This window comes from Manis pentadactyla, chromosome 8 (assembly GCF_030020395.1).
Source record: "Manis pentadactyla isolate mManPen7 chromosome 8, mManPen7.hap1, whole genome shotgun sequence".
In the NCBI taxonomy this organism is placed as follows: Eukaryota; Metazoa; Chordata; class Mammalia; order Pholidota; family Manidae; genus Manis; species Manis pentadactyla.
Genome location: NC_080026.1, coordinates 73,364,786 through 73,941,501, shown reverse-complemented (window position 1 = coordinate 73,941,501; position 576,716 = coordinate 73,364,786). Strand labels below are relative to the sequence as shown.

The 576,716-nt window shown below is 39.4% G+C and overlaps 4 protein-coding genes, 2 long non-coding RNA genes and 1 pseudogene across 22 annotated transcripts; 2 read left to right on the top strand and 5 right to left on the bottom strand.

Moving 5' to 3' along the window:
- The first annotated feature begins 30,076 nt into the window (after positions 1-30,076).
- Positions 30,077-111,074, top strand: A1CF (APOBEC1 complementation factor). 4 transcript variants are annotated; one of them, XM_036924020.2, is made up of 12 exons: positions 30,077-30,170; positions 54,731-54,874; positions 69,089-69,223; positions 71,040-71,170; positions 75,664-75,902; positions 89,644-89,808; positions 95,176-95,273; positions 99,186-99,459; positions 101,218-101,399; positions 104,062-104,198; positions 104,953-105,104; positions 108,077-111,074. In XM_036924020.2, exons 2-12 carry the CDS (start codon positions 54,776-54,778, stop codon positions 108,226-108,228), a joined length of 1,764 nt encoding a protein of 587 aa, XP_036779915.2. In that variant the 5' UTR covers positions 30,077-30,170; positions 54,731-54,775; the 3' UTR covers positions 108,229-111,074. The 4 variants fall into 4 exon arrangements, with proteins under 4 accessions (XP_036779915.2, XP_036779912.2, XP_036779914.2 ...); XM_036924017.2 differs by having other exon boundaries at positions 101,194-101,399; XM_036924019.2 differs by lacking the exon at positions 30,077-30,170 and adding an exon at positions 51,371-51,436 and having other exon boundaries at positions 101,194-101,399.
- A 36,323-nt stretch (positions 111,075-147,397) lies between these two features.
- On the bottom strand, positions 147,398-238,900 carry ASAH2 (N-acylsphingosine amidohydrolase 2). Of its 11 annotated transcripts, none has more exons than XM_036924023.2 (23): positions 238,473-238,898; positions 219,492-219,606; positions 218,727-218,783; positions 216,645-216,776; positions 213,765-214,006; positions 209,969-210,118; positions 203,335-203,511; positions 201,979-202,106; positions 200,743-200,820; positions 185,032-185,152; positions 183,422-183,547; positions 179,833-179,919; positions 177,990-178,094; positions 177,809-177,890; positions 174,787-174,902; positions 173,604-173,698; positions 171,933-171,972; positions 171,046-171,141; positions 168,200-168,295; positions 166,021-166,167; positions 153,898-153,957; positions 150,553-150,641; positions 147,398-148,660 (listed from the first exon to the last, which is right to left on the bottom strand). In XM_036924023.2, the coding sequence occupies exons 4-23, from the start codon at positions 216,769-216,771 to the stop codon at positions 148,471-148,473; spliced, it is 2,352 nt and encodes a 783-aa protein (XP_036779918.2). In that variant the 5' UTR covers positions 216,772-216,776; positions 218,727-218,783; positions 219,492-219,606; positions 238,473-238,898; the 3' UTR covers positions 147,398-148,470. The 11 variants fall into 11 exon arrangements, with proteins under 11 accessions (XP_036779918.2, XP_057361852.1, XP_036779917.2 ...); XM_057505869.1 differs by having other exon boundaries at positions 219,492-219,603; XM_036924022.2 differs by lacking the exon at positions 238,473-238,898 and adding an exon at positions 219,910-221,576.
- On the bottom strand, positions 224,840-238,465 carry LOC130684577 (uncharacterized). Its single transcript, XR_008998907.1, has 3 exons — positions 238,360-238,465; positions 228,639-228,665; positions 224,840-225,501 (listed from the first exon to the last, which is right to left on the bottom strand). It is a non-coding gene; the product is annotated as an uncharacterized LOC130684577 (long non-coding RNA).
- Positions 238,901-240,312: 1,412 nt separating the features above from the next.
- LOC130684578 (uncharacterized) lies at positions 240,313-250,695 on the bottom strand. The gene is made up of 3 exons (XR_008998908.1): positions 249,299-250,695; positions 243,653-243,730; positions 240,313-240,673 (listed from the first exon to the last, which is right to left on the bottom strand). It is a non-coding gene; the product is annotated as an uncharacterized LOC130684578 (long non-coding RNA).
- Positions 250,696-255,901: 5,206 nt separating this feature from the next.
- On the bottom strand, positions 255,902-566,524 carry SGMS1 (sphingomyelin synthase 1). 4 transcript variants are annotated; one of them, XM_036924032.2, is made up of 9 exons: positions 566,387-566,524; positions 535,111-535,205; positions 392,687-392,828; positions 362,858-362,938; positions 305,300-306,151; positions 291,287-291,404; positions 261,401-261,554; positions 258,311-258,477; positions 255,902-257,615 (listed from the first exon to the last, which is right to left on the bottom strand). In XM_036924032.2, exons 5-9 carry the CDS (start codon positions 305,920-305,922, stop codon positions 257,436-257,438), a joined length of 1,242 nt encoding a protein of 413 aa, XP_036779927.2. In that variant the 5' UTR covers positions 305,923-306,151; positions 362,858-362,938; positions 392,687-392,828; positions 535,111-535,205; positions 566,387-566,524; the 3' UTR covers positions 255,902-257,435. The 4 variants fall into 4 exon arrangements, with proteins under 4 accessions (XP_036779927.2, XP_036779929.2, XP_036779928.2 ...); XM_036924034.2 differs by lacking the exon at positions 566,387-566,524 and adding an exon at positions 565,171-565,305; XM_036924033.2 differs by lacking the exon at positions 362,858-362,938.
- LOC118931508 (carboxymethylenebutenolidase homolog) lies at positions 449,040-453,745 on the bottom strand (annotated as a pseudogene).
- LOC130684472 (basic proline-rich protein-like) lies at positions 565,936-566,847 on the top strand. The gene has a single exon (XM_057505371.1). It carries the CDS (start codon positions 565,936-565,938, stop codon positions 566,845-566,847), a length of 912 nt encoding a protein of 303 aa, XP_057361354.1.
- The last annotated feature ends 9,869 nt before the right edge of the window (positions 566,848-576,716 follow it).

Below are 576,716 nucleotides of genomic sequence, written 5' to 3'. Positions count from 1 at the left end.
AATTCAGTGCCTCTACAAGGTCCATTTTTCCATATAAGGTAACATTCACAGGTACCAGGGATTAGCGTGTGGACATCTTTGGGGTCATTATTCAGCCTGTCACAGACTGGTTGTGTCAGACTTTTCTGAGCAGTGGGCAGTTTAGTTAATTGTATTGTATCAGAGTTAGTATGCCAGTTTTGGTGATTATATTATTATGTAAACTGTGAACATCAGGAGAACCTGGGTGAGGAGTATATGTGAACTCTGTGTACAATTTTGGTAACATTTCTTTAAGTCTAAAATCAGTGAAAAATAAAACATTATCATTGAGGATTAAACAACAGAACAAAGGATTTCCTGGGGATTTATTGAAAACAAAGATTCCCAGATCCCTCCCAGAATTTAGAATCCCATTCTCCAAAGGTAGAACCTAAGAATCTGTAATTTAGATACACACATGATCCTGTTTTGCAGGTTTGAGAATTGCTAATTTGAGATTATTCCAGTTCTATTCAAAATGTGGCTCACTGTCAGGAACATCACCAGAGGTCTTTCAGAAATGTAAATTCTCCAGCCTACCTCAGACTTTCAAATAAGAACCTCTCTTGGGCATGGGACCCAGGAATCTTGTATTTTAACAAATTCTCTAGATGATTCCTTTGCAGAATATATTTAGAAGTACTTGATTGTACACTTTTAAATCATGGGATTCAACTATTATTATTTCCAGTTACTTCAAGCTGAAGACAACAGGATTAGTTAAATGAGATACTCCAAGTAAGATAGCTACTAAATGCCAAAACTGGGACAAAACTCCAGGTTGAATTGAAATATTCATCAAATTTTCATTTAATTCTTATTCTTCACCATTAAGCTTATAGTATCAAAGTCTTTCCCAAAATGAAAACATATTCTTCTGCATGGATAAATCATTAAGATGAGCAAATTATATTCATGTATGAAACATGAATGAGGTAGCCTATTACTTCCAGGGACTTGAAGATACAGTCATTCTGATAGTCCAAAGAAAATCTGGTATCATAGCCCTTGTATATCAACCCAACCATGTATTTAAAAATTATCAAGCTAAAAGTCTTCTCCAGTTATTTTATTCTATTGTTTCTATAAGCGCACTCATCTTTCTCAGATATAATTTCCCAATCATGAGACACAGAAAATATCATCTTACTTGAGTAATCACCAAGGAGGCTGGCTATTGAGGGTGCTGGAAGAGCCTATTCCCACTCCACACCCACGCCCGCTCCTTGGGGCTCAGCACATTCAAAGCCCTACACAAAAAAGAGGAGCGGCAGGTAATGCAACTCAAAGTGTTAAAAGAATATGCCACGAAAAAGTACCCTGAGAGGCCGACCACCCCAGCAGAGGGCAGGTCTGATCTTCACTCCAGTGGCAGGGTCTGCGCAGCTTCCTCGGGACCACTCTCCACCATGGCCCACCCTGGAGAGATGGAAGTGCATGATGGACAGCCAACCCCAGAAGAGGGGCACAACCCCAAGAGAGAACAGCAGAGGTAGAAATTTAAAAGCATCTGAAGGAGGAAGGAATTTTCCCCTAGGACCTTGAAAAGAGCAGTGAGCCGTGGAGTGGGCACTGTGAGTGGCCCATGCTCACTGAGGGTTGGAGGAGAAGTGGGCGAGAGTAGCAGAGCCACTCACATGCTCCCCCCCTATGGACTCCATTATGTTTTCTTGGACTCGGGGGTGCTCGTCCAGCTGATTGTAAAGGTTTTTAATGAGTTGAATCCCCATCCTATCCAGAGGCACACAGAACTCTAGTGTGAGCAGTAGGGCAGGCGCAGGACTGAAGTGAAGCCCCGAGGGAGGACTGGTGGGAGAAGAAAATCAATTTTGCCTAAGCCTGTGGCAGTTCAGTGGAGGGGCCTGAACCTGACATGTGGGCCTCAGGGCCAGGCCAGCCTCTTCTCTCCACACTAGACAACTTGGCTCTGTGTGTTGTGTGGAAAGCTGGCCTTCTCCTGTTCGGAGTGCTTCCAAGTACTAGGGACCTCTGCAGGTTTCCTTATTTCAGACCCTCATTTTTCCAGCCCATAAAAATCTCAAGCTATAGAGAAAACTAATTAATTTCTGATGGGACAAAGATGATGGAATTAAATTCTAGAAATGATTCTGGGGCCCTTTTTGACACTGGTTCCACAACTTCCATCATAACCACCTACAGCCTGATATGAATTAATTTTAAAGTGCTTTGTAAACCACTCAAGTACTTAGCAGCACTTGTGGAGGAATGGAGGCTAAAAGCCTCTAAGCAGAATGCTAGGGAAGAAACACGCTCTGCTATCTGAGCTGTCCTGACTTACTGGCTGCCTTCCAGACTACCTGATTAAATCAGGACCTAAATTTGTCACTGACCTGTTTTCCCATCTCTAGTACAGTCAGCTAATGTAAGCCCAGTGCTCTGGAGTTATTTTTCTGCAGAACTTGGGTTTAACCTATTCTGTTTTTCATATCTGAATTTTGCAAACAGTAGCCTGGGCTTCTAACTATTGTCAGAAGTGGGTATTGACCTAATGGTGTGGTGGCAAAAGAAGTCTGGGAGAGATCCAAGCAGAGAGAACAAGATGCACATCCCTGAATGAGCTCCTCCGCATGCTACTACCAGATTCTCACTGAGGACACAAAAAGCTAAAGGGAAATCGTAGAAGCATTGACCTGACCTGATTCCATTCCACACTTTTGCATGCTACAGCTCTGCAGTGACTGAGAGCCAATCTCACTGCAGCTCCATCCCAGCCCCTGTGACTGAGAACCTCTTTGGTGAGGTGTTTCAATGTCTGGAATTCTAGAACAGGGCATACAAAACTAGAATACACATCTCCTGGCCCTAAAGAGTGCACAATCTGGTAGAGGAAACACAAGGACACAAATTTCCAAGTGAAGATGATGAGGACATAAGGTATGATGGAGGTAAGCCCCTGCATCATAGGAGCAGAGGAAATGAGCAGCCAACCCAGAAGAGCATGGCTCAAGAGCTGAGAGAAAGCTCAGGGATGGAAGGACACATGGAGGGAGAGAAAAGGAGAGAAATCCTGAACTACTAGCACAATGATTGCCAAACTTTAGTGAACAAAAGAATCACCAGAAACTTTTGTCAAAATGCAGATTCCCAGGCTACCACTCCTTTCCCCTTCTGAATTTACTATTAACTGGGGCCCAGTAATGCATTACTATTAAATGCATCCCAGGAATCTGGTTTTTCACAAGCACTTTATTTCAAGCTGTCCTAGACCCTATTTTTTTTTTTGTAGATAATTATTTTTTATTGAAGGGTAGTTGACACACAGTATTACATTAGTTTCAGGTGTACAACACAGTGATTCAACATTTATATACATGATAATTCTAGGTACCAGCTATCACCATACCAAGTTGTTACAATATCTTGACTATATTCCTTATGCTATACATTATATCCCGGTTACTTATTTATTTTACAATTGGAAGTGCGTACTTTTTTTTTTTTTTTTTTTGTGAGGGCATCTCTCATATTTATTGATCAAATGGTTGTTAACAACAATAAAATTCTGTATAGGGGAGTCAATGCTCAATGCACAATCATTAATCCACCCCCAAGCCTAATTTTCGTCAGTCTCCAATCTTCTGATGCATAACGAACAAGTTCTTACATGGAGAACAAATTCTTACATAGTGAATAAGTTACATGGTGAACAGTACAAGGGGAGTCATCACAGAAACTTTCGGTTTTGCTCATGCATTATGAACTATAAACAGTCAGTTCAAATATGAATACTCATTTGATTTTTATACTTGATTTATATGTGGATACTACATTTCTCTCTTTATTAATATTATTTTTAATGAAATGCTGAAGTGGTAGGTAGATAAAGGTAGAAAACATGGTTTAGTGTTGTAAGAGAGCAAATGTAGATGATCAGGTGTGTGCCTGTAGACTATGTGTTAATCCAAGCTAGACAAGGGCAATAAAACATCCACGTATGCAGAAGATTTCTATCAGAACAGGGGGGGTGAGGTTCTAAGCCTCACCTCTGTTGATCCCCAATTTGTCACCTGATGGCCCCCCTGAGACTGTGCCTGTCTTAGGTTGTTCCTCCCTTGAGGAATCTTACCCGTCTCTGGCTAACCAGTCATCTTCCGGGGCCATACAGGGAAATGTAAAGTTGGTAAGTGAGAGAGAAGCCTTATTGTTTGAAAAGGTTAGCTTTTTACTTCTTTGCATATTTATGCCCTGTGGCTTCTATGCCCAGCATTTGTCTTGAGGTATCTTTACCACTTGGAAGAATTATGATACTCGGTAAATTTGATATGAGGCACGAATTCTATTTAAGGGTTGTAATTAGGAAGGAAGAAGAAAAGCTATAGAAGTAGCAGGTGGAAGAAAACATGGGAAGATTGATTATTTCTTTGACATATCTTCTTATAGAGTAACTTCAGCATGTATAGGTTTTAAACTACTAATTAAATTGCGCACACACATTAACATAACAGGAGTATAGTTACATAACCAAAGCAGACCTGTAATTACCAGCCATCTCCAGTGAAACCAAGAAAACCAGTTAGGCACCTTAGGCATTTGTGAAAACTTATCTATGATATGGTGGATATTGTCCAACTGAACTTGAACAGTCTGAGAGAAATCAGACAAATTAAAACAACCCATTCCTGGGAACTGTTCACATCCCATATGTTCTTTTAACAGTAAATGGTCTGTAGTTGTAAGATTTTGGAGCGCTACAATTTGCACTTCTCCTAATTCTTGGTTGAGTTCCAACAGTATAGATCCAGTCAAATTTGTTGTTTTACTGTATGCACAGGCCAGCTTAGATATCTCCTTCTTAATTCCCATGGCAAGTCCAGGAACTGGTGGGATGAGTGCATCTACAGCTGTAGCAGTGTGTGGATCTTTGTTGGGGTTTTTTGATGATCATCTTCTGGCATGAGTCTTCCAGAGAGTGCTGATGTTGGAAGTTCTTTTTCATATCATATCTTAGTTCATTTTTGGGGTAGCCAAATTAGGCCTTGATCCTCTGTATAAACACAAACAGACCCTTTGCCTACACTTTTATATGCCCTTTATACCATTGTGTAGAACTCATTGGAGGTCACCACACAGGAACTGCCTTTTTTTGTTGTTGTTGTTTTCATCAATCTATACTTACATGACGAATATTATGTTTACTAGGCTCTCCCCTATACCAGGTCCCCCCTATAAACCCCTTTACAGTCACTGTCCATCAGCATAGCAAAATGTTGTAGAATCACTACTTGTCTTCTCTGTGTTGTACAGCCCTCCCCTTTCTCCCACCCCCCCATGGATGCTAATCTTAATACCCCCCTTCTTCTCCCCCCCTTAACCCTCCCTACCCACCCATCCTTCCCAGTCCCTTTCCCTTTGGTACCTGTTAGTCCATTCTTGAGTTCTGTGATTCTGCTGCTGTTTTGTCCCTTCAGTTTTTCCTTTGTTCTTATACTCCACAGATGAGTGAAATCATTTGGTATTTCTCTTTCTCTACTTGGCTTGTTTCACTGAGCATAATACCCTCCAGCTCCATCCATGTTGCTGCAAATGGTAGGATTTGCCCTTTCCTTATGGCTGAGTAGTATTCCATTGTGTATATGTACCACATCATTTTTATCCATTCATCTATCAATGGACATTTAGGTTGCTTCCAATTCTTGGCTATTGTAAATAGTGCTGCGATAAACATAGAGGTACATTGGTCTTTCTCAAACTTGATTGCTGCATTCTTAGGACAAATTCCTAGGAGTGGAGTTCCTGGGTCAAATGGTAAGTCTGTTTTGAGCATTTTGATGTACCTCCATACTGCTTTCCACAATGGTTGAACTAATTTACATTCCTACCAGCAGTGTAGGAGGGTTCCCCTTTCTCCACAGCCTCGCCAACATTTGTTGTTGTTTGTCTTTTGGATGGCAGCCATCCTTACTGGTGTGAGATGATACCTCACTGTAGTTTTAATTTGCATTTCTCTGATAATTAGTGATGTGGAGCATCTTTTCATGTGTCTGTTGGCCATATGTATTTCTTTTTTGGAGAACTGTCTGTTCAGTTCCTCTGCCCATTTTTTGATTGGGTTATTTGTTTTTTGTTTGTTGAGGCGTGTGAGTTCTTTATATATTCTGGACATCAAGCCTTTATCGGATCTGTTATTTTCAAATATATTCTCCCATACTGTAGGGTTCTTTTTTGTTCTATTGATGGTGTCTTTTGCTGTACAGAAGCTTTTCAGCTTAATATAGTCCCACTTGTTCATTTTTGCTGTTGTTTTCCTTGCCCGGGGAGATATGTTCAAGAAGAGGTTACTCATGTTTATGTCTAAGAGGTTTTTGCCTATGTTTTTTTCCAAGAGTTTAATGGTTTCTTGACTTACATTCAGGTCTTTGATCCATTTTGAGTTTACTTTTGTATATGGGGTTAGACAATGGTCCAGTTTCATTCTCCTACATGTAGCTGTCCAGTTTTGCCAGCACCATCTGTTGAAGAGACTGTCATTTCGCCATTGTATGTCCATGGCTCCTTTATCAAGTATTAATTGACCATATATGTGTCCTAGACCCTATTTTGAGAACTACTCTATCCTAGGCAACCGTAAACACTCAAGTATGCTATTCCTGACCAGAGGTAGGCAGCATTGCAAAGTCAGACAAGTGATCATTACTGATTCTGTCTGTCTTTTTTGCTGTCTATCTTTTCAGCTGCAGTCCACTCTAATCATTCTGCTCTTCTCCCAGTCACTCACATGCCCTTCTCAATGGAAACATGTTCTCTGGAAAGTACATATGTAGCCTCCCAATGTGAGGTGAGGATCTTGAGTTATTACGATCAGGATTAATTTGCTTTTTCTCTGGACCTCTGAAGAACAAAGATCTTTGTTGTCAATTAAAGGAATGTGAAACATCCTCAGGAAGGCAGGATTACTTGCAGAAGTACCAGAGAACCTTTCCTAGTGAACAGAAAAATCACACCTTGTGGCCATTTATTCAACTTATAGAAAGAGATACCCAGAACTCTGGGACAGGTTTACTCTTTGGACTATTCACTCCATCCACTTTCCATCTCTTACACAAGATGCATGATGAATGAGTCTTCATTTTTAGGGAGGCCCAGAGAGTTTTCTGCTTCCCTCCAGATTTTCATAAGGTCACGTCTGAGAAGAAGCTCTGATAATGACCGTGGGTTTCTCACCATAGCCAGGGTCCTTGAGAAGACCTGTCCTTCCCTGAAGCACCTAACAGAAGAGGGAGGAGGTAGGTCTAAAGGGCTGTTGGCAACAGGAGACTTCCCAAGTGAATAAAGGTTTTAAAGACAATTTGCATATATTACCAACCCCAAAGGAAATACAGGTTAAAATTCACAGGTGGGCAAGACTTTTCCTAACTAGATCAATCTCATTTCTTCAGTCTCCTGTGGTCCTTTTCTATATCACTTTCCTCCATACCTAATGGGCTCTCTGACTGATTTGTCCATCTTCCCAGTTTCTCTCCCACTCCCACATTTTTGCCTCTGTTCTTGTTTGCAAAACACTGCTGGATCCTAGTTCTCTCTCCTAATGGAGGACAGTAACAGGCTCAGAACCAGCCGACTGACAGGTGAGTCCTCTGCTCAGTGGCTCCCCAACACCTCCTTGAAAGAGCTTTTTGAACACTGGAAACTGTCTTCACCCTGGGCAACAGCCAACAGATCTCTGTGCCATTTTCTTCCCAGGCCTGTCTCAAACACTCCTCTTTTTGGTTGCTGTTTCTGCTTTTAACTTTATTTTGAATATGCTCTAAGTGTACTTGGTAAGTATTCCAACAGTACAAAAGGGTACAAGAGAAAAAAATATGTCTCCTTTCACCACCGACCCCGCCCTGTACCCTCTCCCAGAGGCAACCATGCTACCAGTTTCAGAGCTGTTCCAGCATCTCTGAACGTATCTCCATGTGGACAAGTTCCCCCTATTGAAAATGAAGAGATAAGTAGCAGCACATTATACACACTGCCCTGCATTTGGTTTCTATCATCACATAATGTTTTATAGATTGTTTTATATCAGTATGTAAAGCTGGATCACTGTCATCCTTTTCAGCAGCCGTGTAGTATTATCCATTATGTGTCATAATTTATTTCACCAGTACTCTAATGAACAATTTGATCAGTCCAGGCTTTTGCTACTAAAAGTGATGCTAAATTATACATCTAGCTCCGGTCAGAGGCAGGTTTACAGTGAAGTTCAATGAAGCTCAGGTTTCAGTGTCCAGTGCCTACATGGATCCTCTAGTGTATTTTTTTCCCCATAAAGAGGGAACTGCAAGATTATATATATTTCAAGATTCACAAAACCTGGATCAGCACCCAGAGGTAGTATAAACTGTCTATGACAACAGAGTTAAAGTACCCATGTATTTTACATTTTGAATAATGTTACTGAATTCCAAAATCAAGTCTGTAATTGATGCTGATGAGAATTCTCACCACCTCCTTATAATTCACATGGGCTCTACCAACACTTCTGACAGGATACATCCCTCTTACCTTCTTAGTTATTCAGGTGCTTGTCTGACCTTCTTCCTAGGACTGCAAGCACCCTGAAGTCAGCACTCAAGTCATCTGTCTCTCTTCTGCCCAGCACCTAGCCTAAGACCTTCAAATATAGCAGACACTCAAACATCTGTTGAATCTGCTTGAAGTCCTTTTCAGATGTGATGGGCACAATCAGTCAATAAGGTACTTAATAAGTAAACAAGAAGCTGCTTCTGCATCATCTTGAATACAATTCGAATTTTACTTCCATCCATAAGATAACCAGCTCTGCCAATGTTGCAGACTAAGTGACTATGCTCTCCTTTCTATCATTAAAGTCAGGCAAAAATAGTACACAGCAGTGGCCTAAGGCCAAAGACCTACAAAAATACCACCTACTATGTCCTCTTCCCTCCTTTAATATTAAACCACTAATACTGCAGTCTAAATGTAATCTTGCAAGCAAAGTTAACTTGCAAATATAAAAAAGAATTAAAATCTGAAGCACATGCTGGCAACTTCTTTCTCTTCATTTTCAATAGGGGGTCTGTTGCTTTGCCACAGAGGCACATTTTATTTGTAAGACATAGTTTGTTCTTTAGAAAACACCTCCAGGTATCAGAAAACCCATCAATCTGTTTTCAGTGTTTGCCAATAAGTTCATAGGGATTAAAGTTAAGGTAATGAGGATATGTAGGCATTAAATTGGATGGCATATATAATTTCTCATTTTAAGTGATATGAAGTTTAACAGTGTTGGAATCAGTGCTGAAGCTACCATTTTTCCTTGATCTAATAAAGACTTATACTGGAGGATCCTAGAACTCCATTTAAGCATCATTATACATTAATCTTAGCCTGTGAGACTGTCATTAAATATTCATTTGATTCCAACTCATCTGGTCCCTCCATGCTTTTTAAAATCTCTATTTTTCCTCTTTCATTACCCCAGTAGTTCTACAACCTTGATATTTACATCATAATAAATTGAGAAGTTTATTAAAAACACAGTTCCCTGGTCTCATAGCTACAGTGTCAAACTCAATATTTCTCTAGACCTTGTTGCTCAAAGTACAGTCTCTGCAACATAGCCTTGAAATTATCTGGGTACTTATTAAAAATTCAGAATCTCAGGCCTGACCATAGTCCTACTGCATTAGAATCTGCAGAGTTTTTAAAACTATTGTGAGGATATCAAAGACTGCAACGGCAATAAATACATACCTATTGATAATCACCCTAAATGTAAATGGACTGTATGTACCAATCAAAAGACACAGAGTTACACAATGGATAAAAAAGCAAGACCCATCTGTATACTGCCTTCAAGAGCCTCACCTCAAATCCAAAGACATACACAGATTAAAAGTGAAAGGATGGAAAAAGATATTTCATGGAAACAATAGGGAGAGAAAAAGCAGGAGTTGCAATACTTGTATCAGATAAAATAGACTTCAAAACAAAGAAAGTCACAAGAGACAAAGAAAGACATTACATAATGATAAAGGGGTCAGTCCAACAAGAGGATATAACCATTATAAATATCTATGCACCCAAAATAGGAGCACCCAAATATGTGCCACAAATACTAACAATTAAAGGGAGAGATAGAATGCAATGCACTCATTTTAGGAGATTGTAACATCCACTCACTGCAAAGGACAGATCAACCAGTCAGAAAATAAGTAAGGACACAGAGGCACTGAACAACACACTAGAACAGATGGACTTAAGAGACATCTAAAGAACGCTCCACCCAAAAGTAGGAGGATACACATTCTTCTCAAGGGCATATGAAACATTTTCCAGAATAGATCACATACTAGGCAACAAAAAGAGCCTCAGTAAATACAAAAGGATTGAAATTGTACCAACCAAAGTCTCAGATAATAAAGGGATGAAACTAGAAATAAATTTTGCAAAGAAAACGAAAAGGCTCACAAACAAATGGAGGCTTAACAACATGCTCCTAAATAATCAATGGATAAATAACCAAATAAAAACAGATATCCAGCAATACAAGGAGACAAATGAAAACAACAGTTCAATGACCCAACTTCTGTGGGATGCAGTGAAGACAGTTCTAAGAGGAAAGTGTATAGCAAAACAGGCCTATCTCAAGAAAGTAGAACAATCCCAAATGAACAGTCTAAATTCACAATGACGAAACTAGAAAAACAAGAAAAAATGAGGTCCAAAGTCAGCAGAAGGAGGGACATAATAAAGATCTCAGAAGAAATAAATAAAATTGAGAAGAATAAAACAATAGAAAGAATTAATGAAAGTGAGAGCAGGTTCTTTGAGAAAATAAACAAAATAGATAAACACCTAGCCAGACTAATCAAGAAAAAAAGAGAGTCTACACACATAAACAGAATCAGAAATGAGAAAGGAAAAATCTCCACAGACACCACAGATATACAAGGAATTATTAGAGAATACTATGAAAAATTATATGCTAATAAATTGGATAATCTAGAAGAAATGGACAACTTCTTAGAAAAATACAGCCTTCCAAGACTGACCCAGGAAGAAACAGAAAATCTGAACAGATCAATTACCAACAATTAAATTGAAACGGTAATCAAAAACCTACCCAAGAAAAAAATCCCTAGCCCTGATGGCTTCACTGCTGAATTTTATCATACCTTTAGAGAATATTTAACATCTATCCTCCTTAAAGTTTTTCCAAAAAGTATAAGAGGAGGGAACATTTCCAAACTAATCCTATGAAACCAGCATCACTCTAATATCAAAACCAGGCAAAGACACCACAAAAAAAGAAAATTAAAGACCTATATCCCTGATGAACATAGATGCAAAAATATTCAACAAAATATTAGCATGCTGAATTTACATCAAGAAGATCATCCTTCATGATCAAATAGGATTCATCCCAGGGCTGTAAGGATGGTACAATATTTGAAAATCCATCAACATCATCCACAACATCAACAAAAAGGACAAAAATCACATGATCATCTCCATAGATGCTGAAAAAGTATTTGACAAAATTCAACATCCATTCATGATAAAACTCTCAACAAAATGGGTATAGAGGGCAAGTACCTCAACATAATAAAGGCCATATATGAAAAATCCAAAGTCAACATTATACTTAACAGTGAAAAGCTGAAAGCTTTTCATCTAGGATCAGGAACAAGACAAAGATGCCCACTCTCCCCACTTTTATTCAACATAGTACTAGGGGTCCTAGCCACAGCAATCAGATAAAACAAAGAAATAAAAAGCATCCAGAATGGTAAGGAAGAAGTTAAACTGTCCCTGTTTGCAGATGACATGATATTGTACATAGAAAACCCTAAATAATCCACTCCAAAACTACTAGATCTAATATCTGAATTCAACAAAGTTGCAGGATACAACATCAATACACAGAAATCTTTTGCATTCTGAAATACTAATGATGAGCTAGCAGAAAAAGAAATCAGGAAAACAATTACATTTACATCTTTTTAAAAGAATAAAATACTGAGGAATAAACCTAACCAAAGAAGTGAAAGACCTGTACACTGAAAACACACCTGAGAGTAATTAAAGAAGACACCAATAAATGGAAATACATCCCATGCTCATGGGTAAGAAGAATTAATATTGTCAAAATAGCCATCCTGCCTAAAGCAATCTACAGATTCAGTGCAATCCCTATCAAAATACCAATAGCATTCTTCAATGAACTAGAATAGTTCTAGAATTCATTTGGAACCACAGAAAACCCTGAATAGCCAAAGCAATCAATTCTTAGAAGGAAGAATAAAGTCGGGGGGATTATGCTCCCCAACTTCAATTTCTACTACAAAGCCACAGTAATCAAGACAATTTGGTACTGGCACAAGAACAGACCAACAGACCAGTGGAACAGAATAGAGACTCCAGATATAAACCCGCACATATATGGCCAATTAATATATGATAAAGGAGCTGTGAACATACAATGGGGAAATGACAGCCTCTTCAACAACTGGTGTTGGTAAAACTGTACAGCTACATGTAAGAGAATGAAACTGTATTGCTAACTCCATACACAAAAGTAAACTCAAAATGGATCAAGGACCTGAATGTAAGTCATGAAACCATAAAACTCTTAGAAGAAAACATAGGTAAAAATCTCTTGAATATAAACATGAACAACTTTTTGCTGAAGACATCTCCTCAGGCAAGGGAAACAAAAGCAAAAATGAACAAGTGGGACTATGTAAAAATAAAAAGCTTTTGTACAGTAAAGGACACCATCAACAAAACAAAAAGGCATCCTACAGTATGGGAGAATATATTTGTAAATGACATATCTGATAAGGGGTTAACATCCAAAATATATAAAGAGCTCACACACCTCAACACCCAAAAAGCAAGTAACCCAATTAAAAAATGGGCAGAGGATCTGAACAGACTCTTCTCCAAAGAGGAAATTTAGATGGTCACAGGCATATGAAAAGATTCTCTGTATTGCTAATCATGAGGGAAATGCAAATTAAAATCACAACGAGATATCACCTCACACCAGTTAGGATGGCTAACATCAAAAAGACTAGGAACAACAAATGTTGGCGAGGATGCAGAGAAAGGTGAACCCTCCTACACTGTTGGTGGGAATGTAAGTGTAAATGTTCAACCATTGTGGAAAGCAATATGGAAGTTCCTCAAAAAACTAAAAATAGAAATACCATTTGGCCCAGGAATTCCACTCCTAGGAATTTACCCGAATAAAACAAGATCACAGATTCAAAAAGACATATGCACCCTATGTTTATTGCAGCATTACTTACAATAGACAAGATATGGAAGCAACCTAAGTATCCATCAGTAGATGAATGGTTAAAGACAAGGTGAAATATGGACACAATGGTATATTATTCAGCCATAAGAAGAATACAAATACTACCATTTGTAACAACATGAATGGAGCTAAAGGGTATTATGCTCAGTGAAATAAGCCAGGCAGAGAAAGACAAGTACCAAATGATTTCACTCATTTGTGGAGTATAACAACAAAGCAAACTGAAGGAACAAAACAACAGCAGACTCACAGACTCCAAGAAGAGACTAGTGCTTACCAAAGGGAAAGGGGGTGGGGAGGGTGAGTTCGAAGAGAGGGAGAAGGGGATTAAAGAATATTATGACTGGCATACATAATGTAGCCGGGGCACAGGGAAGGCAGTATAGCACAGAGAAGACAAGTAGTAACTCTATAGCATCTTACTATGCTGATGGATAGTGACTGCAATGGGGCATGTGGGGGTACTTGATAATAGAGGGGAATGTAGTAACCACAATGTTGCTCATGTTAAACCTTTGTAAGACTGTATATTAATGATACCTTAATAAAAAAATAAAATAAAAAACTATTGTGAGAATGTGTAAAAAATGAAACTTCATGCATTGTTGGTGGGAATGTAAATCGATGCAGCCACTATGGAAAATAGTATGGAGATTCCTCAAAAATTCAAAAATAGAAATACCATACAATACATCAATTCCACTCCTGGGTATTTATCTGAAAAAAATGAAAACACCAATTCAAAAAGATATATCACTCCTATGTTTACTGCAGCATTATTTATAATAGCCAAGATATGGAAGCAACCTAAGTGTCCAGCCATAGATAAATGAATAAAGATGTGGTATATATACATAATGGAATACTAGTCAGCCATGAAATATGGAATTTTAATGAGATCCTTAAGGGATTCATATGCATATTAGTGTTGAAGCAGTGAATTATACCCTCTTCCTTCCAGTCTTTACAGTTTGTCTCCTTGACTCCATCTCCTCTTGCCTACTCAAACACATTATTCCTTAAATCACCTTCTTGTTTTCTGGTATCTTCAATGTGCGAGGTGCTGAAATTGTGATAGTGAATGAGTCAAACCACGTTCTTACCACCACAGAGTTTATATTATCTTCAGGAAAACAGGTAAAAAATAAAACCAATAAATGAAATAAAATAGGTAATGACTGAGATAGGTTAGGAAAGAAAGAAATATAATAAAATGAGCATGAGGTAGATTCTATTTTTCTTATTTTACAGATAAGGAAATTGAGGCTGGAGGTTATACCATCATGTGAGAGTCACATGGCTCATAAACGGCAGAGGTGAGTTTACACTCAAGTCTCTTAAATACCAGAGCCTCCTGTCCTACCTATCCTGATAACATGGCTTCATTGGAAGCTTGGCTGGCATTCATACACACCCCCTGTGGTCACCTTTGAGACCTGTGCTCTTATTTTCCTTGGACTTCTGAGCCCTGTGCTCCCAATTCTAGACTTTCTTGCCCTGGTAACTCTGGGCACATTCCTCGCATTCTGATCCTGGCACCACTTCCAAAGTGTTTCGCATCCTCTGGTTTCTCACCATAGTGGAGAGAATGGCAATTTCACTGTTGGGCGCAACCCTAGAATTTCCAACTTCCCCTCCACTGGGTAAGAAAATTGGCCATTTTGTCCATAACTTAAGAATTCCACCGTCTTAATTAATAGTGTCTTTTTGAATCTTTTTCCAGAAGTAAGACAGATAGTAAATTTAAAACACACATCTGTGGTACAGAAGACATTCCTTCTCTTCTCTCAAGTTCAGTTAATGGCAACTCTTCTCTCTCCCCAGTGATAAAGACAAGACACTCGTTTGATAACAGTGAACTTTAGGCAAATACCTTCCTATGGAGCAGTGTTTCATTTTCACACATATTATGCTAAAATACCCTCATCCCACTTTGATTCTCTGAGATGCTAATACCATGTATGATACAATAAAAATGTCCGAGTACTAGAATATTCTAACAAATAAGTCTGAAATACCAATACATTTGTTCCAAGGAGGTATTTTACAACTTTACCTATATTTAAATATGACAACTGCAAATAGACTTTATTTTGTGCAAATATTTACCAGAAAAACTTGACGCTTATTGAATCATGAAATGAAAGAAATTTTGGTTTCAACAATATTATTCAACTTTAAAAATGTACCTTAAAACAGAAGTGCCTTGACTGTTAAAACAAAGAGAAAGAAAAGCATTGTAGTGGACACCGTGTGATTGTCTTTCAACATCCTCTTCATCTTTCCCCCCTTTTGCTAATAACTTTGATCTCCAAAGAAGAAAGGGGATGATAACAATGATAATAAAAACAATAGCCATCATGAATTGAGTTCTTTGTATGTGACAGGCACTGTATTATGCACTTAATGCACAGTGCCTCATTTAATTGTCACTTATGAAGTGGGCACCTTTGAATGTCACCATTTTATGGAGGATGAAACTGAGGTTTGGAAGTGTTAGGGACCTAGCCTGAGGTCTCAAGCTGGGAAATGGCAGAGTCATGAGTCAAACCTGGTCTCTCCATTCCCCAAGTCCATCTGCTTTCCATTATACCTCACCACCTGTTGTCACTATTTATAAGATGATAGAATAAAATGAAAGTCCCTATTGAGCATTTCCATGAAGATCAGAATGGCACTTTATTCAACTCTCACCAGTATACTGGAGTAACCTACATTGACTTAGACACATAGCTTACTCAAATTTTGGAATTTGTCATGCAAACTGAGATATGTGAGAAGTGGTTGGAGATACATAATTTACACATTGAGAGAAGGATAGGTAAAATTTAAAGTTTTTCTTGAAACTTACACTGAGTCTTTTTGGTTCCATTGTCAACACTAGATCATATTTATTGCAATACATAAGAAAAAGGACAGACAAGGAGAGAAATAGTGATAGTGGTGATTATAGACACATAGATATAACCTTACAATTAGACTTTTGAAGAGCTTTAACATTTTTTGCAGTAGCAATATTCAGGGATGCCTATGGACATAAAGTCAGAAAATACTGGGTTCAAGTTCTTACTTACTGGCTGTGTGATCTTTGGCAAATTGCTTAACTTCTCTGAGTTTAATTTCTCCATTTGTAAATAGGGACTAATAATGTCTTTCAGAATTGTTTTGAAGTTTAGGAATGGCATATATATTCTGACACATTCTTTTACTCATTCATTCATGTATTTATCCACTCAATATTGAGAACCTACTATGCCAGACATACTTCTAAGTATTAAGGATACAGTGGTAAGCAATCAAAATAAGACACCTATCCTGCCCTCATAAAGTTTATAATTTTGTGAGGAAAACTGTATTAAAGAATCATACAAATATGGGTAAAATTACAACTGCAAAAAGTGCTCTTGGACAGAAAAACTAACTGAAAGAGCTCCCAACAGCCAAAGCTGGAACAATTTGAGAAAGAAAAAAAGTACTATTCAATTACGACCCAAAATATAAAATAAATATTCATGAGTCCATACTGATATAAATGAGCAGATGAATAAATGAATGAGGAAGAAGAGACAAATCTCTCATGCAAAAGAATTCCAGATAAATTATGTACACAGTACACCCTACAGGAGGGCGAACATACCTCCCCCCTCTTCCAGTGCAGGCTGTGCATGGGGACATCCCTCCAAAGAAAGCAGGATGGCAAGAGAAAAGAAAGAGTAATTTCACAGAAGAGAAACCTGACAAACACTACTTCCACTAGGGACCAAGGTCAACATCAACTGCCATTAAACATGTTGATAGTATGTCTATTGGATATCATGTGATTAAAACAGCACTTTACCTCTGTGATCTTCCTAAAAACCCATAACCCCAGGCTAATTAAGAGAAAAACATCAGATAAATCCCAATTAAGGGAAATTCCACAAAATGCTTGCTTGGTACTCCTCAAGGTTGTCAATGTCATCAAAAACACAAGGAAGTGTGAGAAACGGTCACAGCCAAAAAGAACTTGACAGAATGATGAATGAAGGAGCTCCTGTGGCAGAGAGAACATCAGGTAACATTTAAGGAAATCTGAGTAAGGTGTATATTTTAGTTAGAAATAATGTAGCAATATTAATTGTAACAAATGTACTACACTAATAAAAGCAATTAATAATAGGGGAGACTGGGTGCCGAATATATGGGAACTGAGTACCATCTTCACAATTTTCTTATAAATTTAAAACTGTTCTAAAAATTAAGTTTATCTTAAAGGAACATTTGTAAAAATAAAATCTGGAATGTGTTCTAAATTTTCAAAACCACTCTTTTATAAGTTTTTTCTTTTTTTAATTAAGGTATCATTGATATACAATCTTATGAAGGTTTCACATGAGCAACATTGTGGTTACAACATTCACCCATATTATCAAGTCCCCTCACCAACACCCCATTGCAGTCACTGTCCATCAGCATAGTAAGATGCAAAAGCTTCAAAAAAAAAAACAAAAGCAAAAAAGGTGTTTCTAAAGAGAGGCATATGGAAGTAGTAGAGCAGGCTTGATTTGACTTCTCTATTTGTACATAATAAATGGTTTTCCTGTGCCAGTCCTGGAAGAGGTGAGTGTGAACTCATTAAAGAATAGCTAATGTTTTTATTTGGTAAGATTTACTTGTTTAAAAAAAAAATCTCACAGAGGTGAGGCTTAGAACCTCACCCCCCCTGTTCTGAGAGAAATCTTCTGCATACGTGGATGTTTTATTGCCCTTGTCTAGCTTGGATTAACACATAGTCTACAGGCACACACCTGATCATCTACATTTGCTCTCTTACAACACTAAACTCTGTTTTCTACCTTTATCTTGTATCTACCTACCACTTCAGCATTTTATTAAAAATAATAATAATAAAGAGAGAAATGTGGTATCCACATATAAATCAAGTATAAAAACCAAATGAGTATTCATATTTGAACTGACTGTTTAGAGTTCATAATGCATGAGCAAAACCGAAAGTTTCTGTGATGACTCCCCTTGTACTGTTCACTGTGTAACTTATTCATTATGTAAGAATTTGTTCTACATGTAAGAACTTGTTTGTTATGCCTCAGAAGATTGGAGACTGACGAAAATTAGGCTTGGGGTGGATTAATGATTGTGCATTGAGCATTGACTCCCCTATACAGAATTTTATTGTCGTTAACAACCATTTGATCAATAAATATGAGAGATGCCCTCACAAAAAAAAAAAAAAAAAAAAGGACAGACTTCCAATGGTAAAATAAATAAGTAACTGGGATGTAATGTATAGCATAAGGAATATAGTCAAGATATTGTAACAGCTTGGTAGGGTGATAGCTGGAACCTAGAATTATGTATATAAATGTTCTACCACTGTGTTGTACACTTGAAACTAATGTAATGTAATACTGTGCATCAACTACCCTTCAATAAAAAATAATTATTAAAAAAAAAAAAAAATCTCTTTGCCAGAAATACACATCACTAGAGTCACCCGTTTGAGTTAGCCTAACCAAGGGTGACTGCCTGGGAGAGAGGATAAAATCCCAAAATGTGATTGTTTCATCCAAATTGCTGCCATTTATTCCATCTGCCTATGAAGAAAACTAACATGTATTAAATGCTTGTGTGCTCAGTCTGGTAGCAAGCTCTTTAAACAGAAAACCCATCTCACTCTTCATAGCACTTCTGAAGATATGTATGAACCCTCCTATTTTACAGATGAGGAAGCTAAGGTTCAGGAATTATGTGGCAGACCTACTAGAGAGCTCAGACATAAACTGAAATCTTTCTGGCTCCCTGCTTTTTCTATACAGCCTGGAATAATGGCCTATTTTATATGACACAGCATAGCTCTAATAAGATGAAATCATTTTTAAAGTCCTATCAGTCACAGTTATATGGAAATGGTAAAAATATAAATCTACTTTCCTACTAAAAATTTTTAAAAAATAAAAAAAACAGCTCCTCTGAAATAAAGTCAGATGTTTGAACTCAAAGGAACTCCACAAAGTAGGTCTTGCTGAATTAAATGTGCCTTTAATTGTTGTTTTGGATGAATGTCCCTTTTGCAGCAAACAAATCCACGGTAACTGCCATTAACCTGGAGCTCGTTTTCCAACTGAGTGAACAGAATATGGTGAGGTTGTAAAGTCTGGTTGTTCTATTTTCATTGGTGCTCTGTTGTGTGAAGCTAATGGGTTAGAATTAATTTGTGCAGACAGGCCAAAAAATATTTCCAGCAACAAAATCTAGAAATATTTTAGTTGGCCAAACACAGCCTCGGATGCATTTTATACTGGGAGCTGCCTTCTTCCCCAATCCCTCACGCCAGGAATCAGGTATAATAGTGCTACACCAAACACCAGGGGTTGACACAAACTGAATATACTGTGAGCTCTTACACTCTCTTATAGTTCTGTCAAATAACAATACAAAGGAACTCTTCCCTTCCCCCCTTTATTTCTAAATCTTCCTAGGTAGTGAACTAATCATATCATTGGAACTCACATTTTACTTCAATAATCTACAGCTAACATCCACTGAATACTTTGTGTATGCTAGAAAATGGGTTATTATGTAATTACACTTTGTAATTATACTAATTCTCAAAATATCCTATTTTAGAGAGAAGGAAATTAAGCATCATGAATTTTAAAAATGTCACCAAGATGTGACAGCTCGTGAGTGGGGCAGCTAGAATTTAAATAAGCAGGAAATCTACCTCGAGAGCCTGAAAGTGTTGCCGCACCCTACCAGTCATTACTATTCAGCCATATAATCCCGGTGAACTCCCTACTGACTTCCCAATTCAAAGCTAGAATTCACCAACTCCTAAAGTTGGAATTCAAGTTTGGGAGTTGCTTATCTCAGGTCTTAATATTCTCCCCTGAAATGAAATTTTTGCCAGCCTTGCACATGAAGGTCTTTTCTTTCTGGGACTCAATTTCCTCCATTATAAAGAGAGAGGGTCAGACTAAAGACTTTTCCAGATCTCATACTCTCTTTGTTTTCTTCCAGTGGATGGGAGCTTCTGATTCAGCAGTTCACAGGAAAGTCCACACTGCTTCCCTTCGTCTAGAACTATAACCCCATCAGTCAATGCACTTGCATTTCAGGAGGTCACATTACCAGAGTCACAGAGCTTTGCTGCAGGAAGGGAAGTTCATGCTTAAAGGGTGCAGATGTCGCTCAGGTAGTAAAGAGCAACATCCCTCTCCAAGGGCTTCTGTACAGTGTAACTTCCATTCTGATGGAAAGAGAATTTAATGTGAGCGCTCGTAGGCTTCTCTTTTCTTGACCCAACTCCATTCCAACATGTCAAATTCAGTTTTATTAAGGATCTCTTTGCCAACCACTTTATTTAGAAAAGTCTTCACCAATAGATTTTACTCTTAGAATGGTATTCTAAGTAATACCTAAATACAGTTTCATTGTTGAAATCCAAATCATACTGAAGTATTTTTAGCTGACAAAAATATTTTTTATAATATCCTGTTTTGTTTTTTTAATGAAAGCCAATTCCTACCAAATATCTGAGGTAATAATTCTTGGACCTTCTATAATCTGAATTGGTTATTTCTGTTTCAAGGAGTTGTCTTTACTCAAATGTTTTTTGACCTTGGCTGATCATTTCTTAATTTTATTATCCCTGTTTTATTATCAAATTTCTAATGTAGGTTTTATAGTAGCCTGCCTCTTGCAAGTCTGTGTATGTATGTAGGGAGATTATGTGAGTTCTGGTGTAATTTACCTGGTTTATTCTCTATCCAGAGGCTGGAATTCCTCAATCCCTAGTCATAACCTAGCTGGGCCAATTCTCCATTTTTCTAGTACCAGCTCCTTTGGGTGAGGCTTCAGAGAGCAGTATGCAAAGCTTTATAATTTCACCTCTCCATGTGATTGTCCACATCTGTAAGCTGGATCAGAATAGAAGCTTTCTAAACCTCCTTTCAACATCAGTATTCTATGAGCTACAAAGCTGTATCAGTTGGGGTTCTCCAGAAAAACAGAACCTATAGAATATGTGTATGTATAAACATAATTTTATATATAATACATGGTGTGTGTATATATGTATGTTTATACATATACATTATGTTTTTGTTTAATATGAGAGAGAGAGAGAGAGAGATTGAGGGAGAGTTTAAAGAGTTGGCTTATGTGGGGTTTTTTTGAGCTTTGGAAAATCCATAATCTTCAAGGTAGCCTGGCAGGCTGGAGACACATGGAAGAGTTGCAATCAGAGCCCAAAGGCAGTCTGCATTATGGAAGGGAATCTGCTTTACTCAAAGCCTATTCATTTAAGTGCTCATCTCATCTAAAAAATACCCTCACAGCAACCTCAGAATAAAGTCTGGCCAAACATCCGGGTACCATGACCTAGCCAAGTTGACATATGTAATTAACCATCATAAAGTCCCTAGGTGGATACCAATTTTCAAATGAGAAAACTGAGAATCAGAGATAGGACACTGTCTGTCTACTAATTGTTCTTATGTGTATGATAATATATCCCTCTAGATAAAAACCCTGTAAGAGCAGAGGCCATGCATGCTGGCTCCAATAACCCCAGGATCAAGTATGATCTAAGAACTCAATGGAAATTGTTCCTTTAGCTGCAATCCTGTAGTCTAGACATCTTGATAAACTTACAATGCGAGAGAAGACTAGTTGTCTGTCCCAATTCTGTCCTCATTGTAAAGAAGTCTGATCTTGTTTGGGAAAAGCCTTGAAAGAATAATTCCTCCAACTAGAATCTGGGTAAGGCTGTTGATCAAGTTTTGGCCACTGAGATAGAACCAGAAGTGCTGAATGGGACTTTGAGGAGAGTTTCTATAAGGAGGGGGACACAACTTCTAAACCCCATCTTCTGTCCTGCAGTTTGCATTCCATATGTGATGATGAGCTCAGTCAGGATCCAAATGTGTGAAGATGAGGGTTACATTCTGGTCAAGGGCAAGAAGGATCATAGGTCCATGATAAAATCTTACAGCCACCCTGCCAGCTTTCACTGTCTCCTTTGAACTTATTTTTACATAAGAAAGTGATGAATTTCTATCTTGTTTAAATTGCTGTTATTTTGGGTTTCCTACTGTACAAATCCAAACTTAATTTAAATTGATATATTTTCCACCAAAAGATGGAAAAATGTAGACAGAACCTAGCATGTTCACATAAGCATATAGCTGATCTCACAAGGATGGAAATCCAAGAAAGGTAAAAGCAATAAGGAAGCCAAAATTGGCAGGAGCTGATATTAGTAAACAAGTGAAACAGGCCACGGTGACCAGGTGGGGGCCTTGGACCTGAGAGAAGCGTGGAGCTGGTACTGGTATCGGGCCCAATACCAATTCATTATGTCAATGGAACTGCACTGCCCCAAATGGAATGCAAACTGGAAAATATTTGCCCATTGGCAATGGAAAATGAAAATGAAATTTACCTGTCTCAATCTTAGCTCTGAGTAAGATAAAATTTCTCCTATTTTTAACCATTGACCTTTCCTTATGCAGTTTTAAGATATTTATGTATGATCTATATCTATAAACTATATACACTTACACATTCACATACATACACATGTACATGTATCATACATATCCTGCATAGTCTCAGAAACTCCATAGTAAAAAAATTAAGATGGAAATGTGTCCCAGAGAAAGCAAATGCAACACTTCTCTGGGGGGACACTCCCCTCAGTCCAGCTGGCAAACAGGTGGTCCAGGATTCCCAAATATAAAAGCACCTGTTGAGGATAACCCCACAATTTAAAATGGCAAAACTATAAGGACCTGAGACAGCTTGAAGGAAACTTGACAGAAACAACAAGAAGCATTTAACCACTAATTTCTTCATGTACTATAATTATCATAACAGATTATAAAACATTTACTACGATCTATGAAGTAAAAGATGGAACTGAAAACAAAAATAAACAATAATTCACAGCTCTATGTCAAAACCAAATAGAACTTCTAATACATACACAATACACATATACACACATGTTTACATATTTGATGAAGTTTAAAACCCCAATGGAAGGGTTAAGATGGATTAAACAGCAGATCACATGGGGTAGAAAAGGAACTTGGTGAAGTGAAAGGTGTATCTGAAGAAATTACCAAAATGTCTCTAATCAGAGCTTTAAAGAGAGGGTAGGTTCAGGGGCAACATTTGAAGAAATGATGATGAAGACTTTAATAGAACTGATGGAAGACATATATCCTCAGATCCAGGAAGCAGAAGTCTTCCTAAATGCAGTCTATGTAAAAATACAGATATGTTAGTGGAAGAACCAAGAAAAGAACCCAGGTCTGCCTAGTCTGGATGGAAATGAGAAGAAACTTACCAATTGCTAGGCATGCTACAAACACATAGCTCATTCAGTCCTAACAAAATACTGTAAATTAGAAGGTATCAGTCTCATTTTTAGATGAGAAAATTTACATTCAGACACTTTAAGAACAATTCCAAGGCCACTGAGTGAGTAAATGGCAAATGCCTAACTCTGCTTCACTCCTGCACCATAAGACCCTCTGCACAGAACATTTAAGCCCTTATTTCATTTTCTCTTCTTCAAACAGAGGAAATTGCCCACCTACCCTAATCATTTCCCAGAGTTGCTATAGGGACAAAACAAATACATATAATATCTTAATTTCTAGTCATCTGTGACTCTCAAAGCATGTTTACATTGTCTGCCCCGCAATGTAAATGCACAGTGTTAACCAACCACATAAATGATCTTGGACCTTCTGACAGGAAACACTAGTTTTCAGAGCAGTAATTTTGAGGACACACAGAAGGTTTCTATTTGCTAGGGTAATGGAAGAAGTACAGTTAACCTTCAAGATTCTGTTTAAAACTGATTAACATACAGTTAATATAGGTAAATATTTACTATGAATCTGGCATTGAGCTAAGCACTTTCCTCACCTTCTCTGAGTCTCACAGGAAGCTGTGGGGTAGGTGTTGCTATCATCTTCTTTTTCAGATGTGAATACAGAGGCTTAGAGAAGTTAGGAGGCTTGCCTGAGGTTAGGCAGCTAGTTGTGTGTTTAATGAAGATTTCAGCCCAAGTACTTGGGCTGTAAAGGCCATGCTACTAAACAGTATACTCTACCAGCTCCTAGCACTGGTATGGTTGTTATGAAAGCCCAGTGAAAGTGTTCAGCAAACTGCAAAGCACAATTGAAAGGTAACTTCCCTTTCTGTATAAACCACAATGAACATGAATTAGAAACAGGGCCATTACAGCAACAGCTGCTGTTTTGTTTTAGCAGTTAATGTTCTCTTCACAAGAATCTTGCCATTAATTTCAGCTTTCTTTCATCACTTGAAAATGTATTGATGCATATAATTAGCACTTTACTTGTCTGTTATTCTTGATCCTCAAGTTATTCTGTTTATTAAGAATCCCGAAGTATTTATTAAGAAAATCAGAAAAATTGCCCCTTTCAGTTCATTGATAAATGTTTTATTGCTTGGATGTGGAAAGTCTGGATTTGCTAAATTAGCCACATCTAATTTTATTGGAAAAACATTCAAGATACTGCTTAAATTTGCCATATATAACTTCTTAGATTCTTGTTAACCTGAAGAATTCAAAATATCAATTGATCATGAGGAGTAGTACATTTGTGTGAAAGGGGGAGAAAAAGATTATGGATCTGCCATACCCATCCTGTCTGGGTTGTGTGTGGTATGCACATACACACGTGTATACATGTTTTAATTTTGCTTCTCCCAGAATGTCCCATAGATTTGGAAAAGAAGACATCTTCTTCTTCAAAACTTTGTAAAATGAACTCAAAGAACTAGGTAATGACACGGTCATTAAAAGAAATTACATAATAACTATTTGAGAGAGCTTTACCTAAATGCTAGTGGAGATCTTTCTATAGGAATTATTTTCTTTACAGGAAAGAAAAATAGAGTTCGGCAAATTAAGCAGACTAACGACCCAATGATCAGTATTTTCTAATAGCAATAAAGGAAAATAACCAGGTTGGTAACTGGATTTCTTTTTCTAAAACTGCTCTTTTACAAAAATCTATATTTGCTTTCACTTTGGGGTTGGTTGAATTAAATGATATTGCTGAAAAGAATACAATATTTGAAAACTCTAATTTCAAGATAATTCATTAAATGCAGGAAGGACTGTGATAAGGAACCAGGACTGAGAAGTGGGAGATTCTCGACTCATGTGTAAAAGACAGGGCCAGTAACACCTCACTGGCCATGATATAACCTACACTTTAGATAAATTCTCAAGAACTCATTTAACCCTACAATTATATGATACTGAAAATATCATTCAAATGTATCAGGAGAGCCAAATGATAGTCCCAAAACAAAAGGGTGTGTGTGTGTGTGTGTTTTAATCAATTCAACACTAGATGGCTCTAGTTACAAAACCAATACATTTTCAAAAGTAAAATCCTGGGATGTGACATTGAAGAACAGATAGATTTTAACTTACTGAATCAAATTTTGCTATCTCCAAAGAGTTGTAGGCATTAAGAATAGCATCAAGCTTTTATATTTGAAATGCTATGAATCTCTAAAAGAGCAGGCTTAACTCTCTATAAGTTATTTCATAGATTAGAACTTGTACAGACATGGCCTCAAGGATATAGATATGATTTACTCTGTAATTATTCCACTCTGTATTCATAGGATACTCTCAATTTCCAAATAATTTGCACATACACCAATTCACTTGACCAGTCAATAATCACTGAGGTGCATAAGGGAAGTAGATGTTTTTCCTCATTAAAGGCAAGGATGTAGAGACTCAACAAAGGACAGAACCTTGTTCAAGATTGTGTAGCTCATGTGTGATAGCATTAGGCTTAGATTCCCCAAGTACAGTACCAGCTCCTGGCTTAGAGCTCTCTCTATACAATAGTCAAGGAAAGAGAAATAGGCTGTTTACCGTAGGTGGTATGTCTGACATGGCTCTTTCATTCCTTAGATGCTCCATTCCAGCTAATTACACATCTCCACCAAACATCCACAATGAATTTTGAATTCCTAGGCAATTGAGAACAATGAAGAAATCTTCTATTGAGGTAGAAGTGGGTTTGGGATTATGGCTGGGAGAGAAGCTTCTGCTCTTGGTTATCTTTGGCTTTGAATTTCATTCTAAGTCTTTTACAGCTCTATGTTTTGCCTACACAGGCAATAAATAATCTATGATTTTTAGCAAAATAGGCCAGCTCTGTTGAGTGGCAAAGTCGGTCTAATAGTAAAGTCAAAATTAGTTAAAATCCACAAGCCAAATAATTCACATGCAAATAACTGATGAAAGCTACATCTTAATGAGCACTTACTATGGACCTGATTACAACTACTTTGCAAATCTCTTCCTTCATCCTTTCTTTCCTATTCCAGGGCCAGCACCCTAAACTCAACTATCATCACCTGCCACCTCCTAATAGGTCTGTTAGATTCTTTGACTCCATCAAATCCAAATTACTAACACTTATTGGAATACATACCTAAATAAATAATTCTAAGGCAAGCATATTTGATTTTTAAAAAGGAGAGAACCAGGCAATGTTATGCTATGACAATTTATTCCCTTCTCTATATCCAAAATATACATGAATAGATCACGTGGCTTACCTTCTTAAAACCCTTCAGTGACTTCCCACTGCCTCAGGATAACCCTGGAAATCACCCTCCCACCCATACACCCTTCAGGTCTCAGTTTAGATACCTGGTGTTCTGGATACCTTTCCTCAGTTCTTATCCAACCCCACACTAGGTTAGATTCCTGTATGTTACACTCTTTTCAGCAATTTGTACTTCTTAATACTCACACAACTATACTTGTTAATCACTGGGGGGACTATTTGTTTAATGTATGCTCTGTATCTGGCTTGTTAGCCACTGAACCCCAAAGTGTAACATAGTAAAAGCATACTTCAGACATATTGGGAGTTCAGTTCCAGACAACCACAATAAAGCGAGTATCGCAACAAAGTGAGTCAAATGAATTTTTTGGTTCCTCAGTGCATATAAAAGTTATATTTGCACTATACTGTAGTCTATTAAGTGTGCAATAGCATTATGTCTTAAATAGCACTATGTCTTAATTAAAATAAACTTTATTGCTGAAAATGCTAACCGTCACTTGAGCTTTCAGTAAGTCGTAATCACTGAGCACCTATCACCATAACAAATATGACAACGTTTGAAATATTGGCAATTACCAAAATGTGAGGGACATGAAGTAAGCAAAAGCTGCAGAAAAAAGGGTGCTGATGGACTTGATATAAACTTTGAATTCGTAAAAACTGTAATGGTTGTGCAGTGCAACAAAGTACAATAAAACAAGGTGTGCCTGTATTTTGCAAGCTTTTAAAATTGTGCTCCACAATAAAAAATAAATTTCACATCACACCAGTATACACGTCCACCTACATGCAACTAAAACATAAGTTCCATGAACACTGAATACCCATTCTAGATGTAATTCTCTTATTTTCTATCCTATTGTTTTTAAAACACGAGATGCAACCTAGTTTGATTTTACAGCCTAATAGACTCAGCTCTCATTTGAAATCATTACAAATCTAACCTAATGCTGAACAGATAGTAGATCCTCAGCAATTGTAGAATAAATAAATGAAAAGGGCATTTATCAGCCACTATTTAAACCAGACTTGTTTGTTTACATTGTGTAACAGTTTACCAGAGGGTTGCTTTGTCCCTCTCTGGAGAATGAGGACCCAGGAGTGCTAAACAGGATTTACTTTTCACAAACTATAAGCCAGCCTCGCCATTCTAGGTACAGTTACTTCCCTCTATTCAGTTAATGACATCATAGCAATGGATTTGACTTCATTCTAATCAGTTGGTTTCTCTTCATTGTAAGACCATAGAGTGTCCCCTTAAGCAATCTTTAGAAAAAGAAAGTCTGATCCATTATTTTTCCTTTTGTTGCTAATCAATATAGCCTTATCACTGCCAAAAAATATGTTTTATAAAATAAAAAGGAAAAAGCTTTCTAGCAATATCCTAATAATGCTACCAAATTCATTACTGCCTTTGGCTCTTCTGAATAATATATGAATTGTCTTATCTGAATGATCAGATGTTAGGGCAATTTTAACTTATTTCCAAAAACTTTGGTTTAACATGAGTATTGAGTATAGCCCTGCCCTATTGACTGTTAGGACCCCCAAAAGTAAGAAACTTATATGTACACATATGTAATAACGAATATAATGCCTTCTTTTACCTGTTGTGGTTTTGGGGGGTTTCCACCAGATACCTAAGACCCCTGGCTTTCCTTTCTTCTTCACTCTTGCCATCCAGGCACCTACCACACAAAACAACAAAGAAAACCCTCCCAGGACTGACAATCTTATATCAACAACTCTCAGTAGGACCAGGCAAACTCAAGTACAGATTCCCTACACCTTGGAGACCCATGCGAACCCACTAGGAAAAAAAAAAACAGTAAAACTGCTTGGTGAGGGGAACCCACTCCCAAGGAGGCTGTATGGGGATGTGTCCCTCATGCAGCTGTCTAGGTGAGTTGGATACAAATGCTTCCTTTAGGGCTCATTCCAGGGGCACAATTCCAGGGCAAAACAGTTGTTCTGGAGTGATTTCGTTAAACCTTGTCATGCATTGTTTTGCGAGAAGTTAGGGTAAATCAAGGCTTCCACACGTTTGAGAACTGAAGATTTTGTAGGCCAAACCAGCCTTCCAATGTATGACTTACCTCTTTATATATTCCCAGATGTGTTTAATTGATTCATCTTCCTCTAGCTCTCTGCTGTGGAAGGATTGCTCATCCTGTGCTTTTCCATAGACAAAATACTTTTACCAATAGTTGGTTCCTTGAAAGTTAGACTCCTCTTACTACAGCTGAAGCCAAGTGAGAGTGTCCTCCTCTAATTCCGGTACAGGGGCCTGTGGTTTATCAGCCCTTAAACTAAAATGTACTCAGAATTAGGAGGGTCTTGATTTTTTTAAGTGGGTTTTCTTACCTTTAGGAATTTCCTCAATAGACTGGAGCTCTTGCCAGAGAATTTAGAATGTAGAGTTTTTATCTTTGAAAAATGCCTTTTCTCTATTGCTCAAGAAACAGAGTTACCACTGAAATTTCAAGCCATGAACAATTGCCTCAGATCTCATATAAACCTCATAACACAGCTGATTTTTGTGCTTTCAGAATGATGGCTCCCTCTTAAAATATGAATGAGCAGCTTGTATAGAACAAATTGCGCTTTCCCCAAACTGATTTGACCCTATTTACTTGGTCATAGAAATAAATGCTTTAAGTATTTTATTTTTGTAAGCCACCATTTATCTACATACTTGACCTAAAACTCCATACTTTACTCCATGTAATACACTGATATAAAAAAGTGCCAAAAAAAAAAAAGAGGACATACTCTCCCCAGTTACTTTAGGCTCAATATCAGTTTGGCATAGCAGAAAACAGGGAGCTCACATAAATGCAAGCATAGTTAGCCAAACTGCAGTGAGTCCTACTTTTCGTTATATAAAGTCCCTAAAACAGCCTCAAAATAATATTCACATCAGTGGTTTATAATGCAAAATAAATTTTAATTTTGTAAACAAATGAACATGGTAGTTTTGTAGATTCCATCTAAGCTGTAGTGACTCAATTATCTGGTCAAAGGGCTGCATGGATGCAAGAGACAGGGTGAGTTAAAGTTTAACTACAGGAATTGTAAACCAAACCTAAAGCAACTGAACCTTTGGAGTTTGATATGATGATTAGAGCATAACCAGAGTGACACGTTGAATTCGCCATAATCAAGGAAACCTTTTCCGGGTGGGGATCTCTGAAATCACTCAGGTATGGTCCATGTGTTTTGCTTTTTCTATTTCGACTCTGAAACTGTGTGGTGTGGATCAATGGGAGTGCAGTAGAAACAGCATTTATCTGCTTCTCTTATACAGCCTAATTCAGGAAACTTACTAGTCATTTTTATACTAATGAAGCAACCTGAAAAGAGAAAAGGTATTTTGGAATGATCTTATAATGAAATGGCAGCCGTCGTTTTCTCTTTTATTTAATTCCTGAGTCAAAAAAATAAAATAAATGTAGATTTACCACTGCGGGTTCAAGAGCAGAGCTAATGTTTCTGTGAAGTTTATTTAGCCATAGCCAGACAGCAGGGAGAGGTGTGGTTGACTGTCTGTCTTGGCCCTGAGACCCTGGGAAACTTAAAAAAAAAAAAAAAGTAATTGTATTAACATCACGGGCAGATTCTGAGTTCTCTGTATGGGTCTTAATTCCTATCCTACTTTAGACTTCATAATCAATTATCTCCTTCCTTCTCCTTTATCCTGAACAATAATGAAAAACAAAACAAAAATCGACTTGGTGAATTCGTGCTCTTTCTTTTGCCATTATTCTACGAACCAAAGGAATGCCCTGGGCAATTCACCTTTCATTCTAGCAAAAAAAAACCAAAAACCGTCATAGGAAATGATTGGCTTTGAGTGTGTTAAATCACAACCTGGAGATGGCTAATTATTAGATCTCCTTTCAGGATGGTTTGGGCATCTGTGTGCAGTGGATATATTTCCACATGATCATTTTGTTCACTCCAAAAAGATCATTCACAACTAAAATATGATGGTATTTTATCTAAAGAAAAATTAATCAGGGCACTTACCAGGAATACCCCATTCCTACCAGAAATCTTTTAGACTTTCTGATTGAAATATATTTGCTGTATGATTACCAAAGTAAGTTACAAGGAGATTAAGTTCCAAGTTAAACAAGTTCATTTACTATAAGGCTCTTCAGATGTTTATTGTGTATCTCCAAGAAGATGAAAGACACAGCATTATTTGTGCAAGGATGCAGAATTAGTGTTTTGCAAAACATATATTGGCAAACTCAACTCATTACAATTTAGGAGTATCAAAGATGTGTTGATCTGGTTGAAAACACCGTTTATAAAATGTGCTGAGGTGTATACAACAGAAGCATAGATCTGGAAATAAAAGTGAAATCACTTACTTGTCAAAGTGTTAGGCCTTCCCCTGCTAAATACAGAATAATAAACTATTTATAGGTTCATTTTAAGGGCCAGATTTCCTGGAAGAATATTGATACTGCCCATTTGAGAGAATTCTCACAATTTACTGTTTCAATTTATTTATCTAGTGGAAGGGAAAGGGGAAGAATTTTGACAAGAAAAAAGAAAGTCGTTATTATGGGCAAAAGCATAAAATGACATAATGGATATGAAAACACTGAATATTTCATTTTTTTCTGGTTGTGTGCCATTTCATATACAACATTTCCTGTACTGCATTCAGTGGACGTTAATAAATGTGGCCCTAAAAAAAGTGACTCTGTTTGCAAGTAAGTTGAGGTAGTGGTGATTAGACAAGTCAAAGCAGGTCCTACTACGGCATGAGTGTTTTGAGTAATAATAACAGACACATACTGAGCACTATTTTGCCAAATACATTTCTAAGCACTTCCCATGCATTTATCTCATGAGAACAGCCATATAACATTTTAAAAGATTTATAAATTATAATATGTATAAGATTTATAAAGTTGTAACGTTTTACAAATGAGAAAACTGAGGCACAGATAAATTGCCTAGGCTCAAAATCACCCAGTTAGCAAGTGGCAGAGTGAGGTCTCCCAGCCAGGTGATTTGACTCCAGATCAGCCCAGGTGTGCAACCATTATACTGACTCACAAGGACTGGGGATTTACTGTGTGTACATATGTTCATTCATTGTGAATCTCCAGGAGAGTAGGCAGTGTTTTATTTCCTAAGCTTAATTCACCACTGAACAACTTCTCTCAGCCCCTGTTAATGTCTCTCAGAAAAGTATTCCTCACAACTCAGATTAAGAACACACCATTTTTATAACCCAAGTCCAGCATTCATAACCAGAACCGATTGAAATCATCACGATCAAAAACATCTCAGGGACCTTACAGTCTAGTTATATTTCATCCAACAAATCCATGCCTATTTTAGAGACTTTCCAAATTAATTCTGGAAAGAACACTGGCCTTTTCTCCTGACAGAGCTGGGTTCGAATGCCTGTTCCCAAACCGCCTATGTTTGCAACCTTGGGTTTCCTATTTAACTTCCTTGAATCTCAGATTCCTCAAATGTGGAATGGGGGTAAACTCTACCCTGCAGAATTTAGTGAAGATTAAATGAGATTGTATGGTAAAATCACTAAGCTCAGTCCCTGGCACACAGTAGGACTCCAGCAAAACTCTCTTCCCTTTCCATTTCCCATCTGTAACAACCTCCAGAAAAATTTCCTAAAACTCCGAACTTACCAATTAGCTTCTCTTTGTCCAAACAATAGTACTATAGTTTAATATGTAAATAATGAAGTTTTGGTTAGCCACAAACAGTAATCCTCTTCTATTTATTTGGAGAAAGACACAACCACCTATAATTTTCTTTCATTCTAAATTTTTAAAAAAACTTTTATTTTAGAGAATGTTACTCAAGAAAATGCTTAGTTAAAAAAGCTCAAAGCACTTTTCACTGAAACCCACAGGCCACCCTATCACAGTGTGTGTTCATTTCATCACACAGCTAGATAGTTGATGTTCAAAATTTGTCTCAATAACTGGCTTTTAAAATATTACCACCCTCCAGAAAGCTGGGTAGTACGCTGGGTACTATTGCACAATGGCTTTCATTACCTTATGCGGCTCTAAATGACTCAATAAGTTCAAACAAGACAGTATTGATCGATGGAAGATAAACACCATTTTATCTTATTCATGAAAACAGTAACCAGGATCCTCTGAAGTGCAGTCCCACCATCTCCAACCCTCCCCACCCCGGGCAAGACATCTGGAAAGGGAACAGCGCTGCTGCAGGGACTCCATTAGAAATCCAAATCCCACCGCAACTTGGTCTGGTACTGTAAAATCCAGGCAGTTCTTACTAACAAATGTTTACTGCTGATTACATCGGAGGAGCGACTTTATCATTTTGTGCCATCAAGCCTAATCCACCTAGGTCATCAGCTTTAAAAATTATTTAGAATCTTGAATTTAACAAACTAAAATCCTGTGTTGAGTGTGTCTGATCCAAACCAAAAATTAAACTACTTCCGTTTATAGAAATTGTTGTCTTGCCTAAAATATGCTGGTATCTTGAGGCCTCTAATTTGTCTTTCAAGATATATAGACTAGGCTTTTTTTTTCCTTACATGGACACGCAAGTGGAATTTTATATACATAGGTACTAACAATTATATGGAAAACATTTTCTAGGTTTGCTTATTTCAAGAGGGCTTGGTCCCTGTAATATTAAGAGAGATGCATAATGTGGATTAAGATAACTCCCTTTAATTTGCAAGATTATGTACAAGTGTTCTGCCCCAATCAGTAATATGACTAAAGACAATTAGCACATGACAATTTGGCTAGATGGAATAACTGAGTGAACAAACTGGCTTGCGATTCTATGAAATCCCACCTTCAACAACAGAGTAATGTCTTCTCTTCCCCCAGAAGTTAAAAAATAATCATTGTTTTGGGAATGCCCAATGATTTAAAGAACACAAACTGAACAGCAGGATTGAGTAATAAAATATCTTATTTCTATAGAATATTCTAGTTCACAAAGCATTTTAGACAGAAAATTTTAGATTTTTTTAATGCCACATTCTTCATAGTCAATTTGGTGTGCCCAGTTTCTTCAAGGTAATTGAGTTATTCTAATTATTCATCATCCCAGTTGTACAAAGCTAGCTCTTTGAAAGATGCTCTCACCTAGAGTTTGTAAGGCGTGCTGTTTATGTGGCATAGTGTTGGTTACGTAAGGAGGCTTCAACAGCTGTACTGCATATTAATTGATTTGATGATGAATTAATTAAGAAGTGAGATGAAACTATGAAGAGAGGCCACAAGGATTCACATGGAAGACGAGAGGAAAACCAGTCCCAGGTAGGTCCCAGAAGAAAACCCTAAAGAGATTTAAACCAGTGCAGATGCTGTATCTAACAGGGAGAGAAGTGAAGGAAGGGAGGGTGAAACTATGAAGAGAGGCCACAAGGATTCACATGGAAGACGAGAGGAAAACCAGTCCCAGGTAGGTCCCAGAAGAAAACCCTAAAGAGATTTAAACCAGTGCAGATGCTGTATCTAACAGGGAGAGAAGTGAAGGAAGGGAGGGTTCTGTATCTCCTAAAAGACTGGCAGAGCACCGGCAGAGTATAATGAATACACGCAGTTGTTTTCATTTCTACTAACTTGTCTTGACTATTCCTCCATTCAGCTCTTCTATTAGGATTGTGTTTAGTGCTCATCTTTCCAACTGGAACCTTCTTCATGAAGTCAGCTGGCTTCTTAGATGTATGTACTTCAACCCTAATGCCTCTAATTACTTGCAGTGGAAATCAGAAATCAAAATGTGACACCAAGAAGAGGGAAACTGTTGGCACATATAAATACTCATCTTGGGAATCCTCTTTCCTGAAGCTCCCTAAGAATGCCTCACAATTCAGGCATTTCCTACCAAGCAGTTAGAATTGGCACCCTATGATGATAATAACAATGATAATAATAGCTCTTACATCCTTAGGTAGCTCCCACCATGTGCCAGACACACAGGTTAAGTCCTCTAGAACCCTATGGAATAGGTGTTATTGCTATGCCATTTTTCCAATAAAGAGGTTAAAGTTTAAGGACATAGACTTGCCCCTGGTCACACAGCTAATAGGTGGCAAAAATGGGAATGCACTCCAGCAGTCTGACACATACCCCCTACATCTAGAGTATAAATGGAACATTGAGAAGCATTGAATTGTGGAATTGGAAGGAAACTTTAGGGTCCTTTATCTTACAGAAAAAAGCTGAAGGAGTTTCCCAAGAATAAAAGACCCTTCTGGTTGGGTGAAAACCCATGTGCAGGGCCCAAACCCTCAGGCTGGCCCTTTCCATATACCATCTTCCTCTTCACAGCATTTCTAATTCAGCCTGATAATCTGCATAAAGTCTGGGAAACAGATGAACAGGACCTCCACAGTTAAGAGGCACATTCTCTGCACTCTGAGTCCCACCCTCTTCGTAATGCCCAGACTCACAGACTGACACAGCCAGAAAGACTCAGTTAAAGGAGCCCCATTTTGTAACTCTCAGAGATTGCCAGGCCCAGATCATGGAGGAAATACATACAGGCACAGGCACCATGAACACAGGAGGCCTCTCCAAAAATACCGAGCTATTGTCCTGAAAGACTTGGCTGCCTTGGACACCAGTACTGCCAGTGTCTGAAGAGGACACACCCTTCTCCCCAGAGAAAGAATAATTGGGCTGCCAGGTCTATGAATGTTATGGGTGTCCCATATTTAAACTGACCTAATTTGAGACTTTAAATTCAGACCCAGACACTCCCAGATAGCAGCTCCACCAACCTCAATACAGTTATTCATCTAGGATACTAAGGGTGTGTTTCTAGGAGCTCCTTGTTAAAATACAAATTAGTTGTGATACAGTGTGAGTGAAAGGGGCACTTGGAGATGTTATCTTTCTGGAACACTTCAGCCTAAAATCACTTAGCAAATTAACTAGCTTGGTAAAGCCTTGCAAGAATGGTACTTAGAACAAGTAAGTTTTAATGGTGGGGAAGAGAAGAAGTGAAGGAGAAAGAGCCCAGGGTTGAAGTGTCAGGGGTAACCAGAGGGCAATACAAGGTATTTGAATGACAGATATCTGTCTGACCTTTGAGGAAGAATTTACTTATTAAATAATTTTTAATTACTATTAACATCATCCCTTAGGATATTTTAAGATGAGAAGCCTATAACGTCTAGAAACTCTAATTTTCACTTGCCTTTCAAAACAATCCATGAAGTTGAATATTTCCTATAATAATAATTCAGTATCTCAAGGTTTCAAAGGATTCCTAAAGCCCAGTGATCTCAAACTCTTGATTCATAGTATGGCACAGCAAAGATTGAGACAACTGCTATGTTAAAGTAGGAAATTCTGGGGGACCCAGAGTATCTGGGCTCAAGTCTTGGTTCTACCACTTACCAGCCACATGACCTGCAATGCATTAACTTTGTGCCTATTTCCTCTTCTACAGGAAACAAGGCATTAAGTGCTTAGAACATTAACAGCCCATGTGCATAAACCTTAGCTACTACAGTTGTAATAACTATCTCCTTTCTGTGTTGATTACAAAATGCTTTCACAGAAGAAAATGGTTAGGTAGGGAGAGGCTCTAAGGTCAACATGTAGAAATTGTTTTTTAGACTGGAGGTCAGGTGACTTAGAAATTATTCCCACCACTGGCTTGTGGTACAAGTTTGGAGTACTCTCTATGATGGTTTTGCAGTTTTTTCCAAGGCAGAGATGTTCTCTGTCACAGGTAGGGTCTCTTAAGCAAGGCAGTATAGAATGATATGATGGAACCTGGGTAATTACAAGGGGAAGCAGAATAGAAATCTAGATTCTCACAAACATGTGAAAAGCCCTCAGGCTCTGTTATTTCCATAGTTACAAGAAGAAAAACCCATCCAGTACTCAAAGCCACCTTCAGAGACACAGATTGTTGGAGAATCAGATAGTTATTAGCATGGCAACAATGCAAGCATGAAATAATATAACTTGTCCCCAGATTGGCACCCTGCACAGGCATGATAATAGACCCCCGAAGAGAAAATTATGTGGGGAAATTGCTAAGTGGGGCATCAGGACTGAGATGGAAGGGATTAGCGATTAGTGTCAACCGAAAGGGAAATGGACAGATGAAAGGCCCCAAGGAGACCTCTTGAGATTATTTTGTGACCTCACCCATTGGAATTTGATTTATTGACCCCTTGTTGGGATGCTGTGTGGGATACAAAGATGTACTTTAGTCTCTAAATCCAGGGGACCCATGAAGCATTCTCCAGAGTACCCTGCAGTCCCAGCATAATCAATCACTCTCTTTTCCAAAGTCCCTTACTTTGCTTGAAGATGAGTATTATGTACTAGGAGAAATTAAGAGTTCCTGTAAAGCAAGAAATTTATTCTACTTATTTTTCAGTTCCCAGCCCTAACAGTTTCATGCACATAACAGGTTCACAATATTGTTTGTTGAATAAAAGAGCCACCTAATTGGGAAGAGAAGGGTAAGAAAAGAATGACCTCACTGAGTGCAATGTATTAAACTGTGCTGTGTACTCATCCTACCTATTTGGGTCACCAAACAGCTCCATGAGGCAGGCATCATTATCCCCAACTTCAAATTGAAGAAACTGGGATGAGGTTAAATACTTAACCCACCTTTGCAAAGTTCTTAAAGGGTAGAACTCAACATCTGAACCTAAGTCAGTTTGAATCATGATTCCATGGCTTCCTACTGACTCACTTGTTTGGGAAGCAATAATGAACACAGGGCAAAACACTGTGAATTCTAATATTATGTAGTGAACTAGAAAATCAGGACAAAGAGACCAAAGTCTGGAGTAGTCAGGCAATGTGAAATTTCCATTCAGTTCAGAAATACGTATGAAGCGTCCACTGAGCACTGTGCTCAGGGCTAAGGGCTGGAGCAAAAAAAGAAATGTGCACAGCCTTGGGGAGGCTACGGTTCCCCTGTCTTCATCCTCATCACTACAGTCATAATTCTGCCTTTCTTTTTTTTCCCCTACCTGTCCCAAAACAATCCTTTTTGCTTCCAATATAGTTTCAACAAAAACTCATGGAGTCATCTTTCTAAAGCACACAGGGTCTTGTTAGGATTCTCCCAGCTGATCCTAGTGACATCACAGGAAAACAAGAACACTCTATCATGCCAATATCAGTTCTTCACCAGCCTTATCACTCCACTTCCTCCCAGTGCCCCCTCTCAGCTTGGATTCGACATTCTAACCATACTCAATTTCTCAACCATCCATGCAATTTGCACTCACACCCCTGCCCTTACAGTTTCTTTTTGTTAAATTGAAGTATAGCTGATATATTTGTTTCAGGTGTACAACAATAATTCAACAATTATCTACATTACTAAACACTCACCATGATAAGTATAATTGCCATCTGTCACCAAAGATATTACTATATTGTTGACTACATTCCCTATGCTGTACTTTTATCCCCATGGTAAATATATCTTATAATTGGAAGTTTGTACTCTTTATCACCTTTACCTATTTCATCCACTCCTAAAATCTCTGCCTTCTCCTAGTTCCTAGCCATCCTTCAAACTGAACAGAGAGAAGTTATACCCTGGAAATTAACATGAAGTACAAAGTTGGATAAGTTTTAAGTAGTTGATAGAATTTGGAATATGGGGTCATTTATGGGGAAAGTAACATAATAAAATGGTTAAGAAAATTAACAAGTGTTACGCAGTTAGTGTTATAGTATAGAAAATACTAGAGGTTAAATTAAGATAATAATCTAGGTATGAAATGATGATTGCATAGATAATGACAGATAATTCAAAAGAAGGTCAAAGTATCAGAACTCAGTAGCTGACTAGAACTAAAGAGCAAGAATTTACTAAGAGCAATTTATGTCAATGCATGTAAATCAGTATAAAGTCAGAATTTACATAACCCTTTTTTTTAAGGAAACATAAGGCCATGTTTCATTAAAAGTGTCATATTACCTCAGGGCCACAGAGCTGTAGATAGTTGGATTTTGTAAGCTTCACTCAAGTATCAAATGTATACCTTTAGACAGTGATTGGCAGTCTTAGTGAGAATTGAGTTCTCAACTTAATTTTTACAAATTGGTCTGAGGAAATCAGATGCAGCAACTAAGTTCAAAAGGACAATCTCAACAAGAGAAAATGAGACATAATAACATGAGACCAATAATGAATGAAATATGGCACTAATAGTTCATCAAATCTCTGTAATCTGCCATACAGATTATTGGCCCCAGGACTATTGAATAAACATTTGCTTTTAAGCTGAAGGATGTCCTACATTGCATGCTGTGATTATCACTTTACTAGTTTGTAAGTCAACTTAGAAATCAGACATACATGCAAAGAAATTCTATTCTTGTTAGGCTCTGCCATTATAGAATTTCTAAACCCTGCCAATTCTTCTTCCTAGGGATCTTTAAGAAAGTCACATGTGGCAGGAAGAACAGGGGTATCATTACCGAGTGAAAATAACCATTATCTATAGCCTGATCTTTAGGTACTAGAACAATGAAAACACTTCTGTATATGTATTTATGTACATCTATTAGCTAGGGCTTACCAGAGAAACAGAACTTATACTCCATTTGGAGTTCCAACTAGCTCATGCATATACAAAAATGGTTTTAGTGTTGCCATTGTTCTAGCTACTAGTACCTAACTATAGACAGGTAGAGACATACTTATCTATCTAAGAGATTTATTATAAAGAGTTAGTTCACATGATTATGGAGGCTGAGAAGTCTCAAGATCTAGAGTCAATGAGCTGGAGACCCGGGACAGCTGCTGAGTAGTTCCAGCAGGAAACCCAAGAAGATTTAATGTTTTAGTTCAAGACTGAAGGCCAAAAAAGACTGAAGTCCCAGGGTGGCAGACTTCCCTCTTACTCAATCTTTTTGTTTCATTAAGGTCATCAACTAATTGAATGAGGCCCACCCACATTGGGGAGGGCAATCTGCTTTACAGAACCTACTGATTGAAATGTTAATCTCATCCAGAAATATGTTCACAGACACATGTAGAATAACAGTTTGGCCAAATGTATGAGCACCCAGTGGCCCAATGAAGTTGACATATAAATGTAAGCACCACAGTATAATCTAAAGGGAATAGAAAGCTCCTCATGTCTGATTTTAAAGCCCTCCATTTCTTTCCCATCACTCACTTCCTCCTCCAAACACATACAGTTTTCATCTATTAAAATTTCCCAAAATATTTTTTGGATTTAAAAACTACTTGTAATTCATCCTCAATCTTCAATGTTGCCAAGAACAGGTCACTTATGAGGCTCTCTGTTCCGAGTTTCTGATATGCTTACCCATGTTGAGTAGAGGCTGGAGGATTAGTGAAAGTATGTGGTGTCAGAGCTAGTTACAAAAGGAAAGGGGTGTAGAGAGAGGTCTCTTGTGTGATGTGTGCTGCCAACACTGGCCACCAGGAGTTTATTCACTCCTGTGCATATATACACGTTCATACCCACCTATGTGTGACTGTGCATTCATACGCACTTACCCACATAACCACATATAACCTGATAGAGCATGAATTTGTCTCAGCCAGGGATATTGTGGAAAGAAGGATGGGAGCTATAAGCATATGGCAAAAAGGAAACCAGAAGAAAGGAACCTAAGAAGTAACTGGAGTGTCTTGCAGACCTGATGGACTCCAGCACAGAATAGCTCTAGACTTGCATTAAGAGATAATCAGGAAAGTAAAGTTAGAGCCAGATTATGTCAGGCACTGAATGTCAGGCTAGGGGAATGAACTGTTTCTGTATAGTTACTGATGAGGCCAATGAAAGTTTTTAAGAAAATATTAGAAGGGACATTTTAGAGAGATTGACTTAGCTGCAGTGTGCAAAACAAAGAGGGGGTGCCTGACTAGAGGGTAGTAAGCAAGGAAGTTTCATTCTACATTTTGACGGAGCTCAGGTTATGTCTAATAATGAAGGAGGAGTGGGAATTGGCAGTAGAAATGAAAAGGAGCAACAAGGAAGGATATGTATGTATAGAAAGCAGGAAAAAAGCCAAGATTCAGACTTTACAAGGCTTAGAGGCTGTTCTGGATCAAAGGCCTTGAAGCAGTAGGAATTCATAGATGTGCCAAGACACTTCATTGTTAACTTGATGCAGCCACTTTCTACATCTGTGCCTTTCTCTTCTGAAAGCCATCCTCACTCTGTGATCTCTCTCTACCTCTCAGCTTTTGTTTCCCCTCCATATACAAAGCCACACATCACAGTTTTCTGCATACAGTGATAATATACTTTTATTGGTCAGTCCTCATAGAAACTGAGTTGAAAACAAATCATGTATGCCGAAACCTAGTAAGAAAATGTTGGGGTTTTTTGTTGTTGTTATTTCAAGGTTGTTACTTTTAAATACTAGTATTAAGAAAACATTTATTCATTAGAAATTATGAAAATGGAGACATCAGAGCTATTAAAGTTTGGAATCATCCCCCCCTTTTCTCCTATATTCTAGTTTCTTTATTGTAGAGCTTTCCTCCATTTAAGTAATTTTTTATGTGCTATCCATTTCACCTGTTTGGCAGGTGGAATAAATTTAATTACTCACCATTATTTTGTTTTGTCTGACATTTAACATGTATGGACTAAAGATTAGTTCAGCAGTTCTAAGTTTAGCTGCAAATAATCATCACCTGGAGGGTTTGAAAATACATCATTTCATGGGCTCCACTCCAGACCAGTTGAATCTGAATACCTTTGCGGGCAGGGTAATGACACCTAGGTACACGGTATACAACATAAAGCCAGGCAGGGAGGCTGTTCTTTCTCCACAGCTCCTACATCTCAGACCTATTGTCAGCCAGTGTCCACTAAGGCTATTCTTAAATGATCTTATTTGCCAATTTGAAGTATGTTTTATAGGGGTACAATATTTTAAGAATAGTGTCTTGCTTAGCAAGTTATTGCAAATCACAGTTTACTCCTCAAACTGGACACATCCTGAACAGAAGATTACAGTGAATTTGTTTTTCAGAGCATGATTAAAATAGAGAGATTTAATGGAGTGAACATTACTTGCTAAAATTTAGGAATGCTTGCAGTTAAATCTCAAAGTCCTATTTTGACAAGGCACATGTAGGCTAATGCTTCATCTCCTGTAGCTCCTTTTGTAATTTATAGTTTCAAGCTAAATCCCAGAGATTTGAAGGCTTCTTGTTGATATTTAAAGGACACTTTAAGCAAATAAATAGTGAAACATTTTTTGAAGCAGATAAAGTGTACCTCTAAGACATCCAATTAGGCTATGCTAAAAAAAGCAGGTTTTTCTGCAGCACTATAAATTATAAAATGTTAAACACATTTTTTAATTAAAATAAGTTGTTCTATTTAAAATTACTTGTTCCTCAAATAAAACAGAAAGGATTTCTAGATGTCAGGATTGTTTCTGCAAGAATGATGATGTATGGACCAGATGAATGGCCTTAACTTTCCCAAGAATTTGAGTTACTTTTTATTTTCAAATTGTGTCTGATTCCTGATTTTAAATTAGAAAAAAAAGAGAGAGAGAGAAAATTGGAAACACATGCTTCCTAACCCCCTTACATGTTTATGTCATGATTTAGTCCCGGCATGTGTATATATATCTGTGTATATACACATATCTATTATATACAAAGATACATACAAAAATTACAAGACAATCATTTGTCTATTATACGTTTGCTTGTTCTTTTTCTCTGATAGACTCTAAACAGTTCCAATAGTATGTTTTTCTCTGGTATGTTTTATTTTTCTCTATAGATACCTTTACTAGTGCCATTTTTCCACTATCTCAGGTTTTGCTATTTCAAGTTACTCTACTTAGGACTTAGAATGACTCCAAATAGGATGGATATGAATTTAAAATCAACAAAAAGTAATCAAAGAATTGACTGATTCTATTGTATCGAATAATAGTACCTATACATCTTTGCAAAAATAGCCACTTTTTTACAAACTTGTGTCTATCAGCATTGTTTCTATGCAAGGTTAACATCTTGTCTTAAAAGTATGACATAGATTCCAGATGAAGTCAGCACCTTCTTTAGTCAGGGGTGTCACCAAGGAAGGAGAGAGAGAACCAAATGAAGGATTAAAGAATGGAAGAGACTAACAGACAGAAAAAGGAAAAAGGGAGTTATATGGACATTTGAAGGTTGAGACAGAGGAAGAGAGAGAAGACTCCCAAAATAGTTGTGTTTGGTGCTCTTCCAAAGTGCCTGTGGCTTTGGTCACCCACCATCACACTGGTCCAACACATATCTGGTCCAAATATTGACCTCCTCCTCTCTGGCTATTTACAATCCAGAAGAGCTTAAGGTCAATGGGAAGAAGGAACCAACACTTTAATTTAAATGTAAGACTCGAAATTAACATGAAACCCATGTCACCTCCTGCCAAGAGATACATTCCTCGATCACCTATGAAGCCTCTGCACTCTGCCAAGGAGGGGCGTTTCGGTGAGGTATGACCAAGCACACAGCAGAGAGCTGGTCATTGCCATGTATCCATTTTGCACCATGAACGTGTCCAAGTGAACCATTGGACAGTTCACCCACAGCACTACTCAAAAGACTTATTACAATAGTGCATTTTCATTCCAGTGAAGTGGCTGAATTAGCATAGTGCTTTAGACGACCAAGACCATCTGTCCCCACAGAAGAAAATACAGGTTCATAGCTTCACCCTCATCAGTTTTATCACGGTTACCGTGTGTTCCTCGCAGCAACACTTTAGGGGAAGCTGTATAGATATTATCATCTCCCACATCATCCTAGGCCACTTGCCTATTTTGTTTTTAAGGTGAGGAAACTGAAAAGTCAAATTTAGTAATGAAGGACATAGGCTCTGGCACCAGGCTACCTAGATTCAAATCATGGATCTTCCACTTATTACCTGAGTAACAGCCCTAACTTGGATTATTACCTGTATCATAGAAATGATAATACCTACCCATTAAATTTTTATGATTAAACGAATTAAAAGTTTTATCACATCATATATAGTGAGTGTTCAGCAAATGTTAGATATGTTTATTATTTTAAATCTTTTCAAGTTTGCCATTTATCTTTGCTAACCAAGATACCTTGAGTTTTTGTGGTAATTTGCCTTTTCTGCTCACTGAAGATAACCATATTTAAATAAGTTTATAAACTCTTCTTCATTTTTCTATGAATTAACTGCTCATGTCCTTTGCTCATCTACTGATGTGTCTATTATTGATTTAAAAGTACTTTGTATATTACAGATATTAATTCTCTGTAAATTACATAACAATCATTTTCTTCTAGTCTGTGGATTCTTTTTCACTTCATTTTTCCATTGCAGATGTTTGTAATTTAAGATAGTCAAATCTATTAGTCTTTTCACTTATGGATATTAACATACTTGGTTAGGAAGACCTTGTATAATTCATGATAGTAAAAATGTTGTCCCATATTTTCATCTAATAGTTATATAATGCTTTTAACGGTTATTTCTTTAATCCACTTAGAATTCTGGTATATGCTGTGAGATGTTATGCCAACCTTGTATTTTTCTCAAATTGTTTCTGATCTCCCTATAATGTGAAATGGGATCTACTGGCAAATTCTAATATTAACATACCTATGAGTCTAGACATTTTTCCATTCCATTAATCTATTTGTCTATTCTTGTGCCTGTTTTAATTATTTAGCTTTTGATTAGGCTGGTTCCAACTAATTCCATACTTTCAACATCTCTTGGGGCATTTATTGAACATTTTTCCTGTCAGGTGAACTTTAGAATCAATTTGTCAAATTTCAAAATAATTTTATTGGGATTAAATCAGTATTGGTTAATCATTGGGAAGAATTGATATCTTCCAATAAAAAGACTTTCATTTATCCAAGCCTTTTGATCCTTAAATAGAACTTTATCATTTCCTTCGCATAGATTTTAGATATTAGGCTTATTTTTATTTTGGTATCATTAATGTACAATTACATGAGCAACATTATGGTTACTAGACTCCCCCTATTATCAAGTCCCCACCACATACCCCATTACAGTCACTGTCCATCAGCCTAGTAAGATGCTATAGAATCACTACTTGTCTTCTTGGTGTTGTACTGCCCCCCCTGTGCCCCTCCCCCACATTATGTCTGCTAATCGTAATGCCCCTTTTCCCCCCTTATCCCTCCCTTCCCACCCTTCCTCTAAGTCCCTTTCCCTTTGCTAACCGGGCAAGGGAAACAAAAGCAAAAATGAACAAGTGGGACTATATCAAACTAAAAAGCTTCTGTACAGCAAAGGACACCATCAGTAGAACAAAAAGACATCCTACAGTATTAGGCTTATTTTTATAAGTTGTGTTTGTATTCAGATTTTCTCACTACATTTCAGTTGTTATTTCTGCCTAAGGAACATTTATTTTATAACTGACGTGGTCGTATTCTCTTATAGTTCAAATGGTTTGGTATAGTTGACTTCCTTGTTTTTAGTGAGAATGTATGTTTATTAAGTATGATGTTTGCTGCATGTTTCTGATAGATGTTCTTTATCAATTTAAGGAGGTATTATTCTATTGCTAATTTACTAAGAGTTTGATTTTTTTTTTCTTTAAACTAATGGCAGGTGTTGAATTTTATTAAGTGTCACTTTTATATATCCTGGGATGAACATAATTTGGTAAAGAAAAACTAATTAAACTAATAGAATCCCTAATGTTGAATAATCTGTATTCTTGCAATAAATGTTTCATGTTTATTGTGTATTAGTGTTTTGATACTTTGCTGTATATCTGTACTTGTATGTGATATTGGTCTATAGTTTTCTGTTCTGTGATATTTGTCTGCTTTGCATCAGAACTATGCTAAATATGTCAATAATTTCATAAGTTTTCCATTATTTTCTATATTTCAAAAAGGCTTTCTAGAGCAAAGAACTGTTTCTTAAATGATTTGTAAAACTTGCCTAATAAAACCATTTGGACTTTGTGTTATTTGGGAGGAAAATATTGAATTTTTTCAATATAGTTTATGGTTAGCAGTTTGTTCAAATTTCTAACTTTTGAGGCAATTTGGAAAATTTGGTTTTCTAAGTAATTGGTTACCACATATTTCAATATGTTGATAAAAAACACTCTTTTCTTTAAAAGTCTCAATCTGTAGTTACATACATTTTTTCCCTTTTTAAAAAGAGGTTTTCTCCTTTTTACCTTGTCAAGACTGCCAGAGGTATCATAATTCACCAATCAATCTTTTCATTCAGCTCTTATATTTATCAAGTCTACATATTTTTCCATTTTATTCATTTATTTTTGCCTCTGATTCCTTATTTCTTTCCGTCTATTTTATTCTTTTCCTAGCTTCTTTAATCAAATGCTTACATCTTCAACATTTCTCCCCTAATAAATGATAAACAGTTTCCTGAGAATAGAATCTAGAGCACATCTCAATTTTTGATGTGACTTGTTTTCATTGCCATTCATTAACATTTTAAATTATTGGAGTAAGAGATGTCTGTTAGAGAAAGCTGAAAACACTCAAATATGCAAGAATGATCAAAATAATCTGTTAACATACCACCCAGAAAAAACCAGTTAACCTTTTATAATCAGTCTTATAAATATAAAAGTTAACAGATGAAATAGACTATACATTCTGTTGTGTAACCTGCCTTTATTCACTTGATACTTCACAAAATCTGTATAAATCTTTATATGTCCTACTAGAATGTCAATTTTATTAGCTGTTCTATACTACTTATTCAAGTATTTATTTTTCATTGGATATGTAGGTTGTATCTAATTTTCATTACAACACTAACATGGTCTATGAGTCACACACATATACACACAGACCGTGGACCTTAATGATTTTTTCCACATATAAAAGATGTCATGATAAGGTATTCAAAACTGCATTTTTCTTCACATTGGACATTTCTAGAAATGAGAACAGACATACAGAGCACCACAAGTGATGACTAAAATGAGACAACCAGAGCAGCAGATAAGGAAACATTAATTGAGCATTTTCTGTATACTAAGCTCTTTGTTAGAGGCTCTTATATCATCTGATTTATTTGAACCTTTATTTAAAAAAAGAAAACAAACTTAATTATTTTTTTCTTAGAATAGGAAACAGGGTCCCAGAAAAGTTAAAAGCATGGTGGCAGAACTTAAATTTAAATGCAAGCTTGTCCTTCTCTTAAAATGTGGTACCTACTAGGGAAGGAGGACTTTGTCAAATAATTACAAGGAAATTAATATGTCTATTAGGAACTTTAATTTTTCTTTATTTTTTAATTTTTTTGTCTAGGCCCAAATTAGCCAGGCCCAAATTAATGCATGATTCATTACTAATGCCTTAATAATATAGAAGCGATTCTGGGTGATTTTATGTTTTGCTGAAATTTATGGCTTTTTAAGAATAAAATGCCACATAGTCAGACTTTGTGTGATGTTTTTATGGTTACACTTAGTGTTTTATGTATACCTATTCTTCCTTAGTTTGCTCTGGGGTTCATAATGCATAACCAAATAAGGAGCTATCATATCAATTCACTTCTAAAATAAGTTTAAGACCAATTGTAAACATTTTCCCTAGGAGACTATCAGAGCTAATTTGTATTTCTTTATTAAGTAATGCAAAGCAATATTTACTACAGCATCATTAGGCAAATGCTTAAACTTTGGTTGTAAATCCCTCACACACCATTTCCATACCATCTGGAACTACTGTGTAAAATTCCCAGGAGAATTCAAAAAAGGCTGAAAGTCATGATGAAAACACTTGTTCAACTTGCATATTGCACAAGAGTTATGCCCAGCCTACATCACGCTACCTCTGAGCACAATACAACATGGGAAAAGAATGGGTTGGGTTTGGAATGGTCCCAGTGGCAAGTGAACCTCTCCGCAATTTGAAGTGCGCCTGGGACACATCACTAGAACAGGCCCCAGTGTTTCCCCACTCAATTACAAAAGAACACCTCGCTACTTACCAAGTCAGAAAGTCTTTCTTTCCCATTTCTTTTCCATCCTCTCCAGAAAAATTCAATGAAATAAATATAGAAACTGTAAGATTGACAAAACTACCTCATTTCCTAACTCTAAATTGTCTGGCACAGTGCCTGGTATGCAGCAGATATTTTAGTATTTGTTGACCCTTTTACTAAAGCTGAGGATACTTACTTTAGTTTTTAAACCAAGAAATCTTCCACATGCATCTGTCTCTGTATTCTTCATCTCCTTTTCATTCTCCTCTGCCTATCATTCACAACCACCATTTCTGCTTTTGCTTTTCTGGGCTATTCTTTCTTCACTCTTTAGGTGTGGTTTTCCCTCATGTACGTCTCTTAGCTCTATCTCAGGTCTTACCCAATTTCCTATTCTGAGACTTAAAAAAAAAAAGAACATTTCCCCCCACTTTCTGTTTCTCTAGCTGCCCATTTCTGTTTCCCTGGGGCATTAAGAGCTTCCAACAGTACTGTAACATCAGGGAAATCTGGATAACAAATCTCACTTAAAACCTTCTCATACTTTTCCTTCACAAGTTGGTTCTTTATGTGACCCCCATTTTTAATGTATAATATCTGCTTTTCTCCTTAATAGATTAGGGTATAATTAAAGAGCAGCATACAGTATCCCCATAATAGCTCTAGATTTGGAAAGGTCAGAATTTACACCCACTACTTGCTTCTCTCTTCCAGCTTCCTTCTTGTCTTTGTGTAACTGCCACCTTCCCTGAACCAGGACCCACAGGCACCTGGGGCCATCAGGGTTGAGGGTCAGGAACAGCAGCTGTGACCTTGCCCAACAGTGAACTCTGGAAATTTCTACTGAGCAGTCTCAACCAAGTGATGAAGTGAGCTGCTCATTTCAATCCACTTGTGAATTTAATTGCCAGGAACAACTTTATTTTAAACCTCAGAAATCTTAAACCTCAATTTTTAGGTCCTTCTTTTCTTGGTAAAAAAGGCACTAATGTTGTAAACATAAAACCAGAAAGGCATTGAGAAGAAAAATGTCAGCTCTATTTTTCAACCACTTTGCACTCAAAATTTTACTCCTCCAGTAAATATGATGACATATTCATAAATGCAGAGAAACCACTTAAATAAACTTCTCACATAAAGAAAACTCACCCTAAGATAGAACTTTCAGGAAGGGACTAGAACAAACAGAATAATAATTATTAGGAGATTAGATGCAGAATCACTTTACTTCTTTTGCTCAAGTGCAAGTCACTGTAATTTTTAAAATGTCAAAAATTCTTTCACTTATTCTTCAAGTATTTATGGATTACTTAGCATAATGTCAGGCTAAGCCTTCTGGGCAAAGATGAGTGCAATATAGTCCCTACACTCAGGAAGTTGACAGTGAGAAAGACAGCCATGTAAACAAATCATCATGGTACAATGTGCAACAATACAGGGAGGTACAGGCTTTCTGAAGAGCATTAAGGAGGTGGCACCTGGTGTTACTCATGGAAAGTATCAAAGCATCACACAGCAGACAACCTTCCCATCAAGTCTATAAGGATCACCAGGGCCAATGTAGCACATGAAGGTGTGTGAAAAGAAGGGAAGGATATTCCAAGCCAAGAGCCCAGAGTATAAGATAACATGGTAATTCCCATGTGTGTACATGAGTGACACCTGAAGGAGAGTCCAGATCTAGTCCTGAAGAGATAATGTGGCATGCTAAGGACTTGGGAGTTTAATCCTCCAAGTGGTTTTGGAATTCTACCCTATGAAATTAGAGATTAATTATAATACTAATTAATATAATAACCAACACTTATTGGGCAGTTATTAAATGTCAAGAACAACTTTATTTTAAATATGTTCACATTTAATTCTTAAAACAGATCTACACAGTAAGCACTATTATCCTAATTTTATACATAAGCAAAGAGACTCAGAGCTTCCTATGGAGCGGAGGCAGGGGAATAAAAGACAAGAAGATTTTTATGTGGCAGGCTTGGTGGCCAGCACACACCTGAACAAAGTTCTCCTTTGCTAAGAGAAACACACAGAGGACTGGGAGATGTTGATGGCAGACTAGTGAAAGTCAGCAGAGCGGGAAAAACCTCTGGGCTTTTTCACTTATTAGCCCCTCCCTCACCCCCTTTTCAGAGCGAACATAAGGAAGAAGGAAAAGGGAAGGGAATTCCACAAGGAGGTGCTGTCATCTCCAACAAGCCCTTCCTGGAAATGCTTTGCTATTCTCCACTCGGCTTCTCTCCTCCAAACTGTTATTAGCAGTAACAGTAAGTTGGTTGGAGGACTTGCTATTCGCTAGACCTAAACTAAACACTTCACAGGTGTTTTCTCATGTCATCTTGACAATAGCAATGTCACAGCCTGCTTGTTAGCCCAATTCACAAATGAGCAAACTGATGGTGCAGTGGGGCTGGGGGGCCTGATTCCTTCCTGTTACTAGAGCCTTTCGCCATCCAACTTCCACTTCATTGCCACTTTCTTCTCTCAGCCTTTCTCATCTAGATAAAAGTGCTATGCTACAAAAATGTGGTATTTCTTACCGTAGAATTTTGGAGAAGTTGGGATATGCTTGGTGGTTGTACTGCCTCTCATTATATTTATAGTTGATACGCCTATGCCTAACACTAATCAAACACTTAGGAAATGCCAGGAATCTTTCCCAAGCCCTTTCAATATGTTAACTCATGTACTACCATAACCCTGGGAGAAATCCTTTTGCTTCCTAAATTGAGGAAACTGAGACACCAAGAGCTTAACGAACTTTTTCAGGCTCCACAGTTAAAGACAGAATAGGGATTTGAACCCAGGAAATCGAACTCCAGGGTCAGTGTCCCTATTCAGGCTTCATCTCACTTGACTTAGCAGGACTGGTTATGGTTGATCCCTAACTTGTTCTCAAGTTCCTTCCTTTACTGGGCTTCCAGTCCACCTCGGCCCCCTGGTTCTTCTCTGCCTTCCTAGCTGCTCCATCTCATTCTCCTGCACTGGTTCCTCCTTGTCCCCATGACTTCCAAAAGTAAGATTGCTCCAGAAATCAGCCCTTGGACCTATTTTCTACACTCAAACTCTAGATGATCTCATCCAATTTCACAGATTAAGTACCATTTCTAGGCAAATAGCATCCAAATTGATATCTCATGACTGGAACTCTCCCATAAAATTCAGGCTCATATCCAACTGTCCACTCAACCTTCCCATGCAGCTGAAAGGACATCTCCAAATCAACATGCCTACAAGTGAGCTCCTGTTCTTCTTCCATAAACTTGGTAGTCCCCACCGTACTTAATGGTAACTCTATTATTCTAGTTGCTCAAGCTAAAAACTGGATGTTGTCCTTGTTCTCTCTTATGTGTGCAATTCTGTAAAATATATCCAAGATTTGATCGATGTTCACCACACCCACTATCCTTTGCCTAGATGGTGCAGTGGTTTCAAATTGGTCTCCCTGCTTCTCCTCTGGACTCTTCTACCAACTAGAGTAAGGTCAGTGAAGGCCCTGCTTCAAATGCAAAATGTGAGGGGCAATAAAATCTCAATAACCAGGACAAGTGATATTTTAATACATTTTTTAAAAGATGTCAAAAATCAATGAAAAAATCCATAATAAACAAAATAGCAAAATTAAATAAAAACAGGACCAGAGTGTTTACATTACTCATCTCCCATATCTCACCTTAACCTCAGCCCTGTCCAACTCCCTTCAATGTATTCTCAGTGTTGGATATGGGCTAGAGTGTTCCTGGATAGTATCTGTATGTATCTCAACACAGTGGCAAGCCATTGGAAATCAGTACTTAGAAATAAAATTCAGTAATACCAGATCTCAGTACAGATTAGAATGATCCTTTCAAATGAGAGTGAATTTTTGTCAATCCTCCATCTTGACATCTCAGTGCAAAACCCAAAGTCTTACCATGACCTACAAGATCCTTCATGACCTGGTCTGCCATTATCTCTGACCCCAACTCCTCATTCGCTCAGCTCCGTCCCCAGCACATGGGCCTCCTCATGATTCCAGCAGCGAGCTCCCACCTCAGGGACCTCACACTTTCAGGCTCTCTGACTGGAATGCTCTCCCCCCAAATAAGTCCCTCACTTCACCCCGGTGTCCTCCTAAATTCACTCTATCAGGGCCACACTATCCAAAATTTCACTGACCCCAGGGAAGGATGGATAGGGACACACACACACTTCATATTCTTCCAATTTTTTCCCCTCAGTAATTGTAAGCATACTGCATATTTTATTTATTTCCATTTTTCTCTCACCCACTATAAAATTGAATGAGATTCTTTTTTTAGGGGGAGAGGGGTTTTGTTTTCTACTATCTCCCCAGTGTCTCAAAACATTCTTGGATGATAGTAGGTACTCAGTAAGTGATTTTTAAGTGAGTAAGTGATAAATACTCACGAGTGCTTTCCCTGAGCTCTTAATGTTTGTTATGTATAGTTTTTTAATTCTTTTGCCTCAATAAATTACATTGGGAACTACTCTTTCAAAATGTGATAGTCTCATATCTAAAGAATTTACAAGGTGGTAAATTTGAAAATGTCCTGCAAAACCATTCAAACTGACCAAAATTTTTAACAAAAGTTTGACTTGCTTAAAAAAAAAAATGCTTTTCTGAGATTCAAGTTCACCCCTTAGATTAGGTCAATGTTGGGATTAAGGGTTGCTTTTGAGAAATAAGCACTGGGATCTAGAGGCTCTTGTGGAATTCTACTTCTATGTCCTGATTTCCAATGACTTCACACTATACTGAGATATTTTACAGATTTTCTCAAAAATGTCACAGTAAACTTATATGTGACCCAAAGACCTTTCTGATGTCAAGATATCTTTAATCATCTTCCCTAATAATTAACCAAAACTACAAGTAGGCTTTGCAAATAAAACTTGTCATTTCACTGTGACATCATTTTAGAACATCTTTTTGATGGAAAAGATCAAGTTCAGCAAAGAAAAAATCTACAACTTGGCCAAAAAGACAATAGACTTTGCCTTCAAATATCTGTAAGACACACACGACTAACCTCTTCAGGCTCTAGTCCATCTGTGGCCCCCCTGCTCTTGCAGGTTAAGTCCAGCATGCGGGAGAGTTTGAGAGTATCCAGATCAAGACAACTTAGCAACAGTTGGGAAAAGAGCAAGAGTTAGATTTTTCTCTTAAGGTGTAGTTTTCTTTGTAAATACCTTCAAAATACCTTTCATCGTTTTATTTTTTTAAGAGAATTTATATTGTTTCATAGAGATTTCTATGACTGTATTCACCAGGTTAGAATTATAAACTAAGTCCGGGTCTCATTTTACCCCTACCCTATAGCATCCATAGAAAGAGTATTTACACTATAAATGTGTAAATAAAGCACTATGCCTCAACCTGGATTGCTACATGTACATCAAATTACTACTGCCAGAAAAATGCTTTGTAATTTGTTTTAGCCAAGATACAAAATTAGGACTAAAAAACAAAAACAACAACAACAAAAAACACTGCCTTCTGCAAAGTACGGACACAGAAACTGGTGTTTAACTGAATTAGCCAACTGTCCGTGAAATACAATGCCCTAAAGCTGGGCAGGGGAGTGAGGCTGGCATACAGACAATAGTGCTTCTTGAGAGAATGAATAAGTAAAAACTGAATTGACCTAGGTCAGAAGCAAGGATGAATTGTTAGAAAAGTTGAGGGCATGAATGACCATGCTCATATGCAGAGCATGAAATTATTCTATCCTTATAACAGTTAATAATACTCTTTCTGGACTCTCATTTTTCCTTTGGTCTTCCAAAATAGGTTGAAAAGATTACTTTCTAGATGATGCTTGCCTATTAATTTGGGGACATTTTTTATTTTATTACTTTAATGGAATACTTTGAAGGGGCATTTTACTGAAATGATCACCTCAGCTTCACTTTGTCATCCGATTTTTTTACCCATTTCTTATATTAACGGTCTCTTCATCCTGAATCTTTAAATACCAGTCAAAAGCAGTGTAGGGATTCTCAGCACATAGGATGGAAAAGTTTTAAAAGGGCCAATAGTGAAATATATTTGGTTTTCATGTGATTTGAATCATTGTAAAACACATTTCCCCTGACTTGTTTGGCAGAGCACATTAAACAGAGTGAAAACTCAGCACAGAACCTTCACTGAGCCCCCCCCACCCTCTGACCTAGCAGGTCTGTGTTGTACACCCCTATGTATATGCGAGTCTCCAATGCCTCACACTGCCATAGCCTGGAACATTCAGGATGGACACATCCTTGCCATGGGAGTTGAGCCACTATCATATTTGGAATGGGGTTCCAATCGTGTTCCCCAATGGAATATAGACAATAAAATGCTGAAATTGCATATTCATACCTATATACATAGACAGGATTTTGATATCATATTCTAGATGACTTGAGCTGGCAACAGTGTCCCCTTCCCATATCTGCAAGGATCCTTCTACATATTATTTTAATCAACATGAGCTAATTTGTTTTTGAGCATTTGGTGACATTCTGAAATAGTTGGAATAAGAACTACTGACCTGCATTCTAATTGGAGAAGGGTTATTATTCATTTTTGACTTCTAAATTTCAGCTAAAATTGAACATCTTTAAAAAACTCTTTAATGAGGATACTTAACTGGCCGTGTTTGTGTGTGGCTGTTAGTTGCAACTTTAATGACTCATTTATAGAGAATGTTTCCTAAAGATGTCCTTCATGAAAAGGACAAGTTTGGACTTGGCAATAGTAATTTACTTAATTTATCTTAAATTTGGTTTCAGTGAGCAACCCTAATTAACCTGATTTTTTGCTGATAATCACTCTCAATGGAATCAAATCACAAATCCGGGGATGGATTGAGCGGCACCCAGAAGGAAGCGGCCCTCCGCGCCCTGGTCCAGCGCACAGGATATAGCTTGGTCCAGGTAGGAACTTCTTGTGACATGTGCTGAGACCCACCACTGGATCCGCAGAATGGTGGGAGTGGGAGTGGTCCTAAGATGCAAATGGAACGGTCAGTATATAACTCTTTAGATGTTCTTTCCACTGGGAAAGGAAGTTGCATCATTTCAGTTTTATAGGCGACCCTGAAGGCAATGTCCTCTCCGTTTTGGGTTTCCAACTCCACCTTGTCATTTGAAAGCAAAATTGATGTCCATATGCACAGAGACAGTCACAATTTTGAAAGGCCTTTTTAGTAGATGAAAAAGAAGCTGGAATTTGTCACTCAAAGGTTCTAATGTAGAACCAAGCTAGTGTTTTAAGAATCAGCAGAGAAAAAACTCTCTAGGAACTAGCCTGAGGTTCCAGAGAGATTTCCTACTGCAGATGTAGGAAGACTTCTAGATGAAAGCTCCAAGGACTGATCATTTGGTCAACCTAGCTATTCCAGGATGTTTTCTCTTAACACCTACCCAATCAGTTTAGGATATATGATAATTTCTCTCTATGGTCAACATTTTTGAAAAGGAAGAAAGAAATAATTTTAAAATGTCTATTCACAATTTAGTTGTTAAGAATTATCTCTATATTATTATTATTGCCTCTATGATAGCCTCCTTTAGAGACCTTATGGTACATTACAAAGCAAACTAGTATGAGACATATCTTGTTTGAAGAAATAATGTTGCTCTTTTTACAGTAAGGAAGTATTTTAATTCTCACATATGAATATATAATCTTCACATTCAACAAGAACTTTATGAGAAACATTCATCCTAAAACAATATAAATTGTCCATTTAATTTTATTCTAGACACTGGTCTGCCCAGACACTGCCCCAGATGAACTTCAGAGCAAGTCTCACAACTTTTCAGATAACTTTCAGATAATGAAAGATCTTCCATTAAACATTAAAATGTCTAGTCCAGTGTAATAATAACTTAACTTCAAAATTATAGCTATGGCCCTTTCCCAAGTGTGGCAGGGTGGAGGATAATTTCTTTTCTATTTTCTTCCTTTACTCTCTCAGAAGCATAGTTTCCTCTGCCAGTTTGTTAACTATGATTTCTGACTCAGACTTGAAGCTGAAAGGAGGGATAAAAGCAAAGGAGAACAGACAGGGAAGTTTTTACTTGACTGATAATTGGCACTGAGCCATCTGGGTCTGGCAGGTATGGAAAGCTCATGGGGTACCTTGTGGGCTCATGAGAGACATCCTTAATTCCGTTGCTGGGAGTCTCTCCTCCTGCTGGCCAGTTCCTGGGCCTCAGTCTCCTTCTACGAAGGTCTTTCTGACACTCCAAGCAGCCTTCTTGGAAAAGATGAAAGATAACCCGATTCCCACACACCAAATTCTAGTCTCCTAGAAACAGTCACACATTCTCTCACCGAGCAAAATCTGGAAGTGCAGGTGACACAAAACCACCATTTTTCGTCAACATCAAAACAGTAGGCCAACCCCTTGTTCATCATTAGTTATTTCAGGAGTGAGGTAGACCTACCAGCCTAGTGTGCCCCCAAATGCAGGGAGCACACATCAAGCTCTCGGAGTGGTTTCCTGACTGCTTCTCTCCCTCTCCCCTGCCTCAGGTAAAGTGAGAGCAATTGAATATCTCTCACTTAAAGGCAACGAGGATTCACAACACACCAGCAGTGGTCTCCAAATATCTTTGGATGAACTCCAAAACATCCTTGCAGACTCTCCAACCTCTTTCCTAAACTCAGGGATGGGGAAGGAAAGGCGGGTGTCAGTCAAGAATAGAAAACACAATGGTTTTCTGCTACCGCCTCATCCTGCCTGGTGGGCCAGTGATGGTTTCACATATAGACCAGGGGCCAAAAGAGTCCCATTCTCTTAAAATCCTGTTACAAATAAAATAGTATTCAGTCATTATGCAATCATTTAAACTCTCAAGGACAGAAAATTATATTATTATTACAGCCATCTAAAAAGTTTGCAAATAATATTTTTAAAGACCCAAAAGCAATGAAGATAATTTTACAAACTTTATGGTATTATTTAAGAACATTTGTATTTATAGAGGGGAAAAAAAGACAAGGCTATTTTTTTAATTAATTATTTTTTCAAATAAAATAACTCTAAAATATATGGCCAGTCTGTATATTACTTTGATCTTATTTATTTAGTTACATTCAGAAAATGTTAGTGAGGATTTAGATCACAAGTTAATGACAATGATAATAACAACAAAATAATAAACATTTATTGGGCACATATTCTAAGTACTTTGTATATATTAATTCATCTGCCCTTATAACAGTTCTAAGAGGTAGCTACTATGAGCATCCAGTTTCCAAATAAGGAAAACAAGGCCCAAGATGGTTAGGGATGTTGCTCAAGATTTAGAGGCTATAATTCCTCTGCTATTGGCCAAAATTCCTCACAGGATTTGCAAAACTAACAGCTGTTATAATATTGTCTTTAAGATTGCAATTTTAGAGATTAGCATGCCAGGGCATGGAAAAAAAAATTGTTGAGCCTCAACTTTGTAACATGATTCACTCTAAGTAATATTTATTTGTTAGCAAACTGGACTATTTGGATCAGAAATTCTGCAATGTAGACATTAACAAAATTCTAAAACCTAGTTATCTAGATCTTAAAGCCTCTAATCAAGATGTAAATACATACAGGACACAGTTCAGTCATTTGTAATGAATTAGGAAAATCTCTAATTGTGGCTGTAAAGTATTAAACAAGTCACCTAAGACTTCAAATCAGAGCCTATAATTTGGCCCTGTCTCTACCATATATATGTTGGGTGATCTTAACCATTCTCAGCCTTAATTTCCAGAAAATTGGCCTAGTTCCACCCCAGCTCTATTAGTCATGGTGCTGTGATTCTTCTATCTGCTCAACCTAGTTATCGGTCAGTAAAGTGGCCCATTTTGGATAAAGTGGTTGGAAGAGAGACCAGCACATGTTGAGACACAGCCTTGAACTCTTTGTAACTTAGGGAAAATCCTTTAGCCTTCTCAATACCTCAGTCCTCCTATTCTGGGTTATAGGAAACATTATCAAAACAAGAAGGCAACATCTCTTTTAAAAACCTGTAAAAAATGAAGATAAAAAAACCTCTTAATACAATTCAGGGAGTATACCCATAAAATGATCATCTAAACTGTTACAGAATTTGCTAAGTTAAGGTTTGAAGGATTTGTTCTTGTTGTGTCATTCCAGTCTGACATTGAATGTTGACTATCAACTTGCAGAACAAGAATTCAAAAAACCAATGGGTGACTAATTTATGCTCTTATCATTAGCAGGACAAATACAGCTGTCAAAATAGAATTTTGCAGGTTATTTAAAAACGTGGGCCAGTCCTTTGTGTCACAACTGATGCAACAACATGTGTTTATGAGAGTCTGAAAACAGATTTTGTGATAGGTTTTTATAATTCATCTCTTTGGATATTGATAGCTGAAAATCTTTTAAAAGGACTTCAGAGAAGGAAAGAAACTTATACAGTACTAATATAGTAAATATTCATTAAGTATTGATAAAAAAAGTTTTTGCAATGTTGACAAATTAACTTTCAACCTCACAATGTCATTATGCCACATAGAAATATTTTGGAGGTTAATGTGCTGTGACATTAACTCTTAAATAGTCTGTCACTAGGCAATGGAATTATGTGTGCTGCTTCACTCCCACATACACCAACCTTTTCTACTCTTAACTGTACTACCCACATTTTCTATAAGTAGTATATATTTTTTGGAGAGTCAAAGAAAAATAAATTATGATGATCCTTCCCTCAAGAATGCATTAATGACGTGGGGTATAAGCTCTGTGACACGGATGCTCTTTCTATTTGGAATTTTCTCCTTAAAACTAAGAAAACACATTTTCCTAGATGAACATTTTCAGAAAGTTTTCCACACAATTGTGGGGTCAGTTTACATTGATATCAATGCTACTTACAATTAAGGCTAAATACATATTTAATAAAGATCATCTTTAAGTAGCCTAAATATTTTTTAATATACTCAGGATATTTATACATTATTTTTAAATGCTTTAAAATGTGGTGTTCATTATCAGTTTGTCCAGTCACACTATTGAGAAACTACTTCCTAAAAATCATTACAACACAATAAATTTTGATGAGGTATAAGAGGCCTGTTGCTTTCAGAAATCAGTGGTTGTCCTATGTCAACACAGGTATTTTTGTTTCATTTTTCTATTTCGTTTCTCAGTCCCTATCATTGAACACAGTGTATTAGTGTCAGACATTGGAATTATAGAAGTATGAGATGTGGCACTTGACCTAAAGTGCATATGAAGTAGTTGGGATGAAAATGAACTTATGCAAAATTAAAAATGACTACATAAGGCAGCATCAAATGACTCATACAGCAGGTGCTATCTTTCTGTACAGAGCCTTAAACACTGATCATACTCTTTGGCCTAAGGAATGAGGAAAAATATTAGATATGAGGATATTCATCACAGTGGAATTTATAATGTTTAAAAACTAAGCATATTCCAAAATGTCCAATGAAATATTACTGGTCACATAAAATATGATCACCCTTATATTTCCAAATTAAATAGTCACATAAAATAATTTCAAACTGAAACAAAGAAATGTCCAAATTTTTATGTTTAGTTAAAAATTAGGATATATAAATATCCTAATATATATCTGCTTCCAAATAATATTTTAAGAAATTATTCATGCACAATAAAAAAATATTGGGAAATAATAAAATGTAATCTCTGATTAGGATGATTTTTTTCTTGTTCTTTATCTTCCAAACTTTCTTAATAAATACAGGTTATTTTCATTGTAAGGAAAAAAATTCTAAGATGCATCCAGTTAAAAGTAGAAAAACTGGGAAAATTTCATGAAGTAAACAGCATTATTGATGATGGATGATAGGAACCTGCATTCATTAGGGTATTCTTTCAAGTCTTTGTATGTTTGAAATTTGTTTAATATTGACAAAGTCCAACCCTTTCCATCTGCAGTTAGAAAACAAGCCCCAGAGGTATATACTCCAGCAGAGATATAAACCAGAGGTCAGCAAACTGATCCATGACCAAGGTGGCTCCAGCCTGTTATGTAGTGATTGCAGGCTATAAATAGTTTTCACATTTTTAAAGGATTGATTTTCTTTTTAAATCTGAAATATCAACTATCTGGCCCTTTGCAGAAAGTTTGTTGGCCCCAACTCTAACCCTTAATCTAGTACATTGTGTTGGACACTAATCATTGTTAAAGAAAATTCCCTCTAATGTAGACGAGTGTTTAAGCTTCCTTAAAGGCAGGGATGGCATCCTTTATGCCACCACTTCATGACTCATGGCAACACAAGCCAGGGCCCTCACACATTCCCTTCTTCATTAATTCATTGATCCCACAAAGAGAGGCATGATTTCTTCCTTCATGAAGATTATTCTCAAGGGAAGATAGAAAAAGTATAGAAGCAAACAAATTAATCACAGATCATGCTAAGTGCCATGAATGTTATGAACATGGCAGGTGACCTTCTTCCAACAAGGTGACGCTGAAGCTGAGATTTAGAGGATGAGAGCAAACAAACCTTGCAAGGTTTGCACCCTTGCAAGAGGCAACCACCTGGGAAGTACTACTTAACCAAAGCATTTACAAAGCACACAACACTTTGGAGCAGTAAAGACATGAGCATGTCTTAATTCCAAAGATCAAGTAAGATTACTACAGATAAATAAGAAATTAATAGCCTTCATCCTTCCCTTCCTCTCTTAGTCAGCCATGAGCCTGGTTTCCTGGGAATAATTCCCTCAAACTAGGAATAAAACACAGTCTTTAATTTCCACAACTCAAATTTGCTTGCTATGCATGCTCTCTTATATGGAGTTTCAGTGCAACCATATATTGTAGTTCTCATTTGTTCAATACGTCATACATGCACAAGTCATAAGGTGCAAAGAATAGTGCTAGATCAACACAAATCCAGTTACAATACCATCCTTCTTGTAAGGGTATCCCAAATTAAGTTAGCTCTCCCATTTCTTGAGTTTGGTAAAAATCTATTTTAGTTATTTTACTTGGGTATTTCTCAAATTATAATTACTGTTTTTACGAATAATGCAATAAAAAATAAGTAACTTAGGATTCCAGTGTTTACAAAATGCTTCCTCCAGATTAGCTCAGTGAGCAGCAGATGAAGAATGCTGTGGCATTGACATTTTTTTCCAACCACCAAACAAAAATCCTAGGAACAGAAATAGGGATTTGACTTCATGTTGAAATATAGCTCTTCGGTCCTACTTTTTCTTCTATTGCCTTTTCTCACCACCTGCTTATATCTCTGCTATCTGAAGACTTAGGTCATTCACCAAGTACATGAATACTAATTCTTTAAATAGGTAAAGTAAGCATCAGAACAGCATGGGACCAGATCACCATGGGCACATGTTTCCCTAAGCTTATCACCCCACCCACCCACTGGCCAACTTTATTTTAAAGTCCCTCAGAAGCTTTGCTTCTACCAGCCAGAAATGCCATAGCATGGTGTGGAAGACTCCAGATGAAATAAAAGTTCTGTGAACCTTTTGGTGGAAAATGTGTGCGCTTGACATGTGAGGTGAACTGCAGCATCCTAAGAAATAAATGCCTTCAGAAGCTCTTTTAAAACAGCAATGAATTTCTCTTCCAATTGCCTAATAGAGAGTTGGTGTTATATGACGTTTTCTACATTAGGTCCAAAATCTTTGTAAACAATGTATTAGAGTGCTTTTCCTTGAACTAGAAGTACATGAGGTTTTCCATTTATTGATCACCTTAAAAATAGGTGTGAATTTCATGACTCAAATACACAGAAGCATGGACTGCTTGTTTAAACTTAGGACTTGGCAGGCAACTTCAAGATGTTTTAAGTTGTTACCTACTTAATACTGATCAGCAACCAAAAATAAGTAACCTTTCATCTTAAAAACCTAAATGCTCACCATTATGAGATACAAAAATACTTTTCCAAGATAGCTAGGCAAGGAAGGAAAAATGAGACCACAGAGCCACTCAATCATGAATTTGGGTAGGATTTCAGCAGCTTTTTAACACGGTTTCTAAGGTGCGGGGCAGAGAATTGAGATGTTGTTAAATGGTACATTGACACAGCGTAAATAACTAAATCTCACATTAAGAGAATTATTCCACAGTTCAGTTCTCCTTCAAGCTTTCTGAGAAAAGTTAGTTGTTAGAGGTATGTCTTAAACACCTTTCCAGCCCCTGCTAATCTTTTTAAACAAAGAGAACAAGACTAGGGCTCAGAGCTTTTAGAAGACAAGAGCATATAGCAGCATTTGATCAGGATTTCCCTCTTTACCAACTGTTTTTATAATTATCTTCCATTTGTGGAAAACAATATTGATATTCCACTCATAAGAATGATACATGTTTTTGATTGTGCATAGATTTAAGTAAATCAATGCAAAGAAAGTCATTAAGTAGTTAATGGAATAGGTGTCAAGTGGATTTGCAATTGGAGAAATACTGATTTTAGAAGTCCCTACAACATTTCCTTTAAGGATCCTATTGACTAACTCCCAAACATCCTATGAACATTTTCCCATGTTCAAATATGGTGTCAAAGGCAGCATCTGTTTCACAAACATCTGAACACCTTCACAAGAGCTTTGCAATCACCTAGTCAGTCATATTCCTTTGTAAATGAGGAGTTTAAAATCAGGGCTTGCAAAGTTGCTTACTGGTCAGAAATTAAAATCCGTGGGAATGTAGTAAGGAGAATAATTACCATATTGAACTTCTCACATGCCAAAAAACAAGTATATTATATGGAATTCTTCTTGGCATATGTTGAAGTAGGAAAGGATAGCAATTATACCAACCAAATGTTATCTGTGCATAGACAAATATCTTTATTTGCATGTGGACAGCTTTATATAATTTAACCAGATCTACTATATTAGTCCATTCAGAAAGGCAAGTTGTATCTATCATTAAAAATTTGATTAGGCCAATGAATAAATCATACACTTCAAAGGAAAAAAAGTCCAAAATGGATAAAGGAATCACCAAAACTTTTACCTAGTTATTTCTTGGATGGAATTGAGAAGTTCCTATACTGTTAAGACACATGTCCAGAGCCAGAAGTGAGCATGTACACAGCGAAAACCTGGTCTCAAAAGTTGGCATTTTACTTGTTCTCTTATGCAGAAACATACCTACACACCCAAAAAATGTTTTCTGATTTCTAATTTTGTGTAAGGATACTCTTGAATTTAACATGCCCACGAACTGGCCAAAACCTTGAATTTCATAAAACTTTTTATAAGTTATTTTTAAAAGACTGTTTGCTTTTGAATACTTCACATATTGAGATACTGAATTCCTAAAGTGGTTTTTCACATATAAACCTTACAGAAAAGAGGAAGTATTAAAAGGTGATATTAAGCACATCGTTTGATAACATAAATGTGCTCTGCCTCCATAAGACACTTAGTAACTTGAAATGAAGCAGGGAGTGTTTTCCTAGGCAATAGGTGTTCAGTGGTCAGCCCTCCAAAGAGAGACAGGAATGAGATTCATGATTTACTAAAAGTCATTTTCATGGAAGCCGTATCATACACTTAAGGTCAAACGTGAGGGCTTTGTGGTGAGTCAAACATTTTCAAGAGACAAAAGCAATTTGCATTTTTCTTCATAATTTTTGCTATAAACACAAGGCACCTATGATATTATTTATTTAGAATTCATTAAATCAATTCACTATTTCTATTCTAGTTAATTTTAGAAGTAAACTTTTTCTCACTTATATAAATGGAAAAGTCACAGGCTTTATGTGATAGTTTTTTCTAATGTACAATAAGATGCATAACTGTTAAAATAAACATTGGCCTATTACACTACCTAACAATCATCTCTTATACCACATCTTGAAAAACATTAGACTATATCGTGATAAAGCTACTTATATTTGCATATTATGTTCATGCTCTAGCTTTTCTGTTTCTAACTGTAGTTTCACATTTCTACAATTTCAATATCTCATTTATTCAGTCTTTATATTACAGTTGTTACTGTTCTGTTTTTAGAAAAATAAGGCACGCATATTCCATATACCTTGTAAGGATTCTAAGTAGCAACTAATAAGGGTAATGCCAACTTCTACAGTATCTAAGTTAAATAAATTCTGCTAAGAATTCTCAGCCTAAAATAGATTTTACCAACATGAAGCCACTGATCCTAATAAGATGTGAAGGTAAGGAAACAATACCCAAAAAAAATTATTGTCTTTTGCATGCAATTAATCAAATGAATATTCCTTACAGCACTGTCTGTTGCCCTCAGGCAACAAAAATGTCATAAACAAGCCAAAAGTAAACTACATCCCAAAAGGATCCTTTGGTGTATCTTATTTAAGGCCCCACAGATTTGACTTGAACCCTAGTATATGAAAAGATTTATAGGTAGAAAATAATAGAAATGATGCCTAAAAACGACCTTTAGTTCATCTCACAAATCAATAACTGGGAAACTATGGTGTTAATTCATGAACTGCAATTGACACAATCCTGAGAGATGTTCTCGATCATCGAATATGAGAATCCTGCAGGAGTCTGACATGTAATCCTGGGGAGGCATGCTTGTGAAGGCTTGAAGTGCCAACAAGAATGGGTAGATTGTCCAGTCCCTGAGCTAGCAGGAGCAGAAATAAATATAAACATAAATCAACTGGAAAATGGGTAGAACATCTGAAGGAAGTTTAGTAAGGGAATGCACACAATTTCTTTCCTCTTAACAAGAAAAAACAAAGAACCAAAGAGAACCACAAGCTTATTATGGATATGGAATATAAAATCTCCAAAGAACCATTAAAGAAATTGAAATCACTACTCAGGAAAAAAAAAAACAGACTGAATGAGGGTTCATTAATTAATGTCCTTTCAGTTTATAAACCATTTGGGCTCCATGTTTGCTGAACAACTGGTGTGACACACAACATGCAGAATTAAGAAAAGTCATTGTGACTTCTGAATGCCCTGAAGGTTCACCAGGTTGAGAATCACAGGAACTTTCATCTAACATTTTCTGCAATAAATTAAACCAGTGTGACATTAGGCAAGCCACATAATATTTCTGAACTCAGTTTCTTCAGACCCAGCTTCCTCGTCCATAAAATGAGCATATTAGGTTAACATAAAAACCAAAGAAAACTAATGTCATGAATACAAGCATAGACTCAGGATTCAAATTTTGTTTTTGTCACTTAACTGCTTGTATGATTTTGCATACAACCTGTGCCTCAGATTTCTCATCCATAGAAGGAAAGTGATAATAGTATTATCCTCATATGTTTGTTGAGAAGATTAAGTGACTTAAAACATGTAAGCCCTTAGCACAGTGCCTGACTCAATTACAGTTAGCTGTTGTTCTAGCTATTTTTTGTTTTTTTATTACCATAATTAATGTGCAAGGAACAGAAATCAACTCTGGCTGATTAGGCAGAAAAATTTATTATAAGGTATTGGTTTATAGCAATTTTGGATTGGGAGAACTAAGTTTAAGAGTAAACTTTTAGGAATGAATCCAAAACCACATCACAAATCTGGAATAAGAAAATATCCACCATTATGGAGTAGTCACCACTAAAGTTTGCACCATTACAATTTCTTCACAAGAACTCAATTATACTTTATTGTAATTATGACTGTCCCAGCTGCAGGAGAAGCTGAGAAAGCAAGTATCTGGCATTTTTAACTCCTATAGGAAAAGGCAGTTTTGCTCATATTCCCCAGATGTATAAAAATATCAGATGCCAGGTGGCCAAAATGAACTCAGTCTATTTTGACCTTCATGCTAGGTTCTATTGCTTAGAATCATTTATTAAAGACTGGGTCATTTTATCCAAGGTCAAGATGGTATACATAATTTCTTAAAAACTCTATGATTCTATCATGAAAGGTTTACAATATCTGTGGTAGAAGGAACTTCCAAACACTCTTGACATATAAATTGAGTTACTGGGAAGACTCAGTATCCAATATTTAAATTAAAGCCACTGGATTTATAGTTAGAATTAGGTCTTCAATTTTTCATTTACAGTGTTGAAGGTTTCACTTATTTATGTGTGACTAGAAAGGGTAAACGGCGTCCACGTGTTCAACTGGAAAAATAAAAAGTCCCAGAGTTATGTGAACATATTCTCATGGAAAACAAAAACCTGTAGTCTTTCTCTGTGAACTATTAATACATTTGTGCTGTGAAGGGAAATGCATCCCAGCAGAAGGACATCAGCCAAGAGGGGGAAGAGCAGTTATAAGTGAGCTTTATCTATTTTAAACTCAACTATAAAAATAGCACCTAAAATACCAGCAATCCAGCTCCCAACTGTCCTTTCTGAGTAGTGGACAGCTATTCCAACTCCATGACTAATGCCCAGTGCCCGTCTTAAACTGGCCTGATGCTCCATCACTGGTGCATTCCAAGCCCAGTGGGTGGTTTGTAGAGCGTGGCTCCCCAGTGTGGGAACTTCGTGACATCTCTGAAGCAGCCAGGCTCTTTGTGACCAAAAAATATTCTTGGAGAATTTATCTCCAGTGCTTAAAGAAACCACAGAAAGACAATTAAGAAGCTTTCTTGCCCAATCATTTTGGCTTGTAAGCAGAGGAATTCTCCTACACACGTGAATGCACAAAACAGTTTGGTGACATTTTTCACAGTTACATCAAGAAGGAAAGTTGAAGAGAAAATGTAAAAGGTCAGCATGCTGGTTGGTTGCCTATTTATTTTCAAGCTATCAGACAAATTTGTCTAATCAGAAATTCTGGAAGAGCCACTTTAACCTTATGGGATGAAAATATGGTTTCTTCAACCTAAGGAGTAAAAATACTGTCAGTTATACCACATTTATTCCAATAATCCTTTGAATAGTATATCCCTAGACGTTGAAGATATACAGAAATGGCCTCAGAAGGATTATCATCAACCAAATAGTGATAGCTGGCCCACAGAGGTGGATTATAGTTTGTCGAGAGAAATATACCTCTCTGCAAGCAAAAGATACAAGATGTGTTCTCCCCCAGAATTTGTATAATAAGTGATTGGAAATTGGAAAGGATTTTAAATGCAGCAGAGAGCTTGCCATTTCACAGCATGATAAATTTTTTCATAAGTAAGTACTTAAATGTATAAATCTGTTATAAATGATTAGGCTTCCATATAGCAAGGCAAAAATGTAGGGATGAAGCTGATGGACTCTGAAGCCAGATTGCCTGGGTTCAAATCCTGTCGCCTCTACTTCTCAACCATGTGACCTCATCAGATTACTTAATCTCTCTGGGCTTCCATGTCTTCTGTAAAAGGGGGACAGTAACATTCCTTAAGCTGTGGCACTGTTTGAGGGTTAGAAGAATGTCTGGCAAGTAATAAGTGCTACACACACAGACACATTTTATAAAATAAGTAAAACTTTTATGTCTCTGAAAATATCAACTTCATTTTTGGGGGAAAGTTTTGTTGAGATATAGAAAAAACCTTAAGTACTCAAAGACTTATCAGTATAAAACATTTCATTTCTCAGATATCACGGTAATACTAAAATTTTGCTACTAGATCATCCTGTAAGCACATAAGGGAATAAAAACATACAGGAAAACTCTTGAGGCAAATATTTAAATATGTAGTGAAGTGAAAAGCACCTAGTTACTTGAAGCAAAAATTAATTAAGGCAAGGTACAACACTCATCTGACATCTTTAATTCAAAGCAACGTGATATGAATTGGTAGGAATAAAAAAGTGATCACAGCCACAGACATTTTAATGCTATGAGCCAAAAAGCCTTCGTGCTAACACTTACAAGACAACTGAGAAAGTCTCAAGTTGGTGCCTGTAGAATTTTAACAGTGAAACTAGAAGGTATTTTACTTTGATCTTAAACAACAATCAGCTATCGTGTAAAACTTCTTTAAACAAATAATATGTCTTGAGAATGCACATAGAAAAATATTTGGAAAATCAGGCAAATTCAACTGTAACTACTACAGATGGGTGGGGTGATGCATTGAACAATTTTTACCTTTACATTACTGAGGTTTTCCTGCAACCTGTATCATACTATAAAACTTTTCAAAGTATTTGTTGTATAAGTTAGCAATGACTATTGATTACTACTGAATACTGGTCCCTTATATTTTCCTTTCTCTAAAAAATCACAATAAAGTATAATGAAAGAGCTCTGGCTATGCCTAAGTGGAAAGTAAATTTACCCTTCTCCAGCAAATGAACTATTTCAGATCCCTAGTGGTAGAATACGCCCATACTTCTCTTTGGGACCCCTGAGGTTACTTTTAGGTCTTTAACCTCTAGAAAAATAATAACAGCACTGCAAGAAACACCAGTGCTATTCCTCCCTGAAGAAGACACTGGGTTTGCTGAGGTTTGTCAGAGCACAAGGGGAAAAACAAGCCAGTTCTGTTTGGACTGAGAACAGCATTGCTCCCCACAGAGATCCAACATTAGTGAATACCTCTCCCTATCTTGTCAGCTTTGCAAACAGATTTAAGTCCCCCAACTAGCTATCTCCAAAATTAGTCATCTGACTCTTTCAAATGTTAATCTTCACAATATTTCTATTTAGGAGCTCACATTGCCTTGTCTAGTAGCACATGACACAGCCTAATCCAAGGAGACAAAAAGAGAATAACTACTATAGATACCACATGTCAAGACCTGTACCATGCATACCTGATACATTATCTCCTTTAATCAAAAGCCAGTATTATTCCCACTTTCTACATGAAAAAACAATGGTTCCAAGAAGTCAAGCCATTTGCCCAAGGTCCCAAAGCTAATGAGTCGTAGAGTCAAGCAGACCAGTTCCAGAACCCTTACCATGACACTGCATGGACTTCAATTTTAAATCAGAACCCTGGATTCAAATTAGAGTCAAATCCTTTGATGATCAGACATTGTTGAGTTTGAATGACAACAACAAAATTCATAACCCCTTATATTTCTTCAGCACTTTACAAGTTTTCACAATGAAGCCCAAATGATCGTATTAAAATTCACAAAGAAGGGACTTCGGCTTTTATCCTGTGACCAGGCCACCAGTCTTGTCAAAGACAAATATGCTCCTTAATGTGAAGCAATTTTGAAAATAATTGTGGAACTCAAACTAAAGATGTTTTCTTCTCTCCATACAACCCATTGTGAATTTGCAGGAAAATGGACAGAGAAAATATGGCGGCCCTCCCCCTGGATGGGATGCTGCACCCCCAGAAAGGGGCTGTGAAATTTTTATTGGAAAACTTCCCAGAGACCTTTTTGAGGATGAACTCATACCCTTATGTGAAAAAGTGAGTCCAAATTTAACATAAATTTTCTGAGATTTCAAGGAAAATATACCGTTCTCTTGACTTTGAATTCACACTCATTCTTCTTGCTCAGTGAGGGATTCTCTTCCGACCTGCTATTTCTCACATGGACAAAGTTAAAACGGTCCTAGCTGTTAATGACTGTGCCCTTACTGTCGTTGCCTTGACTCAGCTCTTGGTCCTGTTGCTGACAGCCGGAGCTACCACTGCTAGTGACTTTCAAATCTGTATGCTGATCCCCTTTCTCCACTGGCAGAGCCATCTCACTGCAAGCTCAGTGTATCTCTCAGATAAGAATAACACCATCACAACCTGTCTAAAAAAGGTATTGCTCCAACTTAACATTTTTATGTGGTTTTATAAAGTGCAACAGTTTCACATAAAAGCAATATATACTCTTGTCAGGAGTCAAACATGTGCCTCTACATATTGATCTAGAATGAAATTTCCTTCTATGAGTTTGAATTTGTCTACCCTAATACATCAACAAGATAGTAACATGAGCTCTCAAAGTCACTATATAATTAAGAAATAAATTTCCTCAGTTTTAATTTCAAATGATAGGTATTAAACCCAAAATAAAAGGGAGAATGCAAAATTAAAATTTTTCAATTTACCAAGTAGTGTTTAAAGCAACCACATTCTTAAAAAACTTAGTAAAAATGAGTGTTTAGTTATTTCTTCCCCTAAATGCCAAAATCAGTTGTGTATGTGTGTGCACATGTGTGCACATAACTCAGCTTCAGATTCAGAAGTGCTAATTTTATTTATAATCTCATTTAGCATATGCACAAATTATGAGAACTTAATCCTGTAAGAATTCTACATACTGAACCCTAAAACGAACACCAAGAAACACTTGAAACATAGAGATGAAACAGGGTTTAACTCTTTCCTAATGCACCCAGAGGCAGTAAGTGTCCATCACTGAATACCTCGGAGGGGCAACTGAGCCAAGGGAGACCACCCACTGAGGTAACAGCATATGCTCATATGCTGAACGACACCTCTTCTCTCCCCCAACCCCATGTGCCTTGTGTCTATTTGGGCCACCCTTCTTACTGCAGGCAGCAATAATAAACTGCCAAGTCTGGACTGCCAGAGAACATTTAGGGTAGCAGAAGGGAAAGCAGAAAAGCTATAGCCAGAAGAACAGAGTGAGCGCCCTCCTACCATGGAGGTCCTGCCCTGAGTCAGTTGTCTAAGACTCACATGTACAGTCAGCCTAAGGAACTGAGAAAACAGTGGGGCTCCCATATCAGAGTGGGGCACCCTCTGAAGCACATAATCTGTGCTCATCTTGATGTCATGATTGGGGAAATGACAGCTAAGAAGTCAGATTAGCAAGGTTTCAAATGAGCATTCCTGGTTTTCGTTTTAAACATCAGTGGTAGAGTATGGCCAGCCGAGTAAAGACACAACTATGGAGATTTCAGAGGCCAAAATAAAGCATAAGGACAAATCTATCAAAAGTTCTCCTTCTGATGACAAACTTGTTTTCAAGTCCCTAAGGCATGGTATAAACCCATAGATGTAATTGTGTGGTGAAAGGTCATTTGTTCTGTCCAAAACATATTCTATTAATTCAGATTGAAATGCCAGTTGTACTTGACTTTTTTTTTTAACTTGACTTTGCCCATGTCAGATAACAGATCTGATCCCAATGAAAATATGCAAACCATTCCACATGGGATGCAAATGCCAAATATGGCAGAGACAGACATCAGAAAATATTGTGTGTTTTCATTTGGAAGGCAAATGGATAAATATAAATTCTCTCTTTTTCTATTACTTATAGATTGGTAAAATTTATGAAATGAGGATGATGATGGATTTTAATGGCAACAATAGAGGATATGCATTTGTAACATTCTCAAATAAGCAGGAAGCCAAGAATGCAATCAAGCAACTTAATAATTATGAAATTAGGTAAGATACATCTCTTCTAGATGAAAAGTGAATCAGACAATGTACCTGTATCTGTTCTTCTATCAAGTTTGTTAAATATAGTATATGAGAAAGACATCCAAACCAGAAACAAAAATCTCAGTTATTTTCCTTTGTAAAAAATCAGTTTAAAGGAATATTTAATATCAATACTATATAAAAGGTGCCAACCTAACCTATGTAAAATGTCCTAAGAAACAAAATTAATTTACTCATTTCATAAATATGTCCTAGGCTCCAACAAAATACTAGAAATATAAAGGTACATTTTCCTATTCCCACAGGAAGCAAATGGACATATACGATTATTGAAAAAAATATGAAAAAATAAAACTGGTATGGGATAAAATTGTGAGAGGAGGTAGCTACTCTAAATTGATGCATTTAAGAAAATATTCTCCAGGGAAGTAAACTTTGTACTGATACTTGAATGGAAGGAGTGGGCTAGGACAGACCTGGAGGAAGGTGATTCCCCTTCAAAGGTCCCAAAATGAGAACAAGCTGGATGTGTTAGAGGGACAGAAAGTCAGCTACAACACAGTAGAGAGAGGAAGGCTGAAGGGCCATGTACTCCATAATTAAGAATTTAAGTTTATTCTAATAAAAAAAGAAATCATAGGAGTATTCCCGTTAGATTCACACTTCTCAAAATGACTGGCTGTTGGGTGAAGAATGGACTATAGCAGGGTGAGGATTGAAGGAGGGAAGCCAGTGAGAAAGCAGAGGCCATAATCTAGATGGAGACAGTATATGACAGTGTTGGCACAAGGCATTGGTGGTGGAGTGGGAGGGGGATAAAAAGGGCTCAGATTTGGGATATATTTTGGCAAATACTGTGAGTGAATTTAGAATTCAGGGAGGAAACCGAGGGTTTGCATGAAAAGACTGGGAGAATAGCAGGAAACATGAAAAGCACAGTTTGGGCTCAATTTATACTTTCAGGTGTACATTAGTCATCCTGGGGAAATGTTGGAGAGGTGACCGTCTGGACATTATTGTAGTCAGGTGAGAGGCCACAGTTGGAATATAAATTTGGGGGCCGACCAAATACAGGCAGCATTTAAAACCATGGGACTAGTGAGGGTTCCAGGGGGTAATTGACCCTGTGTAATCAGTAACTGGTTTTTATAACCTGGAAATAGGGCTGAGTTCTAAAACTTTCACTTTGGGAGGGAATGGTCATAAATCCTTTCTTAAAAAGAAGCCCTGGGCCACCTGGAAGAAAAATTAGTGCAGCAATTAAAAAGCAATAGCTTTGGGGTCAGACAGGCTTCATTTGAGTGCCAGCAAGTAATGTAACCTGCGTCTCAATTTCCTCATCTATAAAGTGGGGATAACAATACTCATTTCGTTGGTTTTATTGTGGGGATATTATACAGATTTTTATTATTTAGTTCAGTGCTTGGAATGCAGTGATAGGTTAATGATAGCTTTTCCTAAACCCTTTAGCCACAAAGATTGATCAGATTAGGCAATTGCTAGTAGCCTGGCCATTCAGTCCCAAGGTTAGATTCTGGAACAGAGTCTTAGAGAAAATATAAGGGAGGCTGCCTTCCCGCACATGTCCTCATGGATCCAAAAGAACTCTGTCTGTTATATGGAGAACTGTTTGGTGTAGGATTAGGAGATTAAAGCACAGTTTCCTTTGGACAATTCCTCTAACCTCTTACGCATTGGTTTTATCATTAGCACCTGATCACATGGAGATGTTCTGAATAGCCATCATATGAAATATGCATTAAATTCTGAACATCCATTATATGAAATAATACATATTATAGTATTTTGGAAAGGGCTACAAAAAGCTATACTTTAATATCTTTTTAATATTATAGTTATACAGTTTCAGAGATTGGAAGAATTCCCATTCCTTGGTCTTTCATGGGACCCAGACATTATAATAGTGAGGGTTATTCCAAAAATGGCTTTTAAGTTGAGATGGGTGTAGAAGTGGCCATGTAGAAAATCAACAGGGTTTATTGTATCTACTGAAAATATAGTCACATACTGGGGCCTGTTCATACTGTTTGAAAATAGATGGGGTATGAATAGTGAATACAATAAATCTACTATGGTGCATTGTAAGTAACAGTACCTTCTAAATTTCAGTGTCTTTATCTATAAAATAGATAAAAATACACAAATTTCACAAGGGTATTATGAAAAATAAATGAGATAATGCACATAGAGCTCAGTGTCCAACATATCAGATGCTCTATAAATATCTGCTGCTGTTTATAGTGGTGGTGATAGAAGAGAAGGAAGAAGAGAAATATAACAAAGCATTTGGAAAGAGAAAGTTGGTGAACAAAATTCCAGTTGAAGTTCAGTTTAGATGCTAGGAGCAAGGTGAAGACACAATTACTCTAAAAATTAAGAGCTAGGATAAATGGAATATAAAATAGCAGAAAAGATACCCAAAGCCCACCTCACCAACTTCCACTTTGCCAGAGAGAACCTTTCTTACAGAGAATAATCTTTGATTTGCTTTTAGCCACAATTTCTCAGGGGATAGTTAAGGTTCTTATCCAGAGAAGACCTACAATTATCCTATCATCTTCCTCATCATCAAATATTCACTGAGAATTGTTTAAATGCCTGGCTTCTGGAGACATTAAAGTCTTGCCCTCAGCTTTTGAGAGATGGCTTTTTGTCTCCAAATGATTCTGGGTAAGATGCCTGACAAGCCATAGAGATTTAAAAATAGTATCCAGAGACTGTAGGCTCCCCCTGCTGGTAACTGATACTAACTGGCCCTCTACCAAAAATAATTTCTAAATAAATATCTTGAAATGGGGGAGGGCATTAAATTAAAACAAAAAAAACAAAAGATCACTTTCGGAACCCTTCCCTCCCCAAAGAAATACCGCATTCCTAGGACAGTGTTCAGACTGAGAGGGACCTAGCACAGATCTGATATGTGGCCCTCGTTCTTCAGGAAAGCACAGAAGACAACCAGGGCAGTGGCCCAGTCCCGGCCAGTACGCCTACCGCAGAATGGAGAGCTACTAGTTCCAAGAAGGCAGAGTCATCTCCCACTCATGTGGCCGAGCACCTGTATGTGTCATGAATGAGTAGTTTCTGTTAAAGGATCTTAACTCATTTTGAATAAATTTGTGTTATTGCAAAGTCACACAGCTTAATAGATTATGCAGAGAAAACAGCAAAAAAAACCCCACAAAGTAATAAAAATTGAAAACATTCCTCCATAGCTCCACTGCCCAAAGATGATCACTAGATTCTCTATATAGTTTTAATCAAAATGGCCTTCTCACATACTTATTTTACGGTCTCTTTTTAAACCAGCAGCATATTGTGAACTGGCTTTTTTAACCAATATTCTTTTAATTTTTTAAAATCGAAGTATTGTTGATATACAATCATACTGGTTTCAAATATACAACACAGAGGTTCGACAGTTACCTATATTAATTAAATCCTCATCCCCATTATGCAGTTGCCATCTGTCAACACAGGAAGATGTTACAGAATCACTGACTGTGTTCTCCATGCTCCAGCATTCACCTACGTCACTGTGTGTAATGACTGCTGAGCACTCTGCAGTGAGTGCCCATCATTTATTTACCAGTGATTCTCAGCCAGGAGCAGTACTGTCTACCCTATGGGACATTTAGAAAGAAGATGAGGCATTTTTGGATGAACTAACAGTGGCTGTTGGCATTTACTTGGCAGGGACCAGGGATGACAAATCTACTACAGTGTACAGTGAGGAAGTGCCTCCAAATCAGTGTCATCTCAGTTGAGATACATTAAACCAATCCCGTATGGCAGGATACTTTCCTCTTTTCCAATCTGGGGACTGTTTTAAATAATAGCAGTAAATATCTTTATATAAAATTGTTGGTGCTCACATCTATTTCCAAAGGCCACTTTCCCAGGAGGGGCATTATTTGGCCAAAGGTATGCACACAAGTCTTCTGATACATTTTGCCAAATGTCCCCCAGATAAGTTTAATCAATCTACACTCTCCCAGTGAAGGTATTAAGTCCACTTGATAATAAGCAACAGAGTATAATGGAAGGAACACTAACAATAGATTCCCTTTTTGGCTGGAAAAGAAAGGAAGCGACAGGAGTTGCAAACTCAAATACCTCCAAATCCAGGCAGGTTCCATGAGTAATGTGGGCCAGGTGCAAAGGCTTCTGTATTGGGGATATACTAGGGAATGGTGAAGATTGCTAATACCTGATGCATTCACGTCTATTCTAAAATAGTAGATGTTACTCAGCTTCAAATAATTTTTGTTCCTTTAAAAATGTAGAACCAGTGTTGACAGATCTTCCAATTTCTCAAAAGCAGCCTCAGCTGTCTAAGAATAGCTTAAACACTATTAAGACGAAACACCCCACACCTGCAGGCCATAGCAGGTCCAGGGCCATACGTTTTCCACTTGTCTTAAGCCTTATTCACACCGGGATTCAAACACCCAGTCAAACCGCCGCTCTTTTGGCAGAAACGGGCGCCTCCTAGGGGTCTGTGCCAGTGTGGACAACTGCCGGTTGTTTGTCGGCGGGATCCCAAAAACCAAAAAGAGAGAAGAAATCTTATCAGAAATGAAAAAAGTCACCGAAGGAGTCGTTGACGTCATCGTCTACCCGAGTGCTGCAGATAAGACCAAAAACCGGGGCTTTGCCTTCGTGGAATATGAAAGTCACCGCGCAGCCGCCATGGCCCGGAGGAAACTCCTACCAGGTAAGTTAGCACCACCTCCTCAAAGGTGAGGCTTCCCCACTGTCCTGTCTGCCTCAGGGACTATGCTCCTTAGCAAAGGAAGCAAATGTTTGTTGTTCTTTTCTTGCTCTCTGTCTTTGGTTGTGTGATATTTTGATTCTTTTTCCTTATCTCATAGGACATATTTCAGTTCCCTGAAGTTTTCACAGACTGTGTTCTGAAAAATATTCATTTTATGCATTAAGTCTAGTGTACATGCACTGGAGAAATCCAAAACTTTACACTAAAACATTCCTATATTGAATCCTTAAAAGGAAGACTCTTAAAAGTAAATATATCAATCAATAATTACCTTTATGTATAGATTTTATCAAGCCTTATTAGAAATAGGGTACATTATCTATTATAATGTAGAAATAATAAATCTGCAAGTGATATATTATCCCAATGACAACAAGTGTACTACTTTAAGATTCTAATGATTTCTATCTAATTTGAGGGGATAAAATAAGTGCTCTCCATAGAAAGGCACCTTTGTTTGGAGATACAACCACAGAGTGGGTCTCACTTGGGCCACCAACCATCAGTTCCTGAGCTTAAGACTCCACCAAGACATTCCCGCAGATCAGCCTAGGAAAAATGTAAAGCCCTCTGCTTGCTCTAAAATATTCACTGAAGCTTACATAAATAAGGTATTAAAATGAACTGTTAAAATAAGAGCATTTCAAGAATGACAGGGTAGACACATTGGAATCAACTCTTCTCCGAACATGGTGGGAAAGCCAGCAGAATTAGAAACAAAGCAAAACAGGAACCAAAGCACCTAGATTTACGTTGCCCTCGTACACATTCTTAAAAATGAAACAAACCAGTAAGATCAGTCATCTAGAAATGTTTTAAATTGTGAGGTGGCACCTGAGCTTACAGAATATTTTTTAATATTTTCATGAAAGCAACTTAAACTGAAAAGATGGGGGTCTTGCCAATGGGTTTCAGCCCTGGACAAGTTCACTGTGGGTTCAAAGTGACCAAAGGAATAACAGTGGAATGTTCTTGGGGTGAAAAGATTATACCCAACTTAATTCCCACAATGGCAGGTCACTCACTAGAATCCTTTCCACTCAGAGCAAGTCTGCATGCAGCAAGCCAGTCTCTGGGCCCCTCTGCCCACAAAGCCATCTCAGTCTCTGTCCTCAGCGCTGCCCCAACTCCAGTCTCATCTCTGCTCTCCTGCAACCATGCAGCTGCCGTGTCGCCACCCAAAGCACTGGGCAGAGTTCTTTATAGAGTCAGTAACGATGTATTGCCCACATGTGTGTAGTTAACTAGCCAACCAGGGCCAGGTGAAAATCCTGACCATAGGAATCTTCACTTTATCCACAAAAATAGCCCCCAAAATAGCTAAGTCTATTAGAGAGTGGGTATTTTTAATGTTGAAGTTTCCATTCACCACTCACTACCCCACTGGTCAAGTCATCTGACTCACAGTGTAAAGAATCACTGCAACTCCTCATGGGCACATCTAGCTTCTCAGTGACCTGAACTTAATATCTGGTTATCCTCTTCAGTTTGTCTCTCAACACCAAAAATTCTGCCATAGAAAAGTTCCTCATATCCACCTTGATCTCAGGCCATCATTGCAGTCTAAGCACATGTATTCCCAGCCTTAGATCATTTTTTGCAAGGACTCCTAATTATGCTCCCAGGTCTGCTTTCTCTTTGATGTACCCCACCCTCGGTATACTCCATCCTGAACATTACCACTAGATTAGTTTTCACAAAATATCATGGCACCCTTTCAATAAGTTCTTGCAAATATTAGGAATCCAGTCTCTAGTTGTTGATAGGATGAATGCTGTCACTCACTTGTCAGTTCATAAATATTCAAGGAAAACAAAAGCAAACTAAAAAGCTTCTGCACAGAAGAAACCATCAATAACAAAAAAAAGCAAGTTTCTGAATGGGAAAAGACACTTGCAAATGATATATCCAGTAAGGGGTTAATATCCAAAGTATATAAAGAATTCATACAACACACACACACACACACACACATAGGCACACACAAGCCAACAAATACCCCGATTTTAAGATGGACAGAGGAACTGAAGAGACATTTTTCCAAAGAAAACTTAGGGATGGCCAATAGGCACATGAAAAGATGCTTAACATCACTAATATCAGGCAAATGCAAATCAAAACCACAGCATCACACCATACCTGTGAGAATGACTATTATCAAAAAGACAAGAAATAACAAGCACTGGGGAAAATGTGGAGGAAAGGGAACCCTTGTGACCTGTTGGTGGAATGTAAACTCCTCAAAAATTTAGAAATACCATACAATCTAGTAATTGCACTTCAGGGCATTTGCCCCAAGAAGACAAAATCTGATTCAGAAAGATATAGGCACTCCTATGTTTATTACAGCACTATTTACAGTAGCCAAGATATGGAAGCAACGTAAGTGTTCATCTATGGATGAATGGATAAAGAGGATGTAATACAGAGATGCAATGGAGTATTACTCAGCCAAAAAAATGAGTGAAATATTTGCCATTTGCCATAACATGAATGGGCCTAGAGGATATTACACTAAGTGAGGTAAGTCAGAGAATGACAAATATCATATGATTTCACTTATATGTACAATCTAAAAAAATTAAGTGAACAAATAGAAATAAACTCAGATACAGAGAACAAATCTATTGTTGCCATAAGAAAGAGGGGTGGAGGGATGGGCAAAACAGGTGGAGGGCATAAAGAGGTACAAGCTTCCACACATAAATAAGTCACAGGGATGAAAAGTATAGTATAGGGAATATAGTCATGAATACTTTAATATCTTTGTATGATGACAGATAACTACACTTGTGATGAATATTTTATAATGTATGCAATTGTCAAATCACAGTGCTGTATACCTGAAATACTGTATATCCGCTATACTTCAATTTTTAAAAATAGGTGCCACCAAACACCGACTCCTTGCTGTATGAGACAAAGAGTAAACCTCTGAGCCTGTCATTCAAGGTCTTTCATCCATGACCCCAGGCCTTTATAACCATATTTGCTACCCTCTATTTCCCAATAAAAACCCTCCTTTGTATCAGGACAACCTCCCCAGTGCCCTAGGCAACACCATGTGAAGTTCTGTGTCCTTTATTCCTAATGCTGTAGCCGCTACTAGACTAACCTGTCCTCCCCACGCTCTCTGCTGACTCCTGGCATTCTCAGCCACCACCTCCCTGAGGTGCCACTATTCCAGCCCACATTCATCATTATCATCCTTCATTATCTATTTTTAAAAATATATATGTACATCATTTGGAGATTGGGGAAGATAGTAGAGAAAGAGGGTCGAAGTGGGACAATGATAGATTTTAAGGGCCAATGTTCCTAGAGAAAAAAAACTTCCTGATGGGCAGCTTCCCCTCTTAGTGGAGTTCCACGACATTAACACCCTACTTGGCTGATTTCAGGTTACCAAGGTGACAAGAAAACAGCATATTGATGGAGCAAATGAGCTTCTTTCTTTACCTGAGCTGAGCTGACCAGGTCGGGCAGGGCTGAGCAGTGGAGCTTCGGGAATTCTCAAGCACGTTGCGGCTCTGCAACCGCTCAGGGGCCTGATTTTTCCCTGTAGATTTTCTGCCCAGGATCCAGCAGTATACAGACGGCCTCACTATCCCTATCCACTATCCACCTGCCTCCCAATCTGAAGCAGCCCGCCTTGCCCTTAGCTCTTAAATTGGCTTCAGCTGAGTAGAGTTTCATTCAGCTGGCTTTTTAGTCAGCTGCCTCATCAGCTGACTAACAAGATGAGACACAGTGGTGAACACCCCAGCCAGAGAAAATGGTTTCATGTCTGCTGAGGCCTGAGAGTAAAACCTATTACCCATTTGGACACTCTACCTATTACCTTACCATAGATTCAATAGTAATAAAGGATTTCAGTAAATGGCAATCCTCTGAGGGGCCCACTTCAAAAGAATGAGGTCTTCAAGAAACATGATAAGCAAGGACCACAAGGAGCTTTTTCTTCCTAATTGATCCAGACTTGAAGACAGAAATTGTTGTCTGAAGTGATGTATTGGCTCTCCAGCCACCTACCCCTTCTGTTAATAGTGGCAGCTCTCTCGTAACATTGTATCTTTGTTGAGGTATGTTTGGAACAAAGTTCTGAGGCTATTCAAGCACTCTAAGGATGCTCTGGAAAAGTTTAGTGGTGTTTTCTCTGTTCACCTGCATCAGAATCAACTGGAGGGCCTCTTAAAGTACAGATTTCTGGGCGCCACTAGGGTGCCTAACCCAGTAGGTCTGCAGTAAGATCTGATAAGTTGCATGTCTTGCCAATGGGTTTCAGCCCTGGGCAAGTTCACTATGGATTTAATGTGATGAAAGAAATTGACAGCAAAAGATTCTTTGGGATGAAAGGGTTTATTATGTGGCTTGTTCTCCCACGGTAGGTCGAGCACTAGCATCTCTGCCTCCACCCAGAGCACTGGGCCGAGCTCTCTATATAGCGCAATTATAGCTTATTGTCTAAAGGTGTGGACGTGGCAGCCCAGCAACAGGCCAGTTACATCATCAGTTGGTTTAAGTTCAGTGAGGATCCTGGCCATAGGAACCCCAACTTCCCCACACTCCACCCCTCCAGGATTCTCGCCTTACAATCTACATGCTTTCAGTCTTCCGCAATGGTTCCTGTGCGAGAAAGCTGGAGCACTGTAACCAGATTCCACAACAGCAACAGAGGATAACAACAACTTAGAGATAATAAAAATTAAGATACAGCAAGATTTTGATACAAAAATTATAATAATCCTCAAGCCAGAGGAGATTCCTAATAAAAAAAATTATAATAATCCTCAAGCCAGAGGAAGTTTCAAATCCACAGAGACTTTAGGGACGATAAGACACGTGTTTTAATACCACCAACAAAGGCAAATCTTGTCCATCAGGTAGGATGCATGCAAGAGAGTGGTCCTGTGATAGGACTATAGCAGGAAGGGGATCCCTTCCAGGTCTAGTATATACCAGCCATACTTTTACTCCTTTCCCTGTGGGGGTTACTGAAGGGTCTATATATAGTGCTACTGGAGGTGCATACACTGGCCGTAAAGATAAAACAAAACTCCCCGGTAAGATAGACTTACCTTCTGGCCGTTCAGGGTATACTACTGTAACCTTTGGTGTCCACTCTGCTGTTATTCCAGGAATACACAGGAGGCCAGCTTCCAGGCCTTGTCTCCAAGGTGTCAGGAGAGCCAGCCATCATTGGTCCATGTGTCAAAAGGTCCAAGGCCAAGTCCACTCAATGGAGTCTCCAGGGTTCAGTGCAGTTGGTGCTGGCAGCAAGATGTTATTCTGGTGGCCAAACCTCGGCTTCAGTGATTCTTCCTTGATTTGTACTTGCAGTTGTATAGGGGAGGCAGCCATATGTGTTAACATGTCTACAGGGCTTAAAGCTCTCTTTCAGGATCTCTCATTCAAATGCCGTAGCACAGTCCATAAACAAACTGACCATCCCTGCAGACTATTAGTATCTGACGTTAGTCCGGCTTTTAACAAGCCATTGTGCCTCTCTATCATGCCTGCTGCGGTAGGATTGTATGGCACATGAAACTTCCCCTTGATTCCCAGCTGTCGTACCCATTCTTGCAGTGTATGTCCCGTAAAATGGGTGCCCTGATCACTCTCAATCACCTGTGGTTGGCCATAGGCAGCAAAGAGATGCTCCAGGCCTCTTTTGGTCATCTGCTGGTCTGCACAACGGGTAGGAAAAGCAACCAGATGTCCAGTAGCGGTGTCCACACAAGTCCTCACATACTGATATCCTTCTGACACAGGTAGAGGCCCAATATACTCTATCTGCCACCTGATGAGGGGTTTAGGCCCCTTAGCTATTGTCCCATGTTGCTGTGGAACTCAGTGTAAGTCCCTTTTGGAGCACACGAAACACTCCTGCTGGGCTCTGCTAACTTCTTTGAAGGTCAAAGGCAGGCCCTACTAACAGGCTACAGCCCACATTGTCTTTTGCCCTACATGCAACAAATGCTGATGTAGCCATTGGGCTACATCAGAGGCAGGCTTTCTTCTAACCAATGTATCTGGGCCAATTTATCTGCCTCATCATGTCCTGAGGATGCCAGTGGCAAATGACCTGTCACATGGTATACTGTAATTATTTTAGTCTGACCACAGGCCCTTAAGTCTTGCCACAATCCTTTCCCCCAAAGGGGTCGGTGACCAACCAACCAGTTGGCATGGTACCAGGTTGGTAGCCACAGGGTCAAGCCCCAATAGACTGCTCACCTGTCAGTGCAGACAACTATAGGGCAGGGCTCCTGGCTGATCACAAGCCACACAGCCCACAACTCTGCCCACGGGCTGCTCTTCCCCTCACCATCTTCCATCCACATTGTCTCAGTCTTAGGATGGAAAGCTATGGCCCTCCATTTTGGGGGCTGCCCAGGGCTGAAGCCATCTGTGTACCATGCATCTTCAGGTATAGGGGCTCTTCCTTCCCGATAGGGACTCTCTGTTACTAATGGTTCAAAAGCAAGTTCTTCCTGCTTTTCACTAGTATATGTCACCGGCCCCAACAAGCATTGGAGTTCTTCACTCAAGGGGCTACTAGAGAGGGCACTACACTGCTGTAGGTAAGCGCCCCACTTGGCCTGTGTGGGCGTTTGTGCCACACCACTCCTTGGCTTTTGGGTCCAGTCTCATACCCACCACAAGATGGGATAGGTGGTTATTACCTTTATTGGGGCCATTCCAGTGATGGGTTCTGTAGCCAGCAAGGCGTGATACATAGCAGCCAGTTGTTTTTTTATCAAAGTGCATAGTACCTCTGCCCCTTTCCAGAGTTGTGACCAGAATCCAACAGGTTGGCAAATTCATTCAAGCTGCTGCCAGAGACCCCAGCCATAACCGTCTTCAGTCACATGAACATCCAGCTCACGGGGCCCTGATGGGTCTATCACAGCCAAGGCCAGCACAGCCTTGACTGCCTGTTTTGCTGTAGAAAAGGCAGATGCACATGTCTCATCCCAGTCCCACCTGACGCCCTTTTGTACCAACTGGTATAAGGGCTTCAGAATTTGCGCCAAGTGTGGTATAAACACTCTCCAGTAGCCTAGAAGACCCAGAAACTCCTGTAGCAATGCTATAGTTGTGGGAGTAGGAAAGGCCTGGACTTTGTCTATAACTGCTTCTGGTATAACTTTGGTCTTACCTGACCAGACGACCCCCAAGAATTTAACAGACAAACCAGGTCCCTGAACCTTGGTGCTGTTTACATCCCATCCTTTCTCCTGTACATGTTGCAGCAGTCTAGGTGCTGTACCTTCTAGATCTGAAAGAAAATCGGATGTGAGCATGACATCATCAATATAATGGTACAGCCGCACCATTGGTGGTTTCTCCCATGTAGCGAAGTCCTGGGCTATAAGTCTGTGACAGATGGTGGGGCTGGGGAGGTATCCCTGTGGGAGGGGGGTGAAAGTCCATTGCCATCCTTCCCACGTGAAGGCAAACTGTTCCTGACTTTCCTGCTCAATGTCTGGAAAAGAAGGCATTAGCAAGATCTACCACATAATGGTATGTTCCTAGTTCATGGCTGAGGGTATCCATCAGGCCTGCAATAGAGGGGACAGCAGCGTGCATAGGGGGTATGACTTTATTCAGTTCTCTGTAATCCACAGTAATACTGTAGGAGCCATCTGGCTTTTTTACAGGCCACCTGGGGAACTGAAAGGACTATGGGTGGGCTTTATAATACCTACCTTTTGCAGCTCCTGGAGAGTTTCTGCAATCTCTTTATGCCCTCCAGGCAGTTTGTATTGTTTGGTATTAGTCACCCACCGAGGCACAGGCAAAGCTAAGGGCAGGTGCCTAGCATGTCCCCTCAGAACTGCCCTCACCACATGTACTCAGTCTGAACTCACCTGCAGTGGTCTGCAACCATAGACCCTGCAGGATATCAATCCCCAAAATATACCCAGGGATAGTAGATATATACTCAATATACTCTTTTGGGGGTAGATGCCCTATTCCTTAAGGGATTTGGGCTTTTTTCACTCTGATAGGCTTCCCCCCATATCCATCTATGATAGTGGGGGTCCTGGGGAACCACTCAGGGTTACCACGAATCAGTGAACATTCAGCCCCTGTGTCCACCAGAGCCAGGACACATTGTATGTTCACTGGGGACCAATGGATAGCTATTTCAACATGTGGCCTCCAGTCCCCCCCTGGTCCCTCAGGGCAGATACCTCGACCTTGTCCTCAGTCAAACCGTGTTCGCCAATCACCTTCCTGGTTGGCTTGTTCTCCAGCAGGCAGTCTTGCAAACACACAGGCAGGACTCATGGCTCTGCCTCTTTGTTCTTAATGGCTGGAACTGCTTCTCTGGTTTCAGCTGTTGCCATAGCTCTAGTAAGATCCTATTGGACTTTCCATCTAATTTCCTTCCATCTGCTCCTGTCTGTATTAAATCAACCCACATCTGGGTCTTTGTAACCTTCATAGGGCCTGGTAAATTCTTCTTGTGAGTAACAGGTCTTATTTCTTTCTGGATTCTCATTGCTTCAGCCTCTCCTAAGTCTACTACTGTACGTGTCACCTTGCTTATGGGATGCCCTAAGTGAGGGGAAAGAATGGCCACTAGAGACCCAAAGAGGGATGTAGGAGCTATTTGAAGTACAGTATTTCTCATCCCAGTAGTGAAAACTCTTCATCTGGGTTATAATTCTCGGGACTATAGATGGCATTTCTTATGCCTAGCTCTCGTAGCACCTGTTGTAGCTCAGGACATGTCTGCCATCTAGCAGGGGAGGATGGCAGATCACCTGGGTTGGGCCACACAGCACGAAGTGCAGCCATAAGCCAATCAAGGAGGGAGTGACTCCCTGGGGTCTGATGTGCATTTTGTAATCGCTGCCTCAAGGCAGGCCGCACTGTCAGGGAAGACAGCTTTCCCATCTCTGATCCAGACAGAACAATTCCATCCACCCCTAAGTCCCACAGATGCAGGAGCCAAGCTGATATTGACTTGGAGGGCTTCTGCCTAAACCGGGAGCCCAAATCCACCAGCTCAGCCTGAGTATAGGGGCAGAGAATAGAGTGCTCCATGACCTGGGGAGGGGGCTGCTCCTCTCCTTGGGGAACTTTCAGCTGCTGGGTCTTTATTTTCTTTACAACCACTGGGCATGCTTTCAGTACAGGAGGTACCAGTGCCTCCGGCACCACCCTTCATTCTTCATCAGCTCCTCCATTTCTGGGGCTGATGGCACCTTTCTCTCCCCTCCCCTGAGTGCCTCCTCTGCTACAACCTCTACCTTTTCTACTGTGCCTCGCAGCAATACTACCTCAGTCTTCAGAATGTCTCTTACCTCCAGCTCAATGCCTCGCAGCTGATGTTCTAGTGACACCTTGCCTGTGCTTCCCTCAGGAGTTCATCTTTTTCCTTGATGGCCTCTTCCTCCTTCAGAGCACCTGACAGTGCTGCCGTCTCGTCTCCAATGCCTCCTTGCTGCGGGCACTCTTGTGCTGCATCCTCCCACATCAAGGCCATCTCCTTCCTCAGGGAATCCACAGAGGTTTGCAGCTTGTGTTCTCATGCCACCTCCTCCCGCATCAATGCCATTTCCCCCCTCAGGGCATCCACAGAAATCTGCCGCTTGTGTTCTCATGCCACCTCTTGCATCAAGGCCATTTCCCTCCTAAGGGAATCTAGTGAAGTTTGCAGCTCCTGTTCTCATGCTGCCATTTCTTGGGTCTCCTCTGTAGACCTTCTTAATACTGTGAGAAGCAGCCAACCCACAGTCCCCACTGCCTCACAGGCACTCTGCTTCTCAAAGGATCCACTCACTCTTCCAAGAGCCCCCCCTACTGCCTCAGGTGTCACCTCCACTCACCTCCAGTCCTGGGGTGGGGCCCATTCCTCTAGGAGGCAAGCCACCTCAGGCCACACACCCATTGGGGGATGATCCACTGTTTCCCCATTCACAGGGGCAGCCCACTGAAGCACCCCTCCCATAAGGGCAGCCTTTTTCCTTGGTCAACAGTGAACCCCGCCAACTTTCACCAATTGTCTTGCCAATGGGTTTCAGCCCCAGTCAAGTTCACTATGGATTCAGTGTGACCAAAGAAATTGACATCAAATCATTCTTTGGGGTGAAAGCGTTTATTACACAGCTTGTTCTCCAGTGGTAGGTCGAGCACTAGCATCTCTACCTCCGCCCAGAGCACTGGGCCGAGCTCTCTATATAGCGCAATAATAGCTTATTGCCTACAGGTGCAGAAGTGGCAGCCCAGCAACAGGCCAGTTACATAATCAGATGGTTTAAGTTCTGTGAGGATCCTGGCCGTAGGAACCCCAACTTACCTACATTGCATTTATAATGTTTCCAGAATAATTCTGCTCCTACACACAAGTTTGAGAACCAGTAATCTAAATCAGTGATTGTCCATCATGGGCTGCAAATGTGAATCGCTGTGCATAAAGTAAAGGTTCCTGTGGCCAGGATCCTCACCTGAACCTGAACTACATAATGATGTAACTGGTCTGCTGCTAGGCTACTGCTTCCACACCTGTAAGCAATAAGCTATTATTGACTGAATCACTATATAAAGAGCTCTGCCCAGGGCTCTGGGTGGAGGCAGAGATGAAGGAGGATTACAGGCCTGCAGACTGTTGGATGCAGATGTAATTCTAGTGCTCGACCTATCACTGGGAGAACAAGCTGGGTAATAAACCCTTTAATCCCAAGAACGTTCCATTGTCATTCCTCAGTCTCACTGAATCCAAAGTGAACTTGCCCAGGGCTGAAACCCATTGGCAAGACAATCACCCAAAGAGATTTTTAAACAATAACAGTAACAAAATCAACTTCTAATCAATTGAATTGGCTTCTGGGAGGAGCCAAGTTGGGCACTGGTGTTTAAGTTTTCCAGATGATTCTATTGTGGAGTCAGTTTGTGATCCACTGTTAAATCCACCAACTACTGATACTAGCCATTCACCTGCATGGGAGGTAAACAGGAACACCTGGGGAACAACTCAGTAAGGAAAGTTATTAAGCATCTACAGTATGCATTGCTGTTTTCTAACTGACAAGGGGAAGTCTAAAAAATCATATCTAACCTTCAGTGCATATTCTGAGGAAAACATACAAAAATATCAAGAAGATAGTGCATTACTGAATCCTCATTTAAAAGTGATAAGGTAAGTCCCTTAAATGCATCTTCTTTTGTCTTCACATTAATAAGTAGGTGCTTTTATTATCCCAATTTTACAGATGAGGCAACTGATGCTTACAAAGACTGTTTCCTAGGCAGGATTATTGATCTGATATTTGAAGTTGTTTGACTTCGAAGCCCACATTCCTGAATCTACAACCCTGACTTCCATAGGGATGTTTGTGGAAATCAGTGCTTATTATACTTCCACTTGAACCTTTTGCAGATCTTCAGGCTTGTGGATGGCTTATCATGGTCCCAGGCTAGGAAGGTATCTTGCCAATGGGTTTCAGCCCTGGGCAAGTTCACTATGGATTCAATGTGACCAAAGAAATGATAGTGGAACATTCTTGGGGTGAAAGGACTTATACCCAACATTATTCCCATGGTGGCAGGTCAATCACTAGAATCCTGTCCACTCAGAGTGAGTCTGCCTGCAGCAAGCCGGTTCCTGCCTCTGGGCCTCTCTGTCTGCACAGCTGTCCTCTGGGCCTCTCTACCCCCACAGCTATCTCAGTCTCTGTCCTCATCTCTGCTCTCCTGAAGCCGTGCCACCGTGTCACCCAGAGCACTGGGCAGAGCTCTTTATATAGAGTAAATAATGACAGATTGCCTACACATCTGTAGTGAGCTAGCCAACCAGGGCCCGGTGAGAATCCTGGCCATAGGAACCTTCAACTTTATCCACAGAAGGCAAAAGCCAATGGGCTATGTGTTCAGTTTTATACTCAAGCATTATGAAGCATTATACTCAATCATTACATTCAATCAAGGCAAAAGTCAATGTGTTCTCAATTTTGGCTGAATTTATTGAGATAATTTTAAGAATCTTGGAGTCCAGACCACTTATATCAAAATTGAGTAATGAGCTGGTAAATCTTTAACAGCCAACTCCCAGAGAAAATCAAAAGCCCTTATTTGTAGCATTTGAGGATTTCCATGGTATTAACACTCCCTCTGTGGCTGATTTTGAGCCACCAAGGTGACATCAACTGGCTTACAAAATTCTGAAAATTTAACAGTCTGTTCTTGCAAGTGAAAAAGAACTGGATCCAGCACACCACTGAGTGGACCCAGGTTTCAGTATTTGTTTAATTTCTTCCAATATGAGGCCAAAGTTGAGAACCACTGAGCTACAAAGCCAGAGTCACCTGGGAGCCTTAGGGAACTTGGAATAAGAAAATCAGCAAAGCCTATGTAAAGCATAGAAAAGAAAGGGAAGGAGAGCAATGGAATGGAAAGACAAGGAGGGGAAGGGGTAGAAGAGGAGCAGAGGGGAGGGCAAGGAAGAAAGTAATGAACACAGTTCTCTGGGATGCAGTGCCGAACCAGGCAGCCAGCTTCTCCAGGAGCAGCTAACTCCTGAGGATGTGCCTGTGATTTGCTGGGGTTATAGAATGTCAACGCCACATATGCTTTCATTGGCTGATTTTCAAAGAATAAAAATATGCATTCTGACTGAGAGTAATTGCCTCCCATGTGTAATAATTAAACAACTAAACTTTATTGATACTGAAAATTTCTGATTTTGTTCTCTCAAGCTTTTTGTTGTTTCCTGGATATAGCTTGTTCCCAAACAACTAATAAAAACAAACAAGATTTTCTTCCAAATTTAGAAACTACCTTGACCCTCACCCTCCTCTCATCACTTCAGCATGGATCTGCACTGTATAGGGGTTCAGCTGGGTAACAAAAAACAAAAGGGAGTGGTAGAGGCACGAAACAGGCTGGGCAAGCTATCCTCTCCAAGGCTCACTTCCTCTTCCGTAGAATTAAGAACGCCATTCCCCTCTCCGCAGTTACTGTGAAAAGGAGCTGAGAAAGCATCTGAGAAACACATAGCATAGTGCAAGACACTCAACAATTGGCAACTATAGGATTACAAAACTATATGTAGTCATGGATAACTGCCCTTTTAAAACAATTTAATTTATTGTCATACATTGTTCCATTGCTCTCTGTTTTCCTAATTTGGACAGCTGGTCAGAGCCCTGACCAAACTAGGGTGCCTGAGCCCCACCCACCCTTGCCCAAGCACCATTTTTGGACAGCTCAGTGGTGGCAACTGGTCACCAATCACAATAGCATATGTACTTAGACTGTATTCTTTTAAGTGCCTCCTGAAGTCAGGCTCTTATGTCTGAGCCCTAAGTCCATTCTTTTCCTTTCTCCCCTCTGCCATCTGACCTTCAGTGACTCCCCTCACCCTGTGAGAACTGTCCTAAGATGCAAACATTGCCCACTGCTGCCTCATTCCTCTCCCATTTCAAACTGCATCCTAGTTCCCTTTATACTCAATCATTACAATAAGCCATACAGAACTCCTTTCTACGCAGCTCTTACATTTATTTAGGATGTTTCTTAAAATCAATAATCGCCTCTTTTACTATTGGTCTTCTTGCTCAATCAAGACCTCAAGGGTCATTTCCATTTAAAAGGCCACCACTATGAACTGAGATGATGTTGTCCCGATTTCCATATCATCAATCATACTTGTGACCCTTTCCACCAGGAAGAATCCAGTTATGGGGACATCCTATTGCAGTCGACTGGGCAGAACCAGAAGTAGAAGTGGATGAAGATACAATGTCTTCAGTGAAAATCCTTTATGTAAGAAACCTAATGCTGTCCACCTCTGAAGAGATGATTGAGAAAGAATTCAACAATATCAAACCAGGTAAGACATCTCATGGAAGATTACTTTTTCAAAATATACTTTAAAAACACTTATGCTTGAGATGACTTCCCGTAACTTTAAATAGGCTAGATTTTATTTCTTATTCTCATAATTACATGCAGACCATAAAACTACATTCCTACCTTTGGATTAGAAAAGAGGGACATGTGGTCTTATAACATTTATCAATATTATAATTTTACATTTATCTATGTGATTACTTAATGAATATATATTTCCTTCACTAAACTATAAATTCCATGAGTTCTTTTTTGCTTCTATTGTCTCCTCAGCCCCTGTATCTGTGCTGGGAGCATAGCAGATACTCAATAAATATTTGTTCTTTTAAAGAATGCATAACCATCACTAGAGATCTAACACAGGGTTTCTCAACCTCAGTATTCTTGACATGTTAGGCCAGATAATTCTTGGTTGTAGGAGTCTGTCCTGTGCATTATAGGATATTGAGCAGCATCCAGGTTTCTAGTCACAACCCCCAAGATGATGTTTCCAGACATTGCCAAATACACCCTGGAGGGTAAAACTGCCCCCAGTTAAGAACTTCAGGTCTAATGGAATATGATTATGACTTTAGGTACATGAGTAAGGAGGTGACATTTCTAGGAAACTCATTCTAGTGAAAAGAAAGGAAAACGGATAGAAGGAAGGTGGAAGGCGATAAATGGTTGCTGCTCATCTCTTCAATACTATTCATTATCAATTTAAAGCCATGAGATTGACTCCCCATCATTTTCCTCATATTGGAACTACAACACTGAGACAGGTAAAACATTTCAAGAAACAATATCCAAGCAAACACTTCCCAAAACCATTTCTGCAGAACATTCATTCTATAAACTGTTAGATGCTACTGATAAAATGAGTCCATGGTTACATAAGTAAAAACAGATTCGGCAACATTAAACAGATTTTTACTTTTGGAACTTGTTCAGAGTCCTTAACCTTTTTGTATGTTTTGGAAATCTCCAAAAGAAGAGATGTGAGGTGGCTCATTTCCCAAATTTTGGACCATGGCTCCTGTTTTTTGACTGATACCTTGTGGGATTAGTGGGCTTTGGAACACACTCTAGCCTAAGTTTACCCTGTGGTGACACCTTTCCATAAATGAGCATTTTTTATGTCCAGGCAGTAACTCTGAGGGCTGTTGATAAGCTTGTGAGGGCTGTTGATAAGCATGTGACAATCGCCTGAAAAGATTCGCTTCACGTACTCGTGTGGCCTGTTTCCAGTCTGGGCAATGGTCAGGTAGAACAGAATAAACTGATGATTCATCCTAAGGTAATGAGTGAGACTGTCTCTCCTGTCTTTTTAAAAATTCACCAGGGGTTTGTCTCTTTCCAGCCTTTAGGAGCTCAGCCTCCCCTGCCACTTTAGTGTAATGGTGTGACTCCTTCCCCAGCTTGAGGCCATAACCAATGCAGAGACTACAGGTGCAAAGGACTGGCTGCCAGGCACTGCAGCGGCACTTACTTACCAACACCACCCACCAGTGTAGGTTACTTTACCATCCTTTGTTTTAAAGATAAGAAAACCAGGACCCAGAGCAGTTAAGTAGTTTGCCAAGAGTCATTCAACTAGCAAGTGGCAAATCCTGGATGTGAGCATGTCCTGTACAACTCTATGAATGCCACACCCCACCCTTATTCCATTCATTCATTCATTCATTCAGCTGTCATTACTTCAGTAGCTCCTATGTGCCAAGCACTGCAGGAGCTGCTAACAGGGGTGTTGTGTGTATGGAAAGAGTTTAAGATGCTCCAGAAGAATAAGAGCAATTACAGCCTACTTGTGGTGGGCAGAAAAGTGACATATAAGCTGAGATCTGAATTTGTTGCAGTTTTGGAAACAGGACTTGACATGTGTGTGTATAAATATTGCTGCACCAGCACCTCCCACTTTGCATTGACTTTCTACCTTCCCATAGTGAATAATACTTCTCACTGTTATCTAATTAATTCTGATGGAAACATTACCTTTTTTGGGGGGGAAAGGGCTGGAATGAGAAACTACTAAAAGGTTACTTCCTTTCAAAGTCCCTGGTTATCAGCTTTCCCCATCTGCATGTTGAAGAGAGACACATGCCTAGGCCCTATTAATTATAATGAAAATAATAAATGCTAAACCTGCTTTTTCTCTTCCTCTCTTTCCCTGTCTCCCTCTGCCTTTCTCTCTCAGGCTGGTGGCACAATGCTCAGGGCTCTATAATGATGTGTGGCTTCTTTTTGGCACCTACAAAATACTAAGAATTGCAGGGGAGAGATGACTAGCAGCCATTGCTTTGGGAAGAACAAGTCAGAGCTAACTAATGTATTTTCCAGCAGAAAGGATGTGTTTATACTTACCTAGAAAGATTTGTGGAGAGAAACAGGAGAATGATGCTTTAAAAATTCTATTTAAAGTTTGGTCCTTTGAAGGAACCTGAATATTCCCAGCAAATATTTGACCATGTATAATTCTAACCCTGATTAACCTAAAAATATAGATAATAATCAGAACAGAAACTGTGGCGGGAAATGTATGTTCTTCCCCAGGATAGCCTAAGGGTATCTGCTGAAATTCCAATTATAGTCATTTAGTATATTCCTAAAACAGTTTAGCATCAGAATCACCTGGAGGTCTTGTTAGAATGCTGGTCTGCCCCTAGAGTTTCTGATTCAGTAGGACTAGGGAGGGGCCCAGGCATTTGTGTTTCTATTAAGTTCTGGGGTGAAGTTGATACTGCTGGTCTGAGGACCACACTTGGAAAACCATGACTCTCCAATAACCTTCCCTTTGGATTGCAGGTATGTTTCTCTTCAGGTAACTGGTGTGCTACTGACTAGTTGATAACAGAGTAGTATTTTCCCAATTCCCTATATTATGATTTGAGAGTATTTTTCATCATTGCTGATATATGACAACTGATATTTTATTGCCTCACCCTCTGTCAAGTGATGTTCAATCAATACACAAATTCCTATAAATTAAATAAGGAACATATTAAAATAAGCCAGGTAGAGAAAACCAGCCTTTTTTAATACAAACTCTCGCTTTCTAATTTTCTGTCTTATAAGGCTAAGTTTTCATATGTCAAGATCTCCAAGAGCAGGTGCAGCTGGACATTATCACTCAGAAATGCAAGCCAATTTCAATATCCAAAGCAGAATTTGAGAACATCTAAATTCATTATATCTGAAATATCACCTAACTAACATGGTTGCTAGAAGTTGGAGTATGAATTGACTGATAATATTGCCTCATTCCAGGTATATTTATTGAGTGGCCCCTGTACACAGGCACTAGGTAGGAGCTGCACGAGACAGTGCCGAGAGGCCCCTGAAGCAGATCCTGCTCTCAGAGAGCTAAGAGTCTAGTGGGACCTAGATGGAGGATGGCACTGAAGAATGAATGGAGCAAAGACTGGAAAAGTAGAGGTCCTCATTGGCCCATGCTGTAGTTCTCAGTTACCAAGACCAGCCATGAGGTTGTCACGATAATTACCCCACCTGACATGGAAGGCATAAGAGACCATGTTGGAAGTTCAGTTGGAATTCACATGCTTCCTGGTCTCAAATACCTTTATTTGTGAGCCTAGCCAGATAATTTTACTCTATACAACCACTATCATAAGAAGTCAAGGGTTAAATGCTGAGTGGAGAAATGCCATAATGTTTTTAAATTATCCTTGCATGACAGCCCTACCATTATTCCAAAGGTAGAGAGTTAATAGCCATTGAACCATGTGATAGAGTGGAAAGTCTAATTGTCTTTGTGACCTTGAGTCTAATAGGATAGATAACTGAACTTAGAGAGAGGAAGAAAGGAGAGGACTTACTCCCTCCTTTGATCCTCCCTGGCACGGGGTCCCATCTTATGTTTCTCTGGAAATGAAGAACAGAAGAGGAAAACCCAGTATCTTAAGATACACCCAAGGGAATGTAATGAAAAGAGGATACTTGGCATGCCAACCTGCTAACAAGTTAATATTAAACAAGTTTCCATTTTCCCTTTACTCTAGGCAAAAGTTCTATTATTAAAATTGAATGAGCAACAATATTCTTTAACATTTTGATATTAGAACATAAAACATAAAGTTCAACCAACTTGGTACAATGCTTTTTATTTTTATGTTTTCATCAACAGACATAGTGGTTTCCATAAAAACAGGTTAGGCTGATTTTTTATTTACTTTTTTATCACAGAAAAAATATATATAAACCTTGCAAATATTTGTAAAATACCAAAGAACATACATTAAAATATGAAAGTCCCCTTTATTCTCCCCAATTCTGAAGTAACCCCTATTAACAGTTTGGCCTCTATCTTTCCAGTTCTCTGTGTGTGTTGATATTTATGTGCACATATACATGGGTTGGGATTTTAAAAACATAGGTGACATAATATTACACTTACTATTTTTTAATTTCTTAAATTTAATAAAAATTCTCTAATCTTTCCCAGTATATATGGGTCTATTGGTTCTCTCTAAAGACTCCTCACTGTTGTTTGATATGAAGATATCAAATTTCATCACTCTCATGAAATGGACACTAAGTCATTTTATTTTTCTATTTCATCAGTGGTGTGATTAATATCCTTATGCATATGATCCTTTTGCATATGTATGTTTCTATAGAAGCTATTCCTCAAGGTAGAAGTAGTGGTTATCTATATTATTTCCAACCTTTAGATATTATAAACACTATGGTAAAGAACTATCTTAGTTTTCAGATGTTCTTTTAGAAATCACCTTTTTTTAATAAAAAAGTATTAGATAAGGAGATAGGGAACCTGAGTTCTAATTTTTAGCTTTGTGAACTCTTACAAATCTCATTTACCTTGTCAGAACTAGGATTCTTAATCTTTAAGTTAAAAAAAATAGAGGTAAAATGAATTAAAGAAAAATTGAAGTACATCATTGTTCAAGTCTCTAACTCCAAAATTTTATTATATAAAAACCAAAAGAAAAAGGCATTTTTCTGAGGAGAAAGCAATACAATTAAAAAAGATAATCACATAAATAAATATTTATAAGATGACCAATAACTGAGTTCAATTCAATTCAACAAAGATAAGATACTACTCCTACCCTTAAAGATCTTACAATCTAAAAAGTGGAAAACACAAATCCATAACTAATTATAAGGCAGAATATGGGTGTTAAAAAAAGTTCAAACAAAATCTTTTGTTGAATGTGCAGAATTTTAAACCTGGACATAGGAAATATTCTCAGTGAGGTCCTTACATAAATATGGAGCCTCAAAAAAAAAAAAGTCAAATACTCTTGGAAGCTAAATGTAAAATACATCATTTTCAATGTGATCTCTTCCAAGTTTACTAATGTGGCTACTTTCATTCTACTTATAGGTGCTGTGGAGAGGGTGAAGAAAATCCGAGATTATGCTTTTGTGCACTTCAATAACCGAGAAGACGCAGTTGAGGCTATGAAAGCTTTAAATGGGAAGGTAAAGTGAGACAAAGAAAAATTATATACAGATACCATCAGAGTTTGGTGTGGATGTTTTACTCAAAAGAACAATCCTGAAAATCTACCTCCCTCAGGCTTTCTCTGTCTCTGACTCTGACACGGCTCCCTCAGTCCACTTAAGTAAGATAGGAGTGGTGGACAACATAGTGGAGATGCGGCTCATATACCCAGTCTAGCTCTAATCTTGGCTGATTTGGGCAGGTCACTAGACCTCACTTTACTTAGAAAGAAGAGATTGGAACAGACTGCTTCAAGGCATTTTTCCCCATCCCAATTTTCTCTCATATTTCAAGGAGATCATCACCTTTGTAGTACAGTATTTTGCAGACTGATGATCAGAAAAGATGTCAAGGTAGCTGTTACCACTCTGCTACCCAGTTTGATCTTCCAATTCTGGAAGGCTTAGAATCTGTTCACCTTGCCAAGAGTAAGTTCTAGGGAAAGACTAATCTCTATATCCTTACTTCTGATCTGTATATAGAAACCAATATAATGTTTACTTTTCAGGGCAATAAACATTAAAACCTTTCTGTAGACCACTTATCTTGCTAAAAATAATGTCTGGAATACCAAAAGAATCAAACCAAAAATGCTTGTCAAAGAACTAAAAGTATGTCAGAGGAATAACAAGTACACAAATGCTTTTGCAAAATACATCCAGTAAGTTTCATTTTAAAAAAAAGATTAAAATATTCAAAGAAAGGAGGAGTGGGCCATAAAGAATCAGAAAACTGTCATGAATATGAGAGGATAATATCTATAAGAAGTCATGAAATTGGGCAGGATTCCAAAAGAAAAAAATATGGAAAAGGAGAGACAGTCTTAGAGGCACAGAATTTGGAAAGAGCAAGATATGACTGGAGAACAGTGAAAATAAATCAGTTTGGTTAGAACATCATGCACAAGGCACAGAGGGCTGGCTTCTTGTCTGACCTGGCATCAACCAGTCCTAACAGCAGCCAGGTGGCAAATGAGCAAATTACAAAAGTGAGAGTGTGGGGGTAGGGAAATCAAAGGAGATGGTGCAGGAACATAAGGCTCATGGCACTCAGGAGTCGAGGAGACAAAGGGTTGGAGAAGTAATGGGACACCTAAAAGACAAAGGATTTTATAGAGTGTATCTCCAAGAGAATTAGTGATCTTTGGTCAATGGATAGAGACAGACCAACATAACCTCTTAAAGAGGGAGCCAGGAGAAGACATGGCCCAAACTCACTGTTATCTCTCTCCCCAACCTCCTAGGGCTTTGCATGAGCCAAATCCAACCCAGAAGGCTCAGGAGCCCTGAAGAGGGCGCCATGTAGAGCAGAGAGGCTGGGGGCAGGTGGGGAGTGAATGTGGAGGCCAAAGGCAGGATCTCCCAGTGCAGGTCCTCCAGACACAGTGGGGCCTGGGCTTAGAAGCTATTCCGGGGCCTCCAGAAATGTTTGAGTCATGGGGGGAAAAGGTACTAACTCCAAAATATTTTTTTAAAAAACTGCAAACCAAAAATTAGTGCATATTTAATTACATGTCTATGAAGCAGAACATTATTTCATCTTCACTGATGTTATATTTAATACCATAAAAGTGTTATCTGAAAACAATTTGTAGGTTAGTTTCTCAGTTTGAAAACATTCCTGAAGATATGTGGTGATGGCTAAGAAGGGACAGTCAATCATAAACCAAATGCTAATTACATTGGAATAATTACAATGGACAACTATTCAAATTGTTCCTAATTTTTACAGGTAGATATATTGATAGCTAGATATTTTTATTGCAATTATACATATATTATGTACTCAAATATATATTCAATATTATTATCAAATATATACTAAATATTGTATTCAACTATAATGCTGTAAAGGAAAATCAAAAGTTAAGTTTGCCTAAAATTGATTTATTAGACAAGATGAGATCTTGAAAAATTTGTGCAATGGAGTAATAACCACATTTACAATTTAGGGAAATTAATCTACTAAGATTGAAGGTCTACAGAGTAGGGATAGAGATATAATTGGAATTAGTTAAAAAGCTATGACAGTCCCCCAAATGGGAGGAAATAAGGGCTTGAACTAGGACAGGAATGGAATGTAGGAGAGAGTTCTACACAGGTACACAGGACTATAGGAGATGGATTCAAAGGACAGAGGGACTAATTGGCTGTAGGAGTAAGAAAGAAGGATTGAGTCTTTATAGGTTTTAATTATGGGAGTCCAGATAATACTGTGAGCGAAGTAGGAAGGGAAGCCCATTTAAAGTGAAAGGTGATGAACTGAGCTTTGCACATGATTATTTCTTTATTCTGTAAATACCTGTGGATGTCTATAATATACAATAAATTTTGCTTGGCTTGGGAGCATACAGATAAAGAAGATATTGTCCTAGCTCTTGAAACTCTAAACCAAATAAGTGAATACAATATTGACTTTAAACACTGTTAGAGGAGCAGAGGAATACAGATAAAATCTATTATGATAAGAAATCTGAATTTGAAGTAAAGAATCATTCCATTAAAAATATCTCTTGATGTGGAAATGCATATAAGCAGAGACCTATTTGGGTCTCCAATCTTCCTCAAGACAAGACTGAAGATAAAGAAGCTTATATCAAAGGTCACCCCATTCCTCAATACTCCTAAGTCTATTTCTTCTAAGTACATCAACATCAGTATAAAGTAGTTGAATATCAGTTTGATTCTCTCTCTCAGTGTGTCCCATCTAACATATTTGATACTGGCTCCTGCTACTAAAAAGCTACATAGATATATGAAACTAAGAGAAAGTTGCCCAAGAGGATGACCAAAATGGTTAGGATGACTATGAAGCATAATCTTCATCCAGCAGACTTCAATGATCCAGGAACCACTGAATCACTCATGAAATCATGAGCTGCTATGAACATAAATTTATTCAGGAACACTTTATGTAACTTCTTTTCTTTGTACAAAATAGAGGCTCTTAATAGTCTTATTTGAAATAAGCTACAAATGTTTCCTCACAATAGCTTGTCTCTTTGATAAGAAATACATCAATCCATCAAGTATTGGTTGTATTTTGTCTCTTGTGTATGCAAGCAGTATATGAAAGTGAGTCATGAATGCAGATCTACACACAGCCATTATCCTCAACATCTGGATCTGTTTGCAAAATGTCAAAAACTTATGTCAGACAAGAACCACTCCAATAATTCTTGAGGACAAGTTTTAAGTCATGCATGACTTGAGAAATTTCAATACTGCGGCTACCATCCCATTTATTAGCTCCCAATGGTTAAGCAGATCAAAAGGTTTCTGTACAAGGATCTGTGAAGGACAGTTCAATAGCCTCCTTGAATTCTCTTCCTTAAGTAAAGCTCCACTTTTAAGCCTCTTTTCTTTTCCAGTAAAAACTTACCTATTCTGTAGCTGCTGTAAGATGTAAGACATTTAGCTGTCTGGTAGCTGGAGAGGCATAACTCGACTGCCCATGCCAAGATGTTACCCCCTGATAAGATATCTTTACTGGTTTCTTTTAACCTCATATTACTGTGCTAGGTTGTGCAGATCATATTCCACCCACAATTAACCTCAGATTTCTTAGAATTATATAACTTAAAATTTATAATTAAATTTCTTCTAAGTACATTTAGATTAAATTTATAATCAATGTATCAAGGAACAGTGGGCAATTTGTAACTGTCAAACCTGTTGTTCTATTATGGTGTGCAATTTACCAACAAAAACACTCACAGAAAACTGAGCTGGCATGCACACACAAACCTACTCAGAGACAAGATACATGTAAGTGGACCAGTCAACATAGCAGCAAACTCACACTTCACAGGAGGCATGTTACCAGGGCTCAGCTACACTTGGCTGTCCTCACCCCTTTTCATGTTGCTTTTTCCTTGCCCTCTACAACAGGTGCTGGATGGGTCCCCCATCGAAGTGACTCTAGCCAAACCAGTGGACAAAGACAGTTACGTTAGGTACACACGAGGCACGGGTGGAAGGGGCACCATGCCGCAAGGAGAGTACACCTACTCTTTGGGCCATGTTTACGATCCCACCGCAACCTACCTCGGAGCTCCTGTCTTCTATGCCCCCCAGGCCTATCCAGCAATTCCCAGCATTCATTTCCCAGCCACCAAGGGACATCTTGGCAACAGGGCCATTATCCGAGCCCCTTCTGTCAGAGGTAACACTAATCAGCTCTCGCCCTAGAATAATTCTACAATTTCAAATGATGTATCGCAATAGCCTTACATAAATTGGATGGGTCCACTGAGAGAAAAATACTGGAAAATTGGTTATTAAAAATCAAAAGTTATATCAATAGTTTCTTTTCCATAGGACTCTTTTTTCACATTACAACTGGTTATTGAAAAAGTGTGGTCAGACATAATACAAATGAGTCTAATGCACACATTTGATATTTTCATAGGCTCATGAAATTTGCACAAACTAATTATTAGCATATCCCTTATCATTGGACCACCCTATTGCAGTCATATATGACTCATTAAAAACTTTCAAGTGAGAGTAATATGGTCCAATGGAAACCATTTATCTCAAATAGCAAAAACATGTTAAGGCACATATGTACTTGATGGTGACTCAGTGGCATCATGATCATATATAAATCACAAATTACCATAAATATATCCTAACAGAGATATGAAATACTCTTCTCTGACCTACCCCAAGAAATATGTGCTATACCTTCTAAAAAGTCACGCTATTAAGAAAATCATCTTATGTCTCTCCAGGATGTAGAGAACTAAACAGTAAAGTCCAAATGGCAGGGGGGAAAATCCCTCAGTCTGACTGCTGAATAGTAAATCTTTCCTATTGATCCCTATGAGAATTCCAAATATTCAAGCAGTTTGCAGCTAGTTCAAGCAATATAGGAGATAAGGAGAGCATATTACTGTGGAAACAATTATCTTAATGTGTTTTACTCTTTTTCAGGAAAATTGAATTGACCACCGTAGGAGCTCTAGTCTTCAACAGCCTTAAAAATTCCATATTCATAAAACAATCACTCCAAAATTATAATGCAAAAGAAATCATCAGGACTTCCTTTAGGATAATTTGTCTGTATGAAGACAAATTATGTCACTAAAACATGATGCATTTATAATCTAAAATCACATCATTAAATAATCCATACCTTAAATATAAGTTGTCAACCAGTTGTAATGTAGGAAAAAAGCAAACTCAACTTCAAGTGAAAAAATACCTGTCTTATAACAAGAAAGGAATCAATGATGATGTTCATGGATGAAGGGTAATCAACTTAATTTTTTATTTCTTTGTGCCACCAATAGGAAATCAAGATAACAAAGTGACAAAACAAAAAAATCAAAAGGAATCTATTAATGAAACTCAATGGAAATGTAAGCCTCACATTGACAGAATATAACAGAGGAAATGGTCAACTTAAAAATATGTTTCCTAAATACTGGTTTTCCAACAGGTCATTGAGATGGAATTATTGGGGAGCTAGAATTTACTACTGATCAATGACAAAGTGCAAGACTGATTTTTAATATTTGGGGTCATATCATGCTGGGATTTTTTAATAAACACCTTCCCAACATTTATTAGTCTACAAAAAAAAATCAACAGAAGGTTAACTAAAGACAGAAATTGTAAAATTTTTCACTGTACCAAAGTTTTAAAGTTACTTGTATACTCATCAATAGCTTTGTTAGTATTGCTTTCTTCCACAGTTGTTAAAAGAAAAAAAAAAAAGACACCTAAAGCGAACCGCATGTGATGTTGAGTTTCATTACGTTAGAATCCTAGAGTTCTCTACCCATCTTCAGAGCAATCATCAATGTGACTTGGGCTAACTTTTCCATTACAGTAAGATTCAGGGTGATTTTCTGGTGGTTTGATTCAGTTTAATGCCTTCTTACATCCCTAGAAATTTACATGAATGTACCTGTAGGGGCTGCGGGAGTGAGAGGACTGGGCGGCCGTGGCTATTTGGCATACACAGGCCTGGGTCGTGGATACCAGGTCAAAGGAGACAAGAGAGAAGACAAACTCTATGATCTTTTACCCGGGATGGAGCTCACCCCGATGAACCCTGTCACTTTAAAACCACAAGGAATTAAACTTGCTCCCCAGGTAGGTAATGATATTCCAAAGATAGTTTCTTTAAGTTTTAAGTTAGGCTAAAGACCATCAGTCACCTTTCATCAAATGACTTGACTTGATCCTTTCCTGGGCTATGGTATTGTTCTGTTTCGTTTTTTTAAACAGATAAAGTGGCCAATCAACATAACAGACTGTGAGAGACTGCTGGGTGTTGAGTGCCATTGTTCCATTATAGACCCCTTCTGTTTTCTAATTATGGAGTTGACACCTTAAATAATCTTCACTGAAATGCAAAGATCCTGAGAGCTATTAAGAATTATCAACCAATACCTTAATGGATATAAAGTGGAGGGAAAACCCTAATTCAGGATAGATCTTTATTGTATGTGAGCCAGGTCTGTTAGCAAATGACAAGGAATGAACAGACCATTTAGGACATCTGTTTTGGAAATACTGTTTAGGAGAAGACACCATGCTATCCACAGTGATATCTTTGCTCATATTAACTATGAGATGCATCACTCATATCAAACTGACTCTTCAACAGTGATTAAATTTGGGTAGTGGCATGATACATTTTATTGTTTTCACTTCATAGTTCTTAATTTCCATGTTTCTGCACGAGGCTGCAGGTTTTATTATTGGAAAATTAAAAGTTGTAAAAGTTGTTCCAGGATGGAAAGTGAATAACAGTTAAAAATCACACAAGACAGGATCTATATTAACCCTTAGAAGTTCCCTATAGATGTGCAGTACATGCTGGTCTCTCTGCAGAGACACTTTGGCTGAGTAACAATTTCCAGGTGCTCAGTTACAGTTTGTGTACCCTAAAGGAAACATCCCTGCTCCCACCCCAAATGTGTAGGCCTCCAATCCATGGAAGTAGCCTTATGATCGCAATATCAAGCAGAAAACTTGATTCTCTAAAAGCTCATTTTGAGTATTTTTTTTTTGTAGGATTAATGGCTTTCTTATAGACACAAATTGGTTCATCTAAGATTTCTGCTAACTCTACCCAGGCAATTAAAAACAGGATGCCTATCAGAATGGTAAATGGCAATCATTTGTTTATTCAAAAACCATTTACTGGATATTCATTATGTACCAAGTATTGTGCTAGGGTCTGGAGATGGAAAAGTGAATATAACACAATCTTTGCCACCAAAATTCATAGGGCAATCCAGCAAGAGGATACTCACATATAAACAGGTAATTACAATTAAATCTTGTAAGTGCCATGACAGAGCTTTGCTCAGAAAACACAAAAGCTAGCCATCCCTTAGGTTAAAACCCAAGGCAAGAGACCTAATTAAAGTACACGGAGACTTGGAAATTTTTTTTTAATAAAAAATAATAACAATCATAAACTCTGTGTAACAGTTCTAAGAACTGCTATAGTATGGATAATCATCTCTGTTTTTGATATTATTCCTGTGTTAGAAATTGGTCGTGCTTTATATTAACATATGAGCAAACATCTCTATTGACTAATCAAAGTCATTTAATTAAACTGACTCTGAATTTCTGCAACTATGGCTTAGAACTTGAAGACCATGCCAAGCCCAACCAACATAGATGGAGCCTTAACAACTCCATAGCAAAGTTATGAACTTCCAACAAGAGCAGAGGGTCGAGTACCACCCTGCAGTCAGTAGGCAGAAGTCGTGCTCCTTTTGCATGTGTGAGCACACTAGGCATGAACAGACAGGCTGCCAGCCAAAGCATTTTACTATTGCCCAGGAGCCTTACAGAGTGCTTTGTAGATGACAAGAGTCACTACAGAACTAACAGTATTAAAAAGAAAAAGTTAACAGAGAAGATAGGAGCCATCTACAAATTTAATAAACTGGAAAATGTCATGCCATTGCAGCTGGATTAGATCAGAACACATGAGATAGGAAGATACGTAGGTTCACCTGGGGGCATTGTTCTGTCCCAAAGAGATACGTTTTTCAGACCTTTGCCCTGTTTTACACAGTTTACTGAATCTGCTGAGTAGTGGGAGCATTGGGGCTTGTAGGCCACCAAAAAATGTCTTTAGGATGAAAAAAAAATGTGCCTTCAGACAAAACTCAGTTTGGAGTAATGATAGGAAAAGGGGTGGGGGGGGAAGCATGCAGAAAGATTCTAAAAATCAGATAGTTGTAAAAATAGCCAGAAGGGGTGTTTTGCCAAAGACATTGCAACTTTCAATACCCATCTATTAATGTTCACCAGCAAATACTAACCCATTAAACTTTTTAACTTTATTTTTCTGAAAATGTGAAAACCCTATAACAAATATAAAATAATAGTCATCTTAGGTAATTTTCTCTAAACCATTAGTAACAGAAGGATTGAGGATAATAATGATAAATCCAGCCACACAGTGCTGGAATATCATTTTTTAAATGGAATAAATATATCAAATCCTAATATTAAACTACTGGTAAAAATTTAAGCTAATGGACTAAACTAAAAACATATTAGAATAAATTGTGTGAAAATGATTTTTGTGAATTAATAGATATAACACTTTAAATGGAGTTCAAATTGAGTTCATCTTAAGTTTTATGAGTCATTAAACCATGTGGCATTTTATATCTTCTTATATTAGCTTAAACTCTGATGATTAGAATTTAAAAACCTGCAAGCTGGGGAAATAATGCAAATGTGACATTTGAAAGGGAAATCACTTTTTTTACTCTTGTAGATATTAGAAGAAATTTGTCAGAAAAATAACTGGGGACAGCCAGTTTACCAACTGCATTCTGCCATTGGACAGGATCAAAGACAACTATTCTTATACAAAATCACCATTCCTGCTCTGGCCAGCCAGAATCCAGCCATGTGCGTAGCTTCTCCAAATCCCTGATCATTTAGATGTTAGGGATAGCCCCCTAATGTTAAGTGTGAGAGCCCCCTGTATGTTAAGTGTATTGGACCATTTTCTAAATAAGGTAAATATCCAAGTATACTACCTATTCATTGTTCATTCAATGCAACCATTGAGATGTGCAGTTGGGATGTATGTGCCTGCTATCAGACTGGCATCTCAAAGCTCTCAAATTTTATACAGACAATGAAAACTGGGTAGTATAATCAACCAATGGAAAACTGCAGATGTTAAATGTAAAAAGTGCAAATGTAAGCAGTGAAAATTATAGCCATTCTCTAAAATGTGTGGTATTTAGGTTGAGCCCTATGAAATTGCCATTTTATAGATTACCACTGTGCCCTATCATTTTAAATTTTGGACCAAAGATATAACCTCTCTGTTGGTGGACATGATTTTTGGAATTTTACCTCAAACCTGATTTCTACATATTTTAGAACCATTGTGTTTCACATGTACTTTAGGAAAGCCATGTAATAAGTTAAAAGCATGCTACAGGAATGTCTTCAAACACCACTGGTTCTAGATCGATTGACAGATATTCCCACATGCATCTATATTTGGAAGCTCTAAAAGCAAAAAGAATGAAAAATACCCACGCAGAGGTCCATTATCTAATCATCTTAAAAAGCTCACAGCACCGTAGATTTCCACTTGTCTCAGTAGCACAAGTTTAAAATGCCTACCCTGGCTACCTGTGCTTTCCAGCCACCCTTTCACGCCTCCGAAGCTGAGCGCCTACGTGGACGAAGCAAAGACCTATGCAGCCGAGTACACCCTGCAGACCCTGGGCATTCCCACCGAGGGCGCTGACGCTCCCACTGCAGCTGCGGCCGCGCCTACCGCTCCCGCTTTTACAGGTAAGGTAAACTGCGTGGGAATCGGCACCCTGCAGAAACCCTCTTTAGTACTGTGGACTCAGAATCACTGGTGAACACGACCTACAATAAATCTGATTCACATCATTGGTGTTCCAAAAGAATCTGCCACATGAGTGCGCATTAAGGTATGAGGCCAGAGAACTGAGCCGGGCGCACCACGGGTCTCAGCTCAGCTTTAAGCAGCTGTGGGATCTCAAATGAACCAGTCTCTCTGTGTCTGGCTTGCTTTGGCTCTGTTTTTACTTTCAGTAGGAGAGTTTGGAACTACCTATTAATAGCTGGTGTCTTTTGAACACTTACTGTGTGCCAGGCACTCACCTAAATGCTCAGCATGCTTTATATTATCTCAGTAATGCTCATGGCAGGACAAGAGATAGGTTCTAGCACAATGACTATTGTATACTGAGAAACCCAAGTATTGGAAGGATTGAAGAATTGGGCCAAGGCCAAGCAGCTTTTAAGCAATCCTTGGGCATCCTCCTCAGTTTTAAGCTCTGATCTACTCAATCCCACCTCATCACTTTGCTTTCTGAAAGAAATGGTAAATCACATTTTTATTTAATTAAGTCAAAACTGTGTATGCAGGAGAGAAAGAATGGGAAAGAGAGAAAGATCCTTACAATATCTTTCCTGGAATATCAGGCCTCATTTTTTTGTTCTATAATTTTGCTCTGGAGCATATGTTGACTGCTTAAAGTAAAGCCTATCTGTAAGCCAATATGCCTTTAAGGTCACATTTAAAAGGCTTTCCCCACTTATTACATACAATAAATGCTAATAATTAAAAATGAATCCTCTGGAGATGAAAGGGGACCAGGCAGAAATTTATTTTGGAAATTTTTCTTTAGCAGTTTGAGTAACTCCATTCTTTGTTTAGTAATAGTTTATTTCTTTTGAAGAAATCTGTCATTTTGAGTTAGTTGTGTCAGCATACCTCCCATAAGACCAATTCAGGGAGTTCTAACTAGACCTAGAAATATGACATTCCCATCAGTTGAGTAATTCATATACTGGTCATGCATAGATGTGAGAACTGTTATATTCCTCACATCCATAACACCTAGGTTTGCTCTGGTTTTCTTTTATTTCTCAAAAGTTGGAACTGTATCCTCCATTCTAGCAGGTGAGGCTAAACTAATCCTGCCTCACATGAGAATGTGACCTCTATTCCAGCTTTGACCTGCAGAGCATGGGGATGGGTGGTGCGCCCCTGCACGGTTACCAAGGCAACAGCCACCACTGCATGGGGCAGGGTCCCTGCTGGGCTGTACCAGGGCCATTAGCCCCGCGCTGGCTGGCTTTCCATAAAACCTGGCATTGACATGTCAGTCTACTGGGGACTTCTGCCCAGGCTTCTAAGTTCTGGAGGACACCAAGCTCCTGTCCTGCAAACAGTTGCACCCCAAGACACCAAACTGAAGGTGCTATAAAAATAAAGGAGCCACTGTCTGGAGAATTTAAAAGTTTGCTTTCACTGGGAGAGATTTGCTTTAAAACATAAGAATATTTTATCTTATCCTCACTTCTATTTGCTCCTACAAGAACTAAACAATATTTAGGGCATGAGAGTTGTCTTGGGAATGCCTAAGAATTTGTGAGCATCTATTGTAGCATTGCTGTGGAATCAAGCAAAGAATAATAGTTTCCAAGGGAAGAATCTGTTTTAAACACTAATACTTTTGCACTTAAAAAAATTAGCCAAATTGGAAAAGAAAATTTAAAATCCCTGAAGATAAAATCTACACTACACTACACACACACACACACACACACACACACACACACACACACACACACACACACACACATATTACTTACTTAGTTTGGAAATACTACTTCCAAAAATTTTTAAGTAATTGTTAACACATTTCTCATATCCTTGGAAAATATGCCAAACTTTACTAATGCATTAGTCAGCATTACTGCCCAAAGTGCATGAGCCAAGGAGTGTATTCAATTTTTTATAAAATAGTCCAGCAAGCTTCCTGCCATCATTTTCTGAGCAGCCACCAGAAAGAAATCAATGTGTCTGAGTTTGGGCAGACTTCCACAGCACAGAAACCAAATGGGCTTTTTTTTTTTTTTTTTTTTTAAGAAATCAGGTCCCCTTTTGCTGCCTAAGTATACTTTTCCCTTCTTGTCATCTTCTACAATTTTGAATCTCAGAAATAGCCAGGTTTTGCTCTAAAAATTTAACAGGGAAGTATTGCTCTTAGATAATAATAGCTGTTAAACTCTTTTCTCTCAGTGAATGTTAATCAGTAGACATAAAACTACTGTGAAAGCACATGATGATTTCCTTACCACTCAAACCCCTTGGTTCTCCAATGGTGAAGATGAAGCCTCCAAATGCATCAAAGACAGTTAGATGGTGGGGTGAGAAAATGTTTTTTGTCCTTCACAATTAGGTCTAAATTTGGACATGCTAGGGTTTGTATCTTTGGTGCCATATGAAAACATGCTAAAACTTCAAATATTCCTCCTATTGGTCTACCCAGTCCCTACACATCCCTCTTGGGTAAAGGCAATGGCTTTCAATATTTCATTTAGATGGGGGTGTGGTGCCAGGCCCACAGATGCCCACCTCTCATAACCTACCAACCCATTAGTCACCTCCCCTCCCTTGTAAATTCTGGGACCCTCTGAAGAAGTTCCAAATCCCAAGCTTTAATCAACTCAGTGCCCTGTTAAGTTTCTGTCTTGTGGAATCTATCCCCAAAGTTTCTGATTCTCAGAGTGTGAAGTTACTTTGAAACAAGTGGTTGAAGGAACACTGTCTCCTAGCCAATTGGTCCAGATATTATATCCCTTGAAAGCATCTTTTAAAATGTACATATTAATTTCTGGCTGTAAGTAATATGTTAGATTTTCATATCCAAAAAGAAGAGGAGAAGCCACCAGGGAGCAAATCTGAATATCTTTCATGAAGTTCTCTCTGCCTCCCCCTCCAGGATATGCTGTCCCTAACCCAACTGCACCAGTGTCCACGGCCCACCTCAAGCAAGCCATGACCCTTGGACAAGACTTAGCAGCATATACAACATACGAGGTCTACCCCACTTTTGCAGTGACTGCCCGAGGGGATGGATATGGAGCCTTCTGAAGCTATCTTTCTTTTAATTTAAGAATAAGACACAAAACTCTAAAGGAATTAAACCTCTAACTGTCCGCTAGTAATCACAAGTAATATTAAAGTAATGCCTGTCCTGAGACTGTATAGCTGATACTAATTGTAGAATCGTGATAGGACAGTGTTTTTCCTGATGAAAGCAAATGTCAAGAAGGCTTCTAACAGAAAGCTAAAATACCACTACCCCCAAAAGTTTTTCTTCTGGGGTTCCTGAGTGTGTTGGAAGTGTGTGTACAAACCCTAACAAAGCAAAGAGAGATTTTTTTTTTGCCAGCAAGAATTCAGGGGCTAAGCAGACCTGGGCAGTCAGTAACTACAAAGGGAGCCAAGTAAACTCCAGGGTCTTAACCATAGCTTAAACAGCTGCCTTTGTGATACACTAACAGGCAGTAGGAAGGAGGGAAGATGCTTTCAAAACATGTTCCCCAAGGCCCATTCATGGGCTGTATTTTGCAGGCTGGAGCTTGTGAAAAACTGTCCAAGATTTGATGGAGTCCCTATCACTTTAGTCTGAAAATTTCATCCAGTCAGTTTGTCATAGGTCAGCATCTCCCTGTCCCCTACAGCACTTGGGGACTTTCTGGAAATTAATGTGATATGTTTTAGATACAGTTAAAACAAATCCAGGCCCATCGTTTGTTAATCTATTAGCCCACACCTCTTTTTCCATAGAACATCTACCCTTCCCAAGGACCCCACAACACAATAACCATTCCAACTTGAAGTGGTTTTTCTCATCCTAACATTTTGACTTGACCATATTGACTTATTTTCATCTCAGTCTCATTTTGCCTATCTTTACTATCATAAAGGAGTAAATCAAACCTATGGATGGTACCATTTGTGGTACTTTTTCCTATTCATCAAATTGGCTAAATTGTCATTTCAAACAAAGAGAGAAGTGGAGAATTACTCTCATTTCTGTGGTCTTTTTTGTAGCCACCAGACCACCATCCAGCATTCAGAGACTATTATATTAACTTGGGTTCAGCCTTGGACTACCTAATGCACTTATATCTCCCAAGAAATCCTCTACCATCCCTTCCTTTTACTTCAGTAAGTAAATCTGAGTCCTTTAGTCTTGAAGCTGTCCCAGGAAAACCTTACATCTGCCACTGCTGATTAGAAGTTGATTTTTTCAGACACTTAGCAAGGGTGGTATATTTACCAAAATCCCCTAGAATATCTGATGGGGTCAAGGGGGATACACACATTGGGCTGGAGGTGAATAGAAGGCCCTACTTTCTTGCCATACTTGTTAATGATTGCCTTTTGTTCCAAACAGAAATAACTGAAGTCTGAACACCAAATACCTATTACTACCACTCTAGTCTCATTAGTAGTTTCAGGTATATATTAATAGAATTTCCATTTTTAAAATCCCTTGGCCCTTGAAATTCTACAGGACACAAGGAAAAACAAACATAAAGGCATACAAAAATTTATCACCTCCTTAATGGAATTCTGTGATCCCAACCAAATCAGGCCAGATTCCAATAAAAATCAGGTAAATTCCAGTAACAAAAAGTCCCTGTAACCTTTCAGTTCTATTAACTCCAATCAGATGTCAAAGGCTATAGCTCAAAACTCTCAAAGGCCTGGGCTTTCAGCTTTATATTTTGCTTCGCATATTCCCTAGCACAGTGGTTCCAAACATGACTGCACATTAGAAACACCTAGAGATCTCTTCAAACTGCTGATGCCAAGATCACACTTCCTACCAATTACACAGAATGTCTTAGGATCAGAGCCTGGCATCAGGACTTTTTAAAGATCCTTAGGTGATTCCAATGTGTGTCTAAGTTTGGGAACTGCTATATTCTTTGCATTTTCACTCTATCCTTTAATTTGTTTTCTATTTCACTTTTGTTAAATAGAAAAATGCAAGAAAATATCGTCTAAGTTAAAAACAGCCAAATCATATTTTACCTATACTCATCTCATAAAATGTATGAATTTGAATATAATTTATATTGGCTGCAAAATAACTCTTTCAAGTAATTCTAAAAATGAGAAAATGAAAAAATTCCTCCTTAAGCAATTCTTAGGTCCAAATTTACAGTCACTGGGGGCAGGCAAATTCTTATTCAGTCCAAAAAAGTATTCCAAATTCCAAGAGCAAAAGTTCCAGTGTTTTTCAAATCTTTGAAATTAATAGAAAAGGACACTCTGCATGTCTAGTCAATGCAAAATAGATGGTTTGATCCAGGAGTTTTACATTTAATCACAATGAACAATTAGTTAATATGGGAAACTTTTTATGAGAAAAATCATTATCCCAGATTAAATCATAATCACTTTTCAAAGAGGTTAAGAACAGAGATGTAAATATACAATAATGTTGAAGTATCAAGAAAATTACCACAAGAACATCTCATTATTTGTTCAAGAAAAAACACAAATATTCATGCCATTTATCCCCTAAGAACTGATTTCATTCAAGTGAGTTCATGTGGCTTTATTTTTTGCTGAGATTTTATTTCATTCTAGTAAAATCTAGAGAATTCTTTCAATTCCACTAGAACATATCCATACAATGTGCCTACCATGCCATATGTTTGTATTTATATTCTGACCAGATTAAGTAATGTAGAGGCAGTCCTGCAATAATGAATTTGAAACTTCAAAAAAAATGAGATTTTTTAAGACATGAAGAGTGGAATCAAAGGTTTATTTGGCTTGATGTTCATATTTGGGGACTTCAGAAATTAGCACCTCATTTAATATCTATCGTACCTTGTGTATCAATATCTATTTTTCTATTCTTTCTTTCTTCCAAGAAAAAATTCTTCATAGAAAAAAATGAGTCAACCAACCAAGCGAAAACAACAAAATAATCAAATCAATAATCAAAAAACTTCTAGTAAAATATTAGAATTGGGTTTCTATATTTTGGTAATAGCTTAGAGAGAACTAAAAGCAGCTAATGTTCCTTTGGAGGAAATGGAACAGCTGAGAGATTAGATAGCTACTTTCTTACCTGTAAAGATGCTGCCTCTTCATTGCTGTACTTCTTTCCCACCCCATCCATTCCACTATAGCTAAAGACTATCTTTAACTACAACAAAATATAATTCTTCTAGATGACTAGTTTTCCCCCAGCCCCACTGCCAAACCCTGGTATGCTGCCAAACCACATTGTTTTGGGTAACAGCACCCAAATGCTGCTAGAAAGCTACCTCATGTTAAGAAAATATTGACTTCAAAAAATATCCACAACAGAGTACAGATTTCCAAATCACAGTTCCTTAATTTTTTAATGGTGGATGGAAATTAAATTGGTAATAGTTATGCAGGAAAATAGTTTTACTTAGAATTTTAAAACACACACAAACATTCTTTCAATCACACGGACTAACTTTTCATAAATATGGCTTCAATATAATCTTCAATTTATGTTACCTTTCACTAGATGTTTAAATGATTATTTTATGGTTCTGTCTTGGAAAACTGGGTCGTGATTTGAATCATGGTGATAGGAAGATTCTCCAGGATGCCTTTTATAGAATAAGGGCCAATAAAAAAAAGTTAGCATTTTGAGTAAATTGTCTCTGTATTCACAGCTACAAAATTTGATAAAATTTATTGCTGTTGTGCAACTCTAGCCCTGAGATTTCCTAAAAGGAATTAACTAAAAGTGAACAATGTGCCTCAATATCTCCTTCTAATGCTCATAAAGAAATTCCCAGGGGATGAAAATGTACCAACAACTTAACCTAGAGACTTGATACTTTTTATATTTTGTAGACACCTTTTCACATATAGTAGATACATCTGTTAAAGACAGAAGTATGGTTCAGATATGGCACCATAAGTGAACTTTGTGATAAATACTTTTGAAAGAAAACATTAATAGCGTAATTTAGAAATTTTAATACACTTACTGGAAGACAGAGATAAGCTAGGCAGCAAACATTCCTGCCTGTCATTCAACAGTCATCTACTGGGTTTTGTTAAACTGACTGTCAAATTTGATGTTGAGATTTTTACCTCATTCTAATAACATCTGAAAAATGCTCTGAGTTTTTAAAGAATATATTCATAGAAACTTCAATGTATTCACCAGGCTATATGTTTATATTTGCCAACATTAGAACAAAGCAACATAAGTCTTGCTATAATCAGTAAAACAATTATAAAAATGAGATTTTTCTGACTCCCATACCCTATTTCTTTATTTATGAAGTAAAACATTTTTTTAAAAATTGTATCCTATAAAAAATGGGTACAAAATATTCTACTGTTCCCAAAATGTCCCCCATTTTAAAAGCCAAGTTTTTCTTACAATGTTTACACAGAAAGGAGAAAGTGTACATTTAATAGGGAAAGCAGTATACACCTTCAGCAAATAGATTCATTTATGAGAGACTGCAGACCTTAAACATCCCCAATTCTCAGTTTTGTAGGAAAGACAAAAAGAAAACTTCATACTTCAGTTAACAGTGAAGGGAAATTCACAACCAATCTGGAAGAGAAAAACAGTTCCCTTATTTTTCTGGAAACCAGAAGCTTTCATTCACTCAAAAGTGCTGGAATGAAATATACAACACTTGTGCACCTACATCTCTGCAGACTTTTATCCTATTTTGAGAGAGAAACCAAGAAAAAGAATGTGCCTTGTTCTCTCTTCACATACATTACTTCATCTAAGGGGAGGGGAGACACCAAAAAACAGCACTTTAAAGAAAGTAAGCTGCCAGCAGGAACTTCTTGGATACAAGAATATCATTCCCTGTCTGGGTTTAGCAATGTCCCTCTGGGGTGACAATATATCCCTAGCTTTGCCAGGACAGCCCTGGCTTATGTCTGTTGTCCTACTTTATAAATATCAACACTAGCCCCTCTTACTCTCAGATGTGTCCCAGTTGTAGACAACAAATTAAACAATGACCTCATCTTTACGGGCTTTATTTTTTAATGCTGTAGAGTTGGCTTTATCTTCTCCAGAGCACACGCAGCTTAAACTACAGGGCCCAACTACTCGAACAGAGAGGAATGCATCGTCTTCTCCTGCATGGTTACCCTCAATCCACTCCCCATCTAGCTGATCCTCTGCCCAGCCCCTTTCTGGTCCTAGTTTTCCTCACACTGCCCCTGGGCTCTGGGTCCTGAGTTTTGCCTTTAATTAACAGAACTAGTAGCCACTTAGCCAGTCTGGCAGGGGACAAGATGAAAGCCCTCAGGGACATGTGCTTGGCCTGGCAAGATCCATCCTGCATTAGTAGGGTCTTAGAGGATTTGCTGGTTCCTTTCTTCCTTAAGCCAAGTTACTTATACCCCAAACCAGAAAGGATTTCCCCAAACCTTAAAAAGCACACTGGCTTCCCTTAATTCCTGTTTTACGAATTTGCTTAAATACTAATTCACTTGCATTTAACTTCATTACGGTTGTTCATGAACTGTTCTTCACCCAAAAGTCTTCACATAATTCCATATAAATGTTTGATTATATTTTAATGAAAAATACTATTAACAGGTATTTTCATTTTTACACTTCCTTTATTTACTTTACTAATATTTAGAATTAAACAAATTATATAGTACTATTACTATTAACACACAAACCTGTTCTTCAGTAGAATGTATGATTCTATACTTGCTATATACCTACTCTCATGCCAGAAACTATGAACTATGAATACAAATATATAAATAGATATGTTTATATCTATTTATATATCTATATCTATATCTGTATATCTGTATCTATATCTTCATCTGTATCTATCTATCTATCTATATATATATATATACATATATACATTTCTGTCTTCCTTCCTTCCCTACTTCTTTCCTTTCTTTCTCCAATGGAGTACAAACTTTAGTGATCCATTCTGAATTTTTAAAAATGGAATATAATTGCACTTAATTTAAGTGCATCAGCTGGTAGATTTTGTCACTTAGAATCCCAAAAATAAACCAACTCTGTTCTAAACTTTAAGTTTCCATTATTATTACCAAACACTAGGTTGGTACAGTAAGCCTTTCCAAAGATGAATTTAACCCTTGCTCTATTACTATTGTTTTTTAAGTAAAGTGAGTTGTCAAATATTTTCTCCAGAAGAAATATAAAAGACAGCAAAAATAGGAAGAAAAAATTTTAGAGGTCCAGAGCTTTAAAACATGCTTCAAAACATGGAATTGACAAATTTGCATACTGATTTATGATGCTAATGAGTAGTTACCCATGCATTTTGTTTACTTGAAAATATTTCAGTTATTAACTATTCCTGTTTTCTAAGTATACTTGTGTTTATAAAATCCAGAAATCTATTTAATAAACTTTGTACCTATATTTTTTGTAACAAAGTATACATTTGCAATGAAGTATACATATTTTATTCAAATGTAGATTTTATTTTGAAACTTGGCACTTGCCACTGTAATTCCTAAGAGATCTTTGGACTCATAAGCTGCAGATAAATCTATTCTTGATCCATCATATCACTGGTTTAAATATTTAATGTAATTATTGGTATTTTTATTCCTATTCCTTCATGAGCCCTTTTTTTCTACTTTTCTGACTGTAATATAGCCAGATATTGTTATCCTCTCTTAATGAAAAGCATGCTGTCAGCAAAATGCATTTCTACTTTCCAGATGTTAAACAATCTCCTGCTTCTTTCCTTTTTTGTTATTATTGACTATTTATGTGAAGTTAGTTAGCTGAGGTACCAAAAGCAAGAGAAAAAACAGTATTAAAGAGTGTGCATAAAGCACTTATTTTTGTACTCTGAGTACAATGTTTTATAGAACACTGTGATCTATCTAAATATACTAAATTACAACATTCATTCACTAAGAAGATAAGTATTGGTTTGGAAAATATGACCATAATGGGCACTGTAGAATCATAAATCACATGAAATAAGAAATAATGCAATTTTGTGATGACTAGTGTGATTCTAGGATGGCAAAATGACTTCAGTTGAATTTTCAAGTAACATTATAAAGTTTTTAAAAGTATCAACATGAGTTAATGATTTATTTTTCTTCCCTAAAAACTAGAATTGTACCCTTTTTGAATAAATATCTAAATATTAATGTCCCATAATTGCAATGTCCTTTCTGTGATTTCTGTACATTTGCACTTTTACAGAAGTTCCCCCCGGCACATCTTCTGAGAGTAAAAGTAACTTTTAATAATAAGTGTATTATTTTCCAATCAATAAAGAAAACAAGAGAAATACTCAGAACTAAAAATAGTGAGAAGACATGACTCCAGAAAGGTAAGTAGGCTCTGAAGTCAACATTTGCCCTGGGGGCATCTGCTAATGTCTACTGGATGAGAATAGAGGTCAGTAAACTGTCCCCTGACGACCAAATCTAGCCTTCATCTTTGTTGTGCTTTGTTGACCCCTGAACTAAGAATGGTTATTATATTTTTCAAGGACTGGGCTAAGATGTTTTTTACATTTTAAGGAGTTGTTTAAAAAAAGGAAGAATTTGGGACCAAAACCATATATGGCCCACAAAGCCCAAAATATTTACCATCTGACCCTTTCCAAAAGTTTGTCAATCCTGCACTAAGTCAATGGCATATATTTCAACTTCTGTTACAGGTAGCACCCACTTCTAAGCACCAAATTCTGAATTAGCTAGGATTAGATTTGGCTGCCAAAGACAGTTCCCAAAAGAGCAGCCATTTAAATGAGATAACAATTGATTGTCCTGCATTCAAAAATCCCCAAAAGCAATAAAATGCTGGTAGTGTGCTTCACAGTTTGGAACAAAAAGTCTTTCTTTTTGTTGCTTTATGTGCATGGTCTCAATCTCAGGGTCTAAGATGGCAGTATTTACAGTCCAAACCAATGGGTAGAGAGAGACAAAGCAAAAGAGGAAAGGACACCTACTAGCTTCTCCTTAAGGAGATTTACTGGAAGCTTCCACACACTGTGGCTGACAGCAAATTGGCCATAACCACACTATGTAGGATACTAAAGATTGTAGTATGATTCAAGAATGAGAGGATGAACCTTGGCAAGTTGTTGCTTTTACCTGTCCTACAAGATTGGAGCACAGGCAAAAATCAAGTTGAATTATAGAAAAATAAAGTAATTTTTTTTCTTTCATGCTTGTGTTTGTAAACTGAGACTTGATACTCTAACCCACAAGGTCTACCTCAATGTAGTTTCAATTGTTCTTTTTAATCCCATGCTGGCTTGCATAGTGGCTAGGAGCACAGCCTTTAAAGTCAGTCAGAACTGAGTTTGCTCTGCCCAATACTAACTGTTGGGAACTTGGGAAAATGACTTAAACTCCTCAATTCTGTTTCCTCATCCATTAAAGAGAAATTATAATCTCTCCCTCTAGAGTTACTATGAGAATTGACGGAGATTAGAATACTCCTCCTAGTGTTTGACATGGTAAGAATCAAATAAACAGAAGTCATTATTACAACAAAAATCTACAAATGGGACTTGGGATTCTGATGGAAATTTCCAGATTCTTTTCACTAAGGTACAAGTGAAAATCAGGCTCACAGACTTCTGGTGCTGTCCAAACTGAAACAAACCAATTGCAGTCTGTTTCTCCCACTGATTACAACAGTTCTAAAAGGCAGCCTGGTCAAACCAAGTCAAAACTTCAAGATTGATCTTCAATAGTAGTGAGTTTTCTGGGGATTTTTTTCACCCTTTGTTTCCCCTTTATTTACTCAGGATTTAACCTGAGGGTGACCTGAGTCACAGAATTGTGCAAGTATGAACACTGAAAACTTCCAAGAGCAAGCCCCCTTTCTAACCAGAAGCCCTAAGAAGAAACTCCTGAAAAGATGATAATGAATATCAATAAAATAAAAACCAGGAAAACAAGAATATTAATGAAACCACAAGCTAGTTCTTTGATAAAATCAGTAATATTAGTAAGCCTTTAGCCAAACTGACCAGAAAACAACTTACTAAAATACCACTGATTCTACAGATATGAAACAGATAAGAGAACAAATTTATGACAATAAATTCAGCAGTTTATATGAAATGGGAAAATTCCTTGAAAGACACCAACTACCAAAGCATAATCAAGAAGAAATAGTTAACATACATAGAACAATAGCTATTAAAGAAACTGAAATTATAGATATAAACTTCCCCACAAAGAAAATTCTGTGTCTAAATGGATTCACTGGTGAATTCTACCAGATAGTTAAGGAAGAAATACAAATTCTATAAAAACTACTCCAGACAACTGAAAAGGTTGGATTATTTCCTTGCTTATTCTCTAAGGCCAGCTTTCCCCAATATCAAAATCAGACAAAGAAACATCTAAAGAAAACCTTATGATCATAACAGTGCTCAGCCCCATAAGAACTAAAGGGAATTTCCTCAAAATGATGAAGGGCATCTACAAAAACCTACAGCTAACATAATGTTAATGGTGAAAAACTCTAGTCTTTCCCCCTGAGATCAGGAACAAGACCTGGATGTTCTATTCAGCAATAAGATGAAGACTCTCACCAGTGCAATAACACAAGAAAAGAAATGAAAGACTCCACATTGAAAAGGAAGAAGTAACATTGTCTTTATTCAGAGACAATTCTCTACAGACAGTCCTTGACTTACAATGTTTCAACTTACAATTTATTTACTTTATAATTACGTGAAAGTGATACACATTCAGTAGAAACCATACTTCAAATTTTGAATTTTGCTCTTTTCCCAAGTGAGTGATATGCAGTGCAATTCTTTGTCATGATACTAGACAAATGCAATGAGCGGCAGCTCCCAGTCAACCATGAAATCAGGAAGGTAAAAAAATCAATACACTTACAATCATTCTGTATCCACACAACCATTCTGTTTTTCACTTTCAGTACAGTACTCAATTATTTACATGAGATATTCAATACTTTATTAGAAAATAAGCTTTGTGTTAGATAATTTTGCCAACTATGACTAATATAAGTGTTCTGAGCACATTTAGGATAAGCTAGACTAAGCTATGGTGCTCAGTAGGTTAGGTATATTAAATACTTTTTGACCTATGGTATTTTCAGCTTAGGATAGGTTTATCAGGATATAACCACACAGTAAGCTGAGGAAGATCTGTATAGGAAATCTGATACACTCTACAAATAGAGCTGCCAAAACTAATAAGTTACTTTAGTAAGATTGCTGGATATAAGATCAATTATCTAAATATTAATTATATTTCTATATACTAACAACAATTCAAAGTTGAAATTTCAAAAGCAATACAATTTGCAATACCATCAAAAAATATGAAATACATAGGATTAAATTTGACAGATATGAGAAGCCTGTACAATAAAACTACAAAACATTTCTCAATAAATGGATAGATTTCATTTCATTCAAAACTTAAATAAATGGATAAATATACCATGTTCATGGGTCAAAACACTCAACGTGTTAAAATGTTAATTCTCCCCAATTGATCTATAGTTTCAATGTAATCTCAAACAAAATCCCAAACACAGAAGTCATTTAGATATTGACAAGATGATTCTTAAATTTATACAGTAATACACATAGAATATGCTAACACAACTTTGAAAAGAAAAATTAAGTTTGAGGTCTTATACTACATGACTTCTAGACTTATCATAAAGCTAAAGTAACCCAAGATTGTGTGGTATTGGTGTCAGAATAGCAAAACAAGTGAATGGAACAAGATAGAGTCCTAACGTAGGCCCACACACATATTTATATACAACTGATTTTTTGACAGCAGTTCAAAGTCAGTTCAGTGGAGAAAGGGGAGTCTTTTCAACAGATGGTGATGGAATAATTGGGTATTTATGTATAAAACAAATTTTGATCCATACCTCACAATCAATATAACAACTAACATAATATGGATCATAAAATAAAATATAAGACCTAAAACAATAAAATTTCTCAAATGAAAAATAAGAGGAGAATTCTGCAATCCTAGGATAGGCAAAGATTTCTTAGATATAAGACTAAAAGCATAGTTTATTAAAGAACAAATTGATGAACTGAATTTCCTCACAATTAAAAACTTCTGATGGTCTTCAAAAGGAAATGAAACAAGCCATAGACTAAGTGAAAATCTTAGCAAAGCATATATCTTATAAAGGACATGTATCCATAATATGTAAAGAACTCTCAAAAGTTAACGCTAAAAAAAAAAAAACAGCCCAATAAAAACTGGACAAAAGATTTGAATGGATCCTTTACCAAAGTAAATAAAGGGATAGCATAAAGCACATAAAAAGATGCCCAAAATCATTAGTCATTAGGGAAATGTAAATTAAAACCACAGGAGATACCTCTATACATGTATTAGAATAGCTAAAATTAAAGAAACAGACCATACTGAGTGTTGGCAAGGATGTGGGAGGATTGGAACTCATACACTGCTCTCAGGAATGTCAAATGATACAATCACTTTGAGTAACAGTCTGGTAGTATCTTAGAAAGTTATATATACATTCACTACATGATCCAGCCCAAGATAAATGAAAGCATATTTTCACACAAATATGTTCTTACACACATGACTGTTCTTACCAGCTTTACCTCTAATAACCTAAAATCTATCCATTTAATAGACTACTACTCATCAAATAAAAAAAAGAAATGAACTATTGATAGGCAACATGGATGAATTTAAAAACAATTGTGGTGGGTGAAAGAAGACAGATTTAAGTAGCAAATACTGTATTATAACATTTTCTAAAATCCTAGAAAATACAAACTAATATATAGTGACAGAAAATAGATCAGTGGCTGCCTGAGCTTGAGGTTAGCCCAGGCAGGGTGATTACAAAGGAACAACAGGGAACATTTCTGTGGGGTGGATATGTTTACCGTCTTGAAAGTGATGATGTTTTCACAGGTGTATAAATATGTCACAACTTACCAAATTATGTTAATTTTAATGTGTACAGTGCATTACATATCAAATATACCTCAAACTATTTTTTAAAAGTTAAGCATATACCAGAGGGGGAGTCAAGATGGCGACATGAGTAGAGCAGCGGAAACCTCCTCCCAAAACTATATATATTTTTGAAAATACAACAAATACAACTATTCCTAAAAGAGAGACCAGAAGACACAGAACAACAGCCAGACTACATTTACACCTGCGAGAACCCAGCGCCTCACGAAGGGGGTAAGATACAAGCCGCGGCCCAGCAGGACCTGAGCGCCCCTCACCCCAGCTCCCCAGTGGGAGGAGAGGAGTCAGAGCGGGGAGGGAGAGGGAGCGCAGGACTGCTAAACACCTAGCCCTAGCCATCCACACCAGAGCACAGACACACAGTGCTTGGGGTGCTGGGTACAAGGGAAACAGGACTGTAAAACCTGCAAGCGGGTCCCCACCGCCAGCATCCCTGGAATAAAAGAAAAGCGAGTGCCCTTTGAAAATCTTAAAGGGACGGGGCCTCACAGCTGGATGGAAGCACTCCAGCGCAATCAGCCCATAACTGGGAATCCTGAGGAACTCCGGGTGCGCCAAACCCCTGGGTGGCAGCACAGCTTGGAGGCCCCTTGCAGTGATAAAAAGCCTCCCACCCGTTCCCTCTCCAGTGCGACTCTGCCATAGCGGCAGAGGCCACACCCACAGCAACCGGGCAGAGCTTCTTCCACAGCAGCCAGGAAAGAATCAGACACCCCATCTGCACGCAGCTGCCCAGCACAAGCCCCTAGGGGTCGCCATTCTCCCAGGAGAGGAAGGCCACAAACCAGCAAGAAGGGACATTCTCCCAGCCAACACAAGCACCAGCTCCCCACAACTACCTCTGTTGCCATGAAAAGGCAGAAGAATTTGATCCAGAACAGACAAACAGAGACAACCCCTGAGAAGGAGATAGACCTAACCAATCTCCCTGAAAAAGAATTCAAAATAAAGGTCATAACCACGCTGATAGATCTTCAGAGAAATATGCAAGAGCTAAGGGATGAGTCCAGAAGAAGATTACAGAAATGAAAGAATCTCTGGAAGGACTTAAGAGCAGACTGGATGAGGGGCAAGAGACCATTAATGGAATAGAAATCAGAGAACAAGAACACAGAGAAGCTGATGCAGAGAGAGATAAAAGTATCTCCAGGAATGAAATAATATTAAGAGAACTGTGTAACCAATCCAAAAGGAACAATATTTGCATTATAGGGGTACCAGAAGAAGAAGAGAGAGAAAAAGGGATAGAAAGTGTCTTTGAAGAAATAATTGCTGAAAACTTCCCCAAACAAGGGGAGGAAATGGCCTCTCAGACCACAGAAGCACACAGAACTCCCCACACAAGGGACCCAAAGAGGACAACACCAAGACACATAATAATTAAAATGGCAAAGCTCAAGGACAAGGACAGAGTTTTAAAGGCAGCTAGAGAGAGGAAAAAAGGTCACCTACAAAGGAAAACCCATCAGACTATCATCAGACTTCTCAACAGAAACCTTACAGGCCAGAAGAGAATGGCATGATATATTTAATGCAATAAAACAGAAGGTCCTTGAACCAAGAGTACTATATCCAGCACAATTATCATTTAAATATGAAGGAGGGATTAAACAATTCCCAGACAAGCAAAAGTTGAGGGAATTTTCCTCTCACAAACCACCTTTACAGGGTATTTTAGAGGGACTGCTCTAGATGGGAGCACTCCTAAAACTAAATAGATGTCACCTGAGAAAAGAAAAACACACCAAAGAAAGCAGACCAACCAAATACTCACTAAAGGCAAAAAATAAAATCAACTACCCACAAAAGCAGTTCAAGGAAACTCAAAGAAGCACAGAATAAAACAACCAACATATAAAGAACAGAAGAGTAGGAATAAGAAGGGAGAGAAATAAAGAATCACCAGACAGTGTTTACAACAGCTCAATAAGTGAGTTAAGTTAGACAGTAAGATACTAAAGAAGCTAACCTTGAACCCTTGGTAACCACAAATCTAAAGCCTGCAATGGCAATAAGTACATATCTTTCAATAATCACCCTAAATGTAAATGGACTGAATGCACCAATCAAAAGACACAGAGGAACAGAATGGATAAAAAAGAAAGACCCATCTATATGCTGCTTACAAGAGACTCACCTCAAACCCAAAGACATGCACAGACTAAAAGTCAAGGGATGGAAAAAGATATTTCATGAAAACAACAGGGAGAAAAAAGCAGGTGTTGCAGTACTAGTATCAGACAAAATAGACTTCAAAACTAAGAAAGTAACAAGAGATAAAGAAGGACATTACATAATGATAAAGGGCTCAGTCCAACAAGAGGATATAACCATTATAAATATATATGCACCCAACACAGGACCGCCAGCATATGTGAAACAAATACTAACAGAACTAAAGGAGGAAATAGAATGCAATGCATTCATTTTAGGAGACTTCAACACGCCACTCACTCCAAAGGATAGATCCACCAGACAGAAAATAAGTAAGGACACAGAGGCACTGAACAACACACTAGAACAGATGAACCTAATAGACATCTATAGAACTCTACACCCAAAAGCAACAGGATATGCATTCTTCTCAAGTGAACATGGAACATTCTCCAGAATAGACCATATACTAGGCCATAAAAAGAGCCTCAGTAAATTCAAAAAGATTGAAATCCTACCAACCAACTTTTCAGACCACAAAGGTATAAAACTAGAAATAAACTGTACAAAAAGCAAAAAGGCTCACAAACACATGGAGGCTTAACAACATGCTTCTAAATAATCAATGGATCAACAACCAAGTTAAAATAGAGATCAAGCAATATATGGAAACAAATCACAACAACAACACAAAGCCCCAACTTCTGTGGGTTGCAGCGAAAGCAGTCTTAAGAGGAAAGTATATCGCGATCCAGGCATATTTAAAGAAGGAAGAACAAACCCAAATGAATAGTCTAACATCGCAATTATCAAAATTGGAAAAAGAAGAACAAATGAGGCCTAAAGTCAGCAGAAGAAGGGACATAATAAAGATCATAGAAGAAATAAACAAAATTGAGAATAAACAAAATTGAAAAGAATAAAACAATAGAAAAAAAATCAATGAAACAAAGAGCTGGTTCTTTGAGAAAATAAACAAAATAGGTAAGAATCTAGCCAAACTTATTAAGAGAAAAAGAGAAACAACACACATCAACAGAGTCAGAAACAAGAAAGGAAAAATCACAACAGACCCCACAGAAATACAAAGAATTATTAGAGACTACTATGAAAACCTATATGCTAACAAGCTGGAAAACCTAGAAGAAATGGACAGCTTCCTAGAAAAATACAACCTTCCAAGACTGACCAAGGAAGAAACACAAAAATTAAACAAATCAATTGCCAGCAAAGAAATTGATAAAAACTAGCCAAGAACAAAACCTCTGGGCCAGATGGATTTACCTCAGAATTTTAACAGACATACAGAGAAGACATAATCCCCATTCTCCTTAAAGTTTTCCAAAAAATAGAAGAGGAGGGAATACTCCCAAAATCATTCTATGAAGCCAACATCACCCTAATACCAAAGCCTGGCAAAGACCCCAGCAAAAAAGAAAATTACAGACCAATATCCCTGATGAACACAGATGCAAAAATACTTAACAAAATATTAGCAAACTGAATTCAAAAATACATCAAAAGGATCACACACCATGACCAAGTGGGATTCATCCCAGGGATGGAAGAATGTTACAACATTTGAAAATCCACCAACATCATCCACCACATAAACAAAAAGAAAGACAAAAACCACATGATCATCTCCATAGATGCTGAAAAAGCATTCAACAAAATTCAACATCCATTCATGATAAAAAATCTCAACAAAATGGGTATAGAAGGCAAGTACCTCAACATGATAAAGGCCATATATGATAAACCCACAGCCAACATCATACTGAACAGCGAGAAGCTGAAAGCTTTTCCTCTGAGATCGTGAACAAGACAGGGATGCCCACTCTCCCCACTGTTATTTAGCGTAGTACTGGAGGTCCTAGCCATGGCAATAGACAAAACAAAGAAATACAAGGAATCCAGATTGGTAAAGAAGAAGTTAAACTGTCACTATTTGCAGATGACATGATATTGTACATAAAAAACCCTAAAGACTCCACTCCAAAACTACTAGAACTGATATCGGAATACAGCAAAGTTGCAGGATACAAAATCAACACACAGAAATCTGTGGCTTTCATATACACTAACAATGAACCAATAGAGAAATCAGGAAAACAATTCCATTCACAATTGCATCTAAAAGAATAAAATACCTAGGAATAAACCTAACAAAGGAACTGAAAGACCTATACCCTGAAAACTATCAGACACTCTTAAGAGAAATTAAAGAGGACACTAACAAATGGAAACTCATCCCATGCTCTTGGCTAGGAAGAATTAATATCATCAAAATGACCATCCTGCCCAAAGCAATATACAGATTTGATGCAATCCCTATCAAATTACCAATAGCATCCTTCAATGAACTGGAACAAATAGTTCAAGAATTCATATGGAAACACCAAAGACCCCGAATAGCCAAAGCAATCCTAAGAAGGAAGAATAAAGTGGGGGGATCTTGCTACCGAACTTCAAGCTCTACTACAAAGCCACAGTAATCAAGACAATTTGGTACTAGCACAAGAACAGAGCCACAGACCAGTGGAACAGAATAGAGACTCCAAACATGAACCCAAACATATATGGTCAATTAATACACGATAAGGGATCCATGGACATACAATGGGGAAATGACAGTCTCTTCAACAGATGGTGCTGGCAAAACTGGACAGCTACATGTAAGTGAATGAAATTGGATCACTGTCTAACACCATACATAAAAGTAAATTCAAAACGGATCAAAGACCTGAATGTAAGTCATGAAACCATAAAACTCTTAGAAAAACACATAGGCAAAAATCTCTTGGACATAAACATGAGCAACTTCTTCATGAACATATCTCTCCAGGCAAGGGAAACAAAAGCAAAAATGAACAAGTGGGACTACATCAAGCTGAAAAGCTTCGGTACAGCAAAGGACACCATCAATAGAACAAAAAGGTACCCTACAGTGTGGGAGAATATATTCATAAATGACAGATCTGATAAAGGGTTGACATCCCAAATATATAAAGAGCTCATGTACCTCAACAAACAAAAAGCAAATAGTCCAATTAAAAAATGGGCAGAGGAGCTGAACAGACAGTTCTCCAAAGAAGAAATTCAGAAGGCCAACAGACACATGAAAAGATGCTCCACATCACTAGTTATCAGAGAAATGCAAATTAAAACCACAACCAGATATCACCTCACACCAGTAAGGATGGCTACCATCCAAAAGACAAACAACAACAAATGTTGGCGAGGTTGTGGAGAAAGGGGAACCCTCCTGCACTGCTGGTGGGAATGTAAATTAGTTCAACCACTATGGAAAGCAGTATGGAGGTTCCTCAAAAAGCTCAAAATAGAAATACCATTTGACCCAGGAATTCTACTTCTAGGAATTTACCCTAAGGATGCAGCAGCCCAGTTTGAAAAAAACAGATGCACCCCTATGTTTATCACAGCACTATTTACAATAGCCAAGAAAGGGAAGCAACCTAAGTTTCCATCAGTAGATGAATGGATAAAGAAGATGTGGTACATATACACAATGGAGTATTATTCAGCCATAAGAAGAAAACAAATCCTACCATTTGCAACAACATGGATGGAGCTAGAGGGTATTATGCTCAGTGAAATAAGCCAGGCGGAGAAAGACAAATACCAAATGATTTCACTTACATGTGGAGTATAAGTACAAATAAAAACCAAAGGAACAAAACAGCAGCAGACACAAAGAACCCAAGAATGGACTAACAGTTACCAAAAGAAAAGGGACTGGGGAGAATGGGAGGGAAGGGAGGGATAAGGGTGGGAAAAAAGAAAGGAGGTACTACAATTAGCATGTATACTGTGGGGCAGGCACAGAGAGGGCTGTGCAACACAGAGAAGACAAGTAGTGATTCTACAGCATCTTAGTACACTGATGGACAATGACTGATGGGGTTTGTTGGGGGGACTTGGTTAAAGGGGGACCCTAGTAAACATAGTGTTCTTCATGTAATTGTAGATTAATGATAACAACAACAACAAAAAAAGTTAAGCATATACCTATCACATGACCTAACCATTCTATTCCTAGGTATTGACTCAAGATTAAAACAAAAAAAAGCACATATCCATACAAAGACCTGTACATGAATGTTCCCAGCAGCTTTATTTGTAATAGCCAATATTTGGAAAAAGCCCAAATGTTCATCAGCAGATGAATGAGTATGTAAACAAATTGTGGTATTGTATAAGAAATGATGCTCAGCAATAAATAAAATGAGTTTTGATACATGCTACAACATGGATAAATCTCAAAATAAGTATGTTAAGTGAAAGAAGGAAGACAAAAGAGAATACATACTATATGATTCCACTTAAATAATTCAATAACATGCAACTTTCCTGCAGTGAGAGAAAGCAGATCAGTGGCTGCCTGGGGGAGGAGGAGGGATGGATTACCAAGCAGGTGTAGGAAACTTTGGAGGATGGTGGGTATATTCATCATCTTGACTACCGTGAGTTTTGTAGCATCTATGCATGTCAAAATGTATCAAATTGTACAATTTTGTTATGTGTAGTTTATTATATGGCAATGAGACCTCAATATTTTTTTTAATGGATGTGAAATAGTAAAAGTACCAGGGTAATTAGACAAATCAAGGGATGAAGATTCCAATAATCTGGTACAAAGTATTGGCAGAAAAAAAAGAAAGAAAAAAAGTATTGGCTCAGCTAAACTGCTGTGTAATCATTAACAAGTCCCCATCACCTCTGGGCCCCTGTCTCTGATTCTGTGATGTCAAAATGGTTGGACTTGATGCTCTTTAATATTTGTTCTGCTTTTAACATGCTGCTATTTTTAATCATTGATACCAGGGTTCTTCAAAATAGACTTTAAAGAGACTATCACTGAGCTTCCTTAAGAGCTTTCAAAATTCTTATCAACTATACAGATAGGCATGGCTCACCCTCCACATTTCCCTTCCTCGGGGAGGGAACTATATCCTCCCCAAACTGTGCAGGATATCAGAACAAGTGCCCTAGGCAATAAAATGTTTTCAAGTGAAAACTGATTTACTCTTATCTTGGAGCTCCTACAAGGCCCGCAATTCTGCTGACATGATCCCAGAAATAACCTTCTGATGTTCTAATGAGAACACAACCAAGGAAATCTAAGTTTAAGTGTAATTACCCTCTTTGACCTGTTCTTTCCAAAGGCAGAGGATGCAATGTGAGCAATATTAGCCTACCCTCCATCTGGTAGTTAGGAAAATTTAAACTCATGTTGTAGGGGGTGTTAGAGGGGGTGGTTACATTATAACTTATTGGTACTCAGAGTGAGCTCTCTTGGCTTGCTTTTTCTGATAAGAACTGGGATAAATCATGACCCTTGGCTTGTCTTACTGATTTCCTGTTAGAGGCTGTGGACTTTATTATTAGCCTAGTGTGTCTCTGCTAAGTGCCTTGGGAAATATGTTTCAATGTCCAATCACAGTCCCATCCCCCTCAACCAACTTCATGACTTAAAACATTCACAATATAAAACACGCAATTCTAATGCAGATATGAAGGCCAAAATATTCTGAGGCTTGTGACTGGACAGAGCTTAGGAGAGAGCTCAAGCCAGATAATGTTCTTTCTCATCCACTCCTGCATAGTGGAAATTTCCTTAAGGAGCCTAATCTTGATGGGTCTTTAAAGTGCCTGGCTCAATGCCAGGGACCAACCTGGGAGTCAGGTGACCTGAGTTCTAGTCCCAGATTTACTACCAAGTTAGCCTGTGTCGTTGGTCAAACCATGTAAGGTCAAACCATGAATGGTTCGTCTTCTCCTCTGTAATATGAGATCCACACTCTATTGCTGTGAGGAATCAAATGGGTAACCCAAATGAGTGAAGGGCTCAAGTAGGACTTGAGAGTAAGACACAGTGCCTTAATGCATTCAAGTTCCATTAGAACTGACAAAAATAAAATGTGTGCAAAACGAAACTTGCCTGTGGCCTGTCATTTTCAAACTCTGGCCTCCAAGATTGACAAGGTCCACTTCAGTCCTGAAAGCCCACGACTGTACAAGCCGAAGGGCACAGGACAATGTGTGTGTGGTGACAGACCAAGTGTGACATCCAGTGGTCTACTTAGCTAATGACACTTAGAGACTTCAACCAGCCTAGGGAATCCTGCCCTTTTAGGCACTTAACCTTGCTGAAAAGGTTTCAGTTGAAGGGAACTACAACACACAAGTATTCTCCACTGGGTTGCCAGCCCATGTATCCTACTCACACTCAACAGTAACTGTGAAACCAGTACCATTATCCACCAGAATGGGTATGAAAATAGAAGAATAGAGGTTAACTAACTTGACCAATTAACTTGCCAAGCTTACAAGTAAGCAATTGTAACTACAGTCTGATTCCTGAATCCATATTGTATCTATCATTCTGGAACTTGAGAAAATATATTTCTAAAGTTCTATTTTCTAACTGTGCAAATCAGTCTGAGGAAGATTAAGTGATGCAAAAAAATTAACTAGCTATAAAGAAAATATAGATTTAAAAAAATTAACTAGATACTTAGGGACAGAGCTGAGGCTAGGACCCAAATCTTGCAGAGATTTACCAATTAATTTTTCCATAATTAATTGTCCATAATAGAAATATCCTTTACCGCCACCAAGATCTCTGAAATACAAACCGTGATCACAAAGACCCTTTGTTTTATCTCAAAGAAAAGCCCCCACGTCGACAACAGGGAGATTCGAGATGCTAAGTGCTTCCTGTCAGGAGTTGAAAGCAGAAAGAATAATAATTAAAAGAAAACTTGAGTGTGTAGGCAGCACCATCAATACAGGGCAGAAAAGTCTGAGACACTTCAAACTCCAAAGTTTCACTCCATATAACCTGGCATAATTAATGTCCATAATGATGACCCATAGTCATTAAGAGTAAATAATTATTCTTAGATTCCTATGTTTAATCAGGTAAGGAAATACAGAATCTAATTTTAAAAGATTTAACATCCAAATTCATGAGAATGAAAATTTTTGTGCAGTTAAGTGGCTTATCTTGAAGACTGGCATTGGTTTGCCACATTCTAAACCCTTGAGCACAGCCTATAGGAATAACCAGATGACATCTCCTGTCTAGCCAGAAATTCTTCTACCATTAGTCTTAGGTTTACACTACAAACATGCAGCGCTGTTCCCAGATAAGGACTATTTCCAATATTCCTTGCCTGTTTTTCCCTGATAAAATCTAGTCCGTTTCAGCTCAATTTCAGAGCAGAGTCACATTCAAGAAATAATATGTAAGGAATTCCATTCTCTTTATTTCCCAAGTGACTTTGAAGGGCATTCAAATATAAAGCCCACAGTAATCTTGGTAAAAGAGATCACATATTCTCTATATTTACTTTTCTCACACACTGCTTCTTCTCTGGGACCGACCTCTTAAGAACCCCCAGGAGAAGCTTTCTCTGCTTCTCTCCAACAAGGCCTTGTCTTCTGCCTGGAACTTCTCCCCTACACCAAAATCTGCCTTTCAAAAAAACTCCCTGATCCACTTGTTGAGAATACATTCCTTCTGCTGCTGTTTTACGATTGCATTTTGGGTTCACATCTTGTTCATTCTCTCTTGTTGTTTTCCTACAATTATGCCTTACATTTCAAGTATTCTTCTCCTAGTTCTATCTGGTAGAATCTGCTTTCTTGAGAGAAGGGACTATATATCTTTTTCTGTTTTTCACACAGTAGTTGAACAAGATATGTTGATGAATTGTTTAGTACTAATAAGCTATTAAATTTAGCATTTCAGAGAAACTCTGAGAAATCTCCAGTTATTGTTTCACTTGCAACAGTTTTGATTAAAGTCCTCTGTAAAATGAGTTTTCTCTGCTTTTTGTTAGGAGCATCATTGAACTCCTAACAAATAATGCTTTTTGAAGATTTCTGGGTCCTTATTATTCATTCAACAAATATTTATTGAGCCACTAGGATGTGCCAGATGATTCTAAGACCTGGAGGTTGCATGATAAACAACAAAAAAATTTTTTTAATACATAAGCTTAGAATGAATAAAACTGGGCAGAAGTTTATGAACTAATATTTATACTGTGTACCAGCTTTTCTTCAATAAAATGCACAGGGAAGGATGTATTCATGGCAATTTCTGGGATGCTAGATTCCAGTTAGCCAAAATTTTGCCATGTTTGCTATCAAAACAAATGGAACAAGCCTTTCTAGAGCCTCTGCTTTACTTAGATTATTTCCTAAATGGTTTTACTTAAATTATTTTATTTATATCTTCCAACCTTCCTATGAGGTAGTTGGTATTTCCAGTTTGCACAAAATTAAATTGACCTTCACTGAAGTTAAGAAAATTGTCCAAAGACACACACCTGGTATATTCCACAGGAGATCCGGACCACAACTAATGGAAAAGTGATTCTTCTCTGAACACAGTTGCCTCTCAAACTCAAAACCACCAACAGGGAAATGTCTGGAAGTAAAATCTTCCTCTGTTAAATTAAACAAGGAGGCCATTAGGCTGAGGCAGCTCTGATGCCATGGCACCTACGTCCCGCAGAAGCAAACCAGATTCGAAGCTTACAAATGCCTAGATTCAAAATCGAAACCTAAGGACGAAACAGTCATAAACAGCAACTAGGCTTCAAGCTCTAGCCAATCAAATCCTTTCCTTTCTTTGCTTCTGAACTTCTCTATAACTCTTTCCCTGGCTCCTGCGGGTGGTGCATTCCTAAACCACTTTCCATTTGGCGCTTCCAGATTTGAACTGGTTCTTGCTCAAACTCTTAAAAATGTTAATATGCTTCAGTTTATCTTTTAATGCTTCTAACTTAAGTCAAGAAAAACCTGGTCATTAAAAAGAATAAAAGTAATCCCATGTGCATCTAGTAATTTCATTTCAGGGTTCTCCTTCTTTGCTTATTTCTCTGAAGAAATATCTGGAATGTCCTCTAATGAGAAAAAAATGCCCATCCAGGATCCTTTGCCTTGTTTAATTAGAGAACTGCACTGTGTTGGGCCAGTTACAAAAGGTAGAGTCTGTTTATTTCTAGCAAGAAGTTAGGGCTTTCCAAGGATTTTACTATTGTAGCATCAATTTCAAAAGTGCTATTCCATGCCAGCTTTGGATCTAGGATTTTCTTATTCCTTTCTTGTTCTTAACAAGGGATTCTCATCTCCATCTCTGCTTAAGTGATAGTGGTTTGTGAGGCTAATAATTTAGAACCAAAATGGTGCTCAAGGCCCCACTGTGGGTATCACTAACACACGGGGAAAGCACTAATTACATGTCTGGTAAGTCATATTGTATACATATGTCCCTAAGCTCTTATCAGAGCCGCTTTGCATACAATTTGCTAGCCATAGCATCCGGGTTCAGTTCTCAAGATACTATTTGCAAAGGGCCTTTAGAAGAACGTATGAAGAGGAATTTCCTATTGCTGCAAAGGTTTCTGTGGTGTCTGCACCATAGTCAGGCAGAATCACTTGACTTCTCCTCAGTGCGATTTCAGATTGGACACTGCCCCCATCTCATCCTTGAATTCTCCTGGGAAGCTCCTTACCTTTCAGCTTTGTTGACAGCTGTTCCTACGCCTAAATGGGCTTTTCACATAGCATTTCAAGTAGCCCTGTATCTATCTTACCCTGGAATTCTGAAGTTCTGATCATCATCTGACCTTCAGTGTTGCATTTGCTTCCTGCCCAGTAACTAGGTACTCCCTGAACATTTGAGGAATAAAATAAAATACACGTGGATTAATTTGGCTTTGGATGTTTGCAGGAGGTAGAAATAGCTTTAAATTTCAAACTCCTAGAAAGAACTACTTGGGACACTAATGTGGACAAGAGAGATTTTTCTCTGCTTTATGAAGACCTTAGAAGGAAAAAATCTAAAAGAGAACTAGAAAGTAACTTGGACCATCACATTCACTTTTTTTTTTTACATTTAAGAATTAAAATATTCAATATCATATTGCTTCCAATGTACACTTTAAATATCTTACAATTTTATATGCCAATTACACCTCAATAAAACTGGGGGGGGGGGAAGTGGCTCTTTTGGTGGCCACACATTTTGCATTCATGAGGAGTTTACAAAATACTTCTCAGCTGTATGAATTCTACAGGACCAGTGAAGTTTTGTGCTTTGCATAGGAGACACTTAGTTATTTATAAAATAAATAAAGAGGGGTAGAGTGGACACCCTACGGTGTTTCCATGGGCAATAGGTATTCTCAAAGGAAAGATGGGAACAGGTTCTAAAGCCACCAATCCATTTATTATGCCCTTTCTGTGTGCCAACCTGTGTTCTAAGCATTTTATGTGTATTAACCCAAATAAGCCTCACAGCTTGCTCATAAGATAGTTACTAGGAATCTCATGATTAATATGTGATATTTATGGCTTAGAGAAATTAAGCATTTTGTCAATGATCACATAACACCTAAGTGGCACTACTTAGTGTCAAACCTTGACATCTTAGCTCCAGAGTTATTAACCACCATGCTGGCCAAGGAGGGGTGCCACTCAGAACCCCCTTAAGAGAACAGTGAGCAGAGTCTACATCCTTCCACACTTCCCTGAGCTGCTCTCAGACAATGAGTGCAGCAGGGGTGTTAGAACTGGACCATCATTGCCTAACACGGCCTTCCCTGTGAAGTAGCCTTTACTCAGAGGTTCCCCATCAGCCTGACCAAGACTTTCCCAAGACTGTGCTCTGGTCTGAGGATCTCCCAATGCAAACACTTCTGCTCTCCCTCTCTCTTTTCACAAATGCCAGATCTGCACTTCAGTTTGGAGTTTCTCCAACAGGTTTCTGCTTGCTCCCCCTCCACCCTAAACAGGCATTTTCCTCACTAAATCTCGTCTATGTCTCGTCTTGGCATCTGCTTCTTGGATGACACGGGTGATATCAGAAGTGGTCCAAGAAAACAGGCAGTGTATAAGGTTTCAGGACTGGCTCACTCACTACCCAGCTGGTAAGGACGACTCCTTGAATGGAATGTAGGGCTCCAATAGTCCCTAGCACAGGTGGAAACCCCACTGCTGATGATCACTGGTGTGGATCTGGGGAAATGCCCTTGTGGAAGGAATGCTCTTGGCAGTGACTCAGGTATTTGAAAGATATTGGAGAACAATTCCTACAGAGACAGGAGACTTGGTCATCATTGCCAAGTTATATTAATGCTCCACAAAAGGATAATGGGAAACTGAGGGTGGTGGACAGTCAGTGGCAGGTTGAGGGAACCTGAGGGCCACTTGGTAGCTTATCTCTACAGTGGAAAAACAAACAGCTGAGGAACACGTTCAGAACTTGATACTTAAAGTTGCAGAACTCTGGGGACATTTCAATATTAAGCAGGATTGGTGGTTCTAGAACCTGCTGTCATCTTTTCTTTGAGTCTACCTATTGCTCATGGTATACTGTAGGGTGTCCTCTTTATCTCGCAAATATTTATTGAGTCTGCTATGCACAGAATATGACTTTGCTGACTCTCGTAGTACTATTCTTGAATTCCTGCAGTTACTCACATTTAAATACTTAACCAAAATAAGTCAGTTAAGTTAAGACCAGGGATCTGGCTGGGAAAATATGGGACCCTAGGATAGGGGATGGGGACACTTGGGAGGAGGCCTCCAAGGATCTGGGCTCTACAGACTCCTCCCAACACCCAACAAAGTGCTTGCAGAGGTGGCCCACCGCTCCACAGTAAGAACTAGCATTTCGCCTTGTGGGAAGACACGTAGATGTTTCTCCTTCACGTGGCAACAGATAGCCCCCTAAGGCGATGCTGACTGCCAGGCCAACAGGTAGGGTTAAAGCCAGCAAAACTCAGCTCGGAAAGCTGGGGATGATAAGACAGGAAAGAAGTTATACTCCCAGAAGGAATGGCTAGAATTACCTTGCAAGTACTAGCAGGAGCCAATGGAGGACCCCTGGTGTTGGAATGTGAGTGTGCTCAATTAATGCGCCAAAGTGTAAGGCTGCGTAAGGAAGAATGAACTGACATGAAATCCTTTTGAGACAAAGGATTCAATATCACAAGAAGGGTCCCTAAGAAAGGGGCAAACCTACCATTAGGGAGGTATATTAGTTCCCTGTTACTGCTGTAACAAATTACAAGCGTATGTGGCTTAAAACAACACAAATTCACTATTTTACAGCTATGGAGATCAGAAGCCCAAAATGGATCTTACCAGCTAAAATCAAGGTGTTGGCAAAGCTGCATTCTTTTTGGACACTAGGAGAAAATCCATGTCCTTATCATCTCCACCTTCTAGAGACTGCTTGCCCTCTTTGGCTTATGGCTGCCTCCTCCGTCTTCAGACCAGCAGTATGGTGTCTCCAAACCTCTCTCTCCATCCTGCTTCCATCCTTCACTAGTGAAGGCCCTTGTGATTACACTGAGATACACCTGGATAACGGAGGAAACTTCCCCCACCCTTAACCTTAAATTAAGGTCCTTAATTTAATCAGTTGCTCAGTTCCTGTGGCAAGTAAGGGAACATATTCACAGATTCCAGGGATTAGTACATAGGCATTTTAGGCAGGGAGGGGATTTATTCTCCCTAACACAGATGACCTTTTTTAATTGACATATAACATTGCATTAGTTAAAGGTGTACGACTAATTATTTGAACTGTGGTATACATTGCAAAATGAATACCACAATACGTTTAGTTAACATCTACCTCCTCACATTGTTACAATTTTTTTCTTGCAATGAGAACTTTTAAGATACGGTTTTTAGCAACTTTCAAATATGCGATACAGTATTATTAACTATGGTCACCATGGTGTACTTTACATCTCCAGAATTTATCTTACAACTGGAAGTTTGTACCTTTTGACTACCTTCACTCATTTTACCCAACCCCCTGCCTCTGGCAACCGCCAATCTGTTCTCTGTATCTATGAGTTCAGTTTTTTCAGATTTTATATATAAGGAAGAACATATAGTATTTGTCTTCCTCTGACTTATTTCACTTAGCATAATGCCTTCAAGCTCCATCCACATTGTTGCAAGTGGCAGGATTTCTATTTTCATGACTGAATAATTCCATTGTGTATAACAAGTTGCTGTTAAGAGCTTGGCAAAAAATGATGGCCCATTTTGACTGAAATAGAAATGCCTGAGTTTTCCTGGAAAATAGTAGAGGACACACAAAGTTTCAGAGAGGTGGTGTGTGAGATGGAGATACTGTGAGTCCAAAAGTCGCACCCACGGAGGCCCCAGAGCATGTGCCAAAAGAAGTGTACTGGTGAGAGGGGCTCCAGCATCACTAAGAGGTTCAGTGGTGACCCTCCTCTGCAGGAGACATAGTCACAGAGCTGCACTTGTTAGACTATGTGAGGATGGTGAGCCACAAAGCCAGAGAGGCCAATAGACAGTGCTGTTAACCAGTACAATAGGGAAAAAGGCAAGAATAGAAGAACAGGAGGCTGAGGGCTACTGCCCCAGTAAGAAGCCAAGATCCATTGCTAAGTTCCCAGTCCTGAATGAATTCTCAGATCCAAGACTCATTGACTGAAGAAGTGGCCAGATCCCCAAGAGGAAGGGTTCTGTAACACTCTGGCAAGAATATAGTGTAATGATGCCCCTCCCAAAGAGACACACACCTTTCTCTTCAAGTGACTCTATACTTGCTGGCAGAGTGTGCTCCTTCCTGTTCAAGCACAGGCTTTGGGGTCTAAATCATTCCTCTACAACTGAGGGGAGTTTTTGGAGGAGCTAAACTCCAAGAATTAAAGTTCCCTGGATTCCTCAGACAAGTAGACATCCTGCAGGCTTGACCTTTAATCTCTGGAGCTTTGACCTTTGTTCTGTGACCCCCAGGGCAGTGCCCACTATTAGGTATGTTCACTTCCTTTTGAAATGTGAGGCAACAGACTCTGAGAGTCACACGGAAAGGGAGGGATAGAACCAGGACTCAAAGAGCACACATAGTCTTGTCCCCTATTCTGAGGGCTCCTCTCATCCACCTTCACATGGAAAGTACCCAGAATAATCTGCCTAAAAATAGTTTGCGGACAAGGGACCTTCTGGGGTTATCTGTTCTTTAACAGCTGTTTCTTATTGGTAAGGTACAAAATGTACGATCCCATCAGGAGATTGCCTTTGAACATCGAATCTCAGAGAATTAGACTATAAATTCTGCTTTCATGGCTAAGCACCCCAGAGCCTGGAACAGACCTTGTGAGGGTCTAGAGCTGATGCTTATTATGCCAGTAGGAGAGACATCCTTTCTCTCCAGGTAGCCTCCAAAGTGAGGCCAGCTTGGGAAGTAGACGGTGGAGTTTTTCAAGGAGTGTCAGACAAGGTCCCTCCGGCACAAGCAGGCTACAGCCACTTGCTTCTCCAAAAGGAGCCTTTCAAGTGTCTCTATCCCCAGGAAAGGCTAGCTGAAAATGGGGAGCTCTTGTGATCCCCACTCCTTGTCAGGCAGAAGGTCCTGTCTTCCGCCAGGTGAACACTCAAATGCCCCGTGCAGAAGAGGTGTGGTGCGGTTGGGGGCAGGGTGTGCCTAGGATTCAGGTCAGCCTCAGTTCCGGTGGCGGCCCTGCCACTCTCTACTACCCGCACTGTGAAAGTTGTTTCACCTCTCAGCTTTAAAATCTCTGTTGTAAAATCGCACAGCTGTACTGAGGTGTAAGTCAGCTAACATTCGGGGGGCCTCCAGCACTGTGTCTGGCACATGAGAGCCCAACATAGGAAACGCTTCTGAATAAGTAAGCCGTGTCCATCTACATTTAGGAAACTGAATAAACAGATTTCTTGCCTTCTAAATCTAAAAACCTCTACTACACTAATGTACATCATGAATCTGAGAAAGGGATGGGTATACAGTGGTTCCCAAACTTGCTGGATCATGGAACTTCTTTCATGACACTGATATAAAAAATACTGGGAATACCAATGTGCAGCAAAATCGAAGAGATCCTTAACGAGCGCCGCTTGCCTCCCTTCTCCCACTCTGACTTCTTTTCCTCTGAAAATTAACATCTAAAAAGGACACTTTGGTCCTTGTGGCTCCAAGGACATTAGAATTGTACCTTTGGGTTTTGAGTTTTTAACCTTCAACTCTATCAGCTTGAAACTGGAAACAAATGATTTATCATGTATCGAAAACATTCTCATGATTGAGGTTTGTAGTGAATTTAAAATGGTGTAAAGACTTCTCAAAAAGGTACACCTATTAAAATACTATAATATAAGTGCAGCTAAACTATGAAATTAAGATATGTCATCTTCAAAGCAAAACATTGCCTCTCATTGCCATCTGGCATACTTTTACAGCCTTTGTATTTCTGTCTGATTCAGTAGATGGCACTGCAGACTTAACATAGAGGAAATCCCCTGGAGCAAATGCAGATTCACCCTGGGGTGAATGTCCTGCGTTTTTTTTTTTTACCCTCTTTAATGTCCAGTGTTGTCTATCAGCCTAGAGGAAAACTTGTATATTTTGCTGGAGGGTACAAGAGGTGAAAGTAGTTTAAGAAATTGTTTTCTGCCCCTCCTAAAAACTCTGCTTGCATTTTATATCCCATTATCCCCCTGAAATGGAAGATTTATGGAATTCTGTAGATCAGGAAGGCAAATACAGGTCCATCATTTAACCACTAACCTAAGCCCTGTACATGTTAGACAGTGCTGATCCATAGAGCACACTTTTCCACTGGATCCAAACACCTCTCAATCCTTTTCAATACACTTCTTCAGGCAGCCACTATGAGTCAGGCAACAAAGACACCCGAAATGAAATCTATTTATACCTGCCATAGAGCTCAGAGACTTTCAAGATCAAATCCTTGATGAGATTCAGAGTAGTTAAGAAACATCCAAAACTTACCAGATGCTTTATGACACAACCAGGACAGGGAGCCAGACCTCACTGATAGGTTTTTATTCTACCCTGTCTTAATCCTCTACTGCCAAGAGTCAGACTATTTAAGTACATGTCCTGAAGATCAAGTCCAGATAATTAAACAAGAAGGGTCTGCCTGGTCTCAAGTGGCCCCATTCTTCTTTTGGAGAAGGAGAGAGAGAGGTAGAGCAGGCAGAAGGTAAATCCAAAAGCTTAATTAACCATATAAATGAGTGGGTTTATTTCTGGGTTCTCTATTCTGGTCCATTGATCTATGTGTCCATTTTATGTCAATACTATAGTGTTTTGATTACTATAGCTTGTAACATAGTTTGAAATGAGGGCTATTTTTCTTAATCTTTGGATAATCTTTATACATTTGGTATATTGGTCTTTCATCAGGAATTTAATTAGTACATTGTTTTCCAGTGTGTCATTTGTCTTTTTTCTTCGCTTATAGCATTTTTCCTGATAATTTAAATTTTTATTAGCCATATTTACTTTTTATTTTATTGCCCTGGATTTGAAGTAAAAGTAAAGAATATTTACTCTCCTGCTAAGTTTTAAAGGAATTTGCCGATTCCCTCTAGCGCTCACATGGTTTCACTGTGTCTTACAGTGTCCTTATCTGGCCTTAGTGTCAGGGTAATGCTGGCCTCAGAAAATGGCTTTGGGAGTGCTCCTTTCTGATTCATGAGGAAGCATATTATACACGTGCCTTTTCAACTTCCTTATTTCACTTTAAATACAACTAGGGACAATTCTGTTTCAGTTTATAGATACTTTTCTTATTTTCTTATAGTTTCCTAGTACCACAGTCTATGCATATGCCATAGGGTATTATTCAGTCCTTTGTTGTTAAATATTTTAATTCTTTCCAATATTTGGTTTTTTTTCAAATCATGTATGAGAAGGTTCATATTAGCTGTAGGAAGAGAGAGGTCAAGAAGGTCAGGTCATCTGCTTTCGGTGTAGGTCAGTGTTTTTCAAAAGTTCTCTTAGCATCGTGGGATTCTCATGAAGGCCTTACCACGGTGTAGGTACAGGAGAGATGATACCTGTTGGGGGAGATGACCAGACTTCTCAGTGTGAGCGTCCCAGTGCCCACCCAGGAAGAGATATCACATTTCCCACAGGACCCCAGGCCATTTTATGCTAAAAAGGGGACATTGAAATACTACTTGGTTAATCCAAACAAATTAAAATGTCCTCCAATAATGGGATGCTTTCTCTTCAATAAAGTCTTTAAGCATTCTTTTATTCATGAAAGCATTTCCTGAAATAGAAAATATTCATTTATTCAAGCATGAAGTGAGTCACCCACAAGGGAGAAAAAACTCAGTTACTTTTTGTTATACTAGCTCTCTGTGATATGAATGCAGCCATCTTCTGCTTTAATTTAAAACTGGCACTACCAAATTCTTAAAGCATATTATAATTCCTGTCTGGCTTTGCCACCATTTTAACAGAAAGGTGGACTCACACTGAAATATCCCTTATTTGCTACAAAGCTCATAATATTTGCATAATAAATTATGAAGAAAAAAAACAATTCAGTTCATGAGGAAGTGAGAATAGATGTGTATAATTATATTTGTCTTGATTTTGTCATCTTATAAATATATATATATATATATATATATATATATATAATAGATATTTGTAGGTTTACCCAGAATCCATAAAATGTCAATTCCCAAAATTATAGAATGTTTATTCTCCATAGAAGGTTAGAGCTGCATCATAGTTAACTCATTTGTTTTTTTATGAAATATACATTTGTTTCAGGATTTACTCTAGTCTTTGACTGTGATAGATGACACTCAATGATAGATAAGACCAGTTGTCAAAAATGACCCTATTATCCGGGAGAGTAAACAGATATAATTACTAGGTTCTGTACAGCAGAAGGCACCAAATAAGATCTTTTGGCAGGAGCCTAAAGGGGTGGACATTAATCCATCAGCCAGCATATTCATTTCCTAGGATTGCTATAATAGCATACATAATACCACTCACTGGGTGGCTTAAACAACAGTAATTTATTATCTTACCTTTCTGGAGGGTAGAAGTCCAAAATCACATTGACAGAAAGGTTGGTTTGTTCTGAGGCTTGTGAGGGACCATCTGTTCCATGCTTCTGTCCTTGATTCGGGTGAGTTACTGACCGTCTTTGGCATTCCATGGCTTGTAGACACAGCACTCCAGTCTCTGCCTTCCTGTTCGCACTGCGCTGTCCTTGTGTACATCTCTTTACATTGCATTCCTTTCACAAGATACCAGTCATTCTGGAGTAGGGCCCTACCCTACTGTACTGATCTTATCTGCTCCAATATGACCTCATCTTGACTAAGTATATTTGCAATGACCCTATTTCCAAAAAAGGTCCCATTCTGAGGCTCTGGGGGTTAGAATTTCAACATATCTTTTTGTGGGACACAATTCAACCCATAACTGGTAGAAGAGTCAAAAAAAAAAGGAAGAAGAAGAAAAAAGAAAAAAGAAGAAGAAGGAGAAGGAGGAGGAGGAGGAGGAGAAGGAGAAGAAGAGGTCATTGTACTATTTTCCCCAGATCAGCTAGTAAAGGTTTGATTTTATACAACTATTTTGGTTTTTGTCTTAGCCACAGTAGAAGAAAATAACATAATTATGGCCTTGGTGGTGGCTGTAATCAGTATAGTAGTTAGAATATAGCTTTCAGCTGTTCTAACAGTGAAATGTAATAGTGAAAGAGGACAGGGAAATACATTTTCCCTTTAATCATCTGAAAATAACCATTTAAGGGACGATTGACTGTCAGGGACTCTCAGGGACCTGGGCATCTTTTTTCTGATTGCCAGTATGTACATGAAGTTTCCATCTCTGGCCTCATCACGGCTGCTCCAGCTCTTGCCATCACGTCTGTTACACAGCCATTAGGAAGGGAAGTAGAGGAAGAGAGCGTGTGACTATTCCTTTTGAGAACGTAAGTGGGGAAATAGAATGTATCGTGTCTCTCATCCCATTGAAGAGAACTTGGTTGCTATAGCCAGCTGCCAGATGCAGGCCTGGGTTATCCCCAGGCTGAGAAATGTAGTCCTATCCCTAAGACCAGTCAGAACTATCATTATGGGAAGAATATGGAATGGCCACTAACTGTCTGCCACATCCAATCAGCCCAGTAACTCCTCGACCACATGCACAGTGCTTTCTACCATTCTTATGAAACTGAGTGTTTCAAAGGCTTAATTCAACCCTTCACCCTGTCAAGCTTCTCTGCAACATTTGATGTAATTGACCTTCTTGGAATTCTTTCATCTTACTCTCCTAATTCTCTAATTGTTTCTTCTTAGTATTTTCTGGTCCCCATTCTCCTTCCCTTCCAAAAGCAGATGTTGCCCAAAAGCCTGTCGTCCCAGGCTGTTTTCACCTCCTAAAAGCCTTCCTTGCAAGTTATTAACTCCCTTGATTTGCACTATTGGTTTGAAATTGATGCTTCACATATCTCTATATTTTGCTCTACTTTCTCTCCAATCCCGCCACCCCACATTTCCCACTGCTTGCTGCTCTTTGCCACCTGGACATCTTGTCAGATCCCATACATTCAAAACTAGAATTACCATCATGCCTCTGAAATCACTGCCTTTAACTCTGGCTTCTGTTTCAGGGCTTTTATTTTTTGAAACTGTCTTTCTCTCCCTCCCACCCATCAATCAGTAAGGCACATCCACTTCAACTGTAAAGGCATACACACTCCTACCTTCTGACCCATTCTGATCCCCATAACCTGTCAACACAGACCCCTCTATGAGCTTCAGTTACCACCCCCATCCCAATTCTTTTTACCGTAACAGGAGAGATATTGAAATATTACAACCTTGAAAAAGATCAGGAAAAGCATAATATCTTTGGGACAAATCATGGATTCAGTTCACAATGGAGGAATTTTTTATTTCTGAGTGTTTATACTTACATGCATCACCTCATATAATACTCAGTGGCATCTAAGTTAATTAACAGCTAAGTAAATTAAGCATATACCACATGCCAGACACTGTGCCAACAGCTTTACCTTATTTCAGTCTCACATACTAAGAAAGTAAGCACTCATATTGTTCTCATTTTATACATTAAGAGATTAAGGTGCATTAAGAAACAGTGGTTTTGAGAAGTGACTGGTGGTTACTATGAGGGAGAGGCTGGAGGGGTAGGGATAAGGGAATAATAAGGCACAAAAATTCTCAATCATAATATAAGTTGGTCATAGGGATAGTAGGATGGCATGGAAGAATATAGCTAGTGATTCTGTTACATCTTCCTTTGTTGACAGATAGTAAATGCACTAGTGCGGGTGAGGATTTAATAAGATGGGTAACTGCTGAAACACTGTGTTGTATCTTTGAAACCTATGTAAGTTTGTATATCAACAATACTTCAATTAAGAATAAAGAAAGCAAACAGAAAAAAAAAGTGACTTTAAGAAATTGAATAATTTACTCAGGATCTGACACTGGGTAAATGGTAGACCTAGGATTTGAATCAATTAGTTTCCAGAATATCCTCTCTTAACCATAAACTTATACAACCCCTTAGAAGGTCCTTACTGCTATCACCATTTCATTAAATAGGGTGACTTCCCAAGGTTACAGCCATAATTCAATCCAACTTAACCAGACTCCAGGGTCTAGGTTCCATCTTTCATACAACTTCCAGTTTATGCCCCAGGGTTATAAGCTACTCCTCCATCCCCACAAGATGTTTTGCATTTGTGGACTTGAAGTTAAGAGAAACTGGTGAAAGAGTGGCAACAGGCCAGCACAATATGTTCCAGTTTGGGGAAGGCATCCAAAATGTACAACTCTCCTCATCATGGCGGCACCAACTTTATTTATAAAATAATACATGCTAGTTGATTGAAATTCCACTTAAGGATTTCTTTCTCTGCATTACCACCTGGATTCACTGCCCATTTAGGGTATGTGATTGGGTCCATGTTGGACTTTTTATCCAAGTGTGCAATTGCTGGGATTTTAAGTTCTTGTGTTCATTTAGCTTACCCTGGTCTTAAAGTAAAAGGCAAATCTGGCATATTGAATAGAAAAGCTACAAAAAAAACGAAGACTATTGTTAAATCAATCTGTTAGTAGAGTGGTAGATATCCTGCTCTCCTCTGGGCAGTGTTGAGCCAATCCCAGACTTCCAGTTCATTCATTATCCTAAAACATAGCCAGAAAAAAATCAACAGAGGTTGGGTCTCTGATAATATGGAATTATGCTTGCCAAAGTACTTTGAATTTTATTTTAAAGTAGGTGGATCAGTTCTTTAGTATTCATAAGTATTTATAAGATACAGGCCAGAACTCTGGACTCCATCTAAAGGGAAAAACTGGTCTTTATTGGCTGTACCTACCAATTCAGCAGGTATGAAAAAGCAAAAGGAAATCAAGATTTGGAAACATGAGATTGGCTGAAGAAAAAGAAGTCTCTTAATTTCTTTCCAAGAGACAGGGTCACAGCCCATAAAGACAGAAGGATGATACCCAAAGTCACTGGAGACTGGGAACCAAAATCAGTTTCCTTGGTTATAAAAGATATGTTTTACTGAAGAAACAAAACAGCAGCAGACTCACAGACTTCAAGAAAAAACTAGTGGTTACCAAAGGGGAGGGGTGAGGGAGGGCAGGTGGGGAGGGAGGGAGAAGGGGATTGAGTGGTATTATGTTTAGTATTCATGGTGTGGGGGGTGTCAAGGGGAAGACAGTGTAGCACAGAGAAGGCACATAGTGACTCTGTGACATCTTACTACACGATGGACAGTGACTACAATGGGGTATTGGGGGGGACTCGATAATATGGGTGAATGTAGTAACCACATTGTTTTTCATGTGAAACCTTCATAAGAGTGTATATCAATAATACCGTAATAAAAAAAAAAGATATGTTTTATTAGTATAGCAAAAGGAAAATACATTCACTCACAAGCAGGAAAAATACGAATACAAATATAAAAAACAAACTGCTATTTAATAAAAAACAAACTGCTATTTATGAAGGCAAAGTTCAGTGCTCTATCTCTGAATGTTCTCCTTGCACTCTATCCAACCTTGATAACTACTTGATATTCCCTCTATCTGGAACAGTGTAATCACCTTGTACTCACACGTGTAAACACACACACATACACGATTACCTTACCCTAACTAATATCCTTTAAGTCTTAGCTTAGATGTTGTATCTTCCAGGAAACCTACTGCAATATCCCCAAGACAGTGTAAGGGGCCATCTCTAACACTCTGCACTGCTGTGTCAGTATAGGTCCCTCTGCAGAATTGCCTGTTTACCTATCTGTTTCCTCCTTGATGTCAGTAACTCACTGTGTTTTCATCATTATGGTATCCTTGGGGCTTAGCATAATGCCTGCCACAAAGTATATAGGTGCTCAATGTAAATCTGCTGAATGAATGCATACCTTTTGCAGTACAGAAAGCTAGCCTGTCATCATCAGGGTCCCAAGATGTGTTTTCTAAAAACATATTCCCTACGATAAAACTAGTCCCAATTATTTCAAAGAGCCCTTACGCTGGATATGCAGATGTGATTGTTTGCCTATTGTAGTAACCATTAGGGCGAGTCCTGAATACACTGCTCTGTCCTTTACCCAATGAAATCTGAGCAGTGATGTGTGTACTTCCAGGTGGAAGCTTTAAGAGCTTGTCCTTGACTCCCCATGTTCACTTACCCCAATCATGGGAGCCTATATCCCTCCCCCTAATTATAGAAGCATGTTTTGAAAGGGAGCTTCCGGCAAGCTGAGTTCCTGAGTGACATGTGGAATAGATTCTCCCACTGACTCTAAAGGACACATAATGAGATCGAGCAACGTACATGAATGTTGTTGCACAGCAAACCCATTTCGTCTGACACATTTATAGAACAGTAACTTCCACCACCTTTTCCTTCTTGCTATCAGAACTTGCCTTCCTCTCTAGAGGCAGAAAATACCAAATATTCCCTTTCTCAGACTTCTTTGAAGCTATGTGGCATAATTCTGGACAAGGAAATGTAAGGAAAATTCTATTTGTGTTTCTACTAAATACTTTCCACCTTCCAAAAACAGATTCTGAGAACTCTCCTCTTCCTTTTTGCCGTTGCATGCAATTGTATGAAGACATGAGAAAGCCATCTTTTGACTGACAGGACAAGCCTAAGAACTGAAATAAAATGCTAAGAAAGCCAGTAACATCTTTGAGTGGCTTAACTAAACCCTGAATTTGTCACCTCAAGATTCATTGTTATGTGAGATTGTAAATATCTTTACTTTTTGGACCCCTGTCGATCAAGAATATTTTGTTACTTACAGCTAAATGCATTCTAATTGTGTGAGAAATGTACAAATTTCCCTTTCTGGCAACATATATGGCAGAAATTCCAAAAGCCAGTATATACTGGTAGGTTAGACTGGGATACCCAGGAAGCAAAAACATTATTTGAAAGAACTAAATGCATAAAAGGATCATCTAATGATGGAGTCATCTGGCTAAAGATGAAATCCATGTGCTAATATTAGAAAAGGACAGTGTGCTTGCCAACACTGGAGGAGAAGCATAAGAAGTTAAATTGAAAGATGATATGCACAAGTATATTTATTCCTTTGTTCAATATTAGTTCGTAAGACAATTTTATAATTAACTACCTGCCTAGGAAACTCTCAGTTGCAATAGTAGTAAAAAAAATGTCAAACATGTATTTTGCCAGAGTAAATCTTTGGAGGGCAGGAAGGAACTAATAAAGGGCTCCCTTATGTTTGAGTGGTTACTTAGAAGAGGTCATTTACATCACTTTCCAACCTGATTTACATGGAATCCACCACGATTTGTCCTTTCTCTTAAAAAGAAAAGTACTCATTCCTCTATATCATCTCTTAATAGAAAATACTTTCCCAAGTGTAATTATTAATCTACTATTAAACATTCTATTGAAAATTAACAGTTTATCTATAACTCATTGAAAACTATAGAGGAATCATCAATACTTTCTGAAGAAGTCACAGTGCCCTTAAAACTAGAGTAGACAGAGGACAACAAATAAGACAGACACACTGACATGAGAGACAAAATCTTCACCGAAAGAGTTCCCCCACCAACCCAACCCCATCTTTTCCCATATTCGCCACCAATTTCTGGAGTTTTCACCACATGGTTTGGTTCCAATGAGCCACTCCCAAAAGCAGTCACAGGCAGATTGGATCTATATTTGTATATTAGCCTAACCGATCAACTTCTTCCTGGAATTCTTTTAAGCTCAAATGAAGAACTGTGGTGTCTATAACATAGGGATCTGGTCTTACAAACTGCAGAAGGGAACTGCATGGGTTGGAAGAGATGTCAGCTAGTGTGAAAACAGGTTTCTGTGGGTTGAGTCCAAGCACACTGGTGGACAGAGGGCTGGGTGCAGAAGGGTCATTCAGTAGGCAAAATACAATGGCTGTAAATAAACAGCAGGGAATCCCAGGCTGACTGAGGAAAGCTTCAATGAGTGGCATGGAGGTGGTGGAAAAAAGTTCAGAAACTCTTCTGAGTCATGAGAAGTACTTTTAAAATGCTGTCATCAGTTCTAATATAACTTACCTGTCGTGGGTCACCTACATTCAGAATCACCTGCCCTTTTAGGCTTCTGAACTTTTCCACTATATACTGTGGTGTCATAAGAAAAAAGGATCACAACCATTTGAAATCTTCATACCTAATTCTCCAGCAGTTAACTTCCATACAAGCAGCCTCTACAATACTGATTCATCAAAAAGTATTCGAGGCTCACCCCAAAGCAATATAGCTTGGTTAGTCATACACTAAGTGAACGCTAGCATTATCAATATTAATTTCATTACTATTTTCAAACTTTAAAGTTTATTTTTGAAATAAAGGTGGATTTTTTGCCTAAAATGCTAATGCTTTTCCATATACACAAAAGCATGACTTGGTTTTGGAAATTTACTTTGTAATGTGGAGGCTCCTACCTAACTTGGATAATTTTAAAGGCGATTAGTACTTTCAAGTAATCGATGTCAGATTGTCAAATCTCATTGTTTGGGAGGCTGGGTTCATAATGTTAAAAAAAAAATAACTTTCAAGACAGGTTTTTCAAAATTGGGAGTCCTTTTCCTCCAAAGTAAAATCCAGTACAGATTGTATACAAGATATGACTTGAAGATTACTGATTTTTAAATGCCCCCCTAGACTTTATATATTTAGTATTTTCTTCCCCCAAATGGTCACCTATTGACACTTACCCATTCATCTCAAATATGACCTCACTAGTTTTCAAAGCCAGGCACTAGTAGAGCTCTGGGTCTGAGAGTAAGTCTTAATAAATATTCTGACTGAATGGGTCCACGAGTGAGTGAGAAAAGAACAAACAAGTGAATTTAGAGCCTCTCCTTTGAGGACTTTCTTTTAAGCCAGTAATATTTCCATTTTAATATAAACACTGATAGCAAAGCTTTGTGGTTTGGGTGTATTTAATTAATGAAAACAGTCAAAAATCACTTAGAACAAGTCTTCAAAATAAGAGACAATTCAGTCGGATAAGGGCACTTAGGGAAACAGAAGGCATGATCAAAATATTACAAGTCTGACTTTCTCATAATTGGGCTCTGAAAGCAATTCCAGAAATGACTTGAGCATCAACAAAACTCAGGATTAGGCATATTAACTTCAGGGTGACTACTTTAAAAGGCTATGCTCAATATAGAAAAACTGGCATGCTAATTTTCATGCTAACTTTCTCTAATTAAGCCTATACATTTATGGTCAATGTGTATATAATATTTTTTAAATGTGACTGGTGGAAAGGTCCTGCATCCTGATGCTAACCCTAAATCCATAAAACTTCATTTTTCCCATCTGCAAAGTGAATTATCAAACTAGATAATCTCTTTAAACTTTTCCAGTGCTAACATTCAATAATTCTATCAATAAATAGTTTAAACATTGTTCACATATCTTCAACCACTCTTACTAGCTTTTCAGAGGTTTCGTACTGAGCAGAACTGTCCCTTTAAACAGCCCTAAGGCCCCAAGGGAAATCATGCTTTAGGCTGTAGACTATGAGGTACAAACCTGCTGGAGCAAGATAAATGAGACACACACATCTCATATATACACACACACATATCTCTGTCCCATTAGCAGTAAACTATCTGTTCCCAGACAAGGACAATCATAGAAGTCATCACAATAGTTTCCATTCATACAAAATAAATCATATAAATCATACAGAGTACAACTACTCTTTAAACTAAAATTTAAATTTAAAGCTAGTTTGTCAACTTTTCATTAAGTAGTTACAACTTCAAAAGTGGAGGAGGTGCTTTCAAATGAAAGTATGACAGCAGGCTTGAGAAAGTTTTGTTTCCGATTGTGTCCAAAATATCTTATTCTATAGAGTCCAGGCTGGGCAGTATCTGGAATATGCCATTGTATTGTTGCATTGCTATGACCCAGTGATCCTTTGTGCCAATAGAAACTGTTGGTAGGAAACAAACAAATCCAATTTTACTCTTTAAAATGTGTGATTATTCATTAAATGAATATTTAGGGAGTACCTATGATAAGCAAGGTAATGAGAGTATAGCAATGAACAGAACAGAGATAAATACTTACTTTTGAGACGAGGACCTTTAAGAGACACCAACTGTAGAAAGATCTTTACTTGTTCTACCTTTTTAACTACCTAAACTCGATCCTTCCTAGAAAGCCATACCTGATATTCAGAACACAGGATGTCTACTGCTTTAGAACTGCTATAGTATCCTTTCAGCTCCTGTCATCCTCTGCTTCAGTTGACATGTCTTTTCACATCTAGATTCATTTGTTAAAAATATATATTTAATAAGTGACATGCCAGACTCTATTCTAGAGGTACTAGGCATATGGCAGTGAGGAAGGCAGACATGGTCCAAATCTCATGGAGCATACGTTCTACTAGGGCAAAGGTGGAGAGAAAGGCAGTAAACAAATAATTTTAAAAGTGATAAGTGAAATGAAAAAGTAAGACAGAAATCTCTCTAAGGCAATGTCATTTAAGCTGAACCCACACATCTGGGGGAATAGCATTTTAGGAAGAAGGAACAGAGAATGCAAAGTGTCTGAAGCAGGAACAAATTTGGTACATCCAAGGAGCAGAATACAGGTCAGTAGGATTAGGGCACAGTAAACTGTGGAAGGGTGGTTGAGATATAGAAACATAGAGTCAGATTATGTTAGCCCTTGTAGACCATGACAGCAAGCTCAGGTACTCTCCTAGATACAGTGAAATACAATGGGCTAACTGACTGATGTCCTTAGTTATGCAGAGAGTAAATCCCCTGGGCAGGGGAGGTGTGGTCAACATCCTACATTTCTCAGTGATAGGTCCATCCAGTGCTGTCAATGAAGAGTTGGTGATACTGCTGCCGCTGAACAAGGTGGAGGTCTATACATACCCTCAGTGTTTACTGTTATGATTTTGGACTTTTAAAAATAAATCATCCTTTTTCATTATCATCATTTCATTCAGTATAACCTTATTTTAACAATAAATATGTATTATTACTTGTTTAAAAATTACCTAGAGTTCTGAAGATCAGAGGAAACATTATATTCATATTTATGCATGGCTATCAAATAGCCCACAACATGGTCAAATCTCTATTTCCAGTTAACCATGTGAATCAAACCAACACACAAATAATCACTAAGTTTGAGGCAATCTGAATTAGATACAAATTGCCAAAAATAGCCCACTTCCATACCATTGTCCTGTGGTGTGAAATTAACAGATTTGGGAACAGTAACACTTTCTTATAGCAGACCCATTTCTAAATCTTCAAAACATTGATTCAACACAGGTCTTTGGCAACAGAAGGCACAGAGATAAGTCTCTGAGGAAACTCCATGAGCATATTCCTTCCTTACTTCAATCAATAACAGTCAAACACTCAAGTTCCTTATGTTTTAATAATTCAAATGAAGAATCATTAACCATATGTAAACATGCAATATAGAAAGGTCACACTCTGCAGAGCCATCTCAACACCTTTGCCCAGCACCCCTTTCAATCAATTTACAAGAAGGCTAGCCAGCTTTTAGGGTTAAAGTTGGTGACCATGGAGAAAAGCACAACAGATGTTTGTAAGAATGGAAGCCATAACCTCATTAGCACCTAATCGTACAGAAACATACAGCACCACACTGTTTTGTAGAAAAATAGAATCAAAATGAAGTCTAATAAATCAATGAAATATGGCTGGAAGGCTCCTTGGGAATTTGGTATCATTAATATCGTGTATTGAACCAGTCTTTCCATTTGTTTTCCCTGCATTACTAACCAATTGTTTTCAAGGCTTGAAAGACAAAATATTCAATAGGCATGCTCACCGAGTCTCCCAGGAGGCATCATTATGCACTATCTGCCATGTTGTTGAAGTGGCCTCATATTTCTCGACAGTGAGGAAGGTCTGATGGGTCTGAAATGCAATTAATAGAACTAATCAAACACTACACAGTCACAGAAGAAAACTGCCTGTAAATACTCCCTTTGTTGACTGCACACTAACATACCAATACTTGTGTGAAAACGTACTCGAATTTCATCCTGATTCTTAGGTATTCACCTTAACATTCTATGTAATATCTTCAGAATGTTAATTTATCCAGTCTACAAAAAACCATGACTTTTTTAAGAAAATTGACTTAATCATAATTTTAGAGCTGAGAGCAAATTTTTGGAAATTAGGACAGAGAAATGATGGAATAAAAGTTGAGATTTTAAAAAAGGCGTAAGTCAAACCTTTTCATGACATGTTTATTGATTTATATTCCAAGACTTTCTCTAGTCACCTCAAGATTTAGGAGATAAATGGGAAAGTTTCCTCATCTTTCTATTTCCAGGTAATGAATTATTAATAAATACTGCTTCCTGAGTGAAAGAATTGAAAATGATGCATAAATCTTCCTTTTCCTAGGGTGATAAAAGCAATCTCTGTACTGTGTCATAATGGGTTCCTAGAAAGCACATCATAAGCAGATTTTATTCTCCCATTAAAAAATTGCTGCAAGGATTTGTTTCAGACCCCAAGAATTCAGCTTCAAATAAAGCATAGATTTGAATAACACAACAAATTAAAAGATATAAAGATCATAAATCTCCAATTTTCCTAAAAAGTCTTTAGATTGTAGCCCTTAGGACATGTGTCTGATTCACTTTATCCACCAGAGCCCTTTATATCTGTCATTTACAGATGTTCAAATAAACTGGCTGAACATTCACTTATTTCTAGCTGGGCCATAGAATTACTTAAAATTCTTCTCTAATTATTCAACTAATAGATTATATTCAATTAGGAAGTTTTCTTAACCATAATGACTTGTATAGAGAGTTGTTCCTGGCCATTTAGGACAGAGCAACATGACAGAGGCCTTAGATAGAGTAAGAGATAGAGTGGACCCTATGGTGCAAATTAGACAACAAGGCTAGGCCATGAATACATGAGCAATGTGACTGTCCTTCCCCCACCAACCTTAATCTCTTCCAGATACACAATTAATTAATTAATACAAATTATTGAATCTCTCTAGACCTCAGTTTATTCATCTGTAAAATAGGGATAATAAAACATAACCTTCTGGGTAGTAGTGAGGATTAAATTCATGAGATAATGTATGTAAAGCACTTAGTTTAGTACCTGTGAATAGTAAGCATTCAATAAATAGGTTATTTACAATAACCTATTTACAATAGCGAAGATACAGAAGCAACCTAAGTGTCCATCTTTAGATGAATAGATAAAGAAGATTTGGGACATATACACAATGGAATATTATTCAGCCATAAGGAAAAAACAAAACCTACCATTTGCAGCAACATGGATGGAGCTAGAGGGTATTATGCTCAGTGAAATAAGTCAGGCAGAGAAAGGCAAGTACCAGATGATTTCCCTCATTTGTGTAGTATAACAATGAAGCAACACTGAAGGAAAAAAACAGCAGCAGACTCACAGACTCCAGGAAGGGACTAGCAGTTACCAAAGGAAAGGAGTGAGGGAGGATGGGTGAGGAGGGAGGGAGAAGGGGATTAAGGGGCATTATGATTGGTACACATGGCATGGGGGTGGTGGTCACAGGGAAGACAGTGCAGCACAGAGAAGACAAGTAGTGACTCTGTGGCATCTTACTACACTGATGGACAGTGACTTCAATGGGCAATGGGGGGGAACTTGATAATATGGGTGAATGTTGTAACCATAATGTTTTTCATGTGAAGCCTTCATAAGAGTGTGTATCAATGATACCTTAATATAAATAAATAAATAAATAATTAGTGGTGAGGATGTGATGATTACTGATAATAAAGTAGAGAGAGAATTGTTTTATGCTAAGTCCCAGAGTATTCTTAGATATTAATTCTAGTCTCATTATAGTGCTTTAAGCATTTTGCTCTCCTGTCTCTTTGTGACAATAATGATGATAATATTTCTCCACCCTAAGGATATCAAATGATACCAGTTTTACTATACCACTGCAATATCTTCAGAAAATAATGTTATAAACATGTAAATATATTGGCATAGCTTGACTGCCTAGAGAAATTATTTCAAACAGGTGCATATTGACTAAATGAACATTTTCACCCAATGTCATATTTGACAATGTCATATTGCCACAATTGTTATCACAGCAATAATGATATTTTAATGAACGGAAATGGGAAGGCTCATTAGGAAGAAAGCTATTTGGATTATAAGTGACAATGGGTCCTGGGGAAAACTGCTCGTTGAGAGCATAAATGCATCCTCTTGGTAAAAAATCTGACCTTGAAATCACTTTCAATACCTGTTATCTTTTTCCTCTATATATTTCTTTATTGTCTGAATTTTTGTAACTAGGATTGGTCGAGTTATTGCTTATGTAGTTACAAGAACATTCTAAGGTAGTTACAGAGAAGCACAATGACTTTATTTTGTTAACAGATGTATTACATATGTATGTATATATACATAAAGATATATACTTTATGATTATCATGTAAACATAAATTTTGTTTATATCATAAAAACAGAAAGGTATGAAATGATATGTACTATTAACAGTGATTACCTCTAAAACAGGAGAAAGAGGGGTACTTTCACATTGTATTTTCAGCACCCTTAAACTGTTTTTACACTGGACATGTATTTCTTATGTCATTTTTAAAGGTTACTAAATAAATATCCTGTTAGTGTCAGGAGCAAAGAGTAGGGAAATGGCCAATGCTAGAAAAAGTAAAGCACATGGGCCGGGGCTCTAAGCCAGGAGGGCGTCCACCCAGGCACCCACGCTCACTGCACAGCAGCAGAGGTGGGATGAGAAGGACAGTGTAGGAGCAGGAGGAGAAGAGCCCAAGAGCGGGTAGGAAGGAGCCAAAGAAACACTTCATTCTTGACTCTTTGATTGTTTTACCAAAGTTACTAGAGTTTTGATGTTTTTTCAAGAGACAGTGTGGTTCCCTATGCATTGTGCTCCATGTGGTCCTAAGCAGAGCCAGTTAAATGTTGCCTGTGTGCTTTTTTCCCCAGACTCAATTCCACATTAACTGTTCCAACTTAAACTTTTCCACTTAAAAAATAAGATGAAAAATAAGTTGGAACATTTTATCTCTATGTTGGTAACTTCTATTGAAATAGTCAAGTGAATAAAAGGCCCAGAGACAGATTTTAATTTATAAAAAGAATCAGTGATGCTTACCTTGTTTTCTGCTGAATTCTTTGGGTTAGCACCAACAAATGTAACCTCAGCAACTTCTCCCTGAAAATAAAAACTCATTTTATGAGTTCTAAGAAAACCATTTTTTGCTGTGCTTGTATTTGGGCCATGACTTATGAAATGTTCTAGGATCCCAGCTACCTATATAGATTCTATTCTATTTAATCAAGTAAGCTCTGAGAACATTAGAGAAAATACCTTTGTAACAATGGATGGACACAGGAATTTTTGGCCAATAAATTACTCCAGAATTTTGGCCCAGTGAATATTCTTTTGGTAGATTCAGATATAAAGGAAGATATAAAGCTATAGTTTACTAGTGACAGCACATTAAAATGGTTTCTTCAGCCTTTGAATTTTCTTATATCTCCCTCCCATACACATACAGGGGATGGACTGAATTAAATGAGAGCAGTGAAAACTTCCACGGATGACTTGTACTTGCACTTATACTTCTACTTACACACGTAAGATACAAGATGGAGTGACAGGGTGTATATATACCTTGCCCCCTGGAACAACCAAAACAGCTAGACAAATATGTATTGAACAGAGGTTTTAAAGACAGTGGGCAATGAAAACAGTGATCTTTGAATGAAAGAAAACAAACAAGATGAGCCCAACAATTGCCCAGCTTAATGCCTTCAGGGAGTTTATAGGTCACAGCAGAAGGAGGCAGAATTCAAGCAAAACCAGGCAGTCTACCTAAGTTAAGGAATTGATGTGGGAGTCCATGAAGACCAAGTGGTCTTGACTTCACAGGGTAAAGCAAAAGAGAGAAAAGAGCACACAGGGAAGAAAGCTACACAGAGAGAGAATTCTGGAGATTTGCAGAAGGCATCCTTCCACTCTGCACGAATGTAAGGGAGCTGTCTGAAGAGAGGAAAATAATCAGTTAAAAGAATTAGAACAATCCTGGGATGATGTAAAATTGAGAAGATCTGCAGAAGACATCCTTCCACTCTGCATGAATGTAAGGGAGCTGCCTGAAGCTAGGAAAAGAATCAATTGAAAGAATTAGAACAATCCTGGGATGATGTAGAATTGAGAAGAATTCCAGTTCTCACTAGCCAGACCAGAAAATCTCATAATTCAAGAGTCTTACCTCAGTGAATGCAGGGTGAGAATAATAGCTTTCCTGGCCCAACTTAAAAACTTACTAAGACCCAAAGGGATCAAACTCTTTCCAAGTAATTTAGTAACACCTAAAACAAAGCTTAAAAATATCTACAGGAATAGAAAAACATCCAGCAACTAACAAGATAAATTCACAATGTCTGGCACCATAGGAGAGAAAAGAACTGCTCATAACAAGAAGACTCTCAATCAAAACTGACCCATTAATGAAACAGATGATAGAATTAGTAGACAAGGACACTAAAAGAGTTCTTATAACTCTACTCTATGTTCAAAAAGCTAGCAGAATCAATGAACATGTTAAATAGACATGTTGAAGACATAAGACTTAATCCACACCTCTAGCATAAAAATTACAGTGTCTGAAAAGAAAATACATTGGATGGAAATAGCAAATTAGACATCACTGAAAAAAAGATGACTGAATTTGAAGATAAAGCAATAGAAACTACACAAAATAAAAAATGGGGATAAAAGATTGAAGAAAATGAATAGAGCAGCACTGAGCTGTGTATCAACTTCAAGCTGCCTAATATATGGTAACTGGACTTCCCGAAAGATCAGAGGAGAGGAATAAATGCAGAAAAATATTTGAGGAAATAATAGCCAAAATTTTCCAAACTTGCTGAAAACTATAAGCCCACAAGTCCAAGAAGCTCAGTGAACCCTCAGCACAAAAACCAAATAAGAAAATTACTTGAAGGATCATTACCATCAAATTGCTTAAAACTAGAAATAAGAAGAATAAAATCCTAAAAGAAACAAGAGAAAAAAAAATATTACACAGAGAAGAAGATACATCAGGATGACAGCATATTTTTTCATTAAAAATAATGCAGACCAGAAGACTATAGAGCAACATCTTTAAGGTACTAAAAGAAAAATCTGCTAACCAAGAATTCCACAAACAGTGAAAATATCTTTCAAAAAAATAAAAATGAAATAAAAACATTTTCAAACATATAAAAGAAGAGAGAATAATGTTAAATGAAGTCCTTCAAGCAAACAGAAAATGACACTAGATGGAAATTTTGACCTACACAAAGAAATGAAGAGCTCCAGAGACTTAGTGTGTAAGCAAATATAATTTATTATCTTACTGTTTAAATCTTTTTTTAAGACAACTACTTTTTTTAAAGTAAAAATAACAATCCATGGTGGAGTCCATAAATTATATAGAAGTAAAGTATATTAAAACAATAGCACAAAGACCAGGAAGAAAGAAATGGAAGAATGCCACTAGTCAGACCAATCAAGGAAAAAAAAAACCAGAAGACATAAATTATTACTGCCAGGAATAAGATATGGGATATCAATATAGAATCTACAGATATTTAAAAGATAATAACAAAAAATCAGTTAATTACTTCATGTCTATATATCAGTAATTTAGATGAAATGATATGGACAAATACTTTTAAATATAGAAACTACAAAAGATCATTCAAGAAGAAATAAATGACCTCAGTAGTTAAAAACTTAACACATTGTACACTTTAAAAATGTATAACTTGAGAGACAGATTAAAGAGGGCAGCGTGAGAAGACAGACAGAGGCTTCCTCCTAAAACTGGAAACAATTAGAAAATATAGTTGGTGCAACTAATCCTGAGAGAGCAACAGGAAAGAGGACGGCTTCAGATTGCACACAACTGGAGAAAAGAGCAGACCAGAGCTGTGGCTCCACAGGACCCGAGCCCCTCTCCCACCCCAGATCACCGGCAGGAGGAAGAGAAACAGAGCAGGGAGGGAGTGGAAGGCTTGGGACTGCTAAATACCTAGCTCTGGAGATCTGCTCTGGGAGCAAAAACCTACATTTCATGGTACTTTCATGAGACTCTCATGACTACCGGGTTGGAAGTCCATACAGGTGGAGTTCCTGGGGAGACTGGGATTCTGGCTGCTTGTGGAAAGCAGGGATCCATATCCAGCTGCTCTGGGACAAAAACATACCTGTGTGACCCACCCACTGGCTCAGGCAGTGGAGACAGGCACAGCAGCCAGGAGGCAGGGAACAGCTCTTTCCTCCCCCCAGGCACCAGTACTGCTCCCCTGCAACCCCCGACATTGCTTCAGGGGCTCAGCAGCTCCAGAATAGAGCTTCTGGACACTAGAGGGCGCCATATACAAACATGAAACGCCAAAGGAACCTTGTCCAGAGTAAAATTATTAATACAATTCACGAGAAAGATTTAAATGATATGAACCTCGTGACTCTTCCTGAAAGCGAGTTCAAAATAAAAATCATCAACATGCTAATGGAGGTACTGAAAGACATCCAAGAACTCAGGAATTAATTCAGGTCAGAGATCCAATCATTGAAGAGCACGATGGAGGGTATTAAAAGCCGGATGGATACAGTGGAGGAGATAATAAATGAAATAGAAACTAGAGAAGAGGAATAAAAAGAAGCTGAGGCACAGAGAGAAAAAAGGATCTCTAAGAATGACAGAATATTGAGAGAACTGTGTGACCAATCCAAGCAGAACAATATTCGCATTATAGGGATACAAGAAGAAGAGAGAAAGGGATAGAAAGTGTCTCTGAGGAGGTGGTTGCTGAAAACTTCCCCAATCTGGGGAAGGAGATAGTCTCTCAGGCCATGGAGATCCACAGATCTCCTGACACAAGGGACACAGGAAGACAACACCAAGACACATAGTAATTAAAATGGGAAAGCGCAAGGACAAGGACAGACTGTTAAAAGCAGCCAGAGACAGAAATAAGATCACATAAAAAGGAAAGCCCATCAGGCTAACATCAGACTTCTCAGCAAAAACCTTATAGGCCAGAAGGGAGTGGCATGATGTATTTAATGCCATGAAGCAGAAGGGCCTGGAACCAAGATTACTTTATCTGGCAAGATTATCATTTAAATTTGAAGGAGGAATTAAACAATTTCCACATAAGCAAGAGCAGAGAGAATTTACCTTCCACAAACCATCTCTACAGTCTATTTTGGAGGGACTGCTATAGATGGAAGTGTTCCTAAGGTTTAATAGCTGTCACCACAGGTAATAAAACCACAGTAAAGAAAGTAGAACAGTTAATTATGAAGCAAATGCAAAATTAAATTAACTATCCCAAAGTCAATCAAGGTATAAACAAAAAGTACAGAATTTGATACCTGATATATAAAGAATGAAGGAGGAAGAAAAAGGAGGAGAAATAGAAAAGAACCTTTAGATTGTGTTTGCAAAACCATACTAAGTGAGTTAAGTTAGACTCTCAGATAGTAAGGAAAGTAACCTGGAACCTTTGGTAACCATGAACCTAAAGCCTGAAATGGCAATAAGTACATACCTATCTATAATCACCCCAAATGTAAATGGACTGAATGCACCAATCAAAAGACACAGAGTCACTGAATGGATAAAAAAACAAGACCCATCTATATGCTGCTTACAAGGGACTCACCTCAAACCCAAAGACATGCACAGACTAAAAGTCAAGGGATGGAAAAAGATATTTCATGAAAACAACAGGGAGAAAAAAGCAGGTGTTGCAGTACTAGTATCAGACAAAATAGACTTCAAAACTAAGAAAGTAACAAGAGATAAAGAAGGACATTACATAATGATAAAGGGCTCAGTCCAACAAGAGGATATAACCATTATAAATATATATACACCCAACACAGGAGCACCAGCATATGTGAAACAAATACTAACAGAACTATAGGAGGAAACAGAAGGCAATGCATTCATTTTAGGAGACTTCAACACACCATTCACTCCAAAAGACAAATCCACCGGACAGAAAATAAGTAAGGACACAGTGGCACTGAACAACACACTAGAACAGATGGACCTAATAGACATCTATAGAACTCTACACCCAAAAGCAACAGGATACACATTCTTCACAAGTGCACATGGAACATTCTCCAGAATACACCACATACTAGGCCACAAAAAGAGCCTCAGTAAATTCAAAAAGATTGAAATTATACCAACCAACTTTTCAGACCACAGAAGTATAAAACTAGAAATAAACTGTACAAAGAAAGCAAAAAAGCTCACAAACACATGGAAGCTTAACAACACACTCCTAAATAGTCAATGGATCAATGACCAAATTAAAATGGAGATCCAGCAAGACATGGAAATAAATGACAACAATAACACAAAGCCCCAAATTCTGTGGGATGCAGCGAAAGCAGTCTTAAGAGGAAAGTATATAGCAATCCAGGCATATTTAAAGAAGGAAGAACAAACCCAAATAAATAGTCTAATGTCACAATTATCAAAACTGGAAAAAGAAGAACAAATCAGACCTAAAGTCAGCAGAAGGAGGGACATAATTAAGATCAGAGAAGAAATAAACAAAACTGAGAAGAATAAAACAATAGAAAAGAATCAGTGAATCCAAGAGCTGGTTCTCTGAGAAATTAAACAAAATAGATAAGCCTCTAGCCAAACTTATTAAGAGAAAAAGAGAATCAACCCACATCAACAGAATCAGAAACAAGAAAGGAAACATCACGACGGACCACACAGAAATACAAAGAATTATTAGAGACTACTATGAAAACCTATATGCTAAGAAGCTGGAAAACTGAAAAGAAATGGACAACTTAATAGAAAAATGCAACCTTCCAAGACTGACCAAGGAAGAAACACAAAATCGAAACAAACCAATTACCAGCAAAGAAACTGAAGCGGTAATTTGAAAACTACCCAAGAAAAAAAAACCCGGGCCAGATGGATTTACCTCAGAATTTTATCAGACATACAGAGAAGACATAATACCCATTCTCCTTAAAGTTTTCCAAAAAATAGAAGAGGAGGGAATACTCCCAAACTCATTCTGTGAAGCCAACATCACCCTAATACCAAAACCAGGCAAAGACCCCACCAAAAAAGAAAATTACAGACCAATATCCCTGATGAACATAGATGCAAAAATACTCAACAGAATATTTGCAAACCGAATTCAAAAATACATCAAAAGGATCATACACCATGACCAAGTGGGATTCATCCCATGGATGCAATGATGGTACAACATTCGAAAATCCATCAACATCATCCACCACATAAACAAAAAGAAAGACAAAGCCACATGATCATCTCCATAGATGCTGAAAAAGCATTTGACAAAATTCAACATCCATTCATGTTAAAAACTCTCAGCAAAATGGGTATAGAGAGCAAGTACCTCAACATAATAAAGGCCATATATGATAAACCCACAGCCAACATCATACTGAACAGCGAGAAGCTGAAAACTTTTTCTCTGAGATAGGGAACAAGACAGGGATGCCCACTCTCCCCACTGTTATTTAACATAGTACTGGAGGTCCTACCCATAGCAATTAGACAAAACAAAGAAATACAAGGAATCCAGATTGGTAAAGAAGTTAAACTGTCACTATTTGCAGATGACATGATATTGTACATAAAAAACCCTAAAGACTCCACTCCCAAACTACTAGAACTGATATCAGAATACAGCAAAGTTGCAGGATACAAAATTAACACACAGAAATCTTTGGCTTTCCTATACACTAACAATGGACCAACAGAAAGAGAAATCAGAAAAACAATTCCATTCACAACTGCATCAAAAAGAGTAATATACCTAGGAATAAACCTAACCAAAGAAGTGAAAGACCTATACCCTGAAAACTGTAAGACACTCTTAAGAGGAATTAAAGAGGACATTAACGAATGGACACTCATCCCATGCTCTTGGCTAGGAAGAATTAATATAGTCAAAATGACCATCCTGTCCAAAGCAATATACAGATTTGATGCTATCCCTATCAAATTACCAACAACATTCTTCAACGAACTGGAACAAATAGTTCAAAAATTCATATGGAAACACCAAAGACTCCAAATAGCCAAAGCAATCCTGAGAAAGAATAATAAAGTGGGGGGGATCCCACTCCCCAACTTCAAGCTCTACTACAAAGCCATAGTAATCAAGACAATTTGGTACTGGCACAAGAACAGACCCACAGACCAGTGGAACAGATTAGAGACTCCAGACATTAACCCAAATATATATGGTCAATTAATATTCAATAAAGGAGCCACGGACATACAATGGGGAAATGACAGTCTCTTCAACAGATGGTGCTGGCAAAACTGGACAGCTACATGTAAGAGAATGAAACTGGATCACTGTCTAACCCCATACACAAAAGTAAATTCAAAATGAATCAAAGACCTGAATGTAAGTCATGAAACCATAAAACTCTTAGAAAAAAATATAGGCCAAAAATCTCTTGGACATCAACATGAGCAACTTCATCATGAACATATCTCCCCAGGCAAGGGAAACAAAAGCAAAAATGAACAAGCAGGATTATATCAAGCTGAAAAGCTTCTGTACAGCAAAGGACACCATCAATAGAACAAAAAAGGTACCCTACAGTATGGGAGAATATATTCATAAATGACAGATCTGATAAAGGCTTGACATCCAAAATATATAAAGAGCTCATGCACCTCAACAAACAAAATGCAAATAGTCCAATTAAAAAATGGGCAGAGGAGCTGAAAAGACACTTCTCCAAAGAAGAAATTCAGATGGCCAACAGACACATGAAAACATGCTCCACGTCGCTAGTTATCAGAGAAATGCAAATTAAAACCACAATGAGATATCACCTCACACCAGTAAGGATGGCTACCATCCAAAAGACAAACAACAACAAATGTTGGTGAGGTTGTGGAGAAAGGGGAACCCTCCTACACGGCTGGTGGGAATGTAAATTAGTTCAACCATTGTGGAAAGCAGTATGGAGGTTCCTCAAAATGCTCAAAATAGACTTACCATTTGACCCACGAATTCCACTTGTAGGGATTTACCCTAAGAATGCAGCACTCCAGTTCGAAAAAGACAGATACACCCCTATGTTTACTGTAGCACTATTTACAATAGCCAAGAAATGGAAGCAACCTAAGTGTCCATCAGTAGATGAATGGATAAAGAAGATGTGGTACATATACACAATGGAATATTATTCAGCCATAAGAAGAAAATAAATCCTACAATTTGCAACAACATGGATGGAGCTATAGGGTACTATGCTCAGTGAAATAAGCGAAACAGAGAAAGACAAATACCAAATGATTTCACTCATCTGTGGAGTATAAGAACAAAGGAAAAACTGAAGGAACAAAACAGTAGCAGAATCACAGAACCCAAGAATGGACTAACAGTTACCAAAGGGAAAGAGACGGGGGAGAATGGGAAGGTAGGGAAGGATAAGGGTGGGGAAGAAGAAAGGGGGTATTATGATTAGCATGCATAATGTTGGGGATGGGGGAAAGGGGAGGGCTGTGCAACACAGGGAAGACAAGTAGTGATTCTACAATGTCTTAGTATGCTGATGGACAGTGACTGTAACGGGGTTTGTGGGGGGACTTGGGTAGGCTAGAGCCTAGTAAACATAATGTTTTTCATGTAAAAAAATAAAAATAAAAATAATAGTTAGAAAAAAAAATGTTATCACAATTTAAGAAGAAAAAGAGTAAAAGAAAAGTTCAGTGACAGGCTGAGAGCCCTGCCTTTAATTCTCTGCAAATGCAGAGCTGAAAACACACTCACAAACAGGCTCTTAGCTACCAAGCCTGTCACCTCACCCCACATCTTCTGCCAGAAAGAGCTGGTCACATTATCAGGACCGACTCTCTCTGTGCTCTGAGAGATTCAGCAAGAACCCAGGGCCCGCAGAGCCACGTGGAAGGGTGGGAGAGGAAGCTGTGGCAGCCCCGCTTGGCTGTCATGGTTCCTCTCATGTCTGTTTCATGTATTGAGGTGTCATCTAAAGTGTCATTTGAAAAGAACAGCTCTGTTCCTAAAATAAAACCAAACCACTTGAAAAAAAAAAATCAAAGCAGGCAAAAGAAAGGATATAAACACTAGAGCAAAAATCAATGAAATAAAAAACAGAAAAACAATAGATGAAATCAATGAAGCTAAAAAGTAGCTCTTTGAAGACACAAATTACCAAAATCAGGAAGAAAGAGGGGATATCATTATAAACCCTACAGAAATTTAAGAGTTATGAGGGAATATTATGAATAACTTTATCCCAACAGATTAGACAATTTATATGAAAGGGGAAAATTCCTAGAAAGATGCAAATTCTTAGAAAGATACAGATTCATAAAGACAAATTAAATTCCTAGAAAGACAAAATTAACCCTTCTCCCAAATTAGAAAATCTAAATAGGCCTATAACAAGTAAAAGAATTGAATTAGTAATTAAAAGTTTCTCCATAAACAGAAGGTCCATTTGACTTTGCTGGTAAATCTGATCGAATATTTAAAGAAAAAATAACAGGAATCACTTGCATGTATTTGCAGAAAATACAAGGGGATATACTTCCTAACTTATTCCTTGAGACGAATGTTACCCTGATACAAATATAAGTGAAAAGAAGACTACAAATATCCCTCATGGACATGAGTACAAAACTCTTTTGCAAAATATTAGCAAACCAAATTCAACAGCATATTAACTGAATATCTGAAAATCAACTAATGCAATACACCATATTAATAGAATAAAATAAAAACTACATGGTCACCTCTCCAATAGGTTCTTCACAATGGTATAAAGGTCATATCAAAGTGTGGGCAAAGGGTTTGTTTGTGTTTATACAGAGGATCAAAGCCTAATTTGGCTACACAGAAAACAAATTAAGATACGATATGAAGAAGAACTTCCAACATCAACATCTTCTGGAAGAATCATTCCGAAGATGATCATCAAAAAACTTCAACAAAGATCCTGGCACTGCTGCAGTTGTAGCTGCATTCATCCCACCAGTTCCTGGACTTGCCATTGGAATGAAGAAGGAGATATCTAAGCTGGCCTGTGCATAAAGTAAAACAACAAATTTGACTGGATCTATACTGTCGAAACTCAACCAAGAATTAGGAGAAGTGCAAGTTGCAGTGCTCCAAAATCATGTGACTATAGACTATCTACTGTTAAAAGAACATATGGGATGTGAACAGTTCCCAGGAATGTGTTATTTTAATTTGTCTGATTTTTCTCGAACTATTCAAATTCAGTTAGACAATATCCATCATATCATTGATAAGTTTTCACAAATGCATAGGGTACCTAACTGGTTTTCTTGGTTTCACTGGATATGGCTGGTAATTGTAGGTCTGCTTTTGTTATGTAGCTGTATTCCTATTATGTTAATGTATGTGTGCAATTTAATTAGTAGTTTAAAACCTATACATGCTTATGTTACTCTACAAGAAGATATGTCAAAGAAATAATCAATCTTCCCATGTTTTCTACCGTCTACTACTTCTATAGCTTTTCTTCTTCCTTCCTAATTACAACCCTTTAGTAGAATTCATGCCTCATATCGAAAATTACCGAATATCATAATTCTTCCAAGTGGTAAAGATACCTCAAAACAAATGCTGGGCATAGAAGCCACAGGGCATAAATCTGCAAAGAAGTAAAAAGCTAACCTTCTCAAAGAATATTGCTTCTCTCTCACTTACCAACTTTACATTTCCCTGTATGGCCCCGGAAGATGACTGGTTAGCCAGAGACGGGTAAGATTCCTCAAGGGAGGAACAACCTAAGACAGGCACAGTCGCAGGGGGGCCATCAGGAGAGAAATTGGGGATCAACAGAGGGGAGGCTTAGAACCTCACCCCCCCTGTTTTGAGAGAAATCTTCTGCATCCGTGGATGTTTTGTTGCCCTTGTCTAGCTTAGATTAATACTTAGTCTATAGGCACAGACCTGATCATCTACATTTGCCCTCTTACAGCACTGAATTGTGTTTTCTACCTTTATCTTGCATCTACCCACCACTTCAGCATTTTATTAAAATAATAATAATAATAAGGGAGAAATGTGGGATTCACATATAAATCAAGTATAAAAATCAAACGAATGATCATATCTGACTTGATTGTTTATAGTTCATGATGTGTGATCAAAACCGAAAGTTTCTGTGACATGACTGCCCTTGCACTGTTCACCATGTAAGAACTTATTCACTATGTAAGAACTTGCTCACCATGTAAGAACTTGTTCGTTATGCTTCAGAAGATTGGAGACTGTTGAGAATTAGGCTTGGGGTTGATTAATGACTGTGCATTGAGTCCCCTATACAGAATTTTATTGTTGTTAACAACCATTTGATCAATAAATATGAGAGATGCCCTCTCAAAATAAAAAATAAAAAATAGAAAAAAAAACTACATGATCACCTCAGAAGGCATAGAAAAACATTTGAAAAAATTCAATACACACACACTCTTCATAGAAACTCTGAACAAACTAGATATAAAGGGAATATAACCTGATAAAGGGTATCTACAAAAATCCTGAAGAAAACACCATGCTTAGTAACTGAATACTTTTCTTCCTAAGATTTGAAACAAGACAAGGATGTCCAGTGTTACAACTTCTACTCAGTACTGTATTTAAGATTCTGGCCTGTTCAAGTGAAAAAAGATATAAAGACATCTAGAAAACAAATCTAAAAAGGCTTAAGTAAACTTATTTTTATTCACAGATAACATATACTATATGTAGAAATTTCTAATGAATCCACCCACCCAAAAAAAGTCTATTAGAATAAATGATTTAGTGTGAAGTTGCAGGACACAAGATCAATGTAAAATAGTAGTGGTACAAATGCCACTTCATTTCTATGTGCTTTTTCCTATTCTTCAGCTAAGAGGCTTTTCTGATCTCCAATGAGTGGTACCATAACCATTCATTTAAAAAGACAAGGGATAATTCAGATGTTAGAAATTCAGTTTTATATAATTACTACCTGAAAACTAACATTTCCCCATTCTCATGTTTGCAGAGCCTGTGCACAGATAAGAACAATTGTCAAAATTATCATTGCCAACAGCTGGTCTATGGCATTGCTAGAGGCCAGTGGTGACATTAAACATCTTCCCCCACATTCCCAAACACAGGCTTCTGAAAGAGTCCGTGATCTCTTTGTGAGTCTTACCTTTCCGTATGTAGGTTTCAGGGGCTGCAGAACATCCCCAAAAGTTTTGCCTGTTGGTGCTCTGTCCACAGCATTAGGAATTAATGGGAGCATCAGTTGTTTGAAAAATGGAGGCTCTGGACCACTGCTCAGGTTAGCTACTGTGTCCTAAAACAGAGCGTTTGCTTAAGAAGCACACCGCACAGAGTCTAAGACCATTTTTCCAAGGCTCCCACCCCCCAGAAATGCCTTCATCAAAGAAAACACGTATACACACACACACTCCAAGAGCTAACGACTTTAACAAAATGTGACAAGAACCGCGCTAAAACGTGAGTCTTGATGTCCATAACTTAAACTGTTGTCACTAGAAGAAAGTTTTGGTCACAGGCAACACACTTCACTCCTCCAGGCAGTATTGTAGTCCAGTGATCAGAGCATGAGCTTGGAAGCATGCTACACAGCTTTAGATTCTGGGACAGCCATTGTTTAATCGTGTGCCTTTGGACGGGAGCCTAACATATAAGCCTTTGTAACATGACACTAAAACTGTTCTTCAAATTTTAAAAAATGTTGAGCCTTTATCCAGAGTCATTACCAAGTTTTTTCCCTCTAAATTAGAGAACTGTGCCAATTAAAAGAATATAATAGATATATTTTTAATTTAAAAGTTAAGATCAGACTATATCCTGACTGGCTTAATCTATGTTTTTCACAAAATTTGCCACCTTCAATAGTATCATCAAAATGCTAATCTCAAATTTTACATAGCCCTTCATATGTATTTAATGTACCATAACCCTCACTTTAATCTTTACAACAACCACATAATCTATTTGTTATCCTTCCTATTTTGCAAATGAGAAAATAGGCTTGGAGATAGTCAGTGTTTTTTTTTTTTTCAAGATTCCATAGCTGTCTTAGATGTATAACCGTAAAATTGGACATGAACAAATTTCCACAAAATGAATCTCATTTTTCTCCCTAAACATCATTATAAAATTCAAAGAATCTATTTTCTTGGGAGGAGATATCGACCTATGATTGTATTGAAAGTTAACAGCAGTTTAACTCTAGGGATGGATTATAGGTTTACACTTTTCTGTATAATCTGAGTATTCTACAAATAATTATAGCTTTTATGATGAAAAATAAAAATAGTCCTACTTTGAAAAAAAAGTATCAGACCTAAAACTGAGAGGAACATTACGATAAACAATAATCAGGTAATTAAGATATACCCAAAGTAAACACCTCTGCTAAAACTTCAAACACACAATCAGCAACTAATTACATGGAGGCATATGATATTGCCAATATTCAACCATTTTGCCCTACAGAAACAGAAATTTTATTTGTTCCAATTTAATATATACAAGCTCTTACTTGGAAAGGGCATTATTGTCTTTGCTATTCTACAATGTATTCACAACTTTTATTGGGGCTTATATGGTATTATGTTAAGGATCTGCTTATTATTTTAGGCTCTTTACCCTGCTTGTGGAGTAATCCTCTGACACTAGAGCACAGCTTCATTAATAACTGTATCACAAAGGAAGATTTCCACAAGTGGAATTGCTTTAAGTAAACTTGTTTAGGTATACATAATTTAAGTAGATACAATGTGTACATCTACCCAGTACTGTTGTACTTCATTAGATTGAAGCCCCTATTGATGATAACAACTATTGCTAGCTTTTAACCACCAAGAAAGAAAAATATGCTACTAATTATAATTCTTCTCATTAGAAGATATATCCCAGTTTCAGGGATGTTATAATACAGTGATTGGGCATCTCACAGTTGATGACTCACCCAACTTGTGAAATGATTGGAGAGACTCTGGACAGGATTAGAGAATATTGCTTTCATTCCCAGTTACAGTTATAGTAAGCCTGATCACTTGTCACCTCTGAACCTATTTCCTCATCTGAAAAATGGGAAGAAAGGATGCCCCCATACTTCACGTGATGATTGTGAGGATAATATGAGACGGTATGTATGAAAAAGCTGTCATCACCGTAAGATCTGAACTGAATCTAAATATATTACCAATTTCGTTTCTTAGAGATACCACATAGCTATAATTTTTTAATGTAAATTTTTACAAAGAAACCAAACCCTCAAAGCTAAAGTTCATAGCTTTGCTTCCTTGCATCTCCCCACCCCTGAGACACACATGTCCACAGTGTTTGGTTACCGTTGCAATGGCCTTAGCAAGGACCCTGAAGAGCTTGATGTAAGCAGACAGAGTATGTGGCCCATAAATCGTGGATGCTGCCTCGTACCGCTGAACCTGCAGGAGAGGCAGAGCAGTGGCACACTGTTCAGCATATGTCAAGCCATTTAAAGAGATGGTGTATCTTAGGTGAGGTGTGACTGACTCTTCAACATCTACCCTAATTCAAACCCATGAACTATTGTATAGCAACCGTACTTCAATAAAAACAACAAAAAATTTTAAAAAAAGATTAATTATGGCAAAGGAAGGTAGGAATTTCCATTTACCAGCTTAAGTAACTGGCCCCCACCAATTACTTAAAGGCACTACTCAAAGACAGTGGGTTCTCTTGGTTCATGCCATTTGGACAGTCAGTCCATTTAATCCAAAAGAGGGTAACAGCTCCCAGGTTTATGTCTATTTTAGTTCTTGCAACATAATGTTTTCCCCCAAGGGGTACAACAAGGGAGAGAAAAGAAAACAGGAAAAATGATAGTCTTAGTAATTCCTGGATAAATAGGGTCTGGAGAAGGGTATTTAACCCATCATAGTTATAAATAGAACCAAATACGTCTCCTTTTACCTGAGTTTCAAGCCTCTGTTTATTCCATGGGAACCTCAAACTCATCAAATCTAAAATGGAACTTGCCACTCCAAGTATACCAGCTTTCTTCACGGCCTTCTCTGTCTCAGTGAGTGCCTTCCCCCCAGTCTCCCACGCCAGGATCACCCGGCAGCCAACTTAGACACCTCTCTCTCCCCCTCATCCTATCTGTAAGCCTCCAAGTCATCATTCCTTAAAATCTCTTGAATTCTTTCATTTTCCTCTGTCTCTACTGCTTTTACCGCAGTCAAACCCATAGCTCTCACCAGATGGTAACTAAGCTCCCTCATCGGTTCTCCACCTCCACGCTTGTCCTTCCGGTTCATTTTCTGCACTGCCATTCTAATGACCTTCCTAAACCACAAATTTGATCAGAGCATTCCTTTCTTTGAATTCCACTGCAGTTCCCCAAAACCTTCCTTTTTGAGTCAAAGCTCTGCAGCGTAGCGTAACATCTTCTCTATCAACGAACCCCTGCCTCCTGCTGGTGTCCCATCTCCTCAGGACGCGCATTCCATGGCACTCAACTAATTATGGCCCCTTAAATGTACTACATCAGCCCCCCTGACCTTTGCTTACATATCCCTATATAGAACACCTTCCCTAACTTTTATTTGCCTAATTAGCCCTTTCTCATTCTCAAGAATTCAGACAGATATTACTTACCTCTTCCCAATTATCTGTCAGTCCCCATCCTCAAATACACAGGCTAGATTGGTACTTTCTCTTTATTTTCATATCACCTCGTGCAGCATCCCTTTCACAGAAATGTAATCATCTGCCTTCTTCTCTGTCTTTTACTACACTATAAATTCTAGTAGTTTTGAGGGCAGGGACAGATTCTTGTTCATTCTTATGCCCAGATAGTGGCTAACACAGTGTCTATTACAACCCATTATCTGTTTAATGAATGAGTGAATCAATTAATTAGCTAATTAATTAATACTAATCCTCGCAGCAGCATGTCTCTGAACCAGGAGCCAAGTTGACAGGAGTTCCTAACCTTACGTGAACCATGGACTCCTTTGGCAGTTCTGTTGAAGTCTATGGACCCCTCTCAGAGTAATGCTTCCAAATGCATAAAAAAAAATACATGGGTTGACAAAGGAAATTGATGCCATTGAAATAAAGTAATTAGAAAATAATAAAGCAGTTTTGCGATAAAGTAATGTTGGGCTTCTTTATTATGCTAGTGAATAACAAGATTTAGGAGCAGATCTAATCACTACTGTGATTTTAAAACAGCCATGAGAGAAAAAGATATTTCCAAATCTGCAATAACTGTATATGATATGAAAAATATCTGTGATTCCTACTGATGCCAAAGTCAGAGGTGCTGCTAATATTACTGCTGTTTGTTGTGTGCATTCACAATTGAGGGAAATGTTAAATCATGGCTATAGAAAAATGAAAATAATGGATAAATGAAAAATTATCCCACCCAGGTATACCCCAATTAAGAAGCTTTATTCAACAGGATTTCATAGAAGTCAGGAACCTTCAGTAAAATCAACAGAGGGCAACAGGCAGTTTCTACAGCTGGTATCACTGACAATTTGTCAAGGTATCACAAGGCCATTTGCATGCCTCAGTAAGGACCGCCAAGATCTATCAGCAGATACATTAGAAGCCATCAACTGCGGTACTCTAGACTGTCTTCACATTTTTAACTACTATTGCTAAAAGATACCTGTGCTACTTTCTGTACTATTTGTAAACAATGAAACATTATTAGCCCACAGTCTCCCCTAAATTCTCTAAGACTCTGTTTCTTCATGTACATCATGAATATACTACTACTCTACCCCAGGGCTTATTGTGAGGACTACTTAAAATCACATTTGCAAGATGCTTAGCTAGGGCATTCAATAGCTATTGAGTAGGGGTGTTCCCAGGTTCTACAGAAACTGAAGGCACCAAGAGAAACACAGTAGAGTTATGAATGTTGTATGTTACAACCCAAGCTTATTACCAGTGGCCCTTACAAAACTATTTATTTCAGGGAAAGTGAAAGTCAGTGAGACTAGAATTCTGACCTGAGTTTAGAAAAGGTAAACCTAGCACTTCCAAATACAGCCTTTGGCTTATCATTCTCTTACCTGCTTTACAAAATCATGTCTCAGAAACATCATTAAAGAATTCTAGAAAGAAAACCTGCATTTGACCCAGCAGTCTTGACTAGGGTATAATGCATTTAAGTGATGAGAACCTTTTACTTTACCTGGTACTCTTCGTAGGTGGTAATGTAATGTGTATAGACATTGCATAGACCTGAAATAACAACAGTCATATTCTGCATTCCATAAGTTGCAAATTCCTGGAGGGAGGAAAGTAAGGCCCATAAAATACTCATCTTAAAGTATATTATCATCTCAGTTATACTTCACATACAATCATAGATGTGAATCATTAGTGTAAGGTGTTTCTCTTAACAATATTCTTCCTAATGATCAAAACTCCCTGGGAATGCAGAAGTACCAAAGAGTCCTTGATAAAAAGTTAGGGTCATAACTCTGCACTGGGGTTGGGCAAGGTAATGGATCCATGAATATCTTAATGATTGCATTTGCAGAAGTACAATCTTATTACTAAAATACAGATATTTTATCTATTTCTAAAAATATGTAATGGGAGGATATTAGCTAACCACAGTGGTGATTTGCAGCTCCACATAGCGAGACATTTGTTGATTATGTCATTTTTGAACCATTTACAATACTTCCTAAATATAAAGAAAATCATAAATATAGGTAGAATACAAAATTTCCAACATATGTTAGATTTATTTAGAAAGGACTTCAGATATTAAAGTACTTAGGTGTTATTTATGATTCAATCAAAAAATGATCAATTTTAAATTATTTATACATAAATGCCAATAAAACATTTTTAACTTGACTTATATTTTTTAACCCTCTCTTATATTTTGTAGTTTGTTCTTAAACCACCAATATTTCATATTCACCTCTAGCCATTATTTTCAAGAAGTGTGAAACTCTAGTCATCTCAGCAAAGGTTAATTAAAAGGTATCAGATCATAGGGATAGGGAATTCTTTTATCTTCACCAAGTATAAATGCATAGATATTTTATTTCACTTTTAACTTACTGCTTTAACTGCCTCCCGAAATCTTCGTCCAGACATGGTCCTGAGTCAAGAACACAGAAATACCTAAGTGTCTCCTTTCCAGAATGTAGGCAAAATACATGGGAAGACTTGTAGTGAAAGCCAGAAAGTTACTCTGCTTCATCATGCAAGAGTAAAGTATGTAGGAACTCTAATGAGAATGCAAAGGTTTCTTTCCTGTCTTATGTTCAAAACAAATCCTAAACTGAAAATAGGCAACTTGAAGGAGGGAAATAGAATCAATAAATATCACTGGCAAACGATCACAATAATTTTCTGTTACTGATTCAATAAAATATATTGATTGCATCCTATGTTAATAAGAGCTGAGGCATGTAGAGAGTGTACTGCTCCTGTCCAAAAAAAACTTAGCATTTCAGTCATTCACTTCATCCTTCAATAAAACACTGAGCCCCTACTATACACCAGGCCCATTTCTAAGTGCTAAGGATTCAACAGTATGGAGCTTACAGTCTACAGAGGGAAGATGGTCAATAAGCAAATAAAGAGTGAGATTACAGTAAGTGCTCTGGGGAATACGAAGTAGGGCAAGGATGACAGGGAGCAGGGGGGCCATAGGAGAGATGGTGTTGGTGGTGACGGTAGCACTGATGCTGAAGTGTGGTGGTGGACATGGTTGGGGGGGAGACAGTGGTATACAGCATAAGCCAGACTGGCATCTCTGTTAGAGATCTGAGCAGAGAATGGCAAGAATAAAAGAGCTGGCCATGGGGATAAGTGGAGGGTAAAAGTTTCAGGCTGAAGGAACAGTAAGTCCAAAGGCCCTAAGAAAGAAGCTGGCTTGATAGTCTGGGAATTAACAGTGAAGCCGAGGTGGCTGAAACTGGAGTGAGAAAGGGGAAGATTGATAGGAAATCAGATCAGAGAAGCCGCTGAGAAGATCACATAGGGCCCAGGAGGATACTGCAAGGCTCTGAGGATGAACCTGGAGTGAGCTGGGAAGCCCCTGGGGGTTTCGAGCAGCGACATGATTTAACATGTGTTTTAAAGGGATTGCTGTGGCTGCAGTGTTGAGATAAGTGAGGAGAGCAGTGAGGGAGAAAGCAAGAAGGCAAGACAAGAGGTGACAGCAGCGATCTAGGGAGAGATAGCAGTGGCTTAGCCCAGGGCTGAGTGACAGACAATATTGGGTAGAATGTACAGAATTTGCTGAAGGACTGAAGGTGGGGAAAATTGAGTAAGAGAGAAGTCAAGGATGACTCCAAGATTTAGGGCCTGAGCAACTGGAAAGATATAAAATTGCTGCTTAATAGGGTAGGAAAGACTACATACGAATCAGCTCTGAAATACTCTTTGAGGCTTTTATACCTAAACTGACTGTTTCAAGTACCTGTATTTTAATATTATTTCAAGTCTTTCCACAAACATAATAATTCACTGCATTATAATAATTGGGAATGAGAAGCTTTCAAATTTTTATGTTTGCTTCAAGTTACCTACTAGTAATAGTCATAGATTTACTCTCCAGAGGCCCCACCACGAGGGTGGGACTCTTTGTCACTGCTGCCAAGCATAGTACAGTAAGAGACAAAGGAGTCTGCACAGAATCATTGCCCGTGATAAGAAGCAATTCCAACAGAGATACAGACATCATAATTACATTTTTAACTACAAAAAAAAAAAAGAACTTACGTAAACTCTCCAGGGATGGCAGTTATGGCCACAGGCCCAAGGGTAATAATCTGAACATCAACAATATCTGGGTGCCAGGGATGAGGTTTGGACAACTAAGAACCCAAAACATGAAAGCTGTGTTAGGACTATTACTCTTTCTATGGCCGAGAGACAGATTATGCTCACAGAAGTTCCTTTATTAAAAGATTTTAAATGTTTCCAACTGTTTTTGGCGTTTTATCCTACTAACATAGATTTTCTTTCTGATTCTTGACATGGTATTAAATATTCTACCTGGTCATAACATACGACTCTGAACTGCCAGTGCCCCATCTACCCGGACTGAGCTTCTCAACAATGAAATTTTTGGTGGATTTGTCATTGTGGAATCACAATGTATAACAGATAACCAAGAGTTCTTCTAAAGTACTATGACTATCCTTATACAAAAGGAATAAGGAATTCCATCATTTGGAGTAGCTTAATTTTAATGATTTCTCTTTTTACTCTAATAGCGCTCTCATTTTCAGTTTCCGAATCTTGCCTTACTTTCGAAGTTCTCTCCAAGAGAATCTATCCTTTTCCATACTCAGATTAGTGTACAGTCTTCCCCTCTATTTCTTCCTTTCCTCTCTTTCTTCTTCCTAAAGAATTTTAACTGAATATTAGGAAAAAAAAAAAACTTTAAAAAAAATTTTTTCTACTTGAACAATTCATATTATGAACACTGGCATGACTTTCTGACATTTAGAGTGTGAAAATCCATATTCCGAAGGAGTAATAAAAGAATATTGCTGTGGCTAGTAATCTTGCCTCAGTTGTGCAAAAATTGAGATATGAATGAACATGTTCCATATTATATGACCTGAGATGTTTTTCTCTGCAGAGAATTCTGTATGAACTCCTGTCCTAGTCTACATAAGTGAATCCTAAATAAGACAAATATTATTCTTATTCTTCTTTTTCCACTGTTCTGCTTCAGTTGTTTATCATAAATTCTAAGTGAGAATATTTAATAATCATACCATTTATTCCTTGGATTTTGATTCCTAGCATCTGTCATTTTAATATTAAAAGTCTGATATGGGAATATCAGACTAAGACCTCCCATGTCAATAGAGAGCTACAATTCATATATGACAAGTCATAAATATAAAAATAACAATATACTAATTTCACCATGATAATCAAAATGCATTACCTCTCCCGTATGAAGAAGGATTGGCTTTGGTTTCTGACATTCTTTGATTTCTTCAGACGGCTTGCCCAGGATCTGATCCCGAATAGTCTCCCAAAATGGACTCCCTACTGTTGTCCCTATTAGGAATGCTATGATTAATCTGATTCCAACCTTCTGAAAAGTGTCGAAATTTTGACAGTGCTTTTAGGAGTGTCAGATATTTTATAAAGGTTGTTGTTCAACAATGCCAAACAGTTTGAATAATAGAAGAGATAAAACTTCTTGCGCATCCTAAAATAGGAGCCAATATTTAATTAGATAGTGTGGTGGATAGAATAAAAGAATACATTTTGTTCAATATCCTTAAACTTTTATTTCTATTGCCCTTCCTCATCCACATTGCAAATAAAAACAACAATGTGATATAATTAAATTGTAGATCTATAAACTTAAGTCACCTCTTTCCCACTTGAAAAACTAAAAATGACACCAACTTGAAGTACCAGTTGTTTGGCTTTTGGTCCCTGAAAGAGTCTTTGTTGAATCCCCACTTAATTATCTATACATACATAAACACACACACACACACACACACACAGTGAAAAACAAAAACCAAGCCTAAAATTCACAATCTGGGGGAAAGTTATATCAACTAGAAAACCTATAAATGTATAATCTCTAATTCCATTAGGAAAACATAATTATAAATATATGGACTTAACAAAGCACCAAAATACATTAATCAGAACTGACAGAAATGAAGATGATCAACAATAATAATTGCAACTGTAGCAAATCACTTTCAATAATAAATAAATAATTCACAAGATCAACAGGGAAATAGAAAACTTAAACAACACTAGAAGCCACATAGACCTAATAGATACCTGTACAGCACCCCATCCAACAGCATAAGGACCTAACAGATACCTATATAGCACCCCATCTGACAGCATAATACATATCCTTCTCAAATGCATGTGGAACATTATTGAGGATAGACAATATGGTGGCCATAAAACAAACCCGAATAAACTTCAAAGGATATAAATAATATAAAGTCTGATTTCTAACTGTAATGTAATGACATTAGAAGAAAGTAACAGAAGAAAATTTGGGAAACTCACAAATAAGTGAAGATTAAGCAACATCATCATAAACAGTGGATGGTAAAGGAAGAAATCAAAAGAAAATATTAAACTACATTCAGATCAATGCAAATGAAGATACCAAAATTTATGGGATACAATGAAGGTAGTTCTCAGAGGGAATTTATAGCCTTCAATGCTCATATTAATAAAGAAGGGGAGAGTGACATCAGTAAGATGGCAGGGTAGAAAATACCAGCCTTCATTCCTCCAACAAAAAACAACAATTAGACAGTTATCCACAAATGAAAATAGCCCACAAGAGGGCTCAAGAATCCAATTCAAAATCCACAGCAACACAGTAGAGGAAAAAAATGCCAGAATAACCACAAAGAAAGGATCACTGGGGAGATTAACTTAGCTGGGATATCTCAACAACAACTAGCAACAAAGAGGAAAGGCAGAGGCTATTGGTACCAGCCACATAGCAGGTACCACCACCAACCCCAGCAGCCCTGCATGGCAGCCTCCCTGCAGTCTCCATGGTGGAGAACCCTGTATGTTTGCTGGCACAGACCCTGGCAGCCTGCTCCACAGAGGAATCAGCAGCTTTTGTGACTGAGGTGGCCAGTGGCCGCTGCCACCACAGACCCCTTGCAGAGAGACACTGCTGCTTTTCTTCCGTGAGCTGCTGCTGGTGCGCCCGCCACCTTGGGACCATGGCTGTCAGCACCCACCCCTACCCCATGCCTCTGACCCCAGAGCCCTCAGCTGTTCCACACGCATCCATGTTTCAGCCCCCAGCTCTGTGGTCACACTGTGGATACCCGTGCCTCAGCCCCAGGATCTGCAGCACCTCAGCATGGACCTGCATCTCAGGCACTGGAGCCACTACTGCTGGGCGCTATCCATTGTCCTAGACCCCAGAGGCACTGTTCTCTGCAACTACATGGACTCCAGTCCCCCGTTCCATGGCTGTTCCATGTGCCCAATGTCGTTAGGCACAGAACCCCTATCACCACTGGCAAGTCGGTGTCCTGGCTCCTGGAGCTGCTCTTGCTGCATGGAACACCCACATTCCAGATATCAGGCCTGTCCCTGCTCCATGGGCACACGTTCATGCATGAGACAGCAGGGCCAGCACCATTACATGGGCACCTGTGAGTCAAAGCTAGCACACCGTCAGCCTAGAGAGCCCCCACGGGAGAGGGCCGAGCAGGAGAAAAGGTGATCAGGTGGTTCCTGAAGCCTTCACCAGTGAAGATCCCAAAGATCCCGTGGCCCCTGTAGCCTTGGCCTTTGAGGACACGCACAGTCTTCACCTAAGGTGGCAAAGCTGCACGGAGACCATGCTACCTGGCCTGCCCTGAAGCTGGAACTGCTGCAGCTCACCCAGCCAATGTCCCTGCTCCCACCCATAGATGAAACCCGGTTGTAAAGCCGGAAGAGATCAGTGCTCTATCAAATGCACAGACAGAATGCAAGGCTATTAGAGCCAACAACAATCAAGGGACAAAATGTACAGGAAAGGGACCTGGGACCACATGCTTTAGGCTCCTAAAAGCTTCTGCCCTGAGGAACCTTGGCTTCAATAAAGGAATTAGGAAAGAAACACTAATAACCAGATGGGAGAGCCAGCTCATAGTGTGGAAGGTACAGTGACAACCCCACCCTGCACTGTCCCCCCACTCTCCCCAGCCCCAGACCAATTTAACATTATTTGTCCACCTACTGAAATGAAAAGAGAAGTTGTCTCTGATTCTGTTCAAATCACTAGAAAGCTAAGTTGCAAAGGACACTTATCCCTGGGAAATCTAGCTGCCCTATAAATCTGGAAAACCACCACACCACCAAGATTAAAAATAAAAATAGTGAAGTATTGGCTGCATCCAAACCCTTTGGAACCCTGAAGCTTCAGAACCCAGAGCCACAGATTTCATCAGACAGCACCTTACCCTGTGTAAAATTGAGGGTCCCAAACCCGTCAATTGTGCCAGCTGCAAAACTGTAGCCCAGTGCTGGTTTACACGTTTTTGCCTAAAGGAAAGATTTTTAAAACAAAAACCAGAAGTTGAACTTCAAGAAAATAATGAGATCAGCCCACAGCTTTACCCAGTATGACTCAGAAACACTTACGGTGTGTGTAGAATTGATCCAAACGGTGACATCAGTCATATTAACCCACTGATGAGCTGAAGCCAGTGGTCCGGTTACCTCCTGGGAGGCAGAGGCATATAGTTCCTAGAAAACCCACCCAGGCTTACTGTTATGAGCAAAAAAGCGAAAATAAACAGTACCAATTGTACCCAATATGTACCAATTTGGAATAGCATCTCTCAGCCAAGTTTTGTTTTGCTGGCTGCTTAGAAATAGCCTCTGCACACATGGATCTCTCTACCAAACACAGCGGCTTCCCAGAAGCTTGAGACTACTGACCTGTGTCTAGTCCCTACAAATATGAAATTCTAGTGATATAGGCTGTGGCACAAAAAGGTCCCAATCTCACTCAAAAGACAGTCAAGAAAATTTAAGATTAGGAGTAGGTGGCCCAAATTAATGTCTGTGCCCGAACGAGACTATATCCTTGGGCATTCTCACGGAGTTTTCCCCCTCTAAATCCTAGGGCCCTCTGGCAGGGTGTGTGCCAAAGGGTGGCTTGAAAGACTTCAGTCTCCATTTATCTGTTGCAGCTGCCCCGCCCACACCCACACTTTGTTTTTTGTTAATATGGTCAATTGATACTTTTTCAATTTTACGGGAACTGTGGGCCAAAATGTGTTTTAAAATGTTTGTTTTTATTGCCCTGTATCACAGCTACAGGCAAATCCTGCTCAAGTCCCTTTGCCTGACACCTAACCATTTCCACTCTATCTCCAGTTTCAACAGCCACAAGGGAGCTCTTAAGATAAGTCATCAGTAACACCAGCTGCAAACTGCTTTCCCTGATGAAAAGGGAAGTTGTGCCCTGACAAGAAGGGAATCCAGAATGTGGGACAAATCTCTATGGCTCGCAGGCCTAGAATGGTACAAAATTTCTGACACCAAACTGTGTCATGGGTGCACAACCTAAATAGAATCTGTTAACTTAGAACAATCCACTGATAATACCACAGTAATTAAAAAGAAACTGCAGCAATTAGGCTGGCTGGTGTCTGATGTTTTTAAGGGTGCTTTTGTTCTTTCTTAATTGCTCCTGAAACATTTTAGAGCCCTTGGAAAAAATATTTACCACACACACACACACACAAAGGCATGCAGCAAAGGTCTGAGTAAGCTATAAAAAGAAGGGATTTAACTATCTTTATCAGAGATATACCAATTCCAGGTCATCTTTCATCTTTTCGATCAGAAATCTGTCTCCACAGGAGCTGATGCAAAATACGGGGGGAAAATGGAAGGTAAAATTTAGGAAAGGAAGGAGGGTGAGTAACTCATAGTAATCTCTGGGACACAAGATTCTCTCCTCATCAGAAAACATTTTAAAAAGAAAAGAAAAAATGTAAGATGGATGATCTCTGCCATTAAGAAGAAATGTAGGAACTAATTTGAATCTAAATTGCAAGAACCAGGAGTTGTGCTCAGCTTTGCCTTGTCACTGAAGGAAAAGCTTAGAAATGGTCAGGTGACAGCAGGCAAAGGCCTGAGATGACTTCCAAGAATTTGAATCAGTCTGGTCCTATCTGATAACCATGTTAATTGAAAACTTCACAATCCATTATCCCACTGTCCAAGGCAAGCCCTCCGGATTACTTGGTTTTAAAGGCACTTCCTTTATGAAGTCAAACCAAGCAGTCAGAAAGACGCCCTGTGTGGCCTGTGAAAGCTACCTTCCTAACTGAACGTGAACAGCATTCAGTCCTCCAGACTTGAGCTCTTGCTGCTCTTACAGTAATTGTAAAGCATCACTGTAAAGGACGGTGTGTCTGGGTTTTAAAGGACAATTTTAAATGAAGATGAAAGAGGTTGGGCCACAGCTTACCTTTGCTCTCTGATAAATGGTCTGCCCTATAATCTGTGCGCTGTCAACCATATCCCGTCCAGGCCCCATAGCAATACACGTGCTACCCTGGAAAATGAGACAAGATGTGTTCTTAGAGAAATAAGTGGTTAGCTTAAGGAACGCAAAATTACACGTGAGTCTAAGCAAATGTACTTTTAAAGTCTCATTCTAGCATTTCTTTTCAGATATTTTCTCAGATTATAAATTCGTGTATATCTATACACGAAATGGAGCAGTGAATATCTTTAGAAATCATCTATTCTGGCACCTTACTTTTAAAAATAAGGAATCTGAGGCTCAGATGGGTTAGAGGATTTGTCAGAGATTGTATAGATAGAAAATATCTGAGCTAAAACCTAGGCCAGCTCTCCATTTGCTGCACATCTTTTTGTTTGCTGGTTCCCACCTATGGCTCTCACTCATGACCACCTTAAATGGACACTAAGTTAAAATTACATTGGGACAACTAGCTGACCTTCTAGGAAAAAAATCATTAAATAAATTTGGCTCAATACTTTACTTTTTTCATCAGAAAGGTTTGAGAGGGATCATATACTTAAATATTATGAATGAAACCAAAGAAGAAAATATTAATGAATATATTTTTAATTCTGAAGGGTGTGGAAATACCCTTCTAAAAATTATGTAGGACAGGCTTAATAAATCTGACAACTTAAACATTTTGAACACCCAGGTACAGAAAACCAACACATAAGTAAGGATAAAAAACAACTGATAACTGAGGTGAAGGGGGACCCTGTACTGTTTATGGAAAATGATTTTAATATATTAGGCGCTGTAATATTTTAGGAGCTTTAAAAAGTCAATAAGAAAAAAAATCTTTATGACTACCTTTGGATTCATCCATATTGATTTGGGTTTTCTCTTATTTGCAGTGAAAGCATTCTGTGTGTGTCTCAAAGAATCATCACATTGTACACTTTTTAAATTATACATTTATATGTCAATTGTATCTCAACAAAACTAGAAAAAAAGAAAAGAAAAAAGCACCCTAATGGATACACAATAGAATACAGATGAAATAGGTAATTCACAAAAAAAGAAATGTAAGTGGTCAGTCAACATTAAAATATCTTTAAGCTCATGAATAATTAAATGTAAGTCTAAATTACAAAGAGAGAACTCTGCATGTTATGTTGACAAAAACTGAAGATTGAGAAACCTGGTGTCCCTGAGAGTTTAGAAAAACTGTGTCCTGTGTCCTGAGGGAGGAAATGTGAGCGGCACCTCTAGGCAATGTGCGGTTTAAGTTAGATGCACTTTCTCTATGACAGCAAACTCACTGGTAAGAATTTGTCCTAAGGTGAAACTCATACACAGTTGAAAATATGTATGACAAGCACAGTGACCACAGAATGCAAAGGAAGGGAAAAAAAGAAAGAAGAGAAGGCGCGAAGGAAGAAAAGAGGGAAGAAAACACTCATCAGTAGGGGATTAGTTAACTGAATTACAGTACTTAAAATTGAAAATTACTGAGTTAACTTGATGCTTTGAAGTATATTTACTAGAAATAAGGAAGCAGTTCTAGAAGGGCATTACAATATGATCCCATTTAGGTAAATTGCATGTGCATGTATGTGCATGGATGCATAGAAAGGTATTTGAAACAATGTTCATTAAAATTTGAACAGGTTAACTGTGTGGTGAGGAGGTGCCCCTTTACATGTTTTGTTTTAGGAACTTTTCAAAATTATCTGAATTTTTAACAAGCATAGATCATTTTTGAAAAAAATACCATGAAAGGTATTTTCTAAATTAGAAAACAATTTTGTTAAGAAACCACAATGAAGCAGAAGACATGGCAACATCATTCATTTACCTTCCCCTTTCTAAGTGAATCGTGATTTTGTTGAGAAAGCCATCTCTCTCCTTGCAGTCAATGATCCCACTCCTAATTCCAATAAGTTTAAGGCAATCAAGGCAATTTCTTGTGACCTGCCAAAGATTGGTCAGGAACCCCAGTTTAAGTCAGTCAACACGTGCTATTTCCCCAGCAACTGCTGTGGTCCAGGGATAGATGTGAGACAGAAATGGACCCAATCAGACTGAAAAGGACTTTTAATCCATGGTTAGAGAAGCTTGCTCTCTCCTCTGTAAATGGGGAAAAAAGCCATACAGCTTCTTCACTGCTGACCACCTCCTTGCAAACATGAGGGAAGCCAACACATGGAGAACAGAGAGAAACAGAATGCTGTTGTGGGTGGGGGTATGATTTTGTTGTAATGTTTTCTGTTTATAAAGTAAAGTAAACTCACTGTAGAAAAATATGCAAAAAAAAAATGTATAAATAGAATTAAATAATAAAAACCACTTAAAATAGTGCCAAAAAGAGCAAACCATGGTTAACAGCGTGTTTCACTTTGTTTTCTTATTGCATTTATTTTCAAAACTGCAATCATAATGAATACTCAATATTAAAGCCTAATTTTCTTAGTTAACACTGTGTATTATGAACTTGGTCCGACCTTAAGTATTCCAACGTAAGACATTAAGATGGTGTAGAATATTCTATCACAAATAAGTATCATAAATTGTTTAACCATTTCATTTATGAATTTTGGAATTTGAAGTCATCTTCAAATCTAATGTGAAGTAATAATGTGTGAAAATTTTGCAAATGAAGGGTAACGAAGGTTTTATATATAATAGAAACGTATAATTGTGAAAACTATATTGCTCACTGGGTGGGGTTGATTGGAATCAGTAGCCCAGACAATAGTGTTTAGTAAGTGTAATATCACAGGTGAAATGTTCTATAAACCCAACGAATTAAAAACCCAGAAACTAGTATCTGCTATTCATGTCAAAGTTGAAACAATATAAATGAACATGGGGGGCAGGAGGCAGTTCAATAAATAACAGTACAACCCTACTTGTTCTCTTTAAAACTTACCACACAGACCTACATATGTTCCTAAAAGATTTCCAAGCCAATTTAGTCAAACCCCAAACCAATAAAAAAAAATCAACAAAGTTAAAAAATTTTATTTATGAGTACATAAACAAATTGGAAGAGGTGTGAGAGTGGTAACTTCTGGAAAGGAGAGAGGGCGGGGCGGGTGGGGAGGCAAGCAGGGACTTTGGCTTTTCACTGCTTCTACGCTTCCCATGTTCGAGCTTTTACAGCATGTTGTTTTTGTTTGTAGTTTATAAGAAAAGAAAAAGAGTTTTGACCTTTGCATTTTTTAAAGACCCTATAGACTCTATAATCAGTGAGAAATGTGTCAGGCAGGCAGTTTTTGAACTAACATGTGATGTCAGAAATGCCAAGGCAAAATGTTTTAGACTGTCCAAGTTTAGGGAAGGGTATTTAATCTCTGAAACTTACTGAACTGTCTCACCATTCAAAACACTTAACAGTCAATCAGATGGAACACTCTAATTTCACCCAATCGAAATTTAGTGGATGCTTTTGAGAAGAGCAAATGCTAGCAATAATAGGCTAGTGTATACTTGAGGAAGGCATAATTGTAAATTAATGGTTGACTCTTTAAACAGAAAATGTACACAAGATGCAAAACAAAGAATCCATGTAATAATTACCTACCCCACCAATGGGGCAAGAGCTATTGGCATTATCACAAGATTCTCCGGTGTTGATGCAATGCGGGCCAAGAATATTGGGGGACACATCTCCCAGGTTTGATGAAGCAAACGCTGCTACATATGGTCCCTGCCAAAAGAAACACCCAATTGCATTTTATTCTTATTTCCCATAATGACTTTCATTAAAAATGCAAACATTCAATCCATTCTGGTGAACTATTCAAATTCACATTCATGCAATACATGAGATATACAATATTCTGAGAATGTTTTATTTCTGAAAAGGCTCACATTGCAGTCAGCATACATATTACTACTCATGATATTTCAATTATCAGTAAAGCTGTTTCAAAAAGGAGAGTTTCTAATTTGTGCCTCAAACAGAAACATTTCGACAAGAAACAGTGTGCAACAACAAATTATAAAATGCTGACCGATCAATCTAGTCTTTGGTGTGGTAACTGGGGCTCAGAGATCCATATTCCCTTTTAAAATAAATATATCTTATTGGCTCAAATAGAAAAGAGCCAATCCAGATTTTCCTGTTGCAAAGCTGAACCTAAATATACCACCCACCATCCAGACCGGCCCTCTGCATTTTCTCCATTTCTTTATCCTAAAGTAACAACACAAAACCCTTTAGACTGGTACAAGACCTTAACATGAACCCAACTGGTCTGCCATTCCACAATAAATGTCCTACATTTTCTTAGGGAAAGAGATAAGCAAGTATTAGAGATCATTTCTTGTTTTATACCAGAAAGATCATTTATCTCAAACTAGCATCTAGCCAGTGATGATAAATGGGAACATCCTTTCTTTTCCCTAACACACAGGCTAAAATGAAAAAAAATGGAGAAATTTTTGTTAACAAAGGAGCTGAAATATCAGACTGAATGTTCATGGGGCTAATATTTTTTAAAACAGAACATTCATTCTAGGCAGAGTCCTAGGGCTTTCATCCCATCACATATTCTTCTGCATCTGGGGCTCGGACACTGGGATCCCTCCTTGCCATTTATCTACCTGTATTCGATACTTTATATAGAGCTGAGGAGCTTCCTGGAGTATGTGAACTGGTTCCTGGCTACCCATCTCTAATCCCACCACTCACTATTTCAAAATTAAAAAAAAAAAAAGCCTTAGGTCTTATTGCAGGAAAAATGGAACAAAGTCCTTGAAAAGAAATTCATCATTAAAAGGAAAGTCTTCACCATTGAAAAGAACTTATCACCTGTCCTCATTCAGGTTCTTACATCATTAAGAAGGTGCTTAATATTTTTATAGCTCTGAAAACAACAGAAAACATCAACACAGTTTGTCATACTTCCCAGTTGATGAAAAATTATTTTACATTGCAAATATCTTGAACTTGCCCTTCCTTCCCAATGAATTGTAACTTTATGAAGTATTTGACACAAAGTGTACTAGTCATTTCAAATTTTTCCTTCCCTAAGAGGAAAGATGGAGAATTTCTCTTATCCAAGTATATTGGTATGTGATGCCATGATGATTCTTTAATCTGAAGATTTGAGCCAACGATCTTGAATATTGCATGAATGATGATAGTCAATGACTTAAGCTGAAGCTTTTGATGACATAAGTTCTCACCTGTCCAGGTAGATATCCTTTGTTCTTCTCTTGCTCAAAAAGGTAAGATGCATAGCCCATATTGTCACTATTTACAAGGTGGTTGCTGTTGTTCATGCTGACTGGGTGGATGGCAAACCAGCTGTAAAAAAGCAAGAAGCTCTGAGTAAAAAAAAAAAGAGTAAAAAGCCCTGAGAAGCACAGAGCTGAGACCAAATGTGACTGGGAGCTTATGTTTAATCCAGGAAGAAAGAAGTTTTTTTTAATAATAGGCATTCCACAGATAGGTTCTTTCACTGTTAATAAGCTTAACTTACTAATAATATACTCAAGAAGTCTGTTCATTTACTTAAACAAACAAAACTTAATTTTTAGGAATATTTCATCATTGTCATCTTCATCATAAGTTTTTAACAAGACTGGCCAGTTACCAGATAATAGACCTAAAGAATTGTATATAGACATAGACTTTGTCTTTCAAGACAGGCACACACATAATTATTCAGATCAATCTTATCGAACTCAGAAGACATTTACTGAGAGTCTGCTATGTGCCAAGCATTAAACAGATTGCAGTTTACCCTCAGAATCTTGCAGAAGACAAAGATGTGAACAAATGGCTTTACTACAGGGTAACAAATGTTATAAAGAAATAGGCATAAAGTGTTTGGGGAGCACAGAGGACTAGCAACTAATTCTTAAGGGCATCCTTGGGAGAGGAAACAGCAGAGTAAATGCACGGAGGTGTGAAAGATGAAGCTATGCATAATTCAGTATATCCTTATGCATAGTAATACCTTGTTTAAGTGTAGAACTGTATAGTTTACAAACTAATTTCACATCTGTTACCTTATTTGAACATCACAACAACCCTGAGAGAGAAGTTGTTATTACCTCCATTCTGCAAGGTGTCTCAGAAAAGCAAACTGGTGACCCACTAGTCATAAAGGATCAAGACCAAAGTTTGGATCTTGTGATACCTTAACCAGTCGCCTTTGTGGCATCAAACCTCCATACAGGTGATGAAGACATTTACAGAATGGAAGGCTATAAAGTAGATCAACTAGAATACCCAAGAAAAGAGAGATGTCAGTTCATAAAGTTTCAGGTTCAAGATTTTTTTTAAAGTTTTGTTGATTTAACTCTTCACTGAAACTTCCTAAACATTTCAGTTTATGTTCCTACTTGAATACTGTAGTGCACAAAACATTTACTTAATAACTAGAGATGTTTGGGGAATTCAAGGTCATCATTTAAGATTCAGTTCTCATTGCCCAACCAATGGATGTGTAGGTCAGAGGCCATCTAGAACCATGCCCATGGGGGTTGGGTAGGCACCATAAATGAGTTAACTGGTTGGTGCAATAGAGACTAGTGTGGACTGTGGAGAGTTAGAGGCATTTGCACAATCTAAAGACTGCATCCTCTGCTGTGCTACAGCCAAATGTGGCCTCATGTGAGTATAAGCTAGGTTGGCCAGATCTTCCACAAATCCATGTTTTCATGAAATAGTTTCTGATTTTAAAATTCTTAAATAAATAATGGCAAGGAAAAAAGGAGGGAGTTGTTACAAATTAAGAGACTTAACATACCTATCCAACAAATGCAGTGTGTGGACTATGTTTGGATTTGTATTCAAAGAAAACAACTGTAAAAAGATTTTATTGATATAATCAGGAAAAACTGAACACAGAGTTTTAGACCACATAAGAAATTATTTTTAATTTTGTGGGTTGTGATAATGGATTGTAATTAAATTTTAAGTTTTTATATGGTAGAGATACATACCGAAATACTTAGAAATGAAATGATATGCTATCTGGTATCTGCTTTTAAATACTATAGCAAAACAAACAAAAAGGGAAGGAGAGTTTGTGAAACAGAATGGCAGAGTATTGCTAATTATTTAAGCTGGATAATATTTACATGGAGATACATTAGACTAGTCACTCTAAATTGTTACATATTTGAAAATTTCCACAATAGTTTTTTTTTTATGCTGACTTCCACTTTGAACTTTTTAGAAGAGTGTTAGGCTAGATCACCAGTTTGCAAGCTGAATTCAATCCCCACAGTGCATACTGGCCACCATGCAAAGGTAGAGTTTAGTTTGAAGGTAGTTCTAAGGTCATCTAGAAGTTATTTGCAAGGTCCCGATAATTTTAAAAACCCTTATGTTACATTCTTTTTTGTGGTTTGCCTCTTTCTCCTCAGGTGCCAAGGAGAAATTCTAGTCAATTAGTGTTTGTTGGTTAATTGGAGGCTTTTTGTAGTTTTATCCCATTTAGTTTGGAAGGAAAATGGGATGGCGGCCATAATTCTGTAGCTTTCTGGCCCAAATATCAATGTGAGACGGCACTGAGGTCAGCCAGTGTCAGCCAGCCTGCAGCCTCTGCAGTGTGATCAGAGGAACCCTGTAGGACAGTTCTGTCACCACCGACTGTCATGTAGAGCTGAGTAGGTAAAGGATGTTGTGTACAGTTCTCATTGCCCAACCAATGGATGTGTAGGTCTTTATTCTCACAAGAGCCCTCTGAGTGGGATACTATTATTATCCTCATTTTACAGCTAAGGAAACAAAGTCTCAGAGTGATAAAGTAAACTGACCACGGTCACACAGTTCTAAGTCAAGAAGCAGGGCTATGAATCCAGGTTTGCCAGACCAGAAAGCCCAAGTTCTTACCTGCTATGGGATACTGGCTCTGTCCCTTTCGGTCATGCACTTGCTCATTCAATACATATTTTTTACTTTGGCTCTGTGCCAGGCATAAGGGACAGAAATGAATGAGGTTTCTTCTTGACGTTGAGAAATGCTTCAAAGAAGATGTGACATTTGAGCTGCGTCTTAAGAGATAAGTAGGAAGTGGTAAGGAGATCAGTGGAGAAAAGTCTTCCACAGCAAAGGATAGAGCTGGGAAGGGGTGAAGTGTGTTCAGAAATGAATAGTCAGGGAGTGCAGAGCACAGTGGATAAGGGCAAGGAGAGATGGTGGTTGTTTCAGTCAATCAATCAACAACAATTTACTAGCAGCCCAGTGTGTGGCTGGCATTGTATTAAACTCCAAGGAACACAGACAGAATCAGATGTGTTCTCTACCATCAAGGACTCATAACATCTGTGGAGAAAGCAAATGCTAAGAACTTTGGTCTACTAATTAGACTACAAACTTGAATTCTCATTTATGTCATTTATTAATTTTCATTATTTTAGGCCTTAGAAAATGAATTGACTTTTTCTTCCACAAAACTGAAAAAAAAGTATTACAAAAGGTTTAAAAGAGGACAAAAAAGAAATAAAAGTTTAAAAAGGTGGATAAAGAAGTACCAAAAAAAAACTACTTGAATTTCAGAATAATAGATGCTTCATTTTTCTGCCTCTACCCTTTGAAATACGTGCTACTAAAATAACAGCTTGTTCAAAGACCCCACCAAAAAAGAAAATTACAGACCAATATCCCTGATGAACATAGATGCAAAAATACTCAACAAAATATTAGCAAACTGAATTAAAAAATACATCAAAAGAATCATACACCATGACCAAGTGGGATTCATCTTAGGGATGCAAGGATGGTACAACATTCGAAAATCCATCCACATCATCCACCACATCAACAAAAAGAAAGACAAAAATCACATGATCATCTCCATAGACACTGAAAAAGCATTCAACAAAATTCAACATCCATTCATGATAAAAACTCTCAACAAAATGGGTATAGAGGGCAAGTACCTCAACATAATAAAGGCCATATATGATAAACCCACAGCCAACATCATACTGAACAGTGAGAAGCTGAAAGCTTTTCCTTTAAGATTGGGAACAAGACAGGGATGCCCACTCTCCCCACTGTTATTCAACATAGTACTGGAGATCCTAGCCATCGCAATTAGACAAAACAAAGAAATAGAAGGAATCCAGATAGGTAAAGAAGTCAAACTGTCACTATTTGCAGATGACATGATATTGTACATAAAAAAAACCCTAAAGACTCCACTCCAAAACTACTAGAACTAATATATATAAATTCAGCAAAGTTGCAGGATACAAAATTAATACACAGAAATCTGTGGCTTTCATATACACTAACAATGAACTAGCAGAAAGAGAAATCAGGAAAACAATTCCATTCACAATTCCATCAAAAAGAATAAAATACCTAGGAATAAACCTAACCAAGGAAGTGAAAGACCTATACCCTGAAAACTACAAGACACTCTTAAGAGAAATTAAAGAGGACACTAACAAATGGAAACTCATTCCATGTTCTTGGCTAGGAAGAATAAATATTGTCAAAATGGTCATCCTGTCCAAAGCAATCTACAGATTCAATGCAATCCCTATCAAAATACCAACAGCATTCTTCAATGAACTGGAACAAATAGTTCAAAAATTCATATGGAAACACCAAAAACCCCGAATAGCCAAAACAATCCTGAGAAAGAAGAATAAAGTTGGGGGGGGATCTCACTCCCCAACTTCCAGCTCTACTACAAAGCCACAGTAATCAAGACAATTTGGTACTGGCACAAGAACAGAGCCACAGACCAGTGGAACAAAATAGAGACTCCAGACATTAACCCAGACATATATGGTCAATTAGTATATGATAAAGGAGCCATGGACATACAATGGGGAAATAATAGCCTCTTCAACAGCTTGTGTTGGCAGCTACATGTAAGAGAATGAAACTGGATCACTGTCTAACCCCATACACAAAAGTAAATTCGAAATGGATCAAAGACCTGAATATAAGTCATGAAACCATAAAACTCTTAGAAAAAAACATAGGCAAAAATCTCTTGGACATAAACTTGAGCGACTTCTTCATGAACATATCTCCCTGGGGCAAGGAAAACAAAAGCAAAAATGAACAAATGGGACTATATCAAGCTGAAAAGCTTCTGTACAGCAAAGGACACACCAATAAAACAAAAAGGCATCCTACAGTATGGGAGAATATATTCATAAATGACAGATCCAATAACGGGTTGACATCCAAAATATATAAAGAGCTCACGCACCTCAACAAACAAAAAGCAAATAATCCAATTAAAAAATGGGCAGAGGAGTTGAACAGACAGTTCTCCAAAGAAGAAATTCAGATGGCCAACAGACACATGAAAACATGCTCCACATCGCTAGTTATCAGAGAAATGCAAATTAAAACCACAATGAGATATCACCTCACACCAGAGGGATCACCCCCATCCAAAAGACAAACAACAACAAATGTTGGCAAGGTTGTGGAGAAAGAGAAACCCTCCTACACTGCTGGTGGGAACGTAAATTAGTTCAACCATTGTGGAAAGCAGTATGGAGGTTCCTCAAAAAGCTCAAAATAGAAATACCATTTGACCCAGGAATTCCACTTCTAGGAGTTTACCCTAAGAATATAGCAGCCCAGTTTGAAAAAGACAAATGCACCCCTATGTTTATTGCAGCACTATTTACAGTTGCCAAGAAATGGAAGCAACCTAAGTGTCCATCAGTAGATGAAGGGATAAAGAAGATGTGGTACATATACACAATGGAATATTATTCAGCCATAAGATGAAAACAAATCCTACCATTTGCAACAACATGGATGGAGCTAGAGGGTATTATGTTCAGTGAAATAAGCCAGGTGGAGAAAGACAAGTACCAAATGATTTCACTCATATGTGGAGTATAAGAACAAAGAAAAAACTGAAGGAACAAAACAGCAGCAGAATCACAGAACCCAAGAATGGATTAACAGTTACCAAAGGGAAAGGGACTGGGAAGGATGGGTGGGAAGGGAGGGATAAGGGGGGTGGGGAAGAAAGGGGGCATTACGATTAGCATGTATAATGTGGGGGGAGGCTCGGGGAGGGCTGTGCAACACAGAGAAGACAAGTAGTGATTCTACAGCATCTTACTACGCTGATGGACAGTGACTCTAATGAGGGTTATGGGGGTACTTGGTGAAAGGGAGAACCTAGTAAACATAATGTTCCTCATGTAATTGTAGATTAATGATACCAAAAAATATATATATGTCAGCTTTTCACAGCAAGGTCCTATGGCAATAGATAGATATTAATAAAGATATATAGAAAGGTGGTCATTTTAATTTAAGAAGGCTGCCCTCACATTTTATCTGGTCAAAAAATATTCATCAAAGCAAAGTTCAAAAGACAGGAAGAAAAGTGTAGGTTGTTTCAAAAGAAGTTAGAATATAGACATCAAAGGATGAATGTGTCCCTGTTGACAAACATTTTTAAATGACCATGTCATCATTAGAGCAGGGCTTTACTTGAGTCGGCATGATGCAATCAACGTTCTCAGGAAAGTCAAGAGATTTGGTATCTTATCCTAGTTTGTAGGAAACTTAATTCAATTTTCTTTCAGATTTCTGTATCTGTTTCTTAAGACTGAAAAATAATAGATGTGAACCATGCTTTGTGAGTCAATTAGCAGCAAATTAATATAGATGGTATAATTATTCTCTCCTCCTGTGTAACTGAAGCATTTTCTAAGGCCTCTTTCAACTCAGACATCATATACTTCCTACTCTGAAACAGAAAAGAAAAGCCAAATGTAAAATTGAGCTTCTTAAATATGCCAAAACAACAAACCCATCCCAGGTTCCATTTTCTCAGACCTGGGGCACCATGTCCAGCATGCAAGTTACGCACTGCACAAAGGTGACTGGAAAAGAGGGTACATAGAGGTGAAATCCGGCCTCCGCTCAGCTCACTGAGTTAGGCCCCTCAGTCAGCACCGAGAAGGGAGCACCTGTGTGTGCTGCACACCAAGGTCCTATGTGCTAGCTGTTACCTCTCCAGCCTAAATATCCATCAGTGAGGAAAGTGAATATTGTGCTTCCATTCAAAGGTAATATTCATGAAAATGTGTAATAACATGAGAGCTCTTTGGGTAAACACAAATATAGGAAGCTGTAGTGGGTTGAATAGTATCCCCCAAAATTCATGTCCACCAGAACCTCAGAATGTGACCTTATTTGGAAATAGAGTCTTTAGGGTTGTAAACAGGGTAACGAACAAGTGAAATCACATTGGTTTAGGCTGTTCTTCAATCCAATAACTGGTATCCTTGAAACAAGAGAAAAGAAACAGAGAGATACCCAGAGACATAGAGAAGGAGGCGATGTAAGGATGGAGGTAGATCTCAGAGTGATACATCTGCAAGTCAAGGGTTGCTCACAATCAGCAGAAGCTAGGAGAGAAGCATGGAAGAGATTTTCCCTTAGAGCCTCCAGAAGGCATCAACCCTGCCAATACCTTCATTTTGGACTTCTGGCCTCTTGACCTGTGGGAGGATAAATGTCTGTTGTTTTAAGCCAGCCAGTCTACAGTAGTGTGTCGAACACAGAGGCCATCTGGTGTAGTGGCTAAGAGCACTAGCTCTGGAGTCAGATGGAAGTCATCTAATCTATTTGAACCTCAGTACCATACTCACAACATAATAGTAATATCTACCTGATAACATCTGGCAATTGAAAGAACAAATACATCTAAAGTACTTAGCATAAAGCCCGGCCTATGTTAAGAATGGAATAGACCATCACGATGATGATGATGGTGATGAGATGAAAAAGGGAAAAGAGAAATAAAGTTCTGAGAGTGAGTGTGTTATATGTATATTTCATAGCATTAATACAACTTTAAACTATATGGTGCATGTGTATGTGTATTCAACTTATGTGTATGCAACCCATTGACTGTGGACATGAAATAATTAAAGGAAGAAACTCTGCCTTCCAGGGAGTGCTTACAAAAAACTATAGGTCACCTATTTTCCAGTCCCACTAGCAGGATGTGCATGTGAATAGCTCTAGCCAATAACGTGTGTGCAGAAAGACCACCCAATTTTTATTAGACTCTGCCTGAGTGGGAAGAGGCACATTTAAAATCTCTAATGTGTTGAGCCACTGGAACTTCACGATCTGTGTGTTGTGGCACCTGGCATGAATTACCCCATTTAGCACATGTCTTTTCACCTCCTTTACAGTCCTCTTCACCTCACCCCACTACAAACTGTTTGGGGAAGGAGAGGAAAGGGTGTTTCATTGTGTTATACTGGATAGGTTACTGGGCCTAGAATTTTACCCAAAGATGACCTGAATTTTAAACAAGCACAAGCAATGAATACAGAACCAGACTGCTCGGACTGAAAACAGACAATGAGCTGTGACCAGAGGAGGCCCTCTGATGTTGCCGGTAAACTTGGGAGCCAGCATCCTGAAGAATGTTACTACCATCTCTGTTTCAGAGAAGAGATGTACATTCTCAGCTCCTCCATTTATTATCTTCAGAAGTCCCGGGTAAAAAAGCCCCTCTCAATAATGTTAGTGGAGAGATATTATTTGAGTGGGTTCCATTAAGCTAATGCAATCAAAATTCTTGCATCTTAAATGGCATGATTAAGTGATCAACAAAAGCAAATGGCCAATAAGAGTGTTTTTTTTAATTCAGCCTAATTCACTGGGAACTTCAGAAATTGAGAGAAAATAAAAGTGATTTGGCTCTTCAGGGTCTATTACTTAGCAGCAATTGAAAAGCATGATGATGCCAAGATTGGCAAGAGCATAAGAAACAATACTCCACTCGTGCTTGGGTAGCAGGACGGAAACGAGCAAAACCCTTCCAGAGGGTCATCTGGCAATTTGTGAGAAAACCTTTAATATGAAGCATTCCTCTTTGGCTCAACAATCCCACTTCTAGTAACTTAGCTTAGGGAAATCTTTGCCAAATATACAAAATATCTGTTCAAGAATGATTATCACAATGTACTTCATGATGGAAGAAACTATAAAACAAAAATCAAATGATTGCTGATTCACTGAGTACATTATCATACATGTAATGGAATACTATATAGCAATTTTAAAATGGTGATTTAAAAAATACTAAATAGCACTGAAAAATACTCATAAGGTGTTTCTAAATGAAAGAGTCATCAACTGTTATATACAAGTCTTCCTTTTTTTTAATTAAAAAAATGTAAATATGATAATGAAAATATCTAAAAGGCTTTGTAACAAAAATGTTAATAGAAGTTATTGAGTCCCAGGTTTACCAGATGGTTTTTAGTGTTTTTTTTTGTTCATTATTGAAATTTGAGAAAATATATGGACAGAAGAATAAACTTTTAAAAACCAAGAGTGTGGAACAACACCAAGAGTCAACTCTAAGGTAATGTAATATATGGACTTTGGGTGATAAGGCTGCATCCATGTAGGTTCATCAGTTGTCACATACATACCACTGTGATCCCAGACATTGAAAATGGGGGAGGCTGGGCATGTGTTGAGGCAGAGAGCATATAGTAAATCACTGAACATTCTGCTTACTTTTTCTGGGAACCTAAAACTGCTCTAAAAAATAAAGTCTGTTTTCAAAAAAAATTATCCCAGCCCTAGCACAGTGTCACTCCTGCCATCTTCTGTTGATCAAAGCTGTCCCAGGATTGGCCAAGTTTCAAGGGCTGGAGAAATCATCTCTCCCTCTTGATGGGGACTGACAAGATCACTTTGCATAATATATGTGGGATAAGAATTATTGTTGCTGCCATCTTTGGAAATTATAATCTTTCATTTTTAAAGAGCTTTAAAATCTCTATCAATCCTAAGAAGATAGAGGAAGAAAAAGCATTGAAAAAATGAGGCAAATAGCACAAACTGAAAAGATATAGAAATTCCAGGTAGGGAATAATCACAATTCCTAAAATTAGACTAAACTCACTCATTAAAAGAGACACTGCTAAAATATATGAACAGATAAAAGTTGAAAGAAAATGATAGAAAAATATACATGGGCAAATTCCAACCTACATTAACTATATTTGCAAAAGAATATAGATTTTGAGACAAAAAAAAATCATTATTGGATATAGAGTCACTACAAAAAAAAAATCCCACCTGATAGTCTCAGTACATGGAAATAACATTGCTAATATTTTTCACAGTATTTTAAAGTTTCTCATGCCTGGAGTAAGTGAAGCTGAGCAAGCAGTCACCTTGACAGAATGGCCTTGTAGTCACACTTATTTCATATAATATGTTCCACACAGGGAAATGAACTAGAGGAAATGTATCTGAATATTAACCACAGCTGACTTTTTTTTTGGAAAGGGTAACTTTGAGTTAATTTTTCTTTCTTTCTTTCTACCTTCCTATATTCTTTGAGATTTCTATGGTAGGTACATATTATTTCTATACTGAAAAAAAACTTGGAAAAAAATAATAGCCTTCTAAATCTCGTAGGATTAAAGAACTTTCCAGAAATCCAACAGTCAAGTAAGTTCAATGTCTTCTGCCAGTTGTGATAATTGGCTTTCATGGCTTTGGTTTCTAAAATTGGGACAATTTAAATTAACAAGCATGATTTATCTTTGTTATCCATCAACTACCATCCCCCTTGTCATCAAAAAGCCCTTATTAAGCACCTTAACCTCACACAGGGATGGACCAGACATACAACGGAGACTCACTGCACATCTGAGGCCTACACTCCATAGGAACAGCGTGGACAAGCTGATAGAGAAGCTGGAGCAAGAAGGCAGCACAAGGTTATGTAAGTATATACATATGCCAAAATTCATTGAGCTGTACACTAAGATTTGTGCATTTTACTGTATGTGCCTCAATAAAAATTTTAAAAATTAAACATAAAACAAAAGAAAACAAAAAAAGAGCAGCATCAAATTTCACAATGACATAGATGAGGCAGAACAGGGAAGAGAAATTCAGGATGTGGGAATAGAGAGCAGAGCTTCACACACCAGTTTATGCTAATGGAGGAGGTGTTTGTAAGGACAAAGATGGGATGAGACTGAGAAAAGAGAAGAATGGTTAGTGAAGACAGACACTGAGTTTTCTGCATTTGCTGTCTGAATGGGGTTAATTAGATGGAGGGATGATGTAGAGGGTAGAAGAAAGAGACATAGAGAATAGATTATTAGACATTGTAATTCAAGACCTCATCATCATAAATGGTAAAGACAATTTAAACACATACACCACAAATGAATTCTGTAAGCCATTATCTTTCATGTAAATTTTTAATTTCAAAAATTGGACTGCTCTGAGTGTATATACAAACTATTCAAATAGGTTGAACAAATCATTGTTCTTGCTGTTTTTTAAAATGCCTTGAAAGAACTCCGTTACATAAGTACCTTCTATAAAAACAAAAGAATTTGCAACGTATACAGAAGGCAATAGAAGGATCATTCAGAAACCTGCTCAGACCTTCCTTACACTTCTGACAAATATGAACTGTGCTGTGTCAACCCCTAGAGAATGACAAGGTGAGAAAAAAAGATCCATGCCACTCCTGCAATGAAAGAAGAGAACTTAGCAGAAGCAAAAAGACAGGAGAAGGGAAGAGAAGTGAGACAGCTTACCCTGTTGCAACACGCTTGAAGAAGTGAGCCAGCCTCCCCAGCTGCCACTCCCAGGGCCACCTGCCCTCTGCAACTGTGTAAGAAGTTACAGTCTAGAGCCCCATCCACTAGAGCTACCATTCAGACTGTCTACCTGTCTCCATGACTTTCCTTTTGGTGCAAACATTTGAAACCTCTGTTTTGTCTTCTCCTTTCAGAGTTTTTTCATACATATGGTGTCTTCATACACATCAGAATCTCTCAAGACTCAGTGTTGTCTTTTCCATTGGTTGACAGACTCCTTCTCTAAGGTACTTTCCAGAGTCGCCCAAAGTGAAATTTGTGAAAGCTACACATCTTACATTTTGATTCATAATTCAGAATATCCCAAATGTATTCTCTACATTTGGAGAAAAATCATTTCGTATTTCTGCATAGAGGAGTGTCAGGCAAAAAGATAGAAGTATTTTCCTTACATAGATGAATCAACAGAAGCAAATGCTGGCCTACAACTGAAGAGGACTTAATGACTTGTGGAATAGTTTCATGCCCATAATTCTATTTTCTTCCTCATGTCACCACTCTTCCTAACCCTTTGAGAGCCCCAGTTACCAATCCTACCTTAAAATATTAATAATTTTCCATTTTCCTTGGTATGAAAACCAAAATCTTGATCATGGCATCAAATTTCTACTTCTAACTTTAACTCACAACACCCTGACCCACTGTCCTCTGCACTCCAGCCACACAGACCTTCTATCAGGTCCTCAAATGAGCCACTGGACTTTTGCATGTGCTTGTCTATCAATGCTAAGTGTTCTTTTTTCCCCCCATTTGGCCAGTCAATTCTTACCCTTTCTTTGGTTTTTAGTTCTGTCACTTCCTCAGGGACGCCTTCCCCAATCTCTCTGACCAGGTCAAATCCCTTTAAGAGAACTGTACATACCTATAAATATGTATATATTTGTATCATAACCCAATTATAATTATACATGTATTTGTATGACTGTTGAATACCTTTTGTCTCCATCAGTAAATTGTAAATTCTATAATGACAACATCTATATCTATTTTTGCTCATCAGTTATCTAGAGTACTGTCTCAATTCATGACACATACAGTCCACAATATTTAAAAAATGAATGAGTTAATAATAATCTCTGTGTGGAGAGATGATGTTACATCTACATTTGAGGAATGTGCAAAGTGAGTCTCAGAGAGCTGAAGGGATTTGCTCAAGGAGCACAGGCACAGGTATTTATTCTAAGATATTTCATTCCTGATTTCATAGCCAGAAGAATTTCATCCTTCCAAGGACTGGGAAGTTATGCATGGCACATAGTAGGTGGCCAGTGCAGACTTACTGAATGAAGAAATGAAAACAAAAGTGATAGAGGGTAGGAATAAATTATGAGCTTCAATATGGTTTTCACTGTGAAGAGAATAATCTTGCCTGTGACATTAGGCAGGTCACATAATCTTTCTGGGCCTCAGCTGAAGTTTGAACTAGATAATCTCCATGCTCCATAAATCGGAAATTCTGTACTTGCAAACAACTCATACCTAGGGATTCTGTGTAACAGTGGGCACTTACATGTGGTGGCTGAGTTACTTAGCAGCCCAGATTTGGCTTTATGGTTTGGATCATTTTTAATGTACTCAAAGAGCAATTATCACTATGCAACAAGAAGCAACTACAGGATCAATTACATCAAGGGTAACATATGGCAGCTATAGAAACAATAGAAAATTATCACAGGGTGTTAAGCACAGCAGATGGAAAAGAGTTGTTATAACCTTGACAGTTGCCCCTAGTACTTCTAGATATGTGTCTATAAATATAGTTACATGCAAGGAAGTAGAGAATACCTGCCAAAAACGATAGCATTTTTTAGTTTTCTGTTGGCATTGTTAAATGATTCAGAAGCTAGTTAAAGGAATCATGGATGGTCTCAGTCAATCAGCCTAAAATTAAGTAGAACCTATAAGGGTAAAGCCACTTTCTTCCCCCAACAATTCTGAGATTCTAACTAGTCACTGATGTCTGCTCTTACCTTGACCATCTCCTAACTGAATTCTCCACAGAAGTGTTCCACAATCCAGAGCTAGCTTACCTTTTCAGATTCCTCTCTCACTTGCTCCTGACCTAGCCCACACTCTGACCTCAAAACTCATTGCTTTCTCGTGAGTCCAAGAGAAATCCCATGGCTCCTCAGGTTGAGTTCAAATGTCATTTTCTGTTTGAAGCCTTCCACAATGCACCCAAGTAGAACCCAGTACTACCTCCTTCAAATTCCCACAGCATTTATTTATGCTCAGGTGATAGCACTGATGGCCATCTGATTTACATTATGATATGTGTCTATCTGTCTGTCTGTCCTGCCCCACTCACCCCACAAGCCATCAAGACCCTTGAAGATAGGAACCATGCCTTATACATCATAACATACCCCAAGCACAGAATTGCATGTCTGACATTTAGAAAGTCTATTAAGTTAGATGCTAGATGGCAATTAATCAATAGATGAATTAATTATAATGGAAGAAGGAGTCCTAGTACATCAACCCATATTTAAAAAGTTTATTTAATCAGGGAGTTTTTAATGACCTCACTTTAAACTCAAAAAAAGTAACTCCAGTGCTAAGAATTTCAAGCACTCTGATATGCGAATAACAGAGTTTTTAGAAGTAGAATATTATTCTGCTTCTTACCTTTCAGCTATTAAATTCTTTTTTATGTCAGGCACAGACTAGAGATTTATGCACATTATCTCATTTAATCTTCAAACAACCCTATGAGGTATTGTTATTTCTATTTCAAATGGAATAGTTGAGGTAATGTAGATAAGTTACTTTTCCCAGGCCACAGGGTTAGTAAGTAGCATGGCTGGGATTGAACCCAAGTCCTAAAACTTATACCTAAACCCTAAACCCTGAACTCCTCACCATCGTGCTGTTCTCCAGGGCCAGTTCTGGTACCTGAACAGTGAGTCAGAGTCTGTCATGTTTTTCTCTGCATCTTACTACTTTTAACTTGCTGTTAATTTGACTCACATAGAAGAAAAAAAAAACTTTTACTTAGATATTTCTTAATTTTACCTAGGAGACCTCTACCACCATTACTAACACTGATTACCAACATTTTAAGGACTCATCTTATCTCCAAATTTTACAGTAAGAAAACTGAGACACAGAGCAGTTAAGTAATTTAGCCAAAGTCACACACTAAAAATGATGAGAGCTCCGAGGGAACCCACTGAACTCCAGCCCCCACACACTGTGGCGTACTTTCTTGTGGCATTTCTGCATCTCTTGGAAGTTCACACGTCAAAGTGTCTGGCACTGTTACCTACCCATCAATTCCTGAGTCAGTCTAATTGTAGCAACCAAAAGCCCATATACATGCAAATGCTTTCTTTTTGAAGAAAACAAAATCCACAGGTTTTCTTATATAAAAAACAACTCAGATCTGTGCCAAGCTGTAATTTTACCTCATCTGCTTCCTCTAGGTGGTCTCGATTCTACTTTCATCACTAACTGGCATTGTCCTACATCAAAGTTACCTTAATCCTCTTGGAAAAACTCAGGTACATAATCTCAGACCCATAATCACTTGCATGGTTGCTCAGTTCGTTACCTCGTTTTGCTAAGACAGAATTGTCTGTGGAGAGCCGGGTGTGAGAGGCAAAGCCCCACATCCTGCAAGACAGTTCAGGGAACATCTTGCTTTCCCTGATCCCAGCTGAAGAAGAAGTACAAAAAGAGCTGCAGGCTATGAGCTTAAAAGGCAACAGGAAGAGTTCTGAGAAAAGCCAGAAGCAAACATAGTGGGCAGCACATGGAAGTCAGCCTGTGTATATAAGTTGGGCAAAAAATTAAAACTGAACCACTGGTCTGCCATCAGCGGTCTGTGGACCTCCGGATCCCAACTTTGACCTCTGGTTTTTCTTGCATCTCCCACCCACTCCTCTCACGTTTGGCGGGATTGCAGAGCTGGACTCTGCAATTGTCCATTATCCTGGAAGTTCCATATATGGTATTTTGATATAGTAATGAACATTAACATTTACTAAGTCTTTATATCACATGCCAGACACTGCTGAACTTCATCACTCAGATCACTCATTTATGTAATCCTTAAAATAGCTCTGTTTTACAGGTGAGAAACTAAGCCCTGGGAAGCTTAGAACCTCACCCCAAGGCCTATGTCTGGATCCTAGATGTATTTGACTCCCAAATCTGGACTTTTAACCATTCAACTATTTCTCAGCCTTTGCTGCCACTATACTAGTCTCTCCCCTATCCCAATCCAGTAATTAAGGTAAGTTAACCTAAAGAGAACTTTTTTTTAAAGTTAGATACCTGATAAGGCCCAGGTCACTTCCATTCAAATCTACCATTTTCAAGACTACCATTTCCTTGTCTGTATTTGAAGAATACCTAGTCAGAAAAACAAAGAAACTCAGTTAGTTCTGTGTTAAAACCTGGAGACCAAACATGACAAACAGTAGAAGCTGACACAAAAAAACCAAAACATCTTTCAGTAAATGAGGTTCCCTGACATGGTATAATCCTATGACTGCATCCAGGGCCTCCTTCCTTGGCTAAAGAAATGGTTTGCACCTGTGATCAGAGTTAGGGGCCTTAGGTCAGCTAAATGGAGATGAAATATACATCTTTATGTAATATATTTGATATTACTATATAGTAAATATGTGTTTCTTACAAAAAGGATTTGTCTTTGAAATTTCTACTCACATTAAATTTTAATAGAATCTCTTAAAAATAGCTGGGAATACACAAAATCGAAAACACTCATGACTTACAATTTAAAGTGTTCTTTTATGTCCTTTCAAGAGAAATCAAATTAGTTTCTAAACACCAGCTTCTTTGAAATCTATTGAAAAATATGCAGTCAAATTTAAAATGTCAAGTGGTCAAGTTGAAACTGAGTTATTATTCCACTCTGCCATAGGAGCCAAGTACTTCTCTTCTGTCTTAAACCTGATAGAGCACTTAACAATTTTAAAAAGACAAAATAATATTTCCCTTAGTTGTTCCACTCAGTTATGCTACTTTCACTTCTTGTTCTTCATTCCAGTTTCTTTATTCTTTTATCTCCTTTCCCTGGCCAGATTCTTCAGGACTAAGATGATTTCTTCTGAATAACATAATAAGAAGAGCTATTTGTTGACTTAACAAATACATGTTATGCACATTTTTATCTCCAGTTTTCAGAAGAAGGAGCTGAAAGCCAATGAATGGAGATAAAGAAATCACTAAAGGTCACACAGCTACGAAGTAATAAATCTAAGGTGAGTCCACAGTTGTGCCTGATTCCAAAGCCCAGAATCCTTCAAACATTCAAACTGACTCCAGCAGCCTGCAAAGAGGCAAGATAAATACATAGGTTGGTGTGTCTCTGCATTCACTTTTTAATTCTGCTCATCTCTGATTATGACATGGTTTTAAATCATTTTAGCTTTCATATCCTTTTAGGATCCTGCAATATTCATCAAGTAACAACCTTGTTCATAGATTTGATGGCTGTTTCCTAAAGGAAGCACATGATTTCATTCTGATAACGTCTCCCCTCACCTGGCTCTCTCTGTTGGAGGATTTTGAAGGTAAGAATAAGGGCTTCGGTTGATCTGTACACCATCCACGTTTCCTTTATTGATAAAGATTTTGCCTGGTTTCATATTTCTGTGTGCTATCTCAATGCTCTGTGATTTTAAAAAAAAATTGAAAATTTAGAAATCTTGGTGTGGAAAAGGACTTAGTCAGTATGCTGAGGACAATTGTGGACAATTTCCTTTGTCTCCAACCTGTCTCCACTATGAGATGAAAGCTGGAGAATCACATGGCTGGTGTCATTCTAGGGAAAAACAGAAATGGCCTTCAGAACTGAGACAGAGGAAGGGCTGTGTATAGGGAAGCACGGGGCTGATGAGCGCCTGAATCTCTCAGGACAGCTCCAAAACTGAGGCAAGATTTGTTAACATGTAGGTATTCCACCTTCCCCACCCTTTCCATCTCACCCCCAAGGTAGAGTTTTTCAAACTTTTTGACTGAAAACCACACTAAGCAATACATTTTCCATCATAACTTAATTCACATTAACATACATATTCTAAAACAAAAGGTTCAAAGCCAACCACACCCTCACCATGCGTTAGGCACTGTGGTATTTTCCAATCTACTTTAGTTGCTTTTTTAATGCTTGCAACCCATGAAATTGACTTCATAAAGCCATTCACAGACTGTTATCCACAATTTGAAAAACATTGTTGTAAAGACATTTCTGCCTTTGCCAGATGGATCCCCAAATTTGAGGGGTGACTTTATGAGAAAAAGTAGAAAGAGACTAAACCTGAAAGGCAAGTGAATGAAGAGAACATTAGCAAGGATCCTATGTGAGAAAATAATAAGCTGCAATACAGTGGAGAGAGGAGTAAGTTACCCAAACCAGGAATGGGAGAGATCGAGGGAAGTGGGTCAGAATATCATGTTGGTCCAGAGCTACTATAGAGGACTTGACAGATGAGGGCATGTGTTTATAAATTGGATTCTCCTTTATGCTCTTTGGAAAATACAAGGAAAGATTGGTTCCTTGGCAGGTTTCTTTTTGTGTAAATTTGTATGCAGAACAGACTATGTGGGGCCCTATAATTTATAAAGTTTACATACAAAACATTTTCTGTCTCTTTAGAGAACTACAGGAGGCTTACTGCCATAGAATCCCCTCCCCTAGTCAATCAGCACCTCAGGCCTAAGAGCCCACAGCTCAGGACCAGAAGCTACGAAGGAGTCAGAAAGGGAAAAGTGAGGCAGGTGCTAAGACTGTGCTCAGACTGAGATCCTATAAAGACTCTCTCCACATCACACCAAACCACTCCTAAAACACCTGTCAGCAAGGGGGAAAATCAGCCACCTTTGGGGGGCTTTGCCTACCTTCACAATGCCATTGACGATGTATTCAAAAGTTCGATTGCTAAATCCTTCACTGGCGATCACAAACAGAGTATACTGGAAGAATCCTGCTGGACCGGAGTGTGTGTGAGTGCCACTCAGCACGACATTGTCTCTTCTGTACAAGGAGCCGTATTTACTCTGCAGTCTGTTCAGGACCTTCAAGGAAAAAAAAAAAAAACAGAACTAAGAAGACAGATAATATAAGAGAGGGCTCTGATAAGCCCCATCAGTGTTCCCCATCAATGACATCCCTGACGAGTGGCCCTTTGTTCCATGCTTGGACACATCATCAGAGAAACAACTGCAAAAGCTATCATTTTATAGATTCTTGCCATTTACAAGCACAATATTAGGTATTACATATATTACATCATTTAAAAATCTTTATAATAACTCCAAGAGGTAGGTATTTTTAACCCTATATTTTAGCTAAGAACATTGAAGTTCACAGAAGTTATAATTTGCCCACTGACCTAACAAACAGCAAAGCCAGACCCCAGATCCAAGACTCTCTCTAACCATGGAACCACTACTCATACCTATTCATCACTCCACATAGAGTATTTCATTTCCAGGTGCTGTTCTAAATACTGGGAATATATGAGGTTCCTACCCTGAAGAAGTTTCTATATTAATGAGGGAGAAAGAAAAGAAACAGATGAGTGTGTAATGTGATAATTCTACAGTGACAAATGCTATGAAGAAAATATTGCTGAGTAGGGTTTGAAAAGAGAGGGATGGGTGTTCATGAGAAAAGCTCTTACCAGAGATGTTACCTTTCCTCAGAGGCTTAAATGAGGAGAGCAAGCTGGTTGCGCAATACCCGGGGGCAACATCCTGGGGCCAGTGGACAGACAGACAGCACACAGGCCTCTCTGCTCTGCTGCCTCACCTCCCAAAATGAAGAACTCAACACTCCCGACACAGACCATTATCCTTACTGGTCTGGCATAAGCCAGCCGCTATGATCTAAGGACACGCTGCCTATCCTGTGGAGAGGCCCTGTGTGAAGGAACCATTTTATCAGCACAGACTTGCTAACCACGTGGATGAACAACCTTAGAAGGAGATCCTTCAGCCTCAGTCAAGCCTTCAAACAACTGCCACCCTAGCCAACATCTAAGTTTAACCTCCTGACAAAGAAGTGATGATATGTGACTTCTGTTTTAACATTAAGTCAGAATGACCCAACCCAGCCACTCTGGGATTCCTGACCCACAGAAATCCTGAGCAATAATACATGTTCTTTAAACCACTAAGTTTTCTGGATGGCTTGTTGTATATAGATAACTAAGATAAAGAGATTCAATAAATGTTCATTGAATTAATCAATCAATAGACATCCAAACGCATGTTTAGTGTCTTCGTATGGTACCTACACACCAAGGAAACAATAGAGAGAAGATTAGTAATGTTTCTGAGCACATATTTCTGATCACGCCTTAATCAGCTGCAATCTAAAGCTTAGTATTATTGTAGCTTCCTTGTGAAAGATGTTTTGAATCAAAAGTCATTAAAACAAAGCAGCAAAAGTCTCAAACCCAAAGCAACCTTCCTCAATGTCAGATACTGTCACCTAATACCAGGGACAACGATGAAAGCTCACTTACAGCAGAGAGGGCAAATACAGCTTGTCTCGTGCACTCAGTCCCATTTATTGGTTGTTGTGGTCAGGAGCAGTATGTTCAGAAGGATTCTGAATCCACCTCTGTGTCTTAGCAAAACAAGAATGCCTGTTTTGATGGGCACTGCTGTGTTCCTTGGATATGGCAATAGGCAGTGGTCTACCAATACACGGTCTCTCTGAAGGAAAAGGCCTCACTTATACTTTTTGCCAATTTCTAAGGTATAAATATTCTCACCACAGTCAATTTCAAGCTACCAAAAGATTAACAACCAGCTCACAACGTTTCTGAATATTTAACAAATGGTTCTCACAGTGGTAGCCCCTTATTTACTATACACTTAAAACATAGAAAGACATCCATTCAACCTCTTCTATTTTAGGTGAACAGCTACACCATCCTCCTTCCAGTCATGTGCTCAGTGAGTCATGAAGAAGATCTTACAAATTATCTTGCTTCATTAACCTCTCCATGCCCTAGACACCAAGTGCTAGGTACCATACCTGCAATACCAAACAAATGTGGAAAGGAAATATTATGTGAACAGACTAACATCCCTCTGACCAAGAAGTCCACATTCTCCATACCAGTAAGTTTTCATGTTCCTTCTCTTTGAACCTAACTCTAGCCCAAAGGCTTCATCACTCTTACATAGTCCTCGACAGAGTAACTACTACTCTCATGAAGAAGAAATATCTGTAAGGAGAAAGGGAAGTGATCAATGAGGGGACACCATGAAAGCCTAACTGAAGTTAAAGGTTATCTTCTCACAATTCTCTGACCAAGACAAGAAGGTAGTAAGAAAAAAAAAATTCAACTTTAAAGCTCCCTGAACCTTACCTTATTTTTATTCCTGAAGACCTATCATGTTAGGATTTTAGAATTAAGTGCATTTCTTCAGGTTTCTTCAAAACTCAAACTCTTAAAAAGATATAAATTTTGAATCTTGAATTTTAAAACAAAAAGAAAAAGACTAAAAACAGCTCACAGAAATTTCACCCTAAACTACAATCTCTGATGTGAAGTCAGACATATGGGACTTCTGGGGAGAAGAAAAGAAAAGAAAAAGAAATTAAAAACTCAATCACCTAATAATAGTGTGTGCAAATAGTCATTATAAATAGCATGTTTCCTACTTCATGAAAGGAGGGGTATTTTAACATAATGAAGTGACATTCATGTCTATAGTTCACTTCCTTGACCTTAGTTGTCATTCCACTTCCTATGACTGACACTCTTGGGAACAAGACATAGAAAGAACTAGAAAGTCATTCTGTTTTCCTGCTCTGCTTCACTGTGCAGAGACCTTCCTTCATCTTCACTGCATGCTGGAAATTTCATCAATCTTAAAGCGGAGACTGAGAACCCACCTACAACCAGGTGTTATATAAATAAGCGTTATGGCACTTATAGCTACGTTGGTTTTTCACCCCTGCCCCTGAATTAACTTGGAATGACTAAATGGGTTCCTTTAAAGGCCTTCCTGCTGGGTCTCATTGTATGGTGAAGTAAAAATAGGAAGGAATGCTTAAATGGTGCCCACTATTGACTTGATAGCATCTACAACCCAACACATTAAACCCCTCCCCCTTCCACACTCCACCCACAAAGTCTACCATTTGACCGTCCTATTTCTGCTAATGACCCCACCATATCTCAATCAGAAGCACCTTGCATTCCTCCAAAAAACAGTAGAGTGCAGTGATAATGAGCTTGGGCTCGAGAATCCAGAATCCTATATTTGAATCCCTGTTCTGACAGTTCCTGGGTGGGAAATCTTGGACTGGTAATCTTGGTAAACTGAGCAATCTTAGACTGTCACTTGATCCTCTGCAATTTGTTTTCCCTGTCGGTCAAATCATACAATAATAGGACCTCTCTTATACTGTTGCTTGGAGGATTTAATTATTTACTCTGTAAAGCACTTAAAACAATGTTTGACTCATCCTGGGAACTATGTGTTAGCTTTTATGTCTACTCATCCCTTAATCTCATTAGCATTTAATTTACCTCTTATTACCATGTAGTCTGCCACCTCTTGGGTTTAAGATCTTTGTGTCAGCCTCACAAGATATAGGGGACATTTCCAGGCAAAGTTAAAATCCTTCCCGCTACCCTTGCTTCCCTCTCTGATTCTTGCAGCCTTCCAATGCATTGTAAAACTCCCCTGTATTAAATCGCCTCCATTTGAAATATCTAGTGTGATTACTATTTTCCCAGCTGGACCCTCACCAATAGAGCCTTGATATTAAGGAATCTGCCAGTTTATATCCTTACCTACACCTATGTCCACATACGCATCTTGGTACCAGTCTATTACAATCCACATCAATCACTGTCCGATTAACCATCCTAATGCAAAGTTGTGTTTGCATCACTTCTCTGCTCAAAAGTTCCATAGAAATCACATTTAAAATAAACTGTGATCCCAGACCCTCTACAGTTATGACCAACACACCTCCCAGGTACTTCTCTAATTACATGCTGCCTTGCCAATGGGTTTCAGCCCCAGGCAACTTTACTCTTGATTCAGTAAGACTGAAAAATGACAATATGATGTTCTTGGAGTGAAAGGGATTATAGCTAACTTTATGCCCATGGTGGCAGGTCAAGCCCTGGAATCCCATCTACCTCAGAGCAAGTCGGCCCGCAGCAAGCCGGTCTTTGCCTCTGGGCCTCTCTGCCCCCAAAGCCCTCTCAGTCTCTGTCCTTGGTGCTGCCACCACTCCAGCCTCTGCTCTCCCGCAGCTTGTAGCCCAGAGCACTGGGCAGAGCTCTTTAGAGTCAATAATAACGTATTGTCCCCACATGTGCAGTGAGCAAGCCAACCAGGGTCGGGTGAGAATCCTGGCCATAGGAACTTTCTTCCTCTACACATGCTTATGTGTGACCTAATAGAACTCCTCTCTGTCCCTTCAAAGAAAAGTCTCCATTCCTTGCCTTTGTCTCCTTACAGTCATATTGTCCTCTCCTTCTGATATTTCTCCTTCCCATGTTGAGCATTTAAAATTTTGCCCATTCAAGTGTCACATCCACTGTGAAATATTTTTCCCTAATTTCCATTTCCTGAATTCCACTGTGGTGGTTTTAAAATACTATATGGCCACAAATTCTTTGATAGATCTCCTTTTAAGAGGCTAAAGCTTAACTTTCCTACCCCTGCATCTGAACTGGACTCAGTGACTTGCTTCTAATGAACAGAACAGGGTGAGAGTGACGGTGTGTAACTTCTGACCCTTTTTCCCTGCTCTTCATCCTGAGGTATTCACTGAGGGGAGCCAGCTGCTCTGTCCTGAGGATATAGGGGGTGGGGAGCTGAGGGCTTCTGCCAACAGCCACGAGTGACTCAGCTTGGAAGTGGCTCCTCGAGCCCCAGTCAAGTCCTCAGATGACTGCAGCCTTTGCCAACATCTTGATTTCAAGGTACTTGAATCAGAACCACATAGTTAAACCAGTGCTGAATTCATGACCCACAGATGAATGGGTCAACAATGAATGTTGGCTTTTAAAAGTCACTATATTTTAGGCACAGTGATAGATAACTAATATGCCACCGTGCTTTAGCCCAGTGAATTATAGCTATTTGTGTATTTCTGATACAGCCCTTCCTCCTATCCCCCAACCAGGTACAGAGCTCACAGGGCACATGGATTATGACTCACTTAGTGTGTACGTCCTAAAGTGACTGGCCAAGTACCTTGCAAAAAGTAGGGTCAATATATTTTTTTCCTCCAAGGTAATAGAATAACATCACTTTAAGAATGTGGGCTCTGGTATCAGGAATACATGTATTCAGAACCCAGCTCTGCTATTTCCTATATTAGGGAATTTGGGAAAGTTACTTACCTTCTCTAAGACTCAGTTTCCTTATCCATAAAATGGGGAAAACAACAGACCCACCTCACAGTTTTGTTGTAAGTGTGTAAGGGGGAACCCTTAATCCCCTGCTCCTCATGTTTCCAAAAATGGGAGAGGTTTCGATTCTACTCCCCAAGAGGGAGCGACATTGGAGAAATGCTTATAGACCCTCTCCTCATCCCTCTCTCTGGCTCCTTCCCACAGCAGGAGGAGCAAAGTGTTTAACAGGTGAGATTGAGAGAATATACCCTGAATGACAGACATTTAACGGCCATTGCTCTTGGTTCTCCAGATTCTCCTCTTTCTCACATCTGTGAATATGTGAGCAGACGTTAAGAGAGCACGTTCTCTTTCTGTGACCTGATCCCATACCAAAATTAACTGGGTCAGGGCCTAGAAACTGGCCTAGAGAGAGACATCTGGAAGTTCATGTCTGTCACTCTATTTCCCTCTCTCCCTCCCCCTCTCACTCTCTGGCTGCCTATGTAGGACCTCCACACACTTCCTGCTAAGCTCAACTTTCCCTACAGGTGGGTAACACAGTCCAAATTTGGAGAAAATCATAGATGAGCCTGACATATATTATGATATAGTTTAAAGATTAAGACATTGTATTCTTTTTAAATTTTATTGTGGGCATTTTCAAACACATACAAAAATAATCAGAATAGTAATGAAATCTTCACGTGTCAACCACTCCACTTCAACAATGGATGGCCAACCTCATTTCAGTGTTGTATTTTAATCTCATCTGCTTCCTTGCATCTGTTCTTAATTGTCTAAAAAATTGAGGGAAGGGTTAGTGGTTAATCGGTGCTCTCAGACTTCTAACAAAGAAGATTCAATGAGAGAATGTATGTTAAGGTCACCTGAACATAATAGGCTTTCAAAAAACATTAGCACTGATAACGATTATGAGCCATTAGCAGAACTGAAAGCAAGTTTTTACCAAAATGACTTAGAATGGAATAATGAGGCTCATTCTCCTTGTATAATAGTTTGCTGGATCATCAAGAGCTTATAATGTTGAGAGTAGTAGGACTCACAGGATGAGAGACTAGGGGAATTAGTTCCTTTCATATTCACCCACTTTTAAATCATGTAGTTTCTTTCTTAGATTCATCACCTACCTCCAGCCTGAGTCGTTGGGATACCATGCCTATGTCAATGCTGACAAACACCATTCGATTTGACCCATCAGGTTCCATGATAGCAAAAGCACGACTGTACAGCCTTGTGAGGATGCCCCGTGCATTCTGGCCAACTTTGCCGTAGCCCATCTAAAGAAGAAGAGAGAATCAGAGTCACTCCATCTCACTCTCCTGCTGCCAAAAACCAGGCTAAACCATACAAGCCTAGACTTTTTAGGAAAGGCAAAGAAAAACAATCCACATGACACTGTGGTTCTGAGATAATACGTGTGTTTTCAAGAATAAAACCAACGTGAAAGAGGATTTACTCTTTTGTGTAGAAAACTGCAAAGGCAAAGTAACGATTGAGTTGGCAGAAGCTGTTCACTAGCCTGGGCTGGGGTGGCTCAGGAATTCTGTTACTATCCTGGGGACCTTTCAGGGCTTTTCTGTTTTTTAAACAGAACCTTTTTTCTGACTGTCTCAGGTACTACAGAAGGAAATAGTTCCCCTATCATCATCTCACATTTCCAGGAATATCCTGAAGACTGACAGTTCCCTCACTTTGGTTATTTTGTGTGTGAGTTTCCTTTTTTTCTGAAGAAAATGGTTTCTTTATGATTAAGTAATCCTTACTGAGCGTATCTCACCCTGGCTTCTACCATGCTGTCCCTCCCTCAGCTAAATTGGATCAAATATCCCCAGCCTCCTGTCCCACCATGCCATAAAACCTACCCATAAAAGCTATACCCAGATCCTCAGAATACTCCCTGTAGCACTTGTTTTACCCCTCACGTAAGAGTTCATTTTGAGTTCAGATTCCAGAGTCACTTTTCTAACCAGACAGCAAAAAATAATTCATAGAATCTAACAATTACTTATAAAGGAAGGGAGAAAATCCCATTAGACAAACTCATGCTCTGGTTTCTTAGGGAAGGGTTGATGTAAATGGATATTTCCAACATCACAGCCAAGAAGTTGCACACAGGCAGCCAAAAGGCCACACCTGACCCATACAAGTGCTTTACTTGGCATACACAGTGTTGGTCTACACCAGGTTCCTGGTTTTAAGTAGACCTGCCTACATTTTTCCAATTGAGTGATGTACATCCTCAGTTCTTTCCTCGACAAAATATTAGCAAACTGAACAAAAATACATCAAAAGGTTCACCCATCACAACCAAGTGGAGTTTATTCCATTGGTTCAAGGAAGGTTTAATATTTGTAAATCAATCAATGTGATACACCACATTAACAAAAGGAAGGGAGAATAAAAACCACATGATCATCTCAATAGATGCTGAAAAAGCATTTGACAATATTCAACATTCATTCATGATAAAACCTCTCAACAAAATGGGTATAGAGGGAACATATCTCAACATAATAAAGGACATATACAACAAACCCACAGCTAATATCATACTCAATGATGAAAAGCTAAAAGCTTTTCCTCTAAAATGAGGAACCAGACCAGGATACCCACTCATACCACTTTTATTCAACATAGTACTGGAGGTGCTAGCTACAATAATAACACAAGAAAAATAGATAAAAGGCATCTAAATTGGTAAAGAGGAAGTAAAACTGTCATTATTTGCAGATGACATGATACTGTATATAGAAAACACTAAAGACTCCCCCCAAACTACTATTAGAACTAATAACTAGATTCAGCAAAGTTGTAGTTTGCAAAGTCAATATACAGAAACCTGTTGCAATTTTATATACTAAAAAGGAACTAGCAGAAAAAGAAATCAAGGAAACAATTCCATTTATAGTTGCATCAAAAAAGAATAACATACTTGGAAATAAATCAAACCAAGAGGTGAAAGACCTGTACTCTGAAAACTGTAAGACTCTCACAAAAGAAATGGAAGAAGACACAAATAAATGAAAAGTTATCCCATTATCATGGATAAGAAGAATTAATATTGTCAAAATGACCATCCAGCCCAAAGCAATTTACAGATTCAGTGCAATCCCCATCAAAATACCAATGGCATTTTCCAATGAACTAGAGCAAAATTTACATGGAACCACAAAAGACCCTGAATAGTCAAAGCAATCTTGAGAAATTACAACAAAGCTTGGGTACCACACTTCCTGACTTCAAGCTATACTACAAAGCTACAGTAATAAAAACAGTATGGTACTAGCACAAGAACAGGCACACAGATCAATGGAACAGAATAGGCAGTCCAGAAATAAACCCACACTTATATGGTCAATTAATATATGACAAAAGAATATACAATGGGGAAAAGACAGTCTCTTTAATAAATGGTGCATGCAAGAGAATGAAACTGAATTTCTTCCTAATACCATACACAAAAGTAAACTAAATGGATCAAAAACCTAAATATATGACATGAAACCATACAACTCTTTAAAGAAAACATAGGCAAAAATCTCTTGAACATAAATATGAGCAATTTTTTTCTGGACATGTCTTCCTGGGCAAGGGAAACAAAAACAAAAATTAACAAGTGGGACTACATCAAACTAAAGAGCTCTGTACAGCAAAGGACACCATCAACAAAACAAAAAGGCAACCTGCAGTATGGGAGGAGACTATAGTTGCAAATGATATATCTGATAAGGGATTAACATCCAAAATATATAAAGAACTCATATAACACAATACCAAAAAACCAAATAACCCAATTCAATTAAAAAATGGGCAGAGGACCTAAACAGACATTTTTCCAAAGAAGAAATTCAGATGGCCAACAGGCACATGAAAAGATGCTTCACATCATTAATTATCAGGGAAATGTGAATCAAAACCACAATGAGGTATTACCTTATACCAGTCAGAATGCCTACTACCCAAAAGAGAAGAAAAGTAACAAGTGTTGATAAAAAAGAGAACCCTCTTACACTATGGGTGGGAATGTAAAGTGTTACAGCCACTGTGGAAAGAAGTATGAAGCATCTTCAAAAAACTGAAAATAGAGATACCATACAACCAGGTCATTTCACTTCTAGGAATTTACCTGAAGAAAACACAATCTCTGATGTGAAAACATATAGGCACCCTATCTTTATTGCTGCATTACTTATAATAGCCAAGATATGGAAGCAACCAAAGTGTTCATCAGTAGTGAATGGATAAAGATGTGGTACATATACAAAATGAAATATTATTCAGACAAAAGAAAGAAAGAAATACTGCCATTTGCAACAACATGGATTGACCTAGAGGTAATTAGTTGGGGTGAGCATTTAACAATGTATATAACTGTTGAACCACTATGTTATATACCTGAAACCAATATAATATCGTATATCAAACATATTTAAAAATATGAAAAAAAAATAACAATAAATCCTCAGATCTTTAATACAGAGATTTCCTGGCTTCTCTTGAAAAAACTGCAAAGATAGGGCAGCCCTCAGTTCATATCCTTACATGGCAACAAAATCAGCTGAAGCCATACACTTCCTACTTGCGCCGTCGTGCCCACAACTTAGCAGCGCCCCTCATACTGAGGATTCAGTAGACACTAATCACCTTGCACTGGCACGCTTCGGTCATTTATGGTACCTGCCCGTTCCCTGTAGTATTTGTTTGCCAGTCCTGACACTTCCATTCATAAAAAATGGCCAACTGACTTTACAAGAGGGCTGTGGTTGAATGAAAGTTCCCCTGTCCTTTAGAGTACAATATTCACTGTGTCATGCAGCAGTGAGGTCAACAGAGAAGTGAGAAGGTGATGATAATAAATGAAGGATGAAAAATCACAAAATTACTGCTTTCACAGTCTCCTTGAAGAGCAAGTGACAGACCTACCAAACTGATATCAGCTACTTGTCCCGTGCAGTCAGCTCGCCCGGCTCCAATGTGGTAGCCACTGAAGTTCTGAAACAGGGGAGGCTCTGGCGTGGTGGTCCCTGGAGACGACTGGGTGGTTGTAGAGCCCTGGGTGCGTGTGGAGCCTTGAGGGGCTGTGGAACCTGGAGGGGCCGGAGGGGCCGGAGGTGCTGTGGAGCCCGGAGGGGCTGGAGGGCTCTGTGTGGCTGGAGAACCTAAATCTAAAACCAGAATAAGATATTTAAGAAACAACATATCAGTCCACTTATTTGCCATCATCAATTAGAACCCAAAGGTTCAGGAAAAATTTTTGTACGTTCTCTTATATTTAGGACACACACACACACACACACACACACACACACACACACACACATATATATGCTGAGAACCATATATAAGATATTCATGTGGTGAGAACCATCTCAGGAAACTGTTTTCTGTCATAATCCTAAGGAGGATCTTTTTCTTGAATTGAAGATGATTCAGCCTAATATTCAAGGCCTCCGTTAAACGTCCATCAACCTCTCCTGAGTTAGTGGCGGGTTCCCGGCACAGAACCTACTAAAGCCAGCCTCTGGAGACTTGTTTCTATCACCCTCTCCATCCAGAGACCTCAATCCTTTCCATTCCACCATCAATTTCCACAGCCCCTTCAGAGTTTCTTCATTCCCATCACACACAGATCTAGCTCAAATCCTCATCTGCAGGGTGCCACCCCAGCTCTCTCCGCCCTGCTCAGATCCTCCTCAACCTTCTAAAGACTTTCATTCTTAATGTAACCTAGATCATTGTACACTTGTTGACATAGTTCTACCTTATTTTAATTATTCTCCTTTCACCACATATGTATGTGTGTATACCCACATATATATTCTATATTAATATCTCTCTCTCACACACAAACATACACACACACACAAATATCAAGGAAGGTGGAATGGCATAAAGATAGTCTAAGAGGACAGGTGCCAGAAATAAACAGCCTGGGTTTGAAAACTGACTCTCCCACTTGTTGGCTGAACAAATTACTTAACCTATTTCATCACAATTTTTTTCATTCATAAAATGGAGATAATAATAATACACTACTTCCTAGGGTTGTTTTAAACAATAAATATGTTGGTATATATTAAAATTTAGAACAATGACTGGCATATAACTTTGTTTTTATTTACATATTTAGATTATCTCACATACTCCATGTATGTGTTTGTTTCCACCCCAAACAACAGCCAGGATGCACCCAGGCAACAATGTCAATATCACAAAGCATTTGAGTGTCACAAAGTACTTGGCAAGAGATGGACAGTCAACTCCTTCTGGGATCCTAGAATTTTGGAGCTCAAGAAAACTTGGAGATCACCTAGTCCACTCTCCACAGTTTTATATATAAGAAAACTGAAGTCCAGACCCATGATTTCACTGAGATTTCAGGGAGAGCTTACGATTAATCAAAGCCCAGCCCAGATCCTCCAACTCAAGTCAGATGCTATTCCATCCACATTCTAACTAACCATTATTAGAATTCATGTAGTCTCATCCTCACGCCCACATTTTCTATAGAACACCAAACACCGCAGGGAAGCAGCACCTCTGCTATCGCCTCGTTTATACCAGCAGAGGACAATCAAAGCCCAACCTGGTCACATAACCAAGGGCAAGTTGTCTGTGATCACAGGGTCTCGGGTTCCCCATCTGCAAAATGGTGCCAAGGCTAGCATCTACTTTACAGAACTTTTGTGAGAATTAAATGAGAAAAATATGCTTGACACAAAGCAACTATTCAATAAACAGCAACTTCTACTATGAAAATAAGTACTATAATTATTGATAACCAACCTGAGTCTCAGCCTCCTAATTCTCTATTTTTAAGAACTAAAAGTAAGTCAGTCAGTCCTACAGTTCCTTTCATTGCCAGCAGCCCAAGATCCTGCTTTGCCCTCTGCTGGCACAGAGGATCTCTGTTCCTCTGTGTTTGCAGGAAATGGAAAGCACAGGAACATGGTAGAGAATACACTGGAAAAGAGAAAAGGCCACAGAAAAAACTGAGGTGTAAAACACCTTCTCCATTTGGCCAGAGGCCAGTTCTTCCCTTTACTTTGATTAAATCATTCAATCCCCACCTGCCTTCTTGGTTATCAGGTGTGTAACCCATCTACCAAAGTAGAGGCTCCATCAGAGACCATGGGTCCAATATTGCCTGTAAATGTAGCCTAGATAGTTTTCAAAAGCTAAATTAATTGCCAGTATCAAAACAAAATCAGAAGATGCCTAAATCCCCCAATTCCCAGATTCTCTTATAAACTTACAAGATCTGAGTCCATTTGATACCATGACTACAAATGACTTGCCCTCAGGAGGGGCTGCGGACCCCCTTCACCGCCTCCCCACTACATCTTATTTACAGAACTTGATTGGCCCTTGGAAGGACTTGAGTTCAAGACTCCCTTCTTTGAAGCTTTGTGCAGGCTAGTTGATAGTCAGTGGGTCTTTCATTCTCTTCATGCCTCCAGAAGACAATGGTGCCCAGAAAGAGGCTAAGGCAGAAGCTCTCATTATTGGGCCTTGAGGAATCCTGAACTGTGCTTAGATCAGTGGAAAACTGAGAGACAAGTAAGTGCATGTCAGAATGCCTGTCAAGTGGCTATACGGGGGCAAAGGTAAACATGATAAAAACTGCTATCAATGCCGAAAGGGCAATTAATGTAAAAGTTGATGGCCACCCTAGGCTGCTTAAGTACACATTGAACTATTTTCAGCATTATCAGCAAACACAGTTTCTTGCCTTAGCATACCCAGTAATTAAGAAATTTCCTGCAGGCTGGGAATAGCATCAAGACAGCCCAAGACACTTGCCTTTGTGATTCTCAATGGTCCCACTGGTGATAAACAAGAGGCTGAGAAGGGCCACCGTGATGGCAGTCATCAACACAAGGAGGAAAATCAGGAATATCTCCAACGTGGAGAAGGTACGTTTAGCCATTTCTCCTGAGGAAAGTTAGAAATGGAAGAAGAAATATGGAAGAGGCAGAAAAAGATAGGACTACAAATTAAAATGCATATGCTCTGAGCTGCTCAAGGTTAAGATGTCCCAGCTCTTTCACATGAGTAAATTATACCACGGATGGAAGGCTGAGCCCACAAGGCACTAGTTCCATGTCCCGAGCCTGTGGCAGACAAGACCAATCAACTACAGCCCTCTCGGGTAAGCTCAGATGGGGTTTCCACATCTTTCTCAGCACAGTGCTCATCCTGGAGGCCACCACCCATCATTTGGCATTAGCAACTCAGCTAAAATCTATTTGTATTCCTTGGTTACATCCTACTGCTTTCATTTATGATGATGATGTTGTTTGTACATAGGTCTAGGTCAGAGCACTTCTGTCAACAGAGATGATTGATGTACCCACACTGCCTGTACTTGTAAGATGGCTGGATAGAGTTAGGGTTGTACTCTGTTATGGACTAAGCAAAATTATCTTACCTACATGGAGGTGAAACACACAACTTTGGCCTTTAAACTCTATCTTCTAACTTCAATAACTACGTGATGAGAAAATGGCATAGAAAAGGAACTTAGCATCTCTGATTTCAAGCCAGGCATTAGCAAAACTGCCCTCTTCTGTGACCAAAAGGATCCTACACATTTTGCAAACTGTGTATCGAAGGATGAGGAAAAAGATAATGCCCATGTTTTACAAAAACAGAAAATATCCTTATAGATTCCTTAAAATATTTTAGGAACAGAATTTATCATCACCAAAACAGACTATGGAAGCTAAAAATCCATATCATGTAGCAGGAGAAAGTATAATACGGTGATTAAAAACTGGATTCTGAAGTCTGACTCCAGAGTTCAAATCTCCCTTCTGTCACTTATTGGGTGACCTTGAGAAATCCTCCCCAACACTGAGCCTCAGTTCCCCCATCTATAAATAGGGATATGAAGATAATAATAATTTTAGTACTTATCTCACAGAGTTCTTATAAAACGAGATGATGCAATAATTCTTTTGTTCCATGGAATATAATTAGTTCTCACAATGTTAGCATTTATCATTAGGTTCCAAAATGGTAAGGACTCTGTGCTCTTCAATATCCTCAATTAAAGGGAGTTTATATGAGGCTAGTATTAAAGGATTATTAGAATCACAGATAGGAACTTCAGAGCCCATTTTCCTAACTTATGCTTTAGGAAGCCAAATCAGTGAGATGGGATCAGGGTCCCAAGACCTGCCACCCAAATGGGTAATATGTAAGATACTGCTACCCCAGAAGTTGCAAACTGTCAATAAATGGATGTGTTCCTCATGGCCCAATATTTTTAAAATTTGACTTGACAAGATAAAAGATAGAACTCACAGTTTATCTGTAAAAATAGAGTCCAGATTTACAAATCTGAAACTTCTTTTACTTCAAAATATTTCATAAAATATGGCAGTAGTGAATTAGCATTCCCATGTGCCAAGAATTTCATAAAACTTAGCAGTTGCTGTTCCCTTTAGATAGGGCATACATTCTCTAAACTGCCACAACTCCTTCCCAGTGGATCTTACCTAAGTCACTACCTGGTCTTTGTAGTTATTTTATTTTGCAATTCCTGGACTAAAAGTTAAAAAACAATCTAACAGCAAATAATTCTGATGTAGGGCTGAACTGAGAGTGGACACAGACACTGGAACATCTCCCCAAATTTCCTGGCTACCGGCAGGCTTTCCTCACCCATTGATCATCACCAAAATCACCTTCACTCCTCTAGCAGGGCCAATTTCAAATTTAAGGCAAATAAATTCGTTCTGTATCTTAGCCCCAACTTCAGCTCTCAGCCTCCAGGAGTCAGGAAACACATCTGAGACATGCCTCCAAAACTTTGGTAACCCACAGAGGTTTTCCAGTCATTGGGTGCAGTTTCAGTAGCAAACTTCAAACCCACTTTACCTTGGTCTTGTTGAAAGCTTTGGTTTCTACAAGCCTTCCTATGAGCTGAGACGGCTTCTGCACAAAGACAATTAAAAATGGGTGATTGACAGCTGGGCCTCCCAACCCCAGAGCATCTACATTGCAGATTGTAGATACCAAAGTGGCCACATGGGAGGAGCCAGTGTAACGAACAGACAAGGTTCAGAATCATACTTTTTTTTAGCTAGTTTTGTTCTGCTGAACTGATCACCACTGGCCTTCTACACAACTCAACAACAGCACTGGATTTAACATTAGTTTCCAGTTCTTACTCGGATTTCAATCATATTTCTCGAGAGTTTAACCACTCTGTTACAAGAATTACTACCAGCATATTACTGTCCTTTGGTAAAGAGTGAGCACTATTTATTTTTCATTGATGAGTAAAATCTGAATTTAAATGTTTAAGCAAAAGTCTTGTCTACCTTCAGAGTGCAAATGCACCTTTGAGGGCTGAGCCAATGATGAGAACTTGAAGTTGTACATTTCCTAATGATCCCCACTTAACCTAGCATAATGCTACAAGTTAAACAATGAGGCTCTCATGACACAATAGCGAGCCACTTGCCACATCTTTATTTAGGTGTCTGTTTTTCAAGACTGTGAGAGTGAGAAGTAGTAATTTGGCAAAATGGGTTTCCAAAGCTAAGAGCATGGAATGAAGCTTTAGCATTTCATCAAGCTCTCTCAGACAATTGGATGATTAAAGAACTCCCTTCTCAGGGAAAACACAGATATTCTTACCTGGTTCAACCACTCAGAAGGATTTTTGCATTGCTGGAGAGCAAATGAAGGTTCAGAATCTTGTTTCCTTTCCCCTTGCTGGTGGCTAAGACTTCTCAGCACTTTCTGAAACCTACTGAGGAGAGATTTTCACAGTCATGTCTAGGAGAGTTGAGTTCTCATTAGCATACCTTTGTGGGCTTGGTACAAGGATGAGATTAAAGTATATTGATAACAAAAGGCATATAAGCAAAACTTCCCCTGGGACGGCCTGATACTGAGGTAGAAATTAGAGAAGGCCTGCTGGACTGAAGGTCATTTAGCCTTTATGCAACTCTTCCAGCATGACAAGTTCTGTGCAATGTGTACAACCTGAACTATATCACACACACACACACACACACACACACACACACATACAAGCACCTGGTTTATTTACCTATTTACCACTGGTCACTCAACCAGAGATCAAGAGGGAATATGATATGCTGGACATTAGTGTAGGCTGTGGGTCCCCTTGGACAATATATACACCAATTTCAGAAAAGAAAAGTGATTTTAATTCTTAGATCCTCATGTATAAAAAGAATCCAACATTTTAGATGAGCTAGGTACGTGACTAATATATATACAACAGGGCAAGAATGCTATAGCAACATTACAAATTGTATTCAAGGGAATAATTTCATGACATGAAAAGGTTACTAAATATTAAGTTCTTTTAAGTTTACAAAACAATATCATCCTATTTTTGTAAAGTATATATAATTTACACATGTATGGTTATAAACACTGTAAGAAAGTACAGCAAAAGGTTAAGAAGTAATTACCTGATAAGATTATAGGTGAGTTTTGTTTTCACCCTTTTGACCCTTGGTATTTCTACAGTAGCCATGTAGCTTTTTTGCAATGGAGAAAATTAAATGTTTTACCTCCTTGTTAGGGGGGCTTTGTTTATTTTCCTTGGATCTTGTCCCTGCCACAACAAAGAATTGAAGGGCAGAGACACAGTAGTGAAGCAGAGTAAAAGCTTTATATAAGTCACTGCACTTAAAGAGAAAGTGAGGGCGACCTCAGAGAGGAGAGGCCCGCCTGAAAGGTTGAGAAAGTTTTATTTAAGGCTACACACTTACAGAGTGCGAGCGACCTTAGAGAGAGATGCACTCTGAAAGGGTGGGGGCTCCCCATTTTAAGAATATTTAAGATAATACCTTAATAAAAAAATTTTTTTTAAAAAGGGGGAAAGAAAAGAATTTTTCAAGAATGTGACAAATGGCTATGTGGACTTTTAAGTGGTCTCATGATGTTTATCTTTGATGAAAGACACTTCATCTCTTTTATTATCAGTCCTCCAGGTAATTCTGCAAAATTAGCTTAACACAAGAAATTTACTGATCCAGTTCCTCCCCAGAATAGCAGCTTCCCTCTGGGAACATATCAATCAAGACCGCCTTCCCTGCCCCCAAGGTGGGCTGAGTTATTGTCTGCTAAAGAATATGTTAAGAATCTTACTTCTTAATTTCCTGGGTTTTAAAAGCAACCTTAGTTTTAAGATGGAACCTTTCCTGTTTTTACTTTGCTGTTTATAGCTGGGCTTGTTTGCTAAATCAATCAGAATACTTGTCTCTGGCTACTTGATTAGGGGCTGGGGGAGGAAAAAACAACATGTAGGTTAAGTTAAAGAATAAACTGGGCCTTTTACCAGGCTAGAGTACACCTTAAAATGGCATGATCTAATTGATACAATGACGACATGGGCTGTGCTCAGACGCTTTTCTTTATTTGGGGAATATTTGGACATTCCAGGTTGCTCCTGGCCTTTGGAGCGTCAACTGATTAATATTAACTCTGTGAGTCTTTTCTGGCTCTCTAGTTTTGACTGGTTAACACTTTGAGTCCCTTTTAGTGGGTCTACTGACCTGAATTCTCTCTCCAACCCACTCATTTCTACTTTTCTGCCTACATCGTCTTAGAGAATATGTACTGTATAACAGCATGTAGTTAAAGAATGGCCCACCAGAGACAGAGGAAGAAATAGGCCAAAATCTTTCTTTTTTTCTAGTAAATCCACACTATCCAGGAAGCAGTTTGAAGGCCATAGGCCATTTATTTCCTCACGGAGCTTTGAGAGAGATGAGTCCCTAAAGTTCCAGTGGAAATATTAGAAATAGGAAAGCCTTCAGATAGGGCATTTAGTAATGTGTCTTGGCTACATCTCTACTAAAAGATAGAGGCAAGCAGGTTAAGTTATGGTGTTGCTAGGCAGGAAAATAGATATGAGCGGGGTGGAAAGAGAAAAAGGCCAGGAAAGCCCACTCAAAAGACCCAGAGTTAATCAATTAAAACTCGAAAGCTAGGAGTAACTTAGCCTGGAATGTTTGAATGTTCCCCAGATAAAGGAAGGTACCTCAGCATAGCCCATGTCTTTATTGTGTTAAGCAGGCTCATCTGTGAACAACATAGTAAAAGGCAGGAAGGATTCCATCTTAAAGATTGCATTTTAATACCCAGAAAGTTGAGAAGTAAGATTCTTAACTTCCTCTTTACCAAACAGACAATAACTCAGCCCACCTTGGGGGCTGGGCAGGCAATCTGTTCTTGATTCCAGGAATGCCAGTATCCCAGGGAGAAATCAGAGCAGGAAGTTCCTTGTGTTAAGTTAATTCTAAGTATTCAAAGACCACTTAACAAGTCTGCACCCCCAGCCCTTGGTCACATTCCTGAAGAATCCTTAAAAGGGCAAACCCCCAGCCTTTCGGGGTGCTCCTCTCTCTGAGGTCACCCGCACTTTCTAAGTGTGTAACCTTTTAATCTTAAACTTTCCCTCTCCAAACCTTTCAGGGTGCCTCTCCTCACTGAGGTCGCCTGTACTTTTTCTCTCTTTAAGTAACTTTAAATAAAACTTACTCTGCTTCACTACTGTGCCTCTGCCCTTCAGTTCTTTGTTGTGGCGGGGACAAGGACCGAGGAAAACACACAATGCTCTCCCAACAGTGTTAAACAAGGTTTTCCTTTCTTTGTGCATTAATGTTAGAATTCTTGGTATCAAGTAATGGAGAGAAAATGTAGCTCACTTAAGACAGGGGGTAAAGAGAGAGAAGTGAATTCACTGGAAGGCAGCAAAAAAGTTGAAGATGCAGGCCCAGGAAAGCTAGGGATGGGGCAGCTCTGCAGTGGTTCTCCAAGTGAAAGCGGCAGATACCCGCCAGCGACCTGCCATCAGTCTCCTCCTCCCTTGCAGTGGGGGAGTGGAGGGGAGGGTGGGGGTCCCCCATGGTCCCTCCCAGACCTCTCTAGCCACCTTCCTCAATAAAAGGAGCCATGCCATGCTCTTTCACTCCGGGACTTGGTAGGTGACCACAGTCTAGTCAGATAAGATCATTTCAACCAGGGTTTTAGTAGATGATAATGGCATCATATATCATTTATCCCAGACAATGTTTGAAGGCCCAGACCTGAACACTGAGGGGGTGAGACTCAAGGAGATTCTAAGAACTGTGGCAGAACCAGTAGAGAAAAGATCGAGCCAAGGGGCTTGTGTTGCCCATCAAAACAGCTGGGTCCTGCAGCCACGAATCAGACTACCTTGGGTTGAGGGAAAGATATAGTAATGACAAAACTATATATATATATATTAACATATTTGCAAATATTTTACTTCTGTCCAAATTTTACATACATTTTATTTCTGTCCAAATGACCTTCAGATAAATCCTGTTCACTAGGATAAGGATGACTCTCTCCATTCGCTACCCCAAAACTCTCTCATACTCTACCCATTTTACAGGTGAGGGAAGACACATGGAAAGTTAAAATGGCCTCCAGAACAAGAAAGAATAGTTAAAAGTGAGCATGACTAAGCAGCAGTTCTTCATGAATGAGGGCCCAGTTCTCCAGATTCCTGGATAAGACCTCTTGCCTTTCACCAAACTCTTATTGTCCATGATTCCAGGGTTCTTGTTTGTGGAGTCGAAGAATGAACTTAGCAAACACCCAAGGTAGGAGAGCCAGGGTAGAGGCTTTTATTTAGAAATAAAGTGAGAGGAAAGAGCTCCTGGCTTAGGCCAGGAGGGGACAAGAGAGCCTGGGGTGGTACATTGTCTAGGGGATTTATAGGCAGTTGAGGATTTTTGGGAACTGATAAAGGGCTTAGGGTGTGGACTTGTTAAAAGTGGCCTTAGGGTATTTGTCCTTGAGATGTTAAGTCCCTTTTAGCATGCTAAAGTGAATCTTATACATGATTACAAACAATTAGCATAATAAAAACATGGGCTACTTTCCTTTATCTGGGGAATATCAACTGATTTCACTGAAGAATGACTCTAGAGCTTAATGTTTAACACAGAGTTTTGGTAGGGGGTTTCCTTGCGTGTAGTTACATTGCTCTGACTGTAAATATCCTGCCTTGCTTTTTCCTGAGGCCCTCACCCTATTCTGTCTAAGCCCATGGTCCCTGTCTCATCACCTCAACTCAGGCCCTGCCATGGCAGCCACTAGGGATCTGCTAGGCCATGTGTTCACACCTCATTAGCAGATGGTGAAGCAAGTCAGGTCCTCTGTATCTTCACATCCTGTCACAGAGGGAAAACTACCAAATGTAGGGTAACGGCAGCTGGAGAAAAATATATAAGCTGTACTTAAGTCAAGAGAACGTTTCTCCCCAAAGCCCAAATCTTAAGCAATTAACTGATCATCATTAACATCACAAATTCTCTTAATAATTATGCCTACAAGGAAGGGTCTTTAAAAGACCTGAGGCTAATTGCATATACTCCAGGCTAATGGTCACATTCTTTTTCATTCATTAATTCTTGGAATAACTGAAGAATAAATTACGTTGAAAAACACATTGCATTCATATAGCACCCAAATTATGGTCTGTAAATACTATTTTTTGCTTAAAGGAACAAGAGATCTTTGAAAAAATGGCAGATTCTGAATCTAAGGCAAGAAATACATGAACTAAACTTAGAACATTTTTTCATACCAGAAATCAAGGAAGTTATCACAATGATTAGAATAGTTTCAAAAATACCTAGATGTTGCCACTAATAAAAAACGGACCATTTTGAGCATATACAAAAAGTAATAATAACCACAATAGATTGAAGGAAATCAAATTTGATGTCATAGTGCTATAAAAAAGTCCATTGATTACTGTTAAGAGATGCAGAGGAACCTGTTTTCTGAAAACTGGCAAAGAGAAAGGGGGTGGTGTACAAAGGACCAAGAAATCAAGGACGTATGCTCTTTCCTATATAAAGGTGTCTTGGAAAAGCCAAATTATAGGCGAGAGAGAGAGAGAAAGATGGAGGAGGAAGAGTGAGGGTGGGCGCAGAAGGGGAGGAGACAGGAGGGGAGAGGGAGACAGGAGGAGAGGAGAGCCACCAGGGGGAAAGAGGAGGTGAAGAAAGCTACGGGTTAAAAAAAGCCGAAGAGACGCATAAACCAATTTATGTTGTAAGCCCCAAACCATCATTATTTGGAAACTGATTCAAACTTGCTTTCTATTTTTACTTTTTTTTTGTAGTATAGTTGACATAAAATAGTATATTCATTTCAGGTGTACAACATAGTGATTCAAAATGCTCATCACAGTAAGTGTAATTACCATCTGTCACCATACAAAGTTATTACAAGAAAGTGGTTTTAAAAATTATGAGACAATTGGGAAAATTTGACCATTGACTAGATATTTAATGATATTAAGGGATTATTGTTTAAAATGTTGATGTGGTAATGGTATTGTGATTAAGCCTTTTTAGAATTCCTTTTCTTATAGACACATAAAGGAGAAAAAGAAAAACAATACTAAAAGTGCAAACATTTGATCAATGGATAGACAGGTAGATCAATGGATGATGGACAGGGAGGACAGATGGATGGTGTGGGTAAAATTGCAATATTTCCAGAATCTCTCGCCTGCTTTTAGTGTAGCTCCATATCAACAGGTGTTTCCAAGGGGTGGAGAGAAGTAGTCCATCTCCATATCAGTGGGTAATTACATGGGCCAGCAAGAGCTTATCTGAACCTGAAAGGTTGGGAGAGTATTTGCTCGCTTCTGCCACAGCAGGAGAGAGAGAGATGCAGGATGACTCCTTGTAAGCAATAAATGGATTTTAAACTTTATTTCTCCCTTTGACTGATTACAGTTTCAAAGGCATTTTGCTCTGGGATTTTCCCTCCCAGGATTTACAAATGGGAAATAAGCTTTGGTCTTGGATATGCTGGTAGTCAGCAGAGAGGTGGGTTAAGAGCAGCCTGGTGGGTATTGTAGAGTCCTTTCAGCCAACACCCTTTCTAAACCCATCTGCTGTGCAGAGGTGGGACTCATTCGGCTAGAGTTTTGGTGTTGCTTAGCTTTTGCCTTTCAGACGCACTAATGGGAGATTTTGACACAGAAGTGAGCTACTTGCGGGGAGAGGCAGGGGAGAGGACACTCATTTCTCTGGTTTGGGTCATGGCAGCATGACTGAGTGGGCAGCTTGATGGATTCTTCCAGAGGCAACGACCTGCTTCTTTATCCCATGGCTGTGACCAGAGTAGCTTCTCCCTTAGCAGTTCAGTGTCCCAGTGGAAGCTGGGGAGTCCTTCCTGACAGCTCAATCTCAACTCTTGGTTGCCAGCCTTTGCAAAGATTTGACAAGTTCTCTTTATACCTTAAGAAGTCCCTTCCTTCTTAAGCTAGCTGGAGTGCATTCTGTTCTGTCCAACTAAGATCCTGTCAAACTACATCTCACAAGAGTGAGCATCAGGCCTCCCTTTGGGGAATATGGACACTGCGTCTGCCAAGCTGCCTCTGAGAACATCTTTAAAGTTAAAAGTGATAAGCAGTCTGGCACAATGAAGTTTTCATTAGGTCTGAAAAGAAGTCAGTTTTAAGCACACAGAGCTGCCATGGCGGTACCTTACCACCTCGTGGGCTCTACAGAAGACTGAAAAGATTCCTTTGAACCCCAAAGCAGTCTCATCTTGACTATTTATAGATTCACCTTTCCACTTGTCTCAGTTGAATCTTGACCTCAAACCTCAAGCAATAGAAGAGAGGTGCCTTCTGTTCCCAGCTGGAGAGAATGGGTCTTATTAACCCCCTTCTGCACCCGCCGTATGTTGAGCTGGAGGATTCGACTAGGGGGTGTGCTTCACTGAAGTGGGAAGCCCAGGCTCATCCTACGGGGAAGGCGTCGGCTCTGACCACTGTGCAGGGTATGGGAGGAAGACGGTAGGTGACAGAGGAGCAGACCATAGCTCTCCTTCTCTTGGGGATTCACAAAGCCCACGTTCCCAGCAATACTGACAGTCGCCAATGTTCCCAGAGGAAAGGGTAGGTAAAGTACTCCAGGGCAACAGAATTTCTTTCCCCAGATTTACACCAGTCCTGTCTTCAATACTAAGGGCAAAAGATAAAGAGAGATGTTGAGTCTCTCTCAGTTATAGGAAGGACTGGAATTTGGAATCTGCAGATTGAGGTGTTTTTCTCAGTGACCTTAATCCCTCTGTTTCATTCCCCTTATTGAAAAAATGAAGACTAACAAAAAACCTACCTTGCTGAAAGATTCACATAGACTACATTAAAAACAATATTCTTTGTTGATTGTACAGCATGAAGCAAATGAGTTATTATAGTAATTAGGCTGAATGTGGAGTAGAATGTGAAAATTCTATGCATTTTCAGCCATACAGCATAGTTCTTTTCTTGGTGTATTCTGCATGCTTGCTGCTAAGAATCTCCCTGCTAGTGTTTGACAAACTCAGCCTTAGGGAGATAGAGTGTCTTTGCCATTTTTGAAACATCCAGAGGATTAAAAATTTAGATAAAACTGAAATAGCAAAACTCTTCTACTTCTCAAACTGTTAAACAGTATGGTGCTCAGTAACCTTTGCAGATTGCTTGGAATTATTCTCTGATGATTTATCTTTTTTCAAAGCCGCAGATACGAATTTATTGCATTTGGCAGTGACAAATTTGACCTGTTTGCCATACAAGATCATGAAGGCAGACTGGGGGGAAAGCAGACTGGTGGCATTAATCATCATTTCAGGGACAGGATGACAACATCTTTTGATGTAATTCTTTGCCTCTCCATAAATCTCAGATGCTTTGCACCTCCCACCTGTACTATGCACTTGCAGAAAAAGGACCACAACACCCTTTGATACAACTTGAAAAAGAAAGGGCGAAGAGAAGCAGGAAGCAACTTACTTGTATCAAAGTTCAGCCTAACTCAATGTTCTCTCTGGCCAAGAGGGGAAAGAAAGACCTGTGTGGAGCTTGACACAGAAGCATATTAACTTTCATCCATTAGGCAGAACCAAGCCTGAGGAGGAGCCCTGCCTGCTGAGAAGTGCTCTCTTCATTGCCTGGAGCAAATGCACTCGTAACCATTCAGGGAGGATCCCCCTTAGGTCAGTCAAAAAGCAAGAGGGGAGGGAACCCAGACTGTTCCTATGCCAGAGAAGGAACACATGCCATTTCTCAGGGTCTCTCTCGTTACAGTTTGTCTGACTCACTCCTAAGCACAATCCACTTAAGATCTAGAGGGAGAAGAAAAAAGTTCTTGTTCGTGTGTATCTACCTACAGGAGGACTTAACATCCTGGGTTTGTTACTGATTTGGGGTGGCGATAGGGTCAGGCGGCATAAATACCCAGACTCAAAGGTTATGGCGATGAAATGAGAAGGGGTGTCTGTCTGATGCTCCCTCCGTTGTGTGGAAGCCAGGACCAAGCCTCACTGTGAACCAGAAGCTGAGGCAGGGTTTGGATCCTGAAGGGCTGAGGTTCGGTCGGGAGATCCCACCCAAGGTAAGTGGGTTCCCCAGGAATCAAAGCAGCCAGCCCAGGAAGTCTATGTGAGAAAGCCGGAGTTCAGTGACAGGTGGGGAAAACCAGGCAGGAATCTTGAGCTTGCAGGAGCCAAAGGCAGGATGCAGCTCAGATCCAGAGCCCCACCAGGGCCAGGTAGGGATGGAATGGAAGCTAAAGCCGATGAATCACGAGTCCAAAGGGGCTGGTGGTCTTGGTCAAAGACCCAGATCACCTACAGTAGCGTTTATGACTCCATTTTATGGGTCAGTAGATTAACAAGATTTGCATGGGTTAGGCTGGCTAATTATGCCAGGACTTGAAGGACAACAGTTTACTGAGCTGTTACTATGTAGACACTTACCCAGCCAGGGCAAGGGAGATAGTCATCCTTTAAAAATAACAAAAAATAAAATGAAATAAACTTATTGAACTCTTAGGATATTTCAGACACTGTTCTAAGAGCAATTCATGGCATCTCATTTAATACTCACAGTAATCCTAGGAAGATAGTATTATTCCTATCCCCATTTTACATTTATAGTAAAGGGCAGAAAAGAAAAAGAGTCATCAAGAAATTAAACAGCCAAAGGTCATACTGTTAGTAAGAGACCAAGCTGGATTCAAACCAGATCACCTGCCTTCAGAGCCCTCTAGCTTAACCATCAGCTACACTATGCCACAAAAGTATGTGCCCTGTACTAGTATTTACCTGATATCCTCAGAGGAACAATAAAATAATATCTACAAAGTGTCAAAAACACAAAGCTAATAAGAAGAAATCAAATATTTGGACTCAGAAATTGTGAGAAGAGCTAAGAATTCTAAGGTCACCTAGTCAGCTAGTCCAGCCTTTGTCATACGGAGAAGTTGTTACTTGCCCAGAGTCACTGACCAGCAGGATGCATCTATGAATGTCCTCCACTCCTCTGCAGGCATGTAAGAAGTTCAGGATTTTCAGTCGCGCTACAGCGTCCTGGTAGTTACTGGTCAATGGGGTGTGAGTGGCAGTTATGTATCACTTCTGGATTAAAGTATTTAATGTGCAGGCATTTGAGAGGAGGTGTGAGTTCTCCATGATCTCCTTTCCTCTGCTAATCCTAATAGCTGTATGTCTCAGATAATAGATTACAAGACCCCTGAGTCACCACTTGGAAGAAATCTACCTCAGAGAGTCATCAGACCAGCAGTGTGTTTTGCATGAAGAAGAAATAAATTCTCACGTGTTAAGCAACTAAGATTTTACCATAGCAAGCCCTTCACCCATCCTGATTAACATAGCCACCTGATTAACACCAATTAATGAAGATGACTCCTTAGAAAATCATAACTCTTTTTAAAGTTGCCTTCAGTCCAATAAGTGCCACCAATCAAATTGTTTTGTTTCTGGATGGGGAAAATGAAATAGGACCTCCTTCTTACACCACTCACAAAAATTAGCCAAAAATGGATTAAAGATGTAAGCATAAGACCTGAAACTATAAAACTCCTAGAAGAAAACACAGTGAAAAAGAAGTTCCTTGACATTGATCTTGGCAATGATATTTTGGATAAGATGTAAAAATCACAAGCAACAAAAGCAAGAATCAACAAGTGGGACTACATCAAACTAAAAAGCTTCTTCACAGCGAAGGATACAACCAACAAAATGAAAAAGCACCTATAGAATGGGAGAAAATATTTGCAAACCATAAGGGGTTAGTATCCAAAATATATCAAGAACTCATACAATTCAATAAAACAACCAAAAAAAAAAAACAATTGAAAAATGGGCAGAGGAACTAGAGATTTTTTTCCAAAGAAGACATCCAAATGGTGAACACATACATGAGAAGACACCCAACATTACATTTCAAAATATATTAAAACTTCTCTAATTCAGAGATCACATTTCCTGCAATCTCAACTCTGACATACAGTTAAAAATGGGAAGTAAATATAAAAGGCCTCCAGGTCCCAGAAATTTATGAAATTAAGTTGATGCATTTTATGTCATAGGAGAGGCTCTTTGGCTTATGCAGAGCTTGGTGACTTTTAATTTATATATATTCTTTTTCTTCCAATCACAGAAAGTTAGAATACTCCAAGTTTCTAGAGCCAGGCACACAGATATCAAAAATGATAGCTGAAAGAGACTTATGAAAATGACTCAATTTATGACAATAATCAGCAATCAGAGCAACTGACTACCTGAGTCATTTTTGTTTAACAATCTCTAAGACAGCAGAAGAATGTCTAACATGTTTGAAAACATTTTCCTTGAAGATATTTTTTTTTTAAGTTAGAGGTTTAAAAGAAAGAACTCCAAGTTTTAAAGATGTCAAAAATATAAAGAATCAGGCAGAGACAAAGAGATAACTAGACTAATCCACTTCAAAATGCTACAACATTTTATTAAGATGGGATTTGGGGAACTTTTTTAATTTTCTGCATTTTACTTAACCATATTCAGAATGTTGCTGTAATGATCATGTTTTACCTTTGTGATGCAAAAGTTAATGTTTTTTTTAAGAATGAATATAGAATATGAAAAAGTCACACAGTCAATACTTTAATTCTCTAACTAGGCTGAAAAAGGAGGCATCAACTCTGCTAATCTGTTCTTGTATCATCAAATGAAGAATAACTACTACTAAAAATAGTTTCTGTTTCTTTTTGTGGCTATAGAAGGTGGACTGTGTTCACTTCAGCCTCCATCTTGGTTGACCTCAGAAGCTGGTGGTTTGATTACATGGGACTTGGGACATGATGAGGTATTAACTAGTTTAGTCAGGACTCAGGGAACAGAGCAAGTTCTACCTGCTTATTGATTTCACTAATCAGAGAACAGGCTGAGCTGCTTTTTTATGCCCATGTGAGCTGAACCTTGGATGCACCATAAGAGATAATGGTTCTTCTGAAATGGATAAATTATTCTGGCATTGATAAAAGAGAATTCATAGCACCAGGTGTCACAGAGCTGCATGCAAGTTGTTAAGCCTGTTGCCTCACAAATGAGTCCAAAGGTAAAGACATAATTGAAGACTAGCATTTTTTATATTCCCATGTGTCAATTTCAGAGTCACTTTTGTTCAACAGATTCAACTACCGGATTGTCCTGTGCCCCGACCCATTAGGACAGATGCTGGGATAAACAACTGGCTTACCTGTACCAATGCATTCCTGCTGAACATCAACCAGCTTTGGTGAGTTTCTTTTAAAACCTGGAACTATGAATTGGCTGGATAGTTTCTTCTTTCAAAGACCCAATCATTGAGTTACCAGCTTTATAAATAGAATGAGTGGTCATCCAAAAAAAAAAAAGTCCTCCAATGAAGGAGACAGACCACCAGCAGCAGATCTTATGTAGACCCTCAAGAGCATCATTAAAGGGAAAAAATATCAGAAAACTGGCCTGATGTCCCTGCCAGGGACTGCTGGGTAAGGCTACTCCAGCCAAACCACAATTCCTACCATAATGAAACAATTCTGAGACAAAAGAAAGCATCTTGCTCTAGTTGAGGCAGGCTATAAGCTGAATTATCCTTGAAAACCCTTTGGAGGAAGAAAAAAGTCAATTTTAGAAGAGAAAAATGAGCCATTAGCAATGCTTAAAATCTTACCAGGAGGCACAAGAACAGACCCATAAATCAATGGAACAGAATAGAGAGCCCAGATATAAACCTACATATATATCATCAATTAATATATGATAAAGGAGCCGTGAATATATAACTAGGAAAAGACAGCCTCTTCAATAACTGGTGTTGGCAAAACTGGACAGCGACACGTAAGAGAATGAAACTGGATTACTGTCTAACTCTATACACAAAAGTGAAGTCAAAAATGGATCAAAGACCTGCATGTAAGACATGAAACCATAAAACTCTTAGAAGAAAACATAGGCAAAAATCTCTTGAACATAAGTATGAGCAATTTTTTCCTGGACACATCTCCTCAGGCAAGGGAAACAAAATCAAAATGAATAAGTGGGACTTCATCAAACTAAAAAGCTTCTGTACAGCAAAGGACACCATCAGCAGAACAAAAAGGCATCCTACAGTATGGGGGAATATATTTGTAAACAACTCATTTGATAGGGAGTTAATGTTCAAAATACAAAGGAGTTATATCTCAACACCTGAAAAACAAATAACCTGATTAAAAAATGGGTGGAGGACCTGAACAGACACTTCTCTAAAGAAGAAATACAAATGGCCAACAGGCACATGAAAAGATGCTCTGCATCACTAATTATGTGGGAAATGAAAATTAAAACCACAATGAGATATCACCTCACACCAGTTAGGATGGCCACTATCCAAAAGACAAGAAACAACAAATACTGGTGAGGATGCAGAGAAATAGGAACTCTCCTATACTGTTGGTGGGAATGCAAATGAGTACAAACAGCTGTGGAAAGCAATTACGGGGGTTTCTCAAAAACCTAAAAATAGAAATACCATTTAACCCAGAAATTCCACTTCTAGGAATTTACCCGAAGAAAACAAAAACCCTGATTCAAAAAGATACGTGCACCCCTATGTTTACCACTGCACTATTTACCATGGTCCAGATATGGAAGCAACCTCAGTGTCCATCAATAGATGAATGGATAAAGAAGTAGTACATATACACAATGGAATATTATTTAGCCATAAAAAAAGAAATCCTGCCATTTGCAACAACATGGACGGGCCTAGAGGGTATTATGCTAAGTGAAATAAACAAGGTGGAAAAAAGGAAAAAAAAAACAAAAAACTTACCAGGAAGAGAGAGGCTGCCTAGATCGCACTCATCTTGAAGTTAATGGACATGTTTATCAGCAGCAATCCTATGTGTTGAGTGCCTCACAGCAGGCAAGTAGCTGATTTAAGCTGGCAGATGTCTGCAAAAAATTGCACAGATGTGGCAATAAATCACAATGGGTGTTGAGGGGACAATAGGCATCAGGAAGGATTGTCACAGTCAGAAAGTGTGTGCCCATCTAAAAGGGACAGCCACCACTCATAGGTGCTACAAGGAATAAAGGCCCAATGTCGATGGATCTTCCTATTTTTTAATGAAAAACTAGTAATATAGGTGCTTAGCTTAAATTTCTTGCTTGTCAAATGTAGGCAAACAATTTTGAAAAAAAATACTTTTTTATCATTAAGTCAACACTTTGTATGACAAACTGAACATATGCAGACCACAGATTGCAACCTCTGATTTAATCCATTGCTTCCTTCATTTAAAAATACTTTCTGAACACCTAGAGAGTATCAGATATTGTGCTAGCCCTCAAAGGATACAATTTGTAAGATGGAATTCCTGCCTTCAAAAATCTTACAATCTATTGTAAGATAGAGATGATTCCCAAGTAATTATAATACTGGACTATATGTTCGTCTGGAATAAATAACAGGGAACCCCAACCCAGACTCCAAGGGGATCAGAAATGGCTTTGCCAAAGAAGTAATATCTAAGTTGAGACCAGAAAGGTAGCTGTTAACCTAATATATCAGTTAGCTTTAGCTTCATAACAAACCACTCCAAAATTTAGTAGCTTAAAATAACAATTTATTTAGCTCACAATTCTGTCTGTGGGCTAGCAATGTGGCTGGACCCAGCTGGGCATTTCTGCTGCTCTGGAATTTGCTAATGCATCAACAGAGAACTGCTGGATGGGTTGGGGTTGGCTGGTAGCTGCTGGTTTAAGGATGGCCTCTGCTGGGACAACTCATATCTGTTCCACATGGTCTCTCATTCTCCAGCAGGCTAGTACAGGGTTGTTCACATGGCAGCTGGGCCTTTTTCCAAGAAAACAAGTGGAAACATGCAGGCCTTTTGGAGGCCTGGGCTCAGAGCTATCACACTGCAATGACTGCTACATTGTGTTGATCAAAGAAATTCCCAGGGCCAGCCTAGATTCAAAGGGAGGGGAATGTGTCTCCACCTCTTGATGGAAAGTTACATTGCAGAAGGTGTGGGTTCAGGGAGGGGTGAAGAACTTGGGCTATTTTGGCAATTGACTTCACATGATAAGAAGGCATGGTGTGTGCAAAGGCCTGAAGATGAGAGAGCAAGTGAAATTTGGAAACTAGAAGTTGTTTGTTATTATAAGAACAGGAGAGGCAAAGAGGATATTAAGAAATGACATGATAAGTGTGGTCAACAGATGCCAGATCATGAAGAGTCAACATGTATGCAGTGCATTGAAATAGTAAGATTGTTCTTTCTGCTGTTTATGTATTTGGGGAATACAAGACAGGTGCAAAAATAATGTAATACAAGGTTGAACATGAGCATCCTAAATAAAGTGCTCTGGGGGCTCATAAAAAAGATATCATATCTAGTTTGAAAAATTAAGGAAGGCTTCATGAAGGAGGTAGAATTCAAGCTGAACTTTGAACAAAATAGATTTTGTCAGGTAGCATTATAGAGGTGAAAGGATCAGTGTTCACTGAAGTACAGGGGAAAAAAAGCCCACAGTTAATATATATAATAGCAAGCAGTGTGGTTAATTTTTTCTGCCTTAACCTTCTGAAAGATGATGTTCACACAGATACTCTCCCACATTGTGCCAGAGTTAAGACAGGATATGGTGTTCTGTAAGATCACAGCTCTCTGGTTATAACCTCATCCTCTCTCACTCACTGGCCCATTGTGACACTGAGTTTGAGACCCACTAATGTAGGCTTTTGTAGGGGAGCAATGAAAGATGCAGTTGAGAAGGTAAGTTATAGGCAGAATCTGGAAGTTCTAAAAATGCCTTGTTGAGGAATTTTAACTTACTGAAGGCAGTAAAGAGTCCCTGGATGTTTTAGAGTAAGATAAAAACAAAAATAGAGCTGCATTTTGCATTCACCTAATGAAAGTGGGGAAAATGGAGCAGGGAGGGGAAAGGCTACAAAAATATGCTTATTTCATATCCCTTGGCCATGACAGACATCACTAATCGATCAAGCAAATTTTCCTTGAGAAACCCAGATTAATCCTCCAAATTCTTCTCAGCTTATTGCTTTAATGGCATAGAAGGAGGGGGAGATGGTAAACAAAGTGGAAGCTAATGGCCATCCTGGGGTGGAGACTGGCAACCATTTAAAAGGAGAGACCCCTTTTGAGGGGGAAGCAAGGTAGTACATGGAGGTGGCAATGTGAATGGAAAGGAGGAATATGTTTGAGAAGTGTTGTGAAGTATGTCACCAGAATTTGATACCTGCTCGGTGCAGGAAGGGGAGGTGAAAACCAAATTTTTTAAGGTTAAGAGAGAACTATTATTATGCCTCTAACCAAAAAAGGAAACTTGGGAAAAACTAACTCATTATGAAGGAAAGAAGAAAATGGATCCAGTTGAAGTTTTGAGTGTCAATACCAGGCCTAAAATCATTAGAATGAGGGCTGAGACTAAAGCTTATAACTATAACAAAACCCCCAAATCTCCTGAATATAGCATTTCTTCAAGATTCCAACACTCAAAGAATGTGTGTGGGAGAGAAACAGATTTATTTCCCCTAAAAATATTAAAACATTGTTCAAGATTCCTGGTAGAACCCAGAAGAGGAAGAAAGGAAAAGTGGTTGTCAAAGAGTTTTGTTTTTCTTTTGCATAAGAAACAGTTGGAAGGAATGACTCCTGTACGCCCAGAAACCTGGAGTTTCCTGCTCCCTTTTCGAACCTGCACTCCATGTCTGAAGGAAGTTCTGACCTAATGAAATGTGGGCAAGGTTAACTTGAGATGGTTTTTCTTACAATAGAAGTGGTGGCCCATGTTCAGAGGAGAGGAGCTGAATCTTTAGCCATGCCCCTTGCAGGGAGATGATTTAAAAAATGTGGTTTAGAGCATGGGTTCTGGATTAAGATTTCTTCCTCTTTCCTCAATGTTTAAGTTGAAATACAGTTGATACACAACATTATATTAGTTTCAGATGTGTAACATAGTGATTCATCAATTACCTACATTCTGAAATGTTCACCATAGTAAGTGTAGTTAGCATCTGTCAACAAAGTTATTACAATAGTTATTGATTATTTTCCTATGCTGTACTTTCATTCCCATGACTAATTGATTTTATAATTGCAAGTTTGTACCTCTTATGCCCTTCACCCATTTCACCCATTCCCCAATCCAGAAGATTCTCTGAGGCCCTTAGGGACCCCATCTCTTGGCAGAATCGCAGGAGGCTCATGTCACCCTCCTGAGCAGATATTAACCTTCTCTGCACAATCACAGGTACCATTCTCTGCACTGCCATCTGTGGCTTCTATGGCTGCCATAATCTGAAGGTGACTGACCTCTGACCCCCTTTTTCCCTTCTCTTCAAGCGTCTTATTGTGAGTGAAGCTGTTCTCAGTATGGTGCAAGGAAAAGCCTCATGAAAACCATGCATGCAACTGTTATCGGACCCCACCTTTCTGGAGAAATTTGGGATACATTCTCTCATACCAAATGGGAAAATAGGTGAGTGGTACAACTTAGGGTCACAGCCAGAAGCATCCTTTGCTGCAGGGAGCCTGGGTGTCAGAATTCCTTTTGGCACGGTGATATCTGACACTCAAATCCAGTGATGTGGGGCTTATTGGCCTCCTGCTTCAGAGTCTTGATCCTAGGGATGGATAACTTGCCATCTCAAAGTTACTATTACCAGTTTTGTAAGAGTACCCATTCCTCCCTCATGCTAGGAGAGCTTCTGGTGCCTGCCCTCAGAGAGGGTCTACTTCATTCCTTCCCTCCTGCTCAACAGTGCATTTGCACTAGGCATTTGGTATGTTCTCTACTTTTCTTGCCTATTGTTGACTTGAACTTCTCTCTCAGCAGAGAAGCAGACATTTCCTTCTCTGAGAGGGAAAATAAAGAGATTGGCAAATGTCTCCTGCAGAAAGGCTTTGGAAAGGTGCTATTTGTAAGAACGTTCAGAGCCGTCTCCTGGCATCTCTGCTTTTACCAGTGAGGAAAGGTTTCCAGGTATCATTTCCAGAGCACAAGTGTGTCCTTTTAGCAAAGGTGACGGGGTAAGGGCAGCCTCTCCTCATGCTCCTACCAAGAATCTACGTCACAGGATTGTGGAGGCAATAGAGAGAGGAAGTGTGTGGCATTGCTCTGTAAACTGGAGAATGCTGAAAATATGTTCCTTATAAGAACATAGTCCCCCAAAGAGAATTCATGATGAGCCCATTCTTCCTCTTAATCTTTATGCACTCTCCTACTGTGGTACTTAGTACTGAATGAGTGTTTCTCCAGTGGATGGTTTCTTGTTAGAGTCTCATCCTATTCTTCTCTGTGTCACCAGCACCATTCCAGATGTTCACACACAGGATCCCAGTTTTGCAAATGAAACAACTAGGCTCAATGAGGTTCCAATAACTAATAAGTTGCAGACACAGGTTGAATTCACATCTTCTGACTGCCGCTACAGTGGCCCCAGCACCCGGATCAGCGATGCCATCACCGTCAGGCAGGTGATGAGGCATTGCCAGCGTGGATATCCAGGCAAACTTTGCTATATCCTTAGGAATTCCACCAAACGCAAGCCTTTGGGGATAGTTTGAATCGACTCTGGATTTCAGATACTTTTTTCATCAATAGACTAGAGAAAGTCATTCAAAGGGATGCAAAGGCCAGGGTGACGCAGTCAGGTAGACTCACTGAAAAAGTTGGGATGCTAAAGGGTATTTCAGGCCATGCTGCACACACCTGAGATGGAAGTCGGCAGCTTGTAGGAGAGAAAAAGCCATATCCAAGATGCTGCTGCTGTCAGTCAGGCATATAGCGAATTTAGAGAAGTCTGCTCTTTAAGCCTGATGGTAGGAAGCTTGCTTTCCAAAATAGGGTAAGAAAGTGGATTTCTGCCACTTGGCTTCACCGATTCAGCAAATGACTCTTCAAACCAAATCCATATATCTGAACGTAGCTATGAAGATGTACAGAAAGAGCAAGCAAAAGATACCTTTTGATTTCCACTGTAACTGTGACATTCAAATGACCTGACCACACAGCACTGCAATTCAGATAGAACTAGAGAAAATCTGCCATTGCAAGAGAAACACGAATGAGTATGAAGGACCTGCTCCCCCCACCACTCCCACACCTATCCCTTATTTTCATAATAAAACAGCAGGCTCACCAACATCTGTTCCTTCTCAACATCCACAGGATTGCGTTTGCAAACACAAACAACCATTGCTTTGTTCCCTCGGGAGAAAACAAAACACTCTCAGTCAGAGCAAAGCTACCTACCCAAACCTGCTATGCAGCTGCTCATTCAAAACCGCATGTCATTCCTCCATGTAAGCCCGAATGCCAAGACGCTGCTGTATCCTCGCCCCTGCTCTTCTGAGCAGTGCTGCATGTTACCTCTCAGAGGCTGGATGTGCTCACCAGGGAAGCCAAGGCTGGCCAACCTAACAATTTGAGTGCTGACTCATGTGCAGGGCAGGATGCACCTCTGCTGAACCTGCTTCTGGGCAAACCCCTGCACCGTCCTCAGAAGGTCACACCTGGAGCTCCTTATGTTGCACCCTGCATGCACACAGCCCAGGGAGGAGACATTCATTTTCTTGGACTGACCTGCTTCTCCTATTGGATTCAGAAAATATTAAATTATTTCTCTACCACATCAACTGCACACCACTGAGAGGAGATTTTGCAGGATGCATACACCCAGAGATGTAAGGTAGGACCATTTGGATGAATGAGTTAAGCTCTGGGAGAGGGAATACCCCCACTTTTCTAGAAAGGCTGTACCTAGAGGAGAAAACTAATTCATCACAGTCACCTTAGTAGTTTTGGAAAGCAAATAAGACAGTGTTTACACTGTTCCCACTGTCCTTCCCAGGCAAAACCAACATCAATTTCCTGCGGGATTGCCTGGTTTAATCTACATGGTTACTAAGGACCCCGGGGGAAAAGTTCATTCTTCTATTTTTGGGGGTCCAGATTAGCAGGTATCAAAGACAAGGAAAAGAAAGCAAAGACTTTCAATCAGGTCTCTGAAAGCCACAATATTCCACTCAGGGCACAAAGCAGGAAGCACAAGCCTAGGATTCTTAAAGAAAACTAGTGCTGTTTCTCCAGTTATTGTTGGGTCATTTAGAATGGCAGCTATATAGGGACACAAATTTGCCCCACAGCCTAGGGCAAGTCCACGGTTTTTGTGAGGCACTATAGAGTCTACCCTAGGGCTCACAGAGAAGTAGAAGCTGGTTGTAAGGCAGCGAGGGCTGGCGCAAGTATTGGGTAGGAAACACATTGTTGAAGGCAGGCAAGCACTGTGCAGGAATCTGGGCAGGGACTTACCACACAGCTTTCCTCTGCCTCCCACTGACTGGTGTGCAGTTGCCAGCTGAGGTTTATTATCTACTAATTGGGCTCCAAGGCTCTGGAGCCTCCTTTGTGCAACTGCCTTGGGGGCCTACAAGCTCCAGCAAAGGGAGTGCAAACCCATCTGTGCATAGAACATGCCCTGTAGACTAAACATGTAACAATAGCAATGGTGCTCACAATACCAGCAGCTACCCTGTTGAATGCTTACTGAATGCCAGCACCTGCACTGAATGCTTTTACATTCTGTGCAGGAACTGCTAGATCTTCCACAAAATCTATGCTCATCTCTTCTCCCCGGCCTTCCCCACAGACAGGGGTAGCTGCATAACTGAGATCTGCCCTGTGGAAAGGGAGCAGAAGTGATATGCACCAGTTCCATTCTTGGCCTAGGAAACCTTCTCTAGGTGTGGCCCTCCAGGCTCCAGGCACAGACTTGGAAGAAGACACCCACACTGACATTGGATGTTATTGAAAGAAGAAAATGAAAGGCCTCTGCTAGCTGGAATAGTCATGTAGAGAGAACTGCTGAACTGTGCAATTATTTTTAAATTATGGGGGTGGGGTGGTGAAATTGGGTGTCAACCTAAATATGTATTTTTCAAAATTCTTTGAAGGATATGTAAAACAAAACAGTTTAAACACTATTTGTCTATAGAACAAAGACTAGACCCCTTAACCAGGTATTCAAACTCATCTAGCCCATGCCCTTTCCTTTACCTTTGTCTGTGACATTCCTCCAGGTCAGTCTCCCACTCTGAGCACATGAGTCTTGACTCTATGGCTCCTAAATCCACTTGTCCTATCCTACCCCTGCTCAAACTTTCATCCCAGCCCAGAACACTTTCCTAACTACTCACTCACCTCTTCACTGAGTTTTACCTCATTCAGGCAGTATGAAAACAGGGCTGCAAATTCTTTCACCCTTCGTCCAAGGAAAAATGGGGACAATGTCATCTCTTCCACTGGCATCTGGGTAGGTAGGTTTGTGACTGCTTCTGATGACCAATGAGAGCAAGGAAGAAATGCATCATGACTTCTGAGGCTGGGTCACAGAAGGCCACGCAGCTCAGCAGACCATACCTCTTGCATGTTTCCTGGAACACTCATCCTTGGAACTGTTAAAAAACAAAGCTCAACTGAGTACATTTTAAAGATATTACTGACTTTGTTCAACAGTCCACGTAGCAGGGTGCATCCAATTTGGCAGATAGAAAGGAGTGTGGAGAAGATGTACAAATGAAAGACTTTTATAAGAAGAAAGAAGCAGGAACAAGAAAGTTATACTAGGTAGAAAAGTAGGTTAATTATTGCAAGGTGACTCCCTTTTTATTCCCCAGTTATGTTACTTTTTTTTTTTTATTGAAGGGTAGTTGACACACAGTATTACATTAGTTTCAGGTGTACAACACAGTGATTCAACATTTATGTACATGATAATTCTAGCTACCTGCTATCACCATACAAAGTTGTTACAATATTTTGACTGCATTCCTTATGCTATACATTACATCCTGGTTACTTATTTATTCTACAATTGGAAGTCTGTATCTGTATTTTTTTTTTTTTGAGAGGGCATCTCTCATATTTATTGATCAAATGGTTGTTAAAAACAATAAAATTCTGTATAGGGGAGTCAATGCTCAATGCGCAATCATTAATCCACCCCAAGCCTAATTTTCATCAGTCTCCAATCTTCTAAAGCATAACGAACAAGTTCTTACATGGAGAACAAATTCTTACATAGTGAATAAGTTACATGGTGAACAGTACAAGGGCAGTCATCACAGAAACTTTCGGTTTTGCTCATGCATTATGAACTATAAAAAATCAGTTCAAATATGAATATTTGTTTGATTTTTATACTTGATTTATATGTGGATACCACATTTCTCTCTTTATTATTATTATTTTTAATAAAATGCTGAAGTGGTAGGTAGATACAAGATAAAGGTAGAAAACATAGTTTAGTGTTGTAAGAGAGCAAATGTAGATGATCAGGTGTGTGCCTGTAGACTATGTGTTAATCCAAGCTAGACAAGGGCAATAAAACATCCACGTATGCAGAAGATTTCTCTCAGAACGGGGGGGTGAGGTTCTAAGCCTCACCTCTGTTGATCCCCAATTTCTCACCTGATGGCCTCCCTGCGACTGTGCCTGTCTTAGGTTGTTCCTCCCTTGAGGAATCTTACCCGTCTCTGGCTAACCAGTCATCTTCCAGGGCCATACAGGGAAATGTTAAGTTGGTTAGTGAGAGAGAAGCCTTATTGTTTGAAAAGGTTAGCTTTTTACTTCTTTGCAGATTTATGCCCTGTGACTTCTATGCCCAGCATTTGTCTTGAGGTATCTTTACCACTTGGAAGAATTATGATACTCAGTAAATTCGATATGAGGCACGAATTCTATTTAAGGGTTGTAATTAGGAAGGAAGAAGAAAAGCTATAGAAGTAGCAGGCGGAAGAAAACATGGGAAGATTGATTATTTCTTTGACATATCTTCTTGTAGAGTAACTTCAGCATGTATAGGTTTTAAACTACTAATTAAATTGTGCACACACATTAACATAATAGGAGTTCAGTTGCATAACCAAAGCAGACCTATAATTACCGGCCATCCCCAGTGAAACCAAGAAAACCAGTTAGGCACCTTAGGCATTTGTGAAAACTTATCTATGATATGGTGGATATTGCCCAACTGAACTTGAACAGTCTGAGAGAAATCAGACAAATTAAAACAACCCATTCCTGGGGAATGTTCACATCCCTTATGTTCTTTTGACAGTAAATAGTCTGTAGTTGTAAGATTTTGGAGTGCTACAATTTGCAGTTCTCCTAATTCTTGGTTGAGTTCCAACAGTTTAGATCCAGTCAAATTTGTTGTTTTACTGTATGCACAGGCCAGCTTAGATATCTCCTTCTTCATTCCCATGGCAAGTCCAGGAACCAGTGGGATGAGTGCATCTACAGCTGTAGCAGCGCGTGGATCTTTGTTGGGGTTTTTTGATGATCATCTTCTGGCATGAGTCTTCCAGAGAGTGCTGATGTTGGAAGTTCTTTTTCATATCATATCTTAGTTCATTTTCGGGGTAGCCCAATTAGGCTTTGATCCTCTGTATAAACACAAACAGACCCTTTGCCTACACTTTTATATGCCCTTTATACCATTGTGTAGAACTCATTGGAGGTCAAGGTGACTCCCTTTTACAGGATGGCTGGGGTGTATCAGGCAAATTACCTAACTAGTGCTGATCAGGCAATTCCTCATTGACTGGTTTACAATTCTATTTCCAGGAGAGCCAAAACAGTAACTGAGTTAAGTCTTAGTTTGGTGGTATAGGGCTTAGCATAAGCAGTTTGGGGCCCTTTGTCTGTTTTTTAACAGAACTCTGAGCCACTGTGTGCAGAGTCTGGAAACCCTGAAACTGTTGTGCTGAAGAGACCACATGTGGGTGCTTCGCTCACAATTCCAACTGAACTCCTGCTTCTAGGCATCCCCACCAGATATGCAAGTGAATTGGTCTTGGATTAGACTCCAAACAGTCCATTGACCAGCTGAGCACCAAGGAGCACCATCAGAACCACATGGAACAGAACGTATCACCCAGCCGAGGTCTGCCCAAATTCCTGAACCATAAAGCCATCAGCTGTAATAAAATAGATGTCATTTTAAGTCACTGTTTGGAGTAACTTGTATGGCAAATACAATGAATATCTTCCTTAAAGACCCAAGGTAGGATCTATATTTTTCAAGAAGCTTCCTCTGACCTTTCTACCCACTTAAATCTCTGAGTAGTCTGATTCTTTGTAATTCTGGCCTCGAACTATTTTTTTTAATAGGGAGTTTCCTCTTCTACCTTGCATGAGTTCCTTTTACATCACTATATCTCTTTGTAACACCACATATAATAATGAATGAATGTGTTAATCAATAAGAATACTATCCATGAAACATGAAGCCTATCTACAAGGTGGAGGGGAAGGGGCTGGGGGAGGTGGTACGCTCTACCTGCTGTTGTCCTTTCTGGGCCCCAGAATCTTGACTGTAGTGGTCAGTAGTGTCTACCCACTCCAGTATTCATGTATTATTAAGTGCTTACTATTTGCCAGGCACTGTTTTAGGCCCTGCTGAAGAGTAGTCAATGAAACAAAGTCCTTCTTTTCATGATGCTTTCATTCTACATGGAGGAAGACAAAAAAAAAAAAAAAAAAAGAAAGAAATTAAATATCATGTATTAGGTTATGAATGCTAAGAAGAAAAAGAAAGCAAAATAAGAAGGTTGTTTCATATAGTATAACCAGAGAGGTCCTCTACCCATTTCACAAAGAAAATAACCTCCAAGACTCAAGTAACCACAGGTCCTCTCTGGTGAGGTGCTATTTGAATAGACACCAGAAGGAAGTGGGAAGAAAGTTTATGTCATGCTTACGCCTGAGAAAAAAGCATCCAATAAAAAGGAGTAGTAGATATAAAGGTACCAAGACAAGGTGTGCTTGATGGGTTGAAGGAGGAAAAGATGTCTAGGGTGACTTGGGCAGACAGAACGAAAGAAGGAGCAGTTGGAAATGCACTCATGATGTGCAGGGTGAAGGTGTGCCGGATGGCCAGAAGGGCCTTGGAGATCAAGGTCAGGACTTGAGATTTTGCTCCAAATTAGATGGGAAGTCATTAGAGATTTTGGAGCAGAGCAGTGGCATGATTTGGCCTTCAGAAAGCTTACTCTTACTATCTATCACCTACACTATGTGGAGCACACACTACAGTGAGGCACCTTTAGAAGCAGTGAGACTAACTTGGAGGTGTTTGCAATACCCAAGTCAGAGACTGAGACTAGAAGGCTGGCAGTGGAGATGATGTGAAGGGGTCATAACATGAATGTGTTCTGAAGGCAGAGCCAACAGGATTGCCTGTCTGATTTAGAAGAATGAGAGAGAAATAGGAGTCAAATATGAGTCCAAAGCCCTCCATACTGAAGAATGGTAGAGTGGAGTTGACCTTTGCTGAAATGAAGAAGAATGTGAAAGAAGTGGGTTTGGGTAAAGAGAATCAAGAACGGGGAATCTCTGCAAAACAGTTCTGGAGGGATTCTTTAGCTCAAGACCTCATGAAAATGACTTGCTGGGGTTGGTTGGATGTGATCTAATATCTGCAAGGACAATGATAGACAAAAGTATACCCCAAAGGGTGATAGATTTTGAAGTGGTACAGAGTAGACACTTTCTCTTTTGATAGTTATTTATTAGTTTTGATGTGAATTAGACATACAAATTTTGGAGTGAAGCTAAAGCAATTTGTAAGGAATTCACTGAAAGAAAAATGTTAATTAAATAATAGTACAAGTATAAATAGTTATGGGGGGGAAATGTCAGATATACACTAGTGGATGGACTTTGGGAAATACTGTTGTACAATTTAATATCCAATTAATTTAAGTATCTTTAAAAGTCAGCCTCTGAGAAGAGTGGCCCTAGTCATTGAGTCTGTTCTGATCCATCCAAATTCTTTTTCATTTACAGCTGGTCAATTGTCTTCTATGATCCCTTTTTTTGTTCACATGGGATTGGCTCAGGGGTGGTGTATCCTATACAAAAAGCCAAAAATAGTATTTGCAGATTATTTTCACATGCGATTGTTCAAAGTTTACTCTAACTGGCATCCTTACAGTCTGACTGATTTCTAGAAGAGAACATGCTTTCTTTCATAAGCCCTGCACAAGCTGGTGCTGCCTCCATGCCTCCGTCCTGGGAGAGCTGAATGATGCAAGCAGCAAGTGGCCCCATCTGGGTCTGCATATGGCCCTGTGACACAGGGATCTGCAGGGCTTCAGCTGCCAGTGTTTGGTGGGAAGAACACCTTCCTGCTCAGGGTGGAAACTGGAAAAAAGTTATGCCATGAACCCCAGAGCATGACCCTGGCTACCCCATCCTTAATACATGTAAGCCCTTTACATTCAATCCACAAAACAGCCCTATAAAGTAGCTACTATTACTCTACCCATTTCACAAAGAAAATAACCTCCAACGCTCAAGTAACCACATGTCCAAAGCCACACAGCTGGTAAGTGACATGACTTATTTTCTGACCCCTAGTTTTTAACCTGTTCAATGGCGACAATAAGCGCTTTGCAGGGTAACTTGATTATGATTGTGTCTCCTTCCAACTTCCCTCACCCTGCACCCAGGACAACATGAGGAAAGTCAAGGATTACTATTTTAGCCAATGACAAGGCTGTAGCTTTGCTGAATGAAGTGTGCAAACTGAGAGGAATTTGGAGAGAGAATCTGTAAGAGAAACCTATCTTTGGAGTGGTTGTGAGAGGAGGCTTGGGGGAGAGAGAAGCTAGGGGTCAGTAACTTGGGGAAGAGGGAGGGATTTATGATGGGGAAGTCTAATTTCATTTTTGTAGAGACTTGGTATAATCTCTTCCTTAAATGTTCGTAGAATTCAACAGAACTCCACTGGGCCTCAAACTTAATTCTTTCGCCTCTGATTTTGATAATGTGTGATACAGCCCCATTTTCTCAAGGCCGCCCTGATACTGGTAAAGCTGTTTCCCTGTCTAGAGGCCAATTACTTAGGCATATTGAGTCTGTGAAATAACCTGCATGTACTTTTGTATATGCATGTGATACTTCAGTAATGCTTATAAAAATATTTCTACTCTGTAAATTTAAAAAAAGTATCTCTGATTCAAACTGACTTAAATGATAAGGAAGGTCACTAACTCACGTAAGAATGCCAAGGCAGGCAGCTCTGAGTTGGGTACCTTGGTGTCCAGAGATTCATTAAGGACCCAGCTCCTTTCTGTGGTCATTCCTGTCCTCAGTGAGGCAGAAGTTCTGGACATTATATTTAGGCACAACCTTGCCCACAGGAAGGGCATATTTTCACCCTGAAGCAAGACCAATTTCCTAGAAGCAATTTCCTGGTAATTTCTTATAAAATTAAACATACACCTACACTATGATCCAGCAATTCCACACCTGAATATTTACTCACAAATAATGAAAACATATATACATACATGCACACATGTACACACACAGAGAAAAGGTACCTAATAATGCTCTAAGCTGCTTACTCATAATATCCGAAACTTGGAAACAGTCATCAGTCTAGAGAAGAGTGTATAAACACACTGTGCTTTTATTTAATCAAATATTGCTAATAAAAATGAATGAATTATCAGTACACACAACAATATGGATGAATCTGAGCATATTATATAGAACGAAATAAGCCAGACACAAAAAGTACTTACCTGCAGTACATGTTGGGAAAAAAAAATCAGGGGTGGAAAGAGAGAGCAGATATAGTAGGTGTTTGCCTCTTCGGGTAGTAAGGTAAAGGGCTGGCCAGGATTGACTGGGAAGGAGCAGGAGGGAACTTTCTAGGGCTATAGTAATGTTCTAAATCATTACAAGTGTTTGAGTTATATAGGTGTATGCATTTGTCAAAACAGCAAATATACACTTAAGTCTTGTGTAGTTCCTTGTGTATAAATTTTACTTAAAAAATGTGAACCAGTTTTGAATTCTAGTTAATGATCTGAATGCTGAAGCACTTAGGGAGAAATGAACTAATGCCTACTTTGAAATGTGTTAAAAGAATTAATAGATGAATAAAAAGACAAATAGATTGCTATGTGATAAAGCAAGTTAATAAAATAATGGCAGAAACAAGGTGGTGTCTGTGTGCATTCTCATTGTGGAATTCTTATTAACTTAGTGTACACTTAAAAAGTGTCATAAAATATTAGAAGGAAAAAGGGTTGTACAAAACAGGTTTCAAGGCCAAATAAATTTGGAAAATACTAGTTTAATGAAATTTAAGAAGACTTCTTTAAGGGAAGATTTATCAGAGCTTGAAATACACTGATAAGAATGCTGAATTTACAAGTGTATGTGTGCATGTGTGATTTCCCTAACTTAGATTTTCCCTCCCATCAAGAACAAAGAGAAAGGGAAATGAGAACCAGGAAGCAGACAACTTCGCGTTCTCCAGTTACTAAAATTTCTCTGCTGTCCAAGGGCCATGGCCCAGTGACTCTCAACCCCTGAGCTGCAGCCCAGTCCTGCTAGCTCGTTCCCCCTCAGTCCTGGGCATATGAAACAAGCTGTTCTAAATCAGAACAGAAACCAGCGGGTCTCTCTGGGAGCTTGGCTGCCTTTCCTGCTCTGACCTCCTTTCAGCAGTAGGAAGATTGCTATCAGTTCTTCATTATTTCTGTCAAATGAAAAAATTTGGATTTGGGTTCCCTTCCTTCCTAAAAAGAAAATGAATTTCCTAGGGCCTGGGCAAATTCATTGTTGTTATTGACTTTAATTGGTGATTAAGCTCTGAACATCTTGAGAAATGAAGCCAGTTTTGATAGCCCAGATCTACCGGAAGCCAAATTGTCACAGTTCTCCACACTCACCATGTGTTAAAGTGACATTTCAGATACCTTCCGTCTAAATTTGGCAACTTTTTGTTGGAATTCACACTTAACTGGTGAATGTTAATAGTATGTGGGGGTTATGTGCGCTGAATGCATTGACATTTTCTCTCCTGAAGGAAGTAGCATATCGCCACCCCCACCCCCAACAACTTTTGCTGTGTTGGGCGCAGTGGGTACAGAGGATTGTGCAACAAGAAGGAACAAGACCTTCTGGCCATCTGTCTTCCTTGCTTCAACTCCCCTGCCCTTCTGCAGTTGCTCCCCTCTGGGCTCAGGAACCCGGAGCCCCAGGGGAAATGTCATTAGGCAGCCACTTGGCCCAGACTGTTCAAAGCGTCCACTATAAGCTGCAGTGGAAGGGAGAGCAATCACTCCAGAGTCTTCTGGTGTCAGCTCATGAGCACAGAAATGTGCCCCAGAATCTGGGGCCAGCGATGCTTCCAAAGCAGACATGTGGCAGCTGCATTATTGGACACAATTCTTTTCTAAGGCATTTGTTTTACATGTTCACCCCAGGAGCCTGTGGAGAAATGGAGGCAGTGAATACCTGCAAATCCATCTGCCTCTGGTATGAAGCCTGCAAGGCTCCTTGAAAAGGTGGTAATATTTTCTGGGAAAAGGTAGTTTGTGTGGTAAACTCACTATATCCCCTCATTTCTTACCCAGGCTGTTAACCTGTCACAACCTACCCCCAAACAGAGGTCAAAAGCCTCCCCTGGCCAATAAGGCTTGTAATGAACACACCTCTCATGAGCCTGGCAATGATTTACTTGTAGCCTCTTGAAACTCAAAGCCAGTGATTTCAGAGAAGCCTTCAAAACAAACACTGATTTTCACAGATCATGCTTTTTCCAAAAAATTTTTTTAATTTCCTACAACATCCTAAAATAATCAGGGAACACTGCTACACATCCCAAAGGGAAAACTGATTATGTGCCTTTCCGTGACCACAGGCTCTTTATTAAAAAAAGAATGCTTTGGCTGAAGCCTTCTCTTCCCTTCCCCTCTCATGCTGATAAATACTATTTGTAGAAAGCAAGCAAACACTACCAGTTCCTCCATGTGACAGCACAGAGCTAGCCAGAAGAACAGACTCCAAGCATAAATAAATAACAGTAGCTGTGCACATTTCTGCTTCATTGCTACCCTAACTCATCATGCAAGATGACTGAGTCATGTTATTTTTAAGTCAGCTGATACTCTAGCAACAATTGAATACATACATGAGATGTCCAGAATGCAAGAGCAAGTGTTCCACAAAAGTAATAATGATGTAAATAGGTTCAAATTACTGATAATACATACATACTCAGAAGTTCAAATAAAGGCTGAGTCGGGGTTTGGTTTCTTAACCAGTCTAGCTCTTCCTGGCCAGGGCCAGTCTTTTCATCTATGCAGACATCTTCTTGGCTGGACAGGATCTCCTTTCCTTCTCTCTCTCTCTCATTTCCTCCCTATATTGATGGTGGCTGTTTACTTAGCACTTAACTTGTACACATGCCTCATCATTGCCCCACATTGCATCACAACATAGGTAAAATCATCCCTATTTTGTAATGAGGAAACTGAGGAAACTGAGACTATGCCAAGGGGCATAAGCAGCTGAGTTGGCACTTGAACCCACCTCTGAGGCCCCAACCCATACCCTTATGGATGTGCCATACTTTCTCTATTTTCTCTTAGAGTTTCTTTTTCCTCCTATGCAATTACTCTCATTCTTCATAAAATAATGGAGCCATTCATTCACTGATCCTTTCAACTATCAAATCTTCATCAAATGCCTAATATTCAAGTTAAACAACAGAAAGTGCTTAGCTCACTTCCCAGAAAGAAGACATTTCCTTTGAACCGGTTATTTTCCTGTCTATCCATTCCCAAGGCTTTTGGTTCCCACAAGCAGGTACCTGTCCAATCTACTATGATCTTCAGAGTCCATTGTTTTCATAGTTGCATAGTTTTCACTCCAAAATGGCATAAAAGTAGATGGTAACACTGATTTTAAGGGTTTCTATTTGAGAAAGTATGAACTAGAGCAGTTTGGTAGGATCAGGATGTCTCTAGGCTACATACTCCAGCAATGATCTAGATGCCTCATATCCTCTCAAGAAGTACCCTGGATTTATATTTGGATATGACTAATTATACCTCTCCAAGCACTACTGGATCTTAGACTCACACTCAGGAGAGAGATGGACAAAGCCCTCATTGTGAAATAAGTGAAGTGTAATACCCTGGTTGAAGTTATTGCAAAAAATAACATGGGTTGGGAAATCTACAAGGTAACAACCTTGCTATTTCCTATTCATGCTGAAAAATGCTTTGGGTTACCAAGTTAAGGTATTAAAACTTATCTTAGTCCAAGACAAAACAACAAATAAACAAACAAACAAAGGCTCATCAGAAAAATGAGAAGTAATTATCTGAACAAATAGAAGATACTCTACACCCTAACTTTGACATAAACAGGCCAAGCATTCTGGACTATAGGTGCCTGACATTTTGACTTAGTGTTCTTTAGTTCCTTATAAGCAACTGTCTTTGTTACTAACCAATGTTCCTGACAATTCTTTCTCAGGCACCAGCTTGGCATATGCCACAGTGCTTTCAGACAACTAGAGCAGTCAAAAGAAAGAGAAAAAAAGTTATTCAGGGGCAGTCCTAGAGTTCGAGCTTTGCTTTAATGCTAGACTACATCCTAGCTCTTTGGTAAGAGAGCATAGGAAAAGGCTCTAGCTCTTGCAGTTAAGAAACCTAGAGAATGACCTCAAAGTTCCCAGTGCATGCTAATTAGAAGATACCTGAATGTGTCCCCTCCATTGTCCAATCCAATGTTCTTCCCTCATGTTCTTCTGAATCTCTTGTGTGTTGAGTTGGAAGTCATTAAAGCAGACTCTAATAGCCATTTTTAATTCTTCACTGTTGGTAGGACACAAATTTGTGCATCCAGCCACTAAGAACATTCTACAGATAACAGCTTATTCATTGTCTCCCAAATTTATTTGACCTTGAAAACTGGGTCACTAAGAAATTTTGGTTTCAGCTTCAATATGTAAACAGCTTGAAACTCATCACTCCCATCCTTACAACCATAAAAACTGGGCAAACTGAAAAATGACTTTCTTGGACCCATTATAGGAGTAGGGTTTCAGATCCAACCCCCCCCCCCAAATATTGAGAGACAGGAACATGCAGAATCACAGATGAGATCTGTTTATACAGAGAAGCTACTAGAGCCATAAGCTAGTAGGGACACTTACATGGTAACTCTGATGAATTGCTGGGGGTGGAGTGTAGACTAGTGTGAGTGAGGAACTCCTGGAGGTTACTCCTCCTACTCCAGCCTTCTGACTTAAGGGAAAAAAAACATAATCAAAAGAGGTCAGGCTTCAAAGCAAATACGGAATTCTGCAGTCAGGGAAAGCAATAAGGGATGGGGATGGGAGAATAATACCACACTTGTGAACAATAAGCTACTAGAACAATAATACACTAGAAACACAAATGCACTAAAAGACAGATTTAATAAAAAGATAGAACTCTCCCCTTATCCTACATAATACCACCACACCAATAGGGATCCAGTGTGAAAAACAGTGAATTACATCTATAAGAACTGTGAGACAGACGGTCTCAAAGGAGGACTATTTAAGGATGTCCAATGTCGGGTTAGGGGAACAAAAACAAGTATATTAGAACCATTTTGAGCCTCTGACACCTATAGCTACAGCAAGCATTAAAGCCCAACTCTTACATTAACATAAATCCTCACACTAAAATCCTGTGTATATCAGTTCCTATTATCCAGTACAACATATCCATCTTTCAGCAAAAGTACAAAGCGTGACAAAAGGCATGAAAGACATAGTCTGAAGATATAAAGCCAGCATCAGAACAAGACTCAAATTAACACAGATGTTGGATTTTAAATAATATTTATATTTAATATGCTAAGGGCTCTCACAGAAAAAGTAAACAACGTGCAAGAAGAGATGGTTAATGTAAGCAGAGAGATGGAAAGTCTAAGAATCAGAAGTAAATACCATTAGTCAGAAACTCAAAGAAATCAAGAATCCCTTTTATGGAGTCATCAGTAGACTGGACATGGCTGGGAAGAGAATCCAGGAGAAACATTCCAAAGTGAAATAAAGAATGAAAACAAGAATGAAAAAACAGAACTTCCAAGAAATGTGGGATGATTTCAAAAGGTGTAACATATGTATAATGGGAATTCCAGAAAGAGAAAACAGAGAAGAAATATTTGAAATAATAATGGCTGAAAACTTTCCCAACTTAATGACAGACCCAAAACTACAGATCCTGGAAGCTCAACAAACACCAAAATAAATAAAAACAAAAAACAACTACACCTAGACATGTCATATTCAAAGTGCAGAATACCAACCAAAGAAAATAATTTAAAGAAGCCAGAGAAAAACAACACATTACTTACAGAGGAACAAGAACAAAATTATAGCCAACTTCTTGTGAGAAACGATGCAAGAAGAGAATGGAATGAAATATTAGAAATGTTGAAAGAAAAAGATGACCAACCTAGAATTCCATATCCAGCAAGAGTACCCTTCAAAAGTGAAGTAAAGACCTCAGACAAACAAAACGAGGGAAATTCATCACCATCGAGCATGCCCTGCAAGGGACAGGAATTTCTTCAGGCAGAAGGGAAATGATATAGATTAGAAACTTGGACCCATATTAAGAAAAGAAGGGCACTAGAGAATAAATGAAAATGAAATCTTTTATTTTTCTTACTCTTAATTGATCTAAAAGATAACTTATTTGAAGTAATCACAGTAACAGTGTACTGGATGATTACAACATATGGACAAGTGAAATGAATGGCAGCAACATTCTAAGGGTTGGAGGAACTGGGAATACAGTTATAAGTTACCTGTACTACACTTGAAGTGGCATGGTATTATTTGAAGCAGGCTTGGATTAGGTAAAAATGTACTGTATATTGAAAACTCTAAGGCAACCACTAAATTTTTTCAGCTTTGTTGAGGGATATAAAATATTTTTAAAAAGAAGAATAATTGGTATGCAAAGGGAAGAGATAAAATGGAATCATAAAATGCTCAAAGTTAGAGGAAGGCAGAAAAGGAAGACAATAGACCAAATACAACAAATAGGAGTTACAAACATGGTAGATGTTAATTCAAATATGTCAATTAAACTTTAAATGCAAAAAGCCAAATACACCTATTAAAAGACAGACATTGTCAATATAGATTTAAGAACAAGATGCAATTATAAGCTGTCTATAAGAAACCTATTTTAAATATGAAGACCCAGAGATTAAAAATAAAGGGGTGGGGAAAAATATAGCATGCTAACATTAAGAAAAAAAAAGCTGTAGTAGTTATCATAACTTCAGACAAAGCACACTTCACAAGGAAGATTATCAGGAATAAAGAGAGGTGGCATAGAAGGGTCAGTTCCCCAAGAAGACATGAATACCCTAATGTGTATGTTCCTAAAAACAGTATCAAAATACATGAACTTCTGGGCCACCATGGGACTAGGAGGGGACTCTGGGCTGGCCCCTTCTTGTGTGTCAGAGGCTTTCTTATCCTCACCTGGAATGCCATTACTGACCCCTGAAGCCATGCCTCATGTGTCTTTCAACACTGGAAGTTGCATAGGCCTTTGGATCTGAACTCCAATCCGCTCCTCCACCCCCTTTTTCGCTGAACTTTGAAAAAATAGACTCTATTTATTTGATCACTCCTTAAAATCTTCAGTGAACTTCCCAAGAATTTTCAAGAGACCAAAAGTCTTAACATTCACCAAGCTTGGTATATTGATAGAATGGCCCCTGTAAATAAGTACTATGCCTATTGACCAAATGTTACACATGTGCTATTGTGATTAATAAGCCACAGATTCTCTTGAGCATTTCTAAATTTTCTCAGTCAGTAGATATTAATCTATACCACTGTGCCATGCCACCACTCAAGAACTAAAAGGTTTTCTCTTATATGCAATGAACATTAATTCATGCTAAATCCTCACACCATAGTCTCTTTACCGATAGTAAGCCAGAGCCATTCACACTGTCCTTTAACCCCTCTTCTGGAATGCTGCTACCTTCTCCACTACCTAAATCATCTTCGTCTGCTGGGGCCAGCTCCGGTCTCCTTTTCTTCTTGCAACCTCTCTACACTCTTTGTCTCTCTGATCATGCCCATCTCTGACCTCTGGTGGGAGCTGGAGTCTGGGCTGTTGGAGGGCAGGCATCACTTAATTTTCTTCTGACTACTCTGAACCAGCAGACAGGTTAAATATTTCAAGATGCTGATAAGCAGAATTTCAAGTTAGCAGTTTTATTTCTTCAAAGTAAGTTTTCTGACCAAAGGGAAAAAAAGAGGATATCAGTATTAAAGGATCTGTGTAGCATATTCTGTTTCCTAGTAACTCAAAACCTGGTTGATTTTTTTGTATAATGGTGGCCAAATTAAAGCTAGCAGATATTCTCATTTTATGTGATATTTATAAAGTCTGAGATACTTACCAAATTTATCAGTTTAGGTATTTGCTTGGGATGCAAATAAAACATAGCAATTAGGAAACTGACAAAACTAGTCTCATACCCCATGGTGTGAATTTCCTTCTTCTCAGTTCACAATGAGAGTTATCCTCAACATAGTAAGTGTTACCACAACAGATTTCTCCCACTTATTACTGGGGAATTTATGAACGCTCACAGCATTTGGGTGGGTAGGGGGCATTAGTGAGGAGAGGGGAGATACCTGGACTCCAATTAGATTTTCACTACTTACCAGTTGCTTGTCCTTCGGAAAGTTATTTCACATATCTGAATCACCTCCTGTAAAATGGGAATAACTAACCTTGTGTGAGGGTTAACAAGATAATACATGTAAGATACCTAACTTATAAAGAGAGCAAAATAAAGAAGCTTCTGTCTTTGGCTTTGGTTACCAAACTAAAGGACAAAAAAAAGCACATGTCCTCATTCAGGCAGGAATTATCAAGTATAATTTTCTAGAATACAATATTTTTATTTTGTCCTTCCTGGGATTTTCAGAATAGGGAGCCGCAAGATATACCCCTTCATGAATCAGTGCAGTCAGGCAATGAGAAGCGATCAGCAAGTGAATTCCTTGGTATATATGTTGTATGTAAACTTATAATAATGAATTTTTTGTATATAACTCTTATGATTTAGAAAAAAAGACCCTAATTTTAGCATGTGCCAGTAATTCATTTTCATTACCATGTTACTTTCCCTTTCAGTACACTGCACCAGGAATACAAACCTATCCTAGAATTTTGCTCTATTTGCCTTAACATAGCACCACATTTTCTCTGAATGAGACACAAGCCCAAAGCCCCATGTAGGAAATCGTCCTAGTTTTACATTTTTGAGCCTCCCTGAACAGACTGTCTGATAAAGACAAGCCTCCCCTGTTCCCATCTTCCTTTACCAAATCGGGAATAATAGCACTTTTTTTCTTTTTAAAGAATTAGTTTGCATCACCATCGATTATCAAAATGCTATTACTGCATTTCTCACTTTGGATGCTTTTCCTTCCCATGTGAACTGGAAAAGCTCTATTAGTTCCAGTTATAGGGGAAAAAAGTTAAGCCAGCAACTTGAGTGAGAATTAGAGAATTCAAAATTGTTGGTAAACAGTAGTCTGCAGTTTGAATTTAACTTACCTATGTTTCTTTTTATATATTTTTAAAAATCCATTCAATCTGTAGAGGTTAGAGTACACTTTAAGGAATCTCAAGGGAAAAGAAGCATGATTACTAAGTGCCCTGCCTCCAACTCAGTAAAGAAATTCCAAAAACCTGGTTTTCATCTTGCTTTTATGACTTCATTTATGACCTTTGTGAAGAATGTGAACACATTAGAAATAATAGGCATTCATTTAAAGTATCAGTTTTTATTAAAAAGTGCGTTTTGATTAATTTATGATCTAGGTAAGCTGTTAAGATAACAGTGTATTCTCTGGAATAATAACTTTACAAAGATTTAAAACAACAAAAATTTAAAAGCCTTTTTATTTCCTTCACCATTATTGTTTTACAATACAAATATCACCTTGTGAATACACAAAAAACCCTATGGAAGATAATTCTGCTGCACGTAAAATACAGAATGGATATATATACTTCTTTATTCTTAAAAAACTATTTTGTTCTCCACATTGGCAAGTATAGAAGAGAATACTTCCCCGCACATACTTAATGTTAGGAGTAAAACTCAGAGCTACATGCAGTTTCTGCACAAAATATTTTAAAGAAATAGATCTTTTTTTTGTTGTTCAACAAAACTGTCGTGACAGTCTGGGTAACTAATTTATAGCTTTCAAGTTTTAGGTATGTGATAATTTTCAAAACGCTCTTTTAAAAACAAAGTATTCATGGCTGTTTTCATTGTATAGTTAAAACCAAACCACCAAATAGACAATAAAATAATTTAAGTGGTACACATCACCACCAACTGTTCACAATATGGGAACAGGCTCTGACTTTCTAATTAATTCCCCCATTCTTTAATTCGTAGCAATTTAAAAACTCTAAGCAGTCTTCTGATTTAATTTAGCTATAAATGCAAAATTTAGTAGTGTCTACATACATTTATATTTTCATGGAATACTTTATTTTAAATAAAAACATTTAAGATTGCCTACTGACCATACAATCAAGACAAGAAAGGCACTAGAAACATAGACAAATTTCTCTCCCAAGAAGCATTTTAAACTTTGTTCTCTCTGACATGTAAAAATCTTTAAATTTGGTTTTCATAAGATCATTTTGAAAAATAAAGTTAGGAAATACTTAGAAAATCACTTTGTAACAGAAATCTTTTTTTTTTTTGCACTTTTTGACACACTGTCTCTGATTTTTACAAAACCCCAAGTTACCAAACCTTTCTGTGTCTGTCATTTTTATTGGAATATTGATGCAACACATAGAAAGATTTCAGAATCAAACCCCATTCAGGTACTTAGAAACCTTCATAGAGACATTTGCTAGAAAATGGCTTTCAGCCCAATCTTTGGGGCAAGAAATATGAAAAGTATGTTTTCCGAAGAAAATAATACACTTTATTTCCAGATGTGACTGGAAAGACCAGAACTTATGATATAAAAGCTTACATTTATGCTGTTGCCTCATATACAAAGGAACACGGTGGTCATAGATTATGTGATTTCCAAACTTATGAACAGGAACTGTATACAGTGCATGATAGGTTACATTTTCTTTATTGTTGTCCAACTCAGGTCCTTTGGAGAGAAAAAAAGATCACAGTGCTGACCAGGTAACTCAATAGGTTAAGTCAAGGTAACTGTTGAAAGATAACAGGATTAGGGAGGTTTTATTTTATGGCATCTTCTCTCATGGAGTTCTTAGCACTTTGGACAGTTCCTCTTTCCCCGACTTGGTGCAGCTGTTATGTGTCATTCACTAACCGGCTGTATTTAACTTGCCTACCAAGGTGGACTACTGGCCAGGGGAAGGGCCAATGGTAAGATCGAGGTACAATTCCTTGGACATTCTTTTCAAAGTACTGAAATGGCCTGTACCACCACACCCTGGCCAGGAGGTTCATCTGGGAAGCTTCTTTTAGCACCTAAGATAACAAAGAAAAGAAAATCCAGGTCAGGAAGAACAAGTAATTGTTCCAGCCCCTAAAGGAACATACACAATTTTCTCATAATCTTTCAATTCAGTTCAAATATCTTCCATATCAAAATTCGAAAAGGACCCCAGACCTGCCCCATGTCCACCCATATGTCCCATTTCATACCCTCACCAACATCCAACACTGTGTACTCATCTGCTAACCAGGCAGTAGTAGAAAACAACCCCAATTTGGGGAGTATAAGGAGACTTGTGGTTAAGTAAACCTCGGGTTTATTCAATCTCATCTATAAATAATACCTTACTGTTTCAGTTTTCTTCTATGATGAAAATAGACAGATAGATATAACTAATGTCAGGTATTAAGCTGCTAGGGAGAAGAGGGTAGGAATGCAAACCAAGCAACAGGTAGGCATAGCTTAGAAAGTATTCTTCAGGGACAATGAGAGTGTGATGATTGTTCTAGAGGGATGCAATCTCCTATGTCATTATGTAACACATTTCTTGTTCATGTTTGACTCTGATGTAGGTTAGCATCACAAAAGACAAGATCATTTTAGCTGACTAGCCCTGAGGAAAAGAGAAACTTAAGACATCTGTGGATCCTTTGCCCTCTTCCCATGCCATGCCAGCAACACCAAGCCAGGAGCAATAAAAGCTAAAATCAGAAGGGGGGATACTCACTTGCTGATTGGCCATGGTGTGGTACCACCAGAAAAGTCTCGTGGTGATGTAATAGGCCACCACCACATCCACAGTGTAGTGGTCATGTGCCAAGAGGATACAGAAGATTCCAACCACGCTGAGAAGCCAGCAGAGCCAGTGGTACCACCAAAGTCGTCGAGGGGAATCTGGAAAGCGTACAAATTTGCAATAGCTCCATTATTCAAGGACCACCAAGGGCACCCAATCATATCTTTGCTATGACTTCTCAATCTAATTACCTGGAGTCTCTCCTTCTGAAAACAGATTGCGTGGGCTGGCAAATCTAAGGGCTTTAGCTTATAAGTAATGAAGGTTAGAATGGAGGCAGCTTTTATTTTATAAAGTAATTTTATCAGCAATAACAATTTATATTTGGTTATTGTATGATTCATATAGCCATAAATACAGTTTCAAAGGACAAATAAGGGCAGGTTAATGCATCATGCTCCATAAAAACAAATAAATGAAAAATCGGTCTACTGACATTTAAGAAAATTTCCCTGTAAATAATTTGGGATTAATGCTCTATACAAAAATCAATACCTTTTAGTCTTTAGATCTTCATATATGTACTAGGCAATTAATACTGATGCAACTGTCTTACTGCTTTCTAAACTCTGCAACCACATACCAATCTGAAAGTCTTTGAAATTTCCATTTCTCAAATACAAGTAAGAGAGAATCCAAATGCCCAGGAATTCTAGTCCAAGTGTAGCGTAGTGTCAAATAAATACTTGTCTGTACTTCCATTTGGGAAGTCGCCTGAGGGAGGCATCAAAATCTCTGTCGATAGATTCAGGCCTTCCTACCTTGTACTCTCCATGGACAGGCTGCAGAAGGTCTGAAATTTTAGGCAAAACTGTTGCTTGAATGTGATCTACCCTCCCCACTCGGAGCAAAAGGAGCAAAGGGAGAAAATTCAGGCTTTTACTGGATTTTGACCAGGAGCAAAGGGAGAAAATTCAGGCTTTTACTGGATTCTCATGTAGTCCAAGAATCAGTCATTCATTCAAACAATATTTATTGAGCATCTACTGTGTGCCAGGACTGGAAGTGCTCTAGGTAGTGGGATCAATGAACAAAATAGGCAAAGGGTCTGCCATTGCAGGGTGACAACAAATAGTGCTACCACTCATTCTCCACACAATTTTATTAGTGTCCTTATATACCACCTGTTTTTACAACCTCTCTCATGAAGTAGTTATCGGTATCTCTTTCTAAATATAAGAAAACTGACACTTACAGAGGCTAAGCGTTTTCCCCAAGGTCACAGAGCTAGTAAGCAGTAATACCAGGATTCAAAATCAGAGTCTGTAACCCCTATCTTCCAAGTTTCCCAGTATGGCACACTGCTTTATCTTTAAGGAGAAGGCTTAACCCCACTAGAGTATCAGCAGAGGGCAGGAATGCTTCCCCAGCAGCTGCTGACAACAGACCTGTTTGGTTCCCACTTTCCACGCCTGGTTACATGCCAGCACAAGAGCCGGAGGGTGCCCTGATAATTCTGAAGAGCCAGTGTTAGAATTCACTCGATTTGGCCACATACTAAGTATAAGCAAAACACCTGCTCTTCGTTCTCTTGGTGTCCTGAAGAAGCACATCTTTTCTTTCCCTGGGTTCCCTTAATTTTTTAAGGCCAAGACTGGGCTTTCACCCTTCAATTCACCACCTGTCTCCTGTGCTCCCAGTTGATCCTGTTACCTACCGACTTTTTGTTAATCTCTCTCAGTTCCCTCCACTTCTCTCCACCCCCAATGCCATCCTGGTAGTCAGGCCACTACACCTATTCCTGGATTACAGCAGCAGCCAGTCCCCTAACTTCTCTCCTGGTCTCCAGGACTGCCCCTCCCCAATCCTGCAAACTGTTGCAAGAGTGATTTCTCCCTCTCTGAAGGACAAGATGACACTGCCCCAACCGGTTGTAACCTCTCATCGGGTGCCCCATCTCTATCAGAATGGAAGTTCAGTCTCGTTTTCTTGGCTCAAAGCATGTTCTATGACCTGGTCCCTACTTACCAGTTCATTTTCCACTTCTCATTATTATCACTATGTTGAATGTCAACCACACTAAAGTTCTAGAAGGTGCACACAATCCCAAGACACCTTCAGACTATGATGTGTGTCCCTCCTCTGTGGTACCAGCATCCTGGTTTTATTTATTGCTCTTTAAGGAAACTGCCTGCATAATGCTCACTGAGACTGTTTCAAATAGTAAAATACTGAGGACAGGTGAATTTCCTACAAGTAGAGAAAGGAATGAATAATCTGTGGTTCATTTATAGTACTGAAATACTAACAGCAATTAAAATGAACCAATCTCATGTGTCAAAAACCATTTGAGAAAAAAAAGTGACAGGTTATATATACAGCATGATACGATTTATGTAAAATTGAAAAACCCACAAAACAATGATACACAAGTACAAAAACATATAGGAAAATGAGAAGGGGAGGGGTAGAAAGGCTTTAACCATTTATTAATATTTTATTTGTTTTTTTAAAGGATTATCTTAAACACATATGGTAAATACTAATATATATTAAATCTGAGCAGTATACAGGGCGTCTTAATATTATTTTGTGTGTTTTGTAATAAAATATTTTAAATACACTTTTAAAAGAAAATTTCCCATTTAGTGCCTGCATCATTTAGTGTCCTTCAGCCCATGGTTTCTATGAAGGCAGAGCCGCCACTGACCCCCCACTGCGCCTTGAGATTGCAGCACAGTGCCAGGAGCTTGGAAAAAATGGCTGCTGAGTACACATACATGATCTACCATCATTCTACCAGGCCTGTCACTGGATTTTTATGTCCTTATGAGATTTCCATCTGGCTTCTTCCAGTAAAACTCCCCAGTACCACAGCTGAGACTTGAGGAAACGAGCCCTTCCCATCAAGAGAGCAGTTACTTCCTACCACAGGTATTTCCCTGGGTGTTTTATCTGGCCGTGGTGCTGAGCTGGGGTGCTACCCTTGCTGAGGCCTCCAGTCCTGCTTCCGCAGACTTTTCAGAGACTGTGGGAAATGGCAGGTGAGGAAATGCTAAGGGCAGACTGTTTAAAACTTACACTCTTTGATAAATAAGTAGGTGAGTGTGAGCATGACCGTGTGGCCGCTGTACAGATAGTCCCCACACATGTTGTGAGCGCCAGTGATGGAAAGGCCACCGCCAGCAATGAGCTTCATTATTCTCCGCAGTTGGGCTTCCCAGTCTCCAAAAAGCTGGTGGGAAAAGAGAAAACAAGATTCATTATTTAGCCCGCAGGGAAGTGTGCTGTAGTTACTATTTATGTGTATCAGCTTTGTGATCTTGTGATAAGAAACAAGTATTCTTTGTCCCTGTTCCCGGCATAGAACTTCTGCAACCTTTGGAATTTGCCAAGAGATAAGACAGAAACAGGTGTCTTTTGTTATTCTGAACAAGGCTCTTTCAAGTGCTCCTGAGTTCAGGTTAATGAGGTGACTTTGGCAAAGCTGTTAAGGATGAGGGCTGCTTGCTGGGGAACCAAACAGATGACCAGAGGGCTGGAACCTTTAGTTCCACTTCCCCCATCCCCAAGGAGGGGAGGGAGCTGAAGCTGAGTTAATCATCAAAGACCAATGACTTAATCATCCTACATAATGAAGCCTCCACAAAAATCCAAAAGGACAGGGGTTTGGAGAGCTTCCAGGCTGGAGAACATGCAGAGATACGGGGAGAGTGGTGGGTCCCAGAGAGGGCATGGAAGCTCTACACCCCTTCCTGGGCACCTTGTCCTATGCATCTCTTCTATCTGCCTGTTCCGAAGTTATATTCTTTTATAATACACTGGTGATCTGTTAAGTAAAATGTGTTTCTGAGTTCTGTAAGCAGCTTTAGCCAATCAATGGAACCTGACAAGGGGGTCATGGGAACTTCCAACTTACAGCTGGTGGGTCAGAAGCAAAGGTGACAACATGGACTTGTGACCAGTGTCTGAAGTTTGGAGACAGACAATGTGAGAGAGAGCCCTTAGCCTGTGGGATATGACGCTGTCTAGAGGGAGTGTCAAAACTGAGTTGAAAGAGTTGGAGAATTGCTTGGTGTAGGGGAAAAACCCCACACACAGGTCATAGAAGTGGTCAGTGTAGCTACTGAGAGTACAGGAGATACACAGGAGTGTTTACCCTTTACAAGTGTACTTTAGGACACATAACCCCCTCATCCCCCTCTCCCACCAAGAAAAGTTTACTAGGGTCATTGTTCTTCGGACAGTGCTGGAAGGAATATGGTCCTGGAGGTAAGGTATGTGGCTTCAGAATGGTCCTGAGATGTTAGCACTTTTTATATGACTTTGGAGATGTCTGCCCAATTATTTTTATTACACTGACTGACTGATTTACTACCACCACTGCCATTTTGAGGAAAATCTCTAGGAAAAAATTAGAGATATAATTCACATGGTTGGTCTAGAGGACAACTGTTCTACTAACTTAGCTAAAGCAGCTAGGAGTTAGGGCAGTCAAAATCATTAATAATTTTTGGTATGTGACTTTTGGGGACCAAATTCGAACAAGAGACTGAATAGGATATACCTTTAATCTTCTGAAATTATGTGGGTAAAATTGCATGGTTTCCTTTTTCTAAGAGTGAAAAATGCTTATAAATATATCTACCTGTCTCTTGATTTAGGTCTGAGCTGGATATTAGAGTAATAAATGGCTTGAACAACTCACTTATTGCAACATTTTCTGCTCTGTCAAATGAAATATGCGGCTATCTTCATTCTATGTTTATCAGCACTCATTTAAATTCTGGTTAGCCAATTTAATCACCATGATCCCTTTTCAACATTTAATTGATAACATTCCAGACTTTGGGAAACATATTTCATTGGAATTTCCCTTTAAAATATTTATGAAGACTTCTAGTTGAGGATGGCAGGTTAAAAACACTACACCAGGGATATGGATTTCCAAATGCATAGGTATTAACGAATACCCAGCTCAGTAGAAGAAAACAGATCTACAAAGCAGACTCAGCATCATAGAGTTTAAAAACCTGAAGGCAAACCAGGAACCCTAAAAGCTCCAGAGATTAAAAACAAGCCTCACACAAGGATCAAGAATCAGGGTTTCTCAAGAGTAGTATTGATAAACAAAAGGCTTTAGAAAAATGCCTCCAAATTCTGGGGGACAATGATTTCCAGCTTATAATTCTACACTTAGCCATATTATTAACTGAGCAGAAACGAAAGGATAAACTAAAGCCATTTTCATATATACAAGATTTCAAAATATTTACCATCTGTGTATTCCTCGGGAAATTACAGATACAAAGCAAAGGAGTAAACAGAAAAATAAAAAAGATGGGATCGGGCCAGATGCCAGTGCAGGGAGAGCCAACGAGCTATGCAGCAGCCCTAGAAAGCAGCCAGGCGGGGGTTCCAAGCTCCGGGCACCCTCGGGGAGACAATGCTGGCAGAACACCCGGTGCCTCTTACTGGATTCCAAGGAGGGTCATGTGGGAGTGAATAAGTACACAGAAAACTAATAAAGTAAAAAGCAAGGCAATCACTGACTCTACAGGAAACAAAGCATTGTACAGCAAAGGGAAAGTAATTACAGGAAACTACATGATGGCTATGAATAGTTTTTCCAAACTGTAAAAATGTAAGCCCTGAGTATTGAGCTAAATCAAGAACAGGAAACTGCACTGGGAAGACGGGCTAAGGAGCAAGAGCTCCCGTGATGGGCACGGGGAAGGAAGGGAAAGGCACAGACCCCATGCCAGCCACAGGGGTGCGGCGGGAAGACTGGAGCCCTGCCTTCCTCAGCAGATGTCCATGATGAGACAGCCTCTAGGAGAGCCCAGAAACAATATTGCCATGTTCCTTTGAGATCTGAGAGTAAACACATACACACACAAGAACTCTGTAAGAGAAATTAAAGATCTGAGGGTAAGTACCACAAAATTCCACTGAAAGAGTTCAAAGGGAATAGGAAAGCGGGCTGGAGCAGGGTCATGGTTCAGGGACTACTGGTTTCATAAAAAGTTGTGAAGAGCAATTTTATTCTTAAGTTTCATTCATGTATAATAAACATGATAAAAATATTTTTTAAAGTTTTAAAAGTTTGGTCTACTCCTGTTATAACAAGGGATAACATAGAAAGAGAATAATGGCAAAAGGTGAGGATGCTCTTCATTATACATAATTTCAAATCATCCTTCCAAAACTCCATCTGTGTTTTGAAAACTATGTAGCATACTCCTGGGCACCATCACCCCAGAATTTGTCTTCCCATTTTTGCAGGGAAATATTTGTAGGGAAACAGTAAGTGTAGTGGGGAGGGAGGGAGAAATTATGAGGTAAACATGGCACTGAAGAAAAACAGCCATAAATTAATGCTGCATTTTTTACAAGTGCTCTTAAAACACCTAAACTTTCTTTTAAAAATATCTCTCCACATTTGTCACACCCCTGGCAGAGGACAGGTCTCTTACAGCTTGGTGAGGAATGGAATAAGATGGATAGTTACAGCTACACAGACAATTCTAATTATGCTTAAAAAAGCAAACAAATTAAAAGACAAATTACAAAACAATGGTAGGAATATATTAACATCTTTATCCTGTACCCAGCAAATCAAGGGAGTAAGAACAATTTCAGGAAGAAAACATATCAAAGGACAAAGGATATGACAAGCCTGAGGCACAAACTCTGTCAAACAAGTAGCAATAAAAATTAACATTAGGAGGTGGAGGAGCCAAGATGGTGGCGTGAGTAGGACAGCAGAAATGTCCTCCCAAAAACATATATATCTTTGAAAATACAACAAATACAACTATTCCTAAAAGAGAGACCAGAAGATACAGGACAACACCCAGGCTACATCTACACCTGCGAGAACCCAGCGCCTCATGAAGGGGGTAAGATACAAGCCGCGGTCCCGCGGGACCCGAGTGACACCCCTACGCCAGCTCCTCGGCAGGAGGAGAGGAGTCAGAGTGGGGAGGGAGAGGGAGCCCAGGACTGCTAAATAGCCAGCCCTAGCCATCCGCACTGGGTGCACAGACAGACAGTGAGTGGGGTGCTGGATGCTAGGGATACGGAACAGCAAAACCTGTGAGTGGGTTCCCACAGCTGGTGCCCCTGGGACAAAAGAAAAGAGTGCTTTTTGAACGTCTTAAAGGGACAGGGACCATACAGCTGGACGGAGGCGTCCTGGAACACTTAGCCAAGTGGCTGGGAATCCCAGGGAACTCTGGGCGAACTAACCCCCGGGGAGGCAGGGCAGCTCTGAGACCCCTCATGGTGATAAACAGCCTCCTGCCCGTTCCCCCTCTGGGGCGCCCCAACATAGCAGAGCAGCCGCCTGAAAGCAGCCACTCCCACAGCAACCGCTCAGAGCTTACTCCAGAGTGGCTTGACCAGACTCAGAGACCCCATCTGTGTGCAAATGCCCAGCACAAGCCACTAGGGGTCGCCGTTATCCCAGGAAAGGAAGGCCAGGAGCAAGTGGAAGGGGACTTTGTTCTCCCAGCTGACACACCCGCTAACTGCCTACGACTACTGCTATTGCCATGAAAAGGCAGAAGAATTTGATCCAGACCAGAATCACACAGACATCCTCCCCTGAAAGGGAACCTGAGGAGACAGATTTAAACAATATTCCTGAAAAAGAATTCAAAATAAAGGTCATAACCATGCTGATGGACTTACAGAGAAATATACAAGAGCTAAGGAGGGAGAATACAGAAATAAAACAATCTATGGAAGGACTTAAAAGCAGAATGGACAAGATGCAAGAGGCCATTAATGGAATAGAAACCAGAGAACAGGAATGCAGAGAAGATGACACAGAGAGAGATAAAAGGATCTCCAGGAATGAAACAATATTAAGAGAACTGTGTGACCAATCCAAAAGGAACAATATCCGTATTGTAGGGGTTCCAGAAGATGAAGAGAGAAGAAAAGGGATGGAAAGTGTCTTTAAAGAAATAATTGCTGAAAACTTCCCCAAACTAAGGGGAGGGAATAGCCTCTCAGACCAGAAGCACACAGAACTCCCAACACAAGGGACCCAAGAAGGACAACATCAAGACACATAATAATTAAAATGACAAAGATCAAAGACAAGGACAGAGTTTTAAAGGCAGCCAGAAGAGAAAAAAGGTCACCTAAAAAAGAAAGCCCATGAGGTTATCATCAGACTTCTCCACAGAAATCTTATAGGACAGAAGAGAATGGCATGATATATTTAATGCAATGAAACAGAAGGGCCTTGAACCAAGAATACTGTATCCAGAACGATTATCATTTACATACAAAGGAGGGATTAAACAATTCCCAGACAAGCAAAAGTTGAGGGAATTTCCCTCCCACAAACCACCTCTACAGGGTATTTTAGAGGGACTGCTCTAGATGGAAGCACTCCTAAGGCTAAACAGATGTCACCAGAGAAAATAAAATCACAGCAAAGAAAGCGGAACAATCAAATACTAAATAAAGGCAAAAAATAAAATCAACTACCCACAAAAGCATGGAGGAGGAAGAATAAGAGGGGAGAGAAATAAAGAATCACCAGACAGTGTTTATAACAGCTCAATAAGTGAGTTAAGTTATACAGTAAGATAGTAAAGAAGCTAACCTTGAACCTTTGGTAACCATGAACCTAAAGCCTACAATGGCAATAAGTACATATCTTTCAATAATCACCCTAAATGTAAATGGACTGAATGCACCAATCAAAAGACACAGAGGAACAGAATGGATAAAAAAGAAAGACCCATCTATATGCTGCTTACAAGAGACTCACCTAAAACCCAAAGACATGCACAGACTAAAAGTCAAGGGATGGAAAAAGATATTCCATGCAAAGAACAAGGAGAAAAAAGCAGGTGCTGCAGTACTAGTATTGGACAAAACAGACTTCAAAACAAAGGAAGTAAGAGATAAAGAAGGACATTATATAATGATAAAGGGGTCAATCCAACAAGAGGACATAACCATTATAAATATATATGCACCCAATACAAGAGCATCAACATATGTGAAACAAATACTAACAGAATTAAAAGAGGAAATAGAAGGCAGTCCATTTATTTTAGAAGACTTCAACACACTACTCACTCCAAAGGACAGATCCACCAGATAGAAAATAAGTAAGGACACAGAGGCACTGAACAACACACTAGAACAGATGGACCTAACAGACATCTATAGAACTCTACACCCAAAAGCAGCAGGATACATATTCTTCTCAAATGCACATGGAACATTCTCCAAAATAGACCACATACTAGGCCACAAACAGAGCCTCAGTAAATTCAAAAAGATTGAAGTTCTATCAACCAACTTCTCAGACCACAAAGGTATAAAACTAGAAATAAATTGTACAAAGAAAGTAAAAAGGCTCATAAACACGTGGAGGCGTAACAACATGCTCCTAATAATCAATGGATCAATGACCAAATCAAAATAGAGATCAAACAATAAATGAAAACAAATAACAACAACAACAAAAAGCCCCAACTTCTGTGGGATGCAGCGATAGTAGTTCTAAGAGGAAAGTATATAGCAATCCAGGCATATTTAAAGAAGGAGGACCAATCCCAAAGGAATAGTCTAAAGAGGCAATTATTGAAAATGGAAAAAGAAGAACAAATGAGGCCTAAAGTCAGCAGGAGGGACATAATAAAGATCAGAAAAGAAATAAATAAAATTGAGAAGAATAAAACAATAGAAAAAAATCAGTGAAACCAAGAGCTGGTTCTTTGAGAAAATAAACAAAATAGATAAGCCCCTAGCCAGACTTATAAAAAGAAAAAGAGAATTTACACACATCAACAGAATCAGAAATGAGAAAGGAAAAATCATGACAGACCCCACAGAAATACAAAGAATTATTAGAGAATACTATAAAAAACGATATGCTAATAAGGTGGAAAACCTAGAAGAAATGGACAACTTCCTAGAAAAACACAACCTTCCAAGACTGACCAAAGTAGAAACAGAAAATCTAAACAGACCAATTACCAGCGAAGAAATTGAATTGGTAATCAAAAAACAACCCAAGAGCAAAACTCCCAGGCCAGATGGATTTACTGTGGAGTTTTATCAGACAACATACAGAGAAGACATAATACCCATTCTCCTTAAAGTTTTCCAAAAAATAGAACAAGAGGGAATACTTCCAGACTCATTCTATTAAGCCAGCATCACCTTAATATCAAAACCAGGCAAAGACCCCACCAAAAAAGAAAATTACAGACCAATATCCCTGATGAACATAGATGCAAAAATACTCAGCAAAATATTAGCAAACCAAATTCAAAAGTACATCAAGAGGATCATACAACATGATCAAGTAGGATAATCTCAGGGATGCAAGGATGGTACAACATTCAAAAATCCATCAACATCATCCACCACATCAACAAAAAGAAGGGCAAAAATCACATGATCACCTCCATAGACACTGAGAAAGCATTCAACAAAATTCAACATCCATTCATGATAAAAACTCTCAACAAAATGGGTATAGAGGGCAAGTACCTCAACATAGTAATGGTCATATATGAAAACCCACAGCCAATATCTTACTGAACAGCAAGAAGCTGAAAGCATTTCCTCTAAGATTGGGAACAAGACAGGGATGCCCACTCTCCCCACTGTTATTCAACGTAGTACTGGAGGTCGTAGCCACAGCAATTAGACAAAACAAAGAAATACAAGGAATCCAGATCAGTAAAGAAGAGGTCAAACTGTCACCATTTGTAGATAACATGATATTGTACATAAAATACCCTAAGGAGTCCACTTCAAAACTACTAGAACTGATATCGGAATACAGCAAAGTTGCAGGATACAAAATTAATACACAGAAATCTGAGGCTTTCCTATACACTAACAATGAACTAGCAGAAAGAGAAACCAGGAACACAATTCCATTCACAACTACATCAAAAAGAATATGATACCTAGGAATAAACCTAACCAAGGAAGTGAAAGACCTATACCCTGAAAACTACAAGACATTCTTAAGATAAATTAAAGAGGACACTAACCAATGGAAACTCATCCCATGCTCTTGGCTAGGAAGAATTAATATTCTCAAAATGGCCATCCTGCTCAAAGCAGATTTAATGCAATCCCTATCAAATTACCAACAACATTCTTCAACGAACTGGAACAAATAATTCTAAAATTCATATGGAACCTCCAAAGACTCCGAATACCCAAAGCAACCCTGAGTAGGAAGAATAAAGTGGGAGGGATCTCGCTCCTCAACTTCAAGCTCTACTACAAAGCCACAGTAATCAAGATAATTTGGTACTGACACAAGAACACAGCCACAGACCAGTGGAACAGAATAGAGACTCCAGACATTAACCCAAACATACATGGTCAATTAATACATGATAAAGGGGCCATGGACCTACAATGGGGAAAAGACAGTCTCTTCAACAGCTGGTGTTGGCAAAACTGGACAGCTACATGTAAGAGAATGAAACTGGATCGTCTAACCCCGTACACAAAAGTAAATTCGAAATGGATCAAAGACCTGAATGTAAGCCATGAAACCATAAAACTCTTAGAAAAAAACATAGGCAAAAATCTCTTGAACATAAACATGAGCGACTTCTTCATGAACATATCTCCCTGGGCAAGGGAAACAAAAGCAAAAATGAACAAGTGGGACTATATCAAGCTGAAAATCTTCTCTACAGCAAAGGACACCATCAGTAGAACAAAAAGACATCCTACAGTATGGGAGAATATATTCATAAGTGACAGATTCGATAAAGGGTTGACATCCAAAATATATAAAGAGCTCACGCACTTCAACAAACAAAAAGCGAACAATCCAATTAAAAAATGGGCACAGGAGCTGAACAGAGTTCTCCAAGAAAGAAATTCAGATGGCCAACAGACACATGAAAAGATGCTCCACATTGCAAGTCATCAGAGAAATGCAAATTAAAACCACAACGAGATATCACCTCACACCAGGAAGGATTGCCACCATCGAAAAGACAAACAAATGTTGGCGAGGTTGTGGAGAAAGTGGAACCCTCCTACACTGCTGGTGGGAATGTAAATTAGTTCAACCATTGTGGAAAGCAGTATGGAGGTTCCTCAAAAAACTAAAAATAGAAATACCATTTGACCCAGGAATTCCACTCTTAGGAATTCACCTTAAGAATGCAGGAGCCCAGTTTGAAAAAGGCATATACATCCCAATGTTTATCACAGCACTATTTACAATAGCCAAGAAATGGAAGCGACCTCAGTGTCCATCAGGAGATGAATGGATAAAGAAGATGTGGCACATATACACAATGGAATATTATTCAGCCATAAGAAGAAAACAAATCCTACCATTTGCAACAACATGGATGGAGCTAGAGGGTATTATGCTCAGTGAAATAAGCCAGGTGGAGAAAGACAAGTACCAAATGATTTCACTCATATATGGAATATAACAAAGGAAAAACTGAAGTAACAAAAGAGCAGCAGAATCACAGAACCCAAGAAAGGACTAACAGTTACCAAAGGGAAAGGGACTGGGAAGGATTGGTGGGAAGGGAGGGATAAGGGGGGGTGGAAAAAGAAAGGGGGCATTATGATTAGCATGTATAATATGGGAGGGGTGCACGGGGAGGGCTGTGCAACACAGAGAAGACAAGTAGTGATTCTACAACATCTTACTACGCTGATGGACAGTGACTAATGGGGTATGTGGGGGAGACTTGTTGAAGGGGGGAGTCTAGTAAACATAATGTTCCTCATGTAATTGTAGATTAATGATACCAAAATAAAAAAAAATTAACATTAACAGGAGCTCATTTTTTCCCATATCAGATTGGCAAAACTGAAAAAAAGGGCTAATGGTGGAGCAGGTAAAATGTCACATTCTTCTCAAACAGGCCCTCTGGGTGAGGGTCGGGGTGGGGGCTTGGGGCGTGAATGGAGCAGCCAGCAGGGCATGGAGGAGGAAGCGGCAACCTCAGCCTTGGAAGCAGATAGGCTGGGCTAAAACCATGGGTCTTCCGCCAATGAGCTGTGTGACCCGCTGAACCATTGTGAGCCTCAACTTCCTTACCTACAGCTTGGGGAGTAATGAATTTATTACAGCTGGCAAAATTTGCTGCAAAAAAATCACCAGTATTGATCAGCAATCTAGAGAGCCATAACCTCAAATTCAGTTACATTGCTTCTAGGAGTCTGCCTCAAGGAAATGACCCCAAATATGAAGGAAAACTTGGTATACAACTATCCCCCTGCAACATCATTTATAAAAACAACAATCTGCAAACAACCTAAGTAGGAATGGCCAAATAGCTGCCTCTTTGCTATGCAAAGTGTGAGTCAGGAACACATGGGTGACACCAGAAGCCTGTATAAATACACTCTCTGGACCTAGTGAACCAGAATCTGAGGTGGTTCAAATGCACTGAGCTAGGCTATAACTTCTTAGTAAGATATTAAAAAATAAGTTTCCAATGATTGCGTAGTAAGTTTGCATCATAAGTATTTTCTTCTATTAAGAGGAAACAAAACAAAATGGTATAATTATGTTTTAAAAAAATATGCTCAGAGGGGGCAGAGCCAAGATGGCAGTGTGAGTAGAGCAGCGGAAATCTAGTCCCAAAACCACATATATCTATGAAAATATAACAAAGACAACTCTTCCTAGAATAAACACCAGAGGACACAGGACAACATCCAGACCACATCCACACCTGCGAGAACCCAGCGCCTGGTGAAAGGGGAAAGATACAAGCCCCGGCCCCCCGGGACCTGAGCGCCCCTCCCCCCAGCTCCCGGCTGGAGGAGAGGAGTTGGAGCGGGGAGGGGAAGGGAGCACAGGACTGCTGCACACCCAGCCCCAGCCATCCGCACCAGAGCGCAGACACAGTGCATGCGCAGGGTCCCGGATACTAGGGAAACAGGGCAGCAAGACCAGTGAGCAGGTACCGGAGGCCGGCGCTGGAGGACAAAAGAAAAGCAAGCGGCCATTTTTTTTTCTGTTTTGTTGTTTTGATTTGGCAAGTGCTTTTTGGAAGTCTTAAAGGGACAGGGACGCCAATACTAGGGAAACAGGGCAGCAAGACAGGCGAGTGGGTATGGGAGGCAGGCACCGGAGAACAAAAGAAAAGCGAGCGGCCATTTTTTTGTTTGTTTTGTTTTGTTTTGGCGAGTGCTTTTTGGAAGTCTTAAAGGGACAGGGACCAGAATACTAGGGAAAAAGGGCACAAATACTGGTGAGTGGGTGCCTGAGGCTGGCAACGGAGAATGAAGAAAAACGAGCAGCCATTTTTTTTTTTTTTTTTGTCGTTTTGCTTTGGCGGGTGCTTTTTGGAAGTCTTAAAGGGACAGGGACCCCAACACTAGGGAAACAGGGCAGCAAGACCGGTGAGCGGGTACCAGAGGCTGGTGCCAGAGAATAAAAGAAAAGTGAGCGGACTTCTCTTTTCTTTTTTCTTTTATTTTTTATTTATTTTTAACTTTTTTTTGTTGTTGTTGTTTTGTTTTGGCGAGTGCTTTTTGGAAGTCTTAAAGGGGCAGGGCAGGACACTTAGTCCAGGGGTAGGGAATCCGGAGATCTCTGGGCACTCTAATCCCCTGGGCAGCAGGGAGCACAGAGGCTCCTTACGGAGATAAATAGCCTCCCGGCCGCTCCCCCTCCAACGCGACTCCACCACTTTGGAGCAGAGGCCCGAGCTGGGCCACGCCCACAGCAACAGCGGAGATTAACTCCATAGCAGCCGGGCAGGAACCAGAAGCCCTGTCTGTGTGCAGCTGCCCAGCACAAGCCACTAGAGGCCGCTGTTCTCCCAGGAGAGGAGGGCCACAAACCAACAAGAAGGGAAGTTCTTCCAGCCGTCACTCCTTCCAGCTCTGCAAACTATTCCTATAACCATGAAAAGACAAAATTACAGGCAAACAAAGATCACAGAGGCAACACCAGAGAAGGAGACAGACCTAACCAGTCTTCCTGACAAAGAATTCAAAATAAAAATCAAAAACATGCTGACAGAGATGCAGAGAAATATGCAAGAGAAATGGGATGATGTCCGGAGGGAGATCACAGATGCCAGAAAGGAGATTACAGAAATGAAACAAACTCTGGAAGGATTTATAAGCAGAATGGATAAGATGCAAGAGGCCATTGATGGAATAGAAACCAGAGAACAGGAATGCATAGAAGCTGACATAGAGAGAGATAAAAGGATCACCAGGAATGAAACAATATTAAGAGAACTGTGTGACCAATATAAAAGGAACAATATCCGTATTATAGGGGTTCCAGAAGAAGAAGAGAGAGGAAAAGAGATGGAAAGTATCTTAGAAGAAATAATTGCTGAAAACTTCCCCAAACTGGGGGAGGAAATAATCGAACAGACCACGGAAATACACAGAACCCCCAACAGAAAGGATCCAAGGAGGACAACACCAAGACACATAATAATTAAAATGGCAAAGATCAAGGACAAAGAAAGAGTTTTAAAGGTAGCTTGAGAGAAAAAGGTCACCTATAAAGGAAAACCCATCAGGCTAACATCAGACTTCTCGACAGAAACCCTACAGGCAAGAAGAGAATGGCATGATATATTTAATAGAATGAAACAAAAGGGCCTTGAACCAAGGATACTGTATCCAGCACGACTATCATTCAAATATGACAGTGGGATTAAACAATTCCAGACAAACAAAAGCTGAGGGAATTTGCTTCCCACAAACCACCTCTACAGGGCATCTTACAGGGACTGCTCTAGATGGGAGCACTCCTAGAAAGAGCACAGCACAAAACACCCAACATATGAAGAATCGAGGAGGAGGAATAAGAAGGGAGAGAAGAAAAGAATCTCCAGACAGTGTATATATCAGCTCAATAAGCGAGCTAAGTTAGGCAGTAAGATACTAAAGAGGCTAACCTTGAACCTTTGGTAACCACGAATTTAAAGCCTGCAATGGCAATAAGTACATATCTTTTAATAGTCACCCTAAATGTAAATGGGCTGAATGCACCAATCAAAAGACACACAGAGTAATAGAATGGATAAAAAAGCAAGACCCATCTATATGCTGCTTACAAGAAACTCACCTCAAACCCAAAGAAATGTACAGACTAAAAGTCAAGGGATGGAAAAACATATTTCAGGCAAACAACAGTGAGAAGAAAGCAGGGGTTGTAGTACTAATATCAGACAAAACAGACTTCAAAACAAAGAAAGTAACAAGAGATGAAGAAGGACACTACATAATGATAAAGGGCTCAGTCCAACAAGAGGATATAACCATTCTAAATATATATGCACCCAACACAGGAGCACCAGCATATGTGAAACAAATACTAACAGAACTAAAGGAGGAAATAGACTGCAATGCATTCATTTTAGGAGACTTCAACACACCACTCACCCCAAAGGATAGATCCACTGGGCAGAAAATAAGTAAGGACACGGAAGAACTGAACAACACAGTAGAACAGATGGACCTAACAGACATCTATAGAACTCTACATCCAAAAGCAACAGGATATACATTCTTCTCAAGTGCACATGGAACATTCTCCAGAATAGACCACATACTAGCCCACAAAAAGGGCCTCAGCAAAATCCAAAATATTGAAATTCTACCAACCAATTTTTCAGACCACAAAGGTATAAAACTAGAAATAAATTCTACAAAGAAAACAAAAAGGCTCACAAACACATGGAGGATTAACAACATGCTCCTAAATAATCAATGGATCAATGAACAAATTAAAATAGAGATCAAGGAATATATAGAAACAAATGACAACAATAACACAAAGCCCCAACTTCTGTGCGACACAGCAAAAGCAGTCTTAAGAGGAAAGTATATAGCGATCCAGGCACAACTGAAGAAGGAAGAACAATCCCAAATCAAAAGTCTAACATCACAATTATCGAAGTTGGAAAAAGAAGAACAAATGAGGCCTAAAGTCAGCAGTAGGAGGGACATAATAAAGATCAGAGTAGAAATAAACAAAATTGAGAAGAATAAAACAATAGAAAAAATCAATGAAACCAAGAGCTGGTTCTTTGAGAAAATAAAAAAAATAGATAATCCTCCAGCCAAACTTGTTAAGAGAAAAAGAGAATCAACACAAATCAACAGAATCAGAAATGAGAACGGAAAAATCACAACAGACTCCACAGAAATACAAAGAATTATTAAAGACTACTATGAAAACCTATATGCGAACAAGCTGGAAAACCTAGAAGAAATGGACAACTTCCTAGAAAAATACAACCTTCCAAGACTGAACAAGGAAGAAACACAAAAGTTAAACAAACCAATTACGAGCAAAGAAATTGAAACGGTAATCAAAAAACTACCCAAGAACAAAAACCCCTGGGCCGGACAGATTTACCTTGGAATTTTATCAGACACACAGAGAAGACATAATACCCATTCTCCTTAAATTTTTCCAAAAAATAGAAGAGGAGGGGATACTCCCAAACTCATTCTATGAAGCCAGCATCACCCTAATACCAAAACCAGGCAAAGACCCCACCAGAAAAGAAAATTACAGACCAATACCCCTGATGAATGTAGATGCAAAAATACTTAATAAAATATTAGCAAACCAAATTCAAAAGTATATCAAAAGGATCACACACCATGACCAAGTGGGATTCATCCCAGGGATGCAAGGATGGTACAACATTTGAAAATCCATCAACATCATCCACCACATCAACAAAAAGAAAGACAAAAACCACATGATCATCTCCATAGATGCTGAAAAAGCATTTAACAAAATTCAACATCCATTCATGATAAAAACTGTCAGCAAAATGGGAATAGAGGGCAAGTACCTCAACATAATAAAGGCCATATAACATAAACCCACAACGAACATTATACTGAACAGGGAGAAGCTGAAAGCTTTTCCTCTGAGATCGGGAATGAGACAGGGATGCCCACTGTCCCCACTGTTATTCAACATAGTACTGGAGGTCCTAGCCACGGCAATCAGACAAAACAAAGAAATACAAGGAATCCAGATTGGTAAAGAAGAAGTTAAACTGTCACTATTTGCAGATGACATGATATTGTACATAAAAAACCCTAAAGACTCCACTCCAAAACTACTAGAACTGATATCAGAATACAGCAAAGTTGCAGGATACAAAATTAACACACAGAAATCTGTAGCTTTCTTATACACTAACAATGAAACAATAGAAAGAGAAATCAGGAAGACAATTTCATTCACAATTGCATCAAAAAGAATAAAATACCTAGGAATAAATCTAACCAAAGAAGTGAAGGACCTATACTCTGAAAACTACAAGTCACTCTTAAGAGATATTAAAGGGGACACTAACAAATGGAAACTCATCTCATGCTTGTGGCTGGGAAGAATTAATATTGTCAAAATGGCCATCCTGCTCAAAGCAATATACAGATTTGATGCAATCCCTATCAAACTACCAGCAACATTCTTCAATGAACTGGAACAAATAATTCAAAAATTCATATGGAAACACCAAAGACCCCAAATAGCCAAAGCAATCCTGAGAAAGAAGAATAAAGTAGGGGGGATCTCACTCCCCAACTTCAAGCTCTACTATAAAACCATAGTAATCAAGACAATTTGGTACTGGCACAAGAACAGAGCCACAGACCAATGGAACAGACATTAACCCAGACATATATGGTCAATTAATATTTGATAAAGGAGCCATGGACATACAATGGGGAAATGACAGTCTCTTCAACAGATGGTGCTGGCAAAACTGGACAGCTACATGTAGGAGAATGAAACTGGACCATTGTCTAACCCCATACACAAAAGTAAATTCAAAATGAATCAAAGACCTGAATGTAAGTCATGAAACCATTAAACTCTTGGAAAAAAACATAGGCAAAAACCTCTTAGACATAAACATGAGTGACCTCTTCTTGAACATATCTCCCCGGGCAAGGAAAACAACAGCAAAAATGAACAAGTGGGACTATATTAAGCTGAAAAGCTTCGGTACAGCAAAAGACACCATCAACAGAACAAAAAGGATCTCTACAGTATGGGAGAATATATTTGTAAATGACAGATCCGATAAACGCTTGACGTCCAAAATATATAAAGACCTCACACGCCTCAACAAACAAAAAACAAATAACCCAATTAAAAAATGGGCAGAGGAACTGAACAGACAGTTCTCCAAAAAAGAAATAAAGATGGCCAACAGACACATGAAAAGATGCTCCACATCGCTAATTATCAGAGAAATGCAAATTAAAACTACAGTCAGGTATTACCTCACACCAGTAAGGATGGCTGCCATCCAAAAGACAAACAACAACAAATGTTGGCGAGGCTGTGGAGAAAGGGGAACCCTCCTACACTGCTGGTGGGAATGTAAGTTAGTTCAACCATTGTGGAAAGCAGTATCGAGGTACATCAAAATGCTCAAAACAGACTTACCATTTGACCCAGGAATTGCACTCCTAGGAATTTACCCTAAGAATGCAGCAATCAAGTTTGAGAAAGACCAATGCACCCCTATGTTTATCGCAGCACTATTTACAATAGCCAAGAATTGGAAGCAACCTAAATGTCCATCGGTAGATGAATGGATAAAGAAGATGTGCTACATATACACAATGGAATACTACTCAGCCATAAAAAGAGGGCAAATCCTACCATTTGCAGCATCATGGATGGAGCTGGAGGGTATTATGCTCAGTGAAATAAGCCAAGCAGAGAAAGAGAAATACCAAATGATTTCACTCATCTGTGGAGTATAAGAACAAAGGAAAAACTGAAGGAACAAAACAGCAGCGGAATCACAGAACCCAAGAATGGACTAACAGGTACCAAAGGGAAAGGGAGTGGGGAGGATGGGTGGGTAGGGAGGGATAAGGTGGGGTAAAAAGATGGGGGTTGTTAAAAATAGCATGCATGGGGGGGGAGAAAGGGGAGGGCTGTACAACACAGAGAAGACAAGTAGTGATTCTACAACATTTTGCTATGCTGATGGACAGTGACTGTAAAGGAGTTTATAGGGGGGACCTGGTATAGTGGGGAGCCTAGTAAACATAATATTCTTCATGTAAGTGTAGACTAAAGATAACAAAAAAAAAAAAAAGAAAGAAAGAAAAGGGGGATTACTCCCTGATAGGATAAAACTAACTGTAAATCAACAATTAATGCATGCTTTCAATATCCTTAATTTTGATCACTTAAAGGGTGTCAGATGATCGGCTATGGAGGTACACTTTTCTGATAAATTCCTTTCTCTTCAAAAAAAAAAAAAAAAAGCAGTTCCTGTGTGGTGACCTCCATTGAGTTCTACACAATGGTATAAAGGGCATATCAAAGTGTGGCCAAAGGGTCTGTTTGTGTTTATACAGAGGATCAAAGCCTAACTTGGCTACCCAGAAAATGAACTAAGATACGATATGAAGAACTTCCAACATCAGCACTCTCTGGAAGACTCATACCAGAAGATGATCATCAAAAAAACCTCAACAAAGATCCAGGTGATGCTGCAGTTGTAGCTGCATTCATCTCACCGGTTCCTGCACTTGCCATGGGAATGAAGAAGGAGATATCTAAGCTGGCCTGTGCATACAGTAAAACAACAAAACAACAAATTTGACTTGATCGATACCATTGGAACTCAATCAAGAATTAGGAGAAGTGCAAGTTGTAGCACTCCAAAATCTTACGACTACAGACTATCTACTGTTAAAAGAACATATGGGATATGAACAGTCCCCAAGAGTGGGTTGTTTTAATTTGTCTGATTTCTCTCAGACTGTTCAAGTTCAGTTGGACAATATCCACCATATCATAGATGAGTTTTCGCAAATGCCTAGGGTGCCTAACTGGTTTTCTTGCTTTCACTGGAGATGGCTGGTAATTATAGGTCTGCTTTGGTTATGTAACTGTATTCCTATTATGTTAATGTGTGTATGCAATTTAATTAGTAGTTTAAAACCTATACATGCTTAAGTTACTCAACAAGAAGTTATGTCAAAGAAATAATCAATCTTCCCATGTTTTCTTCTGTCTGCTACTCCTATAGCTTTTCTTCTTCCTTCCTAATTACAACCCTTAAATAGAATTCGTGCCTCAAATCGAATTTACTGAGTATCATAATTCTTCCAAGTGATAAATATACCTCAAGACAAATACTGGGCATAAAAGCCACAGGGCATAAATCTGCAAAGAAGTAAAAAGCTAACCTTTTCAAACAATATTGCCTCTCTCTCACTTACCAACTTTACATTTCCCTGTATGGCCCCGGAAGATGACTGGTTAGCCAGAGATGGGTAAGATTCCTCAAGGGAGGAACAACCTAAGACAGGCACAGTCGCAGGGGGGCCATCAGGTGAGAAATTGGGGATCAACAGAGGTGAGGCTTAGAACCTCACCCCCCTGTTTTGAGAGAAATCTTCTGCATCCGTGGATGTTTTATTGCCCTTGTCTAGCTTGGATTAACACTTAGTCTACAGGCACACACCTGATCATCTACATTTGTTCTCTTACAGCACTAAACTGTTTTCCACCTTTATCTTGCATCTACCTACCACTTCAGCATTTTATTAAACATAATAATAATAATAATAATAATAATGGAGAAATGTGGGATTCACATATAAATCAAGTATAAAAATCAAACGAATATTCATATTTGACCTGATTGTTTATAGTTCATAATGCGTGATCAAAACCAAAAGTTTCTGTGATGACTGCCCTTGTACTGTTCACCATGTAAGAACTTATTCACTATGTAAGAATTTGTTCACCATGTAAGAACTTGTTTGTTATGCTTCAGAATATTGAAGACTGATGAGAATTAGGCTTGGGGTGGATTAATGATTGTGCATTGAGCATTGTGTCCCCTATAAAGAATTTTATTGTTGTTAACAACCATCTGATCAATAAATATGAGAGATGCCCTCTCAAAAAAAGAAAAAATATGCTCAGAAAAAGTCTAGGATGTACACACCACATATTAACAAGGTTTGCATGGAAATTGGTAGGATTTCTCCCAGTCTCTGTCCCAAGAGGACTTCCATTCTTGCTTCTTGGGCTAGAAAGAGAGGGATTCTCCTGGAGTTCTGCAGTTCTGGGATTTAGGTTGCCTTTGAGTGGAGGCAGAGATACGTGAAGAAAAAACTGGATCTTCCATACTTCTCATTTTAGTTCCCTTCCCCAGTCTGCCTGCTACCATTTTTCAGATTCCTCACATTGTTGCTGCATACATTCTGCCCAACGTTTCCTGGTTGCGTTCAGTGGGAAAGATGATGCAGGGTCCTTACTCCACTGTAACTGCAACTGTAACCTCCCCATCAGCACACTTTCAAATATTTACTTTTGAAAGCAGAGATATGGTGGGGGAGGGGGGCATTCACATAAACACTTTCTCAGTGGACACTACAAAGCTTTTTCCTATGTATACCACTATGTGAATTATGGTCTTCCAAGATCACAGAAAAATCAGTTTTCTGAAAAAATAAAGCAGCTTTCTTCAACTTCTAATAAATGGCCAAGAGATTAAGTAACCTGCCACATCACTTCAGCAATACAATAACAAAGCATGGAAAGAAACAGAGAGCAGAAGGCGGGAAAGGCTTCTGAATGAGGTGGATAGCTCCAGAGGAGTTGAAACCAGTGAGCTTTTGGTTATTAAAACACAGGTTTCCCCAAGCATTTTGTCAGTGCTGAATTACACCAGGCTCTGGTGATAGTCTGTTCATCATTCATTCTGCCGATGGCCTTGTGCACTTGCTTTTTCTCTTAACTGCATTCGAAGAGTAGCGACCTTCGAAAAGCTTCACCGCCCCACCCCCACCCCACCCTGTATGCAGGAGAGAGAGAACCTGGAACCACAGCTCATCAAATAATACTGCATACATCAACGGTCTTGGTGTAACTTTGATGAAGGGTGGAAAGTGAGTGCTAAAGAGCTGAAATGCTTTCCAACCACTGTTTCATCTTACAGCACCTCTGAAAAACCAGCAAGGCAGGTCCTAATGTCGTCGTGGGTCCCCTGGTTGTTCAGTGTTGGAGCTGGGACTGGGACCCAAGTTCTCTGACTCCATGTATGTTTTATCAGCAAAACCATATGCTGCCTGCCAGGCTAGGCCCTCACAAGCTTGCATAAACCAGGAACTAGATACATATAAAGTAATTTTTCCTTGAGCAACCACACTACCTCACAGACCCATCCTATTCTAAGACCATAAACAGCCAGGGGTCTCAAAGTACTCATTCATTCACTCATTCAATGACTCCACCTACTAATGAGGGCAAATAATTTTTTATCTTGCTCCTAAGAACTGTATTCCTTTAAAACTGAAAACACGCTATCATCCATGACACTCCAAGGAAGCTGCTCTGAAACACCCAGACCACAGATCAGACCTGCTGAGGGAACTGGGCGTCAGGGAGGTCCATGGCATCCCTGTTAATACATACCTGCCACTGAGCAGTCTGCCTCTGAGAACCACACACTCCATGCTGTGGTTTCCTCCTTAACCACAACGCCGCACGTGACAAAGGCCAAAACCAGCACAGCTCTGCCACTTGCTGAAATTCACCTGGCATGTAGCCCTCCTAACCATTGATGGATACTTAGGAATTATTCTGAACCATGCAAATGTCCTTTGGCATGACCTTGAAGCCCCCATGGGGAAGGTAGTGTGCATATTGGTTTGATGAATGCTTTAGATTTCACAGCAGCACTAAGGGGCTCTAAAGTGCCCCTTAGAATTTCTCATACCTTTCTTCTATTACTTGACTGGGCAGTTAAAAACAAGGAGTAGTAGGGTGGTTTTACATAATAACACATTACCTTTTGTTTATTTGGAAACTGCAACTTTTTAACAGAGTTTTCCCATCATTATCTCATTGTATCCTCACAAGGTGATCAGTTGGTAAGTGCAGATATCCTGAGGTCCGTTTTACAGAGGAGCAAATAAACAGAGATGCTCTGTTTCACACAGTGACTCAGTTGGGATGAGATCCAATGCCTCACCTCTCACCTAAACAATCTTGCCTTTGGGTCCCTGGGAAGAGCCTGCTATTGTTACAAACACCTCCCCAGGCAACAAATTGCGGCACGATGTCTCCAGGTTCATTTTTTTTCGTTGTTAAAATGAAATTTAATCCATTTTACATATGCCATTTAAATAGAGTTGCATAGCTGAAGCCATATTTATTCATTATTCGCTGAAGATCTATTTTTCTTAAGTGTTTTTCCCATTTAAATCAAACTTTCTCATTTCTACACAAGTTGTTTTTGTGGAAAGCATTCACAAACAAATTGCACATTTTCTGCCTTCTTAAACAACGTGTTTTCAATTTGATTTTAACTTTCCTTGTTTTACACTATGCTATGTGGGAGGGATGCTCCAAACATTAAGTTACTTTCACTGGAACGACAATAAGCCTAAGTCCAACCCCAAGACTCCATGTTGGGGTAAGCATCTGGGAGGCTCTGGATGAACTACCTACTCAATCCAACTTCAGTTCCCTCATCTGCACAATGGCAAGAACAGCACTTTCTCATCCTCAACCCTCACCAACCAAGCAAGATAATGTTTGTAAAAGTAATTGCTAAAATTAATAGAGTGCTATGCAAATTTAAAGCAGCATTACAGTTATCATGTTAGGTCAATCTTGGGGCAGGAGGCGTGTTCTTAAATGAAAACTCAATGCCTGGCACCCAACAAGTGAAATTTGGATGGTTCCCCTTAAATACACAGCCCTCACAGATGCTTATTCATGATCCAAGGAGACTTTTCTGAATTCTTCCTCCAGAAAGTGACTGCTTCCCTCCTGGAAAGATTTAGTTTCATCCACGAATATTATAAGCATCTCAACTGATCTGAAGTAGAGATTTCACCATGCACATCTGTTTAGAATTCATATACACAACTTTTAAAAAGACTTTTCTCTCCACTCAGTTCTGAAGGATTTGGTTCTCTGTACCTCTTCATTATCAAAAATGTCCATCAATTCCTCTACTAGGCGGGTTTTTTGGGGGAGGGTGGGAGTCGTCTCTAAGTAATTATCTATAGCAGTAATCCCCAACCAGCTTCTCTTTCCCTCAGTAAAAATGTTCAAATTTTTCATGGCCTCTAGTAAGGAGACTTATCGAAGGCTTCATAAAATCTTAAACAAAAGTCAGGTATGGATATTCATTCACCCATATTCTTATCCATTACATAAGAAATCCAGTATTTCAGTTAGGCAAGATTTTCCTTTAACAAAATTACATTTGCTTCATGTGCTGAGAGATCTTTTAGCCTACCCTGGTCATGAAGTGAAAATTGAAGGAAAATTTCCCTCAGATTTTTGTTTTGAAAATTTCTAAATTTAAGTAACAGTATAATGAACCCCTTCAGACTTTTCACTTAGACTCTTCAGTTATCAGTATTTTGATAATCTGCTTCTCCTTTCTCTCTCTTTTTTCCTGGACCATTTGACAATAAGTTGAATACATTATGACACTTCAGCCCTTAATGTAAAAACAAGGGTATTTTCTTCTATAATCACTTTATGAAATTTAACAGTGATACAATACTATCAGAGTTAACAGACATCTTTATTCAGGCTTCCCAACAGTCTCAGCAACACCCTTTATAGCTTTTTCCCTCCCAATCTAGGATCCAATCAGAGAAATACATACTGAGGTTACTTGTCAGAGTCTTAATTTATCTTAGTCTACTATAGTTTCTCGGCTTTTTTTCATGTCATCGACATTTTTGAAGAGTCCAATTTGGTTTCTTTTTAGAATACCCCTCAATTTGGTTTTATCTGACTGTTTCTTTATGTCTAAGTTAAGGTTCAATGTATTGGCAGAAATATTACAGGAATGTGTCTTTCTCAATGTATCACATCAACAAACATCTGCTATTGGTTTGGTCACTTGGCTCTGGAAGTATCTGCCAGAGTTTTCCACTACACATTCACCTTTGCTCCTATCTAATTATTAAGTAATTTGGGATTTTTTGAAATTATGTATTCATTACTGCCCCCAACCTTTCACTGCTTGAATTGTTACTACAGTGGTTGTAAGTGGTGAATTTCTATTTCTAGTATTTCTTTTACATCTATTGACATTTTGCTCCCTAATGCTAAACTAAAAATTTTTTTATTAATGTATTACAATCAGTTGCTGTCATTATTTCACTGTGATGAAGACCCACTGGCCTACAGTGTCTGGAAAGCTCTGGCATGCTTCCTCAGGATGAAAGTCTTTTTGTCCATCCATCTGCCTGCGGTCTGACACAAAGGGCAGTGCCTCATGCACAGCTGTACACCATCACCTCTGAGGCCCTCTGGAAATCCCCAGGGAATGCTTTCTGCCCCTAGTGCCTCTTCACACCAGATGGCTGTTGCCACATGGAAAATCTCTGTCACCTTCCCATTGTGTCCCAAACACAGCCCTCTCAGCTCTGGTGTAGACCTTCCTCACCTCTGGTTCAAACAAGCATTGAAAAGCAGCCTCACCTGTCTATCCAATGTGAAGTACCAAGAACATGGCCACTTAACACCGTTAGTGCCTGTGAAACACTAAGCAGGTCAAGTATCTCTGAACAGCTGCAACTTCCTCCCACTCACTATTGTGAGAAGAAAATGGAAACAAAATCTTTACAGTCAAAGCTGGCACACACCACTTCATTCGGCAGCACTCTTAAGTCTACCTGCTTCCCTTCCTCCCGAACAGCTTACTTTCTGTGTCACTGCAGAGACAGAAGTGATCACATACTACTTCCTGCTAAAACCTTGCCGGGCTTCCCATGGCCAAATCCCTTAGACAAAGCACACACTCCTCAGAAGCGTGACGAGACCCCTTTGAACCTGCCCACACTTTGCCTCTCTGGCTCTCTCTCTGGGCATGGGCCCATGGGATGACCCGCCCAGCCATATCTAACTTCACCTGCTCCCCCACACTCCCTTTCTCACCCTCTCTGTTTTCTCCACTTGGCAAACTCCTACTTGAGACTTGGCTCAGCCGGCACCTCCTCAGGGTGGCCAGCCAGCACTCCTGGAGCGGTTTGCCACATTCCTCTGCATTTCCATGGCAACTGGGCTCCACATGCCTCTTACAGGGAGGGCTGAACAAGTCAGAGTGAGCTTTTGGGTTACTCAGCTGCTGGATGCCCAATTGTGAAAGCAGAGGATGCTCGTCTTACACGTCTGTGTATCCTCTAATGTACCCTACATGGGACACGCTCTCTCAAAATGTTTGTTTAGGAAATAAGCAACCTGCTGATTTATCAAAATGAGTCACATCCACAATCTCCCTGACTCATAATATGGGAGTGTGAGTCTGCCTGGTGACTTCCCTTAAGTAACAAAACCATTTGGAAAGTTCAAGGTTTATAAAGTCATGTAAAAATGCAAATGTCAAATGTTAACTATAAGGAAACAGGAATATATACAGAATGCATGATTATAAGTATATAAGCAAAATATGCAAAGAGGCCTAATAAATATACTGAAATAGTAACAGCAGATAAGGTCATGAGTGACTGTAAAAACTTTCTTTTTTTTCAATGTATCTATAATGAATGGGGAGTTTCTTGAAAGGGGAAATATGAACCATTTTTTTTTTTAATGAGAGAAATGATTTAGTGCATTCCTATTTTTTCTATCTTTGAAAAAGGAGGAGGGCTGTGCAGAGAGAAGTGGGAAAGTGAAGAAGAGACTTGGGATGGGGAAGGTTCCTGGAAATTATACATAAGAAATAGGAAAACATGAGAATGAGCAAAAAGAAAAATTACACTGACAGGAAGAAATGGAGGCATGCAGAAAATTAGGTAAAAATCAAAGCACTGATGATTTGCATTCCACACAATTCAGCAGGCTGACATGAAGCTATTTTGGTAATGGAACACAAGCCATATCTGAAATACTGATAAGGTTAGCAGGAGCTAATCAGAATATCAAAACTTGTCAACATGGAAGGCAACTTAGAACACTCAAGCTGCTATCTGAGAATGTAAGAAAGAACTAAAAATGGCTAAAAAAATCCTAGAGACTCACTGTCTTTTGCCTTGTAAGAATTCATGCCAGCAGAGAGAGCCTTTAGGCTGATGACTGCCTTGTCACGTTAGCAGCAAATTAAGGAAGGTGCTTTGAGCTTTCTAATCTGTGCAGTGCAGAAAACGTGACTGTGGCATAAGAGAATACGAAGGACTATCTGTATTAAACTTGTATTCTATTGTTTCACTGAACAATTAGCCACCCAAACGTGGCCTTTGTCCAACAGTGGGCTACTGCCTAGTGTGTTGGGGAAAACAAAAACAAAAACAAAAACACGTCTTTCAAGTTCAAGGGAATCACTGCACTGGAAACACCATGTCAGATTCATGTGTTAGCCAGCTAAGTACCTGTGCTGTAACATAACTCTCTTTTCTAAGGTTTTCAAATCCAAGGTCACCATGGAGACCACAGCACAGAACCCAACACGCATCTCACTTTAGTGCTTAGTCACTAGATTAACTAATGCGGTGATTAGAACAGAGCTGAAAACAGTATGTTATTTCTTCTCTTCCATTAGCCTTAGGCTGGTTGTTTCTGGGGCCCTGCATAGGTTTTTTTTTTCTCTTTTGGGAGTTTGCTAAAACAGGAAAAAACTGTATTACAGAAAGCTTAGACCACCACAGAATTCTCAAATGTTTCTGCTTTTTCTTTTAACTGTTGGAACAAGATGATGAGAGGTTGTTTTCAGGCTTGTGCATGTGCTCCTTGGAGAAAAGCTGGGATGAGATAAACAGAGGTTAATCAAGGTTAGGGTAAGCCTGACGCACACATCCCCTGGAATACAGGACAAGTGCTCCCCTGAAATTGCCAATCTAGGAACTGAACTCCTTTTCCAGATTTCCTGGTGATTTATCTTCACTGCAGCGGCATTTGAGGGAGGCCTACTTTTCTTTCTCACCTAATCATTTCACATGCTGACTCTCCTCCCAACTATTACTTTTTGCAAAGTGAAGAGTACACTGCCATCACGTGAATGAACAATAGAACAATTTTCAAAATTACTACTGCATACTTATGGGAACATTGTCTTAGAAGCTACACATTTTGAGTATTAGCATTAAGTATACTAATTATGGAGTTCACTATGATGGTAGTACCAAGTTTAAGTTCAGAGGACTGTGCTATACAGAAAGCTGTATTCTGAAGCTCTACTCTCTTCCCATGTAGTTTAATGATGACTGATTAACTGAAAGACTATCCTATCCACCAACCAATAGGCCTTAACACAGTGTCTCACATCGGGAGTATCCCTTTCTTCCATATCCACAGCTCTAACACCATCCAGACTATATGAATCACAAACATTTAATTTCTAGCTCTGGTTTTTCTCTCTTTTCATACCTATCTAGCTAATTGTCCTGGACACTACCACTTAGATACCTCACAAGAACCTCAAGCTCTACTTGTCTAATCTAAAGTTGTTAGCTGGCTTCCCCTCTTTACCTTATAATTATCCTAGAGGTGAAATCCAGTCACCTTTGAAATCTTTCCTTTCTCTCCTCATTCCCTACTTCAAACTTATTATCAAGTTCTATTGATTCACCCACTTCAATACTGCTCCAGTCTGTCCCCTCCTTTCCATTCCCAGGACTAATGGCTCAGCTTAAGGCCCTCATTACAGCATTTTACACATTTATTATATAAGGCACAACTTTCAACTAGGTGATTTTAGAGGGCTTTCCACAAAGGCCGGGCCTGACATCTCCCTTGCTCACCCCTGCACACTAGCTCCTAACACACATGGGTGCTTAATGCTTGACTGTTCAATACACTTGCACAGGCCAAGCAAGCAGGGGTGATGCGGAATGATGACACCAAGTTCTCTTCTTATTTCTACGTAGCATTTTACATTGACAGAGCCTCTACAGCTCTGCCTTCTCTTACTCTCACACCTCCTTAAGACAGGTGTACAAAGTGTCATTAGCCCTGTTCTGCCAATATATTAGTTGAGGATCTGAGAAGTTAAAAGCGACGGCCACACAGCTAGTAAATGCTTGGGCAAGATCATCCTGACTCTGACCTCTGTGTCGTTTGTACTACTAGGTACATTTGTGTTTTCTACAGGATAGTTAAGCTCCCTTGCTATGCAGTGGTTCACAGGAGGTTGCTCAAGATTTGGTGGCAAGGACATGGAGACACTCAAATAGAACATTGGATGGGATGACTTTTGGTGAGTGTCCTTCCCATGCTGACTAACCTAGGCCTGGGCATGACTCTAAAGGAGGCGCAGCTGTTCTCTGGAATCTCTCTTTCCCCTTCTGACACTGTTCCCCAGGGCAGCGTTCTAATCCTGGACTGACCACTGAATCTCTTAGGGTTGATCTGATACCCACCCAAGTAGTAGCACTAAGCCTTGAAGGCTTTTTTTCCAAATTTTCTGTCTAGCTTCAGAAATCATTCTCTTTTACCTGCAAAGTGGTCCTGCCAAACAAGTTAAAACTGAATTGAATCGAGTCCCCAGGGCTAACTTTCTATTTAGAGGAAATATGGAGAAAAGAGGAAGGAGTTAATTGATGCTACAAAGAAACAAACAGATAAACCCAGACTGTGGGCTATTATGTAGAACAACTGATCTGATCTCTAGAAATTACTGATGGGACTTTACAAAAAAAAAGGAGAAAGGGTTGCTCTAGAATTAAGAGACTTAAGAGACTGAATAAATGTAAAGACTTTGTATCTTAATTTTTACAAACTAACTGTTAGAAAAAAAAAAGGCATGTTTAAGACAGGCAAGATATTCCTTGAACTGGTAACTGCTGATATCAAATAATTACTGTTAATTGTGTTGAAAGTACCAACAACCTTAGAGTTACACAATAAAATGTCCAAAATTTTTAGATGCATACTAAAGTATATATAGTACTGAAATGACATTATATGGGGTTTGTTTTAAAATATTTCAAAAAGAAAAAAAAGATGAAGCAAATACAGGAAATATTGATATTTACTGAATCTGGGTTGGTTCCTTATACAAGTCTATCTACTTTGGGATACACTTGAAAATTTTCAGAAAAGAAAATTGTTTTCTGAATTCTTTCTTCCAAAAGCCCTGTTCTACAAAAGAAGTAATTTGTTTTCATGTGTTTTAATTAATACATTTTGCTAAGGTGTATTAATGCTTCACCCCCTGCTATATACTCTAAAGATTCCTATTTCCAGAAGATCATCACAGAATGATGGCCCTAGTTGGAATTTCTGGCAACACAATAAATGAGTGACACGTTAGGATTTGCTTTTTGGGTACAGTTCCTGCCATGACCTCTGCCTTTATCAAGAAAACCCACAAGCTATTTTTAGCCATGGAATCTTGGTTAGACACGGTGATGACTCCAGCTAATTCTGTAAGTGCTAATGCGACCTGAGCTGGAGTTTGCTAGCAAGTGTGGACCTAAGAGGAAACGGGGCTAGAAAGAAAGCAGGCAGCAAGGCTATGCGGCACGGCCCCTTGATACTGGATCCATCTTCCCCAATGTGTGCTTGGCCAGATCACACATCTTCCTAAACTGGCTACCTGAAGTACCTGAATTTGTAGAGAAATTCCCAGTGCACAGACAGACTTTTTAAGGAATTGAGCTACACCTTAGGTGGATGTCCTAAACTATGAGCCTCCTACTGAGAATGCACTGCTGTAAGTCATCCTCCTGGCAAGAGTCTACATCACTGGATCCTCAGTGATGATAAACGTTTCCTATCACACAGGAGCTGCAGGCAAGGGCTTGAGAGCTTTGGAGGTTAAAGGAGATGTGATGACACTGGCTTCTGTGGCAGGTGGAAGAGAGAGTGAGATAGATGGTGCAGGGAGCCAGGACTGCTGATAAGAGATGCACAGAACTTTGGGAACATTCGTTCTTTATGACGGCTCCCTCTTGTAGCAAAAACAGAAAAAGTAAAGTAAGTAACTAGCCATCTCTTTGATCACATACAAATCTAGGAAGGAATGGAGTCCATACAAAACAACCTAAAGGGATCCAGAATTTCAAATGATAGACACCACTTTAAAAATCCAAAGAGAAATTCCCAGTCCTCTTTGAAGGTCTGAGCAGAGAGAGTATCTCTTCGGGAAGGAGCAAAAGTACAAAGGGCTGAAATTGGAAAGGTATGTGGGTATTTCACCAGTTCAAGTGCAATCCAAAGAGATGTTTCCAAACACATCATAGTATTCCATATTTTCTTCTGGCCAAATCAAGGAAACTAACCTCTTCTATTTCTTGTTGCATTAAAGAGCTTTAATGTAGGTAAACATTTTTAAAGCTAAATCTCTGCTAATTATTTCATGAAGTCCCAATGATCTACCTAGTCAAAATTACTCCAGGATAAAGTTTAAGGGTAAGGACTGTTATGCGAATCTGATAAGAAGGGAGAGAACGTAAGAGAGGAAGGAATACAGTCTATTTGAAAGAAAGGCTTCTATGCTATTATAGAAGATCAATATGGCAAAATGAATGTCCAGAAAATACTGATCTTGTTTGGGTGGGTGGAGGGTGCAGGAAGACAGGAATAGTGTTTTGTGTTCTGCTGTTACAGTTTACCACCGCAGGGATTAATAGAAAGAAGGAAAAAATACCACTTGAAACCAAACTTTCCATCTGAGAGAAAGGAAAAAAGCATGTAAAAGCTTTTGGATCTGTGTCAAGGGAGTGAATGATATTTTAAAAGTCTGGCAGTAAACCAAAGAGCTACCTACACCCACACACAGAGCTTAGCTGCTTTCAGCACACTAACTAGATTACATTATTTTCCCAGATGGGAGGCACTGGCAGGTTTGGGAAATTTTGAGGAGGGTGGGCTGCCTAGCCTGTATTGCTTAGCAACACTCCCAGATGAGGGTGGAGGGACCTGACTCTATCCCAAAGAAATTTTCACCTTTGGCCTTAGGCAAAGAACCCCTGGGTAGGATGACAAACACACAGAAAGGGAAATTACAGTGAGGAAGAGTTTACCTTCGGAGAGCAGTTGAAATGCATACCGGGTACTGGGAGTGTAGTTACATACATTGTAATACAGCGATACAGGTACAGCGTGCCGACTATGCAGAAAAATCTTCTGCTTATAATAGACCTAGAAAAAGGGAAAAACAGGGCACTCAGTCATGAAATTTTGCAGGTTCACTTAGTTTTCAATGACCCAACAAAATAAACAAACCCAAAAACTCCTTTAGAGCTTGAAGTCTGAGTATTATAACTATAGCTAATATGATGATTTTGAGTACAATGTGGTTTTAGTTTTTTGTTTTATGTTAAGTGGCCAGGAGAGTTTAAATGCTCTATAGTGCTATTACTTAGGCTTTCTGAAGTCAGAAATCTGAGCTGATATTTAACTGGTGGACAAGAGGGGCTCATTCTGAGTGGTCAGAGCTGACAGTACCTGTGGTTAAACATTTAGAGTGTCTTTTCTGTCAAAAAAGGGAAAATGTTCAGAAATTAGAATAGCATTAAAAGAAGTATTCAAAACTTTTTTCTGACATTTAATGAGTCAAGGACATTAAATATTTTTACTCATATATCCCAGAAACTGACTCTTAGTTGATCCCTGAGGAGGTACGATGCCAAGAAACAAGCCTGTCTGGAAGACAGCATCTCACCCCCACCTCTCTCTCTGCTTACTAGGTGGCCTTGGGATAGGCTATTGACATCTCTGCATCTCAGTCTCCTAATCTGTAAACCAGGGACAATAACATTAGAAATTGTGTATGGATAATCCCTGCCATGCATGCACAATGGTAGCCATCAAATCCAGAGGTTATGTGGGTGAATAAAAAATAATCAAGAACTAGAAATAGAAATCTTTTCCATTTCAAGATGATTATGAAATTATTTGATATTTACATGTGAACACGTATACTGAGTTTGATAACTTGTGCTAATATCAAGTCCCATAGAGGTTTGCTTTAATTAGATTAAGTTGTACAAACTTAGGTGTATCCTTGGGCAAGAATGTTCCTTCCCTATTTCTCTCCTGTTCTACCACAGCCAGAATCAGTCCTGAGTCTCCTCTAAAGAGTTCAAGTTTTTCCTTGGCCTGGGGCAACCTGAGTTAAATACACACACACACACACAAATTTTTGAGACAATGGACAGGCTTTCCTCTGAGCATACGAACATTAAATCACTCTGTAATTGCACTGTGTAGCTCTATTTACTATGTAGGATGGACATTCCTAGTGAAGTGTTGTAGTTGGAAGAGAATTTGTTATCATTTGCATTTTTTGTTTTAACAAGAGGAATGAATTGATATATCACTTGTGTGGTTAAAATTAATAAAAAACTTAACCTACGCAAATACTAACATTTCATTCAACTGTAGACTTCATGTAAGTTACTTAGGTTGTATGGGTAGAGTGGATGTTTTGCCTCCTTAACCAGATTTCAAAAACTGGGTCAGAATTGCTTACCATAAAGACTGTCTTATTTTCTCTTTGTAAAGCTATGCATGCCACCTCCAAGGACAACAATTCATTCAGCATAAAGCTGTCGTATAAATGTACGTAACTCTAATTTCACATATAACAAAAAGCACAATATAATTAAACAATATAAAGAGGAACAATATTAGAGAATCCTATCCTATAAATATCTAACCAAGAATACACAGCATGCCAAATGAATTTTACCTTGCAAGATAACATGGTCTTCTTTCTTAAAGTTTCTAGCCATCCTGCTTAGACAAATTATTTGCAGTTTATTTAATTATCCAAGAAAAACCTAAGCCAGAAAACTGTTGCATATATCTAGATCTGTTCATCTTTTTAGAGAAGAAAACAAATACAGATTGCTATCAGTCGATGCTAATGAAGACTGCTATCTTAAAACCACTTTGCCTGATTCTTTCCCTGTATGTAAAGATATAAACCCACACATGGGTAACTATTTCCGTTATCACACAGGAGCAGCAGTGAAAGGAGTTCATGGTTATCTGAGGATGAAGTATATGAAAAAATGATAAAGGATGATGAAAGACAAATCTTTTTGCAAAAAATATTTTTAAAGTAACAAACATTGAAGATTCAGTCACAACTGACATACTCTTTGATTTGAAGTGAAAAAATCAAATGACTTCATCCATGTGATTTCATCAATATTAACAACAAGGCGACAAGTTGGAAGGGGTGCTAATAAGAATCTTTTGCTCTTTGGCATTTGCTGAATCTTTTTGAAATTAATCTTAGAATATCTTCAATGTATAATAACAAACAAGGATTTCCTCCCATTAACTTAAAAAAAGCAGGACATAAAAGTGTTTCAAAGAATTGTATGAACTTGAGGTATTTATTTTCTTAAAAGAATTTCACACATTAGCATTTTTACTAATTAAAGGTTTAAAAGCTCAAGATATGTTTTTAGAAGAAGTTTAGTTAAGAAAGTAACAAGGCAACAAAAAGCCACCAAAGAAATGTTAGTGAGATATTTTTACTAGAGATAATTGAGCTAATGCCAAGAACAGGACAGATGTTTTCATTCCCAGAACCACAATGGTGTTCCTCTCACTTGGGATACATCTCTCTCCTCATGTTCAAAAGAAGCCTGTTTCCTCTCTGGTGACACTTTGCAGTGACTACCCCTCACAGACATCTGTATTTGGTCAGAGTTATCTCCCACTGTTTGAGGAATAGGCTCACTGCTACTTTTCCTGGAGAAAAGTAAAACATAATGTTAAGTTTGATATTAAGGAAATCTGAATGAAAGTGTTACTATTTTACAGATAATTATTAAGACTTACAAGGAGAGCATACTATGTCCAGAACAGGTGACTTTATTCAACTTTTTAATATCCCAATTTAAAAGGAAAAAGTATTCAGGATCGGATTAAAAGCTCCCAGTATTAGGCTTAAAATAGCAGTACTATATTGTTTTGGACATTAGGCACAGTGGTCAAAAATTCTAAAGGAAAATATGTGAAAGACATTAGTATTTTGGAAAGCAAGATGACAATATTACAAAGTTTTTTTGTCCCCCAGAAGCTGTCTCTTTCAACTAATCCATAGCCAGAAGACATACAAGTTTTTCAGTGCTTAGACCTGTTCTGCAAGCTCCTTATGAAAGCTACTGGCTTTCAGAAACAAACAGGTCCTGAAACATAGCAGCAGAACTAAGCAACCCAACCTAAGAAGCAATAAACAAGGAGGAGAGTACATGTAACTGGAGCAGAATCACGCACACCCACATCTCTGGAGCAATCACTGAGGCTCCTGTATGATTCAGGTCCCTGATTAGATGTTTTCAGTATATGCTACATGGGTGTGGCATCATTGAGCTTATCTTCAGACAGATGCCAGCTCTACTTTAACAAGTGAGAGGCTCACTTGGTGACCTGGACCATCTCAACTAATTTCCTTGGAAATTAGCTTCCTCACCAGCAAAAGGATATGTCTTTCTTATGAATCAGAGATATGCCATTGAGGTATTTCCCCAGCTGTTACTCACAGTAGCTAGGGTTTTGCCAGTATCTCCTATATACCAAGCCCTATGCCATTTAGTTCTTAGAACAACCTGTAATGCAGGCTAGGATCCTTCTTTTATAGATGGGGAAACTGCAGTTCAGAGAAACATAAATATATTACACATACACAAGACAAAAAGATTCAGGAAATTGCTTCAGATTGTGTAAGAAACCCCAATTTTATTTTGAGACTACACTGTTGTGTATCTATAGATGAGCCAACATCCTACCACATTTAAGTTACAGTTCAGAATCTACTTAACTCAGATTTTTCACTAAGTTAACATTGTATGCCCTATTTCATATTGATTCAGGACTCTACAAAAAAGCATTTTGATAATAATTTAATGATAACTACTTGATGAGTTACTAAAGAACTGAAAAAAAAATCCTTCTATATATTCAACACCAAAGGGGTCCATTTCTCATTACTGTTTGCAGTCTGTTCCCAGTTAGACTTGCTTACAATCTCCCCAGTGTTCAAGCAGTCATTCTGAAATGGCATCCACTTCTCAACATCCCTTTTTGCCTGAACTTCCAGTGACCTTCTACCTGTGGTCCTCAGTTCCACTCATTCCTCCATAAAATCCACTGTACCCAGAGCAACTAGCATCATTTTTTTTTGCATTATTTATTTATTTATTAAAAAAATTTTTTTATTAAGGTATGATTGATATACACTCTTATGAAGGTTTCACATGAAAAAACAATGTGGTTACTACATTTACCCATATTATCAAGTCCCCACCCATACCCCAATGCAGTCATTGTCCATCAGTGTAAGATGCAACAGATCCACTATGTGCCTTCTCTGTGCTACACTGTTCTCCCCGTGATCCCCCACACCATGTGTACTAAACATAATACCCCTCAGCCCCCTTCTCCCTCCCTCCCCACCCACCCTCCCACTCCCCTCCCCTTTGGTAACCACTAGTTCACTCTTGGAGTCTCTGAGTCTGCTGCCATTTTGTTCCTTCAGTTTTGCTTCATTGTTATACTCCACAAATGAGGGAAATCATTTGGCATTTGTCTTTCTCTGCCTGGCTTATTTCACTGAGCATTATGTCCTCCAGCTCCACCCATATTGTTGTAAATGGTAGGATTTGTTTCTTTCTTATGGCTGAATAGTATTCCATTGTGTACATGTACCGCATCTTCTTTATCCATTCATCTACTGATGGGCACTTAGGTTGCTTCCATATCTTGGGTATTGTAAAAAGTGCAACCAGCATCATTTTTTAAAAATTAAATAGAATATGTCCTTTAAAACCTTTCACTGTTGCCAAATACATTTTGAATACAATCCAAATCCTTTACCAAGTCCACGAGGCCCTAGATGACCCAGGCTGCCTGTCTCCAACCTCCCCTCCCCCTGCTCTCCCATCATTCTCTGGACTCTGGCTTCAGCCTAGCGCTGTGGCTGCTCTTTGGACACACCATGCACAGCCCCTCTGCCTCAGGTAGGACCTTTGTGGCAGCCATTCCCTCTGCCGGGGCTCCTGGAACACTGCCTGGCATTCAAGGCTCTCACAGATCACCTACTCTAAAGGAGTTCCCTGGTGCTCTCTACCTCATCATTTTGTTTTATTTTGGTTTCTTCATAGCTGCCTCCCACCCCCATTCTATTGAAGCTAACACCAAAGAGTTTCTGAAATCTCTTTTCCTCCCTAGAGTTCCTTGCTCCTAGCCCTTTATGGATTATGACAACTGCTTCCCACTACCTGCTGACATCCAAGCTCCCCTCATAGCTTCCCTGAATATGACCCAAGCTGCCTCATCTGTCTTCCCTTACTGACATGGATCCCACTGCCCTGGGCAAAAGGAGCCACTCATTGTTCCCTAAAACCATGGTTTCTTGGTTTTGCCAGCAAATCTCTTTCCCTGCCCTCTGCCATTATCCTGTCTACTGTAATCCTATGGATCCACCCTAAATATCATCTCTGCATGAAGCTTTCCAGATGTCTCCAAATGGCCAGAGCTACTTCATCCCCAAATCAATTCAAAACTGTTTCTATTTTATGGTGTTTTTAATAGCGAGACTGACATCACCGCTACCAGCAGAGGATCTCATCCCTTCTATTAGAGGGAGCTCTTAAACAACATTGTAACTTTCTCATCTTTAATCCCGGCGAGGTTTATCATGGTACCTGTAATACGAGCAATACCATGCAGTTCTGTGCTTTAGAGTTTCACTTCTTACTCCCATGACAATTCTTCCCTGCTTCTTTCCATAAACATTTGTTCTTTAGACCCTTTCATTTATCTACCAAAATAAACCTGCCCTGATGCTCACCAATCCTTCACTTTGCATCCTTTCTGCACTTCTATTTTTAATTTACAACACTTGCTAAGATTGCTGCATTCATCAGCTAGGACCACAAACCCCCGGAGACTCAGGGCTGTGAGGTCTGCTGCCTTTCTCCCTTCCCTCCCCTGTCTCCTCATTGCCCTGGATGGGCCTTCTACCTGTCACAGAACACTCCAAGTCTCGAGTTGTACAGATGATGGATCATGAAAACCCAGAGCTTAATTCAGTACTTTAGGGAAGAAATTCTAAGGAAAGATTTGTAAAACAAATGAAAGGGGAAGAATAAATGCTGTACAACAAACGAAAAAATATACGCTCTCCTGGAAAGTCCATCAATCATTTGATATTTCCTGGGTACCCACACAGAATGGATGGCATAGCTTGTGAACCAGGAGAATGAGACACACCTGTGCACAGCCCAGAAACTTGTCTGTACATACATGCTCTGTGCCTTTTTGCCTTTTTAAAAATCCAGCTCAAAGAGATTTTACACCTTTGGCATTAATTACTTTAACCACATTCTTGTTTAGCAAATACTATTATCCCATTTTACAAAAGGGAAAATTAAGGTGTAAAGAATTTAGGTACTAGTTCAGGGCCACACAATCAGTGATAGGGCCACAGCAAAACACAGCTCTCTACACTGTCCATTAGCTGCTCTTCTCACTAATGAAACTGTCAAGTTAAAAAAGAAAAATAGTAGTGGCTTATCTTGTTTCTAAGACCAAGGTAAAAGATCTGCAATATAATGCAAGAGTTGATTAAGCTCAGTAAATGGTCCAAACTGGTTTAGGGTATTTGAAAGAACAGATAGTATTATAAAATTGTCCCCACTCAACCCACTTTTAAAAAAATTATTATTTCCTGGGGTAAATACCGATGGTAACCCAAGGTACAGAAAACATATTACTCTAAGGTAGGAAAGAACATCAATAAGATACACTTGAGACTGCTAGGAAGAATTAAAGTCAAGTACCCTCCAGAAAATTTCTCCATAGATACGTACAAAACAAAAGGAGTTACATTTCTTGTAGGTATTTTAGGCTTTTAACAACAGTCATGTGTATGTGTGTGTGTGTGTGTATAAATAAAACACAAATGTGTATATATGGACATAGAATGCAAATACGTATATGTACACCTAGACCTTTCCTCACTCCTTTCCTTCATCAAAACTTGCCCACCCTGAATTTATTTAGTGGTGAAACTCACAAAATCCACGCCCTCTACAAAATGTATTAATTGTCCATGACCCCGTAATAAGTTAGTATTTTTAATGATTATACAAGGGAAAATAATGTGCTAGACATAAAAAATTAAATAAAAAGGAGCTTGTTCTTAGGAGCTTGTTCAGTCACAGCTAGTGGAACTGAAAATTTAACATTTGCTTTTGGGCTAATGAATCACTCTTAAAAGTAACACACGTCATTTTAACAGAGGGTTTCTAAAACATGATAAGCATACATCACCACTCTTGATGAACATTTATTGAATTCTAGGCATAGTAATTAGCATAGTGCAATAGAATAAATGCTAGTGCTGCTGTTATTATTGATTTATTCACTATATATACACGTATATATATATATATATATATACACACACACACATATTATACACACACACATACATATATGTGTGTGTGTATATCTATATATATATTCATTAGGCATTATTCTGGACATTGGGAATACAGTGTGAACAGACAAAAAGCCTGCCTTGTGGTACCTCTTTCTAGTGGAGGAGGCAGCGAACAAATAAGACAAATATAATATAGAGCACATTAGATAAGCACTATAGGGTGATACTAAGTGAGGACGTCACTGAGGGAAAAGAGGTTACAATGTCCGGTTAAATCATCCAGAGAAGGTGTCTGTGTATATGAGGGGGTTAACCAAGAGGGTATCTGTGAGAGAAGAAAATCCACAGAGGCCAGCATGTGTGAGGGTTCGCTGAGCAGGGAGGGGAGGGGATGAGGGCACAAGGTCTGGGAGGAGACAGCACTGAGTCTGGTAGGGCCTCTGGTCATCCTGAGGACTCTGGCCTTAAAGCTGCATCAGGTGGGAGAAGAGTGACACATGCCAGTTACTCTTACAGCGCCACCGTCTGCTGAGTTGACGAGTGACTTAAGGGAAGCAAGAACAGAGACAGAGAGGCCAGTAGGACGCCCCCACAACAACCCAGGTAAGAGATGACGGTGTTAGACCCAGGGCCGCAGTGCAGGTGGGAAGAAGTGGTGGGATTAACATACTACACAGACGTGGAGTGGAAGCAAATATTAAGAACAAAACCAAGACATTTGGCTTGAGAATGGGGAAGAACAGAGATGCCATTCAGCAAGATGGGGATGGGCATGGGGCGGGCGTGGGACCCACGAAGATGCCAAGGGTGCAGTCAGTATCACTCAATCTGCACAACAATGCTGAGTTAGACACTGTTTTATCACTCCCATTTTCTTGAGGGAACAGCACTACTACAGTAGTTAAGTAACTCGCTCAAGTTAAGTAGGTGGCTGTAGGGATAGGAGGAATTTCACTTAATCACAACAAAGACTTAAAAACAATTGAAAAAAATGTTGACACTAGCAGTGGACATCAACTACTTTGGTGATTAGAAGAGGAGAGAGATAAGTATTTTGATCCAATCAACTTAATGTGAAAAGGGACACTGATGGGATTAAAATGGGGTCAAAATGAAAGATAAATGTTAGTGGAAAAGTCCTGTCTGTTGAATTACACACAAACCAAGAAAAATCACATTAGCGTATGATGGCAGCAGTTGCCAATCAGCATAAGGATTATGGCCTTCAGAGTTTCTCTTCACAGAAGAGAAATAAATGGTGTGGATAACTTTCTTATGTTGGCAGAGACTTCCTAACAAATAACACCCCTAAAACCAGAGCATTTATCAAAGGATAAATACAAAGTGAGTCTTTTCCAAAGTGGTCTCTGAACATAAAATACACATGGTTGCCAACATCTAAAAATCCATCCCAGTAAGGCCAGAGAAGCCAAACTAGAAAACTATGTTTCCTCCTGCAGAATGATATCTACTCATTCTTACAGGATCAACAAAGCCCCTAGAAACAGTTCTGAACAGAGGTGTCATGTCAGATCTTCAGCTGGATATGCCCATACAGTTTCCCTTCTCCAGTTCCTTCCCTTTGGCATGAGATCAATTTTCAAGGGACCTACTCAGCGACATTCCACCAGTTGCTAACTAGGCAGCCCTTTATGCTGGAAGGTTCTACTCCAAGTTCAAAATGCCTTAACCACTCAGCTCTTTCAACTCCACTCCACATCCCAAATAGCCAATGGCTCCTCTACTTTCTTCTTTGAATTTTTCCGCTACCAATGGACCAACAACACATCCTGCAATATTTAATTCATCCTTACACATCCTCCTCCCCCCAACTGACTTGTACTATGCCTTTTAGGCAAATATCTGATTGAAAAGAAGCCATGGTAGAAAACATGTATCAGGATATACATGTGACCTGACTTTGCTGTGAAATAAAATCCAAGCAAATTGTGACAGCTCCCAAATTGCTGAATTCTATCTCCTCATTTAATTCCATATACAATTCAGGGATTCACAAGGAGACCAAAACCTTGTATGAGACAGTGCAACAGAAGCCTGCTCTCTGCTACAGAAGATACAGAGCTCTAAATGTAATAGACACCATGGCTTCTAGAAAGAGTTCATCGTTTCTCACTACCCCAGCACAAGCTTTGTTCCTTGACCAAATGAATCTAAGTTGCGATCATCTCCCAGGTGGATGACTGCAGTGGCACCCTAACTGGTCCCCCAGGTCCACCCTTGCCTCCTTATTTTCGATAGTACAGCCAGAGTGATTCCTTTAAAATACAGATCTGGTCATACCGCTCTCCACTAATGCCTTACACCATGCTTGGAACAAAATCTTAACTCTATCCATGGCCCACAAGGCTCTTCCTGATCTGCTGTCCACACCTGGCTGACCTCCTGTGTCACCACACGGGCCCTTATCTGCTCCTCAAGTAAGCCTTGGAGACTCTGAACTTCTTGTGTCTCCTGTCTGGACTGTTCCTGCCCCCAGCACCTGCATGGTGTTCCCCCTCATTTGATTTGGATGCCCGTACAACTTCACCTCATTAGAGGTCTTTTTAAATCACCCTATCTAACATATCACTTCACCATTCCCAATGCTATCTAACCTTTTATATTGCTTATTTTCCTCCATTTCCCTTCACTAATTGATATTATATATTCATTTGTTTACTGCTTGCTCTACCTTGGCCCAAACAGAAGCTCCCTGAGAGCATCAGGGGACTCTACTCACGACAGCACTCCCAGGGTCTACAACAGTGCCTGGCACGTATTAGGTGGCTCAGTGAATACAAGTTGAATGAATGAATGAATGAATTTTAAATGGGCATTTTCTATGTGCCAGGCTCTGTACCAGGAGGTGGGCTATAAAGATGAATGATAAATAGGATCTATTTGGTTCCCTTAAATAACTTAAAATTGAGCAGGGAAGAGACATATCCACAATGAAGAGTGGAATGAAACAGGAGCTTGAGGTGTTTGAGGGAAATGGGGCAGCAGTGTAGTTGGAGGTGAGCTAGGACAGACGGGGGCCAAATTATGAAGGACTTTGAGCTTCATGCTAAGGGATGGGCCTTCATCAAAACACCCACTATACCTCACTAAGTAGGAATGGAAAGAGGTAATGAATCTGAAATTAGAATTGACAGAACTTAGTGACTATATAAAAGGAACCTGAAGTTCTAAGTTCCTAGAAAATGCCACTGCACAGGTAAGAGGAAGAAGTTGGAAGAAGAAGATAAATCTGATTTTAGACAAACTGGGTTTGAGGTACCTCTGATCACCACACTAAGTCATAATGATTTCTCTGGTAGCTAGAAAAACCCCTGTGACTTGGAAAATCTACAGTCCTGATCCTTTGTCAGATGTTTACCATGTCCTAATAGAGCAGAGCCACACGTATCACACAGAGGTGCCACCGTGTTAGCTAGGACTTAGCCATGCATGAAGTCCTTACCAATTCTCTAAGTTTAACATATTCTTTATCATGCTTTCTTAAAACAAGGGATACCTGTTTTGCAGTGAAGTCTGAACAAATGCAGATTTCCAAGGAATTTTTCCTAGTCAGTGGCTTGAAATCCAATTCTAAATAGGGAGACAACATTATTTACAATTTTAAAAATCAAAAAGTTCTCAAGGACAGGCATTATTGTTGTTTTCCAGTTTGCAATGTCATGGAAATCCCATGGGGATATATGTATATATGAATATTTATATATACAGACATGGGGGGGAGATGTTAAGAATGAAAGGGTCCAAAAAAAAATTTAAGTACAAAAAACAAAACTTAGGTTTAACAGTAAAGGACAATAGTATACACAGTAAGGATAGAACCATATGTCACAATGTCTCCGATTCAGCATCAAGGTTTTCGAGCACCCTAAACATCTGTCTGAAGGATTTGTTGTTGGGAGATTTACTAAATTCTAGTGATCTCATTTCTCAATTAATAAATCATCCTCTACAATTTCAGCTTGAGTCTTCTCTAAAAAGTGAATACAGAAGCAAGAAAGAATAGGTTAATTTTTTAAGGGCTCCAAGACTCTTAAAGTCAAAGTAAAATGCCTATTCAGGAATTGCTGGCCATACAGGATTAATTAAGCCCAAGAGTTGTGTAAAATGTGTCCCTAAGTGGCAAACCTCTTGGTGAAGGCTGGGGAGAGGGGTCAAGACTCAGAAGAGTCAAGCACAAAAAGAACAAGAAGTTAACTCTGCAGAACAGAACATTGCATAACCAGAAGGACCCACTTCCCCGATAAGCTGAAAGCATAGAGCTGCTCTGCCTCAGGAGCCAAACACCTAGAAGCGAGGGGTCTCCTGACTCCACAGAACATCCCAACCTGCTCCCTGAGGGCCGGAAGCATGGTGTGTCATGTCTGGTGTGCCACATACACTGAGGAGAGGTGTCAGGGAGGGAGATGGGAAAGCAGGGATATGCCCCGGTCAAAGGACAGGGGTGGAGATGCTTAGGAGTATCATGACAGAAGTCGGCTTCCACTTGCCATGGCCCTATCCTGCCAATGTGAAAACCAGAGAGAGGACTTAAAAGAATCCTTAGTTGGATGTTTTCTGGACAAAAAATACTCTGCAGCTAATAATATCCAAATATAATTGGCCCATTCAATAATGTCAGAGTAAAAAAAAAAACATAGTCGTATAGAACAATGGAAATCATCTAGACTGTGAGGGCCTTATTTATCTGTGAGAAAAACAAGACTCCTGAGACGTAGATTCGCTCACACCATTCAGCATGTCAGGGCACGGCTGAGGCTGGAGCCCAGGCTGCCTGCATCCCAGGACTGGGTTAATTTTGCCCAAGGTGTGAATCAACTGATTTACACTGTTGAACAATTTAAATGTACAAATGACCACAGTATTGGCAAGAAATTCCAGTAAAACACTAAATTACAAAGCTTAAAGAGAAACAGAGTAGAGGACAATTTCGTGCTGAGAGAAATACAGACGGCAATATATAGAATTAGCTCTATGGTTAGGACACTTCTTAGAACAAGAATAAAATCACTTAAAAGTTGCAGTTCTGTGAAAGATTTGGACTCACATATGGTACGACTTATACAATGTTACATTCTTGGATAGTAAATTATTTGCCTCCATATAGGAATTTTGATGAAAACCAGAAAACAAACTCTTGCAAAAAAAACAAAAATCAGGAAAAATCCAGGAAACATAATTTGCACTAACCCTGTCTTTGTAAAGGAATACGGACTGGTGTTTTTTCTAATGGCCTTTTAGGAAAAAAGATTTAAAAGTGAAAAGCAGATCTGAAGATTGGCAGCTGAAAGAATGCAATTAACAAATTCTGAGCATTGTATATTCCTAAAACCTATTCCTAGTTATTTGGCCTCTTAAAACTAAAGCAATCCAAAACGTCTTCTACCAAATCAACTGCAGGCCATACCACCACCATTTTTATTTCAAAGTCAGTTAAAACTGTAGGATTGCTAAACTAGACCCAAAACAAACATCTGCTACTTAAACAACTTCCTTTATACAAGATAGTATATTATTATTTATTATTAAGATAGTCCTTTCCAGGCAAAGAGTCAGGAACTGCTTTCATTTCCATTTGCAGAGACATAATTTATAAGGTGAAAAGACACAGTCTCTATGAAACATACCAGGAAGAAACTCGTCATTTGTTAGGTGAAATTCAGCCTAAACTCTCAGTCTGCATTCCGTGTCCTTGACTTAAGATGATCATATCCTTAATATTCTAACCATACTATCGAATATGAAACAGTCCACTAGACAGATGCTCAGTTTCTTAACAAACCAATTTCCAACTCCCGTGCATGGAAGCCATAAAGATGTTCCAATGTGGGAAAATCAGACACTAATGAAAAGGGCATTGTGGGTGTTTGCCATAGGCAAGCCCAGTGAACAGCTTGCCTGAGGGACTGAGTTCAGAACAGGAAAGCCACAATGAATGGTTCTACCTGAAACTAAAAGGAGGTGCCTATTTAAAGTTCCAAGAAACTTGAATGGAATAGCCACAAATTAAGTGCTACATGTTCTAGAAGGTGGAAAGTTACACCGATTTATCCACATTCTACCTACCTAAGCAAAGCTATTCCCTGAGGGTATCACTTTCCCAAGAGCCCAAGCCACTCTGAAATAGCTGTTCTGAGTTCTAAGCTGTTCTCAGCATCCAGATGTCTGATTCTGTGGGAAAAGATGCACAGCCATTCACAGTGTACAGGCCAACTGTCAACAATTTACTAATGGGTTAATAACACGAAGACTGGGTAGTTCATCTGTGGTTCAATAGCCTGTACTCTCTAAAGGTACAGGTACAGGAGGGCTTTCTTTCCTGTGCAGTGATAACAGAGGAACATCATCTCTAACAATCTTATGCATCATTCTGTATGAATGTTGTACAAAACAGGCAATACAAACAGCCATTTTCTTACAACTGCCAGAGCTTTAGTTGGTTCAACAGGGTATGTGGTTTAAAAAAAAAGAAAAAGACAAAGGAAAAGGAAATAATACGTGCTGTTTCCTACTGCTTGATAGATTTCATTTCCAAATAACTAATATTAGACATCTGCAGTGCCAGCCACCCCCGATCATTGGAAGTACTGAGAGCTTTTGCTTTACTTACTTGTATTTTAAGAGCAGCCACTGAATTAACCAGAGTCCTACAAGGATCATGCCGTTAATTTCACAAATAGAAAAGGCCCACTGCACCCGGTTAAAATGGTCAAAAAATGTGTCCGGTAGTGGAGGCTGCACCTCCTTAGGAGGTACTCGTTCATGGACGACCGAGATCATCACTGTGGTGAGAACAAAGCAGGAAAGTGCATAAAGAAAGGCCAGAAAAGTCTTGCCCCACTCCATGGGGTATTGGGAGCGCTCAGGCTCTGGCATGGGGATCTTTATCATCTCCTTCCTGTACCCGTTTGGCATCCCGTTGGGTGTGACCTTGATGCTGAAGCTGCTGTCGGGGGTGGGGACGTGTGTGCCGGTGCTGAGGTGCCCATTGGCATGGCCGTTCTTGTGTGCTTCCATGTGGTGTTCCATTTTCAGGGTCTCTATCATGTCCAAGAGCCGCTGCCCATTGTCAGAGGAGACACGGCACAAGGGGTGTTTTGCGAAATCCTCTTGGGTTAGGCTTATCAAGTCCCGGCCTGTGAAATGTTCCAGAGGTTCACAGTATTCTGGCATAGCATTCTCCAGCAGCCAGTCTGCCACCTTCTTGGGTGACCAATAAACCACTTCCTTCATTGTCCTGGCAGACAGCACGCCGTCCCTGGCCTGCTCCCGGCAGGTCAGCAGTCACCGTGCCTCCAGAGCAGGACACTGTCCCCCCGCAGCACACTCATCCTGTCAGGCCTCACTGACAGACTCACGTGGCAAGATGGTCAGGGCAGCCTGTAAACACCTCACGTAGCTCTCTAGGGTTCTTGAGTGCCCAAGCATTAATTCACCTCATTTCTGAGCAAGATTCTTCCTTCTGTGGAGGCAAGAGAGAAAGTCAAGATACTGGCACTCCCAAATCAATCCCCTCAGAATGCAAAATCTTAACATGCATAAGGAAAATGGAAAATGAGTTATTGGTATAGTCTGTAGCTTTCAAACATGTATTAGTTTAAGGGACCACTGGTTCCCTTGTTACTCTTCTCAGAATGAGCATTAAATTGCACCTGACATGCATAAAGTCAAAGGGGAACTGTCCAGAGGTGTGGCATATCATTTCTAAGAAATAATTCAGCAGTGCTCTGGACACTGTTTAGTAAGGATGAGTGATTCTTTTTGTGTTTACATGCTTCCTGAGGTAATTTGAAACAACATGGCATATTTGCTTAATCCGCCATCCTATCTGGCAAAGGACTGTTTTACAATGTATATAACATACAATAACTCATAGAAGAGAACCACAGTTCAAGATGATCTGGTCTAACAATTTTACATCTTACACAAAAACCTATGAATCAATTTTTCCAAGTGTACTTGGACCCCAAATCTACATAAGTCATAAATACAGCTGCTCAGCTTAAAGCACAGGTGGAGTGAAGGGCCAGGGTCCTGCCTGACCTTATCTCTACTCCCAGCCTCGAGGGGGATTCATGGAATCCCACAGTATCAAAATCAGTGATTTAGCCCAACTCCCTCATTTATAAGCAAGGACGCCATGGTCAAGCGGCAGCTTAAAGAGAAGAGTTACAAGTTTCTGAGTCCTAGTTTAGTGCATTTATTTACTAAAATACTTAACGAGCAATGTGGCAGTGGCCAAAATACACATGTGCAGAGGAGATCCAAAAGCAAGATTCACCTTTTATAAATTTATATATGTATAAATATAAATATAGGTATTAGGAATGTATATCACATATATGTGTGTATGTATGTGTGTGTATACATTTTCTTTTAACCACAACTATGGCTAATGAACATAACACTGCATGAAACAATGGGAAAGAAATACGTATTAACTAGTATACTTCATAATGGGCCTGGGGCCATTTTCTATTTTTCTTTCCCCTGTTTTTCTTTAATAAGCATGTATTACCTTTAAAACAATTATTTAAAATGAACAAACAAGAAAAGTTAAAAATAAAAGGCATAATTCTGTAACAAAGCACTGTAGTCAATGAATCGTGGTCTTTATATTTTGACTCTCAGCATTTCCCACCCATGACCTATTAGGCAAGCTTCATTTTATTCATCTTTTAAATGGGCATCATCAAGTATCTCCTTTGCAAGGTTGCTGTCAGTACTTAATAAATAATATGTGAAAGTTGAGGATACGTAACCTAGTCCTAAAAGGCGCCTATATCCCTCTTTTAAAAATTTCTCAAATTTCCTATCATATCAAACAGCTATCATGCACTGCATCTCACTATGAAACAACGCTGCCCAATAGTGGGATAACTTTTTTCTCAAAAGATAAATGTTGTATTCTCTGCAAAAGAACTTACACAGATTGAAAAGCTAGAAAGTAGTGATGACAGTGTTTCCCTAAATATGCTTGTGGAATAATAATCTGAACAAATGATCCATGCTTAAAAAAAAAAAAAGACTCAAATGAGTCTAGGAACTGCATGCCATCATCTCCCCCAGGGGGCAGAAGCACACATTAGCATGTTAGGAGCTCCAGGAAATCTCCCATTAAACAAACCGTTTGCCAGGATTTCATCTAGGCTGACTTCATCTAGGCTGTCCTCCCACTGGCTCCCTTTCCTCCCTAATAACCCCTGTGGACCTGCTGTGGAACACACTGGGAAGTGCTGGCACAGTTAAGACTTGAACTCAGGTCTTCAGATTTCAAGGTCCAAACTTTTCTCTACTGAACCCCCAGATCTGACTCTGGAATGAAGATGGATAATTAAGTCCACTCCAATTTCCCAATGCAAATAACAGCAAAGCTTAGCAGATATTCCAGACTTTGCAAAAGACTTGGGCATTCTCTCTCCTGAGCATCCAGTGGATTACATCCATTCTCCTAGCACACCTTTCCTGTGACACTGCCTTGTGGTTATGGTCTGGCTGGACTTCCCCAAGGGATTATAGGTGACTGTGGAAGGGCTACAAGCATCTTAAACATCCACATATCTCACATTTCCAGGGCTCGGAAGGTGCTCAATCAGTACCTGCTCAACATATCAGGAAATGTCCCTTACACTTACCAACATGTAGATGATTTAATGAACACACCGACTGAAAATGCCTTAAAATGCTTTCACTACTGATAGTGAAAACTGCTTTGAAACAATTTGGATAGTCAAAGGGAATAAAGTTGGCATTCTGTAGAGAAAAATATGAAACCAAAGTGAATCTCTGGCCACTTCACCACCACTACAGCAGCACTTCAATCATCACTAGTACAGCCCAGAGTGGCAGGAAGACACATGCCAAAGCGAATCCTAGCAGAAGGTCCTGCAGGAAAGGGGATCTCTTGGCATCAGACCCCAGTCCTCTCCGCAAATGCTCCTCAGTAGAATCAGGATAGCAGCCAGAGGAACTTTCAACATCTTGAAGTGACTATGAGAAATCTAAAGAAAAATTCCTCATGGCATGTTCAGGCCCAAGGGAATGAACATGGGCTTTTCATATAGGCGCCTCATTTTGCCCCTTGCCCAATGCAGGAAGCCTGCTAGGAGGGGAAAGCCCCTCAGAACCACAAAGGCTGTATCAAGGCCAAAATGTCATTTCACTTCTCTCTGATGGGGAGATAATATCCTCTGAAGACATAACAATGTTGAAAATAGGAAGAAATCAATAAAGGAGATGACATAAGCCCATCAGACAGACAGATACACACATGCACACACATGTATGCATACATCCTGGCATTGCAAGCCTCCACCCAAATGAAGGAACACCAGTTTTGCAAAAGCAAGTCCATCAGGCTGTTTCTGATGGCCAGAGGTACTCTTAAGAGGTAAGCAAGGTAAGTCAATAGCTTCTATTAATAACTAGAACCACAAAATTGTTCATGTCTCAGGACAGTACCTGTGCTTCCCCTCAACTTGGAATTTCCACGCACTCCTCTTCAACAAGTCCAGATTCTTCCCTCAGTCTTGAAGGCCCTTCTCTGCGAAGTCTTTTCTGACTACTCCCTCACAATCCTTTTCCCCTTCCTGAATTCCTACACCACTAATATCTGTGACACACACAATATAGTTTAACTGCCTGTGTGGACATATTGGTATAAGAAGGAGCACCAGCTATGTGAGTCCAGAAGCCTGTGGCTGGGACCCAACTCAACTACTTATCTTCTTGACAAAGTCCTTCAACTTCTTAAGCCTCAATTTCCTCTGAAATAGATTAACTACCTTCACACAGGCTGCTCCTGCTGTAAGGATCCAAGTTCCACTGGCTCTCACTCCAGCTGGTGGGAACAGTGGTGTCCCATCTGCTCCAGGAAGCCTGCGAAAGGCTAACACAGGCTCTTAATTCTCTCACACCCTACTCCACTCCTTTCTTCTCTTCTCATTCCTCGTTTTTTAAAATGAGAGCTAAGACCCTTCTATTTTATTGCTTGTTCAGTTGGAACTTAAAAAATCGTGTGTATATCCGAATCTACCATAAAAGTAAATTAGGGCTATGAAAAAAGCCAGTGGCTTAGGAAAAGGATGAGGCCATGTTTTCCTCTGCTCTGTTGTTAAGAAACTTCAGTGCAGTAGGCAGCCTGGTTTACCTTCACTGCCTCAGTTTGCTCATATAAAAAGTAGAAGTAATCCCACATTCCTGCAGTGCTACAACAGACACTGCTGGAATTTAGTATATACATAATAACAAGAGCTTTCCAAGGCATCTTTGGGAGAAGTCCAGATCCTCTTTTCCTCTCTTTTTTGCAGAAATTCCAGTAGTGGTCAGTCAAGAGAAGGGGGTTGGGGTGGGGGTCTTGACTGGAGGTTGGGATGGTGACAGAGCCAATGTAAGAGAAGAGAAATGAGGTCATGTGGAGCCACCATACTTCAGTCCTTCCTCGTCCTTGTCACGCCTCATACTCCCAGGATCAGCAGACACATTTAAAAATACGTCGCCCAGGGAAGTCATTCCACCAGGCTCTGCCCTTCAGATGCCTTCAGGGAGCAGGCAGGTAAAGTCCATCCGGGTTATAGAGAAAAGGGACTGGTGAGGACGGTAGCAAACAGCATAGGGCAAGCCATACCCAGTGCAGTTCAAATTTAATTTTTTAAGTGGCAAAACTTAAAAAATGCAAACTGAATTTGGCCCATGACATTGTCATTTTACAACTTCACTCATTACCTCATCCACTGTATCTAACTGGCCACTAATTCCTGGAGATTCTACCTTGGAGGCCCTCTCAAATTTGCTCTCCTTTTCTCATCCCCACTTGCTTCTGCTTTAGGTTCTGCCTGCAGTCTGACTCAGCTGTAACTCACATCCATCCTGCTATCAGATGGGTCTTTCTAGAATGTAATCTGATCTCCCCACTGATGCTCAAGACCTTTGGTGGCTCCCACTGCTCCCTGGACAATGTTCAGAGTCCATCTTAGTACCAAAGCCTCCCACTGTACAACCTATTTCTTTACCTTCAGCCTTTCCCTACAAGCACTGGACCTGTGATATATCCATACTCAACTGTGGAGTAGTGTCCCTCACAAACCACTCACTGCATACCCTACAAGCTATTCTTTCTGCCTAGAAAATACTTCCCACCAATATACTTTCATTCTTTTAGGATTACCACCTTTGCAGAGCCCAGTCACACTTGCCTTCAAAGTCTAGAGCCTAGCTACACAGTACACCCTTAGCAGATGTTTGCTGAACACATGAATAAATGAGAATGTAAATGAGAGGACTTCTGGTCCCATTGACATGGATCTAGTGATGTATATCTCCTTTGTACATCAAGTATATAAAAATCTATATGCATATAACTGCTGAAATTTTAACACCATGTAAAGAGCCAATAATCAGTTTCAAAGCAAAGAAAGGAAACTTCCCATGTATCAAAAGAGAAGGAATCTGAAAGCCAAAGTGGAAAAGACACAGACTAACACATATAGCCCAAATGGGCCAGCCTTAGACCCTTGCAGCCCCTGTGGGAGTTCTAAGATCCAAGCCTGGGCAGAGGACATGGCCTACAGCCAGATCCAGGCAGGGAATAAGACCCTTCAAGTAAGCAAGAATCCCTTTAAGACTAGAAAAATTGAACCTGTGAGGTGAGGTCATGATAATGCAGACTCCAAATTTACACCACTTGTGTGGGGTTGGCTTTTCAAGCCAAGAAATTAATGCAAATATAAAAGAGAAGTAAATGCAAAATAGCCCCTTAGAGATCTTCCAACAAAGAGTTCAGAGGAGATACGGAAAAAGAAATCTCAGCTAAGGATAAATGCACATTTGAAAATTATAAATCACATAAGGAAATAATCCACTATGAGGGAGATTTGGCAAGTGTGACAAACAGGAAGTTTACCAAACCCTGAACTTCAGAAAGTAAAATAAGTTTGAAGAGGCTTGAAGTAAGTATTCTAAAAGAGAGAAAAGAAGTGAAACCATAATGATAGAGTTAAGATGTGGTAGGAAAAAAAAAAAAGGCAGGGGCATTGTAGTGAAAACAAAGGATTAAGTAAAAGTTGAAGATGTACAGTCAGACCTGTCACAGCCCTTATCCAGAATACTGGAAGCCTGGGTGAAACTTCCAGGTGTATGAACAAATTTTCTGGGAATCCCAGATAGTTTAAGAGAAAAAAAATGCCCTGAACCTTGCACTGAAATCCATATTAAAAAGCTCCACTCACGCAAAGAACTTCCAGACAGCATTTTTAGTGTTTCTTTTTAATATATGAATGGACAAAGAAAAATCAACAGCCATTTGAAGAATGGCTAATAAATATTAAAGCCAGAGATGAAAACAAAACCAAAAAAAAAAAAAAGAAAGGTGGAAGAAACAGACTAAGTAAAGAAATTATAATATTTAGAAAAAGTATTATAAACATTTCCAAAGAGATACTGAACAAGAGCAAAATGGTGCAAAAAAAAAAATTCAAAGAATTTTGAAAAAGAAAGTGCTTGCAAATTCATGGTAAATATGAAAAGCTCAATCAAAAACAAACTTGGGGAAAAACTCTCAAAAAGTAGAACACAAAAAAAAGGTGGAAAATTGAGAGGAAATGTAAGAAAATAAAAATATATATATATGAGAAGTTCAACATGTAAATATTAGGAGCTCAAGAAAGAGTCCTGAAACAAAACAGAGGGAAGCTATCTATAATTGAAGAAATCAAGAAAATTTCCCAGAACTCATGAGTACATGAACAACCACACTGAAAGGGTTCAGCAAGTGTCCAAGAAAAATGGCTAAAAATATAAGACATGTTTCTGTTATTATTATTCTGTATTAATTAATTACTTTAAAGGGAAAACAGAGAAGTAATCTTGAAAAACGCTCCAGTCCCATCCTGCTTTTTTGTGCCATCCTGGCTTGTCTTCTTCACTTCACCCTAACCACAGCTGCCAATCACCATCTTTGACTATCCTTATTGGTATTTCCGTCCCTCACCAGAAGAACCACTCTAGACTCAAAGCACAGAGTTCTTGGTACTGAAGGGTAGCCGATTATGCAACTCCAAAACACGCTGATTTTGCAAAAGAATTATTTTAAGCTGAAGGCAGTTGAGAAGAAGCTGATACAAGAAAAGCACTCTCTGCCCTCCTCCTATTTGATCAAATGTAGGACATAAATTTGTAAAAGGTTCCCCCCTTCCCTCTCTACCAGGAAGAACAGAAGTTAATCACTGGAGACAACTTCAGATTCTTACCAGCCTAGAACTGGTACCAGAGGAATCTACATAACAAACGTTGCTAAGACTAGCTCTTATCTACAACTAGTTTGCCCATATAGTTGCCTTCTCACATTTGCTGCCCCAAGAAGCTCAAAGTCCTTTCTCTTTGTTCTTGTCACTACTCTAAAAACCCAAGTTCTTACCTTCCCTTTGACTTACTCATCTCTTAAGTGCTCCCATGTGTGTAGGCCATACACATGAATAAACTTGTTTTTCTCTTGTTCATCTGTCTCTTATCAGTCCAATCTATGGGGCCCCAGGCAGAGAACCTAAGATGGGAAGAGGAAAAAGGTATTTTTCCCTCCTGAAATATCTAAAAGTAGAATTTTTATTGTATTTTCAGTCACACTACTGTAAAGGTAGTGGTATCTCTTTAGTACTATATAAACAACAAGAATAACAGTACCATAAAACTTAGATACATTTTATGTACAGTAAGCATTTCCCTATTTCCCACAGATTTTCTAAGGCAGTTCAGATTTCAGATATATTTTTCCCTTGTCTCATGCACCATAAAAATGTCCTAGAGGTTTAGTATTTCAGTTTCTAAACCACTTCTCTTCCAGAGAAGAAATATTCAGAAATAGTTAGACATTCTTACTTAGCTGTGTGCTAATGATTTTACTCAGAAGCATGGCTACTTTTTAATCGTATATGGACACTGGAAGACCAACTGGGGCTTGAGGCAACACACATAACAATAAAACACAGCCAACTTGAAGGATACCTTTGATGTTTAAATTGGAGACTGCCTAGTATTGGTAACAGATTGATGCGCTGAAAAAAATAACACTATTTCTTCATTAATGTAAAATAAAAAAGTCCTATCTACAGCGAAGTAAATTTTCATAGTCCACTGAAGATTAGAAATACACACTAGCTGGGTAACCAAGCTTTTCCATTTCAGTGAGAAAAAGTCTACCAAATCCCTTCTAAACCTACACTTATAAAAATAAATTTAACTCACTGAGGTAAGAAGAAAGCTAATTTAAGGAACATGACCCTGAAGAATAACACCGTGTTTCAAAATAGCAACGACTCACAGGCCCAGATAGGAAAAATCAAGTTCAAGTCTCTCTCCCAAAATAAATTTCGAATACTTACTTTGATAGCTAGATGAGTCCAAGCTATTTCCAGACTAGAGAGCATCCAAAGGGTGAACTCTACACTGCCGGCACGGAGACGTGCATCCTGGTGGGGGGGGGGGAGGGGGGGGCTCTGCCACAAAGGCTCCGGCCATGTCCCGAGGGCGCCATAGCTCCTCCCTTAAGGGGCTCCCCTGCCTGTCTCCTTCCCGGAGTCCCTCCCCCTGGTCTCCTGGAGGTAAACAGAATCAAGGACTTCAAGGAAAGCAAGTGTCGGTCTCCTCTATATTTATCTGTACACTCAAAAAACATATACTAAGAATTTTTTCTGACAGCAATTATATTGACTCTAACAAATGAAAATCCATGCATTCAACTCTCCAGTCACCATTGACCATGACTTCCTGGTTCTAATTATTTGATAATTTTCCAAGGCTCTAGGGCCCTCCTTCACTGAGCTTCTTTATCAGTTGATCAATGGCCAGTAGCACCAGAGCTCTGTTGCCTAGAAGGGATGATCCTTATCCATCAAACTGGTCAGCACGGGAGCACAGACTCAAGCTGTAAAGGAACTACATACAGGTCTAGCTTTGGACTAAGGTATGCTACCACTAGGGGGCAGCAGGAAGTCTATGAATTACTCATCTCCGCAGCTTTCCCGGCCTATAAAGGATTTTGGACACGTCTTCCAACTGAGATCTTGACGTGAAACAGTTCTTTACATTCTTTTTTTAAAATACATTTTTTTAAATTAAGGTATCATTGATATACAATCACATGAGCAACATTTTGGTTACCAGATTCCCCCCATTATCAAGTCCCCACCACATACCCCATTACAGTCACTGTCCATCAACATAGTTAGATGCTAGAGAGTCACCACTTGTCTTCTCTGTGCTACACTGCCTTCCCTGTCCCCCCTCTTACATTATGTGTGCTAATCATAATGCACCTTAATCCCTTTATCCCTCCCTTCCCACCCACCCTCCACAGTCCCTTTCCCTTTGGTAACTGTTAGTCCATTCTTGGGTTCTGTGAGTCTGCTGCTGTTTTGTTCCTTCAGTTTTTGCTTTGTTGTTATACTGTACAGATGACTGGAAATCATTTGGTACTTGTCTTTCTCTGCCTGACTTATTTCCCTGAGCATAATACCCTCTAGCTCCATCCATGTTGTTGCAAATGGTAGGATTTGTTTTCTTCTTATGGCTGAAAATATTCCATTGTGTGTATGTACCACCTCTTCTTTATTCATTCATCTACTGATGGACACTTCAGTTGCTTCCACATCTTGGCTATTGTAAATAGTGATACGATAAACATAGCAGTGCATATGTCTTTTTTAATCTGGGATCCTGCATTCTTAGGGTAAATTCCTAGGAGTGGAATTCCTGGGTCAAATGGTATTTCTATTTTTGGTTTTTTGAGGAACCTCCATACTGCTTTCCACAATGGTTGAATTAATTTACATTCCCACCAGCGGTATAAGAGGATTCCCCTTTCTCCACATCCTTGCCAGCATTTGTTGTTGTCTGTCTTTTGGATGTTGGCCGTCCTAACTGGTGTGAGATGATATCTTATTGTGGTTTTAATTTGCATTTCTCTGATGATTAACAATGTGGAGAATCTTTTCATGTGCCTGTTGGCCATCCGAATTTTTCTTTGGAGAAGTGTTTATTCAGATCCTCTGCCTATTTTTTAATTGGTTTATTTGCTTGTTGGTTGTTGAGGCACGTGAGCTCCTTATATATTTTGGATGTCAACCCCTTATCAGATATGTCATTTATGAATATATTCTCCCATACTGTCAGATGCCTTTTTGTTCTACTGATGGTGTCCTTTGCTGTACAGAAGCTTTTTAGTTTGATGTAGTGCCACTTGTTCATTTTTGCTTTTGTTTTCCTTGCCTGGGGAGATATGTTCATGAAAGAGTTGCTCATGTTTATATTCAAGAGAGTTTTGCTTATGTTTTCTTCCAAGAGTTTTATGATTTCATGACTTACATTCAGGTCTTTGATCCATTTTGAGTTTACTTTTGCATATAGAGTTAGACAGTAATCCAGTTTCATTCTCTTGCATGTAGCTGTCCAGTTTTGCCAACACCAGTTGTTGAAGAGGGGGTCATTTCCTCATTGTATATCTATGGCTCCTTTATCATATATTAATTGACCATATATATTTGGGTTAATGTCTGGAGTCTCTAGTCTGTTCCACTGGTCTGTGGGTCTGTTCTTGTGCCAGTACCAAATTGTCTTGATTACTGTGGCTTTGTAGTAGAACTTGAAGTTGGGGAGCGAGATCCCCCCCACTTTATTCTTCCTTCTCAGGATTGCTTTGGCTATTTGGGGTCTTTGGTGGTTCCATATGAATTTTTGAACTAATTGTTCCAGTTTGTTGAAGAATGCTGTTGGTAATTTGATAGGGATTTCATTAAATCTGTAGATTGCTTTGGGCAGGATGGTCATTTTGATGATATTAATTCTTCCTAGCCAAGAGCATGGGATGAGTTTCCATTTGTTAGTGTCCTCTTTAATTTCTCTTAAGATTGTCTTGTAGTTTTCAGGGTATAGGTCTTTCACTTCCTTGGGTAGGTTTATTCCTAGGTATTTTATTTTTTTTGATGCAATTGTGAATGGAATTGTTTTCCTGACTTCTCTTTCTGCTTGTTCATTGTTAGTGTATAGGAATGCAACAGATTTCTGTGTATTAATTTTGTATCCTGCAACTTTGCTGAATTTAGATATTATTTCTAGTAGTTTTGGAGTGGATTCTTTAGGGTTTTTTATGTACAATATCATGTCATCTGCAAACAATGACAGTTTAACTTCTTCCTTATCAATCTGGATACCTTTTATTTCTTTGTGTTGTCTGATTGCCATGGCTAGGACCTCCAGAATAGTTCTTTATTCTTAAAAACGAGAACATATGCCATTGTATTAGGTTATAGTAAAATAAGTTCAAAAGGAGTCATATAGAAAGTGGTATCCCAAGTTCATATGCATTTATTACATCTCTAACATACATGTGACACCAAGTATATAAACCATGGCTTTAAACAAATAACCATAAAGATACCAGTCAAAATATTCCATAAGGGAAATTAAAAAACAAATGATAACAGCAGCCAAAATATTTTTTCATCTGTCATAGACTGTAAATATAGAGAGTTCCTAAAAATCAATTAAGAAAAAGACTTTAAACAAAGGTTACAAATAGGCCAATGACATATGCCCACACAAAAAGACAACCAACAAACGTGGAGGAAAAACAATTCAATCTCACCAATTAAAATAAAAGAAAAATGAGAACAATAGTAAGATGCCGTTCTTTCACTACTGAATTGGCAAAGATGAAAAAGAATAATTAAAAACCAACAAACAGTGTCTACAGGGTTCCAAGTTCTGTCAATTCTACCTCTGAAGTATATCATGAATCCACCTACTTCTCTTTACTTCCTTGCAACCGTCAAGGTTCAGCCACCACCACATCTCATTTGGATTACTGCCACAGCCTCCTCAATGCTGTTGCTATGCTTAGCCACCCACCCAAACTCCAACCGCATTCCCCATAAAGCGGCAAAGAGAACTTCTCAAACTGTGTGATTCCTATCTTTGATATCCTGCAATGCTTCCCGCAGCTTTTAAGGTAAAATCTACACTTCGTTGTTACATAACTTGCAAGACCCTTCCAGCCTTTGTATGCCCAAGTCCACCACTACAAAGTACACTTCAATTCACTAGTCTACTTAGTTCCTAACTGCCTTCAGGGCCTTTGAATCTCTGTTACCATGACCTGGGACACTGTCCCCTCTATTCTTCACTGCTGTCTTCCAGTCAGCTTACAGGCCTCCACTCCTATGTCATCTATTCAGACAAACGTTCTGTGATCCTCTTACGTACATCATTTTACTTGTGGAGCATCTTTCTGCTCTACCCGAATGGAAGGTCCATGAGGGATGGTCCCTTTTGTTTTTTCATTCCTGTATTCCCAGGAGCTACTACAACGTCTGGCACAGAGCAGGCCCTCAAAAGAAATGAGTATCTGTTCCTTGAATGAAAAGATAAGTACTGGAGAAGGAAGTAGCTGACTGTAACTGACTCTAAGTACACAGTTCCCAAACCCAGATTCTCATACTGTCCAGATTATTCTCTTTAAAACTCATTTCCTCCCACCTATAAAAAAAGAGTAAACCCATACATTATTTTAATAAAAATTAATTTAAAAAATAATCTTTTAAAGGAAATACAGCTAGAATTTTCAGATGGGAAAACACACTTCTGTTAATCACTCCATTTCTTCCTTTTAGATTTACTTTAGTAGAAGAAAAATACCATTGAGCCCAGCTAGTCACTATAAACTCAAGCACTTAAACATACAAAAGGAACTGGCCGTCTCATTGTTATGACCAGAGAAATTTCAGAGAGGTTTCTCTCTTTTTGTTCTTTGCTATAAGCAAACTAAAGAGAAGATCCAGAGTCAGTGCTATAATATACAGACCCAAAGTAGCCAAACAAAATGAACAATCTCATATTTACACAATACTGAATTAAAGTAAAATACTTGTTTTTTAAAATTGTATATACAACCATTTTCCACCTAAAATTAAGCCCTCACACTTTTCAAAGTTACCAAAATGCTCCTCAGTATGTTTAATCAGATTTTTAAGACTATCACAGCAGGAAATGGAGCCCAAATACGAGACCTTAGAGATGCTTTCCAACTGCTCCTGAAGGTATGATAACTTTTACATCCTTTATAGATGAATCATTCATTAATCTGTAGTAGCAGTTGAGACACTGGTTGGAATAAGAGAATACAGGTGCACAGAGCAACACAGGTACCAAGATGGCATGTCCTTAATTATTCATTACCTAATAGGTCCTGGCCACTGAAGTGGAACTGTGCCATCCTGAGTTGTTTTTATGCTCAGATCATGTAATGCTCATTTTTTCAAAATTCTTTCAAAATCTGTTAATGCATACATTAACAAATGCATACCATTTGACAAAATGCTAAACCATTTGACTAATGTCAGTTTGTAATACAATGAGAACATTACGTTATCATAACCTGAAAAGGTGGCATAGCTCATTAAAAGCATCTCAAAATTGTGTCAAATGATCTAAAGATGCAAACTGTAAGATCAAACAATTTAACTTTCAATTATCACAGGTTATTTCAGTATAAAAGAGAAACAAGGAGCAAGGGAAACTATGGATTTAATTTGCAAAAGAGCAAAACATCAGTTGTGAAAATCAAAAGTGGAAAAATGACTAAGAACAGCAATTATGTGCTGCGTCTGGAGGGAAAGAATCCCATAAGGAGTGTAACATTTAGCACTTAAAAATGCCAAAAATAGCTTCTCAAATACTTTTTCAAAACCACATTTTTACGATGAAGTGACAGTGGCAGACCCCTGGGTGTCTATCCCACACCCTGATGTACCACACCTATGCTAGAAGAACCAAGCTACACACGTAATAAAAGATTCTCATGCCTAAAATAAGTTCTGCTTGTGCAAAGCTAAGTGTGTATTGTAGAGAGATGTTGTTCACTAAAGGATCTTGGTGATCAGCATTTACGGAGCAAGATTACCAAAGCAGTCTGGCAAGGCAACAGGCACATCAGCTTCACTGAAGACACAGCTCAAATTTATCTTCTATTTATAATCCTAATGAGCTCTTCTAATGGTATAAACAGAACCAGCACTAAAGAGCTATGGACTGAAAATTAAACATATTAATAAAAACCAAATCACTGAATTAAAATAAAACCAAACATTTATTAAAAGCCTACCACACAAAAGCATTGTCCTGGACAGTCTGTGAGCCACAGGAATGCATACACCATGGTTCCTGACTAACTAGGTTAAAATGTCCAAATACCAAACTTCTACTCTTCTCTTCCAAGCCTTCTCTTCTTGCGTGCTTTCTTCAGCCTGGCAAATTGCAGTTCCCTCCTATCATTTATTCTAGCACCAACTCTTTGCTGACATGCTCATTTCCCCCAGTCCAATCCCATCAGATGTAAGACCCATAATATTCAAAGAAGTCTTAATGTACTAATTGGAAATTTTTATTCAGAAGTACTCCATACTTGCATGAGAATAAACAGACCTAATATGTTCAGTGCACTAGTACAGCACCTAGCACAGATTAGGCTCAAAATAAATATCTGTTGAATGAATGAATAAGTGGAATTAATCGTTACTAGTGTCTAGCATATCTGAGCACTTCCCCTTAATACCTCAGTTCCCACCTAATGGCTATTACTCATCTTTAAGGAACATCAAACTAATGACCATAAGAATAGCAGAATACCGCACTGAACTTGGAATTACTTTATTATTCCCAAATGATTAGGGAGGATTTTTGTTTTAAATTCATTGTTCTATCAAGTGCCTACTATCAAAGCACTATATATCCCTGACAATGATAACTCATAATCCAGGCAGGGTAGCATAGAGAACATGCTAAGATAGATATACAGAACAAAGTGTGCCAAAGGTGTGGAATAGGAATTAAGTCCAAATAATATAAGCTAAGATTCAATACAAATTCAAGGCAAAAATAATAAGACAAAAATTAGTTAGGACTGTCATAACCTTTTATGTAATGGCAATGCAACATTATTTACCAAAATCTGTAACTTATTTTATATCCCAGAAATTCCATTTCCAAAAATATTGCCTACAGAAATAATAACAAACCAAGATATACATTCAAAAATGTTCACTACAGCCATGTTTATATAGCAGAATTTCCAAAAGCATCTAAACATCCTTCATTGTGGTTTGGATAAGTAAATGTGGTTCCTTCTGAGGACTGGAATACCATGCAGTCATTTGAAAGAAGGAGGTGTATATACATACCAGCAAGTGTGTGATACAGATATATACTTTATATTCATTTCAAAATGTGTATTATTTCACTTTATACATATATGTGCATATGCATGTAAAAGCATAAAAAGTCTAATACACACAGAAAATAAAAATTTAGATCCACATACCAAACTGATAACAGTTACCCCTTATGACTTAACAATTCTTCTTATAATTCAAAATGTTTTATAATGAACACTTATTTTTCTAACCAATAAAAGGCTATACAAATAAATAGCTGTTTTGAAGGCAGATGACCTCCTCCAATACAAACCCACACATATTCTCCCCAACACACCCCCTTATCCTCTATTATCAAGAGAAACTGGAAGGAGAGACCCAGCAAACCAACAGGCTAAATTCAGCAGAGGGATCTCAGTTCGAGCTCCTCTAAAAACCAGCCCCTGAAATAGTTCCAGTATGAAGAAACTAAACCTCCTAGAACTGCCCCTCTGTGCTTCATTTTATGGGCTTTTAGTTTTATCAAATGGCCACAAGAATTACACACTAAGAAAAACAGCACCAATGTGCTCACTATCTTGGCAAACAGCAACTTCTTTTTTGCATTTCTGTGAAAGACCTACCACATGTAAATCAAAATAAGAAAGGTCAACGTCTTTAGAAGCCAGTTATTAGCTTCGGGAATTGTAAACAACAGTACAGTACAGTAGATTCTTATTAAGAAGGAAGGAAAAGCTTTTATAAAAAAAAGAAAAATGAATGCTTAAATCTTTAATTTAATTTTGCTTTATAAGCTATAAAGCTATCCAATTCTCTCAGCAAAAATTCTAGGTGAGTTTATTGTACCTATTTTACAGGTGAGGATGTGGAGGTTCAGAAATCACATGATTTCAAGTTAGATCCTTATAACTACAATTCTAATTCTATTATATCAAAGAATTCTCCAGAATTTATTAAATTATTTAGACAGAAACAGAACCCAATAGCCCATTTTTTTCTTTTAAAGCTTAAAAAGACTTCTACTGTAATTGTATTTGAAAAAAATCACAACAGCTTTATAATGGATGGTTTTCATTTTCGTGGGTAAAAACTTACATACTTTTGATTTGCACTGCTTCACGTGATTTTTTTTTTACATTGCCTTAAATATAAAATTCTGTATTAATGTTGCTCCATATATACATACACACAAGATATTTTGTTATTATTAATGAAATATATGCATGGCTTTTTTTTCAAGGCACGCCATTCTTTTTCCCAGTATAAAGACTGTCTAATGGAATGGAGTTTAGCTCAGGGCTAATGTTTCTAACACACGTATATAAATATGAGGCAGCCGTCAGGCAGGGCAGTTAAAATAGAGTTGGGATCTCCGTGTTTGGGTTAGAATTCTTGCTCCTCCCTTCATGGGTTAAACTACCATTTGTTTAAACCTAACATTTGAGCCTCCTGTTTTTTCATCTCTAAAATGAGAACAAATAATATTGGTCTTAGGTGGTTTAAATACATTTTTTTTTTTACTTTTTATTTTGAAGTAATTTCAGATTTACAGAAAAGTTACAATAATAGTACAGAAAACAGAGATACACCCCTCCCAGCTTCCGTGTTAACAACTTAGATAACCATAGTGTGTTTATCAAAACAGTAAATTAACACTGTAATAATACTATTAATTAAAAGACAGATCTTATTTAAATCTCAGCGATCTTCCCCCTTGTGTCCTTTTTGTGTTCCCACAATTATTCGGTTACTGTGTCTCCTTAGTCTCCTCCAGTCTGTGGCAGTTCCTTAATCTTTCCTTGCCTTCCATGACCTTGACGCTCCTGAAGAGGAATAGCTATTCTATAGAGTCACACAGATGGGGTTTCTCAGATGTTTTCTCATGACCAGACTGAGATTATGCATTCTTGGCATGAATACCCCAGAAGTGATGTTGTGTCCTATTCAGCGAATCATATCAAGGGTACACACTGCCCATAGATCTTATTACAAATCATGCTAACTGCAATCCCCTGTTTAAGATGGTAATCTCCGAGTTGTTTCTGTAGGCAATGGTGCTAGAACACAGCAAGTCTTCAATAAATAGCCGCTATCATTATGGTAAAGTTCAGACGAAGGACTTTAGTTTCAGAATCAGGCAGGCCGGGTTCCAATGCCCATCCTGTCCGTTCTTGCCACGTGACTAAGGGCAAGGCTTTTAACTTCCCAGCTTCCTTTGGCATACAAGTGAAGAAAAAGTACCTGTGAAACTGTTATGAAGTGGCTGTAAAGTTAAGAAGATGAAATGAAATAATACATGTAATGCATTCAGTGCCTGGAACTTATTGCACGAAATCAGTTACTATTATCACTTTTAAGTAAGTTACTACTTTTCTGCAAAATAAGCACTGACTTAAAGAAATCTAAGATCTGAGAAAAAAGATGAGTTTGGAGCCTTCTGGAAGTAGGTTAGAAAGATGTGAGAAGAGGAGGAGGGAAGGCACTGGGTGAGCCAACAGCACCTCTCTCTTACTCCGTCTCAACGTTCCACTGAAGAAACTGGCTTTGCAAGCAAAGCTCGTGGACATGAAGGCATTCATGCTTGATCGCTAACACATTAACCATGTGACACGGGAGCCAAATCCCTGCTACACACCACAAGGGTTCTGTCTCCTCATTCTCTTGTAAAATCACCCCTGCCCCCCACTTGCTGGCATCTCTTGCACGGACTTTTAGGTTGTGACATAGGACATCGAAATTTTTTCTTTTGCAGCTGCCTCTGCTTCTCCTTGGGTGTAGATTAGGGGCAATTTTAGGATACCTAATATACAGTAATTTAAAAATATTTGAAACAATCCCTCCCTTTAAAATGTAAATCTAACCCTGAAGGAAACGGACCATAAAGAAAACTTAAAACTAACCCTGGGGAGGTCTGGATATGCAGGTCAAAATTTAAAACCCTTTTATCAGACCATATGAAGACTCATAAAAGTAATTCCTGCACCACAGCCTTTGTGGATTTAACCTCAGTTTTGAAAAGCCATATCATTATTCATAAACCTGAGAGAGTAGTAAGATGTACTGTACTGTAGGGTAACCTGTAGTCATACAGCTTAGATGTTAACTACAAAACTATTAGAACATCATTATGTATTCAAGTAATTAGAAAGTCAGTATGTGCTATAACAGCCAAGCTCTACAGCATCCAGGGCTTAGAGACCAGGCAGTTCACAGTCACCTAAGGTCTCTCAGTGCCAAAGTAGAAACTTGAACACCATACAGTGAGAACAAAACAAATGTGTAGTTCTCTGAATAAGCAAATCTGACAGAAAGAGACTGGTACCCTGGTTCCCAGGCCAGGAGGGGGTCCTCTGGCCAGGTGACATCTAATTGACTTTAAAGAGCGCTCATCTGCAGAGGGCAGTTGAGGCAGAGAACTGGGCAGAGTCAAGAATCTAAGGCCTTTGCTCTGCATAATGCTTCCCCCTGGTGGAAAGGGAAGGTGTCGCACTTCCTTGTTTTCTCACTTTGCTGCTCCTCCAGCTAGGGAAGAAGATGAGAACAACTCACATTACCGAGAGTACACTAGGACCTAAGTTTTTAAGAAGGATATGTTCATTGGAAGCAAAGCAATTCAAAGAAAAGGGATAAGAATCCCCATTGACAGGTGAGGACCTATGTCCGAGAAGTGGGGTAAGGAGCTCAACGTCACACACTGGAGTGGGGCTCCAAATGCTGGCTCCAAAGCCTGTGTGCTCTGACACCTCCCTTCAAACCATGGGATAAATCTGGTAGAAAGTACTAGAATGTGCCTTCAGTTCCTTAAAATGAGGAACACTGTTACCATGAGACTTGTATCATTGATTGTTGTATCATTATTATATGATTACTGGCATAAATCACAGGTGCAACAGTAGGGGTCACATCCAGGGACAAACTGCCAGAAGAGGAAGTTCCAGGCAGTTTCACTTTCTCCAATCACTTAGGCAAAGGTATAAAACATCACTGGGGTTCCTTTCAGAGAGCTCCCTTTCTTGCTCACAAGGTCTCCCCTGACACCATCCCCCTAGGTACCAAGCCCTCAGGAGCTATTATGATTTACATAGATTTGTGTGAACTTATTTACCTTATACTGTCTCTTTCTTCAAAAAAGACTTTCCCCCTTATTATAAAAGTAATATAATCTCCTTGTAAAAGATTCAAACAATACAGAAGTACATTCAAGTTTGAAAGAGAGTCAAGTAGGTAGGAAGGAAGGTAGGAAGGGACGGAGGGAGTCATAGGGCAATTCCTGGCAAAGCTGAGACTAAGCTGGGAGAGCATTTCTCAGTGGGACATAAGATTTGACTGACAGTCTTTTCACATGTCCCCTACCTCCACCGGACATGCACACGGCCACTACTGGCTTCCCCAAATAAAAGCCTTTGGTATCTCATCAGGGTCCAAAGGTCCACTTACAGGACCACTCTGGCAGCCCCTCCACCATAACTGGAGAGCTAGCTGGGTCTAACTGCCCACAGACCCAAACATCTCTAACTAGCCCTGCATCTCATTCAGCTTTGCATGAAGCTTTTTGTTTTTACAAACAAAAGTGCTTATAAGCACTTTAGCAATTATTTTGACTGTACCATTTGCTCATTTGGTTAATGTGCTAATTGCAGATCTGTGTTTTGTTTACCTGTTAAAGCCAGACCTTGATCTGACAATTTGGTTAACCAACCATTTTGACTAATTTAATGTTTGAAAATAGCACTGCCTATTGTTTAACAGATTCTATAAAATACACACTCCCCCTGATTTTAGCTGGCTTTCACCTGATTTTTTCAAAGCAACTTCATGTTCAAAATTAGTAGCCTAAGTTAAAGAATTCCTTGACAAAGCAATGATTAAAATAATCTGCCCTGAAATTATGTTCAATTATTACTCAAAATATTTGGTACTTTAAACATGTATAATGTCCCTAAATCAAATATATTAGTCAGTCATGTTTTATGAAATATACCTGCAGTGGGCAAGCTATTTTAGCAGGAAACCAATTTTAACTGATGAATGAAAAGAAAGTATCTTTGGAGAAACAAAGTCTACAGATTTTTAAATGGATACTATAAACATTTCCCCAGTAAAGCATTATCTCTGAAGAATCACTTTGTTCCCTCAGGGAATTTAAGCTACTTGAAAGTTCATGTCTAGGTATTTTTAAAAGAACAGGGAAATTTGGTGCTTGCACCAAATTCCTATAGGGGTAGAGCAAATGTCCAAACAATTTCTCTACTGGACCTAATCTCTCTAGTCCCCAGGAAAATTCCAGACAGTTTAGGCTCAAATGAATTCTCCTGTGTCACAGAAGTAACTGTGCATGAAGGTAAAGATGGCAGCGGTCACAGCCTGTGTTTGGGATAGCGGTGGAGAGCGGCAGAAACCAGTGCTCTGGGGAAGAGGTGCTGGTGTCAGGAACCGGCTCCAAAAAGGGTTGTGCTTGCTGCCCTGGCCTTGCCTTGCAACAGGATGCCAATCAGATACAGTCTTCCCCACGCATCGCCAGGGCCTCCCCTGAGGGGGGTGAATTTCCCAAACATGCAACTCGGCAATGCCCAAGTATAAAGGAAAAAGCACGTTCTCATTTCACAACACATTGCAAAGCGACTCAAAAACCATTCAAAACAGAAAGAGTTCTAGGCTAGGAGACATTAGACCTCAAGTGAAGTCACCAATTAACCCCTCATCCTCCAACTTCTCTTTTGACTTAATTGGGTGGAATTTAATCCTTTCCTCAGTCACAATGCTGTTGAATATGACATACCACATAGAAACTTGCAAAAGCCATGAAATGCTGCACAAGTAAGTTACTATAATGCTCAAAGGATGGCAAATTTATAAACAATTAAATAGTAATGTCAGCAATCTTCTGTTTAGGTAACTACAGAAATGAAACAGGTTTAGCCGTACTCCTTTAGAGAGTCTTATTATTCAAGCCTATGGCTTCTGTATGAGTTTAATAATACAAATCATTACGGCTTAGATTTGGGTCTACATCTTCTAAACACAACATCGTAGAATAAAGACCTAGCCCCTTACCTAACTACCAGCTAGGGAGGTAACAGTCATACCTCTATGACTGGTCTCCCCAGTATCTGGACCATTAAGTTCACATTGGCAGGGCTGTTCTCCTCAGGACCCCTGAAGACCAGCCCCATCAAGCACTGTGAAAAGGACACTTTCAGAAAGGTGCACCTCTGTAGCATCACCAGGGCACAGCCCAAGAGTTATTTCAGTAACAAGAGTAAGAAGAGTCAATAGACAAAAAGTAAACAGATGATTAACAAACACAAGAACCAAGTACAGAGTAAAATGGTGTGATGTCTGAGATTTGCTTTGAAACGCTGCCCCCACTCTCCTTCGCCCACAGCCCCAAACAAAGCAGGGGAAGGAGAGAGAAGAATCACAGGAAGCTGATGGTTGTTCATGATGGATGAGCAGGATATGGAGTTCATTTTACTAATCACTCTACATTTTTAAAAAATTGTTTTACTTGTCATAATAAAGTGCTATGTTAAGCTGTATTTTAGTTTTAAAAATAATAGATGGACATGCACAAAACCATAACACACCCAGAAAAAAGAAATTAAGAAAAATAAATGCACCTAAAAATTTATGTTGGGTGGTGGGATGAAACCAAATAATAAGTCAGCTGATGTCACACAACTAATAAGCTGGTAGCCGCTATTCATTGCAGATAGTTCTTTCCCAGCAGGCCTCACTCATTCATCAACATTTATTGGACCCACCACCTCTTTATTTTAATTTATTTTTTTAGGGTGTACAACATGAAGACTGAACATAGCAGACATTGTGAAACCTACCCATACCTATAACATCCCCTGAACCAAGTGGGAGCTGACCCTGCAGTGTGCCACACCTCACTCACCTGGCACTCCCCACAGTCAGAGGGCCTTTTACCCCCAGCTCTTTCCTCAAAGAATGCAAACATGTATAGTTTCCCTGCCTACAGAGACCAGATCAAGTCAACAATAGAAAAGAAAGGCAAAAAGATCCAAAATGACAGGCAAGAACACCTCACATTAGATTGATGATAAAAACCAAAAGAAACCCAAACTGCTACATGTCCTCGTTGGGAAGTTACTATATATGAAAAGTTTTACTGTTTCCTTACTATTTCCTCACTCACTCCATATTTCGTTTTTAGCTCCAGAGGCACACAAGAAAGTTAGGAAAAACCTAAGAAACTCCACAATGGCAGATAAGGAGGTGGGTTAAGCAATGAGACACTGTTCTAGAAATTCCATTTGATAAAGAGCACTAAGTTCTGAGACCAAATAGTAGGGATAGCTACAGAGACTGTGCACCTTTCCTGATTTCTGTCCCTCAAGAGGAGAAAAGACTCTGTTGGCAAAATGTTTTTATATTAGTCTGGACAACGAAGATACATCTAATAAAAGTGCTGGCTGAGTAGTACAGTTAAAAAAACTTTGCAGGTGGGCTGATAAAAATCCAACTCCCAAACCAAAGGGATTCTTATGATCTTACATGTCCTAGAGGCACTGTGCTCCATTCATTTTCCCAGAGCAAGGTCTTTATTACCCAAATGTTTGGACTCATGACTTTTGCCATGTGTCATATATCCTTATCTCTATATGGATACTACAAACACGGGAAAAACTGCCATGTAAGCCACCCTCTGGGCTAAAGCAGACACTTACTGACAACCCATTTTCACATCTCTCCTCTCTGAGCTTTTAAAAGAAGCTTGCTTTGCTTAAAAAACTGGTCAGTTCCTATCTTATGGATAACGTGACTAATGTGACTCTTACACTATTTCCTATTTTGCTTTGGCCACCTGGAATATCTCAGCTAAAAGTACATGCCAAATCTGCACCTGGACTGAAGCTACAGATTCAGTGCTGATACCTCAAGAGTCTAAGTGTGTGTTTTGTGAATCCTAAAAAAAGTAAAGCCTATCAACAGCCACGTGAAAAGATGAGAGCCAGGGATGGCAATACAGGTGAGGGCATAATGCTGGTTTTCCCTTGGCATTTCAGATGCACTCTGGACTCAATTTTTAATGACACAGGACAGGGCAGGAACTTGTCCAGACTTGATCAAGAATCACATCCACTAAGAAACTCCTTTTGCCAGTTGTCCATAACTTTCAACATTATGGGTTTTCTCAGAAGGTGTGGTGTTTAAATAGGTCTCTACAAATTCTGGTGCCAGGCACTATGCTGTGGAAATCAAAATAAATCTGAGGCTATGTGAAATAAACATGCAAAAGAAAGAAAGAGTTTTTTATAGCTGCTTATGTGTTTTGCTTTAAGTCACCACTAACTTAATTTCAGGGCAAGAAATAAAGTCAGGTTTGACCCCAATGTTCTGGCTGTTAGATCCAAAAGTTTTTTTTCCTAGGTTTTTGCTTTTCATTAAACACCAAATTGTTCATCAAGTAATAATTAGTATGAATCTACTCTAAGAAGTAAAAATACTGAAGTTAATGACTGCTTCCTAAAGTAAGTCAAGTAATTAACCAAATTAACAAATCACTGTGTGAACTAATTATACTTTATAAACTACTTACCATATACAGAATAATGCTGTAATCTGTATGGACTCCTTTTAGCTTTTATGTAACAGGAAGCTTGTCAGAAGCACTTGAGTGAGCTGGGAATTATGGCTCATGTGTAACCGATGAGCTTGTCCCAGAGATTGCAAGTCTGAGGTGATGGCAAAATTCATGCCCTGATCTCTTTAACCACACAACTAACTCTTTTGTTATTAGATCCAAAAAAACACCTTAATGGGTTACTGTTATGATTACTACATTGAATGTTTCTAATTTGAGATGCAATGCATAGAAAAATCAGGTTAAACAAGTTGGTGGAGTTCCCTAGATGTCTGCAATAAATGGTTCCTTTAAACCATTAAGGAGCAGCTTTGATGTACCACAGTTCGAGTTTCCTTAACCAGTCTTGGACTGGATTAATTACTCCCTCAGAATGTACTAAAGCATGTGGATGGCTAAGCAACCACTTACTGCCACTGGTATTCACCAATATAAGCCTAACAATTCGATCAGTTCCCACTGGTCGATGTGCAATGCTTACAAAGACTCAGTTGTATCTGCTCCCAAACCTGTTTACATGGATTGTAGTGGTTTCTGTTATTACATAATTTAATATTAGGTAATACATGAAACTTGAGTCTGAAACGGAAACCATTTTTTAAATAAAATTAAGGATGCTTTAGAAAGACTTTTATTTTTGCCAAGATTACTGCAAAATTAGGTGTGTTCAGCACATTCATATTATGAGGGGGAAAAAGTGACTGAAAATCTAGATGAATTCAATATTGGGCTGCTTGCAAGGTTTTGATGTTCTGGCACCACTTTAAAGAAACAGAGACTAGACATTGGGGGTGGTCCGTTATGATTGTGGTCTGTGAGGGAAAGACAACATGGACCACAATCAGAGGACCCCTGTTCAAAGAAATGCTCGATGCCACAGGAAAGACTGAACATGGATATTTCTAAGTTTCATAAAATGTTTATGGTGGCACATACCTTTTTTTTATTACTTCCGCTCTTAACTAATTAATCATGCAACTACAGGTTCCCATTGTAATCAACAAGTCTTTTTCTAAGGAACTAAACCAAGGTCTGAACCCTCTCCCAGTATTTTCTTCTTTCCTTGATAAAGAACTTGAACAAAAATGAATGGGGAACAGTTTGCCTTGAAATCTCACCCCCTTTTAGTAGCTATGTCCTGTACCTCTCTAAACTCTACAGATTGGGGATCCCAGCCCCACCCCTCTGGTGGCCAAAGACACTGCCTCTTCTTTTTCCTACATATTTACATCTTCTATGAGCTTCAAGTCCAAGTACGTTCAGCTAGAAGCTGAACAAAAGCAAGGCATAGTCCACACACACCAAAAGGGGTTTCTCTTCCCTAGGAGGTTTGTGTATCAGGAGATTTATGCTCACCTATTGGTAAGTGGTAGCGGTTCAAGAGTATATAAAGAGGAGGTTAAAAAAATGCAGGTCAGAGGAAAGACAGACATTTTGGAACCAGAAATAGCAGAACAGGTTAGCAGTATAAAGACAGAAGAGTTACAAACTAGAAAGAACTAGATTTAAACTCCATCTGTGACTTTGGGGAAGTTAACCTTTCCAAGCCAGTTTCTTTGTACACAAAAATAAAGACACCACCTACTTCACAGAATAAAGGAGATACAGAGTTGCAAAGTCCAGGTATAGTCCAGGCACATAGCAGGTGCTCAATAAATCATGGCTGCTTGTAATCATCTACCTTCTCACATCCAACCCACCCCCCAAATGAGACTATTTTCATAACATCTTCCCTCTCTTGATTTAAGAACCCAAAGAATCTCTTAAAAGGAGCTGGGTACCCACACCTCAATGACTCCCCAAAGCAGCAGCTCAGGGGCTCTGTTAGGAAGAACACTCTATAGGGCAAGGTAATGCTACTTGTAAGATATGTCCTTCACCCTTTCGGCATATTCTTAAGAACTCAGAGAACATGGGGCACTCAAAATGTGAACATCAGTTGGGTGTTTTATATGATCAAATTTACTCAAAATTAATGTACAGTAAGATCAAAAGTGAAAACAAAACCCAGTCAGTTTATTCTCTTTACAGCAATCCTCCCCACCCATTCTCTTGCAGGGAATCTGATCATCTAAGATCTCTGATGGGGGAGCTTAGAGATCCACACTGTACACTCTTTGCAAACAGCAGATCATCACCCTTGAAGAGACAGTTCACTGCAGACCAGGATGAGAGCTGACTCAGGGAGGGGCACTCTGCAGGTACCAGGCAGTATGCACAGTCAAGATCAGTGTTTGTACTGTCACTCCTCAGTTCAAGAGAAGGATCTTGAATCTTGAATCACATCCACCCACAATAAAGCAAGAAGATGTTGAAGAGTAGAGGCAAATTAAATACGGCAGGCTGGGTCCAGTTCTTAAATGAAAGGAGAAAATCATGACACCAAACCAAATGGAGAAAGAGGAAAGGAGAGGACACAGCTAGTTAATTTAAAACAACACTGACTACTCACACATCTGAACAGAGTTCACTTCCTTTCCATGAAAGGGAAAATCAATTGTTGAAGTTCAGAAGCACAAAGTATCTGGGTTTATTTAGATGTCTACATCTATTGCCTCTGTACACATGTGTTATCTTCCCTGGATAAGAATCAGCCACTACATACTGCTTTGATCTTACCTGTAGAGGACAAACACAGGCTGAAGAAGCTGCCTTTCATTTGCCAAAGATGATGAAATGTGTAACAGCTGTTACCTAAGCAACCATTCGATTCCAAAGGTATTCAAGGTAAATCTGCTCTTTCCTTTAAAGAAAAGCTTTTCTTCACCTCCTCAGGTGTTAATTACTGATTCATAAAGAAACTACTGAAAATAAATGAGTTATGGGGCCTAAGAAGGGATGATGGTGATGGAATCTGCCTCAAGGGGCAGAGTGGCATCTGAGAATTATGCTAAATCATTTCTCTTCAAGTACATGACTTGAGAATACCTTCCGCTTACTACATATATTTCAAAAGGCTCCACACAGAAATAATTCCATCTCTGGACTTTAGCTTTTGTATGCTAACAAATATTTTAGAATATAGTTAATGCCATATTGCAAATATTTTTTCTCCTGAATAAAAGTGTAGGCTTATTTGGTTATTTTTCTACTCTCTCTCTGAGCTTCTTAAAAATTAGAGATCTTTGGCAAATAGCCATTATTCACCTGAAATGACAATCAAAAAAAAATGTGTGTCCTGCAAATGGAAACCCCAAAGAAGATCATGTAAAAATTATCAGATACATAGCCCCTCAAACGAAGAGAGTAGACATCTAAGCTACTTGCAGGAACTACCAGATATTGACATATTAAATGCTGAAATGAAATTATTCTTAATTTTTAAGTTACCAGCTTTTAATTAAAAATGGCTTATAAAAGCAATAAAATAGTAATTTTAACTTTTTAAAAATTTTGATTATTTTAACACTACAGAATTGTTTAGTCCAAATGCGTTGCACAACTTTTCTAAGCAATTTGAAGCTGTTTAGTACACAGAACGGGTTTGGGAAATAAGACAGAACTTTTTGGCATCACTTCTCAAAGGTGAGGTTCTAGTAAATTCTTACTATGTTTTGGAAGCATGTATTCTGCAAAACCAGCACCTATTCAATTCTCAAACTAAGCCAAGAATCCCAATTACTATCAAGCCAACACATTAAGAAATTAACTACATAAGCTGAAAGCCATCCAATAGTTTTTGGTATGGCAAGTAATAATGAGGAAGCCGCACAACTATAAAGGTGGTTTGTTTCTGTGGAATAGAAAAAAGAAAAGTGTATAAATAGTATTATCTAAGACAGTACAGAACCCTAAGATATGGAACAATTCTAACCAGGAATTTCATACATGCCAAATTATACAAAAGAGGAATAAAAGAAATATTATTCATGCATATCAGATTCTTGACAGGTTACATGAAATGTCCAAAAAGACAAATCTAGAGACAGAAAGTAGATTAGTGGCTGCCTGGGTCTGGGGATGGGAGTGAGGATTAACTGTAAAACCAGAGGGATCCTACGGGATGGATGGGAATGTTTTCAAAGTAGTTTATGGTGCCGGCTGCATAACATGGGAAATTTACTAAAAATCTTGGAATTGTACAGTCAAAAGAGGTAAATTTTATGGTATGTGAAGTATACCTCAATAAATTTTTTTTTTTAAGTGACAGGGTGATCATTTGAACTAAACATTTTGATTGGGACTGGGAATTAACTAAAATGTACTCAGATTCTCAGTTTTGAGCATTTCACTTCTAATAACTTGAATTTCAAAAGAGAAGATTACAGTACTTTCACACAAAATACATGCAGCTTTTATAAATGACACAGGGAAAACAGGACATCAATCTAAATGTCCATCAATGAAAGTGGTACATTGAAGAAGTTATGGTACAGTCATCCTCTGAAAGTAGTTCAGTCCCTATTTTGCAGTCAATTAAAAAATATGTGTTAGATTATGTACGATACAGATTATGCGTGTCCAGGATATGCTGAGTGAAAAAGTACCTAGCAATGCACCTGGTAGGACATATAAGAAATGGGTGTGGATTACCTATGTACATACATGTGTTTGCCTGTCTATTTGTAAAGGTAAATACATGCTTAGCCCTTGGACGCAGAAATGGGGAGAGATTTTTCCACCAAAGTTCAAGGAAGTAATTTGGAAGTATGCACTCCAAAGCGCTGAGAATGGCTGTCACCAGACAGATGGGATTCATACAGTTTTTAATGTTCTTTTTAACTGTAGGTATTTCCTTATGGAAGAGGAAGGTTAGCACAGTGGTAAAGAGAAGGCCTAAATCTAAACCCTGGCTCTTCTGGTTTCTTGCTGGGAGACCTTGAACAAATTACTCAGCCATTCTGTGCCACAGGTTTTCGCCTCTGCTAATCAAGGATAATAACAGCACACACACCATAGCTTGTAAGGATTAACTATGTATATTAAATACACAAAGCACTTCAAACAGAGTAAAAACTGTTATAAGTATTCTGTTAGTGCTTATCAGCATGTACACCAATACGTCATTTGTAAGAAGAAAGCATGAACAGAAATTTTATTTTTCTGGGGGAAAAAAGAAAAAGTGTAAAACCACAGGCAATGGCATTTTGTCCATTTCCCCAAGTAAGTTCAGTATCAGTAAGTAAGCAGGCTGTATCAGATACTACTCAAAGTGCGGACAAGGGTCAGCCCTGTCTTATGACCAACTTGATGTAATCAACCTCCCAGTCCCCCGGCCCCTGCCCCCGAGGCCAGAGGGTTCCTGGGTGGGAAGCTCCCAAGTGCTCTGGCACAATGTGCTGTGACCGACCCATCATGTGGCTGCTGCCAAGGCAACTGCTCTGCCGCACAGGGGTGATAATTAGCATGTGTGACCAGACCAGCGGCAGAGGACTCAACACAAATGCTCCAATATAAACACTGATGCCTAATAATTGACCTCAATGGGACTTGTGGCCTCATCTTGAGAGACACAACAGAAACCAGGGTCAATTATCTGACACTCAAGGTACAACAGGAAAAATCATTACTCATCGCATTCTAGTGACACAGAACAAAGCTCTGCCTTTCTGAAAAAAGTTCTTAACTAGCCCCATTGCCCATGCCTTATGTTGAAAGGGGCAGTTCTAACTTTACTAGTCCTCAAGATCTTTTCCAGTGACCACCTTCTCAAGTCTACATGAGAGCAGTTCTTAAAGAAGGGCACTTATATTTGCTGAGTGATTACTATGTACCAAATTTATCTTTTTCTCAAAGCTCTTTGTGGTAGGTAATTTAGTCTCCCCTTTTACAAATTAAGAAAAATGGGGCTCCAAAAGACTGTATTCCCACTTGAATTGTATCTGTGAGTGTTAGCACTGCAAATCAAGTGCAGACACATCCCTTCCAAAACCTCTGCTTTCCTGCTAGTCTCATTCTCAAGGAGCTCACATTTGTTATTTCAACCGTGGAGCACTTCTTCAAAAGTCTACACACCACGAAAAATTCCTACCACTTAACCAAAAATATCCCATAAAGGCATTTGAAATTTTCTTGTATGTATTTCTTATGATGGCCACAACTGATACTAGCATGTTATTTTTCATTTGTTTTGTTTCTCCAGCGCCCACAGGTTCCAACAAGGCACCCAGGTTTCACCCACAGACCTGCCCTCACTGAGTAGCACAAGTCACAGAGAGTCCTGCTTTCAAGAAACTCATTTTTCAGAGTAGACTGTGTTCGTCTCAGTTTATTTATCTTCCTGTAGAAAATGTCAATGACAAATTCACAAATAAAATTTCTGTCAGCCTTACTTACTACACTTGATTTATAAGCTAAGAATGCAAGGTGGACCAAAGTGGCACAAAACGACTGTGCCCAAGAAATCATTTGTGAGCTTTCCTTGAGTGAGCTAGACATTTTTAAGCATCTCCATTTATCTTTCTTTTCGACATACAGTTAAAAAGAAAAACTGTCATTACCACAGGACAATAACTTTGATCAAGACTAATTAATGACATCATTCATCAATTATTTTATCAGTGTGCATTGAAATGGATGCTTAATAAGCATCATGATCATTCAAAACAACAATGGCTGGTTCTCTAATGTTCTGCTGCCTAATTATGTCTGTGTTGAATGCCACTGAAACTAACAGAAATCAAAGCTTAGCATTAACTTTCTCAAAAATAAATCTGTTTTCCTCTTTTAGGCTTTTATTACAGTAAATTCAAATTAAGGGAATCAACTGCTTTCAAAAAACTATGCAGAGTAAACAGAGCCATTAGATGTCTCATCCTAGGTTAAGTGGCATGAAAAAGAGACTGATCTTACTGGAAATTAACATTTATTGATATTTTCAGGGCACAACACTGTATGCCAAACCAAGAAAATATCAGACCATAATGTTGCCTCTTCTAGGATACCATTAAAGTAAGTATATAAATATAGACTCTTTGGATTGTCAGGGAATCCTTAAAATTGTCTCTGGAGATATTTAATTAAATAAAGAACCAGCCAAATATTTTCCTTAGATTAAGGTTGGGTCACTGTTTACAGAGTATATAACAAGCTTTTATATGTATATTCAATTTTTGTTCACCAGAATCTTAAAAATTTAAGTGCTCGAAGGAGTATGCTTCTTGAAGAAATCTGGAGAGAAATCCATTCTTGATCTGCTCATTATTTTAAAACTGGATATTTAAAAACACAGTTTTAATAACTCTACTCACAAGAGCCCACACATGATTATGTCTTAACAGGTAATCACGTGAGCACAAGGGAAGGAGATTCCCAACCGCACACTCAGCACCAGTGCACTGTTCCCACTTTAAGTATTTTATGAAACGTATTGTGGGTAAATGATATACTATTATCTTAGAACTCACCCCCGCTGTCCAGATAACTGACTAGGGGCTAGGATGATAGGAAATGGATGTGTTCTGAACTCTAGGAGTGTACTTGTCATGCATGCATACATCTAAGTTGATTAAAGTGTTCCAAGGTGAATCTTCACACCAATTTCTCTATTCCTGCTCATTTTCCCCCAGCACTTCTTGCTCTCCCTTGTCTCTATCCATTCGCTCAACACATTGTATTTCATTTGAGGTACTGGTTTCATGTGCTGGGGATACAGAAGTGAGCATTACCTGTGACTTCTGGCTACAGGAATGATCTCACCATGTGGCTAAATTCTGGTATTTATAGACATGGCTGTTCATAAGCTCACCTGATCTTCCAAGGTCCAATAAACTGCTGGCGGCCTAGGCAAATACAGAGGAAAAGGACACAATGCCTATTATTCCTTCAGAGTAGTCCTGGTGTAAGTAAGATAGTAAGGGGTCTTCAGGGCTACGGGACATACTACGACCAGTGGGAATTAACCCTTTGTCCTAAACTACAACTACTCGGCTTTAAAAGCAGCAAAAAGTATAGCCAGTTCTTCTCAATTCCCATCCTCCTTTCATTTTCTTTTTAAAAGAACATGTTTTATACCCGTTTTACCAAAGTAAAAGTAATGTTTTTAATGAACATCTAAAGATAGGATATAACATAGAAAAAAATATTTGCAATACATATGAAATGGGACAAATTTCCCTAATTAAAAAATGGCCTCATGTAAGTCAATATGACAAAGGCCAAAATCCCAGTGGGAAGAAAAATAGGAAAGACAGAGTGGCGGCTGGGGGGTGGGTGGGGGGAAGAAGAAAGTACAAAGCAAAGCACAGGAGCAGGCAGTCTGCAGAGAGAAATTCACATAGTCAATGAACCTATGAAAAGACACTAAACCTGTAATTAAAGATAAGCAAGTGAAAACAAAAGATAACATTTTTAACTTATCAGATTGGCAAAAATGTTAAAGCCTAGTAAATTATAGTGTTGGTAGGGGTGTGGAAAGATACACCCTTGGTTAAAAAAATAATCAATCTGTGTAACTGTTCTAGGATACAATTTGGCAATGTTTATTAAAGTTTAAGATGCATTTATCTTCTGACCTAGCAATTTTACTATTAGGAATTTAACCTACAGATACATCAACAAGGTGTTTATTTACAAAAAGGCAGACTGAAATAACTTCACTAAGGAACCACAAACCTTCCCCACCCCGCAATACTTGACATCTTAAAATATATTTAATAAGTCAAAGGCTTTTTAGGAGAGTTCTGAGGAAGAAAAACAATAAGAAATGAAGTAAAGAAAAAGAAGGCAACACAGAAAGATCAAGTTTCAATTAGGATTCAAGGACAAGGCTGAGTATTTCTCCGTTTCTAATGTTTTACAAAATGATAAATTATGCATTGCACTGTGTTAGGGAGAAATAGCCACAAAGAAAGCCAGCAGTTCAAAACTGCAGAATGTAGAAAACAACAGAAGAGAAAAAAAAATTTTTTTAAGAAACTTTATCCTCAATAGTCCTTTAGTGATCACTAAGTCACTGTATGGGTAACACAGGTAATTAAACCATACGGTATAAAAAGTCTGAGGAAAATGATGAAGTATCATCGGTGGGGGGGAAACTAACACCAAATATGCACACATTGCTTGCAATGGTCTGGCTGAATCAAAGAACAATAAAGGTTTTAAGAAGAAGGGTTGGCCTTTTACTTCTCTGTGCCAGTTATCAATTTACTGTCTCTCAGCTACTCTTTACTGCCAGATCTGCAAAAACCGATCTGGGCCCCTTCAATATTTTTCACTTGCTGGCTAGCATGATGTTCAATTTCGTCAGGAGAAGATACTGGAAAGACGCAGTGGGAAGCAAGAGTTGTGTGCTCTGGTTCTGATGTTCCCCCTCAGCAGGCTCCTACAGCACATGCAGCTTCTCCTACAGTACTACAGTTTCTGTAGTGGAGTGTCTCCAGTTAGGACAGCAACCTGTGAATGGCTTTCCCTGAATAGACAGTGTATTTTCAGCAGCTCCACTGGCCTGGCACCCCAACCACTTCTCGGCCACAGGTGAGTCCTCTCCAACAAGGTCTGGATCAAGATCTGAATCTCAGCTCTGGGAGAAATATGAGGCACCCTAGGGGTGGCTATCACTCCCTATAATCTTTTATTTCTATATTCTATAGAGTTCTGTTCACTGCTTATTAGCCAATCCACCATTGCACCAAACCCTTGTTGTAGCTAATAATCCTTAATGTTAAACTGTTTCCTATTCAAACTACTGTATGTCTGTGCCCCCCAGATTGCACTGATTGATACACCCCCTTTACCTACAAGCATTAATTTCACAGGCAATCTACACAAGGGAATGAAAAGGCAAGAATTTGCATTTTTCAAGTTCTCTCCCTCAAAGCATGGCCTTAAACTAGCTAAGCTCTCTCATCTTCAGTTTGCTTACCTCTCAAATACAGTGGTAATACAAATGTGTGTGGATGAAGACAGCACAGGCAAAACATGAATCCAGCACCCAGCACATATTATTTGACTTTAAACACACCTTAGCTCTCCACACCTAGCACCCTGACACATGGAGAGCCAGAGCCCAAATCTGCTGAATACTCCATGCTCTAGAGGTCAGGAAAGGTTATTGGTCCAGAAAACAAACACGGAAAAATAGAAAGTTTTTTTTATAGAAATACAGAAAAAATAGAAAGACATTTTGTGAAAAACAAAGAGATAGACCCCCCCCCACACACATAACTATTCATCACTTTCAAGTTATTTACACAATAAAATTCTAATTAATAGGGATAGCCACAAGGGCAGAAAGTAAAAAGAACTATGATTTCTCAATTGTATTAAAAGCGTTCTCCCACTTAGAAGAAAATCATGTCAGGGATAAATCTGGTTGTCCTTTGAGGATTTACTGGTCAAGTTAGATTTGTGTAATTTTTAGGTTAAATTAAATTTCATGCCATGAGAAAAAGGACTTAGGGGGAGGGGACAAGGAAGAGAAAGAACACTAGGGAGAGGCTCTCTCTTGCAGGTTAAGGACGGTCATCATTCTGGCCTCCTCCACGTACACTTGGTCACCACATCCCACTGATTCTACACCAATGGCTTCTCCTAAATGGAATCTGGCTTTTCCTGGCTTAACCACTGTGACTGCCTACACCCTGGCCTTCATTAAGTGTCTCATGGGTTATTACAATCCAAGGACATTTACTTGGCTTACAAAACAAAACTGGATCACATTACTTACAAACTTCCCCTGGCACCACAGGACACCACTCTTCCCATGGCCACATTCTAGTCTCCTTCAGGGACTCAAGGCGCACGAACACACCAGGCCGTTTCAGCCTCTGTGTCTTCATGGCAGAGCTGAGCCAGCCCAGAATGGCTCATGTGCCTCCCCCATCCTTCCACTCCCCAGTAAGCCTTCTAGCCCTAGGGCCCCTGGCAAAGGAATCCTCAAAAACAGGACTCATTCCAGGGAAATGAGTCCATGTGCAGGTCTTGAGCTGCTCTAGGGCAAAGACCACATCATACTTTTCTTTGGATGTCTGGCCATTTAGCGGAAGCCACAGCAATTTTATCTGTGACTGGGAATAAGTACCTAGCTTGTGCCACAGCCATGAAGGAAAGGGATGGTAAGACCTGACCACACTGAGCACTGCTCCATGTATGGATTCTCTATGGGACATTAATACACATAATGAAATGTACAGGCTTAGATTAGAGGTCTCTACAATGATTTCACCCTATGAAAAAAAGCTGAAAGCTTTCAATTATGATCCCTAATCACTGCTCACTCACATTGCGAACATGTATTTATTGAATGGCTACTCTGTGCTAGGTGCAAATTTACTGTTATCATAAACCACCATATGTGTTAGGACAGTAGTGAATGAAGGGTCGAAAATATGGAAGTTAAACTGAATTCAAAATCTTTATGAGATTATAGTAAATTTAAGAAATATTGGGAGAAAAAGTCAATGATCCAAGGCAGTTGGTAGGTCAAGAATTGATTTATTTTCAATTTCTGTACCACCAAGATACAGAACTTTTAGTTGCTGATGGATGTTCTTTTCAGAGCCTTCTACCTCTCCCTAGTTTTGACCAAAATGACAAAACACAAGGTTTCTAAGAGGACAGCACTCATGGAACTGAGATAGTGCAGAACATGTGTTTATCCTACCCTTTTGTGCTCCCCTGGCAGCTCCCCGCCCTGACTCCCTATCTGTAGGCCCTCCCACTTCCCATTCCCTCCTCACTCCTGATACTACATTCCTAGGTTCTTCATCCTCCCACCCACTTGGAGAGAGCACTGGTTTCTATCTCTGTAACTGAGTGGCCACAAACATACTCTTTAAACATGAAAACAGCTTTCTGTTAAAAAAATCTTCCAAACTATGCACTTCAGTGAGTTTGGAACAAATTTGTTAAAAACCTAAAAATGCCCCTACTATGTGCCAGGAACACGGACTACCAAGATGCATGTAACAGTACCTGCTCCCAAGGAGTTCACAGTCTGTGTCAGAAGAGAGCCATATTTAATGCAATTTGCTGAATGATATATATGAGGACATGCTTGATTTTGCATGGCTGAAAGAGTTCACCTTAAATATAAGGACTCGGGTCAACAGACACCAGGCTGTGCCAGTCCTGGGCCTATCCACCCACAGATCCATCCCCTCTTGTCCCTGAGTCTGCTCTGCACATCACAGGGAATGCATCTGCTGCATTAAATCACTGGCAGGTGACAGCAGAAGACTGGAGGGCAGGAAGAACAGACAGGCTGCCAGGGGCACGTCTCCTCTGCCTCTTTGCTGACATTTCTGGATCTCCTTTGTGGCTTCAGCTCCCATCTGTCCCTGAGCTACAACAACTGCCTCCACCATTTTCCCTACACCTGGAAACTGGAAATGACTCCTGTGGTGGCCAATCTTGAGGTTTCTTCAATATGCCCCGTTGGACTGCCCATTGCACCATCACCTGTGGAAGCAACTTCACTAAATTCTCCCTTGTAAATAAAAATGTCTTTTGATTTCCTTCTTAGGCCCTGACTAATCAGTCATATTATAATGGCTATGCACACACATGCTGATGATTCACTCTGTCTACTTTCAAAAGTTGTCATGCTCTGCTAGAACCTAATGTTTAAACTTGAGGAAACCTAACATTTTCAATAATATACCTTCATTTGGCCTAAAAGAGTCAATCCTAAACCCTAGAAATGCTTTGGTTTATAAAAGAATTCCTTGAAAATGGATCCAATGTTTTAATATCTACTTTCTTTAAGGCCGAATCACCTTCACTGAATGAAATGATGGAAATATTCTGGATCTGCTCTGCTCAACATGGCAGCCACCAGGTTGGTGCAGCTACTGAACACTTGAATGCAGCTAGTGCAACTAAGAAATAAAACTTTTATGTGTATTTAATTTTAATTTGTATCTATATAATTTAAATATCGGCATGTGGCTAGCAGCTATTGCCCGGACAGCAAAGGGCTAGCATAGGTCATCCCTGCTGTGGAGATGGGAATGGGTAGGCAGAGAGAGAAGCACTGTAGAAGCAGTAGCCTTCCTAATCATTCTGTTCACAGTTTAAAAATAAAACAACTCCTGGCCAGCTGACCCCCACCTACACGGATACACAGTTTATCCAGATAACTTGGTTATTAACAAAATCTCAGGGACTAAAACTCCTTTGAACACAGGGTAGCTTGAGAATGATGCAGTTTGGAGGAAATGGTGGTGGCTGAGGAGAGGCGTAGAGCTGAGTGCAGACCCAGCAAGGGGAGGAGCTGTCTGTGGAAGGAGAGAACATTAGGATTCTGGCTCTGTTTTCCCTGTTCTTCAACCCAGTGAGAATAATGCTTATTTCCTATTGAACTGTCCAAGTCCATTTCTCTCTTTGCCCTTTAGTTGGACAATGTGAGTTTTACACAATATCCTTCTATCAAGCCTAGCACTGCTGAAACTGAAAGACACTCCCTTTGATCTAGACAGGCAAGGACTGGTTTCTGGGTTAGAAACATTTTCACATCTCTGACCTTTATATGGACCTAATCCAAGTAAGTGACATGAGGCTGCTGATTTACCTGAGAATTGTGCTATTAGAAGCAAATGCTAAGAATTTCATACGGTGACTCCCCCCAGGCACTAGACTGATGTTTTTCAAACAATCACTTACTATCAATGATAGCTAACTTCAAGAAACCATTTCAGTGGGAATATAAGAATATTAAAAGGACAGTCTTATATGAATAGACTTTACAAGTACCACCGCTTCTGGAACCCAAATGCTCAAAAGACTTGGGCATATTATCCTGAGAACCAAATAAAAGTATACTTCATAAATTGGCAAGAATTTTAGCAATACAAACCACACAGAAAAGTCCTGTGAAGTTCTGGATATGAACAACTTTGGGTACTTCTGCAGTTGTCTGTTCACTTACACAGTTTAAATGAGAATCACAGGATATGCCAACTAGCAAAGGAGGAATCAGTTTACATTCTAACTGTAACTATAACAATGTATTCTAGTTTGCTTTACTCATGTTTACATGAGTCACTCACAGAATGGAACACTGCATTTCCAGCATGAATAAGCACTCACTCACACTCATTTTTCTTCTCAGACTTCCAAAAAGCAAAGCAAGATACCAGTATCATGATGGGTTTCATAGTCTTATGCTGCCAGTCACACAGAAAAGGGCACTGAGGATGAGAACAAGCCACACTGAGGAAGCGCCTAGTCCTCGTAGCACACACACCACAGTCCAGGGCTGGTCCCTCAATTTTGCCATTCACAAATACGATGATCAGGAAAGAGCTCATGCTAAGCACACTCACAGTGACATTAAAGTAAAGAGGACAAATTAATACCTTGTGAGAAAGATAACCATCACGGAGACTGGATTAGATGCTGGTATCTGCAGATCTTGCACTGCCCAAAAGCATAAATCAGGAGACCAAATTACAATCAGAAGGATGCATAGCAGGCATGGAATAGAAATACATTTTGTGACTTCCTGTGTGGCCTGACACTGCATTATGAGGCTAAGGTAGGCTCAGTGGTCTTCAGTTCAGGGCAAGACCACACCTTAAGTCATGTGTGAAATGGGACAGTTTGATTTCAAAAGCCCACAGATGATAAGATCCATACAGAGACCTGCTCAGCTATACTAGAGGCAGGTACCTACACCTGCAGTGATGCGAGGCTGGCCTCTCAAACTCGGTCCCCTACTCTTGGCTTCCAGTTTCACATCCCTAAATTGCTCTTCAAATAAATTCCCCTTCAGACTAACAAGTCAGTACCTTTAACCAAGTTATAATTCTGCCTTGGAACCATTTAATCTCTTTACTTACTTTGTCTATTTTTGCTGTGATCCATTCATTACAGATGTGTTTTATGGTTTCTTTGGAGTCAGATCTTTATTCCAAGTCAGAGGGGGAAGGGATCTACCTGTTGCCCCTCCTGTATGGAACACACATACCATACTTATGGTAGGAGCCCATAATTCCATAAGTGAAATAAAGGCTTTAGGAATTTCAGAGAAAGGGGAAGGACTTCCTTAAAAAAGAAAAAAAAAAAGGAAACTACACCCATCACCAATATTTAAAGAAGTGTATTAAAGAATTCATTAATGCCAAGCTCAAACTCTTCAAAAAAATATAAGCTAACAGACCTATCACATGAGTGATAAGGCGTATTGTTCCACTTTACTTTGACATTTTAAATTTCTTTGTTTCTTCTAAGTCTAAGTTGTGTTTGGGCCTTTTGATGAGATTCTAGTTCAAAATGCAAAGAAATCTATCTTTAGATCTCTTGACTCAGCACAAGTCTAACACTTGAGATTTTGGTAAAAAATATTACAGGATTTCACCAAGCTGATGCCCAGGAGCCTTACAAATACATAATCACCTTTCAAACACTGAACAAGAATTTCAGCAGCCCATGGAATTTTTAGTCCCATTCACATCTAGAAATCAAAGTGATAGGATGAACCTCAAGTGGAGAAATCATCTGTTAGATCTGAGAGACCATGGTCACTGGCACCATCTAAAATTGTAATTCATCTATTATTTCCTTTAGTTCATTATTAACCTGAATTTCCACTTGGCTTGAACATCAAACATTTGCCCTCTGACCCCACAGAGGTATGCAATTTTGTATAACCAATTTGAGATCCTCCATTAGAATCACTAAGTTTTTGTCAATATTGCTTACCCAGCAACTCAGGAGCAGATTGAGATTTAAAGTCTGGAACATCATCTTTCTATTACCTTACAATCAGGAGAATTAAATAAGCTTGAAGGTTATTAGCTTAATGAAGGCCTCCAAGCATAACAGACCTTCGTCTGTGTTATAAATTTCTTGGCAGTATTTTGATCCCCAAGTCATTCCCATTCCACATGCCACTTAAGTCTGTGGCTGCTGCACTTCACCTTGGGGCTGCCACCACTCTAGTGCTATGAGCCAGCCTTGAATTCTCCCCACTGCTCCAAGAGAAAAGACTTTCAGATGCCCACAGAGAGGCAGGCTGCTGCAGGGAGGGAGTACCAACACATCCACCATTTGAGGGCTCAAGTCATGTGTTTATGTCAGATTTAAACAGTTTAGTTCAAAGGAGGTAGGGATTTTGAGAGAGAAAATTAAAAACAACCTTTCTTTATGAAATCACTAACTTCAATTCTCCAACCAGAATAACAGCCTCTTCCTAAACCAGGAAACTTCACTGCTGGGTCTCTTACTGCTTCCTCCTTGGCAGATGAATGGAGCTACAAAACGTTCTGCCCTTACAAAGTAGACAACAGGTGGACTGTGCACACAGTATACATTGGGGATCTTTCACCCAAGCCCTATCACAGAAAAAAAATTGTGCTCTTACGTCAAATATATTAACTTTCAAATGATCGTATGGCTACATGCTGCTATAGGTTACTCTAGTGGCAGGAAAGCAGTAGGAGTCCTGGATGGTCTCCAGACCCCTAATTCCATGGCTGGTACACGAGTAGAGGTGATAGGAAGAGTGATCACATGAGAGCTTTGCATTATCTTTCAGGGGAAGGCTGAGAAGGGAAAGAATATTAAGACTGCAAAGTTGACATGTTTGTACATCCACTGGCTGGGTGTGTTGCTTACATTGTAAGGCACTGGAAAATATATTAAGAAATCATAATATCAAAAACATGATAAAAAATAGAGCAAATTATACGGCTTAAGAACAAACATTACAACTTTTTATAGTGGATCAATTCACAACACAGAAGTTATATTCTTTCCTAGTTCCAGACTAATACAAAGTAGATGACCTGTTTTCCATGCAACTCATCTCCTCCCTGAATACTTTTCACCTTAGTGCGTACCACAGTCCTTCCCTATGAGGCCAAAGCAACATTTCCAAAGACCAGTGCCTCTCCTAAATTCGGAAGACAAGAAGGCTTTTTGTTTTGTCTTTTGACTATTAAAAATCCAATTTCTTTACTCACTGTATATGTATATACAATGGAATATTACTCAGTTGTTAAAAAAAAAAGAAATCTTGCATTAGATCAGACAGACTAACAGATATATACAGATCATTCCACCCAAATGCAATATGACACACATGTCTCTCAAGTACATGGGGAACATTCTCCAGAATAGATTATATATTAGGCCACAAAAAGAACCTTGATAAATTCAAAAAGACTGAAATTGTACCAAGCATCTTTTCAAATCACAATAGTATGAAACTAGAAATGAATTACATGAGAAAAAACAAAAAAACCCCAAAACACATGAAGGGTAAACAACATGCTTCTAAATAAACAATGGATCAATGCACACAGCAGAACAGAAATCAAGTAATACATGGGCACAAATGAAAACAAAACTACAATAGTTCAAAATATGTGGGATGCCACAAAAGTGGTTCTAAGAGGGAAGTACACAGGAATGCATGCCTACCTAAAGAAACAAGAGCAATCCCAAATAAACAGTCTAAACTCACAACTAAAGAAATGAGAAAAAGAAGAACAAATGAAACCCAAAGTTAGTAGAAGGAGGGACATAATAAAGATCAGAGCAGAAATAAACAAAATAGAGAATAAAACAATGGAAAAAAATTAATGAAACCAACAGCTGGTTCTTTGGGAAAATAAACAAAATAGACAAACCCATAGCCTAACTGATTAAGAAAAGAAGAGAGGACGCAAATAAACAAAGCCAGAAATGAAAAAGGAATAGTTACAACTGATACAACTGAAATATAAGATTAGAGAATTCTACGAAAAATTATATGCCAATAAATTGGACAACTTAGAAGAAATGGACAAATTACTAGAAATGTACATAACCTTTTAAGACTGACCCAGGAAGATCTGAACAGACCAATTACCAATAAAGAAATTGAATTGGTCATCAAAAAATTCCCAATAAACAAAAATCCATAACCAGATGGCTTCACAGATGAATTCTAACAAATATTTAAAGAGCTAATACCTCCATCCTTCTTAAGTGCTTCAAAAAAATAGAAGAGGAGGAAACACTTCCAAACTCATTCTATGAGCCCAGCATCACACTAACACCAAAACCAGACAAAGGCAATTCAAAAAAATAGAAAATTACAGACCAATCCCTGATGAACACAGATGCAAAAATCTTCAACAATATATATGTAAACTGAATTCAAAAGTGCAGCAAAAGGATCATCCATCACAACCAGGTGGGATTTATTCTAGGGATGCAAGGATAGTACAATATTTATAAATCAATCAATGTGATGGAGCACATTAACAAAAAAGATAAAAACCACAAAATCATCTCAAGAGATGCTGAAAAAGCATTTGGCAAAATTCAACATCCATTCATGATTAAAAAAACTCATAGCAAAATGGGTATAAAGGGAATGTACCCAACATAATAAAGAGCATATACAACAAACCCACAGCTAATATCATACTCAGTGGCAAAAAGCTGAAAGCCTTTCTTCTACTTTCAGGAATAAGACAAGGACGTTCACTCTCGCTACTTTTATTCAATATAGTACTGGAAGTCCTACCCTGGCAGTCAGAGAAGATAAAAAGATAAAAGGCATCCAAATTGTAAGGAAGAGGTAAAAGCGTCACTATTTGCAGATGACATGATACTATACATAGAAAACCCTAAAGACTCTCCCTCAAAAACTATTAGAATAACTGGAATCAGCAAAGTGGCAGGATACAAAATAAATACACAGACGTCTGTTGCATTACTATATACTAACAATGAACTAGCAGAAAGAGAAATCAGGAAAACAACTCCAATTACAATTGCATCAAAAAGAATAAAATACCTAGGAATAACCTAACCAAGAAGGTGAAAGATCTATAATCTGAAAACTAAAAGACACTCATGAGAGAAATTAAAGAAGGCACCAAAACTTGGAAATCTATCCCATGTACATGGATAAGACGAGTTAATATTGTCAAAATGACCATCCTGCCCATAGCAATTTACAGATTCAATGCAATCCTTATCAAAATACTGACAGCATTCTTCAATGAACTAGAACAAATAGTTCTACAATTCATATAGAACTACAAAAGACCCCAAATAGCCAAAGCAATCCTGAGAATGAATAAAACTGGGGGAGGGAGGGTAGTATGCTCCCTGACTTAAAGCTATATTACAAAGCTACAGTAATCAAAACAGTATGGTTTTGGCTCAATACCCATAGATCAGTGTAACAGAATAGAGAGCCTGGATATAAACCCACCCATATATGATCAATTAATATATGATAAAGGAGCCATGAATATAAAATGGAATGAAGACAGTCTCTTCAATAACTGGTGCTGGGAAAAATATTTTCACATTGAAAAGAATAAAAACAAATTATGGGCCAGTGTGTATACAGTTTTGGAGACTTTGATTCAGAACCCAGAGGGACAAGGCAACACTGAGTACCTATTCTGTGTCAAGCACTGTGTCAAATGCTTTGCATATATTATTACATATACTCTGTCCAGCAGACTCTGTTGGGTGGACATCTTAGCCCCCTCATCGCATGATGGGATTATATAAGCAAGAGAATGAAACTGGATTACTGTCTGAACTCCATACACAAAATTAAACCCAAAATGGATTAAAGACATAAATGTAAGATATGAAGCCATGAAACTCTTAGAGGCAAATATAGGCCAAAATCTCTCGAACATATGCATGAGCAATTTTTTTCTGGATACATCTCCCTGGGCAAGGGAAACAAAATAAAAAATGAACAAGTGGGACTACATCAAAATAAAAAGCTTCTATACAGCAAAGAATACCATCAATAGAACAAAAAGACAACCTAGAGTATGGGAGAATATATTCCTAAATGATTTATCCAATAAAGGGTTAACATCCAAAATATATAACAAACTGTATCAATCAACACCAAAAAAACACAAATAACCCAATTAAAAAATGGGCAGAGGACCTAAACAGACATTTCTACAAAGAAGAAATACAGATGGCCAACAAGCACATGAAAAGATGCTCCACATTGTTTGTCATCAGGGAAATGCAAATCAAAACCACAATGAGGTATCACTTCACACCAGTTAGAATGGCTACTGTTAAAAAGACAAGAAATAACAAGTGCTGGCGAGGATGTAGAGAAAAGGGAACACTCCTACACTGTTGGTGGGAATGTAAAGTGGAGAAGCCACTGTGGAAAGCAGTACATAGGTTCCTCAAACAATTAAAAATAGAAATAACATAAGACCCAGTAACTACACTTCTAGGAATTTACTTGAAGAAAACAAAATCTCTGATTTGAAAAGATATACACAACACATTATTTACAACAGCCAAGATATGGAAGCAAATCTAAGTGTCCATCAGTATATAAAAAGATCAAGAAGATGCAGTATATATACACAATGGAATATTATTCAGACATAAAAAAAGAAAGAAATCCTGCCATTTGGGACAACATGGATGGACCTAGAGGGTATTAGGCTAAGTGAAATAAGCCAGACAGAGAAAGACAAATACCATAAGATTTCATTTATTTGTGGAGTATAAAAACAAAACAAAACAAAATGAATGAAATAGCAGTACTCAGAGACACTGAGAAGTGACTGGTGGTTACCATGGGGGAGGGGTTAGGATGGGTAGGTAGGGATGGTGAGGGGGATAAAAGGGACCAAAAATTTTCAATCACAATGTAAGTTGGTCACAGGGATGGTAGTACAGCATGGAGAATATAGCCAGTGATTCTGCAACATCTTCCTATGTTGGCAGATGACAACTGCACTAGTTGGGGTGAGGATTTAATGATGTATGTAACTGTTGAACCACTGTGTTGTATATTTACACTATGTCATATGTTACACTAAGGTAATACATCCCCAGCGTCCACTGTTCAGTTCCTAGGTCTTCTCCAAAACCTGCTTACCCCTTTCCAGACACATTTAAACACAAACCCAGAAATGTGCAAATATGGCCTTGAGCTGTAAAACCCACAACAAAAACAAAAGACTAACATCTAATACATAAAATTACTGTCAAGCTCTGTTTTTGAGCACTTCACATGGATTTATCTGATGTGACTGTTCAACAGCCACATGAGGTAGGTCTTATTATCAGCATTTTCTGAAGGCATACACCGAGGCAGAGTGCTACCTTGTCCAAGTCCAGGCTCCCAAGTCCCTGTTCTTAAACACTATCTACATCACTTCAAAGAACTGTGGGATTATCACCTCCTAGGTTCTAAAGACTTTATCTCTACTAATGCATGAGTTAAGTTTTCTCCAGCTGTACCAAGTGCCCCAGACTGTGGTGCGGGCACCTTGCTCAAGTCTGATATAACCCTACAGTTCATCCCTTTCTGGGTATGACAAGACACAAGCCCACTTCTCTACAGCTGTCCAACCTACATTTGTCCATTCTGAGTAAAGAACATATAGAGCTTAAATGTTTTGCTGATGCAGACATGTCCTTTATGGCAATGCTGATATACCTGTCCAGTAACTATCAAAAAAGAAATGAGGTCAGTTAGAAATGAGTGATGCCAGATACTGATCACCACTTTTTCTAAGTGATCCTCATCCACCTTTTCAAAACTGTGATTTACAGTTCTGTTAGACCCCAACATAAAGCTCTGAACATAAAGTTTCCAGAATTTATATCATCGCACCAGTTTTGGAAATCAACACAATTGGCACACTTCCTCTTTGCCATGATTTTCACAAGATTACCCCTAAGTGGCTTTATCATCACACTGGCATGTTCTTTCAACATCCTCAAGAACTTGAGTCACTTAAAGCAGCTCAGATTTAGAGAGATTTGAGGAGGAGGCCAAGGCATCCTTGCTTTGCTTGGGAAGGTGGGTGGGTATTGTGTCAAATAAATGGTGAGAATGATGAGGTGGGGGTGTGAGCAATACCTAGTCCTGGAATAGATGCAGTAGTTCATGGCTTTCATAGCATTGTTCTGTTTTATTACCCCAACAGATGATCCAGCAGATGGACTCTAAGAACTGCCTGTCCTGGTGAGACATACTGAGACTCTCCCACCTCCATCTAAAAGAAAAGCTTTAGCACTCAGAGTGTGCCTTTCATTACCCCCACCATTCTTAAACAGGTTCAACACTCACCTAAGTGCTAACAGAAATTAAAAAACATTTCACATAGCATATAAAATACTGCAGTTGTGCCCCCACACAGAAAGTCAAGCACTGGGAGCCACGGACCCGGTTGCTTGGTTTTGCAGTTGGAACACAAGTGAGTTGCACTTTGTGAAGAGCAGGAAGAATATGCACGTCATGAACTAAGAGCACTTCAGGAAAAAAGTAGGAGAAAGACACCTGAAACCCGCAACTACGAGGCAGCCCCGTGTACAAACAGGCTCATCAAGAACAGCTCTTGCTTGGTTAATATTTGAAAATCACAAGCTTCTAGAATAAATGCATTATTCCTTGAACTTTGATATTTTCACACTGGGGCAATAAGGAGCTCTTAAAATCACTTAAAACCCTGCTTTGAGCCAGAAGAGCTTCCTCTGGATTATTTCACACAGAAAAATCAACATGGTGTGAGAAGCAATTGGAGCCACATGGGAAAAATTACAGACCTTAAACCTAACTTCTAGTGTAACTAAATTAACTAGCTGTGAAATTTGGAGCAGATTATGTAACTTTGCTGAGGCTGTTGCTTCTACTACAAAACAGAGATAATAATACCTCTAACCCCCTTGGCACTGTTGTGAAAAGTACATGAGGTGCTGGTGCCTGATAAGTCCTCAAAATGTTCGGCTGTTACAATTGTTAGGTGAGACTCACCTCAAAATTCAAATTCAATGATCCCTTTAGATTTTAGATGACTTAGAGATTTAATAAAATGTTTTCCCATTCTCACCACCTGAGGGGAGGCTTTTCAAACTACTCCAGTGGACTTAAGGCCATTTCTGTCAACATCACAGGCTGTTTCTCAAAAGGAATAGGATCCCAGGTTGTCACCTCTCACACAGACACTTGATTAGACTCGAAGCAACTGAGTTTAATAATTAGCCAACGGGCTTGGAAATGGTGTCACTAGGAGTTCAAAGTGTAACTAATTAAAAATTCTAGCAAGTTATTTTAATTATTCCATTTAGAAGTGATTTCTTTCTAGAGAAGATTCCTTCTAGACCTAAAAAAGTCAGCTGCAAAGAATTTTATTCTTTGTTACACAGCCTATTACATTAATCTATATCTTCATAAATGAAGTGTAATACCATTCATAACTTTGTAATTCATAGTTGTAACTTCATAATTCAGTTTATAATTTTCCTGTCCTCCTTTATGCCATTGACATCTTCAGCCTGCCTTTCCAGTACAGTCAGTATTTCTAACGGTGAGACGAGTCTGCTGCACTGTATATGTCCTTAGTAAGACAGGGATGGATAATTGCAAGAGTCTGCTTTTCCTGTCCCCTACTTCTCCATCCTCTTGCAAGAAAATAATTTGCTCCATACAAATCTCTATGCACTTGCCAACTGATTTCTTATATAAAAACAGGTTTTTTTAGAAGCTCACCGACGTTCTCTCTGCATAAATTTTAAAATGATAATCAACTCAACAGAGTTAAGAGTGGAATGGGAATAGACTTTAGATCTCCAGTTCTCATTGTGTACACCTTAAGTAACAACCGCACAGAACAACTTGTTGTGGGGGGGGGGGGTTCGGAGGGCAAGAACTATTCATTCTGCTCTGTGTATTTCCACAAATTTTACAAGAGCAATATCTGGCCACAATAAGGAGAAAACACAGCTGTGAAGTAAACAGCTCACTCCAAAAAACAGGCAGCACGTGCTTCCTTCTGGCACCAGCACAGATCTCACATACCAGCTAGCTCCCAAACAGCCAAGGAGTTAGTTGACGGACCGTTTGTGAGGAGGCTGCAGTTTAAGTACTTACCCAAAATTCGGTAACCAAATTGCAAGTACATTCTCGCTCTCTCAGAAACCTCTATTAGGACAGCCTGATCCTTGGCTCTCAAAAGCACCCCATAATTTTAGAGCATTTGATGCAGCCTACCTATATCCCGACCCGCTGTTTCAGCAACTACATTGTGAGCGTTCTCAGGTGTAATAGCTATTGCCTGTTTTACCATCAAAGCGCTATCCAGCAAAAATTCGATTCTCTTTACGTCCCCACAGTGGAGGGAAAGGCAACGACTGCGTTACCGGGTGCTTTCTGCAAAGCAATAAAGGCTTTTCATCCCTGCTTTTCAGCAGGTCCCACCGCCTCCGAGGGCTGGCCAGCCTCCCTCAGGGGGCATTTTAATGACCCGCAGCATCCCAGAAGGAGCTATACTTACGGCCTCTCCTCCCTGGAGGCAAAGTCTGGGGGAAGTTCCTGGGCGCCAAGTTCGTGCGCGGCTCGGGCGCGCGCTGCCCGCCTCGGTGCGGGCGGCGAGGAGCAGGCGGTCAGCGGCGCGCCGACCCCGTGCCGCGCTGGTGGTGACGCCCGCGCCTCCGCGGCCTGCCGGGCCGGCATGCAAGAACGGAGGGCCAGGACTGCCCCCTGGCCCGCCTAGGCTGGCGGATCCACTCCGGGGTGCAACTGTGCGCTGGCACGCCGACTCCGACCTCCGAGGCGCCAGCCGGGAGGCCGCGGGTGTGGCCGGGCAGCAGAGGTTTTTTGGAATGCAGGGTGTGGCCTTCTAACACAGCAGAAAAGAAATGAGTCAGCCCGTGCAATTCTAACCAATAAGCGTGTTCACTGTCGGTGAAGGCGGAACTTTCCTTTCTTGATTTATATCAGCCTTAGGAACCTCTTATAGGCCCCCTTTTTTAAAACTTCAGCCTTTAACAACTTCAAGAAAAGGGTAGATGGCCTTTTAAAACCTCTTTCAAAACAAGTATTAATCTTGTTATGATAGATGTTTGATCAGTACACGTATGTTTCATTTCTATTAGTAAAAGTTCTTGATGGATGTGATGAGCACGGATCTGGTGGCAAAGGAGATTTGCATCTTACCTCTGACACTAGATCTCGGGCAGGTTAATTATCTGCGATGAGGGGGCTAAGATGCCCAGTCAATAGAGTCTGCTGGACAGAGTATATGTAATATTATATGCAAAGCATTTGGCAAGTGCTTCACACAGAATAGGCACTCAGTGCTGCCTCCTCCTTCTGGGTTCTGAATCAAAATCTCCAAAAACGCATACAAACTGGCCCATAATTTGTTTTTATTCTTGTCAATGTGAAAATATCCGAAGAATTTTAGAGCTTAACTAGTTTTTGATATCGCATGGTCTGAGTCCTTTACTTGAGTAGTGAAAAAACTTTCAAAGCTTTTGGTTCAGGACTTTTAGATTTGGTGTTCTTAAAGCAATAGAAATTAATTAGGAGCAAAAAAAAAAAAAGCCTTAGAACTGGAATGATTTCATTTACACCACAATTAAACCAACTTTTTAAGAAAGTTAAGAGGAATTTTTGAAATAACTCATTCTATCTGGGTCACTATGCCCTAAACATTATTGTGGAATAAAAATAGTCAAAGGAAACTAAGTAGTTGGGAACTGGCAAATTAAGAGACTAGAGAACTGCTAGGTCCTGAGGACCCATTAAGAAATGAGTTGATTTTAGTAGGGGAAGAAAGTTTTTGCAGAGGAAGAATTTTTATTTTTTTTAGCTACAAATTAAACTTTCTTGACTTTGGAGAAGATCTCCTGAGTTTAACTTCCTCATATTTGTTTAGAACCAGTCATTCTATCAAGCATAATTTCTTCAAAATAGTCATTAGTGAAAGATAAGATCTTAAGTGAGACCAAGGGCCCTTTCAAAATGCTATTCTTTTCTCTAAACCAGCATGAAAGAGAAGGAACACTGATCCCAGCTCTGACAATAAGTGACCGTGTGTGCTGCCCTCGGTAAGCTGCTTCATCTCACTCTGCTGCTCTCTAAGAGTTTTTCCACTCAGAAGATCGAATTATGGTCTAAAGGGCAGGCCCAAGATAAGCCCATAACCTAACATTTAGCCTTAGCAACAGGCATTCATTGGGCCTATATCTTAAAGAGATGAAGCTGAAAAATGTCTCTTGACTCTCATATTTCTCTTAAGGTAATCTTATTGTCCCAGACACTGTAAGTTAAATTCTGGAACCACCTGAGCTCCCTCACTCTGTCTTAACAATGCCCTGTAACAGGTATGATGGCCTCCCAGTGTCGTTCACATCTGTGCTGTTCTTCCCATTCCTGGTTCAGGCAGGCATTTATGCCCCCATGCCAGGGTCACTGGGGTTGAATGTCCCCTAACTGCTGTTTCTAGCTGCTAGGTCCCTCCCTTTATGTTCCAACACATCATTACCACATGATACATGTCACAGGCCAGTGTGATGTCATGTCATAAACCTTCCCTCTATTAAACTATAGTTTTACAGTAAAGATCAAAAGGAAAACACTCCTCCTTTAGAGGCAATATTGCTCAAACGGTCACCCAAATTCATGTTTTCAAGCACATTGATTTTCTGTTTACGGAACTATTACAATCAGTTAACTGTCACTAAGCATCCATTTGTTTATGTGGCTTAAGATTGAAAGTTGTATGACATTTGCATTAAAGCAAGCATACACATACATACATAGAGTCATTAGTATCCTTTGATTAGTGCTAATATTCTGCTTTTATGAGAATAACCACTATCACTGTTTCCAAAAAGCCATGTCATACATCAGCTGTCCTAGTGTGCAATTATATTTATTACAATTGCCTATGACAGACATACTGACTTCTTAAATATTCTAAGTATAAACAAAACAACCAAATGAATTAGTGTTCTTTAACTTGCAGGTAACAGAGACAGCACTTGAAGAAGCACAGATAAAAGCAAGGTGGGATGTACCGATTCTAAATAACCCAGCAACAGAAAAGCCACAGGGGTCACTGGGCTTTAGGATCAACTCAAAATGAATTCCACCAGGACAAGATGGCATCTTGGCTTCTACAGGTTGGCGTTGCTCTCTCTTCCAGATATCTGCTTTCTTCCACTTAACTCTGGCCTCTGCCACTGAGAGGGACTCCTCCATAGTTGTGATTTTAAAAATTCTCAAGATTAACTCACGCTGGTCCTGCTTGGGGCCATGCACAACAGTCAAGTGGCCAAGGTCCCGTGTTTGCCATCTACATTTAAAACTATCCAGTTGGACTCGCAGGAAGGGCAGGAAGTTCTCCAGAAGTAAGTTTATGTTCCAGAAGTGAGGGCTCACTTCTCTGCCCCCAAACCATCACTACCTGTCAAGATATTCCACTGCATGTCTAATGCAGAAGCTTATCTAAGCAGTCCTTAACTTGGTAATAATTACATTGTAAAAGTTTACTTCTAGAGTCTAAAGTTAATAAACTCTTATATGGCACCTAAAATGTATTTCACTAGAGAAAAACTGTAGAGATTGGCTTCTCTGGTCAGCCTTTAAAAACCTATTTAACTCATTATTTATTTGAAGTATAATGTTAATAGTATTTCAAATACTATTCTCAAACAGCATTTATAACATTTTTCCTATAGGAAAATGTATTTGAAATTCTAGAGCCAGAAAGGCATGAACAATTTAATTCATCTACGGAGTATCTAGTAATGACAGTGGCTTCCATTGTCCACACATTATTTATATTTAATCTGTATACAACCCAGCAAGGCAGGTATTAACAACTACATTGAAACCATGAGGAAATAAGGAGTTAAGAAGGTTTGACTGTGTTTTACATTTTAAGAAAACATTTTTGGTTATGCAGTATCTAATACATATAAGATAATATATTTTTCTGGGAAAACAATATTAAAATTAGCAATCATGAACCCACCACCCAACCTAAAAGGCAGACCATTACTGATAGACCATGGGAGCTCCCTGGGTCTACCTGCTGTCTGACTGCGGCTGACAACTCTCTGCGCATGTTGGACAAAAAAATTTGAAAGCCCTTGGTCCAAGATGGGACTTCAGTAATAAATTAACCCTGCACTTTCGGAAATCAAAGTGGCAAGGTAAGAAAGGAGGTCAGAAGTAAGGAGATAGAAAATAGCTGAATTCAATCATAAAGGAGAGTAACAGCTAAGTTGTACATGGTGTTAACCCAGGAATTACCAGTCAGACTTCTAGGAGCTTTTAGTTTCACTCCAGGGTCCTTAGCCAGGACTAGTCACTAGGAACTCAAAATCAGGCTAGATCTCCTTAATACCTGTCAGATTATTAGACATGTGATCTGAAATGTGACAGGTAAGCTCCTAACTATTCCAAATTAAGGTAAGGTACTACTAATTCAAGGCAAACTGATTCTTGCCACCTCGCATGCCACAAAGAGCCAAGGAAAGGAGGCCCCAGCTGACAACGAGCTCCATGGCATACATGGTGAAAAAAAACAAACCAGCAACTTGAGGGGGAAAAAAACCCAAGTAAACAGTAAGTCACTTACCAAGAGTTAAATCTGTTAAGCAAAAGGAACAGAATTTAAGGTACATCATTTGTGAGGTTCAAAGTTTACAATTATGTGTCAAAACAAAGGACACACACATTAACTTAGTGAACAGATCACTACAAATTGTTTCATTAAAAACAAACTAAAAATATGGCAGTTTAATGTGATATTAAATGATACAGTAAATACATGCTAAGGATGGCAGGGAAAAGAGAAGATAAGCTTAACTAATGGAAAATGACACTTAAAGAACATCTTAAGGATGGCGTATGCCAGTGCGAGGACACCTACACGAACACAGCTCACTGAGTATCCAAGTGATACTCTCCTTCAGCACCCAACTATTTTATAGCTACAGGGATACTTAGCATCTGATTACATAGTGCCCTAAGATTCATAAAGACTGGCTCCAGGGCTTGGATTATTGTAAACTTCCAGATGTGTAGATCTTGACACAGGACATGTTCTACAAATGTTTGCAGAAATAGAAAAAAAAATGAGAATCAACTTAGTCAACCCTAAATACCTTATTTAAATGCCTTTTTTGAAGTGATACCATCTGATGAAGGTTTACCCTTGCAATGCAGGAGAATGATGACAATACAACATTTAGAATGTATCAGTTCAGGCTAAATTACACTGCAACACAAATCGCACCAACATTTTGGAGGCCAACAACAAGGCAAGGTTTACTTCTGGCTCCTGTTTGGTTCCCTGTAGGTGAGCTGTGGCTGGCGTTCATGTCTTCACTCTGGGACCAAGGCAGAAGGAGCAGCCCTCAGGGCAGAGAGAAGAGAGATGGCAGAGCCAGCTGTAGCTACAAAAGCTTCTGCACGCAAATGGCATGTGTCATTGTTACTCACATTTCTTTAGCCAGAATAAGTCCTTTGGCTCAGCCAGCCACAGAGGGTGGGAAAGCATAATCCTTCCCTACTGTTGTTCCCATAGGAAGCAACAACAAATGTTTTGATAATAATATAATCTACCAGAAAGGAATGGGAAGTGGCTAACAAAGCACTTTCTTCCCTTCCGTAATGATAAAAGAAGGCATAGAAACCTCCATTTCTATGGTACTTTATGGTGTTCTTAATCAGTCCTCAGATACTATCTTCCTGCATCCTCACGACCATTCCAGTGACATCCAGGACCTGCCCAACGCCCTTGCACTGCCTGAAGGAGAACTCCAAGTCTCTCCCTGAAGTCGGCCTTGAAGGCCTCTTTTTCACCTGCAAAAATGGATCCTAGACTCTTCCTAAGAAGGTTTTTGAGAGATTAATTAAAACTATGTATTCAAAACACACAGCATAAAAAAACACTCAGTAAATATAAGGTAGTATTGTCTTAAATTCTGATACTTGTCCCCTGATCCAGATCTTTCCAAAATTATCTCTAAATTTTAATCCTAGTATGTTAAAATTATAAGTCTAGAAAATACATTTATCAATGATGTTCCCTCCACTTTTGAAAACCATAAACTCCTGTACTCTTACAGGTCTTTCTATATACACATTTTTCCTGACTTCTAGTACTTGTTCACTCCCTGACTGGTTGGTTTCTTAAAGAGTCTCATGAAGCTTTGGGAAGCAGAACTGTTATTAAATTTTTATTTTTTCCCAAAATAAAGGCAATTCGAGAAAATTGAAGCTACTCAGAATCTTCATTTCAAGTGTGCTATAGATTCCAATATGGCTCTCAACCAAATGAAGACCTTCGTGTTGGAGACTCGCTATCTTCTGTCTCCAAACCTAATGAGTACTATCCCCCTTCTCTCTTTACATTCTATTAAACTGTAAGTCTAACCTTCCCCCAGAATAAGATATTCTTTTCTCACCTTCTCCTCTTTGCTCAAACTATTTCTTCTACTCAAAGAGTGTTCCCTAAAGCACTGCCCCAACTCTGTTCAAAGGTCCTGCCCAAATAATTGGGTAAGTATACCACATGCATGCAGGGAGATGTCATCATGATGTGATTTACAAAATGAAAAGCTGAGAACAATCGAACTTCCCACTTACAGGGAAATGGCTGAATACATTACAGACCACATATACACAGAATGCTGTTTAACAGTAACAAAATGATGTAAATGTATATTCATTGATGTGACATGTTCTCAATATACTGTCAACTGAATCAGGTTTCAAAACAATATTTATAATGAGCCATTTCAGAGAGAAAAAGAAGTGTGTATCCAATCTAGGCCCAGAAGAATTTAGCATAATACCAAAAAAAACGTTAACAATGGTATCTCTGGGTAGTGATAATATTGATGAGTTTCCTGTTCTTAATAATTTTCACATTTTACAAATTCTTTCCAATTAGAATTATTAACTTTTATAATTAAAAAAAAAAGGTATTTTAACTAAAAGGTTTTAATCATTAAATACCCAATTCAGATGTCATCTGTTCCTGAAATCCTCCCTTATCTAGCTTGCTCTTGCCACATAGGTAGTTTCTCTCTCCATCTGTTTCCTGAGTATTTAATATATCTCATATATATATATCACATTTATTTTGAAATGATACCTTTCAATATTCAGGCTTAATTATCAACTCCCAAAGTAAAATAAACCTATCTTATTTGTCCTGGAATTCACCCTCATAACCCATGACTCCCAGGTAGCCAGTAAACTACTGAGTGTGTTGACTTTAACATAATGCAAGCCTATAAAAATTTACACATTTGAAGACTACACACCTAGCAGCTATCTAATAAAAAATTCACCTATATTGGGAATGTTCAGAAGTAGCATGAGATCCATTCTGGGGACAGAAATTATAAATTAGAATATCTTATCTGTGGTGAAATGTCTCTGTTAATTATTACTCCCATGTTTGCTTTCCAAGTTACCAAAGACACCCTTGTTGCAACTTGATGAACATGGGTCAACATTTCTTAATCCAGAGGCAGGTCTCAGATTTCCATCATGAGCTTCCTCTTGAAACGGACAAGAATTACTTTTGCAATAATCAAAGTCCATCCCTGACTCAGTAAGAACCACAAATACCTGGTGTTTTAGGAGGAAATAAGGAGAATAAATGTTTTAAGATTATGTAAGTCTGATTCAGGAATTGACACGAATGTTTTGAAATGTCTGAGGCATTTTCTTCAGGTTCAATAAAGAATGTGTTTTGAGAACCAGGTGGGTGAGATTTAAAATAAAAACAACCACAATTTTAGCTGTTACTTAGCAATTTCAGGCTTCAATTGTTCCCTTTTAAACAGCAAGTTAGAAAACTGAAGAAACTGCTTCTAGAAGAAACACTGAGATATCTGATGTAGTTTCCTTTCTTCCCTCCATTTTACCCTTGAAGATTTTTTTCAAGCCAGTATGAATTTTCAACTGTCTGGATTTTGTTTTGTTCTGTTTCTCTTTTACTGGAGACAATTCACTTTCATTAAAACTTAATTTCTGAACCAAAAGCAACACTACATGCCATAGTCAGGGGGAACGCCCTGGCTGCTTGTCCCTGCAATGTCACGACCTGGAGAAAGGCAGACTCAAGGGGGAACAAGGAAGGCAGAGAACTGCAAAACAGAGTGAACAGTCTGACTTCTCTCCAAGCATTGTCACTCAACAGCCAGAAGCAAGGGTTGCCAGCAACCGTTACAAAGCTGAGTTAACAGCCTGAGAATTCTAGTCACACTCATAAGAAAATAGGTTTAAACTCTAAATTGTTCTCAGCACTTATCTTCAATTTCAGAAACTATATGAGCATGACAGCTTAAGTTACCAAGCACATATTCCAAACCAAACCTTGTTTTTATCAAACAAATCAAACTCTTACCTAGGACTGAGAGAGATAATTGAACTGTGGCTCAGAAGTGTCTTCACAACAGGAAACCTACAATCGGTGGTGCGCTAGAGCCAACTCATACCGTCCGCTAGAGCCAACTTTCATAGTCTCAGGATTTTTGACAAGCCAGTTGTAAACAGCTATCATTAAAAGGTAAATTATATATACACAATTAAAATAAAATATACTAAAAAACAAAGACAATAAATACTCAAAGCTTATCACTTTGTCTTTTACTATTATCTATGCTCTTGATGTTATTTACATCTACTGTATCTGGTTGGCAGAAAACTGTGTAATGATGTGCCTCTGCTTGTGGGGACTTTTCTTGGTAGTTTGAAATCAGCCATGGTGGGAGTATTTACATGATGGGAATTGGCAAACAGTAGAACGACATCCTCCTGACAGGACCAGCTCTTAACATTAACCTGCATGTCACTACATACAATGTTAACCTACCACTGCCTGACAGTAACTAAGAAAATTGAGCTGGCTAATCTTGTGAGTCAAAATAAAGGCTTGCAAACTGTAAATCAAGAGACAAATAAAAGAAGGAAAGTAACTACTTTTATTGTGGCCCTATAATGTACCAGTCATAGCACAAAGTACTATCCGTGAAGTCTTTGATTTCATGAGAGGTATTATCAAATCCAAAACACAGATGAGTCAACTGAGGTTGAGAGGTTGAGTAGCTATGGAGAAGCACAAAGGCAACAGTCAAGTCTACAAATGTCTGACTCAAATACATATGATCTTTTCACTAAGGTGCCCCATGTCCTAACATTATCACTATCAAAATGAAACCAAACCAACAACACATAACTATAAGATAATAGCAAACATTAATGGCTTCTGTAAAAAAATTATATACATAAAGAGAGAGATGGAGGAGATGTAGGCAAAAAGCTCAATTCTATTCATATTTACCAAGTTTATTCATATTTACTTCCAAAATGTACCTATACTATACATGGGGCCCATGGAATCAATGCGGTGAAGAATATCTGTAAATGGAGAAGGTCTATTACAAGTTTAATATAAAAGGAATCCTCTTTTAATTCTTTAAATATTTACACTCTATCTACCAAACTGACAAATGACATATCTTATCAAAAAAGAATAATTTCTCACATGTTACCCTCAAGTTTCCAAAGTGTTTGGATATTTAGTTTTTAAACATTTTCTCTTTTAGACTTTGAAGCAAGTTTTTTTGTGTGGAATTCTTTTACCATGGCTTCTCACAGAAAATTCATCCAGTAGCTGAAAGAATCCCAAAGGGCTAACAAAAGTTTACTTACTGATGATTTAAAAAAATTCTTGTCATCTTGGCTTCCTATAAGCTACCAGCTTCCCCGGTTGTTCCAGTACACTTCCATCCCCTGTCGAGAGAAGAGAGAATCCGATTGGCTACATGTCTCATAAAGACCACTTCGTGGTTTCTACATTAGTCTTTTCCTTTCTTTATACCTAAGAAGATGGAGAAAAATACAGTTGTCTCTTTCTTTCTCTCCAAAATCAAAAAGGAAGGCAAGAATAACAACATAGGAAATCACCCCAAGAAAAAATATAGGAAGTGCAGTATTTCTTCTGTTGGGGTTTGGTAGGAGAACCCTTAAAACAGCCTCCCCACCTTGTTTGCTGGAAGAGAATTTTTAGCCTGTTTCCTGGAAAAGAGCAATATTAGAGTAACCCAATTTCTCTCTCTCTTCTCCAAGGCCCTTTTTACTTGTTCCCCAAAGTGACAAATTTGCCTGGGAGGACTAGGGAAGCCTGGTGCTGAGACATCACACTGACCTAAAGCAGCAAGGGCTTCCCTCCAGCTCGAACCCTTGGAACCAGCTAGTTCTCACACAGTAAGCAGGCCAGTGGCTAGCTCCTCCTGAGAGGCCCGGCCAGCTCACTCTGTTCCAGTTTCTCCCCAGCTGTTACTGCATGAGTAGGTCAGGGTTGCTAGGTTCTAATGTATGTTTTCGTTTCAGAGAAGGAGGTAACTGACATTTCTGAGCTCTCCAATCCTGTTTTATCAGAAATTAAGCTACTATCCATGCTGATTCCCATTTGAATTCTTGCTCTATTTCTTTCTAATTGTCTAAAATAGACAGAATTAGAAAGATGAATGAGTAGGCAGCCCAACCACCACCTACCAAGGGACCACACAGATAAAACTGTGGCTTAAAGTCCTATCACTTACTGGCCATTTGACCTTGGGAAAATCCATTCATCTTTTCACAGCCTCAATTTCCTCATTTCTCAAAGAGGATCACATGCCTCTACTATACTGTGTGGTTATGAGGATTAAATAAGATGAAAGATAAAACCTGCAAAAGTCAAGCATGCTTCGATCCATCAAGGGCACTACAGGGCCAGGGCCACCCAATGCTCAGTGATCAGACCTGCTACCTTGTCCATATGGCCGATTCAGATATTGGAGATTCACACAATTAAGAGGACAATGGAATATGCCCAGTCAAGTGCCTTCCTTTTTCCAAAAGGACGTCATTCAGAACGATGCATTACTTAAGCTTTTTAATTTTGCACCACTGTGGAGTCCACACCACAGGGACTGGGAGTTCCTCTCTCTTTCCCTCCACAGAAGAGCCCCAAATGAAAACACCCCACTTTTACCAGGTAGAACGCAACTACTTGCTCATTTTATGTCAAGAATATATGGCTCCAAGTAGACAACACTACAAAATGGGAACCTAACTTTCCTCACCTGAGGCCTCCACGTTACGTCATTCAGAGAGAAGAGACTAATATGAATTGTAAAATGGCTCTGCACTCTGATTCATCATGAGAGACAGCATCACACCAGTTACAGAACAGATGGAAACCGCAAGTTATCTAAATGGTCAGGGTGTGTTCGTATGTGTGTGTGTGCATGGAGCATAAAGAAGGGAGAGAGTGGAACAAACACTGCATAAATCCAGAGAGCTTCCTAGTAACAAGGAAAGAACTTGCCAATGCCAATAAAAAGAGCAGGGAAGGACTGAAGAGTCAAAAACCAGGAGACTGCAAGCAGCACTGAGAGGAGCAGGCTCGCTGGCTAGCTACAGCTTTACATGCCTGGTTACTTGGCATTGAAGCCTTTTACAAGCATGGAAAATGCAGAAGGATTTGATACAGGTTTGAAATGAATTGGCTTGAACTCCATCTCTGGTATTTAATAGCAGTGTGCTCTTTGCCAGGAAATTTAATCCTTCCAAACCTTAGTTTCCAGGTGTGTAAAATAAGGATAATAATACATAACTTGGCGAGTAGTTAGGCAGATTAGAGATAATGCACATACAGTGCCCATCACAGACTATGACCCCCAAATATAACTGCAGTCATGTGTTTACTAGTGTACATATGGCAGGCTATTAAATTCATGGTCACAGTTGCAATTATGGTACACAGTCCATTAAATTCAGACTCTTTCCTTATGTGAACATTTTGAAGAGAGGTTCAAATCACACTTTTGATAAAAACAAAAAACTTCTCTACGTTGTTTTGAACAGAGTGTTAACATTCCCCATCTTAGTTGATAGCCTTTGCTAACATGCAAACAGAGAGCTCTGGCTATGTATTTGTTAGCATTCTTCATATTAGCACTGCATTTCTTATTTGGATGATAAATTCTTGAATGAGGGAATGAGTCATCTCCATCAGTGCTAATTCTTCTGGTGTGCGCAGTAATGCCAAGTACTCAGCGGGCATCTGTGGGAAATAAAGGCCACACTGCAAGTTGCAGGCAGCCTACTGCCAAGGCTAGTTTTGCTTCATTGCCTCATCAACAACACTATGGATTCATCAGCTATGTTTCCAGGAAAAAAAAAAGACCCATAAGGTGAGGTAGTAACAACATTTAAGCAGAACTTTCTATCTAAAAAAAGTGCTCCTTCACCAAGCTTTCTAAGTCATTCTCTTTGGGACTCCCTCCAATGATGCTGACTGCTTAGACTAAGCCAAGTGCTCTTCTTCTACCTTCAAAACAAGTGTACAAGGCACGCAGGAAAATCTGTCTTGTCACAGTTTGGTTACTCCTGATTTGAACAAAATCCATTTCATTTGCTATAAAGGATACTATTTTAATAGGTTCAAGGAATCAAATTCATCCTCAAAGTTGGCTATTTGCCACCACAATGGTTATTCAAAAAAATTACAGGTGACTTCAAACAGTGACTAACGAAATACCCATCTGGCAGGAGACATCATGCTAAGTCCTGTGGGTTATATTTACAAGTTAGTCAAGATGAAGTTCATTTGAAAGAATGCAGTGCAATGGTTAATAGCACCAGAATATGAGCAATTAAGCTGATGCACACACACAAAATCTGGATGTGTAAGTCCTGGTTACAATTGTTAAAAGCCAAGTACTTCTTAATCATGCTTCATATACAATGTTAAGATTCCAAAAATCTGGCTGAAAAGAGTAAACTCCTTTCTGAACATACACTCCATTCTCTAGGGCAAAACCAAGCCTGCTGCCCCTTATGGTGGAAGGAGACTGCAGGCATCAAAACCAAAAGCATTTGAGAACTAAGATGCTAGAGGATCAGACTCTCACTAAGGTTGCCGAAGTGGAGAAAAGCTCTTGGGCCTATAAGACACGATTGCTTTGGATTCTTAGCTTCTTTTCTCCCAAAGAGTTAGTTCACTAATAGGTTTGGGCTTCCTTTATGGGAGTCAGTATGTTATGGTCAAAGTATAGGCTCTGCAGTCACACAGAAATGCACTCTCCAAACTGCCCTGAAGACTGTGAGCACAGTGTTTAATTTCTCCAAGTCTCAGTTCCTTCATCTGTGGAATGGTGGTAACAGCAGTCCTGCAACTTAATGTTATGTGGGTTAACCTGCCTGCAAACAGTTTAGTAAAGCTCATAGCCAACAATAAGTGTTCACTAAATGCAGGCATTACTGGAAGAAGTATACTGTCCTCATGCTTAGGATGCAAAGCAAGTACCAGGATGAGATCAATAGAAAAGGGGAATCCTTGTAACTCAAATATGTCCCAGCCCACTTCACCAGGAGACCAGAAAAAGGCTTGGGGTACAGTTACACTCAGTAATGAGGTGCAACTTGCTCCTCTCGCCGTGCATACATTATGGGAGCAAAGTGAGAGCAGCCATGACACTAAGACATGTGTCGACCGGTGGAAAGACTGGACATGTCAACACCTGCCACCCAGAAAGAAAACCGAATCACTTGCTCGAGATAGGCCAGCTAATGAATGGCAGAGCTGGGGTTCAGCCCAGGCAGTCTGGCTTCAGTCCTTGTTCTTGACAGGGCATCGCCTCCTCAGCAAGGAGGAGGAGCAGCAACCGAAGACTAAGACACAAGGAGCAGGCCAGAGGAAGGCAAGAAACACCTTAAGGATTACTGAAAAGAAAAGGGAAATGGTACAAAAGATCAGTTAACGGGGCCAAAGAGTGAAAGGACCCAAATCACTAACGATTCTAACTTGGAATCTGAAAGCACAGTCCCAGCAAGAGATCCTAAAAGGACGGCACCGTGAAAGTGAACTCATTTTGGAATTCAGTGCTCACCAGAAGACAAGAGTGGTCAGAAGGCACAAAAGCTGAGAAGGCCCCATGCGGGTCCCTTATATAGGCCACAGACCTGCTAGGGGATTTGCCACATGCTCTGAATACCAGCCATCAGGGGACGGCTCCAAGAGCACAAGAGCTGCCTGCCAACGCAGTTTCCTAACACGTTTTCCTTGCATTTCTACAGAAGAGAAGAGGAGGAAAAGCCATCCACGATTACTGAATTCTCTGCAGGACAGAAGGAAGGAAGAAGACAGAAGGAATGAAAAACATGCTTCTAGTGAAGTAGGAGACTGCTCAGAGAGGAGAACAGGGATAAAGAGGAGCCATATTCCTAGCCAGCCTCAAATGTGACAGATTCTGAAGTGGTCCAACATGATCCCTGTCTCCCATTATCTCCTCCTTGTAAGTGGGGATAATTCCCTCCCCTGAGTGGGGGTGGGACCTGTAATTTGCTTGTAACTAATAAGGCAAAAATGAGGGAATGCATTCCTTCTGCTACAAGATTCTCCCCTTTGCTGGCTCTGAAGAAGCTAGCTGCCACATGGTGAGCTGCTTAGAGAGAGAGTCAAATGAGGGCAGCCTCCAGCTGACAGTTAGTAAGAAACAGGCCTTCAGTCCCAGAGCCCACAAGAAACTGCCAACACGACATGAGCTTCGTAGCAAACCCTTCCCTTGTGGAGCCTCAGATAAGGCAGAAGCCCTGGCTGACACCTTGGTTACAACCTTAAAATTCAGTGCTTGACAAAATTGTGACCAGACTCCTGGCCCACAGGAACTGCGAGGTAGTTTGCACCATGATTAAGCTGCTAAGTTTGTAGTTATATTGTCACGTAACTATAGATAACTAATACAGAAGGGAAGGGAAGTACAGGTTCCTGATGAGACTGCATGTCCTGAGAAACTAGGGACAGGAAGAGGAAAGTTCAGGGCTCAAGGCCCGGGAGATGATCCTGCCCTTACACTGCATGCATTCTCCTATTCAACTATCTCTGACTCACACCCTTGACTTCCTCTCACCCTAATCTTGCCATTTGGAGGACATAATGGAACCTGTTTACCAAGGAAATAATCTTATAAATGGTGGACAGGTTCCCTGGCTGGCCTGCAAGAGGCTATTTTAACACACACAACACTGATAAACTTAAAACAGCAAGAGGATTTTGACAATTACATGAGCTATATTATGATCCTAACCATCATAAAATAACTTTTAAAAAGTATTTTAAATGTGATACAATGAACTTGAATAATTTATAAAACCCATGTTTGGAGAGACAAGTTGCAGACTTTCTATATTAGTAATCTTGAGAACAGAATAAAAATTAAAACATCCAAAGGGCCTCTAAATTTTGCTAATATTGGCTCTTTAAAAACCACACATATCTATTCTGAGCAAGAATATACAGAAACCTTTTACCTCCTCAATTGGCCATCTCACTACAAGCAGAAACTGATGGGGAAATCTTACAAACACATCCTTGGAAAGCTGGAAAATCTTCTTTAATCTTGTAGTCCTGGCCTCTCAGCTGACAGATGATGACACATAGACCCAGACTATAAGTGACCTGTTCAGGGTCACTAAGCAGCACAAACAGCACAAACCTCCTGCTTCCCAGGCTTCTTTACACTCCAGTCCACCAAACTTTAGCTTCAACACCAGAAATAGGGAAATTAGTGGTATCACTATTCTCCAAGGAAAAAAATTGGAACTTACTTTCCATGACGCTATAAAGCTCCTATGTTAAAAAGTCTGTGGTAAGAGGAAAAACATTCATATTAAATGTTCAATCCATTTTCAAAAGCAATGCACAAAATTTTCTAAATAAAGTGAGATGGCCCTAAAATAGGCTGTAGTTTCTCATGAATGATCTGCTTTTTTTTTTTAATGAATGTTAAATAGGGAAGAAAATAAAGGGGTCTTAAATGAACATTTGTGCAAGCTTATCTATTCCATTGCTTTTTATACCCCTATTACTAAATTCATTGATTCATTCCACAGATACTTTGAGGGCACCTACTATGCCTAAGCATTATAGTAGCTGCTGTGTATATGGAGCCTGTCTGGACATAAACAAATGAGGCTTACTCTTTATTCAGCAGAAGTAACCACATCTAAACAAGCAAACACTGCAGAGAGAGATATCCAGTATGTGTTTTGGAAGGCATTAAGAATGCAGACCAGAGCTCTTTTTTCTTCTAGAAACTTCCATATTTAAAGTAACTAGTGATCTGTTTTTCTGTGTAATGATACAGCCCGCAAGAAGGCAGTGGGAGTTATCAAAACAAGGGCGTTAAACACCCCCAGGTCACACCCCTCCAGAATTCCTGTTATGGAACTCTCTCAGCAGCCTTAAAGCAATTAAAAATAAATAAATAAAGTGGTCTTTCACTCAACCATTGTCCTTCCTGATCTTTTCCTCAATACCATGAAAAAATATATGTTTAAAAAAAAACAAAAAGAAATGAAGGCTTATTTTCTCCCATGTAGCTGCCTGTTTTCCCTCCTCAGTGTGGCTTGACCTTACAGACACCACCACCATCACGAGGATGTTACTTAGCCTATCCATGTTTTAAAGGCCACGGAATGCTTTTATTACTAATATTAACAGTACCAAAAATAGAAATAGGCGAACTTTTTACCACATGCCAGGCCCTCTTCCAAATGCTTCACATGTACTAATTGATTAATCTTGACAACAGCCCTGTGACGCATGTTACTATCATCCTAGCTTTACAGAAGAGGAAACTGAGGTAGAGTTACCGAGAAAACAGGCGGTTATTCATGCAGGACCTCCACTGAACAAAGCGTTCCTTAGCGGGGAAACCTCCACTCCCCCGGTCACATGTTTCCCTTCCGAGGATTCTATTGGCCGACCTCCAGTCTGGTCCCCGACCTTCTCCCTGGGAGAGGAGGCGTCTATTGCCTGCTTGGTGAGTTCGGGAAAAGGGCCTGGACGGTGCGGTACAGACTCCCTTTCCAGAGCCGGCCCGCCCACTGAGGGGGCCCTCAGCCCAGGTTGCTCTCTCCCACACCGAGGGGGCTGCTCTACTCATGTCCGAAACATCAGAAACCCCCCATGGCCGGTCAGCTGTATTGCCGGTAAACCTCTGTATGTCTAATGCCCAACAGTCTCTCCACTGGTCCCAAAACTGGGTGAGAAGGAAGGGTATTACTCAACCATCCATCTTCCCAATCCCTGGCATAAATAAGTTTTAAAACCCAAATGGGTGACAAGATCTTTTTGAAAAGGTAAATGTTTCTTTTACAAGAAAGAACCCCAGAACTCAAAGGGAGGCAAGAACATACTTCAACAAAGTGAAGGCAGAGCAAGTTACAGGGAACCTGCTGTTTGTTCTAAATCACGGTCAAGTGACATCCAAAAGACAAAGACATTGCTCCTCTACTTTCCTCTGTGTTGGACCAAAAAACACTATCTACTTTCCAAGTAAATAAGATGCACACAGGTAATCTTTCCTACTGGAGGACCCTAATTTTAGGTAGTGGAAAATTCCTTAACATCAGTAGCCTTATTATCTTCACAAAACAGGCTAAGTATTTCAATAGTATATGTTATCTTCTGCCTGGCAAAGTCTGTATTTTTAACAACTATGTGATACGTCTACCACAGAAAGTACAGGAACAAAAATACTGCCACAGCTCTATTACCCAGGAGTAAAAATGTCTCTAATTTCTAGACTTACCATTTGAACTTCCCTTTATTCTTAAAATGTACTGCTTCTGGTTTTAAAAATACATTAAGCACAATAAACACAATAATGTTGTGGATTTTTTTGCTCTTATCTATTTTAATACAGATAATTTGAACTTCACGCTGTCCCATTCAAACCTTACTTAAAAAAATAGCTTCCTTAGCATTATCAAGGCAAAAATTTCAAAATAAAAATTACACTACATTTACTGCACAATAAACTTAAAAGCAAAATTAACTTTTTCACAAATGCCTGTAAGTGAAGGAAGTTAGTCATCTGGCAGCATCAGCTTCACACAAAAGGATAAATAACAGATGCACCAGTACTGTATATGCCTTAACACTGACGTAGGTAAGGCAGCAGTAGCATTATGCCCATTTTCAGAAAAAGAATCTGAGGTTCAGAGATGAACAGTGACATGCCTAAATTAACCTACTTTCTAAGCAGCAGGTTTCAACTTTATACATAGTTCAATTGGAGCCAAAATTTGTGTTTTTTTCTCTACCAGGTCACTATGAAGTGAGAAGCGGCGGGAAAGCCTCTGAGAATGAACAAGCAGTGACTGAAACGCAAGTGGAGAAGAGCTGAAAACAAAGACTGACAGTGGTACAGTGTAATACGATGTAAAGGTACGTGTCAGCCCCATTTCTGTACTAGCATGGTTTGGGATAACTGGTAAAGAAAGGGAGAAAATAAAGAAAAAATTGGACAACAGAAATAGAACAGCAGACAGGCTATGTATGTGAGGAAATACCAATCAAAGTACAGAAATTAGGTGGGGGCATTTCTGGTTATGGATTATGCCTAGACCAGTAGTCAGCAAAGGTTTTCTGTAAAGGACCAAATAGTCAATATTTTAGACTTTGCAGGGCATGTGGCTCTTGCAACTACTCAACTCTGTCATTACATTGTGAAAACAGCCACATACCATGTGCAAATGAATGGATGTGGTGTGCCAATAAAACCATAATTACAAATATAGTTCTCAGGCCAGATTTAGCCTTCCAGCTGTAGTTTGCTAATGCCTGGCCTATACAGCCACCTGACCTCCACAGGAAACCTAAGACACTAAAGAAGCAAAGAGAAAGATGCTACAGCTGATGTAAAATATCTAGGGCAATATTACCATTCAGCCGGCAACAAGTGCCCTGAGGGGTGCCACTCTACAAGCACCTAGTCTGCGGGGGATTCAGCTCCGCCTTCTGATTAAGAGACTGAAATGATGCATTTGTTCAGTGTTAGTTTATCCACAGTTATTAACACTGAAAGAAGCGATCTATAAAATATCATAGAACTGTTAAGCTCTGTCCTTTACACAGATGACAAATTTTACACAGATGATTATGTGAAAAAAACACCCCAATGTTCCAAAAGTAACTACAAAAGGAAATTGTTGGAAACAGAGGCAGTTGAACAAATCCTGGCTTCCATCGTGGACAGTTCCTGCACCTGGGAAACTCTCCCTGACTTTTCCTGTCTCATTTTCCTACCTAACTTCTTGCTCCTTGGTTAGATATCAATTTAAACATCTTTTCCTCCAAGAAGATTTTCTCAGACAGCCCAAATGAGGTCAAGACACCCACCATACACATCTACACAGGAACTTCACTATTCTCAGTATAATTATAATTCCCTCCTAGCTCAGGGTTGGCTTTCCTTCCAGTCTATAAACCCCAGAGAGCTGCCTTGTCCAGTGCCAAGGTACAGGGCTAGCAACAAGAGGTTGATTAAATACTTCTGTTTAATTTAGTATTCTGATATGACACTCTGTTGTGAGTGACTAAATATGTAGCTGGTTATGATCAGAGAAGCATGACTTTGCAGAGTAACCTGGGCTTTTCCACCCTATAGCATGCACCATGTGAGAAAGCCAAAGAGAGAAGGCTACCAGGGTGCCAGTAAGCAGGCTGACCCTACATTTAAATATGACAGACAGGAAACCCATTCTTATGTTTGTTAAGGTAGAAGCTACAGAGAAGTTTTCTCTTTTGCTTAATAGTTTAAAAAAAAAGCAAATGTGGTTTCAGTTAATGATAAAATTCTCTTTAACCTAGGCCCTAGCATGTTCAAAGACATTTAGCTAGATAGATTTCAAACAAGCACCTGCACCATTTCTTTTTGTTTAAATAAACACACACAGCATATATAAAAGCAAAAGTGTTCACACATACAGAGCTGCTTCAAATAAGCGGGGAAAAAAGTAGATCATAAAATACACAGAGTGTGATTTAATTTTATAAATTAAAACAGAAAAATAACTAAAAGGTTTAGGGCCCCCAATGTAGTTGCACCTGGTAAATGGATTTGGGTTCATTTAATTTTCTCCCTTTTTATTTATCAGTATTTTTCTTTTTTTATACAATGACCACATATTTTTATAAAGGTTTTTTTAAAGTTATTTCACACAAAAATCTCTGATTAGGCAATATTTCAAAGCTGTTTCAAAGAAACATTATATATAAAGAAAATCTGAAACAGGGCAATGCTGTTATTATTTAACATAGCTTTGCTGGCAAAGTAAAAAGAAAATGTCTCTGACCTCCTTAAATGTTCACCCATTCCTGCCAATGCCATATGATGATACATCTTACGATGGTGAGCATCAGCAGACAAAAGCAAAATAGTACCAATGCTGAGGGTGTTAATTTCTGTTTCTAACTGCATTCTTAGTTTTCCTGGAGCATGATATATTTTAAGCTGGCCTAATTTCTACCTGGTCTTGGACTTTGAGAACTGCACTAACTTACCCAGCCAATTTTAATGACCAGGATGCATTAAGAGCAGAGAAGAAGCTTCAAAAGTGAGATTTCCTTTCTTAAAGGTTATTTATATAGGTCAGAAATTGGCAGCCAGACAGTAGGATTGCTGAAGTAGTTGCTTAAAATTTATTTCCTACATGTATACTTGGAGTCTTTAAATATATATACCAAGTTTGTTTAATTTCAGTTCATTTGGTTATTTAGCATCAGTCTATGCCTAAATCAGAGAAATTATCAAGTATCCCATCTTAGAGTTGCTTTAATATCTTACATTTCTTTTCATAAATACTGTCTTGTGTTTAAATAATGTTCTATAGGCCAGTAATAAGTTTCATCCATTATACATCACTTTAAATAAGATATTTTTAAACTCCAAATAAAAATGAGGTTTGAGACCTCTTTACAAATGACTAAAATAAATCATGCAACAAATTCTTTAAGAGACTGGCTTTATAATGACAGAGATGCCCTCCACCCAGTAACAGTTATAAACTGAACAAATATAAAAATCAACTTTGAAGGCACTGGAAAACAACCAAACGCAGATGGAAAGGGGATAATCTACAGCCCTTAAGAGAAGGGAACTGCACTGGATGATAATTTACATTTATATGGCTTATCCCATGAGGACCCAACCAAGCCTGTGCCACAGCAGATGAGTGTCAAGAAGAAAACCACAGTCTGGTCAGAATAGAGGCCTGCTAGGCTGGCTGAAAACAGCATACCCCCCAAATGAAGTCATGGAGGGCAAAGTCCCAAATTTGCAAATAAATACTGTATTTGTTGGCTAAGTCGAGAACTACAAGTCCAAGGATCCTGGAGGGAAAAAAAAACCCAAAAAAACAGTTTAAAAGATTTGAGAAAGCTGACTGATTCCAACAGCTGACCATCTCCGAGGGGTGTAAACCTTAAAATGTGCCAGGTTTCAGGGGCCCAATGAAGGCCTCAGACTTTTCTTTTAAACCACAGAAGAATCAGGGCTTAAGGAATATAATCCATTCATGCCCATAAGAGATTATTTCCTGGGAAATATAGGCAATATGGAAATAGCAAAACATAAAAATGAGCCTACATAATATTCAAGCTGATTTGCCATTAATTTAACTGCTTGTTTGAACAAAACTCAACTCTCTCTTCAGGGAAATAACAGAATCCCAAGTCTTTACAATGCAGCATCTGCAGTGACCAGCATACAATTAAAAATTAACAGATATGTGAGGCAAATGGAAAATGTAACTCTGCAGTCCAGATAAATCAGTCCAGAGAAACAGACCTACAAATAATCCAAAAAATAGAATTAGAAGACAAGGACTTTAAGATAACAATGCTAACTGTATTAGCATATCTACAGAGAAAGATAGCTATAATGGGTAAAGAAATAGAAAATTTCAGGAGAGATATAAAAGCTGTTTAAAAAAAAAAGAAAAAAGAACCAAATGGAGATTCCAGAACTGAAAACTACAGTATCTGAAATAAAAAACATATTGGATTGGATTAGACTGATAGCAGATTGGATACAATAGTAAAAAAGGACTGGTGAACATTAAGATATGTCCATATAAAGAATCCAAGCTGAAGCACAGAGAAAAAAAGAAAATGTTTTAAAAAGAGCCTCAATGACCTGTGGGGAAGTAGCAAGTGGTCTAATTTACAGGATAAATAAGAATAGAAAGAGTGGGGCAGAAAAATATGTGTGAAGAAACATGGACCAGAAATTTTCAAAATTAAGCAAAACCAGAGATGTAACATAGCAGGAAACTCAAATAACCACAAGAAAACCAAACTTAACCATGAAAACCAAAGAGAACAACAACCAAAATAAAATTGTAGACATAGCCAGAGAAGAAAAGACATACTTACTACATATGTGAGAAGGGGAAGAATGACAACAGACTACTGATCAGAAACAGGAGGCCATCATTTGTGGAGTATAACAACAAAGCAAAACTGAAGGAACAAAACAGCAACAGACTCACAGACTCCAAGAAGGGACTAGCGGTTACCAAAGGGGAGGGGTGTGGAGGGAGGGAGAAGGGGACTGAGGAGTATTATGATTGGTGTACATGGTGTGGGGGGATCAGGGGGAAGACAGTGTAGCACAGAGAAGGCAAATAGTGACTCTGTGGCATCTTATTACACTGATGGGCAGTGACTGCATTGGGGCATGGGGATACACAATAACAGGGGTGAATGTAGTAACCACATTGTTTTTTCATGTGAAACCTTCATAAGAGTGCATATCAATAATACCTTAATAAAATAAATAAATAAATTTTTTTTAAAAAGAAAGAAAGAAACAGGAGGCCACAAAACAAACAATATGATTGAAGAAATTGAAGAAAAAACACTGGTCAACCTAGAATTTATACATAATAAAAATATCTTTCAAAAATAAATAAAAAATAAAAAATCATCATATAAATGAAAACTGAGAGAATCTGTTGCCAGTAGACCTATACTGAAAGAAATACTAAAGGAAGCTCTTCAAGCTGAAGAGAAATGATAGATACCAGACAAAAATTTTAATCTACAGAAAGGAATGAAGAACCCTGGAAATAGTAAATGTGTAGGTAAACATGAAAGATTATTTCTCTTACTATCCTTAAGATATACTTATTAGATACACTATAATATGTATTAGGTATGTGTAAACATATAGTAGATATATACTTAATATGTACTGTATTAAAAGTATACTAATTATACTGTCATATAGTTTATAACATAATGAATATAAAATATAAAAAGACAACAGTGCAATGGAATGGGAGGGGTAAATGAACCATATTGCTGTAGCTTTCTTATATAGTTTTTTATACAGAGTAGTAAAATATTAATTCAAGAAAGACTTTTTATTAAGGATCAATATTGTAATCTGCAGAGAAACTATAAGAACAATGTAAGAGGTATAGCTGAAAATCTAAGAGACAAATTAAAGTGTAATAGTAAATATTCAATTAAACAAAGAGAAGAGAGAAAAGGAAATGCAGGCTTTTTTTGAAACATATATGAATGATGGCACAAATAGGAAACAAAAAAATGGCAGTTTAAAACTAACCATAGCAATAATTACAGTAAATAGGCTAAGCATTCTATTAAAAGGCAAGGATTGCCAGAATACATAGAAAAGCAATACTCAACTATATAATACCTATGAAAGATACATATTAAATGCAAAGACACAGATAAACAGGTGGAAAAGAATATACAAACATGACCTTGCTATAAAAACCAGATAAAGGCAATAAAAGAAAACTAGACCTATATCAGTCATTAAACATATATGCAAAAATCCTCAGCAAAACACACTTTTGGTGTAAGGACACTCTTGGTGTCATATACTCTCCCTTCTAAGCTACTGCTTCTGTCAGATTCTACACAATTGGGAATGTACTCTTTTAAAAATCTCACAAGTAAAATAAAAGAGGGATTTTTAAAAGAAAAATAATTGTTTAAAATTTTAAAAAGAGAGAAGAAAAAACAGAAAAGGTAGTTCCCTAAAAGTTATTTCTTAACCTTCTTAGAAGACTTGAGGAACAAGGTTATGACCTTGAGGTCCCTCTAGCTGAGCAAACTAAGCCATGTTTACCTACCTGTTACTTTAGTCTGTGAGCAGAGTTAAATTTTCAGTGCTCAAGATATGTAACACATTTTGCTGAGAGCTGGAAAGCTTCCTAAGATGAACAAAATTTCCTGTTAGAATTACCCAAGGTAGTGGAGAGAGCATGGGCTTTGGCTATAATAGGGCTGGGTCTGAGTCAGTGTTCTGGTGCTTATGAATTGTGTTGCCTGGGACAAGGCTGAGCTTTGGTTTCCTGGATTTGAAATAAAGAAAGGATCTGGGCCTCCACTTTCTGCCCTCTTGCCTGGTATGTTCTTGCCCCAGATATAGAAGGCTCATTCCCTCCCCTGCCTCATGCCCTTACTCAGATGTGACCTTCACACTGAAGCCTTCCCCACCTCTCTACTTGTATCCCAGGAAACACACCATACATACCCTACACTCATACTCACACTCCCATCCACTTCTCAGCCTTAGTTTTGCCAGAACCCTGGCCATCCTCTAGCATACACGTATTTTACTTGCTCATTCAGTGTATCCTCTTTCTCCCTTTAGAATGTAAGCTCTATGGTACAGATTTGGGTATGTTAGTTTGGTTTTCCTTGTCCACTACCTAAAGGATCCAAAGGAGGGCCTAGAACACAAAGGAGACACCAGAAATTTGTTGAATGAAAGAAGCTCTTAAAGGTCCCTGCAAGGTTCCAGAGTTTTCAATGAAGATCATATAAATAAAGACCTTAGGATATAAAAGGCACTCAGGAAATAGTAGATATTATTTTTAGAGAAGAGGCTATGTGAAACAGTTAACAGAATTAAAAAAAAAATGAGAACAACAATGTCAGAGATGTCATAGAACAACTGATTAAGTAGCAAAAAAGTGAATGAAATAACTGCTCTAAATCCATGGGAGTGAGGTCATTCTGGGTTAGTCTACAGGAGGAGACTAAGAAATTTCCACATTCCTTTTCAGGAAACAAAGTCTAAGAGAGAAGTGAGTTTGAGAACAGATTCTGAGATTTTACAAGTGGATGTTATTTATGTGTTCTTCAGCCCTTGGTTATTCACCCACAACAGGGCCCAATCACTGAAAAAGATAACTAAGTTTTATTTTACTTTGATTCACTCACTTGACAGCAGAGAAAAGCAATAGAATGTGAGACTGTCAGGATAATAATCATGCCTTCAAATATTTTTCTTAATTGCTTTACTGACTGTGTGGGGGTTGGTAAGTGAATGCAGGTTAATAATTAACATTGTTCACCAAACATTTTGAAGAAAAAGATCCTATAAATGAGCTATTACTTAGATATCTTTGCTTCTATTATGGTTTCCTTTCCAAATTAATGCAGGTAGAAATAAATACATACAGTCAAAACAAAAATACCCAACACATCTTTGAATGTGAAATAAAAATAAAATAATCAAAATATTGCCCCAAAATGAAAAATCCCTGCATAAAAAAGAGAAAAGACTTATTCACATCAAAAAACCTTTATTCATTTTAATAAAGAATTTCTTAAGAATTCCTTTGAGATTTGTGTACTTTCCTTGTCAATCTAAGTTTATTCAATTTATTAAAAATATCTTTAATATAATTTTCAGAAATACACTCATTGCATGAAAAATAAAACAGTGATATGAAAGGGAAAACATTGGGAAAAGCCTAAAATATCAAGTTTTGAGCAAAAAATAATGACTAGTGCATGCTTTAGCTTAAATGACTTACAACCCTGAAAATACTTATAACAGAATGCAAACCATTTTCCTCCTTAAAAACTATTTCTACAAATGCCAATTCAAAGTAAGCATTACAATATTTTTAAAGCAAACAGCTATTTTTCTCAAGATTAAATGTGAAAATCTGTAATGCTAGCATATTTTATAAAATTAAAACTTATAAACACCACTACTCAAAAAATCATAATAAATAAACTTCTCAAAGCCCTCCAAATTATTTTTTATTATTTCTAATTGTAACATGGTCTTATGTAAGTGTGCAGCTGACAAATCATGCTAGTCATCCAGCTGGCATGCTTACCATGTTATGTTTCTGGTTCCTCTCATGGAAAATATTTAAAATACACTACCCATTTTCAAAATCTCAAAATACATAACTGTACCAGACAATCATTATCCCTCCTCTGATCATCATAATGTGAGCTTTCTGCCAATTTAAATCAACATTTTTTCCACTTGATGTTTACTTGGCACCAAAATACATATTTAAGAAAAATTATGCATTAGTTTAAGTCATGCCAAATATATTGCTGTTTCCAGGAAACTGTGTTATAAGGTAGCAATGGAGACTGATGGATGGGCCAGGATGGGCTATGTGCATTAGATCAGTAACTCAGATAGCAGGTCCTCCTCTGCAAAATTAATCTAAGATGGATTCTCAAAAAAGGAAAATTAAAGTTCACAACAGAGTATGTGATTCATTTAGGAAAATCAGTGGCATGTGACATATTACATATTTCTATCAGATGGCAATACTTCCTGCTATATAAACTCACATTTAGAGCTCAGAGTATAGAATCCGCTGAATTTCCAATTATAAAACTGATTCTGCTGATCTACACATTGTACATTTAAACTGTAACATTAAGAATTTCCTCATAAGACCGATTTTTTTTTTGTATCACTGGCATATTCTACTAATCGCAACAATTTTCACTTACAAATAGTATTCCTCTAATTCACAATGAAATAAAGTAACACTGAATAAGAGGCCCAAGGTACAGCAAAGCCTCACAGGACATCATCCTATGTACCCATGGCAGATATCACATAACAATAATAAAACAAGTAACTCCCCTTACAATGGAGGAGTTACTTAGGAATAAAACTAACTTTGAAAAGTAAAATTGTACGATATAGTAGAAGATTAGACAATTAATCAAAGCAATGAACGAAACAATCTCATTTCAACAAGTAATGTCTCAATGTAGATATCAAGGTCTCCACCAACTAAGAAAGCATATTACAAGGAATTATTCTCTACCTCATTCCTGACCTAATCTGACTGTGTACAACAAACAATCTAATCAAAATGAGAAGCTGAGCTTCTGCTTAAATTTTTAATAATATTTTGATCTCTGCCCTAAATGTCTTCCCACCTCATCTATTAGAAGCACCTATTAAAAACAAAGCAACATAAATAGGTTTTCCATTTCTGCAGAATGACCTAAAAGACAACCTTAAACTCCTCTCCCAAATAAAAATAACTCAAGAAGAAGTAAAATACATATCTTTGTAAATGCACCAGTGAGATGACAATAAAATAAGAGTAAAAGTGGGAAAGCTGGGAAGGAGAAAACACCAAAATTAAACCCCCCATCATGTTGAACTTCTATTAAAATAAGTATGTGGAACAAGAGAGGAAGATAAAACCAGCACCACTCAGGCTGTTGAATTTTAACAGATCTCTGCATAAAACTGGAATTTCACAGAAATATAGTCTCAAGATATGGGTGATTTATTTTTAAACTTAACACCAACCATCAGTAGGGGAGCCTCCCTTGAGAATTTACAAGCAACAGCTAGTACTCATGTGGTTTTTGTGGTCCAACCTCATATTGTGCGCTTCCAAAAACCTCAAGAAGAGAATTTAAGTTAAGGATTTCCCAGACTGTTGGTGCCTCAAGGTACCTAGAAGAAGAAAACATAAATAATGTCTGGAAAAACCTGTCTTCAACCTAGGCCTCAAAGAACTCACACAGATAAAACTTCCAATGAATATGAGCTCATGGTCAATAAATCATAAGTACACAAGGCAATAAGACACCATGAGTGAGCACCAGTGGAAACAAGCAAATGAATCAGATGTGAAAAGAGTGCAAATACTGGAATTACCAGAATAAAATAAGTATATCCTAATATACCTCAATAAAGAAGAGAAGTTTGAAAAGGAGCAAAATATTATTTAAAAGAATATTACCAAGTTGTCTTGGGAAGGGACCAAAAATAATGGTTAAAAATTTTTAAATTAAAACTCATTATATTTACTGAGCACCTATATACTACATGTTGTGCCTTTGTCTAGGACCTAGGGATAAAGCAGTAATTAAAAAATAAAGTAAAATTGAAACACATAAGAATTCCTTTCTTATCAAGGACAATTTAAACAGATTAGGAATGAACTGAAATAAAGAACCATGATCCAAAAGACAAACACAAAGCAAGTCCCAAATGGCACACAGAAAGACAACAAAAACACGAGAGACATGATGAAAGTGAGAAAGTCTACTTAAATCTTACGAATTTCTTGAATAAAATAGAAAGAAATGAGAAACAGGCATTATTCTAATAAATAATAAAAGAATTTTCCTAATACCAGTATTCAGATCAAGAAAACCCAAAGAATCCTAAGCAGGATTTAAAAAGAAAGGAGGAGGGCTCAAGATGGCAGTGTGACTTGGACGGCAGAAATGTCCTCCCAAAACCACACATATTTTGAAAATACAGCAAATACAACTATTTCTAAAAGAGACACCAGAAGATATAGTATAACAGCCAGGCTACAGCTACATCTGCGAGAACCCAGCATCCCACGAAAAGGGTAAGATACAAAGCCATGATCCAGTGAGACCCGAGCACTCCCCTGACCCCAGCTCACTGGCGGGAGGAAAAGAATCAGAGTGGGGAGGGGTGGAAGCACAGGATTACTAAATAACCAGCCCCAGTAATCTGCACCAGGAGCACAGACACATTGCATGGTGTACTGGATATGAGAGAAACGGAAAAATAAAATCCAAGATGGAGACTGAGAGCAGGTCCCCAAAGCTGTTCCCCTGGGAGATAAGAAAAGCCAGTGCTTTAAAAGTCTTAAAGGGACAAGGGTTTAACAGGTGAACAAAATCGTCCCAGCACACTAAGCCCAGCAGGCTAGAAATCTTAAGGAATTTCAGGCAACCTAACCCCCTGGGTGGCAACGCAGCTCCGAAGTCCCTCACGGCAATAAAACAGCCTGGCATTCACTCCATCCCACCGGCACTGCAAGCAAACCAGCTGACACACCATTACTGCAGACCAGCTGGGGAGCGGCCCCACTGACAGCAACCACACAGAGTCTTCTCCCATCACGCAGCTCACTGGGCCAGACCCAGAGGCTGCAGCCAGCATGCAACTGACCAGCACAGACACAGGAAGCCAGTGCAAAGCCACGAAGGGGCACCATGCTCGCAGGAGAACACACGCCACGTGCCTGCAAACCCTGGAAGTGCTCTAGATTATCCTGAGGGCCAACCCACCCACAGCAGATCACGGAAATAACCCAGAGACTGATCCCTATGTGTGGGTAACTGGCACAGGCAGCAGAGAAGGGCAAGGCACAAGCAGGAAGGGACTTTGTTCTCCCAGCTGACACACGAGCCACTTCTATCACCATGAAAAGGCAGAATCTGGTCCAATCCAAAATCACTCAAACAATGCTGGAGACAGGGCCTGATGAGATAGACACAACAAATCTTTCTGAAAAAGAATTCAAAATAGAAGTCATAAACGTGCTGATAGACTACAGAGAAATATGCAAGAGCTAAGGGATGAAGTCCAGAGAGGGATAACAGAAATGACACAATAAATAGAAGGACGTAAGAGCAGACTGGATGAGGTGCCAAAGACTGTCAATGGAATAGATATAAGAGAACAGGAATACAGAGAAGCTGAGTCAGAGAGAGAGAAAAAGGATCTCTAGGAATAAAAGAATATTAAGAGAACTGTGTGACAAATCCAAACAGAACAATATTTGCATAACAGGGGTACCAGAAGAAGAGTGAGAACAAGGGATAGAAAGTGTCTTTGAAGAAATAATTGCTGAAAACTTCTCCAAGCTGGGGAAGGAAATAGTCTCTCAAACCATTGAAGCCCACAGAACTCTCAACACAAGGGACCCAAGGAGGACAACATCAAGGCATATAGTAATTAAAATGGCAAAGATCAAAGACAAGGACAGAGTATTAAAGGCAGCCAAAGAGAGAAAAAAAAGATCACCTACAAAGGAAAAACCATCAGGCTATCATCAGACTTCTCAACAGAAACCTTACAGGCCAGAAGAGAACAGCATGATACATTTAATGCAATGAAACAGAAGGGTCTTGAACCAAGAATACTGTATATAGCAAGGTTATCATTTAAATTTAAAGGAGACATTAAACAATTTCCAGATAAGCAAAAGTTGAGGGAATCTGCCTCCCACAAACCACTTCTACAGGGTATTTTAAAGGGAATGCTCTAGATGGAAGTACTCCTAAGGCTAAATAGATGTCACCAGAGAAAATAAAATCAAAGCAAAGAAAGCAGACCAACCAAATACTAACTAAAGGCAAACAATTAAATTAGCTATCCACAAAAGCAGTCAAAGGAAACACAAAAGAGTAGAGAATAAAACACTTAACATATAAAGAGTGGAGGAGGAAGAATAAGAAGGGAGAGAAATAAAGAATCATCAGACTGTGTTTATAATAGCAAAATTAATGAGTTAAAGTTAGATGGTCAGATAGTAAAGAAGCTACCCTTGAACCTTTGGTCAAATCCAAAGCCGGTAATGGCAATAAGCACATATCTATCAATAATCACCCTAATGTAAATGGACTGCATGCACCAATCAAAAGACACAGAGTAATAGAATGGATTAAAAACCAAGACCCATCTATATGCTGCTTACAAGAGACTCAACTCAAACTGAAAGACATACACAGACTAAAAGTGAAGGGATGGAAAAAGATATTTCATGCAAACAATAGGGAGAAAAAGCAGGTGTTGCAATACTTGTATCAGACAAAATAGAATTCAAAACAAAGAAAGTAACAAGAGATAAAGAAGGATATTACATAATGATAAATGGGGCAGTCAAACAGGAGGATATAACCATTATAAATATCTATGCACCCAATACAGGAGCACTGACATATGTGAAACAAATACTAACAGAATTAAAGGAGGAAATAGAATGCAATTCATTCATTTTAGGAGACTTAAACACACCACTCACTCCAAAGGACAGATCCACCAGACACAAAATAAGTACGGACACAGAGGCACTGAACAACACACTAGAACAGATGGACCTAACAGACATCTACAGAACTCTACACTCAAAAGCAGTAGGATACACATTCTTCTCAAGTGCACACGGAACATTTTCCAGAATAGACGACATACTAGGCCACAAAGAGAGCCTCATTAAATTCAAAAAGATTGAAATTCTACCAACCAACTTCTCAGACCACAAAGGTATAAAACTAGAAATAAATTGTACAAAGAAAGCAAAAAGGCTCACAAACACATGGAGGCTTAACAACATGCTCCTAAATAATCAATGGATCAACGACCAAATTAAAATAGAGATCAAGCAATATATGGAGACACATGACAACAACAGCACAAATCCCCCACTTCTCCAGGGCGCAGCAAAAGCAGTTCTAAGAGAAAAGTATATAGCAATCCAGGCATATTTAAAGAAGGAAGAACAATCCTAAATGAATAGTCTAAGGTCAAAATTATTGAAATTAGAAAAAGAAGAAGAAATGAGGTCCAAAGTCAACACAAGAAGGGACATAATAAAGATCAGAGAAGAAATAAATAAAATTGAGAAGAATAAAACAATAGAAAAAAATCAATGAAACCAAGAGCTGGTTCTTTGAGAAAATAAACAAAATAGATAAGCCCCTAGCCAGACTTTATAAGAGAAAAAGAGAATCTATGCACATCAACAGAATCAGAAACGAGAAAGGAAAAATCACAGTGGACCCCACAGAAATACAAAGAATCATTAGAGAATACTATGAGAATCTATATGCTAATAAGCTGGAAAACCTAGAAGAAATGGACAACTTCCTAGAAAAATACAACCTTCCAAGACTGACCAAGGAAGAAACAGAAAATCTAAACAGATCAATTACCAGCAATGAAATTGAAGCAGTAATCAAAAAACTACCCAAGAGCAAAACTCCCGGGCCAGATGGATTTACCTCAGAATTTTATCAGACATACAGAGAAGACATAATACCCATTCTCCTTAAAGATTTCCAAAAAATAGAAGAGGCAGGAATACTTCAAAACTCATTCTATGAAGCCAGCATCACCCTAATGTCAAAACCAGGCAAATACCTCACAAAGAAAGAAAATTATAGACCAATATCCCTGATGAACATAGATGCAAAAATACTCAACAAAATATTAGCAAACCGAATTCAAAAATACATCAAGAGGATCATAAACCATGACCAAGTGGGATTCATCCCGGGGATGCAAGGATGGTACAACATTTGAAAATCCATCAACATCATCCACCACATACACAAAAAGAAGGACAAAAACCACATGATCATCTCCATAGACGCTGAAAAAGCATTTGACAAAATTCAACATCCATTCATGATAAAAACCCTCAACAAAATGGGTATAGAGGGCAAGTACCTCAACATAATAAAGGCCATATATGACAAACACACAGCCAACATCATACTTAACAGTGAGAAACTGAAAGCTTTTCCTCTAAGATCGGGAACAAGACAGGGATGCCCACTCTCTCCACTGTTATTCAACATAGTACTGGAGGTCCTAGCCACAGCAATTAGACAAAACAAAGAAATACAAGTAATCGAAATTGGTAAAGAAAAAGTTAAACTGTCACTATTTGCTGATGACATGATATTGTTCATAAAAAACCCTAAAGACTCCACTCCAAAACTACTAGAAATAATATCTAAATTCAGCAAAGTTGCAGGATACAAAATTAATACACAGAAATCTGTTGCATTCCTATACACTAACAATGAACTAGCAGAAAGAGAAATTAGGAAAACAATTCCATTCACAATTGCATCAAAAAGAATAAAATACCTAGGAATAAACCTAACCAAGGAAGTGAAAGACCTATACCCTGAAAACTATGAGACACTCTTAAGAGAAATTAAAGAGGACACTAACAAATGGAAACTCATCCCATGCTCTTGGCTAGGAAGAATTAATATTGTCAAAATGGCCATCCTGCCTAAAGCAATCTACAGATTCAAAGCAATCCCTATCAAAATACCAACAGCTTTCTTCAACAGACTGGAACAAATAGTTCTAAAATTCATATGGAACCACCAAAGACCCCGAATAGCCAAAGCAATCCTGAGAAGGAAGAATAAAGTGGGGGGGGATCTTGCTCCCCAACTTCAAGCTCTACTACAAAGCCACAGTAATCTAGACAATTTGGTACTGGCACAAGAACAGAGCCACAGACCAGTGGAACAGAATAGAGACTCCAGACATTAACCCAAACATACATGGTCAATTAATACATGATAAAGGAGCCATGGACATACAATGGGGAAAAGACAGTCTCTTCAACAGCTGGTGTTGGCAAAACTGGACAGCTACATGTAAGAGAATGAAACTGGATCATTGTCTAACCCCGTACACAAAAGTAAATTCAAAATGGATCAAAGACCTGAATGTGAGCCATGAAATCATAAAACTCTTAGAAAAAAACATAGGCAAAAATCTCTTGGACATAAACATGAGCGACTTCCTCATGAACATATCTCCCTGGGCAAGGGAAACAAAAGCAAAAATGAACAAGTGGGACTATATCAAGCTGAAAAGCTTCTGTACAGCAAAGGACACCATCAGAAGAACAAAAAGACATCCTACAGTATGGGAGAATATATTCATAAATGACAGATCTGATAAAGGGTTGACATCCAAAATATATAAAGAGCCCACGCACCTCAACAAACAAAAAGCAAATAATCCAATTAAAAAATGGGCAGAGGAGTTGAACAGATAGTTCTCCAAAGAAGAAATTCAGATGGCCAATAGGCACATGAAAAGATTCTAATCATCAGAGAAGTGCAAATTAAATCCACAATGAGATACCACCTCACACCAGTAAGGATTGCCACCATCCAAAAGACAAACAACAACAAATGTTAGTGAGGATGTAGAGAAAGGGGAACCCTCCTACACTGCTGGTGGGAATGTAAATTAGTTCAACCATCTGAAAGCAGTATGGAGGTTCCTCAAAAAACTAAAAATAGAAATACCATTTGACCCAGGAATTCCACTCCTAGGAATTTACCCTAAGAATGCAGGAGCCCAGTTTCAAAAAGATATATGCACCCCTATGTTTACCGCAGCACTATTTACAATAGCAAAGAAATGGAAGCAACCTAAGTGTCCATCAGTAGATGAATGGATACAGTAGGTTGAGCAAAGGCATAAAAGAAAAGGGAATTAAATATCTGGGTGGAGCCACATATCTGCATTGGATAAAAGCAGGGATAAGGCTGGAAAAATGGGTTGAAACCAGGTTACAGAAGGCCTCAAATGCCAAGCTAGACAGTCTGGCCTTTATTCTGAAATGAGGGGACAGCCATCCTTAAAGCCTCTAAAGTAGGGAACAGACGTATGAACATAGCATCAGAAAAGCTAACCTATCAGTTAGACCAGAGGTGGAGATGCCAAGGGAAAGGCTATTATAAGAGACCAGCCTAAGTTACACGATCTCACCAGAGTGGGGATAGATGAGTGAAAAGAGGCAGGAAAGACACATTAAAAAAGTGACATAATGAAGGGGGAAAAAATCAGTAAGATTTAGTGACTCATTAACATGGGCAATGAGTCTAAAAAACTTGAGGAGAAAATCAGTCCAATTTCTCTATCTTCAGCCATGAGTAGTATGATACATTTTTCCCCAGAATGGATTTGAAATTTCTTTTTATATGCTATGGGCCAATAATTATTTTTTAATTCTATTTTTATAAACTACTTTAAAAACACATGCTATCTCGGTGTCCACCACTGAATGCTGGCAGCTTAAGAAACATCTTAATTCCCTAATTCCTACAGAAAATGGAATTGTGACAAAAGAATCTCATCTCTTCCCAGAATTATTTAAGTAGGTGAATATAAAAATTAGGTAGTAGAAGAAGTAAATAGACAACAAGACACAGATTGCACATTTCAGATCCATCCAAAATAGACTTTTCTACCCCCACTTAGTCACCATATTTTATATTCATCATAGCACCTAAATGCTCAAATCTTTTTATCAATTTTCTCTCTGAAAGACCCTAACCCACTCCCCCTAGACTGTAAATTCCATGAGAGAATAGATCTTAAGTTATTCACTACTGTAGTCTAGAACAGTGCTTGGCACAAAGTAGAGATGCTCAATAGCTATCAGATGGCTGGCTGGCTGGCCAGCCACAGGGATGGATGGATGAATAACAATACCCAGGGCTGCAGCACTGCATAATTCCAGGGGAACCATTCATATTATGGATGGTACAGTCACAGAAAGCATAGCCTTATTCTATGGCAGGAAGTAGGCTAGGAGCTCTGGCAGCCAGAATGCAGAGAGCTCAGGCCCTATTTGACTCCAACATGCCCACTACATTTGCAAACTGGGCATAATTTGCCCCTCTCCTGATAGAGTTACCAAGAATTTTCTCTCCAGTTTTCACCTCAAGAACTAATCTCATTCTTTGAATAACTGAACATTTATTCATGTTAAGGTCTTCATCTTCATATTCATGTTATGGATACTCCTGCATCGACTCTAAAAACAAACAGTTAATATGTTTAACTATTCATAAGAATTCTGAATTCTAACTGTAAAGTAGGTTGTAAATTCCTTAGCCAATTCCTTATCCTTCCCTGGTGACAAACGTCTTTAGGGGAATTCTTTAATACTTAAGTCAACTGAGCTGTAGCACAAACACAGCTTAAGTTCCTGATTCAGGAGTGGTTGCTTCTGTGATTCATCAGTATCAATCTTCAACTTAAAATACCCAAAATGTTTTTAAAAAATGTAGAAATAGATAATGAAGATTTCATAGACTGTCAGGCTCACTGTCATGTACCACTCTGGTGGCATGAGCATCCTTCTGTGATCCACGCAACCACACCATGTAAACCAGTCTCCCAGGGCCTTTAAGATGCGACACTTAACCACCATTTGTTGACCCCATCACTCATATTACTCCACTTCTTCTAAACTTAGAACTTCTAAGGCACTTCTACAAAAACTACTGTCCTAAAAGCAGGTCGGTCTATGGAAATTCCAAGCGGAGAGCCTATGGTAAGTACCAAGCCCAGGAGAACTACAGGCGTAACAGGATCCTGAATTAATACAGTGTGAACATCTATTTTCTTCCTCTGTTTCATCCTCCCATAGATTCTGTATGCCATAGTGCTTCTCAGTCATTACTTCCTTAAGCAACAGAGTCCTTTCTTTAAAACAAAACTTTGTGGAAGTTGAATACGTAAGATGTGTACAAGCAGACCTATTTGTTGTTGGGGCAACAAGGAAGCCAAAGGCCTTGTCCCCGTCCATCACCCCTACCCCACTCCCAGGCACACCGGAATCCCAAGGGCAGTAAGAACCATGTCTGAGAAGCAGTGTGGCCTGGTGAGGAGAAGGATGATGATGATGACAATGATAATTTAACTTACTGATGTTCTCTACAAGAAAAGAATAGTGAGGAGCAGTGTGTTATAGTCCCCAGTTTCTATGAGCGGTTATAAATAGAGTGCTTCTATTACATGCTCACTGTCTCAGTTGTAACCATCTTTGCAGTTTAGTCCCTCTAGGAACAGACTCTTCAGCTTGGGAAAAGCCATATTAGTCCTGCATTATGAGTATCTCCCAAAAGACTGCAAAAGCAGCATTACTCATGAGGCCTGGGGCTTCCTCAGGTCCACGCAGCTGCCTGACCCAGGGTTTAGTCCACATGAAATATTTACCCAAGAAAAGAAGGGGAAAAATGCTTGAGTAACTAGTACCTGAAGCACTGACACATTCAACAATGAGCAGGGCCAAACTACCTGTGAACCAGGATTTGAGAGGTTTCATCTCACTGTGGAAAACCTGAAGTGACCTGGCATAGATAGGTCACCTCAGTGAAAGGAAAACAGTTTCAAAATTTCTAGGTCTAAAGAGAACTTCCAGTGCTCGCTCCATGCACAGCAATTGTACTGGGAAATTTACAAGTCAGACTCATTGTTCAATGGGACAGAGGAAGTGATCTGGCTTTTCTCATCATATTCTTAACCATCTTAACCATTAGTTTTTTTATAAGATGTTTGAAAACTAGTGGCAATTACAGAGTTCTTGTTTATTAAAATACTTCTTTCCTACCACTATGGCCTAATTTGGAGAAGTACTAGCTGAACAGAATTCGGATTAGGTCACCAAAATAATAGGACGAATGCCATTCATTACCCATATGGAATTCTTTGTCACCACTCTTTAGCATGTTATAAAAGAAAATTTTTAAATGCTGGGGAAAAAGCTGAAGTTATCCTAAGTAAAAATGGATCTAGAACACAATAATTCTAATTTTGTACTTTTTAGGAGGTATACTTTTCATAAGAATAAAAACTGGAAACATTCACGCCAAAATATTATCAGTGGCTACCTCTGAGTAGAGATTTGTATTTTGTTTGTCTGAGCTTGTCAATGATTACCAAATTTTCTATTTCAATTCTGAAAAAGATTACATTTAATAATGGAAGAAATTTTACTTATGGTAAAATTAATATGGTATACCTGTAATTTGAGGTTTGTGTATTTCATAAATTTTACAAGTCCTGAGTAAATGCCAGAACTGTCCTTAACTGTGTGATTGTGTGTCCGAACTCCAATTACAAGTACTTTGGAAGGAAGAGCCGTTTATCCAAAATACAAGTACTTTGGAATGGAGTCAACCCTAAGTATTACTGGCAGTGTAGTAAGCACAGTGTTGGAAATGACAAGCGGCCAGAGTAGACATACCTCCCACTCCTGCAGAGTGGCTCAGTCTGTCATAAACCAAAACTGTCACTATCTGGATGCAACCTCACCAGCAATTGCCCCAGGCCTATCTAGAAGGCTTCACATCTTCACTTCTGTGAGGAACCAGTCCATTTAACTGTTTGTTTTAAGACTGCCTTTGTATTAATGCAAATCATAAAAACATTTCTTGAACACGTTTGCCATCTAAATGTCACCACTGTGTGCAATTGATGAGGCAGTATAATTGCTAAAAGCACAGTCTGTGAAATCCAACTAATCTGGGTTCAAGTTCTGGCTCCACAAGTTTCTAATTTCATGAGCTTGGGCAAGTTTCATAATGTCACAAGCCTTAGTTTATCATCTTTCAAAGAAGGTTGACCACACCTACCTCCCAAGATTTTAGTGAAGATTAAAAATACATATCAGTATATATAGCCATCTTCTAATGTAACAAAAATATTTCAGAAACCTAGGTACACAGATTTTCAAATCATTTAGGCCACTGTTGGGAAAAGAAAAAACATTTATTCTTACACTCACTTAAACTTGAAACTCATATTCTGCAGGGTAACTTCCCAGCTACACAGGCTGAAAGTGATCACTGAGCCAATACTAAGCACTGATATTCTACACTTTAAAGGATTCAGACTCTGAAACAACTTTGTTAACTAGATGAGACGATTCCTGACAAAGTCACATCATTCCTCACCTACCTCATCTTCACAAACTCTATATTGAAAGGTTCTGGGTAATGGTACAAATGATGTCACAGATACCATAGGATTAGAAGTATAAATGTCTACTCCTACCTTCTCTACTGGACTCATAATCAACTCAGAATGTATCAAGACATAAGAGCCTATGTTAGAAAGAGGACATATCTTAAAAACGTGTTGTGCCAATAATAGACTTTCAGTTAAATTATGAAACTGAATGTTGAAAATATTTAATATGTTAACTAAATGTTATAAGTATAATTATAAACCAAATAAGGTTCCATGCAATGGGAAAAAGTAGCAAATAATGGTGAAAAAAGTAGAACAAAAGGTTAAAATTCTATAAGCATTAGGATATTTTTCAAACCTTGTTTCCAACTGTCTCCACAGCACAAAATATATATAAGACTGATAATTTAGTGCTGAATCTCAATTCTGCCACTTACTCTCTGGGAAACAGTAGGCCAGTTATGGACCCACTTGGAACTTCAGTGTCCTCATCTAGAAAATGAGACTTTTATAATGTTCTCATGATGGTGTGATGATAAAAGATGTAAAATACCTGGCACAGGATACACCTTTAGTGTTCTGGACTGGTAGATGAGAAAAAGAAACTAAAGGATCAAGGTGACACACAGCACGACAGGCTATGCCAGAAGAGCACGCCAATGCATCAAAGCCAGACGTCCACTGAGGGTCTCAGGATATGAAATAATGCATGACCCTGGCCTGACAACAAACACTGTTGATAAGAATTGAAGGTTATAAGCAAGAAAATGAAGTAACCACTTCACATGGTGACTTATGGGGGTCAAGGAGATAAGCAGGTCAAAGTCAATGACTAACAGGGTAAGCAGTCAGTGCATGGCAGCCAACACCCAGTCAGACTCAAAACGGCCTTGATGTCCTTCAGGGTAAGAGGAAAGCCAATAAGTAACAGCTGATTCCAAGAACAACAATCCCTGAGCTTGATACTGGCTGCCCTATTCCCAGAAAAGAAGTCAGTGAGGTCCCTGGCTAGAAATTTGTTACTACTTTCATCTGCTCACCCCAGGTTCAAACCAACATCTAAGTTATTACATACCTCCAATAGCTACTGTTTTGCATTTATCGATGGGTTCCTTTAAAATTATTCTCATGTACACTTCCTGAAGCAGAGTCTTGTCTTCTATTTCATAAGTTTCCAGAACACAGTTTTGTGCATCCCGAAGAACTCAATGGTGTATCTAGAATAAAGAAACAATTTTAGCTTAACCACTTCAAACACAGAATAATGAAGTCTTAAAGCTGAAAGAGACCTTTTAAATCTGTACACCCCACTACAAATAAAAGCATTAAAATATTAAAATATGAGACTGGAAACAAAAAATTCACAATTGACCTTCCCCACCTCCATCTTTTTTTTCTTTCTGTTTTTAAGCCTTTTTTTGGTCATAAAATATACATAACATAAAACTTGTCCCATCTTTTCTTAATTGAAGACTAAAGTCTATAACTCTCTATCACATAAAGGTATTTCTCCTTTTTATCATATAGGTATTTCTCCTAATATGTATAATAGATGAATATATATTATCTTTAATTTGTCAACATAACTGATTTTCGCAAATTAACAATAGTAGCTTCAATATGAAAACAGACTAGTTTTTTAGCCTTAGTAGTTATCCTCTTTACAAGATGACTGATAAAAAAGGTGGTAATTTCTCTGAAGCCAAAACACAACCCTCTTAAATGATACCTTTTATAATTACATATGTATGAGTGGGTGTTTGCATAATCAGGAAGCTAGAGATAATGTTTTGCATCTGAAAAAAAAGAGCTATTCATTTAGTCCCTATGTATAGCCCCATGTACTTACACATGAAAGAATGTGAAATCTAACTGTAGCTAGCAAGGTAGTCTCTTATTTCGGTTGTGTTGAATTTAATCAGTTCTATATATTTTTTCTCTATAATAATCAATTAGAAGTAGGTTCTCAACTCTTTTCAGGTTCATGTAAGCCCTGTATCATTGAGTACCTGATGAAATCTAAACCTATTCTACCACCACTCAAATTTCAGGGACCGTGAACTCTTTGAAGCCACCCCTGGACCCTGGAATAAAAATTCTAAGGGTTCCCATGAACCAAACTGGGTAGCTGATAACTTGAGCTAACTTACAGGCTTAACTGTGAGGAAACAATTCTGGGAACACAAAAAACCCTTCATGATAGTCCCTAAGGACCTGGTCATACCAGGCATTCTGCCATTTAATCATTCTTTACCCTACCTGTAAGAAAGAGTGCTATACCTGTAAATAATCAAGTACAGAGATTCCCAACTTACAATGGTTTGACTTAAAATTTTTCAACTTTATGATGGTACAAAAGTGATATGCATTCAGTAGAAACTATAGTTCAAATTTTGAATTTGGTTCTCTTCCTGGGCTAGCAATATGTGGTACGTACCCTCGCATGATGCTGGGCAAGGCAGTGAGCCACAGCTCCCACATCAGCCTCACAACTACAAAAGTAAACAACTAATACACTTGGAACCTTCTGTCCCCATAAAACCATTCTGGTTGTCACTTTCAGTGCAATATTCAATAAATTACATGAGAACACCTTATTACAAAATAGGTTTGTGTTGGATGATTTTGCCCAGCTATAGGCTAATGTAAGTGCTCTGAGCATGTATAGTGTGGGCTAGGCTAGGCTATGAAGTTTGATAGGTTAGGTATATTAAATGGATTTTTGACACGATATTTTCACCATACAATGTATTTAAGGGGATATAACCCCACTATAAGTTGAGGAAGATCTGTACTGCCACAAAGAAAGCTACTGTCACAAACTAACTAAAAAAAGAGAGAAAAAATGGGACACCTGTCATTAATTAGCTTAAAAGTGTTCAATTAAGCCTTCACAGTAAAATATATTTACATAACAGAACATCTCCTGATGATACCAATATACAGTATACATACCTGAAGATAAATCAATGGCTTCCCCCCAGATAAAAGTATACCCCAGGAAATAGGTTGTTGCTTATATTCAAGGCCTCACTAAGTCTCATATTAAAAACACAAATCTTGGTTTATTTTGAGTAAAGAAATAATGTTTGGGAAAGTAACTTCAATTACTACTAGCTTTAGATGCCTATGATCAACTTGGCAGAAACTGGTTAGCAAAAAGGAAGCAAAGGAATAGATTGAACTATTTGGGGGAGGTAGGACCTAAAAATAGTAAATATGAGATTATCATTTTAAAAAACCTTTCAAATATTATTTTAAAAAGTAACATGGAAACAAGAACAAACCCACGGACCAATGGGACAGAATAGAGAGCCCATATATAAACCCAAGCATATATGGTCAATTAATATATGACAAAGGAGCCATGGATATACAATGGGGAAATGACAGCCTCTTCAACAACTGGTGTTGGCAAAACTGGACAGCTACATGCAAGAGAATGAAACTGGAACCATTCTGGAAAGCGGTATGGAGGTTCCTCAGAAAAGTAAAAATAGAAAAATCATTTGACCCGGAAATTTCACTCCTAGGAATTTACCCAAAGAATACAAGTTCGCAGATTCAAAAAGACATATGCACCCATATTGCAGCACTATTTACAATAGCCAAGATATGGAAGCAACCTAAGTGTCCATCAGTGATGAATGGACAAAGAAGATGTCATACATATACACAATGGAATACTATTCAGCCATAAGAAAGAAACAAATCCTACCATTTGCGATTACATGGATGGAGCTAGAAGGTATTATCCTCAGTGAAATAAGTCAGGCAGAGAAAGACAAATACCAAATGATTTCCCTCATTTGAGGAGTATAACAACAAAGCAAAACTGAAGGGACAAATCAGCAGCAGACTCACATACTCCAAGAAGGGACTAGTGGTTATGAAAGGAGAGGGGTGGGGGAGGATGGTAGGGGAGAGGGAGAAGGGGCTTGAGGGGTATTATTATTAGTAAACATGTTGTGGGGGGAATCATGGGAAAGACAGTGCAGCACAGAGAAGACAAGTAGTGACTCTGTGGCATATTACTATGCTGATGGACAGTGACTGCAATGGGGTATGGGGGAGAACTTAATAATATGGGTGAATGTAGTAACCACATTGTTTTTCATGTGAAACCTTCATAAGAGTGTATATCAATGATACCTTAATAAAAAAAAAAGCAATATGGATTTGGGGTTACAAGTGGCCAATGGAATAGGGCTATTTATCTCTTCTTCCCTCAAAATCCCAGTTAAAAAGTATTGAAAGAGGAAAAAAGACATAAACCCATAAGGACAAGAACAGATAAGTACATTAGAGCAGACACAGACAGCAGTGGCATTATGGAAGAAGGAAATGACTGCTGAGCAGAGCAGAGCATGTGGCAACCTCATAGAGAGGCAGATGCTGCCAGCTGACTGCTCCAGAAAGGCTCAGGACACAGAGCTTTTGATTCCTCAGCAAGAGAGGGCAAGGATTTGAGAAGAGGGGGAATGGTTAAAAGTCCGTACAAAAACTAGTCAGACCTTGTGTGACTCCACATACAAAAATTAATTCAGGGTGGAGCCAAGATGGCGCCATGAGTAGAGCAGCAGAAATCTCCTCCCAAAACCACATATATCTATGAAAATATAACAAAGACAACTCTTCCTAGAATAAAGACGAGAGGACACAGGACAACATCCAGACCACATCCACACCTGCGAGAACCCAGTGCCTCGTAAAAGGGGTAAGATACAAGCCCCGGCCCTGCGGGACCCGAGCGCCCCTCCCCCCAGGTACCGGAGGAGAAGAATAGGCAGAGCGGGAGGGAGACGAAGCCCAGGCCTGCTGAACACCCAGCCCCAGGCATCCGGACCAGAGAGCAGACACAGTGCATGCGCGGGGCCCAGGATACTAGGGAAATAGGGCAGCAACAGCAGTGAGCGGGTACCGGAGGCCCGGCACCAGAGGACGTAAGAAAAGAGAGCGGCCATTTTTTTTTTTTCTGTTTTGATTTGGCAAGTGCTTTTTCGAAGTCTTAAAGGGATAGGGACCCCAATACTAGGGAAAAAGGGCACCAAGACCGGTGAGCAGATGCCTGAGGCTGGCGCCAGAGAATAAAGACGAACAAGCGGCAATTTTTTTTTTTTTTTAATTAAAAATTTTGTGTGTGTGTGTGTGTGTGTGGTCGGTGTTTTGCTTTGGCAGGTGCTTTTTGGAAGTCTTAAAAGGGCAGGGAGGGACACTTAATCAAGAGGTAGGAAATCCAGGGATCTCTGGGCACCCTAATCCCCTGGGCTGCAGGGAGCACGGAGGCCCCTTACGGAGATAAATAGCCTCCCAGCCGCGAACCCTCCAACGCGACTCCACCACTTTGGAGCAGCTGCCCGAGCCAGGCCACGCACACAGCAACAGCGGAGATTAACTCCATAGCAGCCGGGCAGGAAGCAGAAGCCCTGTCTGCGTGAAGTTACCCAGAACAAGCCACTAGAGGTCGCTGTTCTCCCAGGAGAGGAAGGCCACAAACCAAAGAGAAGGGAAGTTCTTCCAATCGTCACCCGTTCCAGCTCTGCAAACTATTCCTATCACCATGAAAAGGGAAAACTACAGGCAGACAAAGATCACAGAGACAACACCAGAGAAGGACACAGACCTAACCAGTTTTCCTGACAAAGAATTCAAAATAAAAATCATAAACATGCTGACAGAGATGCAGAGAAATACGCAAGAGATATGGGATGAAGTGCGGAGGGAGATCACAGATGCCAGAAAGGAGATTACAGAAATGAAACAAACTCTGGAAGGGTTTATAAGCAGAATGGATAGGATGCAAGAGGCCATTGATGGAACTGAAACCAGAGAACAGGAACACATAGAAGCTGACATAGAGAGAGATAAAAGGATCTCCAGGAATGAAACAATATTAAGAGAACTGTGCAAACAATCCAAAAGAAACAATATCTGTATTATAGGGGTACCAGAAGAAGAAGAGAGAGGAAAAGGGATGGAAAGTATCTTGGAAGAAATAATTGCTGAAAACTTCCCCAAACTGGGGGAGGAAATAATTGAATAGACCACGGAAATACACAGAACCCCCAACAGAAAGGATCCAAGGAGGACAACACCAAGACACATAATAATTAAAATGGCAAAGATCAAGAACAAGGAAAGAGTTTTAAAGGCAGCTAGAGAGAAAAAGGTCACCGATAGAGGAAAACCCATCAGGCTAACATCAGACTTCTTGACAGAAACCCTACACGCCAGAAGAGAATGGCATGATATATTTAATGCAATGAAACAGAAGGGCCTTGAACCAAGGATACTATATCCAGCACGACTATCATTTAAATATGGTGGGATTAAACAATTCCCAGACAAACAAAAGCTAAGGGAATTTGATTCCCACAAACCACATCTACAGGACATCTTACAGGGACTGCTCTAGATGGGAGCACTCCAAGAAAGAGCACAGAACAAAACACCAAACATATGAAGAATGGAGGAGGAGGAATAAGAAAGGAGAGAAGAAAAGAATCTCCAGACAGTGTACATAACAGCTCAATAAGCAAGCTAAGTTAGGCAGTAAGATACTAAAGAGGCTAACCTTGAACCTTTGGTAACCATGAATTTAATCCTGCAATGGAAATAAGTACATATCTTTCAATAGTCACCCTAAATGTTAATGGGCTGAATGCACCAATCAAAAGACACAGACCAATAGAATGGATAAAAAAGCAAGACCCATCTATATGCTGCTTACAAGAAATCCACCTCAAACCCAAAGACATGTACAGACTAAAAGTCAAGGGATGGAAAAACATATTTCAGGCAAACAACAGCGAGAAGAAAGCAGAGGTTGCAGCACTAATATCAGACAAAATAGACTTCAAAACACAGAAAGTAACAAGAGATAAAGAAGGACACTACATAATGATAAAGGGCTCAGTCCAACAAGAGGATATAACCATTCTAAATATATATGCACCCAACACAGGAGCACCAGCATAAGTGAAACAAATACTAACAGAACTAAAGGGGGAAATAGACTGCAATGCATTCATTCTAGGAGACTTCAACACACCACTCACCCCAAAGGATAGATCCACCGGGCAGAAAATAAGGAAGGACACAGAAGCACTGAACAACACAGTAGAGCAGATGGACCTAAGAGACATCTACAGAACTCTACATCCAAAAGCAACAGGATACACATTCTTCTCAAGTGCACATGGAACATTATCCAGAACAGACCACATACTAGGCCACAAAAAGAGCCGCAGTAAATTCCAGAAGATTGAAATCCTACCAACCAACTTTTCAGACCACAAAGGCATAAAACAAGAAATAACCTGTACAAAGAAAGCAAAGGCTCACAAACACATGGAGGCTTAACAACACGCTCCTAAATAATCAATAGATCAATGACCAAATCAAAATGGAGATCCAGCAATATATGAAAACAAATGACAACAATAACACTAAGCCCCAACTTCTGTGAGACACAGCAAAAGCAGTCTTAAGATGAAACTATATAGCAATCCAAGCATATTGAAAAAAGGAAGAACAATCCCAAATGAATGGTCTAATGTCACAATTATCAAAATTGGAAAAAGAAGAACAAATGAGGCCTAAGGTCAGCAGAAGGAGGGACATAATAAAGATCAGAGAAGAAATAAACAAAATTGAGAAGAATAAAACAATAGCAAAAATCAATGAAACCAAGAGCTGGCTCTTTGAGAAAATAAACAAAATAGATAAGCCCCTAGCCAGACTTATTAAGAGGAAAAGAGAATCTATGCACATCAACAGAATCAGAAACGAGAAAGGAAAAATCACAGTGGACCCCACAGAAATACAAAGAATCATTAGAGAATACTATGAAAACCTATATGCTAACAAGCCGGGAAACCTAGGAGAAATGGACAACTTCTGAGAAAAATACAACCTTCCAAGAATGACCCAGAAAGAAACAGAAAATCTAAACAGACCAATTACCAGCAACGAAATTGAAGCGGTAATCAAAAAACTACCAAAGAACAAAACCCCCGGGCCAGATGGATTTACCTCGGAATTTTATCAGACATACAGGGAAGACATAATACCCATTCTCCTTTAAGTTTTCCAAAAAATAGAGGAGGAGGGGATACTCCCAAACTCATTCTACGAAGCTAACATCACCCTAATACCAAAATCAGGCAAAGACCCCACCAAAAAAGAAAACTACAGACCAATATCCCTGATAAATGTAGATGCAAAAATACTCAACAAAATATTAGCAAACCAAATTAAAAAATACATCAAAAGGATCATACACCATGACCAAGTGGGACTCATCCCAGGGATGCAAGGATGGTACAACATTCGAAAGTCCATCAACATCATTCACCACATCAACAAAAAGAAAGACAAAAACCACATGATCATCTCCATAGATGCTGAGAAAGCATTTGACAAAGTTCAACATCCATTCATGATAAAAACTCTCAGCAAAATGGGAATAGAGGGCAAGTACCTCAACATAATAAAGGCCATCTATGATAAACCCACAGCCAACATTGTACTGAACAGCGAGAAGCTGAAAGCATTTCCTCTGAGATCGGGAACTAGACAGGGATGCCCACTCTCTCCACTGTTATTTAACATAGTACTGCAGGTCCTAGCCACGGCAATCAGACAGAACAAAAAAATACAAGGAATCCAGATTGGTAAAGAAGTTAAAATGTCACTATTTGCAGATGACATGATACTGTACATAAAAAACCCTAAAGACTGCACCCCAAAACTACTAGAACTGATATCGGAATACAGCAAAGTTGCAGGATACAAAATCAACACACAGAAATCTGTGGCTTTCCTATACACTAACAATGAACCAACAGAAAGAGAAATCAGGAAAACAACTCCATTCACAATTGCATCAAAAACAATAAAATACCTAGGAATAAACCTAACCAAAGAAGTGAAAGACTTATACTCTGAAAACTACAAGTCACTCTTAAGAGAAATTAAAGGGGACACTAACAGATGGAAACGAATCCCATGCTCGTGGCTAGGAAGAATTAATATAGTCAAAACGGCCATCCTGCCCAAAGCAATATACAGATTTGATGCAATCCCTATGAAACTACCAGCAACATTCTTCAATGAACTGGAACAAATAATTCAAAAATTCATATGGAAACACCAAAGACCCCAAATAGCCAAAGCAATCCTGAGAACGAAGAATAAAGTAGGGGGGATCTCACTCCCCAACTTCAAGCTCTACTATAAAGCCACAGTAATCAAGACAATTTGGTACTGGCACAAGAGCAGAGCCACAGACCAATGGAACACACTAGAGAATCCAGACATTAACCCAGACATATATGGTCAATTAATATTTGATAAAGGAGCCATGGACATACAATGGCGAAATGACAGTCTCTTCAACAGATGGTGCTGGCAAAACTGGACAGCTACATGTAGGAGACTGAAACTGGACCATTGTCTAACCCCATACACAAAAGTAAATTCAAAATGGACCAAAGACCTGAATGTAAGTCATGAAACCATTAAACTCTTGGAAAAAAACATAGGCAAAAACCTCTTAGACATAAACATGAGTGACCTCTTCTTGAACATATCTCCCCGGGCAAGGAAAACAACAGCAAAAATGAGTAAGTGGGACTATATTAAGCTGAAAAGCTTCTGTACAGCAAAAGACACCATCAATAGAACAAAAAGGATCCCTACAGTATGGGAGAATATATTTGAAAATGACACATCCGATAAAGGCTTGACATCCAGAATATATAAAGAGCTCACACGCCTCAACAAACAAAAAACAAATAACCCAATTAAAAAATGGGCAGAGGAACTGAACAGACAGTTCTCCAAAAAAGAAATAAAGATGGCCAACAGACACACGAAAAGATGCTCCACATCGCTAATTATCAGAGAAATGCACATTAAAACTACAATGAGGTACCACCTCACACCAATAAGGATGGCTGCCATCCAAAAGACAAACAACAACAAATGTTGGCGAGGCTGTGGAGAAAGGGGAACCCTCCTACACTGCTGGTGGGAATGTAAGTTAGTTCAACCATTGTGGAAAGCAGTATGGAGGTACATCAAAATGTTAAAAATAGACCTACCATTTGACCCAGGAATTGCACTCCTAGGAATTTACCCTAAGAATGCAGCAATCAAGTATGAGAAAGATCAGTGCACCCCTATGTTTATCGCAGCACTATTTACAATAGCCAAGAATTGGAAGCAACCTAAATGTCCATCGATAGATGAATGGATAAAGAAGATGTGGTACATATACACAATGGAATACTACTCAGCCATAAGAAAAGGGAAAATCCAATCATTTGCAGCAACATGGATGGAGCTGGAGGGTATTATGCTCAGTGAAATAAGCCAAGCAGAGAAAGAGAAATATCAAATGATTTCACTTATCTGTGGAATATAAGAACAAAGGAAAAACTGAAGGAAAAAAACAGCACCAGAATCACAGAACTCAAGAATGGACTAACAGGTACCAAAGGGAAAGGGACTGGGGAGGATGGGTGGGTAGGGAGGGATAAGGGAGGGGAGAAGAAAGGGGGTATTAAGATTAGCATGCATGGGGTGGGGGAGAAAGGGGAGGGCTGTACAACACAGAGAAGGCAAGTAGTGATTCTACAACATTTTGCTGTGCTGATGGACAGTGACTGTAAAGGGGTTTATAGGGGGGACCTGGTATAGGGGAGAGCCAAGTAAACATAATATTCGTCATGTAAATGTAGATTAATGATACCAAAAAAAAGGCAGTTCCTGTGTGGTGACCTCCAGTGAGTTCTACACAAGGGTATAAAGAGCATATAAAAGTGTAGGTAAAGGGCCTGTTTGTGTTTATACAGAGGATCAAAGCCTAATTTGGCTACCCCAAAAATCAACTACGATACGATATGAAAAAGAACTTCCAACATCAGCACTCTCTGGAAGACTCATGCCAGAAGATGATCATCAAAAAACCCCAGCAAAGATCCATGCACTGTTACAGGTGTAGATGCACTCATCCCACCAGTTCCTGGACTTGCCATGGGAATGAAGAAGGAGATATCTAAGCTGGCCTGTGCATATAGTAAAACAACAAATTTGACTGGATCTATACTGTTGGAACTCAACCAAGAATTAGGAGAACTGCAAATTGTAGTGCTCCAAAATCTTACAACTACAGACTATTTACTGTTAAAAGAACATATGGGATGTGAACAGTCCCCCGGAATGGGTTGTTTTAATTTGTCTGATTTCTCTCAGACTGTTCAAGTTCAGTTGGACAATATCCACCATATCATAGATAAGTTTTCACAAATGCCTAAGGTGCCTAACTGGTTTTCTTGGTTTCACTGGAGATGGCTGGTGATTACAGGTATGCTTTGGTTATGCAACTGAACTCCTATTATATTAATGTGTGTGCGCAATTTAAGTAGTAGATTAAAACCTATACATGCTGAAGTTACTCTACAAGAAGATATGTCAAAGAAATAAACAATCTTCCCATGTTTTCTTCCGCCTGCTACTTCTATAGCTTTTCTTCTTCCTTCCTAATTACAACCCTTAAATAGAATTCGTGCCTCATATCAAATTTACCGAGTATCATAATTCTTCCAAGTGGTAAAGATACCTCAAGACAAGTGCTGGGCATAGAAGCCACAGGGCATAAATATGCAAAGAAGTAAAAAGCTAACCTTTTCAAACAATAAGGCTTCTCTCTCACTTACCAACTTTACATTTCCCTGTATGGGCCCGGAAGATGACTGGTTAGCCAGAGACGGGTAAGATTCCTCAAGGGAGGAACAACCTAAGACAGGCACAGTCTCAGGGGGGCCATCAGGTGAGAAATTGGGGATCAACAGAGGTGAGGCTTAGAACTTCACCGCCCCTGTTCTGAGAGAAATCTTCTGCATACGTGGATGTTTTATTGCCCTTGTCTAGCTTGGATTAACACATAGTCTACAGGCACACACCTGATCATCTACATTTGCTCTCTTACAACACTAAACTATGTTTTCTACCTTTATCTTGTATCTACCTATCACTTCAGCATTTTATTAAAAATAATAATAATAAAGAAAAAAATGTGGTATCCACATATAAATCAAGTATAAAAACCAAATGAGTATTCATATTTGAACTGTTTATAGTTCATAATGCATGAGCAAAACCGAAAGTTTCTGTGATGACTGCCCTTGTACTGTTCACCATGTAACTTATTCACTATGTAAGAATTTGTTCTCCATGTAAGAACTTGTTCGTTATGCTTCAGAAGATTGGAGACTGATGAAAATTAGGCTTGGGGTGGATTGATGATTTTGCATTGAGCATTGACTCCCCTATGCAGAATTTTATTGTTGTTAACAACCATTTGATCAATAAATATGAGAGATGCCCTCACAAAGAAAAAAAAGAAAGCACTATATAAACAATGTTATTAAGTTCCAAAATTTATGGGGTAATCTAATAAAGATGTATTGGTGGTGTTCAAAGAAAAGCAATTATGTGAAATAGCTCCTGAGCCTTGAAAAACTAAGTACATCCATCCTTCTGCCCTTTCCCCAGAATGATCGTTAGGTTGTAATTGGAGTAAAATGTATAAAATATCAAGTAGTCGAATTTATTTTTATTTGATTTGCTATACAGTTGACCTTTGGGAAAGCACTCCTCATGTCTATCAATTTATTTGCATACAATTTTTTTCTGAAATAGGGGACGTTAATGGCAGAATAAAGGAAGACAGGCTATGATTTATACAGAAGTTTTTTAGTTATGTGACTCCAAGTCCTTAATTTCTGGTCTCTAAAATGTATACATTTATAACAAAAACTCAGTCATTTATACAGTAAATCCTGGAAATAGTCCAGTAAATGAAACTACTCACATGGTGTCATGACTAAATACTTTTGTTGTTGTTGAGTTTTTTTAGTTTTGTTTTTACTAATTCTGGATGAATTATTTTTGTAATTCATTTCATAATTCATCAAAATGTAAAACACTTTGAAGTCCTACTGTCCAAAAACAACCACTCTTAATATTTGGGTATATTTTCTTCCTGCCACTTTTAATGCATTTGTTTTCTCTGTGTGTATTTGTGTGTGCATGCCATACATTTGTATAGTCATATATACAGACACAATTTTATATCTTTTCACCTGATATTAAAACATAAGCATTTTCCACATTAAAAAAAAAGAAAAAAATTAATTCAAAATGGATTGAGGAGCTAATGTAAGTTCTGAGACAATCAAACTCCTAGGAGAAAATAAACACTTGATTTGGCAATGATTTCTTGGCAATGACACCAAAAATACATCAACAAGTGCAAAAATATTCAAATGGGACTATGCCCAAATTGAAAACTGCTGTGCAGCAAAGGAAGTAAAAAGGCAATCTATGGAATGGGAGAAAATATTGGCAAACTATCTATATAAGAGGTTAATACCCAAAGTATATAAAGAATTCCTAGAACTCAACACCAAAAAACAAATAACCCAATTAAAAATGGACAAAGGACTTGAATAGACATTTCTCCAAAGATCTACAGATGGTGAACAAGAATATGAAAGGTGCTCAACATCACCGGTCATCAGGGAAATGATCAACAAACAAAATAAGATATCACCTCACACTTTTGAGGATGGCAACTATTAAAAAAACACAAAATATAATGTTGGCAAGGATGTGGAGAAAAGGGAACTCCTGTGCACTGTTGGTGGGAATATAAATTAGTGTAGCCAATGTACAGATGTTCCTCAAAAAATTAAAAACAGAACTACCCTATGGTATAGCAATTCACTTCTTAATATATGCCTCCAAAAAAAAACTGAAAACAGAATCTCAAAGAGATATTTGCACACCCATATTCACTACAGCATTATTCACAATAGCCAAGAAGTAGAAGTGTCCATCAACAGATGAATGGACAAAGAAATGTTGATATATACATATAGAAGAAGAAGAAGGAAATCATGGCCTATGCTACAACATGGATAAACTATAAGGACATTAAGCTAAGTAAAATAAGCCAGTCACACAAAGACAAGACTATAAGATTCACTTACATGAGGTATCTAAGTAGTCAAACTCTTAGAAAGTAGAACTGTGGTTGCCAGAGCCCAGGGGCAAGGAAGAAAGGGAAGTTGCTCAATGGGTATAGACTTCCAGTTTTGCAAGATGAAAAAGTTTTAGAGATCTGTTGCATGACAGTGTGAATGTAGTTAACATTACTGTATATCATACACTTAAAAATAGTTAAGATGGTCAATTTTACATTGTGGTTTTAAAAAAATTTTTTAAATAGGGAGATTATTCTGGGTTATCCAGCTTGGTCCAATATACCCACAAGGGTCCTAAAAAGTGAAGGAGGAAGGCAGCAGAGGAGGTGAAAATAATGTAATATGAGATGTATTTGACCTGCTATTGCGCCTTTAAAATGGGGGAAGGGAGCCATGAGTAAGAAGTACAGTCAGCCTCCAGAATGTAGGAAAAGAAAAGGAATGGATTCTCCTCCAGACCCTCAAAAAGGAATGAAGTCCTGTGGACACCTTGGTTTTAGCCCAGTGAGACCCATGTCAGACTTCTGACCTATAGAACTATAAAATAATAAGTTTGTGTTGTTTCAAGAAAAAATAAGAGGTGGCAAGTTAGAACCCCATACCTTCTCCCCACCTGGTAAAGCCACATAAACCATCCCTATTCCCATAACAGGAGGCAGTTTATTCTCTGGAGAAAATGATACAGCAAGACTTCAGATTCAGAGACATCAGATAAGGCTGAAATAAAGGCATTAAACATTTATAGGATCGGATGGTGAGACCTCTGGCTCCCTTCCACCACATGACTCCCCTAAATCCTCAGAGTCAGGCCTTCACCCTACAAAGAGATAAACAGGGAACTCCCTTTTGGAGAAACTGAAAGATTTAAGAAGAAAAGATCTACTGATTCTGATGTCTAAGAGTCAGTAACTCAGATGGTCTGGTCTCTGCCAGAAGGTTCTATAGTGATCTGGGAAAATTAACAGTGTACTTTTTATTGTTTCACTCCTAAATATGAAGAGACAACTAAAGCCTCACCATTTTTTTTAGAAAAGTCTCTAACATTAAAATCTGGAACCAAAACAAGCTGATACGGAGAAACACACAAGAAAAAGAAAAGTGCAAAGAGCAAAAGAAAACAGCAAAATAATCCAATTCATATTCTCCAAGGAAAAGAGACAACATTGCACCCATAAAACAAGAAAGAACAGGATCTTTTTTTTAAATGAAATATTCAGAGATCAATAAAAAATTAAGTTTGAAATTACAAACATGCTAGCAGAATGTAAAAGTTTAACACTAAGAAAACTTCTCAGAAAATAGAACAAAAACAGAGAGAGAGGGAAAATAGCTAAGAAAAATACATAAGAAAAGTAGAGAATCAAACTGGACCCAAATATCCAACTAACAAATTTGAAGGAAAGAGAAAAAAATGGACAGAAAATTATCAAAGAAACAGTACAAGAAAATTTCCCAAATTGAAAGGATCGTGAACATCAAAAAATTGTAAGACTTATGTCCCAGTGTGAAGCTTCAAAATTCTGGGAATAAACAAGAAAGAAACAAAACAGCTCACTACAACCAACTGGAAAGCAGAATCTGGAACATTTCAACATAACTATGCAAAAGCTCAGCCACAAACAAAATGCAGTCATAATAAAGTAAACAACAAATATTTATTTTAACCACACACTGTAACATGACTGCATCCAGAAAATGGAGAGACAGGAAGAGCAGGTGTGTACTGATAGTAAAGGGTTGTGCATGAGAAGTAAATCCTCAGCAGGAAATCAATATATATCTAAAATTTCAAAAGAAACCAATAGATAGCACTTAAAGCATATGGTGTGTTGTTTAGAAATAGGCGAACACCAGAAAACACAGTTAAAAGAACTGAAAAGGGCTACCTTTGGGCAAATAAGTAATGGGAGTATAAAAAGAAGAGGGAAAGGCTGTTATGGCATTATTTTAATTTTAAACATTGTATGCACAATCACCTCAAAATAAATAAAATAAATGAATAAATAGATGGAAGGAAGGAAAGCATATTTAACAAAGCAAATCTACAAACTGTGGGCATCTCCAATGTTACCTACACAGAAAGAATGAAAACAGCAACTGTCCTGACATTATGCGAATGGTTATTTGTGGCTTGGAATAAAATTTCCAATTACAGCACCATACATGAATTCCAAAAGTGCTATATCACAGACAACTAAAATGAGAACATGCTGTGAAAAATGGCATTGGATGCTTTAAAAATGTGACTCTAATAATGAAGACACTGACATCAAATATATTAAACATGTATGTAAAGATTTGGAAGAAAATTATTCTGAGGTAGAAAAAAAACATTAATTATAATATTATTTTACATAAATATGTGATTATTAAATATATATATAGCTAAGTTAATTAAATGATATATTTTGACTATTACATCTATATTCCCAAAACATTCCTTATATATTCAAGTTGGCCACAAAAATGGGTTTGTTTTTTTGTAGTGGTTGTTCTTCTCAGCAGGAAAACATGGGAAATAGAAACCAAGCATAAGACATAAAGAAGTTAAAAATCCGTTTATCTGAATCATGTTATTTTTCTTCATCAGTCTTCCTTCCAATCTAGGAGAAAATAGTAAGTCAATTAAAGATAAACTTATTTACTTCTTGTTCTCCATCCAGAGCAAAAATTGTTCTCTCTCACTTTCCAGCTAATCTCTGGCTGTCCTGGTATTCAAAATAAGCTTTATTTGGAAAAGCCAAGCAAAAGCAAGCATGTAAAGCCAGTGCCAATAGAAACTGCACATCAAGTGCATCTAAAGGTGTAACGTAAGTTTTCAAATCACATACTTTTATAAATTAACTTCTCTCCATTCAGGTTAATAACTGCTAACTGACGATATAAAGAAAGATAGGAAAGCAAAAAAGCACATTTTTCAAACCATAAGAATTACAACTGTAGGGTGAAAGAGGTAGCAACATGTTTAAATTTTCATTTTTACCAGAACACAACCAATAATGAGCTAAGTGGAACAACTACAAACCATATAGATGTGTGTATGATCAAAGAGCTTATAAATAGACTTTAACCTATATCACCTTAAAGTCTTAGAAATGCTTCCTCATTTAATTTCATGAAAGACTTTCTCAACTAAAAATATTTACTCTTCAAAAATATATATGTGAATATGTTTATAAAAAATATATTGAATTATGGTACCTGCAAAAAGAGGAAAAAAGGCACCTTTTAAAAAATTAATAAACATTTCTATCTTATGTAACAGTAACAAATATACATAGATACAGAAAAACACACAAATCTCAAGTGGCCTACCTTTCCTAAAGTGAACACATACCTGTAACCACCACTCACCTCAAACGCCACCATTGTCCTGACTTCAAATACCATACAGTAGTTTTGCCTGTTGGGCAACATATTATTCAGGGATCTTAGAGTTTAAGAATCCCTGAATCTAAACCAAAACAGAATGCTTTAGGAGGAAAGGAGCAAGTAGTCACTGACAGCAGGGGACATTATTTCAGAAAGATGGTGATGTGTTTGAGGAATGGGTTTTGGCTTATTGGAAGGTAGTTTCAGGTCAACCTGCAAGTTCTCCAGAGACTGTAGGACAAAGAAGCTGTTTTTTAAACAGATCAGAAGGGCCTTCCTATTGTCCAGGATGTACTGCTTGGGAGGAGATCATAGACAAGGGAGCAGAATGAAGGGAGATGGGGGCAGAGAGTGTGGATCTCCTTCCTACAGGTACACAAACACCTATAAAACAAAGATAGTAACCAAACGAGTATATGCTAGAAGCTAGACTGAGTTACTGATGCATCACCTCATTTGGTCTCCCAACCGCTATGAAGCCTGTAGACAGATAGGAATATTGAGTCTCAAAGAGACTAAGTATGGTGCCCAAAGCTATATAGTTAGTAGGTGAGGCAAAGCTGTTCCTCCCTACAAAATCTATGCAAGGCTAGAGACACCAAAAGCAAAAGGGAAAATGTTCACAGAAAGGGGGCCACTGTAATCAGGTACAGAATATACTGCATTGTCTGTGCCCATGAATCATTTAAAGGAAATGAATCAAGTGATTCGAGGTCCACAAAGTCTTCTGATTACTGAAAAGTTGAATGGCTCAGACACTTGTAAAGTAGGCCCATTTATCTTTTTGTACCTCAAAAGAGAAACTTAAAAGAAACCCTTACACATCACAAGGTGTAATTTTCTGACATGTTATCTTGTTTCACTGCTCTGTTTGCTTTCCCACTGCAACAGGGGAAATCAGAAGAACATGATGTCCCTCTGAAAAACTCACAGACATGAGATAGAGTGGGCAGATGAGACAAAAGTCACACCATCATAAACATCTACGAATCCTGAGGAAAAGGCCCAGCTTATTCTTTAACTTTATCTACATGCTGTTCTTCCTCCCCTTCCAGTTGCCTTAATCAGTCACGTAACTTTGTAACCAGCACGAGAGCCAGGCCTCTGGAGTGTAAGGGAACCAAGGTGGTGAAGAATGTCAAGATCCAGATCAACAGTCACCTAAATAGCCTTATTCTTAATACAAAACTTCAAAGGAATTATGAATCACCTGTATACATCATGACTTATACTGACCTCTACAAAAAAGGCCCTATAAAATCCCAAACCTTGAACCTTAAAGGGCCTCCCCTCTGAATGTGTACTGTCTCTTTAAATAAAGTTTTTGCTGCTTAGGCCCACTGCCCTTTGTCACTGAAACCTTTTTTGCAACAAAAACAAGAACCCACCAGCACGCGCCACCAGGGGTAAGGGTCTGTCACTTTGCTATTTCATTCAGTTTTCTAGTCTTAAAAACGAAATCCTTTCTCTCCCTGTTTTATAGCAAACCAGTAGGGAAGTGGCTGTGGGAACCTCTGAGTAGGAGGGGCTCGCACTTCCCAACGCCTGGGTGACCCGCAGCTAATTCAAACAAGTTCTTTCTCAGCCTGCCTGACAAGTCTCCTCCCCTTCCTTTGGAAAGTTCTCAGAATTGAATCTCACTCCATCCAGTGCTCCGTGGCTTCCCCCAGATTCTGGGGTGGTAGGGATGTAATTCCCACACCGGGCAGATCAAGCAGTGACTGAGCGACCCAGGCTTTAGGAGTTGGCAAGGGATCTGCCCTACCCGGAGCAGGTGAACTTTCAATCTCTCCGCTGTTCTTCCTTGCTTTCTGCCACCTACATGGCTGCACAAGCAAAAGGGTCACTTTTCCTGAACACTGGATACTACTTTTGCCTTAATGAATTCCTTTCTTGCTGGCACTTGTTTGACACAAACGTGAATTCCTTCCCGATCAGGGTCAGGAGTCCTCCCTCCTTCCCTCCCCTGGCTGGATTGAGGTTTTGCCTAAAGTGCAGGGAGAGACCTCCCAGGTGGCGCTGCCTAGCAACAGACACAGAGAAGCAAACTACCAGCAGAAAATTATTGAGAAACTTATGACGCTGCCATCTTCAAATGACATGCCATGCCTGCATGAATATTTAATTCCATTATAAGTACTTTAGAAAACCAAAGACCAAAATGGGAACACAGGTCAAAGAGGGAACTTCATATTCTGCTACTTGAGAGGCACAAGAACTTTCTAAAAAAAAAAAAAGTCAATATAAGACTATATGGGATGTACTTATCAAAAGGCATTTGCTAAAAAGCCTTCCTGCACTCTCCCTATAAATACAAAATAATATGTCAGTAACAATAACTGACTGTCAGGTATCATGAAATGCCTTTACATTTATTCCCACAACAACCCTGCAAGGGGGCAGTGGTGAGGTTCCCCAACTTGGCAGATGCAGACACTGGGGCCAAAGAGTCTATGCAACTTGTCCAAGGTTGTAAACTTGTCTGAGATGGAACTGTGGGGAAGTAGAAAAGGATTCCAAAACAAGTCTGTCAGCTACTCAAGCACACAGGGCAGTTCTGGCTTAATGAACGCAACCAAATCTGCTTTTCAATTCTAAACCATTTAATGATTCTTTGCCTATTTTCTGGTTTCAAATTGCTTTTCATATGTCCTGAGCAAAGTGGACACACCTTCCTCCTGTGAAATGGGGGAAGAGTCTTGTTAGCAAGTGGCTTGAGGACAGGAAACAAAAATAGGTCTGGATGTCCTCTTTATAGAGTAGGTAACTGATAATGTGGCTGAGAGCTCTCTAGTGGTGTCCTTACATGGCATCCAGCACATGACTGCACAGTAAAAGCTGCAGGCGTGATTTTGCAGTGGGCACATGCTGTGAAGATACAATGTGAGTTCTTTCTGAGACTAGTGAGGAAGCTAATTAACTATGCTCACCTTGCACGGTAAAGCATCTGAGAGAAAAAAAGCATGCAAATTACACTGATAAGGCCACATCTCTAAACTTTCAATTATGACTGAGGATAGCAAAGCAAGAATATATGCAGACATTAACCCAACAACATTCAGATTACTGAGGGGAGGAGGACAGAAAAAGGTACCTTCCTTATTCACAGTAATTCCAGTATAACAATATTCAAACTCTGGTGTGTGTTTATACTGGTGACTTCCTCTCAAGAAAAACCACACCGGAGCAGGAGACAGTTCAGAGTAAAAAGGAATGCACATAGGAAGCAAGGCCAAGGGAGGGAAAGATTAAAGTTCGCAAACTCTGCAAGGCACGGCAAACTTCCACTTTACAAGTCTGTATTTGCAGAGCCAGTCCTTTCAAAGCTTATTACTCCCTTCCTCCCAGACCAGGGAGGGCATTGCCTTCAACCTGACTGATTTGTGGGAGTGGCTGCCCAGAGGACACAACTGGGCTACAGTGCCAAAATCAGTGGCCAGTGTCCCCCTTGGACACATGACACGGAAACTGCAGCAGGCATGCTTCAGTTCTGACAGCCCTGTCCCAAACTCTACAATTGTAATTTTGTTCTTTCTCCTCAGGAGGAAGATAGTGTGTAATTAGCCATGAGTAATACAAAGAGACCAATAACAGCACAAGAGCGATTTAATTATATTTTTCTCTTTTTACTATATTTTTCCATTTTTCTATTAAAATTACACTTCATTAGAATGGTAAAAGCCACTGAAAATTTCCTCGACTTCATCCACAGCACAGTATGCAGATTGTTAAATCTTAGTTTAAAAGACTACAAAATCCAAAGTACAAAGTTAGGGATTTTTTCCTCTCATGTCTAACTCTCAATAAACACAGTTTAACCGAGCATCTTCTCTCTCTTCTTAGCTTGGAGGAGCAGCTGTGCCATCGCTCAGGAAGGAGAGACGCCCGGGGGGAGCCCGGGCATCAGGTCTGGCTTTTGGCAACTGGCCAGTGCAGTCTCCTGCTGAGCACACAGAGAGGCTTCCTTCTGAGAGCAGCCTGACCAGCCTCCTTCACCAGGGAAACAACCCACGACTACACTCAAGGGAAGTCTACACTGTCCTTCACTACACTACTTTCTTCTTTTGCCAGATTAAAAAAATGGCAAGAGCAAACTGAATGGTTCCTCCCAGCCCTTCCCAAAAAACCCTGCATCAGTTTGCAGCCTATCATAATTCTCTTGGGACATCACACAGCTCTTTCTCTGAACTGCTTGGCTGAGAGGTATGAGAAGACACAAAATATAATCTATTATTTTAATAATAGTTGGTTAATAAGTCATCCATTAACCACTCTAGGAGTTCAGCAACTTCACAAACTGCCTCTCAAAGGCACTTTTCTCATTCGTTTTCCTCTGTAAAATGAATTTGAATAGAGGGATTTAGAAGAACACGTTCATCTAGAAGAAAAGGTCAGGTTTACAAATTGCAATCTACTAAAACGTGGGAGCTGAAGGAGAGGATTTAATGAGGGGTAAAACATTCCAGAGAAACACACCACACATACATAAGGCACTTGTTAATCCCAAAGATGATAAGGAGTGAAGGCAGCCATGCTCCAGGCAGTGATGAAAGAAGGGGAGGAGAACAAAGCCAGCTGGCAAGAGCTAGGAAGCTAATCCTGAAGACCTGAGTGTGACCTCGAGTTAAACAACCTCTCCTTTCACCTTCCACAGAGGAACCAAATGCCTTCCTTAGGCTGGAGGAAAGCAAAGGTATTTTATCCCTTCATTCAGCAAACATTTATTGAATGGAATTCTACAGAGATGAAAGAGCAGCTTTCCTAAAGGAGCTCAGTTTAGCAAAGAGGAAAATGCATAAACCACTGTTTACATCTTTTGTTGCAAGTGAAGTGATGGAGGTAAGTAACATCCAGACACAAGCATTTCTCTGGTAGGGGACAGGCACATTCCTGAACATTTTCTGTATCCCATTGTAACCCTTGAAAAAAGCCTTTGAGACCAGCAAATGTCTTCCTCACTTTACTAATAGGAACTAGGTTGTATGGGACACAGGAATGGGTTTTTCAAACAAAAGGAGTATTTTTTTTTTTTTTGGTAGTGGAGAACTGTTTATTTCACTATTACCAAACCACAAAACAGAAAAATGAATTTTGTGTACATTCGATGGTTCATTTCATTTTTGAACCTAAACACATATTGTTTTTTTTTTTTAGATAATTATTTTTTATTGAAGGGTAGTTGACGCACAGTATTACATTACATTAGTTTCAGGTGTACAACACAGTGATAAAATATTTATATACATAATTCTAGGTTCCAGCTATCACCCTACCAAGCTGTTACAATATCTTGACTATATTCCTTATGCTATATATTACATTCCGGTTACTTATTTATTTTACCATTGGAAGTCTGCCCTTTTTTTTTTTTGTTTTGGTTTTTTTTTGGTTTTTTTTGTTTTTTTTTTGTGAGGGCATCCCTCATATTTATTGATCAAATGGTTGTTAACAACAATAAAATTCTGTATAGGGGAGTCAATGCTCAATGCACAATCATTAATCCACCCGAAGCCTAATTTTCATCAGTCTCCAATTTTCTGAGGCATAACAAACAAGTTCTTACATGGAGAACAAATTCTTACATAATGAATAAGTTACATAGTGAACAGTACAAGGGCATTCATCACAGAAACTTTCGGTTTTGCTCATGCATTATGAACTATAAACAGTCAGTTCAAATATGAATACTCATTTGGTTTTTATACTTGATTTATATGTGGATACCACATTTCTCTCTTTATTATTATTATTTTTAATAAAATGCTGAAGTGATAGGTAGATACAAGATAAAGGTAGAAAACATAGTTTAGTGTTGTAAGAGAGCAAATATAGATGTTCAGGTGTGTGCCTGTAGACTATGTGTTAATCCAAGCTAGACAAGGGCATCCACGTATGCAGAAGATTTCTCTCAGAACAGGGGGGGTGAGGTTCTAAGCCTCACCTCTGTTGATCCCCAATTTCTCACCTGATGACCCCCCTGTGACTGTGCCTGTCTTAGGTTGTTCCTCCCTTGAGGAATCTTACCCGTCTCTGGCTAACCAGTCATCTTCCAGGGCCATACAGGGAAATGTAAAGTTGGTAAGTGAGAGAGAGGCCTTATTGTTTGAAATGGTTAGCTTTTATTTCTTTGCATATTTATGCCCTGTAGCTTCTATGCCCAGCATTTGTCTTGAGGTATCTTTACCACTTGGAAGAATTATGATACTCAGTAAATTTGATATGAGGCATGAATTCTATTTAAGGGTTATAATTAGGAAGGAAGAAGAAAAGCTATAGAAGTAGCACGCGGAAGAAAACATGAGAAGATTGATTATTTCTTTGACATATCTTCTTGTAGAGTAAATTCAGCATGTATAGGTTATAAGCTACTACTTAAATTGCGCACACACATTAACATAATAGGAGTATAGTTACATAACCAAAGCATATCTGTAATTACCAGCCATCTCCAGTGAAACCAAGAAAACCAGTTAGGCACCTTAGGCATTTGTGAAAACTTATCTATGATATGGTGGATATTGTCCAACTGAACTTGAACAGTCTGAGAGAAATCAGACAAATTAAAACAACCCATTCCTGGGGAATGTTCACATCCCTTATGTTCTTTTAACAGTAAATAGTCTGTAGTTGTAAGATTTTGGAGTGCTACAATTTGCAGTTCTCCTAATTCTTGGTTGAGTTCCAACAGCATAGATCCAGTCAAATTTGTTGTTTTACTATATGCACAGGCCAGCTTAGATATCTCCTTCATTCCCATGGCAAGTCCAGGAGCTGGTGGGATGAGTGCATCTACAGCTGTAGCAGTGCGTGGATCTTTGTTGGGGTTTTTTGATGATCATCTTCTGGCATGAGTCTTCCAGAGAGTGCTGATGTTGGAAGTTCTTTTTCATATCGTATCTTAGTTCATTTTCGGGGTAGCCCAATTAGGCTTTGATCCTCTGTATAAACACAAACAGACCCTTTGGTTACACTTTTATATGCCCTTTATACCCTTGTGTAGAGTTCATTAGAGGTTACCACACAGGAACTGCCCTTTTTTGTTTTGTTTTGTTTTGTTTTTGGAATCACTAATCTACACTTACTTGACGAATATTATGTTTACTAGGCTCTCCCCTATACCAGGTCTCCCCTATAAACCCCTTTACAGTCACTGTCCATCAGCATAGCAAAATGTTGTAGAATCACTACTTGCCTTCTCTGTGTTGTACAGTCCTCCCTTTTCTCCCCCACCCCATGCATGCTAATCTTAATACCCCCTACTTCTCCCCCCACCTTATCCCTCCCTACCCACCCATCCTCCCCAGTCCCTTTCCCTTTGGTACCTGTTAGTCCATTCTTGAGTTCTGTGATTCTGCTGCTGTTTTGTTCCTTCAGTTTTTCCTTTGTTCTTATATTCCACAGATAAGTGAAATCATTTGGTATTTCTCTTTCTCCACTTGGCTTGTTTCACTGAGAATAATACCCTACAGCTCCATCCATGTTGCTGCAAATGGTTGGATTTGCCCTTTTCTTATGGCTGAGTAATATTCCATTGTGTATATGTACCACATCTTCTTTATCCATTCATCTATCGATGGACATTTAGGTTGCTTCCAATTCTTGGCTACTGTAAATAGTGCTGCGATAAACATAGGGGTGCACTGATCTTTCTCATACTTGATTGCTGCATTCTTAGGGTAAATTCCTAGGAGTGCAATTCCTGGGTCAAATGGTAAGTCTGTTTTGAGCATTTTGATGTACCTCCATACTGCTTTCCACAATGGTTGAACTAACTTACATTCCCACCAGCAGTGTAGGAGGGTTCCCCTTTCTCCACAGCCTCGCCAACATTTGTTGTTGTTTGTCTTTTGGATGGCAGCCATCCTTACTGGTGTGAGGTGATACCTCATTGTAGTTTTAATTTGCATTTCTCTGATAATTAGCGATGTGGAGCATCTTTTCGTGTGTCTGTTGGCCATCTGTATTTCTTTTTTGGAGAACTGTTCAGTTCCTCTGCCCATTTTTTAATTGGGTTATTTGTTTTTTGTTTGTTGAGGCGTGTGAGCTCTTTATATATTCTGGATGTCAAGCCTTTATCGGATGTGTCATTTTCAAATATATTCTCCCATACTGTAGGGATCCTTTTTGTTCTATTGATGGTGTCTTTTGCTGTGCATAAGCTTTTCAGCTTAATATAGTCCCACTTACTCATTTTTGCTGTTGTTTTCCTTGCCCGGGGAGATATGTTCAAGAAGAGGTCACTCATGTTTATGTCTAAGAGGTTTTTGCCTATGTTTTCTTCCAAGAGTTTAATGGTTTCATGACTTACATTCAGGTCTTTGATCGATTTTGAGTTTACTTTTGTATATGGGGTTAGACAATGGTCCGGTTTCATTCTCCTACATGTAGCTGTCCAGTTTTGCCAGCACCATCTGTTGAAGAGACTGTCATTTCCCCATTGTATGTCCATGGCTCCTTTATCAAATATTAATTGACCATATATGTCTGGGTTAATGTCTGGATTGTCTAGTCTGTTCCATTGGTCTGAGGCTCTGCTCTTGTGCCAGTACCAAATTGTCTTGATTACTGTGGCTTTATAGTAGAGCTTGAAGTTGGGGAGTGAGATCCCCCCTACTTTATTCTTCATTCTCAGGATTGCTTTGGCTATTCGGGGTCTTTGGTGTTTCCATATGAATTTTTGAATTATTTGTTCCAGTTCATTGAAGAATGTTGCTGGTAGTTTCACAGGGATTGCATCAAATCTGTATATTGCTTTGGGCAGGATGGCCGTTTTGACTATATTAATTCTTCCTAGCCACGAGCATGGGATGAGTTTCCATCTGTTAGTGTCCCCTTTAATTTCTCTTAAGAGTGACTTGTAGTTTTCAGAGTATAAGTCTTTCACTTCTTTGGTTAGGTTTATTCCTAGGTATTTTATTGTTTTTGATGCAATTGTGAATGGAGTTGTTTTCCTGATTTCTCTTTCTGTTGGTTCATTGTTAGTGTATAGGAAAGCCACAGATTTCTGTGTGTTGATTTTGTATCCTGCAACTTTGCTGTATTCCGATATCAGTTCTAGTAGTTTTGGGGTGCAGTCTTTAGGGTTTTTTATGTACAGTATCATGTCATCTGCAAATAATGACAGTTTAACTTCTTCTTTACCAATCTGGATTCCTTGTAGTTTTTTGTTCTGTCTGATTGCCGTGGCTAGGACCTCCAGTACTATGTTAAATAACAGTGGGGAAAGTGGGCATCCCTGTCTAGTTCCCAATCTCAGAGGAAATGCTCTCAGCTTCTCGCTGTTCAATATAATGTTGGCTGTGGGTTTATCATAGATGGCCTTTATTATGTTGAGATACTTGCCCTCTATTCCCATTTTGCTGAGAGTTTTTATCATGAATGGATGTTGACCTTTGTCAAATGCTTTTTCAGCATCTATGGAGATGATCATGTGGTTTTTGTCTTTCTTTTTGTTGATGTGGTGGATGATGTTGATGGACTTTCGAATGTTGTACCATCCTTGCATCCCTGGGATGAATCCCACTTGGTCATGGTGTATGATCCTTTTGATGTATTTTTGAATTCGGTTTGCTAATATTTTGTTGAGTATTTTTGCATCTACGTTCATCAGGGATATTGGTCTGTAGTTTTCTTTTTTGGTGGGGTCTTTGCCTGGTTTTGGTATTAGGGTGATGTTGGCTTCATAGAATGAGTTTGGGAGTATCCCCTCCTCCTCTATTTTTTGGAAAACTTTAAGGAGAATGGGTATTATGTCTTCCGTGTACAAAAGGAGTATTTTTTACTCTATTTCAACTTTCAGACGCCCCTGCCCCTGCCCCAAATATAAATCTCAATCCCTGTTTTACCTTTTGCAGGCTGCCCAAAAGAGCCTCAAGTTCCTAGAACTTACACTGAAAAACCTGCACGTTGAAGGCCCTGCCACTACCTTACTGGAACAGGTCTGGTTGTTATTAAAGCCCTACCCATAGATGAGCCAATATAATCTTTCTCATATGTTATTTAATCACAGCTCCTTGACAATAAGAGCCACACTTTATCTGGTTTATAAAGCTCTGGGGACCCAGGACAAACATTTGTAAACACCAAAATCCTATTATGTTTCTCTGTTACCATTTTTGTCAAATCAAGTTTCTACTAATTAGGAAAAATTCTGAGATATCCTAAAATTAAGTGACATAAGGGCCAGAGACAAAGGAATTTAATCAGTCCATAGGCACAGGCTGCAGCTACCCAGAGATCCACGTTCCTACATAAAGTCAAACCAATAGTTATCTGGAAGGCCTCCAGGATCACTGCATCCCTTCTATACATGAATAGTCCCTGACTATCATCAACAACCAGCCATGAGCCTTCCCTATGGACTAACCACTGACCCCAGAATCTTCTAGCATCATAGGCTCCAGCCTTCCTTCTCTAGCCAATGTAAATTTAGCCAACTTTCTTTCCTGGGGACCCCTTTGTAAGTGCTCCCTGTTTCTTGAGTCTGACAGATAAGTTGTTTCTGTTAATTGGCCTTGTTGCTGGTGAAACAGGAAGTTCCTGTCATGAGCATCTGTAAAGGCTCAATAAGGCCTTTTATTTCAGAGATCGAGTTTTGGGTTTGTTGCTCAGTTCTACCATCAAGCCTTTAGTTCACCTACCTTTACTTTCTACACTTAGTTATTATTTTCAAAACTGGATTACTACCCACCTTCAAAAGAAGTATTTATTGCTAAGTGTTTAATCCTGCAATTTCTATAATGTCCTTCTGCTACCCTCCTTCCCACACTATTAAACATTCCCTTACCTGGCTTAGAAAGAATGATGGAAATAAACATAATCACAATAATGGAGGAATCAACCGTATGATCTTGTTTCACTAAATGAAAACTCTTCTCAAAATATTGTATATAGTACATCCAGTAAATTCTGTATTGTAATTATTCCACATAGTATTTTATTGTAATTTACCTTCCATTAAAACCATCTTTACACAGTCTTGTATCACTACCAAAAAAACTTTTTAACCAAAGTAGGACTGAAAACTATAATCCCTTTTTAAAAATTATCTAAACTATGTCTAATCTACTGTAGTCCAAGTAGCCTCCCTTTGAAACAGTCACACTATCCCCCCAGCCAGTCAGAAAGTCTCACGAGCATAGATTGTCATATGCCAAACATATATCACATATAGGTCATCAATTTTATAAATGTTTTAAAAGCTAATCCAAATGCCTTGCCTTTTGAACTGGGATTCTTTTTAGATGTTGAAAATTATGAATATTTAAAGGAACGCAGAACAATGAGAACTTTCTAATTTCTTTTTTAAATACTCTGAAGTAACATTAGGGCTTCAAAGAAAATTCAGCTTGAATTGGCAAACCAACCTAAACCATAACAAACTTTGCCAGTCACAAAAGCTCTCTTCTGTGTTCCTAAAAGATGCAAAATTTAGCTGACAAAAAGAACATAAGATGGGCTAAATGGAAATCCCAAATTTACTCCAATCTAGAAACAGACTAAAATATTAAATCCAGTTCCAAGGCAGATTGTGGGAAATGTTTTAAATTAAGATTTAACTAATTTACTCAAATGGTATTTGTAGTAGCTATTTATCAGGGTATACGTGTTCACCCACTCCTACTTCTCTGGGATGCTGTCACACCCTCAGACTCAGTTGCTTTTCTGCCGTCATCTTCTGTATCACATGATACAGCGCCACACAGAGAGCCACAGCTGATGAGCGAGACCTGGAGGATCCCCTGAGCAAAGGGCAGCCCTTCACAGGCTGGTCAGGAGCCTACGGCTAGTGTTTACTGGCTTAAAAGATGGGGTGTTAGCCAATCAGACTCTGCCTCAAGAAACCCTAAAAGAAGTTGCCAGTTAAGATGATGGAGTGAAAGGTCAAGAGAGACACTTAAGAGTCAGGGCAAGCAGCATGGGCCAAGTCTGTCATAGAAAGTGAGCCAATTCCTAACCTGAGATTCTCAGGCAATCTAAGTCCAGATCACCGCCTTGACCCACCCACCCCCATCTTTTCTGGAGTGAGTCTCACCTGGTTTTTGAAACCAAAAATTCACCAAAGACAGTGCTCATGATGGCACCTAAGTTAAATTTTTATATGAAGACTTACCATTGACATGTTAGAATAAAACCACCTTCTTTTAGATTAATTGGAGGTAACAGCTTATATCACTTAGTAAGAAATCTAAGGTCAAAAAAATTTTTTTTAATGCAGGTTTATTATTTTCAACTTCCTCTCTCCTCTGGACTTTAGGTTTCTCACCTATAAAATAAGGCCAATTCATGAGACAGTCTCTAAATTCTCTTCTGGCTTATAATCTCAGTACAGGCAGTCTCTGGTATATTAGCATGTCCTTTCAGACCAAGAGGGACTTTATTGTGGGCAACAGTTTTTGGGCAGTGCTGGAAAACAACATTCTCTGTTAGTTGGGCTGCCACGTGATGAACTGTCATCCTATTAAATTCATAATTGGAACTAAAAATTTTTCTTGTAAAAATTCTTAAAATGCACTGCTTCCTAGGCTATCCCATTTTTTAGGTATATGTACACTTTAAGCTCTTTCATACTGTTTTCAATTGCTCTATTTTTCACTTAAAATATGCAGTGATACAGGGAAGGCAGTACAGCAAGGAGAAGACAAGTAATGGCTCTATAGCATCTTACTATGCTGATGGACAGTGACTTCAATGGGGTGTGTGTGTGTGGAGGACTTGATAATATGGATGAATGTTGAAACAACGCTGTCCTTGTAAAACCTTCATAAGACTGCATATCAATGATACCTTAATTAAATATATATGTACAGTGATATTCAACTTACACCAAAAGAAACTGGATTAAAAAATGGGGGGAGGACTTGAATATGCATTTTTCCAATTAAGACATGGCCAACAGACACATGAAAAGATGCTCAATATCACTAATCATCAGGAAAATACAAATCAAAACAATGAGATATCACTTCATACCAGTTAGAATGGCAGTTATCAAAAAGACAAAAATGTAGTAAGTGTTGGTGAGGATGTAGAGAAAAGGGACTTCTGTGCACTGTTAGTGGAAATGTAAACTGGTAAAGCCACTATGGAGAAAACAGTATGGAGGTTTCTCAGAAAATTAAAAATAGAAATTCCATATGATCTAGTAATCCCACTTCTGAGTATTTACCCAAAGAAAACAAAAACACTAATTCAAAAAGATGCTGTGATTACTGCAGCATATTTGTAACAGCTAAGATATGGAAGCAGCCTAAGTATTCATCAATAGATGAATTAATAAAGATGTGGTATATGTACATAAGGAGTATTACTCTGCCATAAAAAAGAAAGAAATCCTGCCATTTTAACAACATAGATGGACCTACAGAGTATTATGTCAAGTGAAAATCAGTCAGAAAGAGAAAGACAAATACCATATGGTTTTACTTATATGTGGAATCTAAAACACAAAACAAATGAACAACAACAAAAATTAAAAACCAGATACACTCATAAACACAGAGAGAAAACTGGTGGTTGCCAAAGGCTAGGCGGATGGAGGAAGAGGCAAACTAAGTGAAGAGGATTAAGAGATACAAACTTTATGTTATAAAATTAAAAAATAAATAAGTCATGGGGATAAAAAATACAGCACAGGGAATATGGTCAATAATACTGTAATAACAATATTATACTGTGAGAGATGGCAACTACATTATTGTGGTATTTTAGAATGTATATAATTGTCAAAGCACTATGTTATAAACCTGAAACTGATAAAATACGTAAACTATACTTCAATAAAAAACTAAAAAACAAAAACAGTGCTGAAATGAAAAAATAAAACAAAAATATTCAGTGATACTACTATGCCCTGTCTCTCCCTTAGTGAAAGAAACTAAGAAGCAGAGATAATATTGTTTAATTAGTCATTAGAGAAAATATTTAGGTCGGAAACGGTGCTACCACCTTAATCAGAATTCTTTTTAATATTCTAGATGGGCAGGGGTAGGTTGGGTATGATAACAAACAGCACTGGAAATCTACATACCCATCTTAAATATTCCTCTAAATTTATCTTAAAATAGATTTTAACAAATCAAAAGAGTATATACCTCAGGGCCTAAACTGTAAGTAACCAATGAATGAAATTGGTCAAAAAGTATTGGTAAAATTATAGTTGGGAATAATTATCCAAGACTTTGAAATGGGCCAAAAGATCCCTAGGTGTCTGTTCCTTCAGTGGAGCTCTAGGCATCATCTACAGGGCCTCCCGGGGACTACCTGAGTCAACAGGGCTACACTTTTACCTATTTTACAACTCTGTAGAACTGGCAGTAGTTCCCAATAATTCTTATCCATAGCAATACAAATACAATTTGATGTCTGCTTGAAAGAAAAAATAACTTAAGACACTATGTTTTATTGCTCTTTTCAACCAGTTTTGTTACCTGTTAATAAATTCGTTTCAGCATTCCTGCATTTCTTTCAGCTTCTCAAATTCTCCTTTAGTTCCCTCACCGAGTTGAATAAAACCTATGCAACACAGCTTTAACTTCATGAAAATTATTCCTTAACAATGATGATCCATTAAAAAAATTACTCTATAAATACCTAGAAAAGTGTTTGCTATCATTCACAGCAACTGGTAACAGCCCCCCAGGCTATGAATAACTGGCCCATGTTATTTGGGAGGCTGATCCTCACACTGCATGATACGTATGGCAATAAACAAATGGCCATGACACCACAGCAATTTCACCAGTAAAACCAGTTCCATTTTTGGTCTTTTATGTATATCAGTGGGTAACACAGATGTAAAGCCTTGCATAGATCATGCATGCACTTCTAATAGATACACTGTAGATAAAAACCCAAGAAAATGGCACATTAAAGGTGGTATATTGTATGCAGTGGAAAACACAGCTAAAAATATAATCAGATCCATACAATGAAGATAGGTGGAAAACGTAACCTAGGAAGTGAATCAACTCCATTTATTCAGGAAAAGAAGACATTAAGCAGAAAACAGGGCCAAATGATTCCATTTTACAGAAAACAGTGACTAGAAAGTTAATTATGTCATTCATTTTTATAAATATTATAAGAAAACCCATCAACTGAAAATCAATACAGTTTCTTCATATAAGTAAACCTGATGCAAGAAAATACACTTACACTAAGGATTTACACAGGAGAAATCAGAGATTCATGCAAGTAAGTCTCCTACTAAACTTAAAATAGAATTTATTTATGTCACTTACAAAAATGTGATCTGAACACACTTCAAGGCTACCACAATGTATTCAGGAAACCATTTAAGCTTCATGCATACATAAAACAACCTCTGTTGAAATCACATCCTTAGGTTTGGAGAACTCAAAATTTCATGTTACTAGCAGATCTGTACTAGAACTCCCTTGATCAGTGAAGCCCCCTCTTCCTCTTTCTCAATGTCTACTCTTTGCATCAGGGCCCTTCCACTCTGCTCCCTACGCCCTAGATGTAAGTTGAATTCCACTGAAAACCCTTCTTTAGCTGCAACTACCTTTGTTTCTTTGCTCCAGAATTTCTCAGAACCTTCAATATGCCAATGAGTACTGAGGATTTCCAAGGAAGGGCTGTAGTCATCATCATCTCTTGCTTCTCAGAACCCTAATGACTACACTGTGGAAATTAATATCCTCATGAAAATGATTCATTTAGTTTGGCTCTTGAGTCCCCTCCATTGGGTACATTCCTCAGCCAGAAGCTAAGTCCATCCAAGCCAGTTGTATGCACAGACAAAAGGGGCCTCACCTCCCAAGAGGCATCCGAGGACGTGAAGAACCTCCTGAGAATCATGCATCCACTAACTCATTGCCCTGATGTACTAAGGTTGCATCATTAAAGAATTAACAACATGGGCTATACAAAGCACTGCCTCCCTTTAACAAAAATCCTCTTCAAACAATACAATGGAGACTTAAGTGCCCAGAAAAAAGAAAAGTGATGTTCAAGGCTAAATTTTTTGTTTTCAGTTTTACTTAAGGGAAAATCTTTCTGAAATGAATTACATTTTTCTTACTTTTCCCCTGTTGGCAAAGTAATATAGACTCTTTGAATGATATGAGAAAATAGAGGCTTACACAGACAAATTAAACTACCAGTAACCGTAGCTGTCAGTCAGAAGTACTTAGCACTTTGAAATATTTCTTTCCAGTCCTTTTCAGGGCATCACGAGGACAGGAATCTTTGTTTGGTTCACTCATGTCTGTACAGCATTAAATACTTTACTTTCTGTATAGTTTTTGTATTTTTTGCATGCTTTTCATATATACTTTTATATACTTCTTATTTTATAAATTCATTTATTCTATAAGTTTAGGATGATATACACTGTTTCATAATCATTTTTCATGTTGCAATTTATAGACAAGTTTCCAGGTTATTAAAGTATTAAAATATTCTTCTACATCTTTGCCCCTGCCCCATCCTCTTTTTTGAGGGACGGCTGATTTACTGCTTTGCGGAGGATTAGGGTTTCCCCCTCACTTTTAATAACATTTATTTTTCTAAGAGTTATCCAGGTTTGCCATAAAATTTTGGAAAACATAGTTGGGTTTTAGCAAATTACAGGCATATATACATACTATTTTATAACTTGCTTTCACTCACATTCATGTAAAAACATTTTCCTACCTCCTTAAATACACTTATGGGTTATTTCACATTTTTTTTAACAAAATCCTCCAAACCCAAACCCAATTTCACACGATCTTCATGAGTCAAAGTCATCATTAAGAACACAAATAGTTATAAAATGCTATAACTATGCCTACAAATGATATGTACACAAATCAGGATGAATGACTATAGAAGATGTCCTAAATCTATTCTGTTTTATTGGTTTTATTATTTTTAAGAGTTCGCCTTTATCAAACCTTTTCATCAGTGGTCTCTCTCTCTCTCATGAAAGTAAGAAACATAGAATAGCTCTCGATCAGTATAAATGCCTATAAAGGGAACTATTAACTTAAACTGAGTTTTCCCAAGTAACATTTCCATTCTCCACATAATAAGAATATAAAAAAGAAGGAGAAGAATTATTTTCCTGTTACCATGGCTTGGGTGATTTCAAAACAACTCCTATTTCAGGATCAGTTAATGAAAGGTCCATGTTAACAGTTTCAATAAACTTTTTTCCCCACAGTCAGTAAGAAATGCATATCCCTCCACACCTCCAAATTTGTATAAGGGTATTTGGAGAATTACTCCAACACCTGCAAATTCCCTCCCATCATTCATCACATTTATGCATTGGTCATCATTTCACTGAACTCTGTGGCTTAACTGATTAACCACAATCCAAATTTTTTTTTAATCTTTCTAAGTATAATTGATATACTACATCCTAATAGTTTCAGGTGTACATCATAGTGACTCAATATTTTATACATTACATGATCCCCACATTAAGTCTAGTTACCATCTGTCACCATACAAAGTTATTACAATATTATTGACTATATTCCCTATGCTGTACTTTATATCCCTGTGACTTATTTATTTTATAATTGTAAGTTTGTACTTCTTAATCCCCTTTACCTATTTCACCCACCGCACAGCCCCTTCCCCCTCTGGTAACCATCAGTTTGTTTCCTGTAACTATGAGTCTGTTTCTATTTTATATTTTTTGTTCATTTGTTTTGCATTTTAGCTTCCACATATAAGTGAAATCATATGGTATTTGTCTTTCTCTATTTCACTTAGCATACTACTCTCTAGATCCATCCATATTGTTACAAATGGCAAGATTTCATTTTTTATGGCTGAGTAATATTCCACAGTATAAACAGACCACATCTTCTTTATCTATTTATCCATCTATCAATGGACACTTAGGTTAGCTATTGTGAAAAAAAAAATGCTGCAATGAACACAGGGGTGCATCTATCTCTTCAAATTGGTACTTTCATTTTCTTCAGATAAAGACACAGAAGTGGAACTGCTAGATCATATGATAGTTCTATTTTTTAGTTTTGAGGAATCTTCATATTGTTTTTCATTGTGGCTGCACCAATGTACATCTCATCAGCAGTGCACAAAGGTTCCCTTTTCTCCACATCCTTGCCAACACTTGTTATTTTTTTGTTTTTTTGGTAATAGCCAACCTGACAGGTGTGATGTAATATCTCATCATGGGTTTGATTTGCATTCCCTGATGATTAGTGATGTTGAGCATCTTTTCTTGTATTGGACATCTGTATGTCTTTATTGGAAAAATGTCTATTCAAGTTCTCAGCCCATTTTTTAATTGTGTCATTTGTTTTTTTGATATTAAGTTGTATAAGTTCTTTATGTACTTTGGATATTAATCCCTTCAGGTGTATGATTTTTAAATATCTTCTCCCTTCAGTAGATTACCTTTTTGTTTTGTTGATGGTTTCAACCACAATCCAAATTTGAGGTCCCAGCAACTCTGTGAGATTAAAAATGCTCTTTTTAACAGATACAATCATCTGATGACCTTCCCTGTATAATGAATCAACTTCTTCATTAAATCTGTTCCAAAAATACGTCTCATATTCTGTAGGCATAGTATTAAATGAATGAAGCTAATAGTGTGAAGCAAAGAGGGTACATTTACCAGAACTAATCTCTAACCTTGTTCCTCTACAGTGGACACTACAGGTGTCTGGTTACCTAAGTGGATGTAGCCAAGTAATCTTTCAAAATAATTTTGTATTGAAGATACTGAAAGGGCATAGAAATAATTAGAACATAAACAATATGCAAAATCTATAACCAATTCACTCACAGAACTTAAAATTGTGTCTGCTACACAATAAATTTTCTAAACAAGAGAATGCTCTCAAACAGTACACTGATATATGAGATTATTCAACCTGCCTCTTATTCTACTTAAATTCTAGGGGACTCTGCACAAATACCTACTAGGGCAAAAGTAACAAATCTCATCATAAGCTTCCAGTTTTGTCAGCATTATTAAAACGCTTAAGGGAAAGACCATGTTCGAAATAACTTTTTTCCAAAAGAGTCATAAACTTGTCCTGCAGTTCCATGGTACTGTTTCAACTCATTTACATCAACCTTCCAAATGCCTCCCTTTGAAAGGTCAAAATCACTCATTAGAAAATAAACACAGCTCAAAGACATTTGCCTGAAGCAAACTGGTAATATGAAGAAATGGTCTCCACCTCAATAGCAGTTGAGTCCAGTCAGCTGCTGATTTATTTTTTGACTTTGAGGAAGTCTTTTTTCCCATCTCTGTTCCTCCGGATGAGTAGGAATGTGTGTGTGTGTGTGTGTGTGCGTGTGTGTGTGTGTCTAATCTATAAAACAGGAGGCTGAGTGAGATGCTGTCTCATCTGTGATTCTGTATTGAAATGACTTGCATTTGTAATTATTCCAATTATCCTAACTATTTCAAATTATGAGCAAGAGATGAGTTTTGATTACTGTTGATTAAAAAATTGTCATGGGAGGCAATAGAGTATAATGGTTAAGAGAAAAGCTTGAAATTAAGAAATGTAAATATGACAACTAGTAGAAGACATTAAAAATATATAGGAACATATTTGGATGGCATGATCACTGAGGTCTCTAACAGCATTTAGCAAATGGGTTCCAGGGAAGCTAACTGTCCTGAAAATGTGGGACAGGCCTACAGATGAGGTCCTGCCTTAAATTACAAGTGTGAGCAACACTGAAGAATCTAGATTTCAGACCACATGGTTTCTCATTAGTTGTGTGACCTCCCTCTAATGACCTGTGGTTAAGTCACTGAATTCTGAGCCTCTAGCTCCTTGAAGGTAAAGTGGGAATATTATAACCTTCACAGGGTCCTTCTGGAGACTGAAGTATGATAATGGGAATATTATAACCTTCACAGGGTCCTTCTGGAGACTGAAATATGATAATATTATGGTATGGACTTGGAGCAAATTACCCACATTCAAATCCAGGCTCTATACTGACAAACCTGTGTGTTCAGCTTAACCTCTTCCATTTCCTTATCCATAAAGCTCAGGTCAAAAAGTTGCAAGGTTTTGATGAGTGGTGACTCAATGCATATTCGATGCTGTTACCATTAGTATGGGGCTCATTACTAATAGGAGCTCAGCAGATGGGCCCACTACAATGACCACTCAAGACCACATTATAGAACCTAAATACACACTTTCAAAATCTCAGTAACAACACCCCTCTCAGATCACCACTGACAAGAAGAACTAGTAAAAAGGAGTAGGCCGGCCGATTCATTAGTGATAGTAATTGACATTTTAGCAAACTGTCTTCCAAAACAAACCTGCAAGCTAGTGGGATTTTTTTGAAGATATACTAATAGCATTGACTAATGAGGCACAGTTTTCAGGTGTGTCCCATAATACAGTTAATAATCTAGAGGATTAAATGGCAAAGCCCAGGTTCCAAACTCGAAGTTAAATGCTGCAGCATCTAAATTTAAAAAAAAAAATCCCATTTCCAATTTCTTTAAACACTCTCATACCCTAATAAGATTTAACTTTAGTAAGATGGTGAAATAAAACAACACTGCAGAAATGAACTGATATTAACAAGTTTAAGTACCTCTCCTGCCACCAGATAGGTCAACATGCATGAAGGAGGCAGAAAAATGTTCCACGACCTGGAGACACACAAATGCAGATGAAAAACAGAACAGCAAGCACTGTCCTTAGACAACAAGCTGCGGGTCCCCCACAGCTTAAGACTTTCCGCTAACAGACACTCAGCACATTTGTGTATTCAGGTATCATGAAGTTTGTCATCCAGGGATATGAATGGCCCCCGTGCTCATCATGGTTAGCTTGCAGTTCTTGGATTTTAATGGGGCACTGAGGGCTCAGAATCAAGATTGTGCTGCAGCGGTCAAGGGAGGGGCTTAACTAATGATTAAACTGTACCTAAAAGGATGGAAGCAATAGTTGGTTTAAATACCTTACTTTTAGGAGAAAATGTTTAAATGGATGTGATGTACTCAATCAGCACATTTTCACAACTACAAGTCAGTATGGACACCAAGTTAACAGAGCTAAATTCCAAAGGATGACTGGTCATACACACAATAGATGCTCACATTCTAGCTTTACAGAGCCCAAGAGTGAGGCTACCCTCCCCCACAAGACTTTAAAGGTACATATACTTTAGTGAACAAGTTTATCCTATAGATAAACTCAAGACGTGAAATAACAGAGGCTATACCTCTCAATATTATTTATCAAAGTGTTAAGGTCTAAAGAGGGGCTGGTTAAATAAATTCTAGTAATTCTATACCTTGGAATTGTGTAGCTATTACAACAAATGGATAGACTTCTATGTGCTGTATGGAATCACCTCCAAGAAGTATTACACAATGAAAAGAGCAAAGCATGGAATAGCGCACATACTGTATACAGGACATGTTTGTATTTGCACAGAAGACATATGGAAGAGCACACAAGGAAACTGAAGCTATCTCCAGGAAAGGCAAGGGAGGACCAGAATGAAAAGGAGACTTTCCACTTTCTATAGCCTTCTCTGTTGCTTAGGAAATGGTTTTAATCAATATGCATGTATTTCATTTGTTAATTAAAAAGGAAATGACATTAGCTTTTTTTTTTTAGTAAAAGAGCAGATACTCCCTGCCTGTCAGTTCTTGAAAACTGAGTCCAGCATATTAAAAGATAAGCATTACCAAGGCAAGCAGATTTTTTAAAACAAAGTGGAAAATCACAGCTCCTCGCTTCTTTACATCACTGCTAACCACTTTTCCTAAATTTCAGTGACGAGGCACATTCTTTCCAAAGATGCCTGTAAGAAACAGGTCCATGAAACGCTTGAAAAGTTTTTTTATATCCTGCTATAAATAATTATTTAATGGCTCCAAATTCCTTGCTGCCTTTAGTATCAAGCAGGTTGTGGTGCCAAGCACACTGCCTTACATAAAGTGACCATCACAAAAAGTCCTCCTGTCGTTTATTCCCTATCCCCAGCCAGAAGCCTAGGAGACTAGCAAACGTATTCACATCAATAAATATCAATGTACAGCTTACTTACCAAACAGAATTACACTGTACACTCTGCCACCACTCCTCCACCAGGCTCATCACCACCACCACCACCATCCAGAAAAGCAACAGGCACCTGGGAGCACCTGGTCTGAAACATGTTCCCAGCAGGCCCACTTGTCAACAAAACCCAGCCCGGCTCAGCTGATACCAGACAACAGTTGTCATCTGTCCAAGAAGAAACAGAGGGGCCAGAGCTGCCCCATGACTCCTGAACCCCAGTTTAAAGACAAACAACCACACCTGGACCTTCCTACACCACATTCCTGGTGATCAAATCACTTTAAGAGAATAAAAGTAGCCCCTCCCTACCAGCGTCTAGGCCTGCATACCATTCTGGATCCACTCAGTACAAACTGTGTCATCTTTAGCAAAGAGCTTAGCCTCGCTGCTCCTGGATTTCCTCATCTGCAAAGTGGTACTGGCAGTGCCATCCATCAACGGCTCACAGACACGCAGTGTGGACACAGGCAGTCCTCCATGGGTGTCTGCTTGTATCATGACCACCATCTTTAGACTACTACAGCAGCCTCTGAACTGATCTCCCTAATTCTGCACTAACTTCCACCCAGTAGCAAAAGTGACCCTAAAAGCAGGAAGGGGTGAGGTCATCCTGGTTACCTCCTTCCTCCTCCCTCCAACACCCCTCTAACGATTACCAGACTAAAGTCCAGAAGCCTCAATGCAAACCTCTCCATCCACTTACCATCTAACTCAGAATCTGCCCACACCAGGTAGAGGCAGGCCTCTGCCAGATGCTCCCAACACTCTGCTGTTGAACTTCTCCCACTTACAAAGAGGAAGATGCCTCATAAGGACCATTCACCATGACTACACTGCTAGTACCTGTCAGCCCAGGTGAGAGCCCATCTCCTCAAGTGCAACCCACACAGGCCACAGCCCTGTTAACGCAGGACAACAGGACAACCTAGCTCCACTGTGTACCACATTAAAGTTCCCGGATAGGGTTAAATGGAAACAGTGAGATTCTGTAAGATAAACCAAAAAGTAACTGAGTATTAGTTAAATTCCATGTGGTTCAGTTGACCAGTTCAGACCAGATGACTCACCCACCTACCGTCCAGCACCGGGCTTCACTGAAAACATGACTCTCAATTATAGGTTTCACTTTGGAAATACAGTGTTTACCTCTCTGAATGTGAGCCCCAAGCTATTTCTGCACTTTGCTGTTCCTCTCAGACTGAGAAAGCTGCTGCTAAAATGCTAAGTGAAAGTATGCTGGTATCCTGCAGGGAATTCAGTTTCTAAGAAAAGCCAACTCATTTCATACCAGACAAGAAGAAGAGAATGAAGATGTCAGGCACATTAAGAGGCAGAGAAGTAAAACTCCAAGTCTCAGTGATATCCCACCACCTCTGCTTTTCCAGTGAATGATGTCTGCGTGGGTTGGAATAACTTACCTTAGAGAAATATGTGACTGGGATAAAAATCCCTTTTATCCTTCAGAGGGAAGAGTTCACAGCCAATCACTTCAATCCCTTCTCTTTTTTTTCCTTTTTTTTAATTGTTATTTTTAATTGTGGTAAAATACACATAAAATTTACCATCTAACCATTTTAAGTATTGTTCGGTGGCATTAAGAATATTCACACTGTTGTACTACCATTACCACTCTCCATCTCCAGCACTTTTTTTGTCATCCCAAACTGACACTCTTATCTATTAAACAAAAACTCTCCATTCCCCACTCACCCCAGGCCTTGGAAACCACTGTTCTACTTTCTTTCTCAATTCTGACCACCACCCTAGGGACCTCACATAAGTGGAATCATACAACATTTGTTCTTTTGTAACTGGCTTATTTCACTTAGCACAATGTCTTCAAGTTCATTCCACATTGTAGCATGTGTCTTTTTATGTAGCCTTCCTTTATAAAGCTAAATAATATTCAATTGTGTGTATATACCACATTTTGTTTATTCATTCATCCATCGATGGACATCTGGGGTGTTTCTATTTCTTGGCTATTGTGAATAATGCTTCTATGAACATAGGTGAGCAAATATCTCAAGACCCTGCTTTCAGTTCTTTTGGGTATATATCTAGAACAGGGACTTCTAGATCCTATGGTAGTCCTATTTTAAATTTTTTGAGGAACCACCGTACTGCTTCCATAGCAGCTACACCATTTTACATTTCCACGAGTGCACAAGGTTCTAATTTCTCTACAGCCTAATCAACATTTAGCATATTCTATGTGTTTTTGTTTTTGTTTTGATAATAGCCATTCTAATGGCAATTATTTGTTCTTTAAACTTTAAAACTGGTTAATTGAAGAAATTTTTGTCTCATCTATGCATTGGCTGAGAATGTCTGCAAACTTGATTCTCATGAGTACACTGAATATTAATCTTCTGAGAGGCAATTTTAATAAAGCAGCTAAGATTAAAAAACAAAAAAATAAAAAATAAAACTTTGGATGAACATAAAACCATCCTGTATTCATTTGAAAGTGCCACGTCTGAGGTAGGAAAATTACCTTCTCTCAATCTCAGTTTCCTCTTTTGTAAAATGGAGCTTGAAAACCCATTTCTTAAAACTGTTGGGAGAATTAAACTGCAAAATTGCATAAAGCATTTAGCATGTACCTGACATCTAATAAGCACTAAAAGAATAACAGATGATGGATGATAGGAGGAAGAGGATTTTGTTACTACTAAAATACTATTTAAGAGTTAAGTCACAAAAATATCTCATACTTAGCATTTTATATGCATATATCCTTTGATCACTGATTCATATAATCTTGTTCTATACAATTTATACATATACTCCTTAAAGCTCAGAGCTGTCATTGTAGACAAGACAGCATTTTCTTATATATAAATGTATAAACATCGATATTCTTCTCCAGAGCAGGCAGGATATCAGAAACTAAGCAGAAGTAGCACAGCACAAAATTTCACTTTATGCCACAGTTTGAAAAAGTGGTAACAAGAACTTGTCACATATTTTAAATTATACTTAATCTAGTTATAGTGAAAAGACAGAGCACACTGTGAGACAAGATTTTCCTTTTCTGTTCTCTTGGCTAATAAATTAGAGTTAATGCCAAATGGCTATCTTTCAAATGTACGGTTTTGGCTAAGCTCAGGTACTGTATTAAAAAACAAGCTTAATCTGTTAAAGCCTATCTAGGCATCTTTTTCCTTACATCTTCACCTGGCTTCTTATTTTTAAATTCACAGAACCTGAAGGAAAGACTTAATAATCACTTACCCCAACTCCCACCAAATAACTGCTGTTTAGTTAGTTCTAACAACGGATTAACTAAGAAATTACAGTAATAAAATATAAAATACTTGAGAACTTGAAGCAGCTGTAAAAAAGAAGATATATGCATACTTTACACACAAGCAAATCAAATAAATGGAAATGGATTTTAAAATACAAGTTAAATCAAAAGGGTACTAATTCATCATCAAAACACTTCAAGACCCCTTACATGTGTGCGCAGCAGGCATTTTTCTAGACCCTTTACATCTATTAACACTTTTACTCTTACAGGGATTCTGCTTTGGGTTCCAGTACTATTATAATGCATTTTAAATTACTCCTTATGATTTTGACAAATTATTTATGAACTCCACTGAGAAATATTCATGTAAAATAACACACCAAAACCTTAATTATGTTACTGGCTTCAGGCTTCTAGACAGTCTTCATCTCTCTATCAGTCAACATAAGTTCATACTAACCTCCTTCTCCCCGCCCCCCACAACCCCAACAAAGTGGTTCAAAACACTGGGATAACCTGATGAGGGCATTTGCTTCAGTTTATTAGTTTAGGTTTGACCAGGGGACTCTGCTTTAGTCATTACGTTAAACTGTTACATTAAAGTGCCTTAAAATTACTTTCTAATTTCAGTAATTAAGGAATATGGGTATATAATTTTTATATCTCTCTTTGGTGGTTCCAGATTTAATGAGGAACCTCAGCTCATTTTTCAAAGAACTCTTTAAGCAGCCCTGGGAAAGCTCATGGTAACATCCCAAACATCTGTCAATCACAGGATCTCAGGAATCACTGGAGCAAGGCAGAAGGAATGGGGCCAAAACACTACCGATGACAAAGCATGCTGCATTAAATAAACTGCTGAAATTAGTTTCAACACTCTCAAAGATAGGAAGACATACATTCTCCCCAAAACTGTGTTTGATTACTTGTTACCTGCTTTCACTGTAATTTGGTCACGAAGCAGCAGCCAACAGGAATGTCAGTGCTAACAGACAGGGTACCTTGTCCGTCGTTGAGTTTACTTTTTCTCCCTTCACTGATTTTTGAAATCTGAATCCCAACCCCAGGGGCAGCCACAGCAAATCTTTAGGTGTCCCTGTGGCCTCTGCCTAGCATTCACGGCCCTGGACTAGGTCTGTTGATCAGATTCAAATTATGTAATGGCCACAGAGTCTCTGAACCTCAGAACTCCAGCCTCTGAGGAGCCATGGCCACACAGCTTTGGAAGCAGAGCCTGGACTAGAAGCCAGGTCTCCTCAGCCCCGCTCCAGAGTTCTTGCCCCTTCAGATCTTTCGCCTGCTGCCCGGGGTCCTGAGGCACAGCCCAAGCCACGGGAGAAGTGGCTTGTGAATCATGACAACCTCCCCAGATAGCTACATTAGATGCGGGCGCTCTCACTCACCCTGCTTCCCCGCCCCGTTTGCACTATTTTCATTGCATCAATGGCCTTTATGTCCTGGACAGCACTTCTCTTTTCCCCAGGATCCAGCACAGGATCACAAACACCATTTAAGTCTCACGTCTCCTTTAAACGGGAACGGTCCTTCGGCCTTGTCTTTCATGACACTGATGTTTTTAAGGAACACATGCCAGGTACTTTAGAGAATATCCTTCATTTTGGGTCTCTTTGGTGTTTCCCCAGGATTACATTCAGCTGCCACATTCTTGGTTGGGGTACAATATAAGAGGCATGTGAAACCCGCTGTCTCTTACTGGTGATCATTTCAATCCCTTGTTTAAGGTGCTGTCTAGTTTCCACACTGAATTGATATTATTTTATTCCTTTTTTAATCCATTGTTAAATTTGTGGAGAGAACAAGGACACCCTTTGATTTCAGAAACTGATTCATGTGTTTGATTGGTTAGCAAATATTCACTGAGCACCTGTTACTTGCTAGGCAGTATGGTGGCACTGGTGATACCACAGTAGGAAAACAGACATATCCCTCTGCTCCTGAAGAGTTACATCCTAGTTAAGCAAGGCAGACAACGAACAAGTAAGTAAATAAAGCACAGACTGTGTGCTCTGGTGACAAATGCTCCCAAGGAAATAAAGCAGAGACAGGAACAGCAAGGGCTGAATAAGGAACAACTGTATCAGCAACTGCTGTTGTGGCCTTCGGTTCACTACCCAAAACCGTGCAGAAGAGATCTCCCTGCAGCAGAAACTGTATCTTGTCACTTCCTGCTTAAAACCCAAAGAGGAAGTCAAAACTTCTCTGAGGACAAGGATCTGCACGGAGTGTCCAGTCTCGCCACATTCATCTCCTACCAACCTCTCTTGCAATTTAGACTCTGACAATAACACCAGTGCTTCCCCCAAATCTGCCCTGCCACAGTCCCCAACTCACAGCTCCTCCCAGATGCTCCTTCAGTACTGAGGACTGAGAGGCAGAGAATCCAGTCCACAAACACTATTGTGCTAACACAAATGCAAATGAAGACAGGGTTCTAAAGTATCTAAAAATTAAATGGCAGCTATTTATAATTATCTGCTTTATACATAATTTTACACATAATTTTATACATACATTGTATATTATATGCAGAGGTATTTTGTTACATCTTTAAATTACTCTAGGCAGAACACTTAATGAAACATGTTTGATTTTTCCCTCCTCTCTGGGCTAATTAGGGAAATTAATTCACAGAGATAATTCCATATGATTCACAAGAAAACTCAGCAGGCACTTCTTGAGCTAAAACAGCTTGTAAATAAATATCACAAACATGTGAAACACCCACAAGTAGTGCAGAGCTCCACCTACACAAACCCCACTGAGTCATGCTTCAGTCCAATTCAACAAGTCATCCCTAAGTCTTTAGAAGGTACTCTGTCCTAGGTTCTGTGCCATAGAGTTTCCAAAGAAGGATAAGATAGAAGCCCCAATTTCAAAGAGGTTAGACAATGGGGTGAGATACTGAAATACACAGTATCATTAAATCCTAGCAAAATAATCTTAGGGCTTTTTTTTAGATAATTAGACATAATTACATAAACAATTACAATTTTAAGTATGGGTATTAAGTTGAAATTACATATCTTGCTTCACTGTCCATTTTTGTTGTATGTATATTTGCTGGAGGAAGGAAAGAATTGAGTCTTATTGATTTTTTATTTGTTTCTTTGAGCAGAGAGCTTGCTTTGTGGACAGAGACTGTGGTTTTCTTACATACTGTATTTGCCATTTAGAAATGCCCGGCATGGGCCTTGCCTCCTCCCAGTCAACAGTATATGAGCACCTGGGTGTCTAGCTATTTTTCCATAAACTCCCTCCTCCCCCAAGGGCCTCTCACCTGACAAGGTATACACCTGTAGCTATGACTGATCAGAACCATTTACTGGGTAATCATCCCTAATGCCCGTAAAAAGATGACTCTTGAATTTCCACCTCCAGTTTCTACCCACACAAAGATGAGTTACAAATGAGAAAAGAAAGAAAAAACCGGAGCAAGAGAAGTCAGGACAGACAACTTTAGGTCCAGATTCATCCTGTAAGCTCAAGGTTAAGGGGAATGTTAAGGCCCCACTGAGGGCCTGCTTCCTCCTATGCGTCCATGTGAGAGAAGGCAGACTCACCCGGATACTGACCCCGCCCAACCTTTCCTAATGCCCACAGAACAACAAATATCTGCCCGTGTTTCACAACATTTTCCTAATAGGTTGTTTTTAAATTCACTAGAATTTTAGGATTCTGCTACTTCACACTGTACAGATTCAAGATTGTGTCACATGAGAATACAAGGGCAGGAAGGAAAAGAAGAAATACCTTTCCCTTCAATCTCCAGATCCTTAACTTTAAATATTTTTAGGTAGGTGCCCTCACAACCTCACAGGCTTTTTCTAAGGAAGTAAAAGGTGCAAATTTATAAATATAAATCAACTTTTCAACTTTAACAATAGCTTCAAAACTTGGATTGATTGGTCACAGGTCAGAAAATGAACTTAATCAATCATCCAAATTAAGATTCTCAGCAAAACTAATTGCACCCATGATAATGCAAACAGAACAAAAGATACAGTTAGGCACAACCTGAAATAAGGTGAAGTAAAATATCAGGGCTAAACCATGACCAGTACTAAAAATGGCTGCTAAAGAAAATTCTTTAAATCTTTAGAGAATCATATGACATGGGAGTATCACCTTACTGAAAATGGAGATCCTGTATTCCTCCAAGGGGTGTAAACTCCATTCATGACGTCTGCAGAAAGCTTGGCCCTCTCAGTAAAAGTTTTAGATGCTCATCTTCCTTTGTTCACTGATAAGGAAATGATTAGTTACTACCTGGGCCAGAGAGGGGAAATGAACATGCAGACTTGTGTGAAAACAACAAAATGTTGTTTTTCCAAAATAGTTGACTAAGAATATGCTGTCCCAAGTGGCATCAAGTGGAACGTTCCTTCCTGGTTCCCAGGCCTCAGAGCAGGAAAGAACAACTCAGCGGGCCGGGCCTCCAATGAGCAAACCTGAGGATCACCTCCATGTGCACGACTAACACCGCACCGTCAGTCTGACAGCTTGTAGAGTCAGGCCTCAGAGACTCGGGAAGGGCAGAGGGCTGTCAAGACACACTGACCACATCATTGCATATATTTAACAGAGCAGGTTATTAAGATTGCACACGTTTTGTACAGAGAAAGAAAGAAGTCCAATAAATTCAAGTAACTTACACCAATGCTATGCTGTTTTATAGCTACAAAGCCTCCCATATTCCTGGGAACCCAGAAAAACATGTTAAATCTGCTTTGATTAGAGAGAAGATTCTGAATAAGATGGCCTATATGAACGGTGAACATATTTCTTGTATAAACATGGGACACAATCTGACAAGTACAAACACACATCTGGAATCCACCAGGCAGAATATCTGAAACCAAGGACAGGCTCACAAAATCCAGGGTGTGTTATCACCCTACCTACCTAGACAGACTCCCAGGCCCCTCCCCTGGAGATCTGATTCAGCACGTCTGGGTGGTGCCTGAGAATCTGTTTTTTTAACAAGCATCGTGAAGAGATTCTTATGCTCAGGCAAGTTTGGGGAACACTGGATTGGACCAATCATACTCTATAAACTTTTAGTTCTCTTTAAGACAGTTCTACTTTAAATCCCATTTAGTAATAGCATCAATTATGTTCGCTTATAAATGATAACAATAACACAGATTCTTCTCCCACTTCCTCAAATAGTAATACAATTTTTGTAATACCCCCTTTGTAAAAAGAGGTTAGGTAACTTAACTTGTGCAAGATTACATAACTAGTGAGTGACAGAGAGGACATTCAGAGGTGTAACTCCAACAGCCACACTCATAACCATTCCACATACAGCCTCCTCTTTCACAACACATAATCTGCTCATTTTTTACAAGGCACAGCAGTTGACTTATTCCCTCAAATCAAAAAGATTCAGAGCAACATCTCTGTAGTATTAGTCTTTTCAACAAAAGGTTTTAATCCAGGGCTGCTCTCAAATTTCTCCTTTAAAGAGGTTTTGATCTGAGCCTCTACACCTTTCTCCAGGAAGTACCAAAGTACAATTAAGCCAGTGACCCCACCTAAAATAAAAATTAGTCTAGAGGAATTGCAATGGGCTATAATTTAGCCCCCAAATCTGAACAATGTATCAGATGGAGAGCTAGATATTTATACCCATTAGAAAAGAACAAAAATGTGATACTCAAACATTTCATAGCTGCTCTCTTCAATCATGTTTAACTCTGAATTAAAAAAAAAAAAATCAAATTTTATATATCCATCCTGCCTAAAAAAAAAAAACTTGACATGTCAAATGCACAGCACGACTACCCCCACGTATTTCTATCCTCAGGTTATTTAGAAGTCAATTCAATTTTAAAAGGATACAAATGCCAGAACCAAAACCAAGCTCATGATTCATTCATTGAATACCTATTGAGGGCCTTATGATGTCAGGTACTGTTCTAGGTGCTATGGACACAACAGGGAATATAACAGATAATAGCACTTGTGCTCAAGGAGCTCACATTCTCCTAAGAGGACATATATACTATAAACAAATAATAAAGAAGCACTTTGTCAGACGGTGACAGGTACCATGGTATAGAACAGAGCAGGCAGGCCGATGTGACTGCAGTGGTCCTGGAAGGTCCCCTGGCAAGGGGACACCTGAAGGAGATGGGGAGGAAGGCCACCCAATAGCTAGGCAAACGCAGCCACTCCCCTAGCTCCACCCAAACGACAATCCCCTCATTTTCTATACACCCAAATGGCACCATCCTTCTCCCAGTGGCTGGGGAACAGAACTGAACTGGGATTCCCTCCTCCCTCACCCCATGCAGTCAATCGGGCATCCTGTAACTGCACCTTCTAAATATCCATCCCCATTTCCCATTTGAGCAGCACAAGGACTTGTCATCACAACTTAGAAGCTTGCAAAAATGTCTACAGAGGCCTCGAAACTGGTCTCTCCACATCCTCAAATCTATTATTCTCCATTAAGAAGCCCGAGTGATCTTTTGAAAACCCATGTGTAATCATATCACGGCCCCTCTCTAAACAGCTCAATGCTTCCCAGTGCTCTTGGGAATAAAATCTGGATCCTGGAAGTCCAGGCCCGCAGGCACAGTCCAACCCTTGCCCACCCTTGGATCATTCATGCCTCTGTCCCCAGAGCTTGCTAGCCTCTAAGCTACTAGGGCTTTCTTCCAGCTTCTCCGCGAGCCTAGCTCCTTTCGGCCCCAGGGCCTTTGCCTGCCTGTCCCCGCAGCCTAGAGAGATACCTTCCCCATCTCTCTCGCTTACTCTCCTCTCTCCCCCTTCAGACCTCAAGTGAGAAGTCCGTGCCCCGGGGTGACTCTCCTGAACTCTCCATCACTTACAGATCCTACCTTCCACTTATTCTAAGAGTGTTATTCTCTTAGCACTATAACAACTGTAATTAAATCATTATTTCTGTTATTTAAGTTTGGCCCTGCCCCAATAAACAAACCTCCATGATGATAAGGACCACATGGGTTGAACTCATTTTTGCATCTCTCATTCCTTAGAAAGATCAGAAATAAATAAATATTTGGGTAGAGATTAAGCCTTCCTCCTCATGCTTCCCTGTGTTCTCCCTCAAGGAGACCATAAAGTTGCGTTTCTCTATTGCAGCCTCTACGCCTCTTGAATTTCTTTTCTAATAACAAAAGTTAGAACGATGAAAAGCCCATGCTGAAATAATTAAGCCTGAATTGAGAAGTCCCAAGTTGAGCGATTTACATCAGGTTTGTTTTCAGTTTCATGTCATGTTACAGAATCCTCTTCCAAAAGGGAAGTCCAGTAAGTAGGTCTGCCATCCCTAGGCCACTGGTCAGTCACCGGCATGCCTTGGAGTAAATCAGAGTGAGGGGAGGGAACAGAGAGCCCTGGGGGGAAGGACTTCTTGGGGGTACACAGTCATCAGAATTTTTTAAAAATTAAAGATAATGGGAGCCATTCACTCTGGGACAGGAAATTAAAGGACAGTGCTACATGACTCTCGCATACACAGTTGACACGTTAATAGTAGCCACCACTAGCTGCACCCTTACCAGATGTCACAGGCACCGCAAAGTGCTTTATGCACACATTACCTCACAGAACTGGACTACATGTTTGGGACAGCGTCATGATCCAATGACTCAGCCCCCACCTGCTCACGGAGATGGAGAAGGTGAAGTCACCTCCTTAGCCTCCCAGAACTAATCACTGCTGCAGCCCCGTCAGGCTCCACAACATCAGGGAAGCATGTCGGTTAGAGCCCAGTGTCAGAGCAGCAAATGTATCCAGTATCCAAAGTGCTGGCACCCAGCAAGAGTCACTCAGCTGCTCCAGTCCGGGCTCCTGGCTTCTAGACCCAGACAAGGTGACACAAGATTACACAGTCCACTGGTAACCATGTCCAACCAACAGTTGCATCCCTGTCAGATGGTCCTCTGGGCAGTGAGCACCTCCTCTCACAGAAGGTCCCTAATACTCTCAGAATAAATGGCCCCAAGTCAAGCTTTCCTAAGGAATACTGCAATGTTGTAAAAATCCTAAAGGATCATTTAGAGTTGAATGAAAGCAAAACAGAAGGACTTTATCACTCTTCTTTTGCAGCTGCCACTGGTCTGAATTCACACAAGCAGCCCATTGTCTCTGCTCTCCCATGTAGCTCTTCTAAGTGACAAAGGCCCAGAGCACAGAGGCCCTGGGCCCAGGCCAGCAGGAGCCAAGCTACACAGGCTAAAGAGCGGGTGGCACTGACACTCCTTTATCAAACACCGCTCACTCTGAAGTAGCAATAAACACAATTCTGCATGCATGATCACCTCTCTACAAGAATGGACTAAGGCCTGAGCCCTGGGAGGCAACCCTGCACCCTAAACAGCACCCGATATTTATGGCCTGTGGCAAACCCTATCAACTACATCCAAGCCAACTTACCATGGGATCTACCATGTCTCCTTCTTCCCATAGTCAGCTAACAGCCAACAGCCTGCTACAGCAAAACTGCTTACCAGTCACCATTGGTTCTACCAGGCAAGACAAAGCTGGCAATTATGTGTGCTTGGTGCTGTGCTGAAAACGCAGCCCTAAATGGCCTCATGTTATCCTCAGGGGCTTCTAACCCCAATACAATAACACCCCAGAGTGGCAACTCCCAGGAGAACCTCTGTTCTGACCAGGGACTCCAGACCAGTGGCTCCCCTGGTCATAGTAAAGCACCGCTCAGCCTGAGACAGGCTGAGGCCCATTTAATTTCCCACAACAGATCCTGTCGGGCACAGCTGGTAGAGAATGTCTGGTCATGGTGGACTCACTGCACCCCCATGTGCCCCAGCCACTCAGCCGAGCCACCTCGGATGGCACACAACCGCGGGGCCCCTGAGAGTGCTGTGTGGCAGCAATGCTCTGTTTACAAGTACAGCCCCTCACCTGTGAGATGTTCTCTTTAAGTAAACATCAAATGAGAATGCACAGAAGGGCCCCTCAGACATCTGAAAGCTCACCAATCTAAGGGCATTAAAAGATTCACCATTTTGCTGACCGTCCTTGAGGAGTGAGATGTAGACTTTAAGAGGTACCCACTGTCCTTGAAGCATGATGTGGTGGGACTGAATCCAAGAGCTGTGACCAAGCTTCAACTGCTTGTTTTCCTCCTCAGTGAAGTGAGGCAACAATATCTCTCTGGGTATCAGAATGAAGTATCAAATGAGAAAAGGAAGTCATCCCTCTGGCATAGTGAATGGCACAGAATGAACCACAAATTAATGTTCACTGTCTTCTTCAATGTGTTTAAAGAACTTCTTTCTTCAGCACCAAACATTCCTTTTCTTTTCCCTATTAATTTCTCAAATTCTTCTTTGAAAATTAACAACCCATATACACTCTTATTCAGTGTATATTCCCTATGCAAGCCAGTGTATTTTCCCTAAGGATGTGTGAAAAACTATGTCAAACTTATGTCTAATGATGGTCACTCCAGCATTGTGACCATCAAAAAAATAATACCTACTAACTAGAATACTATTACAGCATTTAAAGTAAAAGAGGTAGTTCAGTGGGTGCTGATAAAAGGAAAAAGCTTTAAGGTCTAAAACTTTAATACTATGATCAAACATGGATAAAGTTTTTTTTAATATACATATACTAGCTTTGGAGTTCAAATAGTTAACCAATGGAGAGGAAAAAAAAAAGGAATAAGGGTGGAAGGATATGGTAGGCAAAAAATGGCCCCCACATCCACATCCTAACCCCAGAACCTGAGACTGTATTATTTGCATGGCAAAAGGGCCTCTGCAGATGTGACAAATGAAGGATGCTGAGATGCTGACAGTATCCTGGATTACCCAGGTAGGACCAATCTAATCACATGGGTCCTTAAAATCAGAGACCCTTTCCTAGATTTGACTAGAGAAGATGGAGGAAGAGGCCATGAGCCAAAGAATACTGGCAGCCTCTGGAAGCTGGAAAAGCTCAAAAGCCTCTGACACACTGATTTTTTAAAAATTTTTTATTAAGGTATGATTGATACACGCTCTTATGAAGGTTTCACATGAAAAAACAATGTGGTTACTACATTTACCCATATTATCAAGTCCCCATCCATACCCCAGTGCAGTCACTGCCCATCAGTGCAGCAAGATGCCAGAGATCCACTATGTGCCTTCTCTGTGCTACACTGTTCTCCCCGTGATCCTCCACACCATGTGTACTAAACATAATACCCTTCAATCCCCTTCTCCCTCCCACCCCACCTGCCCTCCCACTCCCCTCCCCTTTGGTAACCACTAGTTCCTTCTTGGAGTCTGTGAGTCTGCTGCTATTTTGTTCCTTCAGTTTTGCTTCATTGTTTTACTCCACAAATAAGAGAAATCATTTGGCACTTGTCTTTCTCCACCTGGCTTATTTCACTGAGCATAATGTCCTCCAGCTCCATCCATGTTGTTGCAAATGGTAGGATTTGTTTTCTTCTTATGGCTGAAAATATTCAATTGTGTATATGTGCATACATCTTCTTTATCAATTCTTCTACTGATGGACACTTAAGTTGCCTCCATATCTTGGCTATTGTAAACAGTGCTGCAATAAACATAGGGGGGCATATGTCTTTTTGAATCTGAGAAGTTGTATTCTTTGGGCAAATTCCAAGGAGTGGGATTCCTGGGTCAAATGGTATTTCTATTTTTAGTGTTTTGAGGAAACTCCATATTGCTTTCAAAAATGGTTGAACTAGCTTACATGCCCACCAGCAGTGTAGGAGCGTTCCCCTTTCTCCACATCCTCACCAGCATTTGTCGTTCTTAGTCTTTTCAATGCTGGCCATCCTTACTGGTGCGAGGTGATATCTTATTGTGGTTTTAACTTGCATTTCCCTGATGATTAGTGATGTGGAGCATCTTTTCATGTGTGTATTGGCCATCTGAATTTCTTCTTTGGAGAACTGTCTCTTCATATCCTCTGCCCATTTGTTAATTGGGTGATTTGCTTTTTGGGTGTTGAGGCGTGTAAGTTCTTTATATATTTTGGATGTTAACCCCTTGTCAGATATGTCATTTACAAATATATTCTCCTATACTGTAGGATGCCTTTTTGTTCTCTTGATGGTGTCCTTTGCTATACAGAAAGTTTTTAGTTTGATGTAATACCCTGAGTTCATTTTTGCTTTTGTTTCCCTTGCTCAAGGAGATGCATTCAGGAAGAAGTTGCTCATGCTTATATTCAGGAGATGTTTACCTATGTTGTCTTCTAAGAGTTTTATGGTTTCATGACTTACATTCAGGTCTTTAATCCATTTCAAGTTTACTTTTGTGTATGGGGTTAAACAATAATCCAGTTTCATTCTCCTGCATGTAGCTGTCCAGTTTTGCCAACACCAGCTGTTGAAGAGGCTGTCATTTCCCTATTGTATGTCCACGGCTCCTTTATCATATATTAACTGACATATATGGTTGGGTTTATATCAGGGCTCTCCAGTTTGTTCCATTGGTCTATGGGTCTGTTCTTATTTATGCCAGTACCAAACTCTCTTGATTACTGTGGCTTTGTAGTAGACCTTGAAGTTGGGGAGCATAATCCCCCCAGCTTTACTCTTTCTTCTCAGAATTGCTTTGGCTATTAGGGGTCTTTTGTGGTTCCATATGAATTTTAGAACGATTTTCTCTAGTTCATTGAAGAATGCTATTGGTATTTTGATAGGAATTGTAATGAATCTATACATTGCTTTAGGCAGGATGGCCATTTTGACAATATTAATTCTTCCTATCCATGAGCACAGGATGTGTTTCCATTTATTGATATCTTCTTTAATTTCTCTCATGAGTGTCCTGTAGTTTTCAGAACATAGGTCTTTCACTTCCTTGGTTAGGTTTATTCCTAGGTATTTTATTCTTTCTTATGCAATTGTGAAAGGAATTGTTTTCCTGATTTCTCTCTCTGCTAGTTCATTGTTAGTGTATAGGAATGCAACAGATTTCTGTGTATTAATTTTGTATCCTGCAACTTTGCTGAATTCAGGTATTAGATCTGGTAGTTTGGGAGTGAATTCTTTAGGGTTTTTTATGTACAATATCATGTCATCTGCAAACAGGGACAGTTTAACTTCTTACGTGCCAATCTGGATGACCTTTATTTCTTTGTGTTGTCTGATTGCTGTGGCTAGGACCTCCAGTACTATGTTGAATAGAAGTGGGGAAAGTGGGCATCCTTGTCTTGTTACAGATCTTAAAAGAAAAGCTTTCAGCTTCTCGCTGTTAAGTATGATGTTGGCTGTGGGTTTGTCATATATGGCCTTTATTATGTTGAGGTACTTGCCCTCTATACCCATTTTGTTGAGAGTTTTTATCATGAATGGATTTTGAATTTTGTCAAATGCTTTTTCAGCATCTATGGAGATGATCATGTGGTTTTTGTCCTTCTTTTAGTTGATGTGATGGATGATGTTGATGGATTTTTGAATGTTGTACCATCCTTGCATCCCTGGAATAAATCCTACTTGATCATGATCGATGATCTTTTTGATGTATTTTTTTATTCGGTTTGCTAATATTTTGTTGAGTATTTTTGCATCTATGTTCATCAGGAATATTGGTCTGTAATTTTCTTTTTTTTGTGGTGTCTTTGCCTGGTTTTGGTATTAGAGTGATGCTGGTCTCATAGAATCAATTTGGAAGTATTCCCTCTTCTTCTACTCTTTGGGAAACTTAAAGAGAATGGGTATTAGGTCTTCACTAAATGTTTGATAAAATTCAGCTGTGAAGCCATCTGGTCCAGGTATTTTGTTCTTAGGTAGGTTTTTGATTACCAATTCTATTTCATTGCTGGTAATTGGTCTGTTCAGATTTTCTGTTTCTTTCTGGGTCAGCCTTGGAAGGTTGTATTTTTCTAGAAAGTTGTCCATTTCTTCTAGGTTATCCAGTTTGATAGCAGATAATTTTTCATAGTATTCTCTAATAATGCTTTGTATTTCTGTGGTGTCCATAGTGATTTTTCCTTTCTCATTTCTGATTCTGTTTATGTATGTAGACTCTCTTTTTTCTTGATAAGTCTCGCTAAGGGGTTATGTATTTTGTTTATTTTCTCGAAGAACCATCTCTTGCTTTCATTGATTCTTTATATTGTTTTATTCTTCTAGATTTTTATTATTTATGCTTTAATCTTTATTATGTCCCTCCTTCTACTGACTTTGGGCCTCATTTGTTCTTCTTTTTCTAGTTTCATTAATTGTGAATTTAGACTGCTTATATGGTATTGTTCTTCTTTCCTGAGGTAGGCCTGTATTGCAATAAACTTTCCTCTTAGGAAGCCCTATGCTGCGTCCCACAGATTTTCCTGTGTTGAATTATTGTTATCATTTGTCTCCATATGTTGCTTGATCTATGTTTTTATTTGGTCATTGATCCATTGGTTATTTAGGAGCATATTGTGAAGCCTCCATGTGTTTGTGGGATTTTTCATTTTCTTTGTGTAATTTATTTCTAGTTTCATACCTTTGTGGTCTGAGAAATCTGAGGAACTGGTTGGTACAATTTCAATCTTTTTCAATTTACTGAGGCTCTTTTTGTGGCCTAGTATATGATCTATTCTTGAAAAAATTCCATATGCACTTGAGAAGAATGTGTATTCTGCTGCTTTTGGGTGGAGAGTTCTGTAGATGTCTGTCAGGTCCATCTGTTCTATTGTGTTGTTCAATGCCTCTGTGTCCTTACTTATTTTCTTTCTGGTTGATCTGTCCATCAGAGTGAGTGGAGTGTTGAAGTCTCCTAGAATGAATGCATTGCATTCTATTTCCCCTTTTAATTCAGTTAGTATTTGTTTCATATACGTAAGTGCTCCTGTGTTGGGAGCATAGATATTTATAATGGTTATATCTTCTTGTTGGATTGACCCCTTTATCATTATGTAATGTCCTTCTTTGTCTCTTGTGACTTTGTTTTGAAGTCTATTTTGTCTGATACAAGTACTGCAATTCCTGCTTTTTTCTCTCTATTAGTTGCATGAAATATCTTTTTCCATCCCTTCACTTTTAGTCTGTGTATGACTTTGGATTTAAAGTGAGTCTCTTATAGGCAGCATATAGATGGGTCTTGTTTTTTATCCATTCACTGACTCTATGACTTTTGATTGGTGCATTCAGTCCATTTACATTTAGGGTGATTATCGATAGGTATGTACTTATTGCCATTGCAGACTTTAGATTCATGGTTACCAAAGGTTCAAGGTTAACTTCCTTAGAATCTAAGAGTCTAACTTAACTCACTTAATATGCTATTACAAACCACACTGATTATAACTCAGTGAGGCCCATATCAAGCTTCTGACTTACAGAAGCACAAGATAATAAATCTGTGTTGTTTTTCAACACTAACATTGTGGTAATTAATTACAGCAGCAATTAAAAGTAATACAAAGGAGAAAATGGGGGTAAATTACATATAATTTTTTATCTTTTTGAATAGTCTGAAATATGCTACATATATAATCCTTTTATTTTAACTCTTATTTCACTGGGGAGGGAGGTAAGAAATTCTTTGCCCAGTTTCTATGTCAAGATTCCCTGACTACAAAAGCTTTCACATATTTCTCAATAAAACTGGGGAGAGCATTAGATAGATAGATTAGATAGATAGATAGATAGATAGATAGATAGATAGATAGATAGATAGATAGATAGATAGATAGATAGATAGCTACACAAGTGAGCTTTCACATAGCACTTGATTTCTTCTGCCTGAAAAATCTGGGCTCTCTCTTTTCCACACTGGATAAAATTCCACTCACAAATCAAGGCCCAAGTCAGGTGTTACCTCCTATGCCAAAGTTTCATCCATACACCTCTTCTCTGCAGCCGAATTAAAGGGGGCTACAAATAGCTTGGTCGACCCTGTTGGATGGTGTACTTGAAAACAGGACTTGAGGCCCATTCACCTATGCCAACCAACCCCTCATAACAGTCATGACATGTGGTTAATGATTATTAAGTGCTTGCTCAACTGAAATGATACTGGAGCACATTAAATTGGTTTTAAATTCACAACGAGTCTTCTGCTGGGACAAGACTACAAGACTGTTGTAATCACATATGTATTACCCAGGTATCTGTCACCTCAAGGCAGTTCTACCCTTCAGCCCCACAAATCATGGCCAAGAGTTCAAAGTTTAAATCTTCTTTCAAAATTAAATTTTGACTTTGAGTTACAAAGGATGTTGATTATCAAGCAAGACCACTTCAGAACTCCAGGGCTTCAAATTTCCAGTTTGAAACTTCCAGTTCTTGCTAGAAACATTTGTGAGTTATATTTAAATCAAGCTACTGGCTGGAGTGCAGAAATTAGCCCTCCCTCGTTTCATCAAATTAAACATGTTGGTTTTCCCAACAGGACATTTTGTAATCCATTCTGTGTGTGTGTGGTAGGGGTTGGGGGGAATCATAACACAATTGTTGTGGCTGAGATTTAAAACAATCCAAGAACTCAAGTCTGTTCTATTAATGACCCTTCTAATGGCAAAGGAGCAGGAGAGGAGAAGGAATGACATTAGATTGAATGCTTGCATTCTAACGACTGCCTCTGCTAAAGCTACAGTCAGAAGCTCTTGCTTTAATCTCCCAGCAGCATTCTGTTTAACAATGTCAGAGCATCCACCTTTCTGGTAACAGTTACTTCAATTGCTCACTTAGAAGCCAAAGAACTGAAGAGGCTATGCTCATGTGGTTTGAGTGAGACATTTTGCATAACTAATGACCTCACAAATCTTTATCCAGCCAAAGACAAATGGCATACACTTAATTCTTCATGCGTATTTAAGCCAAAGAACATTGTTAATTATTTATTTTTATTGGGGGTAGTGTTTTCCTCTTAAAGTTAGACTGACTGGTGTATAATTCCCAGGCAGTAACCCATCATTTTTAGCATACGGTTCCATGAATTTTGACCAAAACATACAGTCATGTAATCACCTCCACAGTTAAGGTACAGAACACTTCATTCATTTCAAAGTTTCCTGTGCCCTTTGTAAGTCAATCTTCTCTCCAACTCCAGTCCCAAGCAACTACTGATCTGTTTTCTGACTTTACTGTTTAGTCTCTTCCAGAATGTCACTGAAGTGGAATCATACAGTATGTATGTACCCTTTAGAGTCACATGGAATGTATCTTTTTGAGTCTGGCTTCTTTCACTAAACATAATACATTGAAGAGTCATCCAAATAATTGTGTTTGTTCCTTTCTTTTGCCGAGTAATATTCTAAAATATTGCAGAGAGATACTGATATATCAGCTTGTTCATCCATTCACTTATTGAAGGACATTTGAATTTATTCCAGTCTTTGGCAGTTATGAATAAAGCTGTAAGAAATATTAGCCTACAGGTTTTTGTGTGCACAGAAGTTTCCGTTTCTCTTGGGTAAAAACCTAGGAGTGGAATTGCTTGCTGGTTTAAGTATACGTTTAAGTCTGTAAGAAACTATGTGTTTTCCAAAGCGGCCGTTCCCTTTTACATTCCTACCAGCCATGTAAGAGAGTTCTAGTTGCTTCACATCTTTACCCGGGCTTTGTATTACCCTTTACCAGGGCTTTGTTTTTATTTTGTCGGTTTTTTAAATAGATATGTGTGGTATTTCACTGTGTATTCTTTTTTTTCAGGATTCCTTGATTTATTTTATATAAAGTAAAAATTATGGATGCAAACTAAGTTGAGAAAGTTTGCACTTGGCCACTGCTAAACATACTTGTTCAGCCATTCAGTTAAATTCCTCCTTGCCTCGTCAATATAGGGCTTGTCTTCAGGAGAACAATCCTCTCTCTTTCGATGCACAAACCCGTGGGTTTGCCCAGAAAATGTTTTAAATTTGATATTCCACTTGGCAGCACTCTTTCAACTTTGGAGTCAGCAAAATGACTTGCTCAAGAGGAATCATGGCATCGTTTTCAGCAAAGATGAACAGTGTGAGGTTCTTTAAGCTGTGCATGTCTTCAGAGTCCCTGACAATGCCTGGGTTTTGCGTCGTACCCAGAACCCTTGGCTTGGGAAGAGGCTTGTGGTTGTCCTTCATCCACTCCTCCTGATCTCACTGTGCAAGAGTGTACAAGGCAGATTTACCATAGATGGACACCCCTGCCCTGAATTCTGGGTATTTCATCATCACGTGACAGCCTACCACTCCACCCCAGCAAAATCCCACGATGTCTGGGCATGACACTGTTGTTTCAGATACTTCAAGACAACCTCTACCTCTTTATTGATCTTCCAGGCATCTCTTGTTTTCAACCACTCAGGGAAAGTGGACCAGTCCCTAGAGGGGTACCAGGGCTCTCGACCTACGAAGAAGTCTGGAACAATGGTTGTGTATCCATTTCCTGCAATCATGTCAGCCATATATCTCATATTGGGCAATTGCCAGCTGAATATATCTTAAATTGACAACCACGGCCTTGCCCATGTCAATGGAGGATTTGGTGACATAAGCCTTGATGTGCTGGACCTGGACTTCATGCCCCATCCCGCCATACTCTATGTTGTGGCCAATGTCACACAGACAAGGCTGAGCTTCGTTAGCATTGGAGGTAATGAAGTTGGGCTCTATTCTCTTAGATTCAGTGTCTGGGAGCCTGATCCCACCGCCTGGACAACGCTTCTACCCGAGAGGCAGTCAGCGGCTGGGGAGACAGTCAGGGGTGGGTCAAGGGGAGGCGCCGCCCTCCCAGGCGGAGGTGGAAGTGGTGACAGAGCGAGGTGGGACCCCGGCGGCCAGCGGCAGTGCCTTGCGTGCCAGGCTCCCTGGAAGTCTGGAGCAGAGGGCGGAGGGTGGGGGCAGGGGGAAAAGAGGGGATCTGGGGGGAGGGGAGAAGGAGGGAAGGGAGCAGGGGGCCTGGAGGGAGGAGGGGGGAGGGAGGGAAGAGGGGGGAGGGAGGGAGGGATGGGGGGAGGGAAGGAAGGGTGGGGGAAAGGGGAGTAGAGGGTGAGGGAAAAAGGAGAAGAGAGAAGGGAGGGGGCAGGGGGAAAAGAGGGGATCTGGTGGGAGGGGAGAAGAGGGGGTTGGAACAGGGGGCCTGGAGGGAGGAAGGGGGGGGAGGGAGGGGAGTTCTCACTGTGTATTTCTTTTAACTTCTGACTTCGAAATAGTTTACATTCACATGGAAGTTGTAAAAAGAGCAGAGTTCCTATGTATCCCTATCGAGGTGCCTATCTTACATAACCAATACAATCAGCAAATAGGAACTGGACACTGGCACAGTGCTGTTCACTGAACTACAGACCTTGTTCAGATTTCATTCATTTTTACATGTTTTATGTTTTCTTTTCATACAGTTCTTTAAAGTTTTATGTACAGATTCACATAACTACCTCCACAATCAGGATATAGACGTGCCCCATCAAAGCACACTGTATTTTGTAAAGACCTTTTTTATTTTTATGAACATCATGTCTGGATAGACTTTGCTAACTGATGATGACATTTTTCTTGTCTTTTTCTCTTGATCAAATTAAAAGTCAAAGATCTGTTCTCATTCTGCTTTGTATAAACCACTACTGAAAAACAAGTTCACTTTTCAGTCTGCCCTGTTCATTCTTCATTTATTGTATGCCAAGTCCAGTGTAGCCAGTATGGATAAAATGGTGAACAGGAGAGCAATAGTTATTGCCTCTACCTTTTAGAGGTTGTGGTGATACATTCCCATGTGGTGTTACATTACAGTGGTGATACATTCACATACACACACAATTACAAGCTCTGACATGTACTATCCATGAACAAAAAGTGAAAGGTACCCTGAAAATCAAAACACAGTCTCGTTTAGACTGGGAAGCCCTTGTGATGTAGCCTCATCCTCAGACTCAGTACTTGAGGCCTTCCAGCATAATCGCAGTATCCAAGTATCTGAACCACTGAGCACTGGTTATATAACCAACAAATTCTCAAAGCAGAATACAAGGAAGACCTCTAGGCCTTGGCAAGTGTGCCACAGATTGCTGACCTTTCCTTTGGTCAGGGCCTGGCCCAAAAGTCATCCAGACCTGGCATTCATCCTTGTGATGTCACCTTAGGGACACCTGCAGTCCCCCAAATTTCTTTACAACCACCTGCCACAGTGAGCCAATTCCACCTTTAGAAATCCTCTAGTTATGGATGTGTCCCTCTGCTTGAGACTAGTCACCGCAGTGAAGTCCCCTCAGGAAGGGGGCACAGTAACCACCACCAGCTTCTGGCTGGTGGCTGGCATAACCCTCTCCTCCTCACACACCTTTCAAGGCAGAGCTGCTCCCTCTCCCCTGTGTCCTCATCACTACCCTGCACATGCGTTGTCCACAGTGATCCTACTGCTCTTTGACCCAGTGTTTCTCGCCTTCTCGATCAATCTCCCCAATGGTCTGGTTGACCTCTGCTCCCATGCACATGGCAGGCAGGCAGTACATGTTTTGTGAATATTTAAGGCACAACTACCAGATTACAATGTGCACATCCAGGCTCGGAGGGAGTGGACAGAGACAGATGGGTCTCAATAGGCAACACCAATCGGAGGCATAAGACAGCAGGTCTGTTTCAAGACACGTACCCGGGAGTAGCTGAATATAACAGCAGGATGCTCGGGTGCCTGAGAGAGGGTGGGGGCAGGACAGTGTGACAAAGGAAGAAACAGGACCTGCCCACACACGATAAAAGCTCAGGACTAGCTTGGCACCTGCCAGGAAAATGGCCGAGGTACTCTGAGGCAGAGAAGAGGAAGGGAAAGGGCGAGCTCTGCTCCATGATGTGTCTAAGGGCATTTGCCGGGAGTCCCAACAGCAGTAAGCATGGGCAACAGCTGCTGTGGGTGCCACCCAGAAAATCAGTTAAGAAATGGGAGAGAGAGAAAAGCTTTCACTTGCACCTGCACTGGACAACTAGTTGCTTGTAAATTCTTCTGCGCTTTCCAGGGAGGCTCTCATGTTTTGTAAACTGTCACACACCACTTCCAAAACACCCTGGGGGCCCTCAGTGAAGGAGTGACACCAGGTGTGAAGGCCTGTGGAGGCTGGGACAATCCTGAGAGGCCTCCTGCACCAGCTCCCAAGGAGGCCCCCAGGCCACCAAAGAGCGGTGGGGAAAGGAAGAGAAGTGCTCTAGGCCCCACAGTACAGCCTCTCACACACCAAAATTGTTTATGCTTAGTGATTAGCAAATGCAGGAACTCCCAGATTAAAACACTAATTGTTTTGCAATCTTAAAACAATTGTTTTGCAATCATTCAAAAGTATCAAAAAATTATTCTAGTCCACATTTCCAAAACCACTAGCTGTTGCAAAATATTACCACACAGTTTTTCACCAAGGCTTTCTCTTAAGCAGCCCCTTGACCTTTGTTACTAAGCAGCAGAACAAGGTAAGATGTGCTGCACATGGAAGTTAACCTACTAAAAAGAAGAGGGGAGAGCCCCTCAGCCAGACACACTTCACCCCTATGGCAATGCCTAGCAAAACTCGGGGATGGCTAGCTGGGATAGCCACCAGGTAATGATCTGAAATACATTAAAAAACTAACAAAGACACTCTTCTACCAGTTTCGTTTACAGTTTTTCTCTTATGCCCACATACGGGTAATAAATGCTACCATTATGCTGCTGGTCACTAAAAACACTAGGCTCCTCACGTGCAAGGTGCTAAGTACCAGCAAGTCTCCAGTCCCACAAGGTCAAGTTACACCAAATTGCTTCCACTGTTATTTTAACCAATGGTTCCACTGAGATGGGCCCTGCTTGGCCATAACACTGTAAGTAAGCCACAAGGTAAAACAGGAACAGGTGACCTCAAAATGGTTTGTACCAGCCCCTGAGAAATTAAGCCCAGCAAGTAAACCTGCCCTTTCTGCTCTGGTTCAGAAAGGTGCCCAGACACTGGTGTGGGCCTCTGGCCCCCAGAGTACCCACCCCCGTGTGGCTCCCAAACAAGTACACCTTCCCCCACAAGCATTCCAGGCTCTAAAATTACCTTCTATGCTTCCTATCCACCCCCAAACTCTAACCAGAGCCCCCTTTCCTAATCAGTTCATTTAGCGCTTGGATAATCGAAGGTATGAAAGACACAAAACCTCCAATCCCAGAGGTTCGAATAGTAGTTCAAGATCACACAGAGGATGTTAAAATATCTCCCAAGCCCTCCCTTACCCAAAAGGTATTATAACAATCAATTCAAAGATGACGGTAGCATTCAAATGCATTAAACACAGTCATCAATTAATGAGATTAGTATTAAGCTTTAGATTAAGCTCAGAATTAAACCACTTAAGCCCAAGCTGTCTTTCTGTTATTTATATCCATTTTTTAAAAGTAGACAAGCTACTTAGCACAGTATTCCTAACGGCTCTTCACATCAGAAACTGGAACTGGGTTATTATTCAGCAACAGGATGCTGCCAGGGAGCAGCAGGAACTCTTTACAAAATGACCCAGAGGAAATGTCACACCCCCCCCTGTATTTTCAAACCCATGAAGAATAACTATGAATCAAAGCTGAGATTGAATCTCATTTCAATTCCAACTTTCCTCCTACCCAAGGAAAGGAAGCATATTGTTACGTTCAAAAGACTCAAACAAGATATCAAAAAGCTGCCTGTAAGCACCAAACAAAAGATATTTCATATAATTTATCTACAAATGCTAAAAATGCAAGTCACTGCAATTATGACTGTGCCTACAAGCCATTGTGTTCTGTCATAGGTATTTCTAAATGATGCAGCCTAAGCAAAATGCCCATTTTTCCTAGCTAACAGAAAGGCAGGGAGAGTGACCAACATTTTGGTGATTGTCTACCTACCATGTGTATGAAACTTATGTAAGAAGTTGAGACTGCTAAATGTCCCTTAATATCCAATCTTCCTTTCTTCCTTAATAACAGGAACACCATACACACTGTTTTAACTGCCACACAGAATAAAAACAGTAGCTCCCAGACTCCTGAAGCCAGGTGTGGCCATGTGGCTGTGTTCTAGGCCAGCAAGTTCCCAAAGTGGGTCTGGGGACTCCTGCAAGTCTCTGAAACCCTTTTAAGTAGTCCATGAGGCCACTGTTTTCCTAATAACACTTAAGACATGCTTGTCTTTTTAAGCTCGTTCTCTTGCAAGTGTACAGGAGAGTTTTCAGAGGTTATATGACACATGACACCACAACAGACTGAATGTGGAAACTGACCTGCAAATCCAGCTATCTTGTATTAAGGCAGACATGAAAGAGATTTATAAAAATGAAAAGCAGTAGAGTCTTCTCACTAATAGTTAGAAAACAGTTCTTTTTCAAAGAAAGGTAAAGTATGCTAACCTATAATGGCTTATTATTTTTAAGTGAATTAATATTTTTAAATTTTCTCACTTTAATTCCCAATACAGAAAATATCTGCACTGGTTTCCTATTGCTGCTGCTAAACTACTACAAATGTGGTGGCTTAAGATAACACAAATTATCTTACAGTCCTGGAGATCAGAAGCCTAAAAATGCACCTTAGAGGGCCTGGATGAAGGTGCTGGCAGGGCTGAGCTCAGCTTGGAGCTCTAGGACGGAGTATGTCCTTTGCCTTTTCCAGCCTCTAACGGTCACCTGCACTCTTTGGCTCATGGTCCCCTTCTAGCAATGGCATCACTTCAGCCTCTGTTCCATCCCTGTAATTCCTTCTCTGACTGTAACACTCCTGCCTCCCTTTTTTAAGGACCTTTGTGATGACACTGAGCCCCTGGGGACTGAACCCAGGATAATCTCCCCAGCCTCAGATCCTAACTTAGTCATATCTATGATCTCTTTTGCCATGTAAAGTATACATATTCACAGGTTCTGGGGGTCAGCATGGGGACATCTTTGGGGCCACTTTTCCCTGCCACAAATCCACATAAGCAAAGCTCCTTGGGGTTCTCAAAAATTTTTAAGAGTATAAAGGGGCCCTAAGAGCAAAACATTAGAGAACCACTACTCAAGCATCAGAACAGATTATGGTAGCTATTAGGTGGGAAAACTAAAACTCAGAGAGGCTAAGTGATTAACCAAAGTCATACAGACTGAATAGAACTTCAACTAGAACTCAGGCTGCCTGGCTACCACCAGTGAATCCAGTAAAGCTCCCTCTATGCCAAGCTGCCAACCTCTGAACACCCTGCCTGAGAACAAGCAAACAAATTATTCTGTGGGCATTTTTGCAGGCATCAAATACAGGGTATGACAATAAGCACTTAGTTGTGAATTTGGTGAGCAGGAGGGGGGACATGTTGGAGAAAAAGGTGTTTAAAATAATCCTACTTTTCAAAACCTTATTTAGAAATATACAAATTCATTATGCTGTATAACAAAGGAGGAAAATGTTCTGAATGCCAGTGTTCCAGGGCCAGATCAGAAAGAGAGGAGTAACTGTTCTCCACCTGGAGGACACAGTTAGGACACAGGGACATGTGCAGCAAAGCATGGCTCTGTGACATTTGGATGCCTGGTGACCAGACTCAGGTTTATGGACACTCATCTCAGCAAAGACTGTCAAGCGCCCAGCTTCTAACAGCTTCACTGAGAAGGACATCTGACAGACCACATATCATTTCAATATGAGCAGAGCCTCACAACTTTGCAGCAGGAAAGAAACTTCACTTAGGTAAACTGTGTTAAAATCATGCTAATGATACAAATCTCCCCTTTCAAAAGGACACATATTTACAGCAAAAAAGGAGGACTGGGAGGCTCAAAGAGCCAGCCACCTCTCTACCAAATGGAGTGTCCAGCCCAGGCCAAGAGAACTGGGAGCAGTGGCCACGAGACCCCCATCCCCACACTCAAGCAGTTGCACTTGTGAGTGACGGTTCCCCAGTCCAGAAGGCTGGGCACAGGTTTCACGGGAAGCACTGGCCATTCCCAGCAAGCTTCTCCAGTTCTACCCCAGGAGAAACTTCTGGAGTGTTCAGCCAGCCAAACCACTTGGAAAGCAAATAGCAGTAGTGACTGAACTGACAGCCAACAAGACTCAAGAATATGAGGACACAAAGTAACTACTCACTAAAATGTGCTATCCAAGGAAGGAAAAGCCTCAGAATTATCTGATATTTCTATTTGCCAAGTGAAACTTTGGGGCCAATAAAAGACAATCCCACTGATAATCTCTAGACACAGAATTCCACATATCCTGAGAATGTTTCCAATGCCTACTTTTTCTATGATTACACTAAAATTATAAAAATCCTGCCTGTAACCTACACAATATAAAGGTCTTACAAATTAGAGCCATGCCTAACATACCACTTTCATCATGAAGTCCTCATCCACAGACACCTTTCAGATCTGTGTAGCCTCTGAAAAAGAATGGTTAACTACAGGTAATCAATCTGCTACAGAACAAATAAACAAATCAGCAACCTCAGTTGACATACATTTTGAAATAAAAAACTTTTTCATGTGCCACAACCCAAGGTGACTAAGCATTTCATGGAGCAAACACTTGATGGTGCCTGTTCTATGCCTATTCAGAGGCACATACAATGCAAGGACATGGAGTTAAGGGAGATGATGCCGCTGATTCACAGCAGTAAACACGTATTTTCTGCAGTCCACCTGAGGATCAAAGACATCAAAAGCAGGGATCCACAATGGACTCTTTTATAAAATCCATGATTCTGGATAGAAAGAAAAATAGAACTTTAACAGTAAATAGATTGGGAAGCAAAATAAACGGATACTGAATAAGAACTCAGTCCTTATGAGTTATTTCAAAAGTAGTGATTTGAATTTCTAAGGAAGCAAATATTCAGTAAATCAACTAAGGGGAAAAACAAAAACCCAGGCCAAAGTTCAAGGGTAAAGTATGTGATATGAGCACAGATGTGGTTTAGTTTGCTTTCACAGAGATCACTGTTTCATTATTTTCCTATCCCTAGGTCAAATAAAGTAATGTACTATGTAGCGTTTTAAGGGTTTAAGAAAATTGATAAAGGGCATGTACAAAAAACTGCTTTTAAAATATTGCTTAAAAATAACTAAAATACCAATTTAGAAATTACTGTGGACTAGATATTTGCAGGGTTCTTCTGCTATACTATAATTAGACTCAGGATAAATTATTTTTTTAAAATACTTTTTAATGCATTGGCTCACTCCAGGTAGGAGAGCAAATCCCAGGATGATATGGCAGGAACTGTGCACTGGAATGTGAGCAAAGAAGAAACCAGGGCTTGCCCTGCACACAGTGTGAATAACAGCACAGGACGTGACATCTAGATCTCCAGCTTCCAGTGAGGAGGGCAAGCCCAGCCTGGAACCTGAATTTCCAAAAAGACAAAAGTTGTCCTGGCTCTGTAGCATCCTCCTGGCTTCTAGTACAAACACACAAATTTCAAGAGGACAGACCTCAGGATTCCAACATATAACAATCAAACAACTGGCACATTATCAAAACTTACCATGCACACTGGGAAACAAGCCACAAACACAGACTGAGACCACCAAGGATTTCTTATACCGGCATCATCAAATACAGAAGAGGGATATAACTCTGCTTGGTGTGGTTTAAAGGTGTGAAAAATGGAGCAAGCAAAAACAAAGACCATCAAAATATATTCAGACAGATTTAAAGCAGAAGTAGAGCTTCTAAAAATGAAGAAATATAATCAATGAAATTAACTCAAGGGGTAGATTAAATTAAAAAGTTCAGAACAGCTGAAGAATGAATTACTAACCAGAAGACAAATCTCAAGATTTTTTTTAACCATAGTGAAACATAGAAAGACATGGAAGAAAATATCAATTACAAATTTAAAGACATGAGGAATAAAAGAGAAGCTGTAACATCTATTTAACCAAAACCAGGAGGAGACAACAGAGAATGGAGGAAATACAGTGTTGAAAGCATTAATAGTTGGGAAATTTTCAGAGCCAATGAGTCACATGAATCCACAGACACATGAAACACAATAGGGTAAAAACTAGAACCTGCACCTGGATATACTGTAGTGAAACTGCAGAAAGCCAATGACAAATCAACAATCTCAAAATAAGCCAAATCATCTACTGAAGAATACCAAAGGTAAAAATAACAGTAGATTTTCTAACAGCAAAAATAAAAGCCCACGGACAATGGCACAGTATGCTTCCAATGCTGGGAGAAAACAATTGTCCACTGAGAACTGTGAGAGTGAAAAAAGACATTTGCACATAAACAAAAATTGAGAGAAGTTACCACCAGTGATTCTAAGGAAAGAAAATTCTGAATAAGGCATATTTTGCCAAAGGAAAGGTATAGCATGGAGGAAGGGAAGAGAAGCAAGATATGGCAAACATACAGAGAAGGTTAAACAACACCATCTCTAAACAGTAACAGTTGTCTAATTTGTACAGTGAAACTCAGAACTGAAATACCGAAAAGAACACCTAAGTACAGAAGGAAACACTCCTCATTCGGTGTCCCATGAGTTTTGCATTTTTCTGAAAGGGGATTAGAATGCCTTCACCACTGATTGCCTTTAAACTATTAACTACACACAGTGTACATTCAGGGGGATCATAGAAGAAAAGATAGAGATGTATAATTCCCAAACTAGTAGAGAAAAAAAAAATTGAATGAGAACACAAATCAACAAAAACTTCAATCCAAAAGGATGAATATTAGCAATGAAAGTGGACCAAGCACACATAGTTAAAAGACTATTAAACTATAGTTCAAAACACAAAAACCAAAAAAGAGAGAAACAAACAAAACTGTACTAGCCATATGATAAAAGACTGAAAAATGTGTGTGCATTAATATCATAAATCCTGTTCTCCAAAGGATACTAAAAAGAAAGGTGCTTAGCCTCTCTACTAATTGGGAAAATTAAGACCAGAATGATATACTATTTTACATTCACTAGACTGCCAATAAAATACTGAATTTTGGAAGTGGAGTAACAGATAAAATGTGACAGATTCTTACAACAGAATTTTACTTGACCATGAAAAATAATTTACTACCATTGCATACAGCAAGTGAACCCTAACAACTTAACTGAATGGAAAAAATGCAAGTTGCAGAATACTACATGCAACATTTCATTCTTATCAAGCTTAAAAACAAGCAAAACTAAGAATATACTGTTTGGATATATACACAGACATAGTAATTATGTGCCAGACTGGAAATCAACTACCAACACTAAACGCTGTGTATTTCAGCTGAATTTTACTTTCAGTGTAAGACTTTCTCACCAAAGGAAGCAGATTACTGGTCTATGCTCTACAGTAAGCTCTTCATCTCATTTCAAATTCTGGGTAGCACCACCCTGGACAGTTCACCTCCAGAGATGATGGCAGACCTGGTAACCATAATCTTCCTGGAGAAAAAAGCCTCAATCAAAAGCAAATCCAGATTAAAGTCACTGGCTTCAATGACTCTACACGATTCCCTAGAATATTTTCTAATAATTCCTTCTACAAACATTAAGTTACTGCTGATAGTTTTTGCTAAAGACAAAACATGGCTTAGACTAAGAGATTCTTGTTCAAATGAGTAGACCCTTTTCCTTTTAAATATTAAATTTGTAAATGTCCTGGTTTATGTGACTTCAGAGCCACCAGCATACTATTCTTTCACTTGCAGTGACTCAGGCAGACACTATTTCTTGCACCCTTTGTTTTACGAATTTCTGCCACCTGGGCCCATACTGCCTTCACTTTTCATGAGGAAGCTGACTGTTTCAATTCTTTCTCCTTCCTTCCCCAAACCACACTGGCCTTTCTTGGCTGATTTTGACTGGAGGCACCTGGAAGGCCTGGACGATCCCTCCATCCATCAGAGCCTCACATACAATTTCCAAAGAAAGCAGGAGCAATTCTGAGGAACTTCAGATCAGTGAGATGTGTGAGGATGGATAAACCACTGTGGCTGACTTACAGGTCATCTCTTATATACACCCTCTGCTACCCTCCTACTTCACCATTCCTGAAATTCAGAAAATCCACAACTCCTTCAGTCACTGAAGCTTTGCCTGGAATAGCAAAGGCAGGAAATGAGGAAGGAGGAAGGAACAGAAGGGTCCATGGGGGAAAGAAACTCTTGTATAATCAGCCTTGACATTTAACAAGAGAAAGGTTCACCCAAATTAAGGAAAATCTCTATCTTAGTCTAAGCCACGTTTCATCTTTAACCAAAACTATTAATAGTATTTAATGTTTGTCAAAGAAATCATTATTATTTACAAAGAGCTTTCATGTCCGTTTTCTCATTTGAACCATAAAATTTTGAAAACAGGCAAGCATTATTTTAAAATGCAGCAGCTTGAATTCCCAAAGGTCAGAGAACTTTCCCATGACCATTCAGCTAGCAGGTATCAGAAAGGGGCTAGAACCATCTCTCTAACTCCTCATCACAAACTCTTCCATGACACCAAATGGCATGTCTCAGCTTGAAAAGCAGTATCATTGCTTCTTCTTGCACAGATGTACTTTCTTAGCCAATAGATAAAGAAATCGCTTCACCGGCTGAGGGACAAGACACTCTGCCATAAGACGAAATGTTTATTTACCATAGACAAACTTCAAAGGGGAGACAATCCACAGCAAGAGAAGTAAAATCTGCATGGATTTTTTCACATACCCTCCTTTTCTCTTTAAGTCATAGTTATAATTGCTGGGCTCTTTTTTTTTTAACTTTTTACTTGGAAAAAATTTCAAGCCTACTAAAAAGTTGTAGAATAATAGGACAAAGAACGCCATGTACTCCACCCAGATTCATCTACTATTAATATTTAACCCATAGACTTAATCATTCACTTCTCCAGACACACACATTCACTCAACATTTTTTTTTGAGCCATGTGGAGATAAGTTCCATACATCATGGCTCTATACCTCTAAACACTTCAGAACTTATTTCTTGTAAGTAGGGATATTCTTATGTAATCCTAATGTTGCTATCAGTCTTAGTAAATTTAATTTTGATGCAATACTTTAATCTACCACCATATTCAATTAACCCAATAATGTGCTTTAAAGCATTTCTTTTGCATCCGATTCAGAATGCAGTCCTGGATCAGGTATTGCATTTAGCTGCCATTTACCTGAAACACAAGGCTTTCCTTTGTCTTTGAAGACATGGATACTTCCGAAGAATCTAGTCCTCCCACCTCTTTTTTATCAATAAAACATTCCCATTTTTACTTGTCTGACATTTCCTCATGATTCAATTCAGGTCATGTGTTATCAGCCAGAATACTGCAGAGGTGATGTGCTCTTTTCCAGGTGTCATATCTGAAGGCACATAAAGTCCACCCACCCCTCTTTGGCAATGTTCAGTTTTATCATCCAGCCATGGTGATCATTCCGCCAGTGAAAAATTATTTTTTCCCTTACAACTAATAATAAGTAATCTGATAACAGTAATCTAATAAGTAATCTATGAGGAGATACTTTAAGACCATGAAAATATCTTGTCTCTCATCAAAATATCTCTCTAGAGTGACTGTTGTCCGATCTAAACTTTATTACGATGGTTGCAACATGCTGATTGTTACACCAGCGTTCCCTCCACATTATCATTCATTACTCAGCATTCTGCATTATTTGTTCCTCTATTTATCTACTGATGATTGGTATGGATACATGAAGTTCTACTTTTTCAATGGTTTATAATTTATCACTGTAGTTAATATTTGTTGCTCAAACTATCTCAGACTTAGCCAGTAGGCACCCCCTTCAAGCTGGCTTCCTTATCTTTGCAATATCCTGCCATTATTTTTTTACTTTCTTATGTTATTTCCTTACATTCTGAAATAAACAAAAAAAAAGTTCTGGGCTCATCTTGTACCTACCCTGCTCTAGATGCAATCACTGCTTCAAAAAAAATCCTGGTTTCTTTCAGTGAAGAATGTTGTTAGAGATTAAGATCTTGTATAACACTGTTGTGAAGGATTGACTAATTCTATTGATTACTTTTCATTTTAAGTATGAGCCTCATTTTCCTGCGTCTTTGCATGCTTCCTTTCTATTATGAAGTAGACAATTAGAAGGTGTTCAGTTGGATTCAGATAGCCGCTAAATTGCTGGCAGACCCTTTTGATCCTGTCAGGCTTGGTTTTCTATTTGGTTAAGACATGTCTATTTCAGCTATGTCCTTAGTCCTAGCATGCAGCCCTTAGGACAGTACCGCCCTTACTCCTGAGATGTGGCCTTCCCGCTGTCTCATCAGAATGGCTAAGATGCTCCGCAAGGCCACTCTACACTGGCTTGGCCAAAACTCTCAATTTCTCTCAGTACTTCATGACCTCTGGTGTGACCACTCTGCTCGGAGCCTGTAGCAGCTGCTCACTGCTAGGTCTCACCCTGTGTAGACACACTCCAGCTTATGGGTTCCCCTCACATAGCTCGCTTCTCCCCAGTACTAGACTACCTAAGTTCCAGCCTCTTCCACAGCCCTCACCTCTGTGAGACCACCACACTCTGCTAGGGCTCCCACACCACGGCAGGCAAACTGCTCGAGCAGAAACCAGGGCAGATGCAGGCCTCAGCTCCTGTGATTCTCGGCTCTCAAGAAATACAGTCCTGGCTGCCTGTTGTCCAGGGACTGAGAACAACTGCCTCCTATGTTGCCCAGTTTTCTAGTTCACCATAGGAGGCCACCCAGCATGCTTACCTTTCTTCTCTTCTTTCTTATGTCAACAGTCAGTGATGCTAGAGGAACAGGGGCTTCTCTATTGGAAGGGTAAGAGTCAAATACATGGAGCATATAATAAATGCTCTTTATTTACACATTTCAAAGAAACTCTCTAACAACCTGTTTCTTAGAATTGTATGTGTTTACTTTTCCTTCAGCACTGTAGCAAGAAAAATGCTCTCTGGCAGCCAGGCAATTCCAAACAAAATGACAGGGAAACGTTTCTATTCCTTCCGGAGAGCTGATACTCACTTCAAATAGCCAGCTGGCTATCACTCTGACACAGACTTCCATTTATTTCCATAACCACCCCCTCCAAACAGCATAACAAAACAATAGTCTATCCAAAAAAATAAAAGTTAGTTGCTAGTCTTCATTTTTCTTGTTTTCTTGTTTATGCTCATCTACATGGGGTGGAGAGAAGACTCCTTTCCATATAAATCGTTTTGTTATATTTCCATTTTTACCTCTAACCACTGATGAGAAAATAATTGGGAAAAAACAGCCAAAAAGAAAACTTGCAACTCCAGATACAAAGTTAATCAAAAGAAAATTGGCAAACAAGAATAGCATTTTGATCACACATTGTGAGAAGAGAGGATTTTGCAATCACAGGAAAATGCAGAACAGGTCTCTCCCTGCACAAGCCAGTAGATTTGAGCCCACGGCACACACACGCTCACACACAGCATTCCAAGCAATGTGCCAGGCAGAACGACCTCTTCCTACTTCTTGAGCAGATTTTCTCCATATTAGAAATCCACGTTGCAGCTCATCTACTTTATTTTCTCAAAAGGAATCAGCCAGTGGCAAATTACACCAACCTGTCTTCGGTTTTACTTGAGGTTCCCTAGAACTCACAGCAAAGCACCTGATGCTCACACAGTGATTACTGGCCTTTTGCCCTGCTCACTGTCCAGGCATGCCCCACCCCCACCAGGACTCTTAGAGCGGCTTTTTCACAGGTCTCAGTGTCTCCATGTGGACCCTGTTGAATGCTGTTTCTTCCAGTCATCATGTGGCTGGCACCCAAATCAAGTATTCCTCTGTGGTCTCCCATTTCCCAGAAATATAGCTGGAACCTCTGGGCTTGATGTGATCTCCTTGCCCACCCTTCCACTGCATCTCCCAACACTTTATGATCCATGCTCTATCACTAGTGAAAACCTTGTAAACATGTCCCCTTCATGAAACACTCTCTTCTGCTCTTGACTAAACTCACTGACGCTTGACAACTTCTGAGAAATTTTTCATGATCACCATTTGAAGCTAGGGTAGTACCCTAACCTTAGTACCCTCACAGCCTGTGCTCCCCTTTACATAAATAACATTTACTGAGCACTTACAGTGTGCTAAGCATTATGGGCACTTAACATGCATTATCTCATTGAATGCTCACTAATGCTGTCAGATGGGGTGCTTTAGCAGCCCACTCTACAGAGCCCACTGCTGTTAGCAGCCCACTCTACAGAGGACCAAAGGGGCAGAGGCTCAGCAGCTTCCCCCGTGTCGCACAGCTGGTGAGTGAGGAGCCAAAGAGCTGTATGGGCTTTCCATCATAAACAGCACTTAACATACTTAATTGAAAAATGAACAGTATAACTGGTATGTCCAGGGAAAGGCCCAGAATGGCAACAAATGGTGACCCCATGAAAACACTAAAGGGTAAGAATAAGTTGGGAAATCTCATCAGGGTTCTTCAGAAGAGGGATGCCATAAAGATGCTTATAAACTAACATCAACTATTATAGTCATAATACAGATCAGAATATTTCATCAAGGCAGGATGACCAGCAATTTCTAAGGTTCCAGGAATATACACATGGCTCAAGCAAAAAGTTTTTATAAGTAATAGGGAAAGATGTTCTTACTAGGTACCAAAAAAAAAGGTGTGCTAGTTCAAAGAATAAAATAACTTCTCAGAGGGAAGAATCTGGACTATTTGTACAATTAAATCAATTCTGTTCTCAAGAAGTTCTTATATTGTAAAACCAACAGGCTCCTCTACTAGAGATAACATGTTAGTTCCTATGTAAACTGCATAAGTGAGGGTTAATGAGCAGTCAAAAATCCTGTTGTACTGCGTCCGGGTTCTCCATGTTACTGACCCAGTGCCCATTTCTGGGCCCAGACTATGGACTAGAGGAGCTAAAGAAGGAGCGTGAACGAAAATGCCGACGACCAGCTGTCTCACACATGCTAATGAGTAAGTCAGGGAGGATGGATATTTTAGTGCCATGCATCTCCTCACCCTCTTCATGGTGCAGACCTTGACTGTGAAGGACCACAACCTCAAGTCACAGTGAATACCAGCCAAGGTCAGAGCGGCCAACGCTGGGCCCGACACACGCGGGAGAAGTGGAGAAACAAAGGAAAAGGATCAAAAATCAAAAGTAGCAACGTAAAGATTGCTGAAACCTAACTCGGGGGATGAAACTCACAAGTAAGTCTAACGTAGGGAGGAGAGAACAAGGACAACTCCGCCACTTAATATCATTTTAAGCACTACGTGGCCAAAAGCAATGGACAGCATTTTTCTATTTCCACCAAAGACAGAGCAAAGAAAATAGTTTTGACCTAAATTATTAGAATTTTAGCTTCAATATGAAGACTCTCACAAAAGCAAGAATATCTAACCAAGAAGTATGTCGTTTGTATACTCACGACATTATTTCTGTTAACTACCATTATGTGGAGCTCCCACACTGGTATCCAAGTAGTACTGCTATTCATGATTCGACCTCATGGGAGTTGCAGTAATAATAGATAACGCAACGGTTTCTACTGAGAGCGTTACTATTAAAGGTCACTCGGGATGACCTCAGCAGGGAGCCCAGTGCTGACAGCGCTGCGGGATTCACAACATCTCCCCAATCTCTTAACTACAGGGAGAAGTCTAATGCACGTGAAACATACTGTCTGTGAAATGGGTAATACCTCCCTCATGAGATTCTGGAAGAATTCATTAAGTTAATTATGAAATACTTAGTCTGTGTCTATCTAAAGCAGACACTTAATAAATGTTAGCTATTATTGCTGATTATTTTAACTTTGCTTGGGTCAACTTCTAATTATCCAGTCTGATCCTATTAAAGCCAAAATAGAGAGTTTATGTCAGTGAGGCAAACATACCTTCAAGATAAGAAGAACTAGTCACGTGTTCAACACTCAGCCCATCCCTAACTATCCACTTCCTTAACAGACTTCTATGGAGCACCCATCATGTGCAGAGCCCCGGGGCAGGCCCTGTGTGGAATGTGAAGACAAAAAATGAAATAGCCCATAGCTTTGCTCAAAGAACATCATCATCTTCTCATGAACCACAAACCCTTCGAGAATACTCCCCACATGTCAGGCACACAGTGTGTTCTAAGGGCCCTAATCACCATGTGTGTGTGCACATATACCCTTGTAATCCTCACAACAACCCTTTAAATTAAGTAATATTTATTATCCCCAATTTATACGTGGGAAAACGGAGGCACAGAGGAGACAGGTAACTTGCTCTAGGTCACACTGCTTGTAATTGGCAGAACTTGGATTCAACCCCAGGCTGTCCAATTTCAGAGTCTTGGACCCTTAACCACTTGATATACTACCTCCCCCAAGACTTGGCCACAAAGAGCAAGCACAGACAATGAGAAGGGCCCAGCAGGAGATGAAGAGCAGTGCACATAAGTGACTTGTGCTATCTTTACACCTAACAGAGAGCAAGAGTCTTTTAACTGCAGAATGAGGTGTTTACATGCATGGAACCAACCCAGACTAAAAGCTGTCCACAAAACAGTGTAGGTACATGCTGAAGAGAAAGAGTAGGCTAAGAACCTGGGTCTAGAAGTCAGATAAGCCTGGGTTTCAATCACAGGTCCTCCAATGTGGTCTTAAACAAATTACTTGAACTTTTTCTGTGCTTCAATGTCATTGTAAGAATTAAATGAGATAATGTATGTAAAGAGCTTAGCTCCAGCACCTACCAATAATGACTATATAAATAAAAATAATAGGTAGATAGATAGATAGATAGACAGACAGACAGACTGATCAAAATAATTGCTATTGCTGTTCTGCTAAGCCATATGGAAAACACCAGCAAGTAGACAATATTAGTCTATGGACTAAGAAGAATGCTATCTACAGGATTTGAAATACATTGTGGATCTATTAAAATATTAGTAAGCATTAAGTATTATAACTCAAAAAGTACTATAAACCTGTATTTCAGAATACTAAGGAATAAAGTCTTCCATTTTAAGAGATAAGAGTAGCTGTTTGTACTGAGGGCCTATTCTGTTCAACAGACACTTCACCATAGATGTTATTCAATCTTCAAAACCACTCACAGGTTCCTCAAGTGACCCTGACTTACAGACGAGGATTCTGAGCCCCTTTGGGGGTTAAGTGATCTACGTAAGTGCTCTACGTAACACTGCAATAAAAAGCAGAGACTGTTGCTTAAAACTAAAAGACTCACCAGTGAGGCAGGCGGGAGTCAGACACAGCTACTTGACACCAATTGCAATTTCACTGAGCAATGCTCAGTGCAATCCATCTCTTATCCCCATGGTGTGTTCTGTACTTTAAAGAAACCCAAATCACCGAGAGGTCATGGTACACCACCCATCAAAGTGGCATGCTAGTACAGCTCTTATTCTGTCACCCAATGTAGTCCTAATGTCCCTTGGGAACATTGAGAGGGGTAATTAACAAGGTGTTACAATTATCTGAAAGACTAAATTTCCACAATAACAACTTGGTTCTGGAGCTGGGATACTGATGACAATGAGGTAACCTCGATGACATAACATAAAGCATGGGTTTGGGAGTGGATGTATAGAGAAAGAAAAGGGAAATCAAAATATCCTTTTCTAATTTTGTTTATAGCAGAGCATCCTTATCACAAACAGCCAAATCTTTGCCTCTCAAACTTTCTTATTTATGGTTTTTTTCTTTGTGCCACCCTGCCCTCAAGTGAAAGAGAAGGCAACAAGAAAGTTCACTGTGAACATTCTAAGACTGGAGTCTGATTCTAATACTTCCAGAAAAAACTGAGGGCAGAGTCCACATTTCAGTTACCACTGTATCCTCAGCACAAGACTGATGGATGAAATCCAGGCCTTCAATAAATGTGGGTGGATGTTTACACCCAGCACAAAACAGAAATGTAGAGGAGGAAAGATAGGAAGGGCTGCCCAAGGATTACTTATCTCATTCTAGCAGTTCTCAGCATCAAACTGCTCTTTGGAACTTCACAGTTACAGGAACATGGGATTACAGGAGATCAGATATTCTGCGTTTGGGGGAAGTACACATACTTCACTTTGGGGGTGATAAATGCCTCCAAATCCCTTTTGACTCTTTAAAATACTTGCCAATATTTTGAAATACTTAGTGGCCTAAAACATGCCTCCTAATCCGCTACTTCTGAAATGTGAATCATGTATGTGAAAACCTTACGGCTAGCATTGTGCTGGATACGGTCAACAAGAAGAACAAGGCTGGGCCAACCACAGTTTAATGGAGACACAGACCGTAAACAAATAATTACAATACCATATAATTAGTGCTTTCAGCAAAGTAGAACCAAGGGCAGGAGGGTGCAGAGGAAGGAATGACTAACCCTGCTGCACATTTCAATCCCACATTGTGTGAAAGCATATTTCTTTTCCCAATGGTCTTTGCAATTTCCTTGTCTAAACATCCCTCTTGTCTTGAAAGAGAAAAAACAGCAGAGTCCATCTACATATGAAACACTTGATAGCCACTGTGTTCCTCATTCATTATCCCATCCCCATAAAAAAAAACTGAATATTGCTTCATAAGTTAAATATGAAGTTCCTAAATTAATCACCAGCCACGCACTATTACAGGCTGCCAGCACTCACACACAACTTGAATGAGCTGGGTCAGGATTTTGGGGCTCTTGTGTTTCCTCCAAAATTCCTGGCCTTACGGACAGTGAAAACTATATATAATTTTCTGTCCAAAAATCTTAAATACAAGGCAAATGAATGGTTTATTTAAAATTGTGACACCATCATTAGCAATTCATTTTATTAAATTATTTAAATGCTATTCATATCCAAGAAAGATTTAAGGCAACATACAATAAAAGACACATACATACTCTTAGAAGGAACAGGCATAAACATAAAGTCAGGAAATGAAAAACAAAGTTGATTTTCCAATCACAAATAATGTGCTTCATATATTAAAATTATTTCTAAATTTCTGATAGCCAAACCAAAAAGGGAAATGGGGCAAGCCATACAATTCTGATCAAAAGAACGTAGAAGCGCTTTTTCCAATACATACTGAGAAACAGAATCATCTTTCAACAACGGCTTATACAAAACATGTAGAAGCGCCATCACGTGGTCTCTTTCATTTTTACTAAGTAGAAGCTATGAGCATAATATTAAAGTACACTCGGAGAAGGTACTCTGGGAGGTAATGATAGGATTAAAAAAAAAAACACCTTTTCTTTCTATCAAGTTTAAAAGCACCAATAAGATGACCGAAAAGACACTGGGCAGAGAGCTGTCACAGAGAGACTGTTCTCCCCAACAAGACCTTCCAGGAAAAACCACTGAATGGGGTCTTTTATAGAGGCTCCCAGAAATAACTGAAATGAAGGGGTTTCAGGAATCTCAACAACTATTTCAGTACTCAGAAAGCTATCATGTCATTTGGCTGGCATAGACACAGTGCTAAATGTAGCCCCATCACTTACAGATGGAAATGGCACTTTCCAGTAAAGACGCCATTATCACCCACCTAACCAGAAGGGGCAGAGCTAACCTAAGGTGTGTTCATGACATTATTTCATATTTTAAAAGGATGTACACAGGTTATCTGTTTGTATCTTAGTCTCTTTTCTCAATTTTTACTTTTCTTAATAATAACCAGCTATTCTACTTGCTTGAGGAAAGTGCCATACTTGTATATCTGTTTCTCATTATGAATTGCCTTATCCTTGTATTCCATGTGAATCTTATTTATTCAGACTGTAATAATTTAAGCAGACTGGAAGAAATTCCATTTTGGTTGTGCTGAGACATTTAGTAGGGATGCTTAATAAAAACAGTGTGTTTAATAGACAAACACCCGCTACCTGGTGCCCCACAGGTCTATTAGCATGAATAATACTGATCCAGAGTAGGCGCGAGCCTGTACACCAGACACATGACTAAAGTCTTCTCAAATCCCCACAATGTCATTCAAACTAGGGTCTGCCAAATTTCAAGCCTCTTTCTCTGCCCATTGCACCAACTCCCAGAAAGGAGGCCGGTGGAATCCACTTATCCGTCCAGTGACCTGACTTTTCTCTGGTCCATGTCTGCCAGGACCTTCCCTAGTGTAGGAGAGCTGCATATGCCACCTCAAATATGCCTTTCTGACATAAGGGTATTTTGAGCTTACTGCTCTGAGGAACAGTAGACAGAGAAGCAGCTCAGAAAACAGAGAAGTTATCCCTTTGTACAGTGAATTTACATTTATGAAGGAAATCCCCATTTGTAAGCAAGTTTCCCTCTCTGTACCAGAAAGAGAAAGATGACTCTAACTTGCAGAAGAATTGTTAGTAGAGAAGGTGATTTAAATCCAGGTAACAAACCTTACCCTTATTAACAATACTTCTCTGCATCCCCCAACACCTTCCTACAACTTGCTCCCCCCATACCCTTGAGAACCAAAGCTCTTTGTTTTAGCTGAAGATGGTATTTAAGCCAAAATTCTAGCCACCTCTTTCAGTGACCCTTCCCTGAGATTCTCCCAAGCATAAATGAAATATATGTTAATGAACTGTTTGTTTTTGTCTTGTTAATCTGACTTTTGTCACAGGGGCCCCAGTTAAGAAACTAGAGGGGTAGAAAGAAAAGATTTTTTTACTCCCCCACACTAGTTACCACTGTTTGAGTGAAACTTCTGTGGGTATCCCCTACTTATAATAAGGCCACCATCTCCACTGATTACCTACCTGTGATATGCCAGATATCAGATTAGTTCCCAGCAATAGCAAAATCTGGCCCTAGTCCCCACATCTCATAGGTAAGGACAATGAAGGGCAGAGAGGAAGCTTAAGTAACCAGCTTGCAAGTGGTAGAGCAGATTCTGAGACTAAATTCAGGCTTGGGACTGAATTATTTACATAAAAATGCACAGTTAAACTTTATATCAATTCAAATTATTTTTGAAAGCCCTAAAAATGCTAAAGAGCTTTGGTTCTCAAGTAACTTCCACAATCTTCCCACAAATTCATCACCTGGAAGGTGGTCTTCATGTCTTTAATGTTAAATGAATCAATCCATCTTTTTCTAGTGCTATATGAATCAGGTTTGTTTTCTGACCATTGATTTCCTTGAATGTGTGAGTCACTGATTATTCCACCTCACTTCAGCATTCCACCCTGAGTGCAGTAACAAGGTACCAGGTGCTGAGTTAGGTGGTAGGAACACCTGTGAGACACAGAGTTTGAGGAGCACTAGGTCTGATGGGGAATACGCCATATGCCCACCTATAAGCAAGATAGGGACCATATATATCCAAATGGTGACATATTGATCTTTGTGAAGACAGACACTAAGCTTGAGTACAGTGAAACTAGGATATTTTAAATACCCTTCTATTATAAGGGAACTAATGTTTCCATTTGACTTTTCAAAGAACAGAAACATACACGTATTAAAATCACACTGGCATCTCTGACGAAGTAAGATGGTGAAAAATAAGTAGAGAGAATTTCCTCCGAGAAACTCTTCTATTTTAGGCTTACATTCTTTTTAAAACTGTGATAGAACTGGCATAGGTCAGGATGGCAGGGCTTTTTCTCCTTAATTCAAAAGTTTGTTAGATGAGTTCCTTTCTTTTTTCATTTTGTTATTTTGTTACTTTATATAACAGCACATGCTTTGCTCTAGTTCGCAACATGGTGAAGCAAAAGTACCACGAATATTGGTAAATTTGGAAGTACAGTTCAAGACGCTGAAAGGTTGGTGAACAAGTAATTCTATCAGTTTTAACTTTTTAATTAAAAAAAAAGAGAAATAGGAACCTTCACCTTTTTTCTCTAACCCTATTTGAATCATCACTTGTTAACATACAATATTTGCTTTCTCTCTTCAGAACTTTTTCAAAGTTCAGTACTTGTCACTGGGTACACATACACACAAATATATGTTTACACAACTAATAAATAGTGAATTATTATTATAAAAGAGAACATACATAACCTGTAAGAAAAACATCAAGTCTTGAATAGAAAAAAAAGATAAAATATATGACATACTAAATATATATATACACACATACACATAAAATAAAGAAGAAAAAGGGGAAATAGAAATGCGTAAATACATGGCTAAATGAACCGTGTACATTTAATATGAAATCTTTTATCCCCATTAAAAAAAGTTACCTGTATTAGAGGGAGCCTACCATGATGAATTAAAAATTTTTTAAACCACAAACTGCCCCCCAAAAAATATATAAATGTAAGTTTTCAAAACCCTACAAAACTATGTATCTATCTACACACACACACACACACACACACAAAATAAATAAAAGGTCTTACAAAGACATGCAACTGGTAAAAATGGCCACATTAGGGTGCAAAAGGGATAGGGGAGAAGTGAGTCAAAGGGGATTTTATTTGTAGCATTTAAATCTCTTTATGAGATGTACTCATGTATCACTTGCATAACTAAAAATAAGTTAAAAATAAAGCACTTGGCACATTAAAAATGGCTAACAAATGACATGGACTCCATGTCACCTAGTATTGAAAGAAATGTAAATTGAGCTGAAGCAAAATTATTTTTCCTATTAAGTCAATAAAGAAAATATTCAATGCTAAAGAAGATAAAATGAAATGAATACCTCTCCCACACAGAGAAGCATTTTGGCATCATGTACCAAGAGCCTTAAAATGTTTATTACCATTTGACTCTGTTCCAGTTTGAATCTATCTTGAGGAAACAATTAGAAATGAAGATAAAATGTTATCAAATTTTATCAAATGTTTATCACTGTTTTCAATACTAAAACGCAGTTTCCCAACTGACCAACGAGAATGGTTTAAGAAATTGTGAAATGTCCACATGGTAAAGAGTATACACCATTAAAAATTATATTCATGCAGAAATTCTTAAGATAAAATACTAAATGAGGAGGAACATACTTATATTCTTGTAAGTATAATGCAATATACAAATATGCATATTCAGAAAAGGAACAGGCAAAATACCCCAAGCAAGTTGACAGGTAAGTTGACAAAATACTGGTCATGTTTTTATGTCTTATTTGTTTACCTTTGTACCCACAACAATTAGAAGTTTACAGCTCACAGCAGGCATGCAGACATTGCTGAACAAATCACTTCTACCATTAAAAACAACAAATATCATCTTTAAAAGGGTCTAGTCTTCTTATATCTGTGCCCTGGCTGTTCATAAGAAATAGGTCGAGCATTTATTAAGAAGAGGTGCCTGTTTCGAGCACTGCAGGGGAAAATATCTCTCATGGGGAGGGAGTTTTGTCCCATCTGTTGGTAAGAAGATCACTTGGCAGGAATGATAGTCACACCTCTTTCCATCCCTTTATCTATACGAATGTAGACATGACTGAAGAATAGGTCCTTGGGAATTTTTATAAGTGTTCTTATTATCTCGAATTTACACTCCAATGTTCAACAAAAACTTTTTTGAACCCTGGATTCCATGGACAACTAGGTATGTAAACTCAAAAGGTCTTTTTCTTTTCTCTGGGAGATGATTAGACAACACACTTTCTAAAGTTCATTCCAGCTGCACAATTAAATGAGTGTACATTCTAAGTCTCCCTATGAAGCAGAAAATAGGAAGGTTGCTGATCACACCAGTATCATTATCTTATTTACCCACATGTGTGACTGAAATCAAATCCATGTAGAATTGTTAAAGGATGAAAAAGCATCATACTGTTTTGTTTCTCATCTGGAATTGACTTGTGGATGATGTATTCTACTTTGTTTTACCCGGACCTTTGTGGGGGAAAATACGTTACAATTAAAACTTCATTTTTCAAGAATATCTTTCTTTTAATTCCTTTCCCAGATGAGGCTCATTTGATGAAAGTAGAACAACTTCTTTGCTCCTGCTGAATTCAGCAAAGTTTAACTTTTATCCCCTGGGTAAAAACCTGCTCTTGGTCCGCTTCTTTTACCAGGGCCAAGGGGGACTGACTCAGCCATGACAAGCAGGCAAAAGCATACCTGAGGTCTCAAGGTGAGCTGTGGAGGTGGCTGGGCCTCCCGTCAACCTCCAGAGGCCTACTTTTGCTTGTGTTGCATCACTAACACTGCTGCTCATGCCAACAAAGGACCCACTGTCCTGAGCTATCATTATGCCACACTTCTACGCATTTTCCAGTTATCACTGACCGGCCACATCTTTACTAGATGGGCATTTTCCTACAAAAGAGTTTGGAGTCTTCTTTATCAGAAGCCTAAACAACTTTACAAAAAATCTCTCTCTTCTATATTATCTTTCTGCATTGCTGGTCTCCCAAGTTTGGAGCCCTACAGTGAAGTTAAGAAACCAAAAAGAGTCTTAGCTCAGAACTATCTCCCAGATTTAAAAAGAGTCACTTCTGTGTCTCAGCCCTAACAGAACCACAGCATCTAGAATAGTGGGAGTGGCCCTGGGGTGTCAGTGTCAGGCCTGAAGCCACCGTCTCTTTCCAGTACCGACTTTCCAGCAGGTTCCAGAACACTAATGACTTGGCATCTCCAGGCCCAAGGTGGGTCAGCGGGAACATCAGTGGCCTGCAAGCCCGTCTGCCCTCCAATCTCCTCCCTCCAGTTTGGGAGAGCAGAGGGACAGCAGACAGCTGGCAGCTGTGTGGCAGCCAGGGACACCTCACGTGCAGAGAGTGGTGGCAGCGTGCCTACCCTGCTCCTTCCAAGAGGAAATGGGTTGGAAATCCTTTACACCCATTGTTTTATTAATAAAACTTGGGAGGAGAACTCCATTTAGTAATATATAGTCCCTGAAGGGAAATTAGAAGAGGGGAGGGACACTAACATTACTAAGTATTTCTTGCCAACCTTTGTCATTTGAGTTTTTTTTAACACAGAATCTGAGATTATACCAGTCTTCATGGGTTGCGAATCACCAACCTTGACAGATGCCTCTTATTACTGTGTTCCTCACTTTACAGTGCTCCCAGAGTAGTAGGTATGCCCTAGAGGGATGGGGAAGATTCCTTATTTCCCTGGGTGCCTCACCCATTGAGTGCATTTGAAGTTCTACTCTAAACTCCAGCTAGAATGAGGGTCCTCTGCACAAAAGGCCACCCTATACTCACATATAACAAGAGTCTGCATCCTCATCTAAACAGTAAAAATGCTTATGTGAAAAAATAATGCCACAGCTAACTGAATTTAGTAAACTCAGGGTTAACATAAACTCAAGAATGTCTTTAAGGCAAGTCTTCCTGAGCCTTAATATTTAAATGTGAGGCATGAAATGGCACATAGACCTGTGGTGGACACGCTGACCTGTCTACTTTCACAAACCTATTTGCCCCACCCCCGCCTTTTTCATTTTTCCCATGGAGCTTTCTCATAAGAATCATGTCCCATACTCTAAGAAATGCTATTGTAGAGTATTTCTTTAAAACAAGATCTAACTTCTTAATAGGCTGATACTGATACAGCTCCGTGGCCTCAGCCTTGATAATGAGAAGCTTACCCCAGCCTGGACTAGACCTGAGGCCAGAAACCTGACTCTTCTCAGTCCGTTCTTGCACCTGGGACACTCTCCCTTCTCTGATTCAGCCACTTTCTGGGCAAGGGAGCCAAGCCTAGGCTTGGTGGGTGTTGCCCAGCCATTCCCTGAGATGTGAGTATAAGGGTGTCAGCAGGGGATTCCTAGGCAGAGTTTCAAATGAGGCAAATGTAGTTAGAATTTATGCATCACACTTAGTTTTGATACTTTTCTCTTAGCTATATTGATATCCCTCTTGCTTACCACCCTTTAATGGACTCAGTCCTCCCCCTCATCCACATGCATTTCTTGTAATTAGGACCCTCATTTCCTCTGTGCTAATGATCATCTAATTCAAAATAAGATATAAGGGACTAATAGCTCCTTAGAACTACCAGGAATATTTGGATTGATTTAAACATTTATTAAATATTGAAATATTTGGATAAAAGGTTGAAAAAGTACCTTTTAATACATTAGATGTTTTTATTTACTGTAAGTTGTTTGTTTTAATTGCAAAAATAATTATGTACATTCATGTTAAACATTATACATACTAAAGCCCTAAGAAAGAATCCAGGTACCAGGATTCCTACCACTTGAAGTGACTACATGAACATTCGGATTAATGTCTTTTCAGGTTTTTTTCCCTCCATGTTTACCTATTTCCTTTTAACAAGTGCTAATTTTTTATGTTCCATTATATCCTATTTTTCATATATGTTGCTCCACATCAGTATTTTTCTTTAACATCATTGTCATGGTTATGTAATATTCCATTTTCAGATAAATTATACATATTTATCCAGCCCCCTTTGGTGGTGGGTCCATCTGGACTGCCTCAAATGTTCAGTTTTAAACAATGCTCGCAAAGCATCCTCAGAGCCAAATTCCTGCACACAGCTCTACTCATTCCCATAGGAATTACCCCCAGAAGTAGGCTCAATGAGTCAAGGATGGACACATTGTCTCTCATGTGGTCACCGGAGACCCTGCAGGGAAACAGCCCCCTGAGTCACTTCAGGTTGCATGTCTCTCAACCTTCTGTGGCTGAATTTTCCATCTGTTCTTGTTGCCTTTACTGCTAGTCTAATTATTGTCTGGTTTTCAAGATATTCAAATTCTATAGTGTATTGGGCATCCTTAGTTCAACAAGCTATCTGGCTTAGCATAACCTCTGAGTCCTTTAAAATAAGACCTGAAGTCACCCTGTCTGTTCATCCTTTCATGTACCTAAACTTTAATCCCTGTGCCATTTCTTTGCTATCTCTACCTGATATGAATCAGCAAATATTCCAGGACCCTGTCCCGACCTTGTCTGACCCTTAGGTCAAGCCTCTTTTTCTCCCCACAGTAGCTTTCTGATCCACAGGCAAACTAACTCCAGAAGGTTTAGGACATGGGCCTCCACATCTCAAACCCTCCTACTGAGCACTCGCCTGTGATGGTGTTAGTGATAAAATACTGGGTTCTTTGCCCCCATCCCTTCTCATAGCATTTAATTTACTTAGCATCTCCTTGTTTACTTCTGTGGGACCAAGGTGTCAGTGGGACAACATGCAGTGGTATTTTTTTAACTCGGTGTTACTGGAGTGGTAGAGCAGCATCAGGTCAGGATTTTTCCCGGGGCCAGAACTGTCATCTACACTGCACCATCATAAGGGGGAAGAATCCAGGAAGGCAACAGCTCCATTGGCAAAGCGCAGCTGCCAATCAGGAAGACGGCTTCAACAATTCATTTATTTTCCCAGCACAGAAGTAAGCGCATGCTGCATTATTATGCCACATAGATTCATTACATATTACATGTCTGGTCTATTCTCAGGGAAGCACTGGACAGCATGCAGACAAACCCAAAAAGCTCCAGTTTTCTCATGGGGATGCCATTAGCATTCTGGACAGGACAATCCACTGTGTGGGACTGACGACCTTTAGCATCCCACCCGCAGGACGTTACATGCCCCTCCTCATCACCCCGACAGCCATAGACCTTCTCACAGGTTCCTCAACGCCAGAGCCAAGAAGGCAGTGGCTGATTTCCCACTGAGAACCTCTGTTTCTACTTGGTGAGATGGAATTAGTGCACAGAAAATGAAAGGAAACAATACTAATCTGGACATAGCATTGCACAGTGCAAGCTGTAAATACCATAAGGACCGAAGGAGCTCAAGGAAGGCTGAAAACACAGAGCAAGCTGTGTGTGACTGGGACAAGGAGACTTGCAGCCTCTCTGGGGGATCAGGTCCTGGGTTGAAGTATGGCAAGAAATGCTTTCTCAGTGACGCCCTGAATACCCAAGTACATGAGCTCACACAAGTAAAGCACATCCTACACACTCAGTAAGGCCAACCTTTATAAGTTACTGTTCTGCCTTCTTGTTCCAGGCAACTTTTCTCCTTGCATTCTGGGCAGCCAGGGAGGGCAGGAAAACAGTGAGAGTCTCAGTGAAGGTGAAGGACTCTGCCAGCCTGCCCGCTGGGGTGCCCCAAAGACTGAACCAGAAGCACTGCCCGTCACTGCAGGCCTGGGCCTCACTCAACACTCAGGAAATCAGAACCCTGCCAGTTCCCTGCCGTCCATTGGAGCAGAGATCAAAGGGCCATTGTTCCCAGAGGGCCAGTGTGTCCAAGCCGCTGGGAACAATGCGCTTTGTTGATCTTACGTGCTCTCCTCACATAAGGTCATTGACTGTTTCCAACCTCAGCCACAATCAATATCTCCATCTTTTACTGTACAGCACTGGCAGTGGTATGTTTTCTGATGTCACCTTTAGGCTCAGGTGAAACTAAAAAGTTCAGTAAATGAGCCATCTTTTATAGATTCTATTTAAGGTTTACTAATGACATGCTATACACTAGGTATTATATGGGCCATGGTTCTCAAACTGCTGGGACTTATTTAAAATGCAAAAAGCTTACTTAAAATGCACGTTTCCAGGCCTGAGAAAGTCTGATTCAGTAGGCTGTGGGGGCAGGAAGTTGCAATTAAACCACCCCCAGGTGTTTCTGATACAGGTGATCCACTGATATACTTTGTGAAACACTTGCCTAGCATCTTCTTGACATTTTATATTCCATCTCCTAAAATGTATTCTGAACTAGCAAAATAAAAAAGTAGCATTTAGTAAATGTAAAATAGAAACAAGAGATCAACTTCTGAAAGAACATTAAACTGTTGAAAAGCTTATGGTTATGGTGAGCATATAATTAAAATTCATATTTATGTGTATAAAGGATTTACATTTTAGTCTCCATTTAAAGTTGGCTGATCACATGGTGATTATTTGTTTGCCAAAGAACACTGAATGTAACTTACATTTGGATAAGTGTTAGTAATTTTTCAGTATTTTCCACTTTATCCTTATAAAGAATATCTTATCTTACCATCTGATTACCTGCATCAGACTGGCATGCAAACTAAAGAGTTTATGCAGTATGTCTATAAAGATCAAGATGAGAACTTAAACATCCAGAATACTATGCCATTTTCTGCTAGATTAGAAATGGCAAATAAGTTTCATGTCTCATACCAATTCAGATAGACAGGAGGGCCAGCAACAATTGCCTAGAGGGCAACGCTAAGAAAGCCAGCCCAGGGGGAGGAAGTGGTGTTCGATTAGTAATGTCTGTCAGGAGCACAGAGGAGAAAGTGCTGGCATGCGTGCACAATAAACTAGACGAGCCACCTCTCAGAGTATTTAGAAGCACTTAAAATATTCATAAATACCACTAATTTCACTCCTTCACTCAACAGATATGATTGTCTACTACATGCAGATGGAATGCTAGGTGTTGGGGATATCCCAACAGAGTGCTAAGTACCACCAACAGGGTGCACAGGCTGCAAGAAGGCAGTCTCTAAGCTAAGGCTTCACCTGACAAAACCATATTTTAGGAGAGAACTGAAGAATGATTAGAAGCCAACAAATTTTTTAAAGTAGGGTAGAAAGTAGAAGTGAATGTTATTTCTGAGGCACCAACACCAAGCCACCGCAGCTGGGTCACAGGGCAGGAGAGGAAGGCAGGCAGCACTGGGGAAGGGCGGGCAACTGCCGGGTCATGCGGGCCTTCGGGTTGAGATTGTGATTTCACATCAAGACCATGGGAAGGTAAGGAGAAGCTGCGCGAGGTTTGCTTTCTGGTTTGGGTGTTTTTTTTTGGAGGGGGAGGGAGGTGAATTACCAGGTTTCCATTTCATAAAGAAGATGGAAAAGAGTCACAGTGAACGTTGGGGGCGACTGCAGTTACCCAAGTGACCAGACAGGTGGGGGACAACGAGACAGGGAGAAGTGGAGATACTTTCTGGAGGCACCATCAATGGAGACTTGGTTTGGGAAAGAATATAGGGACAACAGAAAAGTACAAAACTAAGATGCAGCTCTGATCAAAGCGCTCAGGGCACATTCAAGTGGAAACTCTACAAGGCAGCTACCAACCAAGGGGTGGAGCCCGCAAGAAAGATGTGAGATTTGAAAATCTCAGGATATTTTCAGGAGGATAAGACCCCCAAAATTAATTCTTTACCTTCTGTTTTCCAATCTAGTTTAAGTTTATAATAGCGCTGTTACACTTCTGAAGACATTATCTCATGTCTCTGATTTTGTAAATCACAGCATTTACTGCAATTTTTATATCTCTCACAACAACTTGACTCAGGCAACTAGAAAACCCCAGCTATTGAAAATATTTCCTAAAGATTTTGCACTTTCCTGCCTTGTTAAGTGTGGAACACCAACAAGATTTCATCTTTCTTTGGAGATCTAGTATCTTATGTACCTTAACACCTTCATGAGGAACATTAATTTTATCATTAATACCTCTGCCTACATAACGACCTTGGCCCTCTCCCTGAATGACCCTTGACTGTGTGAATGGTGAACATCTAGTCCAGCTTGCTACGCCGCCTGTCATACTGGGAGTACAGAGAGCTGTCTTGTTGCCCTGCTATGGGGGACAAGACCAGCAGAGGGGCCCAGATCCTTGAAACTGGAATAAAGATACCGGCCCCTAGCTGAGCCATCCTCTCTGGAACGTTCTGGGGGGCAAAAGGTCTGTGTTAAATGTAATCAAAGGAAGTGGGGTACAGCCTCTGAGAGCAATGACTAGAACCAAACTGTGGGCATCTAGTCCTGCAGCCAACGTTTTCTTTTCTGATAAAATAAGGATTTCCTAGGAAGAAGGCACTAAAACGGGCCATTATTTCACTTCAAGGAGAGTTTCTGATTCTTTCCTGCCAACAAGTTTTAATAGGAAAAGCTCAAGATGCTGACATCCAGAGGTGGAAGAGGCTTCATGTCTCACACGTTTGCCTAAAATCACACTGACAGGATCATTATTTTTTCTTCCTAAAATACACCCACAGCCACCACCACTAACAGATTCTCAAGGCACAGCTTTGAAGTTCCAACAGCCAAATTAGGCCTCGTGGGAAAGAAAACTGAAGATGACCACACCCTATGACTTCCACTTTTCAAAGACTCATATGGCATGCAAGAGAGGTATGTAAACAAAATTTTCCAGGTCTCTGTGTCTAATAATGGCCAGAAATATGTTTATTATTCTCCTTAAAATTATTTTTAAAAATTCAAAAAGATCTGACGCACACATGTATTTACAAATCACTGTTTTGAAGTGCTGCCACTCATTTATTCTTAGATGTCTGTTTAAGAATAGATCATGAGATACCTGAAAGATTGAGATAAATAAGAAAAGCTAAAATTTCTATGACACCACCAATCTGGGCTTAGTGCAGAAATTTTGCAAACTGGCCCATAAAAAGTAAAAGGTCAATAGAGGAAGAATATATGATTAACATGAGTCCAAGTAAAATGGTTAAACAAAATAATGCAAAGTACCATAAAGAAAAATTTGTAATAAAACAGAAAAGATACACACACACACACACACACGTATATATATAAAGTGTATATAATATTATATATAATACATAAAATGTATTAAAACTGTATATTATATGCATGTAACACTTCTATATTATATATGTAACATGCATATAATATATAATTTTGTTTTATAATATATACATTTTATATATTTTACATATTTTTGTTAATTTATTTTATTATACATAATATGCATGTTATATATAACATATATACAATATAAAAAGCTATATGTTATCTATAGCTTATCTATTAAATATTTTACAATGATACAAATCATTTAGAAGGTCCAAATTTTTATTTGTTAATTGATTTTTATTTTTCAGCAACCATTCATGCAGGTTTTTTGGTTATTGTACTCTAATGCCAAATGAAAGAAACAGAGTTTTCTCTAATCTCCTAGCTCTTACTATTTTATCTGCAAAACAACATGCCTGCTTTTTCAACCAAAGGCATGCGATTACTGTTTAGCCTTGAACCCCTCACAACGGGTGTCTATAATCACTCTCAAGCCACTTTTAACAAGTGACATTAGGCATCCACATCTGATCTGCCACAATCCCAACAGTACCACCCAAACTGTCCTGGAGACCAAGTGTTGACTTTCCACAGAGCAGTGAACACTTCAAGACAAACTTCAACTTTTCCATTACAAGATGCTCATCTGGAGAAAAATTGAGTCTGTAGCAAGGCTCACAACTCCATTTAAACCAGCCCCCAAGTCTGAGGCTGGGACAAGAGGTGGCAAGGAGCTCCAGCTCGGCTGCACAGGAGGCCTGAGGCTGGCCCCCCGTCAGGTTATTTTAAAAAGCCAGGGGGAGTGGATTCACATGTTACACATCTAGTTGTAAAAAAGTATTAACTGTTAGAACAAAAGGGTTTGGGGTACAAAGCAAACCTGCAAGCAAAGCAGGCAGCAACCCCACTGAATGTGGGAAAGCAGCTTCCATAGGGATTGTGGCCTGAATGCCAGTGAACCCCAAAACAAACTATGACCAATGTTACATTTAAGGTCGAGGTAGGGCAGATAATGGGGCTTTGAGGACAAAACCAGGCATGAGGCAATCACTTCAGCAGGAAGTATGAAGGCAGGAACTAGTGACCCCCAAAAGCCAAAGACCCAAAATAATCTACATATTCACACAAAATGTTCAGCGAGTTTGGCCTGATGACTAGGCTTGTGAAAAACTTCAAAGTTTATTTTATTTATTTATTTTTTTTGTCTATAGGTTTTTTTTTATTTTGGTATCATTAATCTACAATTATATGAATATAGGTTCTTTTTTTTTTGTAGATAATTATTTTTTATTGAAGGGTAGTTGACGCACAGTATTACATTACATTAGTTTCAGGTGTACAACACAGTGATTCAACATTTATATACATGACAATTCTAGGTACCAGCTATCACCATACCAAGCTGTTACAATATCTTGACTATATTCCTTATGCTATACATTACATCCCGGTTACTTATTTATTTTACCATTGGAAGTGTGTACTTTTTTTTTTTTTTTTTTTTTTGTGAGGGCATCTCTCATATTTATTGATCAAATGGTTGTTAACTACAATAAAATTCTGCATAGGGGAGTCAATGCTCAATGCACAATCATTAATCCACCCCAAGCCTATTTTCGTCAGTCTCCAATCTTCTGAGGCATAACAAACAAGTTCTTACATGGAGAACAAATTCTTACATAGTGAATAAGTTACATGGTGAACAGTACAAGGGCAGCCATCACAGAAACCTTCGGTTTTGTTCATGCATTATGAACTATAAACAGTCAGTTCAAATATGAATACTCATTTGATTCTTATACTTGATTTATATGTGGATACCACATTTCTCTCTTTATTATTATTATTTTTAATAAAATGCTGAAGTGGTAGGTAGATACAAGATAAAGGTAGAAAACATAGTTTAGTGTTGTAAGAGAGCAAATGTAGATGATCAGGTGTGTGCCTGTAGACTATGTGTTAATCCAAGCTAGACAAGGGCAATAAAACATCCACGTATGCAGAAGATTTCTCTCAGAACAGGGGGGGTGAGGTTCTCACTGTAAGTTTTTAACCCAAATATTTTTTCACTTGACTTGACTTCAAATGTCTTTTAGCTTAAAAAAGAAAGAAAAAAATTCAAACGCACATTCGTTCAAGTGACAGAAACCTGGCCCTTGTGGGAGCCATTTAAAGAATGTAGTTACAAACCCTTCAAAGGCAGTCCCAGGGGAGGCAGCCCCAAACGTCCTATACAGGCACCGCTATCAAAACCAGTACCTCTTTGCCGCCAGAGACTTTGCCACCACAATGAGGAAGAAAATTCTCCTTTGGATGTGTAGGTTCTGATACATTCATTTCTTAAGTGTCTATTATACCCGCACATGCTGACATAGCTTGTAGGAATGTATTGATAAGAACGAATCAGGTGACAGTTATTGACTGGAGGGGTATCTGAAGCACTTTATGAATTAATCCACTAACCTTTATAACAACTCTGAGATAGTTCCTTTTATTGCCCCCACTTCACAGAGGTGAGGAAACTGAAGCAGAGAGGGGAGATAAGTGCCTAATCCCACAGGGAGGCATGGGGGACACGACCAGGGCTGCCTCTCACAGGTGCCAACACAAACAGGAAGCCAGAACTCTATCCACGCTATTTCTACATGGATATATCAACATGCTCTATTAACCAGGACACAACCTGGCTTCAGGGGAGGAAAGCCAGTTTAAGAGCCTCCTTCACTTCACGTGTATGTGCTTCCATCTCTAAGACAGATTTTTGGCTGCAACTGAGTTTACTTTTTGCTCACATTCAGTGTTTTCTTTAATAGAAAAATTTAAACAAAAAAGTTTTGCTGAACAGACAATGTACCAAGTCTGACTAACTGCTAAGTCCAAGAAGAGTAAAACTGAAACAGATCCTTTGGGCAACAATAAACTAAAATGCCACCTTGCAGTCTTATAGAAGGTGAAATGTCTTTTTTTTATTAAGGTATCATTGATATGCAATCTTATGAAAGTTTCACATAAGCAACATTGTGGTTACTACATTCACTTATAATATCAAGTCGCCCCACATACCCCATTGCAGTCACTGTCCATCGGTGTTGTGAGATGCTATAGAGTCGCTACTTGTCTTCTCTGTGCTATACTGCCTTCCCCGTGACCCCTAACACCATGTGTACTAAACATAATACCCCTCAATCCCCTTCTCCCTCCTTCCCCACCCACCTTCTGCCTCCCCTCCCCTTTGGTAACCACCAGTCCCTTCTTGGAGTCTGTGAGTCTGCTGCTGTTCTGTTCCTTCAGTTTTGCTTTGCTGTTATACTCCACAAATGAGTAATATCATTTGGTACTTCTCTTTCTCTGCCTGGCTTATTTCACTGAGCATAATACCCTCTAGCTCCATCCATGTTGCTGCAAATGGTAGGATTTGTTTCTTTCCTATGGCTGAATAATATTCCATTATGTATATGTACCACATCTTCTTTATCCATTCACCTACTCATGGACACTTAGGTTGCTTCCATATCTTGGCTATTGTAAATAGTGCTGCCATAAACATAGGGGTGCATATGTCTTTTTGAATCAGGGATCTTTTTTTCTTCGGGTAAATTCCTAGGAGGGGAATTCCTGGGTCAGATGATATTTCTATTTTTAGTTTTTTGAGGAACCTCCATATTGCTTTCCACAATGATTGAACTAATTTACATTCCCATCAACAGTGTAGGAGGGTTCCTAGAGGGTGAAATATTTTGAAGATGTGAAGTAAAGGGGGAAACAGAAAGTATAACAGGGTGCAGGCCCATGCTAGGAATGCATGTTAGCACACAGCATCTTATTCTACAAGCTCAGTCCAAACATGCCACAAGTCCCTGGGATGAGGACCCCATTACAAACACATCTTTTCATTTGCCCCAAAAAGAAACATGACATCTGTGCCGTTTATTTCCATTTATGTGTGCAAGCTACTGAAAATGCCTTCATCTTCAATTTGTAACTGGTAAATAATTTGGTTAAATTATTCATAGTGTCTATAGAGGAGAAAGAGAAGCAGAACTCAGCCCTGGTGGCTGTTGTTGCTCTAAGGAGAAAATGGTAGCATGTGTACAGCATCAGCAAAATCAAGGAAAGGGGAGGAGAGTAGCTCTGAGGATAACAAGGCAGCTATTTCACAGATGCATGGATAGACCATCACTAACCTACCCCAAGAGGGGAAGCTTCATAATAGTAAAGAGAATCACAGAGTCCTACCTGACATTCCTAGTGTTAGAGAAGTCCAGAGAAAGTGACCATCCTCAACTGTGCTTTTCAAAAAATGTCTTCTCCTGCCAGGTCTCTATAGGCAGTGAATTCAGAGGTGTTGGTGTGCTTTGGCTTGGCGATTCTGTTGGCTGGATGACGTGGGAGGAGCCCATGTGATTTCCTTTCTCTTGGTTCTGCTTCAGGAGAAGTTTTCTTGCTAAAAACTAGCAGTCTGAAGCAATAAACACAAGGCATAACAACTGCAGTAAAATCCTCAGAGATGAGATTTTAAAAGCAGATTCTAACAAGAGACCCTGCATAGAACACATGGCACTTGCTTTTCATCGCTTACTAAGAACCTAATGAGATATGTATTTCTAGACTCATTTTACAGATTAAAAAAATAACTTGGAATTATTCTTTAATGAAATGGTGTTTCTACCCCAAAGCGATTATCACTGTTCAAAAATGAGCCTAGCAGAGGCTCCATGTTGATAGGAATGTGCTGGTGGACACACAAATGAGGATGTTCTGGTTTCCTAAATTAACTCGCTCTCACTTAAAGGAACAAGGAAAAAGGCACAGGAGGGTTATTCACTGTTTCTCTTGAAACCAATGCACAAATCACAACATTTGACACTGGCTGAATTAAACAATAAAATAGAACTCTACTTCAGAATCAGTTGTTTGTGTCCAAATAAGGAGTGAAAGGGCCATTTTAAAAGTTCAGGCCATGCTGTTGCAGTTGTAGCTGCATTCATCCCACTGGTTCCTGGACTTGCCATTGGAATGAAGAAGGAGATATCTAAGCTGGCCTGTGCATACAGTAAAACAACAAATTTGACTGGATCTATACTGTCGGAACTCAACCAAGAATTAGAAATGCAAGTTGCAGCGCTCCAAAATCTTGCGACTACAGACTATCTACTGTTAAAAGAACATACAGGATGTGAACAGTTCCCAGGAATGTGTTGTTTTAATTTGTCTGATTTTTTCTCAAACTATTCAAATTCAGTTAGACAATATCCATCATATCATTGGTAAGTTTTCACAAATGCCTAGGGTGCCTAACTGGTTTTCTTGGTTTCACTGGAGATGGCTGGTAATTGTAGGTCTGCTTTGGTTATGTAGCTGTATTCCTATTATGTTAATGTGTGTAAGCAATTTAATTAGTAGTTTAAAACCTATACACACTTATGTTACTCTACAAGAAGATATGTCAAAGAAATAATCAATCTTCCCATGTTTTCTTCCATCTGCTACTTCTATAGCTTTTCTTCTTCCTTCCTAATTATAACCCTTAAGTAGAATTCGTGCCTCATATCGAAATTACTGAGTATCATAATTCTTCCAAGTGGTAAAGATACCTCAAGACAAATGCTGGGCATAAAAGCCACAGGGCATAAATCTACAAAGAAGTAAAAAGCTAACCTTTTCAAACAATAAGGCTTCTCTCTCACTTACCAACTTTACATTTCCCTGTATGGCCCCGGAAGATGACTGGTTAGCCAGAGACAGGTAAGATTCCTCAAGGGAGGAACAACCTAAGACAGGCACAGTTGCAGGGGGGCAATCAGGTGAGAAATTGGGGATCAACAGAGGTGAGGCTTAGAACCTCACCCCCCCTGTTTTGAGAGAAATCTTCTGTATCTGTGGATGTTCTGTTGCCCTTGTCTAGCTTGGATTAATACTTAGTCTATAGGCAAAGACCTGATCATCTACATTTGCCCTCTTACAGCACTAAACTATGTTTTCTACCTTTATCTTGCATCTACCTACCACTTCAGCATTTTATTAAAAATAATAATAATAATAATAATAATAATAATAATAAGGGAGACATGTGGGATTCACATATAAATCAAGTATAAAAATCAAATGAATATTCATATTTGACCTGATTGTTTATAGTTCATAATGCGTGATCAAAACTGAAAGTTTCTGTGATGACTGCCCTTGTACTGTTCACCATGTAAGAACTTATTCACTATGTAAGAATTTGTTCTCCATGTAAGAACTTGTTCATTATGCTTCAGAAGATTGGAGACTGTTGAGAATTAGGCTTGGGGTTGACTAATGATTGTGCATTGAGTCCCCTGTACAGAATTTTATTGTTGTTAACAACCATTTGATCAATAAATATGAGAGATGCCCTCTCAAAAAAAAAAAAAATTAAAAGCTTCAAGAAAAAAAAAAAAAAGTTCAGGCCATAACACCAGTTTGGTGAATATGCTTCCCTTTTAATAGAACATGTTTTAAAGCACACTACTATTTATCCTCCTAGTTATATGCAAAAGAAACAAGTTCAAAATGCCAGCAACCAATGAGAAACAAGTATTCCCAGGGTTATTCCCTCCACACTACGACAGCTCAGCAAGACTTCCTCTGTCATCAAGTATCTCGAAGCACCCCAACTTTTAAAATAAAACCCCCACCAAAAGAAGACAAAGCAGGAAATTCAACAGGAAATAATTCTGAAATTGGAGAAAGCTAAGAAAACCAAAATAAAAATTCATGTTTCATTGACTTGGATTAAGTGACATTCCAAGCTGGGCAGAGCTCAAGTTCATCTCTGACTCTTCTCCAAGAAAAGGAGACCAGGCCACATAGATGTTTCAAAACAACCTATTTTTTTATTGTGTAAGTTTATTGTTTATAAGCAAACAAATTGCTCAATCACCAATTTATCAAATTTATCCCTGATAATGAAAAAACCTAGTATATACAGAAATCTAGGGATAGCAATGGTCCCCTGAGGGTCTGCCCTTCTTCACTATTCCTCCAGACATCCATTTTAACAGTTTCCCAGTGAAGCAACTACAAATGTAGATCCCTCTATCTAATTTGTGTATAGCTGCCAAACTAGTTATCCTAAACACTGCTCTTACCAGCTTTTACACACCCCTCCTGCCAAACGGAGTCAGAAAGACTTGGCCTGATTTTTAAGGCCGACATATCTGCCTCAACTTTATTTCCCATTGTCCCTTCTTCTCAACCCTCCACCCCAGCCAGACTCCTATACTATCTACCCCAGAACATTGCTCTCTTTGACCTACAAAAGCACATTGACCACTCTCCCTCTCTGAAATGCTCATCAACCTAGGAGGCATTAACACTGTACCACTTTAGATGGTCCCCAGCTTCTCTCGCTCACCCCTCTTCCTCAGCCTCCTTTGGTAACTTCTACCTCCCCCCAATCCTGAAAGGACACCCGTTTCCTAGCATCCTGCCTCTTCTCCCTCCTTCCTCCGAGTAATAGGACTTTGTGAGGCAGAGATGGAGACAGCCCTATCTAAGCCAGATATTTCAAAATTATCTTTGACAATGGCTCCTTGGAGAATTGACTGATTGTAGGGCTGGAGCAGGAAATACACAAGACAAGCCGGAAGCAACCTGCAGAGTGAGAGAAAGTATTAAAACGCACATGCGGGCGCCACAACAATGGGAGCACGTCCAAGGGCACCAGAGCCAAGTGAAAGACCTCCTAGTGGCCAAAGCTGGAACAATTTGAGCAACAGAGTAAAAAATGTAGTATTGGATCAAAATCCAAAGCTTAAATTAAACAGCCATGAATCCATGCTGATATAGCTGAATGAATGAGTAAAAGAGAGTATACAAACCTACGCAGAAAAATTCAAAATAACTTATGTGGATACTGTACCCTCAAGAAGTAGAGCACAGCTCCCCACTCCTCATCTGTGGGCTCTCTGTAGTGACTTCCTTCCAAACAGTACCGTTTGGAAAGGGAAAAAAAAAGTAACTTCACACTGGAGGAACATGACGAACACTGTCTCGGCCAAGTGACCAAGGGCAGCGTCCACGGTGGCGAGTCGTGCTGGCGCGATGCACTGTACATATGATGAGCAAGGGCACTTCACCTCTGCGGTCTGCCTCATAAAACCCGTAACCCCAATCCAAGCATGAAAAAAAGTCAGGCAAATCTCAACTGAAGGACATTCTGATGTCACATCTAATCAGTAATCCTAGAAACAAGGCCGTCAAAAACAAGTACTGCTGAGGAACAGCTGTAGCCTAATAGTCTAGGAGTTTAAGGAAGCATAGCAACTAGATGGGATCCTGGAATTCAGAAGGCATAATAAATAAAAACTAAGGAAATCTGAATAAAATATGGCTTTAGTTAACAATGATGTACCAATACTGGATCATTACTAATGACATATGTACTTTGGCCAAGGTGTTTATCCTCTTCGTGATTCAGTTGCCTCCTCTGTAAAATGGGACTACAGTCAGTTACATTGTGGATTAGATGACCTCACATATAAAATGAGCTTAGTATAGTTCCTGACATACACTAAGTATTCAACAAATGAAGACTACTATTAGTATATTTTTATTGCTATTTAAAGGAAAAAAAAAATCCACTTTCATCCCAAACTAGATCTCATATTCTTTATTCACATCTTGACAAACTGATACATCTTTACCCAATTTCTAGCTCAGAACATCTAAAATTACCTTGGCAAGGTAACACTGTTGGAAAAGTTCACGTTTGCTTCTCTTTTGGGTGTCTAACTTGATAAATCATGACAGCTAATAACGCTAAGACATGTGCTTAATGTCAAGCGTTAAATTGATGTCACTATAAAAAAAGCCTAAAGCTACTCTTCTTATATGGATTATCTATATTAGTTAGGTCAAAGGGCCAACAAAGGCCTACTTTCTTATTTATTAAACTGCTGGTGCTCCATTTGCTAATTTTTTCTTTTTTTTTTTGAGAGGGCATCTCTCATATTTATTGATCAAATGGTTGTTAACAGTTAACAACAATAAAATTCTGTACAGGGGACTCAATGCACAATCATTAATCCACCCCAAGCCTAATTCTCATCAGTCTCCGATCTTCTGAAGCACAACGAACAAGTTCTTACATGGTGAACAAATTCTTACATAGTGAATAAGTGCTTACATGGTGAACAGTACAAGGGCAGTCATCACAGAAACTTTCGATTTTGATCACGCATTATGAACTACAAACAATCAGGTCAGATATGAATATTCGTTTGATTTTTATACTTGATTTATATGTGAATCCCACATGTCTCCCTTATTATTATTATTATTTTTTTTTTTTAATAAAATGCTGAAGTGGTAGGTCGATGCAAGATAAAGGTAGAAAACATAGTTTAGTGCTGTAAGAAAGCATCCATTTGCTAATTTTATCTCAATGTTTGGTTATGCCCAGAGCAACGGATGAAATTATTCTGATGGGCCCCAATATAGGAATGGTAAAAGGCACCTAAAAACAGCAAAGAAATAAAGGGTGCAATGAAATAATGTGCAAAAGTCCTCCCAGCATGTCAGCCATCTCTTGGCCTTCCTCTCTACATCTACACTATTCTCCATGGATAACCAGAGTGTAATTTGCTCCCACATCCCACCACACAGCCGGCCTACAAGGCTGATGGAGGAGCTACCACACAACACACCTCATTATAAATAGTAGGTTGCCATTGGTCACAACATGTTGGAGGCTCAGAGTTTTGATTCCTGAAAACTTTAAGAGACTTTTAAAATGGAGGTATCCCTAGGGAAGTGGGCATTTTAATTCTTTATTAATTATATACTGCATTACACATTAGTGCAAAAGAGCAAAGGTAGGGTTGACATAAGAAAGCAGAAAGATTCTGAAGAAAGACATGGGAAAGGTCACACCATCTTGCTCATTCTTTTGGGTGTCATGATCAAGAATTCGGAAGAAAACTGCGGTCCTGGTGAAGCACGCTGGTGACAGAGACGAGTATTTGCTTGGTATACCAACAGACACCACAAGAAAAATGATCAAGACCCCGTTAGGACATGGGAACTAAAACTTCCCACAAAGGTGAGGAAAAGGCCACCTGGGGGCTGTCCTGGCTACACAGGGGACCCACTAAGAGGGCATAAGAGGCAGACTACAGATGGCCAGAGCTCCCTCACTTCAGCAGGAGTCACCCCACCAGGGCTGCCATGTCACACAAGATAAGGATGAAAAACAAGTGGTATCAGCACAACCAGAAGATTTTCCATCCCACCACACCCCTAACTGCCAGCCCAAGTCAGTCTGCCCATGAGGAGGGGCAGGAATAGCTAAGGCCAGATGGCGGCTGGGCAGAGGAGGGGATCGGGCTTGAAAGAACCTAAAAGTTCCTGGGTCATCCCTGGAGCCTGCAGAGAAAAGTGGGGACTTAGCAAGAAGCACAGAGAGCAGTGGTGTCAGAGCACAGCTGGTGGAACCTCAGACTCTCTCCACTGATTACTACACCCGCACTGTCCAACTGTCCCAGGGCAACTGAGGAACTGTACAGGTGCAAGTCACCCTAACAAGTTACAGTAGAAACACCCCCAATAAGAGGCTATGGAAGAAAAGGAAAATAAGTCACACCTTGGGCCACCTCTAAGAAGGAGAGAGATAATGCCACTCACTTGGCAGGGACAAAAGATGCACAGTCCATAGCCTATGTGTCAGTAACACACATGGCCATGCAGTCCTGGTCTGGGGACCAGGGAAAGGCCATCCTGGGACACACCAAAACCTCACTAAGGCTTGCTAATTTCAAAAAGCAAGTTTAAACCCATGACAGCTTTAAATGTAGGGATTTTTAAGAAACACCTCCTTTATTTTTAAATTTTAAAATAGAGGTTGTAAACCCAAATACCAATGGAGGATAAGTGGTTATGGCTGGCAGGTATGAGAGACCGGAAGGTGCACACCTCATCCTAGAGGGCAGCCACCACTCGGCCCAAGCCACCTGCTGCAGGGGAGCACATGGTGCAGGAGTGGACGGTCGGCCCTGGGCCTGAAGTGGTTCAGGAGCTGCCCCCAGCACAGCTTATTTAGAGAATCACAGAACCACTGACTAGCTGGTTGCTTTTCTTCTAAGATTATAAAAGTCAAGAGTGAATAAAATTTAGTTCCAAGGAATATAAGTTAAGAAGTGAAAGTCCTTCCCTTCTACTCCCCCAATTGTCTAATCAAGAGATTATACCATTATGTATCCTTCTTTTTGAAGACAAACAAAATGTTCTACAAGTTGTTTTTTTCACTCAACAATATGTCATGGACATCCTTCCACAGCAGTACTTTCAGATCTACTGCATTCTTTTCATCAAATGCAGAGTCAGGATACAAAATTTCAATGCTGGGAGATGCCTGGAGAGCCTCTAGGCCAATCCCTTCCACTGAATAGACAGGGTCCCAAGAGGCCCAGGCCCCCTCGAGCACAGGAAAGAAGCTAGAGCCCCCAGCGTGGGGGCACACCAGCAGTTGTCACCAACATCACACTTGCATCTCTGCTTCCCGAAAGGCAAAGCTTCCCACATTGCAGGTAAGAAATCATTGCAGAGCAAGGTAACAGACTGTGATCAGTGAAGAACGCTACATCCACCAACTTGGCTGTTTTTAAGTAGCAAATATCTAGAATTGCTCTAAATTCATCAAGTTACTGAATTCAAATTCACTTAGCAATCTTACTCTACCTATTTGAAGTGGAGTTAACTCAGACTTTCATGAAGTTCACCAATGTCCTGACTGGAGGTCTCATAGGAACAGGGCAGGATCCAGCTCACAGATGAGCTGTTTATCCCAGCCAGCTAGAAGATGCCAGTAACTGCGCCTTGTGGGTAAATCCAGAGATGTGCTGGTGCAGTAAAAGACCATCCTTACAAAAGGTCACACTTATTAAAAGAAAGAATTATAAGCTTCATATTTAAAATATTAATACTGTTAGTGACTCAAGGTTCTGAAAAGCTAATTAAGTATTCAGACCTGAAATTCCAGTTTAGCTCCCAGATATAGAAAAGTCTCTCCATCTAAAGATATTAACTCCCTGGAGGCCAAAGCCTCCCTCTGTGGCTAGCTTTCGAAACATTTTAGGAAACTTGACCTCAAATTAAAATCAGCATTTCAGCCACAGTTATGTATTTCATGAGAAACTGTATTGCAGATAAACACAAACTGCAAAACTAAATTTTTCTCTTACCTTATTAATACCAACTTGCTTTATAAAAGAAAAGCTGAGAGTGTTTTTCTAGTATTCTTTATCTTTGCTGAACGGAAAGACCATCTACCTATCGCCAAGTGAGAAGCAGCATGCTCCAGATTGCCCCCCTCTTCCTCTCTTCCATTCCCAAATGAGATCCAACAGGAGCACGCCCTGGCCATTGTGTCACTTGACTCCCTTGTCCTCCCCAACTAAATCTCAGAGGGCCCACGGCAATAACCTCCTGTTTCACTCTCTCCCCTCTCCAGTTTGCTCCTACAAACTGCCCAAGCAGTCTCAGTCACTCTTCCAGCAAATAATCACAAAGCCCTTCCTAGGCAGCAGACACCGTACCAGGCACTGTGGATAAAATGCAGTGCACAACCAAGTCCTGGCACTCAGGCCCGCCCTAAAGTGCTGTCAGATAAGTGACCAGTGCCATGGAGAAAAAGAAAGCAGGGAGGGGGGCAGGGGGTGCTTCAGGGCTGGGTTATTTATCTTATCTATGTGGTCAGAAAACACCTCATTCCAAAGGGGACATGTGAGCATGTCCTGAAGTAAGGGGAGAGGACAGACATGTCAGGGGAAGAGCATTCTAGGGGGAAAGGGCAGTAGGTGCACCCAGGAGCACGCACCCATCGCATCTGGAGACACACAGGAGGTGTGAGTGGCCCAAGCACAGTGAGCAAAGGGACAGTCCTCAGAAGTGTGGCCAGAGAACACAGACACACAGAGCGCAAGGCACACGGTAACAGCAGGGTGCTCATTTAGAGTGGAATGGCAACAGTGGTTTCTACAGTAACTTCTCAGAAACCCTTGGGAAATTTATAGAGCTCCAGATTGCTGGGAAATCTCAGTCAAGAAAAGGTGGGTGAAGGAGTATTATACTTCTGCTTGCTTAGCAATCAACAGAGTGACATTGAGTCCAAAGCAAGAGCAGGTAATGTTGACACACAGACATGAAGGTTAAGGCCGACATTTTTGAGAACTGTGTCAGGAGCGCCTAGAAGAGAAGTTGCCCCCATCTAATTATGCAGTCTTGCCTTGTAGCTGTTACCATGTTCTAAGTATGTATTCACAGTCCTCTCTGCTACCAATGTTGAGACAATCTTGAAAATTAAGTTTATATAAGCTACACATAATATGCTGTATACAAATCCCACCTCTAGGCAGTGCTATTAATCTTGCTAGAAGATTCAAATGTTAACATTGTTCGTATACTACCTTTTTCCAGCATTTGAATATTCTAGGGTACAGTTCTTTGTAAATACTACTATACTTAGTATTTCTTATTTATTAAGCAATGTTTTAGATATTCACAATAATAAGTAAAGAGTAAAAGAACGTTGGAAATATTTTAAGAAAGATAAAGTAAATCAGTGATCTTTTGCTAGACATGTTTTAAATATTATACAATTTTTAATGAAAAGGGTAAGTTTTTGAGAGAAAAATGTGCTTTATCAGAAGAAATGCAAAGAAAAGATGTAAATGTTGCTGTAGAAGTCAGATCCTGACCTAAAATCTGAACTAGAAAAAAAAATTTCAGCAAAACCAAAGTAGGCAACCAGCAAAACAGTTTTATTGTTAAAAAAGGAAATGAATTTATCTGAGTTTAGGAAATGCAAATCTTTTTTATTTTTTATTTTTTTTGCTGTAGATTTTTTTTTATTAAGGTATCACTGATAAACACTCTTCTGAAGGTTTCATGTGAAAAAATTGTGGTTACTACATTCACCCATATTATCAAGTCCCCCCCATACCCCATTGCAGTCACTGTCCATCAGTGTAGTAAGATGCCACAGTCACTACTTGTCTTCTCTGTGCTACACTGTCTTCCCTGTGACCCCACACACACTCTAGGTGTACCAATCATAATGCCCCTCAATCCCCTTCTCCCTCCTCCCCACCAACCCTTCCACACCCCTCCCCTTTGGTAACCGCTAGTCCCTTCTTGGTGTCTGTGAGTCTGCTGCTGTTTTGTTCCTTCAGTTTTGCTTCATTGTTATACTCTACAAACGAGGGAAATCATTTGGTACTTGTCCTTCTCTGCCTGGCTTATTTCACTGAGCATAATACCCTCTAGCTCCATCCATGTTGTTACGAAAGGTAGGATATGTTTTCTTCTTATGGCTGAATAGTATTCCATTGTGTATATGTACCACATCTTCTTTATCCATTCATCTACTGATGGACACTTAGGTTGCTTCCATATCTTGACTACTATAAATAGTGATGCAATAAACATAGGGGTGCATATGTCTTTTTGAATCTGAGAACTTGTTTTTTGGGGGTAAATTCCTAGGAGTGGAATTCCTGGGTCAAATGGTATTTCTATTTTTAGTTTTTTGAGGAACCTCTGTATTGCTTTCCACAATGGTTGAACTAATTTACATTCCCATCAGCAGTGTAGGAGGGTAGGGAACCCAAATATTTTATAACAATCAGTAAGCATGTGTGACCTTTGCTTCAAAGACATTATCTCTATTTTCCAAGACTATTTGCCATACAAAGGAAATCAGTGGCTCCTCTCACAAGAGAACTCCATGGGCAACTGCCTCCCAGTTGTAGATAGGCTGACAAGAGGGAAAGACAGTCAAAGGAAGAGTGTGGGATTCAGTGAGTTTTAAGGTTATAAAGGCAACTGACATTAACTTACTAAGTCCAAACACTATTCTAAGCAAATTAATTTATATTTATTTATATAATCCTCACAGGCACCCTAAGAGATAGGTATTATTATTACCTCCTCCCATCTTAAAAATGAAGAAACTGAGGTACAGAGAAATTAAGCTGTCACAGAACTACTCAGTGGTGGAGCCAGACTCCGACTCGGATTCTGGTTTCAGGTTTGCGCTGGTAACTGATAGACTTTCCTGCCTCCATGCCTCTTCACTGGACCCTACAATTTCAGTATGACTGGCAATTTTTATGTGCTAATGATTCACTGAGCCCTCCCTACCATCATCATTTTTATTACTGTTAATCTGCTTATTTTTTTGATTATTAAGACATTTTATTTAAAGGTACCAGATAAGTTTTCACCGCCCTCCCCCATGTGTTGAACCTCATTCCCAAACTAGAAGCTTCCCCATCCCTGCCATAAAAAATAAACAAGTTACTTCTGGGTTCTTAAATTTCATGCCTGAAATATCCCAGATAAGCAATCTGGAATGAGCCAAGCACCAACAAGAAAAACAGCATCTGGCATCTTCTCCTGATTAACTGGAGAACTGGATTCTGTCAGTGTACAAGGACATGAAATTTCAAGACCTGGAACCTAATATTCACTGCTTCAGTGTAAGGACATACTGGTCTGGAAGATTCTGTAAGTGCAAAGGAGGACTGCCCTGCAATGATGTATTCAGACAACACCTTGAAAAGAGTATTGTGACCCAAAATAGCCCATGATACTAGGGGACACTAGTAAACATGCCACAGGGAACACAGCACATATCAAACACCTATTACTAAAACTACTAGGGTTGGACAAAGAAGACCCTTCAGTGCTGTTTTGCTTGCCATAATCTTTTCCATCAGCTTGTTCCGCTTCTTTAAGCAACATCAGTATCCAAACACCAAGCACACAGTGACACAGTCCCCAACCATCTGGCTGCCAGAGGCACCCCCAGAGCTGTCCTCCCGAGCCACCTGCAGTCACTCATCCTCCGTGCGCTGCCACACCCACAGTTCTGCCCACAGAGGCAGTCACACACAGTGGACATCTGGGCTGCCTTTGGAGTGAAGGAGAAAAGGAGAAAGGACTAGTAAGAGCTCCCTTAGCCTAACCTATCAGATCCATACTAGCATAAACCCATTTTACTGGGAAGGAAAGTGAACCTAAAGAATTATCTTGTCCAATGTCACACGAGTCTGTCTGAGGGCAAAATCCTGCCCTGTACTCACTGTCTATTAAGAGCTTTAGCAGGTTTTCTCAACAGGCTGAACATGCCGAAAGGGACAGCAATATTTGCACCAGCAGAGAAGAATTAAGCTTCTCTGGGTAGATAACCACAGCTTGGAGTTAGTGTTCACTAGGCATGCAGGGGGCAAGAATGGACACAATGTATGTCTCATCACTTAGAAGTTCCTAAAAACAAAACACATTGTCTCCCATGTAAAACTATAAGGAATGTCAATTCAACTATATAAACAGGAGGAAGCATCAGACACCTCCTGCTTCCTCAAACACAGGAAAAGAAAGTTGTTAAGACAGAAGAAAGGAAAAAAGGCAGGTATAAATAGCTCAGCAAGAATGCAGTTTCTCAGAGGGAACACTCACAACCTTTTCACCCATTTGTTTGGTGTATATATATTCATACAGATACCTTTGTACAGGTGTATTTACAGGCACTGTGCTGTGGGTTTTTTCTTGCTGATTCTAGCAATATATCTACCAGGTCTTCATGCCAGACGCTGAGGAAAGCGAGGACAAAATATTACCCTAAGTTGAATCAACAGAATGAGAGAGGCTCTCTGCACACATTCCTGGTAGCCCAGCCCTTTCACCATGAGACGTGACAGCAGCAATCATAAAAGCATTGAATCCTTAGACCCAGGAATCCCATCCCCTTGGCTCAGTGATATCATTCTAGTGAATTCCCTTCCACTCTGTATCACCTCTTCACCCCATTGTGATTAGAGTCCACATATAGTTTCTGTATTCTGATACAGAGTTTTCCTAACAGTCATTTTTAAAGACTTCATTACTTGGCAATAGACCACAATCATTGGGATACTGATTAATTAATATTAATTAATAAACAGTTCTGCTGTGTCTGTTAATATTTTTATGTTATAATCACACCTTGTTATTTGAGAACAGTTTCTTAGCAGAGGGTAGGCAGAGCATCATAATTTTAGTGCTCATATTAGGTAAATATAAACCTTTAAATCCATAGTCTAAGAGCCAGTTAACTGGTGCAGTCAACAGGAAAAAAATAAGACTAGCTTAAGTTAGAAGGTCTAATTTCTGAACCTTGAACTAGTTACATCATCTCAGGCAAATCAAAATTCCCCTAGGTCTGTTTTTTCACCTGTGACATGGCACTCGAGTGTTTACTGTTGGCACTAGTCCAGCATTTTGCATATTATCACCTCATTACAATCCCATAACAACAACAACACTATGAAGTAGATATCCCCACCCTCATTTTATAGCTGAGGAAACTGACGCACAAAGTTATACAACTAATATCAATTGGCAGAGTGAGAACACAACACATGCCCTCTGGGTCCAGAGCTCACTGCTGGGTTAGAGGATTTCTGGGGTTTCTTCCAGCTTGACCCTCCATGATTACGGAAGTATAGGAATGAGCTGTGTTTAGTGGGTCATATTCATGCCAGTTTTCTCTACTTGTTCAATATCCTTCACAAGTAACAAAACTTCAATCTTGGAACAGTGAAAGATTTAGAGCCGCCACCAAAAACAAGTGACTTTAGACACCGACTTTAATAAGAAGTCAACTTAAAATTTCAGATACCGTCTCCCCACTGAGGACTCTAGAAGTTTACCCATTCTCCACACCAGACAAACAAGAAAGGAGAGACTGCAGTGACATCTCCAAGCCACCAGAGAACACAGCTTCATCTGGGTTCAGAACATTTCACAGAGAAGGCAGGTTAAAAGAGAATATGAAATACCTACCTTAATTCATATGCATTTCTTTTTTTCAGATCAGTATGCAAGTCTGAGGCCCACCCTTTCTTTTCTTTCTCCTTTCAAAGTCCCAATCTCTCCCCAGTCCAAATCAGGCCTCACCCAAATGAATGAACTACCACTTCCTAGACCAGAGATTCTAGGACTCTGCTATGCAACAAGCCAAGTTGTCTGATAAAAATGCAGATTTCTGGGAGCCAAGATGGCAGCGTGAGTAGAGCAGCGGAAATCTCCTCCCAAAACCACATATATCTATGAAAATATAACATAGACAACTCTTCCTAGAAAAAAGACCAGAGGACACAGGACAATATCCAGACCACATCCGCACCTGCGAGAACCCAGCACCTCGTGAAGGGGGTAAGATACAAGCCCCAGCCTAGCGGGAGCCGAGCGCCCCTCCCCACAGCTCCCGGCAGGAGAAGAACAGGCAGAGCGAGAGGGAGACGGAGCCCAGGACTGCCGAACACCCAGCCCCAGCCATCCGGGCCAGAGTGCAGACACAGTGTGTGCACTGGGGGCCCTGGATACTAGGGAAACAGGGCAGCAAGAACAGTGAGCAGGCAATGGAGTCCTGGTGCCAGAGGACATAAGAAAAGCGAGCGGCCATTTTTTTTTTTTGCTGTTTTGTTTTGGCGAGCGCTTTTTGGAAGTCTTAAAGGGATAGGGACCCCAATACTAGGGAAACAGGGCAGCCAGACCGGTGAGCAGATGCCTGAGGCTGGCACCAGAGGATAAAGAAAAACGAGCGACAACATTTTTTTGTTTGTTTGTTTGTTTTGTGGTCGTTGTTTTGTTTTGGCAGGTGCTTTTTGGAAGTCTTAAAGGGGCAGGGCAGGACACTTAATCCACAGGTAGGGAATCCGGGGATCTCTGGGCACCCTAATCCCCTGGGCTGCAGGGGACAGGGAGACCCCTTAGGGAGATAAATAGCCTCCAGGCCGCTCCCCCTCCAACGCGACTCCACCACTTTGGAGCAGAGGCCCGAACCAGGCCACACCCACAGCAACAGCGGAGATAAACTCCGTAGCAGCCGGGCAGGAAGCAGAAGCCCTGTCTGCACACAGCTACCCAGCACAAGCCACTAGAGGTCGCTGTTCTCCCAGGAGAGGAAGGCCACAAACCAACAAGAAGGGAAGTTCTTCCAGCCGTCACTCGTCCCAGCTCTGCAAACTATTCCTATAACCATGAACAGGCAAAACTACAGGCAGACAAAGATCACAGAGACAACACCAGAGAAGGACACAGACCTAACCAGTCTTCCTGACAAAGAATTCAAAATGAAAATCATAAACATGCTGACAGAGATGCAGAGAAATATGCAAGAGAGATGGGATGAAGTCCGGAGGGAGATCACAGATGCCAGAAAGGAGATTACGGAAATGAAACAAACTCTGGAAGGGTTTATAAGCAGAATGGATAGGATGCAAGAGGCCATTGATGGAATTGAAACCAGAGAACAGGAACGCATTGAAGCTGACATAGAGAGAGATAAAAGGATCTCCAGGAATGAAACAATATTAAGAGAACTGTGCAAACAATCCAAAAGAAACAATATCTGTATTATAGGGGTACCAGAAGAAGAAGAGAGAGGAAAAGGGATGGAAAGTATCTTGGAAGAAATAATTGCTGAAAACTTCCCCAAACTAGGGGAGGAAATAATCGAACAGACCACGGAAATACACAGAACCCCCAACAGAAAGGATCCAAGGAGGACAACACCAAGACACATAATAATTAAAATGGCAAAGATCAAGGACAAGGAAAGAATTTTAAAGGCAGGTACAGAGAAAAAGGTCACCTATAAAGGAAAATCCATCAGGCTAACATCAGACTTCTCGACAGAAATCCTACAGGCCAGAAGACAATGGCATGATATAATTAATACAATGAAACAGAAGAGCCTTGAACCAAGGATACTGTATCCAGCACGACTATCATTCAAATATGATCGTGGGATTAAACAATTCCCAAACAAAAGCTGAGGGAATTTGTTTCCCACAAAACACCTCTACAGAACATTTTACAGGGACTGCTCTAGATGGGAGCACTCCTAGAAAGAGCACAGCACAAAACACCCAACATATGAAGAATCGAGGAGGAGGAATAAGAAGGGAGGGAAGAAAAGAATCTCCAGACAGTGTATATAACAGCTCAATAAGCAAGCTAAGTTGGGCAGTAAGATACTAAAGAGGCTAACCTTGAACCTTTGGTAACCACGAATTTAAAGCCTGCAATGGCAATAAGTACATATCTTTCAATAGTCACCCTAAATGTAAATGGGCTGAATGCACCAATCAAAAGACACACAGAGTAATAGAATGGATAAAAAACCAAGACCCATCTATATGCTGCTTACAAGAAACTCACCTCAAACCCAAAGAAATGTACAGACTAAAAGTCAAGGGATGGAAAAACATATTTCAGGCAAACAACAGCGAGAAGAAAGCAGGGGTTGTAGTACTAATATCAGACAAAACAGACTTCAAAACAAAGAAAGTAACAAGAGATAAAGAAGGACACTACATAATGATAAACAGCTCTGTCCAACAAAAGGGTATAACCATTCTAAATATATATGCACCCAACACAGGAGAACCAGCATATGTGAAACAAATACTAACAGAACTAAAGGGGGAAATAGACTGCAATGCATTCATTCTAGTAGACTTCAACACACCACTCACCCCAAAGGATAGATCCATGGGGCAGAAAATAAGTAAGGACACGGAAGCACTGAACAACACAGTAGAGCAGATGGACCTAATAGACATCTATAGAACTCTACATCCAAAAGCAACAGGATACACATTCTTCTCAAGTGCACATGGAACATTATCCAGAACAGACCACATACTAAGCCACAAAAAGAGCCTCAGTAAATTCCAAAAGATTGAAATCCTACCAACCAACTTTTCAGACCACAAAGGCATAAAACTAGAAATAAACTGTACAAAGAAAGCAAAAAGGCTCACAAACACATGGAGGCTTAACAACACGCTCCTAAATAATCAATGGATCAATGACCAAATCAAAATGGAGATCCAGCAATATATGGAAACAAATGACAACAATAACACTAAACCCCAACTTCTGTGGGACACAGCAAAAGCAGTCTTAAGATGAAAGTATATAGCAATCCAAGCATATTTATAAAAGGAAGAACAATCCCAAATGAATGGTCTAATGTCACAATTATCAAAATTGGAAAAAGAAGAACAAATGAGGCCTAAGGTCAGCAGAAGGAGGGACATAATAAAGATCAGAGAAGAAATAAATAAAATTGAGAAGAATAAAACAATAGCAAAAATCAATGAAACCAATAGCTGGTTCTTCGAGAAAATAAACAAAATAGATAAGCCTCTAGCAAGACTTATTAAGAAGAAAAGAGAGTCAACACAAATCAACAGTATCAGAAACGAGAAAGAAAAAATCACAACGGAACCCACAGAAATACAAAGAATTATTAGAGAATACTATGAAAACCTATATGCTAACAAGCTGGGAAACCTAGGAGAAATGGACAACTTCCTAGAAAAATACAACCTTCCAAGACTGACCCAGAAAGAAACAGAAAATCTAAACAGACCAATTACCAGCAACGAAATTGAAGCGGTAATCAAAAACCTACCAAAGAACAAAACCCCCGGGCCAGATGGATTTACCTCGGAATTTTATCAGACATACAGGGAAGACATAATACCCATTCTCCTTTAAGTTTTCCAAAAAATAGAGGAGGAGGGGATACTCGCAAACTCATTCTACGAAGCTAACATCACCCTAATACCAAAACCAGGCAAAGACACCACCAAAAAAGAAAACTACAGACCAATATCCCTGATGAACATAGATGCAAAAATACTCAACAAAATATTAGCAAACCAAATTCAAAAATACATCAAAAGGATCATACACCATGATCAAGTGGGATTCATCCCAGGCATGCAAGGATGGTACAACATTCGAAAGTCCATCAACATCATCCACCATATCAACAAAAAGAAAGACAAAAACCACATGATCATCTCCATAGATGCTAAAAAAGCATTTGACAAAGTTCAACATCCATTCATGATAAAAACTCTCAGCAAAATGGGAATAGAGGGCAAGTACCTCAACATAATAAAGGCCATCTATGATAAACCCACAGCCAACATTATACTGAACAGCGAGAAGCTGAAAGCATTTCCTCTGAGATCGGGAACTAGACAGGGATGACCACTCTCCCCACTGTTATTTAACATAGTACTGAAGGTCCTAGCCACGGCAATCAGACAAAACAAAAAAATACAAGGAATCCAGACTGGTAAAGAAGAAGTTAAACTGTCACTATTTGCAGATGACATGATACTGTACATAAAAAACCCTAAAGACTCCACCCCAAAACTACTAGAACTGATATCGGAATACAGCAAAATTGCAGGATACAAAATCAATACACAGAAATCTGTGGCTGTCCTATACACTAACAATGAACCAACAGAAAGAGAAATCAGGAAAACAACTCCATTCAAAACTGCATCAAAAACAATAAAATACCTAGGAATAAACCTAACCAAAGAAGTGAAAGACTTATACTCTGAAAACTACAAGTCACTCTTAAGAGAAATTAAAGGGGACACTAACAGATGGAAACTCATCCCATGCTCGTGGCTAGGAAGAATTAATATCGTCAAAATGGCCATCCTGCCCAAAGCAATATACAGATTTGGTGCAATCCCTATCAAACTACCAGCAACATTCTTCAATGAACTGGAACAAATAATTCAAAAATTCATATTGAAACACCAAAGACCCCGAATAGCCAAAGCAATCCTGAGAACGAAGAATAAAGTAGGGGGGATCTCACTCCCCAACTTCAAGCTCTACTATAAAGCCACAGTAATCAAGACAATTTGGTACTGGCACAAGAACAGAGCCACAGACCAATGGAACAGACTAGACAATCCAGACATTAACCCAGACATATATGGTCAATTAATATTTGATAAAGGAGCCATGGACATACAATGGGGAAATGACAGTCTCTTCAACAGATGGTGCTGGCAAAACTGGACAGCTACATGCAGGAGAATGAAACCGGACCATTGTCTAACCCCATATACAAAAGTAAACTCAAAATGGATCAAAGACCTGAATGTAAGTCATGAAACCATTAAACTCTTGGAAGAAAACATAGGCAAAAACCTCTTAGACATAAACATGAGTGACCTCTTCTTGAACATATCTCCCCGGGCAAGGAAAACAACAGCAAAAATGAACAAGTGGGACTATATTAAGCTGAAAAGCTTCTGTACAGCAAAAGATACCATCAATAGAACAAAAGGGAACCCTACAGTATGGGAGAATATATTTGAAAATGACACATCCGATAAAGGCTTGACGTCCAGAATATATAAAGAGCTCACACGCCTCAACAAACAAAAAACAAATAACCCAATTAAAAAATGGGCAGAGGAACTGAACAGACAGTTCTCCAAAAAAGAAATACAGATGGCCAACAGACACATGAAAAGATACTCCACATCGCTAATTATCAGAGAAATGCAAATTAAAACTACAATGAGGTATCACCTCACACCAGTAAGGATGGCTGCCATCCAAAAGACAAACAACAACAAATGTTGGCGAGGCTGTGGAGAAAGGGGAACCCTCCTACACTGCTGGTGGGAATGTAAGTTAGTTCAACCATTGTGGAAAGCAGTATGGAGGTACATCAAAATGCTCAAAACAGACTTACCATTTGACCCAGGAATTGCACTCCTAGGAATTTACCCTAGGAATGCAGCAATCAAGTATGAGAAAGATCAGTGCACCCCTATGTTTATCGCAGCACTATTTACAGTAGCCAAGAATTGGAAGCAACCTAAATGTCCATCGAAAGATGAATGGATAAAGAAGATGTGGTACATATACACAATGGAATACTACTCAGCCATAAGAAAAGGGCAAATCCTACCATTTGCAGTAAGATGGATGGAGCTGGAGGGTATTATGCTCAGTGAAACAAGCCAAGCGGAGAAAGAGAAATACCAAATGATTTCACTCATCTGTGGAATATAAGAACAAAGGAAAAACTGAAGGAACAAAACAGCAGCAGAATCACAGAACTCAAGAATGGACCAACAGGTACCAAAGGAAAGGGACTGGGGAGGATGGGTGGGTAGGGAGGGATAAGGGGGGGAGAAGTAGGGGGGTATTAAGATTAGCATGCATGGGGGGGTGGGAGAAAGGGGAGGGCTGTACAACACAGAGAAGGCAAGTAGTGATTCTACAATATTTTGTTATGCTGATGGACAGTGACTGTAAAGGGGTTTATAGGGGGTCCTGGTATAGGAGAGAGCCTAGTAAACATAATATTCATCAAGTAAGTGTAGATTAGTGATTCCAAAAACAAAACAAAACAAAACAAAACAAAAAAGGGCAGTTCCTGTGTGGTAACCTCTAATGAATTCTACACAAGGGTATAAAGGGCATATAAAAGTGTAGGCAAAGGGTCTGTTTGTGTTTATACAGAAGATCAAAGCCTAATCGGGCTACCCTGAAAATGAACTAAGATACGATATGAAAAAGAACTTCCAACATCAGCACTCTCTGGAAGACTCATGCCAGAAGATGATCATCAACAAACCCCAACAAAGATCCACGCACTGCTACAGCTGTAGATGCACTCATCCCACCAGCTCCTGGACTTGCCATGGGAATGAAGGAGATATCTAAGCTGGCCTGTGCATATAGTAAAACAACAAATTTGACTGGATCTATACTGTTGGAACTCAACCAAGAATTAGGAGAACTGCAAATTTTAGCACTCCAAAATCTTACAACTACAGACTATTTACTGTTAAAAGAACATAAGGGATGTGAACATTCCCCAGGAATGGGTTGTTTTAATTTGTCTGATTTCTCTCAGACTGTTCAAGTTCAGTTGGACAATATCCACCATATCATAGATAAGTTTTCACAAATGCCTAAGGTGCCTAACTGATTTTCTTGGTTTCACTGGAGATGGCTGGTAATTACAGATATGCTTTGGTTATGTAACTATACTCCTATTATGTTAATGTGTGTGCGCAATTTAAGTAGTAGCTTAAAACCTATACATGCTGAAGTTACTCTACAAGAAGATATGTCAAAGAAATAATCAATCTTTCCATGTTTTCTGCCACCTGCTACTTCTATAGCTTTTCTTCTTCCTTCCTAATTACAACCCTTAAATAGAATTCGTGCCTCATATCAAATTTACCAAGTATCATAATTCTTCCAAGTGGTAAAGATACCTCAAGACAAATGCTGGGCATAGAAGCTACAGGGCATAAATATGCCAGGAAGTAAAAAGCTAACCATTTCAAACAATAAGGCTTCTCTCTCATTTACCAACTTTACATTTCCCTGTATGGCCCCGGAAGATGACTGGTTAGCCAGAGACGGGTAAGATTCCTCAAGGGAGGAACAACCTAAGACAGGCACAGTCGCAGGGGGGTCATCAGGTGAGAAATTGGGGATCAACAGAGGTGAGGCTTAGAACCTCACCCCCCCTGTTCTGAGAGAAATCTTCTGCATACGTGGATGCCCTTGTCTAGCTTGGATTAACACATAGTCTACAGGCACAGACCTGATCATCTACATTTGCTATCTTACAACACTAAACTATGTTTACTACCTTTATCTGGTATCTACCTACCACTTCAGCATTTTATTAAAAATAATAATAATAAAGAGAGAAATGTGGTATCCACATATAAATCAAGTATAAAAATCAAATGAGTATTCATATTTGAACTGACTGTTTATAGTTCATAATGCATGAGCCAAACCAAAATTTTCTGTGATGACTGCCCTTGTACTGTTCACCATGTAACTTATTCACTATGTAAGAATTTGTTCTCCATGTAAGAACTTGTTTGTTATGCTTCAGAAGATTGGAGACTGACGAAAATTAGGCTTCGGGTGGATTAATGATTGTGCATTGAGCATTGACTCCCCTGTACAGAACTTTACTGTTGTTAACAACCATTTGATCAATAAATATGAGAGATGCCCTCACAAAAAAAAAAAAAAGTACACACTTCCAATGGTAAAATAAATAAGTAACCGGGATGTAATGTATAGCATAAGGAATATAGTCAAAATATTGTAACGACTTGGTATGGTGATAGCTGGTACCTAGAATTATCATGTATATAAATGTTGAATCACTGTGTTGTACACCTGAAACTAATGTAATGTAATACTGTGTGTCAACTGCCCTTCAATAAAAAATAATTATCTAGAAAAAAAAAAAAAAAGAAAATGCAGACTTCTGGCTTCCACATCTGGAGATTATAGTTCAGTGGATCTGGTATGGGGCTCAGACATCTACATCTCTTATAAACACCATCCAAATGTGTGCATGCACATGTGCACACACACACCATCCCGCTGTACCCCCTCCTCTCTCAGTTATACAGATGGCTGGCAGACACTCCCCCCTACCCCCTATGCCCCCTCCCCTACCAGTTACACAGGTGGCTGGCAGACACCCCCTCCCCACTACCCCGTATGACCCCTCCCATCTCAGTTACACAGGCGGCTGGCAGAACCCCCCCCCACTACCCCCTATGACCCCTCCCCTCCCAGTTACACAGGCGGCAGGCAGACCATGCCTTGACAAAACAGTTGTAAAGGCTGCAAGAGCAAAGTTTCATCTCTTTGAAATCACAGCCTGAATGTTGCCTCCATACTGTCCAGGAACAGATTTTCTCTGTGTCCCCCTTTCCCTGTGCACCTGCCCATGGTTCCCACTGTTCCCTCTTCAAAACAGACTTCCCTGCTCTGATTAGGTCACTGTTGTGGCCCTTATTAGGTGAGCTCTAGCTCTTCTTGTCAAGAAAAGACTCAGTTGCAAAGTTCCTGGCAGCTTCAGCAACTTATTTCCAGCATCAAATGCCCTCCTCGACATATCAGAGCAATAATTCCACTCAAGAGCGTGAGGAGTTCAGCAGATGCCAGCTCTCTGTAAGGCACTCTGGGCATCTAAGAGCCTGTGGCTGCACCCGGGCAGGCCACCTGGGTCTCATGGTTGGCCCGTGATTATCACTGCTTTGGAACCTATCACTCTCTGGCCAGGTGGGGGGCTGGAGGTGCCACACTGCCAGACGGTGCCTGCGGGAAGGGCATTCTGTACATACAGGCCAAACAGTCTCAGGCTACTGAAATAGAACAGTAACAGTGGGCTGCTAGTTCAGTGAAAGAATATATTACACCATACTTAAAATGAACTTCTCTCAAACACTATAATACTAAAAACCATGTTAAATCCTCTTACCATAAAAGACTCTTTTTATGGAACTTGTTTCCTATGCAATCAGTCCCACAATGACTGAGGTTTAAGTTACAAGGAGTCACAGGTGCAGAGTTTCTGATTACGCTTGTGTAAGCTTTGGAAGGAAGGTACTGACAACATACCTCCACATGCCAGAGGCAGTTCCCAGGGCTCTCACGCCAGTCTTTACACTGCGCCTGCCAGGGAAAACACGGAACGTTGGAGGAGCTCTGCCCGAAAGAGAGGCAGGCACCACCCAGAGCCTTGTGGGACACCAGGCCTCAGTCTGAGAACAACAACCTGTCATCCAACCTGAATTAAACGTAGAACACAACACCCTTGCACCCAAACATGTTCCTGTTCTAATCACGAGCAAGAACCTGAACCATTTACAATAACTTGGGAGACTGCATGCTAAAGCACTGGCTTTCCTAAATCCACTGAACAGGGCAGTTATCTACTTATACAGGAGGAAATGATTTGCCATAGTGTGGACTAGACAACACATGCTACAAGGAAGTGACTAGTGTAAGTTAGGACTCTGATTACCTTTGGGGGGAAGGGAGAGGATCATGATTGGGAAGGGCACAGGGTAGCTTCTAGAGTGCTACAAAAGTTCTATTTCTTGGCCTAGGTGGTGGTAACTTGTGCTCACTTGGTGATCATGAATTTTTGTTTTACTTACTTTAATGAAAGTGTGCAATTTTTCTAAAAGTCTAAATATGACTTCACTTTAAACCCAGGGCTCTAGCCATCACTCTTGGAATCACACCCCTAATAGCCGCTGGGATGATCAGACCACAAGCATGCTTCTTTCCACCAGCAGCCACGTACCCAGTAAGAGAGTCATCTCTCTATAGAACTCCCAAAATTCTACAACTCAAATGTAGTGCTCCCATTGTGATACTTTATGAGCAAGGGGGACATCTGAGGATGACAATTACCCACAGGAAATGGATCCCAGCACAGTAACATCTTACCCATTGCAAAAATGTCAGTGAGCAGCACAGAACTAAAACAGATAAGCAGATTATTTAAAGGGGCGTGGGAGTGTGGGGGTCTCCTTCCTGTAGGACTTGCCCTGAGTGTCCCCTCTGTTCTTGTGCCTCTCGCCTGCCCTTGGCTGGCCACAGCTCTTGCCCATTTCCTGGTACCCACTCTCTCTCCACCCCTGAATTGCTAAGTCACAGGAGGGGTGAGAAGACTTAGCATAAGCTATTTTCTTCTTTTCCTATTTAGACTTTCAACATTTTTTACCCTCTAAAGTTTAGCCTATATCAGCTTTTTATTAAATAAGCAACGTGTTTCTATATTTAATACTATGTGTTTTTCTTCTCTCTAAAGGAAGTAACTGAAGGGGCAGGAATTGTCTTAATCAGCTCAGTATCCTCTGACTTAGTAGTGTCTGGCACTCAACAGACATACAAGAGGGATTTGTAGAATGCACCTACACAAAAAAATCATTTTCTAAAAACTCTAAGGAGATACTTGTACAAAAGCATACATGTCCAAAACCATCTGCACTGACACGGAAGACTGTCCTGGGCTGCAAAGCAGATTACAATGGGATCTACTCCAGGGTGACACTATCTTCCACTACATCCACTGGAACAGAAAGTAAGTAGCACCCTTCAGGTTGAAGATCAGGAAAACATTCTTAAATGCTGCATTTATGTTACATGAAAGATACGTCCCAAAAACAGGTAACTAAGAATATGAGTCTGGGAGTCAGGAACAAATGAGTTGAAATCTCAACTCTACCATTAACCTATCAAGTAACTTAACTTCTCTGAACCCATCATTCCTAGGAATGACATAGCATCTGACTCTTTTGCCTCTAACCAGCTTAAGTGCCTCCCTCTACTGTGTTCCTCTTGGAGTGACTTGAAAGTTAACACATAACAGTGTCTGGCACCTGCATTTCCTATGGTTGGGAGGTCCTCCTCCATGGGAGAGCCCTGGGGGGATGGATCACCCTAACAGAGGTGCTGAGAAGGAAGGCCACTGCTTCCTCATCCCTGGCACCTGGTGTGCACACATGTCACCAAGGTGTGGACAACCAGATGTTCCCATCCAGGACTCTGAATCTGCAGCAAGTAACACAAGGAGACAGAAAGGAGGAGGCCGTTGAGTGGCATGGAGATAATGACTATGTCCAGGGCCTGGCTGGAGCCAGCAGGGGCGTGTTCCTGTGGTGCAGTTCTTGCCATGATTCTGTTAACCTAGCCCCCTTTGGTAACTGCCGGATATTCTTCCACTAAATGCTTCCTCTGCTTACGTTCTTATTTGCAACCAAGACCACATGGACAGAGGTTGGAAAATTCTGACAACCTTTGGCTTTCAGAAGTGCAAGAGGAAGACAAAAATAAAACATCAAGAGAAGTCAAAGCAGGGAAGTGATAGCTTAGAAAATGAGACTGAACAAAGATTCAAACTGACAAGTGGTGGTCAATGAGTTTGCCCTCCGCTTTTTTTTTTTTTTACCATAACCTTTATGATAGCTACTTCTTTTTTAAAAGATATTCTCTGTATTTGCTTGACACAATGGAGGACACTATAACCAGAAAACATAATGATTTTCTTGACTTTATTCTGCTGAAGACTTCTGTTCTCAAATTTCTCTCTGAATTGTAAACAAAGACTGGATTATTAAATTCCTTATCATTTAATTCAGTTTAACAAATCTTTATTAAAGGCCTCTGTGTATAAGGCATTATGCTATGCATTTACAGCTAAACTTACAAAGAGTGGAGACACTTCACTTCAAATTCAACTGAAAATTAATGCTTTAAAATTTTATTTTTAAATGTAAAAAACAAAAGTAATTATTTTGTGAACACTCTGGGGTGTATACAATATATTCTAGTGGTACAAAGACTTCTGTTCTCAAATTTCTCTCTGAATTGTAAACAAAGACTGGATTATTAAATTCCTTATCATTTAATTCAGTTTAACAAATCTTTATTAAAGGCCTCTGTGTATAAGGCATTATGCTATGCATTTACAGCTAAACTTACAAAGAGTGGAGACACTTCACTTCAAATTCAACTGAAAATTAATGCTTTAAAATTTTATTTTTAAATGTAAAAAACAAAAGTAATTATTTTGTGAACACTCTGGGGTGTATACAATATATTCTAGTGGTACAAAACCAAAAGATTTCAAAGTGGCAACCTATGGCTCAAATGCAAACAACAGACAAGTTCCATTTGACCCTCTCAGTGTTAGTGTTATTTAAGGGTTTCATCATTTACTTAAAACTCTGGATTTCTAGGAAAAGGGAAAGATCTGACCCACACACACACACCTGGGCCGCCATCAACACACATAGAGCAGTATAGAGCAGGTTCCAACAATACCTGCTCCTGTGATAAGGGGCACACAGCTCTCCAGCGTGTCACAAGGCCCAACCTCTGTTATTACTTAATATACAATCCATGTGGCCAGTTTATGCTACCTTCCTGGCTGAAAGAGGCATTGAAGCTTGGGATTCTTGTTTCAGATCTATCGCAAAGTGAGCTTTAAAAAACAGACACACACACTTACTGCAATTGCCTCAAAATTTCCTTTAACTACAGAGGAAAAAAGGCAGAAAGCATCCCTCCCCACTTCACCAAACAATTTCCTGGATTTTAGATTTTCAAGAAATGTTAAAGGTCTAAGCTGCTTATCTCTTATTTCATCACTGTATTTTGTTTTCAGGCAATGATAAAATGTTGTTATGCCTCCCCGCTTCATTCATATTGCCACCTTTCAGGTATGGGGAGGGATCTGAAAACATTTGTCTGGTTCATTAGAGAAAAAGCAGGTGGGATAAAGAACCTCATGATTTTTTAAACACTTTTGTCTTGACCATCACATTTCTAAAATGTATCAAGCATCCTAATTATATAAGCAAAAGGCATCTGGTGCTATGAGAGCAATATTTTTAACTAGCTATATGTATATATTTGTATTTCTTTCAAATTTCCTTTTCTTCCCATTAAAAGAAGGCAGATAAAATTTCTCACACTTTTTATTCTTACATAGCACCGAAAAGAGCTTGAAAATAATAGCCACTGAAGTGTTTAGTGACTGTTGAATGAAGAAATAAAGAGAAACACATACATGAAAGAACAGAATGACGTTATTTTTGAGCCAGAGGGAGGCCAGGGGTGCCTTGCCGTCTACTGTGCAGGGCCTCCAGCTGTCTGGCCTTCCCCCCTTTGCTCTCACACCATCAGAACTCCCATCACTGCCATCCGACTCAATTCCCAGACTCATCTTCCTAAACCTTTACTGAAAGTCAAGGTTGGTTTAAAAAACCAACACCACACAACTTACACTGACATTCCTGTGATTACTTTTCCCTACAATAAGGGAAAATAATCTACAATGCACTGAAGTGTGACTTCTTTGACCCAAAGAAACAAGGGTTCTAAGTGCTGGCTGGGGCACCTACAGATGTAGTTAATGGTGTGCACTGGAAGTCTGGGTTTTTGGGGAAGGAATGAACAGTAAGGATGCCAGGGAATAGCAGGGACACAACACAGCACAAAAAGCACAGATTTTGGAGTCTGTGGGGTTTTTCCTAGCCAGGAGGCAACAAAACATGGTAGTTAAAAGTATAGACTTTGGAGTCAGATGCATGTGGTGTCAGTGCTGACTCAGCCACTGTCATGCACCCTGGACAGGCAGATGGACCTCCCAGAGTCTTGACGGCCCCTCCAAAGGTACTGGAGCAGTCCCCACCACACGAGGCTGGAGGGAGAGCCTGCGGGATGGCATCCGGCACCCAGGTGCCACAACAGCGGCGATAGGGGCTCATCTTCTCCAGGGCTCTTTTTCAAGGTTTTCTACTGACCTAAGAATTTATGGTTACATTTCTTAAAACAATTTTACACTGGCAAAGCACGGTAAACTGTGGACCCTCCAGGAGAAAGATGCCATGAAAACTGTGGAAAACTTTTCTAGGCTTCTTGGCTTCTCATCTCCAGAAGGAAGTTCAGAAAGTGGAAGGTGGTATCTCCATGGCCTTCACTATCCGAGCCAGCCTTCCTCCCTTGCAGAAAGAGTCAAGCAAGAAACATCTCATAGTCTTTGTCCCTCAAGAGCAAAGGTAGTAAAGTACTAGAACTCAATTACATAAAATCACTGGGCATAACAGAAACCCTCTTCCAGTAAGTCTGTTATTAAGCCTCAGGTTAATCCTTAGAATGTTAATGATTCAAAGAAAATGGGCACTCCTTGTGAACTTCAACTGTTCTGAATGCATTTTTTTTTAATCCTGAAAAAAATTAACATAATCTGGACCCTTACACATACAGTCAGTGCCCCTGCATTATACATGAAATTCTTTTAAATAGTGAGAGTAAACGCCCAATGTGTGGGCAGAGTGATGTCTGTGCTACTGCTCTGTATCTGTGGTCCCAGCTAGAGTCCTAACATCATATTGCAGACCCTTCAATTCTCTGCTATTTTGAAAAAGGGTGAAAGAAAGTAATTGCCTGTGATCCTCTGGACAAGCTAACTGACAAAATAAAAGTCTTTGCCACTGGCAAGTATTTCATCAAGTCCAACTGCACACACCAGTTATCTCTTTCTGGCCAAGGCTCTGATCAAATTATTGACAAAAACTGGAAAACTAATGGCTGCCTAATCAATTCAGTTTGTTTTATAAACAAATCCTCTCTCCCTTCGTGTCCATGGAGAGAAAAGTAAACCTAAGAAGATAAAGAGATTAAGAAAATCTTCATGAGGCCACTCTGCCAGTGCCCAGGCAACGTACATTCCCTGCCCAGAGAAATGTCATGTCCATTTTCATACTTTAAGACTTTAAGAGAATATGGTGAACATTAAGAAAAGATAAAGGCTTAAGAGTCATAAGAATAAGAACTAAGAAAAGCAAATTAGACCCCGGAAGCAATTCAAACAAAGCCTGGAATCTTCTCCATTTCCCTACAGCGAGCCCTGCTGCATCCAGGAGGGACACCATACAGTGCCCAGCACATCACAATACTTGGGTACTATATACAATAGTACAATAATAACATCTGCTGTGTATATTAGCACCTACTATGTGCCAGGTACTGTACTAAGCATGATACATAGTGTACATGTATATGAGTGCATATACATAACATAGATATAAAACTCACATATATACATATATACATGACCTCATTTTACCCTTTAAATCACCCTGAGCAAATGACATCTCCATTTTACAGATGAGAAAACTAGAGTTTAGAAGGTTAAGCAACTTTCCCACAGTCACAGCCAAGAAGCTAGAATCTGTACCCAGATCTGTCTTGTATGATTCAAAACTTGGGCTCTAATATACCGTATCACCAAAGAAGGTTCTAACGACAACTAACAACCATACAGAAAGTGAGAGAGAATCTTCCACCACACATTTTGTAAAAGTTCTAATCACAGGGCCAGCCAGCATCTCTTTACCAGAAACAGAACTGCAAGGGGCATTTCCACCAGCTGACCACACTGTGCTCTGCCAGATCGAGGCTGTGGGAGACAGCCCCACTTCCAAGGTTCATGTCCTCTCTTCTAGGTGAAATGAAGCAACTCCTGAAACTACTACCAACGCATTAGGTTTGTAACCAAGGTTACTGGAGTACTCCATCATACAGGGTTTCCCAAATAACTGGGGTATCAAAGTCTGTGCAGCCTCCTTTTGTGTGTAGGGGGAGAGGTAGTGAAGGGGTGAGCCCCCCATCCACTGCCTGTACCCCAACATTCTCATTTCCCAAAACAATAGAGAAAATATTCACAATTCCTTGCCCATAAAACGACAGAATTCCCTTGCTTCAATTGTGTTCTGTGGCACTCTGAAGGTCTCTTCACGAGTGGGTGGGGGTGGAAGGAGAGGCAGGTGGCAGGAGGGACCCTCCCCCAGAGCAGCATCACAGTCATTTATTTGCACAGTGGGTTTTTGCAAAAAAAATGTATTTGAAGAGCAGGTTCCACTGCTAAAACTATATTTTATGATCTCGCCACAATTATTAGGAAACACAGTACTGCGAAGATACCTAGTTATCTGTTAATTTTTTAGACTAAATATAAATAAGTTGTGAATGTCTGCCAGATCTTGAAAGAGATCCTGTTTTCCTTTAACTTCTCTACTTTCTCTACAATCTCTTGTGCTATTCCCTACTCTTCCCTCTCTCTTACTACATATAGTAGTGAAATAAACTACAGGACCTGCCTCCATGACTAAAACAGAACACAGACCAGCGTTTTTAACACTAGGAGAGAAGCCTCCAGAAGACCTCCCACCCAGTGTGGCCTTACTGAGAGCCCCACCCCCACTTAGCACTTTCGCTGGTAACACTGCGCCAGGGCCTCCTGGGCACACATTCAACCTTAAAAGCTAGGGCCCAAGCATGGGCAAAATATCTCCAATACCTTCTGAAGATTTCTCTAAGTTCTACAGGAAACCAAAAGAAAAATAAAGCAAAGTGTAACCATTCATCTCAGAAAACACATGCTCTGGTCTTCCTCGAGTTCTCTCGCTCCCAGGCCCCAGCCCCATTTCACCTCTGGTCTGAGCTCTCTTCACTAGAGCATCACCCTCGAAGGCATCAGGCCTCATCTCTTCCTTTCCTCCCACACACCCCACTTCTCATGTTAGAGACAATGGGAGTCCCCAAAGGCTTTCCCAACCAAAGCCAAGTGGGAGACGGTACCCCCACCGACTACTGAATACTCTCATTCGGCCCCAGCTTCCGGGGACACACAGGAGACACCCCAGAAGGAGGTGGGTGATGGCCATGCTGAAAGAGCTCACCCTGCAGGTGAGACCCCACCTCTTTAAACAGAAACATAGCCAGTTCATCCTCTTTATGAATCCCATGGCAAAGCTCTCAATGTGATAACCATGGCTTCTACAAAAGCCATCAGATACTGGGGTCTCATGTGAAAACCCAGCTACCTCTGACACCCCTCACCAAGGACACTGTTGGGAGCTGGTCTGAACCGCCAGCCTGATGACACAGTCCAGGAAGTCGAATGGAAGGGACTGCACAGCGGCCTTCCCAGAGGAGCAACCCCGATATCCCTCATGCCCAAAATGCCCCTCCTAATAAATTTGCTTATTTCAGTTTCAATTCAAGCTGCCCCTTCAGGGAAGAGGCCATATCCAATTCTCCCTGAAAATTTTAGGTACTGGTCCTAAAGAAAATTGGAAAAAAACCACTAATGCCCTTGTAACTACCCCCGATGATGGGAAAGTGAGACCCCATGAGTACTGGACCCAAGTTTATGGGAAAAAAGATATGGAAAATTTACCTGGGTTGAGGTTCCTTCCCCTGCCCCTTCGTGGCCTCCAAATAACATATTCAATGATTAATGGCAACAGGTGGGTACAGAGAATAAATGATATTGTGTGGTTAGCCAGCCGGAGAACAACCTGGCAAACTATAAAACAAATTAGAACAGGGCATTACCTAACTCCAGATCAGAAAAATCTCCATTGTAAGTCTTACTGAAAATGGGTCTGAGGCCATTTTTGTCCATAAAATTTGTCCCTGCCCATGAAAAAGTCATCGTGTCCTTTTAGAGAGAGCCTCATTCTTTCCTACCAGAGATGAAGAATGGGAGTATAGCTATGAAAGAATGAGGGACTTACATAAAAACAATAGAATAGTGAACTTTAGATAGTCATCTGTAAAGAAACCAAGAGTCTGGCACCTACCTAACCTTTGTGAGATTTTCTGCTCGCAATAACTAAAAACCAAGCTTACTTAGAAACAAGTTAACTGCTAAGACCTGCCAAATGATGTAATCTCATTCTCCAAACTCATGTAACCGTGCTATGTGTCAATCATATGATTAATATCTGTACTTTACTTTATGTAATCAAAGAGTATATAATCAGGCTGCTACTTTTCATTAAAGGCCAGGCTCAGCTTTTGCTAGTGTCTCTGTCCTCACGCATTCATTCAGTCGCCGACGCCGTTCATCCTTCAGGGACTCCTGGACTTGCTGGAGCTGGACTCTGGCAGGACACGGATCTTTCAGCCTCTTGAGTCCCCCTTGTCCCCACTGTCCTCTGAGCAGCCACCACAGCTGCAGCTAGAGGAACACACCCCTTTCCCAAATTTCATAAATGCCACCCTTTCTTCTCAACCCCCTCCAAAAGCAAGGGGAGTCCCACAGTGGATAGAATATTTCATTCACACTCTGTCTGAAGAGCAATTTTTCCCACAGAGAAGAAACCAGGTAGTTAAAATTCTCAACCAGATGAGGGGACTATTCATGACAATCTCAAATGACAAATGACAAAGCTGTAGAGTCTCTCTCATGTATTTTTTTGAATCAAAACCATGTATCTCATACTTCATTTCCTGGAAGATGTCACTACCCATTACACTATAATGTATGTATGTGATCAACTTCTGCCAAGAGAATTTTGTTAAAGAATACTAATTATAATTACCACATACTAAGTGCCAGCATCACATTAGCAAGAGGACAGAAATTTAAATAATAACTGCCCTGGGGGCATATGATCTAAATCACTTGGAAACTCTAAGCATTTGGTTCTTTTTTGATTCTTTATGTAGTAATATACAAATTGTGCATAGAGCTGGGGCTTCAAGCCCTGGGCATGAACTAGCTCTAGCAAGCTCAGAAAAGGGGTCGTTTCTACAAAGAGCAGTTGTAGTTCTCCTTTTTAATAAAAAGAGGCTTATTTTCCTTTGCTTAGTCTCAGAAAAGTCCTGCAGAGGACTCAGGCTGCTTCAGTTAAGCTGAGGGTAACCAAGGAAACATTTTGCTCGCATGGGGCTAGAGCTTTAAAAGCAGAAGCATGGCAGAAGCGGCAACTCTGATAACCAACAAGGATGACAAAGCTCAGGAGAGGCAGGCTGTTTGCCAGCTCACCTGTCACCATCTGCAGGGTTCCCTCTCACCATTAAAGACTCTGGTCTCTGCCTGCTAAGTAAGCTCACTGCTAAGTGAGTTCACTTCACTATCATATCCACTAAGACACAAGGAGACAGATTTGGAAAGCATGAGGGAAGAGAGAAATACTGAGAAAGGAGTTGCTAATTTAATTAAAAGGGTCCCTTCCAAACATACAAGAGTTCATAATTTATTTATAGGAATTTTTTCAAACACCTCCCCAAACCACCAGGCACCTCTGCAGTACTGCGCTCTGTATTCATTTTAATTCAACCACAGGCAATAACTAGAAATACCCCTAGATTGTTGGGGTAAACATAGAAACCCATGAATCTGATTTCCTCAAAGGTTTCTAGAGTAACAAAAGGCCAATGCTTTTAAGGTTTCTAGAGTAACAAAAGGCCAATACTTTTACGTGGAAAGCAATTTTCTTGAATCTGCACACAGCCTTGCACAAAAAGCAAAGTATCTTGGGCAAGCTTCCACAGCAATCAGCATGCAAGCAGAGAGTTTCTCCTTTCCTTTCACAGTGGTGAAGTTAGAGCTATTGAAGAGCTGTTACTGCATGGAACTGAAGTCTTCTAAAGAGAACTTCTGTTACATAATCACCACCAGGGCCAGGAACGACCATCTTGGTGACCCTGCCATGACCCTGCACTCCTCTGAGGGGCTGTGCTCCAGGGGCCAGGAAGGAAGCATGGGTATCTGACAGAGGACACATCCATCCAATGTGCAGAGAGGACGGAAGCAAACTGAATTTATCACCAGAAGGAGCACATTATGAAACAAGTTGAGGTCAGTTGGCCCATATTAAAAGAACCATACTGCCCTCCTAAAAATGGCTTAAAGTTGCAGAGACCTGCGATCAGAATAATGGTAAGTTTTTTACAATAGTTTTTTTTTATCCTACTTGCTGACAATCTGAGCTTGAATGCTTTACTGAAGCATTTACTAGGGATCAAAATCACAAATACAGCCTTGTTCCCTATGCAGTATTTATGTGCAATCTCTCTGGCCTAAAGGAATGCCCTTTGTGGGTGGTCAAGGACAAATGGCATTAAAGCCTATTATTCGGCTTTTCACGTAAGAAAGGCTTAATGTGTCTGCTGCACTTTAATCTAAGGATTATACACTTACCCTCAGAAAATTCCTTTTAGAAATATCAATAAGGATCCTTTTTTTTTTTTAAGGATTGTTTTTTATACCAAAGCCCAGTTATTTATAAATATTGTTATTTTCATCTGAGATGAAAGCTTTTAACTAAGAAAAACAGGCAGCTGCTGCAGAGTTAACAAGAAAGCCAAGATCTCTGTTCAGACCATCTAAATATACATTATACCTTAAAAAAAAATGAAAGAACACCAGCTAAGGCTTGCCACTGCCGGTATGTGTCTGACCAAAAATCAACACTACAAAATCCTGCCCTGGATTTTCTTTTTAAGACTTTTATATTGACTGCCAGACGTGGATGAACATACACATTTAGTTCCTCTATCACCTAAAACCCCCAAACAATAACAATTATTGCTCTTTAAAGGCATAAATCCACAAGGACAAAGGTTAACAAGTTTAAATTTTTTAAAGCTGGAAATCGAATGTAAGATGGCAACTGACTTACCAGACCCAAAGAAGCTCATTATTAATCATGAACAAACATTCAAAGATCATCAGACATATAAAGAAGGTATCTAACATTAAAGACAGAAGCAAATAGGAAAAGAAGCAACTTAACAAAATTATGCAGAAAAAAAAGCTTCAAAAAGAAAAAAGTTATCATTAATCTCCTCAGAGAGCTAAGAGAAAAATACTCTATCATAAAATAACAAGATTCTGTAAGACAGAAGCATTCAGATAACAACCATCTAAAAAAAAAGCTGTCAGAAAATAAAAACATGGTAACAGACATGAAAACTTTAATAAAAAGATTAGAAAATGAAGTTGAAAAATATTCTGAGAAAATAGCTTAAAGGCATAGGCAGAAGACAGAAGAAAAGATAAAGACAGTCATAGGACAAGTCAATCAACATCTAATAGGAATTTCAGAAGGAAAGATCAGAGAAGGGAGGAGAGAAATCAGTAATGATAAACTTCAAGAAAATTTCTTAAACATGAGTTCCCTACTTGAAAGTGCCCATTTGGCTCTCAGTACAATAAATGAAAACAGACCTTCCCCACTTAGGACTGACATTTCAGAACAATGAAGAGTCCAAGAGAATGAGCAAGAAAAACCAGTCGCCTACACTTAGTATACATTAGTACACCACCTGATGACTTACAGAATACTTTACTGTGTGTCTAATGATCTACCTTTTCAAAAACTCTGCAGATTAAGTTTTCTCCTTTATACAGACTTGGAAAAACACTCAGGAAATTAACTTGACTGAAGCAATACAGAACAAGATAGGAAAGTGTGGCATGCACAAGATGTGTTGGAGATTTAAGATCTGGTTGATCTTAATGATGTGGAGAGGCATCTAGAGAGAGATGAGCCAAATCAATTTTGGAGCTCAGTGGTTCTCAAACTTGAGTATGTACAAGAATTATCTGGAGGTATATGAGGTATCTAGGTATCTAAAATAGTCAAATTCATAGAGGCAGAAAGTAGAATGGTGGTTACCAGGTGCTGGGGGCAGCAGGAAAGGGAGAGTTGTTGTTTGGTGCATATAGAGTTCCAGATTTGCAAGGTGAAAAGTTCTGGAGATTTTTCATAACAAAGTGAATATACTTAACACTATGGAACTGTACACTCAGAAACGGTTAAGATGGTAAATTAAATGTTATGTTAAAAATCACATGGAGGGCTTGTTAAAACAATGATTACTAGGCTTCACCCAATTAAGTACCTACTCAGTGGGTCCAAGTGGGACCAAAGAATTTCTACTTCTAACAAGTTACCAGGTGATGCTAATGGCATTGTTCTGGAACCAATTCTAAGAACCACTGTTCTAGTTCAAAGGCTTTCAGTCCTGAACACACAGTACCTTCTCCTGAGACCCTAGACCAAGTAAATAAGAAAATGGAGCAGGGGGTGTACCTTGACACAGAGCACTTTTAAAGTCCTCAGGGTAACTCCAGCACACAGGTAGTTGGAGCACCCCACCCCAGACCCCAGACCCCGGCTGGCAGCACAATGAATGTAAGTGTGCCAAGCAGGTCTGGGGCCACTCAGCCACATCTTGGCTACGGCCAGGTTTCATCATATATCAAATAGTGGATAGACTCGTTGAGAATACTAAATAGGATAATTAACAAAAGAACTCAGGGTTGTGCCTACCACATAGTGAGGAGTAATGTTACTCCTTCTGATGCTGACAATAAGTAGCAAGGTTTGACCCTGTTTTCCCAGCTATAAAATGGTGTCAGGTTAAAGACAGTGAAGAAACTATTAATATTCAATCCCAGACTACCCAGCAAGGCAAAAAACTCACAAGGAGCTAAGAACAAAGTAAGTGGAATTAAAGCTAAGAACCTACTTTGAGTCCCACAAGTATTTGGCAAACTGAGGGTCATTTCTACAGAATTAGTAGCTAATCCCTTTACTCTCTAATAGGTGGTGTTATTTGGAATATAAACATTGTTATAAAACTACGTGTTGGAACTCAATACTCAAAACACCACCACCTTCAACTAAAGGAATAATACAAGGTGGTTTGTTCAGATACAGAAGGTAATGTAAGACTCAGAGCCAAAATTCCTACATACATCTACTTGGTAAACAATCTCGTCAGAAGAAATTGCAAATGAAGACAAAGGCATGGTTCAGATAGACTGATTCATTCCAGAAATATCTGAGTGCCTCCCACATCCCAGGCACAGTGGCAGCAGGGGAGGACACGCCACTGCAGGGCAGTTTTTCATGCAGTGAAGCACGTAAATCTGGCCACGAAGCAAGCTTTGGGAGTACTACTGAATAGCACCATTTTCCTAAAAGCACTTCAGGGAGAGCCAAAATGCTGGTTTCTGTGAAATTTTCCCCTGCATTAATGGCTGCATATTTTGAAGGTGCATTATAGATTATCTGAGTCCATAGTTAAGTACAAAGAAATCATTCTTTGTCCTCAGAAAGCAATACATGCCTCCTTAGACATCTGAGTCATACCAAAGACTGAGTCCCTAGGGCAAGTATCCTTCATTAAGTCACACAATATTCTCAACATTGTAGAAAAATATTCTTAATTAGGAGAATGCTGTTTATGTCCAGATAGAACTGGCTAAAGGCCTTGGAAGCAGCATTCTGGAGTGGTCCAAGCCCTTATCGGTCAGAAATGACATCCTCACACCATACTGATAGGTTCAAATCACCTTTTGACCACAAAAAAAATCTTAGTTTCTTCTAAAGCTCAGAATACTAGAACTGATTAGATGATCAGCAAACATTTCCCAAGTGTGTGGTAATGGCTGACTATTCCAAGCATGTGCCCACTAGAATGGAACAATGCCAGTGTGAATTTCCTGAGAGTAATGTTCCCTAAATACACCTGGAGGCACTCTGTATATGGGAAGTTAAAGATCAACGTGCAGGTACAATATATAAGTAACTCAGCCCTTCTTGCACACTTAGGTACTTCCAAACAGTAACCCAACTTATGGGCATTTTTCCCTCTGCTTCTTTGAATCATTATTCATCCAAATGCCCCACAATCATTAGGCAGGTAAGGGGATGGGGAAAAAGCCAGTTGACTTGACTGTTGATGGTGCTAACCTTATAGGCCACATGACATCAGTTCGGCACCCTTGCCTGTCTAATGAAGAGGACACTGCTGGAGAGGCTGTTTCAAAGACTAATGACAATAGCAAGCAAACAGAAAGACTAGCATGATCAGGCACTGGTCTGAGTACCCTACAAATATCTATTCATTTAATCCTTCCCAGAACCCTAGGTAGATATGCTTATCCCCACTGCACAGGTGAGGAAATTGGGGCACAGAGAGATTAAGTAATTTGTCAACGTCTTGGGTGGATAATTGAATTGAGGCAGTCTGGCCCCAGGATCCATGTTCTTAAATTAGTTCTTTATCCTGCCTCTCTGGTGTTTCTTGCAGATCAAACATGGAAATACACCTGAAAATGCTTGCAAACCATAAAAAGATACATTATTTATTATTATTATCATTATTATTATTATTATTATTGGTTTGCCTCCTAGCACCCACTGACCTTCCTGGTAACTATTCTGATTTACATCTGGAGGGAACCATTTCTCACTTGTCATCAATCGATGCTTCCTCTTCAGCTGAAGTTGTGCTGCTCTCTGACTCTAGGTGTGATACACATGGCCCAGGCAATCCAATCTGGACAGGCCGGTGACCTTGGCCACACCAACCGGTCCAGGCTAGGTCCAAGGCTAAGAATGCATTTGTGCAGCACCTTGGAGGACTGCTGAAACAATGGGAAACCTGAAGCTGCAGGAGGTCTCCACCTGTAGTCCCAGAACATGCAGCCAAGGATCCTCATGACATCATGTGGATCCCCAATCAAGCCTGTCTGCAAGTCAGATCCATCTCCAGACTTTCAATTACCTGAACTGATACATTTTTTTCACTTAAGATAGTTTGAACACTGGGTTTTCTGTCACTTGAGCCCAAGAGAAATCATCCTGCTCTTCTCTCTAAAACATGTTTCGTTCTGTCAAGCTATACTCATTTGCACTTCAGTACTTTAAAATTTGAGAGACTGAGAAAGTTAATTGTAATTAGCTAATCTTGGCGAATTAAGCTCTCCTAAGGCTGGAGTTCTTGACAAAAGAACTCCATATTATATAGACAGATGATCCAGTTTTTAATGCCACAGATCAAGTGATTTAGCCTATCATTCAATTTGTTTCAGAAAACTATTTTTAACCAAAGCAGTTAAACCTGCATTTTCCAGCTTTGTAAGGTAAATAATCACGATATTTGTTTTATCTTAGTCTTCTCAATTCTCACTTTTCATTTACCCTTCAATCCAAACTATTATAAAAAATTCTAAAATGAAGAACAGGATTGAATTTTTAAAAACATTTTAAGCACAAGAAGCAGAAATTGTGAGTGGATATGTATCATTACTTCTTCATAAAGAAGAAGAACCAAACCTTACCTTTATCTACTAATTTTGGCAGCAAAACAAACCAGTATGAAAATTAACCATATTCATTAAATCACTCATTGCACCAGCTAACACTCCTTCTCTGTAGTACCTTAGACAGATCCTCACAAGAGTCTTAGGTTTCAGAGGAAACTACTGTTGGTCACCCAGATCACTGCCTCAAAATGTGGCAAGAAGAATTCCACTTGATGTCAGGTAGCTCCTAAGACAGTATGGAAACATTACCAGGACTTCATGTATTTTTGCTCCTTCAAATTATTATACACAGCTAAGTAACCATAACTACAATATCCAAACAAATGTGCAATCTCACATCTTCAAAGACCTCTCCGCCTGGGAGAAGGCAGTGCATTATGATTTATGATGGTTTACTGAGACGAGTCATCCATGCTTCCTTTTTGTCTGTCTGAGGACAGTCTCGAGGTAGGTGAAGGGCAGGCAGTCCTAGCCTAAGTGTAAACCCATAAAACATATACGAGCACATATGAAAATGCTAATTGCATTAAAGTGATATTTAAAAAGTTTCACATCCCTTAGATAAATATAAAAAATATTTCTCTATTTTCTATGTTTATTACAATGCCCTCTATAGCCTCCTGTTAAATAGAAATAAACTTTTACAAGCTCAGGTAAGCAAACAGATAAGCATACCAACAGAGAGAGATTGATTTGTTATACTACATTCCAAACTTTATTACCTTGTGTGCTGTTCTTTCTGTTGTGATTTATTATTTATTACTAAAGTAGTCTAAGATTGGAAGTCTGCTTGGCCTGCTTTTATAATCACTTAAAGTTCAGAGCCCTACCAGACATGCTGCCTGGTTTTACCACATGTAAACAATTAGGATCTTGAAACACATACTCTTCCTATGTACCTGATACTACATACTCCTATAAATGAAGTAACCATTAGATCATGTAAAATAAGCTTTTATCAAATTTATGATATAAATAAACACAGCCAATATATTAGTTTAAAATTGAAGATCCGGTATAATTCTACTTCCATATCATGCTTTTGTTTTGATTCCCAGAAAGCACAATCAAAGAATGGAACTTCAAGTTCATAGGAACCTCTTATAAAAGCCTCAGGGGCAAGAACCATGTACGACTATCACCATTTTATGCCTGATATACAATAGGCACCTGTAAATATTTTTTGGATAACTGAATGAATAAATAAAGGCATGCTAAAGATAATGGGCTCAGACTATTTCAAGACTACAGAGGTTATTAACATATGCCTTTGCTTTTATGAAGTAAAGCAGGAGTTGGCAAACTTTTTTGTACAAAGCAGATGGTAAATATTTTAGGCATTGTGGGCCATATGGCCACTGTTACTGCTCAACCCCAATCTCTTTCACAACCATTCAACTCTGCTGTTATTGCACAAAAGCAATCACAGGCAATACACAGAGGAGAGGATTGTGTCTGAATAAAACTTTATTTACAAAAATAGAGTGTGGCCATGAAAATATCCAAATCCCATGGGAACCACTTTCTTATAATGAACACTCTTCATTCCCTAAAGGTTAGAAATTGGTGGACTTTGTAAATTCAGCCAGACATGTTTCACTGGGAAAGGCATATACAGACACCTCATTTTATTGTACTTTGCTTTACCAGCACTTTGCAGCTATTGCACTTCTTACAAATTGAAGGTTTGTGGCAACCCTGTGCCAAGGAGCCTATCAGCACAAATTTCCCAACAGCATTTGCTTACTTTGTTGTCTGTGTCACATTTTGGAATTCTTCAATATTTCAAACTTTTTCATTACTACTGTATTTGTTATGGTGATCTGTGATAAGTGGTGTGGTATTACTATTGTAATTACCCTAGGGCACTATGAACGATGCCTATATAAGACAGCGAACTTCGTGTGTTCTGACTGTCCCACCAACCAGTTGTTCCTCCATCCCTCTCCCTCTTCTCCGGCCTCCCTATTTCCTGAGATACAATGATACTGAAATTAGGACAATAACCCTAAAATGGCCTCTAAATGTTCAAGTGAAAGGCAGAGTCACACATCTCTCACTTTAAATTAAGAGCTAAAATGACAAGTTTAATGAGGAAGGCATGTTGAAAACCAAGACAGGCTGACTGATAGGCCTCTTGTGACAAACAGAAGCCAAGAAGTGAATGCAAAGGAAAAGTTTTTGATGGAAATTAAAAATCCAGCCTAGTGAACACACAAATGATAAGAAAGCAAAACAGCCTTACTACTGGTATGGAGAAAGTTTGTGTGGTCTGGGTAGAAGATCAAACCAGCCACGACATTCCCTTTTAAGCCAAAGCTTGAATCCTATGAAGGCTGAGAGAGGTGACAATGCTGCAAAAAAATAAGTCTGAAGCTAATGGAGGTTGGCTCATGAGATTTAAGAAAAAGAAAAATGCAGGGTGAAGTGCTGATGCAGAAGCATAGCAAGTTATCCAGAAGAACCAGCTAAGATAATAAATGAAGTTAACTACACTAAACGCCAGATTTTCAGTGGAGACAAAACAGCCTTATACTGGAAGAAGATGACATCTAGGACTTCCATAGCTACAGAGGAAAAGTCAATGCCTGGCTCCAAAGCTTCAAAGGACAGGGTGCTGTTGTTAGGAGCTAATGCTTTCTGGTTAGTTTAAGTTGAAGCCAAGGCTTATTGACCATTCTGAAAATCCTCAGACTCTTAGGAATTTTGCTACATCTACTCTGCCTGTGCTCCATAAATGGAATAATAAGCCTGGGTGAGAGCACATCATGGTTTACTGAATATTTAAGCCCACTGTTGAAAACCCCTGCTCAGAAAAAAGATTCCCTTCAAAATGTAACTGCTCATTAACAATGCACCTGGTCACCCCAGAGCTCTGGTGGAGATGGACACTATGATTCATGTTGTTTTCATGCCTGCTAACACAATATCCATTCTCCAGCCCATGGATCAAGGAGTCATTTTAATTTTCAAGTCTTATTATTGAAGAAACACATTTCCTAAGACTATTGCTTAGATGGAAAATCATTCATTCAATGCATCTGGGCAAAATAAATTGAAACCTTCTGGAAATGATTCCAGATGCCATTAAAAACATTCATGATTCTAGGAAGAGGTCAAATATCAAGATTAATAGGAGTCTGGAAGAAGTTTATTCCAATCTTCATGGATGACTTTGAGGGATTCAAGACTTCAGTGGAGGAAGTCATTGCAGATGAGGTGGAATAACAAGAGAACTAGAATTAAAAGTGGAACCTGATAGTGTGACTTAACTGCTACAATCTCACGATAAAACTTGAATGAATGAACAAAGAAAGTGGTTTCTTTTTTTTTGTAATTGATGTATATTTGATATACAATCTTATGTTGGTTTCAAATGTTCAACACAGTGATTCAAGAGTTACCCATATTATTAAATCCTCACACCCTCTAGTCAGTTATTATCTATCATCAACATAGAAAGAAAGTGGCTTCTTGAGATGGAATCTGCTCCTGGTGAAGACTGTTGAAATGATAACAAAGGATTTAGACTACAACTTAAACATAATTGATAAAGCAGGGGCAGAGATTGAGAGGACTGACTCCAGTTTTCAAAGAAACCCACTGTGGGTAAACTGTTATCAAATAGCATCACATGTTACAAAGTAATCTTTCGTGAAAGGAAGAGTGAATCAATGGACAAACTTCATTGTCTTATTTTGAGAATTTGCCACAGCCATCCCAACCTTCAGCACCCACTACTCCAATCAGTCAGTAGCCATCAACATCAAGGTAAGACCCTCCCCCAGCAAAGTAATACTACACATTGTTGAAAATTCAGAGGATGGTTAGCATCTTTTTGCAAAATATTTTTTAATTATGGTAGTACATTGATTTTACACATAATGCTAATGCACATTTAATAGACAATAATACAGCATAAACATAATTTTATATACACTGAGAAATCAGAGAATTCATTTGACTCACTTTATTGTGATATTTGCTTTATTGCAGTGGTCTAGAATCAAACGTGCAATATCTGAGGTATGCCTCTGTGACCCTTCTCCACAGCGCCCGTCACTCCTCACTAGGCAGCCCCCCCAACTAATTTCCATCATGTTACAAGCCTAGCCCATACAAGCCTTTGAAGTTATATCCTGAATTCCATGATTCAGCTGGTTTCCAGGAATGTGGCCCATATCCATACCTGTGAATCCATAACCACAACACAGGCTCCTCAAAAGCAAGCCCATGACTTTCAATTCTTGGCCTTTCATCTCACACCTAATATCAACAACTAGCGAACTTTAAATATTCACTGATTGCCTACTGTTTGATACATTCTGCAAGGTCTCCTTGGAGGGGCTGTCTAGAGAATAATAATGGCAAAGAGGATGAGAAAACATGTGCCATCAGGGAACAAAATGAGAAGAGATGTGGTTATGGGAAAAGCAGCAGGAATCATTATAGGACTAAAAAACCACACACGTATCTCCCAACTGTGTCTCAGTCTTCTATCTGCTATTGGATTCCTGCTTCTTATCACAGCAAAAGCTGTGCAGAGATGACTGGCTATCTCGACTCAACTGTAATGAAAATAGTCTTGTTTAATCCTTATTTCTGCCAGAGGGTGTTCTGGGTGGACGAACAAAGAAAAATTACCCACATCTAATAGAATGAATAAGCTGTTCTATTCTCATACAATGGAATACTCTATAGCAATGAAAATGATCTATCTCTAACTATGTGCAACAATATAGAAGAATCTCTCTAATACATTGATGATCAGAAAATCCAGACACAAAAGAGTATAATCTGCATCTCTCACACACACACACACACACACACAGAAAAACAGGCAAAATAATTCATGCTCCTCAAAGTCAAGACAGGAGTTACCCATTGAATGGGTGGCATTTATGGGGCATGAGGCTGTGCTAGTAATGTTCTGTTTCTTGATCTGGGTGCTGATTACCTAGGTGTGTTCTGTTTGTGAAAGTCTATGATGCTGTACACTTACAATGTGTGTCTTTTCTATGTTCCATTTCAATAGGGAGTTAAAAAAAACATTACCCTAAGAAGCTTAAGTAGTCTGGGGCCAGAAAGCCAACAGAAGGCCCCACACAAGGCCCCATCCCCTTCACTTCATCAGTTCTTCAAAGCTCTGGGGCCTCACATGGAACCCCACACTGCTCCTCATCTTTTTAAAATACAACAATCCAGGGGCTGAAGAGCACAATAGCAAACTAGGCCATTTTGACATACCTGTCATCCAGTCACAGCTCCTGGAGACTGTCAGCATCTTTCAAAGAAATGTCACTGCTATCACTTTGTATTCTAAATCAGAAACAAGGAGGTAAGAAGCCTTAACTTCCCTAGATGGCTCACTTAGATAGACTTCCTTTGAAATATGCCATAACTGGGCAACTCTTGTTCCCAAGCACCCATGAAGAAATGCTTCGGTTTTGGGGGACCACTTGAGAAAGAAACTGTAAATAAAATGTGACTGAGACTACAATGCAGAACAGTCAACAGCCACCCTGCGAGAACCGCAGAGTCATAACAACAGATTGGTGGCTGGCTGTGACGTGGAACAATCACAACCATCATCAAGGCTGGACACATCTTTCAGGTTTTATATTGTTTCAATTTAGGTAGTCAAATTATGGGGCTGGAAATCATTCTGAATCTTTCTAGTGTTGGTTTTAATATAGTGAATTCAATTTGGAATTCCTAAGACCTCTGATCACATTAGATCACAGAGACTGGCCCACATGTGAATGTTGATCAGAAAGAAGGCAAGATAACCAAACTCAGCAGAGTTGCAGGATACAAAAATCAATACAAAAAAATCTGTTGCATTCTGTATACTAATGATGGAACTAGCAGAAAGAGAAATCAGGAAAACAATTCCATCAAAAAGAATAAAATATCAAGGAAAAAACCTAACCAAAGAGGGGAAAGACCTATGCCCTGAAAATTACAAGAAACTCAGGAGAAAAATTAAAGAAGACACCAATAAATGGAAATACACTCCATGCTCATGGATAGGAATAATTAATATTGTCAAAATGGCCATCCCCCCTAAAGCAATCTACACATTTAATGAAATCCCTATCAGAATACCACCGGCATTCTTCAATGAACTAGAACAAATAGTTCTAAAATTCATATGGAACCACAAAAGACCCTGAATAGCCAAAGCAATCCTGAGAAGGAAGAATAAAGGGGATTACGCTCCCCAACTTCAAGCTGTACTACAAAGCCACAGTAATCAAAACAATTTGGTACTGGCACAGGAACAGACCCATAGGTCAATGGAACAGAATAGAGAGCCCAGATATAAACCCAAGCACATATGGTCAATTAACATACGATAAAAGAGCCATGGATATACAAAAATACAAAGAAAATGTTGAAGAGAAAAGAAAACCTCTTCAACAACTGATGTTGGCAAAGCTGAACAGTTACATGTAAAAGAATGAAACCGGATTATTGTCTAACACCATACACAAAAGTAAACTCAAAACAGTTCAAAGACTTGAATGTAAGTAATAAAACCATAAAACTCTTAAAAGAAAACATAGGCAAAAATATTTTGAACATAAACATGAGCAACTTTTTCCTAAACATATCTCCTCAGGCAAGGGAAACAAAAGCAAAAATGAAAAAAATGGGACTACATCAACTTAAAAGCTGCTGTGCAGCAAAGGACACCATCAGTAGAACAAAAAGGTGACCTACAGTATGGGAGAATATATTTGTAAATGACATATCTGACAAGGGATTAATATACACAATATATAAAGAACTCATATACCTCAACACACATAAAGCAAATAACTCAAGTAAAAAATGGGTGGAGGATATGAACAGACAATTCTCCAAAGAAGAAATTCAGATGGCCAACAGGCACACTAATCATCAGGGAAATGTAAACTAAAACCACAATAAGCTATCACCTCACACCAGTCAGGATGGCCAACCTTGAAAAGACAAGGAACAACAAATGCTAGTGAGGATGCGGAGAAAGGGGAACCCTCCTACACTGCTGATGGGAATGCAAATTAGTTCAACCATTGTGGAAAGTAATATGAAGGTTCCTCAAAAAACTAAAAATAGAAATACCATTTGACCCAGGAATTCCAGTCCTAGGAATTTACCCAAAGGAAACAAGATCCCAGATTCAAAAAGACATATGCACCCCTATGTTTATTGCAGCACTATTTATAATAGTCAAGATATGGAAACAACCTAAGTGCCCATTAGTAAATGAATGGATAAAGAAGATGTGGTACATATACACAATGGAATATTACTCGGCCATAAGAAAACAAGTCCTACCATGTACAACAACATGGATAGAACTAGAGAGTATTATGCTCAGTGAGATAAGCCAGGTGGAGAAAGACAAATAGCAAATGATATCCCTCATTTGTGGAGTGTAACAACAAAGCAAAACTGAAGGAACAAAACAGCAGCAGACTCACAGACTCCAAGAAGGGACTAGCAGTTACCAAAGGGGAGGGGTGGGGGAGGGCAGGAGGGGAAGGAGGGATAAGGTGATTGAGGTACTCCTTGGTATTATGATTGGCATACATGGTGTTGGGTTGAGGGGCACGGGGAGGACAGTGTAGCACAGAAAAGACAAGTAGTGACTCTGTGGCATCTTACTTCACTGATGGACAGTGACTGCAATAGAGTGTAGGGGGACTTGATAATATGGATGAATGTAGTAACCACAATGTTTTTCATGTGATACCTTAATAAAAAAAAAAAGAAAGAAAGAAAGCAAAAGTGGTAATCAGATCCACTGACCTAACAATAAACAGCAGCCACAGTGGGGTAGAGGGCAAATGACAGGGAATGAAGAAAGCACAATAATATTCTTACACACAGCGTACACATAGGGCAAATTCTAGTCCTTTCTATTCAGATGTTTTCATATCAAAACAAATTCATACTGCATATCTGCCCATTAAATAAATGGCTATTTAAAAAGTTTTTAAAATATGATGTTATTTCTATCAGCTATGAAGGGAGCATAAATTCAAAATTACACCTTTTAATAGGAAATTATAACTCTGCTTAACTAAAGAATTCTATAGCACATAGTTTATGAATGTTCTAAAATACCTCTCAGGGGAGAACACCCTTACTTTTAGGAGCTTCCCCCCCAAGATTTTAGGTTAAAATGTATAATGTCTGCAACTTACTTTCAGATGTTTCAGCAGAAAAATGTATAAACCTGTACAGTTACACATGCAATGTGGCAAAATGCTAACTATTAAACATAGTTAGTGGATACACAGGAACTCAATGTGCATTCTTTTAACTCTTCATTATGTTTGAAAATTCTTACAATAAAAAGTTGCACAGAAATCTTCACACACCTTTCAAGTAGATGGCTATCTTCTTTCTCCTAGTTAAAAACAAATGGCCAAATATGCCCACAGCGCATTCAGGGATCATTCATGCTGCCCTCACCCTGCAAGAATAAGCAAAACAACATATTATCACCACAGACTTTTATTAATTTAATGCTACTTCAGTTGAGAAATTCTTGATACATGACAAGCCTCTGGATTAAAATACTGCTGTAGTGATTTGTTTTTTAAGCGAGGAGAAAAAAATGTGAGAATAAAAAATGATCCCATCTCATACTGAATGTGGGAACAACCAATAGTCTCATCCACTCCAGGAACTTCTGGAACAAAGGAATTCCTCAGTAAGTTTTTTTTAATACACAGCAATCTCAGGGCAATGACATAACCCAAACTTCCACTCAAATAAAAGCTGGAGCTTCTGGGACCTGAGCTTTGATTCTGGATTTCTGAGACATGCTTAGAAGGCATCAATGAATCACACCAGGTCTGCTGATCCTCCTGGAGTCCTCGCACGCAAAGGCATTCAGACCAGATCTACTACCAGATTCAACTACAGTGTTACAGGGCAAAGTGACACTATGCCTGCAAGTCATGTCCATATGCCTCCACCACACCTTACAGTACGGCGTTATCTATTACATTTGACCCTCCTCACAGCCCTGTGAGGTAACAGAGTTTATCGATTCCATTTTCTAGAGGAGGCAGCTAGGTGTCAGAGATGATGTAGGAAAAGGACATTCAAATGGAAAACAGCAGGGATGAAATTCCTACTTCGGTCTTCTGACCCCAAGCTCAAGGCTCGTCCCACCATACAGGTCGCCCCACTCCCCGCCATGGCAGGATATTCTCCTGAAACCTACCTCAGGGCCGAATGGCCCATGGCACACGCACATGCCTCTGTGGGGATGAGGAGGGGGCCTGCCATCTGCTCCCTGAGAGTGTGTTCTAATAACCATTCTTAACAGTGCCAGTAATGCTGTGATTATGATGATCATTATTATGACATTAGTAGTAATTATAATTCCCTTTTAAACACAACAGCCCTTAATGTATTTTTGACATTATATATACATACATACATACATACATATACATATCTGTATTTCATTCTTCTCCCTTCTTTCTCGAGAGCACACCACTGGCCAGGGAAGGGAAACAAGCATCACATGGCACCCCAGCCCCGGTGACTTTTATCTCAGCCACAACAAAAGGCAGTTATCACTTGCTGTTGATTTTCCTCATTTTATCACGTGCAAAATACAATGGAACATGGCACTGACATTGCTCCACCAGTGAAGAGAGAAGCATCACAAAAACCAGAGCTGGGAAGGGTGCACTGTTCCTATACGACAGCCTCAAGAGGCCCTTCATCTGCTCGTCACCAAAACCACATGCAGAGGCTTAGAGGCACTGATGCCTAACATGGAAACATGCTGGCATGCAAAAGCCCGAGGAAAGCTAGTAAGGGATGCCCTGCATCTGGTGTTCAGTCCTGTCTCTTCCACTCATTAGTTTGATTAAAAGTCGATGGAACTTCTCCAGGCCGCTTCCTCACCTGGGGGCTGGAACACCTGTTCAAAAGGATGCTGCGACCCACAAAGGAGGTGGCTGGACTCAATGCCTTATGAAACAGAGTGCTTGGACCCCAGAAATAGTCACCAAGAAGTTCTGCCATGGCCTACAAAAAGCCAAGGGGAAAAAAACGTGATGTACCACTGGAAACATCAATTCTGCTCAAAGATTTTGGTGAGGATAAACAACTGAATCAGTAATTTAAAAGTTGTTATTATTAGAACAAATATTTATTATGGAGAAGAACGCAATCATTGCATAAATTTTTAAGCTAGAACTCCCATCCTTGCTTGTCTAGTTCATTTCAGCTACACCTGTCCACATGGGAGGAGGGAAGGAGGGGTGGACTCTCTCTCCTCCTTCATTAAAAGATGGTCTTGTGAGAACATGTGGAGTTGGCAGAGATTTTAATATCACAGTAAGCCCAGGAAGCTACCAATGGCCTTGGTCTAGAGAATCTCTTCAAACTTAAGACTTCCAGATTTCTGCCAGATCTAGGTACAGGCGGATTGGTCCAGGCACGTACAATCTCATCTCTTCACCACGCATCCTTCTCTAAGTATTACTGAAGTTCCTCCCTTCGCTGCCCTTCCCATCCCTCCCTGACCCTGTGCACATTCCTGTCAGGCAGTTACTCGATTTACAGCAACCCCATGCTGATTGGTAACACATTCAGCACTTACAGTAATTTTTACTTAAATGTATGTGTGCACTATTGAAGAAAAATAAGCTTGCCAATTTGGTCTCGAAAAACATTTTATTGTGAATTGTGTAGTATTTTAAGAGCGCATAACCTTGGCTGCCAGCCTCCAAGATGGCCCTCAGTGATCCCTGTGTCTGATATTCATGCTCTTGTGTAGTCCCCTCCCACAATGAACAGGGCTGGCATGGGTAACTGATAGGATATTGGGGAGAGGATGGAGTGTAACTTCAAAGGCTGGGTCAAAAGAGCAGCTTCCCTCTCACCCTGTGGGAGGGAAGCTGGCTGCCATGTTATGCGAACACTCAAGTGCTCTACAGAGAGGCCAACGTGGTTAGGAACTGAGACCTCATGCAACAGCCACATGGGTAAGCCTTCCTAGAAGCAGATCCTCTGGCCCAGTCAAGCCTTCGGATGATGGCTGCTGCAGCTGACATGGTAACTGAGACCCCAACTTAGAACCACCCAGCTAAGCTGCTCCTGATTACCTGACCCACACAGAAACCGTGTGGTATAATAAATGTTTATAGTGTTTTAAGCTCCTAGGTTTTGAGGTAACTTGTTATGCAGTGATAATACAATAACATACAACAGATAAAGAATAATAACACAAATCCTACATACCTAACATTCAGTTGTTGATGCTGGATTTTTTTTAAATCTGTGTGTCCCTTCCTGATTACATTTCTCCTTCCTTTCTTCCCCCAATAGATAAGCACTAGACTGAATTTTGAGTTATTCCATTGCTCCTCTTTATGGTTTAGTTGTTGTTTGCATTTTGCCTGGTTTTAAGCCTCATATAAAACAACCAGACTATATGTATTAAGACTTGCCTTTTAAGATTTTAATTTTAATATTCATCCCTGTTGACTAATGTGGCTATAGGTGATTTTTTACCACTATAAAGTTCTCACTGTGTGAACATACCCACAATTTACTGCTCTATTTGGTTGAGGATCATCTAGGGGTTTTACCATTTTTTGCTATTATGAATAATGCTGCCATTTACATTCTAGTGTCCATCTCCTGGTGTACATAGCAAGTCTCTCCAGAGTATCTACCTAGGATTGGGGCTTGGAAATGCACATGTTCCACTCTTCCAAGTAATGTCAAATTGTTTACCAAAGTAGTGGTGTACAAGTGACTCTTTAGCTGCCTTTCCAGTCTCTCTTCAAACAAGAGGCATGCTTGTTTTGCTAATTACCAACAAAGCTTTCAACCAGCAAAAGGAAAAGCTTTTCCTATTTATAGCATCACTACTACAAATAAATAGTACTCCAAAGCAGTGACCCAGACAGTTGGGACATACCAGTCACAGGACATCAGTACAGACCTCAGACCTCAGAATAATGATGTGGACACAGCCAGCACCACACACTGCCCACAGGTATAAGTCAAATTGGATTTCTAGGCCTATGTTAAATTCACAGACTATTTTCCTCCTGGCAGACTCACATCTATGGTTCCATCTTACTGAATGTCATCTAGAGAGGGAAAGAAATTAAGTCACATACAACCCAACCAAATTCAGTATCACAACAGAAGAGTCAAATCATTTCAATGAAATAGTGTTTTCAGGGTTTGGTTTTTTCAAACAAAGAACTGGTTATGTTTTTCATATTCTCACCTATAAGATGAGATGGTTTTTATTATACCTAATTTTATTTGTAGTAATTCTCTAAAAAATACTTAGGTATTCTCTATACAAAAGCTGTCCTTTTTAGATTTACTTCATTCAATTTCTTAGGTGGCAACAGTAATTTTTATGAGAATTTAATCTGTATTTCTACAGGGTATCTGTTGACATTAAATACAAAAACATGAGAAATTCTTTCAAGTTGGGCAGGAAGGAGAGGAGAAATGTCACTGAAGGGGACCATGGCACTGGATGACCAAGATGAGGGCACTTCAACTCAACCCCTTGGCAGTTCCTAATTTTCTTAACAATCGTTTACCTCTATGATGTAGGAACTACGATTACACCCATTTTACAGGTAGAGGAAACGGAGGTACAGAAAGCAATTAAGTTGTGCACATACAGATGACACAGGGCAGAACTAGGACTTGAACCCAGGCCGTTTGCTCCTGAATCCACACGCTTAAGCACTACTTTGGGCAGCTTGTTCAGTCCTCACAGACCAGCCAGAAGGCCCTGCAGTGGCGACATTAACAGTAGCTACCAGTTACTAAGCACCTACAATGTGCCAACAAGCACTTACTAAGTGATCTATTGCATTATTCCTAATTCCCCCACATTTCTAACATGCATGTATCATTCCCATTTTATAGTTGAAGAAATGTAGGCTCTGGGAGCTTAAGTAACTTGGCCAGAATCAGGCAATAAAATAAAACGGTGTAGACACTACATGAACCTTGTCTCAACTTCAAAGTTCACGCCCTTTCTACCATGGGCCTTCTAGACAAAATAAAATTGTTGACCGTAGGCCCTGGAAACAGCCCCCATCAAGGAAAAGATGCCATATTGGGAAAAGGTGTGCTGGCCTTCTTGGTGAGCAGCAGGCTGTGGCTGCCAAGCCCCCTTGGCAGGCAGACTGGGGTGGAGTGGGTGCCAGTAAGAGCAGCAGAGTCAGAAATCCAGGGTTCAACACCACCTCCTTATGGGATTGCACTGGCCAGGTCAAATGTTTTCACCTGTAAATGGGACTTTTATTTCAAAGGGTTGCTCTGAGGATTAAAGAAACCAACCTATCAAATGGACCTGGCACCTGGCACATGGTAGGCCTCAGATAAATGAACAATTAAAGGAGTCGGTGAAAACATGCTCTAGCCATCTAATAGGAAAAGGCAGATAGCCAATTTTAACCATACCTATGCTTCTACATACAAAGCCTCACATGCTCCATAATGGATGACTTGACAATTTGTAGAAGTCCATCTTTGTATAGATTTTCTTTTTTTACTAATATTATGATTTCCTCTTTCTGTCTTACCCTAAACAGAATAATCTTGCCAACTAGATCAACCCTTTATGATATTAATAAAAGTTAAACATTTTTTACATAAACATTGGAGTTGGAATGAACTCAAAGTAAAACATTTGGCTCATTTAATTTTTCTGTTACTGACTTTAGAAAATCTTAAGGACTAATTTCAAATAGCAACATCCCTTCAAAGTATTTCCAGTTTTCTGGAAATCATTCCAAATTATCTGGCCAATAAAGAGAAAACTTGACTAGTAAATGACAAATTAAATGACTAGTAAATGACAAATTTTTAAAATTCCAGCAACACTACATACACCATTGCCATGAGAGTTAAGATTCTGAGATAGTATGTATTCCTGTGGCCATGCCTAAGATTAGGTATTTAAAGTATGAAACATGAACTTAGGAACAGAGCACCCCAGTTAGCTACGAGTAGTCTCCAGAGTAACAGGTCCTGCAGCTGTTAGGGGGGGTGAAGGAGCAACAGTAACCGCAGCATAGGAGGTCCAACCCCATCCCTTTTGAACAGCTGATGCAATCCATGAGGAAACAGAGATACACGTTTCTTAAAAGAAAAAGGCTGAATCTTGTGTTGGTTCTAATATTTGATACAGAGTGGAGCAGAAGACCACCAGGGGGCAATTTTCCAGAGGGAGGTGGCCAAAGAGGAGCAGAAACAGCCCTAATACGTAGGGTGTGAGGTGTCTGAAGAGAACAGAAGCAGCCAGTGCTCATGCTTGCTTGGTGTATGTCACAGATGAAACCTTCTGCTGAGCATGTTTCCTGCATTCTTCTTTAAAACCCTCATTCAATAACTCTGAGAGAAAATTCTGTAATACAGATCCTTTTTTAACATACAAGGAAATTGACTCAGAGATTTAATATCTTGCTCAAAGTCACAGAACTAGTAAATGGGTCTAACGACTGGCTCATAACATATGATAGGTACTAAGTATCTGTTGGACATAGGATCGTTATTTCTTCTCCATTAAAATAGCAAACACTATTTATCATACATGAATTTTGTAAGGATAAAATGAGATTATGTATATAATGTCCCCAGCTCAGTGCCTTGGTCTCTAGAATACACTATGGGATGTGGACAAAAACATTGATATAAAAACCTATATACAATAACCACCTAGAATAGGTTTATGATAATGACAATGGGTATAAAAACATCACATGGGCAGAAGATACACAAATATTCATAACAGTCATAAGAATGGCAAATAAGCACATGGAAAGATGTTCAACATCACTAATCATTAGGGAAATGCAAATTAAAATCACAATAAGATACACTACACATCCATCAGAATGGCTAAATTTTAAAAACTGGCAATACCAAATGTTGACAAAGATCACACGTTGTTGGGGAATGCAATGGTGAGTGAGTAAACAACTGTGGTACATCTATATAATGGAATACTATTTAGTAATATAAAGACAAGTCATTGATATACACACAGCAACATGGATGAATCTCAAATGCAATATGTTAAATGAAGAAGGTAGTCTCCAAAGGGTATATAGTCTATATAATCCCACTTACATGATATTCTGGAAAAGGCAAAACGGTAACAACAGAGAACAGATCAATGTTGCCAGGTGGTAGGGACTAGGGGAGGATTTGACTACAAAGAGTAGCACCAAGGAATCTGAGGGGTGATGGACTGTTCTGTATGCTGGTTATATGAATCAATGCATATGTTGAAATTCATAGAACATACCTGCTCCAAAAAAAGAGAATTTTACTGTTGGTAATTAAATTATTATAGAACAAAATTTTAAGATCATAGAAATAATTGGTAGGTCTTAGTGAATGGATATTTGATATTTGGTCTGTGAGGAAGGAGATGACACATGATGGTCAAATAGCTCTGAAGTTCCTTGGGAACATTAATGGTGCAAGAGACCATCAAGGGTCAGTCTGTGAGAAGTCAACACACAGGCTCTAAGAAGTCCAGAGGGACAAGAACTTTGGTTTCTAATCTGACTTCATCAAATGATGACTGTCAAATGACTGAAGTCACATCACCTCCCTGAGCCTTGGTATACCTAATCTAAAATGAGACAATGAAGCAAATGACCTTGAAGATCCTTTCCCACTACAAACATTTTAAGGCCAACTTTTTTTTTAAGCTATTAAGTCTGGGAAGACAGCAGAACAAATAAGCAGAAATACACAGATGTGGAAACACAGCTAGGCATTCACAAATGCCACCAGGGACCAAAATAAAGTGAAAACCATTGATGTGGGGATGGCAGAGTGATGGTGTTGAAAGTAGCCAACAGTAGGGAAGAGACAGGAGGGGATTCGGAATATGTATTCACTTTCTTACATACCAGAAGCCGAGAGAAGAGAGGCTCCATAGGGGCAGGGGCCAGAGGGGCTGCAGTAACTCAAGGGCCAAATGCTGAAGGAGTCAAGAAGAATGAGGACTGATAAAACAACAAAGCTACACAGATTTTTCAGAGATCAATAAATGAATGACTGCCAAGAAAAAAGTACCAGAAAGACTACCATCCAAAACTTGCAAGCTGTCTCAGTGTATCTTGGTTGTGCCCTAATTGCTTTACCCTTGCATTTTCAATCTCACTCTGCCTTCATCTTTGCTGTTAGGAGCCTAGAATTTAATAAAATATGTGGGCGTAGTTTCCCTGCAACAGCCCACTTCAGAGCTGTTTTCAAATTTAGAAATTCCTGGAAGTTAAGAATATGATTGTTGAGTGCTGGTGAGCCATTTTCTTGTCCTACATAAGTTATGCAAAGACTCCAGGATTCTAGAGTGGAAGAAACTATTTCATTTTTAAAGAATTTAATAGAAGGTAAAGAATACAAGTTAAGGACTTAAGAGCTTACTGTTGTCACCTTATTAGATTATAAAGCAGAAAAACAGCTCAAAGTCAAGAATATTCCCTAACTGACCAACTGAAAAGTGACAAATCCTCCCTCTCTGTCCAGAGCAGGGCTCCAAACACCACTTAACTGGCCTCAGCTACTTCAGCCCAATGAACCCCAGGGAGACAGCCCTCTCTGAGCACTTATCCAGAACTGAAGGAAGATTAGGAAAATTAACAGTTAAAAATACACTTGCAAGCAAAGACCATTTCTGCCAGTTTTCCTTTCTGGTGATTACTTGTGAAAACATCAATCTGATACAAGCTGGTTCTGCCAGTTAGGAAAGAGGAGAAAGAGCAGATGACTTCCAGTTCAAAGTCTGGAATCTTCCACCACTAACAGCTCACTAACTTTAGGCAGGTTTGTTCACTACTTATCTCCCTTTCTGCAGCTACAAAATGGGGATGATCCCATGCTCCCATCTAGCACTCAGACTACCAGTGCCCCACACCAGATGAGGTCATGTCCGAGGAACCACTTAAGGGGACTATGAGCACTAGGTGTCACTGCTGCTGTTCCGCACAGGGGAGGGCAGCAGTGAAGATACTTCAAACACACACAGCCACATCCCAACTGCCTCTTTCAAGTCAACCATATGCTTCTCTTCCATCACAGCTGGGCTGTTTAGCAGATGCTGGAATGGATACAGACAGAAAGGTGAGAAAGAAGGCTTCTGTTACCCAGCTTCAGCCCTCCTCGTTTCTGAAAGATAAAAAAATAATTTCTTATCCATTTACATTCCACTAATCTTTTTTGAGGGTCTCCTCTCCAGACACCATGCTAGGCACTAAGAAGAATGAGATTTTTTTCCTTTTTTTTAGTAAAGCATGCTGCATTCTCAAGCCTGTTCGCTCTGAAAACAGCCAAGCAACCAATGCCGACCCCGTGTGCCTGGGGGAATTACCAAGGGAGGCACAGGGGGAACACCCAACCTGCACTGCGACGCAGATTAGGGAGCTGATGTTCCTCCCAGAGGAGGTGAGACTGGAGTCCATGCTCCAAAGACGAGGATAACTTAGATATGTAGTGGGAAAGGCTTTCTAAGTGGCAGATGATGTGCAAGCAAAGGGGCACAGGGGAAGGGGAAGGATGGATGAGAGGAACGGCAAGGGACAGACAATGGAGACGCTCAGCCTTCCTCCTAGGGGCTGCAGGAACTGTGGGCATGCTTAATCAGGACTAACAGGACCACCCTTGAGGCTTAGGAAGAGGACTGTGACAGCAGTTGGGAGACTGGAATGAAGAGAGGCAGAAAGTAGAAAGCGATATAGAGATCCAGGTGATGAGGGCTTAAGGATACGCATGAGGAGATAACGAGGTAAAATGGCCATGCTCGGGTGACTGAAAGGGTGCAGGGCTAATGCAAAAGGAACTGTGGATGACACCCTGGTTCTGTCTTGATGACTGAGCAGAGGATGGACTTTTTCACAAGATGAAGAAGTACGGATTTGGCGAGCAAGGTGAGTATACTCTGTACTCACTTTGCACATGACCTTGTGTAAGAGGTCACTCTGTACATTTGCGACCAACCCAAAGGTCTTTCATTTCTCACCCTTTAGCTGTCTTTGATTCCCACAAGCAAGAAGACCTCTTAAAACAGAGTGGAACATCTAGGCAAGAACTCAGTTCAATGCTCGTAACTTCTCAGTAGCCAAAGTGAGAATGCAGCTCACATCAGAGAGAGCAAGAAGCTTACCCAGGAAGACAGGGAACTAAACTTTAATGCAGAATAGGCTGCTTCCAGAACATCAGTTTTTTACCTATCCTGCTCCAGTTAGGGCCTAGGACTGTTCATTACATGCAGCAAGGGCTTAACAGTCTTGTTCTCTGGCCAATGTATTCTTCTCTTACTGCTCCCTTCTCCTCAGAGCCCAGGTAATCCTGAACTAACCATCCCACTGCTGAGCCCAACTGTCCTGTCAGCCAAGGAAGCCCTGCTCCATCTCTGCTTCTTAAAGGTCATTCCAATGGCTTCACTCTGTGGCTCTGCAAATGCAGGGATAATATTCCGGTTTCTATGATGTATTTGTGAATTCATCAGCCCTACCTTGTATCCTGATATGGAAAATACCTTGAGGCCAGTCCTTCCTTAACTCACATTTGGTATCATTGGCTGGAACTGGCATGACACTTCTCCCTCCTCAGTCCTTCATTATCTGCAATAGTGTTACCCCTGGGAGGAAGGGAGGGGAAGGCTGCTGGAGAAGGATACACAGTATTTATCTGGGGCCTACCACTCGCCACGCACTGTCCTGGCATGAGGGAGCAGCGAACCAAACAGCAAGATCCCGGAGTTTACAGTCCACTGGACATGGGCTGTTTGTGAAAAATGCTAATTATATATACATATGCCAAAGCACATCAGACACCCAAAACATTCGACAAAACTGAGTGCTGGGTATTTACATTCAGTATATTATTAGTCTTTATATTTTTCTAAATGTTTAAAATATTTCATAATAAGAACATTTTAAAATGAGAAAAAACAAAGAAAGCCATTGCTCCCTGGAGAAAGAATGGCTAGTCAGACTGATTGCTCAAAGGTTCCAGATAGCAAAGATCTTACTGCAGTCTATTTGTTTATAGTATCATACTCCATAGATGAAAAGGCAATCAGGAGAAAAGATAGAAATGTGCTAATTTAGATGATATGAATTCAATTGAACAATAAAATGAGGTTCTCAGTCAGGCTAGACTTTTCTCATTTCTACCCCCATAGCTTCCATAATGGTAGATGGCAAAAGAAAATAACAGTAAAACATAACCACTTCCTAATACATTTTGGCATCAGGGGAGGAAGCCCTAGTAATAAGCACTATCATTTACTCTATACTTACAATGTGCTGGGGATTTACAGACATAATCCTGTAACAAACCTGTAAGATAAGCATTAGTATCCCCATTTTACAGATGAGGAAATTAAGATTCAAAAAACTCAAGTAATTTGATCAACATCCATTGCCAGTGATTGGCAGAGCAGGCACCCAAGCCCATCTCTGCCAGCTGGTTTTTACGGTTTTATTATCATTACACTATGATGTATGCCTCCCAATATCTGACATTCCCTGTCTCATTTTTCATCAACTTCTGGGCTCCACAAATGAGTATATCTAACAAGGAAAATTTCTGCCAGGTAGTTCAGAAAAAACTCAAGAAATCAGTCTTGAGATCTCATACAGTATCAGAAAGAGTACCTCCAAATGTTACCTCAGGGCAATAAAGAAAATTGAGTGGTAAAGAAAACTAAACTGTGCCATCCTCTAAAGTCATAAAAGAAATATTGCATAACTATTTTAAATTGAACAGCCATAACATTTGAAGGGACCTGAAAGATGCACTGGGAACAAACCTGTGAAAGAAAAAAAAAATGAATTCTTCAAGTCAACTTCTAACACTATTTACCTTTGAACACCTGTGACCTCTGCACATAGACAGAGGCATAGGACAAACTAGAACACACATGAGCTGGTTGAATTTCATTATTTGCTGAATTTTCAAAAATTAAGAATAGCATAAAACTTGAAACACATACCATTGTTTATTCCAGTAGGAATAACATTAACTATTCTGGAGATAAAGTACAGATCAGAAAATGCAAAAGGTCAGATTTAATCTATCCATCAGTATTTCTGATCCCTAGAGTTTATTCCTAAAATAAAGGCCTTGGTATAAAAAAAGCTCTGCTCTTCCTCCATCACTTCCTCCACACATCCTGTTTTACCACTGAACTGCTCTGACCATAATACCTCCCAGACAGTAAGGAACTTTTGGAGTCAAAAGCAAATAATCAGAGCCATTCCCCAGCTGGACCCCAGCCCCCCACCACCTCACCTCAAACACAGGGGCTGCTCCCCTTGCATGGCCTACTCCCCTTGCATGGCCTGCCTATTCTGGGCTGCTTATCATGAGGGCTGAGGGTGAACTCTGGGGAACATTTATATGTTTGAATCAGGCAGAGCTGCCAGGGAAGGAGTCAAAGATGAACTCCTGGGAAGATAAAAAACCCAGAAGTGTACAAAGCCTCAAAGATCCAAAGTGGGATGAGAAAATGAAAGAAGGGTGTTCCACAACAGTCGATGAGGGGTAAGAGGAAGAGGAAGCATTCCAGCCACAGGTTCAGAAGTAGGCCAGGTTAGCAATACCAGTGGCTTGATCAGGGACTATTTGGATTTAAAGGGGCTCAGCAGAGGATGGAAGGGACAGACACTGTGAACAGAAATCATCTTAAATGTTTGCTCTCATTCTTCTTTTGATCACAACCTCCTGGGAAGTGGACCCCACTTACCCCTAACGTACCCAGGAGTGGTAGGGACACAGATCACTTGGCATCATCACTGGCCCACTGGGGGGCATGTGGGCAGGAGCTCTGCATCTCTGCCACGCTCTCACCACCACCCACACAAGCAGATGCACAGCTGTAATTTCCCAGTGGTAAAAACACAGCAGGTTCTACACCTTAGAAATCATACTTCCATTCAGCCACCAGATGCGTAACGTAAAACAGGCAACTATAAATTGACAGTTGTTTGCCTGGGTATCTGAGGTGGTGCCAGGTTAACTATACACAAAATGTTAATGGAACAAAAGGACCCCAATTATCTTTTTTCCCATAGAGCAGTCTCTGATTATATCTTGTATGTTGAACCAAAAAATGTACTCAGACAGTATTCTTTGAAGTAGAACATGTGACTGATTGTCAAAAGTGATGCACTAAAAATATAAATTATATGACTGAGTACCAAATGTGTATGTTCTTTCATTCCAGAGATCACCTATTTAATCAAGGACTTTTTTAAATCCATTCCACAACTCTACAAATCCATACACACACACCTATGAGTCAAAAGACCAAGAAAGATGCCAAAAAATAACTAAACACAAAGAAAGATCATATAGCAAAAACAAACTCAATATAAGAAAAATCCACATGGCTGTCAATAAACTCACAGACCAGCCTCCCTCTCCAGATACACCACATGTCTTTAGCAAATGTGGGCAGCATAAGCAAACAAACTTGACTGGAACTGTTTAAACCACAGTTAATTGTATTTGATTCTTATCAAGCCTATAAAGGTAAAAAACATTTTACTTCTCTTACCACAGAACAGAAAGCTAGCATCAATTTCCCACATCTCCAGGAAGAAGTATCTAAAACATGTCATCACAGGATGACTGTGCACCACTAAGCCAGTGGACCACTGAAGGGAGTCGGGGGTAATCTGCTGCTTGGTATTGTCCATCGGGTCTCCCCTGCCACACAGATTTGGAAAAATATTAAGTTTAAATCAAGAGTGCTTGCTGTGTGCTACAGCTTCCAGCCCAGAGCCTCAGCCCCCTTCCCAAACAGACTGTCATCCCTAAACAGAAATTCAGGGGCCACAAATGAGACAAACTCAGACTAGCAAACAGCTTAAATAAATCATATGTGCATATCAAGAAAGGGCTGTGATGAGAATTTTACCAGCAAAGACTGAACTGTGGAACCAACACTATTGACAGATTCTCCCTCCTGAAGTACTGACAGGCAGGAGTTATCAGAGTAGAAGATACGAAAACACCAGGCTGTACTCCAAGAACCCAGAGAGGCCTCCTTCAAGGTGGCTGCCAAGTTCACTGGTGAAAGTGCCCTGAAGTACAGACGTCCCTTGATTTACAATGGGGTTACATCTCAATAAACCCATCTACACTGAAAACATCCTAAGTCAAAAATACATTTAATACACCTAAGCTACTGAACATCACAGCTCAGCCTAGCCTACCTTAAATATGCTCAGAACACTTATATTAGCCTACAGTTAGGCAAAATCATCTAACACAATAACGTGTTGAATAGCCCAAGTAGTTTATTGAATGCTGTGCTGGAAGTGGGACCACAGGGCAGACTGTGTGACCACAGAACACCTGTAGTGTGTGAACTGTTTACCCTCATGAGCACGTGGCTGAGTGGGAGCTGTGGCTCAACACCACTGCCCAGCATCACAAGAGAGTGTCATCCCGCACATCACTAACCTGGGAAAAGATCAAAGTTCAAAATTTGAAGTATGGCTTTTATTGATTTCACACCATCATAAATTCAAAAAACCATTTGTCAAACCATCGTAATTCAGGAACTGCTTGCACTGTAAACTGCTCTCTTGCCCTTAGGCAAATGCTAACACTTTTCACTGGACACTGCTGAAAGTACTTGAGGTAAGCATTGCCTTAACCAAACTTCAATATGGCAACCTTCTAGTAAAACCCATCTCATGAAAGTATATATTTTTACTTATTTTTAAAAAAAAAGCCTACTTAAAGATACTTGACTTGAACAGATTCACAACAGCATGACTCACAATAGCCAAAAGGTAGAAGGAACCCAAGTGTTCATTGATAGATGGATGAATAGATATAAAGCAGTCTATACATACAATGTAATATTCTTAGACCTCACAAAAGGAAATTATGATATATGCTACAACATGGATGAACCCTGAAAACATGCTAAGTGAAATAAGCCAGACACAAGGGACAAATACTGTAAGGCACCACTTACTTGAGGTACCTAGAATAGTCAAAATCATAGACAAAGTAGAAGAGGAGTTGCCAGGGGCTGCGGGGAGGGCAGAATGGAGAGTTATTGTTTAATGGGTACAAAGTTTCAGCTTGCAATGATGAGAAAGTTCTGGAAATGGCTGGTGGTGATAGCTGCACAACAATGTGAATGTACTTAATGCCACTGAATTACACATTTAAAAATGGTTAAAATGGTAAATTTTATGTTATGTACATTTTACTATAATTAAAACAAAATAAATGAAAGAAATTTGTCCTTTTTTAAAGCAAACTATAGATTTGGCACATTCTCGGTCACATCTTAGAAAAACTGTACTTTAAACCTACACAGAAAACATATATATTTCTATGTATATTTAAGGAAACACCAAAGCTGCCTTCAGTTTCCATACTTAGCCAAAATCTGATCTTTAGTTTCAATCTGGAAGACCAAAGAGCACAATACTTTCTTCAAATGTTTCTGGCATCCCTGAACTGGTGTATAACTAATATGGCATCACCATGAGGTTATACCACATCAGCATGCCAACATCAGTATTATGAACAAGGCACATCATTCAAATATTCACTGTAATATCCAAAGATGCTTGGCAGCATTTCAGATGCATCTTGGAATTGAAATCTCTTCCATCAGAAGGCAGATAATGTGACACCCAAGGATTTTGACATGTACTTACAGAAGATGATCAGAGATGGGATGCGGATGGCTGGTTACTACATATTTGAAAAGGCTGCTTGAATAAAAGAAAATTTTAACACTGTATTTTTCAGAGAACAGAATCAACATAGCATACTTTCTAACAATATAAAAGAGCATGCTTACTAACAACCAATGGCTGCTTGCAGGGCCAAGTAGTCCACCGTTAGAAACTGAGATGCCTTAAGAAAGTAAATGGTCTGCACTTACTATGTCTCTAAGATTCTTTTGTCACTCTTCACCACAGAAGATGCTGAGATTGCTGTACAGGCAGTAAAAGTCGAGATACAGATGGAGATTTGGACAGTAGCTATGTTATCTTGAAAGCCAATTACGTGCTCCATGCCACACTTCTGGAGCTGAGGCTTAAGGATGCATTTTTCTCTCAACTGGTGGGGTGAAGCAGCAATCACATCCAAAAACATCAGGGAAAAATTTGTGTAAGGGCAACAATCTTACTTCTGCTTCTGAGATTATCCAAACACACTCTCCTTCAAGCACTGCCCAAAGCTGGAGTGAGGATTATCCAAACACACTCTCCTTCAAGCACTGCCCAAAGCTGGAGTGAGGGATTACTTCAACCCAACTGCCTAATCATTGCCAAGGAAATCTTTAGATAAAGGAGTTAAAGTCAGTTATTTGACAAAAACTTAATAGGTTGGAGACTACTACTCATAGTGTATTATGCTGACAACTAACCAAAATAATAATAATAATTCAAAAACCAAAAAAGTAAATAAAGCCTTCCGCCTCTCTCCTCCACCTCAGCTGAAAGTCATTCCCTACCAAATCACAAGTGTTCATTACACTGATCATATATGCTAAGACATTAGGTTCCTGAACCACAATGCCAAATTCTATTTTAATTTTAAGAATAACACTGTAATAATGTTTAAATTTCCAATATCTACTTGTATCCCTGAAGTCCATTCTAGAACAGTGAGATTTATCTTTGGCAGTACAATTCCTAAGCGTTCTACCTTTTAGCATTTGGTCAAAATGTTTTCACTCACTGAACACCAAATATTTATATAAAACTGATGGGAGGGAAATACACCAAAATGGTAACAGTGGTTACCTATAGCTGACAGGATTACAGATGATATTCTTTTCACATATATTTTCTAATTGAAGGAAAAAAATAAAGAGTAAGGGAAAAGAAAGGGGATGGGTGAAGGGAAAAAGAAGGAGAAGAAGAAAGAAAAAAGTTTTCTAAAAGAAAAAACAAACAGGTTAAAGGCAGATGCAGAGCAGCCTTCACAGTTAGCACAGGCTGAACACTGCCAGACTCCAGGGGGCGACATTCACACAGCCTCTGATGTTGGCGGCGCCCACTGCAATCCAAGCCATGAGCTCCTGGGTGAATGAATGTCTTTCTGAGCATTTTAGCCAAAATCCATTGAATTCTAGTTACTAGCACACACAGCATTTAATCACACTGCACTCACCAGGTCCACCTTTTGTCTGCCCTCTCTGGAGTGGTGCTCTTGAGAGTCGAGCCCCACATCTCCTCCCTCAGTGGACTCTGAGAGCCTTTCACAGCCCGGCACCCAATGGAAGCTCACTGAATTTGGCTAGGAACAGTATTTTCAGATTACTTGCCAAACACCACCAACACCGATTCTACTTTGTCTCAATACTGTGACAAGCGGCACACCACCAAAGACAGTTAATTCCTCTTCCTCAAGAAATCTGCTGCCCTATTGCATTTGAAGGAATTAACCTTTATTGCAGCTTTGTAGGGTCACTGATTTGCAGCACACACTAGTTTTTAATGCAGATTTGCTGGGAGGAGCCATTCCTGGGGGACAGGGAGGCACCGGCTGTAGTCCAGTGAGAAGATGCCCATGGGAAGTCAGGACACCCAGAGTCCAACGTGGGCCTCGCCAGGCTCCAAGGAAGGGCTGAAACCGGGTTTCTAGGAACAAAGCACTACTCCACATGGCTGCAAACACCACAGGCAAGGTGGTCGGGGCCCAAGACTCGGAACAACATGAGGGTCAAGAGAGGTGATGTGGACAGGGCACCAGGCTCATAGCAGGACGACTAGTATTGTATTGTGTGGGTATACATAATTTGTTTAACCAATCCCCTATTGCTAGATATAGAGGCAATTCCAGGTGAGGTGGTGATGAGGCCTGTGAAGACCACAGCACAGAGAACGGAGGTCAGAAAGAGCAGGAATACCTACCACTCCCAAAACGCCCAGGCCACCACCCCCACACCTTCCCACCCCCAGAGCCTTGCCCTGTGAGGGGAGAAAGAAGACGCAAGGAAGACTGCTTAACAAGGGGGCACTATCAGTAAGGCACCATAACAACTTACTTCAAGCTTTCTAGAAATCAGTGACTTCAGGTTGAGGACAGCTAATGACAGGTATGTAGAGACACGTGATCAGACTTCACAAGGGGTTGAACTGCCTGTTAAGAAATCATTCTTTTTATAGTCTCCCTATGAATATTTTGAAACTTTTTTTATGAGAAAGTCAGTATGACCTGACTATTCTCCTAAAAGACTATAAGCTTATAGAGGGCAGGAACCATATCTGCCTAGCTCATCCCTGTGTCACCAGTGCCCAGCAGGGTGCCAGGCTCACAGCAGGCACACAAATGGTATTTTCTGAATAGTTCTATTTTTTAGAAAAGTAGCACATAGCTTTGTACACATACCAATGTTTTTAGAACAACTTTCTACATGATTATTCTCCTAGATATTATTTTTACAGGTTGTCTAGTATTGTATTGTGTGGGTATACATAATGTGTTAAACCAATCCCCTATTGCTAGATATAGGTTTCCACCTTTTCACTATTATAAACAACTCCGGAATGAATAATGGTCTTAATTATGTCTTTAAATAAACCCCAGAAGTAGAATTGCTGGATCAATTTGTGTATAAATATCTATGCTACCCCTCTTAAAAGCTACCCTCCATAACCTTATCTTGAAGGACAATCATCATGAACTTTACCATTTAGGTAAACTACTGCTTCTCCAGCAGAGGAATCTCTAAAACAGGGACTTTGACATCAAAAGCTGAAGGCCTAAACCGTCTTCTCCAGACCTATTTTGGTGCCCAGCAGACAGAATCTGAGAAAGAGCATCTGCTCAAGCGGTCTTCTGCTCTCCTCCGTGGCTCAACCTCTTCTGTCTCAGTGGAGGACAAAGCCACATTGCAGCATGACACATGCCTCCTCGCCTTTTCTCCCACTAAATCAGTTGGTCTTCCATGATTCCAGTTACACCATTTTGCTTCTCTTATTTCCTCAGACGAATAACTGAACCTGTCCCACCCATAAGACACAGAAACACCCAGTCCCATATAACCACAGAGAGGCTCTCCAGCATCTGCCTCCCCTCTTTGGGCAGGCACTTCTGATTAGTTCCTCTACAAAGGATAGACAGTAAGAAGGACCCTCAATGGCACAATTTTCTTCCTCAAAGCTCTTCCTCATGAATTTAATGAAAGCTTTAGAGACTCTCGCTAGAAAAACGCATACACCCAAAATGACAAATTCAATTTCAGTGGCTTCATGAAACCCATCTATGGACCCCATAAGAACCCCTGGGCCACTGATAGGGTCTTCAAACAAATGGCCAAAATGAGGTTTGAGAAATTCCTGCATGTTCTCACCATGCTGTCTGTCTGTTTCTGAAATCAAAGGGAGGGAAAAAGTCAATCATGTTCAGGGCCCGATGGAAACCTGGAATGCTGCCCAGCACAGCTGCTGGTAACTGTGTACAGCCTTCGGAATAACTCAGGTGTCACTAAGCAAACCCCGCCAACAAAGCAAATGTCAGGCGACCAACCCTGTGAATGGGCAGCAGAGACATGAAGGGGCCCAGGTGAGGTTTTGCCTCCTACACCAGGCACGCTACACATCTATTGACCTGGCTGCCATGTCTACCCCAAGAAAACTTCCTGCAGGCAGACTTTGCTTTGTTCACACCTATGTCCTCAGCCTCATCCAAGTCACCGCTGCTGATTCCAAAGGCTTAGGCTAGGGACTGAGGCTATCCATGACTTCCACAGAGAGCAATGGGTGCACTTGGGAATCTCACGGTGAGAAGACTGAACTAAACTAACAACCATGGGGAGAGCGACAGGCTCTGTGATAAAATTAGGTAGAAACATACGCCAAGGGACAACAGTCCATGTGGGTAAAATCTCAAAAACACATGGCCACAAAGCTGGGTACAGATGGGCACTCCCCGCGCAATTGCTCTAAGTCTCACATATGGTCCACCGGAGCAAACGGTCAACCCACTGCCCAGTAAACAGAAAGGAAGTTGACAAGGCCTCCCGTTGACACAGGACATCTCGGGGCCTTCCCAAGATCAGCTCAACCACAGAACACTGCCCTGCCTACTACCACGGGCACACACCAGAGCTTCCATCGACAGTACTGCCATGTCGTGCTCGTTATTCCCACTCCACACGACAGCCAGTGTCCCAAGAGGGCTGCAACACGAACCCACTGCCCTGCCAGCATTCCCCAGCTGTTCTCAAAATCAGGGTCCCTGGGTCCTTGCCTTTCCCAGTTCCTGCTGTCTAGAGGACCCTCCTTCTCCCACCATCACACAAATGGCTCCAGAAGTTAATCCGGCTTCACAAGTATGCCAGGCAGCCAGTCACACCTGCCCCAACTCGCTCTCTCTCCACCTCAGATGCCCAGGCTCTGACCAAAAGCCATGACTTCTCCCATGAAGGGTGTTCCTTCTACGACACCCTCAGGGCCCGTGGCTTCTTCTCCACCAGCACCCATCTGCTCTCCTCTCTGCTTCCCTTCCCACTGCTTGCACCTTCACCCAGCCGCTGTGCTGCCTGTCTCCCACTTCCCTTCCAGATTCGTCAGGAATCAGCAACTCCTCTTCCCTTTTGGCTCAGGCACATCCACACTCCCAACCCATTTAGACTTCTGCCTAACTGTGCACCTGGTTTATCAGGAGGGTAAAATGCTCTCAGCAAAGCACCTCCCTTCCCAGCAGCTGCTATTTCTCTCCCCTTTCTTTTTCCTCCAGCCTCTGCTGCTGCCCCCACCACTGGGGAGGGACAGTGAACCCTTGAGCCAACTCTCTCCCCTCTATATGGGATCATTTTCTTGAACTCTGTTCACAGCAACCCTGGCCCAGGAATGTCCCTTCCATCCCCAACCTTCACAACCTGTGATTCTGTGGGGCTCCATTCCCAACTGGAGCAGCACCCACCCAACCCATCCCACAACCTGCCACCAGTCCTAACAGCCCCTGTCCTTAATGGAGTCACAAAGTATACCTGCATGAAACTTTTCAAATACTAAACATCCCACATTTCAAACCTTGATCAGTAACAGCCTGCCAGAGGGGCAACAGTCATAACCTGGAAAACACAAAGATTGAAGAACCAACCCCTCACTGCCCTTTCCATAGTGGTTTGGACACACAGCTAAACAAGATGGGGCAAGGCAGTACTGAAATAAGATTCTTTCTTATTAGCAGGATAATAAACAACTAATGATGTGGAGTTCAGGAGCCACTCTTTTCAGATGTCCCCTAATCACAGGGCTCTTGGAACCTGGCAACTAATGACTGGGGCGGTCAGCTCATCCAAGCTCTCCATTTACAGATAAGGAAGCAGAGGCCCAAATTTACCAAGGGTGCAGCTTTGGCATCTATGCCTTAGCTTGCATGGTATTTGTAAGGATATTAAGGAAAGAAGGTGGGGAAGGAGGACAAGGAACATGAGAAATGCAAGCCACTGAAAACCAAATTCAAAGTGGAATTCAGCACTTTGCCAAAAATTGAGGGCAAATAAACAAAACCTTGGTTTTCATAAAAAATCTTTATTTAAAAAGCTGATTTACCTTACAGACAGAAAGTTATTAATCTTCTCCAGGTTTTACATTACTAAGTGAGAGCTAAAATTTAGCCACTTCTTTTAAAAACAAAGAAAGTAAAGTGCCAAATGCCCCCTATGACTTCCTAAGTGGTTCTGAATTTCAGTTCCAGTTCCCGATTTCCCTTTACTGGCTGACCACTTACAGCACGCATCTTCCTAGACTCTCACTAAAAATGGAAATCCCAAAAGAAAAATGAGAACAAAACCAAAATACACCACTTCCAGTTCCATCTTCTATCCTCTGGTATCAGTTTCCTTCTCGGGTGTGCTGTACATCGCAAACCTGGAGCAGCTGACCTTCTCTGTCCAGCCCTCCACCCAACTGCAGGGGATCTTGGTGGGCAGCTGCCATCGGCACTTACTACTAGGTGATGGCATTTATCCCAGGACATGTCTGTGTACCCCACTAGCCTCTCAGGGACCCAGACCCCATCTCACTCATCTCTGTCTCAGAGCTTAACAAGGGTTCCAGCCCATAGCAGACCCTCAAGAGGCAGTTACTGCCATTGTAAACCCCAGTTTATAAAAAGACCAGACTTAAGAACACCTCACATACGTGAACAGGTCTCTCTGGCCTCCCCAGTCTTTCCTTGGCCAATCCCCTAATCCTCTCTGCCCCAGCACATCTCCTCACCAAGCAAACAAGGGTCACAGGAGAGCCCTGACAGCTAGCACAAGGAAAAGTCTGGACTGACATCTGTCACCAAACAGTTTACTTGTACATCATCCTCTGGGTTAATTCAGAATTGAGTCCACAGTTCCTGTAAAATCTTTCAATTATAACAATTTCTTATTCCACAGTTTCATGTGCAACACATTGTTTGAATAAAGGAAAGGGAGCATCCACTGCAAAACAGAAAACTTTTGCTGTAATAATAGCTGCTCACACCTCTTGAGGGCTTCCTGTGTGTAGGCACTATATATATAAGCTTAGACACATGATGGCTAGTTTCCCACCCAACAGCTGCAGACAGGTACACAGCCCTTTTCTTTCCTTTCCTTTTTTCAAATGATTTCCTAGAAACAGTTTTCTACCACAATTAACCCAGTCATATAAGATTATCTTCTGCCTCTCCATTGTCAGGCTTCATACACTTTTAATTTCTCTGCCTAACTTTCCCAAGGGGATAACTGGTGGACACAAAGCCTTTCTGTGCCTGTGGCAGGGAAGAGGAAGATAGAAAATAACAACATAAAAACAAATCAGGGCATCTTCTTATGATGGGATACATTAGATAGCACTTTATGCTTCTAACATGAATCTTTACTTGCATTTCCAAATGTTCCCTCCACCCTGGGTTGTCCTCCATCTTAGCCATGTCGTAAACACTGGCAAGGAGAAAAGCAGATTTTCTTCGCATTCTGCTGGCCTAGATAAACAGAACCATGTGAGTTCAGTTTTTATTTCATGACATAAAAAGTATTTAAAATTTCTGAATCTGAAATCGCCTTACCTGACTTGAACTAGAAAAGGAGCAGCTGGCTCCTCACTGACATGAGCATCGCTTATGGCAGCTGCTCTGAAAGAGTCTGACAGAGTGGTCCCAGACCAGAAGCAGCATCTGGGAATACATTAGAAATGAGGCTACCAGGCCCCACGCCAAGCTACTTGCCTCAGAAACGCTGGTGGGAATAGGCCCAGCACTGGGTGTTTAAACAAGTCTTCAGGTGAATCTGATACACACTGCAATTTGAGAACCATTGGTGTAACCTCCAAGGTCATGGGAATATCCTGCTGGGCTAACCTGAATTCAACAACTCTACATAATTATATGGCTCCCCACCAACAGCACCCACTCTGGTAACGTTTGCCAAATGGTAAAGACCCCAAACATTAAACTTCAGGGCACACCTACCTGATTGGGCAAATTACTTATGCCCTACTGTCTACATCACTAAAAAGGGGAGGATGATAATATATCCACCTCACTGGACTGTTGCAAGGGTCAAGGGCTTAGATAGTCTGGCATGCAATCAGCCCTCAACAAACATGAGGACCATTGACTACTGTACCTTTTCCAAAAATTGGAACTAGGAATGCAGCAAAATAAATGTGCTTCCAGCATGCTAACCACTTGACATCTATCCAGTCCATTCCAGAATCCTGACTGGAGAGCATCCGGGACTGACAGAGATGGCACCTGGCTCCACTGTCTGTCAAGCATTTACTCACACCCTCTCCACAACCTGAGCGTCCACCACATATTCAGCAACATTCAGAGAAGGCCCACTCCACAGAACTGTGCCTCCAATAGGTCTTTCTGGACAAAAGCCATCCAGCTCTGAGGCATGGGCCTCACATCCTTCAAGAGCGATACAGGAGGGACCCAACTATATTAACAAGAGTATTTATAAGAACAGCTAACTTTATACTGTTATTTATTTATCTTGTGATGACCTTATGCCAAGCACCAAGCGCTTGACCAATGAGGACTTACATAGTTTTCACAATGCCTGTGAGTATCTGCTGTTATACAACACTGACAAGGGCTAGGGAAATGGAGGCACAAAGGGCTTTTTTAACTTGCCGAAGTCCCCACAGCAACTAAATGGCAAGGCCAAGATGTGGGCCCAGGCACCGCCACGGCAGTGTCACTGCTCTGAGCTGCTGTGACAGAGAGCTGCTAGTTACCTAGGCATCTGTACACCAATTATCACTGATCCCAAGCAATGATTTTTAAGAACTTAAATTTAGACACTAAATCCACTGTCATGGAGTTCAACAGTAGGCCCTCAAAGCCCTGGATGGAAATGCTAATTATTCTTGGTTTCTCCGTCCCCTGCTCTCCCCACGAATCTAATTTTACCCGAGTCAAGTCACAGCTCTCACATAGCATCTTTCTCATAACTCCCTGCCACCACAACACTTAACCCCTAATTATATGCCATCTGTCACAAAGAGTTCTCCTCTTGTTTCTTGTATATTAGTCGTTTCTGCCCCACTGGACTGTAAAATTATTTGGAAGTATCTATACTTTCTGTGAAACCCCACAAAACTAGGCAGAGGCATAGCTTTGCATATGTAGACTTAGAGACTTACACGGTTATGTGGCTGGCTTGTTCACTTTGTTTTTCTGACACTTTTTTGTTATCAATCCCAAAGAAGCAGAATAAAAGTATGAAGTTTATACTATTTAAAGTCAGAATTAGGGGAGGTATTATACCAACATTCACTTGGTGACTCAACACTGCAGGATCTGTACTCCCTGACTCTCCTGCATTATCTTCTGTAAGCACCTCAGCAGCCCCCTAAGGGTTTAGGAGGGGAGATCCTGGGTGTTACTACAGAAGGCGAGCAACGTGCCCAAAGTCACTCACGGCTAGTGAATGGAGAACAGAGAATGGAATAAGATCTGTCCCCAAAGTCCCCACTCTGCCGACCTGTACAGCTCAGATTAAGGAGCCCAGACTCAGATTCTCCTCAAAGTAACACATTATCTCTGTAAAAACTGTTACCATGAGAGAATATTTTAAACTCTATTAAAAAGTCATTTTTAAAAGATGTGATGATAACCACGTTCATGGATAGAAATACAATATTAAGGTAGAAAAGGTATCAGTTCTTCCCACATAAGACTATACACATTTCCATGATTTTGTTGAGAATGACAAGCATTTCAAAGTAAAAGAAAAAACAAAAGCAACAAATAATCAAGTTCTGAAAAAGGAAAGGAGAGGCTCACTCTGCCACACAGATACACTGCAATGCTTTAATAATTAAAATAATGTGGCATATAAACAGATAGATGACTGTAACAGAATTCAGAACTCAAAAGACCTGTGGAAGAATCTCAAAATCAGTATGTTGAGTGAGTTTAATGCAAAAAGAGTTTCAGTTTGGGATGATGAAAAAGTTCTGGAGATACACAGTGGTGATGATTGCACAACAGTGTAAATGTACTGAATGCCACCGAACTGTGCAATTAAAAGTGGTTAAGAGTAAATTTTATGTCTATTTTACCACATTTTTTACAAAATATTTTTTAAATCAGTATGGTGGGTGAAAAGAGCCAAACACAAAAAAGTACAATATTGTATGATCCCATTTATATAAAATTCTAGAAAATGCGAACAAATCTATAGTGGCAGAAAGCAGATCAGTGGTTGCCAGGCTATGGGAACTACAGGAGAGATGGACTGAAAGGAGGCTCACAGGAAGTTTCGGAGTGATGGAAATGCCCTGTATCTTGATCATGGTGGTCTCAAAGATATGTACATCTGTCAAAACATATCAAATTATACACTTTCAATGGATAAAGCTTACCATATGTAAATTATAATTCTTAATAGTTGAAAAAAATAGACTCATGTGCATATAGGAACCTAATGTATGACAGAGGTGGCTCCACATTTATCCCAAAAACATTAGGGAAAGGATATACTGCTTAAAGATTCGGGGAACACTGCCTCACAAAACGTAAAGGAAAAAATAACACTGGATTTCTGCTTTATGCTATACATTAAGATGCATCTCAAGCAGATGAAAGGTTTCATTGTGAAAAGTAAAAATAGGAAGCCAATAGAGGAAAATATGGAATATCTTTGTAATCTCAGGGTAAGGAAGAACAGCTTGAGACTCCTAACATGCAAAATAAAGCAAAAATTAATGGATTTGGACTACATCAAAACTAAAGATTTCTGGACGTTACCATTGACAAAGTTACGCAGATGGCAAAAGGGATTAATAACTAGAATGTGAAAGAAACATCTGCAAACCAACGCATTAAAAAAAGAAGAGTAAAATGGGTCAAAGAAATTGTAATAGCTAACAAGTACATTAAGAGATGCTCAAATTAACATTACAGCAGTGAGATCTCACTTTATAGCCAACACATACTGAGAGGGTCAGAAAGATGGTTAACCCCAAGCACATGCAAGGATTTGGGGAATAATCTGGAACCCTCATGCACTTTCATGGGAACGTCAGCAACACTGGAGAATAATCTGGCAGTATTTAGTCAAAACAGGTGTGTCTGTTCTTTTACCCAGCCATTCTACTCCTGGGTGTGTGCCCTTAGGGCGGTAGTTCTCAAACTTTCCCAGGCATCAGCATCTCCAAGCTGGGAGCATTAAAGCACAAATTGAGGGAATATGCCCCCAGGGTGTCTGATTCCAGAAGTCTAAATTGAGGCCTGAGAGTCTGCATTTCTAATAGTTCCCAGATGACACCGGTGCTACTAGGTGGGGACCAGTTTGAAAACCCCTACCCCAGAGCTGTTCTCCCATGCAAGGCTGAGAGTAAAGGATGCTCATCATCAGTTTTACTTGTGTTAGCAGGAGTGGAGGTCACCTAAGTGTCCATCACTAGGGAAATGAGTAAGTAAAACCAGTGAATGTGAGCAAGCCAAGCGTGCAAAGCAGCATACACAGGCATACACTAGAGAAGCCTAGACTAACACAGATCTCACAAATATAATGTTTAATTCTTTTGACTTTCATGAATATCTGAAAGCTTCCATAATAAAGTTTAAGTGTTGAATGAAAAAGGAACTGAATGAAATCTATAGCATAGTACCACTTATGTACATTGAGGACTTGCATAAAGTACCACCTTTACCAAGGACAGACATACCCAAGAACATACCCAACACAGGACAGGAGGCTTCTCTGGCAGGGATGTCAACGGGAGTGGAAATGAAAGAGGACAAAATAAAATACGAAAGGGGCTTTGCACAAGGGGAGTACCTTGGGTCCAAAACTGAGGAATGTTAACTCTTAGTACCAAAGGTCTAAAAGGTAAAAACCACCAAGGGGACCTCTAACTGCCCACTCACCTGCAAGTACACACAATTCTTGCTTCAGTCTAAGTACCCAGCAGCTTTTCAGCAGCTAAGGGGGCAGATGGCTTCCCACTGAGAGAGAGAGAGAAAGAGAGAGAGAGAGAGAAAGAGAGAGAGAGAGAGAGAGAGAGAGAGAGAGAGAGAGAGAGAGAGAGGAGAGGGAGGGAATCTTTCTTAAATACCAGCAAGCTTCAGTATTTCAGGCCTCTAGAATCCAACCAGCCACTGAGCCCTGGATTTTCCCTTTGACATATTAGTATTTAAATAGAGCTGGGGGTCTGGGCTTTTGGGAAAGGGTACATCTGTCTACATCTGTGTGTGTGTGTGTGTGTGTGTGTGTGTGTGTGTGTGTGTGTGTGTGTGTGTGTGTGTGTGTGTGTGTGTCTATGGATCTGTGTGTGGGTGGTGTTTATTTGTGGAAGTAAAAATGACTGGGGGGAAGCAGAGCACTCCAGGGGAAACTGAGTCACACCTGTTGATCAGCCTTTCAATTCATTTACTGAAGCCCTGTCCCAGTCACAAAATCATGCCATCTTCCTGGCCCCACACACCTCTTCCTCTTTCTTCACTCCCATTCCCAACATTCATCGTGGCTTTCCAAATCTCCATCTACAGGGGCTGATCCTCTGGGGACTGGATAGCCTAGCAAAGTGACTTCATAACCAAAATTCTTAAGAACATGGTAGGAGTCAATAAATGACCTTTGTATTCCAGGCCAAGAGCCTTTAACCTGTTTAGGTCTGCAGGCCCTGATCTTTTGGGCTTTGTCATTGCTCTTAAACTATGTAGCATATTTGTTTGGAGTCCCTCCAGCTTTGTGACCCACTAGACAGCAGGAGGTGGCAGCTGCCACCATAAACAGTTTACAAAGTTATTCTACAGAAAGTAATAGCAATATTATCAAGCAGAGAGGTAACCTTTTCCTTCTATTTCTGCTACAGAGGCCAGAAATTTACATTTTTAGTAAAATAGTAAGACCTATTTCATCAACTCTTCAGTGCTGGTAGTGAGCTATTTCAAATATCAGAAAGCATTTTTCTTTTGAAGAGAAATTTATTAAAGGGATGGATTAAAATGATGCTTAAGGGAGACATCATTGTTAAAACTGTCTTATTCACTTGGAGGATCCCCAGCATCTTGCAGTACCCAACTTGTACATACTCAAGAAATGCTGATTCAGCTGAAACTTTTTTTTTTTTTTTTTAATGTAAAAACCATGTCCTAACAGTTCTTCCTGAAAAAACTGCCATGGCTATAGCTACCATCCAAGCAAGGCAAAGAAAAAGCCATCTATAATCTGTCAGGCCCCCCTAAAGGACATACTGGCCACAGCTTTTCCCAAGAGTCATTGAACAGTTTACCACACCAAGTGGTGGGAAAGTGCATGGGACAATCAGAAAACAAAAATCACAACTGACTGAATTTATGGGAGAAAATGCAAGATTCTTCTGGCAGCAGCTTGAAGCAAGCAAAACTATCTTAGAAAAGTATGTCTTCAGGGAAAGAAGAAACAGCTGAACTGCAGGAAGGAGCAGAACAGTGAAGCAAGATGCAGAAAAGGAGCGGGCTGAACATTCACGCCTCCCCCAGAGACTTTGGTGATTACCCCCCGTGCAAATGATCCCAAACTTTCATTCCCAAATCACTATTTTGTCTTTTATATGGCAGCGCTTTTCACTGGATGGTAAAGGTGTATGAATTCTAGAGAGTTTTCCTGAAATGCTTTGTATAAAATGAAGTTTTGTAAATACAACATATTTGATACACAGCAGCAGCACTTTTTAGTTTTTAAAAACTCCATGACAGCTATACGTAGGAGTCCTGTAGATTTCCATGAGCTATGTTAGGAAAGCATGCATGTTTTTCAAGCTAAACTACAGGATCTGCACAATCTGAAAATGAAGGGACTTAACCCAGAGGAGTCCTGTAGATTTCCATGAGCTATGTTAGGAAAGCATGCATGTTTTTCAAGCTAAACTACAGGATCTGCACAATCTGAAAATGAAGGGACTTAACCCAGAAAAAAACAAAGTAAAAGGGTTGAGTTTTCATGTTAAAATTGAATGCCTATGGTCAACACAAGGAATTCTGACTTAAGAAAACATATAAAGTTCTTTAAGTGCCAAAATTTATCAACAAGCTTGTTACGAAAAATTTTTTAATTCCAACATTTCTTGAGCGCATACAAGCTAGGGACTGTGCAAGATGCTAGGGATCCTCCAGAGAACACGTCACTGTTTCCAATTTAACTGTGTCCCCTTAATGTCAGTTTAATCCATCCCTTTAATTTCTTTTAAAAAGAAAAATGCTTTCTGTTATTTGAAATAGCTTCCTGTCAGCACTGAAGACTTGCTGAAACAGAGCTTACTATTTTATTTAAAATGTAAATTTCTAGCCTCTGAAGCAGAAAATAAAAGGAAAAGGCTACCTCTCTGCTTTACATATTGCTATTATTTTCTGCAGAGTAACTTGTTAAACCACCCGTAGTGGTAGCTGCCACCTCCTGCTATCTAGAGGATCACAGAACTGAAGGGACTCAAAAACATGCTACATAGTGTAAGAGCAGTGAAGAAGTCCAAAAGACCAGGGCCTCCAGACCTAAACAGAAAACAAGATTAGGAAAAGTGAGCTCCTATAGGCAGAAGGCAGCTCCTGGAGGTTCCTACAAGCTGCTGCCAGTTTGCTGGCTGGGCCAAGGAAGGCATGGCTTCAAAGCTGGAAGGCTGCCACCTGCTGAATCACCAAACATCCCTGGGCTTCCCTTAGAGCACGGACCAGAAAGGAGCCCATCCCCCCGCCTGACTTCTCCCGTGCAATATCTTACACCCCGACTAACGAAACGCCCAGCCCTCTCCCCTTCCGCACAGGCCCGAACAGTTGCTAACCTCGCTAAGTCTAGGGGGCCCTAGGCAACTCCCATCGCACTGCTACGTCACCAGGCCCACTCCTCTCTTTCTGCCCACTCAGTGCTCGCTGAATGTTCAAGCCCAGTACCAGGAAGCGTGGGGAGTTCACAGCACACCGCGACAAGCACTTACCACTTTCACACCCAGGCAGCCAACCAGAAACACCTCCAAATCTGAAAGCAAAATAACCTGTCCAAACAGCTTTAAAGGCCCAGCAAGATTAATGTCAGGGAAGCTGAAACAGCAGGCAGGCTCCCTAACATAGAAAATAAACTTCCCTTTCAGAAAGCAGCCCTCACTCTTGGTTTCATAAGGGGGTGCTGCTGAAATCCATGCCGTATGAAGGTGAAAAGAAACATCTGAGCGGCACCTGCCTGGATTCTTCTCACTCTCTCCGGCTATGGCTACCCTGTTCCCGATTTTCACTCTTGACTCCCAAGAGGAAAGCAAGCGTTAACCGGAACGCGCCAGACTGAATCCGTTAGCTGGACCAGGACACCCTAACCGGCCCACCAGAAGCTGTCGCAAGCCCGAGTCTAGGTGGAAAGACAACGACTACTGTGGCTCCTCTGCCCTTGACGAGTCGCCTCGGAATCTCGGAGACTCCTCACCCACGAGGAGAGGTGCGTCCTGGAGAGAGAGTCCAGTTCCAGGCTGCGCCGATGGCTCTCCCAGGCCTTACCCCTACACACCCTCATCTTACGGGGACGGCCCCGCGCGGGCTCGAAGTCGCCACCGACCCCGGGGGCTGTTTTGCGGCCTGGGAAGGGGAGCTCGCTCCTCAAGAAGAGGGTCCCACCTGTTATGCTGTCTGTGGGCATCGAGGGGCCGAGGAGGGGGCACCCCGAAACCTTGGGCTCCTGGTCGGCTTCGACTGGCCCCTTGGAACTAACTGTCATGCTGCCACCCGGGCCCCGGGGGTGGGGCCGTGATTTGACGTCGGCCCCTGCAGGTCTCCAGACCCCGGCTGGGCCACTGCCCGAAGGCGCCTCGCCTCCCGGTTCCTCGGCCCAGCCACAGTCCGATACTAGGCAGCCTTCCAGCCCGCGCGCACCACCTCTGAAAAGGTGCCCCCGGACGCCCCCGCCTTTCTCGCCGCCTCGACTTGGACTAGGAGCCCCGCGCGCGGCTCGCCCCCTCCGAGCTCTCGGCCGGCCGCCCACCCCCGGGGAGCGGCGGCGTCAGGGGAGTGCCCGCCAGGTACGCGCGCGGCACCGTGCGGGCTGCGCTCACGCCCCCTCGCCTTGGGGCTGCCCTCATACCGCTCCCCGGCGACAACCAGGCCCTTCTGGCGGGTGTCCGGTCGGCCCCCCGAGACCGGCTCTCTCCTCTCGCCGCCCCGACTCACTTGCACTGGAGTCGCGGCGGCCGCCGGAACTCCGCTCGCCGAGACCCCCGCGGTGCGATGAAATCCGGGGCAGGGCGGCGTCGGGGCTCCGCGCCCAGATCGCGCTCTCTGGCCGGCTCGCCGGACGCAAGTGGGGAATCCGTTTCCTAGCCGGCCCCTTCCCGCGGGCGTCCTGCCCGCCGCCGCCGCCGCTGCTCCGGCCGCTACCGCGCTGGTGCGAACGCTTCCGACTTGCCACTGCGAGCCTCCAGGGCTGCCGAGCATGCCCAGTCCGCGGCCCGCGCCGGTCCGGCTTCCCGCGCGACACGAATCCGCTCCTCCGGGTGTTCCTGGCGGCCGGGCCGGCGGACCGGGCGGGCGGGGTCCACGGGGAGAGCTCCTCCCAGGACCGAGTGGGACCCGGGCCGGACAGCGCACGCAGGGCAGCCGGGCTTTTATCCCGTTATTCTACATCCAAGTAATTGGAAGCTTGGGCGGCGGGTGTTTTCCCCCAAGACGAGAAAGGCCCAGCTCGCACATTTTTAGGGGGCCGTTTTAGTGAGGCCGGAAGGGAGCCGAGTTTCACGGTCGGTGGCGGTATACTATTTGGAGCGGAGCAAGAGCTGGAGCTGGTCAGAACGAGGAATGCAAACTCGGCTTTCTGGGGACCCGGCACTGGGGCACGAGGTCGCGAGCTAACAGGATTCTCTTCCCCGCCGATCTAAAAGCTGCAGACACGTTGGGTTAACTCCTGATTGATTACAGAAAGGGGCGAACCTGAGACTCCAGGGCCCATTTTCAAACGTTTACCCACAGACTCCCCCAAAACAAGCCGCCTGCTATACAAGCAATATAACTCCCCAGACAGGATGGCGAAGGCCAGGAGAGCGCCCGTCAGCGAGATTCGAGGCAGCCCCGCCCCACCCCACCCCACCCGGCCCCACCTCCCGCCTGCCTCTCCCAGCGGCGGGGAAAACCCGGAAAACAGTCGCACTTCTGCGGGAACACTGCGCATGCCCAGTAGCCCGACTTGGCGCAGGTCGCCCGAGGGGAGGTTTTCCTCGGCTCCCTGAGCTGGACGCCAGAGACAGGGTTAGGGCGGACAGCAGGAAAAGCTGGCTTCCGCCGTGGGGTACCTCCCTCCCTGGCACGCCGGCTTGGTGCCCCGGTGGCCGAGAAGCAGCCCAGTGCTGCGCCTCCCGCGGGGTCTATTTCTCCAGCGGGGGATGGGGCGCGCGCGGTGTCGCCGCGACACGTGACTGTCCGCCGCGCTCGGGGCAGCCATCTTCCGCCTGGCCATCGGGCGGCGGGCAACCGGTGCCCCCTCGGGAGCCGGCGGGCCGGGAACCCAGCGCCTTCCTCCCTGCCACGCCGTCTGCCGGGCTCCTGCCTCACTCGGCACCCGCCCCCGCCTCGCCTGGGGGTGCCGCCGGAGTCGCTGCACTGGCCCTAGGCTAGCCAGGAAGACAGGCTCCCACCGGGGCAGAAAGCAAACGGCTGCGAAATCCAGAGGGCAGGACTTGGGAGCGGAAAAAGCCTCTGCTTTTCCCCAGACGCGGAAGTTGAAGAAAGGGGTCCTTTCTGTAAGACAGCGACTCCGATTGTCCAGCTCCTTGTAATAACCTACTCCCTTTAGAGGAGGCTTGATGTATTGGCATGAACGTCTGGACAGCGGCCGTAGCCCTTCCCTGCCATGCAATACCCCACGGCCCCTGCCGGCGGACAGCTTGGACGGTAATGTTAATAGTGAACATTTACGGAGCTCCTGCCACGAACCACGTGGGGTCCCTGCGGTCTTAGGACCAGCCGCGTCACCACCACCTGAGAATTTTGTTAGCAATGCAGAATTCTAGGTCTACACAGTCAGAAAGTTTATGGGTAGGGTCCTGCATTCTCATTAACAAGCCCTCCTCTAGTGGACGCTTTACTGCTTTATTTCAACTAAACCTTACGGATGACCACTTTATAAATGAGGCATTGAAATTTTACGCTAAAATACAGCGTTCGGGAATTCTGAGGCAGTATGCCCCAGTGCGGACTTTTATAGCGCCTTCCACACCCGCTATTGTGGCTTTCTGCACTTAACGACGTTATACTGCTCTTCTCAGGGAGACTAAGATAAAGTGCAGTTATCACCTATGGCTTTAAGATAAATTCAGTTAAAGTACATGTTTGAGTGTCTACTGAGGGCAACGCTCTGAAATCACAGTAGCCCTACTGAGTATTTTCATGAGTTTGCACCTAAGAGGTAAAAGAGAAGGCATGCTTTCCTGTGATGTAAATTTTTACAAGCTCAGGGAGGGCCAGAAAATTGCTGGCTGTTTTCTCTTAAGTGTCATATTTGCAGAATATCCTTTGAGCTTTGAACCTCTATAAGGTTCAAGTAAGCATCAAGTGTAGACTTGTATTGAAATTTGCTTTAAAATGCCCTCCCTCCCAAAAACATAAAAGCGAACTAAATCTAGCAAAATATTAACAGTTCTTGACTGTAAATTGAAGAGTGCTCTTAGTTTTTTTTCTCGTTTTCTGTATGTTTGAATTTTTTCATAATAAAAAGCTTTCTAAATTGTTCTCCATGAGGAATTTTAATACTATATCTAATATAACACGGGAAAAAACAAGGTTTTTTGATACTTTGAGTTGGCTCTTCTTGAAATAAAATTTAGTTATGGTCCTGAAGTCACTACTGTTTGTGACCCAAGATATTGTTTTAATAAAAGTAATTGTCCCTCGTTAGTCCACCCAACCCTAAAGAATTTTTTACCAGTACATTTTTCGATCAGTCTTCATAAGCATTATATTGCTTGATTGTAAAATTTTAGGATTCTCAAGTACATAGAATTTCATAAATTACATTGTTGTCAAGACAATTGTGAAATAAAAATCACCTCCAAGTAACAATCTGTCATTAAAATATTTTGAAAGTAATACTAAGAGCAAATACTGGAGCAAACAGTTCACTGCCCTGAACAGCTATTCTGAAGTTAGCAATGAACGACTCTTCCACCTTCAGAAGGTAACCATCCTAATTAGAAATGGGTTACCCAGTTTACCTGCAAGCAGGAGCAATTTGCTCACCAAACCGCAAAGTGAAATAGTGCTCAAAAAGCAAAGAGACTTTTGTGTCCATGACGATTTGTCTTAGGAGAGGAATCTAGAGCCACAAATCCTTAGTAGCAGGAACACCACCTCATAAGCCCTCTTAGCCCTTTGAACTCATCTGCCCAGCCCAAGGTTTCCAAAACCATGGCTGACCAGAAAAGCCAGCTGAAGACAACACAACTGGTTCCAAGTATTTGCCCCAGGGCTCAGGTCTGGTAACACTCAACCCTCTGGGCATACTCCTAGGCCCACAGGATTCCTGGCTTCAATAACAGCTTGAGTTCTACTGGTCAACAAAAAACTGGAATTTATTTGAAGACATTGAGGTAAATCAGGGATGTAGCTGAGGCTCAGGCAGGAATTGGAATGAGTAATACTAGGATTTACAGGAACTCAGGAAGTCTACCTCTGTCTCCTCTGCATTTTTATTTATTCTCTCCCCTTACTGTCAGCCTCTTTTTTGCCTTCAGTTCACTTAGTAGAAATGACCCCTTGAGAGTTCTCAAGTTTCTCTTCCAGAGAGTAGCAAGAATGACCCCACCATATTCATTAATTCCTTTGCCTAGTTGAAATTTCCCAGATTCCTACTGTCCACTTAAACCAGTCCTACTAATATTTCAAGGCCCATCTCCAATTCCACATTTTTCATAAATGCTTCTCTGCCTGCCAGGTCACAGAAGCCTTCGATACACACATTTCAGTGTGTGTTTTTGTTACCTTATGTCTTCCACAGTTTTCTGTCTGTTTCTTTCAGGTAAGTCTTGAATCTCCAACTTACATATTAAATGACATAGCAAGGATATGTATATTTCATCTTCCATAGTACCTAGCAGAAAAGTTGGCACCAAGCAGCCCATAGTAAATATTGAACTGTAATTTGTACTTTTCTTTTCCCCTGTTTACTTTTCTATTGCTGCATTTTTTGTTTAAAAAGGGTAAACCACTAGCATGGAAATGCCTTTGCTGTGTTGTCCTCTAATTAGCAACCACCCTTCACAATCTGCTGTGTACATTTAAAAAAATTTTGAATTAGACCTTATGACTGCGTGCTACCCAGGGTCTGATGAATCAATGCCATCTGCAGAATGCTGCACTGATGGACAGACACAGCACAATTGTCAAGTGCTGCAATTTATTCCTAGCTCTTCAAACAGTCAATGTGTAATTCCAGGCAGGTCTTAATTATTGCCTCTTGAAATAGGATTACTGTAACCCACCCCCCTCTTTGCTTCCCATGGGTATCATGGGAATTAATTAAGTCTTTAATAAGAATGTTCAATGTTTATAGTTAGAGATAAACATCATGAAAACATGAGGTATTGTCAAGGTGTTATGAATGTTTATTGTTGTATTTAACAATCAGCTTCTTTTTAAACATAAGGATTATAGCAACAGCTGTCGGACACAAAATAATGAATATATGCTTGGTCAGTGCTCCTCCAACTCCCATTGGAAAACAAGCCCTGGATGGCCAGAACTAACTGGAGGATTTAGACAAAATTATGCCTCCCACAGTAAAGGATGGGAAATTTACGTAGTGTAATCACCTGAGTTTCATAGCTCCTGCTTAAACTCTTTGAAGCAAGGGAGAACAGCAGCCATTGAGGATCAGCAGTTCCTCTGGAGCAACAGCACCTCTTTCTCATTTTGTAAGATTTTAAAGGAACATACCAAAATTCTTCCACCAATACCTGTGCAGGACAGCAAATAGGAGGAGGCATTCTCTCCATGGAATTGACACCTGGAAGAATAAAATACTAACACCTTCCAGACATGGCTGAAGTAATTTGACAAAAGATTTATTAAATCCTACATGCTACAATCTAGACCAGGGTTTATCAACCTCAGGTCTGTGAATACTTTGAGCCAGATACTTCTTTATTGCGGGAGGCTTCCTACTGCATTGTACGTTTGGCTTCATGTACCAGCTAGATGCCAGTAGCACCACCCTTCCCAGTTGTGAAAGCCACAAATGTCTCCAGATGTTGCCACATGTCCCCTGCAGGGGAGTGGGAGGGGAGCGGGGAGGAGGAATCACTTTCAGTTGGGAACTACTAATTTAGTAGCCAAAGTGGGGTAACTGGATCAAGCAAAACTGGATCTTGAGTTATCAAGCATCCTTCTTTGAAGTCATTCAACAATCTTAATATCTTAGATATCTTACTGCATCAGTTCAGCCAGTGATTGTTGAGTTCTCAATGGACTAGGCTCAAGAACAAGTATTTCTGTGTATCCAAAAGTGAAAACTGGTTGGGGTATGTTCAGTTTGTCCACAGGAGATACATATGTCATTCCCATCCTAATACTTGTGCCATCATCAGGATTGTCAAGTATTGCATAGTTAAAAGTTATTCATCATTTATCTGAAATTACATTTAACTGGGTGTCCTGGGTTTTTTTGTTTGGTTGGTTTTGGAGTTTTCTGTTTTGTTTTGTTTTGTGTTTTTGTTTTTTGCTAAATCTGGCAACCCCACCCTGGTAGACCTGAAAATATATCCCTGTCTCTTGAGTTCTGGCTCCATAAACTTTATAACTTGACTTCATTAAAAATATAAGGAGTTATTTATTGCAAAGACTTTTTTTAAAATGCTGCTAGAAGGAATAGCACATCTAAACTTAAGTACAGTAAATTTCCTCTGAAAATTACGTTTATTTCCTACTCAAAACTGTGGTAACCTCCTTAGAATCAAATCAAAGCATGATGGGATTCATTGCCTGGTTTATTTCCACACCTGATGCTTTTTGTAACATCATAGGCAGGAACAAGAGGAAATGAAGCTCATATCAACTTTACTTTTGCTCAGCTTACCTTCCCAATCACCTGAGAACTTAGAAATGTATATCCTTGGCCCAGTTCAGACCTACTGAACCAGAAATTCTAGCAGTGGGGCCCAGCAATCACGGTTTTAACAAGCCTTCCAGGTGGATCCATTGTGTGTTCAAGTTTGAGAACGACTGCTTTAAAGCACTGGCTACAGAGGAGACTCTGACTGCAGAAGAAAATGAACTGGGGAGCTTTTAAAATATTGATTATCTGGGTCCCACCCCCAAGAGATTCTGTGCAAAGTGGTTTAGAGAGCAGCTCAGACATGAAGTTTTCTTAAGGCTTCCCTGGGGCGCACCACTACTCTACAGAATTTTCTCAAATGCCAAAGGGAAGAGAAACTCCTGATACTACAAAGATAATGCTTCCTACACCTGACCCAGGTCAGCCTTACACAAAGGCAGAATGGACAGGTATTTACAATGCTTTAATTTGGACAGTGCTTTAATTTGAAGGGAATCCAAAGGGCCAAGCAATCCAGACATATGCTCTCTTCCTCAAATTTCTAAATCTAATTTCTAAGGGCCTACCAGAATCAATAGAAAGAGAGGGAAATAATTTCCTGGCCCCCAAGCCCTGCCAAATATTCATGAACATCTTGGGTCCATGTTTTCTCATGTCTACACTAGGGATAATGTTAACTCTCCACAGGATTTGGAGAATGATTGAAAGAGGCCATGGAGGTAAATAAGGCAGGAGATTGATAATTAATAATCGTATCTAGACCTGAGGAGGCTTCAAGGGAGAGGGAAATGTAAAAGGACAAAAGTCAGTAAATTCACAAATTTTAATTGTCTATAATAGCTATTTAAATTATTTTCCCTTTTTACAGTCCCTCACTTCTGTGTGTGTGTGTGTCCCGTGCCACATCATTTGTCCTGTTTTTAATGCAAGGACTCTGGTGACCCTTTCTGTTTCTTTGGCTAAGCTACCTCAGGGACATTGAGTGGTAGTTTTAAAGACCATGGTAATAGTTTCATACTGTTCAATTATTCCTGGGACTATAACAAGCTTAACAGGACGATTTTTGTTTCGTTTTTAAACATGACTGCCTGACTGGCAAGCCAGTCATTTTAAGCCCCTTGGTCATCTCAAGATGGATGTAATGGGCTTCCTGTGAGCTGAAAGCCCTCTCTGTTACTGGGCAGCCCTGCCTGTGTGTGCATGGTGCACGTTCTACCATTAAACGGAACAGTTTTTTACATGGCTTCTTAATAGAGAAGTTTGAGATACATGGATACACTGGAGTTACCTATTGCAACACAGGATGGTGATCTCCTCCCAGAGTATTGCTGAAACCTAAGTATTGAAACACTCACACGGGACCTAGAGGGGCTGGGCAAGGTGGGTCCCTGGGAGCTTGGAAAGGACACTGAAGGACTTTCCAAAGAAACCTGACTGGCAAAAATGAAGGAACCCAGATAGACTATTAGCACAAACTCTAGCTAATGTCTACTGGAGCATCCCTCAGGACAACTTCAAGAATGAAGCAGATATTCCTTCTGTGATATTCATCATGAATCAGAAGCCAGAAACTGGAGTAGGGCCAGAGGCAATGGGTTTTGGAGTTGAAAGTTGGGTTCAAGTTCCAGCTCTTCCACTTCCTAGCTGTGTAGCATTGGTCAAGTGACTCCCGAAGACACAGTTTCCTTACCTGTAAAATGGGGGCAATAATGATACCTTACTTCTGGATTATGAGGATTACTTGATAATCCATATAAAGCACTTAACACAGCAGCTGGCACACTGTGTAAATATGTAATAATGTTAGCTATTATTCCAAGATAACATTTTGAGATAATTTATTATTTTCCTTTACTGTATATCCCCTTTTCCTTCTTTTCCATCTCCCTTAACACAACTCCCATTTGAGCAGACAGTTTGTTCTGCATTCATAGCCTCTGGTGAAGAAAGAAAGAGACTAGTAGCCTTTCTGACTTCTGTTTCCAGAATTTTGACCCCCCGGTAGACGAACACAAGCTGTCTTAACCAGAAATAAGGAGTGAAATAGGTGGGGCTCCTTTTCACCCTATATTAGAGATAGATTTTGTTTGGATGGAAGGATGAAAGAAGGGAAAGAAAAGGGTGCTGTATCAGCTTTCCAGCACAGCTGTCAGGAAGCAAGCAAGACCAAAGAGGGAAAGGCACCCAGACATCCGGGCAGATGTGAATGCAAGCAGTCTAATCCAAGCCTGAAGCACGGGTCCAAACAGTGGGACTGCCAGACTCAAGGAGCCTCACTCCTTCTATCTGCATGGGGATAGCACTCAAGGGCCACGGCATTCCCACCCCCCACCATGTTTTACCGACCTAAATCTTGACAATTCCAGGGAGCACTTGAAAAACACTGGACAAAAAATACAAAGTAAGTTCCCCACCAACTATGCAGAATGGGCGATGATGGTAGTGGTTATGGTGGTATAGAAATGGAAATTAAGGGAATTATTGAAAATAAAGTGTTATTTCCCTTATACTGTTTTTTTTTTTTTTTGTATTTGTGAACTGAGATTTGCATAAGACTCCAGAACTTGCAATGTCTCAAGGTAATTGTTTAAAACATCATTTATTGTGCTCACACCACAAATGTTTCTACAGATGCTAGGGGGTAGGAGGACAGAATCAATACAAGCCCCCAGAGCACCTTGGGACTTGCTGAATTCAATGTCTGCTGGAATCATTTCACTTGCTCATTAACATTAAGTGAACCATAAGACTCTATAAATGTGATTACTAGGTCAAAGGTTAGGAGACTCCTTTCCCCCAGCTTTTCTCCTTCCTAAAATCTTTTTCATTTCTTAGTCAGTGCCTTCAAAATTTTTTAGCTGCATTTAAAATGTTTTCTTTCTGCATGAGTAAGATTATGTGTCATTTCAGCCTCCTTGTCAGCTTCTGTTTCACTTTCATTAAATTTGTTGATTGGGTGTGAAGCAAGAGGCACCGTCATCTTTCCCAGATTTTATACTTATGAGTTAGATCTCTCTTGCAGCAATGCTGTGATCCCTACTGCAATTTTGTACTGACTCTCTGGACAGATGGGTGTGAGGCCAGAAAAGTCACTTCTCCCTTCCCTCTCTCTTTTCATGGATTCAGGGAGGCAGCCAAAAAGGGGAGGAGGATACTTCTATATCACCTCTATTCATTCATTCATTCATTCATTCACTTCACATATATTTACTGAGCACCTCCTAGTAGCAGACACTGATCTGGGAGCTGGAGGTAAAATGGAAAGCAAAAACAGGTCTTGTTCCTGCCTTCCTGGAGCCTATGGTCTGGTGGTAAGACAGACTTTAATCAAATAAAACACTATTTAATATCTGGTTACGCCTGGAGATCCTGAACTAATTGAGCTGGAGTAGGGCCCAAACACCAATATTTTTTATAAGCTCCAAAGATAATTCTAACAGGCTGCCAGGGCGAGTAATCACTGGGCTAGACCATACAATTTCTAATCAAGCACTGTGAAGCATTTTGATTTTATCTGGCAACAGTGATAAAGTTACTGAAGAGAGGTTTATGATAAGATCTGTGGCTTTCTGAATTACTATTATTCAACTTTTTTATTTTGAAATAATTATAGATTCACATAAAGTTTTAAGAAATAATAAAGAGAAACCTCATGTACCCTTAACCCAGTTTTCCCCAGGTAATATCTTGCAAAACTATAATGCAATATCATAACCAGGATATTGACATTGATACAGTCAAGACACAATATATTTTCAACACCATAAGATTCCTTCTTGTTGCCCTTTTATAGCCATCTCTATTCCCTCTTATCCCTCCAACCCTTTAGCTTCTATTAACTGCTAATATATTCTCCGTTTCTATAATCTTTCTCTGCAACATTGTTATATAAATAGAGTCATATAGAATTTAACCTTTTGGGATTTCCTTTTTTCTCTCAGCATAATTGTCTAGAGATTTATACAAGTTATTCATGTATCAATAATTTGTTCCCTTTGGGCTGAATAGTTTTCCCTGGTATGAATGTACCACAGTTTGTTTAGCCATTCATACAGTGAAGGACATCTGAATTGTTTCCAGTGTTGGGAGATTATGAATAGAGCTGCTGTAAACATTTGATACACGTTTTTGTGTGAACAGAAGTCTTCATTTTTCTCAGATAAACACCCAACAATGTAATTTCTGGGTTGTATGGTACCACCATGTAGAAACTGTCATGCATAAAGAAACTATCAAACTGTTTCCAGAGCAGCTGAACCATTTCACATTCCCAACAGTAATATATGAATGATTCAGTTTCTCCTCATTCTCATCAGCATGTAATGTCACTATGTTTTATATAAGCCATTCTGATAGGAGGGTAGTAATAGCTTGTTGTGGTTTTAATTTGTATTTCCCTAATGGTAATGATGCCAAACATTGTTCTATGTGCTTATTTGCCATTTGTATATCCTCTTTGGT

Bases quoted from the DNA above. Each gene is read 5' to 3' on its own strand.
- ASAH2 (XM_036924023.2), bottom strand. From the start codon at position 216,771: ATGGCTAAACGTACCTTCTCCACGTTGGAGATATTCCTGATTTTCCTC. The intron at 178,095-179,832 runs GTAAGCTGTGGC...TGGGTTTTCTAG, and splicing joins CCATTTATCAGAGAGCAAAG to GAACTATATGCCTCTGCCTC. The intron at 148,661-150,552 runs GTGAGCATGCCT...TCCTACCAACAG, and splicing joins GATGCCTCCTGGGAGACTCG to TTTCTATTGGCACAAAGGAT.
- SGMS1 (XM_036924032.2), bottom strand. From the start codon at position 305,922: ATGAAGGAAGTGGTTTATTGGTCACCCAAGAAGGTGGCAGACTGGCTG. The intron at 291,405-305,299 runs GTAAGTAAAGCA...CCCTTTTTCTAG, and splicing joins TGGCTGCTCTTAAAATACAA to GTCTATTATAAGCAGAAGAT. The intron at 258,478-261,400 runs GTAAGTTTTAAA...TACGCTTTCCAG, and splicing joins CTACTTATTTATCAAAGAGT to ATTCCCCTCGACGACTTTGG.
- A1CF (XM_036924017.2), top strand. From the start codon at position 54,776: ATGGAATCAAATCACAAATCCGGGGATGGATTGAGCGGCACCCAGAAG. The intron at 75,903-89,643 runs GTAAGTTAGCAC...CCTTTCCACCAG, and splicing joins CCGGAGGAAACTCCTACCAG to GAAGAATCCAGTTATGGGGA. The intron at 99,460-101,193 runs GTAACACTAATC...TTACATCCCTAG, and splicing joins CCGAGCCCCTTCTGTCAGAG to AAATTTACATGAATGTACCT.
- LOC130684472 (XM_057505371.1), top strand. From the start codon at position 565,936: ATGCTGCCACCCGGGCCCCGGGGGTGGGGCCGTGATTTGACGTCGGCC.